Raw genomic sequence first — 526,853 nt, forward strand, 5'->3', positions numbered from 1 at the left:
GGCAGCATTAATTCATGTGCTCTGCAACAGTAAGGGGGTTGAGTGATGAATGCCATGAACATCATGAACCTGTGATTTGCATCAGTCATTAACTGATGCATTTGTGGATGCATGACTGACAAATCCCACACAGGTCAGTTGCTGTTCCTTGGAATGACTGAGTTGCATAAAAGTTCAGAATGACTGTCATCTTCATAGCCAGTGGAAGAGAATGGCCTCCTACTCCTGCAGCCCTCAGGTCCCACTCCAGTCTCTGAAATACTTCCATCACAACTTCCTGGAACATATGGGGTCTCACCTCTGGCAAATGGACTAAGCAGAAAAGCTCTAGGCGTCCGATACACCTCTCACATCATGAGGGTCCCTGTGGCTGCAACATCTGATCTGAGCTGAGTGCTCCTTGTCTTCTCTAATACACTGTTGTGGTATCTGCTTCATCTTCTGAGTAAGACAGCTACAGTGACTAAACTCTCACCAGTTACTAGATGCAAGACTCTTCGTGGAAATGAACCATGATAGGATCTAGACAGTAGTGAAAGAGTTTCCGAGATCTCAGAAGAATCAGTGGTGACATACCCAGGAGATGACGGCTGAAATCATTGCTCCACACCATGAGGCATGCTGGACCCTGATAATGAGGGACATGTCTCCATTATTCATTCAGTTCCAGCTTCAGCTTCAGTGTGTACACCAACTTGGTGAAGATGCAGTGATGGCTGAGTGAACAAGACATCACATCAAAAGGGAATGGCAACTGTGCTCCAAAAGCCTTCCTGTCTCAGATCCATATCAACCATTCAACGTCTCACTGTATTCAATACAGGCCATTGTTTCTTCATCAGTCATGTAAGTTTAACAATGCTATGCAGTTCCCACCGCCCCCTTGGAAGTTGCATGAATAATGACTCCCCTTCAGCAAGCATTATTTTTTTTTAAACAGTATTACCACTAACCTCAACATCAACATTCAATGTTCAATTTGAAAGCGCTGTGGGCATGGTGCAAATTGTTATTGACTAGCCTGTGATCCGTAAGCATCTTCACTCTGCATGTACATGAATGATGAAAAGTTTGAAAATTCAATGTTTGCAACCAGCTGCTTTATATATTTGTTCCTTCAATGTTATATCATCTGACAAACTGCAACTGACATCCCAGCCATTTTCTAACAACACTGTATTGAGAGAATGGAAAGTATTGGCAGGGACAGCATGCAGCCGACAGTGTCAGCACTGGCCTTGACTTGATTTCATGGCCAACAACCTTGTCTCCATCTCTGCAAATACCTTTTCTGCTTTACCCCCACCCCACTGTCTGACGGTTTTGTGGAACACCAATGTTAAGAATCATAGAATCATAGAGCCATAGAGATGTACAGCATGGAAACAGACCCTTCGGTCCAACTCATCCATGCTGACCAGATATCCCAACCGAATCTAGTCACATTTGCCAGCACTCAGCCCTTTTCCCTCTAAACCCTTCCTATTCATATACCCACCCAAATGCCTCTTAAATGTTGCAATTGTACCAGCCTCCATCACTTCCTCTGGCAGCTCATTCCATACACACACCACCCTCTGTGTGAAAACGTTGCCCTTAAGTCCCTGTTATGTCTTTCCTCTCTCACACTATACCTATGCCCTCTAGGTCTGGACCCCAGGGAAAAGACGATGTCCATTTATCTTATCCATGCCCCTCATGATTTTATAAACTTTGGTGAAGTCACCCCTCAGCCTTCAACATTCCAGGGAAAACAACCCTAGCTTATTCAACCTCACCCTATAGCTCAAATCCTCCAACCCTGACAACATCCTTGTAAATCTTTTCTGAACCCTTTCAAGTTTCACAACATCCTTCCAATAAGAGGGAGACCAGAATTGCATGCGATATTCCAAAAGTGGCCTAACCAACGTCCTGTACAGTCACAACATGACCTCCCAACTCCTATACTCAATGCTCTAACCAATAAAAGATAGCAGACCAAACGCTTTCTTCACTATCCTATCTACCTGTGACTCTACTTTCAAGGAGATATGAACCTGCACTCCAAGGTATCTTTGTTCAGCAACACTCCCAAGGACCTTACCATTAAGTGTGTAAGTCCTGCTAAGATTTGCTTTCCCAAAATGCAGCACCTCACATTTATCTAAATTAAACTCTATCTGCCACTCCTCAGCCCATTGGCCCATCTGATCAAGATTGTATTGTAATCTGAATTAACCTTCTTCACTGTCCACTACACCACCAACTTTGGTGTCATCTGCACACTTACTATATATACTACTTATGCTCGCATCCAAATCATTTATATAAATGATGAAAAGTAGTGGAGCCAGCACTGATCCTTGTGGCACTCCACTGGTCACAGGCCTCCAATCTGAAAAACAACCCTCCACCACCACCCTCTGTCTTCTACCTTTGAGCCAGTTCCGTATCCAAATGGCTAGTTCTCCCTGTATTCCATGAACTCTAACCTTGCTAATCAGTCTCTCATGGGGAATCTTATCAAACACCTTACTGAAGTCCATATAGATCACACCTACCGCTCTGCCCTCATCAATCCTCTTTGTTACTTTTTCAAAAAACTCAATCACATTTGTGAGACATGATTTCCCACGCACAAAGCCATGTTGACTATCCCTAATCAGTCCTTGCCTTTACAAATACGTGTAAATCCTGTCCCTCAGGATTCCCTCCAACACATTGCCCACCACCGAGGTCAGGCTCACCGGTCTATAGTTCCCTGGCTTGTCCTTACCACCCTTCTTAAATAATACTACCATGTTAGCCAACCTCCAGTCTTCTCGCACCTCACCTGTGACTATTAATGATACAAATATCTCAGCAAGGGCCCAGCAATCATTTCACCAGCTTCACATAGAGTTCTAGGGTACACCTGATCAGATTTTGGGGATTTATCCACCTTTATGCGTTTCAAGACATCCAGCACTTCCTCCTCTGTAATATGAACAATTTTCAAGATGTCACCATCTATTTCCCCACATTCTCTATCTTCCATGTCCTTCTCCACAGTAAACACTGATGCAAAATACTCGTTTAGTATCTCCCCCATCTCCTGCAGCTTCACACAAAGGCCACCTTGCTGATCTTTGAGGGGCCCTATTCTCTCCCTAGTTACCCTTTTGTCCTTTATATATTTGTAAAAACTCTTTGGATTCTCCTTAATTCTATTTGTCAAAGCTATCTCAAGTCTCCCTTTTGCCCTCCTGATTTCCCTCTTAAGTATACTCCTACTGCCTTTATACTCTTCTAAGGATTCACTCAATCTGTCGTGTCTGTACCTGACATATGCTTCCTTCTTTTTCTTAATCAAACCCTCAAATTCTTTGGTCATCCAGCTTTCACTACACCTACCAGCCTTTCCTTTCACCCTGACAGAAATATACTGTCTCTGGACTCTGGTTATCTCATTTCTGAAGGCTTCCCATTTTCCAGCCGTCCCTTTACTTGCAAACATCTGCACCCAATCAGTTTTTGAAAGTTTTTGCTTAATACCATCAAAATTAATCTTTCTCCAATTTAGAACTTCAACTTTTAGGTCTGATCTATCCTTTTCCATCACTATTTTAAAACAAATAGAATTATGGTAGATGGCCCCAAAGTGCTCCCCCACTGATACCTCAGTCACCTAGCCTCCCTTATTTCACAAGAGTAGGTCAAGTTTTGCACCTTCTCTAGTAGGTACATCCACTTACTGAATCAGAAAATTGTCTTGTACACTCTTAACAAATTCCTTTCCACCTAAACCTTTAACACTATGCCAGTCCTAGTCTGTGTTTGGAAAATTTAAATCCCTTCCATAACCACCCTATTATTCTTACAGATAACTGAAATCTTCTTACAAACTTGCTTCTCAATTTCCTGCTGACTATTAGGAGATCTATAATACAATCCCAATAAGGTGATCATCCCTTTCTTATTTCTCAGTTCCACCCAAATAACTTCCCTGGATGTATTTCTGGGAATATCCTCCCTCAGCACAGATGTAATGCTATCCTTGATCAAAAACACCACTCCCCCCCTCTCTTGCCTCCCTTTCCATCCTTTCTATAGCATTTGTATACTGCAACATTAAGCTGCCAGTCCTGTCCATCCCTGAGCCACGTTTCTGTAATTGCTGTGATATCCCAGTCCCATGTTCCTAACCATGCCCTGAGTTCATCTGCCTTTCATGTTAGGCCTCTTGCATTGAAATAAATGCAGTTTAAATTATCAGTCCTACCTTGTTCTCTGCTTGGTTCCTGCCTGCCCTGATTGTTTGTCTCACTTCTTTTCTCAACTGTACCAGTCTCAGATTGACCTCTTTCCTCACTATCTCCCTGAGTCCTACCCCCTCTCCTTACTAGTTTAAATCCTCCTGAGCAGGTCTAGCAAATCTCCCTGCCACTATATCAGTCCCTTCCAATTCAGGTGCAATCCATCCTTCTTGTACAGGTCACTTCTATCCCAGAAGAGATTGCAATGATCCAAAAATGTGAATCCTTCTCCCATACACCAGCTCCTCAGTCATGCATTCATCTGCCCTATCCTCCTATATCCTACCCTCCTTAACTCGTTGCACTGGGAGTAATCCAGGTATTACTAATCTCGAGGACCTCCTTTTTAAAATCTTGCCTAACTCTCTATATTCTCCTTTCAGAATCTCATCCTTTTCCCTTCCTATGTCGTTGGTTCCAATATGTACAATGACGTCCTGCTGGTCCCTCTCCCCCTTGAGAATATTCTGCACCCTCTCTGAGACATCCTTGATCCTGGCATCAGGGAGGCAACACACCATTCTGATTTTTCGCTGCTGGCCACAGAAATGTCTGTCTGTGCCTCGGACTAGAGAGTTCCCTAACAGAATGGATCTCTTGGAATCCAATGTCCCCCTCATTGAATTAGAGCCTGTCTAGATACCAGAAGCTTGGCTGTTTGTGCTACCTTCACCTGACAATCCATCACCCCCCTACATTTTCCAAAAGAGCATACTTGTTTGAAATGTGGAGAGCCACAGAAGACTCCTGCACTAGCCTGCCTAACCTCTCTTACCTTTCCTGGATCTAACCCATCTATGTGACTGTATCTGCAGCTTTTCTCCCTTCCTCAAACTGCCATTCATCACACCCCCTTGCTCTTGTGAATTCCTCATTGCCTCTAACTGTCACTTCAACCGATCCATTCAATCTTTTGTGCTTCCCTTGTTCTCTCCTGTCCACCATACATTCTTTCCTCGGCACACTGTAATTCAGTCTAAAAGGTCCTTCTGCTGTGGATATCACAACTAAAATGCAGTCATTGTGCACTCAGGATGGAAAAACACAGAAAAATATAAGAAAAGGAATAGTAGTTTATGGTAACTGAAAAGACCTGCAGAGTCTCTGCATTTAAACCATTTTCTACTGATGCTGGGCACAGTGATATTTGTTCTGAATGCACATTGTATAAAAATTCTTAATTCTCTTAGTTCAAAAATCTGGAAAGTCTCAAAACAAGGGCACACCAAATACTGATTTTAAAAAAGCAAAACAAACAGAGCAGGACTTATACACTTAATGGTAAGGCTGTGGGAAGTGTTGCTGAACAAAGAGACCTTGGAGTACAGGTTCATAGCTCCTTGAAAGTAGAGTCACAGGTCGGCAGGACAGTGAAGAAGGCAATTAGTTTGCTTGCCTTTATTGATCATGCATTACATATAGGAGTTGGGAGGTCATGTTGAGGCTGTACAGGACATTGGTTAGTTCTGGAACACTGCCTGTAATTCTGTTCTGCGTGTTATCGGAAGGACATTGTGAAACTTGAAAGGGTTCAGAAAAGATTTACAAGGATGTTACCAGGGTTGGAGGGTTTGAGCTGGATAGCAAGAGGCTAAATAGGCTGGATTAGATTAGATTTGATTAGATTACTTACAGTGTGGAAACAAGCCCTTCGGCCCAACAAGTCCACACCGCCCCGCCGAAGCGCAACCCACCCATACCCTACATCTACCCCTTACCTACACTACGGGCAATTTAGGATGGCCAATTCACCTGACCTGCACATCTTTGGACTGTGGGAGGAAACCGGAGCACCCGGAGGAAACTCACGCAGACACGGGGAGAACATGCAAACTCCACACAGTCAGTCGCCTGAGGCGGGAATTGAACCCGGGTCTCTGGCGCTGTGAGGCAGCAGTGCTAACCACTGTGCCACCGTGCTGGAAAAGCACAGCAGTTCAGGCAGCATCCGAGGAGCAGGAAAATCGACATTTCGGGCTGGGAATATTTTCCTTCGTGTCGGAGGCTGAGAAGTGATCATTTAGAAGTTTATAAAATTGTGAGTGGCATGGATAAGGTGAATGGCCAAGGTCATCCCTCTAGGATAGTGTAGTCCAAAACTAGAGGGCAGAGGGTGAAGGTGAGAGGGGAAAGATTTAAAAAAGGGATGTGTGTATGGAATGAGCTGCTAGAGGAAGTGGTGGAGGCTAGCACAATTATAACATATACAATTAAAAGGCATCTGGATGGGTATATGAATAGGAAGGGGCCAGAGAGATGTGAGAAAAAATGCTGGCAAATGGGACTAGATTAATTTAGAATATCTGGTCGACATTGATGAATTGGACCAAAGGATCTGTTTCCATCCTCATCAGCCTTCTGACCCTCCGACTCTAAAAAGCATACAAACAGAAAATTATTGCTTCAGGCAGCAGCCCAGTTGAACAGGAATTCTAGGGTTACCCACGAATGCCCCAAATCCTGCTTGCTATGTGTGGGAGGGGTAGTGGAGATGGAGTAAACTCAGAGGTCATGACATAAATGATAAGGGATAGATTAGATTTCATTTCACTCACACCAAAGAATGGTTTGGGTTTGCTCTTTTTTGTTCATCCTTACCTCTAAAATTTCAAATTTTAACTATTTATGATGACTGGTAATAGACAGTCTAAAATGATAAAATTGTTGATTCTGTTTTATATTTGTGCTGGGGGATGATATAAGCACTCCCAAAATTCACCATTCTTGACGGAATTTCTTCAAGCAAAGCTGAATTAACTATCAACATAGCATCAGATTTAAAAAGGCAATGTTTATTCTGAACACCATTCTGTTTATTCTGAAGCACAACATTATGACCAACAGACATCACAGTCAATCTGCACATGCCATTTTATCAGGCACTTTATTATCTGTACAAGGAGGCAGATCTGGGGAAGGGGAATAGGTGAAACAGGGAGCAGGGAAGAACAAGCAATGACAGGGATTGGGGGATGGGAGACAGCATGGGCACAGCTCCAGCTTCCTGGCCCCAGGAAGGGCCCAATCCGAGGAATTGTAGTTGCTGGAGAGATCAGGGCAGTGAGGGTGGATTCTGAGCTGACAAGCACAGGTGTGTGAATTAATACATTTTAGTATTTAAGCAGTCAGATATAGAGAAGTAAATGTTATTTCTTATTGCTCCTCTGCGTGTAGCAAGTAGGTTATCTGTACATTTCTGGTATGATATTTCAATCTTCATAACTAGCAGCTACATTCTCATGTTTTTATATCTTTTTCAAGTGTGCAAACTAAAAAGTATGAAAGTTATTTCCTATATTGCAGAAGCTGATTTAATTCAATAGTACTTCATTAGTTATAAAGTGCTTTGTGGTATTCTGAGATCCTGATAGATAAATAGAAATTTATCCAATACTGAAAATGTTACTTCTACGTGCTATCTTGGCATTCATTATTATTTTGCTTATGTTCAATGCACCCACTATAAATTTTGGACTCCACCCCCAGCTCTTTATGCCACCAACAATCCCTGGCATATTACAAACCCCTGCCACTTTTTACAAATCACTCATTCTGCAAGATCTGCACATTCAATGGTGCTAGTGTATAATGTCTGAGTGTCATCCCAGGTATTCTCTCTTTGAGGGTCCACCTAATTAATCATGTAGTCTTAAATGGCCCCCACTGTTGCTGCCTCCTAGCAACTGAACATTTTCTGAATGCTATAAAATCTGCACACTGCACAGCCCATCTGTTCCTTCAAAATAAGATCATACAAATAAAAGCAGGAGTAGGCGATTTGCCCTGTCAAGCCTGCTCCACCATTCAATAAGATCATGGGTGAGTCTTTTTGTGAACTCAGCTCCATTTACCCATCTACTCACCATACCCTTAATTTCTTTTCTGTTCAAAAATCTACCTATCTTTGCCTTTAAAACATTCAGGTAGCCTCAACTGCTTCACTGGACAGGGACTTCACAGATTCACAACCCTTTGGGAGAACATGTTCTTCCTCAATTCAGACCTAAATCTGTTCCGCCTTAATTTAAAGCTGTGCCCCTTAGTTCTAGTTTCACCCACCAGTGAAAACAAACTCCCTGCTTCTATTTTATTTATTCCCTTTATAATTTTATATGTTCCTATAAGAGCCCCCAGTATTCTTCAAAATTCCAAACATGGTGGGCAGCACGGTGGCACAGTGGTTAGCACTGCTGCCTCACAGCGCCAGAGACCCGGGTTCAATTCTCGCCTCGGGTGAATGACTGTGTGGAGTTTGCACATTCTCCCCGTGTCTGCGTGGGTTTCCTCCGGGTGCTCCAGTTTCCTCCCACAGTCCAAAGATGTGCAGGTCAGGTGAATTGGCCACGCTGAATTGCCCATAGTGTTAGGTAAAGGGGTAAATGTACGGGAATGGGTGGGTTATGCTTTGGCGGGTCAGTGTGTACTTGTTGGGCCGAAGGGCCTGTTTCCACACTGTAAGTAATCTAATCTTAAATCTAGTTGACCCTTCAAAAGCAGACAATGAGCTTATTAACCATATGAATTGGTCATTTATCCAATTGGGCAGTTTGCTGGATCCTAACTTTTGTCTACCAATGGTTAATACATTAAAATCTATACTTGACAAATCAGGTTGTTTGTTCATAAAACAGTTTCACTAAAAATTTCAAATGAAAAGAATAGCACAGATACCCATAATCAATGAAAGCAAAAATCTGAAAGTCTTATTGAGATGATTATCTTCCTCCAGTGGAAACAAATGACTTGCTGAAAGGATTGCACAAGAAGATCATTGGTACCAAACTAACAACAGGTGTGCCATCTATTGGTGAAGTTTAACATTGTATTGTTGTAATTTATGAAGCATCTCTCAGCCAATATGATGAAAAGGCCTAGTGTGTGGGAGCTGGGGTAAGGAGAAGGTGCTCAGATCTCAAACCTATTAAAATCAACAGTGAATCCTGAAGTGTGCAGAGTCCCCAAGTGAAAATTCCAACATCATCTCATAGGCTTCTATCACAAACAACCCATTGTCAGATATTAATAGTCCTCATTAGCAACAAATGATTCTCTGATGCTAACCTTTAGCAATTTCTTTGTCTGCCCAGTCATTGTTCCATCTCTCTGGGCTTCATCTCCACCCAAAGTTTATTCCATCACCCCTCACATCACGTTTTCATAGCTACAGTCAGTTCAAAAGAAGGGTAACTGGACCCGAAACATTAACTCTGCTTTTTCTTCACAGAGGGAGAAAGTGAGGACTGCAGATGCTGGAGATCAGAGTTGAGAAGGCTTTATGCCCAAAATGTCAATTCTCCTGCTCCTCGGATGCTGCCTGGCCTGCTGTGCTTTTCCAGCATCACATTCTCGACACTTTCTCTCCACAGGTGCTGCCAGACCTGCTTAGTTTTTCCAATGATGTCTGCTTGACTGTTACCCCCACCTAACATCTTCAACCTTCACTTCCTCCACCACTAACACACAATGGTAGCAGCATTTATCATGTACACATTGCACTACAACAACTCAAAGTCTGCTTAGACAGTAGCTTATAAATTCACGACTTCTCTAGCCGAGAAGTTCAAGGATAGCAGATATATGATGCAATGACTAGTCGTCATGCAAGGTTCGGATGAGATATCCCCAAATTGCCTTACTCCTCATTACTTAATCCCTTCCTGTGTTCGTCACAATAAAATTAATTTAAAATTGATCCCTTCCTTTGTGGATCACTTTATCCAGCCTAAACATGTTAACCAGGATTTCTTGAGTTAAGGAAAAAGTGAGTGTATTAGTTACTAAAATGCAAAATATAATAAGTCACAACACGAATCTCCACAGCCTAGAAATAAGAGGCCAGTCTAAACATCAAAAATTTTATAACTAAACAAATTGCTATGTAAGACAACAGGCAGACAGTTAGTGATCTGCATCCATGAACACCAACTAGCAACTAAGTGACATGACCAACTCTCTCTGGTATCCATACACATGGACAACAAGAACTATGAGTTTTACTCAGGCAACAGAATGATACCAGGACAGGCTAAACAAAGAACAGCAAGAGAATTCCTGCAAATGTGGTCCTCATTCTCGGACTCAATCACCTGACACATTGACTTGGGTCCAATACATAAACCGCTGCAATGGAAAAATTGGAACTGGCACCAAACGGAAACAGCTCAAACAGAACCACATCAATTCAAAATGCAACAGTAAAGCAGCACTTCACAGGAGGCAACACAGCACTGATGATGTCACCTAGAAAAGGGACAAAACGTCTGCCAACAAACTTACCAAACACACCAACAATGAATCCAACTAACCAAATCAATTTTGGCTTATCCATGTTGAATACATTATGAAACATTAGTCATCAATGTGGATGACTCATATAGTGCTGACTTTAGCAATTATATGTGTTTGCTTGGAGTTTCTTGACTCTGCAGTTAACTGAAAGATTTCTGTCCAGTTTCCTTCAACCCCGTGGCTTTGCTAATGACTTGTTTTAGTGAGCAGAGAGTCAGAGTCATACAGCACAGAAACAGACCTTATGGTCCAACTCATTCGTGCTGACCAGATATCCATTTGCCAGCATTTGGCCAATTTCCCTCTAAACCCTGCCTGTTCAAATACCCATCCAAATGCCTTTTAAATGCTGTAATTGTGTGCTTCTCCATCACTTCCTCTGCCAGCTTGTTCCATACACGCATGACCCACTGCATGAAAAAGTTACCCTTCAGGTCCGTTTTAAATTTTTCCCATCTCACCTTAAACCTGTGTCCTCTAGTTATGGACTCTCTCAACCTAAAAGATCTCAGCTATTCCCCTATCCATGCCCCTTACGATTCTATAAATATCTATCAGGTCATTGCTCAGCCTCGGGTGCTCCAGGGGATAAAATGCCGCAGCCTATTCAGCCTCTCCCTTCAACTCAAATCCTTTAGCCCCGGCAACATCCTTGTAAATCCTTTCTGCACTATCTCAAATTTAACAACATCCCTCCTATAAAATGGCAACCAGAATTGTATGCAGCAATCTAAAAGTGGCTTCACCAATGTCCTATATATCCACAGCATGACATCCTATAATCAATACACTGATCAATGAAGGCAAGCTTCACCACTCTATTTACCTCCATTTTACCACACCTACACCCTGAGATGTCTTTGTTTGGCAACATGCTCCAGGGTCCTACCATTAACTGTTTAAATGTTGGCCTGGATTGCCTGACCGCAATGCAACACTTCACATTTATCCAGTCATAAAACTGGTCCCTTTTTTCTAAAAGCTGTTCCTTTTCTTAAGAATACTGTGTCCTTGTTTTTTTTCAGAGGGCTCATTAACGCTCTTGGTACCAATTAGACTGTTTGGTAAAGAGATTAAAGGGTATTGAGAGGCCTTTTTGTTTATATTAAACCGATGAGACTTCAGGCCAAAATGGTCATGCTTTAGAAGTGACCTGTATAATGAAAGGGGAGTGGTCAACTCTGTAGCTGAGCAGTTAAGTCCAAAACTGGTTGGGAGTTCATCAGTGAGCTGTGTGGGAACTCTTTCTCTCTCTCTCTCTCCCTCTCTCTCTCTCTCTTTCTGCCCTTCTAACTTCAACCTTTAAGCATCTGTTCCATTTTTTTAACTGGTCTTTAAGGGGGTTTGCTTATTGGAACTGTTTGTATATTCAGAACAGCATATTGATTGCGAGCAGCAGCTAAGGTATGACTGTTTGTTTTAAAAGTACTTACCGGTAGCGGGCAGCGGTGTTTTTTTCACTCTCTTCACAGAAAGAGCGGGAGCAGCAGGGGGAAGTGACGACGACCAGAGAGGCAGCCGGGAAGGAAAGCAGTGAGTATAAATACTCACCCTTCGACGCTAACGGTCATTTTGATTGCGAGCAGCAGCTAAGGTAAGACTGTTTGTTTTAAAAGTACTTACCGGTAGCGGGCAGCGGTGTTTTTTTCACTCTCTTCACAGAAAGAGCGGGAGCAGCAGGGGGAAGTGACGACGACCAGAGAGGCAGCCGAGACCCGGAAGCAGGTAGAGCGTAAGCTTACCTGGGTAGGTTTGTTTCCCCTTTAAAAGCGCGCAGCTGAAGAACCCGAGGCACTACGGAGGTAGTGCCTCCCACCTGCCCTCCTCCTCTAACCTAATAATAAGATCCGTTGTGGTAAGGAGGTAAGTGCCGAATTTTGCTTGTTGTATTCTTTAGACCCAGTTTTTTGTTTAAAATAAAGGTTAGCTTTAGAGGGATGGCAGTGAAGGCAGTGCAATGTTCCTCCTGCAACATGTATGAGGTGAGGGATGCCATGGACGTCCCTGCTGATTACACTTGCAGGAAGTGCACCCATCTCCAGCTCCTCCAAGACCGTGTTAGGGAACTGGAGCTGGAGTTGGATGAACTTCGGATCATTCGGGAGGCAGAGGGGGTCATAGATCGGAGCTATAGGGAAGTAGTAACTCCAAAGATGGCAGATAGATGGGTGACAGTGAGGGGGACTGGGAGGAAGCAGCCAGTGCAGGGACCCCCTGTGGTCGTTCCCCTCAAGAACAAGTATACCGTTTTGGATACTTGTGGGGGGGACGACTTACCAGGGGTAAGTAACGGGGCTCAGGCCTCTGGCACGGAGCCTGTCCCCGCTACTCAGAAGGGAAGGGTGGAGAAGAGCAGAGCAATAATAATTGGGAACTCGATAGTTCGGGGCACAGATAGGCGGTTTTGTGGGAACGAGAGAGACTCACGTTTGGTATGTTGCCTCCCAGGTGCAAGGGTACGTGATGTCTCTGATCGTGTTTTCCGGGTCCTTAAGGGGGAGGGGGAGCAGCCTGAAGTCGTGGTCCATATTGGCACCAATGACATAGGTAGGAGGAGTGCTGAGGATGTTAGACAGGCTTTTAGGGAGCTAGGTTGGAAGCTCAGAGTTAGAACGAACAGAGTTGTTGTCTCTGGTTTGTTACCCGTGCCACGTGATAGAGAGTCGAGGAATAGGGAGAGAGAAGAGTTAAATGCGTGGCTACAGGGATGGTGCAGGAGGGAGGGATTTCAGTACTTGGATAACTGGGGTTCTTTCTGGGGAAGGTGGGACCTCTATAAACAGGATGGTCTGCACCTGAACCTGAGGGGCACCAGTATCCTTGGGGGGAGGTTTGCTAGTGCTCTTGGGGGGGGTTTAAACTAACTCTGCAGGGGCATGGGAACCCAGACTGTAGCTTTAGGGTGCAGGACCTGGAGTGTAGGGAGGTTAGGAATATGGCATCAATCTTAAAGGAGGGTGCCTGTAAACAGAAGAGTGGCTTGAAGTGTGTATACTTTAATGCCAGAAGTATACGAAATAAGGTAGGTGAACTCGCAGCGTGGGTTGGTACCTGGGACTTCGATGTTGTGGCTATTATGGAGACGTGGCTAGATCAGGGACAGGATTGGCTGTTGCAGGTTCCAGGGTTTAAATGTTTTAGTAGGGTCAGAGGTGGGGGCAAAAGAGGGGGGGGTGTGGCTTTGCTTGTCAAAGATAGTATTACAGCAGTGGAAAGGAAGATGGACGAAGATTTGCCATCTGAGGTAGTTTGGGTTAAGGTTAGGAATAGGAGAGGTGAGGTCACCCTGTTAGGAGTCTTTTACAGGCCTCCTAATAGTCCTAGAATCGTTGAAGAAAGGATTGCGAAGATGATTCAGGAGAAGAGTGACAGTAATAGGGTGATTGTTATGGGAGACTTTAACTTTCCTGATATTGATTGGGAAAGCTATAGCTCAAGTTCGTTAGATGGGTCAGTGTTTGTGCAATGTGTGCAGGAGAGTTTCCTGACACAATATGTAGATAAGCCAACAAGAGGTGAGGCCATACTGGATTTGGTTCTGGGTAACGAACCAGGCCAGGTATTAGAACTAGAGGTAGGTGAGCACTTTGGGGACAGTGACCACAATTCGGTGATTTTTACTCTAGTGATGGAGAGGGATAAGTGTGTACTACAGGGCAAGAGTTATAGCTGGGGGCAGGGAAATTATGATGCGTTGAGGCATGACTTAGGAGGTGTGGATTGGAAAAGTAGATTCCAAGGCAAGAGCGTAATTGATATGTGGAACTTGTTCAAGGAGCAACTATTGAGTGTCCTTGATAAGTACGTACCTATCAGGCAGGGAGGAAAGGGTTGTGTGAGGGAGCTGTGGTTTAATAAGGAGTTGGAATCCCTTGTTAAATGGAAGAGGGCGGCCTTTGTAAAGATGAGGCGTGAAGGTTCAATAGGGGCAATTGAGAGTTATAAGGTAGCCCGGAAGGACCTGAAGAGAGAGCTAAGAGCAGCAAGGAGGGGACATGAAAGGTCCTTAGTTGGTAGGATTAGGGAAAACCCTAAGGCTTTCTATAGGTATGTTAGGAATAAAAGAATGACTAGGGAAGGAATAGGTCCAATCAAGGATAGTAATGGGAAGTTGCGTGTGGAGGCTGAAGAGATTGGGGAGGCGCTGAATGAATACTTTTCGTCAGTATTCACTCAGGAACAGGACATTGTTGTCGATATGAATACTGAGGCACGAATAAGTAGAATGGATGGCTTTGAGATATGTAGAGAAGAGGTGTTGGAAATTCTGGCAAGGGTGAAAATAGATAAGTCCCCTGGGCCTGATGGCATTTATCCTAGGATTCTCTGGGAAGCAAGGGAGGAGATTGCAGAGCCATTGGCCTTGATTTTTGTGTCCTCTTTGTCGACAGGAGTAGTGCCAGAGGACTGGAGGCTAGCAAACGTGGTTCCCTTGTTCAAGAAGGGGAGTAGGGATAATCCTAGTAACTATAGGCCAGTGAGTCTCACTTCTGTTGTGGGCAAAGTCTTAGAGAGAATTGTAAGGGATAGGATTTATGCACATCTGGATAAGAATGATGTGATCAAGGATAGTCAGCATGGTTTTGTGAAGGGCAGGTCGTGCCTCACAAACCTTATTGAATTCTTTGAGAAGGTGACTAAGGAGGTAGATGAGGGGAAAGCGGTCGATGTGGTATATATGGATTTTAGTAAGGCGTTTGATAAGGTCCCCCATGGTAGGCTACTGCAGAAAATACAGAGATATGGCATTGAGGGTGAGTTGGAGGTTTGGATTAGGAATTGGCTCTCTGGAAGAAGACAGAGGGTAGTAGTTGATGGCAAAGGTTCATCTTGGAGTGCCGTCACTAGCGGTGTTCCGCAAGGATCTGTTTTGGGACCATTGCTGTTTGTCATTTTTATAAATGACCTGGAGGAAGGGTTAGAAGGTTGGGTGAGCAAGTTTGCGGATGATACGAAAGTCGGAGGAGTTGTAGACAGTGAGGAAGGATATGGCAGGTTACAGCGGGATATAGAGAAGCTGCAGAGCTGGGCAGAAAGGTGGCAAATGGAGTTCAATGTAGCTAAGTGTGAAGTGATTCACTTTGGTAAGAGTAATAAAAAGATGGATTACTGGGCTAATGGTAGACTACTTGGTAGTGTGGAAGAGCAGAGGGATCTTGGTGTCCATGTACACAGATCTCTGAAAGTTGCCACCCAGGTAAATAGTGCAGTGAAGAAGGCATATGGCGTACTGGCTTTTATTGGTAGAGGAATTGAGTTCCGGAGTCCTGAGGTCATGCTGCAGTTGTATAAGACTCTGGTGCGGCCGCAACTGGAATATTGTGTGCAGTTTTGGTCGCCATACTATAGGAAGGATGTGGAGGCACTGGAACGGGTGCAGAGGAAGTTTACCAGGATGTTGCCTGGTATGGTAGGAAAATCCTATGAGGAAAGGCTGAGGCACTTGGGGTTGTTTTCATTGGAGAAAAGAAGGTTTAGGGGTGATTTGATAGAAGTGTACAAGATGATTAGGGGGTTAGATAGGGTTGACAGTGAGAACCTTTTTCCACGTATGGAGTCAGCTATTACAAGGGGGCATAGCTTTAAATTAAGGGGGGGTAGATATAGGACTGATGTTAGGGGTAGGTTCTTCACTCAGCGAGTCGTAAGTTCATGGAATGCCCTGCCAGTAGCAGTAGTGGACTCTCCCTCTTTATGGGTATTTAAGCGGGCATTGGATAGGTATATGGAGGATAGTGGGTTAGTGTAGGTTAGGTGGGCTTTGATCGGCGCAACATTGAGGGCTGAAGGGCCTGTACTGCGCTTTATTCTTCTATGTTCTATGTTCTATGTTCTATAATTAAATCTAGTTTGGATAGACTGAGTTTGTAGGTGTTCTTTATTCTGTCTTTTGTATTTCATTGTGTAATTTTGTGAATAAATTTTTGTCAGTTTTAAAACCTGGTAGTCAACCTAGCTAACTTACTTGGGTAATTTTCACTGTACACTTACCAAAACAAATTGCAAAGTTATGGTCTGGGCTGTCTGCTTAAGAATGTTTTGAGTGGTCTGGTCTAGCCCATAACAATTCAATTTATACTCCATCTGCCACTCCTCAGCCCTTTGGCCCATCTGATCAAGGTCCCATTGTACTCTGAGATAATCTTCCTCACTATCCACAACACCATCACTTTGGTGTCATCTGCAAACTTATTAACTATGCCTCCTATACTCACACCCAAATCATTTATTTAAATGACAAAAAGCAGCACTGATTCTTGTGGCATATCGCTGGTCACAGGCCTCCAGTCTGAAAAGAAACCTACTACCACCACCCTCTGTCTCCTACCTTCAAGCCATTTTTTGTATCCAATTGGCTAGCTCCCCCTGGATTCCGTATGATCTAGCCTTACTAACCTTACTACATGTGGAACCTTATCAAACACCTTACCGAAATCTATATGGACAATGTCTACCACTCTGCCTTCATCAATCTACTTTGTCACCATTTCAAAAAACTCAGTCAAATTAGTGAGACATGATTTCCCGTGCACAGAGCCATGTTGACTATACCTAATCAGTCCTCGCCTTTCCAAATGTCCCTCAGAATCCCTTCCAACAACTTATCCACCACTGATGTAAGGTTCACTAGTCTATAGTTCCCTGGCTTTTCCTTACCACTTCTCTTAAATAATGGCACTACTTTAGACAATTTCCAGTCTTCCAGCACTGCATTCATCTGTTGATGACACAAAGATCTCAGCAACGGGCCCAGCAATCTCTTCCCTAGCTTCCCACAAAGTTCTGGGAAACACCTGATCAAATCTGGGAGATTTATCTACCTTTATGCATTTTGAGACCTCCAGCAGCATCTCTTCAGTAATATGAAGACATGACTATTTACTTCCCAAGTTCCCTAGCTTTCACGTTCTTCTCCACAGTAAATACTGACACAAAATATTCATTTAGTATCTTACCAGCTCCTGTGGTTCCAGGATTTTATTTCATTTACCTGCACGCTAAGAGTTATGTAGTTGAGCTTTCAGCTGTGTCACTTCACAGCACAGTTTAGCACAATGGAGATTGAATCAGAAATCAGCTGTCCAGCACTGAGATACGGGTTACATCTTTCTCTCAAACCCTTTCTTGCACGTGCCTCAAAGCGTAAAGTTGCCTTTCTTTCAACTCATCATGGCCGCAGTCTGTATCACAACCCAAGGGATATTACAAATTAGTTTTTGAATGCTATCTCTCCGTTTGAAGTACTGATGTCCAAAGTTCCCTTTACACTTTTCAAGTGCAATATTCCTAATTTTGTTTTGGAACTCAGTGTAATCCACATAGGGATTTTTGACTTGTATGTCTGTCTTTTCAGAAAATAGATATTATACGTGGAAGTTCAGTATATCTGTGAGTAATCTGGGGTTACGATCTGTTGCCATGAAAATGGAAACATAATTTGCAATTCCCCTCCAAGCAACACACTATCATCATTCCTTTATGGACACTGGGATTAACCTCTAAATTCCATCCTTAACAGTTAGTGTACTTATATCACATGGGTGCCAACAGGTCAAGAAGGCAGCTCTCTAATAACTTGTGTAAGGCATTTAGGACAAAAAGTCACCAAAGGCCACATATTGAGAATGAATTAAAAAGGAAAATTTAAAATTTACAAAAGATACCTGATGTTTTCCTAGGGGAGATTGGTGATCGAAATGACTTGACAAGTTCTGAGAGAACTTGATTCTGTCTCATTAATTTTAAGCTTGGCACAGAAGCGATTGTCTTAGTCTGAGCAGATTGGATGCTATGGCTGAAGAAACAGAAGTTACAAGCTACAGAGGTGAAACTACGTGGTTCAGATGGTGTAACTCTCAAATTCTGCAACATAAGGAGCATATGAGTATAAAAATGTACACATGATTCACAGTCAATACTTCTCATCTTTGATCCTCCATAAATGCTTTGGCTTCAATATCCTTGATATTGCAGGAGCTTTTCATGGAGTTCCAAGAAATAGCAAGGAGGACAAGAGAAACCAAAATTATGTGAAGTATATGCAAAATGAAGTTAGAGAACAACTGGTCCAGAAACAAAATTTGCCATCCAGCCAGTCAGGGGGCAACTGACAGAAGTTTTCATTATGCTTCCATACCTCATACTAGAACACATGATGAAGAAAGAATCTTTTGAGATTACCTTTGTTGGCATAAGAGAATCATTTCAAACTGTGAACAGGAAGGGAATCTGCGATTATATTGGAGTGAAGAAAATGTTTTCCATTCCTAACATCACTGAAGAAACTTAAGATGGCAGATACATCAAAGTTTGCATGCAGAAGCAAATATTGGCAAAGAAAATGTGTGATATAACACACTCAGACTCATTGAGTAAATCTGCAGAACAAATAATTATAGAAGATTTTAATTTGATTTCAGGTAATGAGACAACACAAGTTCAAGAGGAACACTTTGATCCCTGTTCCAAAATAGAATGAAGTAATAGGTATAAAGCTCGCCCCTCCCCACACAAAATGGATAGGTTTGTTGTTATGTCACCATAGTCTTACCAGACCATTGGGGTCTGCTCTCTCATTAGAGAGAGAAACAACTGATGGTGATTTAACCTGAGGGCCACCAGACTTCAGGTGAGGGAAGAGGTTGAGAAGTCCTTCATAGTAACCTCAAACCAGTGATGGGAATTGAACCCACACTGTTGGCATCACACTATTCTGTAAACCAACAATTCAGTCATCTGAGCTAAACCAATTCCCAGATGGGCTTGGTTCAGGCAGAATGTAAACATGGTAAACTTCCAAAGCTCAATTGCAATCCCACCTGTAATTCAGGTTTAATGAAAATAGGACACCGCCAAATTTTCAAATGGGGTCTAAGATGGATGTGTTAACCACTGACTGCCATCTTGGTATAGGGTTTTGCATGCATACATTCAGTTACTACAGACAGCATGCACAGCAGGCAGATGATGGCATGTCAGTGTGCAAAACCTATTTGGCAACAGCACTGTCAACTATCAAATCATTGTTCATACCTATACCCTGTCTTAGTCTCAAGTGGCTAAAGATAAATTAAATAAAATACAAAGTCACCCTTCCATACCTTACACTAATGCTATTAAAGGTTCATGAATTACTTTCAAATCTGTTGCTAATTATTTATTATGGAGTTGAGAGTGCATTTCCATGAATCTTTGAGCTTTCTAATATTTGGCATAATTTTCAGTAATTTACAGGGTGTTGTCTGGTTTGTGCTGAAGTTGTGTCATTTAAAAGTTTGTGCTGAAACAAAATTTCGTTCAGACAAGGGTACACTGTTTAGACTTCCATTGGGAATTGAGCCTGACAATTGAGAATGAAGAATTGCATACACAGCAGAGGAGCTGCTTTAGAAGGTGGAGGATGGATAAGGTGTGCCTTTAGCAAGGTACCAAATCTGCATGGGATCTTTAAAGAGCCCAACTTCATCAAGTAATTCTTAAAATAGTGATGATAAGGCCTGTGTACCTTAGATAGAATGTTGCTACCAATTCATCTTCCTAAACTAGTCCAGGGGCTTTGTAGTTTGTAATTAAGGATCAATTACAGGTAGGTCTCCTCCTGGCTCATTAGATTAGATTACTTACAGTGTGGAAACAGGCCCTTCGGCCCAACAAGTCCACACCGACCCTCTGAAGAGCAACCCACCCAGACCCATTCCCCTACACCTAATACTACGGGCAATTTAGTATTACCAATTCACCTAACCTGCACGTTTTCGAACTGTGGGAGGAAACCAAAGCACCCGGAGGAAACCCACGCAGACACGTGGAGAATGTGCAAACTCCACACAGGCAATTGCCTGAGGCGGGAATTGAACCCAGGTCACTGGTGCTGTGAGGCAACAGTGCTAACCACTGTTCCACTGTGCTGCCCACATGTAGTTCAGTGTCTCACCATGAAGAAATCCCTCCTCTATTCTGGACTCAAATGTACATAATGTGAGCCTAAGCTCACAACAGAATATGTAAGATAGAATGACAATGTCTCTTCATCTTAAGTAATTTCTTTTACAGTAACTGAGAAGATTTGTGTCCTTGGAAATCTTAAATAAAAAAGAACATGAATTGAGTTGCGGTGAGGGAAAGGAAGGAATGATCAAATGCATGTAGCTTGTGAGTCAGAAAAAATGTGGGATGAAAAAGAAATAGGATGAAAGAAGGAGGGTAATAGACACAGATAACCTCTTGATTGATTTTTCCAGCCCATTCAGTGGCCATAATTTCTATGTTTGCCCTTTCTTGGTCTCCTCCAAGAAGATTAAAACGTCATGCTAGTTTGTCTTCCTTTCCTTCTCTTATGTTCACCTTATTTTTCAGGAAAGAACTAGTCAATGGTGTTAGATTTCAACTTGTTGACATATTGATGTTATTGGTAAGACTTAAGATGTTCAAACTCTACTGTAAATAAGCTTAGTGATAGAAAATTTTACTTTGTGTCTCTCTTTAAAAGCCAGATACTGCAATGTAACTTTGAGAAAGAAAACTGAAGTTATAGTCAGGAAGAGATCAGAGTATTCGGTATTCTAGGAGCCACTACTTAGAAATGAGCTATAGCTGGAATTTTGAGGGATGCAGAGCTGATTGACTTGAGAAAAGCAGGCTGAGCACCATACCATTGTATAGAAGCTAAGATTACCTTCCAATAGTACAATTATTTGCCAAGACATTATTAGGTTTGTTCATATAGTTGCGCAAACTTGGGTTAAATGTTGCAAATTTACCTTCAGCAATGTATAAATACAAAAACTTGAAATCTTGAGACAATGAAGTGTTAGTAAGTTTTGAGAAGATTTGTAGCTCAGGTTGAGGTTCTGGATGTAGGTTTGCTCGCTGAGCTGGAAGATTCATTTCCAGAAGTTTCTTCACCCTACTAGGTAACATCGTCAATGGACCTTGGGGCAAAGGACTAATGAAGTCCTTGAAATTGAACATGGAATCTCAAACTTAAGGCTGAATAAATTCAGGAGCTACAATCTGAGGGAAAATGTAATGGATGTGTAATAACTGTGTGCTTTTATCTTTATGCTTTTTCAAATTGTGGACTGAAATGTGAAAGCACTGTTTTCAAACCAGTATTTTAAAGGATGTTCGAAAAACAAGTAAATTTTCATTTATGGCAAGTATTGTGTCAAAAGCATTTTTGAACTTAAAAGACCCTACACAGACAACAAGCAAAATGAACATCATTTACAAAATACCTTGCAAGAACTGTAACAAATACTACATTGGACAAACAGACAGAAAACTAGCCACCAGGATACATGAATATCGACCAGCCACAAAAAGATATGACTCACCATCACTAGTATCCTTACATACAGATGTACATACAGATCCTTACATACATAAAGACACCACTTTGACTGGGACAACACATCTATCCTTGGACAAGCCAAACAGAGACATGCATGAGAATTTGTAGAAGCATGGAACTAACCGGAACTCAATCAACAAACACATCGATTTGGATCCCATCTATCACCCTCTGAGAAAAAGAACAGGAAATGACACTACCAACACAGGAAATGACATCACCAACCCAAGGAAGCCTAAACACAAAAATAGAAAGTGAGCCATAACACCAGTGCTTCACTGGAGGCTCACTGATGATGTTACCTAGTATGGCGATAGAACATCTGAAAACAAATCTTCCAGTTCACCGAACTTACATCCAGATCTCAACCTGAGCTACGCATGTTCTCCAAGCTTGCTAAAGCAGTTGTAGAAAAATTGAAGCCACAGAATTATGTCCAAATGCAACTGGGTAGTAACAAGAAGTCGATTGATCAATAGACTAGTAACCAATTATTGATGCCAAAAACATTTTGCCTGTTTGATTGGGGTTTGGGTAATTGACCAGCTTGGGGTTGGAAAGAAGATCAAGAAAATTAAGCATTTTGATCTCGATCAGCACAAGGGCTGTCTCTGTTCTCTACACCCAAAATGTATTTTAACACTGAAGAAAACCAATTTAGCTTTCCTTCAGCAATTGTCGGAAGCTGTGATATTTAACTGATCAGTCAAAGAACTTTGTTTGTGAAACAGTCACCTTGTGCTTCTTTCCAAACTAGTGGAACATCCAAAGAAAGACAACTTAAAGAAAACATTCTGTCTATGCCATGTGCTCATGAGTGTAAAAATAGGAAAAGAGAACAGATGAATGCGTGGCTCAAGAGTTGGTGCAAGAGGAAAGGGTTTAGATTCCTGGATCATTGGGACTGTTTTTGGAAAGGTGGAATATGTACAAACAGGACAGTCTACACCTGAACCATATTGCAGTCAACAACTTTGCAAGTAGATTTGCTAGTGCTGTAGGGAAGAGTTTGAACTAGTCTGGCAGTGGAGTGGACACAGAATATTGATGAAATGGAAACACGTCATGCTACAACAAAGGGAGCAAGTCAGAGAGAGTTCAGTTATGTTGAATATCAAGAGAGTAAGGCTAAGCTGGATGGTCTTTAATGCTAGGAGCATAATAGGTAAGGCTGATGAGTTAAAGGTGTGGTTTGACACATGGAAGTGTGATGTTGCCATCATAGAAACATGTTGAGGGAAGGACAGGACTAGAAACTCAACATTCCAGGGTTTAGGATCTTTAGGTGAGACAGACGAGTGTATAAAAAGGGTGGTGGTGTAGAACTATTAATTAAGGAGTCAATTACTGCAATAAGGAGAGATAATATCTTGGAAGGGTCTTCAAAGAAGGCTTTGTGGGTAAAACTTAGGAATGTTAAGGGGCAGTCACATTATTAGTATATTCAATAGGCCTCCAAAGAGTCAGCAGGAAATAGAGGATTTCAACTTTCCCAACATAAATTGCGATAGATCAGATTAGATTACTTACAGTGTGGAATTAGGCCCTTCGGCCCAACAAGTCCACACCGACCCTCCGACAGGTAACCCACCCAGACCTTCACCTAACACTACGGGCAATTTAGCAATACACCTGACCTGCACATCTTTGGACTGTGGGAGGAAACTGGAGCACCCAGAGGAAACCCATGCAGCACAGGGAGAACGTGCAAACTCCACACAGACAGTCACCCGAGGCTGGAATTGAACCCAGGTCTCTGGCGCTGTGAGGCAGCAGTGCTAACCACTGTGCCACTGTGCCACCCATCGTGTAAAGTCATAGTGTTAAGGGTTTAGAGGGGGCAGCTTTCTTGAAATGTGTCCAGAGGAGTTTTTTTATATCAATATGTAGAAGGTCTAACAAGGGACGACACAGTGCTGGATCTGGTTCTAGGGAATGAAGCAGCACAAGTGTTCAATGTGGCAGTGGGGGAACATTTTAATGATAGCAACCAGAACACAGTATGGTTCAAATTTGTTGTGGACAAGAGAAAGATGGCCTGCAAAAGACAGCTTTGGACTGGGGGAAGGCACATCTTATTAAAGTAAAGCAGGATCTGGCTAAAGTTGACTGGCTACAACAACTTGTGGGTGAGTCTACAGTACAGCAGTGGAAGGCATACAAAAAGGAGCTGGGGAGAGTATAGGTCCAATATGTACCCTTTAGGGGGAAGTGATTCAGCAATAAGTTCAGGGAACTCCAGATATCTAGGACAATTCAAAGACTGGATAAGGAAGAAGACAAAAGCGTTTAGCAAGTGCAAAGGGAGCAATTCAGCTGTGGCTCTGGAGGAATATAGGAAATGCAGAAGACAACTTTAAAAAGCAATTAGACGAGCAAAAACAGAGCATCATAAAGGACTTAAGAACTGGATTAGGGAGAATCCTAGGATATTTTATAAATCCATTAACGAGGTTGATCAGGGAAAGAGTAAGACTCATTCAGGACCAAAGGGGCAGCATCAGTGCAATTCTGGTCTCCATCCTATCAGAAAGATGTTGTGAAACTTGAAAGGGTTCAGAAAAGATTTACAAAGATGTTGCCAGGGTTAGAGGATTTGAGCTATAGGGGAAGGCTGACTGGGATGGGGCTGTTTTCCCTGAAGAGTCATAGGCTGAGGGGTGACCTTGTAGAGATTTATAAAATCATGAGGGGCATGGATAGGGTAAATAGACAAAATCTTTCCCTGGGGTGGGGGAGTCCAGAACTAGAGGACATAGGTTTAGGGTGAGAGGAGAACGATATAAAAGAGACCTACGGGGCAACGTTTTCACTCAGAGGGTGGTATATGTATAGAATGAGCTGCCAGAGGAAGTGGTGGAGGCCAGTACAATTGCAACATTTAAAAGGCATCTGGATAGGTATATGAATAGGAAGGTTTTGTAGGGATATGGGCCGGGTGCTGGCAGGTGGGACTAGATTGGGTTGGGATATCTGGTTGGCATGGACGGGTTGGACTGAAGGGTCTGTTTCCGTACTGTACATCTCTATGACTCTATGTATGTGAAGCCACAGAATATTGGAAGGGTATTGAATGAATACTTCATAAAATGAAAATTTAGTTACAGAATTCAGGAAAAGAAGCTTCGAGGAACTTACACAGTTTGACATTGACAAGGGAGGTACTGGAGGCTCTGATGAGCTTAAAAATAGATAAATCCTTTGGCCTGAATGAATTGCAGTGCTGTGAGAGGCACAGCAGGAAATTGCAGGGGCTCTGAGACAAATTTTTAATTTCTGTCTAGCCACAGAGGTGGTGCCACAGAACTGGAGAACAGTGTTAGAGATGAACCAGGAAATTACAGACTTGGTGAGTCTCATGTCAGTGGTAGGGAAATTATTGGAGAAAATTCTGAAGAGGAGAATTAATATCCATTTGAAAGTGCATGAGTTAATTAGGGGTAGTCAGCATGGTTTTCTCAGAGGGAGGTCATCCCCAGCAAATTTGTTAGAATTTTTCAGAAGTGTGATCAAATATGTGGATGGGGGAAGTTCAGTTGATATAGTTTATTTGGATTTTAGCAAAGCTTTTGCTGCAGTCCCACCTGGGAGACTGATTGAGAAGATTAAAGCACGTGAAATTGAGGGAGACTTGGCGAGATGGATCAGAAACTGGCTTTGTCATAGACAGAAAGGGTAGTGGTAGAAGGCTGTTTGAGTGACTGGAGGCCGGTATCCAGCAGTGTACCAGTATCATACTGGGACCCTTATTGTTTGTTAAATACATTAATGATGTAAATTAAAATGTGGGGGGAATGTTAAGCATGTGTGGTGGTGATACCAAGCTTGGTAGAGTGGTTAAATTGAGAAAGATGGCTGTAAGTTATAGAAAGATACCGATGTGTTGGTCAGATTGGCAGAACTGTGCAGAAGGTATTTAACCCTGATAAATGTGAGGCGATGGAAGAAGAACCAAGATGAAGGAGTATTTAATGAATGGTAAGACACTGGGTAGTTCAGAGGAAGAAGGATCTTGGGGAATTATTCATAGATGCCTGAAGTCAGTAGAGAATGTGATTAGGAGAGTTAAGAAGGCAGATGAGGCATTTGCTTTCATCAGTCGTGGCACAGAAAATAACAGCAAGGAGTTCTACAGAGTGTTGGTTAGGCCACAGCTGGAGTGCTGTGTGCAGTTCTGGTCACTTCACTAAAGGAAGAATGTGGTAGCACTTTAGAGAGTACAGAGGACATTCACAGGACGTTACCTGGGATGGAGCAATTAAGCTATAAGCAGAGACTAGATCGGCTTGGACTGTTTTCTTCACAGCATGGAAAGCTGACAAGGGACATGATTATAGTGTATGGTTAGTGAGGGGTATGGACAAGGAGTAGGGAGCAGCTGTTCTCTTCAGTTGAGGGGGTCAATCATAAGGGGGCATAGTTTTAGAGAAAGTGGCAGGAGACTCAGAGGGGATTTGGAGACAAAACAGTTTCACTCAGCGGGTGGGAGAGATCTGAAATGCACTGCCTGGGAAGGTAGTGGAACCTAGAAACTTTACAACCTTTAAAGAACATTTAGATGAGCCCTCAAAATATCATAACATCCAAGGATATGGGACAAGTGCAAGAAACTGGGATCAGAGCACCTTTCATGGTAATTATTGTGAGTGCAGACTCAATGGGCCTTTTCTGTGCTGTATGAATGTATTGATTCTATGCCTGTATGTCTGTGTGTATAAGGGAAAGTTAATAGGGGGATTAAAGTTTTAATTTGTAGTGTCATATGCCAATGGTTTATAACTGTATGTCTGTGGCTTTAATCTGATTGCTTGTGGTCCTTGTTGATTATAGAAGCCTGCTCGACAAGCTGGGTGTTGAAATCAGGTAAATTGGGGAATTTTGTGTACTTATTTTAAAATCTTTAACTTTTGTGATGAATCCAGGAATAGTGGGGCTTAATTTCCAGCAGACTACCCTGGTTGGTTGTGCTGGATGCTATTGTCGTTAACATTATGTCAATTAGTCAATTTAAAACTGGGTTGAAGATCTGAATGCAGCGGATACTATAGTAATTGTCTGGGTAGCATGTTCCAGCCTTGTGCAAATGCAATAGAAAGATTTCTGCAAAGTGATTGCAGTATGGAGAAGACTACGCCATGAACAGTGAATACAATAAATTCAACTGAAGGAAGAATATGCAAATTGCTGCTTCACCTGAAAGGTTAATTTGGGACCCCTGGAGTGGAGAAATAAGAGATCAAAGAAAACAAGTGCGATACACCTGCCTTTACATATCAAGGCGACATTGGAAGGGGAAGGAATATTGAGGTGATTGAAGAGTAGACAGGAAAAGGAATAGTCCCCACATAATGCTGAAAGCAAGGTGTGCTTGCTTGTGGCATCACTGTGGTAGTGGTGGAAATGGCAGAGGATGATCAAGGGGTGGCATCGTGGCTCAGTGGTTAGCACTGCTGCCTCACAATGCCAGGGACCCGGATTCAATTCCCACCTCAGGCAACTGTCTGTGTGGAGTTCGCACATTCTCCCCATGTCTGTGTGAGTTTCCTCCGGGTGCTCCGGTTTCCTCCCACAGTCCAAAGATGTGCAGGTTAGGTGAATTGGCCATGCTAAATTGCCCATAGTGTTAGGTGCATTAGTCAGGGGTAAATGTGGGGAAATGGGTCTGGGTGGGGTGCTCTTTGGAGAGTCGGTGTGGACTTGTTGGGCCAAAGGGTCTGTTTCCACACTGTGGGGAATCTAATCTAATCTAACCAAAAAAAATTAATTGAATAAACAGGCTGGTGGGATATAAAGACAGATGGAACTCTCTAGAAGGAAGGGGAAGGAGTAGAAGATGTGCAAAAAATCAGACAGAGATGATCAATGAGGTCCTTTCTGCTGCTTAATCTGCATTTGGCTTTGTAAGTTTAAGAAAGGGCACAGCTGGATCATTGATCTGTAAAGTGACAGTTGTTACGACACAGACAGACAGCCAAACCATATCAGACTTTCACCTCTGTGTTCACAATACAGTAAAATTAAAATGTCAAAGATCCCCAATAGTTACGCCGATGATTCCAAACCAGACTTTGTGAGTAACCAATGTCAGACTTTGTGAATATTTAATTCCAGATACAGTTTTGTATCTAAGTAGTTATTAAATACTTAATAACTTTAGCAGAGAGAAAAAATTGATGTCTAATCTTTAAGCCTGAAACATTTGGTTTCAGCCCAAATTCACACAAAAAAGACAAACACAGTTAAGGGATAGATAAAAGAATATAACAAAACTGACCAGATTACTTATATGGCTTTCATGATGCATGGTTTCACAGGAATGGATGTGGACTCCTTGGTTCCTTTCCTGGAGCTGTTATTTCTCAGTTCATTCCATTAAGGTATTAATATGTCTCATTCACCTTTCTGCTCTCTGGTAGTTGGTATGGAGATTAGGCAGGGAACATTTAAATCTTCAGGTTGTGTTGTTAGCAGCCAAATTATCTCCACAGAAAATATAGTTTAAAAAATTAACGTTACCTATGATTCTACTCTAATAGACTGCGACACAACAAAAAAATAGACTGACAAACTCTTCCCAAGGGCTCGGTTACATTCAACATTTACTATCTGCCTATACAGACGGTCTCCTCCAGACTTGCTGGAACTAATTCCCAGATACTGACCTCAGTAATAGCCCCCTTCTGCTATCTGTTTAAACACAATGCTCTTCCCGGGGTTGTTCTGTCTGTAGGAACCCTTTTGATCGAGACTCAGACTGTAACTAACCTCCAGGCTAACCCTCTCTAACAAACAAAGATTGTTTGATCTGTTCATCTCCTCTTTCCACAAGCTGTTTCACAAAGTCCACAAGCCATCTTCATCTCCAAACCAAAATCGATAAAAGAATAAAAATAAAAATACTGAAAGATCAGCGAGGATTCTAACACAGTAGGGTGTTAATCAGTGATTGTGATAATCAATCTGCACTGGATGCTTCCAGTGAATATTTATAGCATGTGTTACATCACATATGTTTATGTATCGTATTTATTATTTGGAGCTCTAAGGGTTTTCATAGCATGCAATTTTTTTAGTGGTGTCAGTTGAGGGGCTAATTATTGACGCAAACACCAGAAATGCCCCAGTCCCCAACTTGTCCTTCTTTGAAATTTTGGCATGGATGTCATATAAACCAAACAGGGCTATGATTTAACAACTCCCACCAAAGATGACACCCCCAACAGTGAAGCACTTCTTTAGAACTGGAATTTGTGCTCAAATTTCTGGAGTCAAACTTGAATCCATAATTTTCTGACTCATAGACACAAGCTGTATTGTTGAATCAGAGATGTTAGTCAAGAACAGAATTGAATAATACTTAAGGTGGGAGATAATTGATGGAAAAGGAACTGCGTCTTATTGCAGCTACTTCTCCCCTTAATATTTTGAAACAGTGGCACTGTTTATTAAGATAGCAGTCGCAAAAAATCATTTTTTAAACTTTCCACTTGAGGATTAAACTTTAATAAATTCATGATGATGCAGGCGGAAATGATGAGTGTTTCCACCTTCTGTGCTGATGGCATTCTGCCACCTGGAGACAATATGACATTATTTAAGACAAGGACTAACATTTCTTCCCAATTGACTTCAGTGAAAAGATATTGTTTTCCTTTTAAAGAGTCATAAGCATGACTCAGTTTACAACTACAGATCAGTGATCTGTGGCCTTTCGTCCATAATAGCAAGTAATCTTATTTTCTGCATCGCAGGGAACAGTTATGCACAATTATGGACAAAGGCCACTGATCTGTCGGTGTAAACTGAGTCATGCTTGTGACTGTTTAAAAGGGAAGCAGTATCTTTTCACTGAAGTTAATTGAGAAGAAATTTTAATCCTTGAACTCCTATCTCAAATAATGTCATATTGTCTCCAGGTGGCAGAAGGCCATCAGCACAGAAGGTGGAAACACTCATCATTTCCACCTGCATCATCATTAATTTATTAAAGTTGTTAATCTTCGCATGGAAAGTTTAATAAGTGTTTAGAATCTTCCACATTATCAATACATGTCCTACTAAATTATGCAGAAATCTCAGGCATTTCTGAAGTGGAGAAAACAACTCAAATAAATTTATTCTTTCCTAAAGTCATTCACCTATGACAAAATAAGGCGCAAGAGATGACCTTCTGCATGCAGTGTCATTTTTTACTTTGAAATAAGAACATACAAACAGCTTCAATGAAAAATGACCATGGTCCACCTGATATTTTCTTCTTCTTTCCTGATAGTCACATGATGTGATCATAATAGAAGTCTTGATTGGTCATAATAATTACTTTCTATTGATTAATTAACACAGACATAAATATGACAGGAAGAAAATTCCAGTGGTTAAAAGCCTTGGCAACCATCAGAACAAAGTGCCTGTTTCCTCCCAACCAATACACTCTTAAAAATATGTTCAAGATACTGTCAACACACTCACTGGAATTTTGTAGAATGTATAAATAGAGGGTTGGGGTACATGAGCAAGTTTCATTCCCTTTAAGCGAAGGGCAAGTATTGAATCTTACTAATGTTGAAAAGAATGGGAAAGGAACAGAGTGAATTCACAGTATGTTGATTAAGTGACATTACATTGGGCATTGCAGGGAAAAAAGGAACATCTGAAAGTGGTAGGATATTACAGGACTTTGAGATCATCAAGAAGTTTTTATTGAATTCTGAGGTGCAGAAATGCACTTTCAGTCACACATCCAAACATCAAGTAACATGAAAGATATCCTGCTCATTAGTGTTACTTAAAACAAATTGTCAAATACTGACAGGTTGTTACTAGATTGTTTCTTCTCATTAGTGATGTAATTCAATGCAATTTTAGAGTGTTCAAAATTGTGATAGTCTAAAGGACATGTTTTTGCTGCTGATCATGTACGTTTCTAATGATTTCAAGACTTGAGCTAAGACCAGCTGCTTCTGACATGGTTGAACTAGTAGGACCCCCTCTGGAAGTTGAATATGATCAGGTGAATGAACAGAAGTGATGAACAACAGAATAAGTTGTTAGAAAAGGAAAGATGGGGAAGAGATGGGCGGCACGGTGGCACAGTGGTTAGCACTGCTGCCTCACAGCGCCAGAGACCCGGGTTCAATTCCCGCCTCAGGTGACTCTCTGTGTGGAGTTTGCACATTCTCCCCGTGTCTGCGTGGGTTTCCTCCGGGTGCTCCGGTTTCCTCCCACAGTCCAAAGATGTGCAGGCCAGGTGAATTGGCCATGCTAAGTTGCCCATAGTGTTAGGTAAGGGGTAGATGTAGGGGTATGGGTGGGTTGCTCTTCGGCGGGGCGGTGTGGACTTGTTGGGCCGAAGGGCCTGTTTCCACACTGTAAGTAATCTAATCTAATCTAAAGATCTCGGCAGGATGCCACTCCTGCAAAAAGGTCTTTGAGGAGTAATGTTATTACCTGAACTTCAGTAAAGATCAATGTTTGCGATATCTTCAACTTATTAAGGAGGCTGTTACTAGGTACATCATTTTGAAGTTACGATGCATTGCTCCCAAATGGATACACAAACATACACAGCTTTATCTCAGTTTCTCCGGAGAGAGAGTTACTTGGATTGCAGACTTCCTCATGGTTGGGATATCATTAATTTTACTGTTTGGTTGGTGCATACCTCATTTCAACACTGTTATTCACCTGAACTGAATGACATTCAACTACCTTGATATGCAGCTGCTATGCAACAATCGGCAGCAGATCTTACGGCTTATGATTCATTTATTGCACAGCAGTTTTCTGTGTTACTTGTATTTGAACATCTATGGCAAGTCAAAATAACTGTGTGATGTTATCCACAATGATATGGCTCATAGCTGTACTTGGAACTTGGCAAATATGCAGAGAAGATGTAATTGTGCCATGCTGCCAAAAGAAATATCGAACAACCATTGAGTTTCACAAGCAAAATTTTGGCTACTTGGATAGCTCCTGAGAATTCCTACCGTTGTCAACAAAGTGGGTGTCAAAGTTTGTAGTAGCATGCTACACAATCTTGCCATTATGAGGGAACAGCACTTGCTATCACTGAATAGGGTAAGAAGGGTGACGCATATGAGGAGGTGTAGGACAAACTGAAGGAATCAGACACACAACAATGAAAACAAATTTCTGGAACTCTTCACCATAATTGTTTTCTTCGACATCTTAAATGAGCAGGGCTGGCTCCAGTTTCTGAAATGAGAAGAGGGAAGGGGTTGTGTACAAGAAGTACTTTAGAACATAGAACATAGAACATAGAACATAGAACAATACAGCACAGAACAGGCCCTTCGGCCCACGATGTTGTGCCGAACTTCTAAACCTAGATTAAGCACCCATCCATGTACCTATCCAAATGCCGCTTAAAGGTTGCCAATGATTCTGACTCTACCACTCCCATGGGCAGCGCATTCCATGCCCCCACCACTCTCTGGGTAAAGAACCTACCCCTGACACTTCCCCTATACCTTCCACCCTTCACCTTAAATTTATGTTCCCTTGTAACACTCTGTTGTACCTGGGGAAAACGTTTCTGACTGTCTACTCTATCTATTCCTCTGATCATCTTATAAACCTCTATCAAGTCACCCCTCATCCTTCGCCGTTCCAACGAGAAAAGGCCAAGAACTCTCAACCTATCCACATATGACCTATTCTCCATTCCAGGCAACATCCTGGTAAATCTTCTCTGCACCCTCTCCAAAGCTTCCACATCTTTCCTAAAGTGAGGCGACCAGAACTGCACACAGTACTCCAACTGTGGCCTAACCAAAGTCCTGTACAGCTGCAACATCACTTCACGACTCTTGAATTCAATCCCTCTGCTAATGAACGATAATACTCCATAGGCCTTCTTACAAACTCTATCCACCTGAGTGGCAACTTTCAAAGATCTATGTACATAGACCCCAAGATCCCTCTGTTCCTCCACCTGACTAAGAACCCTACCATTAACCCTGTATTCCACATTCTTATTTGTTCTTCCAAAATGGACAACCTCACACTTGGCAGGGTTGAACTCCATCTGCCACTCCTCAGCCCAGCTCTGCATCATATCTAAGTCACTTTGCAAACGACAAATGCCCTCCTCACTGTCCACAACTCCACCAATCTTCGTATCGTCTGCAAATTTACTGACCCACCCTTCAACTCCCTCATCTAAGTCATTAATAAAAATTACAAACAGCAGAGGACCCAGAACTGATCCCTGCGGAACTCCACTTGTAACTGGGCTCCAGGCTGAATATTTACCATCTACCACCACTCTCTGACTTGAAACGGTTAGCCAGTTTTCTATCCAATTGGCCAAATTTCCCTCTATCCCATGCCTCCTGACTTTCCGCATAAGCTTACCATGGGGAACCTTATCAAATGCCTTACTAAAATCCATGTACACTACATCCACTGCTCTACCCTCATCCACATGCTTGGTCACCTCCTCAAAGAATTCAATAAGACTTGTAAGGCAAGACCTACCCTTCACAAATCCATGCTGGCTGTCCCTAATCAAGCAGTGTCTTTCCAGATACTCGTAAATCCTATCCCTCAGTACCCTTTCCATTACTTTGCCTACCACAGAAGTAAGACTAACTGGCCTGTAATTCCCGGGGTTATCCCTATTCCCTTTTTTGAACAGGGGCACAACATTCGCTACTCTCCAGTCCCCTGGTACCACCCCCGTTGCCAGTGAAGACGAGAAGATCATTGCCAACGGTACTACAATTTCCTCTTTTGCTTCCCACATAATCCTAGGATATATCCCGTCAGGCCCGGGGGACTTGTCTATCCTCAAGTTGTTCAAAATGTCCAACACATCTTCCTTCCTAACAAGTATCTCTTCTAGCTTAACAGTCCGTTTCACACTCTCCTCTTCAACAATACGGTCCCTCTCGTTCGTAAATACTGAAGAGAAGTACTTGTTCAAGACCTCTCCTATCTCTTCCGACTCAATACACAGTCTCCCACTACTGTCCTTGATCGGACCTACCCTCGTTCTCGTCATTCTCAGGTTTCTCACATACGCATAAAATGCCTTGTGGTTATCCTTGATCCTATCCGCCAAGGATTTTTCATGCCCTCTCTTAGCTCTCCTAATCCCTTTCTTCAGGTCCCTCTGGCTATCCTGTATCCCTCCACTGCTCTGTCTGAACCCTGTTTCCTCAACCTTATGTAAGCCTCCTTCTTCCTCTTTACTAGACATTCAACCTCCCTCGTCAACCAAGGCTCCCTCACACGACCATTTCTTTCCTGCCTGATAGGTACATACATATCAAGGACACGTCGTATCTGCTCCTTGAAAAAATTCCACATTTCCACCACATCCTTCCCTGACAGCCTATGCTCCCAACGTATGCTCCTCAAATCCTGTCTTACAGCATCGTAATTTCCCTTCCCCCAATTGTAAAAACTTCCTTGTTGTGCGCACCTATCTCTCTCCATAACCAAGGTGAAAGTCACAGAATTGTGGTCACCATCACCAAAATGTTCACCCACTAACAAGCCCATCACTTGTCCCGGTTCATTACCGAGTACCAAATCCAATATGGCCTCCCTTCTGGTTGGGCAATCTACATACTGCATTAGAAATGCTTCCTGGACACACTGCACAAACACCGCCCCATCCAATCTACTTGATCTAAAGAGCTTCCAATCAATATTTGGGAAGTTGAAGTCGCCCATGACTACGACCCTGTGGCTTCTGCACCTTTCCAAAATCTGTTTCCCAATCTGTTTCTCCACATCTCTGCTGCTATTGGGGGGCCTATAGTAAACACCCAACAAGGTGACTGCACCTTTCCTATTTCTGACTTCAGCCCATACTACCTCCAAAGGCAGATCCCCCTCAAACTTCCTTTCTGCAGCCGTTATACCATTTCTAATTAGCAATGCCACCCCCCCTCCTTTTTTACCACCCTCCCTAATCTTACTGAAACATCTGTAACCAGGAACCTCCAACAGCCATTCCTGTCCCTCATCTATCCACGTTTCCGTGATGGCCACAACATCGTAGTCCCAGGTACCGATCCACGCCTTAAGTTCACCCACCTTATTTCTGATACTTTATTACACCACCTGCAATTTCTCAGTCAGTAGACATTGTAAATGAGAAAGAATTGGAATGAGAGAATGAGTAAATACATGGATAGCCTCATCAACAATTGTTTAAACCTTGGCATTCATCCCAACTGCAGCAGTATTTCTTCCCATGGTGCCCTTGATTGATTCTGGTTAATAAATGCTACCTTTTTTTATAAGCTACTTTCCTGCAAGCGGTATGTCAGCAGATGTCATACAACATGCTTGGGGGAATGCAGCTGGTCTTTATTGGACAGCTGCCAGAATGTGTGAGCTATTAGATATACCTATGAGAGCAAGGTAATAAGATGAATATTAGCATTGGATGCTGAATGGTAGTGATTGTTGCTAAGTGATGCAGGTAAGTTGAGCATTGGATGAGGCTTGTAATGCAGGTGGTAGGCTACAGCATTCAAAGATGAATTTTTGATAGTGGTGACTCTTTTTACTGAACCTCTTCCTGTACTGTATCAAGGTTCATGGAACAACACTCCTGGATTTAACCTCTGGCACTACTTTATCATATTGCCTCCTGACCAAGCATTTGGAGGCCTTCTGGACCAAGTATATAGGGCATCTCTCACACAAGTAATTGCTCTGTGCCATGGTCAGCCAAGTGTCAAAATAACAGAGCACAGATTCAGTTTTCAAACAATTCCATCAATTCCTAAAAGCCACAGAATGCACCTCTCCTTTATGAGGTGCAGGCTGCCTTCAGATAGCACTGGAAATTCATGATATTGGGAACCTTGCTGATATGTGGGGAGTGCTAACTGAACAGAACAATCATGGTAAGTACAGAGATCATAATTAACATACTGTCTGTGTTGCAGTGAACAGGTGCAAGTTAGTTTTATCATGATTCTCATGTCAATGTTCAAGATTGTTCAATTTAAACCTGTTAAATTCTATTATTAGCTGATGTGTTTAATATAATTTAAAATTAAAAGAACAGTTATGGGCATTAGTCATACTTACTGCACAGCTAGTTCAGGAACTACTCTCTGGATGATGTAAAGTCAGAGTGCTGGGGGGTATAGAAATTTCAGGGGTTGAGGCGAATAGGATAGTGAGGAGCTATAGTTGAAGGTGAGAGAAAATTCTTAATTAATAAGCATCATAAATCTTGCCAGATTTTAGTCTGTTTACAAACTTACATGTTGAAAAAATCAAAACAATCATCAGAAGAGACAAATAATACATTTTGCATGAATTAAATTGATGCTACTCCAGAACAGCACATCAGAAAGAATGAAACAAGGAACACATTGATTCTTAAGAAGCTTACTGCTCTATAGAATATGATCTATTACTCTTAAAATAACTAAAACAATTCCCAATCTAAAAGTGGCCAAAGAGGTCTTTAAAAGATCACTGAAGGCACAAGAGTTGGTGTTTTCATAAGATTACACCAAGAATATAGTACAGAACTAAGTTATTCAATGGACATGGTTTCTCCCAGCATCTACGTTCCACATCTTCCTACTTCTCTTAACCTCATCCTATCAGCAAATCTTTCCATTCTTTAAACCCTCATATGCCAATCCAGATTCCTGTTAAATGCATCTATACTTACATTCAAAAAACAGGAGGCTGGATGAACACAGCAAGTCAGGCAGCATCAGGAGGTGGAGAAGTCGACATTTTGGTTATAACCCTGAAGAAGGGTTATGCCTGAAATGTCAACTTCTGCATCTCCTGATGCTGCCTGGCTTGCTGTGTTCTTCCAGCCTCCTGGTTGTCCACTTTGGATTGCAGCATCTGCAGTTCTTTTGTCTCTATCTATGTTCACAATTCCAAAGAGAGCAGGGAGTTATCCCTGGTGTCAGGCCAATATTTATCTTTCATTCAACATTGCAAAACCACATAATCTTGATATTATCTTTCTGCTGCATGGTGAGCTTGCTGCATGCAAACTTGTTTCTGTTTTTCTACATTGCATCAGTGACCACACTTTAAAAATATCTTCATTGGCTATATAGTGTTTTGAAGCATCTGGTACAAATATTATACAAATGCATGTTTTCATTTTCTCCTTTTAACAGCATCTTCCACCTTCTAACCATTCCTTAAATAAAAAAAGCTTTTTTCCTGAATTCTCTACTATTATTTCGGATGTAGGAGCCCCTCCTCCTAATCATTCTCCAAGCCTACCCAAAGTTTCCCAAAGGGCTATAGCTAACGTTCATGACAGCAGAAATTCAGCAGGCTTTGACTGATGTGCTGCCTCAGTGCATCTGGTTCACACTCATAACTGACAGATCTGAAGATTGTGACGCCAAAGAATCAGTCTATACTGGATAACAGCCAGCTGCTCTGGCAAACAATTGCAGTGCGTCAACAGTTTCTGTGCACAGATGTATTTCAAACTATTGTCCTTTCCTCAGTGAACCTATGCTTTTTGGTACAGAATGGACCCACACTCCTCTCAGACCATGATTGTAGAGTTACAGTCTAACTTGACTAGTGGACTTAGGTTTGCCCCCACAATTTTGCTTGAAAAAATAGCTTTGCAAAATAAAGACACATTCTGTGCTTTTATGAAAATGTTTCTCCAACTCACTGACATATGGCAGTATTCTTGTTTTTTTTTCTGCAATGTTTGTTTGGTAATGGGTAGTTAGTTCTATTTAGACTTTTTATTACACATAGTTCAATGTTTTGTCACAGTGACAACCTTCAGTGGAACAATATGTGATCATTAAGGAGGGGATGTTCCAGTTATCAACTAGGTACATTCGAACAAGATCAAAAGATGGATTAAACAAATCTAGGGTTATTTGTATGGTGCTGAGACAAAAGAATACGATAATTTTTTTAAAAAATGTATGATGCATGAGAGGTGAACAATTCAACTGCAAACCAAACCAAATGAAAAACAATTGATTGTGGAAGAGCAAAATAAAATTGAGAAACAGAGAATAAGAACTTAAAGTGGCAGTTAATATGAAAGGAAAGGCAAATAACTTCTACTTACTTGTAAATATTAAATTGATGTGAAAAGGCTGGGTGGATCCTATTAGGGACAAAGGGGTGATAAAAGGGCTGGGCGAAAGTGAGGATTGCAGATGCTGGAGATTAGAGTCGAGAGTGTGGTGCTGGAAAAGCACAGCAGGTCAGGCAGCATCCGAGGAGCAGGAAAATCGATGTTCCGGGCAAAAGCCCTTCATCAGGAAGGATCAGGAAGTCCTTCCAGGTGATAAAAGGTGCAGGGCAAGGTAGAATATTGGGTATTTTGTAACAGTGTTTATTAAGGTAGAGGTGTCAACAAAATATCAGAAGAAGCATAGATGGTAGAGGTTATGAAAATAGACACATGGAATATACTGTAATGGATGGTTATGACTGGAGTAAATACATTGCTGTTTCTATGGATTGTACCTTAGGTTGCTAAAGGAAGTGTAGATAGCAAAAGAGCTTGCCATAATCTTCCAATCTTCCCTTGATAGGTGTAACTTGCCTGAGGATTGCAGGATGATAAGTGTGACAACATTATTCAAAAAAGGATGTAAGGACATTCTTAGTAACTATAGACCATTCTATTTAACATTAGACATGTGTAAAGTTTTAGATACAAAATGAGAAGAGAATCATCAGACACATGAAGGTTTGAGTTAATTAAGAAAACTAGTATGGATCTGTAAATGGGAGATGGTGCTTGATTAATCTAATTGAATGTTTTAATGATAATAACAGCAAGATAATATTGAAGGGATTGCAGATGTTGTCTGTAGTATTTTAAGAATGTGTTTTACAGAGTAATACATCAAAAACTGCCTGACAAGGATATAAGTAGGAGCAGGAGTAGGCTATTTAGCCTCTCAAACCTACTTCTTTATACAGTAAAACCATGGCTTGTCTGATTTTGCCTTTAACTTCACTTTTCTGCCTCATTCACACCACCAACTCATAACCCTTGACTGCCATGCAAATCACATATCTGATCATAGAATAGATTCCCTACAGTGTGGAAACAGGCCCTTACACTAGCAAATCCACACCGACCCTCTGAAGAATATTACACCCAGACCCATTCCCCTATTACTTCACATTTACCCCTGATGAATGCACCTAATCCACACATCTCTGAACACTATGGATAATTTAGCATGGCCAGTTCACCTAACCAGCACATCTTTGGATTGTTGAAGGAAACTCTCCCTGTGACTGTGTGGGAGACACAGACAGAATGTACAAACTCCACCCAGACAGTCACCCAAGGCTGGAATTGAACCCAGGTCCCTGGTGCTGTGAGGCAGCAGTGCTAACCACTGAGGCACCGTGCTGCCCCATAGGTTGTGGGTAAATTATCACAAGCTACCTTTAATCCACAACCACCTGATGAAGGAGCAGCACTCCAAACACTAGTGCTTCCAAATAAACCTGTTGAATTTTACCTGATGTTGTGTGATTCTTAACTTTGTTCTGTACACACCAGTCCAACACCAACACTTCCAAATCATACCTTTAATTCGGCTATGTATTAAGAAATCTTACAGACAATCAAATGCTGAAGCAAATATATAAACTTTATTGTATGTAGCAACTAAAGTAAGAATCCTCAAATAAGCAAGTTAAGCCTCACAACTCAATTTAGCTATTACCCAATGAATGGTGGAATTTAGCTATGATTCTAAACAGGTGTTTATTTCTGGAGGTCCAGAATTCTATCCCTATATAGTATTGTTCTCCGAAGTCCTGGTCTTAAGGAATCCTGGAGTTGCATTCATCAAATTTGTATGCTTCCAATTAAACCTGTTGGACTATAACCTGGTGTTGTGTAATTTTTAATCAAATTTGTAGTGTGACATTATTGATGATCCTTTAGATTCTTTGTTGATTACTGCTCTGAAGCTAGCAAGTCTGCAGCTTGCCTTCCTAACAAAAGTAGCTTCCCTGTTTTTTGTTACATTTGGCACTGACTCTCTGTTTGAAAGACACAGCTTACCTGCAATTAACTTCTTAAATTCTTCTGCAGGACAACCATTTGTCCTTGTGGCATAAGGCAGGCATTTATCAAACAGTTGTTAAAATAGTTTTGTTTATGTAGTTTTGACTTCGATTTCCCCCAGACACAGCTAATTGCTTTCAATTCCTTGAAAAGTTTGTCCTTGTCCCTTAATAGTGTAGTCCAGACAGAGTATTACTGATTCTTTCAATCTTTGAACAGTTATTGAAGTTCTGAAATTTACACTATCTCAAATCTAACTCAGCCTTGAATACATTCAATAACCCAGCCTGTTCTGCTGTCTGGGATAGAGGATTCAAAGAAAATAATTTTCTCCTAAGCCCATTTGTAAATGAAAACCCTTATTTTGAAGTTCTGCCCGTTGTTCTAGATATACCCATGAAGGAAAAAGTCATCTTAGTCTCTACCTTGTCGAGCCTTCTCAAATAATGCCAGCTTGGTAAATGATTAGCTTTCATAATGATATAGGTGTTCTCCAAGGGTTGAGTGCACTGCTTTTTAAAAAGTACTGTTATGACACGGGGTAAACACTCCTGCTTAATTTAAACCAGCAACACAGAAGAAGACTTATCCCATGCAGTGATCTGTGAAAATTTGAGAGGCCAAGAACTATTTAAAGTAAAAGTTAACAACTTTATTTCTTAAAGCATAACAGAGAATAATTAACTAACAACTATTTACAATTCCTTCCTCTAACCCATCTTTTACTTACCCTTCGATAATACTAGTCTGATAAAACCCCTGATTAAGTGTTACCAAAATTCAACTTTTCAATAACCAGCCAGATGTCGAATCTTCTTTTCTTCTTCTTAGGGTTTTCTGCTTCACAGGTTACGGGTCGATACAGGTACCTTTAAGAAAGCTATTCTCCGAGCAGTTTACACATTTCTTTGACTTGGCAGTTCTCCTCCCAACTGTTCTTATTACCCCCAAAGCGTCGGATTGTGTCATTGGCTTTTAAGATTGTCAATATACTCAACTCAAACTTGATTTGAGTTGGTATTTTTTGGGGTATAATTTAAACTGATTGGCCTAATTTGACTCTGTTTTTGTCTCCAGGCTACCAGCTACCCAGGCTACCCCAGTAGTTGGACCACATGTTACATTGTATCTTATTCATAACACTTGGTGCTATCAGGTAGTTCTGCTAATTTCTAGCTCTCTTAAATGTACAGTACCCACAGCTTCATAACAATATATTCATACATAACATAAACACATTGGAGACTGGAACACAAAGCAAAATTTCAAAATTCTTCAATAACATCAAACTTGGAAATGCAACAAACCATGACATCAATACCAGTCAGCTTGGCTTTATCCATGCTTATATAGTTCATGGATTCAAACCACACTCTGAAGGAGAACAGTTATCTATCTATGTAACATTGACTGTATTTCAAAGTAATTTGCTGGATTTTGGGATGCCCACAAGAGGTTATTGGGTGCAAGTTACAATTTCATTGATATAATCCACAAATGAAGAAGGATTTCACATTGTCCGAATTGACCAGCTTAACAAGAAGAGATTTAATCTGTCCTTCCCCAGGGAATGAGATACATTATGTCTCATCTGTTCTATCAAAACCTGTTCAGCATTAATTTTCTCTAAGTTGAGAAGGACAGGCCAACCAACACTATCCCTGTGGGTTTCAGAATAATACTGAGATAACGTCAGGAAATAAATTGGGTGTAAAATTATTCCCCTGTATAACATCAAACTGCCTTCTAATCTACTCATGTTTCAAGGTCATTGTGCAATTAGCTGAAACATTTGTTAGTTTAAATTTAGAATACCAGCTCAATCTGGGTAAGAATGGAAGGTAAATGCATTCACCCAGAAGGTGACAAGGTCTTGGAACTCATTGTCTGAAAGGACAACAGAGGAAGAAACCCTCATAATACTAGAAGAATACTCAAAGTGCCATAATCTTCCATGCTATGGATCAAGAGTACGAAAGTGGGGCAAGAGAGGAGGGGGGAGTGGCAATTTTGATAAGGGATATCATTATGGCTATACTAAGGGAGGATATTCCTGGGATTACATCCAGGGAAGGTTTTTTTTTAGATTAGATTACCTACAGTGTGGAAACAGGTCCTACACCCAACAGGTCCACACCAACCCTCCGAAGAGCAACCCATCCCCCCTTGACTAATGCACCTAACACTATGGGCAATTTAACACTGCCAATTCACCTAACCTGCACATCTTTGGACTGTGGGAAGAAACCGGAGCACCCGGAGACATGGGAGAATGTGCAAACTCCACACAGACAGTTGCCCGAGGCAGGAATCGAACCCAGGTCCCTGGCGCTGTGAGGCAGCAGTGCTAACCACTGAGCCACCGTGCCGCCCCACGTGTTGAGCTGAGAAATAGGAAAGGGACAATCCCTTATTGGGATTGTATATAGGGCTCCCCCAATAGTAAGTGGGAAATTGAGACATAAATGTGTAAGGAGATCTCAGTTATCTCAGTAAGAATAATAGGGTGGTTATGGTAGGGGATTTTATCTTTCCAAGCATAGACTGGGACTGCCATAGTGTTAAGAGTTTAGATGGAGAGGAATTTGCTAAGTGTGTACAAGAACATTTTCTGACTCAGTATGTGGATGCACCTACTAGAGAAGGTGCAAACCTTGACCTACTCTTGGGAAATAAGGCAGGTCAGGTGACTGAGGTGTCAGTGGGGGAGCACTTTGGGGCCAGCGACCATAATTCTATTTGTTTTAAAATAGTGATGGAAAAAGATTGACTGGATCTAAAAGTTGAAGTTCTAAATTTGAGGATAGCCAACTTTGACAGTATTAGAGGGCAGAACGAGGGCAGACATTTGCAGGTAAAGGACCAGCTGGAAAATGGGAAGCCTTCAAAAATTAGATAACAGGAGTCCAGAGACAGCATGTTCCAGTTAAGGTGAAATGCAAGGCTGGTGAGTGTAGAGAATGCTAGATGACTAGAGAAATTGAGGTTTTGGTTAAGAAAAAGAAGGAAGCATATGCCAGGTATAAACAACAGCGATCAAGTGAATCCTTAGAAGAGTATAAAGGCAGTAGCTGTATACTTAAGAGGGAAATCAAGAGGGCAAAATAAGGATATGAGACAGCTTTGCCAAGTAGGGCTACACAGAATATAAAGGGATTTTACAAATATACTAACGACGAAAGAGTAACTAGGGATAGAATAAGTACCCTCAAAGATCAGCAAGGCAGCCTCTGTGTGAAATGACAGGAGAAGGGGCAGATACGAAACAAATATTTTGCATCAGTGTTTACTGTGGAGAAGAACATGGAAGATATTGAATGTGGGTAAATAGATGGTGACATCTTGAAAATATCCATATTACAGAGGAGAAGGTGCTGGGTATCTTAAAATGCATAAAGGTGGATAAATCCCCAGGACCTGGTCAGGTGTACTCTAGAACTCTATGGGAAGCTAGGGAAGTGATTGCTGGTCCCCATGCTGAGATATTTGTATCATCGTTAGTCACAGGTGAGGTGCCGGAAGACTGGAGGTTGGCTAACTTGGTGCCACTATTTGAGAAAGGCGGTAAGGAAAAGCCAGGGAACTATCGATCAATGAGCCTGGACAGGTTGTTGGAGGGAATCCTGAAGGACAGGATTTCCATGCATTTGGAAATGCAAGGACTGATTAAAGATAGTCAGTTTGGCTTTGTGCGTGGGAGAAATCATGTCTCACAATCCTGATTGAGCTTTGTGAAACAGTAACAAAGAGGATTGATGAGGGCAGAACAGTGAACATGATCTATATGGACTTCAATAAGGTGTTCGACAAAGGTTCATCATTGTAGACTGGTTAGTAAGGTTAGATCTCATGGAATACAGGGATAACTAGCCATTTGGATACAGAACTGACTTGAAGGTAGAAGACAGAGGGTGGTGGTGGAGGGTTGCTTTTCACAGGCTGGAGGCCACAAGGATCAGTGCTAGGTCCATTGCTTTTCATCATTTATATAAATGATTTGGAATGTAAATATAGGAGGTATAGTTAGCGAGTTTGCAGATGCCAACAATATTGGAGGTACAGTGGACAGTGAAGAAGGTTACCTCAGAGTACAACAGGATCTTGATCAGATGGGCCGCTAAGCTGAGGAGTGGCAGATGGAGTTTAATTTAGATAAATGTGAGGTGCTGCAATTTGTAAAGGCAAATCAGAGCATGACTTATAGACTTAATGGTAAGGTCCTAGAGAGAGTTGCTGAACAAAGAGATCTTGGAGTACACATTCATTGTTCTTTGAAAGTGGCGTAGCAGGTAGATAGGATAGTGAAGAAGTTGTTTGGTATGCTTTCCTTTATTGGACAGAGCATTGAGTACCGGAGTTGGGAGGTCATGTTACGGCTGTACAGGACATTGGTTAGGTCACTTTGGGAGTATTATGGGCAATTCTGGTCTCCCTCCTATCAGACGCATTTTGTGAAACTTTTTATATTTTTATATTAGATTACTTACAGTGTGGAAACAGGCCCTTCGGCCCAACAAGTCCACACCGCCCCGCCGAAGCGTAACCCACCCATACCCCTACATCTACATTTACCCCTTACCTAACACTATGGGCAATTTAGCATGGCCAATTCACCTGGCCTGCACATCTTTGGACTGTGGGAGGAAACCGGAGCAACCGGAGGAAACCCACGCACAGACACGGGGAGAACGTGCAAACTCCACACAGTCAGTCGTCTGAGGCGGGAATTGAACCCGGGTCTCAGGCGCTGTGAGGCAGCAGTGCTAACCACTGTGCCACCGTGCCGCCCAACTTGAAAAGGTTCAGAAAATATTTACAAGGATGTTGCCAGGGTTGGAGGATTTGAGCTACAGGAAGAGGATGGATAGGCTGGGACTGTTTTTCCCTGGAGCATTGGAGGTTAAGGGATGATCTTATAGATCTTTATAAAATCTTGAGGACCATGGATATGGTAAATAGACAAGGTGTTTTCCCTGGGGTTCAGAGTGAAAGGGGAAAAATTTAAAAGGGAGGGTGGGGTGTGTATGAAATGAGCTGCCGTAGGAAGTGGTGGAAGCTGGTACAATTACAACATTCAAAAGGATGGGTAAATGAATGTGAAGGGTTTAGAAGCATATGGGCCAAGTGCTGGAAAATGGGACTAGATTATGTTAGGACATCTGGTTGGCATGGACGAGTTGGACTGAAGGGTCTGTTTCCGTACTGTACATCTCTATGACTCTATGTCATATAAACATGCTGAAAACATATCATCACAGGGAAGAGGAGAACAGACATATCCGGTGGCAAGAATAGCTGAAGGTGGCAGAGGTATCAAAAGTGAGGTATAAAGAGGTAGACAGAGCTCCTACAAATCAACTAACACACAATCACCGTGTTCTCATAATTTGAGAAAAGACAATAGAAGGATCCAATAAGACTACTGCGAAAGTATGTGGTAACCTGTAGAGTTCTATCTGATTTACTATATTAGCTAGGCATGATATGGACATAGGAGCGTCGGGACCAATAAAACAGTGTCCTTATAGACTAAGTCAAGAAAAATGTTAGCTCAGGCAGAAGCAGAGGTTCGATACATGCTTTGGAGCATGTAGAAGTTTGCTGTCCTCCAGGGGGTGCAATCATTTCAATTTTGTGTACATTTCTGGGTTATTTATGATCATATCAGCAAATGTCTCTCATGGCTATCTTTATGGACTGGGGTCAAAAAGTAATTTAGCAATCATGATACAAAAGCAGAAAATTCTGTAAACATTCAGCAGATTAAACACAATAAATTGAAAGAAATACAGTTATTAGGCTTGATATTAACTGTTCAAAAGTAACCAAAATCTCATGATAATGCATGCTCAAGGCATTCAATATAACTTAATTTTGTTTAACTTTTGTCACTGAATTATTCCTGCCCTTCATAGGACCTTCTGTTTGCCTTTTTTTTTAAATTCCCTGGCTCTACATTTGTTTAAAAGCTGTTCATCACTCACATCACTGAGGTTGGGTGGAATGACGTTGCCCTACAACGTTAACTTTGCTTATCGCTTCACAGATGCTGTCTGACAAGCTAAGTACTTTAAGTACTTCCAGAGTCTTCTGTTTTTATTGCAGATTTCTAGCATCTGTATTATTTTGCTTATGTAGTGGTAATGCTGAACTATAGCTTATTAAACATTTGATATATAACCCTTATAACATGCACTTACAACACCTCCTAGGTCTACATTATATGAAATGCAAACTGCACCATAGTCTAAGCTGACTTCTTGAGTTTTCTAACAGCCTTTCCTTGGTCATAGAAATATTATGACACAGAAGGAGGCCCATTCAACCTATCAAATTCATGCCAGCTTTCTGTCTGAACATTCCAGTCAGTCTCATTCCCCATTCCTCTAGCCCTGCAAGTTTCATTCCCTTAAGTGTCTAATTTTCTTTCAAAATTGTTCATTTCCATTTCCCCACCCTACCAGACTGATTTTCTTTTTCCACCTTATCTACATTTTCCTTTGTGTCTAAACCTGTCACAATAGAATACACTTGTATCAGACCTTCCCTAAACTTCCTTCGCTCCAAGGAAGACAATTACAGCTTCTCTAAACTAATCTTACAGCTAAAAGCCCATATCCCTGGGAATCAGGGTAAATCACATGATAAATCACATCTGCACCCTCAAGAAGTCTCATATCCTTCCAGAAGTGTGGTGTTCAAAACTTGGTTTCTTCAATTAATAATTGTGAGTGCCTGGTATCTACAGGTATACTCGAAAGGATTATTTTCAGTAGCCTCACTATCATTCATGCTTCTTTTGACAACCTCAATCTATTAAATCCCTCAATTTCTTTCCCTCTTCTCAGCATTTGTATCTACAGAGCTCCAGGGTTACTTCAGATTGTACACTGCTCCAGCTACAATCCAAGATTCTCTCAAGATTTAACGCTAACTGGACACACTTGACTAAATAGCATTCAACTGCTGTCAAAAATCCCTCATGCGTAACCTTTACAAGCTGTACTTTGATCTCCAAGGCAACAACTCCATCTTTGATCTCACTGATTAATATACATTGGCTTTCTATTGGCGATGCCCTTTTAATGTCTTGAGCACCATACAATAAACATTTTACAGTTACTTCATTTACGATGTCTTTTAGTTTACGAAACTTGGAAAAAGTTCCGTTTTGACTTTACTTTCTCCCACATCTTGCCATTCTTCTTGAAGGTATCTCACACACATTAATTGTCACATTTTGTTTGTAAATTCTACATGGAGTGTAATCATTGTTAATTGCCCATCCCTAACTGCCCTTGAGAACGTGGTGGGCTCACCACTTCATGACCTGCCATGGTGTAGGTTTATAGTAAATAAATTTGTGGTCAGTCTATATAAAAGTTGAATGCAATCTGATATTCATCAGCTGATAAATTGAGCAAAGCAATGGCAGATGAAATTTAGTCCTAATAAGGGTTGATGTTGTATTTTGGGAGGGCAAATAAGGGCAAGATTTTCAAAATGAATGGTAGGTCCCTAGGGAGTGTAGAGGAACAAAGGGACCATGGTGTACAAATCAATAGATCCCTGAAGTGTCAGCACAGGTAGACAGGGTGACAAAGAAGGCAGATGGGTTACTTGCTTTAATTAGCCAAGGTGTTGAATGCAGGAGCTTGGAAGAATTTACAAAATGTGTTAGGCCACAGATGGAATACTATGTGCGATTCTGATCACCACACCATCAGAAGGATGTGATTGCACTGGAGATGATGCAGAGGAGATTCACCAGAATGTTGCCTGAGATGGAAAATATGTAAGAAGGACAGGCTGGACAAGCTGGATCTGTTTTCCTTGGAACACAGGAGGATGAGGGGGTGCTATGAAGGAGGTATACTAAGCTATGAGAGGCATGGATAGGGTAGATGATGAGAATATTTTCCCTACATTAGACTTATCTAAGTCCAGATGGCGTAAGTTTAAGGTGAGGAGTAAGTGATTTAGAGTGGATTTGAAGAAAATGTTTTACATCCAGAGAATGACATAAATATGGAATGAAACAAAAACAGAAATTGCTGGAAAAGCTCAGCGGGTTTGGCAACATTTGTGGAGAAAAATCAGAGTTAATGTTTCAGATCGTGTGACCCTTCCTCAGAACAGATACAAAACACAATGCTTTAGAAGGTGGTGGAGGTGGGGACTATTTAAGAAGAATCTGGACGAGCAATTAAAATGCCAGGGCATAGTAGCCTATGGATCAAGTGTCGGTAAATAGGATTAGTATAGTTAGGTATTTGTTGTTCAGCATAGACATGTTGGGCTGAAGGGTCTGTTTCTATGCTGTATGATTCTATGATTCCATAGTAGAATAATAGAATGGCACACCATTGAAGGTTCTTGTTCAGTTCCTCATGTCTTGACTTTCACATGAATGTATATGGTACTGACAGTGCTGTTGGGAAAGGAGTCACAAGTTTTTGAGTCAACATCAGCGAAGGAAATGACAATAAAATTCCAAGTCAGCTTGGTGCGTGTATTCAATTTCAAATGTTTTCTACAGTGAGATTTGAACAAAAGAACATTAACCTGAAGTTCATGCACTGTAATCGCAGCAGCATTGTTTTGATTTAAATAGTTTGTGCTCAGTTGCAAAATCAAGAAATCTCTGCCAGTTTGTTATAAAAATGGAAATCTATCCAAACAGAATACTTTTGTGACCTACTACAGACTGCCAAAACTGAAGTTTGAAATTCTAACACCCTATTGATTTGTGATGACAGCAAATGAAGTATAATTTTCACAGCTTCCAGCTGGAGGGAGATTCACAAATGGGAAATTCAAATTATAAACTCCTTCTATTTAAGGAAATGGAAAGAAAAATGAAGGAAGAAAAATTTGCACCAACATATTGATGTTAAATTATTCCTAATGCATAACCAAAGAAAGGGTTATTTGACTATTTCCCAAAGAATTGCCTCTGGAAAAAATTGGAGCTAGAAATCTGTCAAGTATATAAAATGAATGCAATTGATTAACCAAAACGCTATTAGGGATTCAGCCTGCAGCGTTTAAATAATAGACAATCCAGTTTACATCTCACTTGGCCTATATAAGGATGAACTACATCCAGCACGAAAGGTATTCATTCTTATCAGGATCTGATAATATAGGCTGCATTGTATAGGCTGCTTGTTCTGTGTTCTACTGACTAAACTGACAGGCATTGTTGTTTTCTTCTATTCCACAAGCTTTTGCTATAGACTATACAAGGTAGCCACTGGAAAATTTATTCTGCCCTTATATACTAAATCAATAACTATTCTGAAATACAATGATTTGCAAGGTTGATGCAGAACTTAGCTAAAAGCTTCCAAAATACATGAATGAAAAAGAAGTTTTAAAATACCAGAAGTAAATTCCAGGAAATGGTCAGAAATCTCCATATGCAATCTTCATTAAAGTTGTCATTTTGTGAAGTATCACAATTATAATGAGCACAATTATAAAAGCAACAACAAATAAAAATCTCTCGATGAAAACAAAGGCTGTTGAAATGTGGATGTTAAATGCTAATGTTTAAAATTCCAAGTACAAGCTGTGAGGACATGCAGAAACAAAATTAACTCAAAAAAGTGACACCTAGAAAAGAAATTGACATTAGTCAGGCCATTTGATCAGAGTTGAAAAGTAGAAATTTCTTCTCGACAGTTAAAGTATAGGTAGCAGAAAGTGTGGGTGGCTTAAGTGTAGTTGGATGCCAGATGTTGTAAAATGATTGTAGAACTAACTATAATGAGTCTGTAAGGACGGCACAAAAGAGATAAGTATGACACACCATTACCTTACCTTGTATTTAAAAAAAATACTGCTACTTCCAAAGGGAGATATTAGTCTGGAATATCTCAGACTGTGGGTCTCTGTCATACACTGGGCAGAATTCTCCTAGGCCTTGATTGGCATGAGCAGTGTTGGTACAGTTGGGAAAAAATGGTGAGATTGAAAAAGCCAGATTTTCAACATCAAGAAAGAAAATTCCACTTTTCCCTTTTAAATTGAATTGAATTTATTGTCATGTGTACTGAGGCACAGTGAAAAGCTTTGTCTTGCAAGCAATACAGGCAAATCACAGAGTTAAGTAGCATAAGTAAGTAAAAATAGGTAAACAGCAGCAAAAACAAAAACACAGGTAGACGCGAATGTTAAGAGTTTGTGAGTCCATTCAGTATGCTAACAACAGTAGGGTAGAAACTGTTTCGAAACCGTCTGGTGAGTGTGTTCAAGCTTCTGTACCTTCTCCCCGATGGTAGAGGTTGTAGAAAAACATTGCCAGGGTGGGATGGATCTTTGAGAATGCTGGTGGTCTTTCCTTGACAGTGGATCTGGTAGATGGAAGGTTGACCTTTGTGATTATCCAGGCCAAGTTCACCATTCTCTGTAACCATCTCCGATCTTGAATGGTACAGTTGCCATACCAGGTAGTGATACATACAGATAGAATTCTCTTGATGGAGCACCTATAAACATTGGCAAGGATATTCGCTGTCATGCCAAATTTCTCAGCTGCTCAAGAAAGAAGAGACGCTTTTGAGTTTCAGCAACAAGTTCTGAATCTTGCAAATGATCATATTTCCATTTCTTTGTATCTCATTATTAGCTAACTTTGCCTCATTTCTATGCAGCTCCCTATTTCACTTAATGGTAAGGTCCTGGGGAGTGTCGCTAAACAAAGAGACCTTGGAGTACAAGTTCACAGTTCTTTGAAAGTGGAGTCACAGGTAGATAGGATAGTGAAGGAGGTGTTTGGTATGCTTGCCTTTATTGTTCAGTGCATTGAGTATAGGAGTTGGGAGATTATGTTTCAGCTGTACAGAACATTGGTTAGGCCACTTTTGGATTACTGCATACAATTCTTGCCTTGCTGCTATGGGAAAAATGCTGTTAAACTTGAAAGGGTTCTGAAAAGATTTATAAGAATGCAGCCAGGGTTGGAGGGTTTGAGCTAGAGAGAGAGAAACGCTGAATAGTGGGGCTATTTTCCCTGGAGCATCAGAGGCTGAGGGGTTACCTTATAGAGGTTTATAAAATCATGAATAGGATGAATAGTCAAGGCCTTTTCCCCAGGGTGGGGGAGTCCAAAACTAGAGGGCGTAGGTTTAAGGTGACAGAGGAAGGATATAAAAGGGACGCAAGGGGTAACATTTGCACGCAGAAGATTGTGTGTGTATGAAATGAGCCGCAAGAGGAAATGATGGGGGCTGGTACAATTACAACATTTAAAAGGTGCCTGGATGGGTTTGTGAACCTTCCCTGCCACCGCAGGAACTGCAAAACCTGCGCCCACACCTCCTCCCTCACCTCCATCCAAGGCCCCAAAGGAGCCTTCCATATCCATCAAAGTTTTACCTGCACATCCCCCAATATAATTTATTGTATCCGTTGCTCCCGATGCAGTGTCCTCTACATTGAGGAGACTGGACACCTCCTAGCAGAGCACTTTAGGGAACATCTCTGGGACACCCATACTAATCAACCACACCGCCGTGTGGCCCAACATTTCAACTCCCCCTCCCATTCAGCCGAGGGCATAGAGGTCCTGGGCCTCCTTCACCGCCGCTCCCTCACCACCCGACACCTGGAGGAAGAACGCCTCATCTTCTGCCTCAGAACACTTCAACCCCAGGGCATCAATGTGGACTTCACCAGTTTCCTCATTTCCCCTTCCCCCACCCCACCCCAGCTCCAAACTTCCAGCTCAGCACTGTCCCCATGACTTGTCCTACCTGCCTATCTTCCTTTCCACCTATCCACTCCACCCTCCTCCCTGACCTATCACCTTCATCCCCTCCCCCACTCACCTATTCTACTCTATGCTATTTTCTCCCCACCCCCACCCTCCTCTCATTTCTCTCTCCACCCTTCAGGCAGTCTGCCTGTATTCCTGATGAAGGGCTTTTGCACGAAACGTCGATTTCCCTGCTCCTCGAACGCTGTCTGAACTGCTGTGCTTTTCCAGCACCACTCTAATCTAAACTCTGGTTTCCAGCATCTGCAGTCATTGTTTTTACCTGGGTTTATGAATAGGAAGCTGAAAATGTGTTGCTGGAAAAGGAAGGTTTAGAGGGAAATGGGCCAAATGCTGGCAAATGGGACTAGATTAATTTAGGATATCTGGTCAGCATGGACGAGTTGGACTGACGGATCTGTTTCCATGTTGTACAGCTCTATGACTCTATTTTCTCCTCCCTTCCCAAGAAACTAGAGGGGGCTAATTCTCAGTATGAAAATCAGAATGGTTACTTCATGTTAAAACTCACTGTTAACTTCTCTGGACCTCCATCTCACTGTATAATCACCACCATTTCCCCGCACACTCCACCTTTACAGCAGTGCACTGCCATATGATCATTCTCACTATATCATCACAGCTGCTTTTGGAACCGGTCACATACCACTTCAGCCCTTTACAATTTTACTTTGGAGCTAATGGATACTTATGCCTACCTGCTTCTGTCAGGTTGCTTTCAACACAGGGGCATAAATGCATCTCACACATCTGAATAAAATTCCCTTTACGCTTAACTTGTTTTTTAATACTCACTCACTTCTGCTGATTTGGAGTCAGAGAGGACTTCCATCCTATCAGACTTACATTGCTTTTCAATGTACTGGCTCTTCAGAATTAAGTTACAGGATATAAGTTGCTTCTGTTGCTTTCATTGCCTTCTAACACATCGGACCTTCAGCTTCTCAGGCTTGCACTTCACATATATAGTTGTCAATGTTTAGAGCACTGAATGGCCAAGGAGAGTTGGAGTGTATGAGTCTTAGTGAGAGGTGTGTGCAATGATATAGATTAAATGTCAGATGACACCAGGATATAATTCAACAGGTTTATTTGAAATTCGGAGTTTCGCCCCTTCATCAGGTGAAGTCCACTTCACTAAAAAAGGGCACGCTCTGCAAGTTTTTGATTTCTAATAAACCTGTTAAACTGTAACCTGGTGTTGTCTGATTTCTGACCTTGTCCACCCCAGTCCAAACCCACCACCTCCACATCATGGCTGCAGTGGCATAGTTAAAGTGTGTATTTTGTGGCCTGAGAGTGTCAAGTAGCAAGTGGCATTTAACCTTTTAGAGCAAGGAAAGTCATTAACATTGTTCTTGGTATTTCTGGACATTTCTTTTCACTATTGTGACAGCACTGACCAGATGGCTATCTCTATCCAGACTGGCTGAGTCTGATGTCATGGTCTCCTAAGGTGGTCTGGAGGAAAGAATTCTCTCCTTCTGGTGATCACCCTGTTCACCAGGATCTCCAGGTCCCTCTCAGAAAAATTGGTGCCTGCTTCTCTTTTTACTTGATTGCAAGATGCAGCAGCAGAGTATGAAACTCAGTTGCTGACTTGCAATGTGTGACATAGTGTGGAAATGGCACTAACGACAAGGACATTGCAAAATCCTGGCAGCAGCAATTGCATGAGAAAAGTCAACATGGGCTACGATGGGACTCCTGAGCCTCTATCAAAAAAACAATTCAGCCCATGGTCTTGAGGCTGCTTGTTCCTTTTCTCACAGATATACTCAGCAATTCTTATGTATTGTAACATTCCTTTGTTTAGGTCTGTACATGTCAGTTTATCAAATGCTAGTGTAGTATCTAAGGCTATCTAGTGTAATATCTATTCACAGGATTGTCGTGGACTGGGATCTTCTCTCTGATTGATGAATCCTGTCATCAATTACATCATTAAGACTTACACGAATCTCATTGTACTACAAGCATGACAGTAGATTTTGTTAGTCAGAGTCCTACAAGCAGGACAGGACAGATACATTGTCAATGGCACACTTGAAGGTGGAAGCTTTTGAATATTAATTGAATCATGCAATTCGCCATTTTGAAATAACTGCCACTGTACAGTTCTTCAGCCTGCTTTGAAACTCAACATATATTTTTGCTGAGTTGATTTTCAAGTAAACTGGCCCCATCAGAAATTCCTTTTCAAAGGTGCATCACAGCACCAAAATGTGCACCTATGTCTAATAATCCTGTTACGTAGTTAGCCCTGAAAGGGCCTGACTCTTTGTGGTGTTGCTTGACTAATCTATTATCCCTTGTTGCTTAAGAAACATAAATTTCAGGATCAGTTCATCTGGGACAGAATGATGAAAGCCAATATTCCGAAACCAATATAGTTGACTTTCTTTGATGACTAGAAAAGTTTCTTTTGAGGTGTTAATTTATGCAGATGTATGGACAATATTATAAATTATTTTATTATCTTTGAAGCACTAAGGAAATTCAGTGCTGTAAAATAACGACTTTCAAACTTATAACACCTCACCTCAGAATTTAAAGTCTGTTAAATTCAGTTTATTCATCACAGAATAGTATAGCACAGGAACTGGCCTTTCGACCCACCATGCCTGTACTAACCATGTTGCTCTTCTAAACTTTTCCTACCTGTCTCACATGGTCTTGAACTATTCTCAGCCTGTTCATGTGTCTCTCTAAATACCATTTAAACTTTGCTATCAAATCTGCTTCTACCACTTTGCCTGGCACTGTGTTCCAGACACCTACTACACTGTAAAAAAAACTTTCCTTGCGCAGGTCCTTTAAACTTCGCACTCCCACCTTAAAGCTATGTCTGCTGGTATTTGACACTCCCACACTGGGGAAGAGTCAATCTGAGAATGAACAGTAGCAGGAACTATCAAACAAGTACTTGGGGAACAGGGTCAGAAAGCGAGGCAGTGGGAGCATACCACACCCAAGTGAACTAAGGGGTAAACAGTGAAGGAGCTATCGGATGAACGCCTGCTGAATTAGTCAGAGTGGAACTGGCAGGAGCTGAATCCTGAAGTAGAGTTCCCGAGGTGATGTCATGTCTCAAAAAATGATGTAGACTTGACTGGTCCAGAGGCTGAGTGAGTCATACCCAGAGGAAACAGAGTATAAAGTACTTAATTTTGTTAAGAATAGAGAACAAGAGTGAGAAATCTGATTTTGGTGAGTAGTGGATAAAGCTGTATAATTGGTTCCTAGGTTATTGTCTCTTGTTGATAAGGTTGAAAATGGCAGCAGAACATAGACTCGTGGAAGGCCCTTATTGCAATATAGGCAAAATCATGGACACTTCTGGTGTCTGTGGTGACTATTTATATGGGAAGCATGTGCAGTTGTAGCTCCTGATTTGCAGCATGGAGTGCTTGGAACTATGAATGATCTCACTATTGTGACAATGTTGTCACTTTAAAAAAGTTATTTTGTCCTTGGTTTTTTTCAAAAGAAGTCGTAAAGGCAGATGTGCCAAAATATCTGGACAAAAGCCTAGCTTAACAATGGCAGGGGAGTAGTCAGTTCTCCCAATTCAGGCTTTTTCAGTTGTTTTTAGTTGTAACAGTGAGAAACTGCTGCAGTCCATAGAAAAGTTCCAAGCTTCAGCAGTTGATTCTTGACTGGCTTTTCTCTTTGAAATCTCTCCTGCCTGTGAGAATCTGTGTTTGAATTTACCTTTTGCCAAGGGGCATGTTTATGAGATGTTACAGGAATTAAAACAGCTCCTTAGTTAAGTTGTGGTATCAAATTGATTGAGTTTTCAAATAGTTGGTATTTGACACTCCCACACTGGGAGTTATTCTGAATTCTGTTTTTTTTTGTGTTTCAACTGTACTGTTCAAATAAATTCTGTTTTGCTTAAAGCCAAGTGATTTGACTAGCTGCATCACACCTGGAAGATCCACTTCACATTTGCCTTTAACGTAAGAAAAGTTAGGGTCTGGGCTACCTTCCTAATATATTTTGAGGGGCCTGGCCTAGTCCATAACACAATGGAGCATCCATGAGGGTGAACACATCATAGTTAGCGATTTGATCACACCACTAATAAGGGCTATAGAGACAGAAAAGAATTGGGTGACCATTATGAAGTAAGCTTTTGTAGGTAGTGCAGGAGACTCCAGTGGCCATTCCCTTCTTCAACAGATATACTGTCAAGAAAGGATTTGTTGATACTCTAAGGTATATCAATATTAAAAAGGATGAAGTGGTATTGAGTGTCCTGAAAAACACTAAAGTAGATAAGTCCTTCGGGTCTGATGGAATCTATCTCAGGATACTGAAGGAAGAGATTGCTGAGGCCTTGAGAGATCTTTGTATCCTCTTTAGCCATACAAGAGGCCTCAGAAAACTTAGGAATAACCAATGTTCTTTTTTGTTCAAGCAGGGCAACAGGCAAAAACGGAGAAATTATAGGCCAGTGAGCCCTACATCAGTGGTAGGGGAATTATTGGAGAAGATTCTTAGGGAAAGGATTTACTTGCACTGAGAGAAGGATGGGTTATTAGGGATAGTCAGCATGGTTTCATGCAGAGGAGAGCTTGTCTCACAACTTGACTATTTTGAGGAAGTGATGAAAATGATTCAGGCAGTGAATATTGTTGACATGGATTATACAACAGTGAAAGAAATAGCTGAAAGCTGAAAGAAACTCCACATGTAAATCATACTTTGCATTTGTTCATAGTTCTATGTAAAAGTATACAGGCACTGAGCAATCCAGATCTGGTTTCATCTATTACTGATTATTTTCAGCAGCCACCAAAAATCTTACAGCTTGTCACAGTAATGGTTGATTCTAGTTTTATCATTTTCAACTAGTTTCTTTTTTGAGATTGTATGTTCTTAAAGCTGTAAGTAAATCTAAGCAAACATTTTAAGCTCAGACACATCAGCTAGATAATGTTATTTTTCTGTCTATTGAAGTGACAGATTAACATGGTTGTCATTCCACATTTTCTCCATGGAACAATGCTCATTTACAGGATGATTGTTAATGAACAGCCCATTTGTGGTTTTAAGAAGGACGCTTATGGAAACTGAAGTCTAGCTGCAAATAATAAACAAACATTAGGAATGAAAAGAAACATGCCAGAAGAGGGAATGGGCTTTCAACTATGGCCTACGCTAGCACAATATTCATTTGAAGTGGATATGGACAATGAATAAAAAACAAAAGCTTACATTCTTGTTGTACCTTTGATATAATAAAATATTGTAAAGCTCTTCACAGGAGCATTATCAAACAACATTTGACACCAAGCCACTATGGAGATCAACAGTCAATTGACAAAAGCTTAATTATTCAGGTAAACTTTAAGACAGTGGCTCTTCTCATTCCAGTTACAGTTGCAAGAAATTCAATGGGACATAAGAAATTTAATTATGTTGCTTTGCCTCCCCTCATATTGTCCCAACAGTGGAAAGTAATCTATCACAAGATGGACTCCCAATGCTGAGTACTTTGATAGGCGTAAGTGGCTCTGATCAGGCATGCTGAAATGCAATTGTTTCCACATACACAAGCTAGGGCTTTATCATTGTAGCTTCCTGGAATGACAACAGAGGCAGATGTGGAGATAGTAACCAACACTAGCTGGTCATGAGTGCCCGGGATATTCATCATAGACTTTTGTATTTAGATGTTGAAATTTAATATTTATTTGTGAACTTTAACAGTGATATACTGAATGTTATTATGCTGCTATATTGCAGTTGGCATCTGGGGTTCCATTAATTTTCAAGTATCAAGTGGAGGCATACTAGAAAATAATTTGAGAAGTACTGTTTTAAGAGGAGGTCACTCTGGTTCAGTTGGGAAAAGGAGCAAGTCAAACAGTCAGGGTAGGCAGGAACATAAGCAGAGAATGAGGTAGGACTGAAAAATTAAACTGCATTTATTTCAATGCAAGAGGCCTAACAGGGAAGGCAGATGAACTCAGGGCATGGTTAGGAACATGAGACTGGGATATCATAGCAGTTATAAAGATGTGGCTCAGGACTTGCAGCTTAATGCTTCAGGACACAAATGCTTTAGAAAGGGAGAGCAAGAGAAGAGGGGGTGTGGAATTTTGAGTAGGGATAACATTACAGCTATATTTAGGGAGGACATTCCTGGGACTAGGTCCGGGCATTTGCATGGAAGGGATGATCACCTTATTGGGATTGCACTATGGACCCACAATAGTCAGCAGGAACTTGAGAAACAAATTTTCAAGGATATCTCAGTCATCTGCAAGAATAATAGGGTGGTTATGGTAGGGGATTTTAACTTTCCAAACATAGACTCGGGCTGCCATAGTGTGAAGGGCTTGTATGGAGAGAAATTTTATAAGTATGTACAAGAACATTTTCTGATTCAGTATGTGGATGTACGTACTACAGTAGGAGCAAAACTTGACCTACTCTTGTGAAATAAGGCAGGGCAAGTGATTGAGGTGCCAGTAGGGAAGCATTTTGGGGCCAGGGACAATAATTTCATTAATTTTAAAATAGTGATGAAAAGGATAGACCGGGTCTAAAAGTTAAAGTTCTAAATTGGAGGAAGGCCAGTTTTGACAGTATGAGACATGAATTTTCAAAAGTTGCTTGGGAGCTGATGTTTGCAGGTAAAAAGGCTGGAAAATGGGAAGCCTTCAAAAATGCGTTAACAAAGTCCAGAGACAGTTTGTTCTGGTTAGTATGAAAGGCATGGCTGGTAGTGTAGGGAATGCTGATGACTAGAGAAATTCAGGTTTTGGTCAATTGTCAGGAGTAGATAGTAGAGGTCAAGTGAATCCAAAAAGAGTATAAAGGAGTGCACTTAAGAGGAAAATCAGGATGGCAAGAAAAGGACATGAGATAGCTTTGGCAATAGGGTTAAGGAGAATCCAAAGGGATTTTATAAATACAGTAAGGACAAAGGAGTTAACTAGGGAGAGAATAGGGCCCCTCAAAGGCAGCCTATGTGTGGAAGTGGGGGAGACTATTTTGCATCAGTGTTTACTGTGAAAAAGACGTGGAAGATATAAAATATGGGGAAACAGATGGTGACATCTTGAAAAATGTCCATGTTACAGAGGAGGTAATGCTGGGTGTCTTAAAAAGCAAAAAGGTGGATAATTCCCCAGGACCTGGTCAGGTGTACCTGAGAACTGTGTGGGAAGATAGGAATGTGATTGCTGGGTCCTTTGCTGAGATATTTGTATCATCGATAGTCACAGGTAAGGTGCCGGAAATCTGGAGTTTGGCTAACATGGTGCCACAATTTAAGAAAGATGGCAAGGAAAAGCCAGAGAACTATGGATCAGTGAGCTTGACAATGGTGGTGGGCAAATTGTTGGCAGGAATCCTGAGGGACAGGATTTACATGTATTTGGAAAGGCAAGGACTGATTAAGAATAGTCCACATGGCTTTGTGCGTGGGAAATCATGTCTCACAAACTTGATCAAATTTTGTGAAGAAGTAACAAAGAGGACTAATGAGGGCAGAGCAGTGGACGTGATCTGTATGGAATTCAGTAAGGCATTTGACGAGATTCCTCATGGTAGACTGGTTTGCAAGGTTAGATCACTTGGAATACAGGGAGAGCTAGCCATCTCGATACAGGACTGACTCAAAGGTAGAAGACAGAAGGTGGTGGTGGAGGGCAGCTTTTCAGCCTGGAGGCCTGTGACCAGTGGTGTGCCACATGGATCGGTGTGGTTCCACTGTTTTTCATCAAATATATACAAGATTTGGATGGCAACATAGGAGGTCTGGTTAGTAAGTTTGCAGAAGACACCAAAATTGAAGGTGTAGTGGACAGCGAAGTTTACCTCAGAGTACAAGGGGATCTCGATCAGATGGGCCAATGGATCAAGGAGTAGCAGATGGAATTTAATTTAGATAAATGTGAGATGCTGCATTTTGGAAAGATAAATCAGGGCAGGACCTATACACGTAATGGTAAGGCCTTGGGGAATGTTGTTGAACAAAGAGGTTCATAATTCCTTACAAATGGAATTGTAGGTGGATAGGATAGTAAAGAAGGTATTTGTTATGCTTGCCTTCATTATAGGAGTTGGGAGATCATGTTGCAGCTGTGCAGGATATTGGTTAGGCCATTTTTGGAATACTGTGTGCAGTTCTGGTCTCCCTCCTATCGGAAGGATGTTGTGAAACTTGAAAGGATTCAGAAAAGATTTACTAGGATATTGCCAGGGTTGGAGGGTTTGAGCTATAGGGAGAGTCTGAATAAGCTGAGCATCGAGCTGTTTTCCCTCAAGCATCGGAGGCTGCAGGGTGACCTTATTGAGGTTTATAAAATCATGAGGGACATGGATAGGATAAATAGACAAGGCCTTTTCCCTGGGGTGGGGGAGTCCAGAACTAGAGGACATAGGATTAAGGTGAGATGGGGAAAAAAATTAAAAGGGACCTAAGGGGCAACTTTTTCACACAGAGGGTGTTGCATGTATGTAATAAGCTGCCAGAGGAAGTGATGGAGGCTTTACAATTAAAACATTTCAAAGGTGCTTCGATGGGTGTATGAATAGGAAAGGTTTTGAGGGAGATAGGCCAAGTGCAGGCAAATGGGACTAGACTAATTTAGGATATCTAGGATATTTAGGACAAATGGAACAGACAAGTCAAAACTAAATGGTGCTGTGGTCGGTAATAGGAGTTAAAGGAGGAGGTCAGAGTGCAGAACTCAGGGCAGGTTCTTAAAAACTCCAGCACAGGCACCAATAGGACAGAATGTTTGGAAAGAGTTAGCAATCAAACTTCAAGTACACTGGACAAATGAGTGACAATGAGAAGAGGGACAGTTAATACAGGACTAAAGGTGTTATATCTGAATGCATGTAGTATAAGGAATAAATGAGCTTGAAGCGCAGATCAAAATTGGCAGATTTGACATGGTGGGCATCATAGAGACATGACTGCAAGGGGATCAAGATTGGGAGCTGAACATTCAAGGATATACATCCTATCGAAAAGATAGGTAGGTGGGCAGAGGGAGAGGGGTTGCCTTATTAGTGAGAAATGAAATTAAATCAATACAAGAAATGAAGTAGGGTCAGATGGTGTAGAATCTGTGTGGGTAGAATTGAGGAACCGCAAAGGTAAAAACAAACATAGTTTGAGTTATGTACACGCCCCCAATCAGTCGTCAAGAGCTGAGGTGCAAGATACACCAGGAGATAGAAAAGATGTGTAGGAAAGGCAAAGTTATAGTAATCATGAGAGATTCAATACGCAGGTGGCCTGGGAAAGTCAGGTTGATAGTGTATTGCATGAAAAGGAATTTGTGGAACTACAAGGTGGCTTTTTGAGCAGCTTATGATGGAGCCCACTAAGGAACAGGCAATACTGGATTTAGTCTTGTGCAATGAGGCAGACTTGTTAAGGGAGCTTAAGGTGAAGGAACCCTTAGAAGACAGTGATTATAATATGATTGAATTTACTCTGCAATTTGAGAGGGAGAAGATAGAATCAGAGGTAATGGTATTACAGCTGAATAAAGGCAACCACAGACGCATGAGGGAGGAGCTGAGTAGAATTGACAGGGGGAGGACCCTAGCAAGAAAGACAGTGGAACAGCAATGGCAGGAGTTTCTGGGAGTAATTCAGGAGACATAGCAGGATTCATCCTGAGGAAAAAGAAGCATGCTACAGCGAGGGTGAGTCAACCATGGCTGACTAGAAAAATCAGAGATGGCATAAAAGCAAAAGAGAAAGCATATAATGTGGCAAAGGGCAGTAGGAAACCAGAGGATTGGGAAGCTTACAAAGACCAACAGAGGGCAACAAGAAAAGGAGGGGGAAGATTAAATATGAGGGTAAACTAGTCGTAAGGAAGACTTTAAGAGTTTGTTCAGATATACAAAGGGCAAAAGAGAAGCAAAAGTAGACATTGGGCTGCGGGAAAATGAACTGGAGATATAGTAGTGAGGAACAAGGAAATGGCTGAAGAACTGAATAATCACTTTGTATCAGTCTGCACTGTGGAAAATATGAGTAATATCCCACAAATTCAAGAGAGTGAGGGCTGAGTATTGTGGCCATCAGGTGCTAGAAAAACTGAATAGCCTGAAGGTGGATAAATCATCTGGACCAAATGGACTACACCCCAGAGTTCTAAGGAATATAACTGAAGACATAGTGGGGGCATCAGTGGTGATCTTTCAGGAATAGTTAAAATCAGGGAGGTTTCCAGAGGACTAGAAAATCACTGACATGACACCCCTGTTTAAAAATGGAGTAAGGTAAAAGACAAAAAATTACAGACCAATTAGCCTAACCTTGGTTGTGGATAAGATCCTAGAATTCATTATGAAGGATGAGATTCCTGAATACTTCAAAGTGCATAGTAAAGTAGGGTAAAGCCAGCATGGTTTCATCAAGGGGAGGTCATACATGACAAATCTGCTAGAATTCTTTGAGGAAGTAACGAGCAGGTTAGACCAATGAGAGCCTAGGGATATTATCTACCTGATCTTCAAGAACACCTTTGACAAGGTGCTGCACAGGAGGCTACTGAGTAAAATAAGAGACAAGGTGCTAGCATGGATAGAAGCTTGGCTGTCTCTCAGAAAGCAGAGAGTGGGGATAAAAAGGTCCCTCTCAGGGTGGCAGCCAGTGACAAGTGGTGTTCTGCAAGGCTCAGTGTTGGGACTACATAATTTCACTTCAAACAATAATGAACTAGATGAAGAAACTGAGGGCATTCTGGCTACGTTTGCAGACAATACAAAGATCGGTAGGAGAGACAAGTAGCATTGAGGAGGCAGGGAGGCTGCAGAAGTATTTGGACAGGTTAGGAGAGTGGACAAAAAAGTAGCAAATGGAGTAGAATGTGGGAAATTGAGAGGTCATGCACTTTGGTAGTAAGAATAGAGGCATGAACTATTTTCCAAATGGAAAGAAAATTCAGAAGTCTGAAGTGCAAAGAGACTTGGGAGTTTTAGTTAAAGGTTCTCTTGCAGATTGAGTCAGTAGTTAGGAAGGCAAATGTAAAGACGGCACTTACTTTGAGTGGATTTGAATATAAAAGCAGGGATGCACTTCAGAGGCTCTTCAAGGGTCTGGCCTTGGAATACTGTGTGCACTAGGAGAAAGTGAGGACTGCAGGTGCTGGAGATCAGAGCTTAAAAATGTGTTGCTGTAAAAACGCAGCAGGTCAGGCAGCATCAAAGGAGCATAAGAAGAAGGGCTTATGCCCAAAACGTCGATTCTCCTGCTCCTTTGATGCTGTCTGACCTGCTGCGCTTTTCCAGCAACACATTTTTAAATACTGTGTGCAGTTTTGAACTCCATACCTCAGGAAGGATGTACTGGCCTTGGAGCGTGTTCAGAGGAGGTTCATGAGAATAGTCCCAGGAACAAAAAGCTTAGCATATAAGCAACGTTCGAGGACTTTCAGCATGGATAAGTACCTGGGACTTCGATGTTGTGGCCATTTCAGAGACATGGATAGAGCAGGGTGAGGAATGGGTGTTGTAAGTTCCAGGGTATAGATCTTTCATTAAGAACAGGCAAGGCAGTAAAAGAGGGGGAGATGTGGCCTTGTTAGTCAAGGATAATATAACAGTGACTGAAAGAACTTTTGACGAGGACTTGTCTACTGAGGTAGTGTGGGCTGAGGTTAGAAACAGGAGAGGAGAGGTCACACTGCTTAGAGTTTTTTATAGGCCTCCGCAGAGTTCCAGGGAGGTGGAAGAGAAGATTAACAAAATTATTCTGGACAGGAGTGAAAGGAACAGGGTGGTCATTATGGGGTCTTTAACTTCCCCAACATTGACTGGAAATGCTGTAACTCCAGTATGTCAGAATGATCAGTTTTTGTCCAATGTGTGCAGGAGGGTTTCCTGACACAGTATGTCGAAGGGCCGACAAGAGGAGAGGCCACACTGGGTCTGGCACTTGGTACTGAACCAGGCCAGGTGTTTGATTTAGTTGTAGGTGAGAACTTTGGCGAGAGTGACCATAATTCAGTTACGTTTAGTTTAGCAATGGAAAGGGTGCCACAGATCAAGAGTTACCAATGGGGCAATTATATTAAGCAAGAATTAGGATGCATAGAATGGGGTAGCAAAATGCAGGGGATGCAGACAATGTAAATGTGGAACTGGTTTAAGGAAAAGATATTGCGTGTCCTTGATAGGTATGTCCCTGTCAGGCAGGGAGGAAGCGATAAGGTAAGGGAACTGTGGTTTACTACAGAAATTGCATCTCTTGTTAAGCAGAAGAAGGAGGCTTATATGCTTATAAGACAAGATGGTTCAGATGAGGTGATGGAGAGCTACAGATCAGCTAGGAAGGATTGAAGGAGAGAGTTAAGAAGAGCAAAGAGAGGACAGGAGCAGTCTTTAGCAAATAGAATAAAGGAGAACCCTAAAGCTTTCTATAGATATATGAAGAATAAGAGGATAACTAGGGTAGGAATAGGGCCAGTCAAAGACAGAAGTGGGAAGTTGATGGTGGACCCTGTGGAAGTTGGAGAGGTGCTAAACAAACATTTCTCATCAGTTTTCACTCAGGAAAAGGAGAATATTGTAGAGGAGAAGAATGAGGTACAAGATGCTAGACTTGATCAAAGTTAGTTACGAACATGCGTTATCAATTTTAGAAGGAGTGAAAGTAGACATGTCCCCTGGACCGGATGGGATCTATCTGAGGATTCTCTGGGAAGCTAGGGAAGAGATAGCAGTGCCTTTGGCTTTGATATTTGAGTCACCATTGTTGACAGGTTTAGTACCAGAGGACTGGAGGATTGTAAATGTTGTGCCCTTGTTCAAGAAGGGCAGTAGACATGACCCAGGTAATTATAGACCAGTGAGCCTTACTTCTGTTGTAGGAAAGGTTTTGGAAAGCATTTTAAGAGATGAGATTTATAATCATCTAGCAAGCAACAATTTAATTTCAGATAGTCAACATGGTTTCATCAAGGGCAGGTTGTGTCTCACAAACCTCATTGAGTTTTTTGAGAAGGTGTCCAAGCATGTAGATGAAGGTAGGGCAGTTGACGTGGTATACATGGACTTAAATAAAGCCTTTAATAAGGTTCCACATGGTAGGCTGTTGGAGAAAATGCAGAAGCATGGGATTGAGGGTAATTTAGTAGTTTGGATTAGAAACTGGCTTTCTGAAAGAAAAGATCTGTTTTGGGACCACTACTGTTTGTCATTTTTATAAATGACTTAGACGCAGACATAGGTGGATGTATTAGTAAATTTGCAGATGACACTAAAGTCGGTGGAGTAGTGGACAGTTTAGAAGAATGTTACAGATTGCAGGGGGACTTACATAAACTGCAGGATTGGACTGAGAGGTGGCAAATGGAGTTCAATGCAGCTAAATGTGAGGTGATGTACTTTGGGGAGAATAACAGGAAGGCAGAGTACTGAGTCAATGGAAAGATTCTTGGTAGTGTGGATACGCAGGGGGATCTTGGAGTCCATGTACATAGATCCCTAAAAGTTGCCACCCAGATGGATAGTGCTGTTAAGGAGGCATAAGGTGTGTTAGGTTTCACTGGTAGAGGGATTGAGTTCCAGAGCTGCAATATCATGCTGCAACTATATAAAATGTTAGTGCGGCCACACTTGGAATATTGTGTACAGTTCTGGTCGCCATATTTCGGGAAGGATGTGGAAGAATTGGAAAAGGTGCAGAGGAGATTTATAAGGATGTTGCCTGGTCTGGAGGGAAGGTCTTATGAGGAAAGGCTGAGAGACTTGGGTCTGTTTTCATTGGAAAGAAGAAGGCTAAGAGGGGATTTGATGGAGACATACAAGATGATCAGAGGATTAGATTGGGTAGACAGTGAAAGTCTTTTTCCTAGGATGATGATGTCAGCTTGTACGAGGGGGCAAAACTACAAATTGAGGGGTGATAGATTTAAGACAAATGTCAGAGGCAGGTTCTTTACTCAGAGAGTGGTAAGGGTGTGGAATGCCCGACCTGCCAATGTAGTTAACTCAGTCACATTAGGGAGATTTAAACAATCCTTGGATGAGCACATGGATAATGATGGGATAATGTAGGGGGATGAGCTGAGAATAGTTCACGAGTCGGCGCAACATGGAGGGCCATAGGGCCTGTTCTCCACTGTATTGTTCAATGTTCTATGTCCTATGTTCTATCACTCTGGATCTATACTCAATGGAGTTTAGAAGGATGAGGGGGGGATCTAATTGAATATTGAATGGCCTGGACAGAGTAGATGTTGGGAAGATGTTTCCATTAGTAGGACAGACTGAAACATGAGAGCACAGCCTTAGAGTAAAGATAAGACCTTTAGAATGGAGATAAGGTGAAGCATCTTCAGCCAGAGAGTGGCGAATCTATGATATTCAATGCCGCAGAAGGCTGTGGAGGCCAGGTAATTGTGTGTATTTAAGACAGAGATAGATGGGTTCTTGAGTATCAAGGGCTATTGGGAGAAAGCGGGAGAATGGAATTGAGGAAAATATCAAGCATGATTGAATCGTGGAGCAGATTCGATGGGCTCAATGGCCTAATTTCTGCTCTTACGTCTTTAGTTTTATGGTCTGTGTCCATGCTGTACATCTCTATGACTCTAACTGTTCAGAGGCAGACAGGGAGGTAGTAAGGCAAAGAAGTCTGAAGAGGGAAATTCCATAACTGAAAGTACAGGAATGCTCTAAAATAGGTACTGTAAATAGTTGTGTATAATTCAAAAATCCCTCCAAAAATACAGATTGACTGAACTGAACCTTTTCATAGCTATTATTGTATACTCCTGCAGCAGGTGGATTTGAATTCGGATCACAACCACTGCCCTCCAAGAATCTGACAGTTGACTTATATACTGAAGGTAAAAGTGAATCATCATTGTGGGTGGTCACCATCTTTACTGTTCACCAGATATGGTCTGTTGTGCGTATGCGCATATCTTAAATCTTCACACGCCTTTGCAACACAGTCGGTATGGCCCGCTTAATCCCTTGTGACCAATTATAAGGTACTGCTAAATAAGACATCTGTTAGTGGGTGAAAAATTGAAGCTAAGTTACATTTTAGACTCATAGAGATGTACAGCACAAAAACAAACCCTTCAGTCCAACTGATCCATGCCGACCTGATATCATAATCAAATCTATAACCCATTTGCCAGCACTTGGCCCATATTCCTCTAAACTCTTCCTAATCATATACCCATCCAGATGCTTTTTAAATGATGTAATTGTACCATGTTCCATCACTTCCTCTGGCGGCTCATTCCATACACACACCACCCTCTGCGTGAAAAAGTTGGCCCTTAGGTCCCTTTTATATCTTTCACCTCTGACCGTTAACCTATTCCCTCTAGTATTGGACTCCCCGACCCCAGGGAAAATACCTTGTCCGTTTATCCGATCTACGCCCCTCATGATTTTATAAACATTTACATGGTCACCCCTCAGCCTCCGACACTCCAGGGCAAACAGCCCTAGCCTATTCAACCTCGCACTATAGCTCAAATCCTCCAACACTGGCAACATCTTTGTAAATCTTTTCTGAACTGTTTCAAGTTTCACACATCCTTCCGACAGGAAAGGGACCAGAACTGCACACAATATTCCAAAAGTAGCCTAACCAGTGTCCTGTACAACCGCAACATGACCTCCCAACTCCTACGCTCAATACTCTGACCAATAAAGGAAAGCATACCAAAAGCATACCACTATCCTATCTACCTGCAACTCCACTTTTAAGGAACTATGAACATGCACTCCAATGTCTCTTTGTTCAGCAACATTCCCTAGGACCTTACCATTAAGTATATAAGTGCTGCTCTGATTTGCTTTTCCAAAATGCAGTACCTCGCATTTATCTAAATTAAACTCCATCTGCCACTCCTTGGCCCACCCCATCTGATCAACATCCCATTGTAATCTGAGGTAACCTTCTTTGCTGTCCACTACACCTGCAATTTTGCTGTCATCTGCAAACTTACTAAGTATAGCTCCTATGTTTACATCCAAAACATTTATATAAATGACGAAAAGTAGTGGACCTAGCACTGTGGCACTCCACTAGTCACAGATCTCCAGGCTGAAAAGCAACCATCCACCACCACCCTCTGTCTTCTACCTTCCAGCCAGTTCTTTATCCAAATGGCTAATTCTCCCTGTATTCCATGAGATATAACCTTGTTAACCTGTCTCCCATGAGGAACCCTGTTGAACATCTTACTGAAGTCCATATTGATCATGTCCAATGCTCTGCCCTTATCAATTCTCTTTGTTACTTCTTCAAAAAAATTCAATCAAGTTCATGAGACATGATTTCCCATGCACAAAGCCATGATGACTGTTCTTAATTAGTCCTTGCCTTTCCAAATACATGTAAATCCTGTCCCTCAGGATTCCCTCCAACAATTTGCCCACCACTGATGTCAGGCTTACTGGTCTATAGTTTCCTGGCTTTTCCTTACCACCTTTCTTAAATAGTGGCATCACATCAGCCAACCTTCAGTCTTCCAGGACCTCACCTGTGACTATCAATGTTACAAATATCTCAACAAGGGGCCCTGCAATCACTTCTCTAGCTTGCCACAGAGTTCTCAGTTCCATCTGATCAAAAAGAAAGAGGTTGACAGAGATACTGTGTATTCTCAGTAGCTGTTTCAGAGTAATCCCCAGTTTTGAAAGGAAGTACTGAAAGAAAATGGTCTTTTGTAAAAATGCTGGTCAACCTGGCATCTATGCAGGCAGGACTTCCCAGCAGACCTGCAGGATAAACACATAACTTCTTTTGGGGACAGAGATCCTCAGAGGTATGAGACAATTCGACTAACAAAATGGCACTCGCCAGACATCATATCAAGGGGCATAGAAATGGTAATGAACAATGGAACCCATCTAGTTAATAGGATAATGATTTACTCTAATCTGAAAACAGTTTGGGAGGATCCATGAAGTCATCAAAACTTCAGCTTTGTGAAATGGAATTACCTGAGGGTTGCAGCCAGCCAAACCTTTGGAATCGCAAGAGTAAAGGGGGCAGCAGGGCCAGCTATCAGGGCCCGTTTCCTTTTCACTCTCCTCACTCAGAGTTCGCTGCGTCTCTAAATGCCAATCCTTTGGGGCTGAAGACATCAACCCTGTCTGTGACCTCGGACTTCGGAAGTCCGCAATAACATCCAAGGCAAAGAGGGAGCTCCACCGGACAAGCAACAAGTTCCTCTGAGACTGTAATAACCCTTCTCAGGCCTGGGACACTCGTACTCTGGAGTCGTTGGTTAGTCATGGGGGGAGGGTGGTTGTGTAATTCTTAAAGTATAAGTACCCTGTAAATTGTGTAAGGTTAAACATTTACATTGTGTCCACTCCTGTTTTCTTATATTTTATATGATAGTATAGAGTATAAGTTTCATCAAAGTATTGTACGGATTGAGCGAGTTGAATTATTTCTGTAATAAAGTTCACTGGTAATTTTGAACTCATATTTGTGTCCGTTTGTGCTCCTTCTGAGTTCACAGTAGATCTCAGACTATAATTCCAGTGTCAAGGACCAAAGGGTGATCTGAGCGATTTGAACCACCCACTCAAGGGGGACTGCTGGCCAGGATAAGCAGTTGGATCTCTTCCTCTCTCTTGGGATACTGCCTGAGTGGGTAGGTACCAGGTGGCCATTGTCCCACCATCAAGAGAGGGAATCGCCCAGGCATTGGTGGCGGTTACAATTACTGTGTGGAAATAAGTTCCGACTTGCTGGTCAGGCTATAAACAATGAGTTCGGTTCAGCGTTTTCTCTCCAGCAGAGTTGCCCTAATGCAGCATTCCAGGTCTTTGAAGTTTCAGAACCTGCTTGAGAGAGACTACCACAGTAATCGGCGAATCCCAGACACCGGCCTGAGTGTGGGGTAAAAGAAACAGGCCATTCCACAGCAGAAACATGATTTTTGGGGCTGATAAATTGGAGTTGTCTTATTACAGGTAAAGTTACTATAGTTCTAGAGTAGAGTAACTTTAATTGTCGTTTCTACCATATACAGCTGGTACAATAAAAACAAGACAGCGTTCTTCCAGGGCCAAGGTGCTATATAAGATACAGACTACATGAGAGTACAGTCATACACAGGGCAGCATTAGGTGCGTAGAAAAATGCATAAAATGCAAGACAGCACAGTAATTCATGACGAGACAAGACAATAGGCACAGTGATGGACAAATTACAATGCAACAATGAATGATCATTAATAAAACATTGTTTTAGCAGCAAATCAAAAAATCGTTCGAAAATTGCAAATGGAATTGAGTGTGATCATACAGTTTTAAGGAGCCTGATGGTTTGGGGGAAGAAACTATTGCACAGTCTGGCTGTGAGAGACCGAATGCTCCAGTATTTTCTGCCAGATGGCAGGAAGGAGAAGAATTTGAATGAAGGATATGTGGGGTCGTCCACAATGCTTTTAGCCTTGCGGATGCAGCATGTGGTGTAAATGTCTACATCTCTCATTAGAGAGAGATGACTGGTGGCAAGATTAACCTGAGGGTCATCAGTCCTCAGGCAAGGGGAAATGGTTAAGAAGGCAGGACCTTCATGGTGACCCCAGCAAACACAGGAATTGAATCCATACTATTGGCATTACTCTGCATCACAAAACAGCTGTCCAGCGAACTGAGCTAAAATAAATCCTTCCCTTCTATGTCACGTCAAGCAGTAGATGCAAAAGGCCAGAATTATAGTGCAGACATCTCAAAGGTTTGTAGGGTCAGAGAAGATTACAGAGATAGTGAGGAATGAGGAGGTGGAAGGATTTGAAAACAAAGATGAGAGTTCAAATCTTACTAGCCTAAGAATCTCTGTGGGCTGGTGAGCAGAGAGCTGAATGGGATTTGGTGCGATTTAGGTAATAAGCAGCTGAGTTTTGGATAAAGGCATGGTTGACCAGTTGATTTTTGGAATGATCAAGTCCAGGAGGTAACAAAGTCCTGAGTAATTCTGAAATCATTATTATTCTTCAGGTGAATTACTAGTTAGATTTGGTTAAATATTAGTTATCCTTAACCTTGGAAAGGGCCAGTGATAAATGGGAATGCTATGAAAAATATACTTGTACATGCACACAATGATACAGTAAATAAACATTTGAAAGTTAAGGTTACTTATCAAAATGTGTCTCGTATTCTTTAAATGTATGCCATTTATCCCTCATTTATTTATGTATATAAATTGATACTTGTGTAGTTCATTAGTTCACTGTCACTGTTTTGGATTACACATGAACATTGCAACCAATGTCAGGGAATAACCAGTAAGTGTTGAAGGACTCTCCAGCAAGGAATTAAATATGTCCTGGTTAGGTAGTTGTGGAAGTTGTGAGAATTTATTTGGAAGCGTTAAATAAAATTCGGTCTAACTATTTTATTCCTAAACCAGGTGCAGATTATGAGAAAGCATTTTTCTCACACAACATGCTGAATTTGAAAGCCCTACTTCAAGCATCTTCTATGCAGTTATCACATTTCAGGACTTTCCATTATTTCTCCACAAATGATTTGGGAAAAGTTACACCTAAACGATTGATTTTTAAAGCGTTCATCGAATCACATAGTGCAGTAGAGACCTTTCAACCCATAAAGACTTTACTGTCAAAGCTACGCTAAATCTACACTAGTCCCATAGTTTTGAATATTGTGACACTTCATGTGTTCATCCAAGTGTTTTTTAAAGGCTGTGAGGTTACCCACTTCAAGTACCCTCCCAGGCAGTGAATTCCAGCCCCACCACCTTCTGGGTGATTTTATTTTCCTCAAATCCCTCTAAAACTCCTGCCTTTCCCTTTGGGGAACAGCTGCTTTCTGTTCACCCTATCCATGCTACTCAAAATCTTATACACCTCTCTTAGGTTATCCTACCCCCACCTTCTAGGTTCCAAAGAAAACACTCCAAGGAGAGAAGTGAGAGCTGCCAGGTAAGTCAGTTTTTCCCACTTGAAAAGGGACTTACCTCAAGAGTCGGGCCTCCATTTTGAACAGAACAGCGAGGGGAGAGGTTGGAGAGACACGAGGGCTGCCGGTAAGTTTTTGTTTAAGTAGGTGAGATCTAAACCAGAGACCCTACACTGTAGGGCTTCGCTCCCATCCATGTCCTCTGACCTTACTAAGAGTCTGTAAACTCGGTAAGTTTTCAGGTTTTATCATTTTTTTTCCTTTTCTTCTCTTCCTTGTTTAGTCCTGTGTGGGCTTTCAGATTAGCGGGGTATGGCTGATGGCGCAGTTGCATGCTCCTCCTGCAGAATGTGTCAGGTGAGAGACATGACACATGTCTCTGCTGACCACATCTGCAGGAAGCGCTCCCAACTCCAGCTCCTCGAAAACCAAGTTAGGGAACTGGAGCTGGAGCTAGATATACTGCGGATCATCTGGGAGAAATTGAGAGGATGTACAGTGAGGTGGCCACTCCCCAAACCGGGTAAGGACAGCTGGGTTACAGTCAGGGGGGAGGAAAAGGAATCAACGGATAGAGCAGGGATCCCCTGTGGCCGTTCCCCTCAGCAATAAGTATACCGTTTGGATACAGCTGGTGGGGATGGCCTACCAGGGGAAAGCCTTAGTTGTCAGGTCTCTGGCACTGAGGCTAGAAGGAAAGGGGGGAGAATAGAAAAGCACTAGTGGTAGGGGACTCAATAGTCAGATGGATTGACTGCAGAATTTGTGGTCAGGAACGGGACTCTCAGAAGGTATGTTGCCTCCCTGATGCCAGGGTTGGGATGCCACTGATCGGGTTTTTAGGATTCTGAAGGGGCAGGATGAGCAGCCAGAAATCGTGGTACATATTGGCACCGATGATATAGCCAGGAAAGGGATTGAAGATCTGAAAAGTGACTACAGAGAGCTAGGTTGAAAGCTGAAGAGCAGGACGAGTAGTGATCTCAGGTTTGCTACTGGTGCCGCGAGACAGTGAAGTGAGGAACAGTCAGTGAGTGCAGCTTAACACATGGCTGTGAGACTGGTGCAGGAGGGTGGGCTTCAGATACTTGGACCATCGGGATGCTTTCTGGAGAAGGTGGGACCTGTACAAGAAGGACCAGTTGCACCTGAACTGGAGTGGCACAAATGCCCTGGGTGAGAGATTTGTTCCTGTGGTTCGAGAGGGTTTAAACTAGCTTAGCAAGGGGGTGGGAACCAGAGCTACATATCTGAGAGGGGATTAGTTGTAGATGGGGCAGTGACAGGATGTAGTGAATCTATCGGGAAGGTTTTTCACGTGATGAAACAAAGGGATCGGTTAAAGAGTGTCTGCTTTAACGCAAGGAGTGTCAGAAATAAGAGTGATGAACTTAGAGCATGGATCAGTATTTGGGGCTATGATGTTGTGGCCATAACAGAGATGTGGGTTTCACAGCGGCAGGAGTGGTTGCTAGATGTTCCAGGGTTTAGAACGTTTATAAAGAACAGGGACAATGGAAAAAGAGAAGGGGGTGTAGCTTGCTCATAAAAGAGTGCATCACAGCTACAGAAAAAAGGTTGAGGAAGGTTTGTCTACTGAGTCAGTATGGGTGGAAGTTAGGAACAGAAAGGGAGCAGCCACCTCACTGGGGGTTTTCTCAGACCCCTTAATAGCAGGAGAGAGATTGAAGAACTCATAGGCTGGCAGATTTTGGAAAAATGCAGATGTAGCAGGGTTGTTGTTATGGGTGACTTCAACCTTCCCAACATTGACTGGAACCTCCTTAGTACAGATGGTTTGGATGGAGCCGTTCTTGTCAGGAGTGTTCAGGATGGTTTCCTTACTCAGTATGTGGACAGGCCGACAAGGGGAGAGGCTATTTTGGATTTGGTGCTCGGCAATGAGCCAGGCCAGGTGTCAGATCTCAAGGTGGTAGAATACTTTTGTGACAGTGACCACAACTGCCTCACATTTACCATAACCTTTGAGAAGGAAAAGAGCAGTTACCAAGAGAAGATATTTAATTGGGGAAAAGGAAATTATGATGCTATCAGACAGGAGTTGGGAAGTACAGGTTGGGAGCAATTGTTCCACAGAAAGGGCACAACAGACATGTGGAGACTGTTTAAGGAGCAATTGTTGCGAGTGATGCACAAATTTCTTCCTCTGAGACAGGCAAGAAGGGATAAGATTAAGGAGCCTTGGATGACAAGAAACAGAGGAGCTTCTCGTCAAAAAGAAGAAGGCAGTTTACATAAGGTGGAGGAAGCAAGGATCTAGCACAGCTTTAGAGGATTACAGGCTTACTAGAAAGGAGCTCAGTAATGGACTGAGACCCAGGAGGAGGCATGAAAAAGGCTTGGCAAGAAGGATTAGGGAGAACCCAAAGGCATTAGGATTAAGAGAATGATCAGGGAGGAGGTAGGGCCGGTCAGGGAGAGCATAGGGAACTTGTGCATAGAGTCTGAGCAGATAGGAAAAGCTCTAAATGATTTTTTTGCTTCGGTTTTTACAAAGGAAAGGAACCTTGTTGTGAATGAGAACTTTGTGGAGCTGGGAAACAGGCTTGAACAGATCAGGATTGATGAAGTTGATGTGCTGGAAATTTTGGTAAACAATAGGATTGATAAGTCCCCAGGGCCAGACCAGATTGTTCCTAGGTTGCTCTGGGAAGTGAGAAAGGAAGTTGCTAAACCGTTGGCGAAGACCTTTGCTTACTCACTCTCCACGGGAGTCGTACTGGAGGATTGGAGGAAAGCAAATGTTGTTCATCTTTTCAAGAAGGGGAATAGGGAAATCCTGGCAATTACAGACCAGTCAAACCAGCAAAGTTTTGGAAAGAATTCTGAGGGATCCGATTTATGACTATTAGGAAAAGCATAAAGTGATTAAAGGCAGTCAGCATGGTTTTGTGAGGGCGGGTCGTGCCTCACCAATCTTATTGAGTTCTTTGAGGAGGTGACAATCAGGTTGATGAAGGTTGAGCAGAGGATGTGGTGTATATGGACTTCAGCAAGGCACTTAATAAAGTTTTGCATGGTAGGCTCATTCATAAAGTCAGAATGTATGGGATACAGGGAGATTTGGCTGTCTGGATTCAGAATTGGTTGGCTGACAGAAAGCAGAGAGTGGTTGTACCTGGAAAATATTCTGCCTGGAGGTCAGTGGTGAGTGGTGTCCCACCGGGCTCTCTTCTTGGGCCCTCTGCTCTTTTTAGTTCTTACAAATGATTTGGATGAGGAGGTGAAGAGTGGGTTAGTAAATTTGTCGATGACACAAAGGTTGGAGGTGCCGTTGATAGTATCAAGGCTGCAGCGCAACATAGATTGGATGCAGAGCTGGGCTGAGAAATGGCAGATGGAGTTCAACCTGGATAAATGCAAAGTGATGCATTTTGGAAGGTTGAACTAATCCTATACTGAATATAGGATTAAAGACAGGATTCTTGGCAGTGTGGAGAAACAGAGGGATCTTGGTGTTCAAGTGCATAGATCCCTCAAAGTTGCCACCCAAGTGGATAGGGTTGTTATAAAAGTATATGGTGTTTTGGCTTTCATTAACAGGGGGATCAAGTTTAAGAGTGCGAGAGTTTGCTGCAGCTCTACAAGACCCTAGTGAGACAACACTTGGAATATTGTGTCCAGTTCTGGTTGTCCTATTATAGGAAAGATACGGAGGCTTTGGAAAGGGTGCAAAGATGGTTTATGAGGATGCTGCCTGGACTGGAGGGCTTGTCTTATGAAGAGAGGTTGACTAAACTCAGTCTTAGCTCTCTGGAGAGAAGAAGGAAGAGAGGTGACCTGATCGAGGTATACAATGAAATGAGAGGCTTGGATAAAGTCAATAGCCAGAGACTTTTCCCCAGGGCAGGATTTACTGGCACGAGGAGTTATTGTTTGAAGATATTAGGAGGAAGGTATAGCAGAGACATCAGAGGTAGGTTCTTTACGCAGAGAATTGTGAATGCATGGAATGCATTGCCAGCGGTGGTGGTGGAAGCAGTCATTAGAGACATTAAAGCGACTGCTGGACATGCACATGGACAGCAGTGAATTGAGGGGTGTGTAGGTTATAGGTTATTTTAGTTTAGATTAGGCATAATCCTTGGCACAACATCATGGGCCGAAGGGCCTGTTTTGTGCTGTACTTTTCTACGTTCCATGTTATGTAGTGTTTCTTCATAGTTAAACGACATTATAGTGAATATTCTCTGTACCTGCTGCAATGCAAACATATGATCAGTGATTCTTTTTAAATTAAAAGCAGGACAAAACATGATTAAGAGTCTTGCAGGCTAGATATTATTTCCCTAAACACTGTAACAAAAAGCAATTCATTACACTGTTTCAATAATCGATAAAATGCCTCCTATCTATAATCGTGGAAAAACCTTGGTCCCAAGAGCTTAGCAGAAGCCTTTTGCTCTGATTGTAAATATAGGAAAAAAATATGTCAGGGACAGACACTAATTGTTAGGTTTTCAAACAAAAATATGTTAGTGCAGGTTTTCATGTTGACTCATAAGGTTAGGTTGAAGGTGAAGAACATCAAAATGAAGCAATGGGCCAGAAAAAAAAGGCTCCCAGATATTGTGAGTGCAGAGCTGGAAACTGTCATGATGGTGGAGGAAAGAAGATGCCATGTTTTCACAGGGGAGCCAGGAGGCAATCCTCCAAAGGGAATGAGGTCCTATGACGAGGGAGGCACAAATGTTACTTAACACTTGTCAGCGCAATGTAAAAACAATTTCCTAGATCATACATTTATCAGATTTTTGCCCACTCACTTTACTTGCCTATATCAATCTGCACCTGCCTTTTGTCCTCTTCACAACATACTCTCCTACCTAACTTTGTGCCATTCACAAATTTATTTGCCATGCATTTGCTCTCTTCATCAAAGCTATTGACATAAATTGCAAAATGCTGGTGCCTCAATGGTGGCCCCTTTGGATACTCACTCATCACACCTTGTCAATCAGAAAAAGACCTATTTATCTATACTGTGTTTTCAGTCAGTCAATTTTCTATTCACTTTAATTTATTACCCCACAAAGCATAAGCTTTTGCCTTCTAGAAATCAAAATACATCACTTCTACAGGTTCCTCTTTATCCACAATACAGGTACATGCTACCCCTTTAAAGAACTCGAAGAAACAAGATTTCTCTTTGACAAGAATACACCAATTCTTCCTCATTACCTTGAGTTTTTCTAACTGCCCAACTATAATCTCTGTAATGATCGAATCTGATATTTTTCCCACAGCAAATATCAAACTGAGGAAGGGTCATAGGACTCTAAACACTACCTTTGATTTCTCTTCACAGATGCCACCAGACCAGCTGAGCTTTTCCAGCAACTTCTGTTTTTGTTTCTGATTTACAGCATCTGCAGCTCTTTTGGTTTTTATATATCAAACTAATTGGCTATAGGTTTCAATTTGTGCTTCCCTTCCTCCTTGAGTAGAATGGTTATATTTGATACTTTGCAGCTCAATGGAAACTTTTCTAAATCTAGTAAATTTTGGAAAATGAACACCAATGCATCTATTACCTCACTAGCAACCTCATTTAAGACCCTAAGAATGAAATCCATCTGGACCAGGAAAATTGTCAGCTGACAGCTGTACCATTTACCTTGTGATTGTAGTTTCACTACATTCCCACATCCTTCCACTTCCTGATTTACAATTATTACTGGAACGTTATTTGTATCCTCTGTAGTAGACCCAGAAAGAAAATATTTGCTCATTTCATCTGCCAATATTCTGTGTCACCTATTAACTCCCACTTTCACTCTTGAGAGGACCAACACTCACTTAATTATTTTCCTTATTTAAATACCTGTAGAAATCTTACTCTTAATTTTTACATTCCTTGCTCACTTTCTTTCACAGTCTAATTGCTTCCTCCAGATTGACCTTGATCATTCTTTGCCATTCTTTATATTTTGATCAATCGTCTAAGCAGCCACACATCCTTGTACAGTTCTGATTTTTCTCAAGTTTGAGGTTTCCCTAAAATCTTTAATTAACAATGGATAGTCATTCTTACTTTAGAATTTTACTTTATCGTAAGAATATACTTAAACTTAGCATTCTGAGATCTTAAATAACTGCCCCTATGATCTATCAAGCCTGGTATACCAGTTCACATCAGCTACCTAAGCTTTCATGCCCACATATTTTCCTGACTTATGTTTAAAATACTGATCTTAGCCCCAAACTTCTTCTTTTCAAGCTAAATGGAAAATTCAATAATATTATGGTTGCTGCTACCTAGGGACACCGTAAAATGGATGTCATTAATTATTCATGTCAAGGTATGCAATATTAAGTGTATTATAACTTGCTCTTCGGACAGTTTCAAAATGTGCTGTTCTAAGAAACTATCTTGAGAGTATTCTATGATCTCCTATTTCAGGTGCTGTTGTCAACCTGTTTTTTTTTAAAGATTATAAATTAAAGTCACTCACGATTATTGTTCTCCCTTTATTACAAGCACTCAATATTCCTTCTTGTATATCTTGTCCTACATTGTGCTTTCTACTAGATACGATATTGTGGGTATAACTGAGACGTGGCTTCAAGTGGACAGGGCCTGGGAAATGAATATTCAAGGCTACACATGCTATCGTAAGGACAGACGGATGGGCAGAGGGGGTGGGGTGGCCTTGTTGGTAAGGGAGGATATTCAGTCCCTTGCGCGGGCGGACCTAGAGTCAGGGGATGTAGACTCAGTGTGGATAGAGCTGAGAAATACTAAGGGTAAAAAGACCCTCTTGGGAGTCATCTACAGGCCCCCAAACAGTAGTCTGGACGTTGGATGTAAGTTGAATCAGGAGCTGAAATTGGCCTATCGCAAAGATGTTACTACAGTTGTTATGGGGGATTTTAACATGCAGGTAGACTGGGAGAATCAGGATGGTATTGGACCTCAAGAAAGAGACGTTATGGAGTGCCTCAGAGATGGATTCTTAGAGCAGCTGGTGCTGGAGCCGACCAGGGAGAAGGCAATTCTGGATCTGGTATTGTGTAACGAACCAGAATTGGTCAGAGACCTCGAAGTGAAGGAGCCATTGGGAAGTAGCGACCATAATACATTAAGTTTCAATCTGCAATTTGAGAGGGAGAGGGTACAGTCGGAAGTGACAGTACTTCTGTTGAGTAAAGGGAACTATGGAGCTATGAGGGAGGAGCTGGCCAAAGTTCAATGGTGCAATACCTTAGCAGGGATGACCATGAAGGAACAATGGTGGATATTTCTGTGTATAATTAGATTAGATTAGATTAGATTACTTACAGTGTGGAAACAGGCCCTTTGGCCCAACAAGTCCACACCACCCCGCCAATGCGCAACCCACCCATACCCCTAACCTAACACTACGGACAATTTAGCATGGCCAATTCACCAGAAGTCACAGGATCAGTTCATTCCTAAAAGGAAGAAAGATCCCAGGAGGAGGCATGGGCGGCCGTGGCTGACGAGGGAAGTTAAGAAACATATAAAGTTAAAAGAGAAAAAGTATAACATAGCAAAGATAAGTGGGAAAACTGAGGACTGGGAAGCTTTTAAAGAGCAACAGAGGATTACTAAGAAGGAAATACACAGAGGAAAAATGAGGTACGAAGGTAAACTGGCCAATAATATAAAGGAGGATAGTAAAAGCTGTTTTAGGTATGTGCAAGGCAAAAAAATGGTTAGGACTAAAATAGGGCCCTTGAAGACAGAAACAGGGGAATATATTACGGGGAACAAAGAAATGGCAGAAGAATTAAATGGGTACTTCAGATCTGTGTTCACTGGGGAAGACACAAGCAATCTCCTTGAAGTAACAGTGGATGAAGGACCTGAACTTAAGGGAATTTATATTTGCCAGGATTTGGTGTGGGAGAGACTGTTAGGTCTGAAGGTTGAAAAGTCTCCAGGGCCTGATGGTCTACATCCCAGGGTACGGAAGGAGGTCGCTCGGGAAATCGTGGATGCGTTCGTGATTATTTTCCAGAGTTCGATAGATTCAGGGTCAGTTCCTGAGGATTGGAGGGTGGCTAATGTTATACCACTTTTTAAGAAAGGTGGGAGAGAGAAAGCAGGAAATTATAGACAGTTAGTCTGACCTCAGTGGTGGGAAAGATGCTGGAGTCTATTATAAAGGATGAAATTACGACACATCTGGATAGTAGTAACAGGATAGGACAGAGTCAGCATGGATTTATGAAGGGGAAATCATGTTTGACTAATCTTCTTGAATTTTATGAGGATGTAACTCTGAAGATGGACGAGGGAGATCCAGTAGATGTAGTGTACCTGGACTTTCAGAAAGCTTTTGATAAAGTCCCACATAGGAGGTTAGTGAGCAAAATTAGGGCGCATGGTTTTGGGGGCAAAGTACTAGATTGGATAGAGAATTGGTTGGCTGATAGGAAACAAAGGGTAGTGATAAATGGCTCCATTTCGGAATGGCAGGCAGTGACCACTGGGGTACCGCAGGGAGCAGTGCTCGGACCGCAGCTTTTTACAATATATGTTAATGATATAGAAGATGGTATCAGCAATAACATTAGCAAATTTGCTGATGATACAAAGCTGGGTGGCAGGGTGAAATGTGATGAGGATGTTAGGAGATTAAAGGGTGACCTGGACAAGTTAGGTGAGTGGGCAGATGCATGGCAGATGCAGTTTAATGTGGATAAATGTATGGTTATCCACTTTGGTGGCAAGAACAGGAGATTACCACCTCAATGGAATCAATTTAGGTAAAGGGGCAGTACAGAGAGATCTGGGTGTTCTTGTACACTAGTCAATGAAGGCAAGCATGCAGGTACAGCAGGTAGTGAAGAAGGCTAATAGCATGCTGGCCTTCATAACAAGAGGAATTGAGTATAGAAGCAAAGAGGTGCTTCTGCAGCTGTACAGGGCCCTGGTGAAACCACACCTGGAGTACTGTGTGCAGTTCTGGTCTCCAAATTTGAGGAAAGACATTCTGGCTATTGAGGGAGTGCAGCGTAGGTTCACGAGGTCAATTCCTGGAATGGTGGGATTACCTTACACTGAAAGACTGAAGCGACTGGGCTTGTATACCCTTGAGTTTAAAAGACTGAGAGGGGATCTGATTGAGACATATAAGAATATGAAAGGATTGGACACTCTGGCAGCAGGAAACATGTTTCCGCTGATGGGTGAGTGCCGAACCAGAGGATACAGCTTAAAAATACAGGGTAGACCATTTAGGACAGAGATGAGGAGAAACTTCTTCACCCAGAGAGTGGTGGCTGTGTGGAATGCTCTGCCCCAGAGGACAGTGGTGGCCCAGTCTCTGGATTCATTTAAGAAAGAGTTGGATAGAGCTCTCAAAGATAGTGGAATCAAGGGTTATGGAGATAAGGCAGGAAGAGGATACTGATTAGGAATGATCAGCCATGATCATATTGAATGGCGGTGCAGGTTCGAAGGGCAGAATGGCCTACTCCTGCACCTATTGTCTATTGTCTATATGTTCAGTCCTCCTCCTACTATTTTCTCAGTCAAAATTGTGAAGTCCCTTCTTCTTCTACACAGGATATCCACCACTTCTTTGATAGATAGATAGATAGATAACTGAGATGTCAATAATATTACTTGCTTTGGTTACTGGGAAAACAATGATCTTGATGACTACTGACAGTGCAACTCCTGTCTTGCGAAGTTTCTGCAGTTTAGATCTTAGGAGATGGCACAGTTTGGTTACCAATTTTTATGCATAATGCAGGTACCTCGCACACTCCTCTTAGGTGAAGGTTACAAGAAGTGTTGCCTAAAGGTAGCTTAGGTTCAGTACCTAATTGTGAGCTCTCCAATTTCCATTTGCATTTGCACACTGCTTCTGTTCTCGATTATCTATATTCTTTTCCCAAGTGCTATGACTTTTGTGGGTGGAGTGCACTGGAAACCAAGAGAATCCAAATGTGCAAATGTCTTAATCATTCACCAAAAATGATCAGTTTGTTTTTCTTCATTACCATCAACTAGAGCAAAAGAGACTTTCACCAAGCTTTTCAACAAATCCAAAATAATACTTATTTCAGACATTCTTTAAACAAGTGGCAAACTGGTTAATAATTGAACTGCTGTGAGAATTAAAATATATCCACCCCCAACCGCATCCACCCCCCCCCCCCCCCCCCCCCCCCCACACACACACACTTAATCCCAAGCACAGATTCAGTCAGCAATGTAAACTCATGCACAAGAAACTGAAAAAACTGTGAGAGGTCACCTCATTCTACCCTTTTAGTTTGGACTCTTGCTACCATAGCCCAACTACAGAAATGGATTCCTCCAGTCAGGACTGTCATCTCCTCTGACATCAATGTTAAGTTCCAACACTATTCACTTGTAATTCCATAATTTGATTTGATTTATTGTAGTCACATGTACTGAAGTACAATGAAAAGCTTTGTTTTGTGAGCAGTATAGCTAGATCATAGCAAACAAGGACACAGAGATCATAGGGTGCTTAGACAGAGTGAAGCATACAAGTTGCAACTGCAAAAGCAAGACCAACATTAAAAAGATAGTAACTTTTACAGACTTAGAATTGACGTTTAAAAGTGCAGAACAGTTATAAATGTTAGAATAAGATGTTGTAGGGAGCTCGCGAAGAGTCACCTGGTATTGGCACCATCTTCCCTTGACCATCAGAAGCTGAGAGGTGACCTTATTGAAGTTTATAAGATTATGAACGACATGGATTGGATGAATAGCCAATGCCCCTTTCCTAGGTGGAGGAGTCTAAAGTAGGAGGGCATAGATTTAAGGTGAGACGTGAAGGATTTAAAAAGACCAGAGGGATAATGTTTTACACAGAGTGGTGTGAATGAAATGAGCTGCCAGAAGAAGGGGTAGAGGTTGGTACAATTACAGCACTTCATAGGCATCTGGATGGGGTATATGAATAGAAAATGTTTAAAAGGATATGGGCCAAATGCTGGCAAATGGTACCTGATCAGATTGGGATGTCTGCTCAGCATTGACAAGTTGGACTGAATTGTCTGTTTCTGTGGCTGTATGACTCTAGATCATGGATACAAACTTTACAAGGGTTCTTCAGAGAGTGCAGAAGAGATTTACTGAAACAATTCTGTGGATGGAGGGTTTTAGCTACAAAGTTAGGTTGGAAAAGCTAAGGGTTGTTCTCCTTTGACCAAAGGAGATTAAAGGAGAGAATTGCTTGAGATGATCAAGAGTATGACTTGTTAAGAAACAGTGGATAAATAAAAGCTGGTGTATTACTTGGTTGTGCATTGACATGGGGACCAGATTTAAGTTTTTAGCTGAGATTCAGGGCATGCAAGAAAAAAAACTTTGTAATGTAATGTTGGTCAGAATGTTCTTTACTTCCTTTGTGTATGATGGTGCGTGGTACATTGGTTTGATCTGACCTCTTTACCTTCATAATATGGCGTCATGATCAGTAATGGCTTCAGATCATCTGGGGTGGTTGCTGGTATCCAAGTATTTGAACACCTACTTACTGCCCAGCGCAGAGTTTTGATAGTTCTTTATCTGCTTGCTTATCATGTATCTCTTTCATTCTCTTATTTTCTCCTTTTGTCTTTGAAGAAACATGTCCTAGGTCTCAGAACTGTTCAAAAATTGGTTGCTAGGCAAAATCACTCACATTTGTCTTCCAAGCATAAGTTGTGCTGGTAATGGTAATCCCTTTTTCAGACCTACTGTGCTTATCCAACATCACACTCTCGACTCCAGTATCTGCAGTCCTCATTTTCTCTAGTTGATTTCAACCCGACTATGAAGCCTCTTCCAAGGATTTCTACGTTGAAGAAATTCTCCTCCTCTCTTTCCAAGAATCTCAATGAGTCTCTCTTTCACTGCACCTCCCCCCCCAGTCAACTTTTCCCCCAGCCCCACTCCCCTCCCGTTTACCTCTCAGCCCCCTGCCCACAAGCCTCATTCCTGATGAAGGGCTTATGCCCAAAACGTCAATTCTCCTGCTCTTCAGATGCTGCCTGACCTGTTGTTAATAGGTTAAAAATAATGAATAAAAAATAATTAGATTCATCTTACAATGCAATAAAAGTGAATTTCTTACAATGCTTCTAAAATAATTCAACAAGTAAAAATGATTATAAATAATTTAATAGTTGTAGGCCAAACCACGCAAATATTCCAGTGGTTCCTGTGAATCAAACTGTTGTACAATATTCAAAATGCGTTCATTGGCCCTAATGTATTTCAGACATTTTCGATTTGGAGTATTCCCAGCAATCAACTGTTCATAATATGCATCACACCCTTTTTGAATTCGCCTCATATAACAGGATGGTTAATTCCTAGCTCTGCATATATTTTTCTATGTGCAGCTTCAGCATGATTGCTCGGTCCACATCAGCTATGGTCCAACTGTACAGATTCCACATTTCTTTAGGAAAAGGTGGCGAACGTCGCCCATTGTCTTGTCTCATTGGCCTCCCAACATAATTATCTTCGAACCAATTTACTAATGGCTGACATTCATCAGGTAAGCCTTCCAACAAAGCATCGATGTAGACATCCATGTGGGACTGGTACAAAACATAACGCGACGATCATTTTAGCTTTTAATGCAAAGTCAGGATCATTATTCTATAAATGTTAGAGCCCAAGGTGTTTCAGATGCTTATGAATATTATGTGCTAAATGGAAGAAACAGCCTTTCAGCTCCACTCCCAGAAAGCATTCTTCCATTGCGGAAAAAGCTGCGTGTTCATAATCACAATAAATGCCTTTTGGCTGTAAATCTGGTAGCAAACCAGTTATCATCTGGAACATTCTAACATATGTTATTTAATACTTACTAGGTAATAAAGCATATAATACAGAAAAAACTCCTCCATGCTTTCTTGCCATAATAATATAAACCTGAGAAAATAATGGAGGAGTCATCTTAAATTCCCATCCGCATACCAGACTTCTGAATCACGTAAAAAAACTACCCAGCTCTTTCTATCAAAAATTAAAATTCTCTCATCTTCTTGACCACTATCGCCAATTAAAAAGTCTTCACAGTGACCACTGCTCGACACATAAAATTTGTACTCGTTACAGATCACTAACTCTTTTAAACTAACAGGATTTGGAGGAGCAGAATTGATCTGATTTTGTTTTCTTCGTACAAATGTTTTCATAGCATCTGAAGTTGGAAGTGCTGCCTGAGCAGCTTGAGAACTATTTTCTATGCAAGCATTTATAACTGATTATAGCACTTCAAAAGTTTCCTCAGCTTTACATTTTACACTTGTTTTGATGGTAGCAACTTCCACACTTACTGCTGAAGCACCATGAGAATGCCCGTTCACTTCTTTTACTACTTCATGGGTTTTAGTGTCGCTTTTGCTACATTTATCAAATACATATAGATAACCATCGTGTGATAATTTTGGTTTGTTCTCTTGCTTAGAATGTTTTCAGCCATTTCTGGTATGGGCTCTACAAGAAAATAGGAAGAAAATTGTATTACAGCTTTCCAATGTGAAGACAGAAGGGCTTAAGTATCATCAAGGCAGTAGATGACTATTAACAATTATTAAATGAGAAAATGGTTACAAAACGAGCGGGTTGTTCGTCATCCTCTCTTCTTTAACCAATCAAGACTTTTTAAAATTCTGAATTGGATCCAAAACAGCTCAGCGCCAAAGTAATGAGCGCCAAAACAGTTTAGTGCCAAAAAGGCAGCACCAAATAGACCCATTCCATGCTCCTACAATGTAGGGATTCTATATTGACTATTTCCCTCTTAGTACAATCTTGGAAATTTGCCAGTGTACTTCAATCTGCACTGAAAATAGCCCTCATCATGTCAGGAATGATGACAGTCGTATTACTAAGCTGTCAAACAAAGGAAAATTTAGTCAAGTAATCCATCACAAGAATTTATCTTTCCCATGCACTGTCAATTTATTGCTACTTTCAACTAAGAAGTTTGTAGAATATTGTTCAGATGTAGAGGTTCCCTCCATGGCTGGAATTATGTTTTGCATTCACAAGTGTTAATTATTATGATTTATCTCTGTACAATTCAAAGATTCACATGCTAGCCATCTTATGGTTTCAACACCAATGTGTACCTGGTGTAACACAGATACGATTGTGACAATACTATAGCTTTAAAAGACTTATTTTCTTCTTTTTCTTGACAGGTTTTAAGACAGGCCAAGAAGTGCCAAGCTGTGTATTTGAATTCAATGGAGTAAACAGCTTGTCAGGCCTTGGAGCTTTTTTTAACAGTTGGAGCAATAGAAGTGTTCGGAATAGATGGGGTCAAGCTCCCCCAGAACCAAGAACTCTGGGTGTTTCGATTTCCTCCACAGTCAAAAGCTGTGCAGGTTAGGTGAATTGACTATGTTAAATAGCCCACGGTGTCCAGGGATATGTAAGTTACGGGCATTAGTCAGGGGAAATATAGGGATGCGGAATGTGTCTGGGTGCGTTACGCTTTGGAGGGTCAATCTGGACTTGTTGGGCCAAATGGCCTGTTTCCAAACATTAGAGATTCTAATATTATTGCTTACCAACTTCTCCGATGCTAATTAAGGCCATGACGTTGTCTATTCAATTCTTGAATTGGGTACAGTCCACCGATTCCAAGCTGTCCCAGACAAACTCTTCTGCAGTTTCAGACCAGCATTGTACTACTTTCTGTTAAGAATCCTCTCATTTCAACTTCTGCTTGTAAGCTGGGAGGAGGAACACAGCATTGTGATCGATTTTCCAAAGCACAAACAGGGTGTGAAGCAGCAGATGTCTTTGGTTGTGTAGCAGTGGTCAATGATGTTCAGTCCTCCAGTGGGGCAGGAGATGTTTAACCTGAGACCATATCATCGCGAGTGAAGATGAAAGATATCATGGTATTATTCAACAATGAGTTGGCAGTTCACTCAGAGTCCTGAACAACATTTGAACCTCAGCCAATACTGGTAAGAACATAATAGGTGGTCAGTTATCTTATTGGGTATCATATTTACCAACTCACACAATAGTAATTGTACTTCAAAAGTATTTCACTTACTGCTATTTTACTTGAAACATCATAAGTTTGTCAAAGTTGTTTATAATGGCACTTTTTTTGTTCTTAAATTAGCTATTTTGACCTTTTAGTTCCACCATCAACAAACACACAACATTTGATCCTTATAATTTTTCAAACCAAAGTAAATTAAGTCTGATACAGGAATGAAACATATCTAAGAGTTGCTACTGCACATTCAAAGAATATACAGCGTTCTTCTTATAACTTCATTTCTATCATACATGCTGAGCATCATTCACTCTTGTGGATCATAAGAAGCATGTCAAAACAAAACAACATAGGTACAAGGCATAGGCTGGAGACCCAAGGCATTGCAAACTGAAAACAGCCAAGCAGATTATAACGCGTCAACTGAAATATATTGCATAACAGGAAACTCTTTTTTTTCAAAATTTCATCATAACTAGAAAATCAAATTTTACACAGCTGCTCAAGCTAAGCTTGACTCAAGTTAAAGCTTAGATCATTGCCAATGAATATTAAATTAATTTTATTTAACAATATTGGACATTGTATAATGTATGTACAATATGAGCAACAACGAAATATACAGGAGCAACATTATTTATTAATAAAAATCCACAGCTGTAAATTCAGGTCTCAGTCACCTTGAATCATATCTTAACCTAATTTCTTCCTTTTACAGCATGAATCCACTGTCGTCATCTTTGAGATGTTTCAGCAACCCGTGTAATCATGCTCCCACACACCTGATCTTTGCGACCAATTCTCACCCTTGAAAGTAGTCTATCAACTTTCTACATAACTGGTGCATGTAAAAAGGTTAATTAGGTCAAAAATTCAGTAAATCAGGAAATGAACATGATAGAGCACGAACAAAGTGATTGGGAAACAAATTGAGACCAGGATATAAATTAGATTCAAAGAGATAAAGAACCTGAATTATATCTTATTTCAGCATATCTAATGGAAGTTTGCAACTAATGTGTCACTCCTGAATTATCATTCTTAGGTAGATAAATGTGAAAATCACTTGCACATAGCAAGGTTTAGCAATCACAAAATAAATGATCAGGTAATCTGTCTTGGCAATTTTGGTTGAGAAGTTCAATGATTACACAGCTACTTCAAAATTTGACTTCAGCAACAAAGGACAGATGGCTTATGATTGTGGAGTCTAGATAAGTGAAACTATCAACAACCTCCAATGTTAATTCTAGCTAAAAGTGATATATCAACGTCCTGGACTGAGACATTTATCTCTCTAATTCTGACAAACAAAATTTTTTACAGGTGTGAGCAAATCTATTTGCTGCTCGAAGTGTTTCTCAGTAAGGAAATGTTAGTGTGGCATCATCAACATAAAGCAACTCTCAGTTGAAGACTTGGCATAATTTGCATCTCACATCTCAGGCATGCAAAACTGAATGGTTATCTGCCAGTTCTGATAAGTAGATGAATGCATGGCTGAGGAGCTGGTGTGTGGGAGAAGGATTCACATTGTTGGATCATTTGAATCTCTTTTGGGGTAGAAGTGACCTGTACAAAAAGGACAGATTGCACCTAAATTAGAAGGGGACTAATATACTGGCAGGGAAATTTGCTAGAACTGCTCGGGAGGATTTAAGCTAGTAAGGTGGAGGGGTGGGACCCAGGGAGATAGTGGGAAAAAAGAGCGGTCTGAGACATGTACAGCTGAGAACAGAAGTGAGTCAAGCAGTCAGGGCAGGTAGGGACAAGGTAGGACTAATAAATTAAACTGCATTTATTTCAATGCAAGGGGCCTAACGGAGAAGGCAGATGAACTTAGGTCATGGTTAGGAACATGGGACTGGGATATCATAACAATTACAGAAACATGGCTCAGGGATGGGCAGGACTGGCAGCTTAATTTTCCAGGATACAAATGCTACAGGAAGGATAGAAAGGGAGGCAAGAGAGAAGGAGGAGTGGCATTTTTGATAAGGGATAGCATTACAGCTGTGCTGAGGGAGGATATTCCCGGAAATACATCCAGGGAAGTTATTTGGATGGAACTGAGAAATAAGAAAGGGATGATCACCTTATTTGGATTGTATTATAGACCCCCCAATAGTCAGAGGGAAATTGAGAAACAAACTTGTAAGGAGATCTCAGCTATCTGTAAGAATAATAGGGTGGTTATGGTAAGGGATTTTAACTTTCCAAACATCGATTGGGACTGCCATAGTGTTAAACGTTTAGATAGAAAGGAATTTCTTAAGTGTGTACAAGACAATATTCTGATTCAGTATGTGGACGTACCTACTAAAGAAGGTGCAAAACTTGACCTACTCTAGGGAAATAAGGCAGGGTAGGTAACTGAGGTGTCAATGGGGGAGCACTTTGGGGCCAGCGACCATAATTCTATTCATTTTAAAATAGTGATGGAAAAGGAGAGACCAGATCTAAAAGTTGAAGTTCTAAATTGGAGAAAAGCCAATTTTGACGGTATTAGGCAAGAACTTTCAAAAGCTGATTGGAGGCAGATGTTCGCAGGTAAAGGGACGGCTGGAAAATGGGAAGCCTTCAGAAATGAGATAACAAGAATCCAGAGAAAGTATATTCCTGTCAGGGTGAAAGGGAAGGCTGGTAGGTATAGGGAATGCTGGATGACTAAAGAAATTGAGGGTTTTGTTAAGAAAAATAAGGAAGCATATGTCAGGTATAGACAGGATAGATCGAGTTAATCCTTAGAAGAGTATAAAGAAAATAGGAGTATACTTAAGAGGGAAATCAGGAGGGCAAAACGGGGACATGAGATAGCTTTGGCAAATAGAATTAAGGAGAATCCAAAGAGTTTTTACAAATATATTAAGGACAAAAGGGTAACTAGGGAGAGAATAGGGCCCCTCAATATCAGCAAGGTGGCTTTTGTGTGGAGCCATAGAAAATGGGGAGATACTAAATGAATATTTTGCATCAGTATTTACTGTGGGAAAGGATATGGAAGATATAGACTGTAGGGAAATAGATGGTGACATCTTGCAAAATGTCCAGATTACAGAGGAGGAAGTGCTGGATGTCTTGAAACGGTTAAAAGTGGATAAATCCCCAGGACCTGATCAGGCATATCCAAGAACTCTGTGGGAAGCTAGAGAAATGATTGCTGGGCCTCTTGCTGAGATATTTGTATCATCGATAGTCACAGGTGAGGTGCCAGAAGACTGGACGTTGGCAAACGTGGTGCCACTGTTTAAGAAGGGCAGTAAAGACAAGCCAGGGAACTATAGACTGGTGAGCCTGACCTCAGTGGTGGGCAAATTGTTGGAGGGAATCCTGAGGGACAGGATGTACATGTATTTGGAAAGGCAAGGACTGATTCGCGATAGTCAACATGGCTTTGTGCGTGGGAAATCATGTCTCACAAACCTGATTGAGTTTTTTGAAGAAGTAACAAAGAAGATTGATGAGGGCAGAGAAGTAGATGTGATCTATATGGACTTCAGTAAGGCGTTCGACAAGGTTCCCCATGGGACACTGATTAGCAAGATTAGATCTCATGGAATACAGGGAGAACTAGCCATTTGGATACAGAACTGGCTGCGACCTTGGAGTGCAGGTTCATAGCTTCTTGAAAGTGGAATCGCAGGTCAATGGGATAGAGAAGGCGAAGTTTGGTATGCTTGCCTTTATTGCTCAGAGTGTTGAGTACAGGAGTTGGGAGGTCGTGTTGCAGCTGTACAAGACATTGGTTAAGTCAGTATTGGAATATTGCATGCAATTCTGGTCTCCTTCCGATTGGAAAGATGTTGTGAAACTTGAAAGGCTTCAGAAAAGATTTACAAGGATGTTGCCAGGGTTGGAGGATCTGAGCTACAGGGAGAGGCTGAACAGGCTGGGGCTGTTTTCCCTGGAGCATCGGAGGCTGAGGGGTGACCTTATAGAGGTTTACAAAATTATGAGGGGCATGGATAGGATAAATAGACAAAGTCTTTTCCCTGGGGTCAGGGAGTCCGGAACTAGACGGCATAGGTTTAGGGTGAGAGGGGAAAGATATAAAAGAGACCAAAGGGGCAACTGTTTCATGCAGAGGGTGGTACGTGTATGGAATGAGTGGCCAGAGGATGTGGTGGAGGCTGGTACAATTGCAACATTTAAGAGGCATTTGGATGGGCATATGAATAGGAAGAGTTTGGAGGGATATGGGCTGGGTGCTGGCAGGTGGGACTAGATTGGGTTGGGATATCTGGTCGGCATGTCAGTAGACACCTTCCATATGTGATCTGCAGGCATACAGTAGTCTTCAAGAGGAAATGCCAAACTACAGGGCAGCACAGTGGCTCAGTGGTTAGCACTGCTGCTTCACAACACCAGGGTCCCAGGTTCAATTCCAGCCTTGGGCGACTGTCTGTGTGGAGTTTACACATTCTCCATATGTCTGTGTGGATTTCCTCCGGGTGCTCCAGTTTCCTCCCACAGTCTAACGATATGCAGGTCAGGTGAATTGGCCATGCTAAACTGCCCATAGTGTTAGGTGCATTAGTCAGATGGAAATGGGTCTGGGTGGGTTACTCTTTGGAGGATTGGTGTGGACTTGTTCGGCCAAAGGGCCTGTTTCCACGCTGAAGGAAATCTAATTTAATCTAATCTATGCCTGTGTCAGAATGTTTAGCTCAAAGTGGATCTTAAGAGATCAAGTTTTGCTGTCATAGCTGGCCTGAACCATCATTTTCTCATGGAAAAAGGATACCACACTGAGCAGTATTGAGAAAAACAATGCTGGTTAAGATGCTGAGCGGATTAACTGCTCTTCATTGTAGTGTCAAGGGCATTATAATGCCCATCTATAGAAGCAGGCAAGACCTCAGACTACAATATTTGTAAAAGTGCAACATTCTCAATACTTTATTGTATTATTGAATGCATATTTGTAACTTTAAAAAAAAAGGACTCTGCTGACTGGGCCAGCATTTATTGGTCATCTAATTGTCCTTGAAAAGTCCGTGGTGAACTGCCCTCTTCAACTGCTGTAGTCCATTACATGCTGTAGTCCACAACATCATTAGGGAGGGTGTTCCAGGATTTTAATCCAGTGACACTGAAGAAACAATTTTCCATTTCCAAGTCAGCATGTTGAATGATTTAGAGTAAAATATTCTAGTGGTGATGTTCCCATGTAACTGTTGCTCCCATCCTCCAGATGCTAATGGTTGTTGGTTTGAAAGGTCTTGACTCAGGAGCCTTGGCGAATTTCTTCAGTGCATCTTGTAACTGGTACACATTGTTGCTACTGAGCATTGGTGGTGGTCTGGATAACATCTAGTTCTTGCTGCATTTAGAGGGAAGGAATGACCTAGCTAGTGTTCTGGGGCCCTAAACCCTAAGCTCACTATGGAAGATGGTGGTATTTGAATTCAATAAAAGTCTTGAATTAAAAATCTCATAATGACCATGGAACCCACTGCTGTAAAAACCCATTTGCTTCACTAATACCCTTTAAAAAAGGAAAACTACCATCCTTACCTGGTTTGGCCAACATGCAATTGCTTAGCAAGCCATTTAGTTGTATCAACCAGTAAAATATCTCAAACTAGAATATAACTTTTAGTTTGAGGAAGTACTAAATGAAGATAAATAAAAATATTTAAGAAACTGGCATGCATCTAATGTATATGGAAATGAAACAAGCTTGAGTCGTCTACAAGATTGGAGGTAGAGTGCAACACATAAATAATAAACAGCATCAAAGGAGAAGGAGAATCGATGTTTCGGGCATAAGGGCTTATGCCCAAAACGTCGGTTCTCCTTCTCCTTTGATGCTGCCTGACCTGCTGCGCTTTTCCAGCAACACATTTTTCAGCTCTGATCCCCAGCATCTGCAGTCCTCACTTTCTCCATAAATAATAAACAACCCATCTCTGGATTATAATGGAGCCAGAAGGTCTACCTTTAGTTCAATGAAAAACTTAAATTGTTTATACTGTTTATACAGCCCTATGGCTGCAAAATTGAAGCATTACATTGGATATAAATTATTTTCAAGGTGTGCGTAAAAATTTGTAGCTTGGGTGTTGGTTGTCATGGTTGTGGGTATGTTCGTCGAGTTGGGAAGTTGATTTTCAGTGACATCACTGAAGATGTCACCTAGACAGGGGACGCAACATCTGCAAATCAACTTCCCAGCTCGGCGAACATACCCACAACCATAATATAAATTATTTAGTCTACATTTTTGGTTGAGAATATCCTGAAGTATGCCAAGCTACTATGGAGAAGGGCTGTGGTCTTATGTGTAATTTATTTTCATGCTTCTTACAGAAGACAGTGGGAGTCTTAGTTCGGCATAGGTTGCAACTCACTGAGTTGGGAGAGTCAAACAGAGATAACAATAATTTACATAACATGATATGGTCTCATGCTCAGTTGACACTTGTGGGGAGGAATATGATGGAATCTAGGTTAGAAGTGTCAAAGGCAATTTGCAGTATTACACTGGAAGGTTGTAAGAAGGCAGGTCAGTATCTGTCAGCAAATAGAACAAGTAATTCACAGTCATAAGATCTTAAATAGAAGTTGAAGTGGCACTTAGCCAAAGCAAATGCAAGGATACCCTTAAAGTCTTACCTCAGAGAATAACTAAGACACTGTGGAAAATTAAAGTGAATTCCTGAGATTCCTGGCATACTTATCATTTGGAACCAAAAGAAGTGAATTAAACTTTAAGGATCATGCATAGTATAAGGGAACTTTTATGGAGTATGTAGTGACAGGAACAAGCAAAACATAGAAATGAGTTCATATTTTAAGAAGTTATAAACTATAATGCCAAATGAAGCCTTCGCTTAATTAATTTTATATACTACAAAGATTGCTTGCATAAAAACATGAAATTTTGTGGGGTAGTTTTGACAATCACAAGATTTTTAGATGCTAATGATCTCTAACATTAGTGCAATAAATGTGATTAAGTTAGATATTAGCATTGATTACCTATTTTAAAAAAATAGGGTTTGTGGGTTCTTATGAATTGTCCTGAATTCAAGTCTCATCTGCTCCAGAGATGCATCATAACATATCTGAACAAGTTCATTGAAGATGCCTATAATAAAGGGGTTTGAGGAAAAATATGCCTGAAACAGTGAGATATACCAAGTATGATGGACAGAAATAAATGAGAACAAAAACAGAAAGGGGGGGTGGTACATAAGAACTAAATGGGGATAAAGTTAGAATGACAAAGTAATGATTTTTCATCATTTATATAAATGATTTGGATGTGAGATAAGAGGTATAGTTAGTAAGTTTGCAGATGATATGAAAATTGGAGGTGTAATGGACAGCGAACAAGGTCACCTCAGATTACAACGCTATCTTGATCAGATGTCTAATGGGTTTGAGAAGTGGCAGATGGAGTATAATTTATATAGATGCAAGGTGCTGTATTTTGGGAAAGCAAATCTTAGCAGAGCTTATACACTTAATGGTAAGGTCCTAGGGAGTGTTGCTGAACAAACAGACCTTGGAATGCAAGTTCATCGTTCCTTGAAAATAGACTTGCAGGTAGACAGGATAGTGAAGAAGGCATTTGGTATGCTTTCCTTTATTGGTCAGCATATTGAGTACAGGAGTTGAGAAGTCACATTGCCACTGTACAGGACATTGCACGCAGTTCTGGTCTCCTTCCTATTGGAAGGATATTGTGAAATTTGAAAGGGTTCAGAAAAGGTTTATAAGGTATTGCCAGGGTTGGAGGATTTGAGCTCTAGGGTGAGGTTGAATAGGCTGAGGCTGTTTTCCCTGGAGCGTCAGAGGTAGAGGGGTGACTTCATAGAGGTTTATAAAATCATGAGGGGCATGGATAAGATAGAAATACAAAGTCTTTTCCCTGGGGTGGGGGAGTCCAGAACTAGAGGGCATAGGCTTAGAGTGAAAGGGGACATATATAAAAATGAGGTAAGGGGCAACTTTTTCCACACAGAGGGTGGTATGTGTATGGAATGAGCTGCCAGAGGAAGTGGTGAAGGCAAGTACAATTTCAACATTTAAAAGGCATCTGGGTGGGTACAGAAAACGAATAGGAAGGGTTTAGAGGGATATGGGCAGGGTGTTGGCAGTTGGGATAACTGGTCGGGATAACTGGTCGGCATTGACAGGTTGGACCAAAGGGTCTGTTTCCATGCTGTTACACCTCTATGACTGAATTGGAGATGCCAGTGTTGGACTGGGGTGTACAAAGTTAAAAATCACAATACCAGGTTATAGTCTAACAGGTTTAATCAGAAGCAGTAGCTTTTGGAGCGCTCCAAAAGCTAGTGTGCTCTCAATTAAACCTGTTGGACTATAACCTGGGGTTGTGTGATTTTTATCTCTATGACTCTAAGGGTTGTCGAATGGGAATGTTCGTAATCTAAAGAAGAGACCCAATTAAAAACCTGAAAACATTTTACCCCAAAATGTGACGGCCCAATTTAAAATATGTTGCGTTTCGTAAACCAAAACTGGTGAACTCTCTCCAAATGTGTATCAAATCACAAACTTATATAAAGTCTTGGGGTTGGTGGATAAATCATTGCCATTTCCAACGATCATTTGAATCGAGAGCAACCAGCCAGGTGGGGTTAAACCAGTAAAGGGAGTGGAGGCGGAATGCTCTAATATTTACCAGCTGAGGCAACAAGTGGATGAGCTACAGAAACCGTCCCACTAACTAACACGCACACACTATAATTTTTTTTTTACCCCCATATTGCATTAACTCAGACGAACCACCTCACCGGCTTCTACTGCCGTCGTCAAGATTTTATACCCTGCCCCCATTGCCAGCTCCAATCATCAGCCTCCACGCCGCCGCCAAGACGCCTCCGCTGATTGGATCAGAGTCTCCACTGACGTTCTTCTCCGCCCCCCCTCTCCTCCCCAAGACAACTGAGTAAGCCTCCCCCTGATTGGCCGCCACTCTGAGACCCAGCCAACCGTCGCCCGGAGCAGAGGAAGTTGATGGAATCCGCGGCGGTTTTTTTTCAGTTGTGTACCGCCTTTTCCGTTCGGCGTGGTTGCCACCGTTTTTTGTCTCCCCCCTCCCCTCCCCTCCCCCCCCTCCAGTCCATAATTTCCCGTTGGTTCCCTGACAACCGATCGGTTCCTACCCCGGCGGTTGGGGAAGGAGATTGGTCAGACACAAGCGGCCCCGGACCCAGCGCCGCTCCTGTGCGAGTGATGTTAGCGCGGGGCTGAGAGCCGGGAGCCTTCAAACCCCCTTCCCCTTTCCTTGGCCTGATCCTACCCCTTCCCCCCCCCCCCCCCCCAACTTACTGTTTGCACCCTCAAATATTTTCAAAGCCCCGACGCGGTTTGGTTCCCCCCTTCCCCCCCCTTTCTTCCGTTAACTTGTAAAATGGCGGAGCGTTCTGCGGTGGAGGTGAGGAGCCTGGTCTCTCACCCGGCCGGCTGGCAATCTCTCTTGTCCTTCACTGTCCTTTTCTTGGCCTGGTTGGCTGGATTCAGCTCCAGGCTATTCGCCGTCATTCGTTTCGAGAGCATCATCCATGAGTTTGACCCGTGGTGAGTAACACGCGTACAGCCGCCTTGCCTCAGTGTAAAGCCCCGCGGTTTATTTTTATTTGGGGGGGAGGGGTGTTCGGGCAGATGGACCTTGGACGGGGGGGGGGTTGACGCAGGAGGAGAAAAAGGGGAAGCCGGGAGATCAAAGTAGAGGGAACGGGGTGTAGTATTGAAGAAGGAACACGGACAAAAAAGGGGAACGTAGAAGGAGGAAGGACACCGGAGGGAAGGAGGCGAACGTGGGAATAAAGGAAGGAAAAGGGGAATGTGGGTGGACGCATGGGATTGGAAACGGTGGAGTGAAAAGGAGGTGGGGGACATGGGGTTGGGAGAACCTGCTGGTGGGATACTTGGGGAGAAGAATCATCGGTGGGGGTGATGTGCGAGAGGAAGAGGGGGCAAGATCATGTGGGTGGGGAGAGAGCACAGCACAGAGAACCATGTGTTGAAGGCAGAGAGATCATCGGGGGATCGGAGTGGGCTAACATGGAGGTGGGGGAACTGGTGAGGGGCAGAGCAACACTTTGCAGGTCAGAGGACTTGCAAAGGGAGAATAGTGAATGACAGCAGAGGGAAGTGAGTTGAGATGAAGTAGGCATGGGAGTGGAATGGATGAGCGAATGCAGGGTATGGGGAGATCAAGGAGTAAGGAATTGGGGGTGGACCAGGGAGGAGGTGTTCAGTAGATAAGAGGTGGGTGAACTCTGATGCACAAGAGGGTCATGCACAGCAGTGAACTCAGGGAGCAGCAGGTAGTGACTTGGAAGTTAGAGAGCAGAGTGCAGGGGAGGATGATCTGTAGGTGAGAGAGCGTTGATGGGAACATAAATATGATAGAATAGGGTAGGCAGATATGCGGGCTGTTAGGAAGTTTGGGTGGGCAAGTAGAACATGCACAGAGATTACTGAAAATTGGAAGAGCCACGGTTGGCCAGGTGTGAGGAGAGAAAAAGAGGGGCTGATTTTCTTTCTTCAGAAAGAAGAGTTAGGATAACTGAAGTTCAGGACAAAGGAGGATGTCAGAGTTCTGGAGTGAGTGGGGGATATCAAGTGTTTGGGATAACTTTGTGGAGCAAGGGAAATTATAGATACTGACGCATTTGGAGTTAGTGAGGAGGATGAAGCTTGGAAATCTAGAAAGCTAACTTGGGATGTAATATTTAAGCAGGAAGGTGAAGCATTGTGTGATTTTTAAACTGTGTGAATGTAAAGTGGAAAAATTAAGATAAAAGTAGTTTTGTCAGTATTGGAAAACCGGAATTTGGGGAACCCTAGGGGTTTAAGGTCTTGTGGAGCTTGTGTTATAAAATGTGAAGTGTGTGGACAGGACATAAGGAATGTGATCACTGGATGATGGAGCTGAAAGTACATAGTGGGTTGGGGCAGTATGGTAATGGGAATTGAGATATGCAGAGACCAGGATGGAGAAGAGACCTTTATAGATGGATAAATGGGGACAGGACAGTTGTCAGAGTTGCGTTATGGGAACATAAAGCATATGAAAAATGGTGCCTAAGGAGGATAAGGGGTTGAGACCATGAGACTAGATTATGCTGTAACAAGGGTTTCCTTATGGAAGGAGCAGGAGGTTTTAAGGAAGAGCATGTGTATCGCAAAGCTTTGAAAAGGAGACTAGGGGTTTGAAATGTCCAGGAGATGAAGAACAAGGAAAATTTAGATATATGGATAGAAATAGGAATAAGTTGGGTAATGAAGCCATGGGCCTGATTGGGAATGTCGACAAGATTAGATAAAGAACAAAATACTTAGCTATGAAGTTGGAGAATGGAGAGGAGTTGAGGGAATTGAGCTATGGTCTGATCAGAAGAAGAAGATGGCGTTGATAGGCAAAATTTACATTGGAAAGGATAGGGCAAGGACTTTTACTGCCTCTATTTGATTCAAACCTCTAGTTGTGAAACAGTGTTATGGGTAGTTCAAATACATAAAATTTTCACTCAAGCTATCTACTTAGATGAGCATATTTCAGCTATCTTCAGGCAGATATTTGAAGAACACTGACTACTCACTGGACTGGACAGACAATTCCACAATGAAAAATGGTAGTTTATTGTTGCACTTTTTTAAATAAAATGGTCATGATTATTGAACTATGTAGATTTAAAAGAGCAGAGAGCATTAAACCTGTCCCTGCTTATGAATGATGTGAAATAGTTGGCAAGTCAATTAATTTTTTTTAAAAAGCTGCTTGGGAGAGTTCAAAGGTCATTTGATTGTTCATATTCTGTCAAACGTATTTGAGAGATCTTTGGTAAATTTGTTTGATTTAAAAGTTGAGAAAAACTGCTTAAGATCGATTTTATAGTTGGTTAGTTTACATCTGACTTGTAGAACTATTGATAATGAGTTGACGTTTATTGTCTTCCTGACTTCAAAATTGTCACTAGGGTTGCTGTGCATGTTTCTTATTTCTTTGACAGTAAGTTATCTTCCAGTTGTATACTTGCAAGTTTAATATTGTGTGTGTGTGTGTGTGTGTGTGTGTTTTGGTGCAGTTCATATAATTTGCTGTTACTTGAAAAGATATAAACTGATGAACAGTGGAGGTTAATGGTTGCCAAAGTGTTCACACAGCACATCCATGTTTGCTCATTCTGTACTATCCTGAAGATTGATTAATGCTTTACAAGATACCCAAGAGATGCATACAAATGCATGTATCAATACTATAGCATGAATGATGAAGAGTATATAGTGGGGACCATAGATCAGATATTTGTGGAACACAATGACCTGATTAGCAGGTCACTACAAACATTCTCCTGTGTTTTTTTTTAACCCAATATGGATCCATAAAAATTGAATACAGGATTCTGATTTGATGACTGGTTCTAATTTTATTTGATTAAAATAGCCAGCAATATTTAAAACATATTTTACATCCTTTACGTTCACAATAGAAACAAAAATTCCAATTAGTTGTGGACGTTATTTGTGAGACCAAAGGATCAAAAAAAGAATCGGCTATAATTTGCAAGAAAAAAATTCATCTATAATTTGCAAGAAAAAGTTGTTTGCTTAATAACTGAATCTTCTTTGGAAAAAGTAGTCCAACTATGTCTGATAAGTAGAAGGGCTTGTAATGTCAAAAAGGCTTGTGAGGATTTTAGAATTCAGCAAAGGTTAATTTGTAAAAAGTTTGTAAAATCTTCTAAGTACAAAAGAGTCAAAGTGAACCCATGGTCAGAAACATGAGATATTATAAGTTGGAATAAGGAAATGGTGGATATTAAACAATACTTTGTCATCTACTTGGAAGGTAGATGCAGTAAAAAAATGTATCAGTTGTAAGTAGGAGACCAAGAATGAGGAACTCCAAATAAATTAGCATTAGTGAAGCAATAATGCTGGATAAGTAATCAGATAAAAAGCAGGCACTACCTTTGGACCTGATAACCTATGTTGTAAGGAGAAAGTGAGGACTGCAGATGCTGGAGATCAGAGCTGAAAAATGTGTTGCTGGAAAAGCACAGCAGGTCAGGCAGTATCCAAGGAGCAGGAGAATCGACGTTTCGGGCATAAGCCCTTCTTCAGGAATTATGTTAAATGAGAAGAAGGGCTTATGCCCAAAACATCGATTCTCCTGCTTCTTGGATGCTGCCTGACCTGCTGCACTTTTCCAGCAATGCATTTTTCAACCAATGTTGTAAGGCTTATTATGAAATGAGTACAGATAGATGCATCAGTTTTGATCTTCACAATTCCCTAGATTCCAGAGCAATCCCTGTGTATAAGAGGGTAGCAAATGTAACCATGTTATTAACAACAAGAAAGGAGTGAAAGAGAAAAATGAAACAAGGCCACTGACCCTGATATTAATAGGAAGTAAATGTCTAAGGTGTATTTTTAAGAAAGTAATAACAACATGCTAAGGAACTCAGTCTTATAATCGGGCAGAGGCCAAGAGGATTTATGAAAGCGAAATCATTGTACTTGACAAATCTTGTTTGTGGTTTAATGAGCAGAATGTACAACAGAGCAACCAGTGGAGGTAGTGAATTTTGATTTGCAGAAAGACCTCACAAGATTATTACCCAAAATCCATCACTTAAGATCAGGGTAATATATTAGCGCAAATCCAAATTAGGTTCGGATATCTGTTCGGCATGGATGAGTTGAACCGAAAAAGATCTGTTTCCGTGCTGTATATCTCTCAGGCACTCTAGCCTGATAGGCTAGGTGCTGGGTGGAATGGCTTTAGAATGTAGAAGATGGACATTATGTCCAAATTGGAGGTCTGTCTCTCACATATAAACATATGAGTTAGGAGCAGAAGTAGGTCACTCCACCCTTCAAGCCTGCTCCACTATGTAGTGTGTTCATGGCTGATTTGTTTATGTTCAGACTTTGCTGAATTCCACATGCCCTTAAAACCTGCTTTAATTTCTGATGCTCTTGCCTAACAAATCTGTTACCGCCTATTGAACACATTTAATAGCTCTTTATCCAATGTGTCTTCTGAGAATTCCAAAGTCGGACCACCCTCAAGCTTGGTGGTAGGGAATCTCTCATCTCGGCCCTAAAAGGGTGAACCCAAATTTTGTGTTCCCTGTTCTGAACTTACCCACAAAAGTAAACAACCTTTTCACATCCACCTAGTTGAGGCCATTCACATTTTATCACTCTTCTAAACTCCAGTGGAAAAACAGCCCAGATTATCCAATCTTTCCTAAGATGACCTGCTCATTCCAGTTATCAGTCCATAAATCGCATTTGAATCTACTCCAATTCATTTACTTCCTTAAATAAGGAGACCAAAGTTGCATATGGTATTCAAGTGAATTCATCAGTGCCCTGTATGACTGAGGCAACATCCTTGTTTTTACGTTCAATTTCTTTGTCAAAAGTTAGCTTTCCTGAGGACTTGTATTTCACATACTAAACCACCTAGATCCCTTTACATCTTGGAATTCTGCAGTTGTTCTTCCTTTAAGTAATACTGTTTTTCAATTCCTGTCAAAGTGAACAACTTCACATATTCTCACATCTTATTCGATCTGCCAGATTTTTGCTCACTTACTCAGTCTTTCCATATTGGCCTTTGTTCTGTCACAGCATACTTTCCTTACCAACCTTTGTGTCATCCACAGATGTAGTTACCGTGCCTTCAATCACCTCGTGATGAAAATTTTTTAAAACTCTTACTTAGAACCATACATTCCAGAAAAGGTCCTCTGGCCCATTGACTTTGCACAGACAGAAACTACTGTTAAATCTACATAGTCCTACATTTCAGCATTTAGCCTATAGCCTTGTGTGTTCTGACATTTCAAATGTGTATCCAGGTACTCTTTTTAAAGGTTGTGAAGTTCCCTGTCTCAACTACCATAAGACATAGGAGTGGAAGTAAGGCCATTTGGCCCATCGTGTCCACTCCGCCATTCAATCATGGCTGGGCATTTCAACTCCACTTACCCGCATTCTCCTCGTAGCCCTTAATTCCTTGTGACATCAAGAATTCCTTGTGATATCTGCCCTCTCAGGCAGTGCATTCCAGATTCTCAGAACCCTCTGTGTGAAAAGCCTCCCTCAAACTCCCCTCAAAACCTTCTGCCTTTCACCTTAAAATTATGCCCTCTTATTCTTCAGCTAAGGGGCATTGCTGCTTGTCAATTGTCACATCCTGCCAGTCTGAAAAGATTCATTCTTGCAAACGGGGTCCCATTTATGCACAATTTGGAACCAATGCAGGACAATATAACGGAACCATTCATACGTGCTGGAAATGTTCGTATATCGGGTCTTTAAAATTGTACCCCTGTATGAGATTGCGTCCGTAAGTGGGATGTTCATAAATCAGGGCCCTGTGAGCCAGCCAACCTTCTTTCCAAGCTAATACATTACCCCATATACAGGGTTGGAAAATAAGAAGCACGGTTAGACCATTTAGTCCTTCAAGTCTTCTCCACCATTCAATATGATCATTCGTACCCTGATCCTGTTTTCTCCACATACCGTTGAGCCCTAACAACTAGATCTAACTCTTTGTTGAAAATGCCAGTGATGTCCACTTGAATTTAATTGCAACGCAGAACCTACTCTCAAATAAATATAGAACAGAGCTTATTTTTAGTGCATATAAATCTAAAACCAAGTGTGTATATTTTGTCCTCTACTTACCAAGTCTCACTGTGCCACCTGTGATTGCACGATATCTGCCAGTGCCTTGAAGTCTGGATTACAGATTGCAGGCTTCTACTTATTGACTATAGCTCCCCCTTCAACACTATAATTGCACCCAAACTCCGAGACCTAGGAGTCTGAGGACTCTGCCCTCTGCAACTGGACCCTCAACATCCTGACGTACAGACTGCAATCGCTGAGGATAGGCAACTGTACCTCCTCCATGACAACCCTCTAGGTTGTGTACTCAGCCCCTTACTGTACTCCCTGTACGCTCATGACTGGTAGTCAAATTTTATCCAAACGCCATCTACAAGTTTGCTGATGACACCACAGTTGTAGGCTGCATATCGAACAATAACGAGACTGAATACAGGAGAGTGAGTGCTTGGTGGCATGGTCTAAAGATAACAATCTCTTCCCTCAAAGTCAGCAAAACTGAGCAGCTGATCGACTTCGGGAAGCAAGGAGGAGGGTGTGTCCCAATCTACATCAGTGGCGCTGAGGTGAAGATGGTCGGAAAAGTCGAGCTCCTAGAAGTGACAATCACCAACAATCTGCTCTGGACTACGCACATTGATGCAACTGTCAAGAAGCACAATAATACCTTTTTTTTTCCCTCCGAGTACTAAGAGAATTCGGCATGTCCTTAAGGACTCTCTCCAACTTTTGTAGATGCACCATAAAAAGCATTGGTACAGCAACTGCTTTTAACAGGACTGAGTAAATCCAGATCTGTGAACAGCCCAGCTCGCCATGGAAGCAAAGCTTCCATCCACTGATTCCATCTACACTTCTCATTGCTGCAGAAACGCAGCCATCATTAAAGACACCTCCCAACCAGTTGTAATCTCTTTTAAACCTCTTCTGTCAGACTGAAGATAGAAGAGTCTTCTCAACTGTCTCGTCTACCATAAGACATAGGAGTGGAAGTAAGGCCATTCGGCCCATCGAGTCCACTCCGTCATTCAATCATGGCTGATGGGCATTTCAACTCCACTTACCCGCATTCTCCTCGTAGCCCTTAATTCCTTGTGATATCAAGAATTCCTTGCGACATCTGCCCTCTCAGGCAGTGCATTCCAGATTCCCACAACCCTTAAAATTGTACCCCTGTATGAGATTGTGTCCGTAAGTGGGATGTTTGTAAATCAGGGCCCCAGACTTATTGTTTTCTGTGAGCCAGCCAACCTTCTATCCAAGCTAATACGTTACACCATATACAGGGATGGGGTAGACCAACAGGTTCAAGAACAGCTGCTGTCAATAGAGTCTGAAATTTCAAATCTAGTGTTGATCTTGCTTTTTGTGCAACATCTTTGCAGCTGCAACTTTGTATTCCTCACTCTGTTTTATCATGCTATGATCTGTCTGTACTGCACGCAAAATAAAACTTTTCACTGTACCTAGGTACATGTGACAATAATAAATCGTTCTTCAAATGGGTGCCTGAGAGATGGATGCAATTCAGGGACTTCCTTATCTTCTTTTACAAGAGCATTGCATCAAAGGTATGCATAGTCAAAGTAAGCTTTCGCTTTAAAAGCACAGGATTGTAAGGATTGGGTATTTTTCTCTGTTTGAGTCCCCAAAACTCACCATGCCTTGACTTTCAGCTCAATCTCATTTAACATAATAATAATCTCTATCAACTGCGTTGCTTTGTAAGTCAAATACCTGATGGAATTAAGAACTAAGAGTCATCTAAACTCGAAATGTTAGCTTGCTATCTCTTCCTGGATGCTGCCTGACACACTGTGATCTCCAACATTTGTTGTTTTTTCAGTACTTGATCGAATTTGGTAGCCAAACTACCAAAATCACCTTCAAGAAATGGATTTGGAACAAACATAACAAGTTGTTCTGTTACATCTAATTCTTATAATTTCTTCAGCTCTGTACAGAGGTTTTCTAGATGGGACCACCTTTCTTTGTCTTTGCTCTTTCTAGTAATTTCTCCAGACTCTGAGAGTGTTGCAGCATTTTATTTTTTAATTGGAAGGACCACAGGTCCAATTTCAATTTGCATTTGCAGATCTGATACTATGGGCTAAGTCTCCGTCCTTTCCCTACAGTTTACAGTTCGTAGAAATATAGGAATAGCAGTAGGCCATTCAGCCTGTCAAGCCTTCTCATCATTCAATATGATCATGTGTGATCAAACATTTCAATGCCTTTTACTTGCTCCATCCACATAACCCTTGTTAAACATTTCAAATAATAAGCTTCTAAAACCATCAGATAGAGAATTCCAAAGGTTGACGCTGCTTTAAGTAAAAAAAAAAATCCTCATCTCACACTTATATCCCTCTTTTTTTTAGTTTTAAATTGTGACCCCTTGTTCTATACTTCCCAACCAAGAGAAACATCTTAGATGCATCTACTCAGTCTTTCTCTTTTTAAGTATTTTGTTTGTTTCAATGAGATCGTTTCTTTCTTTGAAGCATTCAAGATTATTTGCTCAATCTTTCTTCTTGCTGTCCTGAATGCATGTCTGGTGAACATTTGTTCAGCTCCCTCTGGCAAACTATTTTTCCTGCAGGTGATACTCTTGGTATGGTCTAACCAAGCTCCAATACAATTGAAGTAAAATTTGACTGTGCCTGTACTCCAAATTATTTGTAATGCTAGCATTCTGTTAGCCTTGCCAGTAGCTTGCTACACCTGCATGTTAGCATTCAGTGACTTATCAACTGGCTCACCTAGGTCTTTTTGCACTTCTACACTTTACTGTTTAAGAAATACTCTGCACATCTGTTGCCCCTTCCAAAGTGGGCAATTTCACCTTTTTCCAGATTAAATTCCATCTGACATGTTCTTGCCTATTCACTAAATCTTTCCAAACCTTCCTGAAGTGGCTTTGCACCTTCCTCAAAACACGCCTTCCTACTTAACTTTGTATCATTTGCAAATTTGAAAATATTACATTTGATCCCAGCCTCAAAATATTGCTTTATATTGTAGACAGCTGGAACCCCTGTACAAGTCCTCGCGGTACCTCTCTAGCTGCAACCTGCCAATGTGAAAATTATCCATTAATTTTTATTCCCTGTTTTCTGTCTGTTAGCCATTTGTTAATCTATGCCAGTATATTATCTCCTATCCCATGTGCTTTAAGTTTTTAATCCATATCCTGTAGAGGACTTTATCAAAGGTTCTCTGTTTTCTCTCTTGTTCCCTTCTTAAATACTCAGTGGAGTGTAGAAGAATGAAAGGTGACTTTATTGGAGCATACAAGATTCTTGGAGGACTTGACTGCATAGATGTGGAAGGAGAATCTGATTAGTGAGCATAATCACAGTAAGAGTTCTCCTTACCTCTATTGTAAATAGGCGGAATTTCTTTAGGCGGCAGTAAATCACCACAGAGGTTTGTAGAGGCTGGGTTATTAAATATATTCAAGCCTGCAATAGACAGATCTTTAATCAGTAAGGGAATCAAGAGCTATGGAGAAAAGGCAGAAGTGTGGAGTTGAGGATTATCAAATGGCAGAGGAATTAAATGGGTACTTCAGATCTGTGTTCACTGGGGAAGACACAAGCAATCTCCCTGAGGTAACAGTGGCTGAAGGACCTGAACTTAAGGGAATTTCTATTTACCAGGATTTGGTGTTGGAGAGACTGTTAGGTCTGAAGGTTGATAAGTCTCCGGGACCTGATGGCCTGCATCCCAGGGTACTAAAGGAGGTGGCTCGGGAAATCGTGGATGCGCTGGTGATTATTTTCCAGAGTTCAATAGAATCGGGGTTGGTTCCTGAGGATTGGAGGGCGGCTAATGTTGTGCCACTTTTTAAGAAGGGTGGGCGGGAGAAAGCAGGAAATTATAGACCAGTTAGTCTGACCTCAGTGGTGGGAAAGATGCTGGAGTCTATTATAAAGGATGAAATTATGGCACATCTGGATAATAGTAACAGGATAGGACAGAGTCAGCATGGATTTATGAAGGGGAAATCATGCTTGACTAATCTTCTTGAATTTTTTGAGGATGTAACTCGGAAGATGGACGAGGGAGATCCAGTGGATGTAGTGTACCTGGACTTTCAGAAAGCTTTTGATAAAGTCCCACACAAGAGGTTAGTGAGTAAAATTAGGGCGCACGGGATTGGGGGCAAAGTACTAGATTGGATAGAGAATTGGTTGGCTAATAGGAAACAAAGGGTAGTGATTAACGGCTCCATTTCGAAATGGCAGGCAGTGACCAGTGGGGTACCGCAGGGATCCGTGCTGGGACCGCAGCTTTTTACAATATATGTAAATGATATAGAAGATGGTATCAGCAATAACATTAGCAAATTTGCTGATGATACAAAGCTGGGTGGTAGGGTGAAATGTGATGAGGATGTTAGGAGATTAAAGGGTGACCTGGACAAGTTAGGTGAGTGGGCAGATGCATGGCAGATGCAGTTTAATGTGGATAAATGTCTGGTTATCCACTTTGGTGGCAAGAACAGGAAGGCAGATTACTACCTCAATGGTATCAAATTAGGTAAAGGGGCTGTTCAGAGAGATCTGGGTGTTCTTGTCCACCAGTCAATGAAGGCAAGCATGCAGGTACAGCAGGTCGTGAAGAAGGCTAATAGCATGCTGGCCTTCATAACAAGAGGGATTGAGTATAGAAGCAAAGAGGTGCTTCTGCAGCTGTACAGGGCCCTGGTGAGACCACACCTGGAGTACTGTGTACAGTTCTGGTCTCCAAATTTGAGGAAAGACATTCTGGCTATTGAGGGAGTGCAGCGTAGGTTCACGAGGTCAATTCCTGGAATGGCAGGATTGCCTTACACGGAAAGACTGAAGCGACTGGGCTTGTATACCCTTGAGTTTAGAAGACTGAGAGGGGATCTGATTGAAACTTATAGGCTTATGAAAGGACTGGACACTCTGGCAGGCGGGAACATATTTCCGTTGATGGGGGAGTGCCGAACCAGAGGACACAACTTAAAAATACGGGGTAGACCATTTAGGACAGAGATGAGGAGAAACTTCTTCACCCAGAGAGTGGTGGCTGTGTGGAATGCTCTGCCCCAGAGGGCAGTGGAGGCCCAGTCTCTGGATTCTTTTAAGAAAGAATTGGATAGAGCTCTTAAAGATAGTGGAGTCAAGGGGTATGGAGATAAGGCTGGAACAGGATACTGATTAGGAATGATCAGCCATGATCATATTGAATGGCGGTGCAGGCTCGAAGGGCAGAATGGCCTACTCCTGCATCTGTTGTCTATTGTCTATTGTCTATTATCATTGACTGATGGAGCAGACTTGATGGCCTCTTTCTGCTTTTACATCTTATGGTCTTACGGGGGATGTTTGCGATGTTCCAAACTGCAGCATTCACTCTAGAATTTATAGAATTTTAGAAGAGATTCAATGTATCAGCTATCTGTATAGGCAGCTCCTTCAACTCTGAGATGTAGGCCATCTGGTCCTGGGGATTTATCAACTTTCAGTCCCATTTATTTCTTCAGTACAATTTCCTTACTAATGCTAATTTTCTCCAGTTCTTCACTCTTGACACTTGGATCTCCAACTCCTGTGAAAACAGATAAAATTTTTCTCATTCAGTTTTGGTATTATGTCTGACAGGACCTTGAAGTTTAGCAACAGTACATTTTGTATGTTAGTTGTTACAAAGTCAAAAGTATGTATGTTCACTTTAAAATAGAAATGTTTTCTGAATATTGAAGTTAACCTAAAGTGCAGGCTTAGCTGCAAAATGGAAAGACTGGGTAGGATACAGGCTATTCCAAAATAGATAAATGTAACAATTGGCTGTTAAATGGATACCTGAGTTTTGTTTGCTGTTTTAACAACAATTCTTATTTAACTAATTGCATTAAATTATGCCCAGGATACTAAAACCCAATTGAGCTTGAATTTATTGTTTTGGTAGTATTGGACCACTGTTGAAGGGGGTGGGGGGGGGGGGGGGGTGTATAAAACCAGGGCATTTTGAAAACTTTGTCAGAGAGCAACTGCCATTGATCAGCCAAGTAACTGCTGTGGAGCTAACTGCCCATCTAATTTCTTTGAAATCAAGATGTTACAAGACTCTCTATCAAAGAGTACCTTTTCCTGTAAAACATACTCTCAGTAAAAAAAGGTGAATCAGGGAGATCAGCAAACAGAAGATTGGAAACAGCGGAGAAGACAGACTGTATGGATTTAATCTCAAGTTAATGTAATCTTTAATAATTATGTTATAGGAACATCGTATTGACAAGATTGTGTTCACTTGGGGGGGAGGGGGGGGTGTACAGTTTGTTAATAGTTTTGTTTAGTGTTCTATTAGGAAAATGAATTGTTACTTTCCTTTAAATTGTGGAAATTTGGAGTTCTCTTTCACTCCTTCATGCTTTTGACAGATTACGAGGCATGGTGAGCTTTTCTGGGTGTTGGTTTTTAATTAACAGAGAAGTTCAACCTCTGTATCATAACAGTTTGGGGGCTCGTCGACCGGGATTTGAGCCAGTTTGGACAGATTTGGGGTACGAAAGGTTCCAGCAGATTTCAGCACTGATGATTAGTGTCCTAGATCATTAAATAAAACTTAGGTGTGAAAATCTGTTTAATTTTGATAATTTGTGGTTGGTTGGTTAAATTTTAAAGTGGGGGAAATGGCTCTTAACATTGCTGGTTCTGGGGTTCGAAGATGCTTTCCAAATTTGCTATGAAAGTTTAGAAAGGATATAGTTGTAGAGTTAGCAAACAGGTTAGAATTGGGTTTAACCAGGGATAAAAGGAAAGCTGAAATTGTAATGGAGTTGTTCTCCATTGGCTAAGCAGGTGGAGTGGCCAGAGAGCTTGTGGGTAATGCTAGTTCAGACTAAGTTGGTAGACAGAGCGAGTGAGATATTTGCAGCACTGTCAGATGAGAGGTCAAGAGATTATGCAGATGTTAAAAGGCTATTTTGAATACCTATGAATTGGTGCCAGAAGTGTATAGATAGCAGTTCAGAAACTTTAAAAGGAACCAGGTCAAACTTATGTTAAGTTTGAAAGAATTAAACATAGTTATTTTGATAGATGGATGTGAGCCATGAGCCATGAGGCTGATGCAGCTGCCATCCCCACGCTGATTGATGATGTCACTTCTGCCCCCATAATGGCCACTCCCACAACTACTTCTGCCCCTCACAATTCCTCATGCATCACACGTGACATCACTTCAGCCCCTCACATTGTCACTGATGCCACACGCGCAGTGACTTCCGCCACCCCTACTGCCGTGGTCACCACCACTTCTGCCCGCACCAGCGCCACTCACATGCACTCTGCTGATACGTCCCCCACAGACCCCACTATCACTATCCCCACCCCCCAGAACCCTGAGGGGAACACTACCCCTGCTCATGACTCTACCCCCATTTCCCCCACAACCACACCCACTCCAGTTACAGGTTCCGCCTCCACACCCACACCAGCTCCCAGCCCTGCCAAGTTTTCACCATCTCTCCAGACCTCCCCCTTGCTGAGGATGAACGATCAGTCCTCAGCAAAGGACTCACCTTCATCCTCCTCCGTCCACACATCAATGAATTTAGTACACGCCGTGACGTCGAACAATTCTTCCGTAGCCTCTGCCTCTGAGCTTACTTTCACAATCAGGATTCCCGCCCACCTTGAGGACCCCTTTGTCCACCTCCGACACCCTGCGCTGGCCTATTACCAGCCCTCGACCTCTTCATTTCCAACTGCCGCCGGGACATTAACTGCCTCAACCTGTCTACCCCCCTCCGCCACTCCAACCTCTCACCCTCGCAACGCGCAGCCCTCCAATCCCTCTGCTTCAATCCCAACCTCACCATCAAGCCAGCGGATAAAGGGGGCGCATTGGTAGTCTGGCATACTGACCTCTACACCGCTGAAGACAAACGCCAACTCGAGGACACCTCTTCCTACTCCCCTCTCAACCATCACCAAATCATCGTCTCCCAGACCATACAGAACCTCATCACCTCAGGAGAGCTCCCACCCACAGCTTCCAACCTCATAGTCCGGGAACCCCACACTGCCCAGTTCTACCTTCTTCCCAAGATCCACAAGTCTGACCACCCTGACCGACCCATTGTCTCAGCATGCACCTGCCCCACTGAACTCATCTCTACCGACCTCGACACTGTCCTATCCCCCTAGTTCGTTTGGCCGAACTGGTCCTCACCCTTAACAATTTCTCCTTTGAATCCTCCCACGTCCTCCAGACCAAAGGGGTAGCCATGGGCACACGTTTGGGCCCAGCTATGCCTGTCTCTTTGTTGGCTATGTTGAATAGTTGATCTTCCGTAATTATACCGGCACCACTCCCCACCTCTTCCTCCGCTACATTGATGACTGCATTGGCGCCACCTCGTGCTCCCGCAAGGAAGTTGAGCAATTCATCAACTTCACCAACACTTTCCACCCTGACCTTAAATTTACCTGGATCATCTCTGACACCTCCCTCCCCTTCCTGGACCTCTCCATCTCCATTAATGATGACTGACTTGACACTAACATTTTTTACAAACCCACCAACTCCCACAGCTACCTGGATTACACCTCTTCATACCCTACCTCTTGCAAAAATGCCATCCCGTCCTCTGCCTCCGCCGTATCTGCTCCCAGGAGGACCAGTTCCACCACAGAACACACCAGATGGCCTCCTTCTCTAGAGACCGCAATTTCCCTTCCCACGTAGTTAAAGATTCCCTCCAACACATCTCGTCCACATCCCGCACCTCCGCCCTCAGACCCCACCCCTCCAACCGTAACAAGGACAGAACGCCCCTGGTGCTCACCTTCCACCCTACCAACCTTCGCATAAACCAAATCATCCGCCGACATTTCCGCCACCACCAGGGATATATTTCCCTCCCCACCCCTTTCCACCTTCCGCAAAGACTGTTCCTTCCCTGACTACCTGGTCAGGTCCACGCCCCCCTACAACCCACCTTCCCATCCTGGCACCTTCCCCTGCCACCGCAGGAACTGTAAAACCTGCGCCCACACCTCCTCACCTCTATCCAAGGCCCTAAAGGAGCCTTCCACATCCATCAAATATCATTTATTTGACCTGCACATCCACTAATATCATTTATTGTATCCGTTGCTCCCGATGCGGTCTCCTCTACATTGGGGAGACTAGGCGCCTCCTAGCAGAGCGCTTTAGGGAACATCTCCAGGACACCCGCACCAATCAAACACACCGTCCCGTGGCCCAACGTTTCAACTCACCCTCCCACTCTGCCAAGGACATGGAGGTCCTGGGCCTCCTTCACCGCTGTTCCCTCACCACCAGGTGCCTGGAGGAAGAACGCCTCATCTTCTGCCTTGGGACACTTCAGCTCTAGGGCATCAATGTGGGCTTCAACAGTTTCCTCATTTCCCCTTCCCCCACCTCACCGCAGTTCCAAACTTCCAGCTCAACACTGTCCCCATGACTTGTCCTACCTGCCTATCTCCTTTTCCACCTATCCACTCCACCCTCTCCTCCCAGACCTATCACCTTCATCCCCTCCCCCACTCACCTATTGTACTCTATGCTACTTTCTCCCCACCCCCACCCTCCTCTAGCTTATCTCTCCACGCTCCAGGCTCTCTGCCTTTATTCCTGATGAAGGGCTTTTGCACCAAACGTTGATTTCGCTGCTCCTTGGATGCTGCCTGAACTGCTGTGCTCTTCCAGCACCACTAATCCAGAATGAGGCTCTAAGAGACATTATTCTGCTGGAGGATTTTAAAAACTCACTCCTTGAGGTGGTAAGAACTTAGGTGGATAAACAGAGTTCAAGAAGTGAGAAGAGTGTCAGAGATGAATGTGCATAAGGTGAAATGTCACTTCTGACAGGAATTTCATCCTGTAAGGTTTATAAATTGGGAGAAGGGGAGATGCTTCACTAAAAAACAGAGTTGAGTAGCCAGGGAATAGTTTATCACAGGTGCAAAAAGAAGCCCAAGAGGATGGAAATGAGGTGAAAGGCCTCAAGAGGTTTCACTATAAGGGAGTGGAACACACAAAATCTCAGTGCTGTTGGTTTAAGGAAGGCACTGGGAAAAGGTGTCTTCACTGCCATAAGGTAGGACATGTAAAGTCATGGTACTGGTTGTTGATGAAAGGCAGAGTGGGAATAACTGTGGTAAAAGAGGCTAAGCCAGTGGGATTAGTGAAAGTAGTGAAGAAACCTGAAGAAAAGTCGAGGAGCTGTGGGGACAGCGTTGTGGCAGGTTTAAGAAATTGTGTAGTTTGTCCTGACAATATAGTAATCTTTTAACCATTCATGGAAAGATCACATGATACAGTTGGCAGAGCTCATTGAACGAGTATAAAAAGCAAAACTGCGAATAAACTTAAAGAAAACAGAATTCGCAAAGGCAGAGGTGGTGTTCTTTGGGCCATAACATCAGTCATGGAAGGATGACCCCAAGGAACGTGATGACTAAGGCCATCGAGGAATTTCCTTGAAGAAAGATGTTCTTTGGTTTTTGTGACTGGGCGGGTTCTTCCAGAAGTTTGGATCAAACTTCAGCAGCGTGGTAGCACCGCTAACAGATTTACTGGAGAGGAACACACAGTTTTGGTGGGCAGAACAATGCCAGGAGGCATTTGAGAATTTAAAAGCCATATTAACAACCGCATCAGGTTTAGCTGAACCAAAGTTTGTAAAACACTTCAAAGTTGCAATTGATGCTAGTGATATCGGGGTTGGAGCCGTATTGATGCAGGAAGATGATGATGGAAGTGATTGACCAATTTGTTACTTTTTGGAGACACTCGACGATCGGAAAAAGGTTATTGAGTTTTGTACTGACCTTACGACATTTTAATGTTTCTGAACAATAATTTGGAGACGGTTGTGTTCATGGACCACAAACCCCTCTCATTTTTTGGAAAGATTTCAAGACAAAAATGAGACTATTTTGTTGAAGTCCTATGTTTCAGATTTTTAAGTTACAAATTGTACGTGTTGCGGGGTGTAAGATATGTTGTTGTAGATTTAAAAGAAAAGGTTTAGATAAGATTGGACCATATAAATTCTGCACACACCTCTCATATTGATTCCAATATTATATATATAAATTGGATCAATGACATAAGTATTTCATAGTAATGGTATTAAGAATTAGGGGGTCGGGGGGAAGCTATCTTTTCATGTTGGTTCATTTTGTTTTAAGGGGGAGGTGCTGAGAAGTCAAAAGCATGTATGTTCGCTTTAAAGTAGAAAGTGTTTTCTGAATACTGAAGTAAATTTAACAGTGCAGGCTCAGCTGCCCAAATGTAAAGGTTGGGATACGGCTGTTCCAAAATAGATACCTGTAACAGTTGGCTTTTAAATGGATACCTGAGTTTTGGTTACTATTTTGGCAACAATTCACATTTGGCCAATTAGTTTAAATTGTGTCCAGGATACAAAAACCCAATCTAATTTGAATTTATTGTTTTGACAACATTGGACCAGTGACAGGGAGTGATGTTGGGGATTATAAAACCAGGGCATTTTGAAAATTTGGTCAGAGAGCAACTGTCACTAATCAGTAACTGCCCATATAACATCTTGCTCTCAAAGAAATTAGAAGACACTCTATCAAAATACCTTATCCTGTAAAACATACTCGCTGTAAAAAGGAGGAAGGTGACCCAGGGAGATAAGACAAAAGGTTGAAGACAGTAGAGAAGACAGAGACTGTGTGGATTTGAAATTAAGTTAATGTAATATTTAAAAATTGTGTTATTGGAACAGCATGTTGATAAGATTATGTTCAGTTAGGGGAAAGAGTGTTCAGTTTGTTAAAAGTATTGTTTAGTGTTCTGTTAGAAAATGAATTGTTTTTTTTTTAAATAGTGGAAATTAAGAGTTCTCTTTCATTCCCTCATTGCCTTTAACAGATCATGAGTTGAGCTTTTCTGAGTGTTTATTTTTAATTAACAGAGAGGTTCGACCTCTGCACCGTAACGTAGTTTACTGTGGATTTAATTCCTTCATTTTAAGAAAGCTGATTATTTCCATCATCAGACCTAAAACTCTTTGCAGGACCTTCTCCCAGCTTGGCCATCTCCCGTAAGCACGGAGGATTATTTCACTCTAGACAGCATTGAGATTGTCAAGCAAGGATTTCAACAGGGATTTCTGAAGGGCTATTGCTCAAGTTGAGTTTTACAGTCTTTACAACAACTATTTGAATATGACAAAAATCAAATACCTTGCGAATGCTTGCTGATAAATAGGGATAATTGACAAAAAGAATGGCAAATTTTCTGTATTTGTGTCCAGCATGGCTGGTCTACTGTGGCGAACGATATGGAAGCTAGGGTGTTGTCCCATTCCTGCCTTAGTCGAAGCAAAATGCACAGAGACGCAGTATGATCTTACCTCCTCCATCTTTATTCTAGGCTCTGGAGGGAGTGAGAACAATCACCTATGTGTACAGAAATCTTGAGCAGCAGATTCTTTAAGGAATTATATAGTCACTTACAGGGAGCAGCCTCCAAATACAGCAACATATTGATTAGGTGGCTGTTACAATAAGCAAGTGTCAGTAGTAGAGATTAAGCCATCTGGTGTTATACAATGAATGTTCTTCACCTTAACTGGCTTCACAAAATGAATGCTTTTCACCTTGTTTAACTGATTTTATATAATGAATGCTTCTTCATCTTGTTAAATAGCTTTACATAATGAAAGCTTTTATACCTTGTCAACCCACTACCCTCACCTCCAACATCTCATTGTTTACTGCAAGTTCTTATCTGATCCAAGTCATGCTTGCTGAGCCTTTTCTCAACAACCCTGAACTTAACTCTTTACCATATACACTTTCTCAAGGGTACTTGAGGAAATAAGTAGTGATGTCTTGGCAAGACTTTATATTACAGAAGAGGAGATGCTGGAGATTGTAAAATGTATAAATGTAGATAAATTCCCAGGACCTGATCGGGCATTTTCCAGAACGTTGTGGAAAGCTAGGGTAGAGATTGTTGGGTCCTGTGACTGTGCTGTCACTTTAAAAAGGTTATTTTATCCTTGGCATTTTTTCAAGAAAGGTCGTAAAGGCAGAGATGCTGAAGTGTCTGGTTTAACAATGGTAGGGAATGGTCAATTCTCGCAGTTCAGTTTTATTCTGGTTTGGTTTAGCTGTAGTAGTCACAAGATGTTGAATTCCAGAGAAATGTTCCAAGCTTCAGCAGATGATTCCTGATTGCTTTTCTCTCTGAAATGTCTTTGGGAGTAGTACCCTCTTGCCTATAAGAATCAGTGTATCAGTTTACCTTTATGTCAAGGGGTTTGTTTATGGGATGTTACAGAATTGGAACACCTCCTAAGTTAAGATACTGTATCAGATCAGTTATGTTTTCCAATAGAGTCATAGAGATGTACAGCATGGAAACAGACCCTTCGGTCCAACCTGTCCATGCCGACCAGATATCCCAACCCAACCTGTCAGCACCTGGCCCATACCCCTCCAAACCCTTCCTATTCGTATACCCATCCAAATGCCTCTTAAATGTTGCAATTGTACCAACCTCTGCCACATCCTCTGGCAACTCATTCCATACACATATCACCCTCTGCATGAAAAAGTTGCCCCTTACATCTCTTTTATATCTTTCCCCTCTCACTCTAAACCTATGCCCTCTAGTTCTGGACTCCCCGACGTTCTGTTTTCTTTTGTTCGTGTTTCAACTGTAGTGTTTTTCGGTTTTGCTTAAAGCCGAGTGGTTTGACCAGCTGCATCACACCTGGAATATCTACTTCACATCTGCCTTTAAAATAAGAAAAAGTTAGGGTCTAGGCTACCTTCTTAAAACATCTTGAGGGCGTCTGGCTCAGTCCACAACAGCCTCTTGCCCAGATATTTGTTTTATTGACTGCCTTTTGTCAACAACAGCTGCTAGAAGAATGTAGGTTGGCTAATGTGGTGCCATTATTTAAGAAAGGTTGTCAGAAAATCTAGGAAACTATAGACTGATGAGTCTTATGTCAGTGGTGGGTAAGTTTTTGGAGGGGATTGTGAGGGATAGGATCTACATGCATTTGGAAAGGCAAGGACTGATTAGGGTTAGTCAACTTTAGCTTTTTTTTAAGATTCCCTAATGTGTGGAAACAGGCCCTTCAGTCCAACAAGTCCACACCGACCCTCCAAAAAGTAACCCACCCAACCCCATTTCCCTCTGACTAATTCATCCAGCATTATGGGCAATTTAGCATGGCCAATTCACCTGACCTGCACATCTTTGGACTGTGGGAGGAAACTGGAGCACCCAGAGGAAACCCACACAGACATAGAGAGAATTTGCAAACTCCACACAAACAGTCATCCGAGGCTGGAATCAAACCTGGGTCCCTGACGCTGTGAGACAGCAGTGCTAACCACTGAGCCACAATGCCACCCCTGATTTGTGCATGGAAAATCATATTTCTCTAACTCGATTGAATTTTTTTTTAGGAGTTGACAAAGAAGATTGAAGGCAGAGCAGTAGAGGTCTGTATGGACTGAAACAGTGTTTGACAAGGTTCTGCAATGGTAAACTGGTTAATAAGGCTAGATCACACGGGATCTGGGGGAGCTAGCCAATCGGATACAAAATTGGCTTGAAAGTAGGAGACCAAGGGTAGTGTGGAGGGTTGCTTTTTAAAAGTGGAGGCCTATGACTAGAGGTCTGCCATCAGGATCGATGCTGGTTTTTGTCATTTATATAATTTATTTGTATATGAATATAGGAGGTAGTAAATTTACAGATGACACCAAAATAGGTGGTATAGGAGACCAGTGAAAAAGATCATCTCATAGTACAACTTGATCAGATGGGCCACTGGGCAGAGGAGTTGCAGATGAAGTTAATTTAGATAATTGTGAGGAGTTGTATTTTGGTAAGCAAACCAGGACAGAACTTGTACAGTTATAATGGTAGGACCCAGGGGAATGTTGCCAAACAGAGACCTCTGGGAGCAGGAAAGTTGTTCCAAGAAAGTCTGCAGGTAAACGGTCGTGAAGTAGGCTTTTCACATGCTTGCCTTCACTAATCGGAATATTGACAATTGGAATTGGAAGGTTATGTTGCAGCTGTGCGGGACATTGGTGAGGCCATTTTTAGAATACTTCGTTGAAATCTGGTTGCCCCTCTATTGGAAAATGTTGTTAAACTTGAGAGGGTGCAGAAAAGATTTACAAGGATAATTGCTGGGACTGGAGCATATGAATTGTTGGGAGATGCTGTACAGGCTGGTGCTTTTTCCCTTGATCGGAGGCTGAGGGGTGACCTTATTGAGGTTTATAAGATTACTAGATGCATGATAGAATGAATAGCCAAGGTCTTTTTCCTAGAGTGGGACAGTCCAAAACTAGATGGCATTGGTTTAGGGTGATTTTAAATGGTTCCGGTTTATTACTCATCACTGTTACTTCACTTTATAGTTAATGGTGCCGCACTGCTGTTGGTCACACTACAGGTAAGCCTCCAGATCTGCACCTCTTGAACATTCAGAATGTGTGAAGGCACAGGAGGTCATTTCTGTGGCTGTAATTTGTTTGTGGGGCTCCTGGTTGTCTTGTGTTGCTTGGATGTTGGATGTAGGCCCATCTATCTTGTGGGATTTGAATTCATCTCCCATGAAACATCAACTTGGGGTTTAGGCTGACTAGTCCACTGACATTATTACTATTTGGCACCTCCCCAGCAAGAATCATTAGAATTGTCTACTCCAGAATTGTGAATGCTTAGTGAATTACTATATTGATGTCCAAAGTAGCTCGAGTTTTGGATGCTGAAGAATATAAGGATGTTATGAGAAGGTTGGTTGAGTGAAAAATCAAGTAGTAGTAAGTATGTGAGTAAATGGGACGTTTATGAAAATGAATATTTAGACTGACCATAATTCAGTCTGTCTTCTGTGGTGTTATTAACACACTGGCTTTTTCTATGGATATGACACTGAATTATGCCTTGGGACTCTTTGTCTTCTGTTTATTGTAATTTTCACTCTTCATAAAATTGTCAGATAAATCATTCTTTTAAGAAATACAGTACATACTTGCATTTTAAATTATTCCTTCCATTTTATTTGTTTGAAGCCCTTGCATGCAAGTTAAGATGTTTTGCCTTGCCAGTAAAATATTACATAAAGCTCATTATTTATTTGATTGTACAGCTATACTGAGTATGCATTATTGATTTGCCCCTGTGAAACTGAAAAGTTGCTTATCCCCTATTCAATTCTCATCAGTAAGGGGCTGATCTGAATTCTCTTAGCATGTGGAAGATTTGTATAAAATTGTCTTAACTTGCATTCTGTTTTCCATTTATATTTAATTGGATTGTCTTTTTAATGGAACTTGTGTAGTAATATTTGCATTCCACTTTAGTGAGTTGTACCAGTTTAGCCATCCCTCTGTGGATATCCTATAAGATAATCTGTTGGTTAGGACTGTCCCGATTTGAGTCTAGACCTAGTGCTGTTCTAGTGGTATATTTACACAAAAGGTTCATATTTCAAAGCTAATATGAGATTCCTGTGTCCTTGTGAGCTAACCAGTAAGATTCCCTCAACCCATGGAAAGTGAATGTGGCTCAATCCTTGCTTAAGGAACATCTCGTCTAGTATGTGGAGTTCAGAATTGTTTTGTTTTGGATCCGGTTGCCATCACTAGACAAAAATATTTAGTTATGCAGAAATCTGCAGAACTGAATTGCACAATAATGTGATCAAATGTGTGTTGTTTAATAGTTCAACATTTTATTAAGTTAAGCAGACAATTGTCTTTATACACAAGACCTATGGTACAAATCTATATAGTGCTATATGTTTGTGCAGCTTCTTGATCAATCATTGTAACAAATATACATGATTGTAATTGAAAAAATAAGTATCTACTGTTCCTCAGTGTGAAATTGATTAGGATCACTTACTGGTTATAGTTCTCATTTCTATAAAATCAGAGTTCAGCCATTGACCAGATATTTACTTTTGACGTTTGGTGTTCTGTGTGCCAGTTAATAAACAATTCTGTATACTGATTTAATAATGTTTCTTCTAGTGATGGGGAAACTAACTTCATTTTGCATTATTTTTATAACATCTGCATCTATCTTGATTCATCTCAGGATTTCACAATTAAATATTTTGAAGTTCTATCTGTGCTGGCTAATTCTTTTATCATTCTCTTTTGGAACCCCCTTCTCACTCTACGAAAAATATACTTGTGTGCAGTCATTTTCTGTGCATATTGATTGCACTTAAAATCTTCTGAAAATAGTTTCACTCTTGAACAAGAGTCTTTCTTAACAATTTGCACTAATTGTAAAATATTACTTAATTAGTTTAAAGGCAAGAGATGCTGCTTGACTATTTAAAATCAATGGATAATCCTGCTGACTTTATTGAAGTATATGTAAATACATTTAAATTTTATTAATGTTGTTCTGGTCATTTTCTCTTTCACTAGTCTTGCCACATTAGTGATAGTAGGATAGGAATCGTTACTTCTTGGCAAACTGGTTCCTGACGTATCTCACACTTTGAGCAGAAGTCTAGTGTTTTTTTTCAGAAAGCTTAATTATTGTTGCAACTGCGATTTTAATGAACTGGTGCAAGCAAGACCAGAAATGGAAATGATAAACTCCAGCAAGATTTGGAGAATTAGAGTCATAGAGATGTACAGCATGGAAACAGACCCTTCGGTCCAACCCGTCCATGCCGAACAGATATCCCAACCCAATCTAGTCCCACCTGCCAGCACCCGGCCCATATCCCTCCAAACCCTTCCTATTCATATACCCATCCAGATGCCTCTTAAAGGTTGCAATTGTACCAGCCTCTGCCACATCTTCTGGCAACTCATTCCATACACGAACCACCCTCTGCATGAAAAAGTTGCCCCTTAGATCTCTTTTATATCTTTGCCCTTTCACCCTAACCTATGCCCTCTATTTTTGGACTCCCCGACCCCAAGGAAAAGACTTTGTCTATTTATCCTATCCATGCCCCTCATAATTTTGTAAACCTCTATAAGGTCACCCCTCAGCCTCCGACGCTCCAGGGAAAACAGCCCCAGCCTGTTCAGCCTCTCCCTGTAGCTCAGATCCTCCAACCCTGGCAACATCCTTGTAAATCTTTTCTGAGCCCTTTCAAGTTTCACAACATCTTTCTGATAGGAAGGAGACCAGAATTGCACGCAGTATTCCAACAGTGGCCTAACCAATGTCCTGTATAGCTGCAACATGACCTCCCAACTCCTGTACTTAATAATCTGACCAATAAAACAAAGCATACCAACTGCCTTCTTCACTATCCTATCTACCTGCGACTCTACTTTCAAGAAGCTATGAACCTGCAGTCCACGGTCTCTTTGTTCAGCAACACTTCCCTAAGACCTTACCAGTAAGTGTGTAAGTCCTGCTAAGATTTGCTTTCCCAAAATGCTGCTCCTCGCATTTATCTGAATTAAACTCCATCTGCCACTTCTGAGCCCATTGGCCCATCTGGTCCAGATCCTGTTGTAATCTGAGGTAACCCTCTTCGCTGTCCACTACAACTCCAATTTTGGTGTCATTGGCAAACTTACTAACTGTACCTCTTATGCTCGCATTGCACATTCATGTCATCTGCACTCCTTCAAAACATGGATGATGTCTGCCCTCTGAGGACTCAACAGACCAATCCTGGAGGCATAGCTCTTTGGGTTTCCAACACGGTTTGTTGCAGATTTCTCCCCCACACCAATATCAGTTTGATCCCTTTGTAGTGAAGCCTTCAGAGTGTCTGAAAATGTTTTGTGTTTTCTTTGAAATTTTGTGCCTTGATTAAGTTATGAAACGATGAGTTTAGGAAGCCAATTATTTGGTATTTTGATGCAGTATCCTGATCAACAAAGTTGATTTCACATTATTGTAGTTGTAGTACCGGAGGTACTGGTTTTAGTAAAGATTTAGAAGTTTACCTTTCCACAAGTCTTTGAATTTTATAATGTCATACAGCACGGGAATAGACCTTCAGTCCAAACAGTCCATGCTGGACATAATCCCAAACTAAGCTAGTTCCATCTGCCTGCACCTGGTCTATATCTCTCCAAGCCTTTCCTATTCATGTACTTATCCAAATGTCTTTTAAGCTTTGTAATTGTACCTACATCCTCCACTTCTTCTGGAAGTTCATCCCACACGTGAACAACTCCTGTATAAAAGATTTGTCCTTCATGTCTTTTTTTTAAACCTCTGTTCTTTCACTTGAAAAATGTGCCCCTTGTCTTGAAATCCCCCATCCTGGGGAAAAGGCAATTAGCATTAACTGTTTATATACCCCTCATTATTTTATGAACTTCTATAAGGTCAAGTTAGTAGCATCAGTTTTAACTGTTGTAAAGCTGAACTGAAAACTTGGATCTTGGTGAATTCAGAGAAGCCAAATGGAAGCCTGACAAGTTCCTGACAGAAGGTACTTTTCAGTTAAAAGGAATAATTAACTATTTTAAACAATGCTGGTATTCTGAAATCTTAAAAGAACTTGCTTCACGATCTTCTTGAATTAGCAAAATCAGATTTTACGTGAACTGCCAGGAGACAGCATTGCTGGAAAGATTTGGCATGTGAGGTTGAACTGCCAAATAGTTGGCATGGTTCTTGTGATTTGAAACCCTTTTTTTTAATATTGTATATCTTTTATTAATTCTATGTTGAGCTCGAGAACACTTCTATGTCAGTTGAATCTATATATGCCATCAACGTCAGCACAATCTTCTCCACAACGTATGATAAATCTGAGGTTTTGCCTACAAACTTTTTCTATGTTTTTAGTCCACATTTATAACAAAGTAACTTGTCTAAACTTGTCACTAATTATAAGCATCAGTGATAGCAGCTCTGTACCAAAGTCCTGATCTTCCAGTTCCTCACGCGTCACTCCAGAGAAACTCCAAAAAGGAAACTAGATTATTTTCGCTCACTCCAGTACAATTTAGCAATGACACAGGGTTTGACTTACATTTATCTGAAAAACTGCAAGTAGTTGTGAAATTCTAATATTCTGATGGGTAATCTTAGTCTTAAGGTTAAGAGGTTTCATGGAAAATTTAAAGGAGTTGAACAAGCGTGCAGTTACAAGCAGCATTTTCTATTCATTATTTGTTATTTTAGGTCATTATGCTAGGTGTATTGATGTGTGAATTCAACTGAAAATCATTTAAATGCAAGGCAGAGTAGTTAAACGAAGATTACTGCATCTCTGCAGTCTGCAAGTCACAGATGTTTTGGGTCAAGAAAAGAAATGAGTTTCAGTAAAATGGTGCTCAGCTTCTGCCTTGATTTAATATGTTTCCTTGATGTCTATCAAAAACTTTAGGTTTCTTTTATTTTTTCAATATAAACTTACAATTAGCTGAATTAATGTTAACCTCTCAGTTCATATATTTCCAGTTTGTTGTTTGAGAGATCTCATTAATATAGCTTCGAGTATTTTTGTTCACCGCATCAGCACAATTGTTCAGCATCGTTTCATCAAATGTTTAGTAAATATTTTACATGATAATTCAATGCAGAGTTTTCTGAATGCCTTGCAATTGATTTCTTAATGGGATTTTTCTGCTGTTTTAGGTTTAAACTTGTATTTCACTTGAGGTCCATAATAATATTAGTATTACTAAAACTGTTGGTTATGGTAAAAGTCCAAATGGATATACTATTCCAGTTTCACAACAACGAGCCATTCCATTCATGCATCCTTCACATTTAATTATTTTGTCTTTTGTCGCAAGGTTCTCAACTGTTGCTTCAATTAATAGACATAGCATTGACAAAATGTTCAATTAAAGGACTGATTTGTTCTTGGATTTTCTGCTTTTGATGCAGAGCACTAACTGTTCTTCAGTACTCCATTTAATGTCTGACACAATGTTCCCTCTAATTTTCATTTGCTCATTTGTACAGCTCATTTGTTGCATGGTCCCACTTAAGATTGTCAGGTGTTTGCACATGCATACTTTCTGAAGGAAATTCTATTTGTATGCTTGATTTTCTTCCAGGATATATTTCTGGACGTGTGCTGCTTAAGAGAAATGTTGGTCTGGTGCTGGGGAGCTCCTGGGACTGCGATGATATGCTCTCCAAAAAATTTCCTTTATAGACTCGAACCAGTTGAGAGTTTCATGCCAAGAGACATTCCTCTCAATTCATCTCTTAAATTTAGTTCTTTTGTCTATATTTGGATCAATGCTGTAATGATATGTTGAGCTAAGTGACTGTTGTTAGACAAGTACTTAGTTTTTTTGGACTGACAGCCAAGGCTTTAATGTCAGTTTTGAACTCTCTCTGGTCTGGGAGTATATTAAATCATGAGGGAACACAGTCACTTTTTGTACATGTTCTCCATTACAGTAGGTAACATGTCTCTTGGAAAATGATGGCTTTTAAAATTAAAATAACCATCTATTCACCCTAGTTAACATTGCATTTTAAGCAATTTTGAGCAGCCTGTTAGGATAATCTTGAAGTAATTTTGTGGTTATTTTAAAATGTTTATAATGCAGTTTTAAACCAATAAATGCATAATGCTAGCTTCCTTTTTTCTGTTACGCTTCCTTTTAATTGAGGTGGCAAAATACACTGTTAAAACAGCAAACCTGTGGTACTGCACTTGTGTTATGTCATTTGGAGAGGATCCAGTTTAAAAAAAACTGTCCTCGCTGGTTCATGGCTGCTTTAATATTGGGCAATTTTTGTTTTCTTTAAATTGGTTTAGAGCATTAAGAACAATAATTTTACTTGCTTTGCACAACAAAGCATTAACTTTGGTTTAGAGCAAAAATTGATTTTTGCTCTATCAGTTACTACACACACATCTATGTGATGATAGAGGTAACTTTGGTTTCATGCATTGCAATAAATAAAACATGAACTTTGAGCTAAGATTTGGAATGGAAAGAACAAAGTGGCAGGGTAAAGAGACCCAGTTGAACATAGCTTTTCTGTTAGCGCTGCATACTGGGTATGTAGCCAAATAATTAGGCACCAAATAATTAGTCTTTCACTGGGCTATCATGTAAGTTTTCTTAAAGAATATACGACTTTGGATTCAAGCAGGAGAATAAAATTCCAGTCATTGCAGTGAAGTTATGACTTCTCTATACCAAAACAGTATTCCATTTTTTTTGATAACACAATACCTCCTCTCCTTTCTTTCTTTTTGGTTACAGTACCAATTCTGAAATTACTCTTTCACAATATGAGATAGATATCCCACATTTTATTGCAATAATGCAAAATTGTTTTCATTTTGTTTCTTATTGTTTCCAGTGGCAGAACAATCGTGCGCTTGGCACAAAGATTTAAGATTGGTGAAAGCAGCATGACAACAAGACTTGGTGTGAGGAGCTCTTGGGCAAGAGTGATTGTCATGATCATAAGGTTTTCATTAGAAAAGGTAGAAGACAGAGGGTGGTGGTGGAGGGTTGTTTTTCAGATTGGAAGTCTGTGAGCAGTGAAGTGCCACAAGGATCGGTGCTGGGTTCTCTACTTATTGTCATTTATATAAGTGACTTGGACGTGAGCTTAAGAGGTATACTTAGTAAGTTGGCAGATGACACCAAAATTGGAGGTGTAGTGGACAGTGAAGAAGGTTACCTCTGATTACAATGGGATCTTGATCAGATGAGCTAATGGGTTGAGGAGTGGCAGATGGAGTTTAATTTTGATAAATGCGAGGTGCTGTATTTTGCGAAAGCAATTCTTACCAGGATTTGTACACTGAATGGTAAGGTCCAAAGGAGTGTTTCTGAACAGAGACCTTGGAGTGCAGGTTCACAGCTTCTTGAAAGTGGGATCGCAGGTAGATAGAATAGTGAAGAAGGCATTTGGTATGCTTTGGTCAGAGTATTGAGTACAGGAGTTGGGAGGTCATGTTGCGGCTGTACAGGACATTGGTTAAGCCCCTTTTGGAGTATCGTGTGCAATTCTGGTCTCCTCCCCTTGGAAGGATGCTGTGAAACCTGAAAAGGTTTACAAGGTTTTTGTCAGGGTTGGAGGATTTGAGCTATAGGGAGAGATTGAATACGTTGGGGCTGTTTTCCCCGAACATCGGAGGCTGAGGGGTGACCCTGTAGAGGTTTGTAAAATCATAAGGGGCATAGATAGGGTAAATAGACAAGGTATTTTCCCTGGGCTGGGGGAGTCCAGAACTAGAGGGCATAGGTTTTTGGGTGAGGGGGGAAAAGATATGCAAGAGGCCTAAGGGGCAACATTTTCATGCAGAGGGTGGTGCGGGTGTGGAATGAGCTGCCAGAGGAAGTGGTGGAAGCCAGTACAATTGCAACATTTAAAAGGGTATATGAATAGGAAGGGTTTGGAGGGATATGGGCCTGGCGCTGGCAGGTTGGACTGGATTGGGTTGGGATATCTGATCGGCATGGGCAAGTTGGAGTGAAGGGTCTGTTTCCATGCTGTATATCTCTGTGACTCTTAATGCAAGTGAACCAGGAGAAATCTAAAGCAGAACATATAGATTAGAAGAGGGTTAAGTGGAATGAGAAGGGTCTAATCAGGGACAAATGGTACTAATGGGAAGATCTGTAATAGAACACTAATGTTTAAGGAGGTGATTGTCAAGGCGGGGTACATTTCAGCAAAGAAAATCTCTCAGGCAGTATCTTTCTGATCTCAGCCATGCACCATGTAGTTTAAAAAAAATTACCATTGCCTCTTTTGAAAGTCATCTTTAAAATTGAAACCTTTTCCTCTTGACTTATGCCAACAGAAATAATTTCATTATATCCATAGTTTGCTGCCTCATGATTTTGAACATTTGTATACGATTTACTTTCAACTATCTCTCTACTCAAAGGAGAATGACCCCAGCTGCTTCAATCTACTTTCATAACTAAAATTCCTCCTCTTTGGAGCTATTCTTTTAAACTTCTTCTAAGCCATGTTAAATTTTTCCTATCCTTCCTACTGTGAGATGAACAGAATTGGGCACACTATTCATGGGACGGTTTGTCAAACCTGCCCACTTTCAGTTTTAATGGAGGTGGGACAATATAGGTCTCCGTAATAACACTATGTATTAAGTTTCCCTGGGTTGATATTCATTGTGGGTGAAGTGGTTTTCAGAATTGATGCTTGTAGTTCCATTGGGCAGAAGTAATATTTGAGTCCCAGTAGCTCAAAATGGACTTCAGTGAGACTTGGTACAGTGAGTAGGGCACAGGGAAGAGATGATTAGTTTTCATTGTCTCAATCCAGGAATTTTCTTTAAGGGTTCAATATCATCGGGAGGGGTGGTATAGTGACTCAGTGGTTAGCACTGCTGCCTCACAATGCCAGGCTCCCGGGTTTGATTACAGCCTTAGGTGACTATCTGTGTGGAGTTTGCACATTCCCCTCGTGTCTGTGTGGGTTTCCTCCGGGTGCTCCAGTTTCCTTCCACACTCCAAAGATGTGCAGGTTAGGTGAATTGGCCATGCTAAATTGCCCATAGTGTCCAGGGGTGCACAAGCTGGATGGATTAACCATGGGAAATGCAGGGTTACATTTATGGTTACGGTGTGCGTCTGGGTGGTATGCTGCTCCAAATGGCCTGCTTCCACACTGTACGGTTTCTATGATTGTCCATGATGCTCTAGATAATTTTGTTCTATCTCAGCTGCTATAGTGAAATTTGTCACAGCTGTCAGGATGCAAGCGCAATTTTCAGAGCCAGTTCTGGGATGTAGATTGCCTTGAAAGTCCTAATGAAAATATTGAGCATTTCAGCTTTGTGGGTGGAGCATCAAGCCAGGCAAGGAAAGGCTTTTAGGAAGCCGTGCGGAATTGTTATTATGTTGAGTTAACACAGCATGCTGGAGTAATACGCTGAGTGCTCTTCCCATTTGTGAGATCAGTGTTCCTTGATTTGTGATGTAGTCACTTGTATATCTGTCCCACCTCTCATTTTTCCATCCATCCTCCCCCTTGTTAAGTTCTTTTTCTTGAGATTCTTACACATTTGATGTATGCCATCTTGTGTGAACAAGCAAAGTTTTATTAAGCACAGTACAATACAAGCTTTGGAGAAGCCCTGAACACTCATCACCATGCTTGCAAGGCATGTCTAGGGAAGCTCTCCTTTAACAAAGGAAACAATCCTTCCTTTATACAAAGTCTTTAAATCACTCAGCAATGCTCACAAGAGACCTCCCAGTGACTCCCTCACAGTCACATGCCACTGAAGACACAATGCATTGACCACCTCACCTCCAGAAACAATGTAATGCAAATCATCCCTTAATGGCCAGATCTGGTGTGAATTGTATTTTTTTTTAAACTATAGGGAGTAGCCAGAATTCCAACTATAATGTTCTTATTGATTTCTGAATAGAGGACGAAAATGTAAATAGGCTTTTGAATGGCAAGAAAGTGACCATGTAAATGGCTCTGAATAATAGGAGATGATAATGTAATTTCTTACAATCTATCTGTAAGTTAGAGGCATTCTACCCTAGCCTTGGGACATCCAATTTCCTGAAGGTCAGCAGAGCAAGTTAACTCTAATATCACACCCTTCTGCTCTTAACTTTCTTTGTACATGTCTGCTTTTTTAAAAATTCCTCTTGTTTTCTTTTCTTCCCTGTCCTATCTTGCAAGTAGTTTTTTTTTTCCTCACTCCTGTTTGCACTCTTCATTCCCTTATTTGGGTTTTCTTCCCCCTGTCAAATGTTTCCACCTTATTCCTCCTTATTCTCCTTTTCTTCATGTTGCAGAGGGCAGAGCTGGGACCAGGGTTACAGAGTTTTTGAGATCAGACTGGAAGGATGAGTGTACAATGTGAATTGAAAGTTAAGGGGCAAATTTGTTAACTTTGACTCTATAATTTCAATAAGGAGCTCTTGTTAAGCAGCTGCTGTGTTCTGCCAAGTATTGAGAATCCATGATTAATTTCTTTCTTCTAATAGTGCTTTTTAAAACAAATATACAGTTTTTGGAATAGTTACTTAAATTTCACCAGAGCTGTCATTTTGGAATTTGCCAAATAAACATTTGCTTCCTCAGCATGTATTTTAGAGAATAAGATGCATTTGTTTATATTTTAACATTTTTTATGACCTAAACATAACTAACAACATTTTTACTTTCGACATAAGGATATTGTTAGTAAAGAACTAAACTCCTTCCTAAAAATTGACATGGTTCACATTTCATAAACTTTGAAAGTATATTTTGAAAAGTTACTTAGTACTTCAGACCTTGTTACAAGATATTTAAGTATTTTTGCTAGAATTTTGAATGACTAACTTTCAGGCACCTAAAAATGGTCAAACCAAGTGATTTATTGTCACATGTACCAAAGTACAGCTAAAAGCTTTGTGAGCAGTACAGGCAGATCATAGTAAGCAAGGATGTATAGATCAGAGGTTGTAAAAAGGCTTGCAAGCATACAGATCACATTGCATGTAGTAGGTGACATCAGCATTATTTGAAGCCAGAAAGTCCATTCATCAGTCTAATCATGGCCAGGGAGAAGCTGTTCCTAAACTTGCTGTTGTGTGTGTTCAGGCTTCTGTACTTTGTGTTTGACGGAAGAGGTTGTGGGAGATCATTACTGATATGCGATGGGTCTTTGACGTTGTCAGACTCTCCGTGGCAGTGAGCCGTGTAAATGGAGGGCATGAATGGAACGTTAGCTTCCATGCTGATTTGGGCTGTGCACACCACCACCTGCAGTTTCTTATGGTCCTTGGCAAAGCAGTTGCCATACCAGGTCGTTATGCATCCAGACATTATGCTTTCAGTGGTGCATCTGTAGAAGTTGGTGAGTGTCCTTGTGGACATAACAAATTTCTTGAGCTAGTTGAAAAAGAAGAGATGTTGTTGTGCCACCTTAACCATCACATCTGTGTGTTCAGTCCAGAACAGATTGTTGGTTATCATTACTCAGAGGAACCTCAGTTAGGTTGATGTAGATAAGTGCATGTTCTCCTTTCTTTCTGAAGTCAACAATCATTCTTTAGTTTTGCCATAGTTGAGAGAGAGGTTGTTTTCATTGCACCGTCACCAAACCCTCTATCTCCCCTCTATATTTTGACTTGTTATTAGGTATCCATCCTACTACACTGGTGTTGTCAGTGAACTTGTAGCTGCCGTTCATTTGGAATTTGGCAACACAGTCATGAGATACAGAGAGTCCAGTCAGGGGCTGAGGATACATGCTTGGGAGGCTCCAGTGTTGTGTTATTGTGGAGCAAGTGCAGTTAACTATCTTTTCTGATTGTGGTCTGTGGGTCAGAAAGTTGAGGATCCAGTTGCAGAGGGCAGAGCTGGGACCAAGGTCAGAGTTTTGAGATCAGTCTGGAGGGGATAATGGTGTCAAAGGCAGAGTTATAGTCAATGAGTAGGAGTCTGAAGTAGATGTCCTTGTTGCCCAGATGCTCCAGGGATGAGTGTAGGACTAGGGATATGGCATCTGTGGACTTGTTACATCAATATGCAAGTTGTAGGGGATTGAGGCAGGTTGGGGGACTGGAGTTGACCAGCCTTTCCAAGCACTTCATGATTATCGAGGTCAGAGCCATTGGGCAGTAGTTATTAAGACACATTGCATGTGCTTTCCTTGGCACAGGGATGATGATGATGGTCTTGAAACAAGGTGGGACTTCAGCTTGTTTGAGGGATACGTTAAAGATTTCTGTGAATACCTTCGCCAGTTGGTCCGCACAGGATCTGAGTGCTCGGATGGGGAAATGATCCGGGCCCATCGGTTTCGTTAGTTGATTGCCAGGAAGACTGACCTGATGTCTGTAGCGGTGACCGAGGGAACAGGTCTGACCGAGGCTGTCTGGCAGGCATCACATTGCTGCCATTCTGCTCAAACCGAGAATTGAGTGCATCAGGGAGGGATGTGTCTTTGTCTATTATTTAACTTAGTTGAGTCTTTTCTGTTGGTTAGCATGTTGTTATAATAGAAAATTTAGGTGCTGAATGTAAAGCTAATTTCCAGTGTCATAGTAATGTCTGATTTGATGTGTCCTGGTTATTTTAAATAAAGTCTTGCAAAATTAAAATTGTATGAGGCTGATTAATAAAGTTTTCTTTCATCCTTTATCTAATATTTGCTTCATAATATCTATAGTGCAAAACTATTAATAGAACCAAAGAATCTCATTCAGAAAGGAACTAGCTGGCCCATTGTCCCTTTGGCTCTTTTGAGAGAATTCATTTATTCATGCACCCTGTTTTGTTCTTCAAAGCCTTGCAAATTACATAGTTCTCTACAAAATGCATGTTAGCTGCGTTTTGAAATTTTGTACAGAACTTGATTGCGGCACTCTTATCAGGTAACGTACTCTAGATCTTTGCAAAAGTTTACAAGATACCTTTTAATGTGAGCCAAGAAGATACAAAGCCACAGTTGGAAGAAATACCAAGAAAAATTAATTGAAAACAGAAATAATTTTAAAGAATTTTGGAAAAGGAAGGAAATGAGAGATGAAGCTGTTTGTAGTACCCGACACCAGAACTTTGGTGTCGGGATTCAAGGTCTTTCCATGGTAGTACAAAGGACTGTTTGCTGTAGTGAGGAGATGGCCACATGGAAGGTTATAGGAGACGGGGAAAAGTTGCAGGGGCATACAATACTGTGGGCAGAATGTGAAGATGAGGTTGTGGATTTTAATTGGTGTACAGTAATGGGAGAGAGGTGGTAGGTCAGTGTAAGTCTGTGATTAGCTTTGCTGTTGAACAAGATATGAAAGGGTGAAGTCCATTATGGAGGTTAGGAAATGGGAAAGAGATAACAAGTGGAGATAATTAGCTTTAGCATAAGCGTCATGTGGATTTTGCCATTCAGCCAAGTTTTATGCTTGACTTTATTCAGCTTAAGTAGGAAATGAACACTGGCTAGTATGTAGTATTTGAACTTTCTTCACCATAAAGAAGTTTAAAATGTAACGTCAGTAAGGCTAACTGGTTATAGGTATCGGAGTTGAGGTAAGGAGAAAAATTGAGCTAAGTATTGGCAGCATGCAAATTGAACTTTCCCCTGTGTTTTCATGTGTCATTTTGGGTGTAGACCAGAGAAGGGAGGGAGGATTTCAGGTGTGACAGCTGGGGCATGGAGAGTCATTGCTAGATAGCTGTTTTGGAAGGAGAATCCTATGGAGTTACAACAAAGGCAAGAGTATGGATTATCGGTTTTTGACTAATGGAGATGGAGAAGGCAACAAGACTTGCACTGAAATAAGTTATTTATGATTTTGATCGGGTTCTCGTGCAGGATCGAAGGAGTTTTTGGACAGTGAAACATGGTTAGGAGGTGATGATGCATGGAGAGAAAAGGGAGATTAGGCCATGTTGAAGACAACAAAAGAGTGAAGGGCACATTTTTCTGAAGCAGAAGAATGACTAAGGAAAACAGCGATTAACCATGGTAAACACCAAGTAGCAAAATGTATTGTCTGGTACCCTTCATGACTACTGGGTATTCCAAGGTGTTCTATAGCAAATGTATTTTTGCAGTTGTAACACAGGAAATGTGGGACTGAACTCTCTGTAATTAAACTTCTGAAAATAATAATGTGACAATTCGTGGATTCTTGTGATGTTGACTTGTTGATATATAATTGGGCAGGAAACCATGGGCGCCTCCACTGCAACTCTTCAAATTAATGTAACGGAATATTTTATGTTCGCCAGAGCAACCCTCTGTAGTTAGCACTGCAATGTCACAGTCCAGGGACCGGGGTTCGTTTCCAACTTGGGATGATTATCTGTGTGGAGTTTGAATGGGTTTCCTCCAGGTGCTCTAGTTTTCTCCTGCAGTCCAAAGATTTGCAAGTTAGGTGAATTGGCATGCTACATTTCCCTGTTATGTCCAGCAATGTGCAGGCTAGGTGAGATAGACAGACATGGTAAATGTGGGATTACACGAATAGAGTGGGATGCTGTTTGGAGAGATGGTGCAGACTCGATGGTCTGATAGCGTGTCTCTGCACAAATTAGTTAGAGTTGAGAAGCCACAAGGTGATTGTTACAAAACAGAATAAATGGGAAGTCAGTGAATTAGAATATACTTTGTACTAGTTGAGAGTGGGGTGGGATGATGAAGAGCAATAGGAAGTGGTATTTGAGATAGATTGTATGGTCTTTATTTTATGAAATTCTTTGCATTTGGTGTTAGAGCTGAGTCGAACTGTTTATCCTTGGCAATATGTCTTTCAGCAAATGCACAAGTTTTCTTTTAGGTCATTTCAGTCAGCGTTTCAAACTTTGCCATGCATTTATTTAGTATTTTTGCCGAAATGTTCTGTTTTGTTGGTTTTCTTTGAAATCAATTCTGCCACTGTAACCGTGCCAATTTTGTTACTTCTGCATTCTTCATATTGATCAGGCTGGTCTCTGGATGCAGTTCTCTTGACCGATGGCATTAACTTGTAAAATCTATATTGATTTATTGATCCCAGATTGACACAAGTATTTTACAAATGAATGAGTTTTTAAAAACTTAGCATAAAAGCAGAAAATTACCAGTCTTAGTATGAAGCCCAAATTGGCAATCATAGAAATAATGTTTACTAGAAATATGCACATAAAATTTAGTTCTAAAATATAATAGTAAACTTTCAGGAGTATGTTCTTGCACTACTTGTATTCTTAGAATTAGAGAATTAGTTTTCTCACAGCAGCAAGATATTCCAATACCATTTGACATCTCACCATTTTTTTGTTTCTAGTGGTGGCATATGAAATGTCTAGTTGGGAACTGCTTTTCTCCTTAGTTGAAAAGGCAGGTTTGCATCTGATAGCTGAATGCAATCAAGGAATAAATGGTCAGATTTCATGGACATCGTCTGTTTTAACTTATTTTTTCTTTCATGGGATATGGGCTTTGCTGGCAAGGTCAGCATTTGTTGCCCATCATTAATTGCCCTTGATGTGAATAATGTGCTAGGCAATTTCAGAGGGCAGTTGAAAGTCAAACATAAATTACAGTGGGTCTGGTCCAAATTGGTTAAGGATGGTAAATTTCTTTCCAGGGTCAGTCAGATATCTGAAACGATTTGTACCTTTGCTTCTCCAATTTGGGCAGTCTTGGGAAAGACATTCCCACAAGTTAGTGCAGATGAGGCATTCTTTCAGGGAGACATTGAGGACATCTTGAAGCATTTCCTCTGCTTGTCTTGACAAAGCGCATAGTAGAAAGCATAATTTGGGAGTCTTTTCAAATCATTGACCATAATCAGTGCCTGGATGCTGGGGATGTTGGTCTGGAAGGGGATACTGGTGTTGAACTTTCTATCCTGCCATTGGATTTTCACAATTTTGTGGAGGCATCATTGGTAATATTCCTTTAGGGCTTGAGGTGTTTGCTATAAATTAGATATTTTCATAGGCTGCAGGGCATTTAACACTGAAGATAGAATTTGGTGCTCGCTTTCAAGTCTTTGTCATCTTTTTTTTTATCAGACAGCTATAGTCTGTGCTGACACTTGGGAGGCAATGTCGTGTTTTCTCATCAGTGGGAGCAACCTTCCAGCGAGGACAGACACTTAAAAGAATTGATTTCATGTCTGTGTTGGGAGAGTCAGGATTTTATGAGGGTAGTGTCCTTCGAGTAGCCATCTGCGACTGCTTCATCAATGAGTTCCCCGATCATAAGATCAAAATGTTGGTGTTCACTGATTACACATTAAGCATTTGCAACGACTCTGACACTGAAGCATTCTATGTTCAAATACAGCAAAACCTGGGCAATAAGCAGTCTTCCTTTCAGACAATGCCAAGTAATGACCATCTTCAACAAAGAATCTAATCATTGCCCCTTTAACATTCATTAGGATTATCCCCAGCTATCAAAATCCTGGGGTGACCATTGACCAGAAAAGGTAAAAGTAGCCACATAAATACTACAGTTGCAAGGAAGATCCAGAAGCTAGGAGTTCTGCAGTAAGTAGCTCGTCATCTGATTTCCCCCAAAGTCTGTCCACCATCTGCAAAGTATCGTTCAGGAGTGTTACAGAATACTCCTTTGCCTGGATGAGTGCAGCTCCACCAACCAGGACAAAGAAATGCAGTGTATTACTTAGGGCGGCACGGTGGCACAGTGGTTAGCACTGCTGCCTCACAGCGCCAGAGACCTGGGTTCAATTCCTGACTCAGGCGACTGACTGTGTGGAGTTTGCACATTCTCCCCATGTCTGTGTGGGTTTCCTCCCACAGTCCAAAGATGTGCAGTTCAGGTGAATTGGCCATGCTAAATTGCCCGTAGTGTTAGGTAGGGGGGTAAATGTAGGGGAATGGGTGGGTTGGGCTTCGGCGGGTCGGTGTGGATTTGTTGGGCCGAAGGGCCTGTTTCCACACTGTAAATAATCTAATCTAATCAAATGTATTGGCACCACATCCACAAAAACATTCACTCCTTGCACCACTAACATTTAGTAGCAGCAGTGTGTACCATCTACAAGATGCATTGTAGAAATTCAACAAGGCTCCTGATATATCTTTCAAACCCATGACCATAACTTGTTTAGAAGGGAAAGGATAGCAAATGCATGGGAATGTCACCATCTGCAAGTTCCTTCCAAGTCACTCACCATCCTGACTTACAAGTATATTACTATTCCTTTAGTGTTGATGGGTAAAATACTGGATCACCCTCCATCCCTAATCATATCATGGGTGTACCTACACCAAATGGATTGCAGCAGTTCAAGAAGGTGGCTCACCACCTCTAACAGCTAGTAATCAATGCTGGCCCAGCCAGCGATGCCCATATCCTATAAGTTAATTTTAAAAGCAGGAGGTTGGTAGAGGACTTTGTTTTCCAAATGAATAGCCTATAGTCCATATTTTTATGCTTCCCTGAATGAATCAACGATGGTTTAAATCTAGGCTTCTCAACATGCATATATTTTATATATATCTGCAGCTCTGTGACAGGACTGGAGATGATATAGGTTCAGTCGATTATTACTCCTCCTTTGGGAAAGCTTCACTCCAGTCCGCAGGGGAGCTTAATGTGTGTGAGGTGAAATGTTGCATCAAAGGAAGATGGAGAAGTGTTGTTTCAGGTACATAATTTATATTCATAATAGGTCTGTAGTGGATCTTTTGATGAGAGCAGTGGCTTGCATTATTGTAGCGAAGCAGGTAGAGGATGTTGGTAAATTTCTGCAATCAGCCAAATTTGGGAGGAAAGAGTCCGAGGGTCTTTGTGAGGTCGAAGAAAGCCATGTAATAGAGGTTGCTGTTCTCTATAGTTTTTTTTGGGGGGGGGGGGATTTTTTTTTTGAGGATCATGTCCATTGTTCCTCTTGGTAGATGGAGTCATATTAAAGAGCTCCTCCTGGAGTCGCAACAGTTGGAAGGAGGCAGTTGAAAATTGTTCCAATGATGTCCCTGATTACAGATAGAAGTGAGTCCTGCTGTGGTTTTTGCAATTGATCTTATCCGTTTTCTTGAAGATGGTCACAATTACAGCAAATTCCATTGTAGCGAAGTATTCTAAGCTGAGAAGTTTTGAATTCAATGTTGTATCTGATTAAGTATTCACTTTTAGAATTCTCATTCAAGTGACTTGATTCAGTCATATATAGAATGTACTTTCTTTTTGTCACTCACTTAATGCATCCTGGAATGATTGTACACTTTAAACATACATATTCCTGAAGAAGTGCATGCATGAAACTGCATTTGATTACTTTCAAAAGTCCATACATGAATGTTCCCCTCACCATCCCATTTGGTGGCAAGTAAGGACTATCAAAATTGGAGTAAATTATCTTTCCAATTGTTCAGGCTTCATCCAATTTGAGGGTCCCTGTTTTGCCACTTAATCCCGAGAGAATTTTCGAATGTGCAAGGTCCATTGGTAACATAGCAACTGTGCCTGCTAAGAGAAAAACAAGTTAGTATGAAAACGCAAAAGTTTAATTACAACTACTCATTAGAGCAAAAGTCTGTTTACATGAATTTCAATAACACCTGGTCAATGTCAACTACACCTGTTTTACTGAATTTAGGTAATTGCATTTTCATTGCTAATTTGTGCTGTTTTGACAGTTTGTGGCATACATAGAGATGGAACATCTTAATGTTTGATCTCTGAAGTTTCATGTTTAGGCCCCCCCGACTCCACAGGTAATTTTGTTCTAGCTTTGTCCAGTTTTCTGATCATTCTGCCAAATAATACGTTAATCAAAGATGGGGAATCAGTACTATAGTTGGTAGGAGTGAGCTGTCAGTCTGCAACTTTTTCTTGCAAGACAATATTTAATGTAGAATAACTGTTCATTCCAGATTTCAGAGACCTGAAGTTGGGATTTGATCTGCTGGTGAGTGAGATGGAGAAAATAAGTTTGTAATGGTGACAATGTCACTTTGAGCGTAGGACAGTACAGTGCAGTACAGGCCCTTTGGCTCTTGATGTTGTGCCGACTTGTGGAACCAATCTGAAGCCCTTCTAACCTACACTATACCATTCTCGTCCAAATGCCTATCCAATGACCATTTAAATGTCCTAAAGTTGGTAAATCTACTACTGTTGGGGGCAGTGTATTCCACGCCCCTACTATGAGTAAAGCAACTACTTCTGGCATCTGTCCTATACCTATCACCCCTCAATTTAAAGCTATGTCCTCTTGTGCTAGCCATCATCATCCAAGGAAAAAGGCTCTCACTATCTACCCTATCGAACCCTTTGATTATCTTTTATATGTCTCAATTAAGTCACCTCTCAACTTCCTCTCTAACGAAAACAACCTCCGATCCCTCAGCCTTTCCTCGTAAGACCTTCCCTTCATACCAGACAACATCCTAGTAAATCTCCTTTGCACCCTTTCCAAAGCTTCCACATCCTTCCTATAATGCAGTGACCAGAACTGTACACAATACTTGAGGTGCAGCCGCACTGGAGTTTTGTACAGCTGCAGCTTATCTCGTGGTTCCGAAACTCAATCCCTCTATCAATAAAGCTAACACACTGTATGCCCTATTAACCTGGTTGGTAACTTTCAAGGATCTATATACCTGGACACAGATCTCTCCGCTCATCTACACTGCCAAGAATCTTACAGTTAGCCCAGTATTCTGCATTCCTGTTACTCCTTCCAAAGTGAATCACCTCACTTTTCCACATTAAACTCCATTTGACACCTGTCAGCCCAGCTTTGCAGCTTATCTATGTCCCTCTAACCTACAACATTCTTTGTCACTATCCACAACTCTACCGACATTAGTGTCATCCGCAAATTTACTAATCCATCCTTCTATGCCCTCACCCAGGTCATTTATAAAAATGACAGTGGACCCAAAAAAGATCCTGCAGTACATGAGTAACTGAGCTCCAGGATGAATATTTCCCATCAGCCATCACCGTCTGTCTTCTATCAGCTAGCCGATTTGTTTTTGAAAGTGTCACTGATAGAGCACAGGAAGGGGACAGCAAATTTACACATAGTGATGAGACAATATCCAGAGAGTCTGTCTTGGTGATACTTTTGACACCTATAGTGGAAGGGTTTTTAGCAGCAGAAAAACCATGTATTATTTAATTTCTTATTCTTGTCCAATACTAAGATTTGAAGGTTAAATCTCACTTCAGGCATTCTCTGTGATTTAATATAGATACAGAGAAGTTTGTGCGCTGTAGTCTCATTGGTGAAGATTCTGTATGATTGCCAGTGATCTAGATGTTTGCAGAATTTGCAGTTGCATGTGCTTGTATTCTCCTACTTTATGCATTTCAAAGCTGTGATATAGGTTCACCATCATGGGGAATTGTTAAGTCATTAATTAATATAAATAATTGTTAACTGTGTTTTACAGGTTTAACTATCGCTCTACACATTATCTTGCATCCCATGGGTTCTATGATTTTCTAAACTGGTTTGATGAAAGAGCATGGTACCCTCTGGGAAGAATCGTTGGAGGAACGGTAAGAGAGCAGACATTTAAAAACTGTGATTTGTAGAAGGGATGTATTAACTGAAGATGTGCTTTGAGGTAATTTTCATCATCATATTCAAAATGAATTTCTAATGGAATTTAACAAGTTTGCAGTGAAGTGTATCTTGGCAGCAGTTTTTGTAGGCCAAGCACAGTGGGTATGAAGACCAGAGGCCAAAAGTTAATGATTTTGTGAGACACCAGCCAGTGTGGTACTGAGGCAGATGGGTAACGGCCAACATGAAGGGTACAGTGGCACCTCAAAGGCAGAGTGGTTTTTTTCAGATTGCTGAGTAGGAATGACTAGTGAAGATGTAAAAACTCAAAAATCTTATGGCGTTTGGTTTCAGAAACCGTAGTAATTGGGAAGTTGTTGATTTTTTTTCTCTTTTATCTTTAGCAATAGCATTAACTTTTTCTAAGAATTGTTTTCAATATATCCATGAAAGTTATTTCCAAGTCAGAGTACTTTGGTTCATTTCATGTGGTAATAGAACTAACTCAATATTTTCCAAGTTCTAAACTATTAGAAGCCAAAATTATGAGTAGAGAATGCATGTCAAGTAATTAATTTGATTTGCAAAAGTGTGAAAATGATATTGGAGTTTTTGTTCTAGGATTCAATGTTAAAATTTTTACCATTACAAAATATTGTTACTATTTGTTACCATTATTTATAAATTCTGAACAAAGTTGGATAATGTAAGTTTTGCAATTTTGGCATCCTGATGATTAACAGAAAAAGTCTAGTATGAATGAAGGTCCTCATGAAATGAAAACTGTACCTCTTATCTCTAAGTAAAGGGTATAAGGAAAAGCATCAATTGACTAAGGAATCCATTGATTTCCCCTTGTGCTGTACTGTAGTGTGTTCTTATTGTTGTGTTTTCCCAGTAATATTAGACAATAGAAAAGATACTAAGTGAATGTTTCATTAACCTATTGTGGACATGACTGATTCTGGCTCCACTTCTTCATTTGGCTATTGCCAAAATAAAATTGTATATGTTGTTTGACTTAACATTAAATAAAACATGGGAAGGAAAGAAGACCCCCTGAAAATAAATGTGTTGTTCTTTAAATTCTGTGCTTTGCCATGAAAGTTAATCACTACCAAATATGACATTTCAGTGCACTTAACAGTTATCAGTGGAAGAACATTACAGGTTTTCATTTTCACTTTTGAGGACTTTGATTTCATGTAATTTTTAAACAAAAATTTGTTCGAATTTATTGCAACAATCTATTTTGCCCTTTTTTATTAGGAAGGGAGCTTCAGTAGCACAGGCCAAATTTTGAAAACCTCCCTCCGCTCGGTGGTACTATGTTCTACCTCTGGTGCTCGCAAATGTAATCAATTGATATGTGGAGAAAAAGAATGATATCAGAATAAACCCATCAGATTCTTAGTTAGGGCAAGTGCATAGGATGCGTAGTTATCAAGGAGTGCAGTCTACTCAGAGAATCAGAATTGGGGTCTCTGTTCGCACAGGTTTTGGTTGAAGATGAGAGCAGTCCGTGCACGTGGCGTGACAGTAGTTGACACTTGGATGCAGTGCACAGAGAGAGACACCAGAAGAAGGGACCAGGGTGGGACAAGATAAGACACTACATCCTTACCTGGCAAACAGCACTGAGAATCAGAGGGAAGCAGTGAAGGCGACCAAGACTGTGATTAAAATCATCTTGTTGATTGTATGTCAAACCAGTTGACAAAATTCTCCAATGTATCCATGTTTTCTTCATACTTCTGATTTCTTTGTTCCTTCACGTGCATGTGATTTCTTCTACCTGCTTTCTCTGGTCTATAATTTTTTTCCTGTTTTACTTTTGTTATGTTTTGATATTTCATGGGGCTTTAAGAATTTTAATGCAGCTTCTAGAGGATTTGGCACTGTGTTCACCATTTGTTCACAATATTTTTAGACAACTAGATCCAGAAGCAGATAGCATTTCAAAGGGGAATTAGGTAGGTCAGGATACGGTTGGTATTTATGGAATAAAACTCCATATTGCACACAGGATTTTGTAATCATATGCAACTAAATGGCCAAGTTTTAGTCTGTGGATTGATTAAAAATTTTAAAACTGATTTCTGACTCGAAACCTATTCCCTTGCTGATTATCATTTTTACTTTTGTTTGTGAAGCAACAGCAGCCAAATATTATGCCTGTACTGGGTGTTTGCAATCATTGCACAATAGTATAGACTTTTGAAAAATATTTGTTTTTGGAGTAAGTTGGTAAATATGCTGTTTGAGTGGAAACAACCAAAATGCGGCTTATTTCAATATTTCAGTGGCTTTGCAACTGAATGATTAATCCAGATATTGTATATCTGTGGAATGATTTTGTAATTCCATGAGTGAATTTACAAATGGGCAAGTTTCAATCTGTTGCATCATTTTGAATTTGCATTGTGTCCAATATGATATTTATATGTATGTTGCTTAAAACTGTTTATTTAGGCTACAAAGAATTTTCATTTTAGATGGATAATCATGAAAGATAACTCTGGTCTAATTGAAAGACACAGTCTCAGTCAAGAAGGAAAAACAAACACTTGGAAAGTACCAGTCAAGTTATGAGGTGAAAACAACTTTAGTTGTATAATTAATATAGGAAAAAAAAAGCTTAGGATGTTATGTTGGGGGCATTGAATGACATAGATTCGCATTCTTGACTTCTCACTACTTAGAACCATGGTCATCCGTAGCCACTCCACCAGTCTCTGTCTTGTTCTTCGATGTAGTTTCCTTTTTTTCTCTCCCTCTCCCTCTCCCTCTCCCTCTCCCTCTCCCTCTCCCTCTCCCTCTCCCTCTCCCTCTCCCTCTCCCTCTCCCTCTCCCTCTCCCTCTCCCTCTCCCTCTCCCTCTCCCTCTCCCTCTCCCTCTCCCTCTCCCTCTCTCTCTCTCTCTCTCTCTCTCTCTCTCTCGAGGTTTTGCTCCAGTATTAAGATGAGGATTTACTGCATTAGGTGAAGAAAACAGAAAATATCAGACACCTAGTCAACACTGGAATGTAGGTTACATGTTCCAGAAATTGAAAATCCCACAGGAGATGTATTCTACATAAAAATTTGGCCAGGAATTTGCCACTATTGGCAATGTATGGAGGGACTACTTTTAATGATTTCCCATTCTAAACTGAGCACTGAAGCATCACGATACTTATCGTACCTGGAAATGGAGCTGCAGAGCTTTCGTATTTCTCAGCAGAGCTATGTCGCCTGTGGCTCAGTGGTACTATTAACTCTAAGTCTGTTGATTCTGTTGAAGTCCCACTCCAGATTTGAGCATATAATCTAAGCTGACAATCCACTGCAGTGCTGAACTGCCTGAGGTTCTCTCTTTCAGATAAGATGTTAAATCAATGCCCCATCTGTTCTCTTGGGCAAAAGTAAAAAGCTTGCTGCTCAATGCAAAGAATAGCACATGAGTTCTTCTCTTTGTCGTGACGAAAATCTATATTACAACAAAGTCAATAAAAACTAATTAATCGATCATTTATCTTGTTGCAATTTGTAAGGTTTGCTCTTTGCGAATTGGCTACCAGATTTCTGACAATGAGATATTTACATGGCTGTAAAACACTGAAGTATACTTTGGAGGTATAGCTTTTTTACCGTTTTCTTTGGCTAAATTTTAATGACTGATAATTGAAAGTGACTCTGTTTCAATGAGGTGAAAACAGAGTTGGCTTGGATAAATTGATATCAAAGTTTGACAGGCAAAGCTCTAATGGAACAGTGAGCTGCCTTTAAAGAGGAGGTGGTTTAAGTAAATGGTCAGAGTATGTTCTCACAAGGTGGAGCTAGTTAGACTAGAGTTCCCTGGTTGATGAAAGAGTGAGAAAGTAGGATGAGACAAATAAGGATTGCAAATGGCTGGTGCTGGGTTGATAATACAAGTAAGAACAGGACTGAACAGTTTCTATTCAGTGGGAAAGTGAAAGTTAAACTTGAGGAAATAAGTACAAGTGTGGGGGGATGGGCTGAAAAGAATATCTATCTGTGGAGGCAAAGGACTTGACTGCGAAACTATATGAGTACATTGCATTTGATTTTTTTTACCAAGGAAGATGTTGCTGAAGCTAGTGAATGAAGTGATAGTTGAATGGGCTAAAAATTGATGAAGGAAAGTTATTAAAAGGACTTACCTAGTTCTGCTTAGGTTTACATACCTAGCTTTGCTTGGGTTTACTTACTTGGGCACTGTGATGGTTTTGCACTCATTTGCAGTCTTGAGAGGAGTAAGAGGAAATTGCAGAGACTTTGGTCATAATCATCCATTCTTGGGTGTAGGAATGGCGACAAAGGCCTGGAGAATTGTAAATATTGCAACCTTGTTCAGGGAACAATGTAATGATAAACCAAGCAACTACAGGGCAGTGAGTTTAGCCTCTGTTACGAAAGCTTTTAGACATAATCTGGGACAAAACTCCAGTGTGTTGAACAAGGATGGATTTATGGAGGAAGGGCAGTGTAAATTCAAGAGCAAATCATATTTAGTTAGATTTTTGATGGAATAACAAAGGGAATTACTTGGGTTAATGTGGTTGAAGTGGTAGACTTCCAAAAAGGCTTGTGACAAGTTGCATAATAGGCTTACCAGCAAAATTTAAGTCCATGGAGTAGAAGGAACAGTTGCAGAATTGATCAAGTTGGCTGAACATCGCAAGCATAATATTCTTAAAAAAAAAAGGAGCAGGAGTAGGCCATTCAGCCCATTGGGCCTTCCTCGCTCAATAAAATTATGACTGATCTGATTGTGTCCTTAACACCATATTCCTGCTTATCCCAGGTATAGTGGGGCTCCATAGGAATTGATTCTTGGACTACTGCTTTTCACAATGCATACTAATGACTATAGACTTTGCAGAGGGCAATTTTTAAAATTTTCAGATAAGACAACTTGAAATTATTAGTTGTGAGGAGAACAATGATAAACATTCAGAGGATATGGCGCATAGACTGGTGGAATGGGCAGAAAAGTAACAGACGAAGCTGACTTGGGAAGGGATATATTTTGATAGGAAGAATGAGCTAAGATATTATGATCCAAAATGCGTAAAGAATATGGGAACATATATCCAACATGCATGTCTGAGCAAATTATTGAAAGTGGCAGGGCAGATTGAGGAAATAGTAATAAGGCATAGTAAAATGGATCCTGAGAGGCACTGGGTCTCAGCTGAAGCATCCTTTAAGAAGAAAGTGAAGGTGTTAGAGAGTGTATAGAAAAGGTTTTTGCAACAAGGCTAGAAATTTCAGCATCTGTTGACAGCAGAGTTGCAAACTATGGAATATTGATAAAAGATGAATGGCAAAAGAATCATAGAATCCCTACAGTGTGGGAGCAGGCCATTCAGCACATCGAGTACACATTGACCCTCTGAAAAGCATCCCACCTAGGCCCACCCCATTATCCTATCCCTGTAACCCTGCATTTCCCATAGTAACTCACCCAGTCTGCACATCCCTGGACACTATGGGCAATTTAGCCTATATGTCCTATGGGCAATCAGTAGAAACATGGAGGAAAATGTTCTATTGTGAAACACACAGTTGACAGTGCATGGAAAGGTTGGCAGATGTCGATTTCAGTTGTTTTTCAAAGTAGAATTTGAAGATAAAGGAAATAGCTGGGCTGTGGGTGAGTAGGAACAGCAGTGTTGCTTTTGTGTGAACTTTAATTTGTCATGTCAACCCAGACCACTTGCCTCTTGAAGACTCTTGTTATTTTCCTCATAGTACGCAGGTTTAAGTTGAGAAAGTTGAAAAATACACATTTCATCTGTCTATTTAGACACAGGAGAATGTAGGTTTCTTGTTTCCTGACTTTTCTGATCTTGAAAAATAATCATTCTTCTTGCTTTGTCTGAAATAACTGCCAGGTTTTCATATGCAACCAGTTTCTATTTCCATTGAATAATCAATACATAATTTCAAAGCACTTCATGCGTACTTGTTATTGGACTAGTAATGTAGTGGATCCGACTTAGATTGAAAGATGACTGACTGATTGCTGGGTTCTGTAGGAGGGACAGTGAAGCAGTCTTATTTTGTCTAAGCCTTTTACAGAATGACATAATGTTCTTAACCATTTTGGCCTGTATGATTCTAGTCCCATGCTCCTATATCTGACTCTTAACTGCTGCCTGAGTCAAGCAGTTATGGAGTTTTTCTTCGAAGAAATGACAATTGAGTTAATGAGATATTATTTCTCATGCAGAAAGCCACGTTGACGTTCCCTAATCAGTCCTCACCTTTCCAAATGCATGTAAATCCTGTCTCTCTGAATTCTCTCCAACAACTTACCTACCACTGACGTCAGGCTTACCAGTTCATATTCCCAGACTTGTCCTTATCACCTTTCTTAAATAATGGCACTACATTAACCAAACTCTAGAGTTTGGCACCTCTCGTGATTATTGATGATAGCAAGGGACCCAGCAGTCACTTCCGTAGCTTCTCAAAGTTCTGAGTTATGCCTGATCAGGTTCAGGGGATTTATTCACTTGTATGCATTTTAAGATATCCTGCACCACCTCTTCTGTAATATGGCCACTTTTCAACATATCACTAATTCTCTGGCTTCCATATCATTCTCCACCGTAAACACTGAGGTGAAATATCTGTTTAGTATCTCACCTATCTCCTGTGTTCCACAAATAGGCGACTTTGTTGACTTTTAAGGAGCCCTATTCTCTCCCTAGTTGTTTTATTTTCCTTTTAATATATTGAAAAAACTTTTTGAATTCTTCTTAACCCTATTTGCCAAAAATATCTCCTGTCTCCTGTTTGCCGTACTGATTTCCTTCTTAAGTATAATTCTACTGCCCTTAAACTCCTTGGGATTCACTCAAACCCTGCTGTCTCTACCTGCCATATGTTTCCTTTTTTTTCTTGACCAGAGCTTCAATTTCTCTTGTTGTCCAGCATTCCCTACACCTTTGCTCTCCCCTTCATACTAACAGGAACATACTGCCTCTGAGCTCTTATCTCATTTTTGAAGGCCTTCAACTTTACAATCATTCCTTTACCTGCAAATAGCCTCTCCCAATCAGCTTTTGAAACCTCTTGCCTCATACCGCAAATTGGCCTTACTCTAATTTAGAACTTTAACTTTCAATCAAGTCTATCCTTTTCCATAACTGATTTTAAGACCAATAGAATTATGATCACTGGCCCTAAAGTGCTCCCCCACTGATACCTCAGTCACTTGCCCTGTCTTATATCTCAAGAGAAGGTCAAGTTTTGCTCTTTCTCTAATGTTGAATAAAGTATGCTAGACTAGAGAATGAAATTTGGAATTTTGGATGGCTGATTGAACAGAATTGAATATAATAGTTAAACGCCAGTAAGGAAACATGTCCTTGCAACAGGTAATTGTGTGTAACTTCTTGATGTTTGTAAGGGAAGGGTAGAATCAGAAAGAGAATGCAACTGTTTATAAAAATGAAGCTTATTCAAATGAGGAAGAGGAAGTGAACAGGCAGTATGAAAATAGAAAAAAACAAGAAAGGAATTTAGAGAAATTAGATGGGAAATTTCAGCAAGGAAAGATTGAAGTTTACCAAGCACAGAACAACCTCGGTTATCTGAGCATCAATTATCCGAATTTCAGATTGTCCAAACAAGATCTCAAGGTCCTGTAAAAACGTTACGTCGAAGAGGTGATACTGAAACCATGGGACTTTCCATGGAGTGGCATGAAGCAGGTGGTAAGAGTAGTTTGGGGCTGAGAGGGTCGACAGATATATAATAATACTAATAATATTCACCTCGGTGGCAGTTGTTGGTGGATAACATTCGCCAGAATTACGGCACATTATTCGCAAGGCAACAGTTGTTATAACTGAAGTTGTGGGCTGCTCGCACGTGCACACCCTCCCTCCTGCACTCAGTCCGCGAGCACTCCAACCGCATGATGGCAGGAAGCAGGCTGTCAGCGTCATCACACACAGCATTGTGGCTGCACACCACACTCTTATCACCTTTTGATCTTTGCCAGATTTAAGAAGGCCTTTTGTGTGAATCCTGCCTGGTGCTTGCTCTTTGTTTTGTTTCCTGACGTTAATTATCCTGATCTATATGCAGTATGGGCCTGTCTCTTCTCAACCTTTCTCTGTCCTCTATCTCTATCTTTGCGTCTTAGAGTCATAGAGATATACAGCATGGAAACAGACCCTTCGGTTCACTCATCTGTGCTGACCAGGCATCCCACCCAATCTAGTCCCACCTGCCAGCACCCGGCCCATATCCCTCCAAACACTTTCTATTCATATACCCATCCAGGTGCCTTTTAAATGTTGCAGTTGTACCAGTCTCCACCACTTCCTCTGGCACCTCATTCCATACACGTACCACCGTCCGCGTGAAGAAGTTGCCCCTTAGGTCTCTTTTATATCTTTCCCTTCTCACCGTAAACCTATGCCCTCTAGTTATGGACACCCCAACCCCAGGGAAAAGCCTTTGTCTATTTATTCTATCCATGCCCCTCATGATTTTATAAACCTCGATAAGATCATCCCTCAGCTTCCAATGCGCCAGGGAAAACAACCCTAGCCTATTAAACCTCTCCATGTAGCTCAAATCCTCCAACCCTGGCAACATCCTTGTAAATCTTTTCTGAACCCTTTCAAGTTTCACAATATCTTGCTGATTGGAAGGAGACCAGAATTGCACACAGTATTCCAACAGTGGTCTAACCAATGTCCTGTACAGCTGCTACATAACCTCCCAAATCCTGTACTCAGTCCTCTGACCAATAAAGGAAAGCATAACAAACGTCTTCTTTACATCTACCTGTGACTCCACTTTCAAGGAGCTATGAACCTGCACTCCAAGGTCTCTTTTTGTTCAGCAACACTCCCTAGGACCTTACCATTAAGTGTATAAGTCCTGCTAAGATTTGCTTTCCCAAAATGCAGAACCTCACATTTATCTAAATCAAACTCCATCTGTCTCTTCTCAGCCCATTGGCCCCATCTGATCAAGATCCCATTGTAATCTGAGGTAATCTTCAGTGTCCACCACCCCTCCAATTTTGGTGTCATCTGAAAACATACTAACTATACCTCTTATGCTCACATCCAAATTATTTATATAAATGATGAAAAGTAGCGGACCCAGCACCGATCCTTGAGGCACTCCACTGTTCACAGGCCTCCAGTCTGAAAAACAACCCTCCACCACCACCCTCTATCTTTCCCTTTGAGCCAGTTCTGTATCCAAATGGCTAGTTCTTCCTGTATTCCATGAGATCTAACCTTGCTCACCAGTCTCCCATGCGGAACCTTGTCAAACGCCTTACTAAAGTCCATATCGATAACATCTACCGCTCTGCCTTCATCAATCCTTTTTGTTACTTCTTCAAAAAATTCAATCAAGTTTGTGAGACATGGTTTCCCACACATAAAGCCATGTTGACTATCGCGAATCAGTCCTTGCCTTTCTAAATACGTGAACATCCTGTCCCTCAGGATTCCCTCCAACAACTTGCCTACCATCGACATCAGGCTCACTGGTCTATAGTTCCCTGGCTTGTCCTTACCACTTTTATTAAACAGTGGCACTATGTTAGCCAACCTCCAGTCTTCCGGCACCTCACCTGTGACTATCGATGATACAAATGTCTCAGCAAGAGGCCCAGCAATCACTCCCCTAGTTTCCCCACAGAGTTCTAGGTACACCTGATCAGGTCATGGGGATTTATGCACATTTATGCAAATTTAAGACATCCAGCACTTCCTTCTCTGTAAAATGGACAATTTTCAAGATGTCACCATCTGTTTCCCTCCGTTCTATATCTTCCACGTCCTTTTCCACAGTAAGTACTCATGCTAAATACTCATTTAGTATCTGCCCCATCTCCTGCGTCTCCACACAAAGGCCGCCTTGTTGATCTTTGAGGGGCCCTATTCTCTCCCTAGTTACCCTTTTGTACTTGATGTATTTATAAAAACCCTTTGGATTCTCCTTAATTCTATTTGCCAAAGAATGACCCCTTTGTACCTTCCTGATTTTTCTCTCTCAAGTATACTCCTGCCTTTATACTCCTCTAAGCATGTATTCGATCTATCCTGTGCATACCTTACATATGCTGCTTCTTTTCCTTAACCAAATGTTCAATTTCTTTAGTCATCCAGCATTCCCTATCTCTACCAGCCTTTCTTTCACCCTAACAGGAATATACTTTCTCTAGACTCTCATTTTCTCATTTCTGAAGGCTTCCCATTTTCCAACTGTCCCTTTACCTGCAAATATCTGCGCCCAGTCAGCTTTTGAAAGTTCTTGCCTAATACTGTCAAAATTGGCCATCCTCTAATTTAGAACTTCAACTTTTAGATCTGGTCTATCCTTTTCCATCACTATTTTAAAACTAATAGAATTATGGTCGCTGGCCCCAAAGTGCTCCCCCACTGACACCTCAGTCACCTGCCCTGCCTTACTTCCCAAGAGTAGGTCAAGTTTTGCACCTTCCATAGTAGGTACATCCACATACTGAATCAGAAACTTTTCTTGTATACATTTAACAAATTCCCTCCATCTAAACCCTTAACACTATGGCAGTCCCAGTCTATGTTTGGAAAGTTAAAATCTCTGACCATAACCATCCTATTATTCTTATAGATAACTGAGATCTCCTTACAAGTTTGTTTCTCAATTTCCCTCTGACTATTGGGGTGTCAATAATACAATCCCAATAAGGTTATCATCCCTTTCTTATTTATCAGTTCCACCCAAGTAACTTCCCTGGATGTATTTCCAGGAATATCCTCCATCAGTACAGCTGCAATGCTATCCCTTGACAAAAACGCCACTCCCCCTCCTCTCCTCCCTCCCTTTCTGTCATTTTTGAAGCATTTGTATCTTGGAACACTAAGCTGCCAGTCCTGTCCGTCCCTGAGCCATATTTCTGTAATTGCTATGCTATCCCAGTCCCAAGTTCTTAACCACACCAATGTCATCTGTCTTCCCTGTTAGGCCTTTTGCATTGAAATAAATGCAGTTCAATTTATCAGTCTTACCTTGTTCTCTGCTTTGTCCCTGCCTGCCTTGACTGTTTGACTCTCCTTTGGTCTCAACTGTACTGGTCTCAAATTGAAATCTTTCCTCACTATCTCCCTGGGTACCCCCTCCCCACCTTACTAGTTTAAATTGTCCCAAGCAGCTCTAGCAAATCTCCCTGCTAGTATATTAGTCCCCTTCCAATTTAGGCACAATCTCTTGTTCTTGTACAGGTCACTTGTACCCAAAACAGCTTCCAATGATCCAGAAATGTGAATCCTTCTCCCATACATCAGCTCCTCAGCTATGCATTCATTTGCCCTATCCTCTTATTCCTGCCCTCATTAGCTTGTAGCACCGGGATAAATCCAGATATTACTACTCTCGAGGACCTCCTTTTTAAATTCCTGCCTAAATCTCTCTAATCTGCCTTCAGAATCTCAACCTTTTCCCTTCCTGTGTCATTGGTTCCAATGTGTACAATGACCACCTGCTGGCCCCTCTCCCCTTTGAGAGCATTCTGCACCCTCCCAGAGACATCCTTGATCCTGGCACCTGGGAAGCAATATACCATTCTGATCTCAGCACAATCAACTATCCACATAATCAGTTACCCGAACAAAATACTCCCCGCCCATCTCGTTCGGATAATAGAGGTTATTCTATATCTAGTACAAGTTGTTGGAGGGAATCCTGAGGGACAGGATGTACATGTATTTGGAAAGGCAAGGACTGATTCGGGATAGTCAACATGGCTTTGTGCGTGGGAAATCATGTCTCACAAACTTGATTGAGTTTTTTTTGAAGAAGTAACAAAGAAGATTGATGAGGGCAGAGTAGTAGATGTGATCTATATGGACTTCAGTAAGGCGTTCGACAAGGTTCCCCATGGAGACTGATTAGCAAGGTTAGATCTCATGGAATACAAGGAGAACATTTGGATACAGAACTGTCTCAAAGGAGAAGACAGAGGGTGGTGGTGGAGGGTTGTTTTTCAGACTGGAGGGGTGTGAACAGTGGAGTGCCATAAGGATCGGTGCTGGGCTCTCTACTTTTTGTCATTTACTTAAATGATTTGGATGCGAGGATAAGAGGTACTGTTAGTAAGTTTGAAGATGACACCAAAATTGGAGGTGTAGTGGACAGTGAAGAGGGTTATCTCGGATTACAGCAGGATCTTGACCAGATGGACCCCTGGGCTGAGAAGTGGCAGGTGGAGTTTAATTCGGATAAATGCGAGGTGTTGCATTTTGGGAAAGCAAATCTTAGCAGGACTTGTACACTTAATGGTAATGTCCTAGGGAGTGTTGTTGAACAAAGATTCCTTGGAGTGTAGGTTTATACCTCCTTGAAAGTGGAGTCACGGGTAGATAGGATAGTGAAGAAGGCGTTTGGTATGCTTGCCTTTATTGCTCAGCGTATTGAGTACAGGAGTTGGGAGGTCATGTTGCGGCTGTACAGGACATTGGTTAGGCCACTGTTGGAATATTGCGTGCAATTCTGGTCTCCTTCCTATCGGAAAGATGTTGTGAAACTTGAAAGGGTTTAGAAAAGATTTACAAGGATGTTGCCAGGGTTGGAGATCTGAGCTACAGGGAGAGGCTGAGCAGGCTGGGGCTGTTTCCCTGGAGCATCGGAGGCTGAGGGCTGACCTTATAGAGGTTTACAAAATTGTGAGGGGCATGGATAGGATAAATAGACAAAGTCTTTTCCCTGGGGTTGGGGAGTCCAGAACTAGAGGGCATAGGTTTAGGGTGAGGGGGGAAAGATATAAAAGAGACCTACGGGGCAAATCTTTCACGCAGAGGGTGGTACGTGTATGGAATGAGTTGCCAGAGGATGTGGCAGAGGCTGGTACAATTGCACCATTTAAGAGGCATTTGGATGGGTATATGAATAGGAAGGGTTTGGAGGGACATGGGCTGGGTGCTGGCAGGTGGGACTAGATTGGTTGGGATATCTGGTCGGCATGGACGGTTTGGACCGAAGGGTCTGTTTCCATGCTGTACATCTCCATGACTGTAAATAATCACATGGATGAGACCATAAAATATAATTAGAAAGCTAATGGAATAAAGCTAGTATATTAGCACACCGAACCACAAATATCAAGCAATATTGCTCTTTGGTTTGTTTTTCCAGACTTGCCTTCATCCTCTGCTAATTAGAAGAAAAGACGTGTGCCATATGGAGTTATGCAGCTCAGTTGCAATCTGTCTTTGTGTCTCATTATCACTGTGAAAATAATGTAAAGTACATGATTTGAAATTCAGTTAAATGCCAACATCTGTCAATCTGATTTCCTGCGAAGCACAGACAGGTCTAAATGGGTCTGCTTACTGCTGAGATTTTAGTCTCTGGTGCAATGTAGAAGCCAGTTATTTTGAGGACCATTGTAAGGATTTCCAGGTTTAAGACCACTTGGCTGGCTTCAAATTGTATTTTTAAACTGTTGTCTTGCACGTAAAGCTTAAAGCAATATGTTGAAATTCACCAAGTCTCCCAATACAGCACCTTCCAAACCCAGTACCATTTAGGAGGGCAAGAGCACCATTTGGTGCACCATCACCAGAAATTCCTTTCAAGCCACTTCGTTCTTCCTTTTTTGGTGGGTCAAAATTCTGGAACTCTCCCTAAGTATTGTGGAGGTTATCTTCCAAATGGGACACGAAAGTTCAAAAAGGCAACTGTCCACCATTTTCTCAAGGGAACTAGGGATGGGTAATAAATGCTTACTCCCAGATCCCGTGAATGAAGTTTTAATCACTAATTTAACAGATTATTTCTGTTTCAAACAATTCACTTTCTTAAATTTTGTGTCACTAGAAATTCTTTAACTATTTTCTTGTCAAGCCAAAGTCTTGAGCCAGTCTCACTCCTTTCAAAGCTCACTGATATCAGTTGCAAAGTTGATTTGCACATGTACATTGAAAATGGTGATCTCATCAAACTAGAGTCAGGTGTTTAGAGGCGTTATGACATCTCTCTGGAACAATTGGGCCTGGGCCTCCTGATTCAGAGTGAGGGACACTACCACTGCAACACAAGTGCCCAACAACTAAGCATTTTGGATAGATTGATGAGTAAAATGCGATGTTCTTCCATATCTTTGCACCAGGTAGAAATTTAATTTGTGCCTCTTTACCCAGAGGTAGAGACATTACCACTGTGCTACAAAAACCCTAGAGTCAAGAATCAAAAAGTCCTGCTTTGCCAGTACCAGCTCCTCCAGTACATGTGCAGTGAGTGTTCTTCTAGTGTTGTCCTGTTATTCGGTGCATTTACATTTAAAATGAATAACTGATGTGTCCTGGAAGAGCACCTGCCAAACAAGGGAATTCGTCACACTGACCTGAAAGCTATTCCAGTGGTCATTGATCCTATGAATGTTTGGTATTCAATTGTCCCACTCTATATCATGGTTGTCTGAAGACACTTGGATTTAAAATAGCTCTTTAAAATGTTTCAACTGTGCTGTTTACAATGTAAACATTAATTGAGGAAGCCAAGTAACAAAGGAGACTTGACTGGATACCTACCCAGTGAAAATATTGTACCTTTTCTCTCAAACATTTTAATCAATTTCATATCTAAGAAGTACTTCATAAGGGGGGAAAGATCTTAAGCTTTATTTACCTTCATCCCCCAAGTAAGTCAAAAAGTTTCAGCCTTAGTGTAGACATTTCAAGTACCACGCGATCTTAACTTTGCATTTTCCAATTGCACACTTGCTGTTATCTCACCTACTTTACAAGATTACTTTTGAGGAAAAAGTGTCATTAGGAGGGGATCCTGTAAACTAAGTATCGCCGTCGTATCACATGTACAAAGACTTTTGCTTGATGCTTCAAAACACGTTCTACGCTACTGTTTTTGCTTGAAAGCAGATCAATACTAAAAGTTGCTGCGAATTCATTCTGACCTGTAGCAACATCCCAACCAGGCTCTTAAAAAATACAACAACTAAATTTGTAAGCCTGCTGTGCAAGTTTATTTTAATTGGCTGAAGAATTAGATACTGCATTTTGGTGAGAAATAAAGTTCACGATATTTAGAATATATGAGGTAGATGAGCAAAGGGATTTGGGAGTACACATATGCAGATCACAAAATAGTAATGTAAGTTAATAAAGCAATTAGAAAAGCAAATCAGTCATAGTCATAAAGATGTATAGCATGGAAACTGACCCTTCCGTCCAACTCGTCTATGTCGACCAGATATTTCAACCCAATCTAGTCCCACCTGCCAGCAACCAGCTCATATCCCTCCAAACCCTTCCTATTCATATACCCATCCAGATGCCTTTTAAATGTTGCAATTGTACCAGCTTCCACCACTTACTCTGGCAGCTCATTCCATACACATAACACCCTCAAGTGAAAAGGTTGCCCCCTAGGTGTTTCTCATATCTTTCTCCTCTCACCCAAAACCTATGCCCTCTAGTTCTGGTCTCTTTTCCCCCCCCACCACCTCAGGGAAAATACTTTATCTATTTACCCTTTCCATGCCCCTCGTGATTTTATAAACCTCTCTAAGACCACCCCTCAGCCTCCAACACTCTAGGGAAAACAGCCCTAGCCTATTCAATCTCTCCATATAGCTGAAATCCTCCAACCCTGGCAACATCCTTGTAAATCCTTTCTGAGCCCTTTCAAGTTTCACAGCATCTTTGAGAGGAAGGAGACCAGAATTGCACGCAATATTCCAACAGTAGCCTAACCAATGTCCTGTACAGCTGCAACATGACCTCCCAACCCCTGTACTCAATACTCTGACCAATAAAGGAAGGCATACCAAACGCCACTTTCACCATCCTATCTACCTGTGACTCCACTTTCGAGGAGCTATGAACCTGCAGTCACGGTCTCTTTGTTCAGCAACACTCCCTAGGACCATACCATTAAGTGTATAAGTCCTGCTAAGATTTGCTTTCCCAAAATGCAGCACCTCACATTTATCTAAATCAAACTCCACCTGCCACTTCTCAGCCCATTGGTCCATCTGATCAAGATCTCTTTATAATCAGAGGTAACCTCCTTCACTGCCCACTACACCTCCAATTTTGGTGTCATCTGCAAACTTACTAATTATACTTCCTATGCTCACATCCAGTCATTTTATTTAAATGATGAAAAGTAGTGGACCCAGCACCGATCCTTGTGGCACTCCACTGGTCACAGGCCTCCAGTCTGAAAAACAACCCACTACTCCACCCTCTGTCTTTACCTTTTGAGCCAGTTCTGTATCCAAATGACGAGTTCTCCCTGTATTCCATGAGATCTAACCTTACTCACCAGTCTCCCATGGGGAACCTTGTCGAATGCCTTAATGAAGTCCATTCGATCCCGTCCATCGCTCTGCACTCATTAATCCTTTTTGTTACTTCAAAAAATTCAAATCAAGTTTGTGAGACATAATTTCCCACAAGCAAAGCCACGTTGATGATCCCTAATCGGTCCTTACCTTTCCAAATACATGTACATCCTGTCCCTCGGGATTCGCTCCATCAACTTCCCCACCACTGACATCAGGTTCAATGGTCTATAGTTCCTTGGCTTGTCCTTCCCACCTTTCTTAAATAGTGGCCAACCTCCAGTCTTCCGGCACCTCACCCGTGACTATCGATGATACAAATATCTCAGTAAGAGGCCCAGCAATCATTTCCCTAGTTTCCCCATAGAGTTCTAGGTACACCTGATCAGGTCCTGGGGATTTATCCACTTTTTTGTGTTTCAAGACATCTAGCAGTCCCTCCTCTGTAATATGGACATTTTTCAAGATTTCACCATCTATATCTTCCATGTCCTTTTCCACAGTAAATACTCATGCAAAATACTCGTTTAGTATCTGCCCCATCTCCTGCGGCTCCACACAAAGGCCGCCTTGTTAATCTTTGAGGGGCCCTATTCTCTCCCTAGTTACCCTTTTGTACTTGATGTATTTATAAAAACCCTTTGGATTCTCCTTAACTCTATTTGCCAAAGTTATTTCATGTCCCCTTTTTGCCCTCCTGATCTCTCTCAAGTATATTCCTACTGTCTTTATGCTCTTCTAAGGATTCACTTGATCTCTCCTGTCTATACCTGACATATGTTTCCTTTCTTTTCCTTAACCAAACCCTCAAATTCTTTAGGCATTCAGCATTCCCTATATCTACCAATCTTTCCTTTCACCCTAACAAGAGTATACTTTCTTTGGGCTCTCATTATCTCATTTCTGAAGGCTTCCCCTTTTCCAGCTGTCCCTTTACCTGCGAGCATCTGTGCCCAGTCAGCTTTTGAAAGTTCTTGCCTAATACTGTCAAAATTGGCCGTCCTCCAGTGTAGAACTTCAACTTTTAGATCTGGTCTATCCTTTTCCATCGCTATTTTAAAACTAATAGAATTATGGTCGCTGGCCCCAAAGTGCTCCCCCACTGACACCTCAGTCACCTGCCCTGCCTTACTTCCCAAGAGTAGGTCAAGTTTTGCACTGAATCAGAAAATTGTCTTGTACACACTTAACAAATTCTCTCCATCTAAACCCTTAACACTATGGCAGTCCCAGTCTATGTTTGGAAAGTTAAAATCTCCAACCATAACCACCCTATTATTCTTGTAGATAATGGAGATCTCGTTGCAAATTTGTTTCTCAGTTTCCCTCTCTACTAGGGGGGTGGGTGGGTCTACAATACAATCCCAATAAGATGATCATCCTTTTCTTATTTCTCAGTTCCACCCAAATAACTTCCCTGGATGTATTTCCGGGAATATCATGCCTCAGTACAGCTGTAATGCTAGCCCTTATCAGAAATGCCACGCCTCCTCCTCTCTTTCCTCCCTTCTGTCCTTCCTGAAGCATTTGTATCCTGGAACATTAAGCTGCCAGTCCTGCCCATCCCTCAGCCATGTTTCTGTAATTGCTATGATATCCCAGTCCAAAGTTCCTAACCATGCCCTGAGTTCATCTGCCTTCCCTGGCTTCTTGCATTGAAATAAATGCAGTTTAATTTATCAGTCTTACCTTGTCCCTGCCTGCCCTGATTGTTTGTTTGTCTTGCTTCTTTACTCAACTGTACCAGTCTCAGATTAATCTTCTTCCTCACTATCTCCCTGGTCCCACCCACTCCTTACTAGTTTAAATGCTCCCAAGCAGCTCTAGTAAATCTCCTTGCCAGTATATTAGTCCTCTTCCAATTTAGGTGAAATCCATCCTTCTTGTACAGGTCACTTCTACCCAAAAGAGCTTCCAGTAATCAAACAGGTATACTCTTAGAGAGTTCTATGAAAAAAAATGCACTGTACCTTGTTTAGGCCAGACTCTATTGTTTACAATTCTTGTAGCCACATTATTAAAACCTTTGGAATAAAAGCAGAATACTGCAGATGCTGGAAGTCTGAAACAAACGCACACACTACTGGAAAAACTCAGATTTAGTAGGATCTGTGGAATGCAAGAGAGTTAACATTTTGAATCCAGTGTGATTTCTTCTAAAGCAAGACTTCTATTGGACTCCATATTCACTTTGTTTCTCCTTGCAAATGCTACTGGACCTGCTGATTTTCTTCTGTGTTTGTTATAGAGGCTTTGGAGCAGACTAGAAAGTTATTTATATTTGAAGGAGGATGTGGGGGGCCTATTGGAGATCTTTAAGTTTAAGTAGACTTGGTACTTGGGGACAATTAAATCATAGACCATCAATATAAGATGGTTTTCAACAAATTTAATAAGGTCAGTGAGAATATGGAATGTGCGTTGATTAGCTGAGGCGTATCTATAATGCATTTTAGGGATCAGTTTGGAAGGCAGAGAAAATGCAAGGCTGTATGGATGAGTTAGAGGGTTGGTGGGTTGAGGCTCAAAAGAAACAAAAGCAGTCTTGCCGCATTGACTAACCTCTGCTATAAATTCTGTGTAATACTGAGAGTTCATGGCTGTCATTTGCTGTCAAAACCACCTGTGTTTTATGCAGGCCAGCTGAGAAACAACAGCTGCCCTAATTTGTGTTGTAAATTAGGTGTAAAGAATGGCTATTTATATTTTAGTAAATTGCTTGTTACTGAAAAGCTTGGTCTTTTCACCATAATTGCTGACTATTATGGCTGTATATGCAGTCATACCAGCACATTAGAAGATCAATGTTAAAATGTGTGGTTAATTGAATCTTGAGCAGCGCCATCGTACACTGTGAACACTCAAGTGTGTTTTGTGCACCAAAGTGTATCTTGGGCAAATGAATATCTGTATGAATGCATCCTTCCTTATGTGGGATCGCGCTCAAATGACAGCCAGACTTGGTGACTTAATCAGCAATTGCAGCACAAGTTTGAGGCGGCAACAATACAGTTGTTGGTTATAACAATACAATCCCAAAATACAGTTCTTACAAGACCCTCTTTATACACCGTTCATACAAATATTAAAATCTCATTACCAATACAACGGTGTTACATCGTTGTATTGGTAGTACACAAAGGTTTGAAGGGCTTCTGTCCTGGAAGACTAGAGATGGGTTAAAATGTGCTGGCTGCTACTTCTGTTGGGATTGAGAATGCCTGTCTGGTCTGCATGCATAATTAAGAGGTATTAGTCCTTTTTGTCTTTTTAAATTAGTAAATGTTAGTAGAAATACTAGGCCTATATGCTCTAAGTAAATTAGAAATTGTACCCATACTTAATAAAGGATATTAAACTGATTACTGCAGCTGGGTTGTGAGGTTCATTTACGGTTTGCTGGTGTGAATTTCATTCATTGATGCAATTTCATGGAAGTGCTGTTTTGTCAGTTTCTTAAAGGGATAATGGCCCAGTTAGAAGGTATTTAACAGGTACACACTAATTGGAATCTCTTCAGGTCCAGGAGATGTTGGTAAGGGCTGATTAGTCTTCTAAACTTAACGGGGATAGTATCATTCTGTATACTACACTTATTCAGAGGTAAACGCTACTTGTAGCAAGGGCTGATAAGGTGTAAGAATGCAGTAATGGGTTTGAAAGAGTTGTTTTGATTAGAAAAGATTGTTTTAAATTTTGGATAGTAAAATATACTGCAGAACAGTGGTTTTATGAATGAATAAAACCATGTTATAGTAAATAACGATTTAGTAAAAGGTTATGAATGAATGAACAGGAACTGTGTATTAATGAATATAGCGAGCTGGTCAGTGAGTTAATAAAGATAACTTATAGTGGCATTCTGACAACAACTTCAGAAATGAAAATCTAACTTTGAGGAATGTAATAAATGAATTTCAGTAAATTTAAAGTAGTTTTTTTATCCACCAAACACTTAAATGATGAAGCAACCTGCTTTTTAGGTCTCTGCTCCTGCTCTGAAGCTAGCTGCTTAATTAAGCTGTGAATACAGATAGTCTGGCAACAATTGCTTTCTAGTGGAGTGTCAGCTGATTTCAATTCGAAAACTTGGGGAAAAAACAATAGTGACACAGTTTAAAACCTTGTATATCTCTTAAGATAGTAAAGTCACTTTATCCTGCAGCTGCGATGCAATGTACTGTGTTCAGTTTACCTCGTGTGTCTACTTTATGAGAAGGTGTTTTCAAAGTGGCATTTGGGAGTTTAATATATGTAGAAACACCTGCTTTGTAACTTTCATTCAAATGTTTGGTGTGCTCACTGCTCAAACAAATATTGAACTGCCTAATTTATATGTTCTCATCAGCTGTTTACTGTTATAATATGCAAATTTAGTACTTTTTTTAACTCAACCAAAACAAAGTGATGAAGAAACTCTGGCCCAGCATCTGTGGAGAGAAAGCAGTTAACATTTTGAGTCCAGTGATCCTATTTCAAAAATAGAATGGTTTTTTAAAAAAAATTGCATAACCTGTTTAATTTTGACTTTAGTTTTTGTTTGAATTCTCTTTATAGCTTTCTGATTGCCCTGATGAATGCAGGATGAAAAGTTTCCATAAAATGTCTTTCTTCAGTAGTTTTTTTTTAAAAGTATATTCTTAAGAAGTGTTCCAAAATGTGATTACAGAAGGAATGTGTTTGAGTAAACTGTTGAGAGACATGGTATATGCCAGAAAAAAAATTGAAATCTGTGGAAGGCAAAATGCAGGAGCCTGGTATATATTTTCAAGACTGCTCCTTCATGTTAATTCCAAATCTGACAATATGTCAGCTTGACCTGACTGCTTGACATACCGGAGCATGAAGCTTTCAGTACGTGAAGCTATTGGAATTAAATGGCATACAGGAAGTCTACAATAGGGCAGAATGGTGGCTCAGTGGTTAGCACTGCTGCCTCATAGCACCAGGGACACTGGCTCGATTCCAGCATCGGGCAACTGTCTGTGTGGAGTTTGCACATTCTCCTTGTGTCTGCGTGGGTTTATTCCAAGTGCTCCTGTTTCATCTCTCAATCCAAGGATGTGCAGGTTAGGTGAATTGGCCATGCTGAATTGCCCATAATGTTCAGGGATGTGTAGGTTAAGCATTAGTTGTGGGTAAATGTAGAGTAACAGGGTAGGTGAATGGGTTATTCTTTGGAGGGTCGGTGTGAACTTGTAGGGCAGAATGGCCTGTTTCCACACTGTCAAGATTCTGAGTTTGTGTCTCAAATGGTGGGTGGAATTTTAAAGATACATTTTGATCATATGTTGAATGTTAACCACAGTATACGTCTGTTTCAGGTCAGAGGTTATGGGATGGAGGAACGAGATATTGTTTTGTGTACAAGTGCACTGACCAGTATAACTCAGGTGTTTCCCAAACCTTTTCCTCATTGTGACCCCATTTTAATGTTTCCAGGTTATGTCTCACCCAGGAAGTAGTTTTAGCTGCTGAGTATGGCGATGAGCACAGGTTTAGCTCCTAAGTGGGAACCTCTGTGCTCACTCCAAAAAACCTTTGATCCACTCTGAATCGTGGTCTCTAATCTGAGGTCAGTGCCATCGTCAACAGTGGCTATGCCCTGAGATGTTTGGTATTTCAAAATAAGTAGTTGAAATTCCCTTTGATTCAAGTAACCCCACAAATTTATTCATTCTATTCCATTTCCTTTGCCATGCTATTGCTAATTGTTTAACTAATTACTGAAGCCTTGGAATTTCTTGCCAAATCTACCCACTCCTTTATTTCTTTCTCCTTCTATCTATTCCTTTAATCTGCATCATTGGCCAGGATTTTGGTCAAATGTCAGAGTACCTCATTTTACTGTCATTCTGTCTGATTATTCCTGTGAAATATCTTAGGATGTTTTATTGTGTTTGTATCCTCATTTATGGATTCAGTTTTACAATGTCTTTAGGAACTGTGCTGCCAAGTATATTTAAAATTATATAGCTTGTTTTTTAAGTGTTTGAATGTAATAACAAATTCCTAGGTAAGAGATATTTAATTAACTTTAAAAAAAATCACTATAATTAACAAATTTATTTTTTTCTTCTCATGCAGGTGTATCCTGGCCTCATGGTTACAGCAGGCTGTATACACTGGATTTTGAATACGCTTCATATAACAGTCCACATCCGGGATGTCTGTGTCTTTCTAGCTCCTGTATTCAGTGGTCTTACATCAATATCGACATTTCTTCTCACTAAGGAACTGTGGAATCAAGGAGCAGGACTACTTGCTGCTTGCTTCATTGCTATTGTACCGGGCTATATATCACGATCAGTGGCAGGCTCATTTGATAATGAAGGAATAGCTATTTTTGCATTGCAATTTACATACTACCTGTGGGTAAGTCATCCATATAAATGTACTTGAAATTCAGATGTGGTTTTCATGTAAAATTAATCAGCTTTTTTTTTGTCAGATAGGAAATTGTTGATGAGTACTGGTAGGGAGCTGGTGAGTAGAACTTAAATTGGAATGAGCTCTCTAAACGTTGGGACTTCCATTTGAATAAAATGTTCCTCCTTGGTATCAAATTAAATTATAAGTTAGTGTGAAAAAGACATTTTACAACTTTGGAAATACTTGTATAATGGGTGGTCAAGGCTACTCTGGTAATTTTGTTTAATTCCCAATATCTTGTTATAGTTAAGTTCAGTTTTGGTATTTATAGCTGCGAATGATGAATGTGGTTAAGAACATTTCTGATTCTTGAAGATGCAAGTACTCTTGCCAAGTGATTTCTATATCACTTAGATGTAAAAGATGCATTACAAAGATAGCTAACACATCCAGTCCTAATCATCTGTATACACATTTTTTCTGTTTCATAAGTGCAATGCCCAAGATTTAATTTTTTAAAAATTGCAATCCTGGTAAAGTGGCATTGAGTAAAAAAAAGTACTATAGCAAAACTAGCTAATTGTCGAGTACTTAGAATTTCCAGATTTTTGTCCATTTCAACCCCATCTGGGTCACAAGTCAACTTAGTCTGTATGTGGAAAATCTGGCGACTTAAGTTTTCAAAGCATGTGCCAAGTTAGATACTGCTGAACAATGAAAAGTTAATGACTACCCATGCCTGCGTTTAATGTTCAAAATGCGTTTTATTTTTATCTTCACCAAAGCCTAAGTGAACACTAAGGAGCCTGTGCACAAGAAACAAGGTAGCAACCACATCTTGATTTTTGAAGGCTAGCAAAGTGAACATGCTGTCGCTTGAGATGGATGCAATGACATTTACCAGCTTAACAATTCAGGCTGCCCACTGAGGACAGCAGTATGTCATGCATGCCAAGTACTATGGGTTGGATCGCTGGCAGTTACAGTAATTACAGAATCCAAGAACTAAACAAATCCTATGTTGTAAAAGTAAAACATGCTGAGCCTATAAACCAGTCTGGCCTGTCAAATTGTCATGTTTACTGCTAGCCCATTGCAGTTGTTAGAATTGTGAGGTGATACATTTAGTAAGAACGTGGATACATGGTTTAAGGTAACGGGTACAATTCTAAAGAGGTTGCAGGTGCAGAGGACCTACATGTATGTGCACAGATTGAGCGTGGTAAGATGAGTGAAGAGAGAAATTAATAAAGCATACAGTACCCTAGGTTTTCATCATGTGGACATCAAGGACAAGCATGAGGAGTTGGTGCTGAATTTGTATGACATTGGTTAGACCTCAGCTGGAAGAATGTATATAGATTCTAAGGGCCACCATTGCAGGAAAATGGAATGCATTTGCGTTCAGAAATGGTTCCAGGGTTGAGAAACTTCATCAATGGAGCTAGATAGAAGATGTTGAGACAGTTCTTGGACAGAAGAAAGCTAAGAGGAGGTCTGACAGAAGTTTTCAAAATTATGAGAAGGCTGAAAAGAGTATATGGGGCCAAGGAATCAAAAATGAGTGTATGGATTTTTTTATTTTTCAAAGAAGCAAACGTGATGTGAGAAATAACATTTTTCACTGTTGTTTGAGTCTGGAATGCACTCCCTGGAAGTGGTGTTCTGTTGAGGAATTTAAGAGGATCTTGTTTCTGTTTAAATTATCCAGTCTGCAAGGGTATGAGAAATGGGCAAGACGGTGACTCTAAGTCATGACATTATTTTTGGAAAACAAAGCAGTCACCATGAGCCTTTGCACCACAATGTTTCTGCAATTCTGTAAAGTTATTGTACAATTCTCTGTTCATGAAAAAAACTCACTATTTATCACTCGTCCTTCAGGGAAGAAAATTTGCCATTCCTCCCTGTCTTAGGTCTACTTATGGCTCGCGGCAATGTGGTTAACTCTAAATTGCCCTTCAAAATGACCTAGCAAGCAACACTGTTGTATCAAACTACAACAAGAAATTTTTCCATGCCATGGCATAGATTAAAAAAAAATTGAATAAAAATGAATTTCCTGTGAATTTCATGGATGTAAACCATGAAACAATATCTGATAATAGTAGTTGTATTGCTAGAAAGGAGAGTGAGGAAATTATACTGTGTAGGGATTAGTTTAGTGTTATTGACTTTTGGGTGGTTCACTTAAGTTGCAACTTAGCACTTTGATCACCAGCAATATCAATGGTAAATCCTGCAGGACTTCACCTAGTATTGTATGGCTTGTAGAAGAAACTAAGTGTCATGGTCATTGCACAAAACGTTTGCCACTCAGTTAAACCTTTTTAAAATCATATTAAGATTAATACAAATATCTAATGGCTGAATTCTTCAGCAATTACAAAGTATTTGAGCTGCAATCTTTACAATGTCATCAACTTTTATTATGAAATTAATGACTGCTTTGTCACCACTAGTCTTCAATTCTGTAATAAACATCAACTTGTGTAATTGAATTTTTGCATAGGCAAGAAGTCAGGTAAAGCTTGATGCTTTACCACTCAGAAAAATGATTAGTGTTTTTGCATACAGGAAATTAAGTTCCTTAAGACAAGAAAACGAGTGTGGTACTTTGTGATTGCAATTGCGTTAGTACTCCAGAAGCCTAGACTAATAATCTGGAAGTGTGATGACCAAATCTCTCTGGATGATTGGGAATCTGTATCTGGAATAGACATCTCATGTTTATAGATTCCCCACAGTGTGGAAACAGGCCATTTGGCCCAACAAGTCCACACCAATCCTCCCACCCAAGAGTATCCCACCCATACCCATTTCACTCTGACTAATGCATCTAGTGCTATTGGCAATTTAGTTTAGCCAGTTCACCTGATGTGCATACCTTTGGACAGTGGAAGGAAGCCAGAGCACAATAAGGAAACCCACACAGACGTGGGGAGAATGTGCAAACTCCATACGCATAGTCCCCCAGGGCAGGAATTGAACCTGGGGCCCTCCTGATGTGAGGCAGCAGTGCTAACTATTGCGCCACCATGCCAGCCAATAAATGTGACCATAAAATGTCTGCATTGTCATTAAAAGTCCAACTTGTATGCAAATAACTTTCCAAAAGTTAATCATAGAAACTTAGAACAGAAGGGCAGGAGTAGGCCATTCAGCCCTTCAAGCCTGCTCTGCTGTTCAGTACAAATGTGGCTAATAATTTAAACCCAGTAACTTGTTCCTGCTTTCTCCCCATATCTTTAATTCCTTTAGCCCTAAGAAGTATGTATAACTCCTTCTCAATGGTTTAGCTTCAGATATTTTCTGTGGCAGAGAATTCCACAGGCTCTCCACTCTCTGGGTGTCCTAAATGGCTCAACCTGTATCCTGGTATTTTACTGTTAATTTTGTGTTATGGAGATGAGAATAATGGGGCATGTTAATAGAGGTCTTTAACATCTCCATGAAGTGGGAATGAGGTGATGGGGGCAGATCAATCTAGAGAAGTGGGCATACATTTTGGCCAAAGTATCTGATACAGAAATTCTTTGGATGTCTGGCCGCAAACCCACATGAAAGGAAAATTATGCTGAAAATAAGACTTTTGTGCAGTAGTCAGTGGTTCATATCAAATGAGATCCTCCTTCTCATGAGAGCTAAATGAAGGAGTCTTCTTGCAGGTTTGTGGATAAGAGCCATGAGCTGTGACAGAAGTGCCAGTGATTGGGGTTTTAATGTCTAAATGCCATTTAATGTTGAGAGATTATTTGTCATTTGTTGCCATCATTTATGTTCTGTCTCAACACTCACTTTTTTTTTACATTCAGGTGAAGATTTTCTAAGCCATTTTATCACTCAGTTTCCATCCTTTATCAAGAATCTAAAACTTGGTCCACTGAATAGGATTTTGCCTATGCACATGAATAATTGTGCATTTTATCAGTCCTTTTTTCAAGGAAGTAAATTTAAGTTTATCAGTTTCAAATTTCTTAGTTTTTAACTATTTTATTCCTTGAGATTTTACACTTTTCCAGATAGCCTTCCTTGATTTTGTTTTTAATTAACTTGCATGGAAATGAAAATATCTTCATACTGTACTCCCTGTACACTTATGACTGTGTGGCCAAATTTCATCTCCATTCTATCTGCAAGTTTGTTGATGATGCCATTGACATAGGCCGAATATCAAACCATGATGAGACAGAATACAGGAGTAACAATAATCTCTCCCTCAATGTCAGCAAAGCTAGAGCTGATCATCGACGTCAGTAAGCAAGGAAGAGGGTATGACACTATCAGCATCAGTGGAGCTGAGCTGAAATGAAGATGGTCGAGAGCAACAACAATCTGTCCTGGACCACCCACTTTAAAGTGATGATCAAGCAGGCACAACAACACCTCCTCTTCCTCAGGAGTCTAAGGAAGTTCGGCACCAGGTTTTGTAGATGCACCATAGGAAGCATTCTGTCTGGATGCATCACAGCTTGTTATGGCAACGTTCTGCCCAGGACCATACTACCCAGAAACTAATAGAGAGTTATGAACACAGCCCAATCCAACACGCAAACCAACCTTCCATCCATTGACACCACCTACACTTCTTGGTGCCCTGGAATGGCAGCCAGCATCCTCAAAGATCCGTCCCACCATGGTTATAATCTCTTCCAACCTCTTCTCTCAGGCAGAAGATACAAAAGCTTAAATATGTGCACCAACAGGTTCAAGAACAGCTTCTTCCCCCACCATTATTAGAATTCTGAATGGACCTCTCAAATTTCAAATCTAATGTTGATCTTGCTTTTTGTGCACATTCTTTGCAGCCATAAACTTTGTATTCCTTGCTCTGTTCAATTACCTTATTATCTTTGCATGTTATGATTTGCCTGTACTGCATGCAAAACAAAACTTTTCACTGTACCTAGGTACATGTGACAATAAATCAAATAAAAATACAGATGGAAAGGAAAAAGTGAATTACAGGGAGCAGTTGGTGATTTTCCCTTAATGGCTAGTTAATTAAGGAAAATATTTTTTGTATCTTCGCAGGAACATTGACATTTGGGTTGTTGCAAAGTCAGACTAACCTACAATTTGCACATGACATGCTTTGTAGGAATCACTGAAATTCAGTTGTTTCTAATATTGAAGGAGTGTAGTCTGTTGTGAACTTGAATATCTGAGAGAGGGACCAGACATCATCAGGCTGTTTGTCCCCATTATGCAAGTTATTTTTTGCTTTGAGACAAAAGATGATTGCCTAAATGCTGCACTTACACAGTGCCTGCATTTTTATGAAGTTCAGTCAGTGTTGATCTTGAAGACGGAAGACTTTGTTTTAAAGTGCATGTCAGATCTGCACTAGAACTAGAGCATTTAGTGTGCTCAACATGTTCCAGCTCATTGCTGCCTACCCGATTCCACTACCTTTATGTGATTAAATAAATGTATCATATGGTAAGCTTAAACAGTGACTTATTTTAATATTAAAAGGAACATCTTTAACATCCCATCCTTGTATATTTCAGTAATTGTAGAAACAGAAGATCCTGTTACACATACTTTGCCCTGAGCAACCATGAAAAATGCTTACATTCAAAATTAAAATGAAAATTTATCGCTCTCATCCTGCTTCCTGGCAGCATCTCCACAACTATCAAATGGAAATGCAAAATTCTTCATAGATTTAAGGATAATATCATTGTAAAACCTTATAACAGCATGACTATACAATACATACATAGTCTTTTTGTTTTGGACACTGTCTAAACTGTATCCTCTGATGTACATATCAGTAACATCGATAATACATGTTTTCTTTTATAAATTCTGACTTATTGGGTTTGTATGCTTGAATTCTTAAAACTCTAGTAGCTTTGAACCAAATTCAAAATCTATCTAGTTTGAGTTGCCTTCTAATATTGAAAAGTGAACTAATTGACTTGCAGGTATTGGAAAAGATCTATGGTAAGGTTTAATTTAAAATTGATGATCTTAATAATTGTCTCTTGTGCATTTTTCACAACAGGTCAAATCTGTAAAAACTGGCTCAGTTTTCTGGACGATATGTTGCTGCTTGTCCTACTTTTATATGGTAAGACAAGTTGAACTCTTTCATTATTCCCTGGAATTTATATCAAAGCTGAAAATAATTCAGTATGTTACACTTCTATAGAATCCCTACAGTGTTGAAACAAGCCCTTTGGCCCAACAGGTCCACACCAACCCTCCAAAGTGTATCCCACCCAAACCCATTCCCCTACCTTATTACTCTACATTTTACCCCTGACTAATGCACCTAATTTACACATCCCTGAAAACTATGGGCAGTTTAGCATGGCCAGTTCACCTAACCTGCACATGTTTGGATTGTGGGAGGAAACCGGAGCACCCGGAGGAAACCCACACAGACGTGGGGAGAATGTGCAAACTCTACACAGACACTCGCCTGAGGTTGGAATTGAACTTGGGTCCCTAGCGCTGTCAGATTTCAGATGATTCAGCAAGATGATTGCATTGTTGTACTTCAAGTCTCTGAATCCCAGACTTGACTCTCATTTACCAAGTATGTTCTAGTTGGCGCCCTGCTCCTTAAGTGTTTTGATTTTATGGTATGTTTGGTCAAACCTAGTCATTAGAACCGAAAGATGATTTTCAAAATCATATATAAGCATCCTTGCATCAAAATACACTGCATTTTTGTGTGTGAATATAATGACTTTTGGATCACTGAAAACTAATTCTCTCTGGGCAGCATTGATGTAGACAATTCCCTCAGCTACCTGTATTGCACACAGATATCTAAAAAAAAATTTCACAGAGAACTAAGGAATGCACCTAACAATATTATGCTTCATAAGCATTTATTAGATTTTAATCTTTTCCTTTCAAAATTTCATTTACTGATTAAATTCAGTAAGACCAAAATTATGTTTTAAATAGTAGAGGCCTACAAATTGTTTGCAGTCAAATTAGTACCTTTATTGCAACAGTACTTCTTTATATACGTTTCTGGTTATTCTTTCACCAAAGACTTGTTCTGTGAAAAGCCACATAAACTGCATTTGTGAAAATGGAGCATGCATTATAAATACCAGTTTCGTCTAGAGTGGTTTTGTGGCTGTTTGTAACTATATTAAATGTCTAATTGGGAACTATTTTCTTCTGAGTTGAAAAAGCAAATTTACATCTGATCAGCTCAATATTGAGAAATTTGTGCTCTATTTTCTTGAAATTTTGTCAAAACATTTCAGCATTTGTCATCAAAGAAAACAGCTTTCCAATTATCAATTATTGCTTAGGATTCAGGTTTCATAGTAAAAGTTACATTTGTGCTTGTATAGATACTGTGAAGACTAATATCTTCATCTACCGAGTCAACATTGATGGATTTTAATTCACATAACAGCTTTTCTAAAACTAATTTGTTCAAATCTAGTGAATCTTCATTTTTTTGGCACAGAGATTACCTTTTGAGTAAGTTGCATCAAATATTTATCCCTTCCATTTTGTCAACTTTAAGACCTTAATTTCATCACCTCCCTTCCATCAATCTGATCTCTCACTGAAACAATCTTTAGCTAGGGTAATGTTGTTGGACTCTCCTTGGTTTATGTTGTTTACATTTTCCTCAAAACCACCCCTTCTATCTTTCTTTACCATCAGCTGTTGGTAGCTGTATGTCCGTAACATGCTTTATTTACTTCATGTGCACTAGGCACCACCCAATAAATAACTGCAACAGGCACATCCCCTAACAAAGTAGTCCAGATAGACAATTATTGTAAATTTTAAATATGAAAACAAATTTGCTTATAATGATTTTTATCTGTCTCTTGTTATGCTGATCCAGAAAATGTTTCAGAATTCAGAAGGTTCATCATTTGTTCAATCTTTCTGCAAGGTAGCTCAACCAAGGAACAACATTGAATAGTGGCACATCACACTACTCATTGATGCAAGTGTTCCTGAATAGAGTAAGAAATTAAATTACATCCATATTTTACAATGAAAATCTCCATTGTCCCAGAACAAGAAACCTGTACTGTTGGCATTATTCTGCATTCCAAATCAACCGTTCAAACAACGAAGCTGACCTCCATTATATGTCCAGCTTCAATGGTATTGTTTGCACAATCCATCGAATGACGTGATATGGAGAGATGAGAGTTATCCTTTTTTTTTCTTCTTCAAGTCTAAGAATTTTTGTTGAACTTCAGAGTTCTATCTACTGCTCGGTCAGGGATGACAAAACTCTTCCCCAAATCTACAAGGTAAATACTGAAAGCACGAAGCCAGTGATGAAAGAATTAAATGAACGGAGACAGCTATATGTTATACTTCGTCAATCTACTGTGAAATCTTCATAGTTTCAGTACTGGCCTTGTTGGTCATGGGAACTATCGTTTTCTTGCATTGCAGTTTTACTTGTATCTAATTTGAACTTTAGTTTAATTATTTTTGTCCATTGATTTTCAGGTATCTGCATGGGGTGGTTATGTGTTCATTATCAACCTCATTCCGCTGCATGTATTTGTATTGCTACTGATGCAGAGGTTCAGTAGAAGAATCTATATAGGTCAGTAAACTCATGATTATTCTGTTCCAAAAAAAAACTCATACTTCCGGTTAAGCCTTGGACAGTTGGATTAATTGTACACTTATTATTATGCTTTATTGGTCATGTTGATTTTAGGGTGTTCGTGATCACAGTTACCTAAGATAGGCAATGTGCAATCTGTTGTAATCTTCTGGTGGCTTATTGAGAAGCAGTGGTTTCAATATGGTACATTAGCTAATTAGGCAAAGAAAGGAAATGTATGACTTGTGACAGATGAGAATGTTTTTTCATTCCTGGAGCCAATTTGTAGAATGGAGGAGTAGACAAAGCCCACTGCTACATCCTTTTGTGATGGACTTTGGTGGCTTGCCATCAATGCTCTGTCAATCACTTGTCTAACTCCTCTTGGCCAGCAGCCATGGAACAGCCACGCCCGAGTCAGATGACTGTTGACCCATTTAAGCATTGCTATATCAAGGTTAGTTTTCACCTCAGACAAAAAACACCTCCTTATTTTCAGTGTACTGTGTTGATAATGGGATCGGATGGTGCTTGATAAAACTTTTACATGAGTCAGAACCTTGGAGATTATTATGCCGCCTTCTCTGTTTTTGTTAGAGATGAGTTTACATTTGCAAATGACTAGTTACTGATATAACAGTTAGATGAGACTGCATGTTGTGCGGGAAATACCAAATATGGAATACTGAGTTAACAGAGATTTAAGGGGATCCCCAATTCTCAACAGCCATGCTTGATTTCTTGTGGCATTTCCAAGGGCACTGAAATTCAACTATAATACTTATTCCTGTTGTCTCATTCCATTGTGGTTAGTAACCAAATAAAGCTGCAGTACCTTCAAGCTAAAATAAAATAGACCACTTGAAATTTACAACCGCAAAGAATTATTTCAGGAGTGAAGGAAATTCAGTTAACTTATGTAGTTTATTCAAGGTAGTTCCATACAATATCTGTCTTAATACAGATTGTGACAAAGGCATATCAGCAAAACTTGTGTCAGTAGAAAAACTACTGCTAAATACTGCCTACTGGTTCCCTGGACTGCATTACTTACTGTGTCAAGAGCACTGATGCATGGCAAATTGTCAAACAGGTGTTTTGAAGGACAAAGATCTCTAATCAGAAAACAAAATCCTGGAGAAATTGTTTGTCAAATCATAAAATGCAGGTGGATTCCTTACAGTGTAAGAATTCCTTTTACAATGGCTCAAAGTCTTTTGGTGCTCTATACATCAGGGTGACCAACTCTGAGGGAACAATAAAAGAGTAACTTCTGGGAAAAAGTGCTGCATGAGGGATGGGAAGGGGAACATTGAGTTGAGAGATGGAAATTGCTTAAAGGCTGCTTCCTTGATCCAGCAATGCTGTGGACACTGTTCTCTCAACTCCATACGGTTCAGCAAAATGAGTGCATCTACATCTCTGCCTAAATCCCCTTGCCTGACAAACAAGATTTGAAGCCAACCACCCCTCTTCCTCATTACAATGGCAGTTAAGTACAGTTTATTAGGGGCACTTTTGGGGATTCTTCTTGGTGTATTTCCAACTGAATTTAGTATGTGAACTAGTTAGCATTATTCAGTTGATCTATTTCATTGTTTTGATGTGAATATGCTATCAGGCCAACGAGATGTGATTGTGCCAGATATTTACATTTTGTAATGCTTTAATGTGCGATGGATATGATTGCATACAGCATGAATATCTGTTACAAGCAAACACTCAAATATATAAATGGTTGGTTAAATGGTCAGTGTGTGCATATGGTGAAATTGCTGCTGTTTAGTTTTACAATATTTTTGCGTTTAAATAAACATGCTTAATTTTGCCAATAAAATTATTATAGCACTAAAAATAATACTCTCATCTAATGTCTTGTATCTATTCTCACTGTCACCCCATCTCTCAGATTTTGGTTTTATTGTTTGGCCTCAATTAGTAGTTATTCCCTTGCTCACATGTTTACTGTCATAGAAAAAGAGCCAACATCTGGCAAAGTCTAGTAAATTACTTTACCTCCACAGCAGTCTACTTCCTGTGAATAATCATTGGAAATACTCAGGCTGAATGATTGTTATTCCAAATAATATCTACAAGATATTGTATTTTCGAATAAGAAAGTGGTTTATAAGGCATACAAAATCCCAACCTTTATAAATCATGGCAGAGTATGAATGGAGGGGGATGGGTGGTTTAAGAACTTTTACTAAAGGAGACCAAACCACTGTTTCATAGAAAGTCCAGAACTGGATGCAATATTTAAGAGGGCTGTCAAAATGTTGAGAGGGTTCAGAAAAGATTTACAAGAATAAGGAATTTCAACCATGAGAATGAAATGGTAAAGCTGAGACTTCTCTCCTTGGAAGAGAGATTGAGAGGAGGTTTGATAGAGGTGCACAAAATCATGAAGGATCCAAGCGGAGTAAATATGGAGAAACTACTCTTATTAGAAGGGTCAAGAATCTGACCACCTGAGTTGCTTTTACATAGAATCAGCACTGACACAATGTGCTCATTTGCCTCCACCTGTACTTTAACTAGCCTATGAATCCCTGCCCAACCCTACTCTCTACTCATTAGTAAACACTTTTAACATTTAGATCATTAATTGATGCTGTAACATTCAGTTTCTGGAAGGAATTGTTTTTACTCTGATTTGCCAGAAGATGGCATTGGCATTGTATGCATGCATGACATTCAGATGATGCACTAGTTAAGGCATCTCATTTTTTTTTAATATAAAAGGGGTGTTTCATTAATTTTAAGTTCCTATGTAGCAGTGACTTCAAAACTTGTCAAAAATATAAATGCCACGTAAAATTAATGAAGTAACTCGATAACATTACAATTGGTATTTATCTATGAAATTGGATGTAATGAGTATTTCAACCTGGAATTAAGTAAACACTGCTTCTATAGGAAATGCATCAGTGGATAATAAGACAGCAGTTGCAGACAATAATATTATTGAGATTGACATAAATCTGAAGCTTGAGCAGAAAATGCATGTTTTGAGTACAATAACAAGTGTTTTGAGTGTCATAATTTTAGTCCTGGAGGTTTTCAAAAATGGTTCAAATCAAGTGAACAGGATGTATTCTCTCCGTCATTAATTTGGATGACAAGTTGACTTTGAGAAGGAAATCCAATAATTTATTTGTTGGCAAGTGATTATTTTGCCAAATGATATTATGCAATAATAATAGAAAATGGAGTTTTGTGAAGTTCATACTGCAGATTTTCAGTATTTGCCACAATTTTTCAAATGACCACTGCCTTGATATACCCATGTAATTTATATATGCACAAGACGTACTATTCCTGATGAAAAGTTTATGCCCGAAACATTGATTCTCTTACTCCTCAGATGCTGCCTGACCAGTTGTGCTTTTCCAGCACCACACTGTTCAACTATTTCTCTCTCATGTTTGAGCCAAAACCTTTTAATCCTTTCAGTCAGTTACCACGTATAATTTATTTTGAGCCAATACACATTACCACTAAAGTGTAAACAGATTTGTCAAGTAAAATGCCTATGCATAATATGCTCTACGTTTTGTGCAGACTTTAAAAGTGCAGAATAAACAAAGATTGAAACACATTGGGGTTCTAAACTTCTCACGTTTTGTACTTCAGCCTTTGATCTCCTTGATACTGTTGTTTTATGGTCAATTGCTAATATTTAAAGGCAAGGAGTTTTTACATAAAATGTACGCTGTCATGTTTTCTTCAAGATCCTCTGCCCAATGTGGTGATGAGGTTAAAAGATCCAAAGAAATGTTAGATTGGTGTGTTTCCTTTGTCATAGAGCTTCCTGAGTCTATCCTTGGCACAACTAGAAAGTTATTAAGAATACTTCATGAAGAACATAGAGTCATAGAGATGTACAGCATGGAAACAGACCCTTTGGTCCAACCCGTCCATGCTGACCAGAGATCCCAACCCAATCTTGTCTCACCTGCCAGCACCCAGCCCATATCCCTCCAAACCCTTGCTATTCATATACCCATTCAAATGCCTCTTAAATGTTGCAATTGTACCAGCCTCCACCACTTCCTCTGGCAGCTCATTCCATACACCTACCACCCTCTGTGTGAAAAACTTGTCCCTTAGGTCTCTTTTATATCATTCCCCTCTCATCCTAAACCTATGCCCTCTGGTTCTGGACCACCCAACCCCAGAGAAAAGACTTTGTCTGTTTACCCTATCTATGCCCCGCATAATTTTGTAAACCTCTATAAGGTCATCCCTCAGCCTCTGCCGCTCCAGGGAAAATAGCCCCACCTGTTCAGCCTCTCCCTATAGCTCAAATCCTCCAACCCTGCTAACATCCTTGTAAATCTTTTCTGAACCCTTTCAAGTTTCACAACATCTTTCCGAATGGAAGGAGACCAGAATTGCATGCAATATTCCAACAGTGGCCTAACCAATGTCCTGTACAGCCGCAACATGACCTCCCAACCCTGTACTCAATACTCTTGACTAATAAAGGAAAGCATACTAAACTCCTCCTCCACTATCCTATTTACCTGCAACTCCACTTTCAAGGAGTTATGAATCTGCACTCCAAGGTCTCTTTGTTCAGCAACACTCCCTAGGACCTTTAAGTGCATTAAGTGTATAAGTCCTGCTAAGATTTGCTTTCCCAAAATGCAGCACCTTGCATTTATCGGAATTAAACTCCATCTGAAATTGGAGCAAAAGTAGACCATTCAGCCCCTCAAGCGTTCACCACTATTCTATAAGATCATGGTTGATCTGCCCGAGGCCTAAGCCCCTATTTCCTGCCATGAGTGTTTCAATATTTCAAAAACCTGTCTCTGACCTCTTTGTCAAGTATTTTGTGATCTAGCCTCCACAACTTTCAGAGGTAGAGAATCTCACATATTCAGGCTTTTAAATAGTAGTTTATCTTTTGATTCTTCCTATCAAGACCTCTCCCTTCTACATTAGTGTCCACCTGCCAAGTTTTTGCTCGCTCATTCAGCCTATGTCCCCTTGCAAATTCTTTGTCATCACCACAAATGCCCTTCTACCTGTTTTTGCATTAGCAGCAAATTTGAATGTATTACACCCTGTCTCCTCTCCAAGACATTAATATATATTGAAATAATTAAGGTTATATGAATATCCACTAGTTGAAACTTTCTAACCTGAAAAGGACCCGTTATGGGGCCAAATAGGATCATCCCAAATACACTACATCTGCTAGTTCTCCTTTATCAACTCTGCTTGTTATATCCTCCAAAGAACTCTAGAATATTTCACTAATCAAACATGATTTTCCTTTCACAGAATGAATTTGACTCTGTTCTATTGTTAAGCTTTTCTAAATGTCCTGCTACTTTTTCATTAATAATGGACTGGAGTGTTTTCCCAGCAGCAGATGTTAACCATTTAATTTCCTTTTCTGAATAATTGTATGGAATGAAATATATGTCAGATAGTCCATACAGTTTGAAACCACTGTTTCCTTGCATAAAATGAAAACTAAAGCTGGCCACATCAGTTCTGTGAAGGGCCTGTGGAATTCTTTGCAATACAGAAAGGTACAGGGCTCAGACTATTTTTACTGAAAGCTTGTTGGAGACCTATATAGCACAAACTCAAGTAAGGGAATTATTTTCTTTAAAGCTAGAGGAAATGAACTAATTAGCATGTAACACTTGCTTCACAAGTTCCCTGAAGAACACCACAGTTAGCCTCACAACAGGCTGTTTGATTTAGAAATAGATTGAATTTATTAGAAGGTGCAGTGAATTATACGTGAAACGAAGATTCAAAACCTGGAAGTCTGTTAGTGTAATAGAGTCATAGAGATGTACAGCACAGAAACAGACCCTTTGGTCCAACCTGTCCATGCTGACCGGATATCCCAGTCCTGCCAGCACCTGGCCCATATCCCTCCAAACCCTTTCTATTCATAAACCCATCCAAATGCCTCTTAAATGTTGCAATTGTACCAATCTCCACCACTTCCTCTGGCAGCTCATTCCATACACGTACCACCCTCTGCATGAAAAAGTTGCCCCTTAGGTCTCTTTTATATCTTTCCCCTCTCTTCCTAAACCTGTGCCGTCTAGTTCTGGACTCCCCACCCCAGGAAAAATACTTTGTCTATTTATCCTATCCATGTCCCTCATGATTTTATAAACTTCTATAAGGTCACCCCTCAACCTCCGACACTCCAGGCAAAACAGGCCCAGCTTATTCAGCCTCACCCTATAGCTCAAATCCTCCAATCCTGGCAACGTCCTTGTAGATCTTTTCTGAGCCCTTTCAAGTTTCACAACATCTTTCTGATAAGAATATTGCATGCAATAGTCCAACAGTGGTCTAACCAACATCCTATACAGCTGCAACATGACTCCTGTACTCAATAATCTGACCGATAAAGGAAAGCATACCAAATGCTGCCTTCACTATTCTATCTACCTGCGACTCCACTTTCAAGGGGCTGTGAACCTGCACTCCAAGTCTCTTTGTTCAGTAACACTCCCCAGGACCTTGCTGTTAAGTGTATAAGTCCTGCTAAGAATATTATTTTTGAAAACAAGCCCAATTCTCCAGAGCTTTTACCTAATGTGATTGCGCTTGAGAATTCAGGGTAATTCACTTGTCCCAGAGCTTTTGTAAACTATGTAAAACCGATCACCTCATAGTCATTCCCTTTGAGGAACTGAAGTTTTGTTTTGCAAAATTGTCTTACAGTATCACCAACCTACTTCATGTCATGTTCCTGAAGAATGGAGCATGATCCAGTACATGTTGGCCCACGTTCTAGCATTGTTTCCTATTTCTTTGTTTTCGGAAACATGAAAGCTGACAGTTCTGATGCCCCCTTTGTGTATAATATCTGCGCACGGTTTTACAATCAGAGTGAACCAAAGTTTGGCCATTGTAAGTCTGAGCAAATTGAAAAATAAGATCTTTTTCCAGCACTTACCGTATTACTGTGTTTTAACAGATTTTGCCTACTTGTCGGCAAATCTGAAAGCAAAGCCATTTCTATGGCTTTCTTGAAGCTCCATTTAACATGAATTCCTGGGTGGGCACCATGCAGTAGAACTTGTCATAGTTTTACTGTAATACTATTTATTCAAATAGTCTACAAATATGACTAACTTTAAAAATGGTCTGATAGTATTTGTAATGTGAAGACACATGCTTTGTCCACATCCACCTGTCTCATAACTATATTCTCTTCACTGATGTTGCCTGACTGCTGAGTTTCTCTAAGAATTTCTGCTCTTGTTTGCTTCAGATCTCCAGTGCCTGCAATACTTTTGTTTTCAGAGTAGCAATGACATTTTACAGTATATTAATGAAAGAAGCAATGAAGCTGCATTTCTATCTCTTCTATCATGTACTCATCATAGGAATCCCTACAGTGTGTGAGCAGACCATTCAGCTGATCAAGTCCATGCCAACCCTCTACAGAGCGCACCTCCCCTACATCACCCTGCATTTCCCACAATTAGTCCACCTAGCCTGTACATCATGGGCAATTTAGCATGGCCAGTACACTTAACTTGCATATCTTTGGACTGTGGAAGGAAACCGCAGCACCCAGCGGAAGCCCATGCAGATATTGGGAGAATGTGCAAATTCCACAGGTTAAGGGTGGAATCAAATCTGGGTCCCAGGCTCTGAGGCAGCAGTGCTCACCACTGAGCCACCATGCCACCCCCGTGGAAATTGCTTTATAGCCAATATAGTCACTATGATGAGCAGCTGCAATTGTAGATTGACAGAAAAACCGTTTTGTATACAGCAAGCTCCTGCAAAGAGCAGTGAAATGAACCATCAGATATCATTTGGTTGTATTTGTTTAAGCATCAGGACATCAACAGCTCATCTGCATTTTGAATAGTGCAATATGATTTCCTGCATCCACCTGAGAAGGCAAAAGAGGGCCTTCGTTTGATGTCTTTGATCACAAATTGAATTTGCCATGATATCTGTCACATTTCAGCAACCTGAAAAACAAAACTTCCTGCTTTTCAATTGATCTTAATCTATCAACATTTAATACATTTAAAATAGTTTACTTGCTGACTGAATCAGTCTTCTGTTTTCTTCTATTGCAGGTTGGTCACTGTCTCAACTATATAAAAAGAATATATCAATGTAGCATCAGAGAACTCCTATCTTACAATTATATGATAGAATGGTATCAGAACAAATGTAGCAAATCTTGCATATCACAAGAAAGATGGCTTTAATTTCTATAAAAGTGTTTTGTACCTTTTGTCTGATTTCTTAAATTCATTCGCAGATAAATTTAGAAACATTACTTATAATCCTAACAATCGTATATCTTAATATTTGTTTAAAACAAAATGTTTCCCACTTCATGATACCTTAATAATTTAAATTTACTGATAAAAATTGTCTATAAAGTATTATAACTGAGATGGTAGGAGTTCACAGTCTTTCTAGTTCCACTGCGCCATAGATCACAACGTAAATTAAATTACGTTGTCCAATGTGATTAATTCATAAATTGTTCCAAATATGATTTCTGTGTTAGATCTGGAATTAAAAATAGCCATCAACCAGTTTTCTTAAAGAAGCACAATTATTGCTTCATTATAAAATAAAACTTATTCACTGAAGTTTAAGTATGAGAGTTTAAGTATGAACCCTTCTAAACAACCTAAAACATGCTTGCACAAGGTAAAGGAGGGGATGGAGGGTGAGAAAGGTTTGTTTCTGCAGAGATTCACTTTTCATCAATAAGAGAGTATCCAGACAAGACGATCATAAAACCAAGGCAAGTAGTTTCTAAGAAGTGAGTACAAGCAATAGCTAAAGTGAGGCACTGGAAAAACACAGCAGGTCAGGCAGCATCTGAGGAGCAGTAGAAGTGACTTCATTAGGAATAGGGCTTATGTCTGAAACATTGATTCTCCTGCTCCTCGGATGCTGACTGGCCTGCTGTGCATTTTCAGGGCCACACACACGACTCTGATCCCCAGCATCTGCAGTCCTCACTTTCTGCCAATAGCTAAAGTTATGTGATTTTCCAGAAGTGTATTTGAAAAACTAATGTTCTGGTGTTCTTACATTGATTTTAAAAATTCAACTTTTCATAGAAAGATTCCACAATACATGAAACAACTCAATCTTTTTACACTTCTTCAAAACTCCTCTAAAATAACTAAACATAAGCTCTTCATAACCAAAACTAAATGTATATCTTAATTTCTAATCCCAGGTTTTATTTTAGTGGTGACCATCTGTGTGCCACTATGGAGGATTTTCTGCAATTTGAATACGTAACCATGTTCATAAGAAGTATCCTTTTGGAAACCTGTTTTTTGCTGTGTTGGATTTGGAGCAGTGATAGTGATAGTTTTTTTTTACATTGTGTTTTTTTTTAATACAGCTTACAGCACCTTCTACATTGTGGGCTTAATATTATCAATGCAAGTACCTTTTGTGGGGTTTCAACCAATTCGAACCAGTGAGCACATGGCAGCAGCAGGTGAGTGGCTTGATTTTTAAATACAGAATCTCTTTTACTCTGGACTCTGTTATCCTGAATGTAAGCTGTACAAGTGTGATAGATCAATATCTCAAGTTTTATTAATTCAGGGATCATTATCCCTGAGTGCATTTGTTTTCCTTCCTGCAGTTCCTTCAAAAAAGCAGTTTGTATAAGAAAGGAACGTTGTGTACCCTATCTCATGATGTCAAGCATATGTTTTTTTTAAATCAGCATCATAAATATGCTTTCATGATGGAGTCAGTACCAAGCAGAGAATTCACCTTTTATAGTTCTGATACAACTTGTAGACAAGGAGTGGCTGGGTCTGCTTTCTAAATAACACTTTCTTGTGCCCAGATGTGGCAACCCTGATGAGTCACTGTTCCCTGGACTAGAATATTTAACAGTGAAATCCATCCAAACTACCTGCCGCGTGAGTTCACCTCCACAATTCTGACAGCAGTCTACCATCCACCGCACGCAGACGTGAAGAGCGCACTTAGTGAAGTATACAACACTAGAAATTTTCTTTGGGGAATACCTCAAAGCCTTGTTCATCATAGTCAGTGACTTCAACCAGGCCAACCTCAAGGATGTGCTACCAAAATTTCATCAGCATGTCTCCTGAACCCCAGAGGTCAAAACATACTGCTACTGCAAAAAATACAGAGGTATGGCATTGAGGGTGAATTGGAGGTTTGGATTAGGAATTGGCTGGCTCGAAGAAGACAGAGGGTAGGAGTTGATGGTAAAGGTTCATCTTGGAGTGCAGTTACTAGCGGTGTTCCGCAAGGATCTGTTTTGGGACCATTGCTGTTTGTCATTTTTATAAATGACCTGGAGGAGGGGCTAGAAGGTTGGGTGAGCAAGTTTGCGGATGATACGAAAGTCGGTGGAGTTGTTGACAGTGAGGAAGGATGTGGCAGGTTACAGCAGGATATAGATAAGCCGCAGAGCTGGGCAGAAAGGTGGCAAATGGGAGTTCAATGTAGATAAGTGTGAGGTGATTCACTTTGGTATGAGTAACAAAAAGATGGGGTACTGGGCTAATGGTCGGATACTTGGTAGTGTGGATGAGCAGAGGGATCTTGGTGTCCATGTACACAGATCTCTGAAAGTTGCCACCCAGGTAAATAGTGCGGTGAAGAAGGCATATGGCGTACTGGCTTTTATTGGTAGAGGAATTGAGTTCCGGAGTCCTGAGGTCATTGTTGCAGTTGTATAAGATTCTGGTGCGGCCGCATCTGGAGTATTGTGTGCAGTTTTGGTCGCCATACTATAGGAAGGATGTGGAGGCACTGGAACGGGTGCAGAGGAGGTTTACCAGGATGTTGCCTGGTATGTTAGGAAGATTGTATGAGGAAAGGCTGAGGCACTTGGGGCTGTATTCATTGGAGAAAAGAAGGCTTAGGGGTGATGTGATAGAGGTGTACAAGATGATTAGAGGTTTAGATAGGGTTGACCATGAGAACCTTTTTCCACGTATGGAGTCATCTGTTACGAGGGGGCATAGCTTTAAATTAAGGGGTGGTAGGTATAGGACAGAGTCGTGAGTTCATGGAATGCCCTGCCAGTAGCAGTGGTGGACTCTCCCTCTTTATGGGCATTGGATAGGCATATGGAGGATAGTGGGCTAGTGTAGGTTAAGTGGGCTTGGATCGGCGCAACATGTTCTATGTTCTATATCCTCAAACAACTCAGCGACCAACCTTAAATGAGTGTACCACTACCATTACAGACTTCATTCTTAAATGCATAGATGACAGTGTGCTGAAGATGTTAATTCAAACGTTCCCCAACCGGAAGCTATGGATGGACCAGGAGATTGACTCCTACTGATGTCCAGGTCTGACCCATTCAAAGACTGCAACCCTGACCTATACAGAATGTAAAGGAATGACCTTTGGAAGGTCATCAAGGACGTCAAGAGGCAAAACCAAACTAAGCTTGAGACCAGACTAACCCCCATATGGGCGCCCATTGTTTGTGGTAAGGCTTACACAACATAACTGGCTACAAAGCGAAGTAGAACAGAATCACTGGTAGCAGTACATCCCTACTTGATGTAGACTGCTCATTGCAGTCTATGCTAGCTTTGAACAGAAGGGCAGTGAGATGATATCACCTGTCCCATCAGTCTTGGACGTGCCTGTAGCCTTGGTCACAAATGCAAACACTAGATCGGCCGCCTTAAGGATGAACCAACATAAAAGCAACTGGCCCAGTTGGAGTCCCAGGCCGTGCACTCAGATCCTGTGCAGACCAGCTGGAAAGAATATTCGCAGTATCTTCAACCTCTCCTGACTATGAACTGAAGTCCTCAGCTGCTTCAAGAAGATCATCATTATTCCAGTGCCAAAGATAAATCATGTGTGTCTCATGGACCACTGCCTAGTGCCTCTGATATCCATTATGAAGTGCTTTGAGAAGTTGGTCACCTACCGGTTCAGCAGGTCCATGGCAGACGCCATCTCCCTGGCCCTACACTCATCCCTCAAACATCTGGACAACAAGGTTACCTGTGTCAGGCTACTACGTATTGACTACAGCTCTGCCTTCAACACCGTAATTCTAAACAAGCTCTTCTCTAAACTCTGTGACCTATGTCTCTGCTCCCTGCTCTGTAACTAGATTCTCAACTTGTTTATCAACAGACTCCAGTCAGGATAGGCGACAGCACCTCCATAATAACCCTCAACCCCAGTACCCTGCATGGCTGAGTACTCCGCCTCCTACTATACTGTTTGTACACACACGAGTCTGTAACCAAATTCCACACCAACTCCATTTACAAATTTGCTGAAGACTCCACCATTGTAGGTCAAATCTCAAACAATGATAAAACAAAGTACACAAAGGAGGTAGAGTGCTCAAAGGCATGGTATTAAGACAGCGATCTCTCCTCCAACATCAGCAAAGGGAAAGAACTGTTAATTGACTTCAGGAACAGAGTGAAGGGCACTCCCTGTCTGCATCAATGTGTGGAGGTCGAGATGGTTGAGAGCATCAAGTTCCAGGGAGTGACGATCACCAACAATCTGACCTGGTCAGTCTATCTTGACACTACTGTCAAGAAAGCACAGCAACACTTCTACCTCCTCAAAAAGCTAAGGAGATTCAGCATATCCATTAAGACTCTTACAATGTTTTATAGAATGCTTTCTATGGTACATCTGTCTGGATGTATCACAGCGTGGTATGGCACCTGCACTTTCCAAGACTGAAAGAAATTAGAGTTGTGAACACAGACCGGCCCATCATGCAAACCAGCCTCCCATTTGTTGAATTCATCTATACTTCCTTCTGCATCGAGAAAGCAACTAACCTAATCAAAGACCCCTCCCACCCGGTTATATTGTCTTCCACTCTCTCTTCACAGATTCCATTGCCATGCGACTCTTAACTTTTCACTAGTTAAGATGAGCAACCATTGTCCTGTACCCACTATGAAACCTTCTATCCTGGTGACCTTATGAATAGCAAGTGTGTTTTATGAACTCAACTAGCCATGAACCTTTAAAGGAAAATGTCTTGATATTTTGATTAAATTTATGTAAATATTGGACAAATTAACAATTTTTTGTTAAGTTTGATCATGTGTATTTATTAATTGAGGAATGCAAATCATTTTAACTTTTCGTCCTCTTGCATTCAGGTGTATTTGCCCTGATGCAAGCTTATGCCTTCTTACAGTATCTGAGAGACAGGCTGACGAAGCAGGAGTTCCAGACATTGTTTTTCTTGGGGGTGTCTCTTGCTGCTGGAGTTGTGTTTCTCAGTGTTATTTATTTAACTTACACTGGTGAGTTTGCATGCAAAGTATCATTTTATCATTCTCGTTTCTCCCCCTTCATTATGATTGTAGTACCAGACACACAAGTAGAAAGACTTCATTTTCATGACAAGAGAGATTGTAATTCATGTTTAATTTTCTGGTATAGCGTTGCATTAACTAGATTCTTTAACATTGCTCAGTCAAGATAGAACATCTGATCGTGATTGTCAAAGTAAGACATTATCGAGATATTGTTTGTGAAATGTACTCTTGCTGCTTTGCCTGAATTTGCAGGATCCTGCTCCATAACTATTTTAGGCAGTCTGGTAAATTAAACTTTAAAGACCTCTAGGTCAGTACGTAAAAGGAACCCAAATCTATTGCCCACTTGTAAGTAGGCAGAAATTAAGTAGTGGAGTGTGTCCTATTAAGGACAAAGGGAATAATCTATACTAAGAGATAGGGCAAGGCCAGAATGTACAATGAGTTATTTGTAACAGTGCTTATTAAGAAACAGGAGTCTGACAAAGTGTTAGTGGAAACAATGGAAAGTGTGAACATTTGAAAGCGAGAAAAAAAATGGGATGGCTGACTATGGTGAGGTTATCTGAGGTAATCTGATTCAGAAGGGTTGCATGAAAAGTTGATGATGGAAGTGAGTGGACATATATGGGGGAGTTGCCAGAGGATTGGAGATGGCCAGTGTTGCAACCTTACTCAAAACTTGATGCAAGGACACTCAGACTACAGTTAGTCTAACATAATTGAAGGCTAAGGTCTTAGAATTCTTAATCTGCAAAATAAAACAACATTTGGAAAGTTTCAGTTAATTAAGGAAAGCCAGCACAGTTCTGTAACAGGCAGATTGTGCTTGACTGAGCTTATTTAATTTTTGACAAAGTATCAAGTGTTAATCTATTTTAAATGAATGCAGTGGATATTGTCTATCTGGGTTTTAAGGAATTGTTTAGAAGGTATGACATATAAAGTTAACTGAATTGTTCTTTATTGAATATTAAGGACTGTACATTTGGGTTCTGGTTGAGTTGAATTTGATGGTGCTAGAGAATGGTGTTCTCTGAAAGTCAGAGGTAGGATCGCTGCCATATATAAATTATTTGAATTTTGGAGTGTTAAGTAAAATTTCAAAACTTGAATGATGCCTGCCTTGGAAGGATGTCATACAGTAGGCTTGGAAAGCATTACCTGCAATAGGATATAGGTGAGAACAGTAGCAGTTTAGTACAGAGACGTATGATGAAATACAATTTGGTAGAATTTGAGGCGAGTCAGTATGGACTTATTGGCACAATTGTGAAAAAGATTGCACAAGCACAGGAACCTCAGGATTGCATTGATCTTTGAAAGCAGCAGGGCATGCTTAGAAGTTGGCAAAATATATGAATCCTTGGGTTTCATAAATAGAGCTAATGAATGCAAAAACACTTTTGCTGAACCTATTATAAAACACTGGTTTGTCTTCAACTAAAATAGTGCCCAGTTGTGGTTATTACACTATAGAAAAAATGTGGAAATCCTAGAGGGGTTGCCGAGAAGAGATACCTGAATGATTTCAGGCGTGAAATTTACTAGGTTAGGTTAGAAAGGCTGAGGTTCTCTGGAGTAAAGGGATTTGAAGGAGGTAAATGAGATTGAGCAGTTTAGAGCAGCTATACAAGGAAAGACTTGCAATTATCTGAGAGGGCAAGGAGGATTGGTGGAGATGACAGTCAACCAGCATCACCCAGAGGAGTGGGCAAAGTGAGGATCTCTGCAGAGACACAGATGGAATAGTGGGAGACCTGAGAGGGACTCAGGATATAAAGGGTGTGACTTTTCTGGTCATACTACAGTCAGAATGAGGATAAAATAAAAGAATATTCTATTCATTAAGGGGTGTTTAGGAAGATCAGGCCCAAGAGCCACACTGTGTGTGAAATCCTAGACAATCCTGTCAGTTTGGATGACCATGTGTGTAGAAAGTGTCTCTGATTGGAGCCAGTCAGTTCCAGTTTGACTAGCAGCTGAGGCTGAGTGTTCATGGATAGCAGTTGTCGGGATGTGATCACCCCACGGTTTAAAGAGCAGGCAGAGGGAATGGATAATTGCCAGATAGAAGACAAGGCTGAGGCAAGACATGAGGAAATCGGAGTGCATACATTTTTTTTTTGGCCTTGCAATATGGTGATAGTATTGAGTCCTCTGTGTATGCCAGCCAAATCCAAGATGATGTGGATGATCTGGCTGCTAAGGGGAAGAAGTGGGTAAGAAGCATGGAAGCACACTAGCGGTAGGGGCTTTGTTAGTGATAGGAGTAGATAGGCACTTTTGAATGCAAAGAATGACTGAGGTGGGTCAGAGATATGGAACATCTGTAGAGCATTCTGAAGTGGGAGGGTGAACAACCAGAAGCTGTGTCCATTTTGGGTCCAATGTTATAAAAAACATTGAAAGAAAGAAAAATTCGGTCTTGCAGGCAAGGTTTAGGGAATTAGGTAGGAAATTGAAAAACAGGATTCAAAGGTTGTAATAGAGCCATATCGATGTACACCACGGAAACAGAATCTGAATTGCTCTTGATATAGTGCAGTGGTGAGTATAGGAAGATAGAGCAGATGAATGCATGATTGGGGGGGAATGGCATAGGAGGGAAGACTTGGGTTTCTAAGGCAGTAGTGGTACCATTTCTGGGAAGGTGGGAATTGCACAGGTTGGAAATGTGACCTGAACTTGCAGTGGGGCCAACATCCTCCCTAGGGGTCATTTACTAATGCTTTTGGGACTGACTGAAATTAAATTGACACCAGGATGGACAGGTTTTTAGAGGGGAAAACAGCTGCGATGGAGTGAATGAGTCTAGAAAGCGGGAAACATTATGCCAGATAAGAAACAAGTAAGTTTTGCAAGGCCAAATGGAATATATTTTAATGTATGGAGCCTGAGGAATGCAGTAGATAAGCTCTGGGCACAAATAGGCGTGTTAGGTGCAACCGAGACCTGGCAGAATGACAGGCAGGATTGTCAGCTAAATCTTCCTAAGTGGTGTATTCGGATGAAATAGAGGGCATGTAGAAGGAACAGTACTGTTGCAATAACAAGGAATCAGTTACAGTGGAGGGATGATCTCTTGGATCATCAAATTAGCCATATTGATTGAAGCAAAAAACACGATGGACAAGAGCACTGTTGGGTGTGTAACTTTGGCCTCCAAACAATCAGAAAAAGAAACTATCAAACACGTAATAAAACAGAAAGGTCTGGGAATAATAATGCAATAACAATTTTAAATACCCAAATACTAACTGTGGTAGTTTTAATGTGCAAGGTAGGAGCAAATAAGAACTCTTAAATTGTATCAAGGAGAACATTTTCAGTCAATCCACAGAAGGCCCGATAAGGGAGGAGGCAGTTCTGGATCCAGTATTCAGAAGTAAGCCCAAGCAGATGTGTCAGTAAGGGAGCAGTTTGGAGGTAATGATCATAATTCTCATTTACAATAGTTGTGGAAAAGGATATTTCTGAAAGAGTTCTAAACTGGAGAAAGGCTAATTTTACTAAGATGTATTTGTTCCAAATTGACCCCAGTAGCTGTTTGCAGATAGAATTGTGTCTGAGCAGTGGGAGGCATTTAAGGAGCAAATAATGAGAATACAGGGCCAATGTGCTCCTATAATGTCCAGAGAGCCCTGGGTGTTGAGGGATGTAGGGGATAGGATTAAGACAAAAGAGAAGCGAATGGCTTAATATGTTAGAATTCCTTGGGAAGTATGAAAAAGGCAGGAGAGAATGTAATGAAAATTGGGAAATCAGTGGAGAAGCATTGGTGGGTAGAATAAAGAAAAATCCTAAAAGGTTTTATTTTTAAATATGTAAAGACCAAGAGATTAGCTAGGGAAAGATTAGGCCCCATGGAGTTAATCATTGTGGATCCAGAAAATGTGAGCCCAATCCATGAATATTTTGCGTCAGATTTCATAGTAGAAAAGAACAACGTGAGAAAGATATCAGGATGTTCAACAGTGAAATACTGTAAGAAATTAATATTTAAAGAGAAAGTACTATTGGATTTAGCAGCTTAAGAAGTGGACAAATCTGCAGGCCTGTGTGAAAGGCAGCATTTCCTCTAAGCTGTGAGATATGCAGCCACTCAGAGTCCTGCACCCGTTGACTGGTATGCCAGTGCATTGACTTCTGATTCCAGGCACCACTGCTACACATGGACTTCAGAGGTCTGCTCAGGAATAGTTGCAAGGAAAGTAAATGGATGTATCCCAGGCGATTGACTGAGATCAGGGGTGTGTAAGGGGTTTTAGCAGTAATTTTCAAATCCTGTCTGACCACAAGTGAAGAACCAGAGGATTGGAGAACTGTTGCATTGTCTCATTATTTAAAAGTTAGAGGTAGGAGTTGACCTTCAATTACAAGCCAGTCAGCAATCTCAGTGAGGAGGTTATTTGAAAAAAGTCTAAGGGACAGAACATAGTTGCACTTGAAGAGATATGGAATAATCAGGAATAGTCAGCATGGATTTGTTCAGGGTAAGTTGTGTGCCAGAAGACTTGATTAAGGTAGTGGGTTTGATGGATGACACAAAAGTTGTTGGGGAAGGATAGCAGCAAACTGTAAGTAAATATTGATAGTCTGGTCAGCTGGGTAAAGCAATAACAAATGGAATTCAATCAGAAAAAATAAGATGGAATCCACATAAGGAGGACTAACAAAGCAAGGGATTACACTAAGAATGGTAGGACCTTGGAAAGTATTGAAACCAAAGGGACTTTGTGGATACGTCACATTGCTGAAGGTAGCAGGGCAGGTAAATAAGTTGGTTGAGATGGCGTATGGGATACTTGCCTTTACCAGCTGAGGCATAGAACACAAGAGCTGGGAAATTTTGCTGGAACAGTCTAAAATTTTGATTTGGCCATAACTGGAGTATTGCTCTGGTACACATTTATAGGAAGACTTAATGCACTACCGAGTGTGCAGAGAAGGTTTACTGGGATGTGACCTGGATTGGTTATCTGAACTATGATGGAAGACTGGAAAATTGAGGTTGTTTACTTTGGAACAGCAAAGATTAGAAGATACCAGATAAGGGTATAGATAGAGTGGAAAAGAAGCCACTTTTTTCCATTAGTAAAGAGATCACTGACCAGGAAGTGAGGGAAAAGGTAGAAGGTTAGGAGGACAGTTGAGAATTCTTTTTCACTTGGGTGGTGGGAGTCTGGAATTCACTGCTTGAAAGGATGATGGAGTCAGAAGCTTTCAAAATGTTTAAGTAGTGCTCAAATATTTAATTTTGTTGCTATAACCTTGAAAATTATGGACCAAAAGTTAGTGTAGTCAAATCTTCATGGACTGGCACAGATGTGATGGACTGAATGCCATCTTTCTGTGCTGTAAAAGTCTGCGTCTATAATTAGAGGGGTGTGAATTTATGATTTGTGGCGAGCCATGCAGAGGAAATAAGAGAGAGAACTATAAGCAGTAAATGGTAATGACCAAAAACACACTGCCCATGAGTTTAATAGATGTGTAAACAAATAATGATTGCCAAAGAAATGATGTGTATTTGAAGGAAATATGCTTGCAGCACTCTGGGACTGGGCTGAGGCATGGGAGAAAAGTAGAACTGACCAGGTAGATCCACAGAGAGCCGGGATGAACGTGATGAGCTGAAAGGTGTCCTTCTGTCATATACAGAAGTGAATTTTAATTGAGATGATGTGTTAATAGTAAAACCTTTTAATTTGTGTGAAAGAAAGAGGCTGTGAATTTAAGAATAATTGGCTATGACTATATACTTTTATATCTTGTGATTATTACATTTCTAATTTATCATTTGATGAACAGCTACGTAGGAGAAGATGCTAACTGAAACTTAACTAGTTTAAAGCAGCCAATAACTCCCCTTGGAGTTAATATGTGGGATATCTGTCTTGATTTTGAATTGATTAATTTTTTAAGTAAGTAGGCTAGAACAATGGAAAATGTTATAATTGTTGAATGTCTAGAGCATTTTAGGATCAGTTAAGTACTTTTGAAGTGTAGTTTTGTTTTAATGTTGGAAATTTGACAGCCAGCTTGTACACAGCAAACTTCCCCACAGCACTGCGGTAATTTGCTCTTATGCTGTTGAGTGAGGAATGAATATTGGCTAGGTCACCAGATGCTGCTTATTCAATAGGAATACCATTCATTTGGAATCTTTCATATCCACTTGGGCTGGGTCTCTGTTAATGTCTTATCTGAAAGACAGTCACCAAGCTCTCCCTCAGTACTGCATAGGGGTATCAGCCTTGAATTCTGTTCTCTTTCCCTAGAATGAGTCCTTCAAGATGTGGGGACAGAAGGTTTTAACTGACACTGACATTAAAGTCTTTGCAAGACATGAGATTAGATTAGATTAGATTAGATTACCTACAGTGTGGAAACAGATCCTTTGGCCCAACAAGTCCACACCAACCCTTCGAAGAGTAACCCACCCAGACCCATTTCCCTCTGACTAATGCACCTAACACTATGGGCACATCTTTGGACTGTGGGAGGAAACCGGAGCACCCAGAGGAAACCCACGCAGACACTGGGAGAATGTGCAAACTCCACACAGACAGTCACTCGAGGCTGGAATCAAACCTGGGACCCTGGTGCTGTGAGGCAGCAGTGCTAACCAGTGAGCCATCGTGCCGCCTCAACATAACAGGAGATGTTTCCTCCTGTGCATGGGAATTTGTATATGTAGAGTTGAGTAATGGAGGTGGATACATGGATGAATATTCATGTTTCACAAAATTGTGAATCAAGAAGTAGGAACAGAAAATTTTTCTTTGCTTGGATTAGAGTCTTGTAAGATAAATTTTGTGTAGTTGAAGATTGCCTTGTTTTTCCTGAGATAGAATGTCTTGTGCAGCCATATTTTGAATTCCTTTTTGCTGGGTGATGGTAAATGGTTGGAGTTGCAATTTTTCTTTTGTGAGTTGTCGTGTTCCAGAACTACAGATTCATTTTGTGATGGTGTTCAGTATCTCCTTTTAAAATTTATAATGAATTTGTATCCACCTGATTACACTGACGTCTTCAGTTGGAATTTAAAATACGTTCGGCTCTGATATAATGTAATAGTTCTGTTCTCGCGTTATAAGAAAATAGAGCAATAGTTGCACATTCAAATTAATGGGACCAGAATCACATTTTAGCCAATACAGGTAAGGAAAGTTTGCGTTCTACAAATAATGATCTAAATTCTTCAATTGCGTTAGAGCTAATTCGCGTTGAAGAAACGTGCATTATAGCAGAACCAGCTGTACTAATTTATAAAATGGGGAAACATTATTGCAAATGTTGCAACTTCTTTTATTCCAGGCTATATTGCCCCGTGGAGTGGGAGATTTTATTCACTCTGGGATACAGGGTAAGGATGTCCAAGACCTATGTATGTGTGATTATTCTTTAAGGGGGTGATGTGATTGAATGTGTTGAGAGGCGGAGATTATTGTATTGGTTTGCATTTATAAGCTATTCAGTTTTGGTCCAAAACTTGACTCTGTTACTACTGAACTGCAGAAGTCTCAATGTAAGAGATTAATTGTTTTGATTGTTTTTTTAAAATTTTCAGATTCATCAAGAGATTAAGATTTGGTATTTATAATCTTGATTATTGTACTGAAATTTGCAAGTAGCAAAAGCTGATTTAATTGGGCAAATCTAGCTTTATGCTCAAATAGTCCTTTGTGTTGTACTCCAGTGCAGCAGGTCATAATTCTTGCAGGGCTATTGAGTTTGTAGCAATAAAAGATATTTTTAAACACCATAAAATATTATAGGGCTACTCAATAACCTTTAACTCTGGCATACACCTCCTTCAGTTCACTCTTCTGGGATATTCATTAAAATGGTTGCTATGTGGATTTTGCTGCCAAACTAAGCCAACCACTAAGGGATGCACCCCTCTGTCTTTGTGGGGCAATTAGCCAGTGGGTGCATACAGGAAACTTACTTATTCTTTATTCATACAAGGAATGGAAATGCTTCCACCTAGAAATCATGTTGATCTTTGTTTTTTATTGTAGTGGTGAATAGAGAACTTGATGAACCTGTATGACAAGAACTGAATTTTCATTTTCCCATTCTCCTTTAATGACAGGATTGGAACCTTAGTGTAGAATTTTAATGAAACTGACCTGATTGCATTAAGGGAAGCAGTACCATTGGAGTGATCTTTGCCATAGCTGTTCAACTGCAGTGTCTTCACGTTTCATGACCAATCAGAATGAGAATGTGATGATGATCTTTGCCTTCAATTAAGCTGTTTCTGTTGAAGGGACCCTCACAGGATTGAGACTGGCTCCATTTCAGGAAATTATAAATGAAAGTTCAGCAATCAGAAGAATAAAAGCATGAAATTGGTAGACGCCAACAAGTTCCCTGATGATTCACTGGAGATTGTGCTTCAAGCTGTGAGGACCACAGAGAGGCATTTCCCACAGCTGGGAAGAAAAGGACAACCTCTCAAATAGAGAGAGTGTGGCAGATAAAGTGAGTAGATGAATATGGTCCCGTGCTGTAGCTACAAGAAGCTCAGTAACTTCATGAGGGCAGGAAAGTTGACGTGCCAGTTGTCTGGCATTCACCTGCACTGTGCACAGACCAACAGATCTTACAGCACCAGTCATACTGCTCTCACTTGTTCTCTTAGCACCTATTCACATCCCCATCCAAATGATTCACCCTCATCTTATTGCAATATCACATCCATTCCTTGCGGTCAACCTCTATAACAAGGTAAAAACAATGACTGCAGATGCTGGAAAGCAAATACTGGATTAGTGGTGCTGGAAGAGCACAGCAGTTCAGGCAGCATCCAACGAGCAGCGAAATCGACGTTTCGGGCATTTCAACGATTCCTGATGAAGGGCTTTTGCCCGAAACGTCGATTTCGCTGCTCGTTGGATGCTGCCTGAACTGCTGTGCTCTTCCAGCACCACTAATCCAGTACAACCTCTATAATAGTCATTTCATTCTTGCCACACAATCCTATTCTCACACTCCTGCCTCTCTCTTCTCCTGCAAGATGAAATAAACAGTGCAGACCTCCAGGGAGTGACAGTGAACCAGGGTAGCCCTCCAGTCATAGCTATACCATGTATTGCAGAGGGGGCCAAAGGCAGATAGGTCTCCTGATCCTGATGGTTTACATCCTAGGATCCTGAAAGAGTAGCTACAGAGATAGTGGATGCATTGGTTATAATTTTCCAGAAATCCTTGGATTCTAGAGAAGTTGCAGAGGATTGGAAAACTGCCAGTAGCCCTATTGAAAATGGGAGGGAATCAAAAAGTGGGTAAATATGGGCCAATTAGTCTGACGTGTATTGGTGGAGAAATATTGGAATAAATTATTCAGGAAGTAATAGCAAAATATTTGGAAAATCATAATTAATCAAGCAGTGTTGGCATACTTTCATGAAAGGAATTGCATCTGTCTATTAGAGTTTTTCGAGGAAGTCTTAACCAGACTGAATAAGAGGGCATCAAGTAGATGTGTTGTATTTGGACTTCCAGAAAGCATTCAACAAGGTATCTCTCAAAGGTTAAGCCATAAGAACCTATCATGTTGGAGATAGTGTATTGGCATGGATAGAGAATTGGCTAGGGGAAGCCAAGAGGTTTATGCAAGCATTGACACAATTTGTACACATCCACCACCAAAGCAGTAGGACAGAGCTTGAAACGTATGGGGACAGCAGGCAAGCTTACCTTCAATATCGCAAGGAGTCCACGATAAAGCAGAAGGGCAATAATCCAAGAAAGGTCATCTGTACAATATTGCTCTACATGGTGACCCCTCCTAGGTCAGGGGCTGGATAATTACAGATGCAGTTGTCTTATTGAGAACAGAGAGGCAGTGGAGTTTGATTGGAAAAGCAGTGAATTGAGAAAAGACAATCTATTTGAAGAGTTGCTCTCCTATCTCAAATTCTGTCTCTCTCATTCTGCCTGTTCCAGCTCTTCCAAACACAACATTTGTTCCCTTGACCTTGCTGCCACAGGGCATAATATGAACTGGAGTCCTGGAGAGAACACATCTAGCTCTACTCAGCCAAGTACAAATGCTGAAACCAATTCTGGAGGAATAGCAAAACGTGTATGCAGTCCTGTCACTACTGTACATCTTCAGCACCTCTACCATGAATGTCATGATGTCTCAGACCAAGTGTGTACTTCCATGCATATGCATTGAGCGTATCAGCAACGCCTGCATACATGTCTCACCTTCATCCAGATAGAGGAAATCCAAGCCTTGAGAGTTTACCAAAGTGCAGAAAACTGTACTCCAACTTTTGGTTGGCAGAGAAGTGAATTTGGATTAGAGCCTACATGCTATCTCCTGCCAGAGTCTGCATACACAGGTACAGATGGAGCAGTCTATGGCAGACCCTAACGGGCCTCTAACCTGAGACGGCCAACAACATCTCAGCTGTAAGAGTAGAGAAACAAACTACCTGCTGAAATCACAAGCTGGTATAACCTAGAAGTTAATTGGAAATGGAAGTAAATACTTGGGTGTTTATAGCAATGTTATTGCTCTGGTATATTTGAAGAGGTTAGAGTAAAATCAGGTGCTTTCTTCCACATATCCATTGTCTAGTTAAATTCATTGTTACCCTGAACCATCCAAATGGAAGTTAGCCTTGAGAATGTTGTGATCATAGTGGAAGACAAATAAATGGTATGAATGAAATGGAGACATTATTGACTACGTAAGTAATTTGGTTTGAGAGAAGAAAACAGTATATTCAGCATAATTAGATTATCTGAGTGAGGTCTGGATGAGTCTATGAGGGCTTTTCAGGCAGTTGGTTCAGTAGTCATAAACATCACTTTCAAAGACATCGGAACAGAATAGGCTATTTGACCCATCAAGTTTGCTATGCCATTCAATAATATTATGGCTGATCTGATAATCTTCAACTCCACTCTTTTTGCCTTTTTCTCATAGCCTTTGATTTTTACTGATTTTAAAAATGAATCCATCTCCGCTTTGGATATATTTAATAACCTAATCTGTATAGCTGTCGGCAGTGACGAATTCTACCAATACCCTACTCTCTGAAAGAAGAAATTCTCTTATATTTGTCATAAGTGGGTGATGCCTTGTTTCTATGATTGTCCTCTAGTTCACAATGGATGCCCACATAGGGAAACACAGTTTCAGCACCTACCCTGTTAAGCCTACTAGGAATGTTTCAATAAGGCAATTTTTCATCCTTCTTAACTCCAATGAGTACAAACCCAGCTGACTCATTCTTGCCTCACACCCAGGATCACTATCATGAACCTTCTCTGGACTGCCTCTAATGCCAGTAAGCTTTTCCTTCAATAAAGGAACCAAACTTGTTGTTGGTATTCTGGGTAGTAGGAAGTAATAGCCTTCCTTATTTTTATACTTAATTTCCTTTGAAATGAAGGCAAAATTCCATTTGTGTCCCTATCACCTGCTGATATTGTATGCAAGCTTTTTGTGAACCCCAGAATTCCTCTGCTATATCTTTTTGTAATCTTACTGCATTTTAACAGTACCAACTCCTTTTTTCTGCCAATGTGTATCATCTGACTTTTTCTCTTATTGTATTCCATCTAAGTTTTTGCCTTCTCATTTAACCTGTCTGTATCCCTCTGTAGATTCCATCATCCTCAAACTTGCCCTTCCACTTGTTTTATGTTGCCTTAAACTTGGCGATAGCATATTCCCTTTCCTAATCCAAGTAATTGATATATATTGTAAATAATTATAGACCCAGCATTGATCCCTTCACACTCCACTTGTCACAGGTTGCAATCCCAGAAATGCCCCCCAAATTCTAACTGCCTTCTGTTAGTTAGACAGGTCCTGATCTATGCTAAAATGCTGCCATCAACTTATCTCCTTAAGTAGCTATGTGCAGTACCTTTTTTGTGTCCCTTTTTGAATAAGTGTGTTATGTTGACTGTTTTCCAATCATTGAAATTTTTCTAGAGTAAACATTCTTGAAAGATTACTACCATTGCACCCACTATGTCTGTAGCTAATTCCTTTTAATTTCCTAAGATGTAGTCCTTCAGGTCCAGAGAACTTATCACTCTTTAGTTCCATTAGTCTTCCCCTTTAGTATTTTTGGAATGCTGTTACTGTCTTCAGCTGTAAAAACTTGGGTCGCATCAAGCTCCTTCAGGATACAGAGTAACTCTCCTCTTCCTTTCCTGCAGCTCCAGTTCTTTGTATTGAGCTCTGCTGTGCAAGGTACAGAAAAGCACTGTTGACCAACTTTGCTGATGCGTATTAAATAATGCCCCTGAGCTTTCCAAGCAACTGAATTATATCTTTGGCCACCTAGAGGCTTGCTGAATTATTACTTCTCAGCTTCACATATACCTTTCCTTTGACAAAAAGCCTTGCCACTATTACATTTATTTAGAGGGTAGCCCTTCTCTCCAAGAGGCCATTTGCTTAATCTGGAAATGTATAGACCTATAGGAGATATGACAGGTACTGAATGAAGGCTTCGTGGCTGTATGTGGAATATTTGCAGTGATGCATGCAATCCTTCAAGTAGTCATGGAGCTGAATGTTAAACTTAACTAGTTGATCTGAAGGCATCTCTGATGTCACATGTACAATCACTGACTTCCTGCATCTGCTGTGATCCCATGATTGCAGAGCCAAGAATTTTCAAGTTCTGATTGATCTTTCAAAATGGCAAAGTAAATGTTTGTGTTGGTCTGGAAAACATTGCACAATCACCTGGGAAATCCACTTTTATGCACCAAATAGTGGAATCCTGCAGATATCACTCGCAAATCCATGGAAGGAGCTGAAAGCAAAGAAATTCATGGAAGTTAGTGACCTCAATAGCAATTGTTGTGGATGACCACCATGTCCATTGAGAAGGGGACCTTACTGTAAGAAGATGCAAGTGCTGGTAGTGATCTGTTCGAAAGCGTGAGCCTCTTAACACGGCACAGCCACAGTTATGTTGAGAACTGATTCTGGTCTGGAATCCCTGCACTGGTAGCGTTGCCTTCTTAAATCTAGAGCTGGATCCTATCTTCTGACTGTGGCTGAGGAGGAGACTGCACTGTTGATGTTGTTGTTTCCACTTTCCTGATCCTCTGCAGAAGTCCAAAGTCAAGCAGCATAAACTGACCCATGCTGTACTGAAAACTGACCAGAAGTACAGATCTAACAGGGTAAAATTCAAGGTAGCAGAAATGACATCAAAACTGTTAGAAATCAACTGTAAAGCAATGAAGCACATTCTTCAAACAAGCCTGTAAACAAAAGCCATTCACCTAAGCAGTGACGTGATGTATAGCATTATTTTAGTGTTCAATTGCTTTCCAACCTGTCAGTTTCACAGAAGCATCAGCACCTGCTGCACTACTGATAACTCCTTGGCAACCTAGTGAATTTCTCAGCTCAGGAAGTGAATGAGATTGGGTTGACCTAAGTGCAGAAATTAGGGGTCAGGAAAGAAGTTGAGTACGAGCATCTGATATGATACTAATCTGCATCCGTGCTCCAACCTGCCAGCTGAAGTAATTGGTGTAGTTTGTAGGTGGACTCAAAACACTTTATAAATGCTTTGTTTACAAAATGCAGACTGCTAATACACGCTATTGGTACCCTCCTTGCATTTATGTGCATTGAACTTTTATGATCCTGTTCAGTGTTTATATTGTTGAAATGGAATGTGTATAAATGAATCTTTGTTCTTTTTCTGTAGATACGCAAAAATCCATATTCCCATCATTGCTTCTGTATCTGAACATCAACCTACAACATGGGTTTCCTTCTTTTTTGACCTTCACATATTGGTCTGCACTTTCCCAGCCGGCCTGTGGTTCTGCATCAAAAACATTAATGATGAAAGAGTATTTGGTAAGGAAACCTTGTCTATTTTTAGATTAAATGTTAAATAATTGAAAATGCCACAAGGTAGAGCTTGCAGTTTAACCACTTTAAGTTTTCTACCTGGAGTTACAATTAATTTAAATTTAAAAATAATTGTTTTGAAGAATTGTAATTGTGAAAAATACAGCTTTGAGAGGATGTGCAAGTGAAGAATAAAGCAAAAGAAGCTTCACATCAGGAAAGGTGATGACCTATTGTTACAGTATTCATACAGAGACCCAAGTACTGCATTCAAAGCTTATAATGGAATGAAATGAAATTTGAATTCAGTAAGTGTGGAACTAAGTAGTAATCACAAAATAATTGACAATTGTTGGGAACAGCTAATGAGCTTTAGGGAAGGAAACTTCCATCCTTAACCAGTCTGCTCTACTTTGACTGTTTCTCCAATAATTGTCCAGGCTACTTCTACAATGTCTCTAGTGACTACACAAGAAATAAAAACAGCAATATGGTTGACTCTTAACTGCTCCGTGGGCAATTAGGGATTGCCTTAATCAGTGATGCCACATCTGGAATTAATCTTTTTTAAAAAATCAATTTGTAGGTAATGCATTGGACATGAGTAGTTAGAGAGCCAACTTGCTGTTTTTATTTCTTATGTAGTCACTAGGGACATTGTAAAATTAGCCTGGGCAATTATTGCAGAAAGAGTGCAAGCTCAAAATATCTGTAATGATATTCTGAATTCAGTCACAGCTCAGTGGAAAATGGTGGTTAATTGTAGGACTAGAAATATTGGACACCTTATATAGCTGGAGGTAATTGAGCAAGGATAATGCTGGCAGTGTATTTGATGCAAATTATCCTGTTGATCTCAGGTGATGCATAGTCAAAGAGCAGGTAATAAATAGGATAATAAGAATAATCAGCAAAAAGAATGTTGAGCACTTGTATCTCATTCTATCATTTTTTTAAAAACTTATGTTTATTCACTGATTCACAAAGGGCATTGGGCATTGAACATCTCACAATGTTGGTGTCTAACATTTCTCATTTCATAGTATTCTGTGGGTAGGATATTGGCACATAATGTTAAATTTTAATTTGGAAATGAAACTATGAGTATCGATGTGAATCTATATGTGGCCATGTGTGTGAAATAAATCTGCATCGAAGCTTAGTGAGCAACATGATCATTTACATAAATTTAAAGTGCCAGATATAATCATCTCTAGTTCTGAACCATTGCCCACTTTCCATAAAATGGAATCAAAGAATTTGCAATAAAACAAATGCTCAATCACCTGCAAATTGAGAATTTGAATTTCTGTATTGCAAATTTGAGCTATCTCATTGCTTGATGAACAGTTATGCCCCAGTACATATTCGAGGAAAGAAGATTTCGAAGACTTTGTTATCTGAAATAGTTTAAGTTTGATTAAACTGGGCCTGTCATTGTGTGACAAGAAAACGTTATTGCACAGTAGAAATCTGAAAATGTAGTATTTTCCTGTTCAGAAATACGTGCTATCTGATTTGTTTATGATGAACTGATTTCTGGTGAACAGAACTGCATTGAAAAGCAGAGGAAAGATGTGGGGAAGTAAAGAGCATGCGATTGAATGATTTGTTAGAATTCCCCAGTTAGTGTTTTTTAAAATCTGGAAATGCTGATTTATTGAATGAGATGAAGTTGACATTGCAATTTGGTTTTTGTAGAACTATGATTAAGGACATTTCTATAGATCCTGTTTTGAGTTATTAAAATTAGTTTTAATGTTATTGCCATCACTTTGAGTATAAATGTTTCAATTTGGTAAATTGTTGAAGTATGCTTAGTACAGATTGAACCCAATCATTGTATCTATTACAGCATAAAATTAACTTTTGCAAGTACAGAACATACTGGTTGCTGGGATGGTTGGTTTTCAGAATGCAAACTTGAGAATAACAGGGTTTTTATTTCTAATTTAATTTAAACTTTTGTAAAGTTATGAATGTAAGCTAATACCGGTGACCTGAATTCTCCACAGTTGCCCTTTATGCAATCAGTGCTGTTTACTTTGCTGGAGTTATGGTGCGTCTGATGTTGACACTCACCCCGGTTGTCTGCATGCTATCTGCCATTGCATTCTCCAATGTATTTGAACACTATCTGGGTGATGACACACAGAGGGAAAGTCCACCTGTTGAGGATAGCAGTGATGAGGATGACAAGAGGAATTCTGGAAATCTCTATGACAAGGTAAAGGACAAAGATACATTTGAGACTAACACTAGTTGTGTGTTCTATGCAGAAAGAGAGGTTATGTTGCAGCTGTACAGGGTGCTAGTGAGGCCACACCTGGAGTACCACATGTAGTTTTGGTCTCCTTACTTGAGCAAAGATGTACTTGCACTAGAGGGGTGCAGAGAAGGTTCACTAGATTGGTTTCAGTGTGAAGGGGGTTGCCTTATGAGAAAAGACTGAGAAGACTGGGATTATATTCATTGGAATTTAAAAGAACGAGGAGATACCTTTTGGTACCATGGCTCAGTGGTTAGCACTGCTGCCTCACAGCACCAGGGACCCAGGTTCGATACCTGCCTCAGGTGACTGTGCAAACGCCACACAGGCATTATCCCCATGTGCGTTAGTCAAAGGGAAATGGGCTACTCTTCGGTGGATTGGTGTGGACTTTTTGGGCCGAATGGCCTGTTGTTTCCACACTTTAGATTAGATTACATTAGATTATTTAAAGAGTTGCTGTTGGATTTATTTATATGCCTATTTAGCTGGTTTCTCCAGTTATTAAAACTTAGTCTCACTTCTACAATTTTTATAAAGCTCTCTCAACAATTCATACACTTACTTGCAAGTTCAAGCCTGCTTAGTCCGGTTGCCAAGGTTGTTTTGTTTCTTTCTGCAAAGTATTTCTGAGATCCCTCATTCGTGACATTATGTATGTATATTATGTGCTCTTTCTAAATCATAGAGTGATTGAAGTATACGCACGGAAACACCCTTTGGTCCAACTCATCCATGCCAACCAGATATCCTTAATTAATCTAGTCCCATTTGCCAGCATTTGGCCCGTATCCCTCTAAACCCTTTCTATTCATATACCCATCCAAATGCCATTTAAATGTTATAATTGTACCAGCTTCCACCGTCTCCTCTGGCAGCTTATTCCATGTACCACCCTTTGAGTGAAGAAGTTGACCTTTTCGGTCCCTTTTTAAATCTTTCCCCTCTCAAATGTTGTAGTTTTCACAGAAACTGCTGTTTACTAATAAGTCTTGAGTAAAGGTTTTTCTCCCACTAGGTACCCAAAGTAACATAATGTGAAATGGTAACTTCAAAGTGAGAGTTCTTTTGTCTTGGGATATGGCAATGATGTGCAAGGTATCTTGCCCCTATGTTTGTTTAAACTCTATTCTGAGCATTGTTTCTCATTGATTGCTGTAGGCTGGCAAGGTGAGAAAGCATGTGTCTGAACAAGAAAACACTGAAGAGGGACTTGGTCCAAATATCAAGAGTATTGTTACGATGCTGATGTTAATGTTACTGATGATGTTTGCTGTACACTGCACCTGGGTGACTAGCAATGCATACTCCAGCCCAAGTGTGGTCCTGGCATCTTACAATCATGATGGGTATGTCTTCCCTTCTCATTTATCACTTGTCATTTAGGGTAATATGATTTTATTGTGATTATTTACTTGTGACATTTTTAATGAAGGTGTAATGGCAATATTTAGTTTATACTACTCAGAAATGTACTCTTTTACAACTTATTTCTGAACCGTTTTTGGATTTTCTGAAATAATCACTGTTCTGAATTTAAACATTGCTGCAAAGAGACATGAAGTCAATTCTATTCATCTTGTGCTCATCAGGATGAGGATGCAAAAAAACAGTGGTGCCAGTTTACACAGCATGAGAGCATATTTCTTATACTGTCTAAACTGGTTTTCCTCCCTTTTAAAGTGTTTAGGTTTTGTATTACAAAGCAATTATTTTCTAGGGTTTCAAAAGTAAAGTGGATGTTTGAATTATACTTCAAATGTGTGCATCTGTTGGAATTTAAAAAAAAGTGTTTCTTCACTTTGTGACATTTGTTAATATAGATAAATTTAATACTATTCACAGCCACCTCAGAATAAAACTTCAAACATGAAATCTGAAGGTTGGGGTGTCTCCCAATGATTATGAATTATCATGCTTCTCCTTTTGATGTAAAACTTGCAGAAACGGTACAGTCTACTTTCTACAAGAGGTCACATAGTTTTTTAATTTTTTTTTCAAACTGGCTTTGAACTTTAGCATTCAAAAATATATCAACCCAAAATTTGAATGTCTTTGTTTCATAGGAGACTGAACTACGTGTTGAGTTTTTCTTGATCAGTGTCAGTGGGGGGTGGTCAGTCTCCCAATATTCCTATTGACTTCTCAAGTGTGATGTTTAGTAACATATAGGCGAATTGCTACTTATAGTACTCAAGGTAGTAAGAATTAGTTATGTCTAACATACATTAGTTTGAACCTGTTCAACATAACTATTGTAATTGGTTTCATAATCTGTTGGAATTTCCTGGCAGAAAGAATTACAACTATGCATCACCAGTGTTTCTATCCCAATATTTTCCCAATTTTCTTCCTTGGCTCTCATGCAAACCGACAATGTAAATAGCTCCCTTTCCTATTTCTCCCTTTATATTCAATGGCAACATCATCTTATCAAAATCAAAACTCCCTACATTCCTCTGTCTTGACAAACTGCCACAGATTCCCTCTCTCTTCTTGGCCACTTCCTGTAGTTGAATCAGTTTGTCCACAACCTTGGTTCCCCTATTCAATCCTGAGTTAATCTTCCCATCTCTTATCGCTTTCCCAGAAATGCTAACTTTTACATCTAATGTTGCCTCATCCCTGTTGTAATTACTTCCCTTCTCTGCACTAAAGCTGAACTAAAGCTCAGTTGCCCACATCCTATCCTGCATCAATTTGCAAATGTTATAATCAAATGAGGACTGGGTCATGACTAGCCATTTTTTAAAAAAAATCTCCTCAGTTGGTTTTCTTTTTAACATACAGCTGTCACACTTAGTTAACCAGACCCAAATTAAAGAAAGCTAATTCCCAGGTTTTCTTTAGTGAAAGAGTGAGTTTTATTGCCTGTTACCCTGAAAAAAAATAGAATATCCTTTTATTTTCACGTATACTCCATTGTAGAAGTACAGTTAAAACATTTTTACCATGTCTGTCGTCTTATGGCGACATCTTAGGTATGAGTACCGAGGTACAGTCCTTGGATACAGCAGAGGAATAAAGCAGTTACATAACTTTATCTTCAACTCTGTAAAGTAAAAAAAGGACATCATTAAAGGGTTGACATTAAAGTAAGGTAGGAAATTACAAAAATACTTTACATTGTAGCAGCTCAACACAGTGCCTCTGGGCTGATTGCCCACAACCTAACCTTGGTTCAGCATCCCCACTCCACTTCAATCCCCAGTCTACTCCATATTAGCATTCAGCTGCTCCAAGGTAAATTCCAGGACTGCCTCCTCTGCAGTGGTCTCTGCCCAGGACTTGCTGCCCATGTGCCCTAAGGCTGCCTCCTCACTTATTGCGCCAGGGCTCGTTGGCTTGCAAAACTGTTCAAATACATGTACAAATGTAAAAGTCCTTACAAAGGACATGGGGTGTCTCGAAAGGTAAGGGCAGCTAAAGATGTTAAGAGTCCCTTGGTTTGAGAGAATTTGAAAACCTGAGTCCAACTGTTTAACAGTTGTCCTGTTTAGCAGTTGTTCATGACTGATTTTTCTTCGAAGTTGCTTTTTCACCAGTGCTGTTTTTTTGAGATTGAGATCAAGATTGAGAAAGAGCAAGGAGGTTGTAGTATTGTACTATTAGACCTGAAAATTGTGTTGTTGGAAAAGCGCAGCAGGTCAGGCCGCATTCAAGGAGCAGGAGAATCGACATGTCGGGCATAAGCACTTCTTCAGGAATGCTCCTTGGATGCTGCCTGACCTGCTGTGCTTTTCCCGCAACACATTTTTCAGCTCTGATCTCCAGCATCTGCAGTCCTCACTTTCTCCGTATTGTGTTATTAGTCCATGTTACAAATTCAAAAACCGTGAATTCACATTGATGTAGTAGGTGAGCTATTGTTAGAGTAGAGGAGGATTATCTTTGCTTCTGTGTGTTCTGTACCATACCTGATCATCTTGTTCTTGATCCTAGTGGTATCTTGCCTTGCATTGGTGGACAATTTAATTGACCTGAGCCTATTAAACAGAGCTTTGATCTGCCATGACATTTGCATATTAGCAAACCTTCCCTGATTATATAAGCAGAAAGATATAGGAAAGCACTCATTTTGCTGAACTTGAAGCAGAACTTGGAATGAATCACCAAAGGTATTTATTTGAAAGATCTGAAGTTGTTTATTGGTTCTCGCATATTTGCAATCAAAGTGAAGGTAGAGTACAGGAATTGCTTGAGGAGATCAAGTCCCATCTAATTTGCCTTCTACTATCCTTGTAATTGAATGATATGGTCATTACAGAATTTCTGACTGATAGCAATCAATCTCTAATAATTTTACAATTAGTCTACAACAGATCCAGAAGTGATTTTTTTTTGCTTTTCTCTGAAGTCAATTTGTTAAATTTTTAATTTATTTTTAAGACTCCTTTTGAATCTTCACCCAGGAAGGTGAAGTAATAGATCGTGAAATTGCAGTTAAACAAGCTAATAATCTGTGATAGAAGCAAACATTGAAGGAAATACGCAACTGATTAGGCAACATGTGTTGGAGAGAAATAGGACTGACATATCAGGGCAGTGACATTTTATCAGATGATCCACATTGATATTTTGCAGCCAATTCAACATAAAAGGGGAATTTTCACAATTTAAGACATTTGCTAATTACTCTTCTTCTACGCATCTCCTATAATTAAAATATAATTTCTAATTTGTGTCCAGATCTCTAATGAACGGTTATTCAAACAGATGCGAACCGTTTTTACTTTAGGGTAAATGTAAAAAAAGCTGCAAGGTGTTGTATAGTTAATAGACTCAACCATTTTGTTAGAGATTTTCTGTATCCACACTTCATATCTAATTCAGATCAGATTAAAATTCTGCAGCCTCACCTTGCCCATTTATGAATATCAGTGGACAATTAAACAAACAACAGTATAAAGCAGCTTGATGTTGAGGATGGGCATATTCAATGGGGGAGTCCACATCAGCACCAAGGTAGACTAAAACATGAAAGAAGGCAGAACTGTAGTCCATAAGTCAATAGACTAGTAATCCAGAACTCCTCCGATAGGATTTCAAATCTCATTGTTGCAGATGATATTTTTATTTAATTAAAAATAAACAATAAGTTTATAAATAAAGCTGACCATATGACCACTCAATTTGCCATAAAGACAAGGTTCACCGAATGTCCTTTAGGAAATCTGACATCCTTACCTGGTCTGGCTGACCTGTTACTTCAGACCCACAGCATTGAGGTTGACAATTGACAACTAGGGTTAGACAACAAATGCTGACCTTCATAACAGCACCAAGACTGTACCTGCCCCTCATGGACTGCAACAGCTCAGGAAGGTGACAAATGCTGACCCTTGTCACATGGAAGAACTAAAATGAATTAATTTTGATTTTAATCATTTTAACTTTTTTTTTCCCAAAAAGGACACGTAATATCCTAGATGATTTCCGTGAAGCATATTATTGGTTGCGACAAAATACAGATGAACATGTTAGAGTGATGTCTTGGTGGGATTATGGGTATCAGATTGCGGGAATGGCTAATCGGACAACTCTGGTAGATAATAACACATGGAACAACAGCCATATTGCACTGGTAAGCAAGTTGAACAATGCTAGTTTGATTCTGTTCCAATTTTAAAATTAGAGGAATATCTTCAATTAATCAGCTGGTAACCAATTTTGCAAAGCAGACCAGAGACACCCTTTCATCTCCCCAGCCCTTAGGGCTTTCTTTGTTATTTTGTGTAGGTGGTGTTGCTCTGAAGGCTTTAAGCAGATAGATAAAAAGAAAATTATCTGAAATAACTCTTCAAATCGTGGCATCTCACATACAACCTGGTGTCAGCACTTCTGCTTTAATATTAGTCTAAACAGTCTTGTTTTTGAAATAGTAGAAAGTGCAAGGGGAAGGGAAAAAAATCAAAAGGTGAGCACCCTATAAAATCTACCTTGCTGTTTGTCTATTTCCCCAATCTCTGTCGTCCTGCAGTTTGTTACTCTTTTCTTCATTACATTCCCAAGTTTCATGCCCTCTTCAGATTTTTAGATTATGACCTGTATTTCAAGGTCCATGTCATTTGACTTAAGTTGAAAAGAGCAGTGGTTCCAATACTGATGCTGGTGACTATTAGTGTAGATGCCTTTTCCTCTGGGAAAAAAAAAGGAAACATTCACAATAATTGTCTACTTTCTATTCCTTATCCAGTTTCATAACAGTGTAACTGCTGCTGCTTTCATCCCATTCTCATCAATTATGCTAACCAGTTTATTATGTGACACTTAATCAAATGCCTTTCAAAGATTCATACATGTGGCATTCACCTTGTTGTTTCATAAAAGAACTTAGAGCATAAGCCTATCACAATTTGCCTTCAGAAGGCTGTGCTGGCTTTCACGAATAGCCCATGCATGATTGTCCCACATTAATCCTAAACATTTCCCCACCATTATCAGGCTGACCAGCTTGTAACTGTCAACTCTACTCTCTCCATTTTTGAACAGGGATGTTAGCATTGGAATTCTCAATTCATCTGGCATCATCCCCCGACTAATTTGATTTCAGAGATTGTTCTTTCTGTATTATACTCTGGTTTCAGTTTTGTGTTGCTTGGTGTAAGGGGTAAGCTAATTGAGAGGATTGAGCATTCACTAGTTAATGTGAAATTGAAAGGCACAGATGGGTGGCCGATGTATTTAGTAGATCAATGGGATCACTTTTGGGGCTTTAATTATTTACAATCAATATTAATTATTTGGATGACAACTAAATGTATGGTTGCTAAGTTTGCAAAGATAGGAACACAAGTTGTAAAGGGGACATGGGTCTGCAAAGTTAGTTTAAATGAGTGGGCAGAAGTTTGGAGGGTGGAGTATAATGTGGAAAATTGTGAATTTATCCACTTTGGCAAGAAGAATAAACGGGTTACATATTATTTAAATGGAAAGAGATTTCAGAACTCTACAATACAAAAAATTCTGTGTTATATATTCTGTATTATATATTCTGTAGTACATGCATCATATAAAGTTAGTGTGCAGATACAGCAAGTCATTAGGAAGGCAAATGGGATGTTGTCATTTATTATAAGGGGAATAGAATATAAAAACATGTTTTGCTACATGGGAGGCTAATAGATCTAGAGTATTGGAGTCCAGTTTTAGTCTCCTTATTTAAGGAAGAACATTCACTCAACTTCCTGGGATGAAAGAGTTATCCTCTGAGAAAATGTAGAACATGTTGAATCTCTACCATTGCAGTAGAAAAATGTATGGTAATTTATTGAAGCAAGTCAGATATTGAGGAGACTTAGCATGTTGGATGCTGAAAGAATGTCTCCCCTTATTGGAGAGCTTAGAACTAGGGGATTCCAACTTATGATGAAGATGAGCAAAAATCTTTTTTCTGAGAGTAACGAGTTGGTAGAACTCCATTCACTGGAGAGAGATGGAGGCAGCATCACTGATTAAGGCAGATGTAGCTCGATCTTGTCTAACATGCAGTAGAGTAGAAAAGTAGACTTGTGGCCACAATGCGATCAGCCATAATCTGGTTGAGTTAAGAGTAAGCTTGGAAGGTTAAATGAGGGCCGCCTCCTTCGTATGTTCATACATCATGTAATCGAATACAGGATTAAACTGTCTGGCTTCTCAACTATTGCTCCACAATTTGATAACATCATGGTTGAACTATTGTAATCCAACGTTTCCACACAATCTCTATATCTCTTAAATCCCCAAGTATCTGTTGATTTCAGTTTTGAATAAACTGAGGAATTGAGCTTCCTTACCCCTTTGAAGTAGAGTAATCCAAAGATTTGCAAACCTCCAAATGAGAAAATTTCTCAACCTCCGTCCTAACTAGCCAACTTGGACCTTTTAATTGTGGTTCTGTTCGCCGAGCTGGGAATTTGTGTTGCAGATGTTTCGTCCCCTGTCTAGGTGACAGCCTCAGTGCTTGGGAGCCTCCTGTGAAGTGCTTCTGTGATGTTACCTCCGGCATTTGTAGTGGTTTGTCTTCTGCCGCTTCCGGTTGTCAGTTCCAGCTGTCTGCTGTAGTGGCCAGTATATTGGGTCCAGGTTGATGTGTTTGTTGATAGAATCTGTGGATGAGTGCCATGCCATACTGGCCACTGCACGGACAGCTGGAACTGACAACCGGAAGCGGCAGAGACAAACCAATATAAATGTCGGAGGAAACGTCACAGAAGCGCTTCACAGGAAACTCCCAAGCACTGAGGATGTCACCTAGACAGGGGACGAAACATCTGCAACACAAATTCCCAGCTCGGCAAACAGAACCACAACAATAAGTACCCCAACTACAAATCTCACAAATTTTGGTCCCTTTAATCTGAGACTGTGGTCTTTAGTTCTCTTTAGGTGAACAACTTCTTGGGCATTTACCTTTCAAACCCACTTAGCTTTATATTTTAATTAGATCACCTGTCATTCTATTAAAGTGCAGGAAATATAGGTTCTTGCTATTCAAATTGCCTCATCAGACAAGCCTGCCATACCAGGAATCAATCTATTGAACCTTTGTTACATATCCTTGGGGTTCAAAAGCCAAACTTATTCCCCCTAACTCCTGGCATATAGGAAGACATTATCACTCTTAGTCCAAATTCTCCTGCACTGAAGTCTAACATAGCATTTAGCTCCTTAATTATATGCTTCACCTACATGTTCACTTTCTATGATTCATTAAAAGAGGATCTCCTCTTTTAAAAGAAAAGAATGTTGTTCCATTCTGTTGTTACATTTTCTACATTATAGCGATCTTCCATCCCTTATGCTGTCACTTATTCAATGGAATCCATGTCTGTCCATACAGGGCAGAGCATTACTGTGGGCTTTCTTTCTCATTGCTTAAAAGTGAATTGCAGATTAGAACTACTCGAGGCGGAGTAAGCAGTATCATTCATTGTGGAGATGAGATGTAAGTGACAGAAACTGAAAATTAAGGAAGTGCTGGTTTACATTTTCCGGTCTCTAGATAGTCAGATACTGGACATACGACCACCAATTTCTTTAGGGACCCACTGAACTCCAAATGTATTGACCTGGGAAATTCAAACTTGTGGATATTTTCCTGCTCATTGGGATCCTCTGAAGATCTATAACCTAGGCATTTCTACTTCTTTATGTAGATAATTAACCAAAATATGTTTATTGATTAACCAATTAATTAATTAACCAAGATCCTACTAAGTACACAGCTTACTATCCAAATCTCTCAATTTTTCCCCCCCAATCACTCTGACTCTACCTCAACTGTTCCCACTGGGCAACCTCTCCTCCGACCACTCCTCGACACCCTCACTATCTAGCTGCCATCCTAACTATCTACACATTTGCCCATTAACTTAACGCACTGCAAACTGTTTAAATGCATCAAAGCTTGTCAATGTTCATCAATGAATAGTTAGCAGAATACAGAAGCTTGTTACACTAAAACAGAATGCCCCATCCCCATAACACAGATCCCAACACCGCAGAGAAAGTCACCAGTGGAAGATTGCTCTGCATTTTTTAAATCAACTGTTGAGTGCTGCTTCTTGGAAGATTTGGACCTTTACCTGTTTGATTTGACTGAAGCAATGTTTAGTTATGTATTGCTTTTTCAAGGTAATTTTGATTGTATGTAAACTTCAGGTTGGAAAAGCAATGTCTTCCAATGAGAGTGCAGCCTACCAGATAATGCGGAGTCTGGATGTGGACTATGTGCTCATCATCTTTGGTGGTGTGATTGGTTACTCTGGTGATGATATCAACAAGTTTCTTTGGATGGTCAGGATAGCAGAAGGCGAGCATCCAAAGGACATCCGGGTAATTTGTTGCATTTTTATTGTAGACATATCTGGCGTTTATTCAAGGATTTTTAACATTGTATTTGTTCTGTTAGTGCTAACTAACCATTCTTTTGTGCAATTTCTAGGAGAGTGACTACTTCACACCACAGGGAGAGTTCCTTGTGAGCAAGGCTGGCTCTCCAACTTTACTAAACTGTCTCATGTACAAGATGTCCTACTACAGATTTGGAGAGATGCAGGTAAATGAACATAATAAGGAATGATAACTAATTAGTCATAATACATTAAATATTTCTATTAAGCTAATTCATCCTTGTGTGTGTATGTGCCATTGTCTAGTTCAAAAGACCCCATTTTACCCCACAGCATGTAAGAAATAATCCCCTGAAACTCGTCTAATGACTTCAAGGTTTCTTTAAATTTCATTACAGTAAGGATGAGCTTGGTTTCTTTGGAAGTCTTGCACACATTATCTGCTACTCTTCTAGAAGAGGGGTAAAGTTGTCAAGGAATATAACACTATAGCATTAGTGTAAGTGTCATACACTCCTAACCAAATATAGAGCAGTGAGGTGCAAAATGAAGTTTTTTCTCTTTTGTTCTATTGATGTGTCTGTTCTATCTCAAAGGTGCACACTCTATTATTTGAGAGGTTTTCTGTCATTGGCCGTCCTGCGACCTAAATATAGCCATCGCTATGCCAATCTGTAAGCTGTATTGTTTGCCCCTTGCCAATGAGAAAACAGACAAAGTCTATGAACGTGCATTTCATGAAGAAATTTCTACAAGTTTGCCAATGGAGCAGACCTCCATGAATCCTGCTGTACTGATCTAAACAATGACCTCTGAAGTGAAGGTCTACTGCATTGTACCAGCAATTATTTGTAAAACAGTGTGGTGAATCAAATTTTAATTTTGTGTAATAACTACAACACAAAAAAATGTTAATGCCAATTTCTTAGTATTGATCCTTTTTTAGTCATTCCATTCCCTGTGGCATGTGGCACTCCCTCATTTAATGAGCATTTAGTTTGAGAGGACTCTTGCTCTGATGTACAAATTTGAGGGTTCAGTCTCCCTTAAAGAAACTTAAAACTCAGCATCTCGGCTGACGTGAAACAGAGACTCCATGCTTGCTTGTTCAGGTTGGCAAAAAAAAAGTGCTTTTAAAGCAAAAATAGAGTATTCAGTCTGGTAACTCGGTAATAATGATAGTGACAGTTGGTAACACTCTGAGTCACGGTTCAAGGTTTCAAGCCCAACTCCAGACCTTTAGCAGAAAAGTCAAAGTTGACATTCACGTGCAGGACTGAAGGAGTGCTGCCATGTCGTCTCTTGGTTGAGATGGTAAATCAAGGTCCCTTCAAATAGATGTACAAGATGCCATGAAACTTTGAAAGAAGAGCAGGGAAGTTATCCAAGCTGACATGCCTAATATTTATATCTCTATCAAAATGTATAAAAATCCTGGTCACTACCACATTGGAGTTGACCTGGGAGAGTTCAACGTGTCTCTGGACCCCATGAAGTCTGTCAGCTTCAGGTCAAAAATGGTCAAGGAAACCTGCTGATGACCATGTCTCATTCGCCCTAGCTGGCTCATGAACCAGTACTCCTTCGCTCGTGACAAAGGTGCTGCATGTATCCTGGGTAGGAGACGGGTCTTCCATGTTCATCCTCGAGTAGCTCAACAGCACCATTAATGACCAAGTACTAAAAGACATAGATGCTAGAATTGCAAGAGGGAAAAATATACTTGACCCCATCCTCGTTAGTTGCTTGCCACAAATGGATTTGTTCATGATAGCACAGCCCTTGTGGAGACAAAGTTCTGTCTGTATGTTGAGAATACTATCTATCATGTTGTGTGGCGTGTGGCATTTAGCACTACCACTGTGCTAAATGGATAGATTGTGAACAGATGTAGCCACTCGAGACAAGATATCAATGAGATGCTTCAAGTAACCAGCAACAGCAAAATAGTGCACCCAAATCAATTTTAAACCTCATTACTCAGCAAATCCCCCATTCTGCAAATACCATTGAGACAGGGGATCAACCTGGTTCAATTAAGCTTGCAGGAAGGCACGTGAGGAGCAACACTAGTCATACCTAATAATAAGGTGTCAGCCTGGTAAAGTTACAAAGTAGGACTACTTGTGTCAAAGCAGCAAGTGAAAGATAGTGCTAAGAGATTCCATAACCAATAAATCAAATCTAAGTTCTACAGTCCTGCCACGTCCTGTCATGAATGATGGTAGACAAGTGAACAATTCAGTAGAGGAATAAGATGCTCCATAAATATTTACATCCTAAAAGATAGAAGAGCTCAGCACATCAGTGAAAAAGAAAGGCTGATCCACAATAATCCTTAGCCAGAACAGCCGATTGGATGATGCAACTAAACATCCTCCAGAGGTCCTGAGAACCAAAAGTGCTAGTATTTAGCAAAGTTATAAATTTCACAATACCAGGTTGTAGTCCAACAGGTCTATTTAGAAGCACTAGCTTTCAGAGCACTCCCTTCAGGTGATTGTGGAGCATAAGACACTGAACTTAAAGCGAAAGATTAGTGTCATGCAACTGAAATGATGTATTGAACAAACCTAGATCGCTGTTAAGTCTTCTTTTAGAATGGGTTGCAGGTTTCGGTTCATTAATATGTAAACCCCAGAACTACTTTTAAGTCACATTCTTGAGATAACTTGAGCTTTTCTAACAAAAGGTGACATTTGAGCTTAATGCATAAAAGTGTGAGATCTGTATCCCAGTTTTGAGTCAGACTGGTTTTATTTTTGATGTGAAATTTACAAAATATTGTATTGACTTCATCCACATTGTGCATTTTTGAGCAAAATAGAATGTTTCTGCAAATATGTTCTATTTTGTTTGAAAGGTGCACAATCTGCAGGCAGTCAATGCATGTGATATTTTGTAAGTTCCACATTGGAAATAAAACCAGTTTGACTCAAGATTAGGATACAGACAGACTCTGACACTGTCTAAGCTCAGATGTCACCTTTTGTTATAAAACTTAAGTTATCTTGAAAAGGTGACTTAAAAGTAGTTCTGGGATTTACATATTAATGAACTGAAATCTGTGACCCTTTCTAAATGATGAAAGACTTAACAATCCAAATTTGTTCAATATATCATTTCAGTTTCATGACACTAATCTTTTGCTATAAACTCTGTGTCCTATGATCTTATGCTCGACAATCACCTGATGAAGGAGCAATGCTCCAAATGCTAATGCTTCTAAATGAACCTGTTGGACTATAACTTGGTATTGTGTGATTTTTAACATGTCCACCCAAGTCCAACACCAGCTCCTCCACATCATAGTATTTAGAAGATTTGATTCACTGCATGTGTTATGAAAGGATGAGCAGCAAGATACATGGGAACACTGTCACCTGCAAGTTCCCCTTCAAGCTACACATCATCCTGTCTTGGAAATATATTGCTGTTGATTCAGTATGAGTCGAGAGTGAGTTACTGGAAAAGCAGAGCAGGTCAGGCAGCGTCTGAGGAGCAGGAGAATCAACATTTCAGACATGATCCCTTCATCATGGCCAAATAAATGTAATGGAACACCCTCCCGAACAGCATTATGGGTACACCTACACAAAATGAGCTCAGCAGTTCAAGAAGGCAGATCACCACTGACTTCTCAAGATCAGTAGGCAATAAATGCAGATCCACCATACATTTTAAAAAAAAGGGAAGATGCCAGATATAGGGTGTAGTTTACACTGGATGCACGAAGGGCACAGGAAGTGAAGTCATTGTATGAGCTGCGTTTGCTACATTGAAGTTGATTAAGGAGGGGAAAGTGATGACAGTGTAGAATGGTCCACCATTTAAAGACCATGGAGAGTCCATCAGAATGAAGAAAGTTGGTTCAGAACAGTTGCTACCACAGAGTATATGGTGACTAGGAGCAAAATCAGAATGAAGCACTTTGAAAAAGGATCGAAGGGAGAGGTGGAAAGGTGATGAAGGTTTGACATGGAGTCATATTTGAGGAGGGTGGAGAAATTTGAGTCTGACCAAATTGAACTTATCACTAATTATCAATTGATAAATAGTTTGGTAATGTGGAAAGTAGACCTGAATTTCTGATGCTAATTTTGCAGCTGGATTTCAGAACACCACCAGGATTCGATCGCACCAGAAATGCTGAAATTGGAAACAAAGATATAAAGTTCAAACATTTGGAAGAAGCCTTCACCTCTGAGCACTGGCTAGTGAGGATTTACAAAGTGAAAAAGTTGGACAACAGAGAGAAACTTGACCATAAACCAAGAGTAACTAACATAGTGCCCAAACAGAAGTATTTATCAAAAAAGGTAGGATAGTAGCTCTTTGAGGACAGAACATCATACACTATTAAGGCTTGCTTCAATTTGCTAAATGTTGTGTTAAATCAGTATGGCTGACCATTGTTTGGTTCATGAACAAACCAAGTAAAAGCAAGCCAGAATGTTTTAAAAACATTAATTTTTATCTGCTTCTCTTTTTTGTGCCAAGGATTAACTGTCCAAACACAACCGTGTATCTCATTGTTTCAGTACCTCTGGTTCTTTGACTTTTCAATATTTCAGAAAATGTTTTATTCATTTTGCTGACACTTGAAAAACTTGCCAGTAGTGGAGAAATTGCTGAACCCTTTCACAAATCCTCCTCCATCCCCTTCCCTATCCTCTAATAGAAACGATACAGAGAAGCCTTTTTCTAAATCATATGTTGAATATTGGCAGTACTATGTATAAACATGAGAGTTGCGAATTTTTAATACTGTCCATCTTTATGCCCTAGACCTCTAAAAGAAAGCGTGGCTATGTGAAGAACAAACTGACACTGAAGAAAGGCAAGCGATCCACCAACAGGAAGACAAACTAAAATATCGGCGAGCCCTGACAACATGCAGTTGTCCTTATGACAACCAGTCTTTGCCTTCTACCTACAATCTGATTCTGCTGCAGCACAGAGTTGCATGCATTGCTCAAGAGATTCAGACAGTGTCTGAGCCCCGTAAATCTATTGGTTGTTTATTGACACCTGTTTTTAGAGCCATATTTGATTGTGTTGGCAAGGCAGACAGCTGCTGTCCAGGGGTAGCAGCAGAATTCTTATTGGTACATACTATCCTTCATTTGAAATTTTTTTTTAAAAAAAAGAAAATGGGCTAACTGCACCAAAGAACCCTATTCTTTATTATTGCCAGCACATGTGTACTTGCCAATCATTTGAAAGAGGCAATAATGAATGATTCACAGTTTACTTTGGCTGGGGCTTTGTTAGTTATCAGATACAGATGGCAAATGAATCATGAGATAAATTGAGCATTAAGCACAGGATTTGGACAGGTTGGTTTGTCTCTAGTCCTGTATGTACACAACCTGTTTCTAACAGTTATGACTGTTTGTTGAAGCAAAATGTGGGAAGGAGACTAGAGGGTTTGCCACTGTCCTTGTACCTTTTGATTTTTTTGTTTCTTTACTTGAAAGTAGTCAATAAATTAGATTTCTGTTTGATTTGGGGTGGTCAGGGATTTGTAATTATATAAGAGTCAAGAGGACCAACATTTCGGACTGCAGAATGTTGGCTGTTACACATGTGCTTTTATGCTATCTAAAACATGGTTTCCTCTTAGCTACAAATGTTTGTTTGGATTCCAGTATATACCTTCCCCTTTTCTTCCTTTGTGTTTTCTCCATATACTTGCCTTTTAAAGAACAAGAAGTTTCTTAATGAGCAAAAGCTACTCACTTAGGGTTGTAAAAATTTGGTTAGACACGTTTCTTTTTTTTAAAAAAAATGTGAACAATTGTACAAGAATCCATGCACTATTTGAAAAATCTGAGATAGATAAATTCCCATCTTGATACAACAATTTGAAACGTTCCTTTACGGAGATGACCAGTGAATAATGAAAATTCTCAGATGATTCATGCTTATAAAGTTAGTTGATGTTCCCCTTTATTTCTGCAAGAATTAACATTGCAATTTTATATGTATGCAGCTGTTTTTAATGCGAAATAAAAATTTGCTGCAGAAACTATTGGTGTAAAAAAAATACTATGTACCGTATTTTGGAAACATTTGTAAATTAAACTGTGCAGTATATGCCTTATTGCTGCTTCTGGATTGTGTTTTTTTTTCTTTCAGTTTTTTGATTGAGGAATGAGAGGGCTACTTTTCCTACCTTTTTTTGCATTATTTCATACTTAGTGACTACTAGTCTGTGATCCAAAGTAAACACACATTATGACTTCATATAATACTTGAGGGAAGGATTGGGCTCAGGAAAGTCATTTTTACATTACTGTTTCAGGACAGATCTGTTCAACTGTAGTCAAAATAAATGTTAAATTGAAGTATGTGTTTTTGTCTTTTTGAAATTCTTTTCTTCAATTTTAATGAGTTTATCTTGTAAGTATGCATAGCTTTGTTAATTAGTGTTTTGTTGCAGTTTGAAAAAAAGATTTATTCCAAGTTGTAAAAACATTGCACCTTAAAATCACTGCTCTTTTTTCCTAGTACTCATGTGGAGCTATGAGATTAGAATAACCTGTCTTGTTATGCTGGATCATTAGTCATTAATTTTTTTCTACAAAAAGTACATATGTTGGGCATGAGGTGGTGGCATTGCTGTCTTTGGATTAGTAGTCCCATGACAACCAGCCATCTGGATCACTTCCTACAATGGTAGCTGGATTGATTATAATGGTACTATTAGAGAGAGATTTTTATTTCAGATTTAATGAAACTGGTATAGGATATTGTAAAAAGAAATCTTGACCTGTAGGGAAGGAACTCTGCCATTGCAGAACTCAGTCTGAATAAGGATTGCAAAGCGAGCCATTCCATTTCAAGGCAATTATAAATACAGGGCAGTACCTATTAGCATGAAAGAATAAATGATTCTTTGTAGTTTTTTTTTTACACACTTTTTTTTATCTTTCCAAATAAAAAAAATTATGTTCTGAAGGACTAAATTTGAACATTTGTGCAAACCTGAATGGATTGAGCTACAATGTGATTCTGAAACAATAGTCTGCATTTATATAAAGTGCCTTTAACATGGTTGAGCTTTTTATGATTCTTCACAGGGGTGCATATCAAACAATTTGACATCATGGAGAAATGATTACAAGCTTAAAGAGAGATATTTTTAAGGCATAACTTAGAGGAGAAAGAAGTGTAGGGAGGGAACTCGAGAACTTTCGAGTCAAGACAGTTGCACTCTCAGCCATCAGTGGATATGTAAGGAGGATTAGTTAGACAAATCTGGGAATCACTGAGGGTTGCAGTAGATTGCTGAAGGAGATTTAGAGACTGGGTGGAACTCATCAACAAATTTGAAAACCTGTATCACAACATAAATACATTTGTGTCGCATTCTTTTCATAGCACAGGTAAAGAGCAATAGTGTTCAAATTTCCATGACAATCCCTGATCTCTGGTTTACTGTCTCGGAGGCAAATGAGGCCAAATGCTGGTTCACCGGAAGAAGGGTAACATAAAAGTTGTCTTTTTTTGTGTTCTGTTGTTGCTGGAAAATGTGAAGCACGTTTGTGGTGGTAAAATGTCACTGGACTAATAATTCAGTGCCGCAGACTAATGTTCTGGGAACATGGGTTCAAATCCCACCATGCCAACTTGTGAAATTTGTATTAAATAAAAATCTGAAATTAAAAACCAGTCTAACATTAACCATTGTTGATTCATCAACTGCACTGGTTTTATTTTACTATAATTGTCCTTTCAGGAAGGAGGTATTTTGTCTAGCCGGAATTATAATTCTAGACCCAGAATAATTAAATTGATTCTAAATTAGCTTAAATGTCTCAGTTGCATCAAAACCCATTAGAAAGTCTAAAGAAAGCAATGAAATTAGATGAACCTGTTCCACAGACTAGACAACAGCGATAGTCCTACTTATGGAATCACCATGTCTTGTCCAACTGGCAGAATAGACCCATTGGAGATGGGGTTACAGTAGTACCTAGCAAAGGTCGGGGGAGGGGGGGGGGGGGGGTGATGCTGGAAATCTACATAGTTAAATGTTCATGGAGTTCAAAGTCAATTAAGTTTAAGATCAACCTCTAAAACTTTTTATTGTTGCATATTCCCAGTTATAACCATAGTGAAGAACTCCTTCAATAATTGGATCCAAATATGAATTGTCACACACCAAACATCCATATAATCAGTAAGTCAGTTATCAATTTTATACACACTTCCTGTAAACTGGGGGATGACTTCCACTATTTAAGAATTGAATTTTGTTTTTTTGTCTTATCACATCACTATTGAATAAAAATGATTGGAAGTGGTGTGAAACTTTGTGCTGAAATCAAACTGCCTGGAGTAGGGATGGTCCTTGGAGATGAAACATACCTGGAGAATTGATTCTAGTTTTAAGAAAAAAACAGCTCTTGTAACATTGATCTTATAGCACTTAAACCATTAGTCTTAAGTGGGGCGAATTCTGAGCTGCTGTGGTACATTTAATTCACTTCCATGGAAACAAACATACACCAAATAGGAGTCAGAACAGACCTGTTATGCAATTTGTGCTTTGTAGGAACACTCAAATCTTGCTGTGATTACATCCTTCTACTGATATCATATGTATGGGTAGCATGCTATCAGATTATCCAAGCCCTTATGTAAAGGATTAATAAAAAAGACATTTCCTGTGTACAAACCTGGACGTAGCTGTGGAACTAATTTGTCAGCTTAGTTTAAAGGGATAGTTGCCCCTGGCACCACATTCCCATTTAAAATTTTAAAGGCTAGAACAGAAAAAGCAAAACAAGAAGATGGTTTTTAAAAAAACTACAAGCTACATGACAACTGTGGTGCTAGTGACACATGCAGTATGTCATACCAAAGAGGAGAATGAAGTTAATGTGCATGAGTATGATATTGGCTCCCTCCAAGGAATTAACACACACTATTAGATGCAAATACATGCCACAGAAATTACAAAGTGTTCCAGATTTTTAAGTATTTAAAATGGTTTTGAGTTGCATGTGTTATGGACCAGACTAAACCCACTCGAAATACATGTAGACAATAGCCTAGACCCTAATTGTTTTTGTTGTTGCTATTTTAAAGGCAAGTGCCAGGTGTTGCATTCCAGGTGCAATTTGATTGGTCAAACTTACTATTTTTGAAACAAAACACACTTTAATTATACACTGTAGTTAAAATACCACAAAAGAAAGAATTGTAATAAGCTTAATGGAAAAAATTAGATTGTTTAATGACTAAACAGTAAGTGGTCCAACATAATAACATCCCATTAACTCACCCATGGTAAAGGCAAATTCAGTAAAACAATGTCTGACATGCTATTCTAACAGTGGGAAGTGAACCTCAGCTTTTCTCTGTAACAGAGGATAAATAGCTTCCACATCCAGATTCAATAGCAATTGCTACTGAAGGTTTAAAACAAAAAAAAACCCGGTTCTGTAAGAGCTTGATGCCACCCATTCAGGCTGCTTCTAATGTTCCAACTTCAAAAAAATCCAAGGCCTCACAAGCTGTTTATTAGCTTTGGAGCAGACTAGTCAGTACCTCTCTCCCAAACTTTCTTCACACAAAAAAAAAGGACCAAATGCACCACGTAAAACATTACACGTTTTAAGAACTTAGCAACCAGTCCTCTATTTTCCTGGATTACATCAAAGTAACTGCTGTGCGGTGTGTGTGTGTGTGGATTGTAAAATTCCACATGCTATTAGCCATGGGTTACACAGTTGTATCTGACCCTATTAAAGCTAAACACACAGACATAAACATTTTCTTAATTTTCTCCTTCTCTCACCCAATCCTGGTTATGTGCTCCTCAGACTGAAAAAAGTCCCAATATTATTTTATTGACATCGAGAAAGGAAATATTCCAGGTATGCATGGTCCTTCAAACTCAGGTTTGCAAAATTATCAAATATAATTATGATTGCATAAAAATTCAACCCATGCTATAGATACAGGCTAATTGGTTCAAATAATCCATACTCCCCAAGGCCTAGTGAGTTTTCTCAGGTGATCATCACAATTCGTCTATCTACATGTTCCATGATATTCTGATCATCTGATGCTAGCCCAAAATAGAGAATATACCTGTTTCAGATCATGAGCCAGTATATTTAGATGTTAAAGCTAAGGGTAGTGGAGCAAATGCACATCACTGGCGCATGGATCCATTTTTGTTAGGGGATAGTTAATCTATCGCATATCTTACACGAGAATTTAGTACCTTTGGGATATTAATTCAGGTACAGCTATTAATCCAGTAATACATTGGAGGCCACTAAGGCATATTTATGAGGTCTGATTATTTCATATTTGACGACTAGAAAAAGGCAGAGGGAGGAGCAGTAATGGATGCTGGAGGCCTGGCTGAAGGTAGTTGTGAAAACATATTATAATAGGCCGTCATTGGTTAAGCTGCAGCGGGTCACAGCTCTCCGGGCTGTTCTCGGCTCAATGCACACGCAAGTGGCTAAAAAGAGCCTCTCCTTTGCCAAACAAAGACAGAGATAACCTTGGTAGATATCTGGCTTATTTAGCTAGGAGGAAAAAAGCCTCACAGTCTATTACCTCTGTTAGGAGAAGGCTGGTACCACCACCCGTGAATTGAAAAAGATCAATGCTAGGTTTAGGGAATATTTTGAAAGAGTTATATCGGTTGGAGGGGAGTGAACAGAGTACAATGGGCATGTAGTCCTTCTTTGAAAATGTGGACCTCCCCAATGTGAGTGAGGAGCAGGCTTCCCTTTTGAATGCACCTTTAACAGTATAGGAAGTGCAGGAAGAAATAAGACATCTCCAGGTTGGCAGAGCACCGGGGCCAGATGGATTCCCAACTGAATTTTATAAGGAATTCATAAATATATTAATGGAACCACTCCTCAGGAAATACAACTATTCTTATACACAGGATTATCAGCTGCCTACTCTTAGGGAGGCTAATATCTCCCTCATTTTAAAGAAGGAGAAGGACCCCAAAGAATATACTTCATATAGACCAATCTCGCTACTGAATATAGATTTTAAAACTTTATCGAAGATTTTGGCTCTGAGGTTGAAGAAGGCTCTGCCCCATATTACAAAAGACCAGACAGATTTTGTAAAGGGCCGCAGTTACTCTAACAATATTAGGAGAGTACTAAATGCAGTACAGGTATGCCAGCAAAGAATGATTCTGGGGTTGGTGGTCTCCTTCGATGCTGAAAAAGCCTTTGATCGGATAGAATGGCCGTAAATATTTGAGGTTCTAGAGCATTTCGGTTGGGGGCATCCTTTGCCACATGGGTAGCAGTACTGTATAAGGATCCTAAGGCAGCAGTTATTACAAACGGTATTAAATCAAATAACTTTAATATTAGAAGAGATAGTCGACAGGGGTGTCCTTTGTCACCACTGCTATTTACCTTGGCGATTGAACCGTTAGCCACAACTAGCAGAAGGGATCCTGAAATAGTAGCGCCAAAGGTGGGAATGGGGGAAACATAAGATTACCCTATATGCTGATGACATCCTTTTATTCTTGGCCAATCCAGAGAAGTGTTTTCCCCAATTGATCCAAATAATTAATTCCTATGGTAGTTTCTTGGGTTATAGGATCAATTTCACAAAATTGGAAGCTATGCCGGTAGGGGGTTTAGTGGAGATGCCTAACTTGAAGGATGGAATGCCATTCCCATTTAGATGGTCACCAAAAGGTTTTTTTGTATTTAGGAATTTTTATTACCCCTTCCTTCCACCAGCTGCATAAGGCTAACTATGTACAATTACTAAAGAAGATAAAACAGGATTTGCAGCAATGAGAGGGCTGGGCCAAATAGCTCTGATTAAGATGAATGTTCTCCCTCCTCTGCCAAACCCGAAGAGAATGCTCCCATTGTTGTTACCTGGACAAGTATTACAGGAGATTAATGGTTGGCTAGGTCCTTTATTTGGAGCCATAGGCATCCTCTAATTAAATTCACGAAATTGCCACTTTCGCAGGCTGAGGAAGGGGTGGATCTTCTGTATTGGAGGAAATACCAAATAAGTGTTAAGTTGATGACTAGGTACGGGGGAATTCAGAATTGATCTGGCTTGATATTGAAGCCTTACTGTCAAGTTGTCTCTAATTAATTTATTATTTATGGACAAGATGAAATCCGTGACCCAGCAGTGCAATAGTCCAATTATCTTAAATACGGTGAAAGCCTGGAGGATAATGAGGCAAGACGAGGGCAATTGGTATAAGACTTTGTCATTTTCCCCATTGATAGGAGCCCATTGGGAAATTTATTCGAGGGAGAGGTCCTGATGTCATTTAGTCAGTTAAGTCAGAAATATGGATTGTCCAATAGGGACCTTTTCCAATACTTCCAGGTAAGGGACTATATATAGAGGAAGAACACGCTCTTGGCCCAGTGTTGAAAATCAGACACGGAGACAAGAATTCTCCAGTGTACGGGTACTCTTTCACTTAATACTTTATATCATTTACAGAAAGGCCGTGCTCTGGGGGATATGGAAGGACTTTGTAAGACATGGAACCGAGAGTTAGGACAGGACATTTTACCGGCGATATGGGAAGACATCTGGGAGGAATGCAAGGAAAATTTCAGTATGTAACAGAGCGCAAGCTATGCAATTGAAGATCTACACAGAGCTCATATGGCAAGTTTAAGAGAGGAGTGTCACCACAATGTCCCAAATGTAAAATTAATATAGGCACTTTCACACATTGTTCTTGGTCATGTTGCAAGATGAAAAGATATTGGAGTGCTATAGTAAGGGAGTTAAAGCTTTTCAATAAAAATACTTATATAAAAAAAGGGGAATGCTGCACGGCATCCCACCACCATCTCTGAGGAAGAAGCTATAGATGCCTCCAAGGATGCAATGGCAAAGGCTGCCTTCTACACCCTCCATAACCTCAGATACTGAGTCCTTAGTGGGTAATTTATCTAGGTTAGAATAGGGAGAAACTGCAAGTTAGCACATCATCGCCATGTCTCTGCAACGGGCTGAGGAAAAAACAGTTCTGTCACTGGCATTAGAAGGACTGCCAGAGGCCAGGCCACCTGCTCAGCCCAGATAGATTTGTCAGAGTCATTGGGCAACTTGACGCAAGGCCTGCAGAGCTGCAGCAATGCAGTCAGGACCCAGTGGCCTCAGATGTGCAAGTGTCTGGATGCCTCCATGGACAGATTGGCAGCTGAAACAGACAAAGTCAAGAGTGTGGTGTTGGAAAAGCACAGCAGATCAGGCAGCATCCAAAGAGCAGGAGAATTAATGTTTCAGGCATAAGCCCTTCATCACGCTGGCTGAAATGGACAGCCAGGGCCAACAGTCTCAGAATTCTCCAGATATACACACAGAGCTACACTCCATCACTCATTGACTCTCAGCATCAGTGGCAAAGTGACAGGGAAATGAGGGACCTTAACCTTATTCCAGATGGCTCTTCCTCAAAAGGAGGTACGGTTGGTCTGTAGGCACCAAGCCTGAGAAGGAAATAGGTACAGACCCCTCACCCCAAAGTTGCTTCTCAGGACAGTCTGAATAGGGAGTTGGCCCTTCTACCTTTATCCTCCCTGTCACCCTCAGCTCTGTGAGAGATCAAGCTGAGGAGAATGCATCTAACCTTGGCATTCCCCTGAGCCTGTCCGGGCCTTCTAGAAATAAATGTCCCTGAACCTCAAGATTAACACGGGAGGGTTTAAGCTAGAGTGGAAGGGAGCCGGGAACCAGAGCAGCAGGTCAGCAGTGGAGGGATTAAGGGGAGGGTTGATGTCAGAACCAGTAAATCAGAAAGGAAGGAACAACAGGCACAGACATGTAAATGAACACAATGGTACAACGGACTGCAGTGTGTTTATTTCAACACAAGGAGTATTATAGGTAAGGCAAGTGAGCTTAGAGCCTGTCTCAGTACATGAGACTATGAGGTAGCCATTACAGAGACTTGGTTGAGAGGACAAGACTGGCTGCTCAATGTTCCAGGGTTGTGTTGTTTTAGATGAGATTGGGAGGAAGGGAAAAGAGGTACAAGAGTTGCATTACTAATCAGGGAGAATGTTACATCTACACTCAGAGGAGACATGGGTAGAGCTCAAAAATAAGATGGATGCAATCACTCTGATAGGATTATATTATATTATAACCCCCCCCCCACCCCCCCAACAGCCGAGACTTTGAGGAACAAATATGTTGGTAAATTATGGAAAGCTGCCATAACAAAAGTGTTGTCATAATGGGTCCACTTTAACTTCCCCAATATTGACTCCCTTAGAGAAAGGGGCTTAGATGGGACAGAATTTGTTAAATGTATCCAAGACGATTTCTTGAAACTGTATGTGGATAGTCCAACTAAAGGAGGGGACCATACTGACCTTGTCTTTGCTAATGAGCCTGGCCAGGTGACTGACCTTTCAGTGGAAGAGTATTTTGGAAACAGTGATCACAATATCTTAAGTTTTAAGATAGCTATGAATAAGGATACGTCAGAAGCTTGTGGGGTGGTACTAAATTGGGGGAAGGCAAAGTACATGTGTTGGGCAGGAATTAGGGAGTATTAATTAGGAGGAACGTTTATCAGGCAAGTCCGCATTTGGGCTTCATTAAAGATCTACTAATCTGAGTTTAGGACCAGCATGCTCCAATAGGAGAAAGGACAAGGGTGGCAAGATAAGGGACCCTTGGATATTGAAGAAGGTCGTGAATTTAGTCAAAAGAGGAAAAGCAGCCTAGGATAAATCTGCTCTGGCCCTGGGGACTTATCAATCTTAATGTTTTCCAAAATTTCCAGCATGTCAACTTCATTAATCTCGATTTGGTCAAGCCTGTATCCCAGCTCCTCAAAGTTCTCATTCACAAGGTCTCTTTCCATTGTGAAAACCGAAGCAAAAAAACTCATTTAGGGCTTCCCCTATCCGCTTAGACTCCATGCACAAGTTCCCTACGCTATCCCTGATTGGCCCTACCTTCTCCCTGATCATTCTCTTATTCCTCATGTATGAGTAAAATACCTTTGGGTTCTCCCTAATCCTTCTTACCAAGCCTTTTTGTGCTCCCTCCTGGCTCTCCTCTCTCCATTTCTGAGCTCCTTTCTAGCAAGCCTGTAATCCTCTAAAGCTGTGCTACATCCTTGCTTCCTCACCTTACATAACTGCCTTCTTCCTTTTGACGAGAAGCTCCTCTGTTCTCATCATCCAAGGTTCCTTAATCTTACCCCTTCTTGAATATCTCAGAGGGACAAATTCGTTCATCGCTTGCAACAACTGCTCTTTCATGCTTTCCTTCATTGGTCAGAGTATTGAGTATAGGAGTTGGGATGTCCATGTTGCAGCTGTGCAGGATATTGGTTAGGCCACTTTTGGAATATTGTGTGCAATTCTGGTCTCCGTACTATCAGAAGGATGTTAAGAAACGTGAAAGGTTTCAGAGAAGATTTACAAGAATGTTGCCAGGGTTGGAGGATTTAGCTAAAGAGAGAGGCTGAATAGGCTGGAGCTGTTTTCCCTGGAGTGTTGGAGGCTGAGGAGTGACCTTATCGAGGTTAATAAAATCATGAGGGGAATGGATAGGATAAATAGACAAGGTTTTTTCCCTGGGGTAGGGGAGTCCAGAACTAGAGGACATAAGTTTAGGATGAGAGGGAAAATTTTAAAAAGGGATGTAAGGGGCAACTTTTTCACACAGCAGCTGGTGCATGAATGGATTGAGTTGCCAGAGGAAGTGGTGGAGGCTGGTACAATTACAATATTTAAAAGGCATCTAGATGGATATATGAATCGGTAGGGTTTAGAGGGATATGGCCCAAGTGCTGACAAATGGGACTAGATTAGGTTAGGTTAGGATATCTGGTCAGCATGGACAAGTTGGACTGAAGGGTCTGTTTCCATGCTGTACATCTCAATGACTCTATGACAATCAATGCCAGAGCAGGCTGAATGGCTCACTCCTGTTCCTGGTTTCTGAGGGGTTTTTTTTGCCCAGGTTTAACACAACCAAATAATTAACGTATTCCCTATTGTTACATAATCAATCAATAGCATTGTTGGTTAATCATTGAGACATTGTTGGTATAATTTCCATTCCAAATACCGTGATTTTACATTGATGATGTCTATCCAAGGTGAAAAAAGCTGATATTTCTTTGGCTGTGTCAGTTAACGGAACTTGTCAATATTATTTTAACCAGTCAATTTCTGTTACAAACAATGCTTGTCCAATCTTCTCAATCATGGAATCCAATATGATACTGTTTGTTTTCACGTTGTATATCAACTATAATAAAGTCAAACATTGTGAGGAGTCTGATTTTAGCAGCTTCATAATAGGCTGATCTATTTTTGTTTGATCAATATTTTATTTTCTCTATTCTACCTTTAGTTGTAATGCAAGTTTATCTTTAGTTATCATCTAAGGCTGGAAACCTTCATTAGAAATGCACATATCAACAAACTCTATACCAATCACAAATCTGAAGTGAAACTAAAACCAGGTCTTTACTTCTTAATATGCACAATACATAATTACAAATAAATATTAAAGCTATACAGGTTTCTGTCCATTTCAAGATTCAAGTTTCCAAATAACAAGCAATTATAAAGACAAATGGAATCTATTGCAAGGGATGTTTTGTCATGAATGTTTTACTGTAGTTGTACTGGATAGTGATGAAACAAAAGCAGAGGAATAGTGTGCAAAATCTTGGTTGTCTTCTTTAAAAGATACAATTGCACTAAAAGTAGTTCAGAGAAGGGATTGCTGGGATAAAATCTTGTGAAGAAACATTGGCTAGATTGGGTCAGTATTTAGTTTAGAAGAATGAGAATGAATGCAAGCTTCGGAGGGGACTTGCAGAATGCTGAGAGGATATTTCAACTTAAGGGAAAGATGAGTAGTGGCTGACGAGTAGTAGTTTAAAGGATACCACAATTAAGACAGAAAGGAGAATTCCGTTTTTTCTCTGTCTGACGGTTGTTAGGAGAATTCTCTTCTGCAGAGAGAAGTCTAGGCTGGGCAATTGAATAACTTTAGGCCGAGTTTGATTGTTTCTTGATTAAAGAGAGAGTCAAAGGCTATGGAAGTAGACAGGATTGTAGAATTGATGCCTCAAACAGATCATCCATAGTTTTGTAAATAATGTACAGTCTTGAGGGGCAGTGGCCTGCTTCCACACAGTAGGGATTCTACGTCTAATTCACAAGTTTGTATGAATGCAGTAGATAATTAGACCATAAGACATAGGAGTGGAAGGAAGGCCATTCGGCCCATCGAGTCCACTCCGCCATTCAATCATGGCTGATGGGCATTTCAACTCCACTTACCCGCATTCTCCCCGTAGCCCTTAATTCCTCGAGACAACAAGAATCTATCAATCTCTGCCTTGAAGACATTTAGCGTCCCGGCCTCCACTGCACTCTGCAACTTTGGGTTTTCAATGTTCTGGCTCATCATCAACAATCTTTTATTTCCATAGACTTAATGTCTACTTTCAACAGGATTTCAAATCCTCCAATATTTTACTAGGCTCCAAACTCCTGCACAGTTTTGCAAATAACCTAGGAATGAAATCTTGTGGGCGGCACGGTAGCACAGTGGTTAGCACTGCTGCCTCACAGCGCCTGAGACCCGGGTTCAATTCCCGCCTCAGGTGACTGACTGTGTGGAGTTTGCATGTTCTCCCCGTGTCTGCGTGGGTTTCCTCCGGGTGCTCCGGTTTCCTCCCACATGGCCAGGTGAATTGGCCATGCTAAATTGCCCATAGTGTTAGGTAAGGGGTAAATGTAGATGTAGGGGTATGGGTGGGTTACGCTTCGGCGGGGCGGTGTGGACTTGTTGGGCCGAAGGGCCTGTTTCCACACTGTAAGTAATCTAATCTAATCTTAGGAGCAATTTTTTAAAAATCAGCATTAATTTTACAATCTCCTCTCCACCTGCTGAAGTAGGGAAGGGGATTGTAAAATAAAGCTGGCAGCTATTCCAGTCATGTTCTAACCCACCACCCTGTCCCCCATCTTATGGTAGGTAGGGAAGGCATCAGATCGGTTCACCAGTAGCCTCTTGGGTGGGGATCCCTCATTATCACATACTGCATCTCACATTTGCCAGTGTGTTGAGTATCAAAAGCAAACCCCATCCCTTTGTCTCCCACCCTCCCTTTCCAGTGATCACATTCTACCTTAACTCACCTGTCACTTGGGATTAATTTGCAATCCTAGGACTTAGATGTGTGCAGTACTGCAATCGTCAGATTGGTTGGTAGTTCTGGACAAGCAGGATTGAAGAGGACTTGATTGCATCAGGTGTTTACATGGAAGTGACAAGGACCTCCTGCTGATCAGAGGACGAGATACTGGTCAGCCTCAAGGAAATTCGACCCAGTATAAAATGGTTGTGAGTCTGAGAATAACCATCAATTTATTTGTTTTTAGTATGCTGTTCAATTGGCTATTCTACATCAAGCTGGCTACAATGAGGTGGTGATGGCCTAGTGGTATCATCACTTGGACTGTTAATCCAGAGACCCAGGTAATGTTCAGGGAACCTGGATTTGAATCCTGCCATGGCAGATGATGGTATCTGAATTCAGTAAATACAGAGTCTATTGAAGACCATGAATCCATTGTTGATTTTTTGGAAAACCTATCTGGTTCACATATATACTTTAGGGAAAGAAACCACCACCCTTACCTGGTCTGGCCTACATATGGCTCCAGATCCACAGTAATGTGGTTGACTCTTAACAGTTCTCTAGACAATTAATGATGGATAATAAATGCTGGCCTAGCCAGCAACCCTCTCATTCCATGAATGTATAAGGGAAAAAAAAATAATTAATTTGCACAATAGGAAAAAAAAGTACTCAGTACCATCTAGATGGGTAATCAAAATTCACATCAAGATAAGCATAGTCCCTATATATGCTTAGTACTAAGCAACCTCCTGTATAATAACAACACTTCAATATTTACATTTTGCAATAGTATTAATGACTGGATTTAAAATGCAATTTCTTTCAGACAGTGAGAATTTTGGGTTTGACAATTTTCAGTTTTGACTTATACACTAGTTAAAGGTTAGTTCATTTGGCTGGATGGCCGATTTGCAATGAAGTGACACAAAAACGTGGGTTCAATTCTCGCACCAGTTGAGATTATCATGAAGGACTCTCCTTCTCAACCTTATGGTGACCCTCAGGTTAAACAACCACCAAGTGTCTTTCTTAAATGAGAGAGTAGCCCTATGTTCTGGTAGGACAATGGCAACTTTATAACAATTAAGGTTGTGTTTATTGCAGACGCCACCAATAGATGGCATAATGACTCCACATATACAGACACACACACAGAAAAATACTATGTTGCAGTGCTACATCACTGCACAATAACAAAGGGAAGTTCATGAAATATATTTGTGATAAATAGATGAGAACGTGGCATGGTTAGTGGGGAGCCAAGGGTACAGCCAGCAATGGATGCAGAACCTCCAGCTCTACAATAAGGAGCAAACACTATTTCTGATTCCAGTGCAGTGTGAGCACATAGTAGTGTATCAATAACATCAATTCCCTATTTAAGTGTGTTGGCAGGAGATACATGGAATAGTTAATTTTAATAGTAAATTTAATTCTAAACATTTCCTGAGATTTTACAGCATAAAGTACAATCAGAACTGGCTGGCCTGAAAACTGTATGTTCCACAACTAACTTTCTTGCTTATGTTTTTTTCATAACAGGGTGTAGGACAACCTTTTTTCCATGGAGAGTTGGCGAGAAAATTGAGTAAAGGTTGGTCCATGAGAAACAGGAAAGATATTTAAAATCTGGATGAACAACAACGGAAAATCAATAAAAGATAAAATGTGACTGCCAAGTCATATTTATTACTAAATCAAAAACAGTATTATAAATCATCTTCACGCCATTGTAATTTACTTTGCTATATAACAAAAGGAGTGTTGCATAGGTTCAAAGCACATGTAATAGTTTGGTTGATGTTAATTTGCGAATTGCAAGCTGTACAGGTTAACCTTATTACACGCCTACATTCGAAAGAATGTGATTTAGTTAAAGCCATTTGACTGGCACAATGAAAAGTAACTGTTGTGGAATTAATTATGGACTTACAAATGCTGAGGAAAAGAACATTGTGTTAGTGCTTAAAAATATTCTAGAAAATACAAACTAAATGTCAGCTTAGGTCAGGTATGAAACCAAACATTTTATACTTAGCAACACACCATAATGAAAGCTAATGAAGATTGATATCAAAAGGTAACACTCTGATAGACAGAGCGCAGACATTGATAACAAATGATTAAAAGTTATGCAGTGTTATGCAATTTAACATTTAGTCAAGGAGACTGTTAATACTGCAATTCCATTTCTGTAGTAAATTTAATTCTGTAGTAATGTCCACACAAATTAATTTTTAAACTAACAGAGTCAAGTAGGTCACATCTATGTTTCCATCGTTCAACAAACAGCAGAGCCTCATGTAGAAAAGTTCCAACTGGTGCCACTGAATTTCTGAACTGTATGGAAGCTCCATTTAATAAGGCATTCATAGAAACCTCACATGGTTTCTTGTACAATAAATAGTTTTCAAACAATTAACAGATAGATTGTAGTAGATTGCATTAAGCTTTTGCTTTCCAAACAATTAATTTACATACAAACGTATGATACTGCCCCTTTAAATTATAAATAGTAGACTTCCAGTATTGTATTCATTTGGAAAAAAAAAAATCAATATTTATTGCAAAGTTAAGAGACATAACTGTTTTGTTGCAGAACAATGATATGCTTGTTTATTCCTAATAGGTCTTTATACTTTGATTAATTCAAATTTACAAGATTAATCCAGGGTCATACTGTAGGGGACAGTAAATTGTTTCTGCGTATTTCATTTATTAATAAACTAGTTCAATTTCAAAAAGATCAACCAAAGGTCAATGAAGTAACCTTCACAAAAAGAGGAGAGTTGAATTTGAATTTGAATACAGCATATTGTAAGTTTGCTGCTTAGTTTGTGCATGAACACAAGACAGATTTGCAACAAGACAGTAGTTGTAATTTGTAAAATTAAAGAAAGGATTTTTATTTTACTTAACTGTCACTATAACACCCTTCATCCTTCAAAATGAGTTATAATATTTTAATTTAACTTCTCTTTGCTCCTAAATATCCATTAACAAAAATAAACACAAAGGGATCAACAGGAGCAAATTACTGTAGATACTGGAATCTGTACAGAAAACAACAAATGCTGGAGATCACAGTAGGCCAGACAGAATCCATGGAGATACAACAAGCTAACACTTCATCAGCCAGTGCGTCCACATGACACTGTGTTGGTAATACAATCTCTCATATAGTTGCAGCACACTTACTGAATGTTTATCCGTGGAAGCTTAACAAATAAAATTTACAGTTGACATTAAGCTCGCCACTATTTTGCCCTCAGCTAATAGATATTGAGATCAAAAAGGTAGCTAAGTATGGAAACGAGTGAAGATTATCATCTAGGCTAAAAACTAAACCCACAGTTTCTGTCCAAGAGCTAAAGTGAAAACTTAATTCCAGTAAAATGAGCAATGCAGCTAGGAGCATAATTTTAAGAGTATTACTTAGAATTTCCAAGTACAAGATAATGGAAAGAAAATGGTATCTCAAAACAAACTTAAGGCTTAGTTCCTGATGGTTTGCCAATAAAATCAACTTATTGGCCCAAATCTAAATATTCTTCAAACAAGTGTACTTATAGAACAATAGAATAGAACAATAGAACAATACAGCACAGAACAGGCCCTTTGGCCCACGATGTTGTGCCGAACTTCTATCCTAGATTAAGCACCCATCCATGTACCTATCCAAATGCCGCTTAAAGGTCGCCAATGAATCTGACTCTACCACTCCCACTTATTATGAAACAATTAAATGCTTTTAAGTGATGGCAGATTTAATGTCTCAAACTCCATCTAGCAACTTGATAGGCTAGCTGGAAGTGATGCATGATCTAAGTTAGAGGAGGATCGATCATTCTACCTGCCATATTAAGCAACTGTCAAATGTAGAAACATAGTTTCAGCCAGGTATATGAACTGTGAAATATTTTTACTGTAACAGTATTGTGATAGTTCAAAATTATAGGCATGGTCAATTGGATACTTCTATTCCGGTAGTTGGCTGTCTGAATTTCATTCAGAGTTGCTGAAACCAAATTTTGAATACTATCACAAATATTAACACTAAGTTGAATAGATTCAGACATTCTAAAACACAATTTAAAAATTCCAGTCCAGATATTCTAATCTGATGGGTACTGCTAATCAGACCTATTTTCACCACTGCACACTGGGTTCACTTTATTAAATTTCCCATTCATTAGTGTAATTAAGTAAGCATTATTGAAAGTTTCTAATTTTTTTTAAATGAAGTATCATACTGTACTAAAAGCGTGTGCATTTATTTCACTCACATTGTAATGTGAGTAAATTGTAAACAATCACTATTCACCTTAGTTTCACTTCCTGATGTGAATGGTGTATTGAGATTACATGACACAGCACTCATTTCTTTTGGAAGTTGAAAAAATTGTTCAAACCCTGTAGCATATTAAATGAAAAGCACAAACTCAGCCATTAAGTTTGAGACCAAAGTACAGAAGGACAAAGGTTGACTGATCATCTTTTAGGAACTTGTTTAAAGTTAGATATAGTTAGAAGCCGCTGATTGTTTCTTCTCCAGGAGCTGATACTCCAGCATTAGCTGAATAGATCATTCACAAGCAAACAAGTAAAATAACCAAGTTTTCAATTAAGTCTAAATGTTGCACACGCAAACAATGCAAGTTACAAACTCTTATTTGCACAGGTATGAACTCATGAATATTTGGCGTAGATGATGGGGTTAAAGTAGAAGAGAAAAGCAAAAGATTAATCCTCTTAAAAGAACTACTTAATGCAAATGATTTCCTGTTGCACATTTTAAACAAATCCTCTACAGGAATCTCAAAATATGAAAGCCATTTTTCACCGGCTTTCATTATTTCATCATTCCTTGTTTTAACTGAACCCTAACAATTTAGAAATAGCACTAGGGTAAAATAATTCTCTGGCACCTACTGCACAAGTTAATCTGAAGGTCTTTCTCCCATGTGACAATTAATGGTACAATGCCAGCATTTGTAAGACAGTCAATAAATATTTTAACAAACTGTTTACATTTGATTAGAGAACAGCAAGTGGAATTATTGAACAAAAACAACTGTTTTGGAACAATTGTATTGACTTACTTAACTCTATTACCTCAGGTAAGGTAATACAACCATTAATGAAAGTGGATGGTAAGAAAAACAGTACACACAAGGTATAGAGTCCAATATAAGGAAAACTTTCAGGGCCAAGGGTCATAGGTCAATCAAAGCCTCAGACACTTGCCTCAAAACTTGTAAATTAATTAAGATTTGTTATTCTTATAATCTTTCTTTAGATGCATTAAATTATTAATTTAACTCCTTTGTTAAAAAATATGCTAATTCTTAACATATCCATGCTTTCCCGTCCAATTCCATGAATGTTAATCCATTTCCAGCTAAGAGAGCAGCAAGGTGGCCGATCTTCAGTCTACAACCAAACCGGTTGAGCAGTTGACCTCTGAAGTACAGAGAAGCTGTTGTTTTCAGCTGCCCCATAGTTTTCCCATCATTAAGAAAATTGCTTACAACTAGAAATCAATTAGTTTACAAAGGAATGATATCAAACATGAACCATGTAGCAATTCTATGTTGAAGTAATACCATATCTGCAGATATGGGTAGCACGGTGGCTCAGCACTGCTGCTTCACAGTACCAGGGACATGGTTTTGAATCCACCCACGAGTAACTGTGTGGAGTTTACACATTCTCCCCATGGGTTTCCTTCAATAATCCAAAACCATGCAGGCTAGTTGGATTAACCAAGAGAAATGCATGGTTAAGGGTCGGTCTCAGTGGGATGCTCTTCGGAGGGCTGGTGTGGGCTGGATGGGGCAAATGGCCTGCTTCCACACCATAAGGATTCTCTGATTTTAATACTGAAATGTAATTTGACCACTCAAATACAGTATTATGCTGAATTTGTTAATTTTTATCCATGGAATGAGTGGGCATAATATTGTAAATATATGTTTACAATGATAGGTTGAATGAACAAGGGTGACTAATTCGTGACTTCATATTGCACAAAATATTTCTTACTCAAGACCTTTATTTTTATAAACAAGCAATGCTGGCTTGATTTTCTGCTTGATGGCCAAAGAAGCAAAGGTCAATTTTAGATTAGATTACTTACAGTGTGGAAACAGGCCCTTCGGCCCAACAAGTCCACACCGCCCCGCCGAAGCGCAACCCACCCATACCCCTACCTTTGCCCCTTACCTAATACTACAGGCAATTTAGCATAGCCAATTTACCTGACCTGCACATCTTTGGACTGTGGGAGGAAACCGGAGCACCCGGAGGAAACCCACGCAGACACGGGGAGAACGTGCAAACTCCACACAGTTAGTCGCCTGAGGCGGGAATTGAACCCGGATCTCTGGCGCTGTGAGGCAGCAGTGCTAACCACTGTGCCACCGTGCCGCCCAATTGTTGTGGCACACTACCACTTGTCATTTGTTTTTTGTCCTCTGTTACAATGAGTTATTGCAAATATCCTACTGCTTACTCAAAATTACAATTTTCTGAACGGAGATTCTGTCAAGTACATGATAGCAGCACCAAGCAGATGGTATTGCTTCACCTTCCTGTTCTGGAAAATTGCATCATGCTGATCTGTTCATGCTGTATAACTCCTCACAATATTGTTACATAAATCATTTGCTTAGGAGTCATACAGTAGTTGATAATTACATAATTTTACCAGATTGTAAAAAAAACTATGTAATTTTAGCAGATTGCACGACGTTTATGTAATTTTACCAGATTATATAAACCCTCCCCCTCCATGAGTTAGTGACACAAGGCATGGTTCAATACTACAAAAAGCAGTAGCCCTCCAATGTCTTTATGACCATCAGGAAGTCTTTCAAATATGAGAATTGGTATTCACAGTCAAACCTAATTCTGAAGTCACACAACATTTGCCTTCACAAATAAACCCATTGGAATACAACTTGGTGTTGTGCGACTTCTGACTTTCTCCACTCTAGTCCAACAATAGCATCTCCACATTAAGCCTAATTCTGTCCTCCACTAACATTTAAATTTTGAGGCCAATTGTACTTCCCGTAATGTTAATTTGGTTGTGATCTGCTGTAACCATCATTTTGAAATTCACATCACAGAAGAAAACAACATTGTTCCAAAAATGATAAATGCTACATATAAAGTGATGATTTCAAAATAATACTTATAAAAGTTCACACATATAAAAATGAAAAGAAAATGAATACATTTGGAACCTCCAACTATTTTAGTTTTAAGAAAACAACTTAAGAAAAGTACATCTTTTTACTCTTTTACCTTGATCCATACCGAACAGAACTGAAAAGTTGAAAATTGAATTGAAAAGTTGAGATGTTATCTTAAATTCGTAGCAAAATTCAGTTAGATCACTTTTAAATACTTTGTGCAGTTTTGGTTGTCATACACTGAAAAGGAAAAAAATGTATTATAGAGGGTGCAAAAATTATTATAAGGTTTATATCAAAACTACAAAGTTATACCTATCAGAAGAAATAAAAAAATGTCAGAGTCTGCTTTCTCTTGAAAAGAAAAGCCTGAAGGGTGACTCTATAGATATTTTTAAATGGTACAACAGAATAGACAAAGAGGTTGTTTCTGGGGAACATTAAAGAGCCATCTGGACTCGAAATGTTAGCTTGCTCTCTCCATGGATGTTGTCTGACCCGCTGTGCTATCCAGCATTTGTTGTCTTCAGTAGAGATTGGCCTTCTGCATAAGGAAGGTAGAAGTTATCAATACAAGATAGTGATCAAGACATCAAATAGGAATTTTAAGAGAACTTGTTTAACACACGGAATTGTGACAAAGAATTTGCTTTGATAGAATAGAAATGAAGAAGGAGCGAATAGAGATAGGCTATATTCAGAGTTAAACGAGAAAGAATGAGAAGAATTGTGAGTGGATTGTAAAATCAATAACAGACAATTGGACTGGTTGATCTTAGCTAAAGTGAATAGCTAAGGTCTTTTTCCAAGGGTTGAGAGTGTGTTGCTGGATAAGCACAGCAGGTCAGGCAGATGAATGTCCACAGCTTGAGGGCATAGATTTAAGGGAAGAGGGGAAAACATTTAAAAGGAACGCAAGGGGCAAATTTTTCATGCAGAGAGTGGGGCCTGTATGGAATGAGCTGCCAGAGGAAGTGGTAGAGGCAGGTACAATTATAACGTTTATAAAAGACATTTGGACACATACATGGCTAGGGAAGATTTGATGGGATATGGACCAATTACAGGTAAATGGGACTAGTTAGGTTTGGGATATGTGGTTGGCATAGATCTGTGTCTATGCTGTACGAGTATATATGAAATCTGCACTGAAGCGTTTTGAAGTACTGCAATGAAATGACTGGTGACCTTTAGTTTAGTAATTATATTAGCCTATTTTTGTGAATATCAGTGTCATCCCAACATTCACTAATGCCTTCTGCCTCTGTGAAAGGACATTTCTATTATGCTGCTTCTCCCCAGAATTAAATGTCACATTGTATCTTAACACGGTTAGAACTCAGAGGTATAACTGAAATTTTTCCTAGCACCCAAAAATGACTTCTGTTCAAAAAATACAAACTTTAAGTGGACAGTCTAAAGTCAAACATGCCTGAACAATTGTTCTGAATTGAAACTTCCACATTTTTAGTGCAGTGACACAGTTTTTGAGATATCATTTTTTTAAAATAGGTACTGTGGAGCAAAATGCAGGTCCATGATATAGGTCTGTGTTTACATACAGTTATATGCTTTCTATTAATTGCAAGGAGGTAACTTACTTGCTGGTGCATAGCTATGCAGAATTAGAAGAGTGCATAAAAAATAATTTATAAACGAATAAGGAATCATGAATAGATGCAAAGACAAGAAGAAATCTGACATATGCATGGAATATTTTGATAATCATCTTCTCAATCAACCAGTCATTAGCAGTTCTTCTGAGCTTTAAATTATAAATTGAAAATAACTGCAACAGTACAGTTTACTACTGTTTTGTATTTGAGACAAGGACACTTTTAAAACCCTTAGCCACCTCAATTCTCCTAATTGTGTCTCTATTATTTTGAACATGAGGGGATGCAGAAGGGGTATTAAAAGGATTAAATTAACTTTTTAAAGATCATTTTCAATGTACAGAAGTTTTACTGATTGCACATGGGAACTAAATGGCCCTTCTTCTTAGTTTATGGAAACTAGCAAGTTCAGCAACATATCATACCAGATACAGAAATGGATGTGTTTCAGTAAATGCATGTGTTTAAAACGCTATTCATTTGGAATAACTTAAAAAAGAAACTAGGTCTTATGGCTTTACTTGCGCACGTGATGAAGTGCATCATAGCAATAAAAAGGTCCATGTGCATAATAGTGCTGTATGCTATAATGCTTGTGTAATGGCATGCTCAATAATCACATTAAAACACTTTTGACAATGAATTACATCTTTTGGTTCATACATACAGCCGAAAGTGACTACAACAATGGCACATTTCTTTATATATGTGCAAAACAAGTCGTTGCAAGTGAAAAATATAAAATCTTGAAACAGTAAAATAAAATTTCTCCATCATTAACATTTCAATCTCTAATAAGCAGGTGCCAGTTGTGTACAGGACAGTGCCTGAATAAATTTGTTTTGGTGAACCTGCAACTATTTTAACTTAATACACAACATATGTCTTGTTCAATAAAAGTTCATTTGCTTTATACAGCGTAGTCACTTTTTAACTTTTGTCTTATCATCATCACCTCAGAATCTTTTGCAGATGACAACAGCCAAATGAGAGGAAATTTGAGGTAGTGGCAAAAATTAAGCTGGATCTGTCAGCATTGTGTTTTCCAGAGGGGACTATGATACATCCAACCATCGCCCTAGTACAGAATGAAAAAGTTAGTTAATTCAATGGCAAATGAGGAAAGGCAACACATAGAAGTAACAGCAAAAAAAAAAATTTGTTGATGGATGTAAAGTCACAGAAGCCATGATAAATGATATAATGAATTATGAATCACATTGTGAAGGGGGAAGGGATACGAAGCCAGGTCAGACAGGAGGGAGTAGGTTTGGGTTTTAGGTCCAGGCAGACCATGTCCACGGTGGGGTGGATGTTCAGGTGCAGTCCCAGACCATGTCCAAGGTGGGGTGGATGTTCAGGTGCAGTCCCAGACCATGTCCAAGGTGGGGTGGATGTTCAGGAGCAGCCCCAGATCATGTCCAAGGTGGGGTGGATGTTCAGGTGCAGTCCCAGACCATGTCCAAGGTGGGGTGGATGTTCAGGTGCAGTCCAGGAAGTGGCATGAATGAGTTGGATTGGGTCCTGAAGAGAGTTTGGACCAGGTCAGGGTTTGGGCAGTCTCTCTAACTTCTCCTTCATAACTATTAAAGTAAGAGAATCAGAACCTGAATCAGAGACACTGAAGTCTCTGATTCTAATTCAAGTTGGAGTATTTTTTTTTAAAGAGGCTTGCAGATGTCAGGTAATTTTTCATCAGAGGTTTCAACTTGCTGGTCAGTTACTGTATACTGTGTGTACAGATGCCCAACAAGAACCAACCTGTATTTTTCAGGGTATTTCTGGTCTCTGACTATCTAGATACCAGAAGATCTGGGCCATTCAAAAAAGATGCTGTGCACTTTAGCTAAATCACAAGCTCCAGAATGTTTTACAAAAAGAGTACTAATCAATTGACTGGCATCAGTTGTTAACATATGTTTATTATGAATGCAACAAAGCAATTCAGAATATTCTGTTTTCCAGAAAGGGTTGACAAATTATGTGAGGAAAAATTTTTGAGTCAATTTTAAGGTGCAAGTAGCTAAAGGAATAAGCCATGGAAAATATTTTTTAAAAATTACATAAGCCTTTGCTGACCACTTATTTAACCGTTCTTACAAATTGTAATGTCAATGGCCATTGTACACCTAAATACATGTATTGTACTTTCACAGAACCTCAAGTGCTTTATGACATTGAGACCAAGATGGGAAATACTTGTCATTGCAACACGAGCACATCCTAACTTTAGGAATGCTGATTTTTAAATTCTATGAAAATGCTATACTATAACCCAGCCAGGAGGCAACACTCGCAAATATTTTAATTCATAAATAATTAATCTTCTATACCCTGCATGTATTTGCAAGTGATTTATTCTTCAAATGCTGTGGACAAAATTAAGTACACCACACACATTTTTAATTTTGCTGCAAAGTATTATTGTGGTCCTTTAGCAGTCTGTCAATAAAACAATTTTAAAAGGATAGGATTGAGTATAAGAGTAGAGTGGTGCTGGAAAAGCACAGCAGGTCAGGCAGCATCCGAGGAGCAGGAAAATTGACATCCTGATGATGGGCTTTTGTCCGAAACATCGATTTTCCTGCTGCTTGGATGCTGCCTGACCTGCTGTGCTTTTCCAGCACCACTCTAATCTAGACTCTGATCTCCAGCATCTGCAGCCCTCACTTTCGCCTAGGATTGAGTATAAGGTAAATGATTTCCTCAATTCACCTCTGACAGACAATGACAAAAGAATGGTTAGATTGAATTGAATGAAATGAAACATGTGAAATTTGATGATGGTAAGTTATTAACATAGCAAACAAACAAGTGATTTAACTAGTTTGAATTTTACTCTATCTACCAAAATATATCATCAGTGTTCGGCTTTGTTAAATGATTCCTCAAAAGTAGCTCTCTCAGCCAGAAATGTGTTATGGGCGGCACGGTGGCACAGTGGTTAGCACTGTTGCCTCACAGCGCCAGAGACCTGGGTTCAATTCCCGCCTCAGGCGACTGACTGTGTGGAGTTTGCACGTCCTCCCCGTGTCTGCGTGGGTTTCCTCCGGGTGCTCCGGTTTCCTCCCACAGTCCAAAGATGTGCAGATCAGGTGAATTGGCCATGCTAAAATTGCCCGTAGTGTTAGGTAAGGGGTATATGTAGGGGTATGGGTGGGTTGCGCTTCGGCAGGGCGGTGTGGACTTGTTGGGCCGAAGGGCCTGTTTCCACACTGTAAGTAATCTAATCTAATCTAATCTAATCTAAAACCACAGAATGGCGTCACTCCTTCTTATTACTGCACTCTTACAACATTCTGAAAAATCAATACTTCTCTATCTCTGGCATCTCCTGCATTCCCCACTCCCTGTCGCGCTTTCCATGTTTTAGACACCAACATCAAAATTCTTTCCCCAGACCTGTACACTTCGCTCTACTCTTTTAAGATTTTCCTTAAGTCTTGTCTTAAAAAAACAGGACTCAAAGCTAAATAGGAAAACATGCACTAGTACAGATTGCTGAATGTTCATTGTGTAGAACCACTGCAGCTGTTAACCGAATATTAAAATGTATATAACCTATTGTCAGGTAGTGCAGGATATACAGGGCTATTGAATGACTATGTATTCACTATTGACAATTAAGTTGCCACAATTACCTCTTTTCGAAAATACTTTGGCATCCAAAGAGTGTTTGATGCTGCTCGTTGTCTTTCCTCAGCTCTCTGCTGCTCCTCCAAAATGTGCTTGTTCTCAGTTGCTGCACTAATATTTCCAGCTTGTAGTGCATTGGTAACTTGTTCCCAAAGACGCCTAGAAAGGGATACATCAGAAATTTGGGCACTTTGAAAGATTCTCAGTTATTACATAAAGAATAACAACAGCAAATTTAGTGCCTGCAATTTTAATAGATTAATTCACTGCAAACTGAAAGAACAGCAACTCGGGAGAGAATAGGGCTCCTTAAAGATCAACGATGTCTTCTATGGATGGAATCATCGGGTATGGGAGAGATACTAAAAAAAATTTCATGTCAGTTTCTACTGTGGAGAAAGAAATGGAGGTTAGGAAATTTGAGGTAATAAATTTGAGGTTAGTCTTACTTCTGTGGTAGGCAAAGTAATGGAAAGGGTACTGAGGGATAGGATTTATGAGTATCTGGAAAGACACTGCTTGATTAGGGACAGCCAGCACGGATTTGTGAAGGGTAGGTCTTGCCTTACAAGTCTTATTGAATTCTTCGAGGAGGTGACCAAGCATGTGGATGAGGGTAGAGCAGTGGATGTAGTGTACATGGATTTTAGTAAGGCATTTGATAAGGTTCCCCATGGTAGGCTTATGCGGAAAGTCAGGAGGCATGGGATAGAGGGAAATTTGGCCAATTGGATAGAAAACTGGCTAACCGGTCGAAGTCAGAGAGTGGTGGTAGATGGTAAATATTCAGCATGGAGTCCAGTTACAAGTGGAGTTCCGCAGGGATCAGTTCTGGGTCCTCTGCTGTTTGTAATTTTTATTAATGACTTAGATGAGGGAGTCGAAGGGTGGGTCAGTAAATTTGCAGATGATACAAAGATAGGTGGAGTTGTGGACAGTGAGGAGGGCTGTTGTCAGCTGCAGAGGGACTTAGATATGATGCAGAGCTGGGCTGAGGAGTGGCAGATGGAGTTCAACCCTGCCAAGTGTGAGGTTGTCCATTTTGGAAGAACAAATAAGAATGCGGAATACAGGGTTAATGGTAGGGTTCTTGGTCAGGTGGAGGAACAGAGGGATCTTGGGGTCTATGTACATAGATCTTTGAAGGTTGCCACTCAGGTGGATAGAGTTTGTAAGAAGGCCTATGGAGTATTATCGTTCATTAGCAGAGGGATTGAATTCAAGAGTCGTGAGGTGATGTTGCAGCTGTACAGGACTTTGGTTAGGCCACATTTGGAGTACTGTGTGCAGTTCTGGTCGCCTCACTTTAGGAAAGATGTGGAAGCTTTGGAGAGGGTGCAGAGAAGATTTACCAGGATGTTGCCTGGAATGGAGAGTAGGTCGTACGAGGATAGGTTGAGAGTTCTCGGCCTTTTCTCGTTGGAACGGCGAAGGATGAGGGGTGACTTGATAGAGGTTTATAAGATGATCAGAGGAATAGATAGAGTAGACAGTCAGAAACTTTTTCCCCGGGTACAACAGAGTGTTACAAGGGGACATAAATTTAAGGTGAAGGGTGGAAGGTTTCAGGGAGATGTCAGGGGTGGGTTCTTTACCCAGAGAGTGGTGGGGGCATGGAATGCGCTGCCCGAGGGAGTGGTAGAGTCAGATTCATTGGCGACCTTTAAGCGGCATTTGGATAGGTACATGGATGGGTGCTTAATCTAGGATAGACGTTCGGCACAACATCGTGGGCCGAAGGGCCTGTTCTGTGCTGTATTGTTCTATGTTCTATGTTGTTCTAAATATTGATGTCTTGAAAACAGTCCACATTACAGATAAGAAAGAGCTGGAAGTATTTTTTAAAAAAAACAAAGGTGATTAAATCTCCAGGACTTGAAAAGTGTATCCCAGGACTTTGTGGGAAGTTATGGAAGTAATTACCAGGTCCATAGCAAAGATATTTGCATTAATTATAGCCACAGGTGAGGTGCCAGAGGACTGGAGAGTGGCTAGTGTTGTGCTTTTATTTAACAAAGGATGTAAGGAGAAGCCTGGAAACTATAGTTTGACATCAGTGGTGGGTTAGTTGTTGGGAAGGATTCTGAGAGATAGGATTTATATACATTTGGAGAGGCAAGGACTAATTAGGGATAGTCAGCATGGCTTTGTGCATGGGAAATAGCATCTCACAAACTTGGGTTTTTGAGGACATAACCAAGAAGATTGATGAGGACAGAGCGGTAAACATTGTCTGCATGGACTTTAGTAAAGTCTTGGACAAGGTTCTGTATGGTAGACTAATTAGTCAAGTCTGATCACATGGGATTTAAGGAGCAATTACCAATTAGGTACAAATTGATCGTAGGAGACAAAGGGTGGTGGTGGAGGATCGTTTGTGGGACTGGAGGCCTGTGACCAGCAGTGTTGTGCAGGGATTGGTGCTAGGTCCGCTAGTGTTTGTAATTAATATAAATGAGTTGGATGAGAATTTAGGAGGCATGATTGTTAAATTTTTGGATAACACCTCAATTGGTGATATAGTCAATAGTGAAGGTTATTGGAGATTACAAAGGGATCTTAATCAGTTGAACCATGTGCTTAAGAGTGGCAGATAGTATTTAATTTGGGTAAATGCAAGGTATTGCATTTTGGAAAAACAAACAAGGGTAGGATATATACAGTTAATGGTAGGGCTCTGGGCAGTGTTGTCAAACAGAAACACCTAGGGGCTCAGGTACATAGTTCTTTGGAAGTTGCATCGCAGGGAAACAGAGGGATTAAGAATGTATTTAGGATGCTTGCCTTCATTGCTCAGACCACTGAGTACAAGAGTTGGGACATATTTGTACAAAATGTTGGCTAGGTCACTTTGGAGTACTGGTCACCCTGCTATTGGAAGGGTATTACTATATTGGAAGATTCAGAAAAGATCTATCAGGATGTCGCTGGCACTGTAGGGCTTGAGTTATAAGGATAGGCTGGGATTTCTTTCTCTGAAGTGTGGGAGATTGAAGGGTGACCTAATAGAAATTTATAAAATCATGAGGGGCATAGATAAGGTGAACAGCAAAACTCTTTCCCTCGGGTGGGGATGTTCAAAAAGTCTGTTGTGACACAGAAGTCAAATCCCTCTGTTAAATAAAACTAACACCCCAGAAAAGCTCACCTCACCTTGTAATCTGCTAGTAATGTGAGGGAGTGAAAGTAAACCCCTAATTTCCACAGTTTACAGAAAAAAATAACAACTTATTTTCCTAACATGAACAGTGAACAATAAACAAAAAGTATTAACAAATCTGAGTCCCCTTTTTGTTAACAAATCACTGTCTGACCCCAACTCTATAAATTTGCTGCTGCAATAACACAATTATTAAACATTAAACATATTTAAGCTCTCAAAGTCCATACAGTCTCTCATGTTGTTACCCTTCTGGTCTCCTGAATCTGCTGTCTTGTCCCTGGGTGGTCATCTTACTTTTCACTGTTTTTACTGGAAAACATACGTTTGATGGACAGTGCCTTCTGAGACATTTATTTTTGAGAGACCCTTTCAGATGACATATGCTCTCATGTTTGATGGCAGTTACTCTGACCAATTTTCAAAATGTCATGGTTTTTATAACCCTGATTACATCCAAAATTCTTATAGTCTGATTAGTTTCAGGCTGTCAACATCAACAGATTTTAAATTGAATTTGTGGAATTGTGTGAAACAGATAGCTGCTGGATGGGAAAAGCTGCCTGACACAAGTTAAGACTATAACAAAGGTCAAAGCATTGCTAACCTCAGCAGGACTGGAGTCTTTAAGCTTGGTAGACCTAGTCAGAGCTGGCTCCACGTATATCTTGGGATACTGACTTTACCCAGATAAAGACATTCCTACAAAGATGAGATTAGGAATGACATATGGGACACCAGGTTTTGGAGGTCAATATGATAAACCTCTGAAGTAATAACCCAGATCATAACTCAATGTACCAGTCTAATGTATGACTAACCTCTTGTGATAGTTATTGATAGCTATTGATAAGTTTTAAGTATAAGTATTCCTGCTTCTCCAAGTGCAAACTTGTAGAAACTCAGCTGTGATCAACTCTCTCTTTTCCAAATTCAGAGGTTAGAGATGGATAGGCGCCACAAGGTAAGCTTTAACCTTGGGTCTCTCGCTCCTTTAGCTGGGTGCTGCGACCTCTTATCCCTTGCAGACGACACTAACAGGTGATGGTTTCCAAATCGAAATTCTAAATTATTACAGTGGACTGTGATTTGAGCGCAGTGGATCAGGGATCCAGTTGTTAGCTAGCTAGGAAATCCGCATAGGAATTTTTTTTTGAGTTTTTTTTAAAAACAATCAGAGGCACCCTTCCCTTTCAGATTGGGTGAGGGACTTTGGTTGCTTTTGGCACCAGGAATAACAAAGCGCTGTGGACTATAGTATGGGATAGGCCTTAGATATGACCAAGGGTAATTCACACTTGTTGTATGTGTTCTAAATATCCCGAACTAGCACGTAACCTACGTCGCCTATCTACTGCATTAAACAATAAATAGGGCAAAGACATTTGGCCACTAGAGGACACTTAAGACCTAGAAAATTGCAAAGCTGCCAATACAGCTATCTGGACGCAAGGTGCAGGCTCCTGGTGGAAAACACTGATTTCAAACTGGACAAAGGAATCGACTAGGTGTCACGAAAACCAGAGATTAATGAGTTGGAGAGATAACGCTTATCAATGGGGAATTGACGAGTATGAAAATGGTAAAGTGATAGATTGGAAATTTTAAAATTTGAATGCACACTATGAGATTTGAGATATCAAGATCTGAACCAAGCAGCTGCAAGTGACAGGCAGGCAGGGCTAGCCCAGCAGGTTCAAATGAAGGGGGATCCTCCCAGGTACTCTGGCATGTCGATGTTTCCCGATTCAAGTGATAAAGATGAGAAAGAGGCTTTTACACTCTCCGTTGTCCCCACAGCCCCAGTCCTAGCTTCTACTTCTGATGCAGCTGCCACTGACCCTGTTGCTTACCATACTAGGTCCCTTGTCCAATTCCCATCGGTACAAAAGCCCTGCGCCTCCCATGATCAGTCTCTCTGTAGTACTTCTCTTCAGCCTACAGACAAGGAGCCCTTCATTCCGCTGCCACCCCCTGCCAATTTTCTAGTTAGGTCTGTTAGCAAGCCTTGTGATGACCAAGTGGACCGGTTCATTGAGGTCTGGCAAGCCTTCAAGCCCCAGGAGCGGTGTTTAATCATGGCCCACTGTCCATCCTGCAAGGATGACCCTGAAGGGTTTATTGAATATTTAAGACGCACCACAACCATATATGGTGATACCCCTTGTGACCAATATTCTCTTATTTAGGCCTCCCTTCCGCCTGAACTGGGGGAGAAATGGAAGGCTGAATTGGGAGCAACCAGGGACATGTGGACTACTTTTAGTGACATCCACTCCATAAGCCAATGGGCATCTTCGAACTCCTTGACTGTAGACCTGGCCGCTTATCACGACTAGACACTGCACTCTGCATCAACTCTGAGTTCGTACAAAGACCTGTTCACCGCCATTCATCTAGGCCCATGATGGAACCGGGACACCAGACTAACTGGCTCAGGTACAGACCTGCACTTCACCCCTGGGAACCCCTTCCCGTAATGCCTGCTTTAACTGTGGGCAGGTGGACCACTACATCAGGGCTTGTCCGCTTCCTCGCAGACAAGGCCAGGGTTATCGCCATAAGCAGACATCCTTCTCTACCTCTAACCCTGTTTGACTAGCCCACACTAACTACCCAAGTCCTCTCAGGAGACCACGCTGACAATCCAACAGCTATAATTAACATTGAAGGTATCCCTATTCCCTTTCTGATTGACTCTGGTGCGATTCATTCTACATTGGCTTTGGTTCAAAAGGTATAAATTTCCCCTCTCTGGTAAGCATGTGGAAGTTTTTGGTTTCATGGTTGAAAGTGCTGTTTACCCACCTACACAGCTGCTCGCTGTCCAGTTTGAGGGCCATGACTGTTCTATCCCCTTCACTGTTACTCAGGCCTAGGTGTTAATCTGGCTGGGTGCGATTTACTCTGCTTTTTGCAGGTAGACATTGTGTGCCTCATCTGCAGCATATCAAAATCTGTTGGCCCGCATGCCCGCTCTCGCAACTTCCTGATCCTCATGTCACTCTTTGTTATGATCACACAGGCTGCTCCGCTGAACTACAGCATGCGTATCAAGCAACCCTCGGTAAGCCTCAGACTGTAATATTTATGGGCCTAATTGAGGGACAGGAGAGTTCTGCCTTCCTTGTAGAGGTGACCCAGGGACTCTGGAGTCAGTCAGAACTCGTGGCCTCTCATGTGACTCTCACTATTCATGAGGACTACATAGCCAAATCGCTAGGGTTTTTCTGCGCGAACAAGCAGACCCTTTCGTGACTAGACAACAAACTTTCCCTCAGGGATCCTTGGAATATTTTCCCCAGTCTTTCTGCATGACTGGCATACTGGTCCGCCACATCACTGATAAGCCTCAGACCTCAGAAGTTCCTCCAGACCAATGGGCAGTGTCCAAACACGAAGTAGGTCTCACTAATGTCTCCCTGATCTATATTGTGAAACCTGGTTTGCCCTTGTCGTCGAATCCGAAGTACTCCTTATATTCAGAGGCTGAGGAAGGAATCTCTGCCATGATTCAGTCTTTCCTTCGACAGGGAATTTTAGTTCCATGCGGATCACCTTGCAACACCTCGATCCTCCTGGTTCTGAAAATCCGAATGATGCTTGGTCCAAGACCTCCACTGTACCAATCGGATTGTGGAACCTTTATATCCCATTGTCCCTAACCTAGCTACAATTCTTAGTAGCATCTAGCCTGGAGCTGTGTTTTCACCCTTATTGACTTACAGCATGCTTTTTTCGAGATTCCCCTTGCCTCTGACTTACAGTATTTGTTTGCCTTTGTTTAAAGGCAACCAGTACACTGGACGCAGCTCCCACAGCTTCATTCGTTTTCCTACCATCTTTTCACAGCCGCCTCACTCCCAGTTGGCGACACTGACGGCCCCTGGGGATCCAGTATCATTCAGTACATGGGTGGTTTTACTCCTTGCTAGCCCTGATTTGGTTAATAACCAGTAGGCAGGACCACATATCCCCACAAAAGGAGATGCGTGACTAGGTAAACTAAGGCTCATAAATGTCAATCGCAAGTTACATTTTTGGGCATTCTGATCAGTGAGACTGACCATTCCCTCACTCAAGAACGCATTCATCCCATCTTGCAAACTCCACCTCGCCTTCCTCATCCTAAGCAGATGAGGGCCTTTTTGGGTCTGGTGAACTTTTGCAGGCAGTGGCTTTCAAACGTTCCACCTCATACTAAAAAGCTTACCCCATATTCCTCTCTGAATGCCCCCCTTAAAGTTCAGCTGTCCGATTCAGTGAAACAATCATTTTCTGCCCTTGCCAACTCCCCTTAGGGCTATATGACAGACCCTTTCAGTTGTATATTAATATACTAGATAAATGTGCCACTAGTGTCCTGATGCAGTAGCATAGCGACCTTTGTCACCCGTTGGCCTATTATTCCACCAAACTGGATGCTCTTGCCTGTGGGCCTCCCACCTGCACCCAAATCCTTACTACTATCCACTTATTAGTGCAGGTGGCTTCTAACCTGACCCTCCACCAGCCCGTACAAGTGTACACTCGCACTCAATCGTGGCCTTCCTAACATCTCAGCAGACCCAGCACCTGATCCAAGCCTGTCTGAGCCGCTACGAGGTCTCCTTGTTACAGAACCCTTACATCTCGTTTCACTTTAAATCCTGCTAAATTCCTTGAGCAGCCCTCTGATGACCTTATTGACCCTCCACATGACTGTTTGTTTAGGAATCATTTCCTTACTACACTTTGCCTAGATAGGACAGACCTGCCATTTGAGAATCCTGAGCTCACATTTTATGTTGATGGCAGTTCCTCTGTTTCCCTGGATGGTATCCTGCAGTCAAGTTATGCGATTGTGACAGACATTGCTGTTCAGGAGTCTGCTGCCTTTCAGAACCATGTCTTGGCACAGAAAGCCAAGCTTTTTGCCCTCACCAGACCTTGTACTCTGGCCACCGATAAAATTGCCAACGCTTACACCGATTTCCGGTATACGTTCGGTGTTGGCCATGATTTTGGCCGCCTCAGGACTTCCTTACTTCTACAGGGACTCCTACTCAGAATGCTGTTTGGGTTAAAATTCTCTTTGATGCTATTCTACTTCCTCACCAACTGACTGTTATTAAATGTACTGCGCATACAAAGAGGGACACTCCGGTGCACATAGGAAATGCCTGTGCTGATTCAGCTGCTAAGGAGGCGGTTCCAACTGACGGGAATTAGGCTCTAAATCAAGTAACTACTTTAGGGATGACGGGCATGCCAGATCTAACAGCAATTCAAACTTTACAAAGAGACGACTCTGACTCTGAGCATACACTTTGGAAGTCAATGGGGTGCTTGCACTGCTTGACACGAGACATCTGGCTTACTCCAGTAGGTCAACTTTGTATTCCTGATTCTTCCTTGCCAGTACTTGGTGATTACTTGCATTCTTGTACTCATCTTGGCAAGGAGGGAATGTTGCACCTACTTTTAAAAACCTGGTGGCACCCGGATTTGAATACAGCAGCTCAAATGCGGCTAGATCAATGCCTTATCTGCATGAAAAACAACAAGGGCAAGGGCATTAAATGCCCTTCTGGGACTAACCCCCTGCCAGATGGCCATTCTGCCTGTATACAGCTTGATTTTATTGAATTACCTAAGGTACAATGCTATAAATACTGTTTAGAGATGATCGATGTTATTAGCAAATCAACTGAAGCCTTCCCCACCACTAATTGTGCTGCACATAGGGTGGTGAAAATATTGCTGACTGAAGTTATTTCCGGCTTTGGGTTGCCTAAAATTACAAGCTCAGGCAATGGACCACATGTCATGGCTCGAATCAGTACTGAGTTATGTGACTCACTCTCAATTAAACAGCAACTGCACTACCGCAGGCACCAGGGATTGTGGAATGCGCCAACGATACTTCAAAAGAGAAATTATTTAAGTTAGTCAAAGAAACTAGGTTAAATTGGCTCAAAGCATTATCCTTGGCAGCATTTCACGTGTGAATAACTCCACATTTGCAGATTGGACTGTCAGCTGCAGAGATAGTTTATGGTTGGCCAATGAGGACTCCGTGGGATGCTCATGATAAACCCCTAGAGTACACAGACCTTCATGTAATGGGTGAGCAAGTGCAGAACTACTTTAAACAGTTAACTCATTCTCTGAAGTTTCTTCACTCGCAGGTCAAACAGTCGCATTGCTCAGCTAAGGAAGCAGCAATTGCCCCCAGTATCCACGGGTATGGGAAAGAAAGGAACTAGGACAACACTGGAGTTGTCCCTTTCAAGTCTTACTAACACCACCAATGTCAGTCAAAACTGATGGACACTCAAACTGGGTCCATCTATCTGATTGCAAGCAGATTATTCCTCTGCCAGGAGAAAACACAGCATGAAGATGTTTTTGATACTCTTTGGACTTTCTGAATTCTTTTACATAGGTGGGCATTTGATTTTGAAAAAAAGCGACCTACTCGGAAACTGCATGCAAACACCAATTTACAGATGTCTTTGCATGCTGAAAAATTGAATCTAAGTAAGTGTTGGGTTTGAATGTCCCCATCCATTCGAGGGAAGGTTTACTTCTCCAACTATTCCCCACCCCTCCCCCACCTTTCTAGATAGCAGAAACAGTTTAATGGATGTTATGTCACATAGTTGATATGTGAGAACATGGGAATTTGCAGGTTATGAGATGACTAAATTTTCAACATGGTATCAGCCTGCATATAATCACGACTCAGTTCCCCTTCCCTTACAGTCCGTTCGAATAATGCTTCAGGTTCCCTATGCTTTAGAAAATCAGAAAAGGGAAAATTGATGGGGCAAAGCAGGTGTAACGTTACATTTGACTAGAAAGGTCCAGTAGTAAACATTTCTGATAATGGGGTGTTTAACTGTAATTGGTCCAGAGTATGGAATATAACTTCTAATAGTCCATGGGCCTATTCCACCCTACAACCTTGGATGACATTGGTTAATAGTTTTACAGCTCATAAAAGGCACATACTTTATATCCGGCACCAAAGTGTACCCATGGCGTCCTAACAGTTGGATAGGATCCTGTATCTGGGTTATGTTGTGCATCACCTGACCTCCCTTAAGTACTACCATCCACGAGCTAAAATGGCCATTACCAGAACACACCAGTTCCTCCTGATGTCCTTTCCACTGTATGGAATGGGCTGGGCATCCACTCAATTGGTTTACATGACCTCAGCATTGGAACACCTGGCAAATGAAATAGCTTTAGAAGCCAGGCCAACTGGACGAGCACTGACAGAGGTCTCAGCTGAGCTGGTAGCTGTCCGTACCGTGACATTACAAAATCGACTGGTTTTGGATTATCCTCGCAGGGAGGAACATGCACTATTGTAGGCCAGGAGTGCTGTTTTTACAGTCCAGATGCCTCTGAGAAAATCACCAAGCTTGGTGACCATATTAAGCGACGTCCTGATTAAATACAAAAGATTGGCAGAGAATTCCATGATTATAACCCACCGAGTTGGTTGGGCTGATTGGTTCACAGAACGTTTGACTGGACCTTTCAGGCCTTTTTACTAATATTACTATTGTTAGTAGGAATAGGATTGCTTGTTATCTTGTGCCAATGTATCAACAATCAAATTGTTAATATGCCTATATAACTAATTGTAATGATATGACAAAAGGAGGGAATATGGAATTGCATGAAACAGATAGCTGCACAATGGGAAAATTGGCCAACCCCTGCTTGTAGCGTACCCTTTTGACTGTCCATTGAACGACCCCAGAGCAGCCTGACACAACACAAGACTGTAACAAAGGTCAAAGCATTGCTAATCTCAGCAGGACTGGAAGCAGGCTGAGTCCACATAAATCTTTAACCTTAGTAGACCTCGTCAAAGTGGCTCCACATATAGCTTGGGATACTGACTTAACCCAAATAAAGACATTCCTACAAGGACAAGATTAGGAATGACGTAAATGATTTGGATGCGAGCATAAGAGGTACAGTTAGTAAGTTTGCAGATGACACCAAAATTGGAGGTGTAATGCTCAGCGAAGAGGGTTACTGCAGATTACAACAGGATCTTGACCAGATGGGCCAATGGGCTGAGAAGTGGCAGATGGAGTTTAATTCAAATAAATGCGAGGTGCTGCATTTTGGGAAAGCAAATCTTAGCAGGGCTTATACACTTAATGGTAAGATCCTAGGGAGTGTTGCTGAACAAAGAGACCTTGGAGTGCAGGTTCATAGCTCCTTGAAAGTGGAGTCACAGGTAGATAGGATAGCGAAGGTGGCGTTTGGTATGCTTTCCTTTATTGGTCAGAGTATTGAGTACAGGATTTGGGAGGTCGTGTTGCGGCAATACAGGACATTGGTTAGGCCACTGTTGGAATATTGCATGCAATTCTGGTCTCCTTCCTATCGTAAAGATGTTGTGAAACTTGAGAGTTCAGAAAAGATTTACAAGGACGTTGCCAAGGTTGGAGGATTTGAGCTACAGGGAGAGGCTGAAAAGGTTGAGGCTGTTTTCCCTGGAGCGTCAGAGACTGAGGGGTGACCTTATAGAGGTTTACAAAATTATGAGGGGCATGGATAGGATAAATAGATAAAGTTTTTGCCTTGGGGTTGGGAGTCCAGAACTAGAGTGCATAGGTTTAGGGTGTGAGGGGAAAGATATAAAAGAGACCTAAGGGGCAACTTTTTCACGCAGAGAGTGGTACGTGTATGGAATGAGCTGCCAGAGGATGTGGTGGAGGCTGGTACAATTACAACATTTAAGTGGCATTTGGATGGGTAAATGAATAGGATCGGTTTGGAGGGATATGGGCCGGGTGCTGGCAGGTGGGACTAGATTAGGTTGGGATATCTGGTCGGCATGGACGGGTTGAACCGAAGGGTCTGTTTCCATGCTGTACATCTCTATGACTCTATGAATGATATATGGGACACCAGGTTTTGGAAGTTAATATGATAAACCTCTGAAGTAGTAACCCAGATCATAACTCAATGTATCGATCTAATGGATGACTAACCTCTAGTGGTAGTTACTGATAAGTTTTAAGTATGAATATTCCTGCTTCTCTCTCTGCAAGTGCAAACTTGTAGAGACTCAGCTGTGATCATCTCTCTCTTTTCCAAGTTCAGCCACTCTGTATGCAGTTTCCTTGTTAATAAAGACTGATTGATTGTTTTGTCAGAACACGATTGTTGAACTTTTGTTGAGTGTCATAGAGATTAGCACTCTCAGTCTTGCAGCTATTTTTAATCCACTATTACAAACTGGCTTTGAAGGGCAGATTGTTTGGTTTCAATCAGTATTCTTGAAAGTAGAGTCACAAATAGACAAGACACTGAAGGCAACGTTTGGTATGTTTTCCTTTATTGGTCAGAGCAATGATTATGTAACTTGAGATGTCATGTTGCATCTGTGCAGGACACTAGTGAAAGTGAGCACTGCAGATGCTGGAGATCGCGTCAAGAATGTGGTGCTGGAAAGGCACAGCAGGTCAGGCAGCATCCAAGGAGCTGGAGAATCGATGTTTCAGACAAAAGCCCTTCATCAGGACATTAGTTAGGCCACTTTTGGAATATTGCATGCAATTCTGGTCTCCTTTCTATTGGAAGGATCTTATGAAACTTGAAAGGGTTCAGAAAAGACTTACAAGGACGTTGCCACATTTGGAGGATTTGAGTTATAGGGAGAGGTTGAATAGGCTGGGGCTGTTTTCTCTGGAGTGTTGGAGGCTGAGGGGTGACCTTATAACGGTTTATAAAATCATGAGGGACATGGATAGGATAAATAGTCAAGGTAATTCTTTGGGGTGGGGGAGTCTAGAACTAAAGGACGTAGATTTTGAGTGAGGGGGGCACATATAAAAGGGACCTAAGGGGCACCTTTTTCATGCAGAAGGTGGTGAGTGTGTGGAATGAGCTGTTTCCGTGCTGTACATCTGTATGACTCAAATTGGTCAGGTTTGAATTGTTGTCAAAACAACAACCAAGGTTCCATTTAACAGCCAATTTTGAAACAGCCTGACTCCCAGCTGTTCCGCATACTGACAGCATTTGCTGTACTTTAAACTCAGAAAAGCATTTTCTGTCTAATGAACAATCATAATGAAATGATGGCTTCACTTTTTCTAAAACATACAGCCGTTAATAAATACATATAGTATTAATCAAAGTTATACTTTTCATATTAATTCTGCACAAATAAATAACATTGGACCATATTGGCTCCATCTTAGCTAAACCTTTTCTTTTAAATCCACAATAACGCATCTGCAATAATATTTTATACGACCTGCAAGGTGTATAATTTCTAAACTAAAAGTCTGTAACATAAGACTCTAATGAAATAGTCTCATAGTTTTGTCTTTAAATCTTTCCACAAATATGAGGGTGTTGTAGTCCATGTACACAACCGTCTCTGAAACATTGTTCGTCACAAACATTAAAACTTTGTAAGATCAGGACTAAACTCAATAACTCTCTTCTCTGGTGAATATTGAGTTTTCGGTTCCATCATCATCTTTCTGCTCCAACCCTTAAATCGCTGCCATCAATTGCCTTTACTTTAAAGGGTTTCTTAAAATTTCGTGTAACTATAACCGGTACAGTGGTTTACGTGGCTTTTAAATTCACAAATGCCTCCGGGCATTGTTCTGTCCACTGAAATTTTGTGTTCTTTTTTAACAAATCTATTAGCAGTGCCAACACACTGCAGTAGTTTGGTACAAACTTCCGGAAGAATCTGCTCAGTCCCAAAAACACTTATTTCTTTGAGGATGATCGAGGAAATCCCTCGATGGCTTTCACTTTCACATTCACATTCCTTGGGGTCATCCTTCCTAGCCCGATGTTCTGCTCCAAGAACATCACCTCTGCGTTCATGAAATTTGTCTCCGCTAGACTTATAACCAGCTTTGCCTCTCTCAACGTTTCAAACAGCACTACCAGATGCACCATGTGATCTTTCCATGAATGGCTAAAGATCACCTCATCATCAATATAGGAATCACAATGACGCAATCCTGCTAAAACTCTGTTCATGAGTCTTTGAAATATGGCTGATGTGTTCTTTATTCCAAAGGGTATCACTTTAAATTGATATAGAGCCCATTTGGGATTACAAACACAGAAATCTCTTTTGCTTTCTTCAATAAAGGTACCTGTCAATAACCACAGACTAAGTCCAATTTTGTGATGTAAGTGGCTTGTCCAGCTTTCTCTCTACAGTTCTCCAAACTTGGTATTGGATAGGAGTCTGATTTAGTTATGGCCTTGACTTTCCGATAATCCACACAAAAACATCGAGTCCTGTCAGGTTTGAGAACTAACAATCAGCAAACTCCACACTCTCTGACTCAGTTTTATGTCTCCTTTGAGCATTGCATCCAATTCCTTCTGTACCCGTGTCCCTTTCAGAGCATTAAACCTGTAGGGATGTTGTTTTATCGGAACAGCATTCCTTACCTCCACCTCTTGCACAATGGTATTAGCCCTCCCCATTCTATTCCTACAAAGGTCTTCATACTGTTGGAACAAACCTTTCAACTCGGTTCTTTGTTCACTATCCTGTTCCATGTTTCAAGCACTTCTCGTTATTTAACTTATTTTGAGGCACATCTAAGTCTACATCTGGATTGGATTCCTCACTCTGCAGGGCAGTAACTGACACCTGTTTGTCAGATCCCTATCTCTATTAAAGTAAGGATTCAACATATTCACATGACACATCCAATACAGTTTTTCTCCTATCCAGCATCATTACCAGATAATTTAACTGACTCAACTGCTTGCCAATTTGATAGGGACTAACTCTGGCTTTGAAGGGATCTCCTATCACTGGTAGCGACACGAATACATCATCCCCATTAGAAAATATCTGAATTGTAGAGTTTTTAATCTGCCTCCTGCTTCATTTTGTGCTGAGCCCTCTTCAGGTGCTGTTTAGCTAATTCACCTGCCTGGTTTAATCTCTCCCTCACCTCTGATACATAATCCAAGTGTGGTATCTCTGACTTCAGTCCTATCACTCTTTCCTTAATTAATTTTAAATGCCCTCTCACTTTGTGTCTGAACATTAACTCAAAGGGAGAAAACTGAATCAAATTGTTTGGGTATCTCTGATGGCAAACAATATGAATGGGACACCTTTGTCCCAATCATTCGGGTAATCCTGATAGTACGCTCTTATAACACGGTCTTCAGGGTCTGATGCCTCCTTTCCAAAACTCCCTGGGACTCTGGATGGTACGCATTTGATATAAAGTGCTGTATGCCTAAACTGTCCACGACTTCCTTAAATAGTTTAGCAGTAAATTAGTCTCTCGGTCTGACTGAATCTCCCTGAATAGCCCATATCAGGTAAAGAAAGTTACCAACTCCTCCACCATTCTTTTTGCCTGAACATCCGTAATGGAAATGCATCCAGAAAAGTGGTAGACATATCCATTACGGTTAGCAAATACTGGTTCTCACTTTTAGTTTTAGGGAGGGGACCTATACAATCAATCATAACCTGCATGAAAGGTTCTTCAAATGTGGGAATTGGCAACAAAGGTGCTGGTCTTATTACCACCTGTGGCTTCCCTACTATTTGGCACATTTTACAGGTACGGCAAAATTAAACCACATCATTATGCAGTTCAAGCCAAAAAAATGCTTTTGTATCTTCGCTGGAACCTTCCTCATGCTTAAATGGCCTCCTACAGGTAATTAATGTGCTACTCGCAATACTTCCTGTCTCTCTGCGACCAGCAGCACAACCTGGTGCAGTTCCGTCCATTTGTTCTCTGCACTAACCTGTCGTGGTCTCCATTTTTACATTAGGAATCTATCTTTAAGATAATAATCCTCAGGAATACATTCTGTTCCTTTTCTGAGTATGTATCATAATATAGATTATTTATTGTCTTAGCTTTCTATTGCAAGTCCATTAACCTCTCAGGACTAAACACCTCTACCTGATCCCCTCTACCTGTTCAGGTTTTTCTTCAAACAGGGTGCCAACTAACTGAACCTCAACTCCTTCGTCTTTCTCTTTAGTTTTCCTTCTTGCTGTAACTTATAATAGTGGGCTCTTGCTACAACAGAGTCTGGAAAAGTTTCAGGGTATTTTCCTTTTAACTCCTCAGTTCCATGGTTTTCCTTCAGTTTCTCCACAAGGGGTAACACTCCCACCTTGGATCCTGCAAGATTCATAGAATCAGAGAATTCTTACTGCGTGAAAACAGGGCCTTCGGCCCAACAAGTTCACACTGACACTCCGAAGAGTAACCAACCCAGATCCATCCCCCCTATCCTATATTTACCCCTTGCTAATGCACCTAGCCTACACATCCCTGAACACAATGGTCAATTTTGCATAGCCAATTCACCTAACCTGCACATTCTTTGGACTGTGGGAGGAAACCGGAGCACCCGGAGGAAACCCACACAGACACGGGGAGAATGTACAAACTCCACATAGTCGCCAGAAGCTAGAATCGAATTTGGTCCCTGGGCACTGTGAGGCAGCAGTGCTAACCACTGAGCTATCGTGCCGCCACTAGGTTGTTTCCAAGAACTTTATCTCTGGAACTGACACTCTGCCAATCACTCCCACTATCACTTCCCCAGTTTTCATTTGCCTCTCCAACCTGATCTTACACAGCTGAAAGGAGAAAGATTTAAAAGGGACCTGAGGGGTAAAGTTTTCACATGGAGGGTAGTTCATGTGTGAACTGAATTGCCAAACGAAGTGGTAATGCACGTACAGTTACAACATTTAAAAGACATTTGGATATGTACATTAAAAGGAAAGGTTTTGAAGGATATTGGTGAAGCACAGGCAAGTGAGACTAGTTTGGGAAGCTTGGTTGGCATGGACAAGTTGGACCGAAGGGTCTGTTTCTGTGCTTGACTCTACAATAGCATTCTTCTTTTGTAAAACTAAGATCCGTTGCAAACAAATAAAGTAATTTACCAGAATTATTATCAGGGCTATTGCCTAATACAGCATTTCTGAGCAAAAGTAATCATAGCTCTTGTGGTTTTAAATATGAAGGTGTTGAGAGCTTTCCTGGTTACATCTATGACAAAATGAGAAGGAACTGAAGGTCCTCCAGAGCTGTGAACAGAAGTGGAATCCTGTATGGAGACAGATGAATTGCTACTTACACTTAACGGTTTGAAGTCAAGTGGGAATTACCAGTCTAATTTCAAGTTTTGGGAGGAAGCAAGGAACAGTTTCATTGCCTGGAGGTGGCCTCTCCATGATAGACCAAGAAACCAGCAGTTCAGACAGGTTTAAAAGGTCCTTTTTGCCTACCTAACAGCAGTAGTGCCTCTCTCCACTCTTCCATGGTTGCTCAGTTCTGGATCTATATTTTATATAATATTGAAAAAAATGGCTCATCCATTTTACTGACAATGCCAAATGGACTGTAATTGGCCCTCCATTTTGAGAGCTCACCAATGGTCATTAACTGGACAGTGAACTCACCCTCTGACCAATACTTGCTTTTGCCAGAGCAGCCCAATGACTGAATGTTTACCACGCAGTGCGACCTTGTGTTCATTCACAATATTCAGCAGTGTCTAGGAAAATTCCTGGTCTATATACAAACTACACCATCAATGACCATTACAGTTTCCCACTTCAAACGTAGCACTGAAAATTAGTGAAAACTCAAATAAACTATTGGACATTATAGAGGGCTAGTCAACAATCTTCTTGAAGGAGGATCACAAGACCCAAAATATTAACTCTGTTTTCTCTCCACAAATACTGTCTGACCTGCTGAGTTTAGCCAGCAATTTCCTTTTTTGTAACAGTCTTTCATCTCTGGGTTCAAATACAATAGATGATGGAATAGTATTTACCTGTTCAATAGGAGGATCTTCCATGTGAAATGATTTGAAGCAGTCTGCATGCACCCACTGACAAATTATTTTATCCCATTAAGGGAGATAAAGAGTCAAACATGCTATGCATTGAAAGCACCTTTTTGAGGTTGTAGCAGAATCAAGCGACCATTGTTCTAAATCTGGCTCTGATGTAAACAGATCAAGGGGTTCTAATAGTTGCTATGGGATGGTTGAAATGGAAAACGTTCCACATCCCATACTGACATCCTGATCTTGAAAACGATGGTGAGTAATATTTTAAATTACTTATGGATTAAAGGATTTAGGGATAGTCAATAGACTTGATAAGAAACATAACTGTACAAGAGAATGTAGTTCTCAAATCTGAAAATTAAGAATTTATCATTCAAACATGTAATACATTTTGCTATAGGTTGCTGGCACCTGAAGACAAAATATGATTCGAGAGCTTTATGAATTTATAAGAGTTCAAGCTTTACTCACCTAGATTCAAACAGCCCTTGTTTTTTGATGGGCCGTATTTTCTTTCTTATTATTGGCAGTTTGGTTGTATCAATTACTTTTGTTTCTCCATTACTGTATGTGAATTCAAGAGTTCCATTCCACTCCCCCTGTGCCTTGCATACAATTGTGTTTGTTGGATTATGCTTCACTTCAGCTGTAACTCTGTAAGCAGAACACTGGAATCAATTGAGAAAGAAAAACGCTGACTTTGAACTGTTTAAATATCCCTAAGTTTACATTTATCGTCCTTGTGTTTAAACCCTTCCACAGCATCTTCTCCCTACTTCTGTGACCTCTAACAGGCCTGCAATCCTCTAGGAACTATATGTTCTTCTAATTCTTGATTTTATTGCATTCCCAACTTCTTTAGCCTCATCATTGGTAGAAATGCCTTCAAATGTTTAGGTTCAATATTCTGGAATTCTTTTGCCTATACTTCATTTCTAAACTTAACATTTAAAATGCTCAAAACCTTTCAATTACCAAGGTATTGGTCATGCCATAATTCAGCTAGATGTCAAATTTTGCTTTATTATACTCCTGTTCTGTGCCTTGGGGGTGCTTTATTACATTGAAACACTGTAAATGCTCATAACTTTAACATATTCTTTCCCCTTCATTCTTCGCTTAAGATCAAATGCTACGCTTAGGTTAGAAATCTCAGAACTAAACTAACCTACTATTCAAATTCTGATTTATGATGCTCAATTTTAGGCCCTGAAGGGGTCAAACATATTAGCTGGTGTACAGGACAATTGAATGTTGAAAGATCTATTGTCAGAGGCTGAATGGAATTTCCCAATTAGCCTCAAAGTCCCCAGAGGTGACATAGAAAGGCCCAGCTATTTGAAGCATTCTTCCAGCACAGGCCAGACTACTCACCTGCCTGACTTCAACTGTAGCCTACGTTGTATTATTTAGATTAGATTCCCAACAGTATGGAAACAGGGCCTTTGGCCCAACAAGTCCACACTGACTCTCTTGAGAGCAAACCACCCAGATCCATTCCCCTACTGTATATTTACCCCTGACTTATGCATATAACACTATGGGGCAATTTAGTGTGACTAATTCACCTGACTTGCACATTCTTGGGTTGTGGGAGGAAACCAGAGCACCCGGAGGAAACCCACACAGACACAAACAGTCACCCGAGGTGGGAATCGGGAATTGAACCTGGATCCCTGGTGCTGTGAGGCAGCAGTGCTAACCACTGAGCCATCAAGTCGCCCCGTTAAAGTTAAACTTAACTTAAGATTAACTTAAGTTAAAAGTATTAGAGAAACAGTATCTTGGGCCGCCCTCTGTCCAATTTACCTGAAAACAATGCGAGTTCCTCACCGCTGGGGACCATGTATTGGTCCTCCATCTTTGAAAACAAGCTCACTTTCTTCATTGGATAAAAAAATTCATTCCCTGGCCATGAACTGGCCAATTCAAGAATTGCAGCCTCGTGACTGCTTCCCATGTGGTCTGACTCCCACTTGATCACGACATTATGGTCCTGAAGCCTTTGGGGAAAATATTACCCATGGCTGTGACTCACCATCAAATTCTCATTCTTTAATAGTGGCCTACATTCAGCTTCAAAACTGGATGAGAGTGTTTGTAAACAGCACATATTGGGATCTTGTAGTACAATGTAGTGTCGTTACCTCTGAACCAGGAAGCCCGGATTCAAGTCAAGTCATACTTCTCCAGAAGTGCGTCATAACATCTTGAACAACTGATTTGAAAAAATCTAAACCGCACATCTGAAGCTATGCTAACCACTCCATGCCTGATGCCTACCTCTGCAACTAAAATTTCAACAGACCTTCATCAACTCATCTCAACTGTTAATCAGTATTAAAAGGGAAAATTTGCTTTGTGCAACCATAAACAACAATTACTTGTAGACTTTAACAATGTAAAATTATCACAAGGCACTTTGCAGGATTGTTATCAAACAAAATTGGACACCAAGCCAAATAAGTCAACTTAAGGGCAGACAGCCAAGTGTTTGTTCAAAGAAATAGGCTTTCAAGATTAAAGGAAGACAGACAGTAAGAGAGGCAAAGACTAGGAATCCCAGACCTTATAGCTTTGGTAGCTGAACGGACAGCTGCCAATGGTGAATCAGTTAAAATTGCAGCCAGAATTGGAGAAGTGCTGATGTCTCAGACGACTGAGGGGATGGAGAACATTACAGAGATAAAACAGAGGAGTAGTGAAGACATGGAGGAATTTTAAAACAAGAACCAATGTATGTCAGTGAGCAAGAGGTAATAGGTAAACAGGATTTTAAGAGAGGGCACTGGCAACAGAGTTCTGGATGACTTCAGTACACAGAATGCAGAACATGGGAGACCAGCTAGGGGTGTGTTGGAAGAGGAGAAAGTGAGGACTGCAGATGCTGGAGATTAGAGCTGAAAATGTGTTGCTGGAAAAGCGCAGCAGGTCAGGCAGCATCCAAGGAGCAGGAGAATCGACATTTCGGGCATAAGCCATGTGTTGGAAGAGTCAAGTCTAGAGGGCAATGAGGATGGTATTGTCAACCATATCATAGGCTGCAAACAGTTTGAGAAGGCCAAGGAAGGATAGCTTACTTTTGTCACAACATAGAGTGTAATTTGTGATCACATGATTAGGGCCAAAGATACTGTTCCAAAGTGGAAGTAACAAATTAATGCCACCTATTCAACAAGTAATTAACGAGTTATAGGTCCATTCTGGTGTCCGAAGTGGATCTCATATTTTTACTAAGGTTTTTTCTGTAAACATATCTAATTTATCACTAATTCTTCATTAGCAATAATAGCATATTGGCAGAGCGCACAATCAGCATTTTCTCATACCACAAATGAATTAGAACAATCCTGGACAAATGCAAAAGTAACTTTGGCTGGATTTGCACAGTGATCTCATGCTCCCAGAGAGAACCCTTGCAGCATAGCTTGGAAGATATCTGCTGTAGTGAAGCTCTTTCTTCAGCCTGAGCTCTCATGAAGTAAACTGTTAGCAATACAGGTTAACAGAATATTTTCTATTATCTACTATGTACATAGAGCATCACAACGAAATCAGAAGTTTCGTAGTTGCATTTCATGTTGAGTTAACAAGCTTGATTAAGCTGTCCCACTTCATTATTTCACTAAATTGATAACAAAATTATCTTAAAGGAAATTCACCACGAGATTGCCTGAGATGGAGCACTTTAGTTAGGAAGAAAGGCTAATTAGGTTTAGATTGGTTTCTTCAGAGCACAGAGATTGAGGGGGAACCTGATAGTTGTGTATAGGCCTGTGAAAGGCATGGATAGGGTGAATAGAAATCAACTGTTCCCCTTAGTTGAAGTGTCAGTAGCAAGGGGATAGAATTTTAAGGTGACAGGCAGGAGGTTTTGAGGGGATTTGAGAGAAAACATTTTTACTCATTGGAGGAGGTCTGGAATATACTGCCTGGGAGGGTTGTTGAGATGGATAACCTCACAACCTTTAAAAAGTACTTGGTTGAGCACTTGATATATCATAACATTTGACATGGTGCAAGAAAGTGAGACCACTGTAGGTTTATTGTGGCTTTCAAGTAGATTCGTTGTGCTTGAGGTCTCTTCTGTATTGTATGATTCTATGATTCATTTAACTAAAAGGTACTCCCTCCATCCATTCCTATCCAAATGTAATCAAATCACCTTGTTAGCACAGAGAGAGTTCATGCATTTTCATTTTCTAAAATTAATTTCTGTAATTTTAAGATTTAAATATTCTAAATTTAAAACATTCTTAAGACAAATTGGGTCACAAAATCACCGTTTTCTCATACAGCTTATTTGATAGCCCTTATTTTACATAAGTGATGCTTTGTACAGTTTTTAATGACTATTATCTTTAACTACATTGTCAAAAAGCTATATCTTTTTGTTTTTCTGTGTTCTGAGTGTACACTAAAATGGGAAAAATAATTGATTTAAAAACCAAGGAGGGGCATGGATAGGATAAATAGACCAAGTCTTTTCCCTGGGGGGGGGGGGGGGGGGGGGGGGGGGGTGGAGTCCAGAACTAGACGGCATAGGTTTAAGGTGAGAGGAGAAAGATATAAAAGGGACCTAAGGGGCAATTGTTTCACGCAGAGGGTGGTACATGTATGGAATGAGCTGCCAATGCAAGGGGTGGAGGCTCGTACAGTTGTAGACTTTAAAAGGCATCTGGATGGGTATATGAATAGGAAGGGTTTAGAGGGATATGGGCCAAATGCTGGCAAATAGGACGAGATTAGGTTAGGATATCTAGTCAGCATAGATGAGTTGGACTAAAGTGTCTGTTTCCGTACTGTACGTCTCTGTGACTATGTGAATACAAGTTAACTTTCCAAACTGAGGGAAACATCCCAAACATTTGTTGCTTCCTCATTCAATAAAAGTACAGACGCTACAAAAATAGTAACTATCCTTCAGAAACTGTTATGCTATCATCTGATGCTAAAGATGGCTAGCCTCTCTACCTTCATTCCTTTAACTGCAGCTAAAATGACAATCACACAAATGATGATGTAGAGTGAAAATATATTTATAAATATGATCTTATATTTAAAAGGATGTTTTGCCCATACCACCGACATACTTGGTAAGATTTACTTTAGGAGAAAATGAGGACTGCAGATGCTGGAGACCAGAGCTGAAAATGTGTTGCTGGAAAAGCACAGCAGGTCAGGCAGCATCCAAGGAGCAGGAGAATTGATGTTTCAGGCATAAGCCCTTCTTCAGGAGTTTACTTTATCCTTCTCCTTGCAGGGTCCGTGGCTGGGGTGGAACAAGCCTGCCCGAAAGTGAAACCTGGTGGCCTTCGAGATTTGGGTAGGTGACCTCAGGGATGCTTGTGGCGAGAAGACAAAGCTGAAAATGTGTTGCTGGAAAAGCGCAGGTCAGGCAGCATCCAAGGAGCAGGAGAATCGACGTTTCGGGTATGAGCCCTTCTTCAGGAATGTCCGGGCTGATGCCCGGAACATAGATTCTCCTGCTCCTTGGATGCTGCCTGACCTGCTGCGCTTTTCCAGCAACACATTTTCAGCTCTGATCTCCAGCATCTGCAGTTCTCACTTTCTGCTCGAAGACAAAGACTTATAAGAGCGTCCTGCTCAGATACAGGCTCAGCCTACTAGGCTCACATTTCCACAGGGTTGAGGGTCATAGGCAGAGTGCAAGTTGAGGGGGTAGGCACCTCTGTAGTGCCCTGTGAGGAGACTTCTGAGGGGCCTTTTTATGATTTAATCTTGTTTGTAGTAAACCGTTTAAAAGCTATTTGGAATACCCATCTGTGGCACACTGAGTCACAGATACATATTTCAGGTTCAAGGGTGACTAGAATCACTGTGCTGCATCTACAACACAGAACACTGTGTTCAGGCAGCTGGTCATCTGAAGATAGAGACCTCACGGAAGTTAGAGAATAGGCGTCACTGAACAGTCCAAGAGAACCAGTCAGGTAGTGTAGACATTTCCTGAGACAACTTTTCTGGATAATAACTTTACTGTGTTGGATCTGTTAATGGCAATGGTTTTTCAGAGGAATGGAGCAAAGACCCAAAAGAGTGGCTCAGTTATACATGAAGAAAACAAGCAGAGTTAAACAGCAGTCATGAAAGGGATTCGTTAGACAGGGGAATGGACAGACATTTCTGCATCCATAGACAGAATAATAGAATGAGAAACAGGCCATTTGGGCCATCGAGTCCACACCAATCTGTGAACAGCATCCCAAGCAATCCCACACTCCTTCCCTACCCATGTAACCCTGCATTTCCCACATGTAATCCACCAAGCTTGCACATCCCTGGACAATTTAGCAAGCCATTCCACCTTACATGCACAACTTTAGACTGTGGGATGAAACTGAAACAAACCGTGAGGCACGGCGCTAACCACTGAGCCGTTGTGCTCCTCAGATGTGTTTCTTGGAATGTATGCTGCCCCACTGATGCCAGGGTCAAAAATGTTACAGAAAGACTGCAAGACATTCTTCTGGAGTGCAGGTTCATAGTTTCTTGAAAGCAGAGTCACAGGTAGACTGTAGTGAAGGCAGCGCTTAGAACACTTGCCTTTGTTGGTTAATACATTGAGTATAGGAATTGGGAGGTCACGTTGCATTATGGGAGTCCAAAACTAGAAGGCATAGGCATAGGTGAGAGGGGAAAGATTTGAAAGGGATCTAAGGAGCAACATTTTCATGTAGAGGGTGTTGCATGTATGGAATGAGCTGCCAAAGGAGGTGGTGGATGCTGGTAAAACAACGTCTGAAAGGTCTCTGGATGGCTATATGAATAGGAAGGGTTGAGACGGATATGGACCAAATGCTGGCAAATGGGACTAGATTAATATAGAATAACCGGTCAGCATGAATGAGTCAGACTGAAGGGTCTGTTTCTGTGCTGTACATCGCAATGACTCTATGGGGTCGAGGCAAGTTCAATTAAGGCATTGAAGATGGCTTTGAATATCTATTTGAATAAAAACAATGTGTAAGGATATTGAGAAAAGGCAGGAAAATGGTACTAAATCATAATGCTCAAAGACTGGTACACATTCGCACTGAATGGCCTCTTTCTGTATCCTAACACTTCTGTGATTCCATGGCTATGGAAAGGTTATAGTGGAGATCCCCAGGGGTATCAAGAACCTTGCTTTCCCCAGTATATGGTGATAATCTAGACATTTTAGAGTGGCACAGTGGTTAGCACTGCTGCCTCACAATGTCAGTGATCTGGGTTTGCGCCAGATTCTCTGGTTTCCTCTCACAATCCAAGGATATGCAGTTTAGATGGATTGGCTGTGGTAAATGTGGGGTTACAGGTAGGGGGTTGGAGGGAGAGTGATCTGCGTGGGATGCTCTTTGTAGGGTTGGTGCAGACTCTTTCTGCATTGTAGGGATTCTATGATTCTAAACTTGGTATACAGAGTACAATTTCAAAGTTTGTAGATAATACAAAGCATTGGAGCATTGTATATTATAAAGAGGGCAATGCAGAGCTTCCAAATCGCATTAATACTTTAATTGAAGGACAGACGAAGTTCAATGCGGAGAAGTACAATGTGCAATGTGCAATATTTTGGTAGACAGAACATGGTGAGACAGTGTAACATCTGGGAACTATACATCAGAATGTACAGAAGAGGAGATCTGGGAGTATGAAGGCATAAGTGAAAAGTAACAGGACAAGGAGAGATAGCACCATGATAGATGGTGGGATTTGAATTAAACGGAAATAAAATCCAGAGCTGAAGGCTATGCTAGTGGCCACCATTGATTGTCATAAAGAAACACCTGGTTCACTATTACCTTTTGGAAAAGAAAGTTGTCCATCTTAACCTGCTCTGATCCAAGTGACTCCAGACCCACTGTAATATACCCAGTAATGGCCTGGAGAGCCAATCAGTTCAAGGGAAATTAAAGATGGGCAAAAGTGTGTTCTTGCCATAGACACCCACATCAATAGAAAAATAAAGAAACTCAGAATTCTAGGGTTTATTAATAGGGGCAAGAAAAAAATCAGTTATAGCAAACTTATAAAAGACATTAGTTAAGACCACAGCTGGAGTATTGTGTTTGTAATTCCCAGGTTGCCACCATCAAGTGGATGGCTGCCTTCACCAAGAAATCACTTCTGCAAAAGTCTAGTGGAAGCTGCTCAATGTTGGGCAAATGGCACACCACATTACAGCTTGAATTTGCATACAAATCCATCTTTTACCCATCTCTGTTGCCATGTCAAGATCCAACTCTGTGCATCTCAGAGAGGATTCTTCCGTTTAACTGGCTGAAGAGAAATACAGTTACTTGCACTGCTCATAAAACACTCAACCTTTCCTGTGAAATATGTTGTGCTGAAACAGACAATATATTACAGCAGACTGCCCTCTAAATCCCAGGAAAACCTTGGGGATAACCTTTAGCAAAGTGATTGGTGAACACACTTCCTGTAATGCTGACTACAATATCCAGTCCATTTTAAGCAGCACAAAATATAAATATTAAGTGTTTATATTTTGATATCAGTTTAAGGCTGCTGATGTGAGCATTACTGACAAAGTCGTCAAAGAAACATTACTTTATCCTTCAGCAATCTGTGTTCAGTCAGCAGAGTTAAAGGTTTAAAAAGGGCTGCTTCTGGTGGCATTTTTTGATAATTAAGAAATAGTGCAATAGAAAGTACATCATCCTCTGCCATTTCTGCCACCTACAGTCAGACCCCACCAAATAAATATTTTCTTCCCCACCCCGATCTGCATTCCAAAGAGACCATTCCATCTGCGACTGCCTCATTAGGTCCACGTCCCCCACCAAACAACCCTCCACACCTGGCAGTTTCCCTTGCCGCATCACAAGTTGTAAAACCTGTATCCATACCTCCAACTTCACCTCAGTCCAAGGCCCTAAAGGATCATTTCAAATCTGGTAGAGATTTTCCTGCATATCCACCCACCTCATCTACTGCATCTATTGCTTTTGATGTTGTCTTTGCTACATCAGGGAGACAGAATGCAAACTCGTGGAGCGGTTCAAGGAACATCTCTGGTACGCAAGCACCAAAAAGCCCCACTGCCCAGTGGCCAACCATTTCAATTCCCCATCCCACTCCCTTGTCAGTCCTGGGCCTCCACCACCGCCAAATCAAAGCTACCCGCCAACTGGAGGAAGAACGCCTCATCTTCCGCCTCAGGACCTTACAATCAAATGGCATCGACATCGACTTCACCAGTTTTCAAATCTCCCCTTGCCCACTTCATCCCAGATTCAACCTTGCAACTTGACACAGCCTTCTTACCTGACCTACCTATCCATCTTGCTTCCCACTTATCCGTTCCAGCCTCTCCACCTATTTATCACAATTACCTCCCATCTGTACCCACCTATTACCTTCCTACCTACCTTTCCCCAGGTTCCCCTCCCCTCGCTCCCCCCCATCTATTTATCTCTCAGCCGCTTTCCCCCTCCATATTCCTGATGTAGAGCTTATGCCCGAAACATCAACTCACCCGCTCCTCAGATGCTGCCTGACTTGCTGTGCTTTTTCCAGCACTACACTTTGACTTTGAAAAGCTCCAGCATCTGCAGTCCTCACTTTCTCCTACATTGGCAAGTGTAAAAACTTTACATCGAATGATAAATGGGGGTTATTGGTGGGTTCAGAAAAAGTGAACTCAACTCAGAATACATATTACAAACTGAAAGCTGGAAAAGGAATTGACTAAAGTGCTGCAGAGTTGTTTACTGTAAGCAACTACAAAAGAACTAACCCAAGGTAACAGCACTGGAATATGTTTTAAATGTTGGATAAGACCAGCAATATTACTAAGGATAAAGGAAAATTTAGGAAGTGTCAGAGCCATTTAGTGGTATGAGTTTGAGGTGGTGTGGAGGTAAAAAAGTCATCAGTATTAGTAAATCAACTGTTAAATCAAAAATTAGTAAATAAATGTTGGTGTATTAAGTTCATTTTTGTTTTCGAACTGAAGTATTTAATATCAATGTGAAGTAGCCAATGTATTTCTATTTTTTCAATGCACCTATCCATTCCAAATTTTAATTCGCCTGACCCATCACCTTTGTTTTCTTTTATTTCTTAGTCATAGAGTCATAGAGATGTACAGCACAAAAATAGACCCTTCGGTCCAACTCATCCATGCCGACCAGATATCTCAACCCAATCTAGTCCAACCTGCCAGCACTTGGCCCATATCCCTCCAAACCCTTCCTATTCATATACCTAACCAAACGCCTTTTAAATGTTGCAATTGTACCAGCCTACACCACATCCTCTGGCAGCTCATTCCATACACAGACCACCCTCTGGGTGAAAAAGTTGCCCCTTAGGTCTCATTTACATCTTTCCACTCTCACTCTAAACCTATGTCCTCTAGTTCTGGACTCCCCCACCCCAGGGAAAAGACTTTGTCTATTTATCCTATCTATACCCTGCATAACTTTGTAAACCTCTATAAGGTCACCCCTCAGCCTCCGATGCTCCAGGGAAAACAGCCCTAGCCTATTCAATCTCTCCCTATAGCTCAAATCCTCCAACCCTGGCAACATCCTTGTAAATCTTTTCTGAAGCCTTTCAAGTTTCACAACATCTTTCCGATAGGAAGAGAACAGAATTGCACGCAATATTCCAACAGTGGCCTAACCAATATCCTGTCCAGCCGCAACATGACCTCCCAACTCCTGTACTCAATACTCTGACCAATAAAAGAAAGCATAACAAACACCTTCTTCACTATCTTATCTACCTGCGGCTCCACTTTCAAGGAGTTATGAACTTGCACTCCAAGTCTCCTTGTTCAGCAATACTCCCTAGGACCTTACCATTAAATGTATAAGTCCCGCTAAGATCTGCTTTCCCAAATGCAGCACCTCGCATTTATCTAAATTAAACTCCATCTGCTACTTCTCAGCCCATTGGCCCATTTGGTCAAGATCCTGTTGTAATCTGAGGTAACCCTCTTCGCTGTCCACTACACCTCCAATTTTGGTGTCATCAGCAAACTTACTAACTATACCTCTTATGCTCACATGAAGAAAAGTAGCACACCCAGCACCGATCCTTGTTGCACTCCACTGATCACAGGCCTCGAGTTTGAAAAACAACCCTCCACCCTCTGTCTTCTACCTTTGAGCCAGTTCTGTATCCAAATGGCGAGTTCTCCCTGTATTCCATGAGATCTAACCTTGCTCACCAGTCTCCCATGGGAAACCTTGTCGTACGCCTTACTGAAGTCCAGAGAGATCACATCTACCGATCTGCCCTCACCAATCCTCTTTGTTACTTCTTCAAAAACCTCAATCAGGTTTAGACACATTTCCCATGCATAAAGCCATATTGATTATCCCTAATCAGTCCCTGTCTTTCCAAATACATGTACATCCTGTCCCCAGGACTCCCTCCAACAACTTGCCCACCATTGACGTCAGGCTCACTGGTCTATAGTTCCCTGTGTTGTCCTTACCACCCTTCTTAAACAGTGCTGCATAATCATTTCCTCTCTTTTTCTTCACTTGTTTCTCAAACTGTTAAGCTGAAACTAGGGAGTCATTAGACAGAGAACTATGGTCCAGCATCATAAAACACTTGACAAAACCAAGTAACAGTCCTTCATCCTGATTTTTTGTCAGTTGGCTAAAAAACAGGTCAGACAGATTTCAAGAAATGGTGTAAAATGACAAAAGCAACATGGCAGACCAATTTACATCTCATTTTTATATTTATCAATTTCAATAGATTTATGGTGGCCTGTTTTCTATTCAGTAAATAAAAATCAAACTCCACTCTATAAAATCTAAATTTGTACATTTCTGAAATTGCGTATGAGAAATTTCTAATCACCTGAAACAATCAATTGCTCCTTATGTTTTATGCTGATTCCAGCAGGCAAGATTTAAAGAGAGTTTTTCTAATTCAACCAAGCGCTGTTTTCACAATAGGGTTAATGTATACTAAGCATTTGTAAATTACCTGTGGACTTTTCCTCCATAGAAAGGCTTTGTATGGAATGTGACTGCAGCAGAGTAACCAGACTTGGCACAGTTAATACTGACTTTACCCCCTAGTTCTACCCAAGGGACTGTCAATATTGATCGTGCATAGGCACTTGGCAATGTAAAAACATACTCCTCATCGTGCTCTCCAAGGAAAAGAACACCTGGAAAAGATGGGAAGCATTGAAAATAGTAATGTTATATAATTTGGACATATAGCAAATATTGTTCAAGTGAACAACAGATAGTCATTTTCCGGAAAGAAAACTGAAGTTATACAGATTAAGCATCTTTTGTATCTTATTTACCTTGCATTGCGTTTTCTCTGCATATTTTGCAAAAAATGCAGATTGAAAAAACACTGCAGGTTTTATTGAACATGGGCTGTACATTTTAAAATAACACCCCTATACTACATTACTTTTAGAAACTCATCAACTTTTGCTGCTACTGCTTCTTATGCAGTTACTCCTGCCAGGAAGTCTGCTGTTATGATATCCGTCTCAAATCATCCTTACACATCCACTGTAGCATATCTGCAACTTCTGTCATCCAACTTAAACAAGGTTGACCAGTTTCTGCTACTCTCCACTTAGGATTAGGAATAAACCATTCAGTCCTTTGAGCTGAAAATGTGTTGCTGGAAAAGCGCAGCAGGTCAGGCAGTATCCAAGGAGCAGGAGAATCGACGTTTCGGGCATGAGCCTTTCTTCAGGAATGAGGAAGGAGGAGGGCTCATGCCCGAAACGTCGATTCTCCTGCTCCTTGGATGCTTCCAGCAACACATGTTCAGCTCTGATCTCCAGCGTCTGCAGTTCTCACTTTCTCCTATTCAGTCCTTTGAGCCTACTCCGCCAGTTATTACAATCACGGCTGATTGAACACTTCAATGCCTTTCATTCACAATGTCCCGCTAACTCTTTATGACATTGATACCCAAAAATTTAACATCTGACTTTAATTATTCTCAAAAGCTGAGTTTCCCTGGACCTCTAGGGTAAAGAATTCCAAAGATTCGCAATCCTGAGTAAAACAAAAATCTTCTCATCCTAGTCCTAAATGGCATCCCCTAATTTTTAGATTGTTCCTCCTGGTTCTGGCTCTAGACACCCAACCAGCGTAACATCTTACCTGCATCTACCCTGTCTGTCCCTTTAATTCTTGGAATGTCCTTTGAAACTACAATGTCTAGTTTGCCCAATCTTTCATCATAGGACAATCCTACCATCCCAGGAATATGCCTCATATGAACATTCATTGCACTGCCTCTCTGGCAATGTGTTTCTTGAGATAATGAGACCAAAATGCACACATTATCTGGTGTGGTTGAACCAAGCTCTTACGCAACTGAAGAAAGACTTTGCTACTCCTGTACAAAAATCCTTTTGCAATAAAGGCTAACATTCTATGTGCTTTCCTAACAGCTTGCTGCATTTGCATGTTAGCCTTCAGTAATTTCCTGACAAGAACATCCATGATAATATGCCCAATCATATCATTTTTACCCAAGTGTCCATTTATCATATCCTTGATGATAGATTCTAGCATTTTTCTATCACTGATGTAAGGCTGACAGGAGTTAAGATTTCATTGGTTTCTCATTGGCAGAACTCAAAAAAAGACTTAATCGCAGGAGATTCTATGTTAGCATAAGAGACTTGCTTCAGTTATTCAAGAGGATGGAAATCTATGATTACACTAAATTGGCAGAATTGTTTTCCATACATATCATCACTGAAGTAAGTTCTGATGATAGAATTCAGAAATGTTCGGGAGAAGATGCAGATGATTAGAAAGATTAGTAATAGAACCAAGTTAGTTCTGTAGTTGCAGTTTTTCCATTTGCTCATTTCTTATATAATGGGGTGAAATTTGCAAGCTTCTAATCTGCATGAATCATTTCACAATCTCTAGAATTTTGGAAGATGATTACCAATGCATCAATTATCTTTACATACATTTCATTCAAAATGGGATGTAAGGTTTCAGATCCCAAGGATTTACCAACTGTCAGCCCCAATAATTTCTCCAGTCCAACCTTGTTACTAATATTGCTTTCCTTCAATTCCTAATTTTCTCTAGTCACTTGGGGTGGTGGGGAGGGGTGCAGTGGAATCTCTAATTCTAACAGACTTTGTGTATTGTACTCAGTGAAAACAGATTACAAACTAAATCGCTTAGCTTCTTTGTCATGTCACTATTCCCCATTATAATTCTCCTGACTGCTTTTAATGAAACTACATTTTACTTAGCCAAATGTTTTCTTTCTACATACCTGTAGAAGATTTTTCAGTCTATATTTGTGTGTTCTTGGTCCTCAATTGCTATATTCTCAGTCTTACCATTTTTGGCTAATTTATAAACCTTTTCTTTTAATTTTATAAGGCCCTGACTTTCTTTGACAACCATGAATGACTGACATTTTTTGAAGTCTTGTACTTTGAAGGAATGTTCATATGCTGTAAGTTATGTATTAGCTCTCTAAAGACCAACGTGCAGTTATGCCTATTAATGTACTTTCCGAATACAGGTCAATTTGTGCTTCATGCTTTCATAATTTCCCTTATGCAAATTAAACACATTTGCTTCAGATTGAACTACCTTACTTTCAAACATATTGTCGTCACTCATCTCTCAAGGTTCTTTTACAACAATATTATTTATCAGTTTTCTCATTACATAATATTTAATTCAAAATAGTATGTCCTCTGGTCCGCTCTTCAACATGACTTTCCAGCAAACATTCCTATGACACTCCAAAAACCTGTCCTTCTCAGTTTTATTGCTCAACTGGATTACCCAGTCCATGCCTGAATTCAAATCACCAATGATTCCAGTGTTGACCATCCTACAAGCTTCTCTCATCTCCTGACATGCCCCAATACCATCAATCCTACAATCGCACTATAAGTACTGACCACCCATTTCAAATTTCAATCTAATTTCTCCTAATGTCTTTTTTCCCGTCATTGTTTTGTCTTTTTGATGTTCAAAGCCAATTCATATTCTAAACTTCCGGATTTTTCTTAATCTATGATACTTTGAAAGGCCTCTTATGATTCCACAAACAGTGCTGTGTTGTCAGTCTACAAGCTTCTTATGCCCAATTTTTACTCATGGAAGTATATTTCAATCTTTGAATACTTTCCCAGTGTACCGTTTGAATAATTTTGGTAATCGTACATAGCGTGGTCATACTCTTTACTTGAAACATATCTGGCGATTCTTCTTCTAGGCTTGATGCTATTTGGTCCCAATGTAAGATAAATCTTTTAATATAGACAAATTACCACCTTCAGATCAAATATCTTCCAGGATGTTAAGTAAAACAAATGTTGACTGTCATTTTCAGACCTGTCTGATTTCAAATGAGATGCCAGAGCACTGCCATTATTGTCATTTTGTATAAAAAGTTAGAAAGGAATAGACTAACTCATTGGAGACATTTCACCCGAAGCAGGATGGTCAAATTATTGGAAAAGTTTCTAATGGACAGTTAGAAAGGCATGGATTAACCAAGATGGAAAGATTTATTAAGGGAAGTTTGTGTTTGACGAAGTTGACCAGAATCAGGGATCAGAGATGGAGCACATTTTATGTAGTCAACATAAGACTTTAGCAAGGTATTTTGTAAAAGTCCTTTCTGATCAACTGTTGAAAGTTCATGACATTCAAGGAAAAGTGGCAGAATAAATCCAAAATTAGCTGAGAGATGGGAAAAACGATAATGATTTTTGTGGTTTGTGTTAGGATGGTTTTTGTGACTGGAAGGGTGTTCCTAATCGATTCGACATGGCTCATTGCCAGCTTTCTTACTTTTTGAAATGTGAAATACAGAATAATTGGATGGATTATTAACAAATGTAGAGAAACACCAACTAAAAAACAAAATGGAAGATAAGTACTAACATTGCACTTATTGATGAGACCAGAATTTACTTGCACAAGCATAAATATGAGCTGTCAGATTTCAGATTTCAGTTTCTATCAATATGCTTGTGAGAGTGTAGAATAGGATCTATACATAGTAATTTCTTTAGTTTGAGGTTAACTTTAGCTAACTCTCTCTGATCGAACTATGGTCTGGTCCACTTTTATCGAGGTGTTCTAAACAAAACAACCACATCTTGTGGCAATAGAAGTATCTTGGCATGAGATCTGAAGACTATCATAGAATCCTTACAGTGTGGAAACAGACCATTTGGCTCAACAAGTCCACATCAACCCTCCAAAGAGTAATCCACCCAGATCCATTCCCCTACACTATTGCTCTGCATTTTCCCTAACTAATACACCTAACTCTGAATATTGCGTGCAATTTACCATCGCCAATTCACCTAACCTGCACATCTTTGGATTGTGGGAGGAAACCGGAGCACCCGGAGGAAACCCACACAGACATGGGGAGAATGGGCAAACACCACACATACAGTCGCCCGAGGCTGGAATCGAACTCGGGTCCTTAGCTTTGTGAGGCAGCAGTATTAAACACTGAACCATCAAAATTATGCAGCAAACTGGGAGGACAAATCACAGTCAATAATTGCTACTAACAGTGACAAAGATAAGACAATGGAAATTAATTTATCAGACTGCCAGAAAAGCTGAGATAGATCTTGTCACCAGACATATTTCAAAGTTGCTAAAAAGGTAGAAACTTCTTCAGATTGCTTTCAAAATTCCTGTACTAGTATGAATCCAGAAGCATATATCAAATTACATCAAGGGTTTGATTTTACTTTGGTGCTTGCAACTGTTTAATGTGATGTGCACAGAGCAGCAGACATCTCTTCATAGAACTCAGATACTGCCTTATCTTGCTCTTGAGACTTCCACACGAGGCTGCAGTTTACACTACTGAAGATTAAACCAGGATTGAGAATACGAAGAAAGTCTTCATCGTGTGTGCGACCATGCATGGATCTGAGATTGAACAACAATTAGATGAAACTGACTCCCTAAATTATATGATCTGTGCAACAATGGAACTCTCTGATGTAAACCAGAGAGGCAGGATGGGGGATAAATGCCTTCCAGATAAATTGGATCCCTGCAGTTGTGCCAGAAAGCCCACTTTCTCTTCTCAACTAAAGTGCAAAAAGGAATTTACCCAAGCAATAAAACAAATTAGAGACATTGCCTTATAGAGAGAGGTGGGAAAATATACAGCGACCCAATGCAAGGGGCCTAACAGGGAAGGCAGATGAACTCAGTGCATGGTTAGGGACATAGGACTGGGATATCATAGCAATTACAGAAACATGGCTCAGGGATGGGCAGGACTGGCAGCTTAATGTTCCAGGATACAACTGCTACAGGAGGGATAGAAAGGGAGGCAAGAGAGGAGGGGGAGTGACATTTTTGATATGGGATCCTCCATGTGCTGAGGGAGGATATTCCCGGATATACATCCAGGGAAGTTATTTGGGTGGAACTGAGAAAGAAGAAAGGGATGATTACCTTATTGGGATTGTATTTATAGACCTCCTAATAGTCAGAGGAAAATTGAGAAACAAACTTTTAAGAAGATCTCAGCTATCTGTAAGAATATGGTAGGGGTGATTATGGTAGGGGATTTTAACTTTCCAAACATAGACTGAGACTACCATAGTGTTAAGGATTTAGATGGAGAGGAATTTGTTAAGTGCGTACAAGACAATTTTCTGATTCAGTATGTGGATGTACCTACTAAGGAAGGTTCCAAAGTTGACCTGCTCTTGGGAAATAAGGAAGGGCATGTGACTGAGGTGTCAATGGGGGAGCACTTTGGGGCCAGCGACCATAATTCTATTAGTTTTAAAATAGTGATGGAAAAGGATACACTAGATCTAAAAGTTGAAGTTCTAAATTAGAGAAAAAACAATTTTGACAGTATTAGGAAAGAACTTTCAAAAGCTGATTGGGCGCAGATATTCGCAGGTAAAGGGACAGCTGGAAATTGGGAAGCCTTCAGAAATGAGATAATGAGAGTCCAGAGAAAGTATATTCCTGTTATGGTGAAAGGAAAGGCTGGTAGGTATAGGGAATGCTGGATGTCTACAGAAATTGAGGGTTTGGTTAAGAAAAAGAAGGAAGCATATGTAAGGTATAGACAGGATAGATCAAGTGAATCCTTAGAAGAGTATAAAGGCAGTAGGAATATACTTAAGAGAGAGATCAGGAGGGCAAAAAGGGGACACGAGATAGCTTTGGCAAATAGAATTAAGGAGAATCCAAAGGGTACTTCAAATACATTAAGGACAAAAGGGTAACTAAGGAAAGAACAGGGCCCCTCAAAGATCAGCAAAGCAGCCTTTGCGTGGAGCCGCAGAAAATGGGGGAGATACTAAACAAGTATTTTGCACCACTATTTACTGTGGAAAAGGATATGGAGGATGTAGACTGTAGGGAAATAAATGATGACATCTTGAAAAATGTCCATATTCCAGAGGAGGAAGTGCTGGATGTCTTGAAATGCATAAAGGTGAATAAATCCCCAGGACCTGATCAGGTGTACCCTAGAGCTCTGTGGGAAGCTAGAGAAGTGATGGCGGGGCCTCTTGCTGAGGTATTTGTATCATTGATAGTCACAAGTGAGGTTGGCTAATGTGGTGCCACTATTTAAGAAGGGTGGTAAGGACAAGCCAGGGAACTATAGACTAGTGAGTCTGATGTTGGAGGTGGGCAAGTTGTTGGAGGGAATCCTGAGGGACAGGATGTACATGTATTTGGAAAAGCAAGGATTGATTAGAGATAGTCAACATGGCTTTGTGCGTAGGAAATCATGTCTCACAAACTTGATTGAGTTTTTTGAAGAAGTAACAAAGACGACTGATGAGAGCAGAGCGGTAGATGTGATTTATATGGACTTCTATAAGGCGTTGGACAAGGTTCCCCATAGGAGACTGGTTAGCAAAGTTAGATCTCATGGAATACAGGGAGTACTAGCCATTTGTTTACAGAACTGGCTCAAAGATAGAAGACAGAGGGTGGTGGTGGAGGGTTGTTTTTCAGACTCAAGGCCTGTGACCAGTGGAATGCCACAAGGATCGGTGCTACGTCCTCTACTTTTTGTCATTTACATAAATGATTTGGATGCGAGCATAACAGGTACAGTTAGTAAGTTTGCAGATGACACCAAAAGTGAAGTGTAGTGGACAGCGAAGAGGGTTACCTCAGATTACAACAGGAGCTTGACCAGATGGGCCAATGGGCTGAGAAGTGGCAATGGAGTTTAATTCAGATAAATGAGAGGTGCTGCATTTTGGGAAAGGAAATCTTAACTGACTTACACACTGAATGGTAAGGTCCTAAGGAGTTTTGCTGAACAAAGAGACCTTGGAGTGCAGATTCATAGCTCCTTGAAAATGGAGTCGCAGGTAGATAGAATAGTGAAGAAAGTGTTTGATATGCTTGCCTTTATTCCTCAGAGTATTGAGTACAGGAGTTGGGAGGTCATGTCGCGGCTGTACAGGACATTGGTTAGGCCACTGTTGGAATATTGCGAGCAATTCTGGTCTCCTTCCTATTGGAAAGATGTTGTAAAATTTGAAAGGGTTCAGAAATGATTTACAAGGATGTTGTCAGGGTTGGAGGATTTGAGCTATAAGGAGAGGCTGAACAGGCTGGGAGGCAAGGGGTGATCTTATGGAGGTTTACAAAATTATGAGGAGCATGGATAGGATAAATAGACAAAGTCTTTTCCCTGTGGTCGGGAAGTCCAGAACTAGAGAGCACGGGTTTAGGGTGAAAGGAAAAAGACATAAAAGAGACCTAAGGAGCAACATTTTCACACAGAAGGTGGTACGGGTATGGAATGAGCTGCCAGAGGAAGTGGTGGAGGCTGGTACTATTGCAACATTTGAGAGGCATTTGGATGGGTATATGAATAGGAAGGGTTTGGTGGGATATGGGCCGGGTGCTGGCAGGTGGGACTAGATTGGTTGGGATATCTGGTCGGCATGGACGGGTTGGACCGAAGGGTCTGTTTCCATGCTGTACCTCACTATGACTCAATCAGGAGGGAATGGGGATGGAGTAAGATATTTGGGTTCGGTGAAGAAGCAGCAAGAGAACAAGCAGCAGGGAAGGGATGTCAGCCCTTTTGAAGACTGGGGAACACCTCTGCTCCTCATGACCCTCATGCAGTGTTGTGAAAGCCAACAGCTTCTGTCTCCCTTTTTGGACTACTAGAAAGCACATGGACCATGCATTAAATTAATTGTTTTTCATAGGTTAGTGACTTATCACCCACAACTAGAAATCCAGACATCATAAAATTCATCATAAAACAGAAGGGGAAGTAGACATATTCTAAAATCAACAGTTCCAGTACATATGCAGTCAGCCTAAGTCAAAGTATCAAAATACAGATATTGAGTACTGATATGAAGTTGGGAGTGTGTACATTCACATCAAAATAGAGTATGTTTTCTGAATTCTGGAGTGAATTTAAAGTGCAGGCTCAGCTGCCCAAACTGAACGGCTGGGAGATGGACTGTTCCAGAATGTAACACTTGGCTGTTAAATGGATAGCTGAGTTTTGGTTGCAATTTTTGACAACAATTCAAATTTAACCATTTAATTTAAATTATGCCCTGCACACTAAAACTCAATTGAGTTTGAATTTCTTGTTTGGAAAACATCAGACCAGAGAGAATACGATGTTTAGAGTATAAAAAACGCGGGCATTTTGAAAATTGATCAGAGCAACTGCCACAAATCAATAGAAAAACTGCTGTAGAGCTGGAGAGCTAACTGCCCATCTAACATCTTGCTCTCAAAAAAATAAGAAGGCACTCTATCAAAAGTTACCTATTCCTGTACAAGTAGAAAAGAAGACGACAACCAGGAAGATCAGATGGAAGACTGAAGACAGTGGAAAAAAGAGAGACTGGGTGGACTTGACATTAAGTTAATATAATATTTAATAATTACGTTATGGAAACAGCATGTTAATAGAATTGTGTTCATTTTCGGGAAAAAAAGTGCTGGGTTTGTTAACATTTTTATTTATTGATCATTATCAGAGTTAAGAAAATAAATTGTTAGTTTTCTTTAGGTTGTGGACGTTCAAAGGTTTCTGTCACTCACTAACATTTTAATGGAATTATGAGGCAAGGAAAGCTTTTTTGAGTGTTTGGTTTTAATTAACAGAGGGATCCAACTTCCACTTCCTAACAATTTGGGGGCTTGTCGTCTGGGATTTGGACAGGTTTTGATGGATCAAGTCCAAGGTCTGGACAGATTTGAACAAAAGGTCCCAGCAAATTTAAACAGACTTAGGTATTGGTGTCCTCGATCTTTAAATAAAACTTAAGTGAGAAAATTTGTTTAAACTCAGTTACTTGTGATTGGTTAAATTAAAAGTGAGGGAAATAGCTCTCAACATTGCAAAAGGTCCCGGGTTCATATCCTGAGTACAATAACTCTCTCCCTGAAATGTTGACATTAGTTTTACTTCGCTGCTCAAAGCTTCAATAATTTTTGTGGTTCAGCCTGGCGTATTGGAAATATCTTTTTAGGAAATTCAGGATTATTCTTCAAGGTTGACTTACATATAATTAACAACATAGGATCAGGCCATTCAGCCAAATTGATCTATGCCAGCGTTCATGTTCCACATGAGTCTCTTCCTACCATATATCATCTAACCTTAGATATAAAAACCAAATCAAGCTCTGGGAAACTTTGAAGTTTTGAACAAACATTTGCAGCAACAGTGATTAAATAGAATGTACTCTAACAAATATTATATTGAATGAGTATATTAAATTGTAGATATCAACCATAAAAATATAATTTAATTCTTATTCTAAAGCACAGTCATTAACTAATAATTTCACATTGCAGCTTTTTAAACCTATCATAACAATTTGTCCTTAACTTTAAAAAATTCTGAACTTGCAAACTGTTCTTACCTTCCCCCACCATGGTGACCCCTATGGACATGCCCATGAATTTGCTCTTGGTCCACACATGTGCATTCACACAAATTTTCCTCTCCTTGCATTCACAGTAAAAACCAGAAACCGGTGGGTGATGGGAAACTTGCTCTGCTGTAAATCTCACGCGGTAGCATTCTGTTGGGTCCTTGCTCGGCTCAAAGGCTTGCTGGGGTTTGGGCTGATCCTTGCCAAATGTTAAAATTCCATTGGCTGTACTGGATTTTACATTATTTTTTGGCACATCCCAAGAGCAATGAAACGTTTCTCCAATTATTGGATTATAGGGTTTCTTTGCAACTGCTCCCTTTCGGCCCTCATGGAAAGCAGTCAGGTAATATTCCACAAAACTGATAATCCGCTCTTCAGGTGTTATACCACTAGTGATTGACACAAAGATGTCTGCGTGGGCCATGAAATTTGCATACATTTCCAGCAGCGACCTTTTCTCTAATATAAAAGTTGGAAGTACCACCTGCGTTAAGAATGAACAAAGATAATCATTTAGCTCTTTTCACACGACTCTCACAAGATACCATGACAAAACTTTATGACATCTTGAACATGACTTATAAAATAATGAGGATCTTAATGTGGGCAAAATACAGATTTATTCTGGAAGTAGGGTGAATGAAACCAATGATGCTTCTATTGAGAAACTCACGACAAGTGTGTATGGTATGTACCACAGGACTAATGAAAACAAAAGAATCTGGAAGATGGTAATGTACAAAATAATAAACAATTGGGATGGTTCAGATAGCTCTGAAGCAATTTTTCAGTTTTTCCCTGGTAATGAATGGTATTACTGTCTGTAATCATGTGTTTTAATGCCATTTTTAAATTCTGTAATCACATTAGTACTGTACAACTCAGAACTCAATCAACTCCAGGTTTGTTGTGTAACATATCATAGATCAAAATGTAATAATTTAACCATCTTAGAGAATCACAGAAATGATTACAGCACAAAAGGTGGTCATTCGGTCATTGTGTCTGCACTGGCCTTCTGATTGAGCAATTCAAATAGTACCACACCCTCAACCTCTATCCAGGCCCATTTACATTCTTCCTTTCCAGGAAACCACTCATTTCTTTTTGAATGCCTGAACTGTATCTGCCTCCATCAAACTCTCACATCGTGTATTCTAGATTATAATTACTGATTGTGCAAAAAAGTTTTCTTTGCATTGTCATTACTCCTTTTGTTAATAATCTTACCTCTGGTTGTTGGCATTTCCACCATGTCTTCACATACAAAATAATGATGCATGGCTTTCCCCAAAAAATATTTTTGTGTTTGTGTATTTTTACTACCAACTGTTATGGAGCAAACCTCTATTGGATATAGTTCAGGGTCATCTTGCCCAATGAGGAGCACAAGCTACTGTTGGGAGAATAAACATTGGTTCTTCTGACAGAATCCTGAAAGTTAAGGGTCTACTTCATGGCCTAATTAATTCTCCAGTATGTTATCACCACCAAGATTATTCTTTCTATCCTTTGCTTATGCAGCTTGGTAGGTATCTTAGAATAATCTAATAACCAACATTTGAATCAATTACTTTCAATATCTGCAAATGCATGGGATTATAAGGATGATGTCAAATGCAACCACAGCAGCACAAGGGAGGTAGAAGTAGTGTTCAGAGTTTCTAGAAAAAGGCCAGCAGCTCTCCTTGTGTTTACTAAACTCCTATTGAATGATGCTTAGTTTGCGTTCTACCAGGACCAATTTCTAACCTTATCACAGTTTTAGTTCATGAATGGACAAAAAAGCTGACCTCCAAAGAGGTGGCAAGAGAACTGTCAAATCTACATTTGACCAAGTGCCACATCAAGGAGCCCTAACAAACATGAGTCAATGGAAATCACCCACAAAACTCTCTGCTGGTTGGAGTCATGCCTAACACAAAAGATAATGACATTATCTCTCTCAGAATCCTCATCATCAACACCCTGAGAGTTACCATTGATCAGAAATTGAACTGGAATAGCCAAAAAATACTGTGGCTACAAGAACAGATCAGATGTTAGAAATCCTGCAATGAATAACTCACTTTCTGATTCCCAAAGCATAAGTCAGGAATGTGATGGAATACTTCATACATGTCTGGGTAAGTGTAGCTCCAACAACATTGAATAAGCTTGAAACCATCCTGGACAAAGCAGTCAAATTGATTGTCACAATATCCACAAATATTCACTCTCTCCACTACCAACACACCATAGGAGCAGTTTGCACCATCAAGATGCACCACAGAAATTTACTATGACTCCTTAGATAGCACCTTCCAAACTCTCAACCACTTCCATCCAAAAGGACAAGGGAAGCAGGTTCATGGGAACTCCATCACTGAATGTTCTAAATCACTCACCATCCTGACTTAGAAGTATAATGCTGTGTCTTCATTGTCACTGAATCAAAATCCTAGAATTCCCTTCCTAATAGCATTGTGAATGAGAGACTACCATGGTTCAAAAAGGCTACTTATCACCACCTTCTGAAAGGCAGTTAAGGAAGACGAATAAGTGTTGGCCCAGCCAGCAAAGCCTATATTGCCTGAATGAATATTTTAAAAGGTTAGATAATTTTGATGCTTGGTAGCAATTTTCCAAAATTCCCTAGATTCTGGAAAGGTTTATGCAGATTACAAAATGTGGCACACTGGTCCAGAAAGTAAGAAGGCAGCAGAAAAACAGGTTTAATGGTCTTCATTAGGAAAACACTGAATGTAACAAAGGTGTAACAGCAAGGCCTTTAGAAAACAATACAATCAGGCAATGTCAATATTACTTTGTGAAAGAGATACGGTAAGGCAACCTTATTAGAGTATTTTGAAGATGTAACAAGTAAAATAGATAAAAGGAAAACCAGTAGAAGTAATGCATTTGGATTTCAAAAAGGCACTTGAAAGAAATTCACAGTACGGATGGACTGGATAACTATCAGAATAAAGACAAATGAGTAATTTTCTGTATTGCAAACTGTAATCAGAGTGTCACAGGGATCAATGCTGAAGGACCGATTATTTTAATAAATTTGGAGACAGTATAAAGATAGGTGGGAAACGAAGTCAAGAATATTTTTGCTCGGTGAAGTATAAAGTGGAAACATTGGAGGTTGTCTATATTGGAAGGAAAACTAGAAAAGCTGAATATTAGTTAATTGCAGATTTTAGAGGACAGGATTGTAGAAAGACCTTAATGTCCCTGTACATGAATCACAACAAGTCAGCTTGCAGGTACTGTAAATGTTGGCTTTCACTGCAAGGGTGACAAAGCAAAAAGTCTTGCAACAATAGTAGCAGGCATTGCAGAGATCACTATTCTTAGCATTATCACTGCACACCTTTTGTCACCTCACATAAGGAGGGACATAGTTGCATTGTAAGCAATTCAGAGCAAGTTTATTAGGTTGATTCCAGAGTTGTAGGATTCAATAGAGCTTCAGTTGCTGTAAATTACCTCAGCAGAAAGTGAGGTGCTGTCACTCCAGCTTACACTATGCTTCATACCATGCTACCTTATGTTATTTGAATAAAGGGCAAGCAGCATGACATTAGAATGTTCTCTTCTCATTTATCTGTCAAATTCTCCCCATCATTTATGAAAATTATACACTACCTGCAGGATGTGGCAAAGCCCTCAGCACTTCTCTTTTATGTAACTTAATATTCTTTTATGGCTGAGCTCACAGAATAACTTTCAGCAAATAATCAGAATTTTGCATTCAGCTAACAAATATAAAATGTAATTTAGCTTCTTTTTAATCACCCATACCATTATAGAAACCTGGTTCTTGAGTTTAGCACATTACACATAAATTTTCCTAAAGTTCTTACAAATATTTGTGGGAATATGCCCTTCAATGGCTTTTGAAATAATTTTTTGTGGGAAGAAAGAAAAAGCTTTAAAATTTTGTTCAGAAAGCAATGGCATTTAGAAGTTCACATAATAATGCTCAGACATACAATATTATATTGAATTTAAATTTAACAAAGGCCTAATTTTTACTTCTAGCTATATTATTTTTGTGCTTCAAAACAATTTATTGCAAGAAGGCAATTACTATGTAAAATTCCATGTACTTATGTTTGATACAATAATTAAAATATTATAGTCTACATCATATAATTAGAAATACAAGAAGCTTTACAATGATAAAGCATTTTTGGGAGACCCCTGTCTCCCAAAAAAGTTTAGAATGAATGAAGCACTTTTGAATTGTATTTTGGAATATCAAAAAGGCAACAGCCAATTAACAATGAGCAAGGTCCAGAAAGCAATAATAAGATAATGATCAGATAATCTGTTATAGTCATACAAAATCAAAACACAACAAATACTGGAAATCTGAAATAAAATCAGAAGCATGCAGCAGCTTTTAACAAATTAATGCAGCGAGATGCAAAATTGATGCTGGCTAATCATCAGCTTAAAACTTCAACTCTGTTCCTCTCTGTCCAAATGCTACCCAACTGAGTGAGTATGTAATAACAACTCTTTCTGGGAGTGGAAGAAGTCACTTCTGGGGTTTTACAGGAAGTGAGCAAGGCAAAGCCTTCAGAAGTGGTAAATGAGCTGGAGTTGGGGTTGCTTGTGTCTGTGAGGAAAGAAGGAATAATTGGGGCAATTGCGCAGCATTTACAATTGCCACGAATGCCATCGCAATCTTTGGAAATGGCTAAAATTCACTTGAAAATGAAGTGGCTTGAACATGAAAAAGAAATGAAACAGTTTGAATTGTGAATAAAAGCAGAGGAAAAGGAAAACGAAAGGAAGGCCCTAGCAAAGAGATGGAGAAAGAGAGAAGAAATGGTGAGAAAGAGAGAGAGAGAGAGAGAGTGTTTTTGAACTTGAGAGGTTAGAAATTAAAACTCAAAGTCGTCTTAAAAGGGCGTGGTGAAAAATAGGAATAGTAGTGATAGAGAGCAATTCCATCTCAGCCAAAGGGCTGATGTTTAAATATGTTCAAGCATTGCCTAAGTTCGACTAGAAGGATGTAGAAACCTTTTTCATTTAATTTGAGAAAGTGGCTAAACAAATGAAATGCCCGGTGGCCATTTTGATCCAAACAAAGTTGATAGCTCGAGTTAGTGAGGTATTTGCATCACTATCATAGGAGGTATCTTGGGAGTGTAATGAGGTGAAAAAAGCCATTTTAAGTGCACATGAGCTCATACAGAATCCTAATGGCAATGTCTGAGGAATCTAAGGAGAGAACCTGGGTCAAACATACACAGAATTTGAAAGGATCAAAGTAATGTTGATAGACGGATAAGGACTTTGAAAATAGATCAAACATACAACAATCTAAGGCAAATAATTATTTTGGAGGATTTCAAAAATTCATTTCCTGAAGTAGTGAGAATTCGTGGAAGAGCAAAGAATTATGACTGCAAGATTAGCAGCGGAAATGGTAGATGACTACGAGTTCATAAATCAAAATTTAACTTCCAACATCAACTTCAATCTGTGGGGGATAGAAAGTGGGGAAAGAGAAATCCTCAGGTGGTAAAGGAAAAGAAGATCTCATAAAAGATAGTAAAAAAGGGAACCCATGAGGGGGAAAGAGAAGTAACAAACGCCCATGGTGAGGGGGTGGTGGGGGGGGGGGGGGGGAAAGGAGAAGTGAAAAAAGTTCAGGTGTTTTCACTGCAATAAAGGAGGCAACATAAAGTCTCAATATTGATGGGTGAGAAAAAGCACTGGAGAGGTGGATGAGGGAAAACAGGATAAGCTAGTGAGTTTTGTTGAAATGGTAAAGGAAAGCACAGTGGATGCTAAAAAGCTGCACCAGAATATATTACCTGATTGAGAAGAAAGTGCCAGATCTTTTTTTAAGGATTTACTTGTGAGGGTAAGTTTTTAGCTCAGAAGTTACAACTGAAAGATGAAATTCTATAGCAGCAGTATCAAACGTCATACACACAAGAATTTGAGTGTATCCCAGAATGTTACCATCTTGAAAATGACATCTTAATGAGAAAATGGAGGTCATCACCTATATAGACAGATGAAAAATAGGTGGAAGTTCATCAAGTTGTACTATTGGTGGGTTGTAGAAAGGTGTTGTAGGTAGCACATGAATTACCATTAGGTGGTCATTTGGGAGTATGGAAACCTCAAGCCAAAATACAAAAACATTTTTATTGACCTGGACTGAGTAATGTGGTGGAATTTTGCCAGACATGTCACACATCAGGTAGTTGGAAAATCTCAGGCAGTGATAAAATTACCACCCTTAATACCCATTCCTCCATTTTACAAGTGTGTTAATTACATAGGATACCTATCTAAAACAAAAAGTGAGAATCAGTAGTGGTTGACCATAATGGATGTGTCTAGTAGATTTCCAGAGGCCATTCCATTATGCAGCATCACAGATAAATGGATTACAGAAGAGTTACTCAATTTTCTTTTACTAGATATGGGCCACCCTCTAATATACATCCAGATCAAGGGTAAAATTTTACATGAAAATTATTCAAGGAAGCAATGGACAGTTTAGGAATAAAACAATTAACATCCACTGCATACCATGCAGAATCGTAAGGAGCATTAGAATGGTGGCATCAAACTTTAAATATCAAGTTGAGGGCTTATAGTCAAGATTATCCAGAGGATTGGGATAAAGGAATTCCATTTATACTTTTTGCAGTTAGGAATGCATTGAATGAATCAACTAAATTCAGTCCATTCAAATTAGTTTTTGGGCAGGAGGTAAGAGAACCACTGAAATTAATTAAAGAAATATTGTTGAGTCAGAGACCACATGTTAGGGAAAGATTAAACAGAGCTTTTGGCAAAACATAAGAATATAAATTCCAGATTGTTTGGATGGAGCTTACTATTGCTGCCATTCTATTTGAAAATTATACATGTGGCAGGACAAGAGAACGAAATTGCTTACACATTGCGACTTTATAGAAGGAAGATGGAGGTGTTCAGTGGCAGGTAAAACAGACTGAAATGGACTATATTAGTGAATGTTTGTATGCTTAGAGTCAAAATAATGTATATATATTGTAGTGTACTAATAGCCTAAGACAAAAGGCTTTTAAAAATGAGGCCATCTTTCTATATTGATGGTTGATTCCTTTTTTCAGTCACAGGGCAGGGAGAGAGAGGTGCGACAATTTTATGGCTTTAAGAGATGTATTTTATTCTTTTGTTTTTGCAGAGAGATTTTAAGATGGAGATGTCGAGCCGTCTATTTAAGGCAATAAAGTAAACAGCTCTGGGATTTAAGGCTCTGGGGTTCTCTTCTGATGTAAGAATAACAGAAGCAGCCTGAAAATGTAAGGTTAAGCTCAGACAGAACCTGTATATTTAGTTTGTTTTTTTTTACACTTAGATACACACACAAGTCTTGATGATTTTCCTCGTGGACTGGAGAATTCCCTGTGAGGCGATCTATTTTTCTGAACTTGCCTTTGTGTTTATGGAATGTTACTTTATTGGAACAGTTACTGTTTAATAATAGTTAAGTTATTCCAATTTCTTCTTTCAATTGTGTATGAATAAAGTGTTTGCTTCAAATTTTCTAGTTTGACCAGTCGCATTGCCTCTGGAATGCAGCACTTACCTTTAAAATATAAAGTAGTTAGGGTCTAGGCTACTTTGTGAGTATTTTTTGGAGGGGATTTGGTCTGGTCCATAACATCAGACCGTTATCAACGGAGGTAATATGAACAAAAGTGCAGAATATCAAAGATTCATTATGCCAAAAAGATCACTGAACCAGTCAAGTCTATACAGGTGCTATGTAGTCATTCCAGTCATTCCATTCCCAGCTTTATTCCTATAGTTTAGTTACTTCACAAATATCTAATTTACTTTAGAAATTATTAATCATGTCTACTTCCAGCTTTTTAAGCAACACATTTCAGGTCATTACCATGAGTTGCATATTAAAAAGTTCCTCATAGCATTTGCTGATGAAAACCTCAAGTTTGTGTCACTTAATCCTTAAGCAATCAGCAAATGGAAATAATTTTTCTTTATCCACCTTATCTATCATAATCCTGCATATGCCCATTAAAAAAAGTTAAACTCATGTCAAATGCCATCGTCTATTATTTCCTCGTCAAAAAAGTTACCAGAACTCAGACATTTTCTATCTTAAAGTCAATTATTTATCAGAGCTGACTTTGAACCTCTGATTCCTTGAAGTTAGCCAATAATAAAAACAGAATATCTGGAAATAGCTGGTTTCACTTAATCTATTATAAAAAGAAAGAGTTAACTTTTCACATCTGTGACCTGACCTCTTTAGTAATGTCAGTCCAGTGAAAATATTTGACCAGACCCTGAAGAACTCTAATTATCTTCTTTGAAATAGCACCATAGAATTTTTGAATCCATCTGAATGTACACATTGTACTGGATGACTGGCAACATCCTCAGTCCGAATCATATTGTATTGGGCTGCTGGCTTGTGGTTGGTGTTTTTTTTTAACTGTCAACAATTCTTTTTAAGATGAGTCTAATGAGAGCCATTGTCATAGAGAAACAGCAAGGAAACAGACCCTTCAGTCCAATTCAATCATGCCAACCAGACATCCCAACCCAATCTAGTCCCACTTGCCAGCACTTAGCCCATATCCCTCCAAACCCTTCCTAGTCATATACCCATCCAGATGTCTTCAAAATGTTGTATTTGCACCAGCCTCCACCACTTCTTCTGGTAGCTCATTTCATACACCCAACCTCCACATGAAAAAGTTCCCTGAGGTCCCTTTTAAATCTTTCCCCTCTCACCTTAAACCTATGCCCTCTAGTTCTGGACACTCCCACCCAGGGAAAAGTCCTTGTCTATTCACCCCCTCAATGTCCCTTATGATTTTATAAACCTCTATAAGGTCACCTCTCAGCCTCTGATGCTCCAGGGAAAACAGCCCCAGCATATTCAGACTTTCCCTATAGCTCAAACCCTCCAACCTTGGCAACATCCTTGTAAATCTTTTCTGAACCCATTCAAGTTTCACAACAAACATCTGACTGGAGGGAGACAAGAACACAATATTTCAAAAATGACCTGTATAACCATGATGTGACCACTTAATTCCTGTACTCAATGCTCTGATCAATAAAGGAAAACATACCAAATGCCTTCAATATCCTAACTACCTGTGACTCCACTTTCAAGGAATTATGAAATGTCTTCTTAACCCTATAATTCAGAGTGATAATTATATCAGTGATTGAGGATAAACAGGTAGAGAGTCTCAATAAGAAGGGGAACATACCTTGCACAAAAAAAAGAATTTATTGCATGAATGCAAGAGGTGCAATAAACATTAACTAGTTGAGTCTAATTACAACTACGAGGAGCCAGAGACAATACTTGTTTCCACTGAGCGCTCAGGGAAGAACAGTGATTCCTTTGGGGCCAAGGTAATCACAATGGTTCCTAACCCGAATTAATGAACAACTGATACTAGATATCGATGTTACACTTTAAATTAAAGAATGAAACATTTATTATTAATACAGTAACTTTAACAGAACAATGTTATACAAGGTAATCTAATTAATGTCCATTTCTTTGATTCTAGCCCCGCTCTCACATCGACACACACAGTTAGAGGATTAAAAGAAAAAAAAAGAAAGATGTAACTGGCTAATTCACTTATGCAGGTACCAAGATGTGTAGCATCACAAGCACTTGGAATTGTATCTTAAAACTCAGATTCTTTTTTTACTTCTCAATTTACCCCCTCCATGTCCCTTATGATTTTATAAACATCTATAAACATCTCAGCCTCTGATGCTCCAGGGAAAACAGCGTTTCTACATTACATAAATCTTGAATATTCATTCTTTTTCTTCAGAACAGCCTTCTGGAATTCATTTCTTTCTAGTATCCCACCTATTCTCCAAAGTATGAAATTTCATAACTTTGATCTAAGATAATCTTCCAATTTTTTAAAAAAACCTTATGACTACGGATCTCTCAGCTCAAACGTGGTATTCACTTTATTCTCAAAGCCAAATATTTTCTGGCAAGTGCCATGAGGGTCACTGTAGACCTTTTTCGTTTAGCTTCAAGATAACCAAATCATTCAGCTTCTTTCTACCTCTCAAATTTCAAGGTTAGCTCAAACCATACCCCCTGTTCTTCTCAGGGAACAGTAAAATTATGACTATACCTGCTTCAAGTGAAAGTTTTATGAAAATTTATTTCAATTTGTTCCCCCAACTCAATGAACTAAAGCCTAACAATAGCAAAAGGTAAGTGCTTTCTGTGAGGAAATTAAACAGAAGAATCTTTGAATTCCACATCTCATCTCTATGGTCACCTGGCATGCTTGGGATGTTCCAAACAGAAATTTAAACTAATTACTTTTACCTTAATCACAATGCTTTGTTTCCATGCCTTATGAATAATTTATATTTCAAAAGGAATAAGATTGCACCTCTATCCAGACTTGCTGGGTCCTATTAAGGACAACCACCCAACCAAGTTTTCCATTTGATTCCTTTTTTTCATCTGGAACCCACGTGATTTTTTTTATTGGTTAGATCATTGCCAACTTGTTGACTCTAAAGAAAACCTTAAAGATAGGTCATTCGCTATTTAGGTGTCTGTCAACTTGGCCATCTCGAGTAAGCACAAGCTACCTTTTAAGTGTACTTTAAGCTAGTTTGGTGTGCAGATGCAACCTTCTTGCTCATAGTTACGCCTAACTAATTGCATTTATTGCTTTCATACAATAACCTTGTTATGCAAGGCAATTGTCTTTTGTTGCGAAGATTCTTTTGTGGTTTACCCTGTAAACTGATATATCAACAGACAAGACTCAGCTTAAGGCAGTCCTCCACTTTTCCATCAGGGATCTGGAGGAGAGTGTACAGCAGTAGGTTAAGTATGTTCACTGGGGATCAGGTCACCTATAGTTTTTGTGGCCTCAGGGAGAGTGGATTCCACATTTAATGTTAAGTATTTTCATTTGCTCCAAATTTTCTTCAAAAGATTGACTATGGACCTCTCAGCTCAAACCAGAGATTTACTTTATTCTCAAAGTCAAATATTTTCTGGCACGAGGCTAGTTACCTTCTGCCATGAGGGTCATTGTAGATTTCTTCCTTAGACGCAAATTAACCAAATCATGCAGCTTTTTTCTATTTCTCAAATTTGAAAATGAACTCAAATGCATTACCCAATAATAGAACTGATCTTTTTGGCTGAACTCAAATAAAATATAAGCTAATATATATTAACCAAGGTCCAATCTTCACTAGACATGGGTGATGTTTCATAGGGGTGGAGGAGTGCAAATATGGTTTCTTTTATTTTTAGGAAAGGTACAAAAGAAATGACAAACGATTATAGGCCAGTTAGCCTTATTTCAGTGGTGGGCAAATTATTAGAATCAATCCTGGAGATGGGAGAAACTATCACTTAGAAGTGCATGGACTAGTCAGGAATAGTCAACCTAACTTTGTTAAGGGAATGTCATGCCTTACAAATTTGATTGAATGCTTGAGGAAGGTGACAAGGTGGATCGATGAGGGTAGTGCAGGGGATATTGTCTATATGGATCCTAGTAAGGCATATCACAAGTTCCCACATGGCGACTGGTCAAAAAAGTAAAAGCCCATGGGATACAGGACAATGTGTAAAATTGGATCCGAAGTCAGTTTTGTAACAGGAAGCAAAGGATTATGGTCAATTGTTGCCTTTGCGAATGGAAAGCTGTTTCAAGTGGTGTCTGCAGGGTTCAGTATTGAGACCCCTGCTGTTTATTTTATACATTAATGATTTGGACTTGAACAAGGAGGCACAATTGGAAAATCTGCAGACGATACAAATATTGCCCATGTAGTGGACAGTGGAGAGGAGAGCTGTAATCTCCTCAATGATATAGATGCATTTGTGGCGTGGGCAGGGAAATGGCAGATGGAGTTCACCTCTGCTAAGTATGAGGTAATGCATTTAGGGAGATCAAACACTAAAAGGGCATACACAATAAAGAGGAAAATACTGAAGGAATAGATAGGCTGAAAAATGGCAGATCAAGTTCAATTTAGATAAATTGCATTTTGGTACAACAAACAGGGGCAGGGCTTATATAATTAATGATAGCTTTGAGTAGCGTTGTAGAGTAAAAGTACCTAGGGGTTCTTTTAAGTTTGCAACACATATAGGAAAGGTTGTTAAAAAGACATTTTGCACACTTTGAGTTGGGAAGTCATGTTGAGGTTGTACAGGACGTGCTCTTCTGCATTACTGTGTCCAGTTCTGGTTGTCTTGTTGTAGGAAATATATTATTAAGCCAGAGAGGATTTAGACGAGATTTACCAGGCTGTTTCCGGGTACGGAAGGCTTGAGCTATAAAACAAAAAAAGGCTGAAAAGGCTGGGACCTTTTCCACTGGAGCATAGCAGATTGAGGGGTGACCTTATAGACACCCTACAAAATCATAAGGGGTACAAGTAGGGTTAATGGTAGGTCTATTTTCCCAAAGAGGGGGTATTTCAAGATTAGGGGCCATAAGGTGAGGAGTGCAATTTAAGACAGACAAAGGAAAAATGACTTACACAGCAGGTGGTTCACAGGTAGAATGACCCTCAGGAAGTGGTGGATGCTGGCTCAGTTACAATGCTTAAAAGATAATTACATGAATAGGAAAGTTGAGGGATATGGGTGTCAGGTGCAGCCAGGTGGGACTAGCTTAGATTGGGATGATGTTCAGCATGGACTGGCTGGACCAAAGAGTCTGTTTCCATGCTGTATGACTATGAAGCAAGAGATCTTGGCATATAAGTGCACAGGTGCCCAGAGGTAGCATTACAGGTAGCTATGGTTGTAAAGGCAGCATATGGAATGTAAACCTGATTTTAATTGTAAACTTAGCACCATAGAAATGATACAGCACTGAAGGCTGCCATTCAGTCAATCTTCTCCAGAGATATAGAATACAAAAGTAGGAATATAATTATGAAACTGTATAAGACACTGAGGACACAAGTGGAGTAGTGTGCGCTGCTCTGGACACATTACAGGAAGAATGTAATTGCTCTGGTGAGAATGTAGAGAAGATTTACTACAATGTTGCCACGGCTGGAGAATTGTAGCTAAAAGGAGAGATTGGGGTTGTTTTCCTTGGGACAGAGAAGGCTGAGGGGTAACATGATTGAGGTATACAAAATTGACAGAGTTAGAGTAGACAAGGGAACTGGATTTCCTTGACAAACAGTTCAAAACTAGAGGTCAGAGATTCAAGCTAAGTTGCAGCAGGTTTAGTGGGAAGGTGAGGAAAAACTAGAGGGTAGAGATCATCTGGAATTCATTGCCTGAGTTGGGCCTTGGAGGCAGAGACCTTAAACTCCTTTTTAAAAAATACCTGGATCTGCACCTTAAGTGCAGTAAGCTGCAGGGTTTCGGACCATGTGCAGGAAGATGGGATTAGAAAGACCGTCTGGATGTCTTTGGTTCAACACGGAGAAGATTGACTGAATGGCAGCCTTCAGTGCTGTATCATTTCTATGGTGCTAAGTTTACAATTAAAATCAGGTTTACACATGAATTGCTTTTATTATGGAATTGTTTTAGGATGAACATTTACTAAGTTAATATATAAGTAGTTGCATAACAGTGATAAACAAAGGGGATATGCAGGTCAGGGGTCTGTGCTCCAAGAATATATAGTATGATATTCTGAAAATAAGGTTGCCCCATATTAGCATGCTCTTCGACTTCTGCGGTTAACGTCACATTTTTGCTGGATTGATGTTTTCATCATTAAGTAGAGATCAAATTTGTAGAATCAAAGAATCCCTGCAGTGTGGGAGCAGGCCATTCAGCCCATCAAGTCTACACTGACCCTCTGAAGAGTATCCTACCCAGTATCACCCTGCTATCCTATCCCTGTAACCCTGCATTTCCCATGGCTAATCCATTTGGCCTGCACATCCCTGGAGACTATGGGCAATTTAGAGTGGCCAAGCCACCTAACCTTTGGACTGAGGGAGCAATCCAAAGTAGCTGGCGAACCTGTGCAGACACGGGGAGAATATGCAAGTTCCACACTGACAGTCGCCTGAGGGTGGATTCAAACGCAAATCCCTGGCGCTGAGCCAGCTGCGCTTACCACTGAGCCATCCTAAATTGATATACCTAAATTCAAATTATATGCAATGACAAATCACAGTAGTTAACATATCAAACACACTGCTGAGATTTGCAAATTGCAACTCAAATTATGCATCTAAAATTATGCATTAAACTACTAAACAGAATGTAATATTGCTCACCTGTTGAACACCTCCCTACCGTAATGGGTAAGAGGAAGATAAGGAATATGCTTTGGGCTTAAAGGCGCTTCAAGAGTGAAGGTGCGTAAATCGAGGGGAATGCTAAAGATGGAAACACGAGGCAAGGTGAACCTGCCAGGTAGATGGTAATGGGAATAAACATAGAAAGTGAGGTGAATTAAGGAGACAGTACAACAACCATCACAGAGGTATGCAAAGTACACAGAGAGCAGCAACAACCATAAGCTGAACATCCATTGAAAGAATTATAATCAAGGTGTGATTAAAATACAATCTTATTTATAATCCTAATGACTTTTGTTTTTGTTTAAAGACATACATCAGATTGCATTTTAAAGCAAAACAATTATCACCACTCATGCAGCATGCACCAGATTTAGGAAGAGTTAAACAGAAATGAAAAAGGAGTAAATGTTAAGGAAGTACAAACTCTTTTAAACATTTAAATTTTCTGTTTAATTGCTTTTGTTTTTCCCTTAACAACTCTTTAATTTATTTTTATTGTTGTTAGATCACATCCTTTAAAGGTTTTGTTTCCTGATCCATTTTCTGCTCTTCATTTAATTTTCTTTCCCCTTGTTCCATCTTAAGCAAATCAGACAAACTTCAATGTCTGTTTCATTGGCATATCAAGCATATTGAGCAATGCAATAGTAGATGGCAGGTAAGTATTCATCTTATCAAATAAGCATGCATTAATCAAAGATGTCAAGAGGAAGGAAATAAAGTGCACATTAAATGTATTTTTATTTAAAATACAAATCCCAAAATTCAAGGTGCAACATTGCAAAAAGAAAATAATCTACAGAGATTACTAACAACTCTTTCCTCATCCACAGTCACTCACTGCATTTTTTGCCAAACTGAAAATAATTTTCACAGTCCAACCACTCACTTAAGAGGAATGAAACTTTCAAATCAATACATGGATAAATCAATTATATTTGATTCTCCTTCTCAGAATATTATAAAGCTTTATTGATTTCAGTTCAATTTGCAATGATCATTACAATATTCAGCATTATTTTGCATTACATAAATATCTAACATTGAACGATTTGGAATTGTATGATTTTTAAAAAAAATATGGCCATTCTAAATGGCATACCTATTTTCAAATAACCTTGACAAGATATTTTCGAACCTAGGATTTGCACTGTCCAAAGTAACAAAGGCCGCTTCATGGTGCTCATATTTATTCGAGGTTGCAGCCAAAAATTTGATTTGATTTATTATTGTCACATGTACCGAGACACAGTGAAAAGTATTGTTTTGCATGCTAACTAGACAAATATCTTACATAAGTACATCAGGGTAATAGAAGAAAAAGCAACTGATGTATACTGTGGTTTAGATTGATTTATGGTTTTGAGATAATGTGTTTGAATTTTTGAGATAATGACATGTGGGTTTTTCTATGTGCCTAAATGAATTAGTAACTGACTTGAGTGTCTCCATAGCCATGCTGAATTTTAGGAAAGCGTTTGTGTGCGCTAATTTTCAGAGCTAACTTTTTTTTGTTTACCTTAGGTAGGTTTATAATCCAAAAGGTAAACAATTGCATTCCAAGATTCTATCTGACATTTATGAGCTTGGTCTTTTGTTCCTGAGGGAAACACTCATCGCTTAAAAAAAAGACTTTTGCATATTTACCTTAATTTTTGGGCAGTTCTGCTGAAGATTGTGCATTTAAAATAGTTTCTGAGAAAAAGGAGGAGTTATTTTTGTTAACACAACATTACCTTAGAGTAAGGAGTTAAATAACCACACCAGACTGAAAAAGTTTGGATACATCCAGAAGAGATAATTTGAAGGTTAGTTTGTTTAAAATCAGGTGTATAACAACTCCAGAAAGAAGTCTCAGATTTTCCAGTCTGGGTGCTGAAGTCAAATTAAATCCAGCAAGATGTGAGATAAAGGAATTTTCTGCTGCAGGTACTGTATAAGGGGTGCCTTAGGGTATCATACAGAACTGTTTTTGGATCTGTAAATAAGTTTTTTTGGGATTAAGATTATATTCCACCATGTGTTTCAAAATCTTGCAGCCCCATGTTGATTTCATTTGTGAAAGCATACAGTAATTTGATGTGCTGGGCAAATCAAAAAATGACTTGAATTTTAAATAAATCATTGAAAAATGCACTGGCAAATAGAGCATTTGAGCAAACATTTGAGAAATTTGTGTATTAAACATGAAGACATTCAATATTATTCAACAATTGCTGGTATACATCATATACTTTGCAATTATCAAAACCACAGAATGTTAACACCACAGAAACAGGCAATTTAGTCAATAAAGCCTGTGGGGGCATTAATCAACATCAGTTATTGAGAATAATCCCACATGTCTATTACTTCCTATACCCAATTCCTTTGAAAATAATTTAGAACTTGTTTTAACCATTTGTAACACAATACACTGTAACCTTGGCGTTACTTGTGATTTTATTAAATTTATGCCCTCCTGTTTTGTCACTGATCAATACAAATCAGCAATCGCTATTTACCCTACTATAAATATATGGTCACCTCTTAATCTAATCAGTTAAAGTTCAAAATGCCCTATCTAAATCTCTCCTCACAATTGTAATCTATTACCTCCAGTAACATCCAAAACTGCACATGTTCCATTGCTTTAAAAATAATTCTTCCAAAAGCAGAATGCAAGATTCAGTTATTGAATTAAAAACTTATTCTTGTTCAGCATCACCACTTTTTTATATTTCTAGATACAAAATCGAAGATTCTTTTTATGGCCTTGCATGTCAAAATACTTCCATTGTACTTATAACTTTTCCCTACAAGATGCATTTACTGCATCATTTAGAACATATTTTATATTGCATTTTTCTGCATGGTGTTACAATTGCCCATTCTCCTTATGAGTTAGAGCAACTTTTCAAACCAATATTACAATTTTCCAGATCAAATTGATATCATGAGTACTTTTAGAAAATAATCATTGAATTTCAAAGTCCAGAGCATTTAGTGTAACAATATATATTATGGACACATCACACTTTTCCATTGAAAAACTCTTTCAAATGTTACCCTTTGTTCTGTTGCCTTCATCCATTTTTCTTTTTATTTAGTTAGATTTCTCTTATATTAATATATGATACTTAACAAATATTTTCACCTCAGCTGATGGGTATGCCTCTTGTGCCTCCTTTACATTGAAGAGCCACTTTAAGAAATAGTTCTGTAGTATTACAGGAATTACAGCTCCTCTTACAGTGGATGCAATTCACAGCATTTCTGAGTACAGATGAGAAGTGACAATCACAGAATCAAAGACGCTCTATGGTGCAGAATGAAGCCATCATATCTGCACTGGCTCTCCAGATTAATACATGACTTCCTGCTTTTTCCCCATATCCTTGCACATAACTTCTATTCAAATCATCATTCAATGGTCTTCTTCAATGTCTCAATTGAACCTGCCTCCAACATATTTCCAGGTTGTGTAGACCAAATTTTTTACTCTATGTAAGAGAATCCTTTTTCACATCGACTTGCTTCTTTGGCAAACCACTTGAATCTGTGCATGTGTGTTCTTAATAGTTTTATAATTGGGAACTGTTTCTCCCTTTGCACTCTATTCAGCCTCACAATTTTGAAACTTTCATCAGATCACCATAGAGAACAGATCCAAATTCAAGCCAACTGTATCTATCATTGCCTGTTGAGACCAGCTAATGCCACACAGATCAAAAATTAGAAAAGGTAATGAAATGTACCCACCATCCAAGAAACAGTTGCAATTTTTATTATTGTAGTAAAATAAACAAAGATTAAGTAGTAAAAAAAACTAAATTAGGCAAAGGAAAGAATTAATAGAAGGATATTTTCTGTATTTGCTTTATGTAATGAAATTTAGGCAGATTCTTTATGTATACAAAGAAAAGTTTTCTGGTATCTTCACTTTAAAAAAAAACCTTAAATGGTGGCCTTTTATGTATTTTGCAGGCTGAAGGAAGAGAAAAGCTCATCTGGAAAATGTCTGGTACTTTCTAACTTACATAATTTACACTTGTACAATTTTGCTTTAATGTACATCCAAAAGTAAAATGTATTTACTATTTTCAGTTGGCACTTTTTCTTAAACTAGAATAAACTATACCTGATAAGGTCACAGACATACAATGACAAATAACAAATTCTATAAGTCCAGCAAAATTACGAGAATGTTTTTTTAAGAAGAGGTGTGTTCCCTTTATAACTTTGTGGTGAACTGTACAGGCTAGATAGATTCTAGGTCAGTCTTCAATCTATTAAGTTAGCTGATTTCAAACAGGAAGACACAGAAGGTCTCAATCCTTTGAGGTGTGGTTGGATGATAGAAATCAAGCAACATACAATTCTAATTGCTAACCTGAGAGTATTATTGCGGAAAATTAGCTGACATGGACATTGTGTGAAAATATTACGGATATTTTGTGTGCACATCATTGATCTGTTCAGAATTAGCTGTCTCAACAAATGATGGCAGTTATAATTGATTTATCTGCCCAAATTAGGGAAGGGAAATCAGTTAGGATTCTCACTGATCAGAAATGACACTTACTGCAGTGATTGTAACAAGGTTAGCCTGGTGGACCTCAAAATACAAATTCCCTGTGTGAACCAAATTAACAGCCCCAATCAAGGATCCCTGGCTGACAGATGTAAGCAGCAGTGTCCGCAAAATTTTCGTACATCTACGGAATCCAACATCCAAAATAGCATTTCAAGCGTCGAATAAAAGCAATGTTAGAGGTTCTGTTCACTCAGAGACAGCCCTGAGGAAGCTGAATCAGTGTCAAGGATCCTCTATGTGCAAATATTGGCTAACTTGATTACAGGATACTGGCCTTTGTGGAGTTATTTCAGTGGTGACAAGTGTGGAATTGATGATGTAACCATGCAAAAGCATCTACTAGCTGAAGTCTAACTGGACTTCAAACAGGCACTACAATTGGGATTTTCAGTGGAAAGTGCAGCAAGTGGAGCATATGGGTTGTAAGATATTCCGATGGAAGTGGACACCCTTGCCAGTCTGACTGAACTCAGGCAACGCTAGTTGAATGAAGGCAATTGCATAGCCTCACTCAGGACATAACCTGAACAGAGGGAGTCTAGGTCAGCCCACAGCAAAACCTCAAAACAAAGACAAGCCTTGGGCAAACGGTTACATTTTTTCAGGATCCAGGCCAGTGAATCATTGTAGTTGCTGCTAGTATGCAGACATGAGACAGCAAGAGAGTTCCACTTGTCCTAAACGGAGTAAGAGAACTCTCAGGCCAGCATCCAAGTCAGCACGTCTTAAAGTCTACTTATACCTGGTTTGGAACAGTTAACTTGTGTAGCAACATCCAAGTCAGAACCAATCAAAATACATGTCTGGTTAAATGGCCACCTAGTTTTAAATGGAGGTTGATACCAGCACAGACATTTCAGTGATCGCAGAATCAGTCTTTAACAAAATTTGCTCTGGACCCCAACAATTAAGTCTGTGCAGGCTAGACTGAGATCCTATACCAGTGAACCTTTACAGATTAAGGGCACAGTCTTTTATGTGAAGCAACTGATCCAGTTACCAGATTGTAGTAAAATGCTCGGGCCCCAGCTTGATGCGGCAAAATTGGTTCAGAAAGTTTCACCTACATTGGCTCAACATTTTTCATTTAGAAAATGGCTGTCTGAATCAAGTCTTAATTAAATACCCAGGAGCTATCAAAAGGAGCAAAGGCCACCTTGCATGTTGACCAGGAAGCAATTTCACAATTCTGTAAGGCCTGCACAATGCCATTTACCTTGCGGGCAACAGTAGAGGCAGAAAGCAGAAGCCTGCAGAGCAAAGGAATCATCAAATCAGCCCAATTTGTGGAATCAGTTGAACTGATTGTGAAGTCCGACAAGTCAGTTCACTTTTGTGGGGATTTCAAACAAGCCAATAAACTGCTTTTCACAGCTGGCTCATTCCTCACATACAGGATATATATGCAAAGTTGGTAGGGGGACTGTCCTTCAAGAATCTGGACATGAGGCATGTGTGCTTGCAGCTGTGTTTAGATGAGAATTCCCGGATGTAGGCTACAATTAATGCCAATAAGGGTTTGTACCAATATACGAGACTGTTATTTAGGGTATCATTAGCTGTGTAATTTTTCAGTGGTCTTTTTACAAGGTTCATCCCAGGTCGCCATAAGCCAAACATGCTAATAACAAGTGCTCTTTTTTGGTCTGTCTTAAGATAACTTGGACATAGTCCTTTTACATTTCTCCCAGCAGGGCAAACACCTTAGAAGGGAAAACAGTGTGTTTCAGGCAGCCCAAGTGTCTGACTTTGGCCAGAGTCAACAAGACCAGATTGCACCTCAAGATGATAAAGTGAGGGCAAAGATGCCCCAGATCCCACATGTGTACCTGAGCTTAAGCTTTTTCTCGGGCTATAACAGAAATTTAACCTGGCCTCCATCCTGGCACCTTTGGATCAACTCTTTAAAAAAAAGATGGTCAGTGTTGGAAATGAAAAAGCTAAGCCATAGTTTTCAGGGAAGAGAAGGAACAGCCATCGTCCTGTAAGGTGCTGGCAGAGTATTATCCCAAGCAAGATCTGGTACTAACACGCAATGCCTTGCTGTATGACATTGGAGTATCGTTAGCTCACAGGTGGCCCAGTGGAGATGAACGCCCAATAGCAGTCGCATCCAGGACTTTGGCCATCATATTTGGAGTCAGAAAGTTTCACCAATACCTTAATGGATGTAAATTTGTATTAACAGCTGACCACAAATCCCTGCTAGGTCTACTTAAACAGGACAAGTCTTTTCTGCCAGGTCTACTACAAGAACCCATAGCTTCAGGACGAATTCAACAATGGGCTCTAATACTAAGTGCGGATAAATACAAGTTGGAACTTCATTCTGGAGATGTGGTAGCAAACGTGGATACATTGAGCCACCTCCCACTGGCGAATATACCACTGGTGGTATTGCCACTGCAACGGTCCTTAATGGTTTTAAGTTCTCTGGACACCCTTCCAGTCACAGATTCTGGATACTGAAACAGCTGGTGGCTATAGAGGAAGCCAAAGGACCGTCACAACCAGAATTGAAATCTTTTTGGACATGGAGAGACCAGATCACAGTAGAGGATGGCATATTATTATGGGAAATAAGAGGGATTGTTCTGAGCAAAGGTCGCTGCCAGACACTGGCTGAACACCTCCAGGGTCATCCAGGGTTTCCAAAATGAAGACATTGGCAAAAAGTTATGTCAGGTGGCCAGGATTGGTTACAGACATAGTTGCATTGGTAGGGCTGTGCCCACTATGCTAACAAGGACAAAATTTACGATCAGCAGCTCTCCCACATTAGTGGGAATGGCCAGGTAAACCCTGGACTCTCTCACGTTGACTATGCAAGTCCTTTCATGGGCTCAATGTCCTTGATTATTGTGGACATGCATTCCAAGTGGCTGGACATGCAGAGTTCATTTGTCAAAAACTGGGAGAACAACAGAAAAACTGTGCACATCTTTTGTAATACACGGACTCCCGGAAGTGATGGTCACAGATAAAAGGCCATCATTTACCAGCAGGAAAGCTGAGTATTTCCTAAAGTCGAATGGTATTTGTCACATAAGGACAGCTCCATACCACCCATCAAGCAATGGCCTGGTAGAAAGAGCTGCTTAAATTTTGAAGGAATAGCCAACAGCTTTACTAAATACAATACTGCCCCAGTTTCTATTTGATCATACGACCACCTGCCGTGCAACTGCAGAGATAGCCTGCAGTAGAGTTGCTAATGAAGAGAAAACTCTGCATCAGATTAAATCTGATCTTCCCATATTTGGGGGAGTGGTTTTAAGCAGCATGCCAATGCCAGACACAAACTCCGCTCAGCAAAAGAGATAGTTTACTTTGGGGGACAAAGTTTGGTGCAGGATCCACTGGAACAGCCCTATACAGTTCAGAGGTATGCTTGACATGAGATTAGATCCAGTGACGTATAAATTTCAGGTAGGGGTGACATTTCTGAACAAGCATATGGATCATACGAAACCTAAAAACTCGCAAACAGTGCAGGATCAAAACATGCCTGGCTCCTTGACTGCCTTTCGAACTGTTCTGGAACCAATGGGGTTTTTGTTCTCCATCAAGCATTGACGATACCTTGAAACTAGAGACAGACACAGTGGATGTCACTGCCTCGATGCCTTTTGTCACATGAAGAGGAGAATGAGTGTCTTCTGAAATGCTCCAGGTGCAAGAGGTGAGCGACTGTGCATTACATGCCACCTGTATCAGAAGCAGGTTTGGAGGAAACTGATCAGGAGCTAAAATACCCCACGTGGAGCTACAAAGCAAGAACCAGCCTATGTGCTCAGACTTAAAGGAAGAGGGCTTTAGTGATTGTAACATGATCAGCCAGGTGGACATCATAGTATACAAGCTTCCTGATTGGGCCAGATTAAGAGTCTTGGTCAGGGAGCTCTGACTGACAAGTAGAAACAGGAGTGTCAGAGGTTCTGTTCACTATGACAGCTGGCTCTGAGGAAGCTGGATCAGTGTGTCATGGACTCTAAGTAAATAAAGGGTGAATTGGTAAAAGGATATGGCCTCTGCGGAGTTATTTAATTAACAAACAATGGCACATAAGAATGTTACTGCCACTTTGTACTTCTAATGTAAAATGTATCCAGTGCATACAATTGGAACTGTAAATCTTTTTTTGAAACTAAATCAACCTGTTCAGAGAGGTTATTACACATCTCTGGAGTATATGGGACTAGAACCCAGCCTCCTCGGTCAAGAAGTAGGGACACTACTATTGTGCCACAATAGGGTTCATTAATCCTATAATGCCATTTCTCAATTTTGCTTTTCAATATAAAGGCTACAAAAGGCATAGCTAGCAGCTGAAGTCAAAACATATGATGCAACTACTGTTAAATCAAATGTCCTTTACATGATACATTAAAAACCATGGGTATTTGGTGCTGTACCAGAGACAAAGAATGCTAATAAAACTATATCCAAACAAGGAGGCATGCAGAGAAAAAACACTAAGTGAGTGAAACAATTATAAAATATATTACGCAAAATTTCCCCAAAAGATGATTCCCAGAAATACAAGAATGTATTTAATAATCCAATGAATTAGTTACACCCATCATCTATTCATTGGCAAATTTATTGGGTTCGGGTGCAGCACATCAATAATAAAGTACAAAGTCCTTCCACAGTGATATTATACATGATTTCTGATTATCAGAGATGTCAGTTATGATTCTGTCACCCACTTAACATGCAGCTTTAAAGCACTCATCCATCAATAACAATTTAGAGGCTACATTCAAGGATGCTCAACAACATCCATCAATAGGATAGAAAATTTACATAAAACTAATTACGCCCAATACATATCATGATCATCCAACACATTACAGTAAATAAGTTGGCAATCACTCCTTCAATCCTACAGATAAGAACAGATTAGCTTCCACAGGTACACTTGCCCTTATTCTTTGGAAGCGGGTAGCCATTCAAGCGGGATAAAAATTTAAGGGCACAATCTTTTAAGAACATTGTGCCACCTACAATCAACTTGTTTAAATGCTCTCACATCGGTTTTATACAATGCAATGCTTACAGCAACTTTTGACACTCTTGGACTAAAACTTACAAGATGACCAACAGAAACAATGAGAGAATGTGACAGACATTGAAAATTAATAAAGCTCCAAGTTCATTCAAAGTCAGAAAAAAGGATTAAACAGATGGATGGTAAACATTTTTGTATATGGAGGATAAAAATTAATGGCAAAAAAGAAAGTCTGCAGCTATTGGTAATTGTATATTCAATGTTATTTGTTAGACTTCAACATACATATATATTTTAGACCAGTCGTGCACCAACTGAGGGTGGATTGCATTCAAATAAATGTGAGAACCAGTCTGGAACACAGCTACTACACATTGAAAAACATGGCATCTTCAACAATTAGATACAAATCAGAATGCTTAGAAACATCTTTCAAAACGTTCAGACATACCCTTTCCATACTTATCAAAAAGGCAATGGAGTAAGTGTAGGCTGACAACATTCTTCTACCCACATCTGTTCAATAGTTAAACTTATCAAGTACACTTTATGAATCTGGAGATTAAATTTCCTCCAGGGAATGACGCAAGACTAAGAGCAGTGCAATAAGGCAGCAAACACCTCTTATAATAAGGGAAGCTGTATTGTTACACCCCAATCTGTAAGATTCAGTGGCAGTATTCTTTCTTCTGTTCATTCTTAATGAAAATGTAAATGTGAAATGTGTCATACATCATTGTTTTCCTTATTTGAAATTCAATCTGGATTTGTCACTAACAGATCCACACACTTGTAACAATAAACACACCTCTTATTGTTCAGATAGGTTCTAAAATGGAAGTCTTTGGATCATTGATTCAGATTCCCATTTTGAGTAATGGATGACTTTTCTCCAATAAATTCAGTGCTTGCATTGATTTGTGGTATCATTGGTTAAAATGGAAAATCCATTATTTAGAATAGTACAGATATAAAATAAACTGATGGACTGCATTAACTTTCCTTTAAAGTTTTGATTGTTCCTGAATTTTAATCTACAGAGTCTTTCACAAAGACAGACTCCTGAAATAGCTCTTCCACTGGAAGAAAATAAATTTCATTTGATTAGTCTGATCCTTCTTAAGAGACAGTTCATCAACTAGAAGCTTTGAGGGGCACTAAGGCATATTTGTCTTTCCATCCATAGCCTTAAATCATGAGGGTTCAATGATGCTTCTATAAGATGTCCAGGAACCAAGTTTTCCATGGCAAGTACTGATTCATTAAGATGCCTGTGGTTTTCTCCACATATTTTGATCCTGGGTATAAAAGGAAACAGAAAAAGCATAAAGGAAATTCCTATTGCAAGAGCTAGACAGGCCACTGAAAACCTCTAACAAAATCTTGGTGATCTTTATAATCTGAACCAGTCAACAGTCAGCAGCTTTTGGTAGCTGAATCTCTACATGACTGCAAGGTAATCAAATAGGAGATTTCCCTGAAAACAATGGCACATCTCTGAAGCATTATTAAGGACAGTGACTTAATTTGCAACATTACTATAGCAGGAAGTTCTGTGCAAACAATGATTGCTTTTGCAGAATGTGTTTTGAAGAGCTGTTCTAGTCTTGACACGCTTTGAATTCTTCATCATATTAGGAGAAATATCATTAAGAGTATAGGAATATGTTCTCTTCCCCCTCTCACTTCTATGCATACACAGCCATTCAGGAGACAGGCCACGATTATTACATTTTGCTCCCCTCATTTTAATGAATATACCATTTCTGAACGGATGGCAAAATGATCGAATATATATTTATATTTGTTCATGAACCACTGTGAAAAAAATTTCAATAAGAATCCTCTCATGAAAAATCCAAGAGCAAACATCACAAATTGGCTGTCACCATTGGCCTAAGGTCTCTCTCTAGCACTGAACTTGCAATGAAATTGTGCAGTACTATTACGCTAGACCTTACAAACAGTTCAGTCTACAGCATTCTAACTAGGTTTGTTATCAGTTTACAAGGAACGTCAATGTTTAATACTCAAAATAACTGAATGAAGTATCTTTAACACATGGTCATTTGTGGAAGTTTTGCTGTGTGCAAATTTGGTTTCCTGCTAAACAACAGTATCTATATTTCAAAAGTACTTCCTTGACTATAAAGTACTTTGGGACATCCAGAGACCATGTGAAATACTGTACAGACACACATCGATTTTTTTTTATATAAGAGAAAACCCTAATACAAGTGCAGCAATCAGGTAAAAAGACGACTACAATGTTTTGTTTCATTATTATTTCAAGTCAAAGCAGAAAAACCTTCCTTTCAGAATGTACTGTTTTTAACATGAGTATCAAGCACTTTGTGCCAGGTTCTATAATTCAATTATGAAAGAGCAAAACCTTGGTACTCAGTCAGCAAAAAACAACCAAATACTTTTTTTAAACAATTCACTATTAGCCCAGAAAATTGGTGGGTAAAAGTAAGACTCTTAAAATCCCAACCTTGAGTGTATCCATTTCTGAATAAATAATTGAGAACTTTTATACTTCTGTAAGTTAAAAATCACACAACACCAGGTTATATTGTTGGACTATAATCTGGTGTTTCATGATTTTTAACTTTGTCCACACCAGCCCAACACTGGCACCTCCATGTCTCTTAAGTATTTGTCCTAATGGCTCACTCAATATCATTGCAAATTTAGTGTTAAGTTATGCCAAATTATGAGCAGTTTCTTGATATAAATCCATACCTACTAATAACAATCATAACTCATTTCACCTAGGAACCTTATTACCAGCAGAGGCAATCATACCTTGGCAATACAGGAAGGAAAACTATATACTAATCCACAGCACAACTCAATTTTCTGAGAGAAATCAGGAAAATGTCCTAACCCTATGAGAGGCAGCACTGAGCTGAAATTTATCCTCATCTGGGTCACCCTGATTCCAAATGGTCTAAAACTTCTGTCTGGATGTCAAACTAGATTCAACTTGCTTTGGACAATTTGAAAATTTCTGGTGTCATGAATGATGTTCACCACGAGTAATGGTGCTGATATTTGTTACAACAGGATCTGAGTTAACCTTCTTCGCTGTCCATTGCACCTCCAATTTTGGCGTCATCTGCAAACTTACTAACTGTACCTCTTATGCTCACATCCAAATCATTCCTTTGATTATTTGCAGAAATGCTGTCCACTGATTAGAGAGGCCATTTTAAAATAAAGGAAATGGGTTAAACCAAATTTTTAAGTGTGCTTTTAGGAATCATTTTCAAAGACTTCTTCCAGTGTTTATAGGAATTGTATCAGTAATCATATTAAGTTAATCCTGTGTCTCAGAAACTCAAATAATTCACAATTTAAATTATTTGGATGCAAACCCTTACTTTGCTAAAATCATGCTTATAAATCTTTTGCTGAGCCTTTAATGCTTTAGTCATCTCCTTTCAAGTCACTTAGCACTTGGGTTGTTTCAAATTCAGAGGTCAGATAATTTTGTGACTAGATCCACTATGCTCAAGGATCCTCAGCACCTTCCTTCTGGCCCTCTATTTGCTGTCATTATGCAACATTTCTGAAACCAGTTTTCATCAACACTTAGTTACATATATATTTTGTTGTTAGTTTCCAAGAAGGAACCATAATATTCAATAAAATATTAACAGTGAATATTAGGTTCTTCTTTGATTCTTAAAACTCTGGAAAATATCTTATGGAACAAGGTCAAAGAAAAGCAGCTGGCCAACTTAACAGCAAAACTAGCAAAGATATTATAGCAAGTATCCCTTGTTTATCTTTTCTCTTTTGATGACAAAATTTCATCTCCACATGGAAGCACTTTTGATTTGGTCCATCTTATTTTGAGAATTGGGATCTTGGTTGACTTTCAGTATTACTTCCCAAAATTACTCCAAACCTTTGAAATTTGTATCTATGATACTGAATATTACTGAAATGCTCAAAAAATGCTGACAACTTTCTTCAGATCCAGGGTGGGGAAAAATTTACAGAAAAACAGGCAGTTAAGTACATGTGCAAAATTAGAGTGCTGCAGGATTATGTCATTGCACAATAGAGTGGCAGCTGCTTGTGATAAGGATGATGCTGTCCATATGTTTGAAACATGGAGGTTTTAAGTGCTCTGGAATGTGAAATTAGAGTTCAACATGCACCTCATAGCAGTTATTATTGTACCATTCAAATACAAATGAGATTGTTTCAAAATTACGTTTTGGAATCCAATTGCTAGGATTAATTGACAACTCCATTATCACAACTTGCTGATGTGTTTGGGGATGAGGGTTGCAGGCAGGTTATTTTGTGATAAAGAGGTCTGAATTTACATTTGAGGCAGATTTATTTGGTATTCAGACCCCAAGTTTCTGGTTTGATATTGAACACTAACTTAGAATCTCAGCTCATTCTTGTTTGTACAGCTTGTTATTTATACTTGTGCGAGGACATTTGGCAACTGAGCATCCAGGTGCAGGAGACAGATATCAACCAGGCCCCCTGCGCATGCACAAATGGCACCTGTTAGTCACCTTTAACATCCACTCCAATTGAAAACGCACACACACCAAAGCACTTGCCTTACTTACTGATAACACTAACATTTACACTACTGTTAGAAATATACGTGCAGTCATCTTCATACCATCTTCCCCATTTTCTAACTATGTTTTTCAAGGATCAAACCGCAGTTGAAGCTACTCAAAAGCAAATGTGGAAGGAAAAAGATCACAACATTTCTATTCTAGATTTAGGTTTGTTTTGATCATTTCAAACTAGGCAAAACAAAATTAAAAACATTACAGTCTGACTGTTTAAAGTGTAGTAACTTTATTAAACTGCAGATATGACATACTAATTTTGTGAAATTATCATTTAAATTTAAAAGAGAAAATGCATCAAAATCAGACTAGCACACCTAAATATTTCTCAATTCATTTCCCTCAAAAGCCTTAATACAAGATGAATTTGTAGAAAACAGAATTAGCCAGCTGTGCCAGAGATGGCAGTATTTATCACATATTATAACAACTGTAAGGTTACCGATAAACTACTGTTTGCAATGAATCACATGAGAATATTCTAATACACAGAACCACAAACCACCTTAGTAGCAATTCAAGTCACTACAGCAGCGCTACTTAACTGCCATTCATAAAAACATTTCATGACAGATCCAGAAACAGAAGCTTGATCATAATATGGGCTGCAAATTCAACCTCAAAATACTAGGTGAAATAAAGAGAAACATTTAAAGCTGCTCTATAATGGTCTATGTTGTCACAGGAGATTAAATTACAAAATGTTCCATAACATGCATTGTTTTACTCCTACTTGTTGTAACAGCTAGCTAAATATGTAGCACTATACAAAGAAGCCAAAACATTGTTCATTACACATGACATGCTTATAATTTAATCACTAAATGTTTGATTTGGTTACATACCCTAGTAAGGTCCATGCCGAGTTTCAGTTGAGAAAGGAGGTGTAGGATAATGCTACGCTGATCATCCATGACTCCCAAGTCTTCCTCTACATTATCCTCCTTGTCTGTTATCTCATCTTCAGGATTTATCACTTCAGGATTTTGATGCTGATGAAAATAACATAAATCATTCAGATGATTTGATAGGATAGAATTTTCTTCACCCAACATTTGACAGTGTCGATGTAACCAGGATGTTTTACACACACCCATCCCCATTTTATGTACTGGAATGTTGCTTTGTGTGCACAAAGCAACATTAATGGAAACAGAAGCTTTAAAGTAAGATTCCAGATCAAATTTTAGTGTTCTGAAATAACAATGTCAGCCATGTTTTAGAAATGAAACCAGATGAACTCACACTGTATGACTGCAAATGATTTGATCTTGCATCAAAGTTTGACATTGGTCTGAAAGCAGATGATACTATTACTGTGAGGTTAACTGACAACAGGCAGATGAAGCAACCAGCGTTTCATGGAGTCTGAAGCTTTCTCACAACACCCTTTCCTTACTCCAGTGCATTAGAAATCAATCAAATGTGAAACCATCCTTTTCACTCAGCCACGTGACATAAGGACTTACAGCCTTAATTATAAACAGCATATTTTGCATTCCTCTCAAGCATGACCTTAAAAGCAAGGTTTAACCTGTTTCTTCTGAACACAAATTTGGTAGCCACTGCTGCCACATATGGATGTTGAGTTTGCAAAAATCGCAGTTATCATTTATTCAACAGTTTTCATCAATTAAGTCACTATCTTTTTTTCCTCTTTATTTGTCTTTGTAACCCCAAATTGATTTTCCAGAAAAGAAAATGATTTGTACAGAATGTACAGGTATACTGCTGTCTATCTGAAATTATTCAAAATGTCAATAAATCACTAAAGAAAATTCAGCTGTCACTTAGCTATTCAATCCTCTCCTATCTAGAGCTATCATATTTAAATTATGATGAGGTAGGGAGATCAAAACTGCATGCAACTCTCCAGGTCTGGTCTCACCAAAGCCCTATATAAATGCACTAAGATACCCCTACTTCTGAAATCAGATCCTCTTGCAAAAAGGGCATGCCATTTGCTTCCCAAATTACTTGCTACATCTGCCTATCCACCTTTCACTGATGGTTGTAAAAGGACACTCAGACCCCTTTGTACATCTACATTTCCAGTATGTCAACAATAATAATACTCTTCCTTTATGTTTTTCAGACCAAAGTGTATAATTTCACATTTAGCCACATTGTAAGGCATCAGCCATGGATTTGTTCACTCACTCCGGTTGTCTAAGTCATCTTGAAGCCTCCTTATAACTCTCAATCCCGCCCAGTTTGTTTTCCCAGTAAACTTTACATAATGCTCCATTTTGGTTCCCTCAACTAAGGTATTCCACAGATCTTATGAAAAGCTGGGGCCCAAGCACTGACCCTTGCCTGCCAGTTAGGGTGGGGTGGGGGGGGGGGAAAGAAGTGTACTCCCACTCTTCTACTGCAGTGTCAGTAGTATGTGATTGAGGAATTATTATCTGAGCTAACTACAAACAGGCAAAAGAGAAGATAGATCAAGATAAATAACTTGTGGCTAAATAATCAGCATGGGAAAGACAAATTCCTTTTCATGTGACACTGGAACCAGCTTTGGTACAGGAAGGAGCTGCACAAATAGGGCAAACTTCACTTGAGTCAGGATGGGATTGGTGTCTTCCCAGAAAGAGTAAATAGGAAGGTAGCAAAGATTTCAATCATTATGATGGAGACAGGGTTCTATAGAAACATAAGCAACTTCAACTTAACAAAAGAGCTCAGGAGATTTTATAAAACGAAGTAAGGCAAGTACAAAGAGAACAGTGAAGGCAAGGGAACAAATAGGCTTATTGAACAGAATTGGAAAGACAGTTAGATATAATGCTGGAGGATATTTTAATAAAAGACTGGCTAAAATATGTGCATAATAATGCACAATGTTCATAATAAAACAGGGGAACAGAAGTCAATCATGTGTTGAGAAGAACCGGACATGGTGCCAGTTACTGAGAATGGGAAATAAACAGGGTATTTAGAATATGGGAGGTCAAAAAGGGCAAGGTGGTTTAACTTTATTTACTAAAGAGAATACAATGTCAGTGGCAAAAAGGAACACAGCTATCAGCAGATAAAAGTGGAGTTTATACAAATACAGACAGAAGATAATGAAGAGTCCAACACATAAATAGGTGAAAATTACAAACCACATAACAGTGCAGTGCAGAGGGAGGCTAAAGAAGAAATATGCAGTAAATTTGAGTAAAAAGCATGGAATAATAATCAAGAAGAATTTCAATAACCCTGATATTCATTGGACAGAAGAAGCGAGTAAAGAGGGCAAGGGAATAGAATTCCCATAATCTGTACAGGATTCCTTTTTAACCCAAAGTATGAGAATTCTAACGAGAGAACACTTGACAAAAAAATAGAACTACGGATACTGGAAACCAGAGACAAAAATAAAATTGCTGGAAAAACTCAACAGGTCTTGCAGCATCTGTGGAGAGAGAGAGTCAATGTTTCAGGTCCAGTGACCCTTCTTCAGAAGAGTTGATATTAGATTTAGCAAGAGAGAGAATTAATCAAAGCAAATAAATAAATAGCAGGTAAGTGGCAACAATATAATCTAGACTATTATGATAGAGAAGGATACAAGTATAATAAAAGTCACTTTATTAGATTGTAGAAAAGCTGGTAGAGGGTGTGAGAACAGAAATTGGAAATATAAAATATGTAACACAAGCAAACTAGAATAACAATGGGTAAAAATTAAAATGAAGTTGCATAAAAGGCAATTAAAATATAAACATCCATTATAAATTGGGCACAGGAATAGATCAAAAGGGATAATGAGAAAATTAGGACAGAAGTCAAAGAAATTGCAAAAAGGAAACTCTGAACTTGAATTATCAAAGTATAATAGAGTACAATATTTTCATTGGCTAATAAATACAAAGGGGAAGGCTGGTCAGAGAAAATGACCATTAGATGGCAGGCAAGAGTATGTCAGTAAGATACATGTATCTGTATTTTCTAAAGACCTGTGAAAAAGTGTCCATATTAGACTAAAGAATAAACTCAGAGAATGTGAAGTGAGACGACAAATTACAGAAGGCGAGAATTGAGTTCCAGAAGGATCACTGCTGGAACTACTGCTGTTCACAACTTACTGCTTTGGACTTTAGAATCAAAAACACAATTTTTAAATTTGTGAATTATACCACAAATGGTGTCAACATTGAAGAGAACTACACCAATTTAAGGGGATATTAATAACGGGCAAAACAAAATTCAACACAGATAAATGAGAGATAATACATGGATGCTTGATAGGTTCGACTCACCTCTTACTTCATGTTGGACAAGGGCCACCAACATTCTGGGCATGCTCCTCAAGCACCAGCTATACCCTCAGAGTATGCATAGACTTTTTTTTCTAAAATTTGCCAGTCTCTAATAGCCTTCATGCACATTTTCAATCTATTTACACAGAACACTTACACATTTCAATGCTGCACTACCAACTTGAATTGTAATGATACAAAGACAACTTACAGTCCAGGATTGGACAAGGTTACATCTCTGGGCTCTTTGCTTATTGTCACAGCGCTCACTCAGTCAGTCTACCTGGATGCTCGCAGCATCCCTGCATTACTTTTTGGCACACTGCCCCCTCAACCATTGGTACCTGGCTCACATTACTACTGTCTTGCTATATCATTTAGTGCAGAAACAAAATCAGGTATTTTGCCACAGTTGTCAGCAGGCCTCATTCCTGTCAAGGAAGATAGCCTTTGCTCAACAGATTCCAGTACAATAAGTCAAGGGCATCTCCAACACCAGTCCAGATCCTCCAGTCACTCCGGATCCTGTAGTCGTGAGGTATGAGGAGCCAAAATTATTGGCAGCACACAACCGGACTTGAAATTTTCTGCAGGGCTGGATTTGGGTTGGTTTGTACATGGAATGAGGGGACAATGAAAGATGATGTCACAATTATTATTGTTGACCAGATGGAGAGGCTTGCTAAGTGACTGAAAAGGCAGTGTAGAGGGTGTGGAGGTGTAGTGGTGAGGTTGAGATGAGTGAGGGCAAATAGGGAAGATGCTGTATGCATTAATGAGAACCTTAGTGGGAAGTGGGTCAACCACAGAGATAGAGCGATTTTGACATATTTAAAATAAATATTGGCACTTACATTGGCAAAGTAGAAAACAATATTCTTATTACTACAGTACTGTGCATTCCTCCAGAAGCCTAAGATTGCTTCAACTTAGATGGCAATCTCAGACCAGATTCAGAACATGGTCTAGTGTTGTGAACTCCATTACTGGTCCAGGAGTAAAACCAAGTCCCAGCTGTGCACCACTAAATCCAGCAGGAACTCCAAGATTATGCCTGCAAAGCTATGCCTGGGAAAATTGTGCATAGAATCCCTACAGCGTGAAACCAAGCCATTTGGCCCATCGAGTCCTGCAAAGACCATCCCACCCAGACCTACATCCCCACCTTATCCCTGTAGCACTGCACTTCCCATGGCTAATCCACTCAGCATGCACATCCCTGGACACTATGGGCAATTTACCTAAACTGCACATTTTGGACTATGGGAGGAAGCCAGAGCATCTAGGCAGATGCAGACAACCAGTGCTTAGCCAGGTGCACAACAGGCTTTTAAATATAGTGTCAGTGCGTTGGATACCAATCAATTCCAGGATCTCCAATGAGTGGCGAGCTGCTCTGGGAACTACATAAGATGGGCAAAAATCATGTATTATACTTGCTGAGGGCTGAAGCACCAATTAATGCAGCAAGTTGGTGAAGATAAAGCAAGAAAACTCACTTGGGCCTTGCAATGAGAATTGTTCCACCAAATTTGACGCAGTTTGCATTTATCCCATGAAAGACCTTACAGTCAATTCCTGATGAATGGCTTATGCCCAAAATGTCAAATCTCCTGTTCTCCGATACTGCCTGACCTGCTGCACCTTTCCAGCACACGTTTTGACTCTAACCACAGATAAACAACTATGAACTATCAGCACATAATTCTACTTAAAACTTTAGTCCCCTCATTAACTTCCCCTTACACACATACAATGCATGTTATGGTCAGAGGGAAAGATTGGAAGGCAGTTCAGAGGTTCCTATTCACCAGGTTGCTGGGATGATTCTTGAACTGGTCAGAATGGTGCTTAGAGCTGAAAACGTGTTGGTGGAAAAGCATAGGTCAGGCAGCATCCACGAAGCAGGAGAATTGGCAGTTTGGATGCTGCCTGACCTGCTGCGCTTTTCCAGCAACACATTTTCAGCTCTGATCTCCAGCATCTGCAGTCCTCACTTTCTCCCAGAATGGTGCTTACACAGTCTTCCTTCTCCAGAGACTCTGTCAGCATTGCAGGAGGCACAGGAGCTAGCTTACATTTATAAAAGATATCTATTTAATTAAAAGAAACACCTTACAACAATTACTAAAGTAAAAATAAACTGGCTTAAAGCAGCTTTTGTAGCAAAGAACAGTGAGAACTCCTGAGCTGGCAGAGGTCTGAAGGCTTCTCTGTATCTTGTGCACAGCCCTAAATTGTTCAACTACCAGAGAACCAATCACATAGATGTTGGCAGGAAGATGCCCTTTGTTATCAATAACTGGTACTACTCCACAGATCAGCTTCTTATTGGCAAGCAAAGCTCCATCTGCACACAGCTCTTTACTGCCAGCTTGTCTATAGCAGCTTAGTTTTTAAAAAAATGCAAACTTCAGGCAATCTTTGGTTTTAAAACAGGTCACTTCTCACTTCGGTTCACAAACAGAAATGCAGAAAAATAAAAAGGACAGTATTTACAATACCTCTTAGCAAATTTTTGAAAAGGAATTAATAACAGTAAGACGTGGAGAAAGTTTTCATTCTGCCATGGGATTGCTCAGTCATATTCATCTCAAAAAGGTGGTGATGAATTGCCTTCTTGAACTACTGCAATCCATCTAGTAGAAGTTCTGCTATAAAGGAAGTTTCACGTTTTTGACCAAGCGACAGTGAAGAAATGATGTTTGGCTGGGTGAGAACCTTGGAGGTGGTTGTAGTGTTCTTATACATAGAACATTACAGCGCAGTACAGGCCCATCTATTAGTTTTGTCCTTCTAAAAAGGTAGAGATCACAGATGTGTAAAGCACAGTAAAAGGAGCCTTTGGATATTGCCATAATGTTTCTTTTAAATGCTGCTGTGTATGGGGAGCAAATGTTAGAAGGTGGTGAATGGGGTGCTAATCAAGTGGGCTGATTTTTCCTGAATAGCATCAAGCTTCTGGACTGGTGTTGGAGCTGCACTCATCCAGCTTAATGGAGAGTATTCCATCACAGTCCTGACTTATACTTTGTAGATGTGAAGACACTTTAGGGAGCCAGGAAGTACATTAACTTAACACCTTTTATTAAAAAAATTCGCTTATGGGATGTTGGCATTGTTGGCTCAACCAGCACTTATTGTTCATTCCTACTTTCTTGAGAAGTGGCAGTCTGTTGAAACCTATTTGGTGTAGGCATACCCACATTGCCATTAGGAAGGCAGTTCCTGGATTTTGATCGAGCAAATTCTGAAAGAATAGCAGTATATCTTCAAGTCAGGATGGGGAGTGGCTTTGAAGGGAACTTGTAGGTGATGCTGCTATGTATTAACTGCCCTTGCCCTTCTAGATGGCAATGATCACAGATTTGGAATGTACTAAGGAGCTTGGTGAATTTCTATAGTACAGTTCAGAGTAAATGTTTATGATCCGAATTAAGTGGACTTCTTTGTCCTGGATGGTGTCAAGCTTCTTGGTTATTGTTGGAGGTGTAGATTAGAGTGGTGCTGGAAAAGCACAGTTCAGGCAGCAGAGGAGCAGGAAAATTGACGTTTCGGGCAAAAGCCCTTCATCAGGAATAGAGGCAGAGGTGTATTTATCCTGGCAAGTGGGGAGAATTCCATCGCATCCCTGACTTATGCCTTAAACATGGTGGACTCTCAATGAACTCTGTAAACAGCAGCCATTTAACTACCATCCCAGACTTTGTTTTTTCTCCACTCCCTACCAGTATCTGAGGAGTTGCAAATGGTGCTGAACGTTGTGCAAATGTCAATAGCGAACATTCTCATTTCCAACTGTACAATGAAGCAGCTGAAAATGGTGGACCAAGGAACTATCCTGAGGAACTCTTGCAGTGAGGTTATTAACCCCCAACTGCCAGGTAACTACACCAACTAGCAGAGCGTTTTCCCTTGATTTCCAGTGACTCTGGTTTTTGTCAGGCTCTTAATGCTGAACTCTGTCAAAAGCAGCGTTGATGTAAAAAGCAATCTCGCTCTAACCTTAGTTCTGGACTTGAGCTCTTTTGTCCCTGTTTAAACAAGGCTGTAATTAGGTCAGGAACTAAGTGAGCCTTGTGGACCCATTTACAGACCTTGCAGAAACAAAATCTTACCTGCACATAGAGAATATCCTTCAAGCATGTGATCTATCTCAACCCTCCTCCAGAGGTCCTCGGCATCACTGATATCAGCCTTCAGCCAATTTGATTCACTCCTCATGATGTGAAGAGACAGCTGACAGCACTGGATATTGCCAAGGTTATGGGGCCCTGACAACATTTCAGGAATAGTACTCAAAGCAATGCTCCGGAACTAGCCATGCCCCTAACCAAGTCATTCTAATAAAGCTACCACACAGTTATATATCCAACAATGTAGAAAATTGTCAATGTGTCCTATACGCAAATAGCAAGACAAATTTAAACAAGTACAACTCCACAGACTACTCTCATTCATCAGCAAAGTGATGAATGTAGCATGGAAAGTGCCATCAAGCAGAACTTATTCAACAATAACCTATTCACTGAAGCTCAAGTGGGTTTTGACAGAGTCACTCGACTCCTGACCTCATTAGAGTCTTGGTCCAAACATGGACAAAAGAGCTAAACTTCATAAAAGAGGAGGTGGATTGCCCTTGATATCAAGGTAACAATCTTAGCATAACTGGCATCAATGGGAACAGGAAAAATTCTGCTTATTGGAGTCATACTTAGCACAAGGAAGACAGTTGTGGATTTTGGAAGTCAACCAGTGCCAGTACATTGCTCGAGTTCCTCAGGGTAGACATTTTAAATCAACATGTCCCATCACATACCTGAACACTTCTGGAACAAGTGCCATTTGAACATGGATCTTTCGGTGCAGAAATAGGAACATAACTACTGCACTACAAGAACCCAAGTTCTTCATGGTAGTGTCTTAGACACAACTACCCTCAGCTGCTTTAGTAATGATCATCCCTCCATCTTCAACAGTCAGAAGTGAGGATATTTTCAAATGTTTGTACAATATTCAGCATATTTGGGTCACCTCAGACATGGAAGCAATCTATACGCAGCAAGATTTAGGGCAATATGGTGACTCAGTAGTTAGCATTGCTGCCTCACACTGCCAGAAACCCGGGTTCAATTCCACCTTCAGTTGACTGTGTGGAGTTTGCACATTCTCCTAGCGTCTGCGTGGAATTTCTCCGGGTTCCTCCCACAGTCCAAATACGTGCAGACTAGGTGGATTAGCCATAGCAAATGCAGGGTTACAGGGATAAGGTAAAGGTGTGGGTCTGGGTGGTATGCTCTTCAGAGAGTAGGTATGGATTCAAGGGCCAAATGGCCTGCTTCCCAGCAGAGGGATTTCTATGGTGTTGGCAATATCAAGGATTGGGCTGACAAGTGCAAAACAACATTCATACCAAGATAAAATCTAACCATCATCTCTTGACATTCAATAGTTTTGATCAACATCCTCGGCAATACCATTTACCAGAAACTGAATTGGACTCACCATACAAATATTGTGGTAACAAAGCAGGTCAAAGGCCAGGAGTCCTGCTTTAAGAACTCACCTTCTCACTCCCCAAAGCCTGAGATGATAATTTTGCCTCCTAGGACTTCCTGTTGTTGAACCTCTCTTCTCCAGGTATTTTACTTTCTTGCAGGAAGCACACCTTAACTGGCCCACAAATTATTAAGTCTTTCTTATTAATTGAAAGCAAAAGCTTATCGCAATAGATGGCAGATGATGGCTGGCTTTCTTCATTCTGCTGCAGACAGACACACCACTTCCCCTCTTGGAGGGCCAAAGGCTTCTGATAGTATCATCACACCCAAACGTTGTTCAGTGACCCAGAAACCCAATCACATTTCTGTTGGCACACTGATGGCTTTCATCATTAACAACCATGCAACTACTCATTTAAGGGCAAACCTCATTTTATAAACACCCCCTGGTGCCAATCTGTCAACAATAAGCCTCGTCCATTGGCTGAGCAAAACACAATGTAAAAACCACTTTGAGTGAGTTTTGGTAACTACCTTTACAAAGTGCAGCAATCCTTTGCACAATCCTTGGATTTTAGTGCTTTGCTCATTTCAGTTCACAATTAAACATACAGAAAAAGAAAAAGATATAGTCTTTACATTGCAGAAATTCAAGAAAATTCCTTCATCAGTACCTTCCAAACCCATGACCACTACCATAGAAAAGGACAAATGTAACAGATACAAACACCACCACTGAAAGTTTTCCCTCCAATCCACCCGGCACCCTGACTTGTAAACATATCAGAGTTATGCCAGACAGATGCAGCTGCAACAGGTAGATTGGTGAGGATGAGGTCAAGTTAGGCGTTCCATCTTGTTGATTCTCTCAACATCTGCCATAGATACAATCTAGCAGCTATGTCTAAGTGGTCTGACCCAGGGATATGGGCCAAGCGCAGGCAGGTGGGACTCATTTAGTTTGGGAACAGGATCGGCAAGGATTAGTTGGACCAAAGGGTCTGTTAGGTAAAAACAATGACTGCAGATGCTGGAAACCAGATTCTGGATTAGTGGTGCTGGAAGAGCACAGCAGTTCAGGCAGCATCCAAGGAGCTTCGAAATCGACGTTTCGGGCAAAAGCCCTTCATCAGGAATCAGTGCTGGTGCTCACTAAATGTGCAGCAGATGAGCATCTTTGGCTGCGATTTACACTTCTAGTAAAGGAAACATCAGTTTCTTCATCAGAAGATGTCTTACCATGACTGGCTTTTGGTTATTGACATAAGACAGATTAATGTCAGTGGATTATATTGACATATTTGCAAAGCTGCCACTCTGTCTTTCAAATCTATAAATTTTCAATCCTGATTTGATTCCTGATGAAGGGCTTTTGCCCGAAATGTCGATTTCGAAGCTCCTTGGATGCTGCCTGAACTGCTGTGCTCTTCCAGCACCACTAATCCAGAATCCAAAGGGTCTGTTTCCATGCCATATGACTTTAACAAGGTCAAATGACATTCTGTGCCTTTGCCACCCTCAGAGCTTCCAAGTTAAGCCACATCATGTACAGCTGTTTTTTTCTTTTAAATTTCAGTAGTAGAAATGGAAAATGAGAACTTGTTAACCATCTCACGCAACCAAACCATAAAGGCTTTCACCATGAGTAGGTTGAAATTAAATTCAAACAACAATTGCACTCAATATTTGACGAATTAATGTCAAAATTTGCTACATCATAAATTTTGCAAGTTGTGAGAGAGTTATGTCACCTTCCCAAGGCCTCAAAGTTGAAGATCATGCGAAGTAATAATCAAAACTTTTTAATGAATTAATCATCAATTTTTGTAATTGATTGAAAATTTATAGCTTTGGAAAACAGAGTGGCAGCTTTGCAAATATGTCAATATAATTCACTGACATTAATCGGTCTTGTGTCAATAACCAAAAACCAGTCATGGGAAGACATCTTCTGATGAAGAAACTGATGTTTCCTTTACTAGAAGTGTAAATCACAGCCAAAGATGCTCATCTGATACACATTTAGTGAGCACCAGCACTTAATCATTTAATAAAAAACAAGCAATTGTGAATCAATCATTTCAGTTTTGCTCACCCTCCAGCTTTACTAAATTAGCAGCCAACTAAAAAATATCACTACAAACCACAGAATGCATTCAACATGGATTAGGATAACCAAGCCCTCAGGCAGGTACAATTTAGCTCCATCAAATATATTAATCAACAGCAACCACAAACAGAAATTTTTTAAAGAAATCAAAAAACAAAACTATATTCAATAGGATTCCTATAGCTTCCCCCATTTTATTACTTACCATGGAGGACAGCATAAATTGTCTCTTACATAAACATAAAAGGTTCAGTTAGCACATTTACTAGCAGTAAAACAGGAAAGCAAACAGAGTGCAATTCTAATACGATTTTACAGGATGAATATCAAACATCATTGGACTGGCTATGTTATGTCATGTGATGCTTGCTATTTGAGCAAGTAACATTTGGCATGGAATTCCAAGGCTGTCACACTTTTCTTGAGAATATTCCATCATTCAAATAAAATCTCTTGGACAGTACCATCTGGTGCAAATAACCAGGAACTGCAGTTTATAAAAGGTAAAACTAAAACAGATGTTTAACAGATTCAAAGTGCCAAGATTTATCCACATGAAATACTTCCCTTCATAGGTTCTCTTTAATTATTTGAATGTGATCCGTCACCCTGACTACATGCCTATAATGACTTTCACCAGTTATTCCCCAACTATTTCAAAGCAGTTAACATTGATGTGCTTATCCTAGTGAGAAATGAAGCATACCTTAGCAAATAAGATTCCTTTGTGCTGCAGTTTATAAGGTAACAGGTGAAAAAATCATTAGCTATGTCATAGGCAAGCAGAGCAAGCAAAAATGTTTACAGAAAAGCACAGATTTATTTCTAGTACATACAATTCAAAAGTAATGAAGGAAACGTTAAATCTAAATAGAACCCGGAATTGTTCACAATCTATTGTGGCATCATGTAATTTGCCCCAAAACATTCTGAATATTTCATTTACAGGGATTACCAATCATAGCAAAGTCTTCCCCATGACACTATTTAAGAAAGGTGGTCAGGATAAGCCAGGGAACTATAGACCAGTAAGCCTAATGTCAGTGGTGGGCAAGTTCTTGGGAGGGAATCCTGAGGGACAGGGCGTACATGTATTTGGAAAGGCAAGGACTGTTTAGGGATAGTCAACATGGCTTTGTGCATGGGAAATCATGACTCAAACTTGATCGAGTTTTTTGAAGTCGCAATAAAGAGGACTTATGATGGCAGAGCTGTAGACGCGGTCGATATGGACTTTAGTAAGGCATTCGACAAGATACCCCATGGGAGACTAGTTAGCAAGGTTAGATCTCATGGAATACAGGGAGAACTAGCCATTTGGATACAGAACTGGCTGTATCTGGAGGATTTGAGCTGTAGGGAGAGGTTGAATAAGTTGGGGCTGTTTTCCCTGGAGCATCGGAAGCTGAGGGGTGACCTGATAGAGGTGTATAAGGTCATGATGGGCATGGATTGGATAAATAGACAAAGTCTTTTCCCTAGGGTGGGTGAGTCCAAATCTAGAGGGCATAGGTTTCAAGGTGAGAGGGGAATGATATAAAAGAGACCGAAGGAACAATGTTTTCACACAGAGGGTGGTATAGGTATGGAATGAGCTGCCAGAGGAAATGGTGGAGGCTGGGACAATTGCAACATTTAAAAGGCATCTGGATGGATATATGAATAGGAAGGGTTCGGAGGGATATGGGCCAGGTGCTGGCAGGTGGGACTAGATTGGGTTGGGATATCTGGCCGGCAAGGGCGAGTTGGACCAAAGGGTCTGTTTCCATAATGCACATCTTTACGACTCCATGTGGAAATCACAGAACCAGTGAAGAGTTGCTTTTCACTCCTGTCTCAGCCTGATGGTCACGTATTTTCCCACTTGTCAGAGTGCTTCCAAAAGCAGCAACTGCAGGACAAAAACCACCTGTAATAGGAGGAGCAAGTAGTGTGCAGCTTAATGGCTGTTGGGCCCAGAGGGGAAGTAAGGCTTTGTGACTGTTGGAGTGCGCTGTAAAACGAGATGAGAGGATAGAAAGAAGATAGAGGTGTGCAAAAGGAGACAGTGCATCTGTAAATTACATTTTGTACATTTTATTATCTCAAGACATTCCAAAGAAATATCAAAAAAAGTGCTCTCCTGGGATCTTGTTTCATCCACATTCAAGACACCACGCACAGTTAAGATATCCCTATTAGGGACTTCCTTTCAGTTCTCATAACTTTGGGACTCCTACAATTGTCTCAATCTGGAGCATTCGATGAACCAAACCAAGGAACACAGAACAGTACACCAAAAGAACACGTCCATCAGCCCAAGACTTCGCCAACACACAATGTCTTTCAAAATTGAAAAATATTTTATTCTACAAGAGCCATATCCCTCTATTCCCTGCCTATTCATATAGCTGTTGAGATACCTCTTAAACATTGCCATTATATCTGCCTCCACCATGTCCTTGGCAGCACATTCCAGGCATTTACCACCCTCTGTGCAAAGTGCCTCTCACGCCAACTTTATACTTAGTCCTTTTTACCTTAAACTTATGTCACCCAGTAATTGACTATTTCTGCCCTGGAAAAATATTCCAAGTATACATTCTATCCATGCCTCTCTTAATTTTGGGAACTTCTATCAGATTGCCCCTATGTCATAATGTTCAAGTAAAATCAAACCAAGCTTCTCCTCATTACCTACTCCCTCCAAATTAAGCAACATCCTGGGAAACCATTTGTGTCCTCTCCAAAGCCTCCTCCACATCCTTCTGGTAATGTAGCAACTACAACTGTACACAATATTTTTAGATCTATCCAGCTACAACATGACTTGCTAATTTTTACACTATGCTCTGCTCGATGAAGTCAAGCATGTTATATGCTCTTGACCACATAATCCAGTTGTGTTACTACATTCAAGGACACTACTGACCTGAATGCCTCAATACCTCTATGCTGATGCTGTATACATCTTCCTGCATTAGATCTTCCAAAATGCATCATCTCGCATTTGTCAGAATAAAATCCATTTGCCATTTCTCCGCCCAAATCTCTAGCCTTTCTTGTTGTATCCTCTGGCAATCCTCACTATCCGTAGCTTCGCCAATCTTTGGGTTGCCTGCAAAGTTATTAATCAGGCCATCTACATTCTCCTCCAAATCATTCACAGAACAACCTCAGTTAGCCAAAACATCAATTATCCAAACTTCGAATTATCCGAACAAGATCTCAAGGTCATGTAAAAACGTTACATCAAAGAGGTGTTACCGACACCACCTCCAGTCCCCATTAATGAAGTAATCGGTGGTTTATGACTTTTCATGGAGTGGTATGAAGCAGGCACTAAGAGCAATTTGGGGCTGAGAGGAGCAACAGATATATAATACTACTAATAATACTCACCTCAGTTGTTGATGTCATGAGCAGCTGTTGGTGGGTAACAGTCACCAGGACTACAGCACTTTGTTCACAAGCAACATTTGATGTAACTGAAGTTGCCACCGCTACCGCCAGTTCGTACACACGCACACCCTCCCTCTCACTCTCCATCCACGAGCCCTCCAACCACCTGATGGCAGGAAGCAGGCTGTCAGTGTCATCAAACACAGCACTGCACTCTGATCACCTTTTGATCTTCGCATGATTTAAGGTGGCCTTGGTGTCTGCCTTTAAGTCCTGCCTGGTGCCTGCTTTTTGTTTCGTTTCCTGACATTAGTTATCCTGATCTGTGTGCAGCATGAACCTCTCTTCTCAACCTTTCTGTCCTCTTTCTCCATCTTTGCAGCACAACCAGTTATCTGAACAAAATATTCCCCACCTGGTCTCGTTTGGATAATAGAGTTTGATCTGTATGTATATTACAAACAAAAGGAGTCCCATTGCTTCCTGCAGAACACCACTGGTCACAGATGTCCAGTCAGAAAAATACCCTCCACCCTTACTCTTTACCTTCTATGACTGTCCATTTTAACACCTCACCACAGATCTGTTGTGACTTCACCTTTTATATCAGCCTGTCACAAGTGACAATGGCCTTGCTGTTGTCCATATAAACAATATCTACTGCCCTATCTTCAATCACCTGTCACTTCCTCAAAAGCATGCAATCAAGTTTGAGACACACAATCTTCCCCACATAAAGCGAAGCTGCCAATCGTTAATAAACTCATATTTTTCTGAATGTGAGCAAATCCTGCCTCTAGGAATCTTCTCCAATAACACAAGGCTCACCAGCCTGTAACTTCCCAGGTTATCACAGTTTCCTTTCTGAAACAATGGAACAATGCTAACTACTCTCCACTCATGGAAACTCATATAGCATAGAAACAGACTCTTTGGTCCAATTAATCCATGCTGACCATGTTCCCAAACTAAACTAATCCTACTTGCTGGTGTTTGGCCCAAGTTCCTCCAAATCTTACCTATTCATGTACTTACTCAAATGTCTTTTAGGTGCTGTAACTATACCTGCATCCAACAGTTTCTCTAGCAGTTCATTCCAGTAAATTGAACTTCCTAACTGACGTCATCTCTCTTCCTGTTTATGTTGTTAGTGCCAAGATGGGTCACAACCTCTGGCTGCTTACCCTCCTCCCTTCATAATATCTTGAGCCCAGAGATATCCTTAGGCCCCAGCACCAGAGAGGCAACACACCACCCTGGAGTCTTGCTTGCAGCCACAAAAACCTATTTGTGCCCAACAGTAGAATACCCTATTACTTGTGGTTGCCAAAATTCAACTCTCCTTGCTGTATAATGGTGCCAGTTGTAGTGTCACTGATCTGGCTGCTACCCCGCCCCAACAGTATCCAAAAGAGTATGCCTGTTTGAGGGGGCACAGGCACAGGGAACTCTTACACTGCCTTCCCATGCTTACTCAAATTCCTAGTGGTCACTCAACTTTTCTGTCTGCGTAGCTCTGACTGGTGGCATTATCAGCTCACTCAATGTGCTCTCCATGGCATCTCATGGAGGGTCCAATCACTCCGTGCTGCAAACTAGGAGCTGCAGCCAAACACACACCCTGCGCATGTAGTCACTATGGACACTGGAAGTGTCCCTCATTTCCTACATATTGCAGGGCGAGCATTCCTTGGGACTGAGTTCTCCTGCCATTGTGAACCTTATTAACAAAATCCAGGAACTGATTACACAACCTAATCCAGTAGTCACTCAAACTCCGGTCTCTCACTCTTGCTTTCTATTCGTAGCAGAGTACAACTACAAAAACCTGATTCTGGCCTTTGACCATGTGTCTTCTTGTGGCTATGAAACTCATCTTTGTAAACATTCAAATAACTTGCCACGTATTTGGTGGAAGTATTTAATTTAAATCACGTGCTTTCTTGGAAATTACATTTTTAAATAGTTGTTCCAAATGAATTTCCAGACCTCTTTTAAAAACGTTACCTTCACAGAACTGAAACCAATCTATTTCAACGTTACTTTAAAATCCAAGTTTTATATGATGATAGCATATTAATCTTTATTACAACCTTATAAAAAGAACCAGAGGCTCATTATCTTTAAAGTGTCTTCTGGTTATTCAGCCTAAGAGAAATGGTTTCTGTCCATCTACCCTATTTGTCCCCTTCACAAATTTGAACACCTCAATCAGATCCCTCCCTCAGCCTTCTCTGCACTGAAGAAAACAAACTCACACATCTGTCCACTCTTCATTTCTGATTTGCTCCAGCACATGCAAAACCGTGGTGAATTGCGTCTGCACCATCTCTAGTATAAGCACATCCTTCTTATATTATGGTGACCAGAACTGCACACAATGATCCAGCATGTGGTCAAATTAATGTTATAAAAAGCTCTATCATAACCTTCTTTCTCGTGTTCAATGCCTTAACTAATAAATTCAAGTATCCTATATGCCATCTTCACCTACCTAACTATCCTTACAGCATTCAGGGACAAATGAAAATGCATGCGAACATCCCTCTGATTTTCTGTACTTTGTACGGTCCTACCATTCAACATGTACTCCCTTTCCACGTTAGTCCTCCCAAACTTGTAATCGAGGAATATATTGGTCTTTATGTAGTTTGAATGACCTACTCAGCATGTCAGATGCAATCACCCTAATAGAGTCCTAAAGATGTACAGCATGGAAACAGACCCTTCGGTCCAACCCGTCCATGCCGACCAGATATCCCAATCCAATCTAGTCCCATCTACCAGCACCTGGCCCATATCCCTCCAAACCCTTCCTATTCATATACCCATCCAAATGCCTCTTAAAATGTTGCAATTGTACCAGCCTCCACCACATCCTCTGGCAGCTCATTCCATGCACGTACCACCCTGTGCAAAAACGTTGACCCTTAGGTCTCTTTTATATCTTTCCCTCTCACCCTAAACCTATGCCCTCTAGTTCTGGACTCCCCGACCACAGGGGCAAGACTTTGTCTATTTACCCTATCCATGCCCCTCAAATTTGTAAACCTCTATAAAGTCACCCCTCAGCCTCCGACGCTCCAGGGAAAACAACCCGAGCTTGTTCAGCCTCTCCCTATAGCTCAGATCCTTCAACCCTGGCAACATCCTTGTAAATATTTTCTGAACCCTTTCAAGTTTCACAACATCTTTCCGATAGGCAGGAGACCAGAATTGTACGCAATATTACAACAGTGGCCTCACCAATATCCTGTACAATCTCAACATGACCTCAACTCCTGTACACAAAACTCTGACCAATAAAGGAAAGCATACCAAACGCCTTCTTCACTATCCTATCTACCTGCGACTCCACTTTCAAGGAGCTATGAACCTGCATTCCAAGGTCTCTTTGTTAAGCAACACTCCCTAGGACCTTACCATTAAGTGTATAAGTCCTGCTAAGATTTGCTTTCCCAAAATGCAGCATCTCGCATTTATCTGAATTAAACTCCACCTGCCACTTCTCAGCCCACCGGCCCATCTGGTCAAGATCCTGTTGCAATCTGAGGTAACCCTCTTCGCTGTCCATTACACCTCCAATTTTGGTGTCATCTGCAAACTTACTAACTGTACCTCTTATGCTCGCATCCAAATCATTTACGTAAATGACAAAAAGTCGAGGACCCAGCACCAATCCTTGTGGCACTCCACTGGTCACAGGCCTCCAGTCTGAAAAACAACCCCCCACCACCACCCTCTGTCTTCTACCTTTGAGCCAGTTCTGTATCTAAATGGCTAGTTCTCCCTGTATTCCATGAGATCTTACTTTGCTAACCAGTCTCCCATGGTGAACCTTGTCGAATGCTTTACTGAAATCCATACAGATCACATCTACCACTCTGCCCTCATCAATCCTCTTTGTTACTTCAAAAAACTCAATCAAGTTTGAGAGACATGATTTCCCATGCACAAAGCTATGTTGACTATCCCTAATCAGTCCTTGCTTTTCCAAATACATGTACATCTGGTCCCTCAGGATTCCCTCCAACAACTTGCCTGACATCAGGCTCACTGGTCTATAGTTCCTGGCTTGTCTTTCCCACCCTTCTTAAACAGTGGCAACACATTAGCCAACCTCCAGTCTTCTGGCACCTCACCTGTGACTATCGATGATACGAATATCTCAGCAAGAGGACCAGCAATCACTTCTCTCGCTTCCCACAGAGTTCTCGGGTACACCTGATCAGGTCCAGCGGATTTATCCACCTTTACGCGCTTCAAAACATCCAGCACTTCCTCCTCTGTAATCTGGACATTTTGTAAGATGTCACCATCTATTTCCCTACAGTCTACATCTTCCATTTCCTTTTCCACAGTAAATAGGGATGCAAAATACTCGTTAAGTATTTCCCCCATTTTCTGCGGCTCCACACAAAGGCCGCCTTGCTGATCTTTGAGGGGCCCTATTTTCTTCCTAGTTTGTCCTTAATGTATTTGTAAAAACTCTTTGGATTCTCCTTAATTCTATTTGCCAAAGCTATCTCATGTCCCCTTTTTGCCCTCCTGATTTCCCTCTTAAGCATACTCCTATTTTCTTTATACTCTAAGGATTCACTCGATCTATCCTGTCTATACCTGACACATGCTTCTTTCTTTTTCTTAACCAAAACCTCAATTTCTTTCGTCATTCAGTATTCCCTATACCTACCAGCCTTCCCTTTCACCCTGACAGGAATATACTTTCTCTGGATTCTTGTTATCTCATTTCCGAAGGCTTCCCATTTTCCAGCCGTCCCTTTACCTGCAAACATCTGCCCCTAGTCAGCTTTTGCAAGTTCTTGCCTAATATCATCAAAATTGGCTTCTCTCCAATTTAGAAATTCAACTTTTAGATCTGGTCTATCCTTTTCCATCACTATTTTAAATCTAATAGAATTATGGTCACTGGCCTCAAAGTGCTCCCCCACTGACACCTCAGTCACCTGCCCTGCCTTATTTCCCAAGAGTAGGTCAAGTTTTGCACCTTCTCTAGTAGGTACGTCCACACACAATCAGAAGATTGTCTTGTACACACTTAAATTCCTCTCCATCTAAACCCTTAACACTATGACACCCCAGTCTCTGTTTGGAAAGTTAAAATCCCCTGCCATAATCACCATATTATTTTTACAAATTTGTTTCTCAATTTCCCTCTGACTATTAGGGGGTCTATACTGCAATCCCAATAAGGCAATCATCCCTTTCTTATTTCTCCATTCCACCCAAATAACTTCCTGGATATATTTCCAGGAATACCCTCCCTCAGCATAGCTGTAATGCTATTCCTTATCAAAAAGGCCACTCCCCTCCTCTCTTGCCTCCCTTTCTATCCTTTCTGTAACATTTGTATCCTGGAACATTAAAGCTGCCAGTCCTGCCCATCCCTGAGCTATGTTGCTGTAATTGCAATGTTATCCCAGTCCCATGTTCCTAAATATGCCCTGAGTTCATCTGCCTTCCCTGTTAGGCCCCTTGCATTGAAATAAGTGCAGTTTAATTTATTAGTCCTACCTTGTACCTGCCTGCCCTGTTTGACTCGCTTCTGTTCTCAACTGTACCAGTCTCAGATTGATCTCTTTCCTTACTATCTCCCTGGGTCCCACCCCCACCTTACTCACTTAAATCCTCCCAAGCAGCTCTAGAAAATTTCCCTGCCAGTATACTAGTCCCCTTCCAATTTAGGTGCAATTTGTCCTTCTTGTACAGATCACTTCTACCCAAAAGAGATTCCAATGATCCAAAAATGTGAATCCCTCTCCCATACACCAGCTCCACAGCCATGCATTCATCTGCTCTATCCTCCTTTTCCTGCCCTCACTAGCTCGTAGCACCGGGAGTAATTCAAGTATTACTACTCTCGAGGACCTCCTTTTTGAATTCCTGCCTAACTCTCTGTAATCTCCCTCCCTATGTCCACATTGGAACCAACGACAATGACATCTTGCTGGCCCCTCTCCCCCGTGAGAACATTCTGCACCCTCTCGGAGACATCCTTGATCCTGGCACCAGAGAAGCAACACACCATTCTGATTTTTTGCAGCTGGCCACAGAAACGTCTGTCTATACCGCGGACTAGAGAATCCCCTAACACAATTGATCTCTTGGAAGCCGACGTACCCCTTATTGCATTAGAGCCAGTCTCAATACCAGAAATTGGCTGTTCCTGCTACGTTCCCCTGAGAATCTATTCCCCCCTACACTTTCCAAAACAGCATACCTGTTTGAAATGGTATAGCCACAAAAGACTCCTGCACTAGGTGCCTACCTCTCTTACCTTTCCTGGAGTTAACCCATCTAAGTCACTGTATCAGAGACATCCCCCCCACCCTCCCTTCCTATAACTGCCATCCATCACATACTGTTGCTGTTGTAAATTCCTCATTGCTTCTAACGGTCTCTCCAACCGATCCATTCGATCTGATAAGATTCGCAACCAACAGCATTTATAGCAGATATAATCCACGGTAACTCTAAAACACTCTTTAAACTCCCACATCTGACAAGTGCATATCACTCAATTAAAGGCCACTTTTGCTTCTTCACAATCTACAGACCAGAAAATAACACCGTCTTATTCCTCTACAAATACTGCCCTAGGTTAAATTAATAGTTATGGCTTATATCTTAAGTTTAATGAAGACATATATCTCGAAAAAATGCCTGGATATATTTTACTTTAATGTCATATAGTATTATCATTACTACACTATTTTCCAAAAACTCAGTAAATGCTCTGGGCCTGGCATTGAAATCCCACAATGCCAGATAGTGAAATTTGAATCAAAAATATCTGGAATTAAGAATCTACCATTTTCAATTGCAAGAAAAACCTCTGGTTCATTAATGAGCTTCACTGAAGGAAATCTTCCATTCTTACCTGGTCTGGCCTACATGTGATTCTAGACCCACAGCAACATGGTTGACTCCAAAATGCTCTCAAACAGTCTAGCAAGCCACTTATTTGTATCTCATAAAATCTCAAAGAAATGAAACCAAATGTACCACCTGCTATTGAGCTTGGCACTGGTAAAGGCTGGCAAAGCAGCCCTGCCAACCCTGCGAAGTCTTCATCACTAATATCTGGGGGAATCTTAGGGTGGCATAGAGCATAGCTGCCAGCATTGCTGCCTCACAGCACCAGGACCCAGGTTTGCTGTAGTCGACTGCCTGCGTGGATTTGCACATTCTCTCCATGTTAGCACAGGTTTCCTCTGGGTGTTCCAGTTTCTTCCGCAGGACAAAGATGTGCAGTTTGGGTGGATTGACTGTGGTAAAAACCCCATGGAATGTTGTTGTTGAGGTGGTCAGTACTGACTCAATGGGCTGAATGGCTTCTTTCTGCACTGTTGGGATTCTATGATTCTAGTGCCAAAATTGGGACAGCTGCCTCCAGACTAGTTAACCAACAGCCTGACCATCATATTGACAGAATTATACCTTACAGGCAAATGTCCCAGGCACTACCATTACCATCATACCAGCAGGACAGAATAGGTAGGGAGATGGCAGCACAGTTGCATATAGTCAGGAGGGAGTAACACAGTCGTCAACATTGACTCTGTACACAGTGAAGTCTCATGGTTTCAGGTTCAACATGGGCATGGAAACCTCTTGTTGATTACCACATACCAACCTCCCTTAGCTGAGGAATCAGTACTCACCCCATGTTGAGTAACATGCGGAGGAAGGACTGAGCGTGGCAAAGTGGGGGATTTCTATGCCTACCACCAAGAGTGGCTCAACAACAACACTACTGATCAAGCTAGTCAGGTCCTAAAGGACAAGCTGCCAGACTGCAGCAGATGATGAGGGAAAAACATACTTGCCCTCATCCTTTCCCATCTGCCTACCACAGATGATAGCATTGATAAAAATAATCACTGCAGTATCCTTGTAGAGGCAAAGTTCTGCCTTAATGTTGAGAGCAACCTGCATCATGTTGTATAGCATTTCCAGAGTGCTAAATGGGACATACTTCAAACAGATCTAGCCATTCAAGATTGGGCATCCATGAGGGATTGTAGGCCATCAACAGCAGCATAATTGTAATGCAGCATAATATGCCACCTCAGAACACTCACACTCAATCATTACTATCAATCTAGGGGATCCCCTGGTTCAATGGACAGTGCAGGACATGCCAGGAGCAGAACCAGGCATACACAACAATGAAGTAGCTACTTGGAAGCCTACTGCTATCATCACTGGACTGTTAATCTAGAGACCCCAGGTAATGCTCTGACGACCAGTGTTTGAAACCTACCACAGCAGATGGTGGAATTTCAATTGAAATTTTTTAAAAATCTGTATTAGGAGTATAAATGATAACCATGAATCCATTGCTGATTATCTGAAAACTCCATCTGGTTCACTAATGTCCTTCAGGGAAGGAAATCTGCCACCTTTACCTACATGTAACTTCATACCTACAACAATGTGGTTGACTCTTAACTACTATCTGAATGACTTGGGATAGGCAATAAATGCTGATCTATCTAGCAATGCCCTCACCCCAAAAATGAAACTTTTACAAAACCCAGTAAAGCTATCAAATTACTTGTATGCCAAAAGATCATAAGCAAAAGATTACAGACAGAGCTAAGTGATCTTTCAACCAACAAATCAGATTGAAATCCTGCAGTCCTGCTACATCCAGTCCTGAATGATGGTGAACAATTAAACACCTCACAGGAGGTAGCTCCAGAAATATTCCTGTCCTGAATGATCGAAGAGATCAAAACATTATTTAAAAAGATAAACAGGCAGAAGTGTGAAGTGGATAATCCATCTCAGCCTCCTCTCGTGGTTCCCAAAGATACAAGTCTTCAGTCAGTCAATTTGATTCACTCTCTGTGAGAAGCAGTTAAAGACACTGGATGCTGCAAAGGCCATGGGACCTGACAATATTTTGGCAAAAGTACTGAAGACTTGCATCCCAGAAGTTCCCACTCCTCTAGCCAAGATGTTCTAATGCAGTTACAATACTGGCATCTAAACAATGTGAAAAATTGCCCATGTCCCATAGACAAATAGCAGGACATATTCAACCCAGTCAATTACTTCTCCCTCAGTCTACTCTTTATCATCAATGAAGTGATGGAAAATGTCGTCAACATTGCAATCAAGCAGCACCTGCTTCGCAACAACTTGCTCACTGCCACTAAGCCCCTGACCTCATTACAGCCTTGGATCAGATATGGACAAATGCATTAAAATCCAGAGATGAGGTGTGATTGACAGCCCTTGACATCAAGGTCACATTTGACCTAGTGTAGTACCAAGCAGCTGGAGCAAAACTAAAATCAATTGGAATCAGAATCAATAGGAAACTCGATTGGTTGGTTTCACATTTGGCACATAGGAACATGATTGTTGGAGGTCAGTCATCTCAGCTCCAAGACATCTGTGCATGAGTACCTCAGGCTAGTATCCAAGGCCCAATCACCTATAGCTGCTTTATCAATGATCTTCCCTCCATAAGGTCAGAAATGGGTATGTTCACTGATGACAGTACAATGTTCAGCGCCATTCGCAACTCCTCTCATACTGAAGCAATCCATTTTTAAATGCAACAAGTTCTGAACAATGTCCAGACTTGGGCTGACAAGTGGTACATACCATTTGAGCCACATAAATGCTAGGCAGTGATCATTTCCAATAAGAGACAATCCAGCCACTGCCCTTTGACATTCAATGATGTTACCATCACTGAATTCTCCCACTATCAACATCCTAGGTTTACCACTGACTAGAAGGTGAACTGGACTCACCACAAATATAGAGCAGGCCATTAGCTAGGAATACTATCCTGAGCATCTCACCTCTGGGCTCTCTAAAGGCTGTACATCATCTACAAGGCACAAATCAGGAATGTAATTGATTATTCCTCCCTTGCCTGGGTGAGTGCAGTTCAACACTCAAGAAGCTTGACACCATCCAAGATAAAGCAGTCTGCAAGTCTGGCACATCCATAACATCCACTCCCTCCACCACTAACACACAAATGTTGATACTATCCACAAGATCACCAAGCACCCTTAGACACCTTCCAAACATAACTATTTCCAAAGAGAAGGACAAGGGCAACAGATACGTGAAAACCACAAACTGCAAGTTCACCTTCAAGCCAGTGACTTGGAAATATATTGCCATTTGTTCGCTGTAGCTGCGACAAAAATCCTGGAATTCACTCATTGAGGGCATTATAGGTCTACCTACAGCATACGGACTGTAGTGGTTGAAGGCAGCAGCTCACCAAAACCTTCTCAAGAGCAACAAGGGACAGGCAGTGATGCAAATATTCTCTAAATTAGTTTTAAAATTTCCTGCAGTTCTTTGATTGAGTTAATTGTGTCATATGAGTCTAATCCTTCACAGTAGATGTAGACGAAATTTTATGAATTGCGACTATGCTAAGATCTGTGCATACTGGTAATCTTGCCAATGCTAGACCGTTGGTATCCACTGGGTTGTTGAATTCATGACATCAAGCTTGCTTAGTGGCACTGTGAGATCCTACCAAAGCATGGACGGTGATCTCTTACACACTTTAAAACATCTCTCACAGGCTGTACCATAGAGTGCCAGTATTGTGCCATCTTGTTCTTCACCTGCATTGTGCTGGGTTCTTGTTTCAAATTTGGAGCCAGTTTTCCTGCATGTGTGCACTCAATACCCCTCATTACCACAGTATTACAGGCATCAAGAAACAGTAGGCAGCATTAGGAGGCAATGACCTAGTGATATTATTGCTGAACTGCTAATCCCCAGGTAAAACTCAGGGACAAGTATTCAAATCCTGCCATGGCAGATGGTGGAATGTGAATTCAATTTTAAAAATCTAGTATTAAAAATCTAATGACAGCTACAAAACCATTATCAATTGTTGGAAAAAACCTACCCCGGTTCACTAAGGTCCCTTACGGAAGGAAACTGGCATACTTACCTGGTCAAGACTACATGTGACTCCAAACTCTTAGCAATGTGGTTGATAATTACCTTCCCTCTGGGATGGCTACAAATGCCGGCGAAGCCAGCGATGCCCTCATCCCATGAATGAATAAAAGCAAGGCTTTTGAGTAGGTGCAGAAATCTGCATCTGTTAACAGATTTTGTTGGTTTGGTGTGCTTTACTGCTTGTAACATATAGAATTCTTGCCTTCATTAGCCAGGGCATAGAATACAGGTGCAAGGAAGTCTTGTTACAACTTTATAAAACATTAGATAGTGTGATGAGCAGATCTGTAGATTGGCCTATCAGAAGAGCACGATTGCACAAGAAAGGTTTCAGAGGAGATTCATGAGGGTGCTGCCTGGGATGAAAAGTCTTAGTTCTGAGGAGAAACTAGATTGGCTGAGTTTTGTTTTCCTTGGAGCAAAGGAGGCGGAGGGGGAATATAATTGAAGTATACAAAATTGGGAGAGGCATAGACAGTAGATCATGAGTCCTTTTTTCCATGACAGACATGTCTCAGATTGTGGGCATAACTTTAAAAGGTAAGGACTCAGTGATTTAGAAGAAATCTAAACATTTTTTTTCCACCCAAAGGTTGTTGGAATGTGTTGCATAAGAGGGTGATGGAGGCAGGTGCTCTTGCAATGTGTGAATGAGCATTTCAAATTGCAGAGCATAATAATTATGGACCAAGTGAAGGTTAATGGGAATAGTGCAATTTGGTGTTTGTTGGTCAGGATCGACCTCATGAGCTGAAGTGAGTGTTACTATGTTGTATGACTAAGATGAATTGTGTCATTGAAACAAAAATTAACACATTTGATATCAAAACAAAATCATACAAGCTGGTATACTGCATGACATGAAATTAGCCATGGCAACCAGGGAACCAGTGGAAATAAGGATTGGATCACCTTAAATTAAGAAATCCAAACTGTCTGTTCTAATGGAATCAAAAGGACACTTGGTCCAACCATTATCAAAGGAAGCCTTTGAAATCAACTGACGATAAAATACTCAGCAACAGGAATAAACAATGTAATCACTACATTGAACATTAAAGTAAGCTGTACTCTTGTATGGCAGACACCTCTAAGTCTGCACTTTGTTTTCCTGGCACTCCCTGATAGAGTTTGATGGAGAACCCGCTTCACTTGACCATTAAAAGGCCAGTGATTTTGAGTAAGCAGAAAGGCACCTGACAAAGTCTGAACTCCAGAAAAAGTTGCTTAAACACACAAAGTCATATCTACTGCTACACTTGATTTGTTTATGAGAACGACATTATTTAGGCCACATGGCACACATGACACATAAGTTATCATTGTATTTAAAAAGAAAAGGTGAAATGGGAGATTTTAATGAATACAGTGACATCACCACACTTGGGATCAATGGGAAAGCCTTTAATAAAGTCATAATTGAGACTTTACTTGCAAACTGAACATATTGGCACAAGGTTGCTTCCATGGAAGGTACAAAGTGAGTGTAGAGAACAGTACAAACCATTTTTTTTAGTCTTTCTCATGAAAGCATTCAATACAGTCAACGGTGACATAGCAAGACTCTGGAGAAAACAGGTCCTTAAGGTCTCACTAATTGCTTTCATGATATGATGTATTTTACAGTATAGTTTGAGCAATGCTCCCTCTAAGCCATGCAGCCACCACTAGAAAGTCAAGAAATAGGTTCTGCTACTGGAAGTTGCTACCCCTACACAGACTTTGGAGGTCCATGCCAGCAGCAAAAAAAAATAAATTGTTTGACAGCGTGTCAGACAGTTTTAAGATAAATAATGGGATGAAACAGAGTTGTACAGAAGACTCCACTTTGGCATTTCCTTCTCCACGCTCCTGACCATCATCTTTCCTTCAGATAAACCTACATACCAGGTTAGACAGTAAGCTAACTATCTGTCCAGGTGAAAGCAAGCTTATAAAAATACATGTCTTGATCAGAGAATACCACTAGTTGCTCACGGGAACTCAGCTGCAAAAAGACAGCTAGATTTTCTGACCAATAGCTATAAGCTGTTCACCCTTACTATAAAACTCAAGGAAACAGGGTTATTACTTTATGTTATCTTCACCACTGATTTCACTAAATAACACTTTATTGGAAGCAGTTGGCAAATTCTGCTAACATGGTAACAACCAATGTGACTTTTGATGCTGAACTCAATATATCCATACACCATAAGAAATAAGTAAAGGTGTAGGACATTTGACTCCGAGTCTGTTCCACTATTCAATAGGATCATATCTGTTGCAACATTCATGTATACTTGCTTGCATTTTCCCATCAGCCTTCATTACTTTACTGATTCAGAATTTATCTCAGCCTTAAATATACATAAGGACTCTGCCCTTTCAGCTCTCTGTTTGCTGATGACATGAATATTGGTGGAGTGGTGGATAGTGTGGAGGGCTGTTGTAGGTTGCAATGTGACATTGACAGGATACAGAACTGGGCTGATAAGTGGCAGATGGAATTCAACCTGGAAAGAAAAGTGAAGTGATTCATTTTGGAAGGTCAGATTTGAATACAGAATACAGGATTAAAGGCAGGATTCTTGGCGGTGTGGAGTAACAGAGGGATCTTAGGGTCCACGTCCATAGATCCCTCAAAGTTGTCACCCAGGTTGATAGGGATGTTAAGAAGCTGTATGGTGTGTTGGCTTTCATTAGCAGGGGAATTGAGTTTAAGAGCCACGAGGTTATGCTGCAGCTCTACAGAGCCTTGGTCAGACCACAGTTGGAGTATTGTGTTCAGTTCTGGTCACCTCATTATAGAAAGGATGTGGAAGCTTTAGAGAGGGTGCAGAGGAGATTCACCAGGATGCTGCCTGGACTGGACGGCATGTCTTATGAAGAAAGGTTGAGGGAGCTGGGCTTTTCTCAATGCAGCAGAGAAGCAGAAGGTGACTTGATAGAGGTGTACAAGATGATGAGAGGCATAGAGTGAGCAGTCATAGATATTTTCCCTACACAGAAATGGCGATCAGGAGGGGGCATAATTTTAAGGCGATTGGAGAAAGGTTTAGGAGAGACGTCAGGGGTAGGTTATTTACACAGAGTGGTGGATGCATGGAATGCACTGCCAGCGGTGGTTGTAGAGCCATATACTTTAGGGACATTTCAGCAACTCTTGGATAATCTCAACATTTACTGTTCATTTTCCGTGAACAACAAAATCCAAGTGGTTCATTTCTTCCTATGTTGCAGATATTAGCATAATTTGACTAAACTTGCTATTGAATGGTTTGTTATTGAGAGGAAGTGGATGCAATTCCATCCTAAGTTCAATTATAAGCTTTTAATTTCTACTTCTGGCAAAAGGGAGAATCAAGCAAATCGCACAGAAACAATCCCTCAAAAATGTGCTTATTTAATTTATATGTTCAGTTGAATATTTATCTAATCAAACAAATTTCATTTTGTTTTATTCATTCATGTGGCGGTTGCTGGTTAGGCCAGCATTTATTACATAGAGGGTCGTTAAAATATCAAACGCATTGCTGTCAGCTATCAGCCAGATCAGGTTAGGATGGCAGCTCTCTTCTTTAACAGACATTCGTAAACCAGATGGATTTTACCTGACAATCTACAGTCTCATACACAGCATTAGAATCTCAACTAGATTTTTTTTATTGGATTCAAATTTCACCATCAAGCATTTTAAGATTCAAGCCCAAAACCCAATAACATAACTTGGTCTCTAGACTAATAGACTAGCGATAATTCCTCAAGGCAATCGCTGGCAAGTATGTGTTGTTTAAATGATAATGCTTCCAGGTTTTTATTAGCTCGTTGGCCTAAGGTATTGGTGAATGCCAATAACCTTTCATTGCTGATGTTTACACTACAATTGCCAAAAAAGATAATGATTCAACATCAGTATTACCATGTTCACTTTAAAAAGGAATCTGGAAGAATTATAAAACATGTGCATTGGAAATTTGGCATTCACAGGCAGTGAGAAATTCATAGGAATATATGTTGTTTGTCATTTTTAAAGAAGACCTGGATGAGGGCATAGAAGGATGAATTAGTAAATGTGCATATGACACGAAGGTCAGTAGAGTTGTGGATAGTGACGAAGGATTTTGTAGTTTACAAAGAGACATAGATAAGTGCAGAACTGGGCTGAGGGGGGTGCAAATAGAACGTAATGCAGAAAAGTATGAGGTGACTCACTTTGGAAGGAGTAACAGGAATGCAGATGACTGGGCTAATGGTAAGATTGGTAGTGTAAATTAGCAGAGAGATCTTGGCGTCCAGGTACATAGAACCTTGAAAGTTGCCACCCAGGTTGATAGGGCTGTTAAGAAGGCATACAGTGTGTTAGCTCTTACTGATAGAGGGATTGAGTTTCGGAACCAAGAAATCATGTTGCAGCTGTACAAAACTCTGGTGCGACCAAATTTGGAATATTGCGTACAGTCCTGGTCCTGCATTACAGGAAGGATGTGGAAGCTTTGCAAAGGGTTCAGAGGACATTTACTGGAATGTTGCCCGATATGGAGGGGAGGTCTTATAAGGAAAGACTGAGGGACTGGAGAGAAGGAAGTTGAGAGGTGACTTAATTGAGATATATAATTAAAGGGTTAGATAGGTTGAACAGTGAGACCCTTAATCCTCGGAGAGTGATGGCTAGCACGAGGGGACATAGCTTTAAATTGAGGGGTGGTAGATATAGGACAGATGTCAGATGTAATTTCTTTACTCAGAGTAGAACGCACTGCCTTCAGCAGTTGTAGACTTGCTAACTTTAAGGGCATTTAAATGGTCATTGGATAAGCATATGGATGAGAATGGTACAGTGTAGGTTAGATGGGCTTCAGATTGGTTCCACAGGTCAGTGAAACATTGAGGGCCGAAGGGCCTGCACTGCACTGTAATGTTCTATATCTGAAATACCAAATGAAATTAATCTCAAATTACTTGTACCATCTCAATTGTATTATGTCTGAAGTGCACAGCAGGCTGATCAGCATTAAGTTGTCTAACATTGCAGGTAGGCTAGAGGGCTCCAATTGTGCACTGATTGAGTCCCCAACTCTAAGGCCAGAGGCCTGGGCTTAAATCCCATTTGCTATACAGGTGAGTAATAACATCTCTGAATAGATTGTTTAAAGGAAGCATTAGAGGAACAGTTCAGGTCCAGCCTTCACTGAATATTGTTCTTATATTGTTTACCTGTTGGATGATTTTCCTCACCCAGCCCTGACCGCCCCTCTGCCAATCCAAGACTGAGAAGGAAACAACTCAATATAACACCATTGACCTATTTTTCTCCTATCTCCAAGACTCTTCAACACTGAAACCAGTTTCACTTTGACAATTTCTCATGCTTCTATTCCTACCTGATTTACCTGCCTTTTCCTCATTTGCTTTTGCTACTTGTTGGCTCTGTTTCTTGTAAATATTTTTGTCTTCTCTCACTGGCCACATGAATCCCTTTAACCAACATCTACTGTGTGTGCATCCCATTTAATTTGATCAATTTCTCATCAATTATTGCATTTTGGCAAGACACACAAAAGCAGGACTTATACAATTTAAAGTAGTGCCTTGGATAGAGTTGAGAATAGAGATCGAGGAGTTCAGGTACATAAATCTTTGAAGTTTGCATCACATACAGAGAGGTGCTTTGCACTCTCCTTAATTACTCAAACCTTTGAATATAGAGTTGAAGTTTTCTGAGGTTGGACAGGACACTGGTGAGGCCCCTTCTGGAATACTGCGTTCAGTTCTGATCATCCTATTATAGCAAAGATATTAAGATGGACAGGGTCCAGAAGAGATTTACCAGGCTGTTGCCAGGAATGGATGGTTTGAGTTAAGAAAAGGCAGAACTGGCCAGCACTATTTTCACCGGAGAGTAAGAGATTGAAGGGTGATCTCAGGTTTCTGAACTCTATTATTCTATATTTTTAAAAAACTGGCTACAAGAGCAATTAAGATCTAGGAATACTGGGGAGAGGAATTTGCCTCATGAACCCACAAAGCCTGTCCATCATCTGCAAGGAATGAGGCAGGAAGATGATGAAATACTCCCCTCTTGTCTGGGTGGTTGCCAGTCCAACCATATTCAAGAAGCTTGTGACCATTCCACGACAAAGCAGCTCACTTGACTGGTACCACTCCATAAGTGTACTATGGAAATTCACCTCAGATTCTTAGACAGTAGCTTCCAAAGCCACCACACTTCCAACTAGAAGGACATGGGCAGCAGATACATGCAAGCACCAACACCTGCAAGTTCCTTGCCAAACCACTCACCATCCGAACTTAAATACATTGCAGTCCCTTCACTGCATCAAAATCCTTGAGTTCCTTTCCGGAGGAACCCACAGCACAAGGATTGCTGCAGTTCAAGAAAGCAGCTCACCATCTTTTCAAGGAGGGATAGGCAATAAATGCTGACTAGAGAATGAAAAAAGATTGGCACCCTTTATTCTGAGACTGTGTTCTTTGGTCTTATACTCGCCTAAAAAGGGGAAACAATCCTCTCAGCAGTTACCCTGTCATGCCATTTTAGAATCCAAAATGTTTTGAGATCACTTCATTCTTCTAAACTCAAGTGAGTAGAGTTCTCAAGCTTTTTAACCTTTAGTTAAGGTAACCTTTCCTTACTTGGATCATTTTAATAAACCTTCACTGACCTGCCTCCACTGAAGTGATTGCTTTCCTTAAATAAAGGGCCAAAACTACACATAGGATTCACCAATAAATCAATACATCCTTTTCCTTACTCAAAATATGCATGGTATTGATTTGGAAGACCAGCAATTCTCAGCAACTTGGTTAAGTTGACAAGGGCTTACCAGACCATACAGCTGCACTCTCATTACAAGGCAGCAGCTGGTGGTTTCAGGTAAGGGGAGAGTCAAGAAAAGTCCTTTGCGGTAACCTCAGTCTATGCAGGAATTGATTCCAGTGTTGGCATCAATGCACCAGACACAAGCTGTCAAGCAAGCTGAGCTAACAGAAACCCAGCCAAACTGGTGTACAGTTGTGAAGTATAGATGACTTATTAACAAGGAGGCCCACAATTTTCATCTTTGATGCCTACAATGTATTTGTAGTATCACGGAAGAACAAAATTACAAGTGCCCCAATGGTCTCAAGGCAAATCTCCAAAGTATATACTACTCAAACAAAGATAACTTTGTTGGCTCTGGCATATTCGCAGGACGTAAGATGAACAGATTTCCCATGGATATTCTATTCGGTGAGCAAGCTGGAGCCAGAAGACAATTGGAGACCCAAAGCATCACTTCAAAGATCCTTGAAAGCATATCATGAATGCCCCAAAAATCAATGTTCACACCTGAGCAACACTAGCCAACAGAATTACCTTTGGGTTGACTGGTTTTTAACATGGATGATCAGTGACTACAGCAGCTTGACAACACGTCAACACAGCAAAGCACAAAATTGCATGCAATACCATCTCATTTTTTTGGTGCTTCTGGAAGAACCCGCCTTTCAGGAATTGGTCTTTTCAAACATCAGCACAAAAAATGTACCATATGAAACTAACCTGTTTCTAACGGATATGATTTATGTCCACCTTAATAGATGGAAGGATGCCAACTGCAGGAACAGGCACAGCAAAGGCTCCCATGTTCTTTAGTCTGATGCAAGGGGATAGTTAGAAACCAAGAGGAGTCAGGGCACCTGCAACTTCTAAGCCCTTTGAAACATCCAGGGAATGACAGTCAATTAGATCAATGCATCAGGATGATGATGTGCTCCTGACCTAGTCAATTTCTCAAATCCCATCTCAATCATCATGCTAAAATAACTCTAGACATGCCAGTATCTCGTCACCAAGTCACTTTTTGCTTGCACAGTGAGTCCCTGGTACTGATCCAGCTCCCTTACAGCCAGCTCTTCGATGTCTGACACTCCAGTCCTGTAGCCAGGGCTCCCTAAGTGGAGCAGATTAATAGCACCAAGCTCAAAACTCTGAAACCTAGGTCTCAGCTCTGTCCTTTGCAACTGGATCCTCACCTTCCACACCCACAGACCTTAGCCAGTGAAGATACACCACAGCATCTCCAAGGTAATCTTCAACACTGGCACCCCACAGGATGTGTTCTCAGCCCCCTACTGTATATCCCTTGTATACCCACAACTGTGTAGTCAAGTTCCAAAAGAACCCCACCTGCAAGTTTGCTGATGTCACCACTGTGGTAGAAAGGATATCAAACTGTTCAAAATACAGGAATGAGATGGAGTGCTTGGTGTCTTGGTGCAATGATAACAACTTCTCTCTCAATGTCAGCAAAACAAAGAACTGGCCACTGATATCAGAAAGAAAGGAAGAGGACAGAACTATCTACAGTAACAGAGTTGAGGTGGAGAGGGTCGGGAGTGTCATGTTCCTCGGAGTAATGATAATCGACAATCTGTCCTGACCTTCCATACAGACATGGCTGTCAAGAAGGCACAATGCCTCTTCTCCATCAGGAGGGATAGGAAATTCAGCATGCTTAAAAAGACGCTCACCCAACTTTTACAAAGGCACCATACAAAGCATTCTATTGTCACAATGGCCTGGTGTAACAACTGTTCTGCCTAAGTTCGTGAAAAAAACTACAGAAAGTTGTGTATGCAGCCCAAACCATCAGGGGAGCCAACTTCCCATTCATGGGCTCCATTTACACTTCTCACTGCTACAGAAAGGCTGCCAACATTGAAGACCCCTTCCACCCAATGATGCTCCCCTACAACCTCATCCATCAGGCAGAAGATACAGAAGCTTGAATACATGCACCAATACGTTCAAGAACAGCTTCTTCCCTGCAATTATACTGAATGGACCTCTCTAACTTCAGATAATGTCAATCCTTCTTTGCACACCTCCTGTGCAGCTGTAACTTCATTTGCCTTGCTCCATCTAAGCACCCATCTGTATGTCCTTGTTATGATCTGCTTGCAAAATGAAAGCTTTCACTATACTTAGGTATATGTGACTATAATAAATCAAATCAATTAAGGAACTCAATCTATGAAATCCACCCAGCTAACCTCATTACAGTCCCTCCCCCTCAGAGTCTGAGGAGATAGGCTGGTGGTTCTTCTTTTGTAGCTAGTCAAGGCAAGGTCAGGTTCTTCCAACTTTGCTTCAATATGGGCGACTTGTAACTCACTGCATCTCAGATCTTGTGCTTGCAGCCTCTCAGGAGAAAATAATTCTCCTCTTCACATGGCATTGAGCCGATGACATCTGCCATGTCCAGCTCAGATTCTGAGGGATTTTCAATGTTGCTGGAGAGCGAGAACTCAGTCAGAAAGGCTGTTGAGGAGCTGGACATATTCAGGACCAAACTTTGCGTCACTGAGCCCGATCTCACATTGACCTGCCTCTTACCCTTGCAGGGTCATTGCTATGGCCCACCAAACTTCATCCCCACTATCGCTCAGCAGAATCTCACATCTGGCACTGGCACTCTTGATGCTGTTTCAGCTTCCATTTCCCTCCCCAACTCCGGGAAGATCACATTTATCTTGAGGCAGAGTCTTCTTCCCATTAGCAACTCTGCTGGAGGTTATCCCTGCAGTTGAATGATGGGTGGCCCTATAACTAAATAGGGTCCGGGACAGTTTGGTACCCAGTGAAGCTGTAGGCTTTAAGCTTGCCTTCAAAGTCTGGAATGCTTTTTCTGCCAGGCCATTGGATCATGGATGGTACGGAGCTGTCCTTATATGACAAATACCATTTAACTTTAGGAAATACACAAATTCCCTGCTGGTAAACGATGGCTTTTTACCTGTGACCAACACTTCTAGAAGTTCATGTATTGCAAAGAATGTGCACAGTTTTTCCGTCATCTTCCAGTGTTTGACAAATGAACTTATTGCACGTACAGCCACTTTGAGTGCATGTGCACAATGACCAACAACATTGAGCCCATGAAAGAACCTGCAAAAGTAGACGTATAAGAGTTCAAGGTTTACCCGGCTATTCCCACTAATGTGGGGAGCTGCTGATAGTAAGTTTTGTCCTTGGTGACACTCTGGGCAGTGGCCCACCAACAAGGCTATAAGTGCATCCAGTGCTGACCACCAGACATTATATCTTAATTTGGGAAACCCTTGGATGACCCCGGTGGAGTTCAGCTACTTTTCGGTGCCAACCTTTGCTTTGGACAATCATACTTGCTCGCCATAGCAATATGCCGTCCTCTACTATGATCCGGTCTCTCCATGTCCAAAAGGGTTTCAATTCTATTATGGTTACCCCTTAGTTTGCCTCATCATCACCAGCTGTTTGTTTTGCCAGGACCAGATCTTTCTGCATCCACAGTCGGATATTGCCAGCTGTGACTGGAAGTGTGACCACAAATTTAAAATCAGAATGGACACGCGGTGTATCACTGGTGCATCTGCCAGCAGCTTAATGCATCCACATGTGCTACTTGTCTTCCAAATGGTGTTCTAACTTGTAATTATACACATTTAGTATTAGAGGCCATTGAATTCGACCTGAAGCTATAAGTGGCACTATCACGTCCTTTTTAAGACTTAGCCAGGACTGCAATGGCCACCAAGATTATAAATTTACATCTATAAAGGTATGGATGGAATTTCCGACCTCCAAATATGACCGCCAAATCTTCCTTCCTTCTCTATCTGGGCATTTTTATGCTCTACTTTTGACAAAGGCTTGGAATTATAAGCTGTTGGGCATTCCTCTCCGTTGAGCTACCTCTGAGCTAATATTAACCTGATGCCGTTCAGGGAGGCATTGCAGGTCAACACCAGATCTCGCTTGGGATCAGTTTGCCAACTTAGATGATGATAGCTGTTTCTTCACATCCCTGAAAGCTATGGCTTGGCCAGATAACCATTTCCAACGCCAGCACATTTGAAAAGAGTTGATGCAAAGGTGCCAGGATGGAGGCCAGGTGATTTATGAACTTTCTGTAATTCGCCAGCCCGAGGAAAGACCTAAGCTACAGCAAGGATGTGCAAGCTGGAGCACCGTTGATCACCCTTGCCTTATTTTCCAAGGGGTGTAACCCCACCTTGCTGACTCTGTAGCCCAATTAACTCACTCAGGGTGCCTGGAACACATTTTTGCCTTCTAAGGCGTACACGCGCCTGTGAGAAACATCTAAGGTCTATGTCCAAGTTCTCTAAGTGCTCCCTATTGGTCTTTACTGTCATTAGCACATCTAGATAAATTGTGACCTATGGCAGATCTTATAAAAATCACCCACTGTAAAAATTGTACAAGCTGACAAACACCCCAAATGGCAGTCTTGTATATTGGCACAAACCCTTATCAGCATTAATTATAGCATACTTCTGGGAATCTTCATCTACTTGCAATTGCAAGTGCACACTGTTTATGTCCTGCTTTGTGAAGGACAGCCCCTCTACTAGCTTTGTGCATAAATCCTCGTTATGAGGGACTGTGCATTTATCCAGCTGTGAAAAGCAGTTTACTATTTGTTTAAAATTCCCACAAAGGTGAAACAACCCATCAAGGTTCACAATCTGTAGGACCAGTGCAGGCGATTCTGCAAACTGCACTGCTTTGGCGATTCCTTCGATTTCCAGCCTTCTAATGTCTGCCTCTACTTTTGCCCGGCAAGATAAGGCACTGGATGGGCCTTACAGAATCGTGGAATTGCTTTCTGGTCAACATGCAAGGTGATCTTGGCTCCTTTGATACTCCCTAGATGTCTCTGAAGAAACTTCTGAGTAATTAATTAGATAAAGTAAAAAATTAAAGTAAGTAATCACTCATGCAGCTATTCTCCAATCGAGAAATGTTGACACTATATAAGTGAATCTTTTTCAACCAATTTTGCCCTATCAAGCCTTTTATGATCATCAGTGATAACTGAACAAAATGCTTCTCAGAATAGACCAGAACCACAGTTCTACCCTTACTCTGTAAAGGTTCCCTGATATCGGTTCTCCGTCTAGCTGAGGTCTTGTGCAAACTTAACTGCTGGAGTCCAGAGTGAATTTTGTTAAAGACTGGTTCTGCGATTACCAAAATGGCCATGCCTGTGTCAATCTTCATTAGAACCCAGCGACCATTTAACCAGATGCTTATTTTGATTGGCTCGGATTTGGATGTTGCTGAGCAATTTAAATTGTTCCAAACTGGATGTATGTGGACATTTCAGGGTATGCACTCTCCTGGACACAAGCCTATGAGCTCTCTTACTCAATTGTTGGGACTCTTTTGCTGTCTCAAGTCTGCATACCTGCAGCAACTACGATAGCCTGCTGGCCTGGATCCTGAAGAAAATTTTAACAGTTTGGCTGAATCTTGACTTTGTTTTAAAGTTTTGCTGTTGGCTAACCTAGAGTCAGTGTTCAGAAAATGTCCCGAGTGAGGATATGCAATTGCCTTCAGTCAACGTTCCCCAAGCTCACACTGGCGACGGTGGCCACTTCAGTCAGAGCACTCTGCAACTCATATGCTCTACTTGCCACATTTTCCAATCATAAAGCCCATTGTAGTACCTGTTTTCAATCCAGTTGGGCCTCATCTAGTAGGCCCTTTTGCATGGTTTCATCAATCCCATATACAAAAGATCTCTCAGTATCTCATTCAGAATTAAATCAAAGTCACATGCCGCTGCCAGTCATCTTAACCTCATTAAAAATCTCAATACGATTCGCCTGGTTCTCAAAATGCCAAGTAAACCTATTAGCAGTCCGCAATTAGAGGACTAATATAATGGTCCTCTATATATAATTACTGAACAACCAGAGGTTTGAAATAGCAGTTAATGCACAAAATCAGAGATTCGTACCATAATCTGCCCACTTGACATGCTTTGTGCCTACAAGCAATGCCCACACTACAGTCAGAATACACTACTGACAGCAGTGGAGGTGATCTCACCAAACTTTTTAAAGGTTCCAGACAGTCAAATTGCATGACCTTAGTTTCCAAGTCTAACTTATTCCATGCACAAACCTTAAAACATTGACACCATCCACTTGCAAATTTTGCTTCGTACAGCCAAAGAGATTGATTGATAATAAGAAACACTTGACATTAAGCATGCATTGTGACCTGAAATGAACCTAGCAAGCTTCGTTTGTATGCATCACAACCACAGATACGTCATTTATGCTCTTTCATGTATGTTAACAATAACATAAACAATGACATTTCAATTTCATAAAGTTAACAATTGGGTGGGGCAATACTTATGACGTTTGCATATTTACATTTAACTGCATATCTGTATTAACATCCTTTTGAATCTTTCCATTCGCTTGAGGTGTGGTGACCCTCAGATTAAACCACCACCTCTGTCTCTAATGAAAGCATTGCCCACCACAGAGTACAACATGGAAACAGATCCTTCAGTACAACTTATCCACATCAAGATATTCTAAACTGATCTAGTCCCACTTGCCAGCACTTGGCCAATATCCCACTAAACCATTCCTATTCATATATCCATCCAGATGCTTTTGAAATGTTGTGAAGGAGCCAGTGTTGGACTGGGTGGGCAAAGTTAAGAGACATACAACACTAGTAAAACAGGTTTATTTGGAAGCCCTAGCCTTCGGAGCCCTGTCATTCATCAGGTGGTTGTGGCTTTTAAGATTATAATACATAGAATTTAAAGCAAAAGATTACAGTGTCGTGCAATGGAAATGATACATTGAACAAACCTGGATTGTTAGGTCTTTCATCTTTTAGAATGGGTAGGTCTTGGTTCGTTAATATGTAAATCCCAGAACTTATTTTATGTCAGCTTCTCAAAATAACTAAATATTTTATAACAAAAGATGACATTTCAGCTCAGACAATGCATTGAAGGTGCGAGGTCAGAGTCTGTCTATATCCCAATCTTGAGTCAGGCTAGTTCTATTTCCAATGTGGAATTTGCAAAGTTTTACATGTATTGAGTGCCTGCAGATTGTGCATTTTTTAAGCAAAATAGAATGTATCTACATAATTCTGCAAATACAAAATCACACCATAGACTTGCAAGTGTGTGTGCATGCACATGTGCAAGAGTGTGTTTGCATGTGTGAAAGATTAGTAAAGCGTATGTGGGTGTGAAGGAGTGTAAGCCTGTGACAGGGTGTGTGCATGGGTGATAGTGCGTGTGCGCACGCACGTGGGTGATTGTGTGTGTGTGCGCGTGTGTGTATATATAAGAGAGGGTCTGCGCGAGTGAGAGTTTATGCTAGAGTATGTGTGTGAGAGCGAGAGACACACAGAGCGCGCAAGAGCGAGAGATCGAGAGGGAGTTCGATCAAGAGCGAGAGCGACCGAGAGAGATCGAGAGAGCGAGCAAGATAGAGAGAGCGTGAGATCGATACAGAGAGAGCCAAAGAAAGCGAGACAGACCGACAGAGAGGGAGCAAGACAGACAGAAAGCGAGAGTGAGAGCGTACTGTATAGTGTAGTGGGGTCACCTGTAGTGTGACATGAACCCATGATTCCAGTTGAGGCCTTCCTCACGGGTACCGAACTTGGTTAACAGCCTTTGCTTGGCCACTGTGCATTGTTGCCTATCCCAAAGTCTGCCTTGGAGGACGGTCATTCAAAGATCTGAGGCCAAATGTCTCTTACCACTGAAGTGCTCCCCAACGGAGAGGGAAAACCCCTGGATGTTGATTGTTAGATATTAGATACCCTACAGTATGGAATCAGGCTCTTCAGCCCAACAAGTCCACATTGACCCTCCAAAGAGCAACCCACCCAGACCCATTCCCCAAACCTATATTTACCCCTGACTATGGACTATTTAGCATGGCCAATTCACTTAACCTGCAATCTTTGGATTGTGGGAGGAAACCGGCGCACCCAGAGAAAAACCACGCAGACACGGGGAGAATGTGCAAACTCCACACAGACAATCACCCAAGGCAGGAACCAAATCTGGGTCCCTGGCACTGTGAGGCAGCAGTGCTAACCACTGAGCCACCATGCCATTGTCACTTCATCCATTGTCTTTGGGTCTGCTTGGTCTTGCCAATGTACCATGCATCAGGGCATCCTTGACTGCAGTGTATATGAGATAGACAACATTGGTCAAGTCACAAGAAGCTGCTGCATACACAGTGGATGGTGTACTCACGGGCAATGATGGTATCAGTGTCGACACTCTGACATGTCTTCCAGTGGTTGACATGACAGGGTTGTATGGTGTTATGGTCGATGTTGCCCTGAAGGCTGGGCAGTTTGCTGCGATCAAATAGTCTGTTTAAAGTATGGCAGTTGTTTAAAGGAGAAAAGTGGAGGCTTTGGGAAGGTCTTGGCGAGATGTTCAGGCTGTGAAAAACACAGCATAGTTTTTTGGTTCCTGGGAAGTACTGGAAAACAAAGGGTACCCTATCAGTTGCGACCCGTGCCGGTTTTCTGAAGAGGTCATTACAGTTTCTCGCTGTGGCATGTCGGAACTGGTGATCAATGAGTGCAGCATCGTACCCTAATCTTATGAGGGCATCCTTGAGCACCTTCAGGTGTCTATCACGTTCCTCATCTCAACAGATCCTGCGTATGCACGGCTTGTCCATAGGGGATGGCTGTTTTAATATGATTAGGGTAGAAGCTAGAGAAGTGTAGCATCAGGAAGTTATCTGTAGGTTTGCATTAGAGTGAGGTACTGAGGTGCCCATCCTTGATGCAGATGCACATGCCCAAGAATGAGACAGATACTAAAACAGTAGTCAATGATAAGTCTAATGGTGGGATGAAACTCATTGATATCACTATGTAGTTGTTTTAGTGACTCCTCACCATGAGTCCAGAGGAAGAAAACATAATTAATATATCTGGCGTGTAGTGTTGGGTGGGGGCCCTATGCAGCAAAGAAGTCATGTTTGAAAATGTTTCCACATTGGGATGCAAATTTGGTCCCCATGGCTGTTAGATTAGATTGCAGACAGTGTGGAAACAGGCCCTTCAGCCCAACCAGTCCTCACCGACCCTCCGAAGAATAACCCACCCAGACCTATTCCCCCTCTGACTAATGCACCTAATACTATGGGCAACTTAGCACGGCCAATTCACCTGACCTGCACATCTTTTGGACTGTGGGAGGAAACCGGAGCACCCGAAGGAAACCCATAAAGACACAGGGAGAAATGTGGTTGTTCTGTGTCTCTGGATGAAAAACTGGTTGTCAAAGGTGAAACGTGGTGGTCGAAGGTGAAACGGATAAGTTCCAGGATGGTGCTCGGAGAGTGGCAATTGTTGGTATTGAGCACTAGGGCTGTTGCAGTAATGCAGTCATCGTGAGGGATGCTGGTGTATAGTGCTGAAATGTCCATTGTGATGAGTAATGTTCCCGGTTCGACTAGTCAGTGGGTTGAGTTTCTGTAACAGTGTTGTGACAGAAGCTGGTGGTCCCCTGTACAATGGGTTTCAAGGTGCCTTCGGCATAGCCTGAGAGGATCTCACACAGGGTCCCATTGCCTGATACAATGGGACGCCCAGGTGTGTTGGCTTTGTGTATCTTCGGAAGGCAGGAGTCACCTACGTGACAAGTACATGGGATGAGAGCACGTCAGGAACCCTAAAGGACTGGATCAAAAGTCCTGATCAATGTGTTTAGTTCACAGGTGTGTTCTTTGGTCGGATCGGCCAGTAGTTGCTTGTAGTATCCGTGGTTGTTCAGTTATCAGTACACTTCCTTGCAGTAGCCCTCCAAGACGTATTTCGACAACAACACAAAGTGGCCAAGCAGAGACGAAGTTTGGTACCCATGAGGATGACCTTAATCAAGATCTTGGGTTCATATCATAGGACAGGTGACCCAACTACACTGTACACATACACTAATCTATGGTGTGAATTTCTATTTGCAGATACATTCTATTTTGCTCAAAAAATGCACAATCAGCAGGCTTCAATATATGTAATATTTTGCAAATTTCACTTTGGAAATAGAACCAGTCTGACTCAAGATTGGGATTCAGACAGACTCTAAGCTCACATCTTTAATGCACTGTCTGAGCTGAGATGTCATCTTTTGTCATAAAACCTCAAGTTATCTCGAGAAAGTGACTTGATAGTTGTACTGGGATGTATATATTAATGAACCGAAACCTGCAACCCATTCTAAAAGATGAAAGACTTAACAATCCGAGTTTGTGAAACAGATCATTTCAGTTGCTATAAATTCTGTGTCTTATGATCTTGTACTCCAGAACCACATGAAGGTGCAGTGCTCTGAAAGCTATTACTTCCAAATAAACCTGTTAGACTATAACCTGGTGTTGTGTGAATTTTAACTTTTAAATCTTGTAATTGTACCAGCTCCACTTCTCTAGCAGCTCATTCCATACACACTATACCCTCTATGTGAAGCAGTTGCCCTTAGGCCCCTTTTAAATCTTTCCCCTCTTACCTCTAGTTTTGGACTCCCACATTCCGGGGAAATTATCTTGGCTATTCACCCTATGACTTTATAAACTTCTATAAGGTAGCCCCTCAGCCTCAGATGCCCCAGATAAAGTAGCTCCAGTCTATTCAGACTCTCCCTATAGCTCAAACCCTCCAACCCTGGCAACCTTCTTGTAAACCTTTTCTGAACCCTTTCAAGTTTCACAATATCTTTCCTATGTCACTGAGGCCAGAATGGAATACAGTATTCCAAAAGTGGCTGAACCAACGTCCTACACAGCTGCAACATGACCTCCCAACTTCGATACACACTGACCAATAAAAGGCAAGCATATGAAATGCCTTCATTATTGTCTGCCTGCGGCTCTGCTTTCAAGAAACAATGAACTTGCACTCCAAGGTCTTTTTGCTTAGTAACACACCACAGAACCTCACCATTGTGTGTACAAGTCCTGCTCCGATTGCCTTTCCAAAATGCAGCACCTCTCGTTTATCTAAATTAAATTTATCTGCCACTCCTCAGCCCTTTAGCCCATCAAATCCCGTTGTATTCTGAGGTAACCGTCTTCACCGTCAACCACACCTACAATTTTAGCATCATCTCAAACTTACTTACCATACCTCCTGTGTTCACATCCAAATCATTTATATAAGTAACAAAGAGCAGTGGACCCACCACCAATCCTTGTGGCTCACCACTAGTCACAGGTCTCCAGTCTGAAAAACAATCATCCACCACCCCGCCTCCTGTCTTCGAGCCAATTCTGTACCCAAATGGCTAGTTCTCCCTGTATTCTATGTGACTTAACCTTGTTAACCAGTCTACCATGTACAATCCTGATAAACACCTTATGGAATTCCATAAAGACAACATCCACCATTCTGCCTTCAATCAATCCTCTTTGTTATTTCTGCAAAAATCTCAATCAAGTTAGCGAGGCAGAAAGCCATGTTGACCATCTCTACTCAGTCCTTGCCTTTCCAAATACATGTAAATCCTGTCCCTTAGGAACCACTCCAACAAATTGCCCACCAAGGATTTCAGGCTCACTGGTCTATACTTCCTTAGCTTGTCCTTACCACCTTTCTTAAATAAAAGCATCATGCTAGCCAATCTCCAGTCTTCTCGCACCTCACGTGTGGCTATCGATGATATAATTATCTCAGTAATGGGCCCAGCAATCACTTCCCTAGCATCCCACAAAGTTCTAGGGTACATCTGATCTGGGGATTTATCCACCTTTGTGCATTTTACAACATCCAGTACCACCACCTCTGTAATATGGACAGTTTTCAAGGTGGTGTTATTTAATTCCACAAGTTCTCCAGCTTCTGTATCCTCCTCCACAGTAAACACTGAAGCAAAATACTCATTTAGTATCTCCCACATCTCCTGTAGTTCCACATATTGCTCCTGAAAGACAGCAAGGCTGCCACTGTTCTCTCCTAATTACTCTTAAGTCCTAATGTATTTGTAGAAGCCCTTTAGATTCTACTTAACCCTATCTGCTAAAGCTCTCAGGTCCCTTTTTTGCCCTCCTGGTTTCCCTCAGGTATACTTCTATTGCCTTTGTACTCTTCTTGAGATTCACTCAATCCCTGCTATCTGTACCTGAAACATGCTTCCTTCCTTTTCTTGACCAAAACCTCAATTTCTCTAGTCATCCAGTATTCCCTACAGTTACCAGCCTTGCCATTCCCCCTAACAGGAACATACCGTCTCTGGGTTCTTGTTATCTGGTTTTTGAAGATTTCCCACATCCCAACCATCCCTTTACCTGTGAACATTCACCTGCAATCAACTTTTTAACGGCTTTGCCTAATACCATCAAAATTGGCCTTTCTCCAATTTAGAACTTCAACTTTTAGATCTGGTCCATCATTATTTTGAAACTAATATAATTATGATCACTGACCATAAAGTGCTCCCCACTGACACCTCAGTCACCTGCCCTGCCTTATTTCCCAAGAGTTAGTCAAGTTTTGCACCTTCTCTAGTAGTACACCCACATGCCAAATCAGAAAATTATATATACTTAAATTCCTCTCCATCCAAGTCTTTAACACTATGGCAGTCCCATTCGGTGTTTGGAAAGTTAAAATCTCTGATATTATTTTTACAGATAACGGAGATCTCCTTACATATTTGCTTCTCAAGTTCCTGCTGACTATTGGGGACTCTTACAGTACAATTCCAACAAGATGATCATCCATTTCTTATGTCCAACCAAATCATTTCCCTGGATGTACAGAAAATCTTTCCCAAATGCAGACATAATGTTATCCCTAATCAGCCACTCCCCTGACCTCCTCTGTGTCCCTTTCTATCCTTCCGACAGCATCTATATCCTGGAACATTAAGCTGCCACTCTTAACCAGCCCTTAGCCATATTTCTGTAATTGTTATTAGATTAGATTACATTACAGTGAGGAAACAGGCCCTTTGGCCCAAAAAATCCACACCGACCCGCCGAAGCGCAACCCACCCATACCCCTACATTTACCCCTTACCTAACACTACGGGCAATTTAGCATGGCCAATTCACCTGACCTGCACATCTTTGGAGTGTGGGAGGAAACCGGAGCACCCGGAGGAAACCCACGCAGACACGGGGAGAATGTGCAAACTCCACACAGACAGTCGCCTGAGGCGGGAACTGAACCCAGGTCTCAGGCGCTGTGAGGCAGCAGTGCTAACCACTGTGCCACCGTGCCGCCCACAAATGATATCCCAATCCCATGTCCTCCACCATGCCCGGAGTTCCCCTGCCTTATCTGTGGGGCCTCGCGCATTGAAATAAATTCAGTTTAATTTATCAGCCCTACTTGTACTCTGCTTTGTTCTTGCCTGCCCCAACAGTTTGACTCGCTCCTTTTCCCAACTGCACCAGTCCCAAACTGATCTCTTTTCTCACCAGCTCTCTGGACCTGCCTCTCCCCCCATCCCTGCCCCCACCTCACCCACTAATTTAAATCCTTCAGAGCACCTTGAGAAAATACCTGTGTCAGTATATTAGGCCCCTTCCAATCCATTCTTCTTATACAGGTCACTTCTACCCCAGAAGAGATTCCAAGGATCTAAAAATGTGAATCCCTACCAGCTCCTCAGCCAGGCATTCATCGGCTCTGTTCTCGTTTTCCTATTCTCACCAGCTCATGGCACCAGGAGTAATCCAGACATCACTAGATTTGGGGACCTACTTTTTAAACTTCCTGATTAATTTCCTATGTTCGCTCCTCAGAATCTTATCCTTCTCCCTTCCTACACCATTAACTCCTAAGTGTACAACGACCTCTTGCTGGTCTCTCTCCCCGTCAAATATTCTGCACCTTCTCAGAGAATCCTTGATCCTGGCACATGGAGACAACACACCATTCTGATGTCTCGTTGTCGGCTACAGAAACATCTGATCTGCCTCTGACTAGACAGTCCCCTTCCATAATTAAATCGTTTAGAACCGGGCATACCCCTCATTACAATAGAGCCAGTCTCACCAGAAATATTCCCCGACATTCCATCACACTTCACATTTTCTAAAACAGCAGACTTGTTTGAGATGGAGCGTGCCACGGGAGACTCCTGCACTATATACTTCGACCTTTCCTGGAGGTAACCCATCTACCTGACTGTATCTGCAGTTTTCCTCCCTTCCTAAAACTGCCATGACACCATCTGGTTCCTGTAAATTCCTCATTGCCTCTAACTGCTGCTCCAACCGATCCATGTGATCCAATAGGTTTCACAACCAAACACACTTCTTGTAGATATCATAACCAGGAATACTGAAATTCTCCTTAATTTCCCATGTATGACAGGAAGAGCACATTTTTCTACTAAAGGCCATCTTGCACCTTAATCTACAGACTCAGAAAATAGCAGAGAGATAGTGCTCTCAAAAACACTGCTCCAGGATAACTTAGTATTGCTGTTTCATATTTTGAAGTTTAATCAAATCTCAGTAAAACATAATCAAAAAAACTTCACTCTACTTACTATTGCAGATTTACAAAAAAAAGGCATGGTTACACTTTAAAAAAATAAGCCACTTAGCTGCTCCCCCACTGTGAGCTCTGCCACACAGGTTTCTCCAAGGTCAGTTGTGAACTTAACTGTTTGTTTAGAACAAATTCTGATACCCAGAGATACTTGAAACTAAACAACAGAGGCAGTCAGCTGTGCAAGGTCAATGTCATTTGTTTTACCTCTCACACTGTCCCTGCTAGTTCTCTCTTCCTCCTTTAGTTTTAAAACAATGCTGCTATTTTGATCTCTTCCCCCCACCCCATCACCACAAGTTCCAAAATAATGCAACAGCTCATACAACAAAAATTATTACTCCAAAACAAAAATGAAGGAAATCAACTCCAACACTGAAAATACCTCAAGAAAAAAAAGGAGTTCTTACAGCCACAACATTTTCCCCCATTCTCAGGTCTTGGAATGCCCAGAATCTGTGCTGTCTGATAAAACTATGATAACTTTACTTTTTAGTACATGCAAAGGCCATTGGCTCCAAACACCTGGCCTGTGAAGACTTGCAGATCAGAGTAAGCTGTACCCCTCGTCAAGCTAATAGAGTACAGCTACAACACTTGCATTCAAACAAAGTAGGAAGTTGCCGGTTAGGTCCTGTCTACTAAATAGAGTCAAATATAGCACAGTCAACTATCAGTTATGTTAGTCTGCTTAACTGGCACAGTTAGATGCTATGTTACCTGAAATTTTGGCCCATCATCAATATTTACAAATTTGCTAAGACCAATCTGCACAGCTTAGAAAACAGGTCCAAAATAGGGAGTGGAATGTTTCAATGCAAAGTTATAAATAAGGCTCTCAAACCTTCCACGAGTCTACACTAGCAGTATACAGAAAGCAAGCAGATATACATATTGCATACATACTACCAACAATTTAGAAACTTTCTATTGCCAGACTTTAAAATTTTATCCTGTTTTTTGAACTATGATTTGATACTACATTACAACTGCAATATAGCTTACTACATAATATATCAAATTATGTTTCTTGTCACCTCCCTTTCTTGGAAACCATTCACAGAGGGGGAAGCATCAAGGAATACAGGAATAGTATGTGATGTTATGAGGAGAAGGGTTGACACTATTCCATGCAAAGTGCAAGAGTTCAGTGCCTAGTGCCAGGATTTTGTACATCTGCTTAGGGCTGGAAATAAATTTGCAGCAGGAGAAAGATCCAGTAGACCTGGTACATTGTAGGTACAACAACATGACTAGAGCTAAGAAAGAGGTTGTGCACATTGAATTTGAGGAGTTAGGCACTAAACTGTAAAGTAGAACCTCAAAGTTTATAATACCCAGTTACTAAAATCTTGTGAAACTTGACATTGGGTATGTAAAAATTAGAGAGATGAATATTTATTCAAAGACTCATATGACAGAAGTCGGTTCTAGTTTCTGGGCTACTGGGACCAATACTGGGGAAGGTGGAGACTGGACCATTGGGACAGCTTACACCTGAACCATGCTGGGGCCAGTGCTCTTGTGAACTGTATAACTAGGGAAGTTAGAAGGTTTTTAATCTAAATCATAGAGGCAATATGGAATGATATGGTACGTCAAATAGCAGAGACAAACTAAGGAAGAAAATAATCAAGAGGTATGAGGATCAGAAAATGGCAGTAAGGGACAGAGAGGGGAACAATCCCTGGGAATACATCAAAAGTCAAGACCAGATGTTACAAAAATAACAAAGAAAACAAAAGAAGGCTCTGAATCTGTGTGTAGCATCCACAACAAAATAAACAAATGTATAGTGCACATTAAAGTGAATAAACATGATCCACTATCCATAATAAAGATGTGGCTGCAGGATGACAATGCTCGAGTCCTGAATGTTGAAGAATACATGATTCTCAAGGAAAATGGGAAGCATAGTGCAGGGGGCGGGGGGGGAAGAAGAGGTTGGAAGCACTGTCAATCAAAGATGGTATTTCTTCAACAGTTACAGATTATCTTAGTTCAGGAGAACAGGATATACAATCAAATTTCAAATGAGTAATAATATAGAAACCAATACCAGAGTGTTATTATTTAAAATGGGAAAGAACTGAAAACAACCTTCAATAACAGCCAATGAGGAATGGACAGTAGTCAATTACAAATAGGTTCCTCTGATATTGCAACAAAATATTACAGGTGATTTATGAAATTCTAACAGCAAGTCTATTTGATATTAGGAAATCTCAGGCTAAACTACGGAAACATTTTCATGGCCATGATTATATAAAGTTATGGTGATGTTTTGCCAGATACGCAACCTATATCAGGTAGTGGAAACCCCCAACCATCATTTGAAACTACTCTTTGAATACTAATTCCAGTTTTCAAAGAGACATTCAGCAAAGTTAATAGATTTTTTAGGACCCCTATTTCAAATCAAGAGTGGGAATCAGTGTCTTTTAACAATTACAATGTTTCAAGATTTCTTGAAGCAGCGCCTTTCAGAAAAAATACAGTAATATGGTAATGGAACAATTTGTTCACCTGTTTTAAACAAGATATGGAATACTCAAGGAAACAAAATTTGACATTTATTTGAATATTTGAGACAATGATAAAATAAATAATAAATAAACTTATCATCCACAATCTCGAGCATTACAAAGTCAGCCTCAAATTTTACATACTACGATTAGAGCTTATTGTTGGGTATGTCCTAATGATCAGAATGAAGAAATTGCATTGATACTGTTTGCCAAAAATAATATAATCCCGAACACAGTATAATTTTGACCATATGCTAAGAACTACTGACACAACTCTCAAGGGTGGCTAAAAAGCATTTTGAAAAGTGGTCATAAATAGTGAAAGCTAAAACAGATAAGGTGGCCAAATTCTTTTTTTTTGCTGAAATTAGTACTGTGCTATATTAGTACTGTTATTTGCCTCCGGGGAAACATTAAAAGCAAGATTCACTGGACAAGAAATCAAAAAGCAACTCAATTGTGTGAATTATGTAGACAGTTCTCCAGGTAGGTGGAAACATCAGCAAGTATGTCATGTTAACATGTTGGAGCAGTACAATGACAAGTAGGATAATCACAAAAGAAATCCATTATAGTTGTATAAAACAGAGTAAAATAAAGATAACACAATGATTTCAGAATAAACCAGAAATTCTAACGTCAAAGCTAATCTTTCAGTAATCAAATTAGATAATAAATACCAAGGTGCTTAAAATTTTAACTGAAATATTCTGCTAACTTCCAGAAAAGTGCTGAAATTATTTACAAGGATTGGTATAAACTTATGAATCAATTTGTGTGAATGGGCTAGAAATAACTCTTTGTCTACACACGATATCAACAGAGGATACTTTACCTATAAATCCACATCCTTGCACATTTACTTCAAAAAGATTAGTGAGAGATTAGTTTATAAACAAAACTTGCTGGGAAAACACAGCAAGTCGACCAGCATCTGTGGAGACAAAGCTAAGTTCGTGTTTTGGGTCGAGTGACCCTCGTCAGAACTGGATTTAATTCATGTTGGACAATAACATTATTGAACAAAAGAAGCTGGAACTCTGCAATCTTGATGGCTCTGAAACTCATGGACCACAAAATTCTATGTACTGATTATTGGTAAGTTAACATAATTACAGACAGGTTAACATCCAGATTCCATACTTTAAGGTTATGGTGAGAGAATTGGACATGCCTGATTTGTTCCACAAAAATTAATCTGCCAAAAGGGTATTGGCAAGTTTCATTGACTGGTATAGCCAAAGAATTAGTAGCTTTTGTATCCTTATATGGACTCTGTCAATTAAATAACTGCATTGACAAATTGGTCATGTTCAGCCAAACCTAGAAAAACAATTTATATCACTTAAAAGAACTCCTTGATCACAGAGTCAGAGTCAATTTGGTCATAAATCTAGTTAAAAGTGAATTTTCCAATTCAAAATATACTTGGGCCACTTTGTGAGACAAGGCCAAGAAGCAATTAGAGAAGAAAGCAAGCAATGGCTTCTTCAAATTATTATGTGTCCTCCACAAAACATTGCAATATACTAGCATGAATGAATTTTATCAGCATTTATTTTGAACTTCAGCACTATAGTAGTTCTGTAATTATAGTAGTAATTACAGAAAGAAATTTGAATGATAACAAAGAATGCCAGAATGCCTTTGACAATTTGATAACTGTACTTATGGGAAGCCTTGCAAATTGGCTGCCAATTGATACAGTTTTGTCAAAATAAAACAACAGGAGAATGGAATAGCAATTCGATTATTTTCCCAAGAAATTAAATATATTTCAACAGAAACATTTAATGCTAGACGAAGAGATAATGAGCCTTGAATTGGCTCCACTGAATTTTGATGTTCAAACATACAACGAATCTGCAGAAACTGGTATCATATGGACCACAATCCTTTGGATTGTTTGAAGAGAGTCTCAGACAAAAGTTGAAGACTGTTTTCTTGGATTTTAATTTACAACCATAGACGTTGAGGATCATTAATCTTCCTATCAAGGACAATATTGTAACAGATACTTTGTTAAAGCAATTATGAAAGAAAATTATTGCTATGGTTTTTCTTTGAAGATTCAAAGCAATGAGAATTCATATGGAAGTTTGCAGGCTGTCAGAACTGAAAGGAGGATCAGACTATTTGATCTGGAAATAAGTCTAAAACTTTTGTTACAATTCGAGGAGGAAAACTAAGAAGAGTCAGTTGAGTAATAAATTAAAGTGCTACAGCAGGAGTTATAGTTCTCTCGGATTCAGGATATGAAAAGGATATTCGCAAGGAAAAGGGTAACTCTTCGCAAGCTATAGTTAGGTTACAATCGTTTCAAGTTGACTTGTATACCTATAGTTTTATTTGTTGCATTTATTTTGTTTATTAAACCTATGCTCATGTTACAAAAACCTTGACTGCCTTAAGTGAATATGTTCAATGGTGAACCGCCATAGTAAGCAAAAATAAAACTTACGACCTATCAAGCCAAGTTTCATTCTTGGATCTAAACTGTCTGGTATTACCATCAATTAGGATCATAAAAAATTTCTGAAACTGCTGACAGGAAGTCTAGGACATGAATGACACTTTGATGTTTATCACATTTAAATTAACAGAATTAAATCAGTGAGTATATATTTGTTGATAATGAATGACAGCATTTACAGATACGATTTTTGCAACATTTATTCTTTATTTTAGAAATCTTCGTTACAATAAATGTGTCTTATAGGCCATTTATAAAGCCAGTTATTCCCAGTTATTTACATTACAAAACATTTACTTTCTCTTCTGTTAATTCAAGTACTAACATTCAAAATATAAAGTCTATGTTCTTCACAAATATATTCCGTTTACCAAATTTTGAGGGACCCCTCTCATTTATTCCTATAGTGAATCTATACACCTTTCAAAACCAGCAACTGATTTAGCACGAACGAGGGAGATCATCTACCCGGCCGATCCTAGTTGAATCGCTAAAGATAAGCGCCTGTTCCAGTGGGCATTTATCAGGGCCTGGGCTTGGCTGACCAATGGTTCTAGCCAAAGCCTTCTTGCCTTGGCACATTCCTTCAACAACATAAACACACATCATAACACTCAGTTCGATTTTTATTTAAAATACCTGAACCTCTAAAATCATATAATCACAGGAAGCTTAATTTATCCAGACATTCATGATTTTGACAACCTCTGTCTGATATCCACTTAACCAACTTCTCTCCAAGTAGAACAGTTCCAAATTCTTTAATCTATCTGCATAACTAAAATTTCTTATCCATGAAACTATTATTGAAACACTTTTGCGATTTTTCACACGTTCACACCCTTCCTATATTATGGTGTCCAGAACTGTACACAGCACTCGAGGTTAGGTCTAACAAGTGTTTTGTATAAATTCATCATCATCCCCTTGCACTTGTACTCTATGCTCCAATTAATAAAGCTGAAGATATTCTCTCGTCATTAATTGCTTTCTTAACCTGTCTTGCCACTTTTGTGATTTGTGCACATATATATCCGGGTCCCTCCTTTCCTGCACTCCTTTTGAAAGTGTATCCCTGAATTTATAGTGTCTGTCCATGCTCTTCATAGCAAAATGCATCACCTAACTTCCCTGCATTATACCCCTTTTGTCACTTATCTGCTCACACCACTAACTTGTCTCTGTCCTTTTGGAGTTCTCCACTGCCCTCCTCACAGTTTGTAATTGTTCCAAATTCTGTCAAGTTTGAAATAGCTCTCTGAACAGCTATATCTCCATCATTAACATACATCAGGAAAATTGGATAAAATAGCAAACAAATTGGATGTTTGCATTTTGTCTCACGCCACTTGTAACTCAAAATTACAGAAATGTGCTGCCCTACGTGTCATCTTATACTTCAGGTATAGTAGTCCCATGGGGACAAATGAAACATACAACTCTAGTAACGCATGCCCTTCTATGAACAATGATTTCAGCGCAGGTATGGTTTGGAGGATTGGATTGGGTGGACAAAGTTAAAAATCACACAACACCAGGCTATAGTCCAACAGGTTTATTTGGAAGCACTAGCTTTCGGAGCACTGCTCCTTCATCAGGTAAATGTGGAGTCCAAAGTTCCATGATTCGTTGGAATTCCTTTCTTCAAAACACTGCATGCAGAATCGTTAAATATTTTTAAGGCAGAGGTAGACAGATTCCTGGTTACCAAGAGGTTGAAAGATTATTCCTTGTTCGTATGTTCATATGAAATATCACAAAGAAAGACTCTCTTTGGCATAACAGCAAATTTCTTTGAAAGAATCTTGCATTGCTACTGGTGACTCACAAGCTTACCTATATTGAATAATACGAATGATACTTACATAACATAGGGCCTTAAGCTATTATAACCTTTACACAAATCGGTTACAAAAGGATTTTGGTGTTGTCCTGACAAAGTCTTCGGAAGTTATTGCTCAGTTGTACAGAGTTTATTTGAAGTAGCCTGCTCAGAGAGAAATTATCATTCCACATCATCTCAACACTATGCAAAAGACAATATATTCAGTTAGGTAGAGGTTGCAACATGGAACAGGCCATTCAGCAACTCCACACTAAAATTAGATAGTCACCAAATAAACTGCGATGACAGACAATCTCAACTGTGCCAAAAGTAAGGAGACCTAATATTTAAATATTTTAGATTGAAAAAGTAATTTCATAGTCCACATACCTCAGAAGGGTGCCGCAGTTCTTGTTTGACCTGACTAGGTGTTGCAGACCACACAATATTTGCATTATTCGAAGGCATTGAAGGTGAAGCGCATATATTTCCATTCTTCAACTGCTCAGCTGAACGAGATCTTGGTCCCTGCCATCCTAGCACAGTTTCTGAAAAAAATATTGCAGCAGCATATTACTAGTCCCACATTTTGGCAAGTAAACTGGCTTATTTATAGTATAGTAAAGTTATTTTTAAAAAAACACATCTGCAGTCTAATTCACACAATTTACTTCATAAGTTAACTATGCAGGAATATATTATCTATGCAGATTCATAGGGTCAGAATCATTGAGATATGCAGCATGGAAGTAGACCCTTCAACAGATCTGGCAGCATCTGTGGAGAAAGAAACAAGTATTGATATTGTGAGACTAATATGACTCTTCAATGTAACCAACATATTTAGTTTTTATTCCAGATTTTCAGCATTCATGAATCCAGATGATGTCACAAGTAATTAAGTCAGATACCAGAATGAAATCTGGCTGATAGATTTGTTTTTAAACATAACAGCGTTGCACTGAAACGTGAGCTCACAAGGCTACAGATTTCACCTTAAGGATTAAAAAAAGTATTTTTTTACACAAAATAAATAAATAAAACTAAACAATCTATAAGTAACACAGTTTCGAAGAATTAAAGACATGTGACAAAGCCAAATTGATCTACTTTCCAACATCAATTTACTGTTAATCAAAATCCAGAGAAATGTTCCTTCTCTGTCCAAACTGCAGGTTCGATTTCACTGTTTCTTCCCAGTTCCAGTCCTGTGAGCTGCGAAGATTTCAACACTCAAATTTTTCACACAACTAACAGCATAAAACATAAGAGCTGAAGGAGGCCACTTGCCCCATAGAGTCTGCTATTCAACGAGATCATGGCTGATGTGATAATCCATACCTACACTTGGCTGCCTTTTGCCCATAATCTTTGATTTCCTTCCTGATTAAGAATCTGTCAATTTCAGCCTTGAATATACTTATCCATGCAGCCTTTACAGCCCTGTCCAGTAAAGAATTCCACAAATTAAACTTCAAGATGAAATTCCTCCTTACCCCTGTACTAACCGGGCAACTCCTTGCTCATGTGTTTTGTACTTCGACTCACCCATGAGAGAAACCAGCCTCTCCACATGTACCCTATCAAGCCCCCTAATCTAGCATGTTTCAATATAGTTGCCTCTCATTCTTCTAAACACCAGTGAGTACAGGTCCAACATAGTCGACTTCTCCTCTGAAGAAAGTTCTCTCCATACCAGAAATCACACTATTAAGCCTTCTCTGGATTGTCTCTTATGCTGATATATCTTTCCTTTGATAAGGGAACAAACCTATTCACTGTAATCTAGGTGTGGTCTGACTAGCGCCTTGTACAATTGTAACAAAAAACTTATTTTTATTATCCATCCTCTTTGAACTAAAGGCTAACTGTTCGCAAATCTCCCCTACTACCTGCTGAACTTATAGCCTAGGTTTTTATAATCTAATCTAATCTAATCTAATCTAAACTTCTGCACAAGGACTCCCAAATTCCTCTGACAGATGAGACTTCCTCAGGCTTGTCAGAGAGTTCTAACAAAATTCCTGGTCTGGAAGTTTCACTGACCAAACGGCTTCCCTAAAGTAACCAATTCTCTCAACTGTTCTAAACAAATTTTTCCCACGAGAAACTATACTTGTTTATGAGCACTGTCAGTTCTCCTTCGAACTGAACCCAAAAACTTCTGAAACAAAAATAAACACATCACCAAATCTCCTGTAGCTAGTGACTTAGTCTTTTCTCCCTCCTGCCATAAATCCTCCTTTATATAAAAAAAATTCCATTAACATTTCAGGAATCCTTGCAGTTACCTGCCTCTCGTACACACACTGGTTTTAAATCATGCTTCTAGAAAGAGTGACCTAGTTAATTTCAAAACCAATTCACAAAAAATAGACCATTACATTAATTTCAAAGCCACACTGTTTTCTAAAAAAAAAGATATAAATCTCACATCACAATACAAACATGGGAGTAAAGGGATGGCAATGGCTCTGGTACAGAATTGGCTAAGGGATAGTAAGCAAGAGTCGTAGTGAACACATTTTTTGACTCCAGGAATGTGTGTAACTCACTCCCATTGTGGTATCAGGGCCGTTGCTTTTCCTAATGTACATAAACTGGCTTGGACTTCAAAAAAGGGAATGCAATCTCTAAGTTTGTGAATTACATGAAGTTTGACAAAGTAATAAACAGCGAACAGCATAGTAGCTGATTTTAAGAGGATGGATAAATGCAATTTATGATAATGCAATTTCACTGAGATGCATTTTGGGAGAAACAACATAAAGGGACATTTGTTTTTTTTTTAAGGTGAAATGTAGAAAGAACTGAAGGTGCATATTCACAAATCATTGCCAGCTCTGAACAAACGTAGGATACTTGGCTTAGATTGCGAAGATAAGGAAGTCATGTTAAATCTTTGAAAATAACTGGTTATGTTTCCGCTGAAATACCATGTGCAATTTGCACACCACATTTCAGCAAGGAGATCCATGGACAGCATACAGAAATTCTTCCAGGTTGATATCAAGGATTGGAGAGTTCCAAAGCAGAGTCTGTTCTTCGTATTAAGGTTAAGGGGAAACTAAACATTTATTCAAATGTATGAGAAGTTTTGATAAAGCAAGGAGGAGAAATTATTTCCTCTGGCAAGTTGGTCAGTGACCAGAAATCAGAAATATTAACTAATTGGCAAAAAAACTTAAGTAATTTCTTCACAGGATTGTTAAAGCTCAAAGCAAGTCTAACACTGCCCGTATTCCTAAAGTTGTCAGAAAACCATAAGATGTTAGAGATGCTATCTGGTCTAATGTGGAGGAATTCATGAGCCAAAAAAATGTGTTAAAAACCACATCTTTTTGTTTCTTGTGTTTTTGGACTCTGGACCAAATAAAGGGACATGCTGCTTTAAACCAAGACAACTGCACAAAAAGGAGCTGCAGTTTTAGAAATCATGATTACTGGAATATTAGATTAGATTAGATTAGATTACTTACAGTGTGGAAACAGGCCCTTCGGCCCAACAAGTCCACACCGCCCCGCCGAAGCGTAACCCACCCATACCCCTACATCTACATCTACCCCTTACCTAACACTCCGGGCAATTTAGCATGGCCAATTCACCTGACCTGCACATCTTTGGAGTGTGGGAGGAAACCGGAGCACCCGGAGGAAACCCACGCAGACACGGGGAGAACGTGCAAACTCCACACAGTCAGTCGCCTGAGGTGGGAATTGAACCCGGGTCTCTGGCGCTGTGAGGCAGCAGTGCTAACCACTGTGCCACTGTGCCGCCCATAAATATACTGAATTGTGTATAACATTGTGCTTTCTTTAAGCAGTGACAGCAGAAGTAGGCATGACCTAGCCAGTGAGCTTTACACTAAGGCAGAACAGCTTAACAATAACTTTCTAATTAGCTCCTGCTTTTGTAATCATGGCTTGAGTGAAGCGAACACCGAGATCTATCTAGCTTGCAAAGTGAAAGCATTAAAAAATCTGTTTCACTGTCTCTCTCGCTCATATATGGAGGTACTAGGACGTCTGCAGTAACAATCTGAGTCTTCCACTCATATTTCTCTGCAAATCACCTTTTGAAGCAAGAATAAAATAAACCAACACAATGAGAAAGGACAAATTCTCAACTAGTGAACAAAGGAAAGCACTAGTGTGCAAACAACCTTGTGTCAACAGCAAAGAACTAAAAACAGATGATTGAAAGAAAAAACAATTAATCAAATTCTGTGAAGCAGACTGGTGCAAACTATGCTTCCCTTTTTCTTTCCTTTTTCCACCCTTAACATCCATACTCGTCTGTATATATCTGTGAAGAAAGGAGTTTTAGAAGGGACAGAGTTTAAGTTGTAGACTGATAAGTTAGCAATTCAAATTTCATAACTGTCATTGGATAAAGACAACTTGTTTGCAATTCAAATGTTTTTTTTATTAAGTCCAGAAACCTGCTGAGGGCTTTCTTTTAATTGGTGTTCATCAGTCAAGGACTTTGAATAGATTAACTAAACCTTTCCATGTCTGAGTTGAATCTTGGAATAGTGAGGTTTGACTTCCAGTGTAATAGCCTTGTGAATCGTGACAACAGTCACCTCTAAAACAACTGGCAGGCACTGACTTCAACCTGTTCTGAAGATCTGTTTGATTTCAGTAAGCAGTTCTTCGCTGATGTTAAGGCAAGAGAATTACTCCCTTGCTGATTTTAGATGAATATGACCTCATGACAATCCTCCTTCCCATTCTCTTCCTTCTTTTATCAGCTTATACTCCATTCAATCTAAATCATTCCAAAGGGAATAAGAACAAAGTTCCCTCAAAGTTTTTCCATTCAAAAACAGAATAAATTTTGTCATTTACACAAATGTCCAAGATAATATTCAGATGTGCATCACCAATAGAAATAACAGAACATATTTTACAAGTTAGCATAGATACGAAAGAAGAAGAAAGAATATCACGGTAAGGTACTGACTGACACATTTCTTGTAGTCCAAGGCTAACCAGATAAACAAAATTCAATTTAAAATTATCACAATAACATTTGAAGTCATAACATCTGGACTTAGTCGGTGTCATAATATTTATAATACTTCACATGAGATATTCATTAATTTATATATTGTAATTGATATTTTAGTCATTTAAGACAAGAAATGTTAACCTAGTAGTGATGGTCTAAGACAAGACAGAAAATTTGACAAGCTCAAAATGGAAAGATCAGGAGGCTTGCCTTTTGAATTGATACAAAATATGGTAAAATCAACTTTGAGTGTCCATTTGAGCAAGTAATTTCTTCACAATGTGATGAAATTGAGAGATTATAAAAATAATATTTTAATACTGTTTATGGCAATTTTAGGTTCTTGGAATTCTAAGTAAACATACAGGAGTTAATCAATAGTTTTAAACAAAAACGAATTCACAATTTCAAGCTAGAGGAAGTCAGTCAGAGCTCCTAGGGAACTACCAAAGTACTTACAGGAAGAACTTTACAGACTTATCTTCAATCTGTGTTGGGAAGTCATTCAAGAGAGAAGCATTTGCCAATTGGCATTCAGAAGAAATGGAGCTAAAGAAATTTAATCACAGAATAAGTTATTATTAATCCTAGATCAAAGTGCTAGGATAGTGGAAAAAAAGTTGTTTTAATTTTTTAAAAGGAAATAAATTAAAGCTGCATCATGGATTGCACAGTCCTGGAAGGAAACTAAGTCAGCAGCATAGTAGTAATAACAATAATAATGATAACAATAACAATGACTATTTTAAAAAGTTATACTCTCAAAGTACTAATGGAAAAAGTATTATTCCCTTGAAAGCAAGCTACACTGAATCTTGCTAGAGATACAGCACTCGATGTTCTTAGAATTGTAGCAATTGTTGTAAGCTGTCGTAGGGTACTGATTCTGACAGAAAGGTGCTGTTTCTTTTCAATTTGTCAAGTATGTTTGGATTATATCGACTATGCACTTAAAAATATTTGAATCTATGCTAAGAGGGTAGTGCTTTTTTCCTTGATCAATATTTCTGTTGCAAATAAACTTGTGTGCTTATGTTTTATTAGATCATCTCAGGAGAACAATAATAAAAATAACACAAACAATCCATCCAGCTGGGTTCCTGTAGGGGATCTAACCTATCCCACATTAAAATCAATTGGGAATTACCCCATAAAAATTGGGGCCACTTGATCATAATAACATCAGAGTCAGACAGAAGTAAAAGTATTTATAGAGTCAAAGTTATACGGCATGGAAACAGACCCTTTGATACAACTCACCCAGGTCAAACAGATAACCTAACCTAATCTAGTCCTATTTGCCAGCATTTGGCCCATTTCCCACTAAATCTTTCCTATTCATATACCCATCCAGATGCCTTTTAAATGTTGTAATTGTACCCACCTCAACCAGCAGCTTGTTCCATACATGCACTACCTTCTGTATGAAAATTTTGCCCCTCAGGTCTGTTTTAAACTTTTCCCCTCTCACCTTAATCCTATGCCCTCGAGCTTTAGACTCCCACACACTAGGAAAAATACCTTAGCTATTCACCCTATCATGCCCCTCATGATTTTATACACCTCTATAAAGGTCACTCCTTAGCCCAAGGAAAATATCCCCAGTTTATTCAGCCTCTCCTTATAGCTCAAACCCTCCAGTCCCACCAACGCCCTTGTAAATCTTTTCTGAATCCTTTCAAGTTGAACATAAATCTTTTTAGCAGGGTGACCAGAATTGAACATGGAGAGAAATTGGCTCATGAACCTGTTTGATTTATTATTGTCACATGTACTGAAATAGAGTGAAAAATATTGTTTTTCATGCTATCCAGCCAAATCATATCTTACATAAGTACATCAGGATAATAGAACAGAATGCAAAATATAGTGCATAGAAAAGTAGACTTTAGTACGTTTGAGGTCCATTCAAAAGTCTGAGAGTGGCAGGAAGAAGCTGTTCTTCAATCTGTTGGTACATGTTTTCAAACTTTTCTATCTTCTGCCTGACAGAAAAGGCTGAAGACAGTACAACCAGATGTGAGAGGGGTCTTTGATTATTTTGGCTGCTTTCCTGAGGCAACCAGAAGTATAGTCAGAGTAAATGGAAGGAAGGTTGGTTTGCATGATGGACTGGGATGTGTTCACAACTCTAATTTCTTGTAGTCTTGGCAGATCAGTTCCCATACCAAGCAGGGATCATCCGGAGAGGATACATTTTACAATGTATCTATAAACATTGCTAAGAGTCAGTGTGGACATGCGAATTGCCTTAGCCTTCTGAGGATGTAGAAGCATTGGCGTGCTTTATTGACCATTGCGTCGACGTGTTTGCACCAGGACAGACTGTTAGTGATATTTACTCCTAGGAACTTAAAGCTGTTGACCACCTCCACCTCAGCACCATTGAGACAGACAGGGGTGCATCCTCTACTCCAGTTCCTGAAGTTAATGGCCAGCTACTTCATTTTGCTGCAATTGAGGAAGAGATTGTTGTCTTTACACGATGGCATTAAACTGTCTACCTCTTGCCTGTACTCTGTCTTGTTACTGTTTGAGATCCAACCCCCAGTGATGGCGTCATCAACAAACTTGTAATTGTTTTCAGTTTGTCAACGCCATCAGACTTCAGTTCAATTGGCTTTCAGTATCTTGGGCCTTGTTTAAATTAATTGACTAAATTCAAACTAGTGGCCAAAACATCAAAACAAGCCCAAGGTATCCAACCACTCATCCGATTGATAGGTTTCCAATTTGTAACTGTCTGTGCATCTACAGCTGCTTGCAGACATATTTTTACATCTCTAAGCTTTGATATGCACCTGAGCTCTTAAAAGGACCACATATTTTTCTCCACTATCATTATTACCAACAAATCCTAACTTCCTGCCTTCTAATTCATGAGTACTCTATACAACTTTATGACAGTATGTAGATTTCCTGTATAGGTCAGGATCACCACACTTAAATGCCTCAGAACTGGATTTCAGCAGGGAGTGGATCTCCCGTTCATCCGTGGTTTTGAGTTGAGGAACTCTGATTAACCAAGTATTTTGGCAGTTCTCTATACACTTCCCGATAAAGTCTGATGGTGGTGGCAGACTCATTTCAGTTGGCCACTGAGTTCTTGAATATTGACCAGTCCACCAATTCTAAGTAGACACATAGTAAGCTCATCCGTTACCTTAGACTAGCTCTGTACAATTTTCTGTGTGAGATTCTCACGCTTTAGCTTCTCCTGACTTACAAGCTGAAAGAGCACAGCCTTTCGGTCCAATTTTTCAAACTTCAGACGGAGGCTGGAGTGGTAGGCATCTTTGAAGGGTGTGCAGCAAGGTCAATGATGTTTGGGTCTCTGGTGGGAGAGGAGGCTTGTTGATGGTATCTTGGTAGCACACTTGAGGTTGGCCTGTTTGAAGTCACCAAACATGATGAACAAGGCTTTGGGGAATTCCATCTCAAAGCTATTCATAACGGCGCATATTTCATCAAGTGCACTCTTCGCTTTCATATGGAGTGGGATGCAAACTGCTGTCAGGATAGCAAAATAATGAAGAGTGATGGCCAGAGAAAGACAGTGCTCTTACAACTTAAGTAAATACAGAGGGAGAAAACTACATCTCAGAATTAGTGAAAAGATAGTTCTTGGCAAAAACAAAGTGAAGAAAGCCTACAGTTTTATTTAAACTTAAAAAGCTATGTACAATATTTTGAAGTAATAAACCAGCTCACCATTAAGTAAACTGTCATTCAAAAATGAAATTGATAAAGGCAAAGGAAGTACACATGGTTTAAAAAGCCCATTAAATATCATGGGATTTGGGAACACTAACACATACAAGTTTCTCTCCAAGTAACTCACCATCCTGACTTGGAAGTATGTCGCTGCTCTTTCACAGTTGCTAGGTCTAAATCCCAGAATTTGCTCTTTAACAGTATTGTGGGCCTAACTACCGCACATAGACTATACCTGTTCAAGGCAGCAGAACATCATCTTAAAGGGTAACTAGGGACAGGCAATAAATGCTGACAAGCTAATGGCACCCACATCCAATGAGCAAACAAAAAGAAACCTCGCAAAAGCATTTGCATTCTTAGCTACACACTAGTGTGGAAAGAAATAGGAAGTTTGTCCAGATGAATGGATGGCTGGAGAGATAGTGCAGGGAGGGCGGGTTTTCGAACTCTGGGACATTGAATTGCTTTTGAGGGCAATGGGACCTAGGAACATAAGAACCAAAGCAAACCATTCAGCCCCTTCAATCTGTTCGCCATTTAATGAGATCATGACTGATCTGTGGCATAACTCCATTTATCTGCATTTGGTCTATATCCCTTAATACCTTTACTTAAAAAAATCTCAGATTCAAAACTAACAACTGGTTGAGCATCTATGACTATTTATGGAAAAAGAGTTCCAATTATCAGCCTTTGTGCATTGAAGTTCTTCCTAACATTTGTTCTAAATTGTTGAGCCATAATTCTTAGAATACACTCCTTAGTTCTAGAATCTCCAACAGTGGAAATAGGGTGAATGAAGATAAACTATCTTTTCCTGTTAATATCTTGAAGACTTTGATTATATCACGTTAACCTTCTAAATTCGAGAGAAAATATTGGCACAATCTCTCCTCATAACTCAATCGCCGAAGTCGAGGTATCATTCTTGTAAACAAAATGTTTTACTCCCTCCAAGCTCAATAAGTTCTGAGGTGCAGTATCCAGATCTGCTCACAGTATTCCAAGTGGGGTTCAACCAAGCTTTTCTGCAGCTGCAGCATAACTTCTGCAGCCTATACTCTCATCCTTTAAATAGAAAGGCCGGCATTCCACTGATTGTCTTGATTATTCTCTAAACCTCTTCATGATATTTTAAAGATCTGAATCCCATGTCTCGTTGGATACTCACTGTATTTAACTTCAAACCATTTAGGAAAGTACCCAGAGCTCTACTTTTCTTGGTCCAAAATGGATAACCTCATACTTGCTTACTCTGAACTCTATGTGCCACAGTTTTGCCCATTCACCTAGTCGATCAATGCTATCATCTATTCTGTCTACAATGCTGCCTAACTTTGTGTCATCAGCAAATTTGGATAAAAGACTTTTTATGCCATTACCCAAGTCATTAGTGAATAATTGAGGAGCTAACACCGATCCTGTAGGACACCACTTGTCACATCCTGCCATACAATTTGAGTACCTTCCTTTGTCACCGATCACTCAATCGATCTCTCATAGCTATGTCATTACTTTTGCCCTCAATTCCATGGGTTTCGACCTTAGTTAATAGTCGCTTAGGTGGAAATTTATCAAATGCGTCCTGGAAATCCATAGAAACGGGGTGGCATGGTGGCTCAGTGGTTAGCACTGCTGCCTCACAGCACCAGGGACCCAGCTTCAATTCTAGCCTCGGGCAACTGTATGTGTGGAGTTTGCACAATCTCCCCATGTCTGCATGGGTTTCTCCGGGTGCTCCGGTTTCCTCCCACAGTCCAAAGGTGTGCAGGTTAGGTGAATTGGCTATATTAAATTGCCCATAGTGTTAGGTGCATTAATCTGAGGGAAATGGGTCTGGGTGGGTTATTCTTCGGAGGGTCGGTGCGGATTTGTTGAGCCAAAAGGCCCGATTCCACACTGTAGGGAATCTAAGATAATCTAAAATGACCTCCACAGGCAGTCCCACGCCCACTACTTTAGTCACCACTTTAAAAATAATTCATTCAGGTTTGTCAGGTATGACCTACATATCATAATCTAGTTGGCTCTCCCTAATTAACTGAAAAAATTGTGAGGTGTTCAGTTTCCCCATCCCAGACTGTAAACTCCAACAATTTTCACAGATGTTAGACATGTTATTCTCTGGTTTTCCTCTTTCGGCCTTCATAAAAAGTGACATGTGCAATTTTCCAAAACAGAGGGATGAATCCTTTATCTAGGAAACTCTGAAAGATCCCCTACTTACTTGAATACCTTCATGGAAAATGTCAGCTCCTATGGATTTGTCACTCTATAGCTCCTTTAATTTCCTCATTATTGGTGTTTTATTTAACACTAATTTTATTCAGTCCCTGTCCCCAATCACTATTAATTTCCTTGGGAGCTATCCTCCTTTTCCACTTTAAATACTGAGGCAAAGCAATTATTTAACATGTCTGCCATTTCCCTAGTCATCAACAACATCAACACCTTCAGTCTTAAGTCAGTCAACAGTGTCCGACAAGAGAAGGGAGCAGGCCTGGACTTAATTTTAGGCAATGAAGCTGAACAAATGGTTGAAGTATCTGTGGGGGAGCATTTTGCAGACAGCAACCATAACTCCAGTGGATTAAAGATTGTAATGAAAAAGGACAAAGATGGGCCTGAATTCAAAGCTCTAAATTGGGAGAAGCTGATTTTAATAAGAGTAGGTATGATTTGGCCAGAATGGATTGAGGGCAGATACCTTGAGGTATTTCTGTGTCAACTGTATGGTGCATTCAAGGAGAAAATCTAAGAGCGAGCAATATGTCCCACAAAGACAAAAGGTGGGACCAACAAATCCAGTGATATTGGAAGGATATACAGGATTGGATAAAGAGACAAAGGGAGGCTTATAGCAGATAGTGAGGGCTCAAAACAAGAGGCTGAACAGAACAGGAGTACAAATGTAGAAGGGGAAATTTAAGAAGGAAATTAAGAAAGCAAAAAGGGGAGATGGAAGAATAATTGCAGATAAACTAACTAAAGATTCTCCTTTATTTTACAAGCATATTAAATATAGAAGAATAATAAGGGAAAGAGTAGGGCAGATTAAGGACCACAGTGATGATTTGTGGTTGGACCTAAAGGACGTGATTATCATTCTGGATAAATATTTTGTGCCAGTGTTCACTAGTGAGAGGTATGCTGTGGGTATTGAAATCAAGAATAGGGACTGTGATACACTTAAAGAATGGGCATAAGCAGAGAGGAGGATCCAAGTGGCCCAGCTTTTAAGTAGATAAATCACCAGCATTGGATGTAACATATCCCAGACTGTTAATTGAGGCAAGGGAGGAAATGACAGGTAAATGGCAATAATTTTCAATTCCGCTGACCACAGGAAAGCTGCCAGAGAACTGACTAACTGGATTGGATTTTTTCGAACACTGTAACAAGATGGGTTTTGAGAGGGGAATGCAATCGATGCAGTAATACAGGACTTCAGCAAGGCTTTAGAAAGGTTCCGCATGGGAGACTAATAGCAAAAGGTAAGAGCCTGGTACAACAGAATGCTTAGATTAGCATTATTATCTGACCCAAAACTCCTCTCTTAATAAATTCTCTTTACTCCCAAACTCCAACTTGCCACCTCTCTTGACCCCTTGCCTCACTCCTAATGCTCCTCCTACTTCTCACAATAAGTAAGGAAAAGGATGGTGAGAAGGTGGATGAAGGTCAGAGAGTGAGGGGGGCTATGGTCAAGAGAGAAAAGCAACAAGGGGCAAGGTTTGAGAGGTTATCAATGAACTGGAACAAAGTGGCAGGATGATTGGAAGAGGAATCACTGCGCGCAAACTGGCGAGTATTTGGCAGGAAAGAAAAGCACTGATATAGCTTCAGGCTACAGGATCAAATGTGAAGGATTTCAGCAATGAGCAACATCCCATCCACCACCTATAGCACAAATCAGAAGTATGATGCCTTACATGTATAAATCAGTGCTGCTCCAAAAACTCAAAAAGGCCAGCACCACTCAGGACAAAGCATCCTGTCACCACCAACATTCACTTCTTTCAACACCAACACAGTATTGCTACGATCTACAAGATGCACTGCATAATTGACAGGGTTCTTTGACACCACCCTCCAAATCAGTGGCATCTAACACTGAGAAGGTCAAAGGCAGCACATACATAGATACATACACAGATACATACACAGGAGCAGAAAGTTTCCGCTCAAAGACGCACATCCAAACTTGGAACTACATTACCTTTTTTAAGGTGTCAATGAGTCAAAATCATGGAACACTTTTCTTATTGACACTGTGGTGTCCCTACACCTCTATGATTGAAACAGATTAAGGCAACAGCTCATCACCGTCTTTGTCAGTGCAATTGGGGATGGGCAATACATGCTGGCCCAACCTGAGACACCTACATCGCATAAACACAAAGAAACTTAAATTGTTAATTCCACCTAACAGATGACGACCCTCATTCATTAATTTCCTGTATGGGAAGTCTGCCAGTTCCTTGCTTGTGGACTAGAATGACAGTAAACCTCACTTGATCATCAGTATGTGGACTCTAATAACCACATACATGGTACTTTTAACACTGTTGTTCACTTGTGCAGGTGCACAGTTTAAAGGAAATGCTAATGGCAACTGCATCATTCAGCAGTGAGAGAACTTCTGTGAGCAGAACTTAAGAACCAAGGCCTTCACCACATAATGCCATTTTCTGCCAATTTCAACGACTTTAAATTATGAGCAAAATCAAACAAACAATTCTAATAAGCCAGCAACAGCCAGCAAAAATCAAACAACTTACCTGAACGTCATTGATGAGGTCATGTTGCAGCTTTAGAAAACTTTGGTTCGGCCACACTGAGTACTGCATTCAATTCTGGTCATCATATTACAAGAGGCGGCTTTGGAGAGGGTGCAGAACACTTTTACCAGGATGCTGCCTGGATTAGAGGGCATGAGCTAGAAGGAAAGACTTGCTTTTCCAGGAGTGGCAGAGACTGAGGGGAGACTTGATGGAAGTCTATAAAATTATGAGATGCACAGATATGCAAAAAGATTCTAATCTGAGTTGAAGTATTTAATACTAGGGGCACTTAACTTAAGAGGGGGAAATTTCAAAGGAGGTGCACTTTGTTCACCCACCCACCCGCAGAGTGATAGTTTCTGGAATGTGCTGCCAGGATGGTGGTGCAGGGAGAAACAATAGAGGCATTTAAGGGACTTTTAGATAAGCATGTGAATATGCAAGGAATGGAGGGAAATGGACCAACAGCAGGCAGAAGGGATTTGTGATCGAAAGTGGTACCACTACAGACAAATCAGTATTAAATACCGACAGATATTACCATTTGCCTATTCTAGTTACTTGTGATATACATTTTCGATATCTATGCTATCACTCTCAATAAATGACCTGCGCCAGAAAAGGGAAGTTAAAGGTTGAAAAATGGGTTATTATGGAGCTGAACTTTGCATCCAGGATTTTTACAACCAAAGCTTTCACAAGTGAATGTATGCCTCATCTGAAGGATAACACTTCTGAATTTACAGCACTGAAGTATCAGCTTGAATGATGCAAGTGTGACAGTCTCCTGGCTGGTAAAACAGATAGATTGCTAACTTGGCCAAAAAGCGAGGGATGCTGGGTACATTGGCCAAATAAAACTCAAATCACAACACACATACCAGATAGTGCAAAAACAGCAACAATGCGCTAATGACATTAGCATAAAAGTTTGAAGGAAAACGTTCATCTGAAAGCAGATAACAGCACTGCTCTAGAGTCAGATGCTGGTTACTGAAGGTAGATTTGGCACTTTGGAATTGCACATGTTAGTGCCAACACGTTTTTGGAGTCTGAAGATTAGTAGTTCAATGCTCCACAATACTTTGCTGTGATGTGTCAAGTCAAATTAAAGTCACCTTGTTTGTGATAGGAAGAAAAATCTGCAATCATAAAAATTGGCATTTTTCTCAGAAGACAAGAATCTTATGTTTGAGAAGAATCTCAGATCCTGAATTCAAGGCAAAATAAAAGCAAATGCAAAAGTATTTAAAACTGACTTACATTATTTCATGCATTTTGATTCAGAAAAGGGCAAAATTAAATACGTTTTGAGAAAGGTCAAGATTATGGAACAAAGCAGTCTGAGATCATAAAATATGGATAAATGTGGTAGCATTATGGAAATGTAGAAATTTTAAGCTCAAATCATTACACATGAATGTATGAAGCATTCACAAGCATATATTAAATAGCAGTTCAAATAGAAATGAACAGATTTATCTAATACTTATTATGGTCACTCTGCGACCAAGTACCCATAAGTGAAGGTCCAGTACATTTATCTCTGAAAGCAATGGATCAAATGACAAAGGGGAAAATGCCCTGGTAAAGAATAGTACAACGACAATAAAGAGAAAAGACCATAATTCTGAAAACCAAAATACATCAGCTTGGATGGACCTACGACACACTAAATTTTATGTTGTTAGACATAGCATACACAATTAAATCAGAGGTGCATGTATTATAATAATCAAAGTTAAAAATCATAACACCAGATTATAGTCCAACAGGTTTATTTGGAAGGACTAGCTTCTGAGGCGCTGCCTCATCAGGTAGTTGTGGAGCAGGACCAGAAGTCACTGAATTTATAGCAAAAGGGTTTATAGTATCACGGAGTTGTAATTATATATTAAACAAACTTAGACTAAGTCTTTCATCTTCTAGGATGGGATATGCTGGTTTAGACTCTTTGATATGTAAATCTGAAAACTCCTTTTAAGTTACATTCTCAAAATGGCTTCAGTTTATCTGACAATAGGTGTTATTTTAGCTCAATGTATTAAAGCTGTGAACTTAAAGTCTGCCCCAATGTTGAGTCAGTTTTATTTCTAAAGTGGGACTTTCAGAATCCTACATGGATTTATGCAGTTTGAGCAAAATAAAATGTAATTCTGTAACTACAGATCCACCTCATAAATTTGTGTGCGCATACGTTCAGGAGATACAGTGGGGGTGTCTTTGAGTGTGTGCGCATGTGGGTATGAGTACATGTGAAAGTGTGTGTAAGTTTGGTCAAGCAGTTGAGCACGCGAGATGTGGTGTAAGCCTGTGAGAGTGCGTGCGCGCGCCGGGGTGGGTGCATGCGTATGCGCATGACAGAGCACTTGCGTATGACAGGGGGTAAGAGTGAGTGTTTGTAGGAGTGTGAGCGAGAGAGACTGACAAGAGAGAGTGTACAGTGCAGTGGATTCACCTGTATTGTATTGACCTGACATGAACCCAAGGTCCCGGTTGATGCCATCCTATGGGTATCAAACTTGGCTATCAGCCTCTGCTCAGCCACTTTGCACTGTTGCTTGTCCTAAAGTCTGCCTTCGAGGATGGTCACCCGAAGGTCCAAGGCTGGATGTCCCAGAGCACACAATACCCTCCTGTCTGGGTATTGTTGCGTGGTGTCCATTCGTCCACTGTCGTAGCATCTTTTTGGTCTCTCCAATGTATCAAGCCTCAGGGCAACCCTGCCTGCAGCATAGGAGATAGACAATGTTGGCTGAGTCACATGAATACCTGCTGCATGCATGATGGGAGATGTTCCCACGTGTGTAATGGTGACATCCATTTCGACACACTGACACGTCTTACAGTGGCTGCCATGACAGGGTTGTACAGCGTCATGGTCGATGTTGTCCTGAAGACTAGGCAGTTTGCTGCAAGCAAGAAATTTGGTGGTTGTTTAAAGGCAAGATGTGGAGGCGTGAGGAAGGTTCTGGCGAGGTGCTCATCCTCATCGATAACGCGTTGCAGGCCGCGAAGAACATGGCGTAGTCTTTTGGCTCCCAGGAAGTACAATGAAAGATGCCCTATCAGTTGCAGCCCTCGTCTGTCTCCTGAGGTGGTCATTGTGGTTTCTTACTGTGGCTCATCAGAACTGCCAATCGACAAGTTGAGCATTGTACCCTGTTCTTACAAGGGATCCTCGAGCACTTTCAGGTGCCTGTCGCGTTCCTCCTCATCCGAACAGATCCTGTGTATGCGTAGGGCTTGTCTGCAGGGGATAGCTGTTTTAATACATGTTTCAGGTAGCAGCTAGAGAAGTGTAGCATCTGTTTAGATGAGGAGGAATGTGACTCAAAGGCGGACTTCGGGACAAGCAACAACACAAAGTGGCTGAGCAGAGGCTGATAGCTAAGTCTGATACCCATGAGGATGGCCTCAACCGGACCTTGGGTTCATGTCACACTGCAGGTGACTCCACTGCACTGTACACACGCGCACGCACGCGTATTTGTTCATAAATTGCATCGGTGAAATTAATAGAAAAGGAAAGTGCATGGAACAGACAGATCATCTACATAAAAGTACTTTAAAAAGACAAGGATACTGGGATATTAGATGAACTGTTTTTAATCTTAAAGAATTAAGTAATCTGATCTAACCTAAAACTGCCTCGAAAAAGTAAATGGTATTGACAAAACTATTAAGAGTAATTTTTTGGAAGTTGTTTAGGAGGACAACTGAATAAAGAGAAACAAAAGATGTAGCGCGTTTGAATTTTCAAATATCTTTCAATGAGATGACACACAAAGCAGCATTTAAGCCCTCCACTGGCACAATAGTGAAGAAGAGTATTAGAAAAGGTAGGAAGGTGACAAGTAGGGATCACATGGCTTTCTGCTTTCATCCAAATTAAGTCTGTGGTAGGAAAAGCCATGGATGGCCTTCCAATCCATTGGCAACTGAGGCCCTCAGTGGGAAGTTATTGCTTGCTTAAGGGTCTAATATCACTGCCACTGTATTCACCCAGCAGCAGGTGGCGTCACTCCATGCAGAGAGCACAACAAGCAAACTTATGGGGTTGCTTGCAGGTTTGGGGATGGAAAACACTCAAAGACATATAATTCAGTATTAGGAAGCAAATGGCTGCTCTAAGTCACTTGTTAGTCCTTAGACACCACCATGTAATTCCCCTCCATCATCACCCATATCTGGCCTGGGATCCAAGTATGATTCAAGGTCTCAGGTAAGTGCCCTATCAGCATCAGCCACAACTTCCGGGTGATACTACTAGCCAAGTGATTTGCCAGCTTCCGATTGACCAGCAGCTCTCAATGGACAAACTACTGGCCTTTCGGTCCCTGATCAAAGTGAATGCTCTGTTATCCAGTTAAATGCCTAAGTCACACTTAATGCGGATCTTCCCACAAAGAGGATATAGAAGACTCAAATTCCTTAGCCAGTGGATGAGCCCACTTTCACTTCCATTAAATATAATACAAGAGGTCATTCCATAAAACAGCCTTTGGGTTAGCAAGGATTAAGGATTAAAAGGACAGTAAAACAGTTGGAAAAACAATAAAAACATAATACGTTGAAATACTCAACAGTTCTGACTGCATTGGAAAGAAAGAGAGATAACGTTTCAGGTTTGAAAAAGAGTCAGTGGACTTAAAACAGTAACTCTTTCTCTCTCTACAGATGCTGATATAGCTGCTGAGCTTAGTCAGTGTTTTTTTTTTAAATTGAAGTCTCATTGACCTTTGGTCAGACAAGATGTAGTTTAAGATCTAAAAATGCTTAAGGCAGGGAAGGATCGGAGCGAGGGGAAGGTCTGAGTTCGGGTGGAAGACAGAAAACATTAATTGACAAAACAGATCATAGTGTATGACCAAAGGGTGCAGTAATGGGAAAACTAGAGAAATCACGATGTCCAGAGGAAGTGAGAATTATGGAATTGCGAACAATTGCTGTTGTGAAGCAAATAAATTGAAACTGGTGAACTCAATGTTGAACCTGGAAGGCTACCTAATGCCCATTTAAAATATAACATGTTGTTTCTCAACTTCACTGAAATACTGCAGAAAGCAGAGGCAATTAGTCAGCAAGAATTAAAATAACCATGACCACCAGCTTGGTGGCATGTTTGCAGTACGAACAGAGATTTCTCAACAAGGGGACATTCAATATGCATTTGGTCTCCTCAATGTTGTGCAGACTGTAATGTGAACAGTGAATACAATATATTAAATTAAAAGAATTTAAAATAAAAAAAAATAAAAATAAAAAAATAAGTCACTACTGTGACTAGAGTGTTTGGGATCTTGGGGAGGTGGGATGAAATACAATGTCCAGGTGTTACATCTCTATTGCTTGCATGGTATGTGCTGAAGGAGGAAAGTGTGTTGGTAGGAGTGATTTAGGAGTGGACCAAGTATCATGAAGAGAATGGACCAACCAATCTAAATGCTAAAAGCTTACAGGAGAGGAAGATGTATTTGGTGGTGGCATCATAACAGAGATGGAGGAGTATGATCCATTGAATATAGAAACCGGTTGAATGGAAGGGGAGGAGTAGGGAATGTTATCACTGTTCTTGGACATTGGTGGAAGTGTGAGAATGAAAATGAAGGAAATAGGACAGACATGGTCAAGGTCCTTGCCATATCAGAACCACTAAAACGGGAAGATTGTAGCATCAGAAAGGATGTAATAGAGATGGTCAAACTAGGAGAATGGAATGGCACCCCCAGTAAGCAGGGTATTTGCAAAGTACATTCAAGGTAGCTGTGGGATCTAGTGGGTTTATTGTGCATATTCAATGATACCCTAGATCCAGGGATTGAGATAGCCTGGTCATACAATTTAATGTAACGTGATAGATTCACATAAAACAAATTCCTGCAAGTTCCCCTCCAAGTCACACATCATCCTGACTTGGAAATATGTCGATACTGGGTTAAAATCTTTGAGCTTGTTACCAGAAAGAACTGCGTGTAGTTCAAGACAGCAGCTCACCACAATGTTGTCAAGAGCAACAAAAGACACTTAATAAATGCTGTCTTTCACAGGGAAGCTCACATTCCATGAACAAATGAAAATGACTGGGACTAAATTCAAAACGTTCGGGGATGAACTAGTAATTCAGCATTCAAACGAGCTATCGCTGCTACATGACACCATAATACTCACCAGCTGACATTTTTTTGCTATGCTGGACAGCTTGCTGTGCACTTTGTTGCAAAATGTTCAAGCATTCACCAAGGCAGCTCATGGTAGCAGCTGAGGTAGCTTTCAAAAGCAGCAAATCTTGATCCAATGCAGATAGAGGCCCACAAGGTGGGAGAGATTCTATTGAATGCACAAGACTTTTTTGCTGTCCTTCTGCCTGATTCATCATCTGTTAAAATAAAAATTGACAATGTAGTGAATTTATAAATGAACATGCAACTGATGAAACCAAGACATATAAAATTTATTACAATCAGAAATAAACAAAACCTTCCTGACAATTCTTTTTCTCCCCCAAAATAACTCAAAATTAAGTTTCCAATAAAAAAATCAAAATGAAGAAAATCCCAAATTTTTCTTGAAGTAACCATTGAGGATTGCAGTCACACTTCCACACTAAACAAAAATCATAACTGAATAAACTATAAATATTCCAAAACTTTAAATCGGTGAAAGGTTAGTACTCCAAATACTGTCTAAATTTGTTTTACTGATTTTGATATGAGAAACATTAATAAATTTTATGCTGCAAGATCAAAATAATAATAGTTTAAAAAGCAATGAATAAATATTTTAGCATGCTAAGCGTTATGTTATAAAACTTAAGTATAAATCACTATGCTAAAATTTTAGGTAACCTCTCAAGTGGCCTAAATCTCTACACTTAATGTCTATTCATTTCTGCTTTCTTGAAGTGTAAAATTATGAGATAATTCTCGCTCTAAACAAAAGGCTGGTACCAAAGGAGACAATCCATATAATAATAACCAGTGTAGGAAATGTCAGAGATGTGCATCGCTTTGAAATTTTGATGTCAGAGGCATCATGATATTGGTACATTGTCAATTGACAGCCTTCATTCCTATGCAGCATAAAGCCACTTCCTCGTTTCTAGCATGTGAAATTATTTTGCATTTGTTAAACAAATGCATTTATTAAACAAAATTAAGTAAAAACTACTGAAGGATTTTCTGAGCAATGAGAGGTCTGTGATGGAATACAATGTCCAGGTGTTACATCTCTATTGCTTGCATGGTATGTGCTGAAGGAGGAAAGTGTGTTGGTAGGAGTGATTTAGGAGTGGACCAAGTATCATGAAGAGAATGGACCAACCAATCTAAATGCTATAAAGCTCACTTTATATATTAAGAAGTGCCTTGCCTCTCAGATGGGATATGGTCATGTTTCACAAGCAGCTACTGCAAGTGAAATGGTAGCAGGCATGTATACATGCTATGTTTCACAAATTTTCATGTTTATTTCCATCCCTAACCAGTTCTCACCCATTTTGAGATGGAGGTAGTACAGTCAACATCAATAAACAAATGTAACACAGATGAAAGGGTTAAAACAATTTTAAGTTGCACCAAATTCAGAAAGATGATCAAAGCACAGAAATACAGGCAATTTGGTATATTTAAGGATATTATTACATTACATATTACGTACAGAATGGAAACAGATCACTTGGAGAAACTGAAGTGCAGATTGCTGGAGAGTCAAGTGGGTAAAGAGTTGAACTGGAAAAACCATAGTAGGTCAAGCAGCAAAAGAGAAGGGAAGTCGACATTTCAGGTTGGAACCTCATCAGGACGGAACCTCTTATCAGGACTAGGGAAGGGGAAACAGGGTTGTGAAATAAATAGAGAGGGGGGGATGGGACTAATGGAAATGTGGGTGGGATGGTGATAGTGGATGCAGGTAGGTGGTGGCTGTGATTAGTCAGTGGGAGGGGTGGAGCAGATAGGTGGAAAGGAAGCTGGACATGTAGGGTAAAGTTAAGGGGGCAGGGTGGGACCTGGGATGAGGTTGGATGGTGGAGAGATTTGGAAGCTGATGAATTCCACATTAAGGCCATATGGTTGTAAGCTCTCAAGGCAGAAGATGAGGGGTTCTTCTTGGCTCATGACCGTGTTTATGCTCAACAAGTCTCTTGCACCACATTTCATCTAAACCCAAAGATTGTACAGGATGTTAGTGAGATGATCCTGGAGTACTGGTCTTCATATCTGAAGGAGGATAGTCTGGCTACACAAGCAGTGCATCAAAGGACTAACACCTGGGATGCAAGGACAGATGTATGAAGAGAGATAACAATATTCGTTGAAGTTCCAAAGAACAAGGAGGCGATCTCATAGAAATCTATCAAATCTTAACAAGACTCGACATGTTAAACATGGAAAATATGTTACCAATGATTGAAGAGTCCAGAACCAGGGGTCACAGTCTCGGCCAATTAGGACTGAGAAGTCCAGAGAGTGGTGCACTATTGGAATTCTCTGCCACAGAAAGAGATTGAGACCAAAATACTGAATATTTTCAAGATGACAGATATAGTCTATAGGACTAAAGGAATCAGAAGGAATGGAGAGAAAGCAGGAAAATAAAAGTGTATTAAATTGGATTAGCAGCCATAATAACAGTGAATAACAGAACAGGCTCAAAAGGATAGAACAGCCCCACTGCTGCTCCTATTTTGTGTGTGTGCATGTGTGTGTTTAAAGGGAAATTTAAGAGAATTGGAGTTTCAATGATGCTGATAGCTCATAATTGTTTGTCTATTTACTTGTAATAAACATCCATTTTTGTAAAGCACAAAACTGGATCTGGATGTCAGGTAAATTGGGGAATTTTGTCTAATTTTAAAATCTTTAGAATTTGTGACAACTCTAGAATTGTGGAACTTATTTCCAACATTCTACCCCAATGAGGCATAACAAATGAGTTAAAGTCTCAATAATATGTTGCTAAAACAGCTAAGGAGATCGTCAATGTCACTTTTCCTGAAGTATGGAAACCCACTCTAACATCTTAATTATCAGGTTTTTCTTCAAAACCCTGAGCCAACATTGACATTAGCCTTATGTCACATTAGGGACCATTTTTCTGTCCACATCTATCTCAATGATAAGTCTGGCTGTCCTAGATTCTGTACATCAAGTGTAGACCAAATTCTTTACAACTCCTCAGCTCTTTTTCTTTGGCATCCTTCATCAACAGATCTTCCAATTTTTTATAGCCACTCTCAATCGTAAGGGTTTCAAATCATAAGGTATTCAGATTGTTCTATAATCCTTGTTCTGGTCAAACTACAATCTCTACTCACCCTATCCAGGTACTGAATCACAATGACAAAAATTTTCCTTCCCCCACCCGCCCACCATTAACACTGTCATAGATTCATAGAGTCCTACAAAACAGAGACAGGCCCTTTGGCCCAAATCAGTCCATGCCGACCAAAATGCCCATCCACGCTAACCCCATTTCCTTGCAGTTGGCTCATATGCTTCTAAATCTTTCCTATCCATGTATTAGTCCAAATGCCTTTTAAATGTTGTTAATGTACATGCCGCAACCACTTCTGCTTGCAGCTCATTCCATATGTGTACCATCCTCTGTAAAAAATGGTTGTCCCTTAGGTTCCCTTTTATTCTTTCCCCTCTTATCTTCAACTGATATACCCTCTAGTCCTCAATTCCCCAACCCTGGGAAAAAGACTGAGTGCATTCACCCTTTCCATGTCTCTCACGATCTTGTACACTTCTATAAGATCCCCTCTCAGTCTCCTAAGCTCAAAAGAAAGAAGTCCTAGTTTGTCCAATCTCCCCCTTTAACTCAGACTGTTGACTCAGAGCAACATCCTTGGAAATTTCTTTTGGACTCGTTCCAGTTTAAATGACATCCTTCTTGTGCCAAGGTGACCAAAATTGAACATAACACTCCAAGTGTAGACTCATGAACACACTGTACAACCACAACATAACTTCTCAATTTTTATACTCTTTGTCCAGGCGAATGAAGGCCAATATGCCAAAAGCCTACTTCACTGCCCTGTCGAGCTGTCACGTCACTTTCAGAGAACTGTGCACCTGAACTCCAAAGATCCCTCTGTTCGAATACACTCCTGAAGGCCCTACCATTCATCATGAAACTTCTGCCTTGATTTTATTTTCCAAAAAGCATGACTTCAAACCTATCTATATTAAACTCCATTTTCTCAGCCCACTTCCCCAACTGATCAAGGTCCTGCTGCAATTTCCTCACTGTCCATGATACTGCCTAATCAAGCCTCGTACGTTCTCATCCAAATCACTGATTAAAGATAACAAATAGTAATGGGCCTAGCGCCGACCCAAGGCACTCCTCTAGTCACAGGCCTCCAGTCTGACAAGCATCCTTCCACTATTACCCTCTGCTTCCTACCATCAAGCCAATTTGTATTCAATTTGCCTGGATTCCATGTGACCTAATCTTCCAGAGCAGCCTACCACGTTGAACCTTATCAAAGGCCTTACCGAAATCCATGGAGACTAGTCTAACGTCTTGCCCTTGTCAACCTTCATGGTCACTTCAAAGAACTCTAACAAATTGGAAAGGCACGATCTCCCACGCACAAAGTAATGCTGACTACACCTAATCAAACCCGGTTTTTCCACATGCATGTCTATCTTATCTCTCAGAATCTTCTCAAGTAACTTACCTACCAGAGATATTAGACTTACAATCTGTAGTTCCAAGGATTTTCTTTGCAGCCCTTCTTGAATAAGGACACAACATTCACTATCCAGGACCAGAAGATTTGTGGACCTCCAAACATTGTATTATGTCCAACACCTCCTCTATTGTGATATGGACTGTCCCTAAGATATCACCAATAACCTCTCCAAGTTCCCAAGTCTTCACATCTTTCCCCACAGTAAACACAGTTATATTAATTGAGGACCTCACCCATCTCCTGCAGTTCCACACATACATGTGCACTATGGTTCTTGAGGGGTCCTATTCTCTTTCTAGTTATTCTTTTTTCTTTAATTATACTTAAAGAACCTCTTTGGATTCACCTTAATCTTCTCAGTCAAGGCCATCGCATGCCCCTTTTTCATCCTGCTGATTTCCTTCTTCAGTAAACTCCTTTATCTCCCAATCCCAGCTGCCTGTCCTTGAACCATGCCTCCTTTTTTCTCAAAGCCTCAAATATCTCATCACCTAGGGTTCCCTATTCGTGCCAACCTTGTCCTTCACTCTCACAGGAACATATCGACGTTGAACTTGAGCTCTCACTTTTAAAGGCCTCCCACTTGCCAGAAGTACTTTTACCTGCAAATAAACTAGTCCAATCAGCCCCTACATCTCCTGTCTAATTCCATCAAAAATCACCTCGCCCCAATTTAGAACTTGAACCTGTGGACCAGTTTTGCCCCTCTCAATAACTATTTTAAAATGACTAAAACTATGGTCACTGGTACCAAAGTGCTCCCCCATTGTCATCTCAGTCACCTGTCCTGATTCCCAAGAAAAGGTAGAGTTTGCCTCTTCTGGAGTAGAACCATCTCTATACTGCCTAAGGAAACTTTCCTGAAGGCACAAATTCCACCCTATTTAAGCCATTAGCATTATAGCAGTCCCAGTCTATGTCAGGAAAATTAAAATGCCCTATGACGATCTTATTGCTCCTTCCATTGACTTTGTGGGGCCAATGGTACCATCCCAATAATATCACCAACCCCTTATTTCTTAGCTCCACCTGAAAAGCCTCATTGGATAATCCTTCAGTTACTTCATCTCTGACTACTGCTGTGGTACTCACCTTAACCAGAAATGTCATTGTGCCCCCTCCACGTTTCCACCACCTCTGTCCCATCTAAAGTACCTATACTCTGGCACATTAAGCTGCCAGTCCTGTCCCACCCTTAACTATGTTTCTGTAATAGCTAGAATATCCCAGTCCCATGTACCTATTCATGTCCTGAGTTCACAGGCCTTACCTGTCAGTCCTCTTTCATTGAAATACAGGTTGTTCTGGTATAACACACATTTTTGTTAATACAAATTGGCTATAAAGTCATTGATGAATTGCGGATGCTGTTTGGAAAGCGCAAATTTTCTACTGAAGAATAATTATTTTCTATAAGTTTTCTACAGCGCGATTTTCGATAGTATGGGGTTGCAGAGGAACACAACTGTCACATCATTGCAGAATGACCTGCTATTCTAGTTCAAACCCTCCCTTGTAGCACTAGCAAACCTGGCCACCAAGATATTGGTTCCCCCTCCAGTTCAGGTGCAACCCATCCTTCTTGAACACCTGCTCCAGAATTAACAGCTGTGCCACCCACTTTCATATCATTCAATTCTACCTCTCGTTACAGGAAAAGATCACTTGTAAAAGGTGCAGGGGTGCTCAACAATAGGCGCATCATCCCATACAAAAGGAGAAGTTTGACCTTCACAGAAGGAAATTGCACCTGCAGAAATAAGATCATAAGATATAGGAGTGGAAGTAAGGCCATTTAGCCCATTGAGTCCGCTCCACCATTCATTCATGGCTGCTAGGCATTTCAACGCCACTCTCTCCGTATTGCTTAATGCTGAAATGTCACTCTCCCTGATCAAAGAATCACTATGCATTGCGCTGCAACTCTTACATCAGTGTCACCCATTGCACACAGGCCTCCCACTGTCAGTGTCACCCATTGCACACCACTTCTAACCACTGACCACAATGCCTTTACTATCTTTTGTGATGCAATGACTGCCAGCACATACACCACTATATGGCAAAACAGCTGACTCCGCCTGAAACCATCTGCTTGATCTCAGGAGGACAAAAATACCAAGATCATAAAGGAAGCAATGCACCCCACCAGCTTAGGTAGTGATACCTTGGTGGGAATATTAAGCCTAAAATGTGAGAGACCACAATATTGTGAGCATCTCACTGTGACAGCTTCATAATTGGTCAAGGAAAAAAAACACTCCAGAACAATGGTGTTCATAGGACTGTCAGAGATGAAATACCTACTCAGACTCAGGAAGAAGACCTTCTATCACCAGCAATCAGGGACTTTGTCCACACACACAGGGAGAAACAAAAGTGGCAGACAGGTATGTGGGATGTAATGGACCTTATTCCCCAGAAACTGTAGCTGTGGAGTGAGTCACGTGACCATCCGGTTACCAACACGGATTTGCTGGAGAGCCACATCCAGCATTCTCAGTTTGCTGGAGAGGCACACAGCTGCATCCCAGCCATTGGTCCTGAAGACTAAAGGCACGATGATAAGTTGGCATGGAACCAGGCATGCAATGCAGGTGGCCTGTTCTCACAAGACAACAGGGCTGTGCCAGAAGGCACCCAGCTGGAGGAAGAATCACAAAACGGTCCCCTCAGAAGTTTCCACTCAACACTCAAGAGATGGCTGGACCCACCTGTCTGGCATGCCTGGTTCATCCAGACACAAGTGCCCCAAGGGTCACCCGACCAAACTTAAGGGCCAATAGGCTCCACTGCCAAGCAGCTACAGACACAGTGGACATTAAGATGCGTGGGAATGAGGGGAAGACAAAAACTTACTGAAGACATGTTATTGGCATGGGTGACAATGCACTCCATATTATTTTGCATTTTTCCTAGTCATCTTTCTACCTCCAAATATAGTCCAATTTAAAGACAAGCACTGAATGAGGAATCCCAAAGTGGAACTTGTGCAACATTGTATATATTCTGTTAAAATCTATTATATATTCTTCTGTTGAATATCTGATCATGCATTTTGTTCATAAATTTCAATAAAATTTCTCAAACTTCCTCAGTGTTGAACTGTGGAGCCTTTTTCCTCTGAATATTTTATGTCTGACCTCATTTCTAATCGGAAGCAAAACTGTCTTTTTCTTGGTAAAGACAGACCCCATTGTCCACATATTCACTTTACTTTTCCATCGATCCTTTAGTGTCAGCTTCAAAAACATTAGTATGTTTGCATATTCCAATATTTTCCACCTGGTTTCAGCTACTCTTTTCTCAAGCAACTCCAATTATATTTTGTCCGAAAGGAACCCTTTGTTTCCAATCTTCACATTTAGGCAATCATCCTCTCTTACCAAAGTCAATTTGGATCCAAACAAGATACTTTTGTGGATGTATTTATTAATTACTTAGTCTTATACTTCTTCCATACATCAGCCCCACCTGTTCCACCAATACATCTACCAAATTAAATAATCAATAACCTCAATCACTTGTTTAACTACCTCTGATATTAACAAATACTTATATCAAATAGTGTGCAACATGATTAGGTTAGATTAGATTAGATTCTCTACAGTATGGCCCAACAAGTCCACATTGCTCCTCCGAAGAATAACCCATTCAGACGCATTCCCCTACCCTATTACTTATCCCTGACTAACGCAACTACTTATCCCTGACGAATGCAACTAACACTGTAAGCAATTTAGCATGGTCAATTCACCAGACCTGCACACACCTTTGGATTGTGGGAGGAAACCAGAGAACCTGGAGGAATCCCCACAGACACAGGGAGAACGTGCAAACTCCACACAGGCAGTTGCCAGAAGCAGAAATCGAACCCAGGTCTCTGGTTTGCGAGGCAGAAGTGCTAACCACTGAGCCACCGTGATATTGTATCTTTTTCCCAATCTAACTTATTCTCTGCTTTGTTTGTCATCAGTTATAAAAGTTTTGCTATTTGACCCCAGCTCCACACATTTTAACCTTAGCCAGTATACTGCACCTTATTGCAGGCTGCTTGAAAATCCAATATATTGTACTATATTTACTAAACTACCATGGTCTACCCTAGTAGTTCTTAAAAAAAACCCACAATAAGGCTGGTCAAGCTTCACTTTCCTTATTGAAACGCATGTTAATTAAGGTTGATTAAAATTTTGATTAAATTTCTATATGCTTTTCGATTACAAGTTTAATTAAAGATCTCAGTTACAAGGAGTTCCGCAGGGATCAGTTCTGGGTCCTCTGCTGTTTGTAATATTTATTAATGACTTGGAAGAGGGAGTCGAAGGGTGGGTCAGTAAATTTGCAAACGATACGAAGATTGGAGGAGTTGTGGATAGTGAGGAGGGCTGTTGTCGGCTGCAATGGGACTTAAATATGATGCAGAGCTGGGCTGAGTGGCAGATGGAGTTCAAACCTGTCAAGTGTGAGGTTATCCATTTTGGAAGGACAAATAAGAATGCAGAATACAGGGTTAACGGTAAGGTTCTTAGTAAAGTGGAGGAGCAGAGGGATCTTGGGGTCTATGTTCATAGATCTTTGAAAGTTGCCACTCAGGTGGATAGAGCTTGTAAGGCAGCCTATGGTGTATTAGCGTTCATTAGCAGAGGGATTGAATTCAAGAGTCGTGAAGTGACGTTGCAGGTGTACAGGACCTTGGTAAGGCCACATTTGGAGTACTGTGTGCATTTCTGGTGCCTCACTTTAGGAAAAATGTGGAAGCTTTGGAGAGGGTGCAGAGGAGATTTACCAGGATGTTGCCTAGAATGGAGAATAGGTCGTACAAGGATGGGTTGAGTGCGCTAGGCCTTTTCTCGTTGGAACGGGGAAGGATGAGGGGCGACTTGATAGAGGTTTATAAGATGATCAGGGGAATAGATAGAGTAGACATTCAGAGACTTTTTCCCCAGGGACAGTGTGTTACAAGGGGACATAAATTTAAGGTGAAGGGTGGAAGGTATGGGGGGGGGGGGGGGATGTCAGGGGTAGGTTCGAGTGTGGTGGGGGCATGGAATGCGCTACCTGTGGGAGTGGCAGAGTCAGAATCATTGGTGACCTTTAAGCGGCAATTGGATAGGTACATGGATAGGTGCTTAAGCCAGGACAAATGTTTGGCACAACATCGTGGGCCCAAGAGCCTGTTCTGTGCTGTATTGTTCTATGTTCTATCTTTGCTGTCAAGGGTATGCTGGCTGGTTTATAGTTCTCAAACTTATTCTAACTTCTTTTATGAATACAGGAGACATATTAGTCTCATCTCTGGTGACTCTTATCTAATTGTTTTCTAGAACGTGCAGATACATTTAAAACAAAATAGGCTTAGTCATCTAGCATTCTTCCTTATTTGTTAAATTATACCAAGTTCCACAAGAACTAGAAAAGTGTATCGCTAAATGCTAGTTTGTAACACTGAAATCCTTAAATTGTCCTGAACAACCAGATAAAATTGGTAATCCAGGAGCTGTCTCCTTCAATCTTAGAAAAAGTTTTCTTTTGACCTAAAAGTTGTAATATATCAACGTAAGCTTGATCATGTCACATTTGCTGACACTACTGTGACACCCTATGTAAGAAAATAATGATTACTCGGCTAGAAAATGGCATTTCCTTTAAATTTCTGGACTGAATTTAATTGATCAAGTAACTCAATGTATAGCCTGTAAATGGCAGGGAGCTCATGCAAATACTAATTTCAATCCCTGAAATTCTATCACAATTCAATAGAACCAAAATTTCTTAATGTGTGCAAAGATGTTGCAGTGCATATAAAAATTATTCTTGGGCACAGATAGAAAAACTGTTTGGTCTTTTATAAGTTGCAAACACACAATGATACAGATGAAATTTTAAACAACTGTATTTGCATTTCACCTGCATTAACTTCACATCTGTGTTTGGAGACAAGTGCAAACATTCGGGGAACAAGTACAAGTCCTAAAGAATATTCAGAGAACAAAACACATCTCTTTTCCAAAACAATTATATGAAAAGTTTAAAGTAACCTGTGGTCCATCCTTTTTTTATTCACTCATGGAACGTGAGCATCACTGGCTGGCCAGCATTTAGTGCAGGCCTTTGGCTGCCCTTGAGAAGATGGTGAGCTGCCTTTTGAACTGGTGCAGTCCACGTGCTGTAGGTAGACCCACAAAGCCCTGAGAGAGGGAATTCAAGTATGTTGACCCAGCTGCAGGATCAGTGACTTATTTCCAAGTCAACATGGTGAGTGACTTGGAGAGAAACTTGCAAGTGGTGGTGTTCAAGATGGAAGGTGCTGTCTTTGGTGAAATTCTGCAGCATGTCTTGTTAACAGTAATCACTACTGCCATTGAATATCAGTGATGGAGGGAGTGGATGCTTGTGGGTTTGGTGCCAATTAAGGAGGCCGCTTTGTCCTGGATTGTGTCAAGCTTTGAGTGCTGTTGGAGCTGCACCTATCCCAGCAAGTGGGGAGTATCCCATCACACTCCTGACTTGATAGACAAGGTTAGTGAAGGCAGTGTTTGGTAGACTTGCCTTTATTTGTCAGTGCAGAGCATAGGAGTGAGAATATCATGTTGCAGCTGTACAGGACATTGGTTAGGTCACCTTTGGAATATGTGTTCAGTTCTGGTCTCCCTGCTATAGGAAAGATGTTATTAAACTTAGAAGGGTGCAGAAAAGTTTAAAAAAGGGTGCGGCTGGAGTTGAGGGATTTGTGCTATAGGGAGAGGATAAATAGGCTGGGGCTTTTTTCTTTGAGGTTGAGGGTGGCCTTATAAAGTTTATAAAATCATGAGGGGCATGGATAGGGTGAATAGCCAAGGTCTTTTTCCCAGGGTAATAAATGAATCATTTTCTGATTGACATAATGTCATGGGTGTGTGCCACATCATGAGTATTGTTGCCTCATTTTTTTTACAATTTGTATAAATGACTTGGAATAAGGGACTGAAAATATGATTGGCAAATTTGCCAGTAATACAAATATAGGACATGAGCCTACAAAAGGGATGTAGATAGATTGAGTGAATGGATAAAGACCTAATAAAAGGAATTAAATGTGATAAAGTGTGAAATCGATAATTGGGCAGGAAAATAAAAAAGTATTATTGAAATAGTGAGAGAACGTACAGCTCAGAGATTCAGAGGAATCTAAATGTCCAAGTACCAAAAGGTTAATATGTGCATACAACAGACGAGAATAGAATTTTACTTTCCAGCACAAGGAGAATTGAACTCACAAATAAGGAGATGATGCTTCAGTTAAATAGGGAATCAATGGATCCACATCTAGAGCGCTGTATACCAGACTGCATCCTTCCTTCAGTAGGAGACCAAACAGGTTGAAAGTAATTTAAAGAAGGTTTACTGGACTAATATGTGGAAAGGTCTGAGTCGTCTTATAAGGAAAGGACGGTCAAACTGGGCTTTACATTCTAATTCCATTAGATACAAGAAGTGACTTGATTGAAACAAAAAAAATTTGGAGAGGTTTTGATAGATTGCATGTGGAAAGGATCTTTTCTTTGGTGGGAGAATCTTAAATACAGGGTCACTGTCCAAAAATAAAGGGTTATCATTTCAGAGAGGAGGAAAAACATTTTCTCACTGACAGTCATGAATAATTGAAACTTTTTTTTCCGAAGAGCAGTGGAAGCACAGACCTTGAATATTTTAATGCAGAGGTAGATAGGTTCTTGATAAGCCAGGGTAGGCCAGTATATGGCATAAATCAGCCACAATCTTACTGAATAGCACAGCAAGCTCAAGGGGCCAAATGGCTGAGTTCTCCCAACTCTCATTTGCATATTCGCTATTTTCTTCATCCTTTGTTTTGATCTAAGCATTCTTCCCTATTTTAGTTTGTATATAATTTGTCAACCTGAACACTGCTTTATCTTGATAAGCTTAGGAATAGCGAGACAATAGCCACGGGGTTCCAAATAATGCCGGTGATTGAAACAAATCACGTTGTCTCAACTTACAGAACTTACCCATTTATCATGTAGTCGTTTTTAGCTTTGCTTACTTAGCATTCCCTGCCAATCTGAACCAGATTATTGTGCACTCATTTAATTAGATGAATGTTTTTGAAAAATAATTACAACGTTCATACAGAGGTTATGAATCTTGTCTGTTGTCACTGCAAAACTGGACACTGATCTCTGAAGCAGTAGTTTTCAAGGCTGCACATCACATTGTTGCAACATCCACGTCAATATATCATATGGCAGGTGTGGCTTTCAGAGCCAATCCTGAACTTGTCCTCAAGTGATAAGTCATCTCACCTGACAGAGAACCAGATCATGATTTTCTACCTTTATACCATTTTCTGCACTATCCCCAAATCCTTCATATTTGTAATATCTAGAAATCAATTCACTTCTGTCTGGTATGTAATCAGCAACTGAGCCCCCACACCCAGCAGATGACAGTTACTAAAACTGATCTGTATGGTTAAGTATGACAATAAATCTTTATCCAGAGTCATAAAGAATGCTTCATAGGTGACGTCAATTGAGATTGGGGCCACGGAGCACACAATATATGCTAATTCAGCAGGGGGATGGGAACCTAAATTGTAATTCCAGTGTCCAGGAGGTTAAAAGTAGTAAGATCATAAATAATGTTTCAAGGTCGCAAGAGTGCACTGGAAAGCAGGAAGGTGGTCTGAAGTGTGTCTACTCCAATGCCAGGAGCATCCGGAATAAGGTGGGTGAACTTGCAGTATGGTTGGTACCTGGGATTTTGATGTTGTAGCTATTTCGGAGACATGAATAGAGCAGGGACAGGAATAGTTGTTGCAGGTTCTGGTATTTAGATGTTTCAGTAAGAACAGGGAAGGTGATAAAAGAGGGGGAGGTGTGGCATTGCTCGTCAAGGGTGGCAGAAAGGACGTTTGAGGACTCGTCTACTGAAGTAGTATGGGCTGAGATTAGAAACCGGAAAGGAGAGATCACTCTGCTGGGGAGTTTTCTATAGGCCTCCGAATAGTTCCAGAGATGTAAAGGAAAAGATATCAAACATGATTCTGGTTAGGAGCGAGTGTAACAGGGGAGTTGTTATGGGGGAATTTTAACTTTCCAAATTGGAAATACTACAGTTCGAGTACTTCAGATGGGTCAGTTTTTGTCCAGTGTGTGTAGGAGGGTTTCCTGACAATGTCGGCAGGCCAACAAGGGGCGAGGCCACATTAGATTTGGTACTGGGTAATGAACCCAGCCAGGCGTTAGATTTGGAGGTAGGTGAGCACTTTGGTGATAGTGACCACAATTTGGTTATGTTTACTTTAGCAATATAAAGGGATAGGTATAATACCGCAGGACAATAGTTACAGTTGGCGATAAAGGCAATTATGATGCGATTAGGCAAGATTTATGATGCATAGAATGGGGAAGGAAACTGCAGGGAATGGGCACAATTGAAATGTGGAGCTTATTCAAGGAACAGCTACTGCGTGTCCTTGACATATATGTACCTGTCAGGCAGGAAGTGGCCGAGTGAGAGAGAGGTGGTTTACTGAAAAATTGAATCTCTTGTCAAGTGGAAGAAGGAGGCTTATGTTAGGATGAGACGTGAAGGCTCAGTTAGGGCACTAGAGAGTTAAAACTAGCCAGGAAGAACCTAAAGAGAGAGCTAAGAAGAGCCAGGAGGGGACATGAGAAGGCATTGACTGATAGGATCAAGGAAAACCCTAAAGCTTTCTACAGATATATCAGGAATAAAAGAATGACTCAAGTAAGATGAGGATCAATCAAGGACAGCAGTGGGAAGTTGTGTGTATAGTCAGAGGAGATAGGAGAAGCACTAAATGATTTTTTTTGGTTAGTATTCACACTAGAAAAAGGCAATGTTGTCAAGGAAAATACTGAGAGAGAGGGTCTAGACTAGTTGGGATTGAGGTTCAGGAGGTGTTAGCTATTTTCGCACTTTCCAGAATTGCTAAGCCCCCTGGGCCAGATGGGATTTATCCTAGGATTCTCTGGGAAGCCAGAGAGATTGCAGAACCTTTGAATTTGATCTTTATGTCATCATTGTCTACAGGAATAGTGCCAGAAGACTGGAGGATTGCAAATGTTGTTCCCTTGTTCAAGAAGGGGAGTAGAGACAACGCTGGTAATTATAGACCAGTGAGCCTTACTTTGGTTGTGGGTAAAGTACTGGAAAAGGTTTAAGAGATAGGATTTATATTCCTCTCTAGATGATTAAGTTCATTAGGGATAGTCAACGTGGTTTTCTGAAAGGTAGGTCATGTCTCTCAAACCTTGGGTCCTTTGAGAAGGTGACCAAACAGGTCGATGAGGGTAAAGCAGTTGATATGATATATATGGATTTCAGTAAAGTGCTTGATAAGGTTCCCCACGGTAGACTATTGCACAAAATACGGAGGCACGAGGATAGAAGGTGATTTAGCAGTTTGGATCTGAAATTGGCTAGCTGAAAGAAGACAGTGTGGTGGTTGATGGGAAATGTTTATGCTGGAGTTCAATTACTCATGGGGTACCACAAGAACCTGTTTTGGGGCCAGTGCTGTTTGCCATTTTTATAAATGACCTGGATGAGGGCATAGAAGGATGGGTTAGTAAATTTTCAGATGACACTAAAGGTTGGTGAAGTTGTGGATTGACCAAAGGATATTGCAGGCTACCAAGGCACTTAGTTAAGCTGCAGAGCTGGGCTGAGGGGTGGCAAATGGAGTTTAGTGCGGATAAGTAGGAGGTGATTCACTTTGGAAGGAGCAACAGAAATAAAAAGAGGACTGGACTATTGATAAGATTCTTGGCAGTGTAGATGAGCAGAGAGATCTTGGTGTCCACGTACATAGATCCCTCAAAGTTGCCACCCAGGTTGATAGGGTTGTTAAGGAGGCATATGGTGGTTTAGTAGAGGGATTGAGTTTTGGAGCCATCAGATCATGCTGCAGCTGTATAAAACTCTGGTGCGGCTACACTTGGAGTATTGTGTACAGTTCTGATCACCACATTACAAGGAGGATTTGGAAGCACTGGAAGAGTTCATAGGAGATTTATGTGGATGTTGTCTGGCATGGAGGGAAGGTCTTATGAGGAAAGCTGAGGAAAGTAAAGCTGCTTTCATTACAGAAAAGAAGGTTGGGAGGTGACTTAAATGAGACATAAGATAATCAGAGGGTTAGATAGGATGGATAGGGAGAGCCTTTTTCCTTGGATGGTGATGGCTAGTACAAGGGACCATAGCTTTAAATTGAGGGGTGATAGATATAGGACAATTTATTTGCTGAGAGTGTAGAAAGGGTGTGGAATGCCCTGCCTGCAACAGTATTAGACTCACCAACTTTAAGGGCATTTAAATGGTCATTGGATAAACATATGGGTGAGAATGGAATAGTGTAGGTTAGATGGGCTTCAGATTGGTTCCGCAGATCGGCGCAACATCGAAGGCCGAAGGGCCTGTACTGCGTTGTAATGTTCTATGTTCAATATTGACTCAGCATACGACACCAGAGTAAATTTTAAAGTCTACTTTGTTGGTCATAGTTTACCCCATTGGTAGCAAAAGTGGAAATTTAGACAAATTTTTTAAAAATTATATACAGTACACAAAAGAAAATGATAGTTTACAATGTTGATGGGCAAGGATAACCAATGGCAATACAACATCAAAGTTGCTCTGATTACCACATTTTCATTTCTCTTAGAAAGAGATATCAAGCTGGCAACTGATTCTGAAGGGGGAAATGAGATAAGAAGAGGCTTATTGCAAGATATTACTTGTTGAGTGGGGAAGTTAGAAAAGGGAGGTAAAGGAGCTTTTAGATCTTAGAATCAGAAACAGGTCCAACAAGTCCACACCGATCCTCCAAAGAATATCCCACCCAGCCCTTCTCCCCTATCTTATTACTCTACATTTACCCTTTAGCATGGCAAATTCACTTAACCTGCATATTTTAGGATTGAGGGAGGAAACCTACGCAGACATGGAGGAGAATGTGCAAACTCCGTGCCGCCCTCAAAACTCCTATTTGTTTATAACTGGCAGTCAGGTCTCCCTGAATGGTCCAGGTAAACAACCCCAATCATGACCTCATTCCAATCACTACATCCCTCTCCTTTTAAGTCGTGGAATGTAGCCCTTTCTTTTTTCTGTAGCTTCTCCTGGTGTGTTTTGACACCAGATGCAGTTCCTCTCACTGTCTCAGATACTGATTACTTTATGAGTAGGTCCTGTTAACAACCTGTGGCATATGGTGAGTCATAGATTCTCTATGTGACTGAGATAAACACTTCTGCAGAAAGTTTTGCTGATTGCATAAGCTTGAGGTGCCAGCTTTGAAGGTACCATGGTGCATCCAGGCAGTCCATGAGAACCAGGCAGGTAACCAGTTTTCAATTCTGCATACTGATAAAAGACAATAATTCCTCACAGCAAGCGCTCAGCTCATGGCAAAGGTGACACACCATACAGGTGGGAACGAAGATGAGTGGGGGAGCAGTAGACAGAGATAGAGGATTCATTGGTTAGGTGAAAAGGTAAAATATTTCACTAAATGGAAAAAAATTCCCAAAGAACTGTAAATGCTGGAAAGCAGAAAACAAAAACAAAGTTTTGGAGAAACTCAGCAGGTCTGGCAACATCAGTGCAGAGAAAATAGAATCAATATTTCAGGCCCTGTGACTTCAGTGACTTAGGTTAAGGAAAAGGGAGAAAGCCAGAGGTCATGGTTCAGGTCAGTACCAATGACTTTGGTAGAATGGGTGCTGTGGTCCTGCAGTCAGAATTTTGGGACTTGCCAGAAAATTTAGTTAAGGAGCCTACTGTCGTGATTCAGCAAGATAATGCCCTAGAGAGTTCAAAGGGCAAAGGGTAGAACCAAGAACAAAAAGGGTGCGACTACATTGTTACTCAGTGTAATCTATAGACCATGAACTATTAGGAAGGATGTAGAGGAACAAACCTGCAAACCCACAAGAGGAGATGAAAACATCATTGTGCTATAATGTAAATCTTAAATTATCCATATATAGACTTGGATAATGTGAAATTAACAAGCAGTGAGGGCTCCTAGATTACATTCAAGTGGGTCTTCCACAGCAGTACTTGTCTAGTCCAACTGAAAGTACAGCACCAGATCTGGTTCTTGAGACCAAAATGGACCAAAAGGATCAAGTGTCAGTGGGGAGAATTTGGGGAGCAGTGCTCATTGCATAATAAATTTAGCCATTTTGGGGAGCAAAATAGGATTAATGAACTGAAGCAGGTTGCACGGCTGCGCTATTCAATGAATATTTTGCACCTTTACTCAGGAACCATGTGCTACTCACACTATGTTGACAGAGACAACTCGTTGACACTAGAGACAGCTATGAAGATAAATTGGAGAAGCTGGGACATCTTTCCTTGGAGAAGACAGGGCTAAGAGAAGATTTGAGAGAAATTTTCAAAATCATAACCACGCTGGATAAAGTAGTTTAGAAATGTTGTAAGTGTACCTGCATCCATTACTTCCTCTGCAGTTCATTCCACACAATAACAGCTCTACTTTAACAAACAGGCTGGCCCCTTGAGTTCTTTTTAAAACATCCTCCTCTCAACTTAAAAATATGCCACCTAGTTTTTAACTCCCACACCCTAGGAAACCAAATATTTAGGGATATGTGACTTTGCCAAAGGGCAGACAGGAAGGAAAGAGTGGTGGTGCAGTGTTATTAACGTGGGAAGGAACAACTATGATAGCAAGAAATAATTTTGGAGCAGGAGTTGAAGAATTCATATTGGTTGGAAGAAGAAATAACAAGGAAAAGATTGCAATGGTGAGAGTAGTCTATATCATCCTAACAGTAACTATACTGTAAGACAGATTAATCAGATAATGAGGCCATGCAAAAAAGGCCATCCCATTCACAGCTTGAAGCGTTCACTTCCTCCACCACCAGCGCACTGTGAGAGAGGTGTGTACCATCAACAAGATACACTGTAGCAACTTGCCAATGTTGCTTTGACAATATCTTAAAACTCATGACCTCCATTGCCCAGATAAACACAGGCATTTGGGATATGGGAACACTGCCTGCAAAATGATCTACAAGTCGCCCACTATACTGACTTATAAAGTTATCCACGTTACTGTCTACAAAATCCCAGAGATCTTTCTCTAGTAGCACTGACTATCGCATAATACATTAAAATACTGTCGACAATGTAATAGCTTATCAACACCTCCTCAATGGATAGGCAGTAAATGCTGATGTGTACATCCTATAAATGAATAACCAAAATCAACATTATTTTGGCCTCTTTCTTCCTTTTCATATGTTTCAAGAAGCTCTTACTGCCTGTCTTAATATTACTTGCAAGTTTACCTTCATAATTGATTTTTTTGGGTTGTCATTTGTTTGTTTTTAAAATTACCCCAATCCTCTGGTTTACCACTAACCTTTGCCACGTTGTTTTTTTTTCTTTCAATTTAATGCTATCTTTCATTTGCCTGGTTAATAGCGGACGGCTTATCCCATCTTAGAGTCCTTTTTCACTGAGAACCGTCTTATTTGGGAGTTGTCGAACTATTTTCATAACATTTGCCATTGTTCCTCAACCCCTTTTGCTGATAAACTGAGTCCATCCAGCTAACACTCATTCGTTTGTAAGTACTCATTTTAATGTTTGACACAGTTGTTTGTAGCCCACGTTTTTCACTCAAAATGAGTGCTAAATTATTATACCATATTATGACTTTTTTCTAGAGAGATGTTTTTAGTCTGAGATCATGTAATAAAGCTGCCTCATTACACATTACCAGATCCAAAAGAACCTGATTCTTGTGGATGTAGGTTTGCTCGCTGAACTGGAAGGTTAATTTCCAGACGTTTTGTCACCCTACTAGGTAATATCTTCAGCGGGCTTCCAGGTGAAGCACTGTTGATTATTCTTGCTTTCTATTTGTATGTTTGGGTTGGTGATATAATTTCCTGTGGTGATGTCATTTTGTGTTCTTTCTCAGGGTGTGGGAGATGGGATCTAACTTGATGTGTTTGTTACAAACAAATCACAGGAAATGACATCACCAACCCAAAGAAACCCAAACATATAATTAGCACTCTTGATAACTCCTACTTTCTATTTATGTGTTTGGGTTGGCGATGTCATTTCCTGTGATTTGTTTGTAACAAACACATCAAGTTAGACCCCATCTACCACCCCCTGAGAAAAATAATGGGAAATGACATCACCACAGGAAATGACATCACCAACCTAAAGAAACACAAAACACATAAATAGAAACCAGCAATTATCAACAGTGCTTCACCCAGAGGCCTATTGAAGATGTTACCTAGTCGGGTGATGAAATGTCTGGAAATGAACCTTCCAGCTCAGTGAGCAAACCTACATCCAGAACTTCAACCTGAGCTACAAAACTCACTAAAACCTGATCCTTAGTTGGATCCACAATGTGTTGTTATTGGAAAATGTCCTGTACACGCACTAGGAATTCTTCTTCATGGCTACTTCCTGCCAGTTCGACTTTCCCTACTTGAAGATTGAAATCATCTCTAATCAACCAGGCTGCTTTGCCCTGGATAATGTCAAGCTTGTTGGATGTCACTAGAGGTGTACTCAGCCAGGCAAGTGGACAACATGCCTTCGTAGTCAACAGTGTGGTGCTGGAAAAGCACAGCAGGCCAGGCAGCATCCGAGGAGCAAGAGAACCGATGTTTCGGGCATAAGCCCTTCATCAGCAATGAGGCTTGTGGGCCAGGGAGCTGAAAGATAAATGGGACTGGTGTGGGGCTTGGGTAGCTGACATTGCAATAGGTAGATGAAGGTGGAGGAGGTGGTGATAGGTCAGAGAGGAGGGTGGACCAGATAGATGGGAAAGATGATGGACAGGTCAAGACGACAGTGTCGAGTTGGAGGCTTGGGACTGGGATAATGTGGGGGGAGGGGAAATGAGGAAACTGGTGAAATCCATATTAATCTCCTGTGGTTGCAGGGTCCCAAGGCGGACAATTAGGCGTTCTTCCTCCTGGTGTCGGGTAGATAGGGCTTAGTGATGGAGGTAGCCCAGGACTTGTATGTCCTTGAAGGAATGGGAGGGGGAGTTGAAGTGTTCAGCCATGGCGTGGTGGGGTTGGTTGGTGCGAGTGTTCCAGAGATGGTCACTGAAATGATCCGCAAATTGGTGTCCTGTCGCCTCGATGTAGAGGAGACATTTATCTTTCAGCCCCCTGGCCCACAAGCCTCATTCATGATGAGGGGCTTATGCTTGAAACGTCGATTCTCCTGCTCCTCGGATGCTGCCTGGTCTGCTGTACTTTTCCAGCACCACACTCTCGACTCTGATGTCCAGCATCTGCAGTCCTCACTTTCTCCTAATATGCCATCATAATCCTGTCTTCTACTTTACGGATCATAGATATTTCTCAGGACGTGAGCTATTCACTGTAGCCTTCCCAGCCTTTGACCTATTCTTGTAGCAGAAGTTATTTGTATACAAGATCCAGATCAGTTTCTGGTCAGCAGTAACTCTCAGGATGTTAACCATTGAGGAATCACCTGTGATAATGCCACTGAATGTCAAGGGCAAACCATTAGATTTTCTTGTGAGCAATGACCATTGTCTGGCATTTATGCAGCATGCACACTGCTTACCACTCATCAGCCCAAGCTGATGCGAGCCTTATTGCATGCAGGCACAGTCTGAGGAGTAGTGAATAGTACTGAATAATGCATGTCTGACTTTCATATTGGACAGAACGTCACAGATGAAGCTGTTGAAAATGAACACTACACAGAGGAACACTAATGCAGATATTCCAGGCTACAAATAAAAAGCAAACATGTTCCATCTAAATGATCTACGATATCCCAAATATCCTAACCTTCTTCATTCTATGGTAGTTCTCAAACTTACCTCTTTAACATCTAAAAGACGGCCTGGACACTGATTCTTTGCACGTCGGCTGGTTGCGGGAGACTTGTGATGGGTGATAGTGATAATTCCTGGCCCACTGTGTGTCAGGTGCTTCTGGCTACCATGAGTTGCTGGGTTCGATATCCCAGGAGGAAGTAAAGATAAACTTCTAGCTCTTATTGAAGGAGTAGTCTAAAATAAATAAAAACAAATTTATAAATAAACAATTTATCGAATCAAATTAACTCTGCATTAAATCTCAAACAAACTATGCCAGCCAACATCCCACTGTAGATGCACAATCACTCCCAGAGCAAATGTTAAAGAGAATAAACCCCCCCCTCCCCCAATACTATCCTATCATACATTGCCAAGACAAACCTAACATTAATAAATCAGATACATAGTAACACTTCCTCAGCACTCCTAACAAAGTTTACAAAAGGCATCACTGTCTAATTTCTAGATAATCCCAAATCTCTCAAGGGCAGTCCAAACCAAGATAAACCAAACTCATTTCATGCGACAGGCCACTTTTGGAATATTGTGCGCAATTCTGGTCTCCTTCCTATCTGAAAGATGTTGTGAAACTTGAAAGGGTTCAGAAAAGATTTACAAGGATGTTGCCAGGGTTGAAAGATTTGAGCTATAGGGAGAGGTTGAATAGGCTGGGGGTGTTTTCCCTGGTGTGTCGGAGGCTGAGGGGTGACCTTAAAGAGGTTTATAAAATCATGAGGGGCATGGAGAGGATAAACAGACAAGGTCTTTTTTCTGGGATGGGGGGAGTCCAGAACTGGTGAGCATAAGTTTAGGGTGAGGGGGGAAAGATACAAAAGAGATCTAAGGGGCAACTTTTCACGCAGAGGATGGTATGTACATGGAATGAGCTGCTAGAGGAAGTAATGGAGGCTAGTACAATTGCACCATTTAAAAGGCATCTGGATGGGTATACAAATAGAAAGAGTTTAGAGGGATATGGACTGAGTGCTAGCAAATGGGACTAGATTAGGTTAGGATACCTGGTCAGCATGGATGAATTGGATCGAAGGGTCTGTTTCTGTGCTATACATCCCTATGATTCCATTTGGAACTCATTTCCATGAGCTTATATGGCCAGTAACACTATTACACTGAAGTGCAAGAAGTTGGCATAATTGATGCCAAAATTTCTTTAAAAATGCACTTTTCAACACCAGAGGCTAGATCATGTAGAACCGTTTGACAGATCAAGATTTGGAAAGTGGGATTAGGCAAAGTAGTTCATTCCCATCAAGCATAGATACAACAGGCCTAATGTGTCAATGTTTAGGATTCTGTAAGCTCCCACTCAATTGCTATTTGACAATGCATAAACATGCACAAACTTCACACTAGCAAATGTTGGGATGCAATAAGAAATAGGAAACTCTTCTGATCTTTTCTCATGCCAATTCTGAAGCTCAGAACTGTACACAGGCAATATCAGCTAATTCAGGCCCTTGGAAACAGAAAAAGGAGTAAGCCATTATGATCATGGCTGATCATCCAACTCTAAGCTTTATCTGCCTTCTCTCCTTTATCTGTTGATTCCTTTAACCTCAAGAACAACATCTCTCTCCTTCCTAAAAACATTCAATGACCTGACCTCAACCACTTTCTGTGGCACAGAATTTGATAGGCTCATCATGGTCTCGGTGAAAAGAGATTTTAATCATGCCCTTAAGCTGTGACCCCTGCTTCTGGAGGCTGCAGTTATTGGAAACATCCTCCTGCGTTTACCCTGTTTTGTCCTTCATTCTTCTAAACGTCAGTGATGCCTGCAGTAACCCACAAGGCACTGGCTGCCACTCAAAAAAAGACCATTTGTCCCTATTCTTTGATCCTGTCTGCAATCAGTTCCCTCTCAATTAACCGCATCCACTGGCTTCCCCCTTATCAATTCTAGTAATGATCCTTTCTGCCCCAAAAACAACATCACACTCCTTCCTGAAAATATTCCATAATCTATGGCAGAGAATTTCATAGGCTCACCACTGTCTGGCTGAAAGGTTTCTCATTGCATTCCAAAACTCAAAAACAACATTTGGCAAGCCTGTTGTAAATCCTTGATGACTCTGTCTGATCCTGTCACTGTTGTACAAATACTCTGCTTTTCGGTCCTTCATACTCATAGTACTTCCATACCACTGATGTCAGGCTTCATGCACAGCGAAATGTATGCAGATAAGCAGCATGGAAGCTGGTCCCTTCCTTTTCCTTGTTCCCAGGGGATGTTTAGAGAGCTGATAACATTTCAAATAAAAAATCCAATAAGGTTAGAACTTTGGAAACACTAAGGGAAACTTCAGCCCTTGCTCTTCTTTAAAAAAAAATCCTGTTCTCGCTGTTCCTCCTAAGAAAAAAATACAGTAGATATTTCAAGGCTAACATTCTGTTTTCAGGCATGTGGTGAATTAGCTCTGGTGTCAGCCTTTGTTCAGGATATTGCACTCTGGTCCCTCACTCTCAATTTCAAAGACTTAAGCTCCTCTCCACAGAGTCATAAATCAGACCAACATGGATTGTGGGTCATGAACTTTCAGTATTGGTGGCAACTGGGGTGAGGGGGCGCACAAAGGCGAGGGCGAGGGGGACGCACACTGAGTAAAGGGGATGCACAGGCCGAGAGGGGGAGTGAGGGCGAGTATGATAGAGAGAGAAGCTGAGTATAATTTGATAGGTGGCACGTACGTCTCAAATGATTGGAAATATATCTTTAGATTCATTTAATCACCATAATAAACTTGTACTCTCAAAAATGCCATTTACATTGCATTTTGAATGTATGTCCTTCAGAACAATTGCTACGAAGTCAAAATGAGATTGGATAAAGCCACAGATTTTATTTCCAAAGGATACTCTTAACTCAAAACAGCAAAGTGGAAGGGAAGTGGGACTGGAGGATGGTAAACACAAAGATTTTACAAAACGGCAGAGTAGACATGGTGATCTAGTGGTCCTCCTAGTTGATATTACTTTTTCAATAAAATGAAGCCTTAGCAACCAAAGATAAAGCAATGATGGAAAAGAGTTACGGAGATGCACAGTGTTGTGGAGGGCGTTATGACAGCCAGAGGCAAACCATAATCCAAGATAAGCAAATTTACCACATGGCCTTAAAAAGAAGAAATTGCTTTCAAAGGTTTCAGTTTTTGTAATTTTTACCTTAACACACATTAAACATGAATTAAGTTTCTAAAGCTTATATGACATGAGGCAATCTACAGCAGCACCACAATAATTCAGCATATAATTCTCTCGGTTCTATTTTCAAGATGACAAACATCCAGCTAATATTTCAACCAGAGAAGCTAAGATGGAAAAAGGATTGGCAATGTTATGAAGCCAGATGTAAACAGTGCGAGTGATGAAGAGGACCCTGAGCCAAAAGTTTAAATTCGGATCAAATGCTTAAGTTGCCAACAGTCAGGTTCTGCATGAGACTGTGGCCAGCGATGGGATCAATGAAACTGTAATAGTGCCTGAAAACAACAACTTTGTATTTCCTAAGTGATCAGCTAACATTAACAAAATTGCATAACCCGCAGCCAATGTTGCTAGGTGCTGAAGGGGAAAAGCACATCTAAAAAGGATGCTGCAAGTAATTACAAAATTTATTAAAGATTTTTTTTTAAATAATCTAGCCTTTTGCCGCATGGGTTCTATTCACTTATTAGACAATGGGTTTCCAAGTCGGAATATTCTTTTATCTTGGCTTTTTTTGAACAAACAAGAAAAACAGCACAAGGGAGGATAACTAAAGTAATGACACAGGAGGCACACAACACCCACTAGTCAAAACCTCCACACAAATTTAAATGCTTTTAGTCAGGTTCTCGACCAACATTCAATTGCCAAAAGAATATCCCTCAGTTTCCTCCCTACTACTACATCTGACAAAGCTAATCCATTCTACTAAATATGAGCAAATGTCCATGGTACTTCACTCCAAGTTACCCCCTCAGCATCAAGCTAAATTTGCCAGGGTAGAAATGAAAAATGTCACTCCAAAAATGAGATTCGTATTATCAGGTACAAATGTTATCCACAAAGATTACTTTGGATCAATAATTGTACACTTTGGCCAACAACAGAAAACTGTTAATATTAACTTTTACACTCTATAATGTAATTGTTTTGAAGGATGCAAAGAATTAACCATTATTATTCAGGTTTATAAGTCTTGGTTATTTTTGCATTGCTAAAGACCTAACTATTACAGTTTTATAACCTAAGATACTAGATATAAAATACTGGTCTCTTGTCAAAAAGGGAAATCTTTAATGTATGTCTTGCCTGTTTGATTTAAGTGAGTGGAAACATTTAAGAGAACTTAAAAGTAACTAAATATTAAAGTGAATCTCATATTTCTACTGGTAAATTGTCCTTCGTAGTTCTGAAATAATACAAGTGCTCAGTTTTTTTTAAAATTACACCGATAGATCTTGTAACATTTCATAGAGATGTACAGTACAGAAACAGACCCTTCTGTCCAACTTGTCCATGTCAACCAGATATCCCAACCCAATCTAGTCCCACCTGGCCCATATCCCTCCAAACCCTTCGTATTCATAGAACAATCAAGATGCCTTTTAAATGTTGCAATTGTGCTAGTCTCCACCACTCCCTCTGGCAACTCATTCCATACATGTACCACCCTTTGCATGAAAAAGTTGTCCCTTAGGGCTCTTTTTGTTTCACTAGTACATATTTTAAGAACTATGAACCAACAATTAAGTACAAGATTGAAGGTGGATCCAAGTTGTATTCTATGTTGCAGCTCATGTGGCTTGTTTTTTTTAAAAAACTTTGATCACAAACAACATCAATCTACATGAGATATCCTTTAACTATAAAAGAATTAGCAATTTATAAAGCAAACATTCTTGAAATATAGGACTGTTATGGCTGTACTTGTTATCAATGTACATTTAATTCTACACTGTAGTATAGCAATTAATACTTCAATTTTGTAACCTTTTACCTTAGTATTATTTTCTGTGTGGTGCTTGGCAGAAGCCTGAAGCTGGTTCACCCAATAGAGTCGCTCTTTAGCATCCCCCGCTGCAGAGGAGAAAGCAGACATACATCTTCATAAAGGATAGACACATGGTCTCTCATTTTTAAAATAAATGGGTTTAAGGAAACAGAATTTTTAAAAAATCACATTTACTAAAAATTAAACAGGACAAGTAACATAACTGAAAGTAAGCAATATAAGCAGATTTGCAAAGTTACCTCACATCTGATTTATCTAAAACCAAAAAGTCCATGCAGTATGATTCATTTCTCAAATTTAGCAGAATAAGTAAGGGACCAACTATTTGGTGTAACAATACTAATTGATATAGTACAATAACAGTCATCTAATTATACCCAGAATTATTTTTGTAAAATTATTGCAAATAGGTCACAGGTTTAGGGTGAGGAGGAAAGATTTAAAAGGTACCTAAGGGGCAACTTTTTCCACACAGAGGCGGTGCACGTATGGAATGAACTGCCAGAGGAAGGGGAGGCTGGTACTATTACAGCATTTAAAAGGCACCTAGATGGGTACATGAGTAGGAAAGGTTGAGAGATATGGGCCACGTGCTGGCAAATAGGACTAGATTAATTTAGGATATCTGGTCGGCATGGACCAAAGGGTCTGTTTCCATGCTGTAAATCTCTATGACTATTCACAACTTAAAAGTTTTCCTTATAACTCTCATCAAATTTGGCATTACCACTTTCAGCATATTTTTTAAAAGAGTGGGTTATAATCGTGGTAAACTCCTAATTAATGCATCCTTTAATACTTATATAGTCAAGCATTGAAAAGGGTCATCCTTTCTCTTTCTTTCTAGCCTATAAAGTTTAAGTTACTCTGATTTAATACAAAATAAAAACAAAATGTCTGCAACCTAAATGTTAGCTGTGTTTCTCTCTCCATAAATCCTAGCTGACCTTTGAGAATTGTCAGCACTTTCTGCTTTAATGTCAGATTTTCAGCATCTGCAATGGTGGATACCACAACGGTGGTATCAAGTTCCCTCAAGTATCCATCTTATTTTCATTTCACAAGGAATGGTACCCGCGTTCTTTTCTTCATCCTTTCCAATACAAGCATGGAATTGGGGTCAAAACTGAACACGTTTGGAACAAATGTAAACCAAACAGAAATAAGGGAAACAAAGGGACGCCTGACAGGCAGGAAGCATTCAAAGGTGTGATAACAAGAGTTCAGAATCATTACGTCCAGTTGGAATGAAAGGTAAGGTTAGTAGCATTAGTGAACAATGGATCAATAAAGATACTGAGGTTCCAGTCAAGAATAAAAAGCATCATGTATTAGGTATAAACAACTGTGTTCAAATGAATCTCTTCAGCAATATTTGAGAGAGTATGGGGCATTCCTAAGAGGGAAATCAGGAAGCCAAAGAGAGCCAACCGAGCTAACGCATGAGGCGCATAGATAGGGTGAATGGCCGAAGTCTTTTCTCTGGGGTGGGAGTGTCCAACACTAGAGAGGGTGTAGGTTTAAGGTGAGAGGGGAAAGATTTAAAAGGGACCCAAGGGGCAACCTTTTCACACAGAAGGTGGTGGGTGTATGGAATGAGCTGCCAGAGGAAGTGGTGAAGACTAGTCCAATTAACAACATTTAAAAGGAATTTGGATGGTTGTAGGAATAGGAAAGGTTAAGAGGGATCTGGGACAAATGCTAACAAATGGGACTAGATTAATTTAGGATAGTTGGTTGGCATGGACAAGTTGGACCAAAAGGTCTGTTTCCACACTGTATATCTCTATGACTATGATATGAAATAGCCTTGGCAAATAAGGTTAATCCAAAGGATAATCCAAAAAGATTCTACAAGTACATTAACAGCAAGAGAACAACTAGGGATTAGGGCTACTTAAACATCAGAAAGGTTCTCCTGTGTCAAACTTCCAAAGATGAGACAGATATTAAATGAATACCTCACATCAGATTTTTTTTTACTGTGGAGAAAGAAATAGAGACTAAAGAACTCAGAAATAAATATTGATGCTTTGAAAGCTGTTTATATTTCAGAAAAGAGCTAGAGGTCTTAGAAAGCAAAGATGGATAAATGTCTGGGACTTGATCTTGTGTATCACAGCACTTTGTGGGAAATTAGGGAGGAAGCTGCAGGACTTCTTGCAAAAATACGTGAGGTACCAAAAGACTGGAGATGTCATGGCTTAGTTTAAGAAGGGATATTAAGAGAAGTCAAGAACCACAGACTTGAGAGTCTCACTTCGATATTGGGCAAGTTGTTAGAAATGATTCTGTAAGTTAAGGTTTATATGCATTTGGAGGGGCAAAGAATGATTATGGATTATTAGGAAGTGGCAGGAATGCAGATTTGAGATAATAATGAGATCAAGCCATGGAGGAGCAGAAATAAATGCAAAGTGCTGGAGAAATTCAGTAGGTACAGCAGGATCTGTGCAGAGAGAAAGAATTAACATTTCAGATCCAGCATGACTTTGTTTCAGAAATCAAATAGTGAATAGCCTATTCAAGTTCAGCCCAACCGATACATACGTAAAGCCTTAGAATGCCTCCTGAAGATTTGCATGGATTAAAAATTTTAATCCCATGTTCACAGATGAATATTTACCACACTTCATCAGATTAAGAATCATAGAATCCCTACAGTGCAAGAAGAGGCCGTTCAAAGACCATCCCAGCCAGAACCATCCTCCCACCTCCACATCATCCCTGTAACTGTCTGACCCACCTAATATTCCTATGACACTCTATTGTTTAGGCTTTATAATTTTAGCAGGTGCATTGATGCTTTCTTTCTAATAACATTTTTTTATTCTTTCATTGGATAAAGGCACCATTGACAAGACCACCATCTCTTGCCCATTCCTTATTATCCTTGAATTGAGTGGTTTGTGCAGCCATTTTATAGGTCAGTTGGTAAATTTGGACCCCTGGAGTTTACTGGCACGTAGAGTGAATAAAGTTAAGGAGTTAAACGCATGAATCAAAAGATTGGTATGGGTGGGATGGATTTCAGTTTGTGGGGCACTAGTACAGCCTTGGGGTAGAAGGGAGATGTTCTTGTGGGATGGGCTTCACTTGACCCCAACTGGGATCAATATCTAGCAAACTGAATAACAAGGGCTCTTGATAAGGCTTTTAACTAATTGTGGTAGTGGGGCCAGGGAGGAGGAGAGCGATCTTTAATTGAGTGTGCATAGTATTTGGTCAAAATAAACTGTATTTGTGCTGTTAACTTGTTTAAGTGATATGATCTTACAACTATTACAGAGATACAATTACAAGGAGATCAAAGCTGGGAACTAAATATTCAGGGAAAGTAACTTTTGAGAGACCAGGCAGGAAAGAGAGGATGATAGGGTTGCATTCTTAGCACAGGATGGAACAAGTACGTAAGCAAGAAAGGATTCTGGATCGGAAGACCTAAAATCCCTACAGGCAGAGTTAAGAAATTAGAAGGGAAAGAAAACACTGATAGAACTAATCCACAGGCACTCTGACATCAACTGCACTGTGCAATAGATAAGGAGATCAGGAGATAATGAGGAAATACAACAAAGACAGTACGCTAACCACAGGGGACAATCTTCACGTGAATTGATAATAGTCCAATTGGCAAAGTCAGTCAGGAGGAAGAACTTAAAGAATTTGGGACATTGCCCAGACCAACATGTTGTGGATCTGGGGGTGTGTAACAAAGCAGATTTAATAAATCATGACAGAGTAAAAGATCCTATAAGATCCTATAACAGTTAGCATAAGATGGTAGATTTTAGCAGCTTGAGGGGGAGTAACTTGGCTCACAAACAAATGCAGTAAGCTTACATAAGGATAATTACAAAGAAATGAGGAAGAGCTAGCTGGAGTGGACAGAGAATGGACTTTAGCAGAAAAGATGGTTGAAGAACAATGGCATGTGTTTAAGAAAATAATTCATGGTGTGACAATACTGCTCCTTTGACAAGGTTACTTTGCCCTTGATTTTTTTTCCCCAAAAGGGGTTGTAAAGGCAGAGATTCCAATATGTCTGAAAATATATTGAGAAGGCCTTCAAGTCTTTCTTTTAAAACATTCGTACAATGAAAGGGGAGTGGTCAGTTCTCCCAGTTCAGATTTTGGTCTGAGCAAGCAGTCTGTTCGAAGCCGCTAGTCAAGTTTTTAGCTGGAAACCCAGATAAACTGCTGGACCTAAAGAAACAGCTCCATACTGATCCTCTATCTCTCTGACATCTCTCCTGTGTTTGATTTTACCTATTTTTGCCAAGGAATGTTTATAGGAATGTTGCAAGAACTTCAAACAGCATCATTAAATTGCAATAGAGTTGAATGGGTTTTCAGATTTGTTTTTAAGTTATTCTAAATTCAGTTCTCTCTTGTTAGTGTTTCATTCAGTAGCCTGTAAACAAGTTCTCTTTTATTTAAAACTGAGTAGTTGGGCCAGCTGCATCACTCCTGGAATAGCCACTCTACACCTGCGTAAAACAACAAGAAAAGTTGGGGTCTGGGCTACCTTCTTGAAATGTTTAAGGGGATCTGGCCTGGTCCATAACAATCGTTCATGGCAAAGATTAATATCTCAGTGAATGAGGAGGATTCGAGGAAGATGAGAACACAATCATGGTTAACCAATGAAGTTAAGGATAGCATCAGATCCAAGGAAAACAAAACATGTAATGTGGGAAAGAATAGTGATAAGACAGAGGATTGGGAAAGTTTTAAATACCAAAATGTGAGCAGAAATATAATACAGGTTGAAAATGAACAAAAAGAATAAACTTCCAAGTAATATCAGGATGGACGAGAATTTTCTTTGAGATATAAAACTAGATTGAAAAACTGCTAACATAACACCATTATTCAAAAAAGATGGACACAAAGAAACAGATAACTCTTGGCAGTTAGCTTAACATTGGTCATTGAGGAAATTAGATTACTTACAGTGTGGAAACAGGCCCTTTGGCCCAACAAGTCCAAACCGCCCCGCCGAAGCGCAACCCACCCATACCCCTACATCTACCCCTTACCTAACACTACGGGCAATTTAGCACGGCCAATTCACCTGACCTGCACATCTTTGGACTGTGGGAGGAAACCGGAGCACCCGGAGGAAACCTACGTATACACGGGGAGAACGTGCAAACTCCACACAGTCAGTGGCCTGAGGCGGGAATTGAACCCGGGTCTCTGGTGCTGTGAGGCAGCAGTGCTAACCACTGTGCCACCATGCCGCCCAATGTTAGAATCTATTATAAAGGATGTAATAGCAGAGAATTTCAAAATACATAGTATACTCAAGCAAATTCAGCATGGCTTCATGAAGGAGAAATCATGCCTGACAAAATTAAAATAATTCTTTAACAAGATAACAAGTAGGATAGATGAAGAGAAAGCAGTGGATGTAATATATCTCAATTTCAAAATGATAGAACATCGAAATTGTACAGTTTAGGAACAAGTCTTTCGCCCACAATGTTGTGCCGAACATGATATCAGAATTAATCTTTTCTGCCTGCCTTTGATCCATATCCCTCCATCCCTTACATGTTCATGTGCCTATCTAAAAGTCCCTTAAATGCCCCTATTATTTCTTCCCTGCATCACCACCCCAGCAGACACCTACCACATTGTATAGGGGAAAAAACTCTTTTCCCCCCCCTTAAATGAATGCCCCTAATGAGAAGGTGTATAGGCTATAAGCAAGCAGGGAAAGATTAAATTCCGAATTTTGGGAAACAGATTCAGCTGAGCGCAGGCTGAGAAGGAGTTAAGATCTGAGTTTTGTAAAACAAGAGACTCAGCTGAGCATGACTCAGATCAGATAAAAACTTACAGTTAACAATGGAGTGCTGGAGACAAGGTTAATGGGTTAACAAAGTGGAAAAGCATTCATTATGTCGTGCCATTTAACAAGATGAGGTAGCATTCAGTATGTAATGTCAGTTCAGGTGAAAAGTATTTGTTATACGAAGCCAGTTATTCATTGTGTAACAGCAGACGGCTTAATCTTCACTGTTGATGCTTGCTGATTGGTAACAGTCACCCAATTAATCTGTATGTTGCGTTATCTGGATGTTCCTCCCTGTAAAATGACAATATCGTTCATTGAGAAACTGCTGTTCCATAGAAGACCGGGAACTCATATCTCTGTGCACATGAGCAATCGTTCTCTCCCCCTCCAGGGCCCAGAATAGAGGTAGTGGTAAAACTACATTATGTCTCTGAGTGTTTTCCTTCAACTGGGGCGGGGTGGTGGTGGGGGGGGGGGGGCGGGGGGGAGAAGGAGATTCGGGATGACACGAGTATGCGATATTTCAACCCCAAGTTGATGGTCAGAATGTTTTTCCCAGACTACATAGCTCAATTTTTTGACTTCCATCAAGTTTCCCCTCAGCCTGTGTCAGGTTTTTCTAGCCTCTCCTTATAGCTCATACCCGCTAACCCAGGCAGCATCCTGGCAAATGTCTTCTGCACCCTCTCCAAAGCTTCCACATCCTTCTTGTAATGTGACAATTAGAACTGAATGCAATACTCAAGTGTGGCCTAGCCAAAGTCTTATAAATGTGCAACATGACATCCAATTCTCAAAAGTCATAATTTGGAGAGGCTGGTGTTGGACTGGGGTGTACAAAGTTAAAAATCACAACACCAGGCTATAGACCAACAGGTTTAATTGGAAGCACTAGCTTTCGGAGCACTGCTCCTTCATCAGGTGGCTGTGGAGGATACAATTGTAAGACACAGAATTTATAGCAAAAGTTTACAGTGTGATAGAACAATACAGCAGAGAACAGGCCCTTTGGCCCACGATGTTGTCCTAGCTTAAGCACCCATCCATGTACCTATCCAATTGCCACTTAAAGATCACCAATGATTCTGACTCTGCCACTCCCATAGGCAGCACATTCCATGCCCCCACCACTCTCAAGGTAAAAAACCTACCCCTGACATCCCCCCTATAACTTCCACCCTCACCTTAAATTTATGTCCCCTTGTAACACACTGTTGTACCCAGGGAAAAAAAGTCTCTGACTGTCTATTCTATCTATTCCCCTGATCATCTTATAAACCTCTATCAAGTCACCCCTCATCCTTCCCCGTTCCAATGAGAAAAGGCCTAGCACTCTCAACCCATCCTTGTACGACCTATTCTCCATTCTAGGCAACATCCTGGTAAATCTCCTCTGCACCCTCTCCAAAGCTTCCACATGGGGTGGCACGGTGGCACAGTGGTTAGCACTGCTGCCTCACAGCGCCAGAGACCTGGGTTCAATTCCCGACTCAGGCGACTGACTGTGTGGAGTTTGCACGTTCTCCCCGTGTCTGCGTGGGTTTCCTCCGGGTGCTCCGGTTTCCTCCCACAGTCCAAAGATGTGCAGGGTCAGGTGAATTGACCACGCTAAATTGCCCGTAGTGTTAGGTAAGGGGTAAATGTAGGGGTATGGTTGGGTTGCGCTTCGGCGGGGCGGTGTGGACTTGTTGGGCCGAAGGGCCTGTTTCCACACTGTAAGTAATCTAATCTAATCTTTCCTAAAGTGAGGCAAACAGAACTGCACACAGTACTCCAACTGTGGCCTTACCAAGGTCCTGTACACCTGCAACATCACTTCACGACTCTTGAATTCAATCCCTCTGTTAATGAACGCTAATACACCAAAGGCCGCCTTACAAGCGCTATCCACCTGAGTGGCAACTTTCTAAGATCTATGAACATAGACCCCAAGATCCCTCTGCTCCTCCACCTTACTAAGAGCCCTACCGTTAACCCTGTATTCCGTATTCTTATTTGTCCTTCCAAAATGGACAACCTCACACTTTGCATCATATTTAAGTCCCTTTGCAGCCAACAACAGCCCTCCTCACTATCCACAACTCCACCAATCTTCGTATCGTCTGCAAATTTACTGACCCACCCTTCGACTCCCTCTTCCAAGTCATTAATAAACATTACAAACAGCAGAGGACCCAGAACTGATCCCTGCGGAACTCCACTTGTAACTGGGCTCCAGGCTGAATATTTACCATCTACCACCACTCTCTGCCTTCAACCGGTTAGCCAGTTTTCTATCCAATTGGCCAAATTTCCCTCTATCCCATGCCTCCTGACTTTCTGCATAAGCCTACCATGGGGAACCTTATCAAATGCCTTACTAAAATCCATGTACACTACATCCACTGCTCTAGCCTCATCCACATGCTTGGTCACCTCCTCAAAGAATTCAATAAGATTTGTAAGGCAAGACCTACCCTTCACAAATCCGTGCTGGCTGTCCCTAATCAAGCAGTGTCTTTCCAGATACTCATAAATCCTATCCCTCAGTACCCTTTCCATTACTTCGCCTACCACCAAAGAAAGACTAACTGGCCTGTAATTCCCGGGGTTATCCCTATTCCCTTTTTTTGAACAGGGGCACAACATTCGCCACTCTCCAGTCCCCTGGTACCACCCCCGTTGACAGTGAAGACGAAAAGATCATTGCCAACAGCTCTGCAATTTCTTCTCTTGCTCCCACATAATCCTAGGATATATCCCGTCAGGCCCGGGGGACTTGTCTATTCTCAAGTTTTTCAAAATGCCCAACACATCTTCCTTCCTAACAAGTATCTCTTCTAGCTTACCAGTCCGTTTCACACTCTCCTCTTCAACAATATGGTCCCTCTCATTTGTAAATACTTAAGAAAAGTTACTGATGTAACTGAAATTATACATTGAAAAATACCTTGACTGTTTGTTGAGTCTTTCATCTGTTAGAATACCATGATAGTTTCACTTCTTTCATATGTAAACCACAAAAAAGTTACATTCTCAGGTTAACTGTAATAATTGGTGCCAGCCAGATGTTAGCCCAGTGTACCCTGACTGTGCCATAATGTTTAAACTGATTCTAATCTAAAAAGTGAGTTAGTGAGTTAACAGAGTCTTACATGGATTCATGCAGTTTTTGAGTACAATGTAACTGTGCAAGTACAAATTCACCCTACAAACGTATATGCATGTGCGTGTGTCTGTCTATCGGGGGGCGCGGGGGGGGTGGGGGGTGACAGAGAATGTGTGTGTGTATGTGAGAGTAGAGTGTCTAAGTCTGAGAGAGGATGCATGCGAGAGTGTGCGCGTCTGTAAGAGTATGCGTGTGCATGCGTGCGCACGTATGTGCGTCTGGAGTGTGTACGTGTAAGTGTCTGAGAGAGAGTGTATATGTGTGTGAGAGAGAGGGCAAAGTGGTCTAAGTCTGTGAGAGGATGCACGTGCGTGTGTGTTTAGTGCAATGGTGGTCACCTGTAGCGTGACATTAACCCAAGGTCCCGGTTCAGGCCCTCCCTCCAGGTTGAACTTAGCTATCAACCTCCGCTCAGGCACTTTTTCCTGCTGCCTGTCCCAAAGTCCGCCTTGGAGGATGGTCATCCGAAAGTCAGAGGTCGAATGCCCTGGACCGCTGAAGTGTTTCCCAACTGGGAGAGAACACTCCTGTCTGTTGATTGTTGTGCGGTGCACATTCATCCGTTGCCATAGCTTTTGCTGGGTTTCCCCAATGTACCATGCCTCAGAGCATCCTTGCCTGCAACGTATAAGATAGACAACGTTGGCGGAGTACCTGCCACCTACATGATGGGAAGTGGCCCCATGTGTAATGATGGTATCTATGTCCACACTCTGACACGTCTTGCAGCGCCTACCGTGACAGGACTGTATGGAGTTGTCCTGAAAGCCGAGCAGTTTGCTACGAACAATGATCTATTTGAGGTTTGGCGGTTGTTTAAAAGGCAAGCAGTGAAGGTGTGGGGTAGCTCTTGGCAAGGTGCTCATCCTCATTGATAATGTGTTGCAGGTCGCGAAGGACATGGCATAGTTTTTCAGTTCCTGGAAAGTACTGGACAATGAAGGGTACCCTGTTGGTTGCAGCATATGCCTGTCTCCGGAGGTGGTCATTACGGTTCCTTGCTGTGGCATGTCAGAACTGGCAGTCAATGAGTTGAGCATTGTACCCCATTCTTGAGGGCATCCCCGAGTACTTCCAGGTGCCCGTCACATTCCTCCTCATCTGAACAGATCTGGTGTGCCCGTAGGGAATGGCTGTTTTAATGTGTTTTGGGTGGAAGCTGGAGAAGTATAGTATTGCGAGGTTGTCTGTGGGTTTGCGGTAGAGTGTGGTGCTGAGGTGCCCATCCTTGATGGAGATGCATGTGTCCAAGAATGAGACAGATAGTCGAGAGTAGTCCACGGTGAGTTTGATGGTGGGGTGAAACTTGTTAATATCACTGTGCAGTTTTATCAGCGACTCCTTGCCATGGGTCCAGAGGAAGCAAATGTCATCAATGTACCTGGTGTATAATGTTGGTTGGAGGTCCTGCGTAGAGAAGAAGTCTTGTTCGAACTTGTGCATGAAAATGTTGGCATATTGGGGGTGCACATTTGGTCCCCATGGCTGTTCCATTTGTCTGGATGAAGAACTGGTTGTCAAAGGTGAAGATGTTGCGATCGAGGATAAAGCAAATGAGTTGGAGGACAGTGTTTGGAGATTGGCAGTTTTCAGAAGGCATTCAATGAAGCACCATGTATTCTGCGACTTAAAGTAAAATAGAGGTGGTATGATAGCATGGATAGAGGACTGGCCTATAATAGAAGACAGAGTTGGGATAAGGAGGACATTTTCATGACAGCAACCTATTTTTAAAGGAGTAGCACATAGTATTGAAGCTAGGAATAACAGCAATATATATCCATGTCTCTGATGAGGTAAGTGAAGATACTACAGTCAAGTTTGAGGATAACTTAAAAAAAAGGATAGGGAGCAAGTGGTGAGGGTGGCACAAACTGTCTGCAGAATGATATACGATATACACAAGTAAAGCGAATTGGTAAAGTGACAAATCGAATATAAGGTAGGAAAATTTGGCAGGAAGTATGGTAGATTATTATTTAAGTGAAGAAAGATTGCAGAAAGCTACAGAAGAGGGATTTGCGAGTACTTGTTAATAAATCACAAAAAGCTAGTATCCATAGTCAGCAGATAATAAGACCAATGAAATGTTCCCCAAAAGAGAATGGAGTATAAAACTATACCATGCTAAAACTATACAAGGCACTAGTCAGACCACAGTTGTAATCGGTGAACAGTCCTGGACCTCTTATCCAGCACTAGAGGTAGTCCAGTGAAGAATCACTATGTTGATATCAGGTATAATGGGATTCTGTTATAAGCACATTTAATTTTCTGTTTAATTGCGTTAGGGACTAGGCCAAACCACTCAAAACATTCAGTTATTAAGCACGTTGGGCCTGTACTCAATGAAACACAGAAGAATAAGAAATGACCTCATTGAATCATACAAGATTCTTGAAAACTCCACAGGATAAATGGGGAAATGTTGTTTTTCCATGTGGGGTAGTCTAGGACCAGAGGACATCATCTCAGAATAAGGGGATTGTGCATTTAAAACAAAGATGAGGAGCAACTTCTTCAGAGGGTAATGAATCTGTAGAATTCTTTCCCACAGAAAACTGTTGAAGGTGGGTCATTAAGTATATTCAAGGTTGAGAATGGATAGATAGATTTTTAATTAGTAAAGGAATCAAGGGATATTGGGAAAAGGCAGGAAAATGGAGATGGTTATCAGATCAGCCATGATCTCACCTGAATGGCAGTGCAGACTCATAGGGCTGAATATGACCTATTTGTGCTCCTACATCTTTTGGTACAGACATTCATTCATTATTTTTGGCAAGCTGCATTATTAGTTGAGAATTCTTCTTTTCTGGCTATATACAATTTTATCTAAAAGCTTTCAAGCACTTTACAATGAAAGGGAGGCATCTATTACTGCCAATTAGTACATTACTAAATTTCTGTAAACTAATCCCATTCATCAAATGCTCACAAGTATCAACACTTTGTAATTTCAGTTATATATGACATTTAATTTTCTGTTTAATTGTGTTAGGGACTAGGCCAAACCACTCAAAACATTCTTAAGCAGGAACCCAGACCATTAATTTGCAATTTGTTTCGGTAAGAGAACAGTAAAAATTACCTGGATTAAGTTAGCAAGGTTGACTACCAGGTTTAAAACAGAAAATATTTATTCACAAAATTACACAACTAAACATAAAGAACAGAATAAAGAACCCCCACAGAACTCAGTCTATCCAAACTAGACTTAATTATGCTGTTCGAATATATACACACAGTCCCAATAAGCAAAACCCCTTTAAACACAGTACAAAAAAAAGTCAGATGCTTGCAAGTTGAAGTTAGAAGGACAGGACAGAGTTTCCACACAGCTCACCGTTGAGCTCCCAACCAGTTTTGGACCAAACTAAACTGCTCAGCTAGAGAGCTGACCACTGCCATTTCAATCAACAGGTCACTTCTAAACCATGACCACTTTGGCCTGAAGTCTCATCTGTTTACACATAAACAAAAGCCCTTTCAAAATCCTTTTCATCTCTGTACCAAACCAGTCTGATCAGAGCCCGGCCTGGTTTATTATCCCTCTGAAAACAAATCGAGGACAGTATCCCTGAGCCAAGGAGCAGCTTTTAGAAAACAAAGGACTAGCTTTATGGCAACTGCAGCATCAAATCAATCCTTTTGCCACATCATAATCCTGATGTGCCTCGTGGGCATTTTTTTTAAATCTGGAGACTACATGACAGCTTAATTTATTTATTTTCCAATGATTTGATCTGGAAGTATAATTAATAAACTTTAGCACACAGATTGCAGTGAACTGCTACTTTACTTTTACATAGGTTAATGCCAATGAATAAACAAAAATAGATCACTAAATGCTAAGGCTAACAAGAGCACATAAATCAAAAATTAAGGCAATCTTAATACTTCAAAGTCAAATTTGACAAGTCAAATTGCACTCTCAGTAGAAGGGAAATGTTAGGAAAATAACTAAATACACACAAGTCATCATACACAGAAACATGATTCCAGTAGAGTAACAAAACAGGTAAAATTCTTAATTCTACTTGCGATTTAGAGTCCTTTCATCATAAACGAAAAGTTAAACATAGCAATACCTCAATGTGCCCAATAATCTAAAGGCAATGCCAATAGATTTCATATGTTTAGCTGTTTTGAACTCCAAAAATTCAAAATCACTTTTCAATTACAGGTGCTTGCATAATACAGCTCTGGAGACAAATAATTGTAAAGAATAATTATACTGGACAATTTATTTCAGCTGTGATATTTGACATATCAACAAACAAAATCTCAGTTACACTCCTAAAGCCAAAGAATAAACCAAGTTTCACCAGCTTATACAGACTCTCAACACATTAGGTGAAATAAAAATAGCATGGTGTGTATAATGTACCCTCAGCAATTTATATTTCATTCCTGTTTATACATGTCATGAGAAACCATAAAATCATTAACATTTCCACACAGGAGGCATTTCACCCAATTTTATCTACATCCACTCTTTACTAAAGCAACCCAATCAATTATACTGACCCATGCTCTCTGTAACCTGTTTTTAAACCACTTCCAAGACCTAGTTATTATTCCCTCAAGTGCAATCACTCGCATTTCAATCATTCACTGGAAAAGCATTTGCATATCATAATAAGTTCCTGCACAAATTTCATTAAACAACTCTCCTTGCTTTCACTGAATACTGCATATTAATTGCTTCTCATCAACTCTCACACAGGAGGAACATGCACCTCTCCATCAAATGTTCACTGGAGCATTTGAAACCTTGTGGCTAACTGTCACAGCAAAATAGTCAGAAAATTTCAAGTTACTCTTGTTGGAGAATCTTTGAATGGGTCCAGCACAGAGAATGGCTACTTCTTCGTACTATACTATGCGATTCAAGGTGTGCAACACACACATTTATATCATTTAGTTTAGAGTTTTGAACTAGTGGCACATAGGTTTTCGTCATATGTATGAGGGGGTTTAGTGATCAACTTGTCAGTATTTCTGGAGCCATGTTTTGTTTAAACCAGCATGGAGACGAATGGGGATTTTTTTGCATTAAGAGTATTTTATCAAGGACTGCATATACATTGTGGCACAGTGGCTTGCTTTCATTTCAGAAGAACTAGATTTTTGTTTGCTTAGGGGAAAACCCACATCATGAAAAGCTTGTGTTTTTCGGTTTGTAGACATGCTGGTGGAAGTTAGATATGTGAATCAGTTTCTTCAAAGCCAGAGGATAATTTAGAATAGCTCTCTCAATTTAAAGTATCTTAATTATAAAGTTAAGACCTTAAGTAAACAAGTCTCGACTGAGGGATGAAATGTATCCCAGACTAATAAACAAGGCAAGGAAGAAAACAACAATCGCGCCTGCAAAAAGTTTCAATTTTTCACTGGCTATAGGAGACGACAGCCAAAGGGGTAAAGTTATTCATGAAGGAAGCAAGGGATAAACCAGGAAACTACAAGCCAGTCAGTCAGTCTAACCCCAGTGGTGGCGAATCTATCAGAAACAATTCTAAAGCATAGAATGAATCTGCATTTGGAGACAGGGATTAATCAAGGAGAGTCAGCACAATGTTGTTAACTGAATTTTTTGAAGAGGTAACCAGAAGTGTAAATGAGGATAATGCTTTTGATATGGTCTACTTCGAATTCAGCAAGGCTTTAGGTAAGGATATTAACAGAAAAGCCAAGAGTTAAAACCAAGGAAATTTATCAGATTGGATTCACAACTGGCTTTGTGGCAGGAAGCAAGAGGGTGATGGTTGAAAGATGCTTATCCAACTGGAGGTCTGTGTCCAGTGAGGTCCCACAGGGGTCAGTCTTGGGGCCCTAATGGTTTACAGTTTGCATAAATGATTTAGACTTGAACATAGGAGGGTTGATTAGTAAATTTATAGAAATGGTGGTGCATAAATAGTTTGGAGGGTCGCTTTAGATTACAAAAGTATATATGGGCTGTTCAGATAGGCTGATCAGTAGCAAATGGAATTCAGTTTTCATACGTGAGGTGGTGCACTTGATAAGATAAACAAGGCAAAGGAGTACATGATGAATGGCAGGATCTTGGCAAGCACCACTTTGGTTTCACTTCCATTGGTACTTTAACATAGCAGAACAAATGTATAAGGTGGTTAAAGTAGTCTATGGGATACCTGCCTTTATCACTTGAGGCATAGAGTTAAGAACAAGGTGGTTATAATGGAATTGTTTAAACATTGGTGAGATCACAGCTAAAGTTATGTGCAGCTCTGAAATCCACATCACAGGAGATAAGTGATAGCACTGGAGATGGTGTAGATGAGGTATGTTCAGACAATATTTAGATGTGTACTTGCGGTACCAAGGCATCCATGGCTCTGGGCCGCATGGTGGAAAATGGGATTAAAATAGTTGAGTGGTTGTTTTTGACTGGCGCAGATGTGATGGGCTGAAGGGTCTTTTTCTGTGCTGTAGATTTCTATAACTCTGGAAAGTGTTTGGTAAGAACCTTGAAAGCATTAATCCAAGTTGAGAGGGGCTATGATCAGTTGAGTGACAAATCAAAGGCCACAAAACTCAAAACAGGCAGTTGAAAGTTGAAATTGTTAAGATAAACCTACAGATGCAAGGGAGAAGGGAACATATACTGACAGAATACTGCAAAGTGACAGTCTTGGGATAGATGGGCTCTTTTGTATTCGCCACTGGTTTCAAAATCTTTCAAACTGCCTTTGGTTTAATCTACTTTATTTGGAACAATAAATGTCTGTCTCAGCTCTGCAGCATTGTATGCTTATTTTTCAATAAGGATCACCTCATGAAATAGCTCATATTTTGGTTTCTATCAAGCCAGATTTCAGTCTGGGATCTGACTTGGCCAGTACCATCATAATCAGGGATTGTAACATCTGTAGAAGATCCTTGGTTTTAATAGCCTTTCTGTAATTCAGAAACTGCATACATATTCTAGCCATTGCCTTAATCAAATCCATCAGTACAATTGCTTCTGTGATCTGGGGAACTTTGTTTTAGTTATCCTAATTTGCATTCTTAACAGGTCCTGATCAAGGGTGAAGCCCAAAACCTCAACTCTCTTGCTCCTTAGATGCTGCCTGACCTACTGTGCTTTTGTCGACACTGACTTCTCCAGAATCCGCAGTCGTCACTATCTCCTTCTTAAAAAGGATTGCACATTTTCACAAATGATCTCTCTTGAATCTTACAGATTGTACCTATTAAACATATACTCCCATATTGTATCAATACATACCTCTCTACACAAGATTATATTTGTCAAATGGGTATGCAATCTGCAAAATTGCCTGCATCCAAGTCGTCCATTGTTCAACTCAATCTCTAAACACAAACATATGTTTCTAAATGCTCTGCCATTACATCCTTTATCCTAACATTTCCCCAAACACAGATGTTAAGTTAACTGACCAATAATTACCTGACCTCTATCTCCCACCTTTTTTGAATACAAGTACAATGTTAGCAGTTTTTTTTTGTCCTGTGCTGAAGGCAACCCATTTCATGACAGACTTGGAATGTGAGGCAAGTCACAGACATGAAAGGAGGTATTCATGCTGCAAAATTATTAAACTCAAATGTTGTCTAATGCTGTAGTATACCAAAGCAGAGGAGATGTCATTCTTCCAGCTTGCTTTGGGTCTGGCTTGAACACTGCAACAGGTCAGAGACAAATGTTGGCATGGGAACACAATGGTGTTGGGTGAAGTGACCAACTGAAAGCGCAGGGTCATTTTTACAGAAAGTAGGTGCCCCACAAAGTGGTCATCCAGTCTGTGTTTCATCTCTCCATAGAGGAGAATATGTGAGAATGTAAACACCAAGGATCAGAGGGCCCATTAGTCCCTTAAGGTAGCAGGACAAGTAGATAAGATGGCCAAATGGCATATGGGATACTTGCCTTTATTGGCCAAGGCACAACAGCTTAAGAGCAAGGAGGTCATGCCAGAATTGGATGAAACATTGGTTAGGCTACAGCAGTGAGAGAAATTCTGGACTCTACATTACAGGAGAGATGTGATTGCATTTGAGGGAATGCAGAGGCTGAAGAGTTTTAGTTATGAAAAGAGTTTGGAGAACTTGGAGTTCTTTTCCTTGGACCAGAGGAAATGGAGGGGAGTGGAGAACGTATAAAATTATATGTATAAAATTAAGGAGGGCCACAGATAGTGAAGACAAGAAGAAACTTTTCCCCTTGGTGTGGGCATCAATTTAACGGACAGGAGATTTAGAGAGAATGAGGGGAAAACTTTTTCACCCATTCTTGAATTCACTGCCTATTATGGCGGTACAGGCAGAAATCTCAGACATTTAATTAATATTAAGCTTGCATTTGCAATATCAATCCATTCAACGTTATTGACCAAGTGCTGGATAATAGAATTAGAATAGTTATGTGGCTGTTTTTTTTAAACTGGTCCAGACTTATTAGGCCAAAAGGGTCTGTTTTTCTGTGCTGTAGATCTCTAGGTCACTAAACAACTATACATAACTACTTCTTAAACAAAAAGATAATGTTTTGGCATCAACTAATTTCTGTGGCATAGAATTCCACAAGATCACATCACTGAGTGAAGAAATTTCTCCGCATCTCAGACCTACATTTACCCTATGTAAATGTTAGAACTGCATAGGTTTCTGTAATACATTCCCTCATTCTTCTAAACTCCACTGAGCACAAGTCCTAAACAATCCAGTCTCTCTGCCTACGTCAGTGCTGCCAAGTCAGGAATCAGTCTGGTAAATCTTCACTGAACTCCCTCCAGCCAGAACACCCACCTTCAGAGAAGACCACCAAAACTGCACAAACCCCAAAACACAAACTACCAAACAGCTCCTGGGCCTGAGATTCCAGCTCCTCAGCTCCATGGATTAGCTACATTTTTCTTTGGCTGTTCCTGACTAAACCTGTAACTGTTCACTAATTGCTATTTATGGATGTTTGAAATGACCATGTGACCGATTAAAATATTCCAACAGGAAACCACCGCTGTTCTTGGGCAAAATTAAATGTAGCAGCCAATGGAACATTTTGTGCCTTAAATGTCACAACTTCTGATTAATCCGCTATCATTGCCCTCAGCTAGTCACAGCACATAGAGCCAAAAGGGAAAACTAATTTCATAACACTAACTTAAAATGAAAAACCTTATTTCCCCAAATAAATTAAGTAATTCAGAACATAAAGAAATAAGGCTCCAACCACGAATTCTTGCAATATTTCACTTAGAGTCATAGAGATGTACAGCATGGAAACAGACCCTTCTCAGGTCAGGCAGCATCCGAGCAGGAGAATCAACATTTCGGGCATTAGCCCTTCATCAGGAATGCTTGAAACGTTGATTCACTTGCTGTGTTTTCCCAGCACTACACTCTCGACTCTGATCTCCAGCACCTGCCAACCTCACTTTCTCCAAACAGACCCTTCAGTCCAATTCGCCCATGCCAACCATTTATCCTAAATTAATCTAGTCTCACTTGCCAGCACATGGACCATAATCTCAAAACCCTTCCTATTTCTGTCCCATCCAGATGCCTTTTTAAAATGCTGTAATTCTACCACCCTCCACCACTTCCTCTGATAGCTCCTTCCGTACATGCACCACCCTCTGCATGAAAAGGTTTCCCCTTACACCCCTTTTAAATCTTGCCCCTCTTACCCCAAGTCTATGCCTTCTAACTCTGGATTCCCCCAACCCAGGGAAAATACCTTATCTATTTACCCTATCCACGCCAGTCATGATTTTATAAACTTCCATGTGGTCACCTCTCAGCCTCCGAGAGCCTATTCAGCCTCTCCCTATAGTTAAAATACTCCAATCTTGGCAACATCCTTGTATATCTTTTCAAGTTTCAAGTTTCACAATATCGTTCCTATAGAAGGGATATCAGAATTGCACACACTATCCCAAAAGTGGCCTAACCAATGTCATGTACTGCCACAACATGACTGCCCAACCCTTATACTCAATACTCTGACCAATTAAGAAAAGCATACTAAACACCTTGTTCACTATCCTATCTGAAACTCCACTTGTCACAGCCTATCAAACTTAGAGTGCTTCATTTATCCCTACTCTATTTCCTGTCTGGTAGACAATTGTCTAGGCCATCAGATATGGGTATTCGACAGATTGTAATTTGTTTGTTGTACTCTTTCCCTAACAAGTGATTTATCTACAATGTGCAATTCCAAACATGCTCCCATTCTTCTGGGATGCTCCATTCAAGGAGATTCAAGAAAACACATAGCCTTTTCTATCGCGAGGACAAATTAGATCCAAGATGATACTCTGGAATTCAAACCTATTACCTTCATGTTGGATACACAATGTGAACTGCTACGATTGCCTTCCAATATAACATAGGCAATTCTAACTGGGAATTTTGTGCCAAAATGGCCTCATTCAAGACAAATTTTATTTTGATCATCGCTAAGTTGGCTTTGTAAAAATAGTGAATCTTCTCCTAATAGCTTAAAGCTTATGCAGCATCTTATTGAGTAAAAATGTAGTTGTTTCAGTACCTCTGAGTTTATACAGCTCACCACTGGCAGCTTGGACTACAAACATGTGGGAAACCTCATCACTGGGAGAGATCAATGCACCAGACAAATGTAGAACTCCTCGTGGCTTCTGACCTTTGCATTGTTCGTTTACAAAGTATTGCAGAACGCCCAATTCGCAATTCAGAACAAAATACCTGCATCATAAAAACATTTCATATTAGTGTAAATCCACATCACTAACTACACTATTTCAAAGTACAAAACTACAAAAGGATTGTGTCAGACTTATTACCAGGCACCATGTAACCTGTAAAACTAAATTAAAATGTGATCAACTAATGAATTTTCAGTGAGGAATGTCATTCCTATGGTAGAGAACAATTAATACATGACGAATATTCTAAGAAAGCATGGTCAATTGATAACCAGACAGTTCAATTCTACACCTCTGAAATTGAAAAGTTCTAACATAGTTTGTTTGCAGCTCAGATACTTGCAAGATTACCTGATACAGCTTGTACCATTAAAGATTGCCTTGACACTCAGTCAAGGCTGCCATCTAAAGGTTTACTTGGTCTCTGGCAGCACCAAACTGAATTTATGGGAGAACTTCATGATGCTTCACAAGAATAGCATCAAAGGCCGAGGGGTGACCTTGTAGAGGTTTATGAAATCATGAGGGACATGGATAGGGTGAATCCACAAGATCTTTTCCCTTGGGTGGGGGAGTCCAAAACTAGAGGGTGTAGTTTTAAGGTGAGAGGGGAAAGATTTAAAAGGGGCCTAAGGGGCAATTTTTTCATGCAGAGGTAGTGAACGTATGGTATGAGCTGCCAAAAGGAAGCAGTGGAGGCTTGTACAATTACAACATTTAAAAAGGTACCTGGATGGGTATATGAATAGGAAGGATTTAGAGATTTTGGGGTCAATTATTGGCAAATGGGACTAGATTTATCTAGGATATCCAGTCGGCATGGACGAGTTGAACTGAAGGATCTATTTCCATGCTGTACATCTCAATGACTCTAATATGGTCTTCTTCAAACTGGGCCTGAATAGATTCTAAGCTCGGACACTCAAATACATGGTAAGGTAAAACCAAATATATAACAGAACTGTGCAATATATTCTATAAAGACTGAGGCATACATTTAATGTCATTTTATTTGCTCACTTCCAGCCAAGAATTCTAATTACATTGAAGTTTTGTCCAACTAAGTCCACATAAAGCAAAACATTAATTTCCAGTAAATTTGAGTTTTGCTATTGTTTCTGCAGATTGTCTTTTTCGAAACAGATGCTATTTGCAAGAAAAACTAAGCACAAGGATTTGAGATCACTTTGCCAAAAACCATTAAATATAACGATTAAAAAGTATTGCAGGCAACAGTGAGAGTGGTACAACATAAGCCTTGTGGGAACAGTGTACAATAAGCATCAATACAGTGATTGAGGGGTATTGGACAGAGATGGTGTACTTAGCCTGGAGGAGTGTTGAAGATCTTCTTCCTATAACCTCTGACCAGCCTAGCAAGATTTGTTGTCATGGCCTCCTCTACTGGCAGAGGGCAGGGTTGGTTGAAAAAGAGGCAGCCATGCACCTGTGACATCCATCCAGCAGAACATTCAGGACCCAGCCCACAAAGCAATTTACCCCTCTGCTTATGAGGAATTGTGCATGGCAGCACCAGCCTGACATCACTTAACAAGTGTACAATAGGATTTTAGAGATGGCAGTCACAAGGGGTGCCAATTAATTCCAAAATATCTGGGCATTGGCAATTGTCCCAGGAGCAATGCATGGTAAGAGGGGGTCAAATCTGACACAAAGCGTGCCATAAGGACTGGTAGGTAGGTAGGTAAATGAGAAAATATTGCAAGATACGCCAAGAAAACACTCAAACTCATGAAACAATTCATGTCTAGCCAAAAATAAAAGTAAGGTTCACTCTGTTAGGTTAGATTACCAAAGGTTGGCCAAATAAGTCATTTTAAAGGAGTGTGATAAATACAAGGTAAGTAGAGAGAAGAGGTGTAGGAGAAAAATTAGGCAACTGAAGGCACTGCCAAAAAAATGGGGGAGCAATTAAAGGTGGTGATATACAAGAGGTCAGAATTAGATGAATGCAGATGTTTTATAGGTTTGTGGAGCTGTCAGAACTGTGAAGGCCATGGAGAGATTTGAAATTAAGTATGAGAATCATAATATCAACACTGCTTGACCAGGAGCCAAATTAGATCAATAAGTACAGGAATTTAAAAAAAAGATAAACAGAACCTGGTGCATGTTAGGACAGAGTTTTAGATTACCTCAAGCTTAGAATTTGAAAGACAAACAAAGAATGTGCTGGAACAGTCAAACGCAGCAGCTGACAAAGGCATGAGAATTTTAACAATGAGTGAGATCTGGAATGGATTAGTCAAGAAATGTTCATGAAGGGTGTCTTCTGTAATGTATGGTTTTAGATGAAAGTAATGATGCAAAAATGAGATTAGAAGGTCATCATGGACATCAATATTGCGAATAGGCTGATTCAAACAGGTGACAGAGAATGGGATGGAATCAGTAATCAAGGTATGGATTTAAGCAGACACCGAAGACAATGGCTTCAGTCTTAAAATTTAGTTAAGCAGTGTAATAATTTAACAACACTACAGGGGTGCTAAAATATCTGAAAAGTAACACTGTGCTTTCAGATGACAATGCAGAGGAACAGCATATAGATGAGAAATAGAAATAGGCCAAGGATAGATCCTGGAGGCACGAGATACAATGGGAAACAGCAGAAAAAAGGATTGGAAATAATGTTCTGCCTACATTTAGGTAGACAAAGATGAAACCACATGATAACAGCTTCAGCCAGCAGGACATCAAGTAATGTTGGAAAGGCAGTGTGATCAATCATGTAAAAGGCTGTAGAGAGGTCAAAAGGGATGCAGAAGGACGATTAGCTGGTGCTATTTCTCACACTAACATCATTTTGGCACGTAGCAGGATAGAAAGTTAATTTAAGCGACTTGAACACAGTTCTGGAAAAGATATAAATGATTTTAGCAGTTACCACATTTTCAAAAACTTGAGATTGAAAAAAGAGTTTGAAGATGTGAGACCGATGGATGGATCAGAGTGGTTTTGAACAGGGGAGTGATAAACAGCAGATAAAAACTGAGAGGAGGAGCTATTACCAATATTGGTTGACACGGGGACCATGCAATGGTTCTCATGGACTAGTGGATAAATTGCAGCAGGGATAAACTCAAACATTAAGAAGTGGAAATAGACAGTGTTGACAATGTTCTGATGGAGTTCAGAAAAGGCATAAGGTTAAGTAGCAAGATAAGCATCCAGACCATGGTAGGTGATAACTTTTGAAGTATACAAGGATATAAGCCAAGTACTGGAAAATGGGATTAAAAATGCCTGTTTTTCACCGGTACATATTCGACAGGTCGAATGGCTTTTTCTTTGCTGCAGACCTCTATAAATTAGAAGCTTAGAAAATAGTAATTGACGCTAATGACTTGCCGGGGGGGGGGGGGGGGGGGGGGGGCGTTGTGTGTGGTACAATCTTGCTGCAGAGAAATAAGTCAGGTATCAAGTAGTCTTGGAGTACATTGCTAACAGAGTAGAGTTTGTCATTTCTATCTTATACAACTGACACAGTAAAAATGAGACAGCATTTCTCCAGGACTGAGGGTACGAGCAGCAGAACAGCCTAGTTATATCCTGGCAATAGCCACCTGATTGAGACTGCCTGTAACTGACACTGCAAAGAAATCATCCAACTGAAATGATCAGTTCCCATTCAAAGCAGTTAATGACATCAGCCAGCAAAATCCATTCCTTTATCAGAAGTGCTCGTATGGAGGCTGTGTACATTACTCCATGACGATTGCTTGTGAGCTGTGGTTAAAAGGGTAGGAGGGAAATAAATGAAAAACTACACAGCACATTATTTTCACATTGCGTTGAAGCAATTGTTCGTAATATTTGCGGACATGTCATCATCATGGTAAAAATGGTGCATGCGTTTTCATTATTTGTCAATCTTTTATTTGTAAATGTTTTAGACGCTGAGGTTAGCACCCATGGTACACATTAAAAGTGGGAAGACAGTTACTTAGTGTAGTAGGTTGTTTGCCAATTTCTGAATGAATAAACAACACACAGGTCGGTGGGAAGTTGTCGGAAGGCTAGGCAGCAGAGCAGAGGCAACTACAATAGTACTAAAGCATAGGGCACTGTAGCTGCAAAAAAAAAGTTGCAATGATACCATAGGGAGAAAATTGTGGTAGGAAATTTGCACTAAATTTGAAAAGGAACCCAGAAAAGTAGTGTCAATAAATTTAATTAACTCATTCTAAAATATATTATAAATTAGTAAAGTATTTAAGTAGAAATGGCTGGACAGATGATGTGCTGAGCAGTACAACGTTGGAGCTGGCTGATCCCATTGCAAACTGGAGTGACCTCACCCACAGCAAGTGTTGGTTGCTTGAACCTCAGCTGGTGCAGGAATGCAACCCATCCTGTTGGCATCACTCTGCATTGCAAACCAACCATCTATCCATCTGAGCTCCTTCTCAACCTCTTCCCCAATCCTGAAATATGGCGATCCTCATTTGAGCAACCATTAATCGTCTTATTCTATCAAGAGAGCAGCCCTATGGCCTGTTAGAACTATAGCAATTTTATCTCCATATTGGTTGCCTCTTTCAAATTTCTAGGCTCTGAAACAGTTCCTATGGGTTGGAGGGTAGCTAATTTAATCCCATTAGTTAAAAAAAAGGTTGAGAGAAATTAGAAAATTATAAACTAGTTAGCTTGACATTGGCAGTAGGAAAATGTTAGTCAATTATGTAAGATTTAATAGCAGAGCACTTCGAAAAAAATGACAATTGGACAAAATCAGCATTAAATTTAGAGAATTCATGCTTGAAAAATCTACTCAAATTTTGCTAGGATACAACCAGTAGCATTAATAAGGGTGAGCCAGGGAATGTGGTTTACTTGGACTTTAAAAAGACTTTCAATATGATCCAACTTAAAAAGGAGATTAGCATGTAAAATTAAAGTATATGGTTTAGAGGGTAGTATATCACCTGCATCCACTGGCTGGCAGGCAGGAAACAGAATTAAGAATAAATGGGTAAGTTTCCAAGTGGCAGACAATGACTAGTTCTTATTATTTTAAAACTCACTTTTGGTACATGGGCAACACTGGCTGCCAGTGGTTTTTGCCCATATCTAGTTTCCCCTTGTGGCAATGGTGAACTACCAATCATACGCTGTAGGTTCAGATTCAAACAGTGTGGTACTGGAAAAGCACAGCAGGTCAGGCAGCAGAACAGTAGGGTCAACGTTTCAGGCATAAGCCCTTCATTAGCAATGTCATGCTGATCTGCTGTGCTTTACCAGCACTACACATCTGTTGATTGACTATCTGTAGTCTTCACTTTCTCTTATGTGCTGTAAGTTGACCCACAATGCCCTTGGGAGAGTGTTCCAGGATTTTAACCCAACTGCAATTAGGAAACAGCAATATATTGCTAAGTCCAGCTTAAAGGAGAACCTGCAGGGGCTGGGGTTCTCATGTATCTGCTGCCCTTGCCCTTCCAGATGGAAATGGTTGTCTGCTTGGAAGGTGCTGTCTCAGGATCAATGGTGAATTCTTGCAATGCATTTTGGAGATATTACATATTGCTGCTAGGTGTCTGTAGTGGAATGATTCTGAATGTTGTGCCAATCAAGTGACTGCTTTGTCCTAGATGGTGTTAAGATTCTGGAGTGTTGTTTGAGCTGCACTCATCCACACAAATTGTGAATATGCCATCACACTTCTCATTTGTGTCTTGTTGATGGCAGACAGGTGCATATATCAAATGTAATATTTTCAAGTTAGCAGGTGACACAAAGCAGGGTGGGAAGGTGAACCATGAATAGAATGCTAAGATGTTTCATTGCAACTTAGGCAAGTTAAGCGAGTGGCCAAATGGATGGCAGATAAGTAAAATGGGGTTAATTCTGAAGGGCTTTTGCCCGAAACGTCGATTTTGCTGCTCGTTGGATGCTGCCTGAACTGCTATGCTCTTCCAGCACCACTAATCCAGTATTTAATTCTAAGGTTATCCACTTTGGAAATAAAAACAAGGCAGGTTATCTGAAAGGAGTGGGAAAGGGGGAGGAGCAATGAAACTTGGGTGTCATTGTACACCAGCTACTGAAAGTAAACACACAGGTAGAGCAAGTGGGAAAGAATTCAAATGTTATGTTGACCTTCATGGTGAAAGAATTCCATTACAGGAGCCAGGATATCTTGCTGCAATTTTACAGGGCCTTGGTGAGACCAGACCTGAGAGTATGGTGTATTCTTTTGATCTCCTTATCAGAGGATGTTCTGGTTTTGGAGGAAGTGCAAAGGTTTACCAGAGTGAGTCCTCACATAGAAGGAAAGGCATAAGAGGTGAGACTGAATCAATTAAAACAATATCCACTGGAGTTTAGAAGAATGAGGGGCATCTCAGAAACCTAATATTCTAACAAGACTTGACAAGGTAAAAGGTGGATGATTTTGATTTGATTTCTTATTGTCACGCGTACCAAGAAAAATATTGTATTTGCATGCTAACCAGACAAAGCATACGATAAATAAGTATATCAGGGTATCAGAATAGAATATAGCGTTACAGCTCGAGTGGTGCAGAGAAATAAAAACTCTAACATATGAAAGGTCCACTCATAATTCTGATAACAACGGGGAAGAAGCTGTTCTTTAAATGCATTAGTACAGGTTTTCAAACTCTTGTATCTTTGGCCCAATCCAGATAAGGGAGTCAGAACCAGTGGTCACAATTTAAAAGGTAAAGGCAGAGGTAGAGGTTTGGCCAATTTGGATCAAGATGAAAAGAAACTTCTTCATCCAGAGGGGAAATGTTGAAAGGAGATGTGAGAGGCAAGCTTTGATTTTGACACACAGAGTGATGGGAATCTGGAACTCCAAGGGTGGTGGTGGAGGCAGATACGATAGAGGCATTTAAGAGATGTTTAGATAAACACACGAATACGTAAGGAATGGAAGGATACGGACCACGCAGAAGGGATTAGCTTAAGTTGGTGTCATGTTCAGCACAACATGTATTGAAGGATCCATTCCTTTGCTGTCAAGGTTATGTTCTATCTCGTCCCATTTGCCCCGTATCGGTCTAAATCCTTCCTATTCATATACCCAAATGCCTTTTAAATATTGTAATTGTACCAGCCTCCACCACTACTTCTGGCAGCTGATTCCATACATGGAAAAAGTTGCCCCTTAGGTCCCTTTTAAATCTTTCCCCTCTCACCCTAAACCCTATGCCCTCTAGTTCTGGACTCAGTTCACCCCTCAGCCTCCAATGCTCTAAAGAAAACAGCCCCCGTCTATTCAACCTCTCCAAACCCTCCAAACCTGGCAACATTCTTTTAAATCTTTTCTGAACCCTTTCAAGTTTCTGAACCCTTCCTATAGCAGGGAGACCAGAATTGAATGCAGTATTCCAAAAGTGGCCTAACCAATGTCCTGTAATTCCACAACATGACCTCCCAACTCCTATATGCACTGACCAATAAAGGCAAGCATATCAAATGCCTTCTTCACTATTCTATCTATCTGCAAATCCACTTTCAAGGAACTATGAACCAGTACTCCAAAGTCTCTTTGTTCAGCAACAATTCAGAGGACCTTACTATTAAGTGTATAGGTGAGACGGAAATAGTTAATAGACTAAGTTGAAAACCATTACACACTGGTGTCAGGCGTTCAGAATAGTCACGGACATTTGTGGAGACAGACTCTACCAAGGACCAAAAGAATTAAATACAAAAAAGAGAAACCAAGTTCACTGGGGTATAAGTAGGCTGAAATGATTGGGCTGATGCCCGAAACGTCGATTCTCCTGTTCCTTGGATGCTGCCTGACCTGCTGCGCTTTTCCAGCAATGCATTTTTAGCTCTGATCTCCAGCATCTGCAGTCTTCACTTTCTCCTCTGAAATGATTGGCCTTCTGGAACAGTCCTGTCAGTGAATTATGGCTTTGGTCCAAAGAGAACATTCCAATCTCTATGCAAAGTGAAATCCTTCATTCTGGGTGCCATTTTAGTAAATCTCATCATCTCAAAAGTGTTGACAGTTTTCAAAGAGTGGTATCATGAAATATATGCCAGGTTCCAGCTGGGAATACCAGTATTTTATCAATATTTACTAGAACTTTCTTGGCTTTATCCTCTTCAAAATTGAAGCCTAAGATCTTATGTGCCTTCACAATTTACTCTTCAATTTATTCTGCGGGCTTTAAAGACTTGGTGCATGCAAGCCTCCATTAAACTTGTCATTTAGTAAATCATCACACTTTTGACCAGATTTCCAAAGCATGTGTCAAAGTGAAGAGTTTCTGACTGTTTGAGTCCTAGGATTTTTGGCATGGAAACGGGCCCTTCAGCCCAACTTGTCCATGCCATCCAGTTTTCACAATTAAACCAGTCCCATTTGCCTGCAATTGGTCCATATCCCTCTATACCTCTTCTATCTATGTAAACACTTCACAAATGTTTCTGAAAGTGATGAAAATTGTACCTGCCTCCAACACACCCTTGGCAGACCATTCAAGAAACTCACCATTCTGTGTGAAAAAATTGCCCCTCTGGACCCTTTCGTATCTCTCCCCTCATTTTAAACCTATGCCCTCTAGTTTTAGATTTCCCTATCATGGGGAAAATCTGCTGACCACCTATCTTACCTATACCTCTCTTAGGTCATTCCTCAGTCTCCTACAATCCAGGGAAAAAAATTCCCAATCCATTCAGCCTCTCCTTGCAATTCAAACCTGCCAGTCCAGGTAACAGCCTAATAGATCTTTGCTGTAGTTTTTCCTGCTTAAGGATATCCTTTTTATAGAGCTCAAAATCTTCTACAGCTATAACAAGACATCCCAACTCCGATACTCAATACTCTGACCAATGAAAACAAGCATGCTGAAAGCGTTCTTCGCCATCTGTCTACTTGTAACTCCAGTTACTATGGTCTATGTACCTGTAACCCTAGATCAGTGTTCTTTAACACCCACTTTGGCCATGCACGTCCAGCCCTAGTTTGACCTACCAAAATACAATACCTCACATTTATCTAAATAAGACATCATCTTGCATTCCTCAGCCCACTGGCCCAGTTGATCAAGATCTCACTGTATTCCCAGATAGTGTTCTTCATGGTCCACTTTCACCAATCCTGGTGTCATCTGCAAACTTACTAACCATACCTTCTAAATTCTCATCCAAATTATTTATGTAAATTACAAACAAAAAAGTGGACCCAGTACCAATCCCTGTGGCTGGTCAAAGATTTCCAGTTGATGTTAAGAATATTAAAATCCATGACTATGCAATGCTACTGTTCTTGCAGCTATCTGTGGTCTCTTTACATATTTGCTCCTCAATCTCCTGCTGACTATTGGGGTTCCTATCAATGCTATCAAAGTTATCTCCCCCTTTTTATTTCTCAGTTCTACCCATTTAGACTCAAGAATGTCCTCTCTCAGTACCACTATGATGCTGTCCATAATCAAAAACACAACTCCCCCTCTTCACTTTGCCTCCCCTTCTATTAGACTAGATTAGATTCCCTACAGTATGGAAACGGGCCCTTCAGCCCATCAAGTCCACACCGACCCTACAAAGAGTAACCCACCCAGACCCATTTCCCTCTGACTAATGCACCTATCACTATGGGCAATTTATCATAGCCAATTCACGTAACCTGCACATCTTTGGACTGTGGGAGGAAACTGGAGCACCCTGAGGAAATCCACGCAGATACATGGAGAATGTGTGTGTGTGTGTGTGTGTGGAGTTTGCACAGTCGCCAGAGGCTAGAATCAAACCTGGGTTCCTGGTGCTGTGAGGCAGCAGTGCTAACCACTGTGCCACCGTGCCACCCCGCCACCCCAAAGCATCTTCCAAAGTATCTGGATCCCAGAACATTGAGCTGTCAGTCCCATCCCTCCCTCAGCTATGTTTCTGTATAGGTATTATTGCCCGGTTCCATGCACCCATCCATGTCCGGAGTTCATTTGCCTTATCTGTCAGGCCTGTTGCAATAAAGTAAATGCAGTTTAACCCAGACTTTCTTGCTTCCTGCTGTTCTCTGAATGCTCCGTCTTGTACTAGGATGACCAACACTTCCTTTACAACGTAACTTGCTCTCATTAACTTCTGTATTGTCCTCAGCATTCTTTTTAGTTTTCCTACAGCTTTGGATCCCACCCCCCTGCCAGATTAATTTAAACCTTTCTGAGTAGCTCCCCACAAGGATATTTGGTTCTCTCCAGTTGAGGTGAAACCTGTCCCTCTTGCACAGGTCATCTTTACCCCAGAAAAGATCCCAATGATCTAAGAATCTGAACCCCTGTCCCTTCCACTAGCTCTCAAGCCACGCATTCATCTGCCAAATACTACTATTCCTATTCTTGCTAGCATATAACATTAGAAGTAGTCCAGAATTTCCTACCCTTGAGGTTTAGCCTTTCTTCCAATAAAGGGAGACCAAAAAGTGCACAAGGAGGTAGTAGCAATTCTTCCAGTGTACTGCAGATAAAAATTATGGTTGGAAAACAATTTGAGCACCTTGGAAACAAAGATTTTTTTCTGCTAAATTGAAATCAAGCTACTAGGGCGGCATGGTGGCTCAGCACCGCAACCTCAACCTAGGTTTGATTCCAGCCTCAGGGAACTGTCTGTGCACATTCTCCCCACGTCTGCTTGGGTTTGCTCCGGTTTCCTCCCACAATCTAAAGGTGTGCAAGTTAGGTGGATTGGCTAAGCTAAATTGCCCATAGTGTGCAGGGTCATGCAGGTTAAGTGCATTAGTCAGGGTAAATGTAGAGTAGTAGGGGAATGGGTCTGGATGGGTTATTCTTTAGAGGGTCAGCGTGGACTTGTTGGGCCGAAGGGCCTGTTTCCACACTGTAGAAATTCTATGATACTAGCAGCTTCTTGGTTTTTCTACAAATTGAGAGTGTAGCACAGTATACTTTGCAGTCATAGGTCTAAATGGGATAGCATTTTCCAAATGTGTTTGCTAACACAATCACTTTGAACACACAGACACACACATACAGAATATCAATAAACATCAGATTAAATATTTGAATTAATGTTCTGATTTGAAAACTAGAACAATTCTACAATTAACAAAATCTGCAATTAACAGGATCTATGTAGTTCTCTCATACAAAGGCAGCAATGAGTTTCGCGGAATAGAAACATTTAACATTCAACAGGAATCTCTTTTCAGGCAATAAAACCCAATTAAAAATGTGCCATTTTAACAGCTGCAATTTTTCTCAAATGTAACATTTTCCACTAACATTTTTGAAAATCAATAATGTAATAATACTAGCAAGGTGAATAGATTTGTTTTTAAATAATATAGTGTTCTCAGGCCCTGACTATGCTCACCCAAGAAAGAAATGTCATGAATTTCATTCTGCAATCCTTATTTTTCTTCTGGACATTTTGCTGTGTTGAAAATATCATGAAAATTATTTTAGAAAAAGGGACCAAGTCCATTGAGAGGGAACTAAATTAACGATAAATTAAGTGCAATCAGGTAATTGCGTTTGTTAGTTCAAAGTCTTTACTCTAATAGACTTGCTATATATATATATAAGGTCACATTTACCAGTGTCAAATGTACTAGATTAGTTCTCATATGTAACTTCAGTCACTAGGCAGAGTATTCATAGTGCATACTTGGCAAATGTGATTGGGCTGATGTTAAAATACTGAACACAGTTCAAAAAAGTAGTCATGCTTCACATACATTAATGCCAAGTAAGAATCCTGGTTATTGTAGCTAATTGTAGCACTTCAAAATTATAGACACATCATCAGGAATTTCTAACACTGCCCAAGTTTCCCATGATCCACAGTATACACTTCACCCAGAGTTTTGTGTCAACTCCTCTTAGTTTTCTGAAGGGCTGTTTCATGTTGTGTAAAACAGCAACATCTCTAAAATCTTTATTTCTTTAGTGATCAGGGGTCATGTTTGGTAAGCCATTGTATGAATGACAATGATCCATAAATCCCTGTTTTAGTACAACCATAAAAGACAAAGCACAATTTGAAAAGTATTGCATATACATACCATTCAACAAAGAAAAACAAAATCCTTCCTACTCTATTTACTCGGTCTGGTAAAATGCAAAACTCCGTCCTCGAAGCATTCAGGTCTTCTAGCACGCGAGTTGTTGTTAGCTTTGGCATCTGACGTCTTATAGTTTCTGCAGCAATTCTTCTATAGGGAATGCTAATGCTGTATAAGAGCTGCTGCTATAATTACTTATTGCTGATCTCTCATACTTATTGGGGAGCAGTTGACCTGTGGGACTCTTGATTATTTGGTTCCTAATACAGATGCCAAAATCAAATCATACTGTAAAGGAGAAGCTTCTCCAGTTGCGCAGAGATGTCTGTGACAATAAAGGGGATGATTTGCTTTCACTATGCATAGTCGAGGTGACAACTTCTCTACACAGGTCTCAAGTCAACGGATTCTTTCCTAGAGTACTTTTGACTGAGGTGATTAAACAGTTCTCCAACTTGGAGAACAAAAGCAAAATTTGGTTATTGTTTCACTTTGATTTTGTCACTCTAACTCATATTACTACTTCTGTCTGCAAATGCTTTGTTTAAGCTATTCTAAGATTAGTCTGGGTATGGCATGAATGGGACAACACCCCATGCCTTCATCAGGTATTTTTCTCCACTCTTATGACAGCCTCACAAATGTCAGGAATGTCACAACCTCCAAATGCTTTCAAGCATTCTAAAGATCATACTGGCAATTATTGATATTGGATGATCCAACCCCCATTATTGACTAATGTGATAATCAGTTCCAGCTAGAATCAAATTATCAACTCCAAGCCTGTTTATGATGTCAAAAGCAGCTCTTTAGCTTACTCAGCTGGATATTCACTACAATCCCTGCACTGGCTGATGTAGCCCTTAACCTCATTGCTTATGTTTAGCCAGTAGAATATTTCTTTTGCCTTCCTCAGACTAAACTCAATTCCTTGATAGGAGTGTTCTTCAGCCTCTCATCATATCCTTAGGGGTAAAAACTACAATCCTTTCATACTAGATGTTACCTTCAGTGATCCTTTCAGCATGAATGAATATCCTTAAAAAGGAACAGCTGTGGCCTGTACTGTTTCAGGTTACCCTTTCATCATGACATCTTGTAACATTTGAAGAGTTACAGCTCACTATTTACTTTGCTTGATCTAAGCAAGACACTTGTCCATCAGATGCAGAACATCTGCTGGGTGGATTATATGAATGAACCAGTGAGTGAATGATTTTATTCTCATGTATATTTTACAATAACAGTGAAAAGCAAATCAATCAATCAATCGTCACCACAATACTGTGCCATTTTGATAGTTTTAAGAATAAGAGGAAAATGAAAAGTGATAGCTTAAAAAAAGGGGAAGTTCATCTTCATTTGAGCTCTAAACCAGCTTAGAACCACCACCTCGACACCATCTGCACTAGACCGAAGTAACGAAGTCACCAACCCTGAAGCACCATCTGTCGCAGCTGGGCCGATTCACCATCGCCAATGCCTCACCACCCCCATGAACATCTGAATCTTATCTCTCGCCATAGTCCAGCTTGATTTTGCCACGATGCCCCGTGCTACTGCTCTACTGTCTCCAGCACAGAACCCAACCAAAGACCAAGTCACTAATCCTCAGGTGCCATCTTTCATCTTCTGGCCTATCTTACTGATGTCACCTCCACCAATGTAGCAGTCGCTGATTCTGAGGTCCTGTGTGCACCCCAGGAAACTAAGGGTTTCTTCTCCCCTCGTTCAGTTCACACTCTCCCCACGAGTCTGCACCAGGATAACTTGCCACCACCGATGCCGTCCAAACTTCTCACAGTAAGTCAGTGGCTTAGTGGTTAGCACTGCTGCCTCACAGCACCAGGGTCCCCGGTTCAATTCCAGCCTCTGGTGACTGTCTGTGTGGAGTTTGCACATCCTCCCAGTGTCTGCATGGGTTTCCTCACTGTATTCCAGTTTCCTCCCACAGTCCAAAGATGTTCAGGTCAGGTGAATTGGCCATGCTAAACTGCCCGTAATGTTAGGTGCATTAGTCAGAGGGAAATGGGTCTGCGTGGGTTACTCTTCAGACGGTTGGTGTGGACTGGTTGGGCCGAAGGGCCTGTTTCCACACTGTAGGGACTCTAATCTAATCTAAGTGAGTAAAGTAAAAAGCAAGAAAAGAGAAAAAAAAAGGAAACACAGGAGAAAAATGAAAAAAGAAATGAAAAGCAGACAAGCTCAGAGACCTATTCCACCACTATCTTGAAAAGAAATTTACAGAGCATGTCATACTTTGGCTTCTTGATAAATTTGGAAAAATGCTCACACTGTGCTGATATCAACTTTCTTCAAGTGTAAGTACAACTCTTGACACCACATATCAGCACCGTGTATCTGTTTCCCTCGTTTGTATCTCAATTTCCACAATGACCTCTAAAAATGAACATCCTTCTCAAATGCTTTGAAGCAGGTACAAATAGTTCGACAAAGATGCTTGGAAATGGCATATGACCATATTCTACAGGTATAAGTTGAAATACAAAGAAATGGCCAATTCCACACTAATCTTGTTTTCTGTGGAGCGTCGGAGGCTGAGGGGTGACCTTATAGAGGTTTATAAAATCATGAGGGGCATGGATAGGATAAGTAGACAAAGTCTTTTCCCTGGGGTGGGAGTCCAGAATTAGATGGCATAGATTTAAGATGAGAGGGGAGAGTTATAAAAGGAACCTAAGGGACAACTTTTTCATGCAGAGGGTGATGCATGTATGGAATAAGCTGCCAGACCAGGTGGTGGAGGCTGATACAATTACAGTATTTAACAAGGCATCTGGATGGGTATATGAATAGGAAGGGTTTAGAGGGATATTGGCCATGTGCTGGCAAATGGGACTAGATTGGGTTAGGATAGCTGGTCGGCATGGACAAGTTGGACCGAAGGGTCTGTTTCCGTGATGTACATCTCTATGACTTTAAGCCCACTCAAAAGCATAACTCCAGTTCTTCACTGTGAGATTCAGCAAGCTAGTTATACCCCGAGGGGTTCCCTCCACATGCTCAATTGTGAGTTTTTAAAACCCCACTATCTTAGCTGTACGTAGTACAAATTCTCCCAGGTCTCTGAGAGACCCTCATTACTTATCGCATCACAGAGAAAGCAAACTTTCCATTTTCTCAATTCTCCAGCTACAGTCCTGACTTGCACCCCCCACACAATGTGAAAACTCATGCAGCTTAGGATAGTTGCAAAAATTATTTACACCATGAAATTGGTCTTAAGTTACACATCAATGAGTTTAAGTGTTGCATTATGCTTGGATGATTTAACAATGCTTCCAAATCACAAGTGCATACAGTTCCTAGGATCCAGACTTATCTACAATTCAAGAACAAACAAGTCATATGTTGGTATCTTGTGCATCATTGCAGAGCTGATTGTTTTCATGGCAGTCTTGGTCTTCTGCAATTTGACTCAGAGTTCATTGTTGCATGACTAGTGTTGGCTCGTCTACAGTTGTACCATTCTTTGAGTAAGGTTAAAAATCACAACACCAGGTTATAGTCCAACAGGTTTACTTGGAAGCACTCTCAGGTAGCCAATCCATTCAAGACTTTAAGTTTCACTACGGAAATAGAACCAGTCTGACTCAAGATTGGGATACTGACAGACTCTAACCTCATACCTTTAATGCATTATCTGAGCTGAGATGTCACCTCTTTTTATAAATCCATTCTAAAAGATGACAACCTTAACCCCAGTTTGTTCAATTCATCTATTTCAGTTGCATGACACTATAATCTTTTGCTATAAATGTTGAGTCTTACAGTCCTGATTCACAACCATCGGTAGGAGCAGTGCTCTGAAAGCTTGTGCTTCCAAATAAACCCGTTGGACTATAACCTGGTGTTGGGTGATTTTTAACTTTGTCCAGCCCAGTCCAACAACAGCTCCCCCACGTCATTCCTTGTGTAGGTTTTTTTTTAAGATTAGATTCCCCCAGTGTGGAAACAGGCCCTTCAGCCCAACCAGTCCACACCGACCCTCCAAAGAGTAACCCACCCAGACCCATTTCCCTCTGACTAATGCACCTAACACGATGGACAATTTAGCATGGCCAATTCACCTGACCTGCACATCTTTGGATCGTCAAAGGAAACCAGAGCACCCGGAGAAAATCCACACAAACATGGGGAGAGCGTGCAAACTCCACACAGGCAGTTGCTCAAGGCCGGAATCAAACCGGGGACCCTGGTGCTGTGAGGCAGCAGTGCTAACCAGTGAGTCACCGTGCCACCCAAAAACTGCAGAACTTTAATAACTGTTCATTAATTGAATGAATCAACAAAACAAGCTTACACACAGAAAGCAACAGCAATAACTCTGCCTGTAATAAACTATTTAGGGCCAGGGACAAATTTATGCAGGAAGTGAAAGCAATTAGCCATATCTGGGAAGAGAAGGGGTTGAGACCACACAAACAAAACTGCTTTGATACCAGGACAAAGGACAAGGATAACTGATTGCCTTGCACACGTATTCAAGAAGTTAACTGCAGGAAAGCTGGGTCTTCAAACAGACAGTCAATGCCAAATGTAACAAGGAACAAAGAAGGTACTTCTGACAGTAATTTGAAAGGACTTCTTAATAAAAAAAATCACATGGACTTGAAAAATGAAAATCTGTATCGGAATCAAGCACCAGAACTTTTCCCTTAGCAGAACTTTGAAGCACAACACAGCACAAGCAATGAGCCCTGGACAATTCCAGAGACAGACACTTAACTGAAATTGCAGCCAAGTTCTACCATTAATCAGTTCATAGCCAAGTTACCTAATTAAGAGAAAGTCATCACAACAGATAATGAGTAAAATCAGTTCAAATTTTAGACCAAGAATATGATGGAACTTCCTCAGGATGTAGTTGTGTGTTCACGTGGTTAGTGATTCTGACATGCCCTGCACATTCTTACTGTATTCCATATTATTGCTGATCCCTGGCTAATAGAGTTATGCATGCTAGGTGCCTTGTATGCTCTCGACTCACATGAGGTAAAAACAGTGACTGCAGATGCTGGAAATCAGATTCTGGATTAGTGGTGCTGGAAGAGCACAGCATTTCAGGCAGCCTCCAAGGAGCAGCGAAATCGGTGTTTTGGGCAAAAGCCCTTCATCAGGAATAAAGGCAGTGAGCCTGAAGCGTGGAGAGATAAGCTAGAGGGTGGGTGGGGGTGGGGAGAAAGTAGCATAGAGTACAATAGGTGAGTGGGGGAGGGGATGAAGGTGATAGGTCAGGGAGGAGAGGGCGGAGTGGATAGGTGGAAAAGGAGAGAGGCAGGTAGGACAAGTCCGGACAAGTCATGGGGACAGTTACTGAGCTGGAAGTTTAGAACTAGGGTGAGGTGGGGGAAGGGGAAATGAGGAAACTATTGAAGTCCACATTGATGCCCTGGGGTTGAAGTGTTTTGAGCCGGAAGATGAGGCGTTCTTCCTCCAGGCGTCTGGTGGTGAGGGAGAGGCGGTGAAGGAGGCCCAGGACCTCCATGTCCTCTGCAGAATGGGAGGGGGAGTTCAAATGTTAGGCCACGGGGCGGTGTGGTTGATTGGTGCGGGTGACCCGGAGATGTTCCCTAAAAAGCGCTCTGCTAGGAGGCGCCCAGTCTCCCCCAACGTAGAGGAGACCGCATCGGGAGCAACGGATACAATAAATGATATTAGTGGATGTGCAAGTAAAACTTTGATGGATAGGGAAGGCTCCTTTAGGGCCTTGGATAGAGGTGAGGGAGGTGGTGTGGGCACAGGTTTTACAGTTCCTGCGGTGGCAGGGGAAGGTGCCAGGATGTTGGGGTGGGTTGTGGGGGGGGGGGGGGGGCGTGGTAGTCACGGAAAGGGGTGGGGTCCGTTTGGAGGTGGCGGAAATGTCGGCGGATGATTTGGTTTATGCAAAGGTTGGTAGGGTGGAAGGTGAGCACCAGGGACGTTCTGTCCTTGTTACGGTTGAAGGGGTGGGGTCTGAGGGCAGAGGTGCAGGATGTGGATGAGATGCGTTGGAGGGCATCTTTAACCACGTGGGAAGGGAAATTGCGGTCTCTAGAGAAGGAGGCCATCTGGTGTGTTCTGTGGTGGAACTGGTCCTCCTGGGAGCAGATACGGCGGAGGCAGAGGAATTGGGAATATGGGATGGCATTTTTGCAAGAGATAGGGTGGGAAGAGGTGTAATCCAGGTAGCTATGGGAGTCAGTGGGTTTGTAAAAAATGTCAGTGTCAAGTCGGTCGTCATTAATGGAGATGGAGGGGTCCAGGAAGGAGAGGGAGGTGTCAGAGATGGTCCAGGTAAATTTAAAAGGTCAGGGTGGAACATGTTGGCGAAGTTGATGAATTGCTCAACCTCCTCGCGGAAGCACGAGGTGGCGCCAATGCAGTCATCAATGTAGCGGAGGAAGAGGTGGGGAGTGATGCTGGTATAATTATGGAAGACCAACTGCTCTACGTAGCCAACAAAGAGACAGGCATAGCTGGGGCCCATATGTGTGCCTGTGGCTACCCCTTTGGTCTGGAGGAAGTGGAAGGATTCAAAGGAGAAATTGTTAAGGGTGAGGACCAGTTCGGCCAAACAAATGAGAGGGTACTGTTGGGGACGTCTGGAGAGGAAAAAACGGAGGGCTTGGAGGCCCTGGTCATGGCGAATGGAGGTGTAGAGGGATTGGATATCCATGGTGAAGATAAGGCGTCGGGGGCCAGGGAAATGGAAGTCTTGGAGGAGGTGGAGGGCGTGGGTGGTGTCTCGAACGTATGTGGGGAGTTCCTGGACTCGGGGGGATAGGACGGTGTCAAGGTAGGTAGAGATGAGTTCAGTGGGGCAGCAGCATGCTGAGACAATGGGTCGGCCAGGGTGGTCAGGCTTGTGGATATATGCCCTAGTGTAACTTCCATGATGTCGTGTTGAAAAGCTTCAAAGTAGAAGCATGAGCTTTTCTTTGAAAAATTACTTGTTTTGAAAGACTTGGTTCATCTCTGTATGGCTAAAGATATCAGTGTCTTTATTTGACATCAATTCTATTGTATCTGGCTAGCCTTCCAAAAATAACTCTCCACAATGCTTGCAGTCATGGATCATTTGCTATTTCATTTTGATGTTGGCTGCAGTTGCATAGATCAAAACTCAGACATAAAAAGTGCATCTTCGATATCTATGCCACTTTCTCGCAAGCCTGGTAAAAACATGTTTTTGCGGATTTGATAACATGCTGAGTGCATCTGAAGTACCTGTTTTGTCATGCAACTTCTAACAGACATCAAAGTCATATTCTTGAATCCTTACCAGAAATTGTTGTAGTCATGGAGGTATACTCAGCTTGTGCCAAATCATTTCCAATGGTTTGTGGTGAATTTCTATAATTAATCATGTATCACATATTAAAACGTGAAATCTTATGAACCTGATTACCAAAACAAATGCTGCATATTATATCTGAATTGAATTATGCTTTCAATAGATTTGGCCAAGTTATTTTGCAATTATTATTCTGTCATTTTGAAAGATGTATTTTCCAGACACATTGAGAAGGGTTAGGCTCTAAGACAGTCAAGAGACTGTCCTAAAGTTTTGTACTAAACCACAAGACCATGAAAAGCAGTAACGGGGTAGGCCAATCAACCCCTCAAGCCTATTCTGCTATTCAACAGAATTATGGCTGATCACTCCTCACATCTATTGTCTTTTCCCTGATACCCTTGAATTTCCTACCACTCAAGAATTTGTTTCAGCCTTAAATATACACAAGGAATCTGCCTCCACAGCTTTCCATCGCAATGAGTTGCAAAGGCACAACCCTCAGACATTCATCCTCAGAGTCTTAAACTGGTACCCCTTTATTCTGAGATTATGCCCTCTGGTTCCACTCTTCCACGAGGAGAAACACACTCCCAGCAACACACTCCCAGCATTTACCTTATTAAGCCCCTAAAAATTCTACATATTTCAATGAAACGGCGCCTCATTCTTCTAAACTCCAATGAGGATAAGTCCGTTTTTAGCCATTGCTAAGATAATCCCTCCACACCAAGGACAATCTTAGTGAGCCTTCTCCGAACTGGCTTCAACGAAATATCCTTTCTGAAACAAGGAAATCAAAACTACTCTCAGTACTACAGGTGTGGTCTCAGCAGCATCTTGTACAGTTGCAATAAGACCTCCCTACTCTTCCCTTCTTCCAACTCCATTGAAATAAGGAGTAATATTCATTCGCCTTCCTGATTAGCTGCTGCACTTACATTGTAGAACACATTTCTTTGACAATGCCTCAAGTGAATCAAACACATTTTGACAATCCTCCTGCCAAAAATGGAATGCTCTTCCATATATGGTCTTACGTACGGTGCTAGAAGTCAAGAAATCTGAGGCAGCTTTGCTCGTCCTCTTTGTCCGAGTTTCAGTGGATTAACACGATTTCCTAAATTCTATAGAGTCAAATCTGGGATTTCTTGCTGTTACAGCAAGCTACCATGAGTGTGTAGATTTTAACAGTGCACTTTTGCTTTACCCATCACAATATTACCAGCAATGTATATACATCCATGAATATCCATTCGATGTAACAGCACTGTTCACCTCTATCAACAAAACCCTAGCCAGAGAAACAATAGCCAACCTGCTGGACATATAGAACAGACAACAAGACAGGGAACCTATCAACAAAGACTGCATACACAAACTACTGGATTTGTGCCTCACAACACACTTCACATTCAACAACCAAATATATGAACAAATCAACGGCACACCCATGGGCTCACCCATCTCTGGACTCATAGCAGAAGCTGTAATGCAAAGATTAGAACAAACAGTCTTACCGTAAATTCAACCCAAACTCTGGGTCAGATATGTAGATGACACCTTTGTAATCATTAAAAACACAAATAGAAAACACACACCGGATCATCAACGCCACACTCACAGGAATCCGATTCACTAGAGAGGAAGAAAAAGACAACCAACTCCCATTCCTAGACATGATGGTACAGAGAACACCAAACTGAGAATTCACCACAAAAGGTATACAGGAAAACCACACACACAGACCAAGTCCTGAATTACGAAAGCAACCACCCCAATACACACAAAAGAAGTTGCATCAAGACACTGTTCAAAAGGGCCACAACACACTGCAGCACACCAGAACTGCAAAAAAAAAAGAGGAAGAACACCTCTACAATGTATTTGCCAAAAACGGATACCCCCGCAATTTCATAAACAGATGCCTAAGGGAAAGACAACAGAATGAGGACATCCACAACCCAAAAGGACTAGCCATGTTACCATACATCAAGAACATTTCTGAATTGACAGCCAGACTACTACGACCACCAGGACTCATAACAGCACACAAACCAACAGCCACTCTCAGACAACAACTCACCAGGATAAAGGACCCAGTACCAAAACCAACATAGTGTACAAAGTCCCATGCAAGGACTGCACAAAACACTACATAGGACAAACAGGAAGACAGCTAACTATCTGTATCCATGAAAAGCAACATGAGTTCGACTGGGACAATACTACTATTATAGGACAAGCCAAACAGAACAGCCAGGGAATTCCTAGAGGCATGGCACTCATCCACAGATTCTAACAAACACATCGACCTGGACCCAATATACCGGCCACTGCAGCGGACAGCTGGAACTGACAACCAGAAGCGGCAGAGACAAACCACTATAAATGCCAGAGGAAACAACACAGAAGCGCTTCACAGGAGGTTCCCAAGCACTGAGGATGTCACCAAGACAGGGGACAAAAATGTCTGCAACACAAATTCCCAGCTCGGTGAACAGAACCACAACAACGAGCTACAAAGCTTCTCACAATCCATGAATATCTTCTTTTATTTTTCCCTCAAGTCTATTCATGTGCTCCTGAAAGGAGATCCTTACTGATGGATAAACTAAAAAGTTAACTTTTGCAAGCAACAGCATCCACATGATGGAACAAAGGTTTCAATTTCTTCACATTTCTCTGACAAGTAAAGCAGCCAATATGTATGATTTCTTCCCTCAGTTGGAATCACTTCGCTCCTGTAAATTTGGGACTTGATTCCTCTAATTTTGGAAGTGTGTGCAGCTAAATAATGCCATTGTACACCATGCCATTCAATTAAATCTCAAGTTCCTCCTGCATGTGCACACCTCCTTTCTAAAAGGGTCAAATGCCAAAACTGCATCTTCATTTGGTGGTGAAGCTGTCGGAGTATTTTTGTAGGTTGTGGACTGACTCATGTTTATTCTTACTTCTACTGTGGTTCTGGCCATTCATAAAATCACCAACATACAAATGTTGAGTTCCATACACATTGTTAACATTGCTACTGCTGATGCGCTGCGCCCAAAGGGCAAAAATCTTGATGTTTCCATGCAGGATTGTATAAGTGCATTTTAGTATAAGTGCACTTATAAAATTAACTTTGTAAAATTGGTCATTCATTAATTTGGTATCATAGATGGTCACTCATTGGCTTCCAAAGGAGTCAGATACACATTCTACAAGATTCTGACTAGCACAACGTTTGCACTCACTTCTGTTTCAACACTGGCTACAAGCCTGTACTTATCACTTTACTTCAGGTATTTGATTTGATAATAGTAAAAACTTACGGTGCCAGATTCACAAACGCTTAGGTGAATGAAGTTGATTTGGAAAGCCTCATGTTAAAATTGAACATTTTCCATGCTAAGTTTTCACCCCGATTTGGCTAGCCAATAAGCTCCTGTATGTGCCTGCACTTACACATCATGTTGTTGGTGCCAGCATGGTGCACATGCAACCACTGTTACATAGTAACAAAAACCAAATTTCCTAGAGAAACTCAACAGGTCTGGCAGCATCTCTGCAGAGAAAGCAATGATACCATTTCAGGTCCAGTGACCCTTCTTTAGGAGCATTAACTCTCCACAGGTACTGCCAGATCGACCAAGTTTCATCAGCAGTTTGGTTTTATTTCATCCAGCATTCAGAGCTTTTTGCTTTATATTGGTATTGTACAGTAAACTTGGATCTCACCTCCAAATCCAGATTGACTCACTTATGATGGCAAATGTTCTTTAACATTACTTGCTATGCAAAGATGTTTACTGTTTTGACATGAATGGGGATTGCAGGGCGTATGAGTCAACTGACCACAGCACCATGGTGCAGGGAGAAGAGAAATGTTGTTATAATTGAGAACTGTACAGTTCGGGGCATAGGCACAGTTTTCTGTGACCAGGATCAAGAGTCCCAAAGGTTGTGTTGCCTACCTACTGTTTGGGTTTGGGATATCTCATCTGGGCTGCAGAGGAACTTGGAGTGGGAGGGTAAAGATCTACATAGGAACAAACGACATAAATAAAGCATGGGAAAGGTTCTGTTAAGGCAGTATGAACAACCAGGGGCTAAATTAAAAAGCAGAACCAAAAAAAGGTAGTAATCTCTGGATTACTATCTGAGCCATGAGCTAACTGGGACAGGGTCAATATGATTAAGCAAGTGGCTCAAATGATTAGTGTGAGAGAAATGGGTTTGAACTCATGGCACATTGGCATCAGTATTGGGGAAGGCGGCACCTGTTCTGATGGAATGGTCTTCGTCTGAATAGTGCTGGAACCAGAGAACCAGAGAATTGCATAACTAGGGCTTTAAACTAAAAAAAAGGGGGGGGGGTGGTCTGTGAGCACAATTCAGTTGTGGGGAAATTAGAAAACCCAAGTCAAAGGGCAAAGAGTCCTGGTTAGCGATGTTGCAGATGGTTACCAGACAATAAAAGGTGCGGGACAGAACAGGTGAATATCTTTGTGCACCAAGGAATTATACAAAAAAGTAGGGAAATTTACCAGTGGAACAAATTTAAAAGCTTTGTATCTAAATACACAAAGCATTCAGAATAAAGTGGATGAACTAATCACACAGATAGATGTAAACGGGTACAATGTCATTGAGATTACGAAGACATGGTATGACAGGGATGGGAACTGAATGTCCCATGTTATTCAGTATTTAGGAAGGACAACCAAAAAGGAAAAGGTGGAGAGGCATTGCTGGTTAAAGAGGAAATTAACAAAATAGTGAGAAAGGATATTCACTCTGACAATGTGTGTGGGTTGAGTTGAGAAATACCAAGGGGCAAAAAAACAGTGGGTGTCATATACAGACGCCCAAACTGCCACAGTGATGTTGGGAATGGCATGGAACAGGAAATTATAGATGCATGTGGTAAGAAGGGGGGAAATATTGGTGATCACAGGTGATTTTAATCTGCATGTAGACTGGGCAAATCAATGCCACAAAGGAGGAATTCTTGGAGTGTATACAGGATGGATTTCTTGACCAATATGTGGAGCAACCAACTAGAGAACACGCCATCTGTTTTTTGTAAACATATGTATTAGCAAACTTTTTTTTAAAACTTAACAAACATAAATTATTGAAAAATACAAATCAATAACAAATATTAGTATAATAAAAAGAAAAAACACAAATTACAATATAACTACTGTCTACTAACTACTAATCTACTCTATAATACAAAACAAACCCGAACACTGTGCAAAGCAACACCAATAAAAAAGTAAATAACAAATAGATCAAAGCAAAAAAAAACAAAATAAGAACAGCTATGTTCAGCGCAAAGCTCCCAAAGGAACAGTAGCATTGTGTAAATACCCGTATTATTAACTCAGGAGAACCCCTCCAGGACCCAAGGCTTGACAAACCTAACCATCCTGGTTAAACAAACACCCTAGTTAAGATAACTGACAAATCTATATCCACATAATTAAAGTAGAGCTACCATGTCCTATAAAAATGGCCTGTTGTGTCATGCACCATGTTTGTAAAAAAGTCCAAGGGAATGTGCTCCATAATTAATTTCTGTCATCCCAGCAAGCCTGGCAGGTTCTCAGACACCCAGTTCATCAGAATATTCTTCCGTGCACAGTATGCAAGAATATTAAATAATTGCTTCCCATGCCCATCTACAGATGGTAAATTCGGTAGACCTAAGGGGAGAGATATCGGGTCCACTTTGACTGCAGTCCTCAAAACCCTCCCTATCTCTCCCGCCACAGGGCTCCAATAAACACTGAGCCTGTGGCATGTCCAGATGCAATGGGGAAGAGTACCTACACTTATTTTACATTTGGGGCATACTGAAGATACCCCTTTTTTAAACTTCGCCAGACAGTCGGGTGCCAGATGAGCACTGTGCAGAACTTTTAACTGCGTAGCGCATGTCCTATTACAGATTGAGATCTTTCGAGCGTTCTCCCATATGTTCTCCCATGTTTCAGAAGAGATCTCCACTCCTAGCTCTTGCTCCCAGACTTCACATAACCAGTTAATACCCTGCCAGGCCCTACCACCCAGCAGGCGATAGAGGGCACTAACCTCAAGGGTGCTTGTGGAACGTAGCAACAACCTCTCTGTATCGGGCTTTTAGGGCTTAGTGAGAAGCGTAATCTTCTTCTGGATGAAATCCCTAACCTTAGAAAAAAAAAGGATCTCTGCTGGGCAACCCATATTTGCGGCTCAGTTGCTCAAATGACACCATAACCTCCCCCTCAAACAAGTCTCCCAAACTAGAAACTCCTCTCGCTGCCCATAGTTTGAAACCTGAGTCCATCATCCCTGGTCGGAACCCTGGCATGCCAACTATAGGCGTAAATGGCGAAGTCTTGGATAAACAACCCTCACTCTGACGCATCACCCTCCATGCTTTGACTATACTAATGACAATGAGGTTCCAGCAATGATCCATAACTGCCCTCATCTTATCCATGAGGAACAGGTTAATAAAGCGGGCACTTTGCCTACGAGGCCTCAATATCCCGCCATATTGAGTTTGGATCGTTACCTACCCAATCACAGCAGGGAACTCAATTGATACCTCCTGATGTCTGGCAAATTAACTTTTCCCCCTCCATGAGGCAACTGCAATTTAGGAAGTTTGAAGAGGGGCCGCCCACGATGCCAGACAAAGGAACCAAACCATCCCATAAGCGTTGACCTGGGAAACATTATAGGGAGCATACGCATGGGATAAAGCAAACGAGGAAGAACATTCATCTTAATGAGAGATATTCGGCCCAGCATGAAATTGAAAGAGCCTCCCATCTCTGGAGATCTCACCTAATACTGTCAAGCAAGTGAGCAAAGTTAGTCCAAAATAACAGATCAAACTTGGGAGTAATAAAAATACCTCTGTATCGGAACCCTGCCTGTGACCACTTAAAATGGAACTTAGGGCTACCTTCAACCTCTGGCACATCCTTAAGGTTGAAAAGTGTGGTGCTGGAAAAGCACAGCAGGCCAGGCAGCATCCGAGGAGCAGGAGAATCGACGTTTTGGGCATTCCTGAAGAAGGGCTTATGCACGAAACATTGATTCTCCTGCTCCTCGGATGTTGCCTGGCCTGCTGCGCTTTCCAGCACCACACTTTTCAACTCTGGGGTCCAGCATCTGCAGTCCTCAACTTCGCCTACCACATCCTTAAGGTTCCCCAAAGGCATAGCCTCCGATTTTGCAAACTTAATCTTATATCCTGAAATAGCCCCAAATGAATTGATACATTGTATCAAATGAGGTACAGAGGTCATCAGGTTCGATAAAAACAGAAGGACATCATTCGCTGCAGTGTAATCTTGTGTCCTCGATCCCACTTCCGGAACGGTTATGTGGACGTTCTGACGAATGGCCTCTGCCAGCGGCTCTATTACCAATGTAAACAATGAAGGTGAGAGGGAGCAGCCTTGCTAACTACCCCTACCAATCCTAAAATTCCCAAACTTCACCCTGTTGGTGATGACCACGGCCAGAGGGTGGCAATATAAAACCTCCACCCACCTAGCAAAGACCCCACCCAACCCAAACTGTTCTAAGACATAAAAAATATATGGCCATTCCACCCAGTCAAATGCTTTCTCTGCATCTAAGGAAATCACCAACCCCTGAATCGATTGTTGCTGACAAACTTGGACCATATTCTGCAACCTTCTAATATTATTAGAGGACCTATGGTCCCTTATATAGGCTGCCTGGTCCTCTATAACAATATGGGGCAACACCTTTTCCAATCTCAGCACCAGGATCTTGGCCAGAATCTTGAAATCTGAATTTAATAGAGAGATGGGCTTGTATGAGGCACAATCCTCAGGAACCTTCTCCTTCTTAAGAATTAAGGAAATATTAGCTTCTCTCAAAGACGGTGGGAGGCATTCATGCATATAGGATTGATTGTACATCTCCAACATCGGCCCTGACAGAATCCCTATAAACTCCTTATAAAACTCACCCAGGAGATCATCATAGCCAGGCGCTTTCCCACTCTGAAGCTGCCTCCTGTATTTCGTGAACTGTCAAGGGGGCATTAAGGAGAGAGGCCTGTTCCAAAGTTACCCCTGGGAGCTCCAGGTTCTTTAATAAAAGGCTTCCATTTCAGCCCTCCTGTCCTCACAACCTTCAGACTGAAACAATTCAGAGTAAAAGCTCTGAAAAGCCTCATTAATCTTTTTAGCATCATATGTAAGAAGCCCGGCGCTGTCTCCAATTGCAGGAATGGATTGGGGAGCATGCTTTTTCCTAGTCAGGTACGCTAAATACTTCCCTGGCCTATCCCCATATTCGAACAGCCTTTGTCTAGCAAAAGCAAGTTCTTTCTTTGCATTTTGTGTCAGTATTAAATTCAAGGCAGCCCGGAGAGCCGTGATCCGCTGTAGCTTAGTCATCGGAGGCCGCTCAAAAGTGTACCGCCTTGGCAGCTTTCAACCGCGTCTTAAGTAGACGCTGCTGTTCCTCCTGTCATTTCCAGCTAGCCAAATAGGAAATAGTTAATCCCCTAGCAAAGGCCTTAGCGATCTCCCATAGCATAGATGGCCTACTAGCCGTGCCTGAGTTGATGGTCAAGAATTCCTGAAACTCCTTCAAAACGTATTCCACAAATTTGGAATCCTTAAGGAGAAAAGGGTCCAAACGCCAGTGCTACAAACCTAGTCCTTCAGCTCCAAATATACCACCTCGTGATTAGAGATAGCTATATTCCCAATTTTACAACCCATAATTGAATCCAGAAGGGCCGAGGGAGCCAGAAAGAGATCAATCCTCATGTAATGTTTATGTAGGTTTGAAAACAAAAAAGTGCAGCCCCTGCCGGTAGGGTGAAGACATCTCCAAATATCCACTGTCCCCAACTCCTCGCATAAGTCAACCATCTGCTTGGACTGCGAAGAAATAGTTGGGGGCCCACAAGGCATCCTGTCCACTGTCAGATCCAAAAGACAATTAAAATCTCCCCCCCCGCCCCCTATAATAATGTGCCACGTTCCAAGGGCATTCAGCTTAGAGAAAGCCCTAATCAAAACATTGAGGGGATGTGCTGGAGAACGGTAGACATTTAAAATGCTATATTCCTCCACATGTATCAGGGCTTTAAGTATTCCAAACCGTCCCGCTCATCTTTCACCTGCTCTAATAATGCGAACGGAAGATTTTTCTGAACAAGTACCGCCACTCCTCTACTTTTAGTAGTAAAGGATGAAGAGAGTACCTGGTCATAACCCCCCTGTTATAACTTCAGGTATTCCCAATAATCAAGATGGATTTCCTGCAACAAAGAGATATCAACCCTTTCCCCCTTAAAGCTAGAAAACACTTTTTCCTTTTAACAGGTGAATGACTTCCCTTAATGTTCCAGGTCCATCATTAACAAGACACTTAGCCATATCCCCTTTTAGAGACCCTTGAACCCCTAGGAGGGAGAACCCTGCTTACAAAGCACTGAGCACAAGGAAATAAAGACTCAAGAGTCGAAGAACTATATATACAAAAACTACTCTATCATAACTATTAACAATTATTACTACAAAAACAAACTACAAAGAAAACCAACTAGAAAACCTTGAATGGAAGACTCTCTCCTCCCCCCCCCCCCCCCCCCCCCCACCCCCCACCACCGCCCATAGGGGGCACTCACTCTACGCTCCCCTCCTTCAAACCCAGTCTGTGCCCCAGCCTTAGGCCAGACAAAACAAAACTAGGAGATGATCCTTAAATCAACAGAAAAAAGATAAAGATAAGCACTCCACCCATCCCTGGCTTCATGTCACCCCTACTTGTGACTAAAAGAGAAACAGAACAAAAATAAAAGGGGAAGACAACAAAGAACATCCACAAAATTTCCCATCAGAAAATCCAGTTATTAAAAAAAAAACAACTTATTCCAAGGTTTCTCTCCAACTTTCTAAAAAAAAAGAAATTATTAGGGAGAAAGAAAGGAATAAAATAAAAAGGGAAAACATGGGGAAAGAAGGAAAAGAGAACAAACATTAACCGTATTCTTCAGGCCTATCCTTTAAAGTGTCTACAAAGTTTTTAGCTTTATTCGCTGAGTCAAATGTATACACTGAGTCCTCGTGGCTGAAACGGAGCACTGCGGGGTTTCTCATGGAGTACTGGATGCCCAAGTTCCTCAGCCTCTTTTTAACTTCATCGAAGGACTTCTTCTTTCGAATTAAAGCTGCAGAGAAATCCTGGAAAAACAATTTTGGACCCCTTGTACAGCAGTGTCAGCAGACCATTTCCCACTAATCTAGAAGCTTCTATTACTTTTTGTTAGTCCTTATGAGTGAAGGTGCACTAGGGCCAGGCAGGGGCGCTGCACTAGCCCTGAACCATGCACTGTAACCCGATAAGCCCTTTCAACCTGCAGCCTGCTGATCTCAATGTGACGGCCCAAAACTTCAGCATCCAGCTTTTAAAAAAGCTGTCTGGCTGCTCACCTTAAGGGAGCCCGACAATTCAGAGATTTACTTCCAACCTCATTTGAGGTCGTCGATATGGTCTCGAAAGGCCCGCACCTCTCGCTCCAGCGCCTGGATCAGACTGAATGAGGACTCCATCACAGCTTCCGAGGCCTTAGTTCGACCCTCCACCTCCTCTATCCACTCCCCGATGCCCTGGATCTGCTGCTGATGCTTCTGCAGCATGGACGCAATAGGTTGGACCTGAACACTAATCTCCCCACTGATCTCCTCGATCACAGCCCCAACTTTCAAGGTAAGTCTCCTCATCACTGCTGTCAGGTCCCAGGGAGGGGGGGGGTGGAGGTGTTCTGGAGAGGCTGTTGCTGCTGTCTCTGGTATGCCTGGTGCTGCAGGGGAGTGTCCTTCCTGCTACTGATTGCACGCTCCATTTCTCTTTGACATCCTTCCCACTCCCAAATATTAACAAATGTGTTCTGTAAGGTTTTAAACTAATAATTCCATCACATAAGTTAGCCAGGGAGGGCAAAAAACACCAGTATGCCTTGGCTGTAGGCAAAGCTGTCCACAGCAATTCTACAGAATCACTGCCATCTTGCCGAGTCCCAGAACACGCCATCTTAGACTGGTTACTGTGTAATGAGAAGGGAATCATTTCCAATCTAGCTGTGCAAGACACCTTGGGATAAGTAACCATAACATGATAGAGTTTTTTTTAACCATGGTGGACAATGAAATAGTTCATTCAGAGGCTAGGGTGCTGAATCTTACTAAAGGAAACTATGAAGGGATGATAGATTGGGGAGAGTTACTTAAAAAGGATGATATTGGATAGGCAATGGAAAACATTTGGGGGGGGGGGAATCTGCAACTGTTTATTTCTGTCCGGCACAAAAGCAAAAAATGGGTGAGAGGGCCAATCTATGGATTAAAGAAAATTCGAGATTGTATTTGATCTAAGGAAGAAACATACAGATTGGCCAAGAAAAACAATAGGTCTGAGGATCAACAGCAGCTTAAAATTCAGCAAAGAAGGACCAACGGATTGATTAAGAAGGGGAAAATACAGTACGAAAGTAAGCTTGCAGGAACACAAAGACTGACACTAAAGAGTTTCTATAGGTACATGAAAAGAAAGATTAGTGAAGACAAATGGAGATCGCCTACAGAGAGAAACGGGGGAATGTATAACAGGGGACAAAGATATGGTTGAGCAACTGAATACGTATTTTGGCTCTATCTTCACAAAAGAGGACATAAATCAGATACCAGAAATAATGGAGAATGCAAGATTTAGTGAGAGTAAAAAACTGAGGGGCATCAATAATAGTAGAGAAATGGTAGTGGGAAAATTTAGGGGATTGAAGGTGGATACATCCCCAGGGTCTGATTTTCTACATCCCAGTTTTTAAGGAAAAGGCTATAGAAATAGTGGATGCATTGGTGGTCATCTTCCAAGAATCCTGAAGAATCACTGCAAATTGGAGAATAGCTAATGTTACTCCAATATTCAAAAAAAAAAGAGGTAGAGAGAAACCAGGGAATTATAGACCAGTAAGCCCATCAGTAGTAAGGAAAATTCTCAAACCCATTATCAAGAACCTTATAGCAGGACCTTATCTCGAACGCAGTGGCAAAATCAGACAGTCATCACTGATCTAAGGGGAAATCATGCTTGACAAATCTGTTAGAATTCTATGAAGATGCAACTAGTAGAGTTGACAAGGGGGAGCCAGTCGACATGGTATATTTGGACTTTCAGAAAGCTTTTCACGAAGTCCCGCATAAGAGATTATTGTGCAAGATTAAATCACATGAGTTATGTGGTGGGTGGGGAAGAAAGAGATCTATTGAGATAGAAAAGAAAACTGGTTGGCAGAGAGGAAACAAAGAATACGAATAATTGCATTCTTTTCAAATTGGCAGGCAGTAGCTAGTGGGGTACCACAGGGATTAGTGCTAGGACCCCAGCTATTCACAATGTATGCATTAACAACTTAGATGAAAAATGTAACATCTCAAGGCTTGCAATGATATCAAGTCGGGTGGGAGGGTGAACTATGATAAGGATACAAAGATCATTCAGCAGAACCTGAACAGATTGACAGAGTGGGCAAATCAATGGCAGATGCAACATAATTTGGATAAACACAAGGTTATTTACTTTGGAAGTAAAAAACAAAAAAGGCAGATTACTACCTGAATGGCTGTTAATTGGAGAAGGGAGTGGACAGTGGGACCTGGGCACCCTCGTGCATCAGTTGCTGAAGGCAGGTATGCAGATGCAGCAGGCCGTAAAGAGGGCAAATGATATACCAGCCTTCATTGAGAAAGGTGGAGTACAGGAGCAGGGATGTGTTGTTACAGTTACACAGGGACTTGGTGAGACCACACCTAGAATATTGTGTGCAGTTTTGGTCTCCTTTTCTGGGGAAAGATGCTCTCGCTCTCAAGGGAGTGCAGCAAAGGATTACCATGCTGATTCCAGGGATGGTGGGACTGTCGTATGAGGAGAGATTGATAAGGTTAAAATTGTCTGAATTCCAGTGAAAATTAGGGGTGTCGGGGGGGGGGGGGGGGGGGGGGAGGAGGAAAAAAAAGTGGGGGAATGTCACACAGACCTATAAAAATCTAACAGGACCAGACAAGCTAGATACAAAGAGGATGTTCCCGACGGTGGCTACATTAGGATCGAGGGGTCACAGTCTAAGGATTCGGGGTGGACCATTAGAATTAGAATCCATACAGTGTAGAAACAGATCCTTCAGCCCAAAAAGTCCACACCAACCCTCAGAAGAATAATCCAACCAGACCCATTCCCTGAACCTATTACTCTACATTTACCCCTAACTAATGCACCTAGCCTACACATCACTGAACACTAGGGGCAATTTAACATGATCAAGTCACCTAACCTGAGTATCTTTGGATTGGGAGATGAAACTGGAGAACCCAGAGGAAACCCATGCAAAGAGGTGAATGCATAAACTCCACAAAGGCAGTTGCGCGAGGCTGGACTCGAACCTGGGTCCCTGGCACGGAGAGACAGCAGTGCTAATCGCTGAGCCACCGTGCCGCCTCATTTAGAATGGAGATGAGGAGATTTCTTCAGCGAAAGAGTGCTCAGTCTGTGGAATTCATTGCCACAGGAATTAGTTGATGCCAAACCATTGACTGTATTCAAGGGGCAGCTAGATATAGCACTTGCAGCTAATGGGACCACAGGTTATGGGGAGAATGCAGAATTAGGATATTGAGTTGGACGTTCAGCCACGATAGTGATAAATGGTAGAGCAGGTTCCATAAGTTCCGAATGGCCTCCTCCTATGTTTCTATCTTGGAACACAAAAAAACTTTATGGTAGATGCAGTACTTACTACTCAGCTTACAGAGTTGCTTTCTGGGCCTAGCTAGCAGAGCAATGTTGATAGCTGCACTGAACTTACTGTTTGCAGATATTATTGTGCAGCAACAATGGAATAATATTTCCTGTCATCTTTTAAAAGTTGTGACACTGACAGTTATTCTTCAAGAGTTCTTTTTAGACTATCTTGATCAGTATTGAAACCTTCACTAGCTGAGTTACCCTTTCAGACAGCTCCAAGAACTCATCCTTGCCCTGATCACAACATTGCAAATGAATTAAGACACAGAAGCAGAAATTAGGTCATTCAATCCATTGAGCCTGCTCTGCCATTCAATCACAGCTGATAAGTTTCTCAACCCCATTCTCCCACTGTCTCCCCTTGACAATCAAGAACCTATTTATCTCTCTCTTAAATATACTCAATGCCCTGGCCTCCACGACCTTCTGTGGTAATGAATTCCACAGATTCCACTGATAGTTGATTTTTGTAGCTTCTGTCTGCAAGCCATCTGCTCCAAATGAAGTCCGAAATTAATTTTTGCATAAAATGGATCACTAGCACCCTTCTGATCCTCAGCTAGGCCCAAACTATTGGCCCTGTGAATCCTTCATTTCCAAGTCCCCTCATATTTCAATCAAGTTGCTTAAAATTCTGCTCAACTCCAACTGATAATTTTATCCTGCCCAACCTTTCTGCAGAAAAAAAAAACTCACCCATTCAAGGTATTAGTTTGGTAAACCTGCTCCAAATTGCCTCTAAACATATTTACAGCATTCCTCAAATGGAGAATATTCTACACAGAAAACAAAATGTGTTTAGTCAATGCCCTTTATAACTGAATAACAACGTCCCTACCTTTAGGGCTCAGAAGTCATATTGCACTCAATATTAACCATTTTTCTCTCTCCACAAATGCACCAGACTTGTTCAGTTTGTGCATCTCTATGTCTGGCACCTTTCTTCTGTATTCAATTCCCCTTTGCAATAAAAAGTAACATTCTATTAACTTTCCTGATTTCTTGCTGTTACCTACATGTTGACTTTGTGATTTTGCCTGCATCTCAGAGCTCTGCAATCTCTCACCATTTCAATACCAATTTCAGCTTTGCACATAATATAATGCTTGTCAGATCTTTGCCCATTCTTTGCAGCCTCATCACTCAAGCTAGTTTCCTACCGATCACTACATCGGCAGCGAATTTAGCAACTATGCTTTTAGTCTCTTAATCAAAAGAATTCAAATTTTAAGTTGAAGCCAATCCCTACAGCACAGCACCCATTTCATCTTCACAACTAGAAAATGACCAATTTATACTCACCATTTCCTGTTAGCTCACTAATCTTCTAGTTATGTCAGTGTATTACCCCATACTAATAAAGGTTATTGTGGAAAATAAAATCTGACGTGGCACCTCATCAAGACCTTCTGGAAATTTAGGTTCAATACATCCACTGGTTCCCCTTTAACCACCATACATTTACTTCAAAAGAATAGCAATATATTAAATACATGGGGGCAGCCTTTTTTCTCTGATGGGTCGCTCCCATAACTGGATTTTCCTGAGCAATTTTGAGATTTGGGGCAAATCTACATGCACATTCAAGCATTGTTCGCACTGTTTCTATTTCTATTTCTTTGTCACCCAAGAACATGTTTTCCTTCCCATAGCAATTACCTCTAAAGTACAGGCATTGCAACACCTGCCCATTTATCTCCTTCTTACATCCAGAAGCTCAAATATTTCTTTTAGATGAAACTGCTCTTTAGAATTTGTTTTATTAAATATACTAAATTCACCATTGACTATTACATTGAAGAAGCAAAACAAAATTAGTGAACATCTTGCTTCAGTCTATAAGCCTTTAACTTTGGGCCACATGTCATTTTAATTCTCTGTCTCTCATATTTCAGTGCTTACTTTCCTATACTGTTCGAATGAAACTCAAGGAACACCATTTTATTTGGTAGTCTTAGACACTTCACAACATTCTTGACTCATTTCAAAAAATTCAAATCATAACTGGTAGGCCCATTTTCCTAATAATCATTTTGTAACTCATTTACAGTCATCTGCCTTCCACCTCATCTCACACCCTTTAATCTTTTCATCCTTTTTCTTTCTCTAAGTGTATTTTCTTAAATCTAATTTTACTAACTGCATCAAGCATTCAATTTAGTGAAAAGGCAACAACGTAAACAGTACTGTTCAATCCCAACTCTTGAAAACCATCCAAATACAATTAAGTACTCTCATTTGGTACAAATCTTTAGGATGACTATCAAAACAGAATAATGTACAGCTTCAAAATAAAGTTGTGCACAATAGATCAAAACATTTTGATTCGCAAGTATTTTCCTCCAAGTTTCCATTTTTTCCAAACGTTTCCCATATCACATCTGCCAATAAGAATAAGGAGGGTACAAGGCATCTGTATCCAGTTATGAATGGTGGCACTCAAATGAAACAACTAAGTTGAGAGGCAGCTCCACAAACATCTCCATCCTCCATTAAAAAGGTACAGCCCAGCAAAAAACAGGGTGAAGCATTTTCAATGGTCTGCTATGAACTGCAAATAATGCATCCCAGCCTCAACAAGAGGTAGACAGTCTTGAGGAAATTCAATTCACTCCACGTGATATCAAAAAACAGCTAAATGCATTAGACAAGAAAAGCTATGGTGCTAAAAGACCTGTGCTGCAGGACTTGCTAAACTCCTAACCAACCTACTCCCAGATCGCTATATTACTGGCACCAGAGTGTAAAAAATTACCCAGTTACATCCTGTCCACAAAATAGCAGAACAAATGCAACATTGTCAATCAGCCATTCTCTCAGTCTTCCGCACAGTGATGCAATGGGTCACTGACACTGCTACGAAGAGGCACCGAGGTCAACCATAACACGATCAATGCTTAGAGTTCTGATAGGACCACTTGCTTCATTAGACCTCATTATAACCTTAATCCTAATATGAACAAGATAGATAAATTCCAGAGATGAGGAGCAACTTATTACCCTGAGCATCAAGGATACTCAGCAGAACTGAAGCTAATAAGAATCAGGGGAAATGTCCACTGGTTAGAGTCAAACCTAGCATAAAATAAAAATTTGTCCGAAGACCTGCTTTCTTTTCCTCAAAGCTTGTTGGTGATTCCACTTCAAATTATACTTTGGGTTTGCGGTTTAGTAGCTCCTGACTTTGTCAAAACAGTACTGGATTAGTGGTGCTGGAAGAGCACAGCAGTTCAGGCAGCATCCAACGAGCAGCTAAATCAACGTTTCGGGCAAAAGCCCTTCATCAGGAATAAAGGCAGTGAGCCTGAAGCATGGAGAGATAAGCTAGAGGAGGGTGCGGGTGGGGAGAGAGTAGCATAGAGTACAATGGGTGAGTGGGGGAGGAGATGAGGGTGATACGTCAAGGAGGAGAGGGTGGAGTGGATAGGTGGAAAAGATAGGCAGGTCGGACAAGTCAGGAGACAGTAACTGAGCTGGACGTTTGAAACTAGGATGAGATGGGGGGGAAGGGGAAATGAGGAAGCTGTTGAAGTCCACATTGATGCCCTGGGGTTGAAGTGTTCCGAGGCGGAAGATGAGGCGTTCTTCCTCCAGGCGTATGGTGGTGAGGGAGCGGCGGTGAAGGAGGCCCAGGACCTCCACGTCCTCGGCAGAGTGGGAGGGGGAGTTGAAATGTTGGGCCACGGGGCGGTTTGGTTGATTGGTGCGGGTGTCTCGGAGATGTTCCCTAAAGCGCTCTGCAAGGAGGCGCCCAGTCTCCCCAATGTAGAGGAGACCACATCGGGAGTAACGGATACAATAAATGATACTGGTGGATGTGCAGGTGAAACTTTGATGGATAGGGAAGGCTCCTTTAGGGCCTTGGATAGAGGTGAGGGAGGAGGTGTGGGCACAGGTTTTACAGTTCCTGCGGTGGCAGGGGAAAGTGCTAGAATGGGAGGGTGGGTTGTAGGGGGGTGTGGACCTGACCAGGTAGTCACGGAGGGAACGGTCTTTGCGGAAGGTGGAAAGGGGTGGGGAGGGAAATATATCCCTGGTGGTGGGGTCTTTTTGGAGGTGGCGGAAATGTCGGTGGATGATTTGCTTGATGCGAAGGTTTGTAGGGTGGAAGGTGAGCACCAGGGACGTTCTGTCCTTGTTACGGTTGGAGGGGTGGGGTCTGAGGGCGGAGGTGCGGGATGTGGACGAGATGCATTGGAGGGCATCTTTAACCACGTGGGAAGGGAAATTGCGGTCTCTAAAGAAGGAGGCCATCTGGTGTGTCCTATGGTGGAACTGGTCCTCCTGGGAGCAGATACGGCAGAGGTGGAGAAATTGGCAATATGGGATGGCATTTTTGCAAGAGATAGGGTGGGAAGAGGTGTAATCCAGGTAGCTATGGGAGTCAGTGGGTTTGTAAAAAATGTCAGTGTCAAGTCGGTTGTCACTAATGGAGATGGAGAGGTCCAGGAAGGGGAGCGAGGTGTCAGAGATAGTCCAGGTAAATTTCAGGTCAGGGTGGAAAGTGTTGGTGAAGTTGATGAATTGCTCAACCTCCTCGCGGGAGCACGAGGTGGCACCAATGCAGTCATCAATGTAGCGGAGGAAGAGGTGGGGAGTGGTGCCGGTGTAATTACGGAAGATCAACTGTTCTACATAGCCAACAAAGAGACAGGCATAGCTGGGGCCCATACGTGTGCCCATGGCTACGCCTTTGGTCTGGAGGAAGTGGGAGGATTCAAAGGAGAAATTGTGAAGGGTGAGGACCAGTTCAGCCAAACGAATGAGAGTGTCAGTGGAAGGGTACTGTTGGGGACGTCTGGAGAGGAAAAAACGGAGGGCTTGGAGGCCCTGGTCATGGCGAATGGAGGTGTAGAGGGATTGGATATCCATGGTGAAGATAAGGCGTCGGGGGCCGGGGAAACGGAAGTCTTGGAGGAGGTGGAGGGCGTGGGTGGTGTCTCGAACGTATGTGGGGAGTTCCTGGACTAGGGGGGATAGGACAGTGTCAAGGTAGGTAGAGATGAGTTCAGTGGGGCAGGAGCATGCTGAGACAATAGGTCGGCCAGGGTGGTCAGGCTTGTGGATCTTGGGAAGGAGGTAGAACCAGGCAGTGCGGGGTTCCCGGACTATGAGGTTGGAAGCTGTGGGTGAGAGATCTCCTGAGGTGATGAGGTTCTGTATGGTCTGGGAGATGATGGTTTGGTGATGGGGGGTGGGGTCATGGTCAAGGAAGCAGTAGGAAGAGGTGTCCTGGGAGATGATGACCCTCAGACCCCACCCCTCCAACCGTAACAAGGACAGAACGCCCCTGGTGCTCACCTTCTACCCTACAAACCTTCGCATCAAGCAAATCATCCACCGACATTTCCGCCACCTCCAAAAAGACCCCACTACCAGGGATATATTTCCCTCCCCACCCCTTTCCGCCTTCCGCAAAGACCGTTCCCTCCGTGACTACCTGGTCAGGTCCACACCCCCCTACAACCCACCCTCCCATTCTAGCACTTTCCCCTGCCACCGCAGGAACTGTAAAACCTGTGCCCACACCTCCTCCCTCACCTCTATCCAAGGCCCTAAAGGAGCCTTCCACATCCAAAGTTTCACCTGCACATCCACCAATATCATTTATTGTATCCGTTGCTCCCGATGTGGTCTCCTCTACATTGGGGAGACTGGGCGCCTCCTAGCAGAGTGCTTTAGGGAACATCTCCGAGACACCCGCACCAATCAACCAAACCGCCCCGTGGCCCAACATTTCAACTCCCCCTCCCACTCTGCCGAGGACATGGAGGTCCTCGGCCTCCTTCACCGCCGCTCCCTCACCACCATACGCCTGGAGGAAGAACGCCTCATCTTCCGCCTCGGAACACTTCAACCCCAGGGCATCAATGTGGACTTCAACAGCTTCCTCATTTCCCCTTCCCCCCCCATCTCATCCTAGTTTCAAACTTCCAGCTCAGTTACTATCTCCTTGACTTGTCCGACCTGCCTATCATCTTTTCCACCTATCCACTCCACCCTTTCCTCCCTGACCTATCACCTTCATCTCCTCCCCCACTCACCCATTGTACTCTATGCTACTCTCTCCCCACCCCCACCCTCCTCTAGCTTCTCTCTCCATGCTTCAGGCTCACTGCCTTTATTCCTGATGAAGGGCTTTTGCCCAAAACGTTGATTTCGCTGCTCGTTGGATGCTGCCTGAACTGCTGTGCTCTTCCAGCACCACTAATCCAGTACTTGGTTTTCAGCATCGGCAGTCATTGTTTTTACCTTTGTCAAAACAGTCTTGATGCTTCCTGGTAAGTAAACCAAGAAAATTCTCAGTTACTGATTAATGATGGATGAAAGCAGACATGCACTTTGGACGTCCTATGGTTCCTGCTCAGTGATCATTATCAGGATGGTTAAGAGGCATGGACCAAGTGGGCCTTTCTGCAGAGTTTTCAAGCTTACAAGTTTGAACTTCCCATGAAAACAACCACTTTTGGGCTAGGTTGATGGAAAATCAAAAGTCAAGATTAAATAAGGGTCAGTCCAACAACTCTCATACAAAAAGATATGGACAACATTCAGGTTTGGACTAATGATTAACAGCCTCACAGCGCCGGAGATCCGGGTTCAATTCCCGCCTCAGGCGACTGACTGTGTGGAGTTTGCACGTTCTCCCCGTGTCTGCGTGGGTTTCCTCCGGGTGCTCCGGTTTCCTCCCACACTCCAAAGATGTGCAGGTCAGGTGAATTGGCCATGCTAAATTGCCTGTAGTGTTAGGTAAGGGGTAGATGTAGATGTAGGGGTATGGGTGGGTTACGCTTCGGCGGGGCGGTGTGGACTTGTTGGGCCGAAGGGCCTGTTTCCACACTGTAAGTAATCTAATCTAATCTAATCTATATCAATTACCTACACTTGAGATTTTTGGACTATTATTAAGCAAGCTTATAGAATTTTAATTTTTAATCAATTTGATGATTCAGTTTCTTGAGTACTTTTCAAGATGAATTAAAATGCGATCACCAACACTGACTAAGTCACCAAGTTTCAATACTTTTTTCATGAAAGAACAAATCTAAAAACATAAAGAAATTGCAATTTGGACATTCTAACCTTATACAATGGAATACAATGTTCACCATTGATCTTTGCCCCAGCAATTAGTGTTCTGAAAATAAATTTTCATGATTCACTAACCATTAGCAACTTTTTCTCCCCACCCCAATCCTTTACTTTTAATTCCATTCCAAATTAGATATTTATGAAATTTTGTTGAACTATTTTATGGTTGTTTTGTCCATATATCTACTAATCAAAGAGAGAAAACCTCAAAGTGAAGTCTCATTTTAACGTGGGTAACTTACCACTTTCGTCAGAGTATTTAACTCCACTACTTCATCATCATCTTCTATAAAGTTTTGTTCAATTCAGCCATGTTACAGAATTAGCGCATTTTGAGAAGATTTGTAGCTCAGGTTGAGGCTCTGGATGTCAGTTTGCTCGCTGAGCTGGAAGGTTCATTTTCAGACATTGCATCACCATACTAGGTAAAATCAGTGAGCCTCTGAATGAAGCACTGGTCGTATGGCCTGCTTTTTATTTATATATTTAAGTTTCCTTGAGTTGGTGATGTCATCTCCTGTTCTTTATCTCAGGGGTGGTAAATGGGATCCAAGTCAATGTATTTGTTCACAGACTTCCGGTGGGAATGCCATGCTTCTAGGAATTCTCGCATGTGCCTCTCTTTGGCTTGTCCTAGGATTGATGTATTGGCCCAATTGAAGTGGCGTCCTTCCTCATCGGTATGTAAAAATACTAGTGAGAGTGGGTCATGTCTATTTTGTGGAGAAAGTGAGGACTGCAGATGCTGGAGATCAGCGCTAAAAATGTGTTGCTGGAAAAGCGCAGGTCAGGCAGCATCCAAGGAACAGGAGAATCGACGTTTCGGGCATGAGTCCTTCTTCATTCCTGAAGGGCTCATGCCCGAAACGTCGATTCTCCTGCTCCTTGGATGCTGCCTGACCTGCTGCGCTTTTCCAGCAACACATTTTCATGTCTATTTTGTGGCTAGTTGATGTTCATGTACCCTGGTGGCTAGTTTTCGGTTTGTCTAATGTAGTGTTTGTTACAGTTCTTGCACGGTATTTTGTAAATGACATTAGTTTTGTCTGTTGTCTGTATGGGGTCTTTCAAATTCATTAGCTGCTGTTTTAGTGTGTTGGTGGGTTTGTGGGCTACCTTGATGACCACAGTCCGCCGATTTCTCAGCAACAAACCCAAATAAGCAGTCAAAACACGTCCAGAAACCCTAGTCATGCTCCCCGGCATCAAAGACATCTCAGAAATGACTGCCAGACTACTCAGACCTCTTGGGATGATGGTAGCCCAGAAACCCAGCAACACACTAAAACAGCATCTAAAGAAATTGGAAAACTCTATACAGAAAAGCAAAACTAATGTCATTTACAAAATACCTTGCAAAAACTGTAACAAATACTACATTGGACAAACAGGCAGAAAACTAGCCACCAGCATACATGAATATCAAATAGCCACAAAAAGACATGACCCACTCTCACTAGTATCCTAACATACAGATGAGGAAGGGTACCACTTCAACTGGGACAACACATCCATCCGAGGACAAGCCAAACAGAGCCATGTGCAAAAATTCCTAGATGCATAGCATTCCATCCGAAAGTCTAATCAACATTCACTTGACTTGGATCCCATTTACTACCTCCTGCGAAAAAGAACAGGAAATGACATCACCAACCCAAGGAAACCCAAACACAAAGCAGGTGATATCACCAGTGCTTCGTCTAGAGGCTCACTGATAAAGTTACCTAGTATGCTGATGAAACGTCTGAAAACGAACCGTCCTCCAGCTCAGCGAGCAAACCTACATCCATGTTACAGAATCATTGTTGTTGTTGTTTTAGACTTTATCCAACAAATTGGTTTATATGAAGGAAAAATGCCTGAAGCATATTCTGTGGCCTCAGTGATGCAAATTAAATTAGAACAACAACATTGTTTGAGTTTAACAATCAAATACCCTTGAGGTGCCTCTTTAGAGTTCTTATAGCTCTGTTGATAACAAGTTTGAGATTGGAAATTGTGTAAATGATCAGATGATCTCAGTTTGATTTCCAATACAGCTACCTGACTGGGTGTAATATTCTGGGAACCAACGGTTTAGTGAATCCAAGTAAATTGTCCATCGGATAGTAGTCATTTGCTAACTTACATTCTTTAAGATGGCCATTAGACTTATGAAATGCAAGCTATTGGTTTAAGAACCATTTACAGTATTACATGTGGAGTAAATCCTTCTTGCATTTTTATATATGATTAAAGATAAACAGCAAGTCGTTTGATTAAGCACCATACCATTTAGCATCTTAAACAGCCAGAGCAAGTAACTTATCAGACTTTAATGTTGCACTAATTCAATAAATGATTATTTATTTGCTCATCTGATGCACTGTTCCCTAACTGGACAAACAGGTGGCAGTTCCCAAGACTCTGCCAATATTTCTAGAGCCAGCTTCAAGGTGTGCTCCATTTTTCATTTCCACAGGGAATTGCCCAAATCATGTCTTGGGGCTTCAGTGAGCAGCTGCTTTCCATTGCACAGCTGAAACTTTGAGCTGTCATTTAATAATTTATGGATGAAAATCCATCTTATGACACATTTTGCCAGAATGCCTGCGTGTGGAAAACGTTGTGTAATTTACTTGTCATTGATTCAACCTTGGCAAGTTGCAATGTCATAACAGCAAATCCTGTTCATATTCTGTACTACAGATGACTGGTCACATCATTAGAACAATAAAAGTTCTGACATGTTTTCTTAAACCACAGATGGAGGTGGTTGACACAATTCATTATTCATTGCCTTAAGTGTATTCAATCAGTTCAATTATCATGGATTTGTTTAATTCCAATATTTTAATTATATCACTAAGAACTTTTCAATGAATTTGTGCAGTTTGTTTTATTAAACGTACTGTGCGGTATTATGGAACTGTGGCACATAATCTAATACTTGCCAACGCTCCATGCTTGAACCAAGTTAGAAGTCACATGACACCAGGTTATAGTCTAACAGGTTTATTTGAAATCATAAGCTTTGGACCATTGCTCCTTAATCAGGTGAAGCATCTGAAAGCTCGTGATTTCAAATAAAGCTGTTAGACTATAACTTGGTGTCATGAGTTCTGACTTTGTACACCCCAGTCCAACACCAGCACCTCCACATCATGACCCAAGTTAGGTGGTGAAGCTAAGTGAAGACATGTCCCAAACAGAAATGTCAAACACAGGCTGTGGGTGCCTAATGCAGTATTCTGAAGCTTGGCCTAGGCTACATTTACCCAAACATTATTTGAACATAGTGGGCTAAAAATAGGTATCAATTTTGCTGTTTTGTGTGTGTAAAATTAGTTAATTAGATACAAGTCTCTCCCACTACCCCAGTTTTGAATGCACAAATAAACCCTAATTAGTTTTAAACCTAACTTTGCCATAGAACTTTAAATTAGATTTCACAAGCAAAGTTTCGGGAAGCACACCACTGCAAGTTTTTAAGAAAGGGAAAGTGATCTTTTTTAAAAATCAACTGTTAAGCACTGGAGAACGATAAAAGTAATTCAATTCAATCTGTCCTTTGTTCAGGACAATTGTCAAACAAGCTACAGACTGTCAAAAACTGAGTTCGTGTAACAGATTCAGGGTTAAATCACATCCGTGGTGGCCTTTTAAGTGAGGTGCTTCCCAAGTTATGGGAAAGTACTCAACTTACTTGAACTGGCTGAATTGCTCAAAGCTGGCATGGATTTGATGGGCTAAATAACCTCCTCTGGAGTAACCAGTTGATGATTTCAGTCCCCAGTTTCCTCTCCTGCTCCAACTCAGCTAAATATCTTTTATTCTCCTGTGCCTCGAATTCTCTTTTACATTTCTCAAATCTCATGCCTTCCCAGTCTCTAATCTCATTAAGCCATCTCAGAATCTTGTTTATACCGCTTCATTTCTCTCTCGATACCCTTCATCCAGTGTCCTAACTGTTCCTTCAACCCTGTACACTTGATTCTTATCTCTTACCTTTACTATCCAGTCGTTCCTCTTTTTCACTGTGGGCCTGTAGGAATGAGGAAGGGGTGCTGTGAGAAATAACATTTAAAAGACGACAATTTTGTTATGGGCTATGAAGTGCAGGACACAATAAATACATGATTCAGCCATCTGCTCAGAAGTAGTGTGGGGAACTGACAATTAATCTCTATCCCATTTTCTACACCTCACAATGGCAGTTCTAGAGTGGTATTGTGCATGCTATGCAATCTAAGGAAACAAATAACAGGAAACTTAATTTTTAACAAAAAAAATTGCCCATTTTTCTCTACTGCAAGGACTTTGAGCAACTTTAAATTCTTTCCACCTCACCCACTTATCCTTACTTAATTTTCCATCTGGCCTAACAGTTCTGCAGCTGAGAAGATAATTTGAAATCAGAAAGCTAAAAATCACACAACACCAGGTTATAGTCCAACAGGTTTAATTGGAAGCACACTAGCTTTCGGAGCGACGCTCCTTCATCAGGTGATTGTGGAGGGCTCGATCGGAACACAGAATTTATAGCAAAACTTTGCAGTGTGATGTAACTGAAATTATACATTGAAAAATTGATTGTCTGTTAAGCCTTTCATCTGTTAGAATACAGTGATAGTTTCACTTCTTTCATGTGTAAATCACAGAACCCTTTTTTTTGGAAAAGTTGCATTCTCGGGTTAGCTGTTAACATTGGTGATAGCTGGACAATATGTTGAAGGTGTTATCCCCCTGTGTTCTCTGTCTATGACCTGATGTTTAGATTGTTATCTCACTTTTTAAGATTAGAATCAGAGTTTTACATAAAGTCATGCAGTTTTTGAGCTCAGATTTCTACATGAATGTATGCAGTTTTTGAGCAAAGTGCAATGTAACTCTGCAAGTACAAATTCAACGCACAAAATATATGTGTGCATGTGGGTCTTTGTCTGTCTGTCTGGGGTGGGGGTTGTGAGTGTGTCCGCGTGCGTGCGTGTCCGCGTGCGTGTGTGTAGTGCAATGGTGGTCACCTGTAGTATGATATGAACCCAAGGTCCCGGTTGAGGCCCTCCCTATGGGTACCGAACTTAGAACATAGAACATAGAACAATACAGCACAGAACAGGCCCTTCGGCCCACGATGTTGTGCCGAACTTCTATCCTAGATTAAGCACCCATCCATGTACCTATCCAAATGCCGCTTAAAGGTCGCCAATGAATCTGACTCTACCACTCCCACGGGCAGCGCATTCCATGCCCCCACCACTCTCTGGGTGAAGAACCCACCCCTGACATCTCCCCTATACCTTCCACCCTTCACCTTAAATTTATGTCCCCTTGTAACACTCTGTTGTACCCGGGGAAAAAGTTTCTGACTGTCTACTCTATCTATTCCTCTGATCATCTTATAAACCTCTATCAAGTCACCCCTCATCCTTCGCCGTTCCAACGAGAAAAGGCCGAGAACTCTCAACCTATCCTCGTATGACCTACTCTCCATTCCAGGCAACATCCTGGTAAATCTTCTCTGCACCCTCTCCAAAGCTTCCACATCTTTCCTAAAGTGAGGCGACCAGAACTGCACACAGTACTCCAAATGTGGCCTAACCAAAGTCCTGTACAGCTGCAACATCACCTCACGACTCTTGAATTCAATCCCTCTGCTAATGAACGATAATACTCCATAGGCCTTCTTACAAACTCTATCCACCTGAGTGGCAACCTTCAAAGATCTATGTACATAGACCCCAAGATCCCTCTGTTCCTCCACCTGACCAAGAACCCTACCATTAACCCTGTATTCCGCATTCTTATTTGTTCTTCCAAAATGGACAACTTCACACTTGGCAGGGTTGAACTCCATCTGCCACTCCTCAGCCCAGCTCTGCATCATATCTAAGTCCCTCTGCAGCCGACAACAGCCCTCCTCACTGTCCACAACTCCACCTATCTTTGTATCATCTGCAAATTTACTGACCCACCCTTCGACTCCCTCATCTAAGTCATTAATAAAAATTACAAACAGCAGAGGGCCCAGAACTGATCCCTGCGGAACTCCACTTGTAACTGGACTCCATGCTGAATATTTACCATCTACCACCACTCTCTGACTTCGACCGGTTAGCCAGTTTTCTATCCAATTGGCCAAATTTCCCTCTATCCCATGCCTCCTGACTTTCCGCATAAGCCTACCATGGGGAACCTTATCAAATGCCTTACTAAAATCCATGTACACTACATCCACTGCTCTACCCTCATCCACATGCTTGGTCACCTCCTCGAAGAATTCAATAAGACTTGTAAGGCAAGACCTACCCTTCACAAATCCGTGCTGGCTGTCCCTAATCAAGCAGTGCCGTTCCAGATACTCGTAAATCCTATCCCTCAGTACCCTTTCCATTACTTTGCCTACCACAGAAGTAAGACTAACTGGCCTGTAATTCCCGGGGTTATCCCTATTCCCTTTTTTGAACAGGGGCACAACATTCGCTACTCTCCAGTCCCCTGGTACCACCCCCGTTGCCAGTGAAGACGAGAAGATCATTGCCAACGGTACTGCAATTTCCTCTCTTGCTTCCCACATAATCCTAGGATATATCCCGTCAGGCCCGGGGGACTTGTCTATCCTCAAGTTGTTCAAAATGTCCAACACATCTTCCTTCCTAACAGATATCTCTTCTAGCTTATCAGTCCGTTTCACACTCTCCTCTTCAACAATACAGTCCCTCTCGTTCGTAAATACTGAAGAGAAGTACTTGTTCAAGACCTCTCCTATCTCTTCCGACTCAATACACAGTCTCCCACCACTGTCCTTGATCGGACCTACCCTCGTTCTCGTCATTCTCAGGTTTCTCACATACGCATAGAATGCCTTGGGGTTATCCTTGATCCTATCCGCCAGGGATTTTTCATGCCCTCTCTTAGCTCTCCTAATCCCTTTCTTCAGGTCCCTTCTGGCTATCCTGTATCCCTCCACTGCTCTGTCTGAACCTTGTTTCCTCAACCTTATGTAAGCCTCCTTCTTCCTCTTTACTAGACATTCAACCTCCCTCGTCAACCAAGGCTCCCTCACACGACCATTTCTTTCCTGCCTGATCGGTACATACATATCAAGGACACGTCGTATCTGCTCCTTGAAAAAGTCCCACATTTCCACCACATCCTTCCCTGACAGCCTATGCTCCCAACGTATGCTCCTCAAATCCTGTCTTAACTTAGCTATAGAGAAGAAACCTGCATAGAGAAGAAATCTTGTTCGAACCTGTGCATAAAAATGTTGGCATATTGGGGTGCAAATTTGGTCCCCATGGCTGCTCCGTGTGTTCGAAAAGATTTCTTCTCTATGCAGGATCTCCAACCAACATTGTACGTCAGGTACATTGATGACATTTTCTTCTTCTGGACCCATGGCGAGGAGTCACTGATAAAACTACACAGTGACATCAACAAGTTTCATCCCACCATCAAACTCACCATGGACTACTCTCGACTGTCTGCCTCATTCTTGGACATGTGCGTCTCCATCAAGGGCGGACACCTCAGCACCACACTCTACCGCAAACCCACAGACAACCTCACAATGCTACACTGCTCCAGCTTCCACCCAAAACATATTAAAACAGCCATTCCCTACAGACAAGCCCTACGTATACACCGGATATGCTCAGATGAGGAGGAACGTGACGGACATCTGGAAGTACTCAAGTATGCCCTCACAAGAACGGGGTACGATGCTCAACTCATCGATCGCCAGTTTCGACATGCCACAGCAAGGAACCGTAATGACCTCCTCAGGAGACAGACACGAGCTGCAACTGACAGGGTACCCTTCATTGTTCAGTACTTCGCAGGGACTGAAAAATTATGCCACGTTCTTCGTGACCTGCAACACATTATCAATGAGGAGGAGCACCTCACCAAGACCTTCCCCACACCTCCACTACTTGCTTTAAACAATCGCCAAACCTCAAACAGATCACTGTTCGTAGCAAACTGCCCGGCTCTCAGGACAACTCCATACAACCCTGTCACGGTGGACGCTGCAAGATGTGCCAGATTGTGGACATAGATACCACTATTACGCGTGGGAACACCTCCCACCTTGTACATGGCAGGTACTCATGTGACTCAGCCAACGTTGTCTATCTTATACGTTGCAGGCAAGGATACCCGGAGGCATGGTACATTGGGGGAACCCAGCAACGGCTACGACAACGGATGAATGGGCACCATACAACAATCAACAGACAGGAGGGTTCCCTCCCAGTTGGGGAACACTTCAGTGGTCCAAGACATTCAGCCTCAGACCTTTGGGTGACCATCCTCCAAGGTGGACTTCGGGACAGGCAGCAGAGGAAAGTGGCCGAGCAGAGGCTGATAGCTAAGTTCGGTACCCATAGGGAGGGCCTCAACCGGGACCTTGGGTTCATGTCACATTACAGGTGATCACCATTGCACTACACACACACACAAACACACACACGTACACACAGACGCGCACACAGACATCCACACACACACTCCCACACATGCACCCCCTCACAGACTTAAGACACTACACACACACACAACCCCCACCCCAGACAGAGACAGACACACACACAGACAGACAGACAAAGACCCACATGCACACATATTTTGTGTGGTAAATTTGTACTTGCAGAGTTACATTGCACTTTGCTCAAAAACTGCATACATTCATGTAGAAATCTGAGCTCAAAAACTGCATGAATTTATGTAAAACTGTTATCTCACTTTTTTCATTAGAATCAATCTAAACATCAGGTCACAGAGAACACAGGGGGCTAACACCTTCAACATTTGTCCAGCTATCACCATTGTTAACAGCTAACCCGAGAATGCAACTTTTCCAAAAACAAAAGGGTTCTGTGATTTACACATGAGTGAAACTATCACTGTATTCTAACAGATGAAAGGCTTAACAGACAATCAATTTTTCAATGTATAATTTCAGTTACATCACACTGCAAAGTTTTGCTATAAATTCTGTGTTCCGATCGAGCCCTCCACAATCACCTGATGAAGGAGCGTCGCTCCGAAAGCTAGTGTGCTTCCAATTAAACCTGTTGGACTATAACCTGGTGTTGTGTGATTTTTAAACTTTGTACACCCCAGTCCAATACTAGCATCTCCAAATCATGAAATCAGAAAAGTAGCTTGATGTTGTGCACACATCTTGTCTGTTAATAATAGCAATGCACATTAATTAAAACAGTAGAAGCAAAAAGGTGCATGATATCATCTATGTGCAACTCATCAACACAGTTCTTTTCGGAACTGAACATCTGATGATTTAAACGTATTCACTTATGGTACTGAAGTTCAACTCAAGAGAAATGAGGAATGAAAACTGACAAACTGTTGAGTTTCCTGCAGGACCAATAAAAACTCTTAAGTGGGTGGTCCTTCGTGCCCATAATAGAAGCATGTGTTACAATCTGACATCATCATACTTGTAAATGAAATAGGAAAGAAAACAAGTTTATAGATTTTTTTTTAATCAACATGGGTCAAAGATGCCATCTCTATGCTGTAGGACTCTGACCTCTGGAGCAGATGGGACCGCAACCTGGGCCTCTGGATCATGATGTAAGGACTACCACTGCACCACAAAAGCCCCAACATGACAGTGACATTTTGAAAACAATCTGTTTAGATATATTGTGACAAACCTCTGGAGCAGGTGGGACCCAAACGCATGCATCCTAGCTCAGAGATAGGGTCAATACCACTACACCATAAAAGCCCAACTTGGCTTTTTTTTTAAATTCAACCTACTTTTCTAATCAACCTGTTCAGCGATGTTATTATCCACATCTGGAGTAGGTGAGTCTTCAACCCAGACCTCCTGGCGCAGAGGTCAGAACAATTAGCAATATCTGAATTCCCAACTCACTGCAAATGAGAAGTGGCTAACATAATATTTCTGCTAATAGAAGCTGAAATTGCTCAATTTGCTGATCTAGCGGTTTTCTTTAAAACAAATTCACATATGAATTCACGGACAGGGTATACAAGATTTTCAGTTGATTTCACTTGACTTTTACTATTAAAACTTGCAGTATGCTGTTCCATATGATATTTGTTAATGCAATAGAATGTTTATATATTTACGTCAGTTGTACTATTTTCTAAAGATTAAGTTTGCAAGTTGATTAATGCCCCATTACACAACTTGGGCACAATTTAAACTGACCATGTAGTAGTGCAGGACCATTTTCTTTCAGATGCATGTGACAAATCTCAGGTGCTATTTCAACAAGTATGCCATGACCTCTATTTATCCCTCAACCAACATTCCATTTCTTATTTGTCATATGAGGGATTTTACTGCACACATTAGTTGCGGGTTTACCCTACCTAACGGCACAGACCTTGTTCCAAAATCACATCACTGACTTTCAAATGATTTTGTATATCCTAAGGTCATTAAAGATATATATAGTTATGCATAGTTTTGATTGAATTGATTAATTTTCCCTTGGTCCTCTAACACTAAACATGGGACTAATGGGAGTATGTCAACTTACAGAGAATTCATTTTGCAAAAAAACATTGAAGGACTGTGACTGTTCCTCAAAAAACCTGACCTAATCAGAAACCTTTCAAAGAGCCATTGATGTGTTCAGTTGGTCAAGTTCAAGTGATACAATAGTTGAGGTATTATGATTTTGATTACTTGATTACTTAGTGTGGAAACAGGCCCTCGGCCCAATAAGTCCACACCGACCCTCTGAAGAACAACCCACCTAGATCCATCCCCCGACATTTACCCCATTACCTAACACTACTGGCACCTTCCACCCCGACCTCAAATTTACCTGGACCGTCTCAGACTCCTCCCTCCCCTTCCTAAACCTCTCCATTTCTATCTCGGGCGACCGACTCAACACGGACATTTACTATAAACCGACCGACTCCCATAGCTACCTAGATTACAGGGGGTAGGGTCGGAGGAGGTGTAAAAACCCCCCATATTACCAATTCCTTCACCTCCGCCGCATCTGCTCGCAGGAGGACCAATTCCAGTGCCGAACAACCCAGATGGCCTCCTTCTTCAAAGACTGCTACTTCCCCTCAGACGTGGTTGACGATGCTCTCCACCGCATCTCCTCCACGTCCCGCCCCTCCAATCGCCACCAGGACAGAACCCCACTGGTCCTCACCTACCACCCCACCAACCTCCAGATACATCGTACCATCCTTCGTCATTTCTGCCACCTCCAAACAGACCCCACCACGAAGGATATATTTCCCTCCCCTATTAGCGGTCCGGAAAGACCACTCCCTCCGCGACTCCCTCGTCAGGTCCACACCCCCCACCAACCCAACCTCCACTCCTGGCACCTCCCTCTGCAACCGCAAGAAATGCAAAACCTGCGTCCACACCTCCCCCCTCACTTCCCTCCAAGGCCCCAAGGGATCCTTCCGTATCAGTCACAAATTCACTTGCACCTCCACACACATCATTTACTGCATCTGCTGCACCCGATGTGGCCTCCTCTACATTGGGGAGACAGGCTGCCTACTTGCGGAACGTTTCAGAGAACACCTCTGGGACACCCGCACCAACCAACCCAACTGCTCCGTGGCTGAACACTTTAACTCCCCCTCCCGGCGGTACGGTGGCACAGTGGTTAGCACTGCTGCCTCACAGCACCAGAGATCCGGGTTCAATTCCCGCCTCATGCGACTCTGTGTGGCGTTTGCACGTTCTCCCCGTGTCTGCGTGGGTTTCCTCCGGGTGCTCCGGTTTCCTCCTACACTCCAAAGATGTGCAGGTCAGGTGAATTGGCCATGCTAAATTGCCCGTAGTGTTTGTAAGGTGTAGATGTAGATATAGGGGTATGGGTGGGTTGCGCTTCGGCGGGTGCGGTGTGGACTTGTTGGGCCGAAGGGCCTGTTTCCACACTGTAAGTAATCTAATCTAATCTAAGCTCCCACTCGGACATGCAGGTGCTTGGCCTCCTCCATCGCCAGACCATGGCAACACGACACCTGGAGGAAGAGCACCTCATCTTCCGCTTAGGAACCCTCCAACCACAAGGGATGAATGCAGATTTCTCCAGCTTCCTCATTTCCCATCCCCCCACCTTATCTCAGTCCCAACCCTCTGACTCAGCACCGCCTTCTTGACCTGCAATCTTCTTCCTGACCTCTCCGCCCCCACTCCCTTTCCGGCCTATCACCCTCACCTTAACCTCCTTTCACCTATCGCGCGTTCCCAACGCCCCTCCCCCAAGTCCCTCCTCCCTACCTTTTATCTTAGCCTGCTTGGCACACCCTCTTCATTCCTGAAGAAGGGCTTATGCCCGAAACGTCGATTCTCCTGCTCCTTGGATGCTGCCTGACCTGCTGCGCTTTTCCAGCAACACATTTTTCAGCTCTGATCTCCAGCATCTGCAGTCCTCACTTTCTCCTGGGCAATTTAGTATGACCAATTCACCGAACCTGCATATTTTTGGACTGTGGGAGGAAACCAGAGCACCCGGAGGAAACACATGCAGATATGGGGAGAATGTGCAAACTCCACACAGACAGTTGCCTGAGGTGGGAATTGAACCCGGGTCTCTGGCGCTGTGAGGCAGCAGTGCTAATCACTGTGCCACCGTGTCAAGCCTATGGATGAAAAGCAAGACAGAATTCCCATTCTCTATCACTAACCTGTAACAATTAGAAAATTGCCTTTGTGAAGTTCTGCGTAAGTGCAGAAAGATCAAACATGGAAGTGATGTACCCTCAGCCTAATGCTGTATTACTTCAACATTCACTTGCAAGTCTCATTAAGGCATAATGTCAATCTGAACAATTCACTCAAAGAGATTTTCCTTGGTCTCCCTTATGGAAGAAGAATTCAAAACCTTAAATTAGTAGCAATTCAAAAATGATCTAAACAGTGGAGGTATAATTTAACAAAGTGATTTTTCTAAAACAAATGTAGCCAATAACATAAGATGAAACTATTCCCATACTGAATGGTAACATTAGTTACCTAGCCTAAATGATTAAAAAAAGTTTCCGAATATCTAGAACATTCCAGTTACCTAGCAAATGACTAGAATATTTGGCAAGAGAACAAATTCCAAACAGTGCTGGATTTTCTAACAGTACGCCAAAAGGAAGGTTGATTATAACAGACACTAGGCAGTCAATTTTTTTTTCCCAGATTGAAGAAATACATCTAAAATAAAGCAATAAAAACAAAAGGGAATAAAAAAATACTAGATTTTCAGACTGCATTTCCTTACTTCCTAGCAGTGAATTACACCACAAACTAGGGGAACATTCCATTTTTTATAAATGTTCCAAAAATTAAATAGTAGAACCGAATTATATTTTATGTTCCTTTTAGGAATATCGTTTTACATTATGAAAGTGTCAGAGTGCAAATAAAGTGATCCCTTCAATAAACTTAACGATAACATCTAAATATTATCCTTACGTCTAGTATGTTCTCAGCAAGGAGAAAAACACTTTTTTCAAAAAAATTAAGTTATTCTATATAAAATTTATTAATATGCATATCTATACATAAATTCTGAAAAGATTTTGGTTGTTTAGCTAGCAACCTTGTACCCGCCATACACTTCTAACAAGTAATAATGTTTTTCCAGTAAAAATAGACTGCATTAATCAGATTTGTCTCAAGATATTTTAAAGCCAGAGATTTCCACACATTCAATTCCTGCTTGCTAAGTTTCATTTCAGACATTGCTACTCTGAAGTAGTCTGTAAACAAATCTTGTTGTGGACCTTACCATATTAGAACATCACTATATTTAGGATAAATCAGAAGTTTTAGAAACCTTTAAAATATAAAGTGTAACTGAAACACATGCAAGCGTAAAGTAATTTAAGTTACAATGCAATTTATGTTACAAAAACAGTAAGCCTTGATGGCATTACCATTCTCTTAAAATGAATTTCATGCTTTCATAAAGCAAGTAGTTGTACATTACAAATCATCAGATAGTAAAGTAAAAAACTCAAGATAGACCATAATCTAATAGTCTAAAATTGAAGTGAGAATCCAACAAAAAGATCTTCTCAGTTACAAATGGAGGACACTGTCAAAGTACAGTAAAAAGCGACTATTCACTCACACCCAAAATTAGTACAAGATCACGATCGTGCAATAATATTCTGAGCCTGCTCATTGCACAGAATCAGAGTATCTGTAAGTGGCCTTAGGAAGCAATAGATCCCAATAATTAAATCAGTGCTTATATAATGGAGTTTAGTGTTCTCCCATAATCAGAAGACAATAGTTAAAACTTTCATCTGCCTTATACAAAAAATACTTGATGCCAGATGGACCTGAGGGCAGCTTTTCCACACAGAGGGTGGTGCATATATGGAACAAGCTGCCAGAAGACATGGTCTAGATGGGTGTAATTACATTTACAAGACATTTGGGCAGATACAGGGATAGGAAAGGTTGAGAGAGATATGGACCAAATGCAGGCAAATGGGACTCGTTAATTTAATAATTGTGGTCGGCATGGACAAGTTGGGTCAAAGGACCTGTTTCCATACTGTATGACTCTACAACTGTTGAAAGAGACTTCAAGAATGGCACCTGACGTGATACCTTATTCTTTTGTGCGATGAGAAATACCAAAGTACAGTTGCCAGCATAAAGTTGTTTGACAAGCATAAATGAAGTTCAGAAGGTTTATGATCAGTACTCAAAAGCCTGGAAACACAGCTTTAAACTAGTTACTTGTCATTCAAATTAAGCTTCAGCCCCATTATATATGGAGTACTGCTGGAAAGCTATGAAACAGATAATAAACCTACATCAATATGTGCAGTGATCACAGAGAAGGCATAACAAAAAGGTTGAAAGCGTACTAATTAAACTATTTGATATATTAAATTGATACAGATTTCAGATCTCCAAAATTCACAGTACATAATCTCTATGTAATCACTACAGTTTTTCTACTCAAATATGCCTCATGAGTACAAGCTGACGAGATTTGAGCTTCCAATTTTGCATTTCATTATATTGCACTAACCAGGAAAGTGGTTTTAATCAGCACAGGGCACCCATTAGAGAACATACAAAATGATTATCTAACATAAAAGGTCACCCTGGCTTGGTGTTGTATTAAAATATACCTAATTGAGACACGAAATCAATTATTTGCCTGACTAGCTCTCAGTGAAGATCAATCTATTCCAGCTCATATTTCAACACGCAGAAACATTGCCAGCCCAACCTAAGTTATACCACGTTCGCCAAATATCGAGTGTTATGGGTGTATTTCATACAATTAACGAGAAGCGCAGTTTGCGCCTAAGATATTTCCCAAACAAAATTGTATATACAGTACACACTCCATAGTTTCGTACCTGTGCTGCCAGCCCTGGATCAGATTGGTGTACTTGCTGAGTAAACCCTCCACAACCTTGCCAGCTTCCGGATGATGGTGGTGGTGGTTCTGCTGCTCCTCACGGACAATCCGCATCGAATCCGCGGTTGGAGCTGCTGAGGTTGGGCTGCTGCAATTGCTCTTCGCCCTGTCCTGGGTGTTTGCTTTCAGCACCAATGATCCCCTTTCCCCTGGAGAAACAGAGTGCCTTCTCCCACCACCACCACCACCGCCGCCGCCACCGCCACCAGCTGCAGCAGCAGCAGCGCCGCCAGGAACCACTTTCTCAGTGTTAAACATTTACCTCGACAAACGCTGGCTGTCGTTTTCCTTTAAGAAGAAAGGGTAAAAGGGGGAGGGGATGGGTTATAAACAACAACGCGAAAATGAACTGTGACGGACAGACAGGACGGAGTTTGCACCGCGGCGGCGGCCAGGACATGCAGCAGCGCGCGGCACCGGGCACGGCAGAGGTGGGCGGGGTGGGTCGCGCGCGTTCAATGGAACATTCCGAATAACGAACGTCCAGCGCTCGAGCCCTACACGGTCCGAAGGTGTCAGGCAATCGAGGGAAAACACTCGCTGCTGCCGCCGCCGCCGCTCTGTCAGTGAGTCAGCCGACGGGACAACTCCCCTCCCCACCCCACCCCACCCCCTTTCTGTCAGGTAGTCGCTACGAGTCCCTCCCTCATCAAATCTGCTGACTTCTCGCTGCCAGTGACGTGGTGCCCCGTTTCGGTGGCGCTTACGCGTTCGGGAGACGTCTTGCCTGGTACTCCCCCCCCCTTACCGATCAGTCACAGATGGGGAGGGCGGGAAAGGGGTCTCCCTCTCAAGTACGCGTAATGCGAGTCCTGGCAAGGGGACAGTTCTCCTCTGCCCTGTCACAGTGCCCGGGGTGTGTTGTGTTGGGTGGCCTTGACTTCCTCGTGATCCTCTCTCTGTAACAGTCCTCAGAAGCCCTTCCCATTCCGTACTTTACCCTGGAATTCCTGGAGACACTAACTCTCTCTCTCCCGTCCCCTTGGCTGGAGCTCGCGCGCGATTGCGTAACGCGAGCACGTGCATGTGGACGTCTACGCGCGAGCAGCGCAGTCCCCTCCCAAACTTCAGAAATCACACAACGCCAGGTTATAGTCCAACAAGATTAACTGGAAGCAAAGTAGTTTTCGGAGCGCCGCTCCTTCATCAGGTGGTTGTGGCCTCCAATTAAACCTGTTGGACTATAACCTGGTGTTGTGTGCTTTTTAACTTTGTACACCCCAGTCCAACACCGGCATCTCCAAATCATAACTACCCTCCCAAACTGGCTTTGTAAGAGTGGCCAGCTGCATGTCTTTTTAAATGTCCAAATAGTGAACGGCTTTACTACTTCGGCATTATGAGCGACCCCATAAATAAGTCATATCAAAACTTTTTAACGTTTTTGGAGGAAGTAGTTTGTTGTTCCCATAAAATTGTGGTTTATGTCCAACCAACCAACTTTTCTCAATTTACAAATTTCGACTCAGTATTGTGATAAGTAGAGCAAATCGCGACGATTTGTGGTAATTAAAGTTTGGTTCAAGAAAGTGGACTGTGACCCTCTTCAAGCGATTGGGGATGGTCAGCCTAGCATGATGCCCATATCCTAAAAGTGAATAAAAATGTGCTTGAATGTAACCTTTGCCTCCAGCATTATATTTGGTTATCAAAGTTAGGAATATTTTGAGAACCTAAGTAAGTAGGAATTGACTACTTCCCCATTCAAAAAGGTGTTGGTGGAATGTCCCCACCAAATGTACTTTTCCACCATATCCTCATTTTCTTGAATCATGTGATACCTTAGAATCTAAAGATCTCTGTCTGGAGCATATTCATTAATCAAGCATCCATCCTTTTATGGGATAGAGCATTGCAAAGGCTCAACCTCTCTTTTGTTAAGAAATGTCTCCTCACCCCAGTCTCAAATGGCTGAACCTTATACTATGATTACAGTCTTTAACGCTAGGCACTCCATCAACTGGAGGTGGACTTTTTGCATTTGTCCCATCCAGTTCTTTAGGTTATTTTTAACAGCAAATGAAATAGCCTCTCATTGTGTAAAATTTTAATGAACTTAAACATGTCAAACTCTAACTAGTGAAACTGACAAACTGGAAGGTTTTAATCAGTGAAGTGCAGGAATTACATCATGTCCATGAGAGATTGCTGTTCAAAGCACTTTTCTTTCAACGAGGCAATTGATTTCCAATTTTTTGGAAGTTCTTTCACTTGTCTTACTCTTCACTCACTTTACCTTCCACTTTTCTGCTGCTTTCACACAGTCAGTTTATGTAATATCTGATGAGAAGCAAGTGCAATACACAACAAAGATTGAGGGGGTGAAGACTAAGGAGCTGGAAAGAGGCAAGGTCAGGATCTACTTGCAGAGAATCAACAGGTCTGAACACTTCTAGCTAAGAAGAGTAAGATTTTCATGGTAGGTTGCTGCTGACATCTGTAATCTCGAATAAGAAAAATGGACTAGGTGGGTATGTATTGCCAGTAACTGACACTTCTGCACTGGGCCACTGCCTCTCACTAAGTTGTGTACTCTCCCCCTGCAAGGAGAAAACAGAAAGATGTGATCACTGGTGATGACTCGTATGGATATGAACATTGTGAAGAATTGCTGTGATGAATGGATATGAGAGGGCAATCGGCTGAGGATGAATGTGACTGATGTCTGTTCAGTTTAGGATGTGAAATGTCTTTAGAAAAAGGAATGAATGGAGTTGCAAGATGTGATAACCTGAAAAGCTCTATACAAGAGAATGCTGAAAAGTTCAGAGTGTGGAATTTAACATTGAAAATATTGTGTCATTGTCTTTATCAAACTTTACCTATAGTCCTTAAACCTTGTGGTGCTCTGTCTCCAAGTTGGAAACGTGACACTGTTGCTGTTAACTACTTCCTATCCATGTGTGATTTTTGGAGAGATCTTCTTCCTTCTGTCCCTTATATTACACTCGACTGCAGCCCCTAAGAACTCCTTAGTATAAGTAAGAGTGAGAGACACACTGAAGAGCTTTCTCAGGTCTTGAATTCTAGAGTTACTGCAGCCTCCAAAATTCAAGTGCTGGTAAGTTCTTGTAACTACTGCTCTGGGCCCTATAATTAGAAGTCCTTCTTTTGACAGAATGGACACATCATCATATCTGTCCTTAATTCCAGAGGCTAGATCGTAATTCTGTGGGTGAATTAAATACATGGGATTTCATGCAAAATAAGCAGGTTCTGTTGTGGAGAAAATATAGAGAACCACCAGGAGACGCAGAGAGTTCTTCAAGAAGTAGGTCTTTTATTTGCAAACAAAAAACTGTAACATTGAGAAAGCAGATTCTCGAATGCCCACGAACCTCAGGGTCCATGGATTTTTATTTTTTTTATCATGTTTCTGTTAACTTATCAGCATGTACAACTATATTAATCAAAGTACCTCACTCTAGCTACACAATAAACCAGTGATGTTAATTCCCATTATCTCTTTAGTTGTACATTCTACTTAATGTTATTCTAATGTCACGGTTAGATATTTATTGCTAAATGTGCTACAGTGATCTTTCCATCCCACACTAACCTGGTATGATAGATATTTAGCTATTCCATCTGTTACAATAGTCTGCTGTCTCAAGCTGACTCTACTAACTATTAATTAGATATTTTAATGTCATGTCCCAAATATTTATTGTCCCAATCCTGTCATAATAACACTTAACAGAGAAACTTGCTTTATTACTTGTGTTTTCTCATCTCGCCATAGTGACCTTTCAGCCTTAACTTTACTCTGCTAATTGGTGTAAGAATGTTCCACTATGGTTATCCCATCCTGCCTTCCACAGAACACAGGTTGCCAGTGGTCTTCATGCTTTAACCCTTCCTATACTTTCATGTTCTTTATTTTCCATAGTTCCCAACCAGAAAGTTATTGTTTCTTTCTGGCAGGGATTAAATCCAAAGTTTTCTGCACAGTGAATGGGGAAAATTATGTTTCCCTGGAATATTGGAGGCTGAGGGATGACCTTTATAGAGGTTTATAAAATCATGACGGGCATGGATAGGGTAAATAAACAAGGTCTTTTCCTTGGGTTGGGGGAGTCCAGAACTAGAGGACATAGGTTTAGGGTGAGAAGGAAAATTTATAAAAGGGACCTAAGGAGCAACATTTTCATGCAGAGAATGCTGCATGTATGGAGTGAGCTGCCAGAGGGAGTGGTGGAGGCTGGTACAATTACAACATTTAAAAGGCATCTGTGTGGGTACATGAATAAGAAGAGTTGAGAGGGATATGGGCCAAGTACTGGCAAATTGGACAAGATTAATTTAGGATATCTGTTGCCAAGGACAAGTTGGACTAAAGGATCTGTTTCCATGCTGTACATCTCTATGACTCTTTCCTGATGAAGGGCTTTTCCTGCTCCTCAGATGCTGCCTGAACTGCTGTGCTTTTCCAGCACCACTCTACTCCAGAATCTAGTTTCCAGCGTCTGCAGTCATTGTTTTTATATCTAAGACTCTGGCTGAACAGGGTAAACAGAGGAAGAATGTTCCTGAAGATCAAGGATTGGAGTCTAGAATCAGTGGGCACAGTTTAAGATAGTGGATAGGCAATTTAGAACTGAGATGAGAAATTTCTTCACCCAGAGAGTGGGTGAACTTGTGGAATTCTCTTCCACAGAAAGTGGTTGAAATCAAAGCATAGAATATTTTCAAGGAGATATAATTATTAGGGCTAAACAGATTGATCGGTATGAAGAGAAAGCATAAACAGTACAAGTTGGATTACTAGTCATGATCATATCAAATGACTCAAAGAGCAAAATGCCTTATTCCTGCTTCTATGTTTCTACATGGTACTTTTCTAATCGATTTCTCTCAAACTGAGGGATAAATGTAATGAACCTTCGATTACGTCCCAAATATAACAGACATGTTTAATCAACTTGTTCGGACATGTTATGACACACCTCTGAAGTAGATGGGACTGGAACCAGAACTTCTTCCCCAAAGGTAGGGACACTGCCACTGCACCACAAGATTCCTCTAAAATAAGTATATTCTGTAGTGATCAAAACTGTGACAGAGCTTCAAGTGTGGTCTTTTCAAAACGCTATGTAATTTTAGTAAAACCTGTTTATTTTATACTCTGCCTGGGTAACAAAGGCCAAGATATCATGACACGAAGCTGTGTGGGAAGATAAGCTGTGAGGAGGATGTAAAATGCTCAGTGTGATTTGGATTATGCAGGAAGGATGTTCCCAATGACTGGGGAGTCCAGAACCAGGAGTCATAGTTTATGGGCATGGGGTAAACCATTTTAGGACCAAAGTGAAAAGAAATCTCTTCACCAGAAAGTGGTAAGCCTGTGAAATTCACTGCCACAGAAAGCAGTCAAGGCCAAAACATTTCAAGAAGGAGTTGAATATAGCAGTTAGGACTAAAGGATATGAAGGAGTAACAAGAACAGGCTTTTGAGTTGAATGATAAGGAATGATGGAGCAGGCTCAGAGGGCTGAATGGCCTAATTCTGCTTCTACTTTCGATGTTTCTATTCTTAGTTTCCTTCGTTCACAGTACCCGCAGGTTAACTTTTCCAAGAAACCTATGTATATTCAACCAAATCTTTCCACATTATCTAGTTTCTCACCTTTAAAAGCATTGTGCTTTTTCATTTTCCTTTTCAAATTCAATAATGTTATACCATTACATTGTGCTTTTTGCTTCCCTTTTGTCCAGTTACTGAATCAATCATTGTGTACCTGTTATTCTAACAGATTGTAAATTGCTAAGGTCTGAGCACTGATTCTTGTGGCATCCCACTAGTACCATCCAGAAAAAAATCATTTGTAACAATTCTTTGTTTTCTGCCTTTGAACCAATCTTCAATCCATATTACCCCATCTCCTAAATCCTAAACTTGTGTAACAATCTTATGTCGCATCTGATTGAATATCTCCTGAAAATTCAAATGAGTCGTTCTCCCTGTTTACATGCACTCTCAAAACACTCATACATTTCTTGAACATGGTTTCCCTTTGTTGGTCTTGCTAAATTTTGATTTTTCAAGTAGCCTGTTACTGCATCTTCAATAATCAAGTGCAGCATTTTCCTTGCAACTGATGTCTTTGGTTCTCTCCCTTCCCTTCATTCAAGGGCAGTTTTTCAACTCATTCTTCCAATCAATAATTGAGAAAATTCTGGAAGAACAATATCAAGCATCCGCTATATCTGCAGCACCACTTTTAAAGCCTACTGTGCAGGACATTTCTAAGCTATTAAAGCCATTGATTTATCCACTACGTTTTCTTTATTAACGTTAATTTCTTTTTGAGATCCTCACTTTCATTTAACCATTGGTTCCTCACAATTTTCACTATATTCTTTGTGTCTTCTACTGTGAAGATGGGCGGATAATATTTGTGTAAGTATTTTTGCAGTGTCCTCCTTCCCCTTCATTATTTCAGCTGTCAATGCCTCAAAGGCACAGTTTCCCAAATTGAATGCCGGGACTCCCATAGGTTGTGAACTCGAATTCTGGGGTCACAAGCCCCAAGAACTGCATTGAGTGCTGTAGAGCTCCGCCCGAGTATGAAAGGCTGTCACAGGTTTCTCACTACAGCCCCACCAACTCTCACAGGTCTGGATTCATGACCATTTTCAAACAGCAGAATAATTAGGTCATCATGGGAAAGCATTTGAAAAGCACTGTTGTTCATTTTTATTAATGCCTTCCTATTTTACAGCTAAAAGCTCTATTTCCTATTTTTGTAGCTCTTGCTAATTTACTCTCCCTCTTTGCAAATTTCTTCCTTTATGAATTTCTTCCAGTCCTTAAGCTTACTAATATTTTTAGTGTCATTGTAAGCTTCTTGTTATAATCTAATTATGACTGTATTTTATTCTCATTAGTCATGATGTTACCACTTTCTCAGTGGAGATTTTATGCTCAAAGATATATATGTTTGTTGAGATTTTTTAAAAAACTTTGGTATCAATATGCTTTCTTCCACATTGGGGAGTATTGAACTTTAATGTCTGCTAATGTTTTTCACAAATCAATGACTAGCTTGAAAGCAAATGAGTGCTCTCACTCAAAGTCAAACTTGCAACAGAGAGCATCTGAAATAGCTATGAATGAACTAAAAGTTTTTTTTCAGAAAACTGACTCCTGAATATAGGAAAAGGATTTGATGATTATGCTTAGGTGGAGTCAGGTGTAGTTATGAGTTAGTTGTAAGTGTGTGGTGCTGTTGGCAGCTATGCCTCACATTTAAGAATATATAATTATGATGTCTATATTCTTCTAGAATCCAGTGAATCTAGCTGGATAAAAAAAAAGTTGGTAAAGTACATTATTCACAAGCAACTCAACAATATATGTAATTACTTTATTGTTCTAAGTAAGTAACAATATATAATAATCTTATCTATGTGGTGATCTAATTAGGATTTTAATTGGCTAAATATTTAAAATTTTATTTGTACTATTATTTAATTATGATAAATTATCACAATTTAGATTCAAAGTACACATTATATTTTATTCTTTGGACATGGGATTTGGAATCACTGGCAAGGCCAACATTTCTGCCAATACCCAATTACCCTTGAACTGAATGGTTTGCTAGCCCATTTCAGAAACCAGTTGGTAGTCAATGCATTGTAGATCGACAGTCATATGTCAACCAGACAAGGTAAGGATGGTTGGTTTCCTTCCCTAAGGATATTAGTAAACCAAATGGGTTTTAAGAACTATTGATTGCAGTTTCATGGCATTAATTGAATTTAAATTCCTCCAGCTGTTGTGGAGGGATTTCAGCCTCTGTCCCCAATATTAGTCTAGTCCTCTGGTTTATTAGTCTAGTGACAGTACTACAAAACTATCATTTCCTCCTAACAGTTTCCTAAAGAGGTGATGAAGAGCCCCTTTATTGAAGTGGTAATGCTACTACGATGCTGTTAGGTAGGAAATTACAATATATTCTTCCCAGCAACAATAAAGACACTACAATACATGTCAAAATGAGCATACCATCAACAAATGGCATGACCACAATATTTATATTTTTGTCTTTCTTCATAATACAAGTTGTAAGTAATGGAGGCGCTGCTGTTGTTGCACTGCATCCTCAAAATTATACTGTAAACAATAGTACACTTGTGGTCCAGGTGATATTGACTTCACTGATCAAACAAACTCCATCGTGAATGATATAAAGCTGTTTGGGCATTGTTGTAGCTGCACCCATCAAGGTGGGTTGTGAATATTCCACTGCATCACTGATGTATCTTTATAAGTATTGAGTAGAGTTGAAAGGAGATGAGATAATATAAAGTATAAAACCTCTGCCCTGTCCTGCCCCTGTGTCACACTGTGCGTATGGTTAAAAAAATGTACATTTGAAATATTAGGAGAGAGCATTTTACTGAATGATTTATGCTGGAGACTAAATCTAGAAAGTAGGAACAGTAATAAAATGACAAATAAATATTTTGACAAAATTGAAAGACACATGGAATTCGTATATCTAAACTGCTTTCGTTTTTATAAACTGAACACTGACAATATTGCTGTCCACTCGTTTGGGTAATGTAATTGACACAATGGTAGCATGCTTGCCTCTTAGTCTGAAGATTGAAGATAATTGCCCTGCTTCAGGAATTTGAGCATATAATCTAATCTATAATAAAATCTTCATCCTGCAATCCAGTTTGGGAGATCTTTCTTTCAGATAAGGCATTACCAAAATTGAATAGTATTCAAAGATGAGGCCTTATCCTGGTCTCCTAACCAAAATTTAGTTCTCAATTAATATCACCTCTCTTCTAGAAGGTGAACTGAAGCACCACGAAAGGGATCAACCTAGGATTAGTTGGATAACAGATGTTACAGTGGTTGCAGATGAGCTACAGTGGGTTTGTAAGGTTAATACACGAAAGACAAGAGTAGCATTCTATGAAAGCAGATCTCCTTGCAGATGCAGCAACAAACAGCAGGAGCACAATTACCATCAAAATAGATTATATGGTTATTTCGGTTTTGGATTGTCTTTGTTCAGAAGTTATGAGTTTTATTAAAACCCATTTATCAGATGTTGTTTTCGGTAAAGAGAATTAACTTCTGACAGGTATTTATACAATCATAGTACATTTTCAGTATTATTTTTGAATGTTTTCAAAAGGTCTCTGTCCGCTTTAAATTTTGTATATCTGCATTGGAAATGCTTAATGCTGACACTGTTAAAATGTTCCAACCCCCCCTGCATAATGCCCCATCCTTCATTTGCTAGACAGAGAATTATTTGCCAGAGATAGTCACATCCCAGCTCCATTCCTTTCTAGAGTTGAAAAGTGACGCTGGAAAAGCACAGCAGGTCAGGCAGCATCCAAGGAGCAGGAGAATTGGCGTTTCGGGCATAAGCCCTTTATCAGGAACGGGTAGTGGGAGGGGTGAGGGAGCTCCACTCCACTCCTGATGAAGGACTTATGCCCAAAACATCGACTCTCCTGCTCCTCGAATGCTGCCTGACTTGCCAACACCACACTTTTCGACTCTGATCTCCAGCATCTGCAGTCCTCACTTTCTCTCCATTCCTTTCTAGTTTTGCAAAGCTAATTTCTCCCCAACCTTTCATAATTTTGAAACAGAATCAGATATTGATTAATTTGTGATAATGTTTGTTTTGGAATTTTTTTCAGGATTCTCTTAAGTATCTAGGAAAGGATGTTCTAGCCGGGTCCTGAAGAGGTTCACTGGAGCTTAGGAGGGTTTTTTAAATATATTTTTATTGAAAAAATAGATTTTCTAATATTACAACAAATACAAAACAATACAATTCAAAACAGTACAAAAAAAACACAAGAAAAAAAGTGATAAAACCTAACCCGCCCTCCTGTACAAATGTATATAGAAAAATATATAATAAAAAAACCCAACTAACTATTTAAGTAAATAAATAATAACCAACAACAAACTAATAAATAGTAACAACTCAAGTCAGCCAAACAAGACACTCATATGTTCACAGTTCCTTATCCCTGGATACTGGACTTGTAAAACACAATTGTTACAGCTATATAAAACCCTTTATTAGTGTGGCAGATAAATCTGTGTCCAGGTATTCCAAAAAGGGTTGCCATGTCTTATACAAATTCCCAGTTTTATGGTGTACCATACTTGTGAGAAAATCCAAGGGACTATGCTCCATAACAATTTTCCGCCAACCTGACAGGCCTGGGGGCATTTCAGATACCCAACCTAGCAAGATTTTATTTCTTGCTCAAAAAGTGAGGATATTGAAAAGTTTTTTTTTAATGTGCATTTGCCAGGAACACACTGGACAGTCCCAGAAGAAGAGAGGTTGGGTCCTTCTGCACCCTTACACCCAAAATCCTCTCCATTGCACCCACCACAGCATTCCAAGACCAGAAACCGACCACAAGACCAGAGACAATGGATAAGAGTGCCCATAGAGACATTGCACTTTAATACATATTGAAGATACCCCAGTTTAAATTTTGACAAACGTTCCGGAGACAAGGAGACCCTGTGAAGAATCTTCAACTGTAAAGCATGGGTCCTATTGCAAATTGATATCTTTCTTGCATTTTCCCAAATATCTTCCCATATCTCTGAGGAGACTTCAACACCTAGTTCCCTCTCCCATACCCTGCAGAGTTGATTGAACTTATCTGAGGAGGCACCCCCCCAATTGATGATATAAAGTGCTAACAGAAAGTGTACTCTTAGCACTAAGCACCCTCCTCTCTATGTCGGATTTGTCGGGGGGGTCAATCAAAAGTGTATTTTTCTTTAATAGAATCCCTAACTTGAAAGAAACAAAAGAGGTCCTTGTTAGATAGCTCATATTTCCCTGCTAACTGACCAAGGGACAAAGTGTCTCTCTCAAATAAATCACCCATGCAACACACACCCCTAGCTGCCCAATGTTTGAATCCTGAATCCATCATCCTCGGTTGAAAACTTAGCATACTCACTATAGGTGTAAAAGAAGATATTTTGCCAAGATTGCCTTCCCTCTGCCGAATTGCTCTCCATGCTTTAACTTTATTGATAGCTATTGGGTTATGGCAATATTCCCTAACTTTCCTCATTTTGTCAAGAAACAGCAGGCTAGTAAGAGGGCACCTTGCCTGGGAGGCTTTGATATCTAACTATATTGTAAGAGGGTCCCCACAGGCCCAATCACTCACATAGGATAAAAGCGAGCTTAGTTGGTAGCTTTTAATGTCCGGAAGATCCACTCCCCCCCCAATCTGTGAGGCAGTTGCAGTTTAGCTAATTTAATGAAGGGACACTTACAATGCCAAATAAAGGAGCTAAACCAGCTGTTCAGTCTCCTGAATGTTTGCTTATTGAAAGTCAGGGGGAGCATTATATAGGGTATAGGGTATAGCAAATGGGGGAGAATATTCATCTTAATAAGCACTATCCAACCCAACCAGGAGACCAGAAGTGCCTCCCACCTTTAAAGGACTTGTTTGATTTTGTCAAATAATTGAACAAAATTGGCTTTGAACAACCAGTCCAGAACTGGAATAATGAATATGCCTAAATACAAAACTCCCAGTGACCACTTAAATGGAAGTTGGTATTTGCCCTCAAGACCTAGCAACTTCATAAGACCACCCATAGGCATAGCCTCTGATTTTGCCAGATTAATCTTGTACCCCGAAAAGGCGCCAAACACGCAGATCATTGTATCAGGCGAGGCACTGAAACTGCTGGATTTGAAAATTAGGACGTCATCTGCATACAATGAAATCTTATGTAATTTTGACCCCACTTCTGGAGCTGATATATTAGGATGGCCTCCACCACGATTCAATCACCAATGTAAAAAGGAGTGGCGAAAGGAGACAGCCCTTTTGGCTGCCTCGAAAAGTTAAAATTGCTTGATCGTACCCTATTGGTGATGACCGCACTGAGAGGGTCACTGTGGAAAACCTTTACCTATCTTATTAAACACTGCACCCAAACCAGACTGCTCTAGAGTATAGAAAAGGTATGACCATTCAACTCGGTCAAATGCCTTCCCTGCATCTAGAGAAATCACCAGCCCCCGTATTGACTGTTGTTGACACACTTGAATTACATTAAGCAGTCTCCTAACATTATTGGAGGATCTCTGGCCCTTTATGAAGCCCATCTGATCCTCATTAACAATCAAAGGTAACAGTCTCCAGCCTTAACGCGAGATCTTAGAGAGGATTTTAAAGTCTATATTTAAGAGTGAAATGGGGCTGTATGAAGCACAGTCCTCCTGGACGTTCCCTTTTTTTAAGAATAAGTGAAATATTGACCTCTCTCATAGGTGGTGGGAGACAATCATGGCTATATGAGTCATTGAAACATATTAAGAATCAGGCCTGACAGTATGTTTATAAATGCCTTATAGAATTCACTGGGACGTCTGTCAGGACAGGGCGCCTTTCCATTCTGAAGCAGCTTCACAGCCCCCTCATCTCTTGCTCTGACAAGGGGACATTGAGAAAGGACTCTTGTTCAGGGGTCACGCCTAGGAGATCCAGATCCATAAAAAAAGATTCCATTGTGGCTCGCCCCTCCACACAACCTTTAGGTTGGTATAACTTAGAGTAAAATCTCTGGAATGCCATATTAATGTTTTGGAATCACATGTTAGGTTCCCAGACCCTTCCCTAATCATCGTAATGGCTTGTGGGGCACTCCTTTTCCTGGCGAGACATGCCAAATATTTGCCTGGCCTGTCGCCATGCTCATATAACCTTTGCTTTGCAAAAGTAAGCTCGTTCTTTGCTGTCTGCATGAGTATGGAATTCAATGCAGACCACAGGGCCATAATTCTCTGTAGTTTGACCAACTGTCAAAGTAAGCCTTCTCTCTGCCTTCAACCTACTTTGAGGAGATGTTGCTGCTCACCCTTCTGCTGCTTTCTACTGCCAGTGTAGGAGATAACTAACCCCCTAGCATAGGCTTTGGTAGTTTCCCAAAGGATGGATGGGCTACTAACCGAGCCTGAGTTAATGTCTAGGAACGCCCAAAATTCCCGAGAGAAATAAAAACTTATTATCCTTGAGGATAAAGGGATCCATTCGCCAGTGCCTCAAACCCACTCCACTAAGCCCAGGGCTGACACCAGGGGTCAGAAAAAATCAATCCTGATGTGACAACCGTGTGGATTGAAAAAAAAAGTAAAATCCCTGCCTGTAGGTTGGAGACACCTCCAGACGTCCATCAACCCTAACTCCACACACACATCCACTAATTGTTTAGTGATAGAGAGTCGAGGAATAGGGAGAGAGAACAGTTAAATGCATGGCTACAGGGATGGTGCAGGAGGGAGGGATTCCAGTATCTGGATAACTGGGGTTCTTTCTGGGGAAGGTGGGACCTCTATAAACAGGATGGTCTACACCTGAACCTGAGGGGCACCTTGGGGGGAGGTTTGCTAGTGCTCTTGGGGGGGGGGGGTTTAAACTAACTCTGCAGGGGCGTGGGAACCTAGACTGTAGCTTTAGGGTGCAGGAACTGGAGTGTAGGGAGGTTAGGAACATGGTATCAATCTCAAAGGAGGGTGCCTGGAAACAGGAAAGTGGTTTGAAGTGTGTATACTTCAATGCGAGAAGTATACGAAATAAGGTAGGTGAACTTGCAGTGTGGGTTGATACCTGGGATTTCGATGTTCTGGCTATTACGGAGACATGGGTAGAACAGGGACAGGATTGGCTGTTGCAGGATCCAGGGTTTAAATGTTTTAGTAGGGTCAGAGGTGGGGGTAAAAGAGGGGGAGTTGTGGCATTGCTTGTCAAAGATAGTATTACAGTGGTGGAAAGGATGATGGATGAAGACTCGCCATCTGAGGTAGTTTGGGCTGAGGTTAGGAATAGGAAAGGTGAGGTCACCCTGTTAGGAGTTTTCTACAGGCCTCCTAATAGTCCTAGAGACGTAGAAGAAAGGATTGCGAGAATGATTCAGGAGAAGAGTGAAACTAGTAGGGTGGTTGTTATGGGGGACTCTAACTTTGCAGATATTGACTGGGAAAGCTATAGCTCGAGTTCGTTAGATGGGTTGGTATTTGTCCAATGTGTGCAGGAGGGTTTCCTGACACAATATGTAGACAGGCTAACAAGAGGTGAGGCCATACTGGATTTGGTTCTGGGTAACAAACCAGGCCAGGTGTTAGAATTGGAGGTAGGTGAGCACTTTGGGGACAGTGACCACAATTCGGTGACTTTTACTCTAGTGATGGAGAGGGATAAGTGTGAACTGCAGGGCAAGAGTTATAGCTGGGGGCAGGGAAATTATGATGCGGTGAGGTACGACTTGGATGCGTGGCTTGGAAAAGTAGGCTTCAAGGCAAGGGCGCAATTGATATGTGGAGCTTGTTCAAGGAGCTACTATTGAGTGTCTTTGATAAGTATGTACCTGTCAGGCAGGGAGGAAAAGGTCGTGTGAGGGAGCTGTGGTTTAATAAGGAATTGGAATCCCTTGTTAAATGAAAGAGGACGGCCTATTTAAAGATGAGGAGTGAAGGTTCAATTGGGGCGATTGAGAGTTATAAGGTAGCCAGGAAGGATCTGAAGAGAGAGCTAAGAGCAGCAAGGAGGGGACATGAAAAGTCCTTAGTTGGTAGGATTAGGGAAACCCAAAGGCTTTCTATAGGTATGTCAGGAATAAAAGAATGACTAGGGTAGGCATAGGTCCAGTCAAGGATAGTAGTAGGAAGTTGCGTGTGGAGGCTGAAGAGATTGGGGAGACACTGAATGAATACTTTTCGTCAGTATTCACTCAGGAACAGGACATTGTTGCTGATGTGAATACTGAGTCACAATTAATTAGAATGGACGGCTTTGAGGTATGTAGGGAAGAGGTGTTGGAAATTCTGGAAAGGGTGAAAATAGATAAGTCCCCTGGGCCTGATGGCATTTATCCTCGGATTCTCTGGGAAGCAAGGGAGGAGATTGCAGAGCCATTGGCCTTGATTTTTATGTCCTCGTTGTCTACAGGAATAGTGCCAGAAGACTGGAGGATAGCAAATGTGGTTCCCTTCTTCAAGAAGGGGAGTAGGGACAGCCCTAGTAACTATAGGCCGGTGAGTCTCACTTCTGTTGTGGGCAAAGTCTTAGACAGAATTGTAAGGGATAGGATTTATGAACATCTAGATAGGAATAATGTGATCAAGGATAGTCAGCATGGTTTTGTGAAGGGCAGATCGTGCCTCACAAACCTTATTGAATTCTTTGAGAAGGTGACTAAGGAGGTAGACGAGGATAAAGCGGTAGATGTGGTGTATTTGGATTTTAGTAAGGCGTTTGATAAGGTTCCCCATGATAGGCTACTGTAGAAAATACGGAGGTATGGCATTGAGAGTGAGTTGGAAGTTTGGATTAGGAATTGGCTGGCTGGAAGAAGACAGAGGGTAGTTGTTGATGGTAAAGGTTCATCTTGAAGTGCAGTTACTAGCGGTGTTCCACAAGGATCTGTTTTGGGACCATTGCTGTTTGTCATTTTTATAAATGACCTGGAGGAGGGGCTAGAAGGTTGGGTGAGCAAGTTTGCGGATGATATGAAAGTCGGTGGAGTTGTTGATAGTGAGGAAGGATGTGTCAGGTTACAGCGGGATATAGATAAGTTGCAGAGCTGGGCAGAAAGGTGGCAAATGGAGTTCAATGTAGCTAAGTGTGAGGTGATTCACTTTGGTAAGAGTAACAAAAAGATGGGGTACTGGGCTAATGGTCGGATACTCGGTAGTGTGGATGAGCAGAGAGATCTTGGTGTCCATGTACACAGATCTCTGAAAGTTGCCACCCAGGTAAATAGTGCAGTGAAGAAGGCATATGGCGTGCTGGCTTTTATTGGTAGAGGAATTGAGTTCCGGAGTCCTGAGGTCATTGTTGCAGTTGTATAAGACTCTGGTGCGGCCGCATCTGGAGTATTGTGTGCAGTTTTGGTCGCCATACTATAGGAAGGATGTGGAGGCACTGGAACGGGTGCAAAGGAGGTTTACCAGGATGTTGCCTCGTATGGTAGGAAGATCGTATGAGGAAAGGCTGAGGCACTTGGGGCTGTTTTCATTGGAGAAAAGAAGGTTTAGGGGTGACTTGATAGAGGGGTACAAGATGATTAGGGGTTTAGATAGGGTTGACCATGAGAACCTTTTTCCACATATGGAGTCAGCTATTACGAGGGGGCATAGCTTTAAATTAAGGGGTGGTAGGTATAGGACAGATGTTAGGGGTAGATTCTTCACTCAGCGAGTCGTAAGTTCCTGGAATGCCCTGCCAGTAGCAGTGGTGGACTCTCCCTCTTTATGGGCATTTAAACGGGCATTGGATAGGCATATGGAGGATAGTGGGCTAGTGTAGGTTAAGTGGGCTTGGATCGGCACAACATCGAGGGCCAAAGGGCTTGTACTGCACTGTATTTTTCTATGTTCTATGTTTTAAGTTTGTACAGAGGGTTTTGGGGGCCTTTGGGCAACCTGTTTACTGTGGGATCCATGAGACAGTTAAAATCTCTGCCTACAATGATATGCCAAGACTTGAGACTGATCAGTTTAGAAAACACATGTACCAAAAATTTGAGAGGATGAGCTGGAGGGCAATAAACATTTAAAGCACCATATTCTTCGCCATTTATCAGGGCTTTAAGAATTACGAACCTCCCATGTGTGTCTTTAACACACTCTAGTAACTTAAATAGGAGATTCCTCCTAACCAATATAGCCACTCCCCTCCTCCTGGTATTAAATGATGAAAAGTAAACCCGATCAAAGCCATTCTGCTGTAGTTTCAAATGCTCCCTGTCATCCAAGTGTGTCTCCTGTAACAAAGCAATATCCACCTTCTACTTTCTAAGACTCAAAAATACTTTCTTCCTCTAGGTTCTAGGTTCACTACTTAATCAAGTCATTAGCCATAACCTTCTGCAGTAACATTTAAATTCCAGAGAGGAGGAAGTCGAACCACAAGTTGCTGAGCCTTAGTGTCATATGATCCATCGGACATAAAAACTACATGAACTAAGATCACTATATTTAACAAACCTACAAAACTATCAAAGATTAAAAGCAACAAAAACCAAAAAACAAACCAACATATAAAGTGCCAACAGTGCTGAATAGAGGAACTCACTCCCAATCCAAAGCGAGCAACTATCCATCGCAAACTGTCCTTAAGTAGGCAGCTAGCCACCCCAGCCATTTTCCCTCTTCTGAGCTAGAGCCACAATGCAAAAACAAGCAGAAAAGAAAGTAAATACACCATGGACTAGCAATATAAATAAAGAATTTTTTTAAAGACTGGGCAAATAACCCACCCATCCTCTGGTATAACTTAACTTAGAAATTGAAAGTGCACATCTCAACCGCTGCCAAACATAGTTTAAACTAAATTATTACCAATAGAAAAAAAAGGAAAAGACGCTCCTACCAGACTTCCTCTGTTTTTTTAAATAAAAGGACATACCCAAACTACTATTTATACATACTAAATTGTTCAGATTAGGTTAATTTGTCCACAAAGTCTCTTGCCTTCTCCGACGTGTCAAAGAGATGTACGGATGCATCTAAGGTGATCCGAACCACTGCTGGATGTGTCAGGGAGTACTGAATCCCAAGCTCCCTCATTCTCTTGACACTGTCATAGGATTTTCTTCTCTGGATCACCGCTGCTGAGAAGTCCTGGAAGAACATGATCTTAGACCCCTCATAAATTAGGGTCTTCAGATCCTTCCCCTGGATTCTGGAAGATTCCACAATTCTCTCCTCATCTCTGTAGTGATGGAACCGCAACAGGATAGAACGAAGACGTTGACCCGGACCTGATCTCCCCACCATGACCCGGTGAGTCCTCTCAATCTTCAAGCCTCTTATTTCAGTCTCCAAATTAAGGAATTTTGTCAACCAGTCCTCAATAAATTCCTCACCTTCCTTATCCTCCAGCAGACCGACAATCCAAATATTCTTTCTCCTTCCCCTGTTCTCAAGATCATCCACTTGGTCATGCAAACTACGAACCTGTGACTCCAGGGCTTGGATCCTATCCTTGGAGGAACCGGTATCAGCTTCCACCACTGTGACACTGTGTTCAATGTCATCCATCCTTTTTACCAGGTCTCCCAGCTGCTGTTCATGCTTCTGCAGCATGATAGAGATCAGGGCCAGCTTCTCCTCTATCTGCTACCCAACATCTTGTGAGATTTCGCGAGCTCCTTCACCAGGGCCTGGTAAGTAAATTGAATCCGAGGATCCTGCAGGCTGGGCTGCGGGTCCAGCCTCAGACGGTCCTCCTCCCTTCTTTGGCATCTCTAGACTGCAAAAATGCAGGTAAGTCAATTTTTCACAGTTTCCTGGGAGTCCACGATCTTTCTAGAGTCCCAGGATACCTCACTGGGCCGGGTTGGACAGATTAGAAATTCGTCCTACTTGTGCTGCGGTGCTAAGCTCTGCAACGTGATCCTTCTAGACTGCCGCCATCTTGGATTCCCCTGAGTTTAGGAGATTTAAGGGTGACCTTATAGACGTTTATAAAATCATAAGGGCCATAGATAAAATGAATGACAGAAGTCTTTTCTCTCGGATAGGGAAGTTAAAAACTAGAGGGAGTATTTTTAAGGTGAGAAGAGAAAGATTTAAAAGGGATTTGAGGTGCAATGTTTTCACACAGACGATGGATTATATGTGGAATGAACTGCCAAAGGAAGTGATAGATGTAAGTACAGTTACAACATTTAAAAAGCATTTGGATAAGTACATAAAAAGGAAAGGTTTAGAGGGATACAGACCAAACGCAGGCAAATGTTAGTTTCGTTTGGGAAGCTTAGTTGGCATGGATAGGTTGTATTGAAGGGTCTGTTTCCATGCTGTTTGATTCTCTGATTCTATAGTAATCTTGGGAATTAAGAGCTTGTCATATGAAGTGTGATGAGGACTATGGGTCTGTATGAATTGGAGTTTAGAAATATGAGGGGGGTGGGAAGCCTGGATAGAGTGGACATGGGCAAGATGTTTCCACTAATGCAAGCTCAGCCTCAGAGTGAAGGGATAATCCTTTTGAATTGAGATGAGTAGGAATTTCTTCAGCCAGAGGGTAATGAATCTGTAGCACTCTTTACTACAAAAATCTGTGGAGGCAAAATCATTGAGTGTATTTAAGACAGAAATAGATAGGCTCTTGATTAGGAATGGAAGCAAAAATTACAGGGAGAAGGCAGGAGAATGGGGTTGAGAAACATATCAGCCATCACTGGATAGTTAAAGCTGACCTGATAGATTGAATGGCTTAATTGTGCTCCTTTATTTTATGAGCTTTCTTGGCAGTAGTTATAATGCTTTTTGCCAATTATAAAGTCTTTCCCATTCGATTAGATAATGTTAAAATATATTATTAATCTAAGTTGTGTTTTTATTATTTAATATTTGAAAGCATTGGAAAGCAAAAGTACTTGACTAAGCAACTATCCAGTTTTCAATTGAATTATTGTAAGTTAACATTGTATCAGTAATTTATTGTTGTTAAAAAGCTTCTCAAGGCTTTCATTTGATGTAAACTAACATCTGATACCATGGTTGACACTTAATACTTTCTCTTTTTCTGATCTGACTTATCCACGAGTCAGGAGAAAGTGAGGACTGCAGATGCTGGAGATCAGAGCTGAAAATGTGTTGCTGGAAAAGCTGAAAAGTGTTGCTGGAGATTCACCTGCTCCTTGGATGCTGCCTGACCTGCTGTGCTTTTCCAGCAACACATTTTCAGCTTATCCACGAGTCAGCCTATTAACTATAACATCAAGTACGGATTCTTTTATCTCTCCAGTCACCTCTGGTGACTATACTTCAAAGGTACTTCTTTCACTTTAAAACATTAATGCAGCCTGAGAAAATTACTGTGAGTTCAAGAATTTCTTGCTTTCTTTGTAATTTCCTGTACAAGTATCCTTCTTTTTCATTCAACTGAGCCCAGCAAAAAATATATTTAAAATCCTTTGGGTCAATAATAGTAGCAATCAGTAATACTTTCAAGAACTGAATGCCTGTTATTAATGAGCAGAGATCATAAGATGTAGGAGCTGAAGTAGGCCATTCAGCCCATTGAGTTTGCTGTGACAATCAATGAGATCAGGCTGATCTGGTAAAGATCAATTTCACTTTCCTGCCTTTTCCCTGTAAACCTTGAATTATTTACAGATGGAAAATATGTCAATTTCAACCATGAAATACACTTAACTGCACAGCCTTAACAGTCCCTCAACAGCAGTAAAAAGATTCCACTGATTCGCTACTCTCTAAGAGAAGAAATTCCTTCTAACCTCTGTCGTAAATATGCTATCTCTTATTGTGAGATAATGCCCTCTGGTACTTGACTCTCCCACAAGGGGGAGCAATCTTTCCAACTCTACTTGAATTGAATTGAATTGAATTTATTGTCAAGTATATACCGAGGCACAGTGAAAAGTTTTGTCTTGCGAGCAAGATCACAGAATTAAGTAGAATAGATAAGTAATTAATAGGTAAACAGTGGCAAAAACAAAAACACAGGTACAGGCAAATGTTAAGAGTTTGTTAGTCCGTTCAGTATCCTAATAACAGTAGGGTAGAAACTGTTGCAAAACCGAATGGTGCATGTGTTCAGGCTTCTGTACCTTCTCCCTGATGGTAGTGGTTGTAGAAAATCATTGCCAGGGTGGGATGGATCTTTGAGAATGCTGACGGCCTTTCCTTGATAGCAGGCCTGGTGGATGGATTCTATAGATGGAAGATTGACCTTTGTGATTGTCCAAGCCAAGCTCATCACTCTCTGTAACCGTCTCCAATCTTGAATGGTAAAGTTGCCATACCAAGTAGTGATACATCCAGACAGAATGCTCTCGATGGTGCACCTATAAAGGTTGGCAGGGGTATTCGCCGTCATGTCAAATTTCCTCAGCTGCCTGAGGAAGAAGAGACGTTGTTGGGCCTTTGTAACCAGTGCATCCACATGAAAAGTCCAAGAAAGCTTGTTGTGGATGACCACTCACAGGAGCTTGACACCTTCCACCCGTTTCACCTCTGTGCTGTTAATGTGTCGGGGGGTGGGGGGGGGGGGGGGGGGGGGGGGTGGGGCATGAGTAACATCCTGCCGAAAATCAATAATGAAAATGACAAAAATGCCTCCCCTTATCCCAACTCTGAGATTCATTAGTTAGCAAATTCTCTTTCCTGCTATGTGTATCATCATGTGCTCTTATTTGAATAATGTGTGCTTCCTTAACTAATGCCTTCTGAAAATCCAAATATAGTTCTTCCGATGCTTCCTTTTTATCTATCCTGCTTGTCTTTTGCCTTGGTTTTGATGGCATTGAGAGCTAGGTTGTTCTCATTGCACCATTTTTCTAGGTCTTTCAACCACCTGTCTGTCGTCTGTTTCATAGCCATCTGAGATTTGACTGACTATGGCGGTGTCATCAACGAACTTGTAAGTGACGTTATTCTGGTATTTGGGGCAAGTCCACTAAGAATCTTTTATATTTCAGTAAGGTTACCTCTCATTCTTTTAAATTTAACCTCGCCTTATAAGACAGTCCCTATACTTGGTATCAGCCTATGAACTTTCTCTGGACTGCCTCCAATGCCAGTTTCTCTTTTTTTAGATTAGATGCTCAAAACTATTTGTAGTATTCCAGCTGTGGTCTGCCTACTGTGTGTATAGTTTTAGCAAAACCTTTCCACTTTTATACTCCATCCATTTGAAATAAAGGAAAACAATTCACTTGCTTTCCCTGTTACCTTCTGAATTTGGATTCTAGCTTCTTGTGATTTGTGGATGAGGACTCTCAAATCTCTCTGATATTAGTTTTCTGCTATATTTCTCAATTTAAGTAGTATTCAGCTCCTGCCAAAGTGCATAACCTCACATTTTCCATAGCATTCCATTTGCCAAATTTTTGCCGACCATTCAACTTGTCCAAATGCCTCTGCAAACTTTGTGTCATCCTCACCGCTTGCCTTCCCACATATTTTTGTCATATGCAAACTCGGCTACAGTACATTCGCCTTCCTCATCCAAGTCATGATTGAATGTAAATATGATTGTAAATAACTGTGGCCCCAGCACTGATCCCTGTGGCACTTGTTATGGGCAATCATCCTGAAAATGCCTCCCCTTATCCCAACTCTGTCATTCATTAGTTAGCAAATTCCCTTTCCTGCTATTTGTATCATCATGTGCTCTTGTTTAAATAATGGGTGCTTACTTAACTAATGCCTTCTGAAAATCCAAATACAATTCTTCTAATGCTTCCTTTTTATCTATCCTGCTTGTTTTTTTTCCGTAATCACTCATGGCACATCGGCATTGCTGACTGGCCAGCATTTATTGCCTATGCATAGTTGCCCATGAGAAGATAGTGGTGAGCTTCTTTCTTTAACCATTATGGTTCATGTGCTGTAGATAGACCCACAATGACCTGAGGGAGGGAAGGAATTCCAAGATCTTGAACCAGCAACAATATAATAGTGGTATTATATTTCTAAGTCAAGATGGTGAGTAGCTTGGATGGAAACTTGAAGATGGTGGTGTTCCCACATATCTGTTAGCCTGTCATTCTAGATGGGAGTGGGTTGTGGGTTTGGAAGGTGCTGTTGAAGGTCTTTGGTGAATTGCTGAAGTGCATCTTGCAAATTGTACACTCTGCTGTTACTGAGAATCAATGGTGGAAGGAGTGGATGGTTGTGGTTGTAGTGCCAATAAAACTAGCTGATATTTCCTAGATGGTGTCAAGCTTCTTGAAAGTTGTTGAAGCATCCCCCATAGGCAAGGGGTGACTATTCCATCACATTTCTTACTTCTGCCTTATAAATGGTGGACAGACTCTGGGAAGACAGAAGGTGAGTTACTCACCACAGTATTCCTAGCATCTGACCTGCTCTTGTAGCCACTGTATTTATATGGTGATTCCGTTGAGTTTCTGGTCTATGGCAACCCCCAGGATGGTGATAATGGGAGATTCAGTAACAGTAACACCAATGAATGTCAATGGGTGAATGTTAAGTTGTCTCTTATTGGAGATTGTCATTCTTAGCATTTGTGTGGCACAAATGTTTCTTGCTACACAGTATTTCAAAGGAATTGTAGCTCAAGTTTTAGATGGGGGTTGCTGACTTGCTCACTGAGCTGCTATGTATTGAGATGATGCTGTTCCTTTAACAAGGTTATGTTGTACTTGGTTTTATTTTCAGAGGGGTTGTAAAACCAAAGGTTCCAATATGACCGGGTTTATCTAGTCGAAGTTTTAAGTTTTTAAAAAACACACTTCTACAATGAAAGGGGAATGGCCAGTTCTCCCTGCTCAGCTTTTCTTGGGCTTGTTTTATTTTAGCAGTCTGGCTGTTCAGAGCTGCTGCTCAGTTTAAGCTGGGTAACCTAAGGAAACAGCTACAGTGGAAAGAGGTTCCATATTAAATCTCTCTGCCATCTCTCTCTCCTGTTAGAACCTGTGTCTGATTTTACCTTTTTGCCAAGTGGGTGTTTATGGGGACTGTTGCAGGCATTTGGAATAGCATTATTACGTTGGGATTACAGATAGTCTACTAGGTTTTTAAGAGTGGTTAAATTATTCTGTATTCTGTTCTCTTGTTTGTGTTTTATTTGGTACTCTGTAAATAAATTCTGTTTTGTTTGAAACCGAAGGGTTTTGACCAGCTACATCTCTTCTGGAATATCCACTTTAAACCTGCTTAAAACTAGAAAGGTTAGAGAGTGGGCTACCTTTTTGAAATGTTTTGAGAGGGTCTGAACTGGTCCTTAACAAACTGGGGTCTCTTTACAGGATTTATTCGGTGTTCCAATTTGGGATTACGGCTGTTGGACTCAAAGGTAGCGAGTGGGAAGTGTTAGTATCTTTTGTTCCAGGTGTTGATTTCAGTTGACATAAGCAGTGCTTGGTGTAGTAATGACTCTTCCAGTCACAAAGTTTTCTGGGGGTAGAAGTGACATTGGGGGCTTTACAAGGGGTGAACAAAACAAAGCTGCTGGAATTGGCAATGAGGCTGGAACTGAAATTGCCAGCGTGTCTGATAAAAGATGTGGTAATTATTGGAATACATGTGCTGGGAAGGCCATTAGAATCTTTGGAAATGCACAAAAGGTTCTGGGGTTTGAAGATGCTTCCCAACTTTGCCAAGAAAGTTTATGAAGACAGAGGAAGGATATCCTTTTAGAAGTAGTAAACAGGTTAGAATTGGGTTTAACCAGGGACAAAAGGAAAGCTTAAATTGTAATGGAGTTGGTCAAGTGCTTGGATTTAATCAGGGAAACAGAGAAGTGCAGTGGCATTAGAAAAAAATTAAATTGTAAGTGAGGCAACAGGAGTTAGAAGATAAATAAAGGGAAGGAAGAGCCATGTTAGAAGACACAGAAAGGGAGAGAAGGTTTTTAGCTGAAAAGGAGAAAAGGCCCTACCAGAAGAAAAGGAAAAAGAGAGAGTGAATTTGAACTTCAGAAATTGCAACTTAGACAGGAGTGTCAACTTAAAAGGATGGAGATGAAGGCTGAAGGTAAGTTTAGCGAGGAAGAGAGTGAAGATGAGCAAACCTATGGTAGCCAAAGGCCTGGTGAGGATCTGCTTAAATACATTCAAGCATTGCCTAAACTTGATGAGAAGGATGTAGAAGTCTTTTTGATCTCATTTGAAAAGGTCGCCAAATAAATACAGTGACCATGCAGATTTTGTTGATCCAAACAAACTTTTAGATAGGTCTAGTGAGGTATTTGCAATACTATTAAGAGAAGGTATGTGGGACATATGAGGAGGTGAAGAAATCCATTTTAAGTGCATATGAGCTTGTGCCAGAAGCCTACAGACAGCATTTCAGGAATCATAAGGAGTGACCCTGGTCAAACATATATTGAGTTTGAAAGGATCAATCAAATTAATTTTGATAGGTGGATAAGGGTATTAAAAATAGAGAAAATCTATGATGCTCTTAGAGAGAAGATTATTTTGGAGGAGTTCAAAAATTCACTTCCTGAGGTAGTGAGAACTCATGTGGAAGAGCAGAGAGTTAAAACAGCAAGATTAGCAGCTGAAATGGCTGATGATTACGAGTTGGTTCATAAATCAAAGTTTGGCTTCCAATATCAATTTCAGGGATAGAAATTGAGGAAAAGAGAAATCCACACAGGGAAAGGTAGATCTCAGTGAAGATCATAAGGATAACTTACCACAGGGTTAAAAAGAAAACCCATGAAGGGGAAAGAGAAGGTAAAAAGCTCCAGTGTTTTCACTGCAGTAAAGTAGGCTACATGAAATCAGTGTTGGTGGGTTAGAAAAAGCACTGGGAAGCCAGATGTAGGAAAATAGGATGAGCTGTTGAATTTTGTTGGGAGTGGTAACAGAATGCACAGTGCAAGCTAAAAAGCTGCACCAGAATGTACAACCATATATTTGTGAAGGTAAAGTTTACTCGCATAAGCCAGGACAGCAGGTAAAGAGGTTACAATACTAACAGATACAGGATCCTCTCAATCTTTGATGTTGAAAGATGAGGAGATAGTTTCCTCTGAAGGACCTCTAAAGCTACTAGTAACGGGAATTCACGTTGAGATGAGCACTTTATTATGTCGAGTGAGATATAGTGTCCAGTGATGAATGGGAAAGCAGTGGTAGGAGTGCTGGACAAACTTTCATCTCCAGGAATACAATTTTCCTTGCTAACGATATAGCTGGTTCACAGGTAGGATTGCTTCCTACTGTGGTTGAAAAGCCAATGGAAATTCAGGCAACTGAAATACTAAAAGACGCATATCCTGGGATTTTTCCTGAGTGTGTGTTAATAAGATCAAAAAGTCATTAGTTGAAACAGGAGAGATCAAAGAGTGCAGATAAGAATGTTGAACTGGAATTGGCAGCGACCCTATTTGATTAAATGGTTGAGACAAACCAGAAGCAATAGGATGACAAAGCAGACATCTTTAGTTAAGAGAAATTAACTGAGTTACAGCAGAAAAATGAAAATTTAAACTGATTGTAACAAAAAGCATCATGGAAGAAGAATCTAGATGTATCCTGGTGTGCTACTATCATAAAATGTTGTCTTAATGAGAAAATGGAGACCATCACATACTCGGCAGTGTTAGAAATCACACAACACCAACCTACTGGACTATAACCTGGTGTTGTGTGATTTTTAACTTTGTCCACCCAGCTCCTTCAAATCATATTCAGGCAGATGAAAAATGGGCAGAAGTTCATCAAGTCATATTGCCAGTGGGTTAGAGAAAGGAGGTGTTGCAGGTGGCATATGAACTACCAGTAGATGAACATTTAGAGGTAAGGAAAATCCTAGTTAAAATGTAAACATATTTTTACTGGCCTAGTCTGCACAAGGATGTAGTTGAATTTTGCCAGACATGTCATGCATGTCAGATAATTGGAAAACCCATATCTTTAATACCTATTCCTGCACTTGAGGAACCTTTCACAAGAATCTTAATTCACTGCGTAGGGCTCATACCTAAAACAAAAAGTGGGAATCAGTATTAGTTAACAATAATGGATGTGTCCAGTAGATTTCCAGAGGGGATGTCACAGCTAAAACGATTAAAAAGGAGTTACTCAAGTTTTTCACTACATATGGACTATCCACAGAAATACAATCAGATCAAGGGTCAAACTTGACATCAAAATTATTCAAGGAAGTTATGGACAGCTTAAGAATAAAATAATTCAAATCTATTGCATACCATCCACAGTCGCAGGGAACATGAGGAAGGTGGCATCAGATATTAAAGACCATGTTGAGGTCTAATAGTCAAGACTATCCAGATGATTGGGATAAGGGAGTTCTGTTTGTACTTTTTGTGATTAGAGATGCATCAATGAGTCAAGCAAATTCAGCCCATTTGAATTGTTTTTTTGGGCATGAAGTGAGAGGATCATTACAACTAATTAAGGAGAAATTGGTGAGTCAGAATTCAGAGACCATCCATTTGGACGATGCATCAGATTTTTAGGAATGATTAAATAGAGCAGGGGAGTTGGCTAGACAGCGTTTAAAAGTATCATAGCATACAATGAAACGGCAAGCAGACAAGAAATCAAAAACTCACAATTTTGCTGTTGGAGATAAGGTGTTAATGTTACTTCCAGTGATAGGTGAACCTTTAAAAGCAAGGTTTAGTGGACTTTATCAAGTTGAAAGGAGGTCGAGTGAGGTGAACTATTTGGTAAGGACTCCAGACAGGAAGAATAATCTCAGACAGTGTCATGTGAATATGCTCAAAAGGTATTTTGACAGGAAGGAAAGCCAAAGGAGACAACACAGAGTGTTGTTGGTTACAACACAGAGTGAAGAACCAAGTTCAGAGGATTCTGAATTGGACATTCCTCAAATTAAATTGGACAATGAGGAAGTTGTCAAAAATTGGGATAAATTATTGAGTTACTTTCCAGAGGAAAATCTAAGTAACCTGAAGATTTATGGCTATCGCATGTGGAGATGTGTGGAAATAAGCTGGGAAGCACTGACCTATTGTGCATGATGTAGATATAGGAAATGCTGTTCCATCTAAGCAACTTCCTTATAGGCACAACCCTCTAAAGTTGGCACAGGTTCAAAAGGAGATTGAACTCATGCTCCAAGATGACATTATTGAAGTGAGTTACAATGATTGGAGCTCACCCATAGTAAAGGTGCCTAATGGTTATGTGTGGACTATCGCAAAGCCAATGCAGTTACAAAGACTGATTCATATCCGATTCCATGTTGGAAAAGGTGAGACAAGCAACTTATGTTTGTAAGTTGGTCTTGCTCAGAGGATACTGGCAGACACCTCTGTCCAAAAGAATGAAGTCAATTTTGACTTTCGTAATGCCAAATGGACTATATCGATTTAAAGTCATGCCATTTGGTATGAAAAATGTGCCAGCCACCTTTCAAAGACTAACCAATAAGGTCATTTTCAGATTACTAATGGTGTCATGTATATAGATGACCTGGTGATTTGGAAGGAACATTTGTAACATTTATCAGAATTGTTCAATCGACTTCGGGAGGCAGGCTGGGTGATAAACCTGGCTAAAAGTGAATTTGCCAAAGCCCAAGCCACCTTCCTGGGTCATGTTGTTGGACATTGACAAGTGACCCCATAGAATGCAAAATCAAAGGTAATTGGGGAGCTTCCCATATCATCGACAAAAAGAACAGTACGGCCATTCCTGAGATTGAGTGGATTTTATCGGAAATCCGCACCAAATTTTCATAACATGGCTGCTCCACTCACCGAATTACGATAGAAAGGCAAGAAGGTTCAGTGGATGGCTGACAGTCAGAAGGCATTTGACAGCCTGAAAGCTGTATTAACCACTGGCCCAGTGTTAGCCACACCAAATTACGCAAAGCCATTTAAGGTGGCTATCGATGAAAGTGACATGGGTGTCAATGCTGTGTTCTTACAGAAAGATGACAAGATGATAAAATGATTTCTCAGGTATTTCTTCAGGAAATTGAACAGTCATCAGCAGAAACATTCACAGGTGAAAAGGAGATTTTGAGCTTGGTGTTGACATTACAACATTTTAACATTTATGTTACCAGTAGTATATCTGAGACAATCATATACACTGATCATAACCCATTGAAGTTTGTCGAGAAATTAAAGGACAAAAATACCAGCCTGTGTAGATGGAACTTCTTGTTATAGCCATTCAAGTTGAAAACTGCATGTGGCAAGATGAGAAAACGTGATTGTTGACACATTGTCGAGACTTGGACGAGAAATGGAGGTGTTAGGTGGCAGGAGTAAGTGGGCTGAAACAGAATGTTGCAGTGCATGTTTATAGTCAATATAACATATATGGGTGTTGTAGTGTTCTAACAGTGTAAAATTAGTTTAAGAAGGGGGTTTTAAAATGAAGCCTTCTTTGGATATTGATGGTTTTTTTTCTTTAAAAAAATGGAGGTGGTGTAATGATGCTAATCCCTTAACAAGGTTATGTTGTACTTGGTTTTATTTTGAGAGGGATCATAAAGTTAGGGGTTCCAATATGTCTGGGTTTATCTACTTGAAGTAGCTTTTAAGTTTTAAAAAATAACTTGTACAATGAAAGGGGAATAGCCAGTTCTCCCAGCTCAGCTTTTCTTGGGCTTGTTTTGTTTTAGTAGTCTGACTATTTAGAGCTGCTGGTCACTTTAAGCTGGGTAACCCAAAGAAACAGCTACAGTGGAAGGAGGTTCCATGCTAAATCTCTCTGCAATCTCTCTCTCCTGTAAGAACCTGTGTCTGATTTTACCTTTTTGCCAAGTGGCTATTTATGGGGACTGTTGCAGGCATTTGGACTAGCATCATTAAGTTGGGATTTCGGAGAGATTAAATGATCCTGATGAAGGGCTATTGCCTGAAACATTGACTCTCCTGCTCCTCGGATGCTCCCTGACCTGCTGGGCTCTCCCAGCACCACACTCTTGACTCTAATCTCCAGCATCTGCAGTACCCACTTTTACCTAAGTTATCCTGTATTCTGTTCTCTTTTGTTTGTGTTATATTTGGTACCCTGTAAATAAAAAATTGTTTTGTATAAAACTGAGGGGTTTTGACCAGCTGCATCACTCCTAGAATATCCATTTTATACCTACTTAAAACAACTAAAAAAAATTAGGATCTGGGCGACCTTCTTGAAATGTTTTGAGGGGGCCTGAGCTGGTCCATAAAAATGTGTTCGCTGACACTTTATTACCATTCTAGGTAACATCAATGAGCCTTTGATGAATATATTGTCGCAGTCAAATTGGTGTCCTTCATTGTCCGTACATATGGATACAAATGCTAGCTGGTCATGTCGCTTAATGGCTAATTGGTGTTCATGTACCTTGATGGCTTATTTCCTTCCTGTTTGTCCAATGTAGACTTGCCTGACAATGGGAAACCAATGGCATCCGACTGAGCACTACTCCACTTTCTGTATGAATGCCCTAAGAAAACAGGTACGACCACACTATACAAAATGCAAACCACCTGCCAACACCCCACAAGCACAGAAAGTAGCAGAACAAAACAGCCACAGGATGCTATGAGTAATGGTTGACCGCCTCCACAAATATGAAAGGGAAATCACTCACCAAAAAACTCTGTACATAAACTCGACCAACCATGAATGGAACCCAACACTAGAACTAGCCATCTTAATGAAACAACAGAAGACCAAGACAAAGAAAAGACTGGTCCCTCCAGGAAAAACTGACCAAACTCACCCATAAGATTGACATGGGCAAATCAGACATTTGGATAAAGAACCTGTCAGACCAACCATTAACAGACACTAAGAGAGCCATACTGTTACAAGGACTGAATTACATCCACAGATACGCCAATTAAATTGATTTCCTAGCAGCATTAGAAGCCACTAAAGAACACTGGACTCACAGAGGAAATCTGGCAGACTACCAGACAGACAGTGCCTCCAACATTAATCAGAAAGAGAGAAGGAGACACCCTCAACACACAAGAGAAAAAAGCCCTAGGAGGATTCAAGAGGGACAAAAACATTGTAATCCTACCACTGGATAGAGGATGCATGACTGTCATACTGAACAGCACTTTGCATAGAGAAAGCAAATACACTGCTAGCAGATACCGACACCTATCAACAGATGTCAACAGACCCAATACTACAACTGGAAAACTGCATCAGAGTTACCCTGAGAAATCTCCACAAGTTGGAAGAAATTAACAAGACAATTTCCAAAAAATGAAGCCAGAGGGATCCGACACACCCCGCTTCTATGGACTCCCCAAGGTCCACAAATTAGGGGCCCCACTCAGACCCATAGATTCACATCCAGGAACACTTGCATATAGATTAGCTAAAGAACTGCATCAAAAACCAAAACCCCCAGTGGACAACTCCGCACACTCCATCTACTCTGCCTAAGTATTCCTTGACACCATCAAGAACACTAATATAGACAAACATGAGAATATCCTTTGATGTGATAGCACTGTTCACCTTCATAGACACCCCCTACTCGAAGGACCAGGAATGTAGGCAACCTACAGCACCAACACCATCAGCAAAGACAGCACCATCAAACTACTAGATCTGTACCTCACAGCCCACTTCATCTTCAACGGCCAAACAAATCAACGGAACACCCATGGGATCACCGATGTCAGGACTAATAGCAGAAGCTGTCATGCAAAGACTAGAATGGACAGCACTGCCCACTATCCAACCTAAACTGTGGGTCCATTATGTAGATGACACCTTTGACATTACCAAACGTGCATAGCTAGAGGAAACCTAACAACTCAAACAACATCCTTACCGGCATAACATTCACCAAAGGAAGAGAACAACAACCAACTCCCCTTCCTGGACATAATGGTCAAATGCAAGGCCACCCACAAAGACTAAGTACCCAACTACAGCAGCAACCATCCCAACACCCACAAATGAAGCTGCATCAGAACATTGTTCATGCAAGTCAAAAAACATTACAGCACCCCAGAGTCACGCAAAACAGAAGAACATCTACACGATGTCTTCAGAAACAGGAACCCCAAAAAGTTTAGCCTGTTGATACCTGCATGACATACCACAACACAACATGGCCACATGGCCATACATTAAGGACATATCGGAAATGACCACCAGACTAGTCTGACCCCTAAGTATCATGATAGTACACAAACCAACACCACAGTATGACAGCTACTAACAAGTATAAAGGACCCCATACCCACAACCAGCAGGACCAATGTTATATACAAAATACCATATAAAGACTGCCAAAAGCACTACAGAGGGCAAACAGGAGAGAAATTAGCCAACAAGGTACAAGAATACCAATTAGCCATCAAGAGAGATATCCTGCTATCACTGTATCCATACACATGAACAATGAAGGGCACCAATTCGATTGTGACAACGTATCCACCCTAGGACAAGCCAAACAGAGACATGCACAGGAATTCCTGGAAACCTGGCACTCAACCCAGAACTCTATTAACAAACATCTAAAGTTAGACCCCATATATCAAGAAACAGAATTAACAATAAAACCAGAAATGACACCACCAACCGGAGCAGCCCCAGACACAAATACCAAGTGGGCAGAACACCAATGCTTCACTGGAGGCACACTGATGTTATTTTGAATGGTGATGAAATGTCTGCAAATACACTTACCAGCTCAGCGAGCAAATCCACAACCTTGTTTGCTAGGTTTTACCTTGAGCCTGGATATTATCCAGATCCTGTTGTATTTGAACATCGAGTACTTCAGTGTCTGAGGAGTTGTGAATGGCACCTTCACAAAGAATTGTAGTAAATTTGTTGGCATCATTTCTCTTTCAAGAAAGTGGGCGGCACAGTGGCCTAGTGGTTAGCACTGCTGCCTCACAGCGCCAGAGACCCGGGTTCAATTCCCACCTCAGGCGACTGACTGTGTGGTGTTTGCACATTCTCCCCGTGTCTGCGTGGGTTTCCTCGGGTGCTCCGGTTTCCTCCCACAATACAGGTGTGCAGGTGAGGTGAATTGGCTATGCTAAATTGCCCGTAGTGTTAGGTGAAGGGGTAAATGTAAGGGAATGGGTCTGGGTGGGGTGCGCTTCGGTGGGTCGGTGTGGGCTTGTTGGGCCAAAGGGCCTGTTTCCACACTGTAAGAAATCTTCAAGGGTTATGGAGATAAGGCAGGAACAGGGTACTGATTAAGGATGATCAGCCATGATCATATTGAATGGTGGTGTAGGCTCAAAGGGCAGAATGGCCTACTCATCACCTATTGTCTATTGTCTAAATCATGCTGATTCTCCTTGATCATCTGACTTATTTCTAAATACTCTGCTATTACGTCCTGTAAAGTAGATTCTAATATTTTCCCAATAATAGATATCACATTAATTGGCCTATGGTTACCTGTTTATTGTCCCTGTCCCTTTATAAACAAAGATGCTACATTGGCAGTTACCTATCATCTGAGACTTTTCCAGAGTCTAAGGATTATTGGCAGATTACTACTAGTGCATTCATTATCTCTGGAGCTACATTTCATCAGGTCTAGAAGACTGACCAGTCTTTAGCCCCATTTGTTTCCCTAACACTTTTTCACTCATTTTTATATTTATTTCCTCTCCATGTTTTTTCCTCTTAATTATTTAGTAATTTTGAAATGGTATCAACTTCTGCTATGAAGCCCAATGAAAGTATTTATTCAATGCTTCTGCTATTTCCTGGTTCTCTATTATTTTTTCCCCAGCTCTGTTTTCTAAGGGGCCCATGTTCATTTTGAAGATGATCCTGCTGTCCATTTTGAGATTAATTGTAAGTTTACCCTGAAAATTATTTTTTCCTCCTTTTTTGTGATCTTTTGTTCATTTTAAAAATTTTAAAAATCCTCTGGCTTACCACTTATCGTTGCCACATTGAAAGAAAAAAAAGTATCATGTGATGTTACTCTTATCTACCCTAGTTGACCCTTCCTCAATTCTTTTTCTCCATGGGATATATCTTTGTTGTGAGCCACAAACTTCTTTAAATGTCTGCCATTGTATCTCAACCAGGTTTGCTTCTAAATTCCTTTCTCTGTCCACTCCAGTCAGCTCTGCCCTCATTCATTTGTAATTACCATTATTTAAGCTTACCACAGTAGTTTCTAACCCAAGACTTTTTCCCCCTCAAAATAAGTGCTAAATTCTTCACTGCCTCTGAAGGGATTTCTTCCTCTCTCATCATTTAGTAAACCTGCCTCATTTCACATCATGAAAAACAAAATAGCCTAGTCCATGGTTGGATTCACAACATATTGTTCTCAGCAACTGTCCAGAACATACTCTATGATTTCTCATGGTCACTTCTACCAGTTTGACTATTCCTATCTATATGACAGTAGATCACCTGTGATTAACGCATTGCCATTTTACATGCCCTCTTAATTTATTCTCTGACCCACCATACAGCGATGTCAAGAGACATATAGACTACTCCCAACAGTGTCTCTTCTTCCTTTTTTCATTTCTTACCTCCACCCATATGGTTTCTACATCTTCCAATTCAAAATCATTTCTTCCCATCATACCTATTCAATTCTGTACCAACAATCCTACCCTACCTTTCCTTCCTGCCTATTCTCTCTAAAGTCACATACCCTTGAATATTTAGTTCACAGCTCCTTGTACCCATATCTCCATAATAGCTCTCAGACCATACCTGTTAACCCTCATTTGTGCCATTAATTAATTTATTTTGTTCCGAATATATATATATTTTTAAAGTTCCTTCTTTTCTTTTCTAACCCCCACACTACCGCCTAACTGCGGTAGTGCTTATTTTTTCCCCAGCATTCATGGTGTGTGTGTGCAGTTGCGAGACACAGTGAAAGACACAAGGTGCACAAATCCTTATTCAATTTCCACCATCAGGAAGATATGAAAAACACCCGAGTGGCCAGTGACCAGCACTGCCCTTCACATCAAAGGGTAATGCTGTGTGATCAAAACAGTGAAGGGGAGGGTAGGGACTAAATCAAAATAGAGTTGGAGGGAGAAATAATGCACTCCACTCCCTGCGGCGCCCACCTCTCCCTGAACGACTCCAGGGTGTTGGTGGACACCGCGTGCTCCTTCTCCAAGGACACCCGGGCTCTAACGTAACCCCGGAAGAGGGGCAGGCATTGTTTCGAATATAATCTGCACTCAAGTAATGACCCATTAATTTTACCTTTCTAAATGTTTTTCCCTTGCTGCTTAGCTATGTTTGTATACCCTATCCTTTCTAGGTATTATTATCCAAACAGCTGCTCTGTAATACTGCTTTATCCTCTTCTCTTGTTTTGTAAGCCTACATTTCTGCTCTCCCAAATGCTAGAGGGTGTTAGCTAATTAGAGGTAATGAAAGGACCCAGATCTGCTCATTTGTATCTGAAATTTTTAATTGGGTCCCCATCTGGCATAAGTTTCTGATTTGAATATCTAAATAGCCTATTTCCTTTTCTGTGCAGATTGGTCTCCTATTTACAAGCTTGCCCTGAAAATTTTATCAGCTTAGCCTTGGATGTTAATGGCTGACTAAGATGCTCTCCAATGACCAAGTTTAAATGGCTTAACTGTCTGTTTCAAGATAAAGTGCTGTGGCCAGTCATTAAAATTTAATTCCCATAGTCCTGAAAGACAAATTTTCACAAACTGGCTTGCCGAGATTTGATCTACATTCCCTTTCATCTTTGACAATACTATGGCTTTAAGAGCTATATCTTGTCCTAGTTATTTTTATGAAGTGAGGTTAAGACAGAGTTATCAAGCGGTTTGCTTCAAGCAAATAAAGTAAACAGCTTGTGAGGCTTTTGGTTTTTTTGTTTAACATTAGAACAATAGAAATAGTCTGAATGGGTGTGGTCAAGCTTCTGCAAAAACAAGTTTTAGCTTTCAGAAACAGTTGCTGGGATCCTGAAGCTGGATATGGAAGCTGTTACAGCTGAAAGCTTCAGTTCTCTTCCTACTGCTAGAATTGAACATGAGACAATCTATACTAATGACTTTGCCTTTGTTAAGGATGTGCTTATGGGATTTTACTGTATTGGAGCAGTTAATAAAGCCATAGAGTCCTATAGCACAGAGACAGGCACTTTGGCCCAAACTGGTCCATGCTGACCAAAACGTCTGTCCACACTAACTCCATTTCCCTGCACTTGACCATATCTTTCTAATCCTTTCCAATCCATGTATTTGTCCAAATGCCTTTTAGATGTTGTTAATGTACCCGCCTCACCCACTTCATACATACTGGCAGCTCATTCCATGTGCGTACCACCCTCTCTGTAAAAAAGTTGCCCCTCAGGTTCCTTTTTATTCTTTCCCCTCTAATCTAAACTGATGCCCTCTAGTCCTCAATTCCCCAACTGGGGAAAAAGACTGAGTGCACTACCCTCCTGTCTTCCAGGACCTCACCCGTGGCTAACGATGATGCAAAAATATCAGCCAGCGATGCTGCAATTTTTTGTCTAGCCTCTTGCAGTGTTCTTGGATATATCTGGTCAGAACCAAGAGATTTATACATCTTCATACATTCTAATATATCTGTCACCTCCTCAACTGTGATATGGACTGTCCCCAAGATACACCACTAACCTCCTCAAGTTCCCAACTCTTAATATCTTTCTCCACGGTTAACACAGAGGAGAAATATTCATTAAGAATTCTGTCCATCTCCTGCAGTTCGACACATATATGTCCACTGTGGTCCTTGAGGGGCCCAATTCTCTCTCTAGTTATTTTTTTTCCTTCAATATACTTAAAGTGTCTCTTTGGATTCACCTCAGCCAAGGCTATCTCGTGTACCCTTTTTGCCCTTCTGATTGCCTTCTTCAGTAAACTCCTGTATCCCCTTTATATTTCCAGGTATTCCCTTGATCCCAGCTGCCTCTACCTGAGCCACACACCTCCTCCTTTTTTCAAGTCAAAGCCTCAACATCTCTTGTCATTCAGGGTTCCCTCTTCCTGCCAACCTAGCCCTTCACCCTCACAGGGACATATAGACCATGAACTCCAGCTATCTCACTTTTAAAGGCCTCCTACTTCCCAGAGGTGCCTTTACCTGCAAACAAACTACTCCAGTCAAACCCTGCGAACTCCTGTCTAATTTCATCAAAATTCACCTTGCTCCAATTTAGAACTCGAACCTGTGGACCAGTTTTGTTCCTCTCCATGACTATTTCAAAATTAATAGAACTATGGTCACTGATCCCAAAATGCTCCCCACTGTCACCTCCAACACCTGTCCTGTCCTATTTCCCAAGAGTAGATTGAGTTTTGCCCCTTCCCAAGTAGGACCCTATATATATTGCATGAAAACACTTTCCTGAATGCATCTAACAAATTTCACCCCATCTAAGCCTTTAACTCAATGGCATTCCCAGTCTATGTCAGGAAAATTAAAATCCCCTCTATGACAACCCTATTGCTCCTGCAAGTCTCCCCAATCTCCCTGCGTATTTGTTCCTCTAATTCCCGTTGACTATTTGGGGACTATAGTACATCCCCAATAACATTTCCATCCCCTTATTTCTTAGCTCCACCCCCAAACCTCACTGGATAATCCTTCTGTAATTTCGTCTCTGACTACTGCTGTGTTACTCGCCTTAATCAAAAATGCAACTCTCCCTCCCCTCCTTCGACCACCTCTGTCCCAACTAAAGCACCTGTAACCGGCACATTAAGCTGCCAGTCCTGTCTCTCCCTTAGTTTCCGTAATGGCTAGAATATCTCAGTCTCGCACACCTCTCCACGCTCTGAGTTCATCGGCCTTACCTGTCAACCCTCTTGCATTGAAATAAATGCAATTTAATCCAACAGCCATCCTTGCTTCCTGTTATGTTCCAGCCTAACCTGCCTTTTCAACTTACTATTTCTCATTACTATATCTCTTTTGAGCTTCGCACTTGCCTCCCTGCTGTTGAGGATCCCACCCTGCCTGCCCATCTAATATAAATCCTCCCTTGAAGCACAAGCAAACCTAGCTGCCAAGATATTGGTCTCCATCTAGTTCAGATGCAACCCATCCCTCTTGAACATGTTTCCTCTGCCCCAGAAAAGATCCCAATGATCTAAAAAGCTGAATCGCTGCCCACTCCTGGAACTGTTATGGCTGCTCTGTAATGCTGCCATATCCTCTCCTCTTGTTTGGTTAGCCTACAATAAGTAGTTAATTATTTTGTTAAGTATTTTGTTAGAGTTACAGTTAAGCCAATTCTTTTATTTTGATTTTGTTTGCATTTAACTATAGTACAGTAGCGCCTCGACATACGAACAACCCCATTCACGAACAAATCGGTTTACAAACAGAATTGTACATTAAAATTTTGCTTCAACATACGTACAAAATTCAAGGTACGAACAAAGATACGAATGCAAAAAGCCCGTGTGCAACCATGTGGTTTCATTGTTCTGCTTTGCTATGCATTGTTGAACGCAAAAGCTCTCAGGCCCCGCGTGATCTCATTCAGTTCGGCCTTGGCGCGTACGCTGTGAACAGCCGTCCAAGCATTCTTACACTATCCGAATAATGGGAAAAATTGATTCAGTTTGCGAACTTTTCAGTTCGCGAACCAGGTCCCGGAACGGATTAAGTTCGTAAGTCGAGGTGCTACTGTATATGAAAAAGTGTGTTTGTTTCAAGCATGGTGGTTTAACCAATTGAATTGCATCTGGAACACAACTCCTGGCACTTGTCTTTAAAACAAGAAAAAGTTAGGGTCTAGGCTAACCCCTTAATGTGTTTTAAGGGGCTTTGGTCTGGTCCATAACACATCTCATTAAGTTTGAAATCATCATTTCAGTATGTCAGAGGGGACTCTTGTGGCACAGTGGTTATGTCCTTAGCTGTGGACAGGGAATCCTGGATTCAAGTCCCACCTGCTCCAGGGGTGTGTAATAACATCTCTGAATGGGTTGCTGAAAAAAAACGTTTTTTTTTTAAATCAGTATGTCAGAAATTGTAGAAGGTAACATGAGATTGGAAGAAGAGAAAGCAGAGTGATTGGTTTTGGACTGCTCTAGCAAACAAAAAGTACTGCCAGACTTGTCCAAATAATGTTTTAAGGATCTATGATAGGAGTCAAGGTAATAATTTCTTTAATTTCTTAGATTAGTGAGATCCATAACAATCTTCACATGTGCTGGGCCTACTGGCAGATTTTTTTCCTCATTGTCTTCTGATGCATCACCTCACACTGTTTTCTTGGTGATTTGCCTTCACATTCAGGAACTGAGCAAGGTTTGCCTCAGCTGGAACGAGACTGCACTATCAGTAATATTCTGAACCATAAACCAGCAATCTAAACAACTGAGCTGTGTAGTTCTCAAGGCCCCACCAAGTTATAAAATTAATTTATATTGAAAACCCTTTATAAAACCCTATCAACATTACAAGCTGGCTTTTTTTTTTGGCTAAGTACGAGTTGTGTCGAGTTTTCTGCAAGGCTTCCAACAGTAATGCCTAATGGATTCTCTCACTGTATCGAACCAAATTTGCCATTTGCACCAATCTCACCTAACATTAAATGTTGGTCCTGTCTTACCTTGGTCCATTCCTAGAACAACCTCTGACTCACTGAAAAACTGCCAAAAAACTGGAACACCTTGCACCCCCACCATATTTAAGAGGCCACTTTGCAGCCAAATGAGCACTGTCATTCCAAAGCCACTCAGCTTGCTCAAAGTGTTCCTGGAAAATTTAAAAAAGTGAAAAATGGCATTTTGAATCTCCCAAAACGACTTGGCGATCCTGTTGAAGGGGTTAAATCTAGCAAAAGGGCCCTCAGTATATCTGGCCTGTAGCCTCACCTGACAAACCTTGAGAGTCAGTGCTGACAAGTAGGCTCCCTCCAGCCCAGCTGTGAAACCAGGGAGTACAATAAGGAGTAGTGGGATAGAGAGAGAGAGAGAGCAGGAAGACCTATTGAGTCACTTTGGTGACATGGGTGATAATGGTTGAAATTAATTTTCCACTTTTATATAAAGTTCACTGCTGTACTTAGATCTGATTGTTTGGCCCAAACGGCATGGTGATAGCATCAGGAATCATTTTATAACCATAAATGAAGTTTCATGGATGGAGGTCTGTGCTGAGAGACTGCTGTGTTATCTGCAAACAAGAGGTTTTCATGTCGTTGGGTCGTGTTGACACTTCTGGCCCTCCTGATTCTTTAAATGTCACTGTATACAGACATCTAGCTGTCAATGAGTTATCCAGCAAGATCCGTAGGAAAGAGGTCCAGGGACTTGCATAAAGGGGAACAATGCACTGGGGGAACCTGGTGAATGCGAATCCCACAGGTCAGTGCGCAATGTTCTTTCTCTTTAAAAGCCTTAACGTTGCTGGATCCAGCAGCCCCATGCCTCAGGCAATGAGTCATACATCCCATTCACTCCAAGTTTGGGCGCAGTCATTTTCTTCCCCATTGCTCAGTTTTGATTTTCAGCTTCACCGAATATGCCTGTGAGTCCTGAACATCCAAATTCACATCCTGGGAGCTCCACTGACTTTGCACTTCCACAAGTTCCCATACAAGATGTCTATACTCATTTGCACCTGTACTTGCCCACCTTTCGCAGCCAAACCCTGACAGAGTAGGTGACCATTCCAGATATGGTCATTCACCAATCCCCCCCCACCTCCCCACATGAAGCCAGTGTGCTCCCAAACATGAACCAACCCCATCCTGATGAATCCCTTCCATCGATCTTTATGATATAACCCCCTTGTAGATAGCGTTGAGCCAACAGATAGACCATGTTCCACCTCTTGAGCAACATATCTGAAAATTCCCAGATGAGAAGTGCCCAGACTTTGATCTTCTGTGCCAGAATCCCTTGATGGATGGATACCTCTTTGGAATTACGTGAAGACTACCCTCTTAAGAATTTGATACATGGTTGCTTGCTTGCTGTACATGCAGTCTGCCTTGGTAAGCAGCTAACATGATACATGTATGAGACTCAGAGTCCCTGAGATGATGCAGACTGTGGATGCAGCCTGGTTCAATCTGTGGCCTGGATGCCTGCCTGTATGCACAATGTGCCCCTTTGCAGCCTTCCAATGTTAGTTGCTGGTCCACCCTGCAACCCAAGTCTGTGCTTCCAGACTGCCCTGCCAGGGTGTTGGAGAGGTGCAATGATGATTATGAGATTAGATTCCCTAAAGCATGGAAATAGGCCATTTGGCTCAACCAGTCCACACTGACCATTCGAAGAGTAACCCATCCAGACCTATTCACCTACCCTATATTCATCCCTGACGAATGCACCTTACAAACAGGGCAATTTAGCATGGCCAATTCACCTGACCTACACATCTTTGCACCATGGTAGGAAACTGGAGCACCCGGAGGAAACACACACGGACACACGGAATCGAACCCAGGTCCCTGATGCTGTGAGGCAGCAGTGCTAACCACTGAGGCACTGTGCCACCCCAGAGGGTGAAGGGTTGCTAAATGTCAAATATCAATAACTGTGATTGAGTGGGTTGTGTGGTCAGTGCCTATAGATTATACCCTTGACTGCAAACTTGATTGAATGCCACATGAGGGGCATTAAGAGCAAGAAACAAGCTGAATCTGCCAAGTACCCACTCTGGTTCTTTATCAACTTTTCTCAATGGCTAGCTTGTTTGGCGAGTTTAGTATGAGAGAAACCTGAATATTAATGAGGTGAATTGGGTTGTCAGCAAGGTGTTTAGCAAGCAATAATCCTCCTTATTTGGAAAATTGCTGCTGCCTGGTGTGAAATCACTGTTCTCACTTAACAAAAGCATAAAAAGTGGAGCAAGATGCTCCTGACATCAGGCTCAGAATGTCAGCCTGCTCATCTGATTCTGCCACAAATCTTGCCTAGCCCACATCACTCAGCGCCCCTATAAGATTCCATCATACAAGTCTGCAAATGTAGTGTAAACAGCATGTCAATTGTTTTGGCTAGATAGACAAATATTTTCAAGAAAACCATAACTGGCATAAAGTTATTGAAATATGAGCTGAAGACAAGCTGATTAAATTGCTGCATTGCAAGTCATTAATTATTCCATACTTCAGAGGTGAAGATCATTGACCAAAGAGACAGATGAGTTTTGATCACTAATTTCATGGAACATTATTAACCCAGATCATGTAGCTGCTGAATGAATAATCAAATACATTATGTTCTTGAAGGTGTCTCCCACTTTGCATTTGCAAAATGTTGAAGGGAATTGTTCAGACATAAGGAATATTTTTTACGAACCTTGAATTCTTTATTCACAGGAACTGGAAACTGAGGCATTGTGTCCTAAACTGAGAAAGTGAGAAACGATCCATGCATTGATAAACATCTTTGCCTCGGGAGTTTCCGAAGTATATCATAGACAGTGAATCACTTAGCAAACACAGCAGGTAATTTGCATTAACAAAATCTGATAGTTAGCAAAGAAAATAACTGACCAGTTACTTTATTTTGGTGGTTTGGCTACAGATAAATATTGACTAAGGTAGTTTTGTAAATAGTACCACAGGAGTTTTAATTTTAAAGGCACCTTAGTATAACATCTCATCTTGAAGATGCAGTATCTTCTTCTTGGGACCTTTTCACTTCACCACAAGGACCAACACTGAGTCAAGGTTTTACTTAAGACTAACTATATGAACAGGGTGGTATCAATTTAATCTAAAAGTTGGAAAAAAAATTACCCTTAAATTCGAATAAATTACCGATATTACATCACCTTTTCTGGTGTTGAATTTGAGTCAAACCAGCTGTCACTATTAATTAGGAATGATAATAATTCATTTGCCTTCTCCCATATCTGAACAAATATTATCACTGAAAACAAAGCATGTTATCAATGCATGTTGCTCATAAGAATACTGCACAACATGGAACCAATCAAGCAAACTCATTTAGTTTGTGGGTTGATGCCAATGACCTACTTATCCAAGTAGCAATAACAACAGAAAAGACTATAAATAAACTATATATTGGTTTTCTGCCACATGCTTCATAAGGGAAAAGGTATGACATGTTTTTGATGTATAATTGAAACATTGCTTACTCTTCCTATCTATATGATTATTTTGGCAATCTGACAAAAAATGAATGTATTAATTTCATTTTAAATAATGTAGAGTATTATGATACAAATATAATCAATATATTTTAAATATGTACAATTGTAAGGGTTTCTAAACTCTGCTTTTATTGACATTTTAAAATGTCAGATTTTATTTTCATGTTCAGCATCAAATGCTGGGGGAGAAAACCGATCCCAAAAGCAGCATGAATTCAGCAAAAATCAATAAAATTCTATTTTTAATTTGAACATCATCAAACCTCAAGAAAATACCAACATGTTAAAATTAAGCTCAATAACAAGCTACAATTATTTACAACATTTATAGTTGCCACCTTTACAGTCTCAGTGACAGTTCCAAAAATAATCTAGGTTTTCACAATAGCAAAATATTGTGAAGCTGTATTAGCAGTGAAATGTACTGTTAGCAATTGTGAATATATAATGTTTTTAAAAATGGTGATTTATAAAATTGATATATAAATTCATATGTAACCAATCTAGTGTTGTAAGTACTAATATTTTTGAAATATGACAAGCATAGTTTTTTAAATGTGTACATTAAACATATTGTGATCATCTCTTGCAGTGGATAATT

At 40.7% G+C, this 526,853-nt stretch overlaps 2 protein-coding genes and 1 long non-coding RNA gene across 7 annotated transcripts; 1 reads left to right on the top strand and 2 right to left on the bottom strand.

The window, feature by feature from the left end:
* Positions 1-83,843: 83,843 nt before the first annotated feature.
* LOC140464979 (uncharacterized) lies at positions 83,844-95,796 on the bottom strand. 2 transcript variants are annotated; one of them, XR_011955036.1, is made up of 3 exons: positions 95,425-95,796; positions 86,211-86,505; positions 83,844-85,128 (listed from the first exon to the last, which is right to left on the bottom strand). It is a non-coding gene; the product is annotated as an uncharacterized lncRNA (long non-coding RNA). The 2 variants fall into 2 exon arrangements; XR_011955037.1 differs by lacking the exon at positions 95,425-95,796 and having other exon boundaries at positions 83,844-84,224; positions 84,969-85,128; positions 86,211-87,184.
* Positions 95,797-95,938: 142 nt separating this feature from the next.
* Positions 95,939-214,877, top strand: stt3b (STT3 oligosaccharyltransferase complex catalytic subunit B). Its single transcript, XM_072560688.1, has 16 exons — positions 95,939-96,211; positions 138,101-138,209; positions 160,636-160,923; positions 166,934-166,999; positions 169,384-169,483; positions 178,878-178,976; positions 182,635-182,781; positions 190,120-190,168; positions 196,518-196,672; positions 198,682-198,893; positions 200,097-200,284; positions 204,348-204,519; positions 208,581-208,754; positions 208,864-208,977; positions 212,878-213,090; positions 213,560-214,877. The coding sequence occupies exons 1-16, from the start codon at positions 96,045-96,047 to the stop codon at positions 213,641-213,643; spliced, it is 2,337 nt and encodes a 778-aa protein (XP_072416789.1). The 5' UTR covers positions 95,939-96,044; the 3' UTR covers positions 213,644-214,877.
* Positions 214,878-228,185: 13,308 nt separating this feature from the next.
* Positions 228,186-484,716, bottom strand: osbpl10b (oxysterol binding protein-like 10b). Of its 4 annotated transcripts, XR_011955038.1 has the most exons (14): positions 484,451-484,716; positions 483,641-483,990; positions 427,901-428,076; positions 408,386-408,465; positions 403,384-403,575; positions 381,944-382,151; positions 362,648-362,805; positions 308,703-308,849; positions 279,339-279,837; positions 269,417-269,603; positions 257,909-258,091; positions 239,421-239,574; positions 236,735-236,857; positions 234,389-234,403 (listed from the first exon to the last, which is right to left on the bottom strand). XR_011955038.1 is itself a non-coding variant. In XM_072560690.1 (13 exons), the coding sequence occupies exons 2-13, from the start codon at positions 483,958-483,960 to the stop codon at positions 236,810-236,812; spliced, it is 2,352 nt and encodes a 783-aa protein (XP_072416791.1). In that variant the 5' UTR covers positions 483,961-483,990; positions 484,451-484,716; the 3' UTR covers positions 228,186-236,809. The 4 variants fall into 4 exon arrangements, 3 of the variants coding, with proteins under 3 accessions (XP_072416791.1, XP_072416793.1, XP_072416792.1); XM_072560690.1 differs by having other exon boundaries at positions 228,186-236,857; XM_072560692.1 differs by having other exon boundaries at positions 228,186-236,857; positions 484,643-484,693.
* Positions 484,717-526,853: the final 42,137 nt, after the last annotated feature.

Source organism: Chiloscyllium punctatum, chromosome 41, assembly GCF_047496795.1.
Source record: "Chiloscyllium punctatum isolate Juve2018m chromosome 41, sChiPun1.3, whole genome shotgun sequence".
In the NCBI taxonomy this organism is placed as follows: Eukaryota; Metazoa; Chordata; class Chondrichthyes; order Orectolobiformes; family Hemiscylliidae; genus Chiloscyllium; species Chiloscyllium punctatum.

Excerpts from the sequence above, each read along its gene's own strand:
- stt3b (XM_072560688.1), top strand. The coding sequence starts at position 96,045 with ATGGCGGAGCGTTCTGCGGTGGAGGTGAGGAGCCTGGTCTCTCACCCG. Across the intron at positions 196,673-198,681 it reads TAATGATGAAAGAGTATTTG|TTGCCCTTTATGCAATCAGT; the intron begins GTAAGGAAACCT and ends AATTCTCCACAG. Across the intron at positions 198,894-200,096 it reads CTGGAAATCTCTATGACAAG|GCTGGCAAGGTGAGAAAGCA; the intron begins GTAAAGGACAAA and ends TGATTGCTGTAG.
- osbpl10b (XM_072560690.1), bottom strand. The coding sequence starts at position 483,960 with ATGTTTAACACTGAGAAAGTGGTTCCTGGCGGCGCTGCTGCTGCTGCA. Across the intron at positions 403,576-408,385 it reads ACACAGAAAATAATACTAAG|ACTACTCCTTCAATAAGAGC; the intron begins GTAAAAGGTTAC and ends TATTTATTTTAG. Across the intron at positions 258,092-269,416 it reads TATGGAGGAAAAGTCCACAG|AGTTACAGCTGAAGTGAAGC; the intron begins GTAATTTACAAA and ends TTCTGCTTACAG.